The sequence below is a fragment of the Chlorocebus sabaeus genome, chromosome 7 (genome assembly GCF_047675955.1).
Source record: "Chlorocebus sabaeus isolate Y175 chromosome 7, mChlSab1.0.hap1, whole genome shotgun sequence".
In the NCBI taxonomy this organism is placed as follows: Eukaryota; Metazoa; Chordata; class Mammalia; order Primates; family Cercopithecidae; genus Chlorocebus; species Chlorocebus sabaeus.
In genome coordinates, this window is record NC_132910.1 from 97,368,990 (window position 1) to 97,945,705 (window position 576,716).

At 37.7% G+C, this 576,716-nt stretch overlaps 2 protein-coding genes, 1 long non-coding RNA gene and 2 pseudogenes across 6 annotated transcripts; 4 read left to right on the plus strand and 1 right to left on the minus strand.

The window, feature by feature from the left end:
* The first annotated feature begins 31,392 nt into the window (after nt 1–31,392).
* POU4F2 (POU class 4 homeobox 2) lies at nt 31,393–35,155 on the plus strand. Of its 2 annotated transcripts, XM_037987992.2 has the most exons (3): nt 31,643–31,726; nt 31,877–31,914; nt 32,360–33,522. In XM_037987992.2, the coding sequence occupies exons 1-3, from the start codon at nt 31,643–31,645 to the stop codon at nt 33,309–33,311; spliced, it is 1,074 nt and encodes a 357-aa protein (XP_037843920.2). In that variant the 3' UTR covers nt 33,312–33,522. The 2 variants fall into 2 exon arrangements, with proteins under 2 accessions (XP_007998123.1, XP_037843920.2); XM_007999932.3 differs by having other exon boundaries at nt 31,393–31,918; nt 32,370–35,155.
* Nucleotides 35,156–93,607: 58,452 nt separating this feature from the next.
* TTC29 (tetratricopeptide repeat domain 29) lies at nt 93,608–348,196 on the minus strand. Of its 3 annotated transcripts, XM_037992744.2 has the most exons (14): nt 348,041–348,196; nt 347,359–347,405; nt 344,963–345,062; nt 342,251–342,348; nt 340,041–340,124; nt 311,037–311,260; nt 305,564–305,749; nt 276,696–276,908; nt 269,697–269,782; nt 233,024–233,115; nt 219,910–220,033; nt 204,995–205,223; nt 94,476–94,542; nt 93,608–94,179 (listed from the first exon to the last, which is right to left on the minus strand). In XM_037992744.2, the coding sequence occupies exons 4-14, from the start codon at nt 342,340–342,342 to the stop codon at nt 94,155–94,157; spliced, it is 1,422 nt and encodes a 473-aa protein (XP_037848672.2). In that variant the 5' UTR covers nt 342,343–342,348; nt 344,963–345,062; nt 347,359–347,405; nt 348,041–348,196; the 3' UTR covers nt 93,608–94,154. The 3 variants fall into 3 exon arrangements, with proteins under 3 accessions (XP_037848672.2, XP_037848673.2, XP_037848665.2); XM_037992745.2 differs by lacking the exon at nt 344,963–345,062 and having other exon boundaries at nt 94,476–94,539; XM_037992737.2 differs by lacking the exon at nt 344,963–345,062.
* LOC140712106 (uncharacterized) lies at nt 336,459–377,883 on the plus strand. The gene is made up of 6 exons (XR_012093556.1): nt 336,459–336,796; nt 345,224–345,369; nt 353,363–353,480; nt 359,709–359,807; nt 364,880–364,986; nt 377,548–377,883. It is a non-coding gene; the product is annotated as an uncharacterized lncRNA (long non-coding RNA).
* A 56,600-nt stretch (nt 377,884–434,483) lies between these two features.
* On the plus strand, nt 434,484–435,419 carry LOC103236345 (uncharacterized; annotated as a pseudogene).
* Nucleotides 435,420–555,796: 120,377 nt separating this feature from the next.
* On the plus strand, nt 555,797–556,201 carry LOC103236346 (large ribosomal subunit protein eL22 pseudogene; annotated as a pseudogene).
* Nucleotides 556,202–576,716: the final 20,515 nt, after the last annotated feature.

Below are 576,716 nucleotides of genomic sequence, written 5' to 3' on the forward strand. Positions count from 1 at the left end.
TTTTATCATATTGGTCATGAAGAATTCAATTCAATGCTCTTCATTATGTTTATTGAGCACTTATTATGTCTAAATCATTAGAGAAAGGTTTAGAAAAATTCTAGTTTGAGGACTGTTCAAACTTACAGGGAATTGGGTTCTGGACTCTGAAAGACTGAAAGCTCAGTCAACACTCAGGGTTTGGAAGAGTTTAAGGGGGAATAAACTCTGATGTCTTAAGAAGTATTATTGATGCTGCATTTATGACTTCAGTCGACTTTTTGTGCTCTCCAGGATTTGACCTGGATTAAAATTCCAATTCTGTCATTTAGAAACTGTATAACCTTCATCAAGTTACTTAGCCCCTTTCAGCTTCAGGTTTCTCATCTGTAAAACGAGAACAGTTTACCTACTTCTTAGTATTTACTGGGAGCCTAAAAATCATATCTGTAAAGCACTCACTATATATTAGGCACTTTATAAATGCTGACTATAATTATTGTTTTATACAGAAATGCAAATGAGATTTCAAACCAAATTTGAGAACATTGCCTATTTATAAATTGAGGACTATTCATAACCAATACCTCACTACAACTTTTTATCATTGTTAAAAAACATTAATAGACAAAAAACTGTTTAATGTGGGGCAGACAGTAAACAGCTCTTAAATCTTTCAGCCTTTTAATACAAAGGGTAGTCTTTAATGACTAGTAACTTAGAGGTGATAAATTTATACTGTATATAATTATGTAACAGTGTAATATATTCACAGAGAAATTGAATATTTGTTTCCCTGCTCTAAGACAGCAAAAAAGAAAAGAGCCTTTATTCTTATAATTATTGCAATTCTGTAATGTACTTTGTTGTTTCAAGTTTGGAAAGATAAGGGTATCTAACATTACTTTGAAATATAACACAAACAAGAAAACACGGTAAGGTGATTTTAGATTGCTGGCTCTCACAGGGACGATTTTCTTCCTACACTGAATCACAGCTGGCTTCTTACCTTTCTCGTGTGTTAGGGTGGCCATGCACTTAGTCTGCAACATTAAGAAAAGCAAAAAGTCTATCTTACAGGATTTTGTGAGGATTAAAGGAGAAATCCATTTTAAGAACTACTGCAGTGCCTGACCCATAGAGACCCTCACCAAATATTAGCTATTATTTATTGTAACATAGATTAAAAGCAGCTACATTGTATAAGCTAGCATTTTGATTCCATCATATGCTGGGAAGCGATTGCACCTAATTGTCTTACTGCATCCAACCCATCCATCTAAGCCACCATCATTGCTTGTCTGGACTAGTGCCAGTACCTCCTGACTGGCTTCCTTATCCACTTTTGTTCTTCCTATCCATTCTTTACACAGAAGCTAAAGTTATCCTGTTGAAAATAAATCAACATAATTTTGGGAGGAGGCAATTGGAATAAAATTATTCTGAGGTGCTTCTACTTTTTGGAAGACAGGTTAATATATTCATCAACTTTTTCAAGTTATTAAATATTCATTGTAAAATTTCAAGGATTACCTCTAAAAGAATAAAAACAAATAATAAAATGAGAAAACAAAGAAACAGAAAAAAATTAAGTCCAATTTTTTAAAAGTCAAAAAATAAACCCAAAGAAAGCCAGTGTCTCTATACTAATATCAGAAAAAGGACTTCATTGTAAAAATCATTATTAAGAATAAGGAATATCATAATATAATGATAAAAGTTTGCTTCTGAATAAATGAAAGGAAGATGTAACAATTTTTCTGTCTCATGCCTCTAATAATAAATTTGCCCCGACATATATACAGAAAAATGTATGGAACTACAGGAGAAATGGATGAATATACAATTAAAATGGGAGATTTCAATACCTCTCTCCTGATGACTGATGGGCGAAATGATGAAAAGTTAGTAAACATAAATAAGATTTGAGGTCAACTATATTTAATAAACACACCCTGAAGTCTGAATTCCAAAATTAGTTTACCCTCTCCAACACAAGATTCCTTCATCATTGGCTGCTCATGAAGTTAAAAGTTACCAGGAGAGGCAAGTGCAATGCCAACATTGGATGACTACAGCAGCTACACACTTCAGGACTTAGAAAGACTATTCTGGGTCTAGAAATACCATTTGACCCAGTGATCCCATTACTGGGTATATGCCCAGAGAATTATAAATCATGCCACTATAAAGACACATGCACACGTATGTTTATTGCTGCACTATTCGCAATAGGAAAGACTTGGAACCAACCCAAATGTCCATCAATGACAGATGGGATTAAGAAAATGTGGCACATATACACCACAGAATACTATGCAACCACAAAAAAGGATGAGTTCATAACTTTTGCAGGGACATGGATGAAGCTGGAAATCATCATTCTAAGAAAACTGTCATAAGGACTGAAAACCAAACACTGCATGTTCTCACTCATAGGTGGGAATTGAACAATGAGAACACATGGATACAGGGTGGAGAACATCACATACCAGGGTGTGTTGTGGGGTGGGGAGCTGGGGGAGGGATAGCATTGGAAGAAATTCCTAGTGTAAATGACGAGTTGATGGGTGCAGCAAACCAACATGGCACATGTATACCTATGTATCAAACCTGCACGTTGTGCACATATACCCTAAAACTTAAAGTATAATTAAGAAAAAAAGAAAGAAACACTATTCTGGGTCTGCAGTCAGTGCACCCCATTGACTTAGAAATGCCAGGAGACTTTTCCCATTGTAATCATCTGGGAATTATCTTAGGTGATTTATTGACTTTTCCACTACCTTTTGAAGATGCTTCTGGCATTGTGTGTGTTTCAGTACCTCTTGATTGATAGGTCTTCTCTTTTTCCAGGTATTGCCAGAAATGATGATTAGCAGCCCTTAAAAACAATTTTCATATAGGCCACTTTTTTTTGCATTATGCTGATGTATTTCATGGTAATGTTTCGTTGGAAAGTTACATTTTTAGGATAGTTCTGGTGTTTGGAATGTTTAATGTGTGGGTTTTGTAATTTTAAAGAAAACATGTAAAGAAATTATTTTGAAAAGTTGGTGGTTTATTTTCCCCTTTGGAAGAACATGTAATAAAACATCTTACATTCTAAAGACATTTGTTACTTTAGAATGTATACTCCTTTATTTTCAATTGCCAGAACCCTTTATGTGGAGGGAATGATCAACTGGTGTTAGATATTCTAGACTTTTTGTTACATACACGTGAACTATATGTCCACATTATTAAAAGTTATTAAATGTTAAAAAGGAAGAATAGAGCAGGGGAAGAGAAGAAGGAACAGTTGACCTGAGTGAGTGAAGAACTTTTTATTTGTTTGTGAATGTCCGTTATCTAAAACCCAGCCAATTGTAAATCCCAATTATTCAAAAATTAATTTCGAATGCCTTTTATACTATTTTTAGATGATCAAGTCAAATTCTAACAAAAATTATACATATTAATAACTCTGTTAAAAATTTTGTACAATGTCCACCACTCAGCCTATTCTATCAATTATAGAAACATAGATTTAGAAGAGATTGCATGAGCTAATAAAAATCCCCCAGTTTACTGGGTCTAAGAGAGATTGGTGCATAGTTAGTCCAGAAAAGATTCAAACATGTCTAGCCCTCCCCACCAGGTTGCACAATCATAACTGGCAACAATGTAATGTAGACACTAGTCTTCAGCACAAGAAAAAAGAGGCATGTGGAATTACTCTGCTTCATTACAAATAGCCAGAAGTTGGATACCTTCTAAAAGCATCCTTAAGAATAAGAACGGGAAAACAGTATGGCGATTCCTCAAGGATCTAGAACTAGATGTACCATATGACCCAGCCATCCCATTACTAGGTATATACCCAAAGGATTATAAATTATGCTGCTATAAAGACACATGCACACGTATGTTTATTGCAGCACTATTCACAATAGCAAAGACTTGGAATCAACCCAAATGTCCATCAGTGACAGATTGGATTAAGAAAATGTGGCACATATACACCATGGAATACTATGCAGCCATAAAAAAGGATGACTTTGTGTCCTTTGTAGGGACATGGATGCAGCTGGAAACCATCATTCTCAGCAAACTATCACAAGAACAGAAAACCAAACACCGCATGTTCTCACTCATAGGCGGGAACTGAACAATGAGATCACTTGGACTCGGGAAGGGGAACATCACACACCGGGGCCTATCATGGGGAGGGGGGAGGGGGGAGGGATTGCATTGGGAGTTATACCTGATGTAAATGACGAGTTGATGGGTGCAGCACACTAACATGGCACAAGTATACATATGTAGCAAACCTGCACGTTGTGCACATGTACCCTACAACTTGAAGTTTAATAATAATAAATAAATTAAAAAAAAAAAAAAAAGAAAAAGAATAAGAACGAAAAGAATTTTTGGCCAGAAAAAAAATCAGTTAACTACTATATCCCGTAAGAGAATATTCCAATTAATCCCGCCTGATTACAGATTCAAAAGGACTGTATGCATTCATATAATCCAAACCACTGGTCTCAAGAAAGATTGTTCCAAAGTTTTCTCAGAGACTGTAATAACTTGAATTTGTAACCATTACAAAATAGCCATTCTCAACTCTGGCTACATATTGGATCACATAGGAAGCTTTTTAAAATGCTAGTGACCTGGGTGTTTGCTTATACAGATTTTTTTAATTTATGTTTCATGTTCCTTACTGTGTGAATGTTCTATTTCACAATAAAAGTCTTTGTAATAAAAAATGAAACATACTGCAGTATATGCAGATCAATTTCTAATTATTTTTCTCACTTAACTTGTCCAAAACTTAACTTTTTATTTTCTCCTTTAAATTTCTTTTTCTCTCAATGTTCTCCCTCTCAATAAATGGGATATTTATACACCCTATTGCTTAGGTCAAAATCTTAGAGTCGTCTTTGAGATCTCTCTCCTATTAAAAAATCCTATAGCTTCTAGTTTCTAAATAGGTCTTGAAAGTGACCATTTCTCATCCTCTTCACTGAAAATATCCTAATCTGAGCTGTCATCATCTCTTGTCTTGATTAGCAGCTATAGACTTTCAACTAGTCTTCCTACTTCCAGCTCGATCTTCTGTAGGCTTTTCTCAACCCAACCAGACTGATCTTGTAGAAAGAGAACTTAATCACATTCGCTTCCCTGTTCTCAGTCCTCCAGTGGCTCCCTGTCACATTGGGAACAAATCTATTCACTACCATGGATTTCAAGGTTCTATACGTTCTATCACTTGGCAGACTCTCTGAGGTCATGCTCAATATCTCTTCCACCTTCCAGCCCCTTCCTTGTATTCTAACCAGACTAATTCCTGGCTCTTCTGCAAGAATCACACTGTCTCCTATCCCAGGCCTTTGTGTGACTCTTCCGCCCTCCAGAAATGCCCTTCCTCCACAAATCTGTAGGGCTGGCTTCCTCACTTTCTGAAGGGTTCACGTGTAACCTTCTCTGATAGTCCTTCCAGAATCACTTATCTTAAATAGTACATTCTGATATTGTTTATCTCTTAACCTTTTTTACTTTTCTTCACTGCTTTTTAAAAACTGATTTTATGCATCTATTTGGCTGCTTGTTAACTATCTGACTATCTTACTAGAATGTAAGTTCTGGAATTTACCTTTTTCGCTATTGATTCCATAGCACCTAAAGTGATATCTGGAACAGAGTAGGTATTTGACAAATTCTTGTCAGGTGAATGACTTAAAGTTTTTCATCTTACAAGGCATGTATTGTTGAATGACTGGTATGAAGAATATATAACACTTTAAACCTCCGGTTTTCAATTTTCCTCTAGCATGAGTGAACTAAAAATGTTTTAAAACATAAATCTGTTATCAATATTTCTAAATATACCTACACTTCAAAAACCTCTATATTATACAAAAACCTCTATATTATGCATCTAAAGTTGAACTTTTTTTTCTTTCTTTTATTTTTCTTTCTTTCTTTTTCCTTTATTTATTTATTTATTTTTTTTCTGAGATGGAGTTTCGCTCTTGTCACCCAGGCTGGAGTGCAATGGTGTCTTCTCAGCACTGCCTCCTGGGTTCAGGCAATTCTCCTGCCTCAGCTTCCCAAGTAGCTGGGATTACAGGTGTGCGCCACCATGCCCAGCAAATATTTGCATTTTTAGTTGAGATGCAGTTTCACCATGTTGGCCAGGCTGGTCTCGAACTCCTCATCTCAGGTGATCCACCTGCCTCGGCCTCCCAAAGTGCTTGGATTACAGGCGTGAGCCACTGCACCTGGCCTGAACTTTCTAATTATGTATTCTACCTCTGAAATAAAAGATTCCAAACAATATTAACTTTTTCTTGGTAAAAGACATGGATCTTTTTACTAATTATTATACCTACAAATATGTCCACCAAATTTTCTTCAGTATGGAAAATACTCCTCACCAGCCGACTGTTAGAGTGAATGAGAAGAGACTGAAATTTTGAATAATGGGAAAAGTCTTCCACACAGTTCCAGGTTTAAGTTTATTTTTCTTCCTACTGATACCCATAGGAGACTATAAAATATGTCTTAAAGGTTAAGGAAGTATATCACAGGAGGAAAATGTCAGATAGAAAGAGTGTCACCCAGCAGAATCTTCCTCTTGCATTCTATACATTTGAGCAATGGAAGTCAGCAATGAGATCTGAAACAGACAAAACAATAATTAAGCTCGAAACAGAAAGCCTATAATCTAAGGAAAGAACTTAGAGGAGTTGCTGACAAAAGGACTCAAGTTCTCTGCAATTCTGAATAAATACTAATATTTGAAAGTAGCCAGACAAGTGTGGGTCGGAATGTAGCAAAGAATAAATGGTGGGCCAGATACACAACTAGGACAGGGCATCAAGGAGATCCTGACTAGCACCAGTTCAAAAATCACCATACTGTAAAGATGAGGCCTTGGAGGTAGACTACAAATAAACACTGCTCATCATTGCTTATTTCTTGTTTAGATTACCTGAAAACAAACTGCTTCTCCATAGGACTACATTCGCTTTGCTCATCTGTTGTCTCCATGAAGATATGAGTAAACCCAATTCCTTTAGGAGGTGAACTGCGAGGTCTGTTCTGACATCTGAATTCTTAACAGAAAGAAAGTCGTTCCCTAAGAAAATCCTCTGATCTGTTCTTCTCTGGAACTGATGCATACAGTAAATTGTGGACCTGAGGTATTTAGACTATCTCTTCCATGAATAGAAATAGATTGAGAGTGTGTGTTGAATTTTTCTGAATAATTACCCAAGTGTCCCACTTTCTTCTGTATGTATTTAGGCAGAATTTCATGAAATTTAGGTTTATAATACATTTCTGAAGGCCAAAAAGTCACTCCATCAAATATCAGTGTTTTGATCCTCAGAAAAATGTTTAGAAAAATACGCTCTATTTTTCTTTTACTAAGTATTACCTTATGTCAATGGAGATGAAAAAGAACTACTTGATTAAAATTAATTCCATAAATAAAAAGTCTGGGGAAAAAAAGATTCCATAATCCCGATGGTAATTTTGGTATAAAAGCACTATTACCTAAAACTGAGTATGTTCATATTTAGTTTTTGAATATGCAATTAGCTGTCATTTTAGAAAAAAGGAACCAGAAACAAGGTGTCTTCAAATCTTCAAAATGTTAGGGTATACTGTCCACAGATGACACCTATAATTTTTCTTACTCCTCTGACAGCAGGAATCTGCAATTTAACCAAAGCATTGAGAATTATGTGTTCACAAGAGGCAAGCTAGGACAAGAGCCCCTTGGCTAGCTTGCCCTCCTTTCCACAGTTAAATTTGATAAAACACCCTGCAGATATGGAGAATGAAAGAGAAAAAGGAGAAACACCATGTGGTATAAGCTAATAATTATTTATATTCCTAATCAAAGGCTCAGCATTTTACATGCATGGTTCACTACTCTGGCCCACCCAAGCCCTGAAGCTATTTTTCTTTCTTCAAATTAGGAATTTGCTGATCAAATCAAATGCTGATTCCATATCCGAAATGATATGTTTTCTCTTTTTGCAAGTGATTAGGTCCTGCTAAGAAACTAATTGCTGCCATTTCAAATTGCACAAGTACAAAAACAGCTTTCCTTAAGAAAGAATTCCAACTATATTTCTCATATTTTTCACCATTTAAAAGTGATATTTTTCTTCAGCTCTGTTGTTTGGACCATAAAAATGGCAAAGAGTAATTCAATGAAGTAATAAGGCAAAATCATGAGTAAAATTTTGCATAATTTTATCTTGTTAGCTGTTGTGGCTTCTGCTAAGATTCTAAAAAATCAGCTTGAATTAAACATATATTTCTTTTTGCAAATGCATTATTTCCCATCCAATCTTATATTCATGTAGATACTTACATGCCTGTTGAAGTACTGAAGATAATTGTCTTTAGTTTTAAATCGTGCTGTTCATATGGTTAAAGTTCAGATGACAAAGAGCTAAAAACAGAACTACCATTCAACCCAGCAATCCCATTACTAGGTATATGCCCAAAGGAATATAAATTATTCTACCATAAAGACACTTGCACATGTATGTTCACTGTAGCACTATTTACAATAACAAAGACGTGGAATCAACCTAAATGCCCACCCATGGTAGACTGGATAAAGAAAATGTGATACATATACACCATGGAATACTATACAGCCATAAAAAAGAATTAGATTATGTCCTTTGTAGGAACATGGATGGAGCTGGACACCATTATCTTTAGCAAACTAATGCAGGAACAGAAAACCAAATACTACATGCTCTCATTTATAAGTGGGAGCTAAATGATGAGAATTCATGGACACAAAGAAGGTACAGGGTGGGATAAGGGAGAGGATCAGAAAAAATAACTATTGAGTGCTTATATTCGTACCTGGGTGATGAAGTAATCTGTACAACAAACTCCCATGACATCAGTTTACCTATATAACAAACCTGCACATGTACCCCTGAACCTAAGTAACAGTTAAAAAAAAAGTTCTGTTGACAGTAAGTCAACTCTCCCTTTGTTTCACCAAGTAAACCTAAGTAGCTTTGTCTTTATTTGTCATGTGCACCCTAACAAGTAGTAGAATAAACAGCAATTTGTATTATATGATTTCAGGATCATTTATTCTCCACCATTGTCTTCCTCGCTGATGATGGACACTCTACAACAAGAGATTCACTTTGAGGAACTCTATTAAAATGTAGATTTCCCCAAGGAATAGGTATTATTCAGGATTCTCCAGAGAAATAGAATATATATACCTATATGTATATATTATATATACTCAGAAATATATAAGTATATATTTATATATAAATTTTATACTTCTAAATATTTATATTTATATAAATATATACTTATATATAAATTTATACTTATCTATAAACATTTATGTTTATATATTTATATATAAATTTCATTCTTCTAAATATTTATATTTATATAAATATATACTTATATTTAAATCTATACTTATCTAGAAACATTTATGTTTATATATAAATATAGACATATTTTATACTATATGAATTGACTTGTGATTAGAGAGGCTGAGAAGTCCCACAATCTGCGGTCTGCAAACTGGAGAACCAAGAAAGCCAATATCGTAATTCAGCCCAAGTGCCAAAGACAGTGAACCAAGAGCTCCATTATCTATGGGCAAGAGAATATGAATGTACCAGCTCTAACAGAGAGAAAAAATTCACCCTTCCTTTGCCTATTAATTCTATTTGGGCCCTCAACGGACTGAATGATGCCCACTTACACTGATGAGGATGGTCTTCTTTACTCACCCTATCCATTCAAATTCTAATCACTTCCAGAAACACTTGCACAGACACACCCAGAAAAAAATGTGTTATCAACTATTAAGCATCTCTTAGCCCAGTCAAATTGATACATAAAATTAACTAGCACAAAAGGTGACTCTGTCCCTGCTTGATACATCAGTAAGTCCATTACACCTTAAGGTAGACGAATATGTCAGAGTCTTTCTTGGAAGCTGGTTTGCAGGACATTGGAGCAGGAGGGCCCCGGAAGAAAGAAAGAGTGAAGCACTCAGGAAGAATAAAGAGAGAAGGCAGAGAATCTAGGTGATTCTTTTAAGGAGGTATTCAGGATGTCTTCCTACTGAAATGTCTATATAGGGAAATCATCAGTCAACAAAAGGTGCTGCCTCTGAAACCTTTTGGAAGACACTTGTTAGTGGATAATATAGTTTGGATATTTGTCCCTTCCAAATCTCATGTTAAAATGTGATCCCCAATGTTGGAGGCAGGGCCTAGTGGGAGGTGTTTGGGTCATGGGGGTTGATCAGTCATGAATGGCTCAGTGCCATCTCCTTGGTGATGAGGTTGCTCTCTCTGGTTGTTTAAAAGAGGCTGGCACCTCCTCCTCTCTCTCTCTTGTCATGGGATGCCAACTTCCCTTTGCCTTCTGCCAGAATGAAAGCTTCTTGAGGCCTCACCAGAAACAAGTGTTAGCTAGCATCATGCTTCTTGTAAAGCCTGAAGAACTATAAGCCAAATAAACCTCTTATCCTTATAAATTACTCAGCTTCAGGTATTCATTTACAGCAATGCAAGATGGACTAATACAGTGGAGAATAATTGAAATCTGCCAATTGCTGCAACCCAATGTTTCATCTCAGAAAGAACATCTCCAGTGATTTCCTCTTTCTTTTTGGGTTGCCAGAAAAACTGGGCCAAATGATATGGCCAGTTATTTGGCAAAAGACTGCAGTTGCCAGACAAATGAAGAATGAAAACAAAATTAAAATAAATTTACCACCAGAGATTTTATAACATTTTTACCTGTAAAGAGAAGGAAGTTGTACACTTGCACTAAAACATCTAGCTCCAACTAGAATCAAACCCTTTTTTTCTGTGTTCACTGTGGTAAAACTTCATTTACTTAATTGGTTCACAACGTCTAAGGGATCTTCCTAGAGATTTTACTGGTGTACAAAATGAAGTGAGATTTAAGGGGAAAACTATTTCTTTATATTATTATTCTGATGCTTTAGTACTTTTTCCAGAATTATTTATATTCAAAATAATATTTTAAAATATGGCACTAGTGCCCATTTAAAAACCAAATTAACTTTTAGGCAGAAATAAATAAGAACATGAAAGTATTGTTTAATATATTTTAAATTGATTGGTAAAATTAGCCCTGTGAGGCCTCTATCCTAGACTTTGTATGGTGAAACTTTTACTAGGATGTATTTTTAATGCCTAAATTATAAACCTAAGAAAATATGTTTGAGTGTCCAAATGATGGTACATAAAATGCTTAATTTCAACACTCAAACATCAAATAAAATTTTGCTATATTATGCTATCACTATTGAGTAATTAAAAATTTTTTCATCTGCTTTATTTGGAAAAGAAAGGGTAACACTAATATTTATACCTACAGTTATTTGTGAGCTATGCCTCCCAACTGTATCCATTTTTCCTCTATAAAAATCTTTGAAATATATAGAATATTAAAAAGCTTTTAAAAACAATCACTTATACAGTGATCTTTGATAAATATCTAAATAATATACATTAATAAGGACATTAACACTACGCTTTGAACAAGAAACAACAACTTAATTATATACTTGGATTTTTTAAAAACACACAAAAATGTTACTAGTAGAAATGTAGACTGCACCTTTACAAACTTGCAAATTGTTTTAAGGTTGATCTGGACTAATTGCCACAAGACACTTATAGACTTGACGTGTTGCAATCGATCAATGCCTACCTGTAAGATTGCAGAATTGGTATTGGCAGTTTCTGGATTGTCTTAAAAACGAACTCAGATCAGCATCATACTGAGACAACAGATTTCTTAGAAATGGCCTTTCATGAGGACTGGAAAAATTTAGACTTAATAAAGAAAAACTAATTTCAAGCTACAGTTAGATATGGCATAAATCAATAGCCCTGATTATTGCAAAATCAACGAATAGAGACAATGATTCTTGCTGGAAGCTGGACTTTGTTGAGGATATTTGAAGTTTCCAACTGGTCCTGATCTCTAGCCTTCAGATGCAAGATTCGCTAACTGTACGTATTGCTACTGTTTTCAAGTGGACTACATGTTAGCCAAAAACGTTACTAATCAACTCAGTAAGAAGCTGAGCTCTGGAGCCAGGCTGCCTGGTTCTGCCCCTTACTGTAAGACTTGATCAAGTTACTTACTTAACTTCTCTATGCCTCAGGTTCTTCTTCAGTGAGATGGAGATTATATCAGTACCTATTCCACATTATTGGTATAAGGCTTTATAGATATGAATTTATAGATATAATGAATTTATAGATATAATGTTTTTATAAGTATGCCCAGTCTATAGTGGGTCCTAAATAAATATTACCATTGTAATTACCACTGTCATTATTGCTTAGAGCATAGATTGGCAAACTGTTGCCCTCAAGTGAAATCTAGCTTACCTGATTTGTATGGTATACAAGCTAAGAATTGTGTTTGTATGTTAAAAAGATTTTAGAGTAGGCAGCACAGATACATGTAGCGCAAAGCTTAAAACACCGTCTGACCAATTACATAGTTTTCCAACCCCTTTCCTAGAGGATGCCTGTTTAATTGGAATGTTTAGTCCATTCATATTTAGTGTAATTATGGTATTTTTGGGTTTAAATCAACTGTACAAATATTACGATGGTGCAAAAGTAATTGCAACTTTTGCCATGAAAAGTAATGATGTTTTCGTTTTATGGTGGGTTTATCAGGATGTAACTACACTGTAAGTCAAAGAGCATCAGTAGCTGTCATTTATTTTATTCTGTATATATTTATATTTACCACATATTAATCCTTTATAATAGTCTTTTCTTCATAAATCTCAATGCCTGTCTCTTAGATCACTTTTCTTCTTTCTGAAGAACTCACTTAGAGTTTATTTAGGTATAGGTCTGTTGGTGAAAAAAATCTTGCAGTGTTTGTCTAAAAAGTGTTTATTCCACCTTCATTTCAAAGCACATTTTCTCGGCTGTTGGGTTATAAATGGGGAGCTATTGTCTTTCAGAACTTTAAAGAGCTCATTCCATATTTTTCTTGAAAGTCTGCTGTGAATCTTCCTGTTGCCTCTTTGAAGTTCACATATGCTTTTCTGCTAATGATAGTAAGACTTTCTCTTTCTCTTGGCTATTAGCAGGTTTTCTATGGTGCACTTGTCTTTTTTTCTTTGTATTTATCCTGCTGGAAATTTCTAGAGCTTTTTAAAGCCATGGTTCTTCTTGCATATATTGTCCTTTTCTCTCTCCATGATTCATTCCAGATCCATATTTTAGGCCAATGCTCCTCTGTTCTATGTGTCTCATTTGATGTTAAACACTTCTATTGAATTTTTAATTTCAGTTATTTTATTCATTTCTAGAATGTCCACTTTTTAATGAATTACAACTGTCATCTAGTTTCTTAAGCATATTAGTCACAGTTATTTAAAGAGTTCATATCTGATCATTTAAAATTTGGATTATATGTGGGGTTCATTCTATCATCTGTTTTTGTTTTTGTTTTTGTTTTTGTTTTGGTCGTTTAGTTCCATTTTCTAGCATGACAAAATTTTTTTGTATATGCCATACATTGTTCAAAAAACTCTCTATCTTCAAGATGGTCTGTGTTAAGAAATTTAAAATTTTTAAGAAATAAATATTTTTATTAAAAAACCAAAGCTTTCCATCACTCAGACATGGGCCATTTAGGCAGCACTGCTCTTAAACCAGAGCAAATGGCACTCTGCACCAGGTCCTACAATTCAGGAATCCTGCACTTTGCAGTACCTTCCTTGAAATTTTCTAAATTCTTATCCAATGCATTGGGTTGGCCAGGACCAGCAGTACAATTCAGATAGGGCTTGCTGAGTTCTAGTGTTACATGGGTTCTAGTTATCAGAAGCATTTCCGTACATTTTCCAATTCCTCTTGTCGTAATATGACTGGGCCAGCAGGTATATCTGGGCAGTGCATCCCATGTCTACACTAAGACCTAATTCTCTTTTCAGTTTATTTTCAGATCCTCTTCTTTACATGTGGATTCAACCAGATACACCAAAGAGCTCCAGGATTTGAACCTAAAACATCACTCTAGGTTACCGTGGCTAGACTCTTATTTCAGGAGGACAGCCTGATAATCAGGTCATTGCTGCTGGCCAGGGTCATATTTCTTTCACAGAATAATGTAAGATTGGGCCACCAGAATGCTGCTGACACTCTGATGTTGGGTTACTCTCATTCACATTGGACACGGAAAGACTTCAGGGCTATGAACTATAAGTGGTCCCCTGCCAACCTTTGGGCCTGAGCTGGGTGTTTGGGCCTATGTATTGACTGTTTCCCTTCTATCTTTTGACCACAATATCACCTCTGGTCTGTAGCATCTAACCTCAGGGGATGGGCCACAGTTATCTTTTACAGTTTTCTCTCCATATCTGGCACCAAAGATGTTTACTCCACCCCCTCTGCAGACTCTGAATCACATGTCGGGTATCCTGGATGGCTATGCCTTTTTCCTCTGGGAGTTTTTAACATCACAGCTCCACAATGCCATTGGGCTTTTCTGATAAATGTCTTCTCTTGCCTCTGTTCCCAGATAGATGTGGTGATGTCATATTCTCTTGAATCACTTTTATGCCATGTTGAATGAGGGATAGATATACTTGAGTGAATGGGACCATTCTTTCTTCTGCTTATATGGGTCTCACCTCTCTTTCCTGCTGTTGATGGTATGTGGAAGGCGGGGGTACAATCAACATTGGAAAAGATCACAATCTAGGAAGGCGTTGATCATGGCCTAAAAAAGTTCAAGAGAAAACATGGTCAGAAAAGATTTGTTTTATCTTTATTCTATAAAATTCTGAAAAGTAAATTTAATATTACCAGAAAACAGATTATAATTCACATTTTCCTTTGCACTATGGGTAAAACTTGCATTTGAGGTCATGATCCACAAAATGCAATAACCACATTGGAAAGCATCAATGGGAGCCAGTATTCATGGGCGGCAGGGTGGGTGCCACAGCATCATGAGTAGTGATGTAACCAGCATGAAATAAATGGTACTAGAGCAACACAAGGGCAAGAAACCCTACATTGTATTAACACGAACCAGTTCAAAAGCTACTTTTTCTTTATGGTAGAAGATACACAATCAGCCAGGAATAGCATATTTAACAATAAAGAACATCAAGAGATGGTTCCTGGATATGGACAGGAGGAGATGGTGCCTGCATACTATGAAGAAAGAATATTCACATGCACCACTTGGACAATATGCAAGTAGGTACATATCTCTTCTCTATCCATCATTCTAAATCTTCATCAATAAATCACTCTACTTCATATTGGCCCATGAATCTTATAATACATCTCAGTATTGTTTATATAGACAAATTGTTTATATAGACAAAGCCCTGCCCAAAATATTTGCTAATGGCCCCAATATCACAAGGTGATTCTGGAGCCAGGGTTCTGACTGAGATCCTAGCAGGGTTCGCTATCCTTAACGCTCAGAATTCTTTCAGAGGTTTTGCACTTAGCCGTTTGGCCTGCCACCCCACCTGAATCAAAAATTTAGCAGGACTTTGACTCTTAAATTTTACAAGAGAGCAGGATATTTCGTTCTGCCTTTCTGATTCAGCTGCTGTGCCTCCTCAGCTGCGTCAGCCTGCAGAAAATATGTCATGTGGAAAGCAAGCCATAACTTTGGTGCTCTTGTATGTTTCAATCTGTCACACCAGCAGAGGCAGCCATGGCAGTTCTTTTTGTCTGTCTATCCTAGTAGAGCCACTCTGCCTCTGCCCCTTCCCTGAATCTTCAGGTGCCCCCGGGAAAAAGGAAGTCTTTGATCTTAGTTCAACTGGAAGGGCTCCTTTTTATCTAAAATTTTACTTCTTTCCTTCCAAAATTCTGTTTCCACAGTTCTCCAATGTCTTCAAAGATTCTATTTTTGTAGTTTTTTTACTTTTAGTTGCTGCAATAGGAGCGATGGACTACTCAACAGGATATTTTGTAGAATTATAAGATATTCCATTTGGAAATATCATTCATATTCTCTCACAAACTGCTCCTGTGGGCCCACCCAGCAGGCTTCCCACCTTCTTAAGTCACCAAATAAAAAACAGTTCTTGGTCTTCATGTTTATGTCCTCATACACCTCCAGAAACTTCTTCCAAAATTCCCTTACCATGTCTTTCACTTGGGGGCTGAGAATTCTGGAAATTAGCAAGCATCCAGCCAAGGAGTGAGATAACAACTCTTTCTTCTTGTGGGCTCCCTAGGCATCCATAGGTAATTCTTTAGAAGCAGGCCTCCCTGACCCCATAAACAGCAAACTGTCTTCACGATGTCATGATTACATATTTATTCTCCCTCAGGATAGTCTAGCATATTGCTTAGTATACAGTTGGCACTCAGTAAACAGTTAAACAATTGAGATGAACAAAGAAAGCCAGTTCACCTGCATGCCAATTGCATGGTAATTAAATGAAACTTCATGTATGGCTGAATCTGATTTTAGACTTATCTGGACTTAAACATACCTGGTTTAATATTGAATCATTTATTCCCCAGAATCTATATAAAGTAGATTGGAGGGGAAATTGTATAGAACAAAGAATTTGGAAAATTAGGTTGATAATCTAAGAAAACCATTTGTGTTAATTCATCAAATTCAGTTACAAAAAAATTTTGTGATAGAAAGTCTCACTCTGTCGCCCAGACTGGAGTGCAGTGGTGTGATCTTGGCTCATTGCAACCTCCAGCTCCTGGGTTTAAGTGATTCTTCTGCCTCGGCCTCCTAAGTAGCTGGGATTACAGGTGCCTGACACCATGCCTGGCTAATTTTTGTATTTTTAGTAGAGACGGAGTTTCACCATGTTGGCCAGCCTGGTCTCAAACTCCTGACCTCACACGATCCACCTGACTGGGCCTCCCTAAGTGTTGGTATTACAGGCATAAGCCACCACGCCCAGCCTAGCCCTGCATTTTCCTTTCACTATAGATTCTCTGTGACCATTTGGTCTAAGGAGCGTCAGGAAGGAAAGGAATTTTCTGGTTGTTCAGGTCCCTCTGTGATGTTTCAATTAAAGAAATATTTGAACTCAAATTGGTAACTGATTAGTAATTTTTAAAGTAACTAATATTAAGAGATGTTAAAGAGAATAATATGGATAAAATTACTCCTGCCTTAGATTAAAACCAACCAACCAACCTTATGTGTAAGATTCACTGTTGATATATTCATTAGGTGATGGATGAGTTTAAGTCTCCATAATGACACCAATTCACACTTGAAGCTTTGTCATGAGATGTGATATGATATGCATGTGATTGAATTCAAGTCTCTAATCAAAGAACCAGAAATGGCCCTGTGGACACCAATGGGCATAAAGTCTTGAGTGTTTCATTTTAAAAAGTAAAGAGTTCCTGTCTATGCCTTCTCCTTGTCATTGGTACGTATGAGATGAAGCCATCAGTCTTTCTTTATCATGCCACTGTGGGGTTTTCTTTTATTTTTTCTGACTTTGCCATGGGTTTGCAACTAATGGGGTGGTCAAATATTGAAATTACTCTACTGTCTTGGGCATAAATGCAATCCTCATGGTGTTTTACTTTTTCAATTAACAATAACAACAACAACCAGTTTGTAAAATTCTCCAAGTGTATATTATCCAAGGAATTCAAGGTATAGAGTACAGTGGATCTTGCCTAGATATGAGACTAGATTTGCTTTTTAAACTCTTTCTTAATAACGTCTTTTTCCCTTAAACTAACCAAATTTCTATTCTTTTCTGTAATAAAGTATTGAAAAGTGTGATAATAAAGAGTCTGATAATATACCCCTTCTTGTCCTGTCTCTTAGCGACCTGGAAAGTATGTTGGCCCCACGCTAAGCAAAGAGGGGCAATGTGGATTACAGTTGAAATGACTTAGCCCATATACAGAGGGTCATTTTGTTGGATTCCCAGTGTGTAATGCTCAAGACTGGCTCCTTTATATAAGACTGTGAGCTTTTCCACATTTCAGAGATACACTATAAAACTTAGATGAAAAAATACCTCTCATTGTCAATTAAATAGCATTTCCAATCTATAAATACTCACTGCAGCTAGTGATATTGAATGAGTTCAACTGACGGTTCAGCTCACGGATCATTTAGTTATAGCACTTTAAATAAGAGAGGCAATGAATCTTATATGAAAAGTATGCAACCTGTGAAAGTTATATCTGTAACTATATTTAATCTAGACATGCATATAATTCTGGTAATAGGAAGAATGAAAGTTCATTGTAGACAATTTGGAAAATTAAAATCTCTTACAATGCAACATGTAAAATGATAAATGTAGTTTTCACTGTTTTCCATGCATTTATATACTTATTTTGAACAAAGAAATCATTGATCATTGTTTTGTATTACGTGAGCTTTACTTTAAAGCGCTTTCCTGTGTCATCAAATTTTCTCTGAAAACGTGATTGTAGTGACTGAATGCCATTTAAGAGTATGGTTGTTCTATAGTTTATTAAGCTATTTATCTATTTTTGGACATTTAGACTGTCTCTAATTTTCACTATTATAAACAACACAGCATTTCTCCTTCGTTTGTATTTTTAATTGTTTTCTTAAAAGAGATTCCTAGAAGTAGAATTCAATGGAGAAAGTGAACTCTCGTAAGGCCCTTAATATTTTTTAATGAATTTACTTTCAAGTTGCATTTCTACCAGCCAATGGTACTTACTTGCTGTGGTTTGAATGATGGTAGCCCCTTTAAAATTCACACATTGAAAGTTAATTGCCAACGTAATAGTATTAAGAGGAGGATCCTTTAAGAGGTGATTAAGTCATAAGGGCTCTGCCCTCATGGATGGAAATAGAGCCCTTATAGAAAGGCTGGAGAGAGTGGGTTCTCTTATTCTATTCTTCCACTATGTGAGGATGTAACCTTTCTCCCCTTTAAAGGATGCAACAACAAGGCGCCATCTTGGAAGCAGAGACTGGGCCCCTACCAGCCTCCATTTTGATCTTGAACTCCCAGCCTCCAGAACTGCGAGAAATGAATTTTTGTTCTTTAAAAATTTCCCAGTCTTAGGTATTTTATTATAGCAGCACAAACAGACTAAGATATTATCCTAATAAACCGAGTATGTTTCTGGATATAAGTCTCCTTGAAAGATATGCAAATGTTTTTTCTGTATATGTATATTAATGACATTCTATTATAGACCTCATTCAGTTTTTCATTCAACATTTTAAGGCCTTTTCATATTGCCATAAGATTCATTGCCTCTATCTGCTGTGTCCACACCTCTGCCATTATAAACAACACTGATAGAAACATGTCACCTTTGGGATCTATAGAAAAAATTATTTGGAGTATAATCCAGCAGTGGAATTGGTAGGCCTCGGGATATTTACATTATCATTTTTACTAAGAACTGCCAGTTTGCATTTCAAAATGGTTATAACAATAATTATGTATATCAGTCCTATGTTATGGTTTGTAGCTCACATCCTTAATAATTTTTGGTATTGTCTAACTTTCCAGTTTTATAAAGATGATAGCTATGAAATGGTACTTCACTGGTTACTTAGTGAGATTTGGCATCTCTTCATCATAGTTAGCATTCCAACTATGCTTTGCTAATCTGTAAATTGCCTACTTATATCCTTTGTCCACTTTTCTATCAGATTTTGTTTTATGTTGTTCCTTTTTATGTTATTTTCAAGGTTGCCTTGTATAATCCAGGATTTTTACTGTGCTTTTTAGTCAATGCAAATATTTTCTCTTAGTTTGTCATCTACCTGTTAAGCTGGGCCACATACCAAAAAAGATTCGAAAGACAAGAAGCATTAGTGAGATTTCAATGCACAATATTCAAATCATTTTCTGTCATAACAATCATTCATTAAGTTAGTCAACAAATACATATCAGGCACCTACTTTATACAGAATGCAACGATAAGCATGTTGAGGCCACAAAGAGGAGTAAAACACAGACTCTGTCTTCAGGGATTTCACAGTCTCATTTAGGAGATCAGATAAGGGAAAAACGTATACAAATGTAAAGTATTAGCTTCCATAAGTGAAACTGGTATGGGTCTGTAGGGACTGAGTTTGAAGGTACAGCAGATGTCCAGATGGAAAAATCTAATAAACTATTGGAATGTGAAACTGACTGGAATGTGAAACTATCAAAAGAGGTCAGAGTAATAGGGTTTGGAGAGGCATTTTGGTGAGAGTAGAAGCCATTAAACTGATGGAATTAGTAAGGGAGAAGTGAAAACAGAGCTGATAGATCCTTAGGCAAGCACTGCCTTTTGGCAAATGGGAGAGTAACCAAGGAAAATGAGGAAAAAAAATCAAATGTCTCAGAGAGTAGATATGTAGAGTACTCTTGACTTGAGAAAAGGAACCATACCAAATACACTCAGGTTTTGGTATTGAATATGTTTTTCTGTCAGAATTTTTTTTGAGGCAATAAGTTAGAAATGATGTTAAACTGGTAGATGAAGCCTGGCCACAAAAATGTCAGACTCTCTGAGCAAGATATAGCATCAACCAACACCATTTAACCCCCTTCTTCCCTGGATGGATCTTTGACTTAAGTAACAAATATTACATAAGCCCACATTTTAACATATAATATTGGGGAGATGGGCTATTGGGTGGCTGGCCTTGCTTGACGGACTGGAAAGGGTGGGAGAAGAACACCAAGAAAGAACAAATCCTGGTTTAAAGAATGGCTCTGCTAAGGCTGGCGCATCCTGCCTTTACAGATTATATGTTTAAATCCATGGCAATCCATTTCAAGAATGGGAGGATTACCAGTGCTCACATTCTGCAGATTGTTTTGACATTGTTCTATTATTAGCTAACATTTATTAAGTGCTTATTACATCCAAGGAAATATGCTAAGCCTTTTACATGCAATATGCCATTTAATCTACTCAATAACCTGGGGGAAGAATTTGCTATTATTATCCACATTTTTCAGATGGGCAAAATGAGCATCAAAGTCAATAACTAGCAGAGTCAGCACAGATTTCCAAGTGTGAAGCCCATGCTTTTGGAAAAAGTACCACAGAATTTGTAAACTAAAAGGTCATTGGAATGGTAAGAGGGAACACCATCAGCAGAGAGTCAAGGATTGAAATAACCTTGCCAGAAGTTAAGAAACAACTGGGTGATAAGCAAATGAAAGTAGTAAATGTAACTGCCATTTCCAAATCTGATGGTGAAGAGAGAGAGACATCAAAGGGATAAAAAAATTAAGAAAGTGTTTCTTAATTTAAATTTTATGGCTAATACATCTCAAATGTATTTGTAGAGTAAGAAGAGAAAGACTGGGGAGGAGAAATGGAAGATTCAAGAAAAAGTAAATTGATAGACCGCAGTTCCAAAGGAAGTGAGAGGGTAAAAACTCATGACGTATGAAAGAATTAACCTGAAGTAGGAGTTTAAGTTAACACTTAGGGGAGAAACAAAGAAGGAGATGTTGGGGGTGAAAACACAGAAAAAATGATTAGGTGATGGTAGAGCAGTTAAGTGGTAGAACATGTAATAGTAAATCATTTTCCTGGTAAACTGTGAGGTGAGGTTGTGCTCAAAGTCATCATGGCAGAAATGGAGAATATTTGCAGCATATTCTGTAAAGCATGAGATGGAGAGCCAATTAAAGGAGAGTAAAAGGGAAACTGAGAGGTAGAGAAAAATAACGTTAAGGCTGGAGTATCAGTCAGGGTTTAACTGCATAAAACAGAAATGACTTTAGCTGTTTTAAGAAGAGAGAGATTTAATACAGGTGGATGCTTACACATCTTGGGAAAGGCTGAAGTAGCAGATTCTAGGCTGAACTTCTGGGAATGATTCCCAGAACCATGGTGCAGAACTAGCTTGCCAGGAAAGCTGTGAACTCTACCATAATCAGGGAAAAGGAAGGAACTGGTAAAACTAAAGACTTAGGAAATACACCATCTTAGAGGTACACAACTGTTGGCTTTAAAGAAGTACCGCCCCTCTTAGACTCACCACTTGAGAATAAATTACCCACACTTCTGTCTCTTGGTTACATCAGTACCTGAGCTGTAAGGGTGTGAGAAATGTAGCTTTTAGCTTCATGGACCCTGCATGGCAGGAAGGCACACTGGAAAGAGGCTGGAGGGGATGTTGAGTGGCAAGCTACCATATCTGTGACAGATGAATAACACAAACATACGGTAAATTACAATTTAAAGAGAAACTATTCTCCTTACTCTTTCCACTGAAATCAGCAGTATATAGGCAAAAGTAAAGAAAATGACTGGTTTGATATGTAAAAGGTAAGGGAGCAAAGAAATCAGGATGTCTCTCCTGGTCACTATAGAAATGACTAACCATATGGTCCGGACTAGGTAAGTGGTCAAAAGAGGCCAGGAGAAATCAATGAAGTATGAGGTTAGGAATACGCCAAATGAGCATAATGTTGATAATGCCTACTTTGGCCTTGAGAGCCAAAGGAAAGATGCAATGGGCACACAACACCACGAACTGTAGTATTTCTGTTTTGAGGAAAGTTATTAATACTTTTGAGTACAGTGTGCTTATTTTGATGCTAGGACAAATTGATGTCTCATGCATATCAGAAAAAAGTAGTCAAGGCACAAAGCTGTGGTATCTACCAGGCACTTGTTAGTTGAACTATAATTTGGTGATCCGTATATGCATATAAAGGAGAGAAAGAAAAGGGAAACAACACATATTTGGGTACAAATGTATAATTTTATGTTTGATTCACATACTTCTATATATGCATGAGATTTATAGGCAAATCGTAGGCTGTGTATAAAATTTCAAGAAAGGATAAATGCTTAAAGGTGAATTTGTTGTCGTTGTAAGGTCCTTCTGCTGTAGTTAAAAAAAAAAAAAAATTGAGAGTGGATGCCTACAAGGATTTTAACACATTTATGCACTCAATTCATGTTTATATAACTAAGAAGTATTTATAATCTTTGCAGTCAACCTATTAGCATTTCTCCTTAGGTTTTTCTGTTTCCTACAAAAGCATGCTGTTTTGTTTCTAATTCATCTGGGGATGGGAGAGGAAGGAAAGAGGCCTCAGATCCTACAGAATGTATATAATTTGACATGGGCTGTAGGTCTCCACTTCCTGATGGCTTCCCAGCAGATGCTCAGCCATGACTCCATTGAATTCTACTTGTATGTCTGCAAATCTCTCCTTTTGTAAGATTTTCCTTTATCTCTGAAAAGAGGCAGTGAAGTTTGCTTTCCACCAGGCTGCTTTGATTTCCTCCCAGTGCCTTGAACAAACGTCAACAGAGCGCTCTAGGGGCAGTCTCATGTGTCTCTCAAACAAAATAAAGGAGAATATGCAGTGAACATCGGAATAGAGTCACTGTACCTTCTTTCCACACCTTTTTAAATGTCTAGTGCATGATCAAGAGTTTATTGCATACTTATATGTAGAATACTGCTCTAAAGTCTTTGTACATTGAAAAATATACACTGGAAATAAAATAAACCCTACTTAGGTAACAGAAAAATGCATTCACATTTTTTAAAACATAGGGGCACAACTCTTGTGTTAAGGTATACAAGAAAAGGATTGACCATGAATCCTTAAATACTGATTAATCTTTTTTTTTTTTTTTGAGTGATCCACAAACAGGGAAAGGGAACAAACTGCTCCCTTTAGAGGGTCATTGTTTTGTGAAATCCTGTGGGATAGGATTGTCCAACCAAAATCTGTTACAGAGACATGTATCTCTTAGGCTCCTATAAATATTTGTCAGTAAGAATGGTTAATAGACATGCCATCTGGTGCCCCTGATGCTCAGAACTTGATAAGGTCTGCATTGTTGTTGCTCAAGAGATTTTGGTTGTATAAACTCCGACACTCAGTATATGTGCTGATGGAAGATGAAGGTCCAAGCTAACTTTGAGAGAATAAAAATATGCAGGTGGGAGAAACAAGGAAACTCGTCTCCTTTGACAAATGTACGGTTCTTGGTTAACTTCTCATTAGCAGTCTGCTCACATCTCATTCCCATTAAGAGTATTCCGTTTTCTTTGTCTAAAGTGTTGAGTGGTTATGAATAGTAAGGATAGACTATCTGTAATTATTTTTTAATTATTAATGGTTTTGTTAGATCCTTTCACTTTTACATTACATTTCTGTTAATGTAAGTCAAATCAAAATGTACTTCAGTTTCCAAGCTGTTCCCCAATGTATTTTTCATTCTTTCATAACATTACTTCAGATTTCTATGAGGTGTCTGTGAAAGAGCTTGCCTTTCAGGAGTTACCCTCACCATGCTGATAGATTCAGGTACTGTTCAGTTTTACAAATTCACTGGCCATAGCATTGATTGCCAGCAAATTTTAAATTCCCCATGGTAGACAGTGCCAGAGACTTGATAGTTGCAAACGTCATTTGATCTTAGCCAGCATCTTTAAACCCAATACAGGAGCATCTACTTTATTTAGTGCCTCTAGATGAGAAGTCTTTTAGTGCTTTATAGATACGAAGATTCTCTGTCAGTTAGGAGCTAAAGGAGAGGAGAAAATGAGTGAGTTTGGAAGGAACAGATGTCAGAGGAAGAAACAAGTATCCAGGGTTTGTGGTCCAGCTAAGTACCTTGAAGAGTAGTTCAGTCAGAACAAATACTTAGTACTTAGTCATTAGGAATATAATGACACTCAAGGAAAAAAGGAAAAAAAAAAAAGAACTTCCCTGGAGAATAGAAAAAAATCACCTTTTAATCAATTTTTCCATCACCAGCAAAATGATACTTTTTGAGGCACACTATTCCCTCAGAGAAATAGTTCTGGTTTGGATTTACTAAGAGGCCTGGTTTCAGATGGAGAATGAAACAACTTACACAAATTCAAATAATAGCCCTAGTGAGCAAAAAGACAAAGAAGAGAGAATGGGTGAAATTTAAAACAAATTTGAAGTATACATATCCCCGGGAATTCTGGTACCCTTAGAGTTGGTAGTGTTTGAAAAAAAACAAACAAACAAACAAACAAGCAAAAAGGTTACTAAATCAGCTCTGAGGAGTGGCAGGAGGTGGGAGCCCCTCGCAGGACAGAATTCCTGGCATGAGGTGGAGGGCAGTGAACCTCAGGGAACCGACTTCGAGGAGCCAGATCTTAGCCAAAAGTGGATAGTTAACATACACTGCACCGAACACAAAAGCTACTAAAAATGACTGGATAAATTATGCAGAGGGATTTCTGGATTTCTTTCAAGTAATTAAGTTTCGATTTCATGCATTTATTTTAGTTCCAGGAAGCGCAAGGCGCCATGGATTGCAAAAGTCTTCATTGATTGTTCCAATGCTTTAAGTTTGATTTCGTGACTGGACTTAACTTTGAAAAGAGGTAAACACGCGGACCAAGGAAGCTCACTGAGACGAAAAATAACAGTTCGTTGGGACAAGCAGACACGGGGTGCCTGCTTCTGCACAGAACGCAGAGGTCTGCCCCCTCCCCCAAATGGTGCGCTGGAAGAAGAGGGGAGAAAGAGAAACGTGTGCGTGTCTGAATGGGTGTGCGTTAGTGTCAGCACGTGTGTGTCTGCGTGCCTGCGTGGGTGAGCGCGCGCGCGCGCACGTATGTGTGTGTGTGTGTCTGCATAAATGTGTGAATTTGAGCCCCTGTGCTCTGGAAGAGTGCAGAGTTAGGTGCCGAGGAGTTGAATCCTTCCCCGGGGCAGATTTTAGTTTCCTGGAGCCTACTGTGTTTGCTTCAAAGGTTAGTCAATGCCAGTGGGTCCAATCAGCTGTCCCTGCATGTGAGTTCCTGACCACAATCAGCCTTAGCAAACCCACCAGACGGAATTGAGAGGGCGTCTAGGAACCTCTAAGGCATCCGGCCGGCCTGGGCTGGCTGCGTCCTGCGTCCTCCTCCTCCCAGTCTACTTTCCTTGAAACTGAGCTCTGCTTTCTTTCCTCCACCGGGAAAAGGGGAACCGTTGCTTTCTCTTCTACCTTGTCTCCCTTCATTCTCCTGTCTTCTGCCGGGCTGCTTTCCTCTGTTCAGCATTACCTAGAGAGAGCCACACGTGGCTTGCTCTGCCACTACAGGCCCCTAGTCTAGGCCAAGTCTCTCCCAACCTCCAGAGTATGCTCTCTGGAGTGCCGATAGCCTTTGCTTTTGTCCCCTCTTCCTCCCTGAATCCTACTTGGCTTTGATGGGAGGGAAAGAGGTTGTGAGTCTTTATTTCGTTCTAGAAGGGCCTGGAAACTACTGGATGCAGAGATTTCTGGTGACACTCGCTGACTATTTGCATTGGAAGGTTAGGAGAGAGAGCCGGAAAGACACTGAAAGGAGGCGGTTACCCTTCGGCATAGGGGGTGCCTGGCATCTTTGGGCGAGGGAGCGACTCCTTTAACGTACGAGAGGGGGACTTGGGGCTCACGAGGAGCCAGTGACAGGGTAGTAGTGAACACACTCAGAAGAGAAAAGATGTTTGAACAAAACGCAGCCATCACTTCTCAAACATAAATCCCTATCTCAATACTGAAGCCCCAAAGCGCCCTCCTTCACCTGAACTTTGCACTGTAGCCACATCCCTGGGGGCTTCCAGAAGTTTGTTTCAGGGATAATTCCCTCTTGTGTCTTCTTTTTCCTGCCTGTAACAGTAGAAGCCAGGGAAGAGTTTAATCTATGCGCCCCCCCACCCCCACCCCAAACTCTTCTGCCTCATGCCAGGAGTCCAGAGAGAGCTCAGGGTGTTCATCTTCTATTCAGAATCTGAAGCAGATTGGCTGATTTTGAAATCCGTACAAAAACAGATGGGGGAATCCCTCCTTTCCGAAACTCTTTCTTCCACAAACCACTTTCTCCCTGAGATCGAAATGGTGAGCGAATAGGGCCAGATCTGTCTTTTCAGAAATCTTCCTTGTAGTCCAATTCAATTCTGTTTGAAATACAAAGAAATCACACTGCCCTTAATAGATTAAAATTTAATAAAAGACATTAGGTCCGGTAAAATATGAATGCACTACTTAAAATTTTAATAGTAAATTAGGACCCAGATACAAAGAGGAGACAGTGATTTCTCCCCTTGGGATCGCTTCAGGCGCAGGCTGATTTTCGAGTGGGGGGCGCCTACTGCAGGGACCCTTTGTCCAGAAGCCTGAGGGGAATCTCCAGCTACTCCTCCTCACCCAGGGGTGCGGGGTGGTGAGGGGGGCTGTTCACATCTGTCTGCATCTGCCAGAGGACTGGACAGAAGCTATTGTCAAACAAAGAGGCTTGGCGAGAAGAAAGGAGCGCCTCCTGTAGGCACACAGTTGATCCATTTTCCATCTTGCTGCTTAAAAAATCAAATGTTTATTTTCCTTTTACTAGGTAGGTCTGTAGGTGTGCAGATGCACAAGTGTGAATAGGGGCTTGGGCATAGGTATGTTGAGGTCGTAGGAAGCAGGTTTCAAATTTTGGGTCATTTGCCTCCACCCCTTGGGTTTATTGCCAACTTTCCAATTGTTTAGATAGCTCGTGCTAACGGCGGGGCTGGAGTCTTTTTTCCTTGGAGAGAGGCTTCCACACTCTCTGGAGCACTTTGCAGCAATGCCTCTGGGCAAAACCGAAATGGGTTTTATTGATATCACCGCAACGACGTTGGTATTCTGGACACTCCTGAAAGGAGAGACTGCAAGATTGCAAGTCTTGGTTGATGAAGGAACAATTGCTTTTTCCCTCTAATGCAACACAATCACTGTTCATTTTTCACTTTGATTGGGAAATGGAGAAGTCTAACTCTATGACTTGACTTTTAAAAAATGTATGTGTTTTCTAGGAGGAAGGAAATCCAGGTAAATAAACTCTTGAATTGCTCTACGACCACATATTAATTTACTTCAGCTTGATAATTTGAAAACACAGCCTTCCTTTTTTTCTTGTCCAGAATTAGGGATATCACTGAGAAATATCAGAAAGATAAAAAAGTTATGTTAAACATTTTTTAAAATGATATATGAATTTCAGTTACCAGGAAAATATTCTCATGGGAGTTTTCTTGCTTAAAATAGTTTTGGTCAATAAATTCCATATCAAACAAAGTTTGTCCAGTCATGTCAACAGTGTCCCTCTCTATTGCATGAATTTATTATGGTACCTTATTTACCATATGAAGTGGTGACAAGTGTTTAGCATTTTGGAGATCAGTTGTCAGTTACTATTAAAATCAAGATTAATTCATATTAACGATATGCATTTCTCAATACTCCCAGGTGACAACATACATTAAAACAACTATTGCAAGTAATTAAGCTCAATGAAGGGGGAGGGGACAGAGAGAGGTTCAAAATACCCCAAATATTTGATTTTCAATTCAAGTTCAGCAGACTGTTGCCACAATAATGCTTGGGAAACTCCTCAGGGTTGCTTTTTACTTTACATCTAATTAGGTACCTAATGAAAGAGAAGAATTTTTTCCCCATGTGGTTTTTCTCCTTGATTTTCTTATGCCTTTTTTTAAACACATAAACACACTATTTAGGAGTGGCCATACCCAAAAGTTTCTCATGTGATTCACTTGCTGTAATAATCTGGGGAAATTGGAAAGAAGAGGACGTTTGTCTTCCGGTTATTTTCCATCTTCACTCTCACTTTGGCCCTTTGGCCTTTATCGAGTATCTATAGAAAACACACCCAAAATATTTTTATGGATTTTTTATTAGGCTTTAAAGATGCTCAACAGTTAATACTAATTAGACCATCCAAAGCCTTTTGAAGATTAAGCAAATTGGACAACCCTTGTTAATTAGAACATAATTTGAAGTTTGAAATTATATCACTGATGAAGTAGTCTAATTAGTATGACGATATGTTAATGGACCAGTGAGACATAGTGCCGGTAGAGTTTGGCATGAACCTCTTCACGGCTTGCAGGAAATCCTCCCTCCTATATCGACATTAATAAAAGATTTCTATAGACTTCAGCCTTTCCACGATGACATACAATTTATAGTACACACAATGCATTAGCTCATAGCACTGCTCAATTTTTTCACTATTATGAAAACTAATAAATTCGTCAAGCTGAATTAAGCATACAAATCAGATGAGGCATAGCAGATTACACAGTGAAGCGCGGTGTCTCCCGAGCCTAAATGAAATTTCAATCTAATAATTCCTTCCTGGCCCAGTCATAATTTGTTTAGAGATGTTGTTCTACTTCTTTCAAAGCGCTATTCGCACTATAATTAAATGATACTCAAGCTTTTAACTTTGATTTATTTCATTTCTTGAAGCTTGAGACAGTGAGAGCTGTACAATGTCATTTTTTTTGTTTCCTTGAAAATTACTCTGGCTGTTGTTGAGGCAGAAATTAAACACCTAAGCACTTACTTGAACTGTCCGGCACAAGCCACATTCATTCACTTCAACACTCCCCTCTCCCTGCCCCATGTCCACGTTTATCTGAGCTCACACCCGGGAACACTGCTGCTAGGAATCCCCTTCGGCTACTATTTATTATTTCCCCCCACACAGGGGAAGAGAAAGGCAAGCCCGGGAGGATCCAGGGAAAGCGGAAGGGAATTAAGGACCATGGACAGAGCCTGTCGCGCGCTTGTTGCTGCCGCCTTCCCCAGCACTCTGGCGACTCCTGAGGACAGTGGTCCCATCTTGAACCCGCTATTCTGCCTGGTTGAGGTCAGGGGTGGAGCGGCGGTCCCCTACTCTCCACCACCGCTTCCGGGAGCTGACCACCCGAGGGTTCCCCTTTTCCACTCTCCTTCCCACTCTGTTTTTGTCCCAGCGCTCGCCAGCGCCTCTCAGGCCTGCCGCCTGCTCTCGCACCTGCTCGCCTTCCCCAGGCGCCCAGTGCCTGCACCTGCTCCCGGTCAACCCCTGTCCGGATTGGGCCACCCGCGGGTTCCTGCGTCGGGGTCGCGGGGCCTTCTCACTCTCGCCTGCACCCTGCTCCTTCCGCTCTCTAGGGAGGTGACAGAAGCCCCCAACACCGCGGGAAGTAGAGAGAAAATGGGATCCAGAAGGAGAGGGAGGAAGCAGTGTGTGTGTGTGTGTGTGTGTGTGTGTGTGTGTGTGTGTGTGTGTGTGTGTCAGAGAGAGAGAGAGGTTATCTCCTTTTGCAACTGGAACTAAGAGTGTGTGTCCATCTCTAGGAAAAGTGGTCTGCAATGGGACTGGGACAGAAGTAGGAGTGAAGTGTCAGCTAAAAATAGGCTCCGCACGGAGAGGCTGTGGAAATGAAGATAAGTGGGGCTTGTGCCAGCCAGAGGGTGTTTGTGTGTGTGAGTGTGTGTGTGTGTGTTGTGGGGTGTATTCAGCAGCACATGCGCTGTGTAATTTCTGACCTTCCCTCTCCCTCTGTCAGTTGCCCCTTCTTCCTTTGATTGTGGCTAATGAAGAATAATAAATCCAGGGGCAGGGTTTGCCAGTGGATCCAAGACTCAACTCACACTGTACTGGATACAGGGAGGAGGAGGAGAAAAGGGGGGCAAGAGGAGCGCGTGTGTGTGCCTGTGTGTATGTGTGTGTCTGTGTGTTGTGTGGGGGGAGACACCGGGAGGGGGAGGAGTCGCATGCGCACAGACGACCCGTGCCTGCTCCGCGACTGTCCAATCCGCTGAGAGCTGCGAGAAATCGAGTGAGAGAAAGCCCTGCAGCCCCTCCGACCCCATGTCTCTTTGGCACCAGGCACCCGCCGGACCGTGGGGTGCTCGTAACAGAGCGCCGACCTCCGCTCGTATTGGGGTGGGAGCTCAGAGCGGCGCGCAGGACCAGGGTTGGCCGCAGAGTCTGTGTTCTCAGCGGTGGCCAGGAACCTGGGATCAGGGTCACCTGAGCTGACGGGGTGGGGGCGGGCCGAGTGGGATTGGAAGCCTGGAACTTAGTGGTAAGCAGGAGGCGTGGGAGGAGGCAGCCAGGTAAGAGGCACTCCCAGTAGTCCAGGGAAAACCCTACCCAACGCTGGCTTGGGCCGCAACTTTATTTGGGAGTTTCTTTTTCCGGTGAGACAGAGACCCGGCAGAAGAAGCGGGAGGGGCTGGAGGCTGGTCCTTAGGTAGGCACTGCTTGGCGACTGGAGCGCGGACCTGGCCACTTGGGTGGGGTTGAGTAGGGGCGCGATTGTGAGTAGCAGCCGCTGGACGCTGCAAAGGGGCGGCGGCAACAGAGCGCCGGCGGGGGCAGAAAAGGGGCGGCGGAGGGCGCGGTGGGGGAGCGCGAGGCGAGTGCGGGGAGAGCAGAAAGGACTCAAGCCTGAGGGGAGTAGAGAGGGAGAAGGGGCAGTACGAGAAAACTAGCAGGAGCCGGCGTTTCCTGGCAAGGGAGGGTGGAGGCGCGCGGGAGAGAGGGAGGGCGGGGGCGCGGGGGTAGGCGCGGGGAGAGAGGAGTATAACTCGCCGGCCGCGAGGAGCGGGGGCAGTTTCGGGCACCGGGGTCTGCAGCCGGCGGCAATCGGAGTCAGGCATCGGTTCAGACTGACAGCAGAGGCGGCGAAGGAGTGCGTAGCGGAGACCAGGGGTGCGGATCCCGGAGGCGGCGGCGGGTGAGCGCAACTTCGCAAGGCCCTTCCCAGCTCCAACCCCGGCCCAGCAGTTCTCGGAGGGTCCCGGCAGTCGGGGCCAGGGAGTGCCTCTACGGACGAGCGCCCCGGCGGGCGAGAAGATGATGATGATGTCCCTGAACAGCAAGCAGGCGTTTAGCATGCCGCACGGCAGCCTGCACGTGGAGCCCAAGTACTCGGCACTGCACAGCACCTCGCCGGGCTCCACGGCTCCCACTGCGCCCTCGGCCAGCTCGCCTAGCAGCTCGAGCAACGCTGGTGGCGGTGGAGGCGGCGGCGGCGGCGGCGGAGGCCGGAGCAGCAGCTCCAGCAGCAGTGGCAGCAGCGGTAGCGGCGGCGGGGGCTCGGAGGCTATGCGAAGAGCCTGTCTTCCAACCCCACCGGTGCGTATTTCTGCATAATCACCGCTTAAAGGCACATTTTGACAGCCCCCTTTATCTGCTTGATGTTTTTTTCATGTCTGCACAGCAAATCACCCCACACCTCCAACCAATTTTCCCCCCTCTCTCCCTTAAGTATTCAGTGGGTCTTGCCTTTCATATTAATTTTTATGACCTGGGATGTTGCCTGTGCGCGTGTTGTGTTGTGTTGTGTTTCGCTGTGTCTACAGGCTCACTTTCCTCCTCCTCCTGCACTCTCGGCTTCTTTCGGTGGCTTCTCTCTTTTTCTCTTCACCTCCTGGTTTCAGGATTATTATTATTATTATTAATTATTTTAACGATCTGGGAATGTTGTAGGCGCGGCGGCGGTGTCAAGCCCTGGGCCTGGGCTTCCGGAGAGAGCGCGTACAATTCCCTGCTGAGCGTAATGTGTGCCTTCTACTTGCAATTGCAGAGCAATATATTCGGTGGGCTGGATGAGAGTCTGCTGGCCCGCGCCGAGGCTCTGGCAGCCGTGGACATCGTCTCCCAGAGCAAGAGCCACCACCACCATCCGCCCCACCACAGCCCCTTCAAACCGGACGCCACCTACCACACTATGAACACCATCCCGTGCACGTCGGCCGCTTCTTCTTCGTCGGTGCCCATCTCGCACCCTTCCGCGCTGGCAGGCACGCACCACCACCACCACCATCACCACCACCACCACCACCAACCGCACCAGGCGCTGGAGGGCGAGCTGTTGGAGCACCTGAGTCCCGGGCTGGCCCTGGGCGCTATGGCGGGCCCGGACGGCGCTGTGGTGTCCACGCCGGCTCACGCGCCGCACATGGCCACCATGAACCCCATGCACCAAGCAGCGCTCAGCATGGCCCACGCGCACGGGCTGCCGTCGCACATGGGCTGCATGAGCGACGTGGACGCCGACCCGCGGGACCTGGAGGCATTCGCTGAGCGCTTCAAGCAGCGACGCATCAAGCTGGGGGTGACCCAGGCAGATGTGGGCTCCGCGCTGGCCAACCTCAAGATCCCCGGCGTGGGCTCGCTTAGCCAGAGCACCATCTGCAGGTTCGAGTCCCTCACACTGTCGCACAATAACATGATCGCGCTCAAACCCATCCTGCAGGCATGGCTCGAGGAGGCCGAGAAGTCCCACCGCGAGAAGCTCACCAAGCCTGAGCTCTTCAATGGCGCGGAGAAGAAGCGCAAGCGCACGTCCATCGCTGCGCCAGAGAAGCGCTCACTCGAAGCCTACTTTGCCATTCAGCCTCGGCCCTCCTCTGAAAAGATCGCCGCCATCGCGGAGAAGCTGGACCTGAAGAAAAACGTGGTGCGCGTCTGGTTCTGCAATCAGAGGCAGAAACAGAAAAGAATGAAATATTCCGCCGGCATTTAGAAGACTCTTGGCCTCTCCAGAGACGCCCCTCTCTTCGTCCCCCCTTTTCTCACCTTCTCTCTCCTGCCTCTTTTCACTTTTGGCGACCAGAAACAATTCCAGTAAATGTGAATCTCGACAAATCGAGGACTGAAGAGGAAGCGAACAAGCGAACAACTGAGCCCAAGCCGGTGAGAATGTGAGACAGTTTCTCAAAGGAAAGAATAACAAAAGATGGCATTTGTCTGTTGTAGCAAAGTTGTCCCTTTGAACCCCACCTCGGATCCTTCAGAGGAAATGTGGAGATGGCTGTTTGCAGGAAGGCAGACGAGACAGCCTTTAAAAAGTCCACAAGAATGATCAAGTAAGATTTGTTTTTATTCTTACAGACATCACCCCTGTTCAAGTTTAAAAGTACACTTTGCAACTATTTTTCAGAAATAGAAATTGATTCAGGACTAAAACTTTAAACTAGAGTTGATGCTTAATGTGATAGAGACATCTCTAAAGTATTTTGAATTTTAAAAAAAGATGGCAGATTTTCTGCATTTACACTGTATATTATATATATATTTTTATTGTGGTTCTTACCCCCTTTTTCCTTCTCTGAAGTGTTAATGCTTAAGAAAAGAGTTGCGCCTGCTGTGTCCACTGATCTTGAAAGCTATTATTGGTTATTGCAGAACAACCCTCTCTGTAAATTATTAATTTATCTCTCTAGCAACTTAATTTTGTGCACATTCTAATGAATTAAACTTCTTTCGTCTAAAAAAAGTGGGGGAAATGTATAGCTAGTAACATTCAAAAAATTTTGTTTGATGAGTTTACCGAATTTTTACAGCTTTCCTCCTATACTGTGTTCCTTTTGACCCATTTGTATATTCTCACTTGAATGAAGATTGTTTTTTTCTTTGTTTTTACTGGTAGTGTTCTGATTTGTGAGTAGACACTCAGTAATGGATGTCTTAATCGTGTAGACCTGATTCACTGTCTGAAGTATTGTTTACTTCGTTACATATTTAATGGGGATTCCCACATTGTCCCCATGACACATGAGCGCTCTCACTTACCCTTACACACACACACACACACTCACACACACCTCTAACAGAAGGGAAGAAGCAGTTGGAAGCATGACTGATGCACCATTTTCTAGCTTTAGGTGCATTTGCCACTTGGTGTTTGCCCTTCGCATTTTAAGATTTCACCAAGTTATTTCAGTCTTCCAGTTTTCAATTGCTTTGTTGGCTACATGTTAACATTTATAGGAATCCTTCAGTTTTTCCTTTTGGAGGTTTGTTTGTAGAAAAACTAATTTGAACTATAAGAAAGACAGTGCACTGCTTGTAAATTCACATTGTTTGGAAAAATTCTTTTGGAACAAAAAATTAGGTACGTGATAACTGGTACCTTATCTACTGTAAATATTTCATTAAAAATGATGCACACATAGATATATTCTTACAAATTTTGCTGTATTGCTGTTCCATTTGAGGTTCTCCAAAGTCTTGAGTTCTGTATATGGCCTGGTTTCTTGTTTTTATTAATAGATGGTTTATTTACTATGGTAATGTATTAATTTATTTTTGGTGTTGTTTGATTGTCTTTCATTGAAGAGATCATTTTAATGTTTTATTGGGAACGTATGCTGCTTTTTCATTAAAATATGTTATTAAAATTAAATGGCTTTTAAAATGTGATGTTGTTTTAATCATTTATGTGGGAAGTGTTTTGGTGGGAGACTTTTTAAAAGGAGGAAGCACATTTTGATGATTTATTAGGGAGTGGTTGTTATGAAAGTATAGCTTGGACTTAGTAGGGGCTGTTTCTCTGGTAAAGTATTAAAGAACAAGGTTTACAACAGCTTTTTAATAGTGAGAGCTCATCTCACAGGATACTTCACTTTCCTGCCCAGAAGAAATTACGATATTTGGCTCCAAATATCTCCCTTGGAGTTCTTCCTTCAGACTTGCAATAATTCTGCAAAAAGAATCTTTATAAGCAGAGATATTGGATGGAAACAATTTCATGCATTCCCTCCCATCTCTCAGGAGTAAGAAAGGAACTCAGCTTACTTTTTAGCAGCTCTAGGCGACTGGGTGTGGCAAGAGCCAAGGCCTGGTCGGAGGAGTACAGCACCCTGGTTGAGGCCCAGAAACGAACCCACTATAGCCTTCAGTTTGGTCACCACCACGGGAAAGCAACAAACCCAGACAGGGCAGGAAGCACCTGAGTTGCTGGCTTAGGAAGTAAAGTCTCTCTCTCTCTCTCTTCCCTCATTTCCCATGACCTTTAAGGAAACTCACATAGCAGAGTAGGGCTGAGGAAGAAATGCTATGTAGTTAGAAGTAGCAAATTTTTGCCCTCTTCTGTGATTCACCCTGACACCAGAGTTGGTGGAAAGTCTGTCTGACTCTGGTTGGCACTGACACAAGAAAATTCATCATGCTTGATGCAGTCATTTCTTCTTCTGATCCTAGCTTAAACACATCTCTCCACTATTTTAATAATATTCAGACTCCCTACAACAGTTGGACAACATACTGAATATCAGGTTTTCAAAGATATTTTTTCCCTCAGTAAGTGTCTGGTTTAGATATTTGTGTTATTAATATCTCATACTATTAATTAATATAAGAATATCATGCTAATCTATAGCTCAAATGAGAGGAAGAACTAGATCATTCTCCAGGAGTAATTCTATTAACCTGAGCTGTGACTCCTCTGATGTGGAACTATCTTGAAATGTTTCTTATTTTGGAGACAAGATTAGGAAATACCCTATGAGTCAATGAAAGTTGTTACAGTGACTCAAGTTGGGATTAAATATTGTTGGAAATATCATAATTTCTGGATGTAACAAAAAGCGTTGTGAAAGTTAGATGGAGAATGGGTGGAAGAACCCCTTTTTATCACTGAAATAAGAAAGACACCTGAAGAAACAAAATCTGAGTGTCCATTAGAAATAATGAGATATTGCATAGGTGCCTAAGAAAACATTAAAACTTGTAGGAATTTAAAAGAAAAAATTGTGAGTTCAAGTATAGTAATATTGATGGTTTAATTCTATTTCTGTCTTGAAGGCTGAAAGTTTCTTCTTCTGTTTCCCTTTGTATTCTTAGATTCGGTTTTCCTGAAAGTCTTTTCAAACAGTCAGCATATGCTGAGTTAAACTCAGCTCGGTACAATGCTGAGTACTAATTTCAGTACCATGGATAGTAACTATAGCACTCAGCCCTACTCCAACTCACCTTTGACCAAAAAGTTTTTAGCTAGCTAGACAACCTTCTGCTTTCTTTCTTTCTCCAGAGTGGAGAAAATGAATAAAATACTTGAATGTGCAACAGATTCAGCTTGCTTATCTAGGATAAAAATGATATTCAATAAATAACACTGTTCCCTTCTCATATGTGGATTTTTAGTGAAAGCGAGTTAGCTGGCAGGAAATAAGACAGATGTGCTAGTGTCTTATTTCTACAAATATAGCATCTATAAATGAAGATGAAAACACTGTAAAAGTAGTAGAAATTGAGAAACATATTGGACAGAAATAAAAAGGAGTTTTAAAAGTGCTTTTGAAGTATATGACAGCTTGCATATGTGCATACATGCCTAAGATTTTTGTGAGAAAAGTGACATAACAACAACTATCCACATATACTTCCATAGTTGAGAGTAAAGGCCTATGTTTTCTCCTAATTCACCAGGTGTTCTTTGTCTCTCGTGTTCCTGGACTTTCAAAAGTACATCGCATTTTGTTAATCTTCTCTGTGCTAGGGTAAGAGAAAACTTTCTTGTCTGCAAAATGGAAATATTTTCATTCTTAGAGCATGCTTAAATATGTGTTGTATGGGAAAAGCTGAAAAGAAATATATTCTGAAAGTTTTTACTAATGAGAGTTGCAGAGATACAGAGACAATACCAAACCAAAGAGATTTGGAGAGAAGAGGTTGGTCTTAAAGAAAAAATTAAAGCTAAGAGTAGGCTGAACCATGTATAAATTGTTGAGAAATATCCATTTGGTGTTGACTTTCAAAATACTCAAATGGATAAGTAGCACAATGTGTCTGAAAATTCTTGTGATATCAATCAAATCCGCTGGCATTTTTGACTTATTTCCTAATTTTCCCCAAGGTCCACAATTGCTATTTTGTTGGAAAGAGATATATTATGAATTGACTTAGTAGCACATATAGACATCTTGAATATTATGTTTCAGTATTATGTAGTTTATTTTTTAGACTTCCCTAAAAGCAAATGATCCAATCTTTTTGTTCAATGTGGTCATCTAAATCCAAACTGAAATGGAACAGAAATGATCGTGTAAGCCCTGGTTGATATCTAAGCACCCTTCATAACATTATAACACCATCCAGAAAGAAGTAAGTTTCTTTCAGATATCTGACATTACATCAGTTGATCGACTTTTTATCAGATTATGTTTCATTGACACATAGCTTGGGGAAAAATAATGTGAGTATGAAAAAGCAAATGAAGTAGTTAGGATTTACATACAATGTAATACTCTTCTGTTTTCCATAAAGTTGATTTTTAAAAATAAGTGATAGTACATAACACCTTTCAATATCAAGGAGAGATCCTGTTACTTCTCTTTGTGAAGAGAACTGAAACTTTTTCAAGATAATTGAAATTTGAGGGATAAAAATGTTTTATCTCAAATTTCAAATAAATCAATTTATTTTGACCTATCTATTCGAGAAGCTCTTGAGAGATAGTGAAAAATGCATAGAAAAATTCTCTTGATTTTAAAAATAATATTATTCAGAGAATGAAGCTCAAATTTTTCGAGGTAGGCAATGAGAGTAAGTTTAGAAATTTGTTTTTGGAATTGTTTTGCAAAAACCCTTTACATCTCTAGGTAAATGATTCATATTAGAACTCAAAACTTCACTTTACTTTTCAGTTGGTCTTGGAGGGGGTTGCTGCAACAGAAGGGAAAAAAAGTTGGATTGGTATCCTGTAGGACAAAAAGGAAGATAAAGGTTTTCAGATAGTTATGATGTTCCTGAAGTCCACATTTGTCAGGAGACAGATTGATGGCAATGAGAAAAAAAAAAATCACTAAATTTCCCCTGCCTTGCCCCTTTAAAGGAGTCATTTCCAGTACTGAAAGTCTATTATGAGTGAATTAATAAATTACACAGCAAATTATTAAATCCAGATAATTACAAGGAATAAGTAAGTAATCATTAGTTATCTCAGCTAATTACTGTGGGTCAGAGCCAGCCGGAATGTGAAATCCTCCGCGGGAATTGAAATTAACTTTGCACAGTGAGTCTCTCTGCTTGACATCCCCAGTCTGTAGGCACATGGCAGCTCCCCTGTGAGCCAGTCTTTCTATTTAACTTGGAGAGAATAGAAATAAAATTAAGTGGTGATGTGATAATAGGAAGCTGCTCAGAAAGCAAACTGTGGGTTTTATTCTGTACTTTCAACGCCTGGAGATGAAAAGCTTTATTTACACCGTTTCAAAAAAATTTAAAGCACCCTTGTTGAGATGGGCTCCCCGAACACACATGCACACATATCTACAGTCGACTGGTGTGACAGTCAGATTAGCAGCACATGAAGAAGGCTGAAGAAGAACAAACGTTTTGAGCCCTCTCTGTCTCTCTCCCTCCCTCCCTCCCTCCCTTCCTCCTTCTCTTCCTCCCTTTTCTCTCTTCCTCTCTCTCTCTCTCTCTCTCTCTCTCTCTCTCTCTCTCTGATGTGGGGAAGGGGGAAGGCAGCAGTCAGAAATAAAAAAAAAATATTGCTCTTTGCTTTCATTCCATGCAGTGGAAAGGCTGTGGAAAAGTGCAGCCTGGCCTAATAATCTGGTTGTTTTGTTTTTGTTTGGGTAACAATATGCTTTCATCTTGCCACAGGAAGAGCCAGCTTAGTGCAAACGTTGTCTCTCGTTGATCTTTTGCCAGATGCTTAGAGAACTGGTGTCACTTGTTTTCTTCTCATATAGCATCACTTTCTGAAGCCAGCCTCCCCTATCCTCTCTCCCTCCACTCCCACCAACCCCTGAGGCCTTCTCAAAGGGCAGAGAAGAGGGCAAAGCCTGGTGCCCATTGGAAAGTGGAAAATACATCAGTGATAATGTAATTGTGTGTATCACAGGGCTGGGAAAGCCTGGACATACCAAGAAGAAAAAAATCTGCTGTTAATGTATTAAAATTAGGGGGGGTAGAATCTAAGAGCTTTTTTTTTTTTTTTTTTTTTTTTATCAATTGCAATTAGATGGACAGTCTTTCCGCTCATTCCCTGCTTTAGTCTGGGATGATAATAAAAATTTAATGAAGCCTGGGACGAGCAGAGAGCTCTGTCTAGGGACCGTGGAATAGAATATTTTAACTGTACATTTATACCAACTGTCTGGCTTCAAAGACGTGACTGCTTTTAATCTCGAATTAGAAAACCACAGACTTGAAATTAAATATTAGATACCCCCGGATCCCCTTCCTTTCTGAAATATTGTCACGACTGTTTTCCTCCATTGCCCCGTAACACACATATCTTAGGTCTCCAATTACATTTCCGTGAATAATAGATGGCTTTGATAGGGTGCAGTATTCTGGTGCTTTTGTGTTTTTGTGTGTGTGTGTGTGTTTTTTTGTTTTTTTAAAATAGAGTTAATGCAATATTAATTGGCTGTAGATGTTATAAGAATGCACAGCCCCATTTTCAGGAACAAATCGATGAGATAGGGATGCGAGAGAGGGAAGACGCAGGCTTTTCCCAGTGTAGGTCACTTCTTTGCGGAGAGTCCTTCTCAGAGCTTTGGGTAAGTGAAGAGACGCCTTAAGTTCCGCGGTCCCAGTTGCTCAGGCTCTGCAGCCTGGAGGCGGGAAAGGGAACAGTGAGACTGAGAAGCAGGACGCGGGGACAGGCGATCGCCCAGAAGCTTTCCTCGCTTTGGGAGGCTAATGCTACGCGCCCGCCTGCGGGGCTCAGGCGGCACCAAGGAATCAAGATCCTCGCCCCCACCCTCGGACTCACCACCTAATGCTTTGCACAAGCTGGCCTTGGGTTCCCTGCCAGTCCCGTCTCCCCTTTCTTCCCCTCCAGTTCCTGGTGTGCACTGGTGACAGGCGGTTTGGGAGAGGGTGAGGGGTAGAGTCCGAAGGGCTGGGAGTGCGTGGGATCAGAGCAGAACCTCCCTCCCTCGCTGGAGGAGCTCGCCCGGGCCCCAAGGGGCCCCCAGAGCTGGGGGAGCAGGCGCCTCGCCAGGCGCTCAGCCAGGAACCCGCAAGAAAGAGAGGCCCGGGCGCCTCGCCCCCTTGCATTTTACTAATCACGTCTATTTAAATTCTAGCGCGGTCCGCCGCGCTCTCACTGGGAAAGCTCTGGAGAACTGGACCCATCAATTATTCTGAAAAAATCCCTGACTACGTGAGGCTTCCAGCCAGCCAGAGGGAGGTGGCGGGAGGAGGTGGAGAACCCAGCCCCTACCCCTCTCCCCTCCTCCCTGTCCCTCCCAGCGCGGCCTCTTGATATACAATCAACTTCAGGGTTCTGGGGCCCCAGGGAGCCTTGCGCGCATTCTCAGGGTTTGAGCTTTTGTGGATGAGGAAGGAAGGTGGTGGTAGAAGGTTGAGACCTGGCCTGTGCAGCGCATCCGCTTCCAGAGCTGTTATCCCTTGTGCACCACCCCTTTCTCACTTTTTGCCAGGCCCCTAAAGCTGGCCTAATGGTTGGGGGCTGCTGGGCACGGAGCAGTTTCTACTCGGCCTTCCTCTGCTTCAAGGATAGGGCCTTCGGGGAGAGTCTAGCTCAGAAACTTTTTAGGAACCTCAGCTTAAAGTCCTGTAGCACGAACCCCATCCCCCATTCAGGCTCCAGGATGCCCCGAGGCCGAGCTGCAATCCAGGCGCGCAGCTGGAAGAACGCGTTCGCCCTAAAGTAGGGAGGCGAGTGAGCCTGGCTAGTAATTACTGCTCCCCCCACCGCCGCCCAGCTTCACCCGCCCCCACCCCGCGCTGGGTCTGCAGCCATTACTCCAGCTGTCACTCGGCGGAAAGCAAGCTCCCTCCCCCCAGCCCCAGAATTGGCTGTAGCTAACAGAAGCCAGTGCCCCCCTCGCCCTCCCATAGGGTCTGGATGGTGGCTCTTAAAAACTTGTCCTAATTTTTCATCAATACTGTGCTTCCTCTTTCCTCGCTCCCCTAACTTTTGCATTTTCTGGACCCTGGGCGCATACTCAGAGTCTTATTTGTGTATATGGGTGAGGGTTTTTGCTTTTTATCTCTGGTGGTGGGGGGCTTTCTGAATAATTGGAGGCAGCAAGAAAATGAGAATTGATATTTTTGAGAGAAGCCAACTGGCTTCTGAAATTGTTGTAAGATGCCAAGTCATCCTGTTAAACTAACGGGGTTTGATTTTTTTAAAAAAGTTACTGATGTGTTTGTAAGTGACTAAAAGGCTTAAACTAACACCCTCTGTACGATTCGTTCAGGGCAGTGTTTGTGTTCTTGGAAGGCCTGAATGACTCGGGTTGGCAAGGGACACCTGGAGATGCAGGGTTAATACACATAGGGCTGGACAGTCCTACTCTCCCTGTGGGCTACCTTGGCTTTGTTAAATGGCTGTCTGCATTTCTGTGCCTTTTGGTTAAACTGAGTGAAGACTCACTAACTTCCAGAGGCAGAGTAGGTCATGGTTTGGGGAATTATTGGCCGAGTGTGTGATATGATAGAGGTGGAGAATCTTTTTGCAAAAACAGTCACATGACGCTCCAAATTCTACAGCAGTCCCAAGCCCAAAAAATATAATAAGGCTTCTGACCCTTGCGAAGAAGGGGCACCTTTTGTGCTCACTAGTTATAAACCTAGGAGCCTCTATTTCTTGCACTGGGGTGAGGGTGGAGTGTCTCTCCTTAGGTGGCAGCGGGCTCCTTGGTGTACCCAAGCAAGGCCTGGATTGTAAAGGTTCTTTAAGAACTGACCCGAACCAAAGCATTTTACAACAGAGTGAAGGCACCTTTTGCAGCATAGCGGAGGGCCAGTGTATACCCCCTATCAGCCATGCTCCATGGACATGCAGATTCCAAGATTCTCAACTTCAACTCTGGCATTTTCCTCAAAACTTCTCACCTGCATCACACACACACACACACACACACACACACACACACACCCCACAAAGCAACAACAAATGGGCACACTCCAAGCCATTCTCCTGCTATACCCCCTGCCAGCATGCTTGGTGAAACTTTTCAAACTCACTCAGAATGCCACTTTCTTAGTCTTACCAAGACACTTGCTTCTCCTGGGAAGGTGCTTGAGACTCCCCTTTCTGTGTATCTTTTTTCAAAGCACCTGATGGGGCTTTTACCTTTTGTTTGCTACAGGTGTCTTGCCTGTGGGCCCTCCCTTTACGCAGAGCCCAACACGGTGTCTTTTTGGCAGGAGCACTTCTGGCTCCAAAGGTGGAAGCCATCTGCGTTTCCGGGGGAACACAGGGGGCCTGGCCTGCAGCTGGGCTCAGCAGGGATGGGCAGGGATGAGGATCCAGAATTAAAGTGAGGATCTCTTTGGAAGCAGTGTTCAGTGCTTCAGTCTTTACCCTCTCCAGGGTTTTGTGGTGGCTTTCAGAGAGGGTAGCCTGGCTAACTGGTTTTAAGTCCCATTTTGGTACCAACTCCAAGGTACCAAGTAATGATGCCCAAGCGCTAACTTTCCATTTCAGTTTCTGGAGGTGACATTTTGTCACCTTGAGCCAGAATAAAGGCAGCTCCTTTCTCCTTCACCTCCAGAGTGTTAGGATTTTGTTGGGGAAGAGAACTCGGCCCCTGGCTTTTGAGCTAGAATGTCTGATTCCATCTGGGAAAAGAGCAGTTTGAGGACCCTGGGGTCCACACCCTTAAATTAAATCTAACTTCCCCTAAATAGTCCTACTGGGTTAGGTAAGAATTGGTTGGCAACTTACACTTTCTTTCATCAACTTTTCACTTTACAGCCCTGAAAGCTTTTAATTACAGTATTGTCAAAGGGGCCCATTCTTCCATTTCCTAAATCATTTCATTGATTTTTTTTTCTCGCACTGCTTTCCTTTTCAGGGAGACTTATTTCTTTTTCCCTGGGATTCACTCTGAATTTGAAAGGTGAATAAGAAAAAGAGGGAATATGTGAGGGGGAGATGGGTGGCTAATAGGAGAGAGTTATCTATCTTTCCCCAGGGAGAGGAAAATAATGCAAAGATGACCACATATGTTATCTCTCTATCGTAGATCCTGCAGTTAGACATGAAAAGAGAAAGAGGAGCTATAATAAAATAGAAGGGCATCAGTGCGGGGAGCTAGACCAGTTTCACTTTGCCAAGTATTCTCAATTTGTTCTGAGGAGAGGAGCAGACATATCTGGATAACTGGTAATTAGACTCAGTAATATGCATTCATTCACTGTAAAGAAATCACAAAAGATGTTATAGTAGATCAAGTTTTCTGAGCTGAATGTGGCACACACAGCTTCTAATTCTGAAAAGCTCAGTCACATTTCCTCTCAAAACCAGGCAAGACTAGAATTCTCTGGTTCTGTCATTAATTTTGTTATTAAGGTAACTCCTTGTTTGTTTTTCAAATAGTAGTTTTACCAACCAGTTGTGGCATCAGTGCAGAACACAAGGTACCCAGTGGAGAGCAGAAATGAGCAAGAGGTTGCTGTCAGACAAAGGGAAAGCTGAGGCAGCTGTTTCTGTTTCCTCCCATTGCTGTAGAATCCTAAACTAGAAGGTAGCAGAAATGTCCGGATGTTTCCTACGTGGCCTTTTTGCACTAGCAATGTGTACAATTGGGGAGGAAGTTTGGAGGGGAGAACAGACACATTTAATTTAGGTTAAGAACAATTGTATTTATTGTACCCCAATTTGAAACTACTTCATGACTCAGTAACGATGCTCCTCAGCATCGTTTAACTCCACCATTTAACTCGCGGCCATTAGGTATCAGTTACTGAAAGATAAAATGATTTAATCAGCTAGGCGAAATCTCTTTACTGTTCAATCCTTCCTCCTTCCATTTTCCCCTCCCCCTTCTCTCTTTTCTCTCCTCTCATCTCTCAAATAGCTTGGATGAGGAAATCTTAGAAGCTGGTGTCACTGTTAGAAGCAACTCACTTATTGGGGCAGAATTTCTGTATCAACTTTAATGCTGCCCATGAGTTGCTTATAAAAATGATCCCCCCAAATCTGTATTTACCTTGCATGTGAAGGCAGAGGAAACTATCCTGAGATGCAATAATGCTTGGCTTTCCTGAAACAGCAAGACTGAGTTTTTATTTGTTTGTAACTAATAATAAACAAGCCATTGACAAGCTAGAGTTGGGTGTCTATTTAGGTTTTGCAAACTCACTCATACAAACTCTTTCCCCTTGTTCAGGAAATGATGCTATCCCTGAAACTGCAGCCAGATGCGGCTCCAAGCAATTCCAGTGTTACATATGATATTTCCCCCAGCTGACTGATGGCAAGTAGATGTGATAAAGCAGAAACTGGACACAGGTAAGACCATCTTAGGCTAACTCTTCTCCCCAGCTTCCCATTAGGTACAATGAAAGGAATAGGTTGGAAGGAAACAAATTTTAGGAATCAGTCCCCAAGCCCTTTTGTACACTCTGATGACTTGAGACCTAAATCTTTTAATGAGGGAGTGTTGGATGGCACAAATAAATAATATTTATTTATTAATAAATAAATAAATAAATTGAAAAACTAAAAAGCTACAATATCTCCTCCATTTTGAATTGGGTAGGTATTACTGTTCCTCCAACCTTTCTGTTTGAACTCCTTCAAGTTCTCTTTCACCATTCTTCCTCCCACCTCACCACTACTACACTCATCACTGTTCTCCTCCTCCTCTTCTTTCTTCTCCCACTCCCTTCCCTGCTAGCACACTCTTTCAGGATGCGAATTGTATGCAAAGCTAGGAATGAGATCTCAAGCGATTTCACAGTGAGAGGATTCAAAAAAGTGATACACAAGGCTTAGATCCCTGAAAATTGTCTGGGATATGTGGTTAGGGAGCCTGTGAAGCAGATTTGGGTCCTAGTGAAGGATGGAGCTGTGAGTGTTCTGGGTATGTTGGTGGGTGTGAGGCGCAGGTCAGAGGGGGATGAGTCTGAATGCTTTTCTTTTCTTTTTTTTTTTTTTAACTTCTTTAACCATGTGGGGGAGGTGCCAAGGACATTTTTACTCTTTTGCTTGAAGAAGGCTACATCAACTCTAGAAGTTACCATATTTACTACCTAAACACACTGACTTTTAGATGAAAATGCCATCAGTTGTCTCTGCCCAGTTCTATTGCAGATCTATTAATCATATCCACAAGGATTGCCAAAATGGCAGGGCTCTCTTCGCTTTTCAGTTTATACAGAACAGAATCATTTACATAAAGTCCTTAAGGCAAATAACTGTTGGGGCTCTAATTTATATCTGATCGAAAATTAGCCGTCATTATGCGCTCCATTAGCAGCGTCTTTAATGTGCTTCTAAGCACCATTTGTCAAGCGGCTTGTTAATATCCTTCAAGTCTTTAAAGTTGAGAGCTCATTAAAGAGTACGCTCTGTTATTGATGTAATTTAGATGAGTTTGGAAGAGCAAGTACACCATGCCTTGAATGGGCAACCTCCAGAAGCCAGGGCAAGGGGGCATTTGGTCACCAAGTTCACTATCAGTGATCTCCCAGAAGCCTTCATATTTCTTTGAGTGCAGGTCTCTGAGTCCTGTGAGTGTGTTTTTGAAGGCCCTCTCCCTGAGCTGGGTGTAAGTCATTCATTTCTTAGGGAAGATCTGTATTTGTCTACAATCTGCCCTTCTTTAACTTCTCAATTCATATTTACTTTGGCTTACTGAACCTTATGAGGAGAGTTTGGGTGGGAAATGGGCCCTAATCGAATGTTCTTTATGAAAGGACTCACCAGTTTCCTTTTTTTCCCCTCTTTTCACCTCCATCTTCTATTTACACTCAGTTGTTTGCTTCCTGAGGTTTCCCCCTTCATTCCACAGGGTAGAGGAAGTAAATATCCATTGAGAAAACCATAGGCTTAAAGACAGAGATACTGTCTTTAAACCTATTTTCACTGAGGTACAGTAAACCCGCTTAATTATGTACATATTATTACATTATCTATCAACCACCCCATCAGAAGAGCATAAAGGCCAATAAATTACCTCAGTTATTTATCTAAAAATCCATATATTTTGTCATTTTCTTTCTGGAGGAGATTATGTTAGTGTAACACAATAAAGAAAACCATTAGCACAGCCAGAAAATTGCAACTGAGTGCAACAATAATTCCACTAGCAGGAATAAATAACAGTTAGAAAGCTGCATTTCTGTCCGGGATTTTCTGGTAGGTTGAAATCAGCTTCCTCTTGAATCCAGTCTTGAGTGTATACAGGAATCCTGCTATCAGGGGGGTTTATTCCGATTTTGCATGCACCCCCATCTCTAAATCTTACCTTAAAAGAAAAACATTCAAGCCACCATGATTTTTGAACCCCACTTCTATTCCTACTCTAAATTCATTTCCCCTCCTGAGACCTTCTGGGGATTGAGAGATTAATGCAAGATAATGAAAGACATTAGGCATTTTATTCCCTCCTCTAAATTTCCAAGATTCTTTCAGTCTTACAAGCTCGGATGTGAGGGGGGTTCTCCTTTATCACACAGACGTAAAAATGAAACCAAGAGTTTAGGAACTGGACTTGTGCGGGACTGGTCCAAATGCCTCAAAGTCTTCTCTGTCCTCACCGCCTTATCAGAGATAAGAATAATCTCATTTTCATTATTTGTTGAACGGCTTATTCTTGCGTTCCACGCCTTAAAAGAGTTCATTACATACACACGGAGAGAGAGAAGGGAGAAAGAAAGATATAATAAGATCAATTTAAGGACATATTGAGGTCATATAACAGCACAAATATTCTCAAGTGCTCTGTATAATGTGCAGTGGGGATTTTGGGCAGTTTTATTGTGTGGTAGGATCCTCATCTCCGTTGTTTTTTACAGGATTCCTCCAGGCTAAAGTAATAAAGCGAGTAATTAGAATGCTAAAGACAGATGTAAATAACAGGAATGAGACAGCGGTGACAGATGAGCGGCTGGGTCAGGAAGGAGCCCAGTTGGTGGAAATGACACCGCTTCCCCGCTCCGGGTCCCCTCCCCCACCCCATTCGGGTTTTCTCTCTCGGCCTCTCCTCCCTACTCGCCTTGGCCTTAGGCGGCCGACCGGGGACACACCGGTCAAAATTGCGTTTGGGCGGCGCGGCGATGCTGCGGTCTTGGGCAGCTGCGCAGGGGCGTCCCGAGCCCTAGGAGCCGCAGACTCGTCCAAGGATCCGCCGCTTGGCGGGTGCCTGGGCCCTCCGGGGACCCCTCCCGGGCCGCCCGGACTCGCAGGTCTCCCGCGCCACCCCCACCCCATTCCCCGCCTGCGCCCCCTGCTGCGCTTCGCCAGCGTCCGGCTGCAGCCTGCCAGCGACCGCGCGCGGAGTGAACGGGCGCGGCAGCCCCTTCGCTTTCCCATCGACCTCGCTGCCTTCTGGCTTTTCTCAAAGCCTTTTTTTTTTTTTTTCTCCAGAGCCAGGGCGCAGATACCCCGGCGATGCCTTCGCCGCCCATTTGACCGAGGTAACCCAGGCCTGCCCTTGGTGCCTCCGCAGGCCGCTCCACCGCGGCCCAAAGCCGGGGAAGCGTCCCAAGCACGCGAGGTCTGCTACGGAGACCCGGAGGACCCGAATACTCAGCGGAATGCTACCCCGGCCGGGTTCTCTGGATTCCCCTCCGAGGCCACCCTGCGGAAGCCGGCCGTCCCCACAAGCTACCTCATGTAACTGAGACCTAAGAAAAAACTCTCCATACCTTTTGACAAAAAGATGTACCAGAAGCAATTTGCCTTTTCAAACCAACTTACCAATCATTAGTCACATAGGAAGGCAAATCCAGTTGGTAATTCCTAAGTGGATGAGTTTCATTTCCCTCTCAACAATTTAAATGGGTTACACGGAAGTTAAAAAATGGTCAATGCTACTTAACCATTATCTGTGACATTACAGCAAAAGAATAATCAGATCTGATTAAAATCTCATAATGAGCAGGTCTTTTCGTTACTAAACCCCATAGATAATTTGCAGAATTCGGTCGCCAGAGAGATGCTCTTACTCCTGCTTAGAGGAACCTCAGTCCTAAAATTGGGCCCTGTTCAGGTTCGTTTTAAGATGAATGTCAATTCTAGCTATATTGCTGCCCTTTGGAGTGACTGTGGTTTAGACTGAAGTGACCGTACATCGCCTTTCGCTTTAGAGCATTAAGTGCCCTGAGTACTCTTCAAATGAACACGTGTGCACACACACCTGAAACAAACAGAAAACTCGAGAGTGAACCAAACTAGCCTAGGAAGCATCTCTACTCTCCACTGATAATGTTGGGCCTGGGTTTGGGGTTTGTGTGTGTGGGCGTGAAGCTGCTTATGGAACAGTGACAAGCACACAGTGTCACTGAAGGATTCTTCTGCTACTTCCTAGATTATTAAAATTAGTTCTGCCCACCAGTGGAGGAAGAAAACCTCTTTTCCAGATGTTTTAAGGAGGATTGCAAATGGGTAGGGCCAAATAAGAGAATATGTCTTGAGACACCAAGATATAGGCCAATCAATTTTGGTTTTAACTAAACCAAATCGAGAAATGGATTTTCATCATTTGCATCAATAACTGCAATAGATACAGGTCTTAACCTGTTTCTCACCTAATTCTGACTATTATCTTATTTTGAGTTAACATTTTTTAGGTTTTAAATAACTGTTTCTTCCTCAAAGAGAAAAGAGAACAAACTGGGGAATATCTGTGGCACATTTATGAAGCTGGTGAGGATGGAACTATTGCTCTCAGGCTCTGAGACCAAGTCTGTGGGCTACATTTTTGGAATCTATTGTTAAATCTATACCTTCCAGATAGAGGTGATTAAAGAATGAGCACTCTTTCCTAGATGAAAAGTTTATCAACATTGGTAGGTATTGATTAAAGATCACCACAATATTCATGCAAAATTGGAAGCCTACCCTGCATTATATATATACGTGTGTGTGTGTGTGTGTCTTTATGAAACTGGAGATCTACTCCATTGTAAAAGAACTGGGCTTAAAAACTGAATTGGGCCTAATACTAAGGCTTCTAGAGGTACATAACAGATAAATCCCCTCTGTTTGTGAGTTATTACATTTGATTTTGAAGAAAAAAAAACATTGACACATTTACAAACTCAGTGTGCAGCCTCAGGACCTGAAATGTAGGTCTGATGAGGAATTCCGATGTAGTCATATGTCTGATAGCAATCTTCACTTACATTTCTATGAGAAAGCTTAATATGTTTTGTCTGAGAATCAGAGGCTGGTGCTGTTGTTGGTCCAGGGGAGGGAAGGGTGGGAGCAATGTCTCAGAAAAGATTATGATGGAAATATGTGGGGTGGCCCAGTGCTGGGTGTGGATTCCTTTTAGCTAAGCCATGGGGCTGGAAATGAGGAGAGGTAGGAGAAGGGTGGGGAGGAGTGAAAAGTCCCATTGAATTGGACTTCCTCTGTAGGAAGTGAGAATCATCCACTTTCCCTTTACCTCTGTGAAGGACCTTTTCTGCGTGTAAAACTCTTTTCTGTTATAGAAATCTCAGACTTTAGGTTGCCGCTCATTAGTGGGTAATGAATTTAGTGGGTTATGACTAGCATCAAGAACATTTAAGAACAAGTTTTTAAAAACAGAGTAGAATACAAACAGTCACTAGGGACCACATGCTCTGAGAATGAGTTTTGTTTGATAAAACTTTAGTTGTATTTATATTTGTATATTTATATTGGGCCATGGCAGAAAATATATTTTTTTACTGTGTGTTTTACTCAAAACCGTTTGAGAACCATTGTGGCTGGGCCTAGCTCACTTCCTTTCTGAGTCCCACCAGCCCTTAGTGGTTTATCAGTCCTTGCACATTGTCACTTATTGGTGCTACTTACTGAATGCTCTTCTAGTGCTTTCCTGTGTTATTAACTTCTCATGTCTATTTCTTTCTAATTGAATCTGAACTGTTTCAAAGCTGTGTACTTTAGGCTTCTTTGTATATTTTATGGTCTCTGAGGTGGTTCTGTACACTGTAGCAGTTGATAAATGTAGGTGGCTAATTATGTGCTTGACAAAAGCAAGTCTGATCTAGGGATGCTTTTCTTTTCTTTTCTTTTTTTTCCCCCAACTTTTATTTTAAATACAGAAGGTACACATGCAGATTTGTTACATGGGAGTATTACGTGATGCCAAGGTTTAGAGTAAGGATCCTATCATCCAGGTAATGAGCATACTACCCAATAGGTAGTTTTTGAACCCCCATTGCCCACCCTTTGGTAATTCCCAGTGCCTATTGGCCCCATTTTCATTTTCATGTGTGCCCAATATTTAGTTCCCACTTATAAATGAGAACATGCAGTATTGGATTTTCTGTTCCTGTGCTAATTTGCTTAGGATTATGGCCTCCAATTTTTCTTAATGTGTTCTCTGCCTCCACTAGAGGCTCACTCCCGTCCCCTTGTTACTGGCTCTCATAGTGCTTTGTAGTGCCTTTGTGATACTTAGTGGAGTTTGACTACAAATATTTATGTGCTAGGTGATTTGTTTCCTCCATCAGAGCATAGACTTCATTAGTGTAGACCAGGTCTGTTGAGCTCATTTGTACCTAGCACAATCCTTGGCACATGGTCGAAGCTCAATAAACATTTGTTGGCCAGCTGATTGACTAGTTGATGGGCAGAATGACATAACGAATGACCAGTCATTGTTCCGGCAGAGGCAGCAGACTTTTTACCGTTTGCTGGCAGGAAGGTATTTTGCTAATGAACTTAGGATGAGAAGGAAAGACTAATAACTAATAATTTCAGGAAATTAAAACTGCATGTGTGATATTGTCTTGTCCTTTTACTGCAATTATACTAGCAGTATATTATTTCGGTTCACTTGTGCCTAGCTATAGGAAAGGGCTCCTGTACAAGAAACAGGTAAGTGGATGACATTTTTGCAATTTTTGAAAAACTTACGGAGAAAAGGGATTCTACTGTATAAGATTTAGTTTGTAACTTACACTAGAAATCCTTTTTAGAACTTGGAAGTTGTTTCCTTCTTGACAGAATGAGAATCCTTTTTCCATTAGATAAATGAGAGCTGCAACTCTGTGAATTTCCTCTTCTTGGCTGACATATACTGTAGACCTGAGATTTGGGTTAAAATCCAGTAGGTCTTTTCAACATACATTTTGTTTTGGAATATTTATCTTTAGTTCTTTAGTCTTCTACAACTTGCTTTTTTATTGTTTGTTTTTAATTTTCTTTTGATTAGGGGCTTTCTGGTTTTATTACACCTATGTCAGCATACTATAAAGGAAATGACATGTGTTGGCTTTGGATAGACTTGGGTTCAAATTCTGAACAAATCAGCATTTTAATACTTCTTAGCTATGTGATTTTGGAAAAGAAACCTGTCTGTATCTTATTATTGTTGTCTGCAAAATGATATCAATACTACATTCCACATTGTTTTAATTATCGTCTGAAACATCACAGTATATAGGACATTTTAGATACTCAGTAAATGTTAGTTCTCTTTCTATCCATTTATGATATGAAACTTTCAATCTGTTTTGGAAGGAGGTGGGTAGAACCCATGACAACAAAAGAGTTTGGTATGTTAATCTTATATTTTTTGTTTTTTTGAGAACCTGGGAAAACAATCTTTTTTCTCTAAATTACTTCATCTTCAAAATTCAGAAAATAATAATCACCATATATTACTTCAGACAATTATGTGTTAATAATATTGATGTATACACTATTTGATATAGTTCATGTATTACCTTAAGGATAATTTCAAAAAGGCACATGTTTATTTCTTTAAAAAGAGATAACCTGATATGCTGAGAACATCATTTCTGTTTTGATTATCAGGTTTTTGCATCAATAACTAAAAAATGTAGAATTTTATTGATACTTTAGTTTTAAGCTTATCATATATTTATTGAGGAAATTTAAAAATCACATTCTATGCCATCCTAAGCAGTTACAATGTTTATAGAGAAGTATGAAATAGATTACTGCTTCAGCTTTAGATACATAATTCTAAGGACATAGGTAGTGCTTTTAGTAGTATAATACTAAGATTTCAATACCAGCCAAATAGAACTGGTTAGGGGGGTACACAGGCTTCCGGCAGAACCAGCTATCAGAAATAAGCCAAAGATCTGGGATCTAGGAGGTCAATAATCTGGGAATGAGAAACCAGTTCTTGATGTTACTTCCAGGCAGGCAGGAGTTCAAAATACAAAAAATGAAAGTCATTCAAAATATACCATAAACAGGAACATAGACCTGAAAGGAACAGAGTATTTTTCTCTAGTTTCCTTTATACTTGTTGAACTCTCTATACAATCTGAAACTGAGTTTGAAGGTGTGTTCTGGAAGTAATTGAAAGGTAGGGAATTCTGCTACTGTATTCATGGTTCAAGTGACACGTGAGACCTTGTATGACATGTGAGACCATTATATAATGCTTTTTTTCTCCCACCATGATTCCTGGAATTATTATGTTAATTAGTAACTTGAATATTTTAATCATTAAGTTAACAAAGCTTTAATAAATTTCAGATATTTTGAAAGATGCTGGAAATAAAAGATGTGTCCTGCCTTTGAAAAGTTTATAGTCCTTTGGCGAGAAGGACACCGGAAAAAACTGATGAGCAAATGATGAGTGCTTGTGGGGTTAGGTGCGGAGTGTTATGGCAGTAGAGAAAGTGCTGCGTCAATTTGTATTTCATCAAACGATGATAAACCCGCTATTACCTTTAACCCTGCAACACAAACCCTGACTTGACAGAGGCAGAATGAAGAATTTATTTTCTTCAAAGCCAGTTTTGGCTTACATAAAACTGTAGTTATTTGTTAAAGTCATGAGGTAACTGTAGAGATGGTTCAAGAAAAGAGTGTTTTACCTTTGAAGCTTGCATATTTTTTCTCTTTCAGTTAGCCATTTCAAGTAGAATACTTTTTGATACACTTGCTCAAGAATTTCAGCTTTATGCACATTCATTGTAAGCATTCTTAGCCAAATGAAAAAACGCCTCTATTCATCATTCCTTTAATGAGAATAGATAATTTCTTTTGGCTTCTAGAAAGCAGAATATTAGAAGTAGAAGAGAAAAAAAAATTCCTTTCCTTATTTTACAAAGATGGTATGGTTTTATTTTTAGAATCAATACTTTTTTGAGGAATTGAGTAGGTCACAAACTGGGAAAAAGTTTCTCCTTTACTTTTTTGTAGAACTATATGATTGTATTTTCTGTGCTACCACGTCAAGATGTTTCACTTTTGTTATTTGCAAAATGTGTCAGTTGAATATTTTGGGAAAATGTTGTATTCAGAAGAGAGACAGCTACTGCATGCTTTAACAATTGTGGATGTGAACAGTGAACATTTTACATGATAACCTCAGAGAGCTGGTAAAGTTAGGAAAATGATAGCATGTCAATAAGCTCCAGTTATCTATTTGAAAGTCTATCTGTTTCTGATTTGCTTTTAGTGTATAAGAATGTGGCTACTGAAGTTGCCCTACATTTCCCAGCACCTAGGGATCTGTCTTTGGCAGTCAGCTGCCCTGCAGGACTTGGCTAGGAGCCAGGCCACAAGAAAAGGCAGTATGGAAGTGGAGTGAGGAGAATTAGTTAAGCTTTTAATTAATTCACCCTTTCCTGTTATAGGGTTGTATAGAGAATCACTCTTCAGTTGTATTTCAAATACTCAAACTCAGCCACATATTGGCAGTAAACAATAAGCATGAAATAGTATGCTAATCTTTAAGGATGACAGCATAGACATATATAGCAAAGCTTCACAGAGATACTCAGCAGACCCAGGGGCCCGGAAGAATTTGTATAGAGATAGAGGGCTCTGAGGCACATCAAGGCACTGGGAAGTCTACTTAAACTGGTATAGCCACCTTTCTGGGTCTGGAAGGCACAGATGATGTTTATTGAAGTAGTAAGACATTGGAACACATTCAGCTGACACATGTGCACATAACTAACCTGGATACATTTAGACATGCTCAGTTTACACTTGTAAACTATTACCTTTGTGAGTTCCTTAGTCTGGGTGTGTACTCTGTACCACTCCTCACTTAAATTTCCTGATTCTTATAGATCACAATTTTGGGTAGTCATACACCAAAGTGGCCACTGTTACTGAAGTCAATTTTTAAAAAGTAAGAATGCATATTGTTATCATATAACAAGAAGTCCTGAATGAGCACGAATCAAGTTGGTTAATCCAATATGGAAGCAACATTTTATCCACTGAAGAAAAGGAAGCAAGTAGCCTATTGCCTAGTGCAATATGAAGCACGATCTACAGAGTAGTATGGGTCATCTGAGTCTCAGAACCTTCAATAAGGCAGACCAGTGTAGGCAGTAAAGGCGGAAGAGTCAGGGATGTGGTTGGCAGCTAAGTCAGCTGCTGGTGATTTCTGTATTCTGTGGAGAGGCTGAGGAGCATGTGTGTGTAATAAAGATAATTTGATCTTTATTTATTGTCTAGGGGATTTTGTAGATATTAAGCATGATATAAAAAGTGATAAAAGCTGACTTCTCAGGTTATATTTTTTGAATACAAATGATAGGATTTTAACAGCTTTGGTGTTTTTTTAAAAAGTCTGTCTCCATATTGTCCAAAGTAAACAACCTTCTTCTTTCCTTCCTTCTCTTCTTTCTCCTTTTCTTTCCCTTCTGTACATCCTACTGCTATACATCATACTGCTCTACATCCTATTCTGGATGTCCCCCTTAAATCTCTTTTCCTTCTTAACGTAGATTTTATCTGAAATCCATTTTACATTACAGTGGATATTTAAATTTTACTTATATAGCAAAATTTTAATAGTTAAAATGTTTCTGTGAAAATATAAATTGAAAGTGATTCTTTTTGTTTTTCATGGTAACATTTTGATTTTTTATATTACTTAGTATATGTAGTAAGCACATGGGTAAACTGAAAAGTTTCAAATTCATCCTGTGAGAAGAACCCTAGAAAAAGAGAGTTAGTGAGCAATAACAAAAGATGTTGGATTTATTGTGTCCTGTATTCTGCAGGACAGTAGCTAAGACTTTGTAAAAAGGCTTCCATAGAATAATCAAATGTTATAGTCAAAAGAAGCTTGAAAGATGAATTTAGTTCAATCTTCTCATGTTATAGGAAAAAAAGGTGATGTGACTTATCTTTGATCACACAACAAATTAGCAACATAGTTAGTACCGGATGGACGTCTGGTAGAATGAGTCTTTATTAAGTGTCTTTTCTGCAAACAATGACCTCACAAGAAATTAGGATAACATAAAAGCAAAATAGATTGTTACACATATTAAACACTATATCCATACCTCTGTCTGACTTAGTTTCAAAGCAGTTTTTCATTTTGCTGACTGTGAGGCTGAGCTCTAAGGGACCGTGGCAAGGAAATAGTCTATTCTGTCTGGGTAGCATAATGAGGACGGGGCAGCCGTTGAGTGTGTCTCTGTCCCTGAAGCTGTCACTTCCCTATTGCCCCATCTTGCCTTATTGACCTCTTGGCTAGAAGATAATTCTTAATGACCTTCCTCATCCTCCAGAGTAGAAACCTGGAGAGTGACATGAATCATAATGCAGGGGGGTTGTGTTGAGGTTGGGAACGAAGAGGGACAAGTGTGGATGGGGAGTGGAGTGGGTGAGGTACATCAGGGCTTGGGGTCAAGCGATTAGAAGGTCCAAAGGGTGGGGAGATGGTTTCTAGACCTTGTCTTAGTCATACAAAGGTCTAGTTGCTTCTGTTCCATTCTCCATAGTTTAAATGTATCCTGACAGAAGTAACTGTGCATGGTGCCTCATGATGTTTGTCCCTGAATACCATATGTTTTAGATTCGGGAAGCAAATGCTCTCTTTTCTTATAATTGACTGGCTTGTACCCCATTCTGTATGCTTTTTGTTTGTTTGATCACTTCTCTAGTATTGGCAAAGGCCATTGGATCTATACAATTTACAATAATATTATGAATAAATAAACTGATTTTGGGAAACACCTGGTAAACTTGGGAAGATACGAAATTCTAAGAACACTCATCTGATACTTAAGTGCTTGAGTGTTATAGTTTTTAAATCTTGAAGTTATTTTTTTTCATTAAAATTATACATTTGTTATAGAAAACACAGAAATGATAGAAGAATATTTGTAAAATATAAGGGACTCAAAGTCTGTTAACATTTTGGAGTTGTTTATTTGTTTCTTGTCTCTTTTTTTCTTTTTTTTTTTCTTGAGACAGAGAGATGGGGTCTTGCTCTGTCACCCAGGTGGAGTACAGTGGCACAATCCTGGCTCACTGCAACCTCTGCCTTCTGGGTTCAAGTGATTCTGTTGCCTCAGCCTCTGGAGTAGCTGGGATTGCAGGTGTGTGTCATGACACCTGGCTAATTTTTGTATTCTTATTTTTTTTTAAGAGATGGAGTTGTGCCATGTTGGCCAAGCTGGTCTCGAACTCTTGACCTGATATGATCTGGCCACCTCGGCCTCCCAAAGTGCTGGAATTACGGGAGTGAGCCACCTTGCCTGATCTCTTCTTATATCTTTTCTATCTACTTATTTTTCCAGGTTTGTATATATACATACATTTGTAGTTTGCTTCCCCCCAACCCTTAGGTCAGGATTCCTGGTAATAGACTCCAGGTAGCAGGCAGTTTTCTTTATTATGGCAACATCATATTCTATTGTGAGGTTATACTATAATTTACCTATTTTTGTTGTTGTTTTGTTTTATTTTGGTGGAGGGGCATCTTTCTGTGTTTCCCAGGCTGGCCTTGAACTCTTGGACTGAAATGATCCTCATGCCTCAGCCTTCCTAGTAGCTGGGACAACAGGTGCCTGCCCCGTTGTTTTTCTCTTATTGGACCCTTGGGTTAATGACAAGTTTTGGTATTAGAAATGTTGTTATAGTATACTTCTTGATAAATATGACTTCTGAGTTTGGATTCTTTTCTTGGCATAGATCGTGGTAATGGATTTATAGGGTCTTGTTTTACGTTGTCAAATTACTTTCCTAAAATGTAACGGTTTACACTCTGCATAGGACATCTGAAGTTCTGTATGTCAAGCCTCCCTTTTACTTCCTCTTCTGGTAAGAGTACCTGTCCTGTTTTGATTTATCTCATCCCAGTGATGGGATTTTGGGGCCTCAGGGTGCTGCCAGGCAGTAACATGCCTTCCTAGATCTTAGCAATTGATATAATGGGTACATGTGATCCAAACTAGGCCAACCAGACTTCTTCCTTTGAGATTTTATGTTCTGAAGCTTGAGATGTTCTGTTCTCTGGGGTTCCTAAGCTCTGATAATGTCACTTGGTGGTGTCTGCTGCTGCGATGCCTGACTTAGGGGGGAAACTCTGCAACTGGAGAGAAGGAGGGAAATGTAAAGAGAAGTTGAGACGAGACACTGTGGGTTGGGATTGGGGGACAAAAGAAGAGGAAAAGGAGGTGAGAGAATAAGGGGAACAAGAAGAGGGGAGAAGGGAATGGGGGAAAGAAGTAGAACAAAAGAGAGAGGAGAGAGTTGAGTTTTTCTATCCAGTTATTCCTGAGGTCAATGGCATCCATATTCTTTCAGTTCCTTGTGCCGATAAATTCTTTCATGTGATTATGTTAATTTAAACATAATTTCTATGGCTTGTCTCTGAAAGAGTCCTACTTTGCATTCCCACTTTTTTCTATAGTTTCAGTTGAAATCAAAAATCTACAGTATAAATTCCCCACTTGACCTTGTACCCATACCAAGTATTAATCATAATCAGCATCAGTATTAATCACAATGGATAGCCATGCTGGAACTCAAAATGTTAAGTTGGTTATAGGTCGCTTGAACCAAGATTAGTGACAACTTTAACCAGAAATAAATATATTTTAAATTGATATACGAGGTGTGGAATGAGTATTAAAGGTTTACTGGACATTTATTCTTCACCTTAAATTTAATATGATAGGTTTGTAACTCTTTTTCTGTCTTTTCAATATTCTCTAAACCATTTATTTCTAGGTAGAAAGACTCCAGAAAAAGTTCAATTTTTGCTATTATTGGATTCTTGGTTTGCTCACAAAAAAGAAAATCTTATATTTATATCCTTCTAGAGCATCCTAGAAATATGCTAGCTTTTTGTAATGTTTGGATTTTATCTGGGACCGTATTGGAGGATATGTTGCATTTACTCCAGGTTTCTTGATATGCACCAAAGTGGTTTTGTTGCTATGTGCCATTGATTTGAGCAATACTATTAATAAAAGTCCTTCACCATAGAGTAAATGTGAGATGGTCCCTGGGAAAAAAGCAGAGGGAAGGGGTGTCTGGGTTAAAATGGTAGGATTCTCAAAGCTGTTAAAGTACTAATTTGCATTATCAATCATCCAAATGGGACTGCAAAAGGCAGCATTTTCAAAACAGGGTTTTAAACACCTTTTTCACTTAACATTTCACCAGGTATGTGTTCAGTCCTGGAAATAGAGCAGTGAAAAAGATAAAACGTTGCTTTGCTCTCACAGAATTTGTAGAGCTTACAGTCAGTCATTTGCCATGCTGGAACATCAGTACAAATGAGCGCCCATATCATATTAAATATAATCATAAATATCACATAGCAACATAAATATTTAAAAGCTATACATTAAACTAACTGATTGTTAAAATGTGTTGCATGCTCTTCCCTTGAGTGATATATCTGCAAAGTGATCTGGAAGGCCAAGCTTTCATTTAGAATTAGGATTATTTGGAGTTTTGTGCCCTGATGACACAGCGCACTTGCTTCTGGCTCCCTGTTTGTAAGCTCCTCTCTCACTTATCTTCCCACCCCAAGAAAGTTTTGCATGGATATTGGGGATATCGCAACCCCTACATCCAGGGTCTACCTCCTGGGCGCCCTTCCCCTTACATCCTTTGGGTGTAGAAACTGTGGAGGGCTGAGATACATTCCAAGTGAGTATACCTCTTTGGCCCCTCTAAGCTTCTGCTGAAGTGTGAGCCCTGAGGAAGCCCGGGCACCAAGGGTTGTGGGGAGGATTCAGGGTGGGGGACCCAGCTATTGGGTTCTAAGGATAGTATTGTTTATTACCTATGATTAGCTTGTGTTCTGTGGAACACACTTTGGAAACATGGTTTACTGTTTGTGAAAACCAGGACAACCTTGAGAAGACTAGATGTAGAATTTTTGTTTAAATATAGTTAGTATTGCCTTTTGTGACAAGATGCCAATTAGAATATTGTAAGAGTTACCATAAAAGGCTGGAATTGTATTAGATGAACAAGCCACTTTCCCAGAAGTCAGATTTGAACTGTGATGGTTAATATTGAGTGTCAACTTGATTGGATTGAAGGATGCAAAGTATTGTTCCGGGGTGTGTCTGTGAGTGTGTTGCCAAAGGAGATTAACATTTGAGTCAGTGGGCTGGGAAAGGCAGACCCACCCTTAATCTGGGTGGGCACCATTCAATCAGTTGCCAGTGTGGCTAGAATAAAGCAGGAATGGACAGAGCAGACCTGCTGAGTCTTCTGGCCTCCATCTTTCTCCCATGCTGGATGCTTCTTGCCCTTGAACATCAGACTCCAAGTTCTTCAACGTTTGGACTCTTGGACCTACACCAGTGGTTTGCCAGGGGCTTTCTGGCCTCAGGCCACATACTGAAGGCTGCACTTCAGCTTCCCTACTGCCTCCCTACTTGTGAGGTTTTGGGACTTAGAGTGGTTCTCCTTGTTCCTCAGCGTGCAGACAGCCAATTGTGGGACTTCACATTGTGATTGTGTGAATCAATACTCCTTAATAAAACCCCCTTCATATATACATCTATCCTATTAGTCCTGTCCCTCTAGAGAACCCTTACTAATACATGAACTATAACATATTTTGTCTTAAACCTGGAAGTAATTGGCACAGGTTTCTTAGTACCAAAGACCTAACCAGAGCACTGGCATTTGGCTCTGTTAGTGCAGTCTAGTCCTCGCTCAGTGTTTGAAAAATAGGCAGCACTTATTAGTCAGTTGAAGTAATGGCAATTAGCAGACAAAAGACAGAAAATGCAAACAGAAGGTAGAAGAACTATAAAAGCATAGTCAGTGGTGGTCAGGCGATACATAGGAATAAACAACCTTACATCCCTAATTCTTGCTCCATACGAGTGTATAGAAGCTCCACAAGTCTCCATAGATTTAAACGGTGAAATTATTTTTGCAATACTCTTTATTTTTTAAATGGAAATGTGATGCAATCGATATTTTTACATGCTTAAAATGAAAAAAAAGGAAATTGCTTTGAGATAATAGCTTCTGTTGTAATATTCACTTATATGAAATACCGAACAGGGGTATTGATATATTTGTTTAAGAGTTGCTGAAAACTTCAAGATTAATGGCATTCACTAACAAAAGAGTGATCATTTTATACTTAAAATCCTGTGCAGCATGACTTGTCTTCTTTTTTAAAGGAGGCTGTGCTGCGCTTTTTCAGAATCATTTTACTACCACCATGTAGAGTCCCAGGAAGACTTTGGGAGACAAGAGCCTATATCTTTCTTGATGGATGTACTAGGAATAACTAAAATCACTCCCTGATCAGAATTCCTTTGAACACTTGATGGGAGAATCCTTCCAGCCCACTGACTCATGGGCCTTTTGAGGCTGGAGCAGTGTTTGCTGAATCATTGCTGAACTGGCTGGATCATTCATTGCTTATTGGACCGGATTAAATTCTCTTTTGTTTTCTTCAGAATATGTTGCAGACATTTTCTGAAAGTGTTTTGTCATCTTATTGTGACAAGATATTTATTTGCCAGTATATTTAGTGGATGAGGAGGGAGAATAATGAGTGTGTTGGTATTATGTACGCACCATGAATTTCAGGTGCTGACGGACGTCGTCTATGACAATATTGTGCCACAGGTTTCTTCATTCTTTGCAGTCGAGGTTCAGAAACATGAATGAAACTTGATTGCACAATATCTCCTCATAGAAATTATAAGGAGAATGGCATGCCCTGACAGTGCTTATTTACACAGAACACCCTAGTTCACTGTTTCCCCTCTGGCTTTTCTTAAGCAATTTATTCACAACAGTTTTAAATTTAAAAATCAATATTTCTAATAAAATCGTTTTACATTTTTCATCTTTATGTATGGACATGTATTGGAAGGGAATCCAGATGAGTTTAAGAGTAAAGATGACACCATTAATAAAAACCAGTCTAGGAAAGTCTATGAAAACTAGCTATGGTTGTTTCTATTTAGACACTAAAGTACATGTGAATGGAATATAGTGTAACTTTTCATTCATTAACTAGGCATTAAGTAGTAAAATTGGCTTCAGGCAAAAAAAGTAAATCAATTGTGGTCAAATTAAAAAATGCATTTGGTAGTTTAAAAATATTTTAAAGAGTTTACTCTTTTAAAATAAGTACTGAGTGCTTGTCATTGATGGTATGCTTCAGTAGAACACATGTAGAGAAATTTTACTTTGGGGTTCAAGGATTTGTAAACTTTCTTGAACTTGCTCAAAATGCTTATATGAAACATTACCTAAATTATTCTCCATTAATTTGGGGAAGTGGGATGATGTGTTTTAAACTCGTGTTAAGTCCTTTTTAAAAGGCATTAATCCCACCCAGAAGGGAAGAGTCCTCACAACTCAATCACCTCCAAAATCTTTACCTCTTAATACTACCACACTGGTGATTAAGTTTCAACATGAATTTTGGAGGAGACATAAACATTCAAACCTTAGCATATACTGTATATGTTATTCTGCACCTTGTCTTTTTAAAGAATATCCTAGTGATGTTTCCAAACATGCCTATGGAAAACACCCTCATCCCTCTCTCCTCTACCTCATTCTCTTCTTTTTGTACTTCCTCCTCCTTTTTCTCCTCCTCTTCCTTCTTCTTCCTCTTCCTCTTCTTTCTCTTCCTCCTCCTCGTCTTCTTTTTACTTCCTTCTCCTTCACCTTTCTTCTTCTCTTTCTCCCCTCCCCACCCTCTCCTCCTCCTTCACCTCCTCCTCCTCCTTCACCTCCTCCTCCTCCTTCTCCTCCTCCTCCTCCTTCTTCTCCTCCTCCTCCTCCCCTTCTTCTTTCCTCCTCCTCCTCCTCCTTTTTATTCTTCTTTTTCTTCTTCTCTTTATACTGCTGCATAATATTCCACTGTATAATGTAATCCAATATATTTAACAAATTATCCATCAATGGATAGCTGTATTGTTTCCAATTTTTGCCTTCTACTAAAATGTTGTAATGAGAAACTACATGTGTATGTAATTTTATATTACTGCAGGTATAGTTATAGCATATGTATTTGTATAAGATTAAAAACAAAAGAATGCAAATTCATAGCCTTTGCTTCAGTAGTTTTTGAAACAGACAGCAAAATATTGTTTTATTTTGGAAGGGATTAGGAAGTCATAACAAAAACAACAGTATAATTAAGATTATCTAGCCTAAATATTTTCAAAATGTGCCCTACAGAAACCTGGGGAACTCCACGATAATTTCAGGCAATTTAAGAGGTCAAATTATTTCATAATGGTACTAAAACATCATTTTCTTTTATCACAGTTGACATCTGCATAAATGATGCAAAAATAATAGTGGGTAAAACTTTGTGCAGACTGGTACAAATCAACCAGTGGGAGCAAACTGTACTGGTAACTATTGACTTTTTCACTGCCATGCAATCATATTTTTTAAAAAGTAAGTTTCAATTAAGAATATCTAATGAAACAGAAAAAATATCTTAACTACATTGAACATCAACACCAAGTCTACTTTAGAAAATATGTTGTGTGATCAACATACCAGAATCTCTGGGACACATTTAAAGCAGTGTGTAGAGGGAAATTTATAGCACTAAATGCCCACAAGAGAAAGCAGGAAAGATCTAAAATCAACACCCTAATATCACAATTAAAAGAACTAGGGAAGCAAGAGCAAACAAATTCAAAAGCTAGCAGAAGGCAAGAAATAACTAAGATCAGAGCAGAACTGAAGGAGATATGGACACAAAAATCCCTTCAAAAAATCAATGAGTCTAGGAATTGGTTTTTTGAAAAGATCAGCAAAATAGACCGCTAGCAAGACTAATAAAGAAGAAAAGAGAGAAGAATCAAATAGACACAATAAAAAGTGAAAAAGGGGATATCACCACTGATCCCACAGAAATACAAACTACCATCAGAGAATACTATTAACACCTCTATGCAAATAAACTAGAAAATCTAGAAGAAATGGATAAATTCCTGAACACAGACACCCTCCCAAGACTAAACCAGTAAGAAGTTGAATCTCTGAATAGACCAATAACAGGTTCTGAAATTGAGGCAATAATTAATAGGCTACCAACCAAAAAAATTCAGGGTCAGGTGGATTCACAGCTGAATTCTACCAGAGGTACAAAGAAGAGCTAGTACCATTCCTTCTGAAACTATTTAAATGAATAGAAAAAGAATCCTCCCTAACTCATTTTATGAGGCTAGCATCATCCTGATACCAAAACCTAGTAGAGACACAACAAAACAAGATAATTTTAGGCTAATATCTCTGATGAACATTGATGCAAAAATCCTGAATTAAATACTGGCAAACCAAATCCAGCAACACATCAAAAAGCTAATCCACCATGATCAAATCAGCTTCATCCCTGGGATGCAAAGCTAGTTCAACATACCTGAATCAATAAATGTAATCCATCACATAAACAGAACCAATGATAAAAACCACATGATTATCTCAATAGATGCAGAAAAGGCCTTTGACAAAATTCAACAGGCTTTCATGTTAAAAACTCTCAATAAAGTAGGTATTTGATGGAACGTATCTCAAAATAAGAAGAGCTATTTATGACAAACTCATAGCCAATATCATACTGAATGGGCAAAAACTGGAAGCATTCCCTTTGAAAACTGGCACAAGACAAGGATGCCCTCTCTCACCACTCCTATTCAACATAGTGTTGGAAGTTCTGGCTACGACAATCAGGCAAGAGAAAGAAATAAAGGGTAATCAAATAGGAAAAGAGGAAGTCAAATTGTCTCTGTCTGCAAATGACATGATTGTATATTTAGAAAACCCCATTGTCTCAGCCCAATATCTCCTTAAGCTGATAAGCAACTTCAGCAAAGTCTCAGGATACAAAATCAATGTGCAAAAATCACAAGCATTCCTATACACCAATAAGAGACAAACAGAGAGCCAAATAATGAGTGAACTCCCATTCACAATTACTATGAAGAGAATAAAATATCTAAGAATCCAACTTACAAGGGATGTGAAGGACCTCTTCAAGGAGAACTACAAACTACTGCTCAACGAAATAAAAGAGGACACAAACAAATGGAAGAACATTTTATGCTCATGGATAGGAAGAATCAGCATCATGAAAATGGCCATACTGCTCAAGGTAATTTATAGATTCAATGCTATCCCCATCAAGCTACCACTGACTTTCTTCACAGAATTGGAAAAAACTACTTTAAAGTTCATATGGAACCATAAAAGAGCCCGCATAGCCAAGACAATCCTAAGCAAAAAGAACAAAACTGGAGGCATCATGCTACCTGACTTCAAACTATACTACAAGGCTACAGTAACCAAAACAGCATGGTACTGGTACCAAAAGAGATATATAGACCAATGTAACAGAACAGAGGCCTCAGAAATGACACCACACATCTACAATCATCTGATTTTTGAGAAACCTGATAAAAACAAGCAATGGGGAAAGGATTCCTTATTTAATAAATGGTGCTGGGAAAACTGGCTAGCCATATATATAGAAAGCTGAAACTGGATCCCTTTCTTACACCATATACAAAAATTAACTCAAGATGGATTAAAAACTTAGATGTAAGACCTAACATCATAAAAACCCTAGAAGAAAACCTAGACAATACCATTCAGGACATAGGCATGGGCAAAGACTTCATGTCTAAAACACCAAAAGCAATGGCAACAACAGCCAAAATAGACAAATGGAATCTAATTTAATTAAAGAGCTTCTGCACAGCAAAAGGAACTATCATCACAGTGAACAGGCAACCTACAGAATGGGAGAAAAATCTTTGCAATCTACCCATCTGACAAAGGGCTAATATCCAGAATCTGCAAAGAACTTAAACAAATTTATAAGAAAAAAACAAACAACCCCATCAAAAAGTGGGCAAAGGATATGAATAGACACTCCCCAAAAGAAGACACTTATGCAGCCGACAAACATGAAAAAATGCTCACCATCACTGGTCATCAGAGAAATGAAAATCAAAACCACAATGAGATACCATCTCATGCCAGTTAGAATGGCGATCATTAAAAAGTCAGGAAACAGGTGCTGGAGACGATGTGGAGAAATAGAAACACTTTTACACTATTTGTGGGAGCGTAAATTAGTTCAACCATTGTGGAAGACAGTGTGGCGATTCCTCAAGGATCTAGAACTAGAAATACCATTTGACCCAGAAATCCAGTCACTCAGTATATACCGAAAGGATTATAAATCATGCTACTATAAAGACACATGCACAAGTATGTTTATTGCAGCACTATTCACAATAGCAAAGACTTGGAACCAACCCCAATGTCCATCAATGACAGACTGGATTACAAAAATGTGGCACATATACACCATGGAATAATATGCAACCATAAAAAGAATGAGTTCATGTCCTTTCCAGGGACATGGATGAAGCTGGAAACCATCATTCTCAGCAAACTATCACAAGGACAGAAAACCAAACACCACATGTTCTCACTCATAGGTGGGAGCTGAACAACAAGAACACATGGACACAGGGCAGGGAACATCACACACCGGGGCCTGTCATGGCATGGGGGGAGGGGGGAGGGATAGCATTAGGAGAAATACCTAATGTAAATGATGAGTTGATGGGTGCAGCAAACCAACATGGCACATATATACCCATGTAACATACCTGCATGTTGTGCACATGTACCCTAGAACTTAAAGTATAATAATAATTTAAAAAAAGAGAATATGTTGTGTGACAAAATGGGAAGTATTCATAAAGTGCTTCTGCATATCAAATTACAATGGTTGAGTTGAGGAAAATCACTCGAGAGAATGAACTGTGGGCTGAACTAACCACTTTGCCCTTATAGGACACTATTTTTACTTGAAATATGGCTAGCATCTGGCAGACATTTTCTTCAGAATTAACAAAGTGAGACTGATCCCTTCAAGAAAATCAATTGGCAGCACATGTTGCCAGTGATAAAAATTTAAGTTTTTAGGTAACTATTAGAAGTTTGGTAAACTTGTGTCTGCTATCAAGAGCTTAATAGCTTCCTAATATGCAAATATTTTTTGATGAAGTTCATAGTAATAGTAATACCTGCGATTTAAAAAAAGTATTGCATACAGAAATATGTCAACATTTGGGAGACTGACTTAACTTTGTGAACCAATATTTTAATGCACACTTAAAAAATCATGCATGGGTTTATAAGTAAGATAAAGCAATGATTTTAATGCAACAAAACAGAAAAAGTTCATCAGTGTGTTCACATTCAACCAACTTTTAAGAAATTATCGTTTGTCAATTTTTAGTGTAGTATCACAGAAGAATATTATCAATTATCTGAAAAGTCTGTTAAGTTTTCCTCTTTTCCAACTGCATAACTATGTGAGGCTGGATTTTCTTCAAAACAAGATGTTGCAACAGATTGAATACATAAGCAGATATCAGAATTCAGCTGTCTTCTGTTAAGCTAGACATTAGAGACTTGCAAAGATGTAAAATAATTCTCACTAAATTTTTTATTTAGGAAATATAGTTATTTTTCATAAAAATATGCCATTTATGTTAACATGTAATGGGCTTATTATGTTATTGTAAAACAAGTAAATATTTAAAATTTTCTGTTTCAATATCTAATACGATAGGTATCAGTATATACAACTTACACAAACAAAAGCTCTTTAGGTTCATAATATGGTTTGACTCTGTGTTCCCACCCAAATCTTACCTCAAATTGTAATCCCCACGTGTGGAGGGAGAAACCTGATGGGAGGCGATTGTGTCATGGGGGCAGTTTCCCCCATGCTGTTCTCGTGATAGTCAGGGAGTTCTCACGAAATTTGATTGTTCAAAAGTGGCAGTTTCCCCTGAATTTTTCTCTTTCCTGCTGCCTTGTGAAGAAGGTACTTGCTTCGCCTTCACCTTCCACCGTGATTGTAAGTTTCCTGAGGCCTCCCCAGCCATGTGGAACTGTGAATCAATTAAACCTCTTTCCTTTATAAATTACCCAGTCTCAGGCAGCTCTTCATAGAAGTGTGAAAATGGACTAATACAGGTTATCAGTAATTCTTTAGAGTCTCAAGAACCATGAAATTAAGAAGTTGAGAACCATTATTCTTGCTATTCTGCGAGGGTTGGGGCAATTTGAGAATAGGTAAGGTCTGAAGGTTCAAGGCAAAGTATTCATTTAAAAAATATGAATGATGTATTCTCTGAGTCAGTAAAAGTATCACAAGTAGAAATTTCTTTGCTTTAGAAGAGTGTACACACTGAGCAAAAATATTATGAACAATTTTTATCTTTTCCTATTTCTATTTTTACCATTTTAATTTCTGCCAGATATTCATATAATTTATTCATTTATAGAAATACCTTTTATGCCTCAGATAACCTTGTTTTTATTCTTTTATTCAGAATTCACCATGAAGCTCACTTTGTCCGAGTCCATTCTGAAGGACTGCTATTACAAAGGGGGATAAACAGGGAATGGGATTTTGTTATGATTGATGGTTGCCTAAGGGGCTTCTATGAAGTGTTGTAAGTGGCAGTGGGTTATAAGATGAGAATAAATCATCATTATCAACAAGAACAAGAGCATTCATGGCATGATTCATTGAGGGCCCTTATGTTTCATCTCTGTTTTTTGTAGGCATGCAAATTAAAAGTTTGAAGATGAAGAATTTGTGTATGTATTTATGTGAATATGGCATAAAGTTCTGTCTAGGAAATAGATACTTGGCCCATACTTCTTTTTAGGGTTATACCATAGTTGGTGTTAGCTTCAGTATTTGGCCAAAATTTTTGTCTTTGTCTCAAGCCACAGCTTTTGGAAAGCTGAATAGTTCAACGCCTACTTCAAATGTCAGCTCTAAATGTTTGCAGGATCACTGATGTAAGTGTATAGGATACTAGTGCACTGAATCAGCATTACACTGCCAATAGCATAAACAAGACATATAATTCAGATTTATTGTTACTAGCTGAATAGTCACTTGTGAATATAGATATGTATCTATATGTAGTTTTGAATAAAAAATATCTCTGTATGCCTTAAATGTTGATAGTCTATAGGTTTGTTGAAGCATAAATGTAAATGTTATTGCAAGAGTCAAATGCAGCAAAAATTAATGATGATTGTGAAAACTGTTAACTTTATATCCAAAAATAACCAGGCCATTTCAAATAGTAAGTGTATAAAGAAATACATTTAAAATAAAGGTTAATGTTGAGAGAGAATATATTAGCTAGATAACCTTAACAATAATATTATATCGTATTAGAGCCAGTAAATATTTATAAAATTGAAATAATACACGAAAGAGTAATAGAAATCTTATCATTAAGATTACAATCTTTGGAAATGTTTGTTGTGTTAACATTAAATTATCAAAGAAAATAACCTTTAAAATTCTACTAGTATTTTGTAGTTATTTAGTTCTATTTAGGCCATGAGTCTTGAGGAAAAAGTTCTCTATGGGAACATTTCACATCTTGAAGGATGAATAAAAAACAAAATTAAGTTTGCCTTGTTAAAATTTCACAAGGCAGGAAAACAACCCAAATCATGTACAACAACATCTGTGATAAATCTTCTTTGATCTAGACACAACAAAGAATATAAAGAATAAAAGAGAAAAGTGTTAAAGAAAAATGAGGAATTCCTAAAATATCATGTTTCTCTACCAGCCTCAGTTGAAAGAGTGTGTCTATTTAGTATCACAGATAAGCCGTAGCATGAACGCAGGAGCAGTCTAGCAGCTGACAGTACTGAGAAATGGTTCTTTGTCTATTATGTCAAATTTTCAAAATTTTACTGCTGGTTTTAATGATAAAATTATAATGAAATTACTTTTTGGGTAACATTCCCAAGTTTCTTACATCTGAGAAGTCCAATCTCTGATGGTGAATATAGGCACAGGTCTTGGTTTCAGCTGAATATTGATTTTAACATTAGTTCCTTCTGCATTATCTCATAATTTGTCCTTGATACACCTCTTCTTCTTTACAGCATTCCTCCTCCAATGTTTAATAAATAAAAAAGGAAGAGCTCACAGTCCTACAAATGAGATTGCACATACTTTCCTTCATGTTTTTCTTTGTTGTTGTTTCATTATTTTTTCTTCTATGAAATGCTTTTTTTGTGGTAGGGGGGATATTTATATATTTTTCTTAGAGTTCTTCTGTCTATGCTTGTTTTATAATTCATTTTGTGTCTTGTTTTCTTTACACTCCTCTTTTGGTATCTTTTGATGAACAGAAGTTCTTTATTTTAATTTGTCAAATTTATTGATATCTTTTGCTTAGTAATTTTGTTTGAAAAGTTTTCAAGCCTGATATCATAAAAATATTCTTCTGTAATTATCTGTAAAAGTTTTCAAATTTTGTTCTTCACATATAAGTTTTTGATTCATTTGAAATTAATTTTTATGCATGTGTTAAGGCAAGGATCTAATTTTGTTTCCAGTTGAATAATCAGTTTTCCTGGTACAATTTATTCAGTAGTCTGTTTCAGTAATTTTCATTGCCATATCTGGCATCTCTGTGTGGTTCTGTTTTAGGCCTCTGTTCTATTCCATTGGTCAATTTATCTTTCCCTTTACCAATACTACATTTAAAAATTATAATAGGTTAATAATAAATCCTAATTTTAGTGCCAAAGTGTTTGCCCACATTGCCCTCTACCTCCTCCTTCCTCAGCAGTGTCTTGACCTTTCATAAGCTTTGCTTTTCCTCATACATTTAAAATTGGGTTGCCAAATTATTTGAAAATTCTGCCAAGATTTTTGTTTATTGAGGTAATCTTCACAAGCAGCTGAACACAGATTTTAAATCTACAACTCAATGAGTTTTGAAAATTGTGTCACCTTACCTAACCAATATCCAATCAACATATAGAATATTTCTATCACCCAGAAAGTTCCCTTGTGCCCCTTTTTGAGTCAAGCTCCGAAACAACCACAGTTCTGCCATCTATTCTGGTAGATTAGTTTTGTGTTCCTGAATTTTAAATAAATGATTTCAGTTCTCTTTTGTGCCTGTTATTTTTCTAAACATAATGTTTTTGAAATTCATTCATGTTCCTGAGCATACAAAATTTATTGATTTGATTCATCGATATATTCATTCGCATTTTGTAGTTCATTTTTTTGTTGCTGAATATTATTTCATTGTGTGGATTTATCACAAATTGTTAGTCTATTTTCTTGCTGATGATTATTTGGGCTGTTTCTTTTTTTGGCTATTACGGATAAAGCTGCTATAAATTGTCACATACAAGCCTTTTTAATTTTTATTTCTTTTGATAAGTACCTATGAGTGGAGTTGGAGGGTCATAGGGTAGGCATATGTTTAAATATATAATGAACTGCTAAACAGTTTTCCAAAGTGGTTGTAGCATTTTTAATTCCCACAACAAATGCATAGTTGCTCCACATCCCTGCCCAATGTTTGGAGGTGTTCATCTTTTTAAATTTTAGCCAGTGAGAAAAGTAACATCTCATTGTGTTTTTAATTTGCATTATGCTGATGACTAGCAATGTTAAGCACCTTGCCATGTGCTTATTGTCCATTCATAAATGTTTTGTGAGATGTCTGTGCAAGTCTTGCCTATTTATGAAATAGGAATGTGTGCCTTGTTATTAGTGAGTTGTATGACCTCTTTCTATATTCTGGATATAAGACCTTTGTTATATATTTGCATTGTGAACAATTTACCTTGGTCTGTGGTTTTCATTTTTATTATTTTTATTTATTTTTATTTATTTATTTTTTTGAAACAGAGTCTCGCTCTGTTACCCAGGCTGGAATGCAGTAGTGCGATCTCAGCTCACTGCAACGTCTGCCTCCTGGGTTCAAGTGATTCTCCTACCTCAGCCTCTGGAGTAGCTGGGGACTACAGGCACATGCCACCAGCTAATTTTTTTTTTTTTTTTTTAAAGTAGAAACAGTGTTGTACTATATTGACCAAGCTGGTCTTGAACCCTTGACCTCAGGTGAGCTGCCCACCTTGGCCTCCCAAAGTTCTGGGATTACAGGGATGAGCCACCATGCCTGGCCAGTTTTTAAATTTATAGAACAGTCAGTGTTCATTAACAGTTGAGGGCTGCTAGTTTTGATTGTCTGTGTTTTTGTTTATCTGCAAATGTCTTCAATCCACTCATGTGGGGTATATTCACTCATCAGTGAGTGAATATTTCAAACTTTTTTTTGAAAGTTTTTTTTTCCTTTAGTAGTTTACAAATGTTATTTGTCTCCTGGCTTCCATTATGTCTGATGAGAAGTCTGCCATTACTTGTATTGTCTTTTTCTCTGACCACTTTCAGATTTGTTCTTTAACTTTGGTTGTCAGCAGTTGACTTTGACATACACGCATGCTCTCTCCTGTACACTTATTTTGTTTGAGGTCCATGGAGATTGTTGGATCATTAATTTGATGCTTTCTACCACATTTGGCAAACTTTATTTATTTTTGTAATATACATATATTTTGCCTTGTCTCTCCTCTCCATCTGAGACTTTAGTTACTATACACACACACACACGTATATATATCTATGTGTATAATGTGTGTGTGTGTGTTATACCATTTTATATTGTCCTACAGGTCACTGAGTCTCTATGAGTTTTTTTTTTTTTTTGAGATGGAGTTTCCCTCTTGTTGCCCAGGCTAGAGTGCAATGGTGCCATCTCAGCTCACTGCAACCTCTGCCTCCTGAGTTCAAGCGATTCTCCTGCCTCTTACTCCTGAGTAGCTGGGATTACAGGTGGCTGCCACCATGCCTGGCTAAGTTTTGTATTTTTAGTAGAGACAGAGTTTCACCATGTTGGCCAGGCTGGTCTCAAACTCCTGACATCAGGTCATCCACCCGCCTCCCAAAATGTTGGGATTATGGGCATGAGCCACCGCACCTGGACATCTCTGTTAATTTTTTAAATCATTTTTTTCTCTGTTCTGGTGGACAATTTATTTGATTTGCCTTCAAATCCACTGTCACCCTCTTCTGTAGTCTTCACAATGCTGTTAAAAGAATTTGTGCCTTATATATTTTCCGTTCTAGGACTTCAACTCTTTAAAAAATAGTTTCTATTTCTCTGCTGAGTTTCCTCATGTGTTTACTAATTATGACCATATTTTTTCTTTAAGCTCATGGATAAACTTATAATATCCACTTTAAAGTTTGTGTCTGCCAATACCAACATCTGGATCATTTCAGAACTGTGTCTATTGCTTGCTTTTGATTTTTGGTTTTGAGTCATATATTTTCTTAATTTTTTACATCTAGTAATTTACTATTGTATGCTGGACATTGTCATGGTACATTTTTAGGATACTGGATTTTTTTTTCTTTTAAAGGCTATTGAGAATTGTACTTTAGGACACAATAAATTACAGCAAATACTTTTGTTCCTGACAGGTATGCTGTGATTTTTTTCCCCTTTATCCAATTGCTTGGGAAATTTACAAAATTTCTCATATGTGTGTTTACACACATCTATTTGCATGAAGTTGAAACATATTATGCTACTTAAAGACATTTTACTGATCATTCTTTTCTATTATAATTTTTATATAATTAATCTATTATTAATTTCTTTGTTAGTATAGTCCATTTCCTTAATTACATTGTATGCCTCAGGGACAGACTTTTATGTTATATTTCTTTGTATAATTATGGCATTTGACACACAGCTGGCATTCAATAAAAGTAATAACTTCCAGTGAATATAAAAAATGCTTTACTTTTCCTTTGGACTTTACTCCAGTATTTCTTTCATAGCTTACTCTGCTTTTGAGTATTATACACTGAGTTTGTTAATTCATGCACTCATACGTCCATTTATCAATCAATTCAACAAATCTTTATTGAGGACCTACTATTTGCCAGTTCCTGTGGTGATACTACGGCTACAACAGTGAATAAGATGAACAGTGTCCACATCCTCATAGAAGTCATAACTAAACAGGGGAGGCAAATAATAAACAAATGATCATAGAAAATAAAACTAGCTAGTAGTTTATAATGAAACAATAAAGCAGAGGAAAAGGATGAAGAACAAAGAAGGTAGTTATTGTGGTGGTGATGAGGCATGTGTGTTTTTAAAAATAGGGTTGTGAGGAAAGCCTCTCTAAGTAGATGACCTCAAACTGCAGCAATTAAATAAGTGTATATAAACAGAATAAGGGGCTAATTATTATGTGTGATTCCAGGAGCATTACAAAGGCTGCTGTCCCCCACAAATCTTCTGAAATCCAACTGTTTATACTTTGCAACTTTATCTTAAGGCTTTGTTGCCTTAAAATGCAAATCCTTAAAATGTAGTTATGACTTAAGTGTTTAAGTGTCAAATACTTTTGTGTGAATGAGCTTCAGATTTTTTTTCTGAACAAGTGAAAATAATAGAGCAAAAACATAAGGAGTTAGCATGGTGTAGTAGTTAAGAGCATGTATTGCCAGGATTTCAAGTTCTGGCTCTGCCATTGACTAGCTGTATGAGCTTGAAGTAGTTGCTTAATATCCTTGTGCCTCAATTTCCTGAACTGTAAAATGGTGATAATAATAGTGCCTACCCTCAAATGATTGACATGACAATAATACCTTGTATTTTCAAAATCTGTAGGGCCCCTGTCTATGAGATTATCCATCCTACTTCATTGTCAGGTTTGGCCAAGTCACTTTTTTGGCCTGTAAAGTGTTAGTCTAACTGCTGTATATAACTTATGTGCAGAAATTTCAAGAGCTCACTGCAGCCACTGCATGTTTCTGCCATTCTCTCTTCTCTCTTTACCATGAGAATGGTGATGTCTGAGATAGGGTTTTCCTCAACATGGATCCTGGACTGAAGAGGACAGGAAGCAGAACCACAGTCAAAGCCAACATACAATGTAGTGAGGAATAAATCTTTCTTGTTGTGAGCCCCTGAAATTCAGGATCATTTCTTACTGCTGCCAGACTTATTGTAATCTTACTGATATAAATTATTATTTCTAACATGCTTACAACAGTACCTGGCACACAGTGCACATTAAATAAATGAACACATATCATCCTGAGGGAGGCTAGTTGTTGAAAAGAAAATGTAACAGAATTGCAAGACTGAGGCACCTAAACCAGACTTTCTGACTACTTTCTGATTCTTTAATAATTTTGTGCTATAGAAGTAAGATACAATGATGTACCGTTGTTCCTGATATCTGAACCAGATATTAGAAATAAGATGCTGGAGTTGAATGATTTGCTTATGGGATGCACTGTCATTTTTTCCAAAGTATTTCTTATGCAGTCTTTACTCACCAGCTCCTATTTACACTTCTTAAGACTAAGCATTATAGGGTCTATTGAAAAATATGTACACAATGCTTATTACAGTGTTCTCACAGAACAATCACTTCTTGATACTTGTTCACTAGGTAGCCATAAGAAAAATTAAATTGTTAATCTTGATGGTTTGAAAAAAAAGAGAGTTTCTATTTATACTATGTGTTATGAGAGTAACCATGGTTTTCCTAATCCCATTCTGTTTGCTTGGTTAGCTAAATTATTATACTAAATACTAAAGCTTATATGTCCACTTTGATGTTTTAAAATTGGAAATATGGTTATTTCTAAGCTATTTTCCCATGAGTTGCCTCTGATGAGTTAGCTGGGTAAAAGAAAGACGAAGAATGCTCTTTTAAAAAAATGTTTGTGTCTACTAAACTAACGACAAGTTTAAGAACACAGTTATGCACTGCATAATGATATTTTGATCAATGAGGTTGCATATATGATGGTAGTCCCATAAATTTATCATACTGTATTTTTACTGTATCCTTTTTATGTTTATATTTGGTTAGATACACAAATACTATCTTGTTACAATTACCTGCAGCACTCAGTACAATAACATGCGGTACAAGTTTGTTGCCTAGGAAGGTAAAGCCTAGATGTGTAACAGGCTATACCATCTAGGCTTGTGTAACTATACTCTATAATGTTTGTATGATGATGAAATCCCTAATGATACATTTCTCAGAATGTTTCTCCTTTACTAAGCAACTGTATATAAAAAGTTAATCATAGCAGTACTCTTTATAAAAGAGTAGATTACTTGAAGATTAAATACATTGTGATTAAAGAATAACGTTAACCTTGTACACTGTTGGTGGGAATGTAAATTAGGATAGCTATTACGGAAAACAGTATGGAGGTTCCTCAAAAATTTTAAAAAGAACTACCATATGATCCAGCAATCTTACTACTGGATACATATCCAAAAGATATGAAACCAGTACGTGGAAGAAATATCTGCATGCTCATGTTCATTGCAGCATTATACATAATAACCAAGATGTGGAATCAAGCTTAGCATCCATCAACTGGTGAGTAGACAAAGGGAATGTGAGATATACACACAATGGAGTACTATTCAGCATCAAAAAAGGAAACTCTGCCATTTCAACAACATGGATTAACCTGGAGGATGTTATGTTAACTGAAATAAGCCAGGCAGAGAAAGGCAAATACTGCATGTTTTCACATATGTGGAATTGAAAAAAGCAGAATGTAAAGAAATGTAGAGTGGTGGTTACCAGAGTCTAGAAGCTAGCGGCTTGGGAAAATGTTGATCAAAAACTCAAAATTTTACTTAGATAAGAGGCATAATTTCAAGAGATCTATTGTATGCTATGATGAGTGTATCTACTAACAATATGTTATATGCTTGAAAATTGCTAGGAGGGTAGATTTTAAGTGTTTTAACCACAAAAAATAAATAATGTGAAGTAATGCATATGTTAAATAGCTTGATTTAGACATTCCACAAGGTATACATATATCAAAACATCGTGTTATACACTGTAAATATATACAGTTTTTATTTGTCAATTAAAAAATCATGTTAAAATTTGTCTGAATAATTTCCCCCTTGAATCACAAAATAACATTAAAAATGTCTAAGCTCTTAGAAAACACTCTGCAGATAGTCTGGAAATGGAACAGCTGGAGGAAGTTTACTGTAAACTTGTAATCATTTATTTTGTATATTATCCCTTATTAAATGTTTATAATTATCTTTTAATTAAATGTCATTTAATTATATTCAAAGATACTTTGTCATCAAGATTAATAAGGAAGAAATTTAACCAAATTTAACCAAAACCAAATGAAATATCAATAAACAAATGAGAAAAAGCAGTGTCTTTGTTCTATTTTCTTATATTTTCTCTTTTTGTAAACAGGGTCTCTATGTTGCTCAGGCTGGAGTGTGGTGGCTATTCAGTGGCAGGACCATAGCACATGGTAGCCAGGAGCTCCTAGCCTCAAGGGATCCTTCCACCTCAGCTATCCAAGTAGCTGTGACTACAGTCTCATGCCACTGTGGCGAGCAATATTTCTTTTTGGCTGGAGACTGGAAGGCATCAATATTTTTTCTTTTACTTCCCAGTAATTACTCATTATTATATAGTAAGCTTGGAAAATGTAATTTATACCTGTGTGCCCACCATTTACCTTTATTAACCCTTTCTATTAGTCTATTGAATTCAGTTAGGTGTTTTAAAATAAATTAGTACAGATATAATTGCTGCCTCATGTATATCCCTCCATAACCCCATTTTTTTCTCCTTCCCTCTATAGAGATAACCATTATTCTGAATTTGTTGTTAATTATTCTCAGGCTATTACATATGTGTAAAATATATCACATTGTTTTACACGTTTTGAAATTTTGTTAAAGTCAAATAGTGTACACATCTTTCTGAGTTTTTTTGTACACAATTATATTTTTGGAGATTTGTTCATGCTGATACATGTACCTTTAGTTCCTTCATGAACTGCTGCATATGATTCCCATTGCATGAATGCTTCCATGTATCCATTCTCACATTAATAGATATTTTCCTAGTTTTTACTTACCATAAACTAGGATGTAATATATATTCTTAGTCTGTCTCCTTATGCATTTGTGAAACAGTTTCTTTGAAGTATATTCTCAGAAATGGAATTGCTGGTCCATAGAATGTAAGAATCTTTACCTCTACTAGATATTGCCAAATTGCTCTCTAAAGTGTTCTATTTCTCCACATTCTCACCAACACTTGGGGGTTATTAGAATTTTAATTTTTTTGCCAAATTGGATGAGTATAAAATGTAACTTTTTTAACTATGTATTTTCCTGATTAGTAACTGTAAGGGTGTTTATATTAATATTTTCTTGTTTTATTTTAATTTATTATAAAATATTTTATTTTAGTATTTAATATTAATGTATTTCATATTTTATTAGCTATTTAGTGTTCTTTGTCTATGAATTGTCTGTTCTTATACTTTGCCCATTTTTCTGTTTTGTTGTCTTTTTCTTACTGATTTGAATGTTTTGTTCAATTCTAGATACTAATATTTTTTTAGTTCTATGTATTACAAATCGTTGTATATTTACTCTATTAATGCTATGAGTTAGGAGCAGATGGGCATGTGTACCCAAACAAACTTTTGCCTTCTTGGAAAAGCCTGTTTTTTATCACTTACATAGCACTTCCGATGGGTCAACTTTCTTTCTTTAAGCACTTAATGAATATTAACTCATTTAAATCTTGGTAACAACCCCTGAGGTAGACGTGAAACAGTTTTGCTGTGTGTTGATTACCAACTTGTTTGAGTCCAGTGAGGGAGATTACCCACATATACAACAAGCTACATGAAGCAAGTTTATTACTTACACATAGGCAACAAGGGACAACAGAAACGTAAGATTTAGAGTGAGTTGGTCCTCCAAGGCTCAGGAAATCTTCCAGGGTCACATGGAGTCTCACTGTGTGTGCCTTACTTGTACCACAGCTGAAGGACTCCCAAAAGCAGCCCACCCGAGGTTATATGCCACAGGGGCAAGTTAACATGCTGGGCTAAAGCATTGAAGGACATCCTGTTTCTAGGAAAGACAGGAACAGAGCCCAGGCTGTTCCAGTCAGTCCCTCCCCATCTCAGGAACATTTTACAGTTATTCTTGGGAACTACAGTTAAGAATAGGGGAAAGAAGAATTGGGTCTATTCAAGGCCACCCAGAGAACTGTCCTGGCACTGTAATTAACCATATTCTTTTTATTGTTACTTTAACAAATATCAGCTTTGTGGAGGTAAATTCATACACCATGAAATTTACTCTTTAAAAAAGCGTGCAATTTTGCCAGGTGCGTTGGCATGTGCCTGTAGTCCCAGCTACTTTGCAGGATGTAGTCCCAGCTACTTGCAAGGCTGAGGCAGGAGGATTGCTTGAGGCCAGGAGTTTGAGTCCAGCCTGGGCAACATAGCAAGATCCTGTATCTAAATAAAAAGCATACAATTGAGGGGTTTTTAGTATATTCACAAGACTGTGCAATCAGCGTCACTATCTGATTTCAGAACATTTTCCTCACCCACAAAAGGAACACTACACCAATTAGCAGTCACTCTCTATTTCCCTTTAAATCCTCCGTGTCCCAGGTGGCCATTAATCTACTTTCTGTTTTTATGAATTGCCTATTCTGGATAGTTTTTGTAAATGGACTCATACAATACATGGTCTTTTGTGTCTGGCTTCTTTTACTTAGCATATTGTTTTCAAAGTTCATCCATGGTGTATGTATCATGTATACAATATGTATATATATTTTCAATGCTGAATAGTATTTCATTGCATTGATATGCCACATTTTATTTACCCATTCATCAGTTGTTGGACATATGGGTTGTTTCACGTTTTGGCCATTATGAATAATGCTGCCATGAACATTTATGTACACATTTTTGTTTGAACATGTATTTTTAATTATTTTGGGTAGATACTTAGGATTGTAATTGCTGGGCCATAAGTTAACTCTATGTTTAACTTTTTGAGGAACTGCCAAATTTTCCAAAGCAGTTGTACCATTTTACAGTACTACTAGCAATGTATGATGTTTTAATTTCTCTCTACATCTTCTACAACACTTGTTATTATTCACCGTTTTTTCTTAATGCCATCTAAATGGGTGTAATGTGCTATTTCATGACAGTTTTGACTTGCATTTCCCCTATGCCTAATGATATTGAACATCTGTATGTGTGCTTACTAGCTACTTATAGATCTCCTTTGGAGAAACACATATCAACTTACTTTTTCATTGTAAAATTGGGTTGTCTTCTTAATTGTTGAACTGTAAGAGTTCTTTATATGTTAATTTTCTTTATTTTAAGCATAAGAAAACTTACGTGCAGGGAAGTTAAGTAACTTGCTTAAAGTCATATAGGTAGTATATAAATGTTTTGCATAAAACATGGCAATGATTTAGAATTAAGGGCACTATGAATTCACTGTAATGATCTGCTACTTAGAAATTCGTCAGGACTTTTGGCTTGAAGTCCTAGTGGCTACCATCTCCCATGACAAAACATTTGGATGTGCAGTATTGGGCTTACAGTGAGTGTTGTGTGTTGTTGGGTTTATAGAGATTCTTCTTGACACGATTTTGCTAGTTCTGTCATGACTAAGTGATTTTATGGTAAGAAATTAGACATCTAAGATGAATATTTCTCTCTGGGAATGAACTTTTTCCTTGTTACTACTTAAAAAGTAATTTCAGGTTCTAAATTTTAGTTTCAAATATATGCATTTGTAAATATGCACTTTTTCATGAATCATGAATCTATAAGCATGATTTCTTCCTTTTGGTACTGCTATGCTTTATGTTAACATAAATTAACAAAATTTATTTCCTTTTCCTATACTCAAACTTACTCTACTTACATTTTGAATTGTCTATCTCTATTTTGGCTCTTATTCTTTGACTACTATCCATATTCTGTTAACTTACAAATTATTATCTCTAGCCTGATTTCTTTTCTGAATCCTGAACTTTTATGTCTAATTGTCTCTTTAACCTCTCCTGTAGGAAGTTTAATAGACATCTTAAACTTGTGCCTAAAATAGAGCTCTTGATTTCACCTGCAAAGTTTGATCTTCTTGTAGATTTTCTCATCTTAGTAAACAGTACTACTAATCATACTAATCACTAAGTTGCTCAAGATGAATCTTTAGGATCTATCCTGCTGATCTTCCCCTTTGTTTTACCATGATCCTATCAGCAAGCTTATGGATTGTTGCTTAAAATATCTTTTAAACCATTTGCTTTTGTCCATCTTCACTGATTCTCTCATTCTTAGTGACTCATCTACGCTTGCTTGGACTTCCACAGTAGCCTTCTAACTGGCCTTCAAGGTTTCACTTTTGCCTTCCTATAATCTCCCCCCTACACAACAACCAAAGTTAACTTTCAAAAATAGGTAAGTTCACATCTCTTCTAGGTTCAAAATTTTGAATGTCTTCTCATTGGAATTTAGGATAAAATCTGAATTCTTTACTCTGTTCTAATGACACTTATATGGTATGTATCTTAGTTCATTTCTGTTGTTGTAACATAATATCACAGACTGGGTAATTTATAAAGACAATAAGTTTATTTAGCTTACAGTTCTGGAGGGTGAAAAGTCCAAGGGCATGGCAGCAGCTTCTGGCAAGGACTTTTGTACTGTGTCATATCATGGCAGAAATGTTGAAGGGCGAGTAAGCACATGCAAAAGAGGCTACGAGAGTGAAGAGAGCTCACTCTTATGATAACAGCATTAACCCCCTTTTAAAGGCTTCACTTCTTAATATTGTTACAATGGCAAGGTTTCCAACACATGAACTTTCGGGGGACACATTTAAACCATAGCAATGTGGTACCTGTCTGTTTCCTTAATTTCATCTGGTGCCACTCTCTTCCATTCATTTATTGCAGTTACATTATCCTTCTTATATTCCATAGACAACTGAAACTCCTTCTTGCCTTAGATCCTTCACATTACTGTTCTCTCTGCTAGAATATTTATTTTGGCTTTTCATACAGCCATGTTATTCTCATCTTGCAGGTCTCGATTTAAAGTTACTTCCTCAGAGAGACCTTCCCTGGTGACCTTATGTAAAATTGTCCCTTTTCCATTTTTATCTATCACATATCCTTTATTTCTCTTACATTTTTATAACACTCTGTCTTGTTTGTTTACTTATTGTTAAGACATTGTTTGTATCTTGAATGTTGGCTCCAGGGATGTGGGCTTTTTGGTTTTTTTTCACTGTAATTAACAATATTCGCAGTGCTAGGTGCTGAGGTGTTAGGTGCTATCATTATTCTCATTGAATAATGATAGTTCAGGAGGTGTAATTTAAAAGCCAGAATAAACTTATAGCATTTTGACAATGAGGAAAGGTGAATAAATAATTACATTGGGAAATTTGATCTTAAATGAATTATGTCACCTTAAAAAGAAGTGTGTAAAGTGCACAAAATGAAGACTTAATTTTATGTAGCTTTGATGGTTTCCTTCCTTCCTTCATTTTTTAAAAAGCCCAGATTGAGCCTGTATATAGAGTTAAGTGGCAGATTTAGAATCAAAAACTTTTGGAGCTGGAAAGGATGAAAAATGTGATGTAGTTTGTTTTACTGGTTAAGAAACAGAGGTTCAGAAATGAGAAACATTTTCCCCCAAGGCCATAGATGGTCAATGGAGAGAAAAGTCCAGGAATTATTTTGTCTCTATTACATATTATTTTTATTTTGCCAATAATACTTGTTCATTAAAAACACAGAAAATTTTAAAATTAAATTAATATTACTTAAAATTCTATGTTTTAGAAATAATCAATCAATGTTTTGTGATATATTTTTAAGGAATTGCTTCTCTGCATATTCAGTAATATAAATAAGCCAGTAGGAATTCCAGGAATTGCTCCTAGATATATTCACTAATATAAAGAAACCAATTCAAACCTACATGTTTATTTGTCTCTCTCTTGTCACTTTAAATAAACATGTCTTTTTTCTTCATTTAATAGTATTATAATATTCTTCTTTCTGCCATTAAGTATAGCGCCAAATCCAAGGATGATATTACAAATATTTAATGATTACTACTTCAAAGCCACCAAACAATCAGAAAGAACAGACTGTGGCCTGGGTGTTTACTGCTGTGGGAGGCATCAGTCCTTTAATTGCTAGATCAAAAGGTGGGACCGTGGTCTTCCTAGGGGAGGAGCTGGGAGAATATCCAGGTACTGGGTAGAAGGTGGAGACCAAGGCAATAGCTTGTTGACAAATGCTACAGAAATATTTCCATATGTAATAACGAATTTATATTTTTTTGAAAGGCAACCCAAATATCAACTCTATTATCATTTGTAGTTATTGCATGTTATTCCATGGTGCAGTAGAGACTTTTAGCACCCAAATTGTCCCACCCAAATCCCTGGAACTTGTGGATATGAGGAGATATCAATCCTGTGATTGTATTCTGGTATATGGCATGGTTGACTCTAAGACAGAGAGGATATTGCATGGGCCAAATCTAATCACATGAGTCTGGAAAAGCAGAGAACTTTTTATGGCTGGTTGCAGAACAGGAAGTCAGAGAGCTTTTAAACCTGAGCAAGACTCTATTATGTAGCACTGTTGCTTCTAAGATAGAAGGGACTATGTGAAGGAATGTGGTGGCCGCAAGTTGGTGAGGGTGGACCCTGGCTGATAGGCAGCAGTGTAACAGGGACCTCAGTAACTGCGAGGAACTGAATTCTTCCAAGAACCTGAAAGAACTTGGAAGTAGATTTTTCCCCACACTCGTCAAATAAGAACTCGGCTTGGCAGATACCTTCATTTTCGCCCTGGGAGACCTAAGCCGAAAACCTAGTTAAGCCTCCTTGGTCTTTTGACCTACAGAACTGTGAGATAATAAATGGGCACTGCATTAAGCCACTAAGTTTGTAGTAATTTGTTACAGCAACAACAGAAAACAAGTGCACTTGCTAGGAAGGTACTATAGCTGATTTGACCAGTTATTTAATATTGGATATTTAGGTGGAATCTAAGTTTTATCTGTTTGCTTTATTTGTTCTTATGCTAGCACAAGAAAGAAACTTCAATGAACAACTTTTTACCTTCAGCATTTCTCATTTGTCTCATTATTTCCTAAGATAAATTCTTAGAAATGAAATAGCAGAGTTAAAGTGTTTTTAAAGGCTTTTGGTGCATATTGTCAAATTGTTCTCTGATTTTTTTTTTTTTTTTCCAATTTACGTGGTTACCTCTTTTTTTAAACCCACACTTTTTTTTTTTTTTTTTTTTTTGGAGACAAAGTCTCGCTCTGTCGCCAGGCTGGACTGCTGGACCGCAGTGGCTCAATCTCAGCTCTCTGCAAGCTCCGCCTCCTGGGTTCAAGTGATTCTCCTGCCTTAGCCTCCCTAGTAGGTGAGATTACAGGCACCCACCACCATGCCCAGCTAATTTTTGTATTTTTAGTAGAGATGGGGTTTCACTGTGTTGGCCAGGATGGTCTCGATCTCTTGACTTTGTGATCCAACCGCCTCGGCCTCCCAAAGTGCTGGGATTACAGGCGTGAGCTACTGCGCCCGGCTAAACCCACCATTTTAACACCACTTATTCTTTGTAACTTTTGATAACATGATAGGTAAAAGATTAGTGTTACAATGCTGTTTTAATGTGCATTTCTTTGAAGACTGGGGTTGTACAACATGTTTAAACGTTTCAGGATTGTAGGCAATGATAAAATTTTTGTTCTGTAAGGCCATATTTACTCAGGCTGGTGGATTCTAGATTGTTCAAGCAAATAACTAGTGAAAGTTTTTTTTGTTTGTTTTTGTTTTCTTTTTTTAAAGTATTGAGCCAGGCACAGTGGCTTATGTATGTAATCCCAGTACTTTGGGAGGCTGAGGCAGGAGGATCGCTTGAGACTAGGAGTTCAAGACCAGCCTAGGCAACATAACAAAACCCCATCACTACCAAAAAAAAAAAAAAAAAAAAAAAAAAAAAATTAGTTGAGCAGGGTGCTGGTAGTCCCAGTTACTCAGGAGGAGGCTGATGCAGGAGGATCCCTTGAGGGCAGGAGTTCAAGGCTGCAGTGAGCTATGATCATGCCACTGCACTCAGCCTGGAAGACAGAGCAAGATTTTGCCTCAAAAAAAAAAAAAAAAAAAAAAAAAAAAAAAAAGAGATAATTTGTATATACTCAAAATTTCGGGCAGAATTTCTTAAATCAATTGCAATATCATAAAATGTATAGCTATAATTCTACAAAGAAGTGTTATTTGATCTAGGACTTGAGAATTGATATACCAAAGCAAGATATTTGGAAGTTCAAAGCAACTTTTAGTGAAGTACTAATTAAATCTACACTATTTGTGTCTTTTTTTCTTTAATGTTCAGTCAATTCAGATAATTTTTAAAAATCCCACAATCATTACATGGTCACGTTACTGCCTAGGGTATACTTATCTACAAGTATATATATTATTACAGATAAGAAGCAGCATTTGATGCAATTGTGATTTGCATCTATCATCCATGAAACCTTGATTTTTGTTTTCAGATTTGTTTTCAGTTTCACAAATAAAAATGAATCAAATTGAAATTTAAGAAGAAAGCTCCAAAGAAACCTTTTGATTAAATTTATCAGAAGGGATAGCACTGTGGCCATTTAGCATTCGATGGTAAATTCCAGTTTCTGTTGACCTTGCCAACAGGTTTATGTTTGATATATCTAATTTTCTGAAGTGTTTTCAAAGATGTGGGCGTTTTGATTACAAATATTCTCACAAAACTTTCCAGACATCTTTTTAAGGAAACTTAAAACTAATTTAAGAAGACACTATCTAGGGTGTGTGTATGGGAGGCAGAGAAAAGATAAATATCAATAGTAATAATGGTAATATAATACATTTCTTTAAAATATCTGGGTAAAGTCACATTGGAAAGAAGACATTAAAGCTTTTTGCCTTAATAGAAGCTATGTTCATTACTTTTTTAAAGACTTCCTATATTTCACCTATAAATATGGATCTTGAAAGTTAACCAAATATGTCTTCTATATTTTGACATACACCATCAATCCTATGTAGAAATACATATCACTATCCTAGGAGAGGAAAGGAAGGCCCCCTAGAAGGGAAGAACTGGGGGACAGAAGAAAAATACAAGGGCCTTAACAATTAGATAAAAATATATTGTCCAGGATTTTTTTAGTGTTATATAAAGTGTGGGAGCACAAACATACTTTCTTTTAAGAGGTGGGGTATCACTCTGTCACCCAGGTTGGAGTGTAGTGGTGTGATCACAGCTCACTGCAGCCTCAAGCTCCTGGGATCAAGCAATCTTTCTTTTATTATTATTATTATTATTATTATTATACTTTAAGTTCTAGGGTACGTGTGCATAACATGCAGGTTTGTTACATATGTATACTTGTGCCATGTTGGTATGATGCACCCATCAACTCGTCAGCACCCATCAACTTGTCATTTACATCAGGTATAGCTCCCAATGCAATCCCTCCCCACTCTTCCCTCCCTGTGATAGGCCCCGGTGTGTGATGTTCCCCTTCCCGAGTCTAAGTGATCTCATTGTTTAGTTCCCACATATGAGTGAGAACATGCGATGTTTGGTTTTCTGTTCTTGCGATAGTTTGCTGAGAATGATGGTTTCCAGCTGCATCCATGTCCCTACAAAGGACACAAACTCATCCTTTTTTATGGCTGCATAGTAGCCCATGGTGTATAAGTGCCACATTTTCTTTTCTTTTCTTTTTTTTTTTTGAGACACAGTCTTGCTCTGTTGCCCGGGCTCGAATGCAGTGGCCGGATCTCAGCTCACTGCAAGCTCTGCCTTCCAGGGTTCACGCCATTCTCCTGCCTCAGCTTCCCGAGTAGCTGGGACTACAGGCGCCCGCCACCTTGCCCAGCTAATTTTCTGTATTTTTTAGTAGAGACGGGGTTTCACCATGTTTGCCAGGATGGTCTCGATCTCCTGACCTCGTGATCCGCCCGTCTCGGCCTCCCAAAGTGCTGGGATTACAGGCTTGAGACACCGGGCCCGGCCATGCCACATTTTCTTAATCCAGTCTGTCACTGATGGACATTTGGGTTGATTCCAAGTCTTTGCTATTGTGAATAGTGCCGCAATAAACATACGTGTGCATGTGTCTTTATAGCAGCATGATTTATAATCCTTTGGGTATATACCCAGTAATGGGATGGCTGGGTCATATGGTACTTCTAGTTCTAGAACCTTGAGGAATCACCATACAGTTTTCCATAATGGTTGAACTAGTTTACAATCCCACCAACAGTGTAAAAGTGTTCCTATTTCTCCACATCCTCTCCAGCACCTGTTGTTTCCTGACTTTTTAACGATCACCATTCTAACTGGTGTGAGATGGTATCTCATTGTGGTTTTAATTTGCATTTCTCTGATGGCCAGTGATGATGAGCATTTTTTCATGTGTCTGTTGGCTGCATGAATGTCTTCTTTTGAGAAATGTCTGTTCATATCCTTTGCCCACTTTTTGATGGGGTTGTTTGTTTTTTTCTTGTAAATTTGTTTGAGTTCTTTGTAGGTTCTGGATATTAGCCCTTTGTCTGATGAGTAGATTGCAAAAATTTTCTCCCATTCTGTAGGTTGCCTGTTCACTCTGATGGTAGTTTCTTTTGCTGTGCAGAAGCTCTTTAGTTTAATGAGATCCCATTTATCAATTTTGGCTTTTGTTGCCATTGCTTTTGGTGTTTTAGACATGAAGTCGTTGCCCATGCCTATGTCCTGAATGGTATTACCTAGGTTTTCTTCTAGGGTTTTTATGGTATTAGGTCTAACATTTAAGTCTCTAATCCATCTTGAATTAATTTTTGTATAGGGAGTAAGGAAAGGATCCAATTTCAGCTTTCTACTTATGGCTAGCCAATTTTTCCAGCACCATTTATTAAATAGGGAATCCTTTCCCCATTTCTTGTTTTTGTCAGGTTTATCAAAGATCAGATGGCTGTAGATGTGTGGTATTAATTCTGAGGACTCTGTTCTGTTCCATTGGTCTATATCTCTGTTTTGGTATCAGTACCATGCTGTTTTGGTTACTGTAACCTTGTAGTATAGTTTGAAGTCAGGTAGCGTGATGCCTCCAGCTTTGTTCTTTTGACATAGGATTGTCTTGGAAATGTGGGCTCTTTTTTGGTTCCATATGAACTTTAAAGCAGTTTTTTCCAATTCTGTGAAGAAACTCATTGGTAGCTTGATGGGGATGGCATTGAATCTATAAATTACCTTGGGCAGTATGGCCATTTTCACAATATTGATTCTTCCTATCCATGAGCATGGTATGTTCTTCCATTTGTTTGTGTCCTCTTTTATTTCACTGAGCAGTGGTTTGTAGTTCTCCTTGAAGAGGTCTTTACATCCCTTATAAGTTGGATTCCTAGGTATTTTATTCTCTTTGAAGCAATTGTGAATGGAAGTTCATTCATGATTTGGCTCTCTGTTTGTCTGTTACTGGTGTATAAGAATGCTTGTGATTTTTGCACATTAATTTTGTATCCTGAGACTTTGCTGAAGTTGCTTATCAGCTTAAGGAGATTTTGGGCTGAGACAATGGGGTTTTCTAAATATACAGTCATGTCATCTGCAAACAGGGACAATTTGACTTCTTCTTTTCCTAACTGAATACCCTTTATTTCTTCCTCTTGCCTGATTGCCCTAGCCAGAACTTCTAACACTATGTTGAATAGGAGTGGTGAGAGAGGGCATCCCTGTCTTGTGCCAGTTTTCAAAGGGAATTTTTCCAGTTTTTGCCCATTCAGTATGATATTGGCTGTGGGTTTGTCATAAATAGCTCTTATTATTTTGAGATACATTCCATCAATACCCAATTTATTGAGCGTTTTTAGCATGAAGGGCTGTTGAATTTTGTCAAAGGCCTTTTCTGCATCTATTGAGATAATCATGTGGTTTTTGTCTTTGGTTCTGTTTATATGCTGGATTACGTTTATTGATTTGCATATGTTGAACCAGCCTTGCATCCCAGGGATGAAGCCCACTTGATCATGGTGGATAAGCTTTTTGATGTGCTGCTGGATCCGGTTTGCCAGTATTTTATTGAGGATTTTTGCATCGATGTTCATCAGGGATATTGGTCTAAAATTCTCTTTTTTTGTTGTCTCTCTGCCAGGCTTTGGTATCAGGATGATATTGGCCTCATAAAATGAGTTCGGGAGGATTCCCTCCTTTTGTATTGATTGGAATAGTTTCAGAAGGAATGGTACCAGCTCCTCCTTGTACCTCTGGTAGAATTTGGCTGTGAATCCATCTGGTCCTGGACTTTTTTTGGTTGGTAGGCTATTAATTACTGCCTCAATTTCAGAGCCTGCTATTGGTCTATTCAGGGATTCAGCTTCTTCCTGGTTTAGTCTTGGGAGAGTGTAACTGTCCAGGAAACCATCTATTTGTTCTAGATTTTCTAGTTTATTTGAGTAGAGGTGTTTATAGTATTCTCTGATGGTAGTTTGTATTTCTGTGGGGTCGGTGGTGATATCCCCTTTATCATTTTTTATTGCGTCTATTTGATTCTTCTCTCTTTTCTTCTTTATTAGTCTTGCTAGCGGTCTATCAATTTTGTTGATCTTTTCAAAAAACCAACTCCTGGATTCATTGATTTTTTGGAGGGCTTTTTGTGTCTCTATCTCCTTCAGTTCTGCTCTGATCTTAGTTATTTCTTGCCTTCTGCTAGCTTTTGAATGTGTTTGCTCTTGCTTCTCTAGTTCTTTTAATTGTGATGTTAGAGTGTCAATTTTAGATCTTTCCTCCTTTCTCTTGTGGGCATTTAGTGCTCTAAATTTCCCTCTACACACTGCTTTAAATGTGTCCCAGAGATTCTGGTATGTTGTATCTTTGTTCTCATTGGTTTCAAAGAACATCTTTATTTCTGCCTTCATTTTGTTATGTACCCAGTAGTCATTCAGGAGCAGGTTATTCAGTTTCCATGTAGTTGAGCGGTTTTGATTGGGTTTCTTAGTCCTGAGTTCTAGTTTGATTGCACTGTGGTCTGAGACACAGTTTGTTATAATTTCTGTTCTTGTACATTTGCTGAGGAGTGCTTTACTTCCAAGTATGTGGTCAATTTTGGAAAAGTGTGATGTGGTGCTGAGAAGAATGTATATTCTGTTGATTTGGGGTGGAGAGTTCTGTAGATGTCTATTAGGTCTGCTTGCTGCAGAGATGAGTTCAATTCCTGGATATCCTTGTTAACTTTCTGTCTCGTTGATCTGTTTAATGTTGACACTGGGGTGTTGAAGTCTCCCATTATTATTGTATGGGATTCTAAGTCTCTTTGTAAGTCTCTAAGGACTTGCTTTATGAATCTGGGTGCTCCTGTATTGGGTGCATATATATTTAGGATAGTTAGCTCTTCCTGATGAATTGATCCCTTTACCATTATGTAATGGCCTTCTTTGTCTCTTTTGATCTTTGATGGTTTAAAGTCTGTTTTATCAGAGACTCGTATTGCAACCCCTGCTTTTTTCTGTTCTCCATTTGCTTGGTAGATCTTCCTCCATTCCTTTATTTGGAGCCTATGTATGTCTCTGCATGTGAGATGGGTCTTGACTCTTTATCCAGTTTGCCAGTCTGTGTCTTTTAATTGGAGCATTTAGTCCATTTACATTTAAGGTTAAATTGTTATGTGTGAACTTGATCCTGCCATTATGATATTAACTGGTTATTTTGCTCGTTAGTTGATGTAGTTTCTTCCTAGCCTCGATGGTCTTTACATTTTGGCATGTTTTTGCAATGGCTGGTACCAGTTGTTCCTTTCCATGTTTAGTGCTTCCTTCATGACCTCTTGTAGGGCAGGCCTGGTGGTGACAAAATCTCTAAGCATTTGCTTATCTGTAAAGGATTTTATTTCTCCTTCACTTATGAAACTTAGTTTGGCTGGATATGAAATTCTGGGTTCAAAATTCTTTTCTTTAAGAATGTTGAATATTGGCCCCCACTCTCTTCTGGCTTGGAGAGTTTCTGCCGAGAGATCTGCTGTTAGTCTGATGGGCTTCCCTTTGTGGGTAACCCGACCTTTCTCTCTGGTTGCCCTTAAGATTTTTTCCTTCATTTCAACTTTGGTGAATCTGGCAATTATGTATCTTGGAGTTGCTCTTCTCAAGGAGTATCTTTGTGGCGTTCTCTGTATTTCCTGAATTTGAATGTTGGCCTGCCCTACTAGGTTGGAGAAGTTCTCCTGGATGATATCCTGAAGAGTGTTTTCCAACTTGGTTCCATTTTCCCCCTCACTTTCAGGCACCCCAATCAGACGTAGATTTGGTCTTTTTACATAATCCCATGCTTCTTGCAGGTTTTGTTCATTTCTTTTTCTTCTTTTTTCTTTAGATTTCTCTTCTCGCTTCATTTCATTCATTTGATCCTCAATCGCTGATAGTCTTTCTTCCAGTTGATTGAGTTGGTTACTGAAGCTTATGCATTTGTCACATATTTCTTGTCTCATGGTTTTCATCCATTCATTTATGGCCTTCTCTGCATTAATTATTCTGGTTATCAATTCTTCCACTCCTTTTTCAAGATTTTTAGTTTCTTTGCGCTGGGTACGTAATTCCTCCTTTAGCTCTGAGAAGTTTGATGGACTGAAGCCTTCTTCTCTCACCTCGTCAAAGTCATTCTCCGTCCAGCTTTGATGTGTTGCTGGTGATGAGCTGTGTTCCTTTGGAGGGGCGGATGCACTCTTATTTTTTGAATTTCCAGCTTTTCTGCCCTGCTTTTTCCCCATCTTTGTGGTTTTATCTGCCTCTGGTCTTTGATGATGGTGACGTACTGATGGGGTTTTGGTGTGGGTGTCCTTCCTGTTTGTTAGTTTTCCTTCTAAGGGTCAGAACCCTCAGCTGTAGGTCTGTTGGAGATTGCTTGAGGTCCACTACAGACCCTGTTTGTCTGGGTGTCAGCAGCAGAGGCTGCAGAAGATAGAATACTGCTGAACAGTGAGTGTACCTGTGTGATTCTTGCTTTGGAAGCTTCCTCTCAGGGGTGTACTCCACCGTGTGAGGTGTGGGGTGTCAGTCTGCCCCTAATGGAGGATGTCTCCCAGTTAGGCTACTCAGGGGTCAGGGACCCACTTAAGCAGGCAGTCTGTCCGTTCTCAGATCTCAACCTACGTTTTGGGAGATCCACTGCTCTCTTCAAAGCTGTCAGACAGAGTCGTTTGCGTCTGCAGAGGTTTCTGCTGCTTTTTGTTGTTGTTGCTGTTGTTGTTGTTGTTTAGCTGTGCCCTGTCCCCAGAGGTGGAGTCTATAGAGACTGGCAGGCCTCCTTGAGCTGCTGTGAGCTCCACCCAGTTCGATCTTCCCAGGGCTTTGTTTAGGGACTTAAGCCTCAACAATGGTGGGCGCCCCTCCCCCAGCCTCACTGCTGCCTTGCCGGTAGATCGAAGACTGCTGTGCTAGCAATGAGGAAGGCTCCGTGGGCGTGGGACCCTCCCAGCCAGGTGTGGGATATAATCTCCTGGTGCGCCTGTTTGCTTAAAGCGCAGTATTGGGGTGGGAGTTGCCCGATTTTCCAGGTGTTGTGTGTCTCAGTTTCCCTGGCTGGGAAAAGGGATTCCCTTCCCCCTTGCGCTTCCCAGGTGAGGCGATGCCTCCCTCGCCCTGCTTCAGCTCTCGCTGATCGGGCTGCAGCAGCTGGCCAGCACCGATTGTTCGGCACTCCCTAGTGAGATGAACCAGTACCTCAGTTGAAAATGCAGAACTCACCTGTCTTCTGTGTCGCTGGCGCTGGGAGCTGGAGACTGGAGCTGTTCCTATTGGGCCATCTTGCTCCACCTTGCTCAAGCGATCTTTCTGTCTCAACCTCCTGAGTAGCTAAAACTACAGGTATACACAGCTATATGTAGCTAATTTTTATTTTTATTTTTAGTAGAGGTGAGGTCTCCCTATGTTGCCCAGGCTAGCCTTGAATTCCTGGGCTCAAGCTATCCTCCCTCCTTGGTCTCCCAAAGTGTTGGGATTATAGGTGTGAGCCACTGCATCCGGCCCATGTTTGTTGCCTATAACCTGAGATGTACCCCGCCCCACCCCTGCTACCACCTTCAGGAATCTTATTAGGTATAGTATGAAAACGAGAAAAGGAATGATGTCTTAGCAATTTTTTAAAGGAGAAGCTAAAAGCTAAAGTAATTATAGTATATGATAGAATGTTGTATTTTAGGCACTGTCATTTTGATAAAAAATGGAATTAGGGACCATTGTAAATGCTTACATGTTCGCAGTGAGTGGTCCTGGCTGCATTATTTATGGGAGGATGTTTTACAGATAAGAAGTAGCATTTGATGCAATTGTGACTTGCATCTATCATCCATAAAATCTTGATTTTGTTTTCAGATTTGTTTTCAGTTTCACAAATAAAAATGAATCAAATTGAAATTTAAGGAGAAAGCTCCAAAGAAACCTTTTTGATTAAATCTATCAGAAAGGATAGCACTGTGGCCATTTAGCATTTGATTGTAAATTCCAGTTTCTGTTGACCTTGCCGATAGGTTTATGTTTGATATATCTAATTTTCTGAAGTGTTTTCAAAGACGTGGGCGTTTTGATTACAAATATTCTCACAAAACTTTCCAGACATCTTTTTAAGGAACCTTAAAACTAATTTAAGAAGACACTATAGCAAAAAGCAGTTATTACAGAGGAAAAAAAGTATTTGTTATTTGAATTTGAACTTCAAAGCTAGAATTGTTCTTATAAAAGGACAAAATTTTCTCCTGGTTAATCTACTTTTTAGATAGAGTAAGATGAGATGGGGTATTTGTAATGTAAATGGTTATGGTTAAGGAAACGTTATATAACAAAGTAAGAGCCTGGCGTGGTGGCTCACAGCTGTAATCTTCAGGAGATCTCCAGATCTCCTGATATTATACATGTAACGATCTCAGCCGTGTTCTTTCATTTGCAAGACACATTAGCTAAGGCTTGTAAGATTGAAGGACTTAAAAAAGTTTAACTAACTTTTTAAGTTAAACTTAAAAGTTAAACTTTAAGTTAAACTTTAAGTTAAACTTTTTAAGTTAAACTTAAAAAAGTTTAACTAACTTTTTAAGTTGACATGGGTAAGTTTGATTATGTGCTATCATCTAAAAGTATCATAAAATATACTTTTACACAGGTAAAGCAACTGTTTCAAACAGTACTTATCAATATGGTAGTCTTAATTGCTTATATTCTTTTTATCTATGTTGAAAAGTTTCTCTAGAATTTTAGTAAATATTATCCTACATGAATTCAGCAAGAAAGATTTTCTTAAGCTTGTAATTATTTTCTCATTAGAAAATATTTTCTTATTTTGGTTTCATGGTATCACTATTTCTTGTGGAATAGTGGAGAAGAGGAAATTATTTATTTCCTGGATGATTGCTGGTATTTCTAAGAATTGGAATATATTTTATTTTCATGGATTTAGATGTTTTGGACTAAATTTATAGTAATATACTGCAATACAAAATCCAATGAAAAGAGTCACAGTCAGTTTTTTTATAACTTTATATTGTCTGTAACATGTTTCTATTACAAGTATTGAAGTCTAAGGTGACATGATGGATTTCTTCTCGCTTTGATGTTAAGTGAAAAGCTGCTTTAAGTTTCATTTTTTTTGATCACCTGGAAATCTGAAATAAAATAAATTGTAGATTTAACTTTTATATTGGGCTAGAAAGTAAAGAACATTTGTTTTGAAAAATAATTTGTTTTCTGTAATTTTCATATGTGGCTTCAAAATTAAAAATACTTAACCTTATGTGATATTTGACAATAAATCTGTGATTTTTTTAAAAGCAGTGTTTCAGTATTAAGGTTATCAAGTGCTAGATGAAACTCCTCTTTTTGTGTTTGGAGAATGAAATTATACTTAGTATACTGCACAAAGTGGGTACTTAATAGAAACTTTTTACTTGATTTATCATACCTACTGAGTTCTTCCAAATGTTCTGAGTTTTGAGATACAGTTTCCACCGTGGATCCTCGAAACTCTTCTTAAAAAAAATATACAAAGTAAATAGTTTATCATGAACACGGTTTATAGTTATTTTGATCTTGAACCTGGGAATCCCTTTTCAGGGATATCTGTCCTTCACCTATAAACGTGTATGTATCACCAGGGCAGATTGTATTGTACAAAGATGGTCACAGCAATCTCTCCCACTCCACATGTTCCTGTACGGTATGATCTTGTCAATCCCCCATGAAGGAGCAGAATCTAGTTTTCTTCTTGGAATTGAGCTGCCCTTAAGACTCTTTTGTGATCAGCTGAATGTGGAGGAAGTGACGAAAATGAGCTCTGGGGCTAGGTCCATAAAAGCTATGCAGCCTCTACCTGATTATCTTAGGATACTGTTTTTGGAGGAAGTGAATCACCACATAAGTCCTTATACCCTGAGACTGCCATGCTGGAATGGCCGTGTATAGATGTTTTAGCAGACCGTCCCAGCTGAGTCCAGCCTTCCAGCCATCTTGGCCAAGTCTCCAGCCTGCCAGTGAAGCTGTCTTTGACCCTTCAAACCAGCCCATCTGTCAGCTGAATACCACTTAGTGACTTCAATTAATGTCCAGCCGAGCCCTGCTTGAATTCCTAATCCACAGAATTCTTGTGATATAATAAAATGGCTACTGAAAAGGCCACCTTGTTTTGGGTAAGATGACTTTTAAAAATATTACTCAAAAGGAAAATTAATTTAAGGAGCAATATAAAGTACCCAAATAATGAAGTCAAATATGGGAAGTTTATATATCTATCTATCTACATGTATGTGTGTGTATATATATAACTACATATATAAACATACATATATAAAAACTTCCCATATTTGGCTTCACTATTATATTATGATATTATGATAATGAAGTCAAATATTGGAAGTTTGTTTATGTAGATATACATGTATAAATGACTTCATTTATCATATACCATATATATATATAGAGAGAGAGAGAGAGAGAGAGCCATGTTAATTTGTTACTTAACTTTAACTTTCATATCTGCTTCTTTACTTTTGATTTGAATTCACTGGGATTAATCTAATAAGATGCTGTTTATTCCTTTTTATGACAGGCCCCAGTTTTCAGGTCCTTCATTCTATTTTTTATTACCTTTCGTGTTCTGTCCCCATCTCCTACCCACTGCAATTCCTAAAAGAGTTCTACTTTGCCTTTTGGAATATTTGATTCATTATTTCAGCAAAATGTCCTATATCTTTACCCTATTTTCTGAAATTCCTTTTACTTTCTTGCTCTAACAGAAATTTGTCTCTTCTCTCAAGATACTATCAGCCCAGAAACCCATTTTTGTTGTATTTTTCTTGGTCTTCTCACTGCTGGACCTGAAGATGGGTTGCTGTCCTCTTTCCTCCTTATTCTTTCAGAACATTTGCCCTTCCTCTTTCCCTCTCTAACACTCATGTTATTAGATTATACAGTCACCCATTTGTCACTATTGTGATCTACTTACAAGTGGAATCATTCTCAGTTGATGTTATCATTGCCTCATTGTCACCGTACTACTACTTTCTTAACTTAGTATTTCAATGTAGAGGTAGAAGATTATTCCACCCTAAGTATCAATTCCTTGACCTCCTGTTCTTTTACATCTTGTCCTTTACATTACCACAGCCATTAATTCCCCTGGTCATACTTAGACCTTGTCATTATCAGTAACTATGAGCACCTTCTAGCTCATTTTCCTGTATTTAACTGCTTGGCTGCCTCCTTTTGTATTTCCAGGTCACTCCCTCTGGTATCCTGACCCCAACAATTCCACTTCATTGGAACCTCCATTCCTACCACATTTTCACTGTTTCTTCTAATTTTTTTGTCTCTTCTTCCTTCCTCATATAATTTAAATTCCATGGTTATGTACTTCCTTGCATAAAGTCTAAATTTCTCTTCTTTTCACTTTGTTTACTTACTTGTCAAAAGTATAGCCCTAGTTAAATCCAGTTATCTGCCAATTCCTCTCCTGCACTGTATAGTTCAACATGGCTGGAGAAAATACACAACTGGCCTGAGATGCCTCATCTTAAATTCATGGTCACAAACATTAAGTAGACCCCTGCACTTCCAGGCCTTTCTATGAAACATTCCTGGTCCACTCATTCTTCCACTCCCCTAGATGACTAAATCTTCTACTTTTCTCAGACCTCCCACCCTGCACTTTTCTCAGCTGATGATTTATTTTCTGGTTTCATTGAGGAAATAAATGATAGTAGGAAAAATCTTCCACAAGTCCTGTGGGGAGAGTTACTCACCTACTGCTTCTATTCTGTATACTCTGTCTTCCCTTCTGTTAGTATCAATGAACTGTTATCCCTCTACTTCTTCACTAGATTTCAGGCCCTCTTGTCTAGACAAGACATAGTTTCAGTCCTTCCTTCTGCCTCCCACTCATCAGTGCTCTTCCTCTCTATTAGGTCTTCCCTATCAGTAGAGAACTATTTAGTTAAAGCCATGTGACTTAAGTTCTCACCAATGAAATGAGCAAAGAAATATAGAGTCATGTGTCACTTAATGACAGGGATATCTTCAAAGAAATGAGTCATTAGGTGATGTTGTTGTACAGACATCACAGAGTGTACTTACACAAATCTAGATGGCATAGTCTACTACATAGCTAGGCTGTTATATGGTATAGCATATTGCTTCTGGGCTACAAACCTGTTTGGCACGTTACTATAGTGAATATTATAGGCATCTGTAACACTATAATGAGTATTTGTATAGCTAAACATAGTAAAGGTAATGCATTGAAACACAGTGTTATGATGGCTAAAATGTCACTAGTGCATAGGAATCTTCCAGCTCCATTATCTCTTAGGACCACCATTGTGTATGGCATATATTGTTGACAGAAATGTCCTTACGCAATGCATGACTGGATACTTCTTCTGAGTCTGAGTGTTAGACATTGGGTACTCACTCACCATAGGACAGTTGACTCTTGGTTCCATCACTGCAAAAATACTCATTTGGATTATAACCTAGGTTTTGCACTGTGGGTCTGACTTAAGGTGTGATTTGAGATGTTTGATCTGAAGGACTTCAAGGGAGCTGGAAGACTGAGACCAGTACCACTCTAGTAAGGGAGACCAGAAGCAACAACATGTTGAAGTGTGATATTTGCTTATACGATCTACATTTCAGTAGAAATTGGCACTTCCTTGTTGCTAATAGTAAAGACTCTGAAATGGTAGATTGAAGTGGGCAACAAAAAGATCTCATTTATACCACCACTTAGCCTATATGTTACAAAAGCAATAGAATAAACCAGTAAATGCCAAATTGCTATAAATCCACCATCGCATCCCTTTTTTGAAAACAATGGAATATAATATTTATATTATACAGTATTATATGTAAACAAGATTTTAAAAATGTTATCTGTAGAGAAGTATGAGTTGAAACGGAGGAGACATTACCTGGTAGTTTGGTGACTGGAAAGGTAAATGAATTTTTATAATTTTGGCATGCTAAACATTTGTAGTGGCCTTACTCTCAAAAAGGGTAAATAACTCATTCATAAAGGTTGTATCAGAGTTTATAGACTAGACCCCTGGTAGTGGATTCAACCTTTCTACAACAAATCAAAAGTATTGTTGTATGCTCACATGAATATACAGTAGTCATTAACTTAAATTTAAAACTCACTATAAGCAGCAAATACAGAGAGCACGATATGAAGGCTGTATTGTATCAGTGTGGTCTGCAGAGAATTTCTTCATATGGTTTTTGCCTTGTTGAAATATATGTTGCAGTTCAAAGCTAAAGGGATTACTTTTGAATAGTCATCACAGAGGTTGATTACATTCGTATATCATATTTAGCTGGACCCTGCAGGCTATTATTCCATTAGCTATGCTGGTCCTGCCATTGTCAAAAAGTTGATCACCTAATGTTAAAAGACTGTGCTTTCTGTTGACCTTATCCAAATGACTCAAAAGCTTTTGTTTGAAAAATAAAACTCAGATTATGTTTTATGAAACTGATTAAGAATAAATACTGCATATAAACTATGCTCCTATCTTATGGGTGATCTTAAAATTATGCTATTATTAACAATGAGATATTTTGTTTTTGTATTTCAGCAGATTTTACTGATAGTCATAGATTCAATTTTAGTAGAAACAGTACTTCTCTCTCACTGATAGTAAAGAGTCTCAGAAACTGATTTCTGAAAAAGGAACAGAAATCTCCCTTCCCCACCATGTAAATCATATAAAATTACCCTGGAAGTAAGCCAGTATATCAGTGTTAATATAATGGCACATCTACAATGGCCTACTTACAATATGATTTTACAAGGCCACTGTACTGAAGAGAACAAAGTTCTGTTTTGGGGAAATGTGTGTATGAACTGAAAACTTGTCAGTTACACTTGATAACCAGAAAATCCCTTCCAATAAATAAATAAATAAAATATTTAACTGTTTATTCTTTATATGATGGTTGTATAGGTTCACTCGTTTAATTACAATGAGAATATCTGATTCAGGGCTATAAATCTGGTTTTTATAAACCCAGAATCCCATTACCAATAAAAGGCATACTTAGATAAGCTTGACTTTTAAACTATTTTATTATGAATTAGCCACAAACAAGTAATGAGATGAGAGCTCATCTTTGAAAAAGATATCGACAGTTATGACTTTATTATTTAAAATAACATATACATTTTTTCATTAGAATCACATTACAAAAGCTGTCCTTTGGGAACAAAGATGATTTTGACACTATCTCAGTTGAACAGCTCAGTCCTTGAGCTGTGTTCCCAGGAGTGATGATGGATTGGCATAGACTCATGTTTGCTCTTTGGCATGGTCTTCCTTGTAACTGATAGTTTGTAAAATGGCTGGTCAGGGATGCAGGCTGTGATCCTGGAACACAGCCAGATACTAATTTTGGCCTCATTAGCACTGTTCTCTTAATCAATTGAACTTTTCAGCAGGTGGAGGTTTCCTAATATTTCTTGTACTAGCTTGTCTTTAGCTACTCACTTGAAACTCACAATAGATGAGTGGGTATCAGTCAGGAGGAAACAGATGGCACATACAACTGGGATTTTGAAGAGACTTTAATGAAGGGACTATTAAGAGATGATGGCAGGGCTAAGGAGCTAATAAGGGATATTGAGGCACCTAGGGACTTGCAAAAGAGGGTGCCACGCCATTATCATCTCTGGGTCTAAATTCAGGGTAAGGAGAGAGGATGGTGCCACTGGATGTTGGGTGAGGGCAGAGATTTAGAAAAGGGACTGCTTTTTCTAAATCTAGAAGTAGCAGTTGCAGTGTCACAGTTGTCAGAAAGGAGCTGAAGTGAGGGGCAGAGGAATAGTATTCTCACTCTCCACCTTCCTAACCTCTCATCTGCTGGTGACTCCCTTTGGCTAAATCCATATGATGAAGCCAGAAGGCAAGTCAGCCTGTGTGATGCAGTCTGAAGTCAGTCTCCTGGGACACAGAGCAGAGAAGGTGGGAGAATTGATCGTGTGTGTGTGTGTATGTGTGTGTAAGGGATGGGGGAGGGGAAACGAGCAGCATATAATAACCATACAATGCAAATGTTTTCCTTTAGCAAAAATTTAGTCATGTGAAGTGTGGTTTGGGCATCAATATACTTAATGTTGGCATATAATTCGATATTTCTTTATTCCTTTTCCTCCTCCTCCTCCTCATTGTATAATATTGGTTTGTCATTCATGGCTTTCTCGTCTTACAGTTTTGTAAAAAATTTATGAATCAAAGCCTAAGATTATAGAGTTAATCTCACTCTATCAAAAATATGTGATTTTGGGGATAATATTTTTTCTACATTTTGTTGTTAACAAAACAAAAAGTTAATCTGTCCTATCTGTGTTTTGAAGTAGAAATCATGATGTGGTAATTCTATATCTGATGAGCATAATAATCAAGATGGAAACTTTTAAGGCAGGAGCCATCTTTCAAGTTTGGATAGACTCTCTTGAAAGTGTCAAAAACTGACATGTGTTCTTTCATATCACAGGATCTGGTATATAACAATTCCCTTGACAAGGGCTTTTATTAATATTCAAGCAATTAAAATTTATGCAAAAATCAGAAGTATATTCCAATTCAAAATTATATATTCTTTTTTTTTAACCTTACACACCATTACTTTGAATAAATGGAGTGCACTAGGCTTGAACGAAGCACTGAAGATATCATATTGACACAGAATGATAACTGAATTTCTTTTTCTGGGTGTTTAAACTTTTAATGAGAATATCTGATTCAGGTCTATTAATCTGTCCAGACACTAAATATTTTCTTAAGATAAATAGTGTGTTAATGTCTTCATACAGTTCTTTTTATTTCTTTGATTTTTTCCTACATTATAAATCCTGCAAATTTTTTTCTATTCAAGACAGAGTAACAGAAATAGATTAACTTCTTTTCTAAAACACTCCACCCTACCCCAAAAAGCCTGAACAAAATATATGAAACAATGATTCTGAAGACACTGGACATCAGTCAACAAAAGCCAGTGATTTCTGAAAGACAAGAAATATGTTTTGAATACAAAACATGCAAAAAGGCACAATGAGGAGAAAAATCAATCAAAACTGACCCATAACTGACATAATTATTAGAATTAGGAACAAAAACAAAGTTACTCTAACTGTATTTTAGACATTTAAAATGTTAAGTAGAGACAAGGAAAATAAAATAAAACATTAATAAACTTGAAGACGGAGTAGTAGAAGCCGCAAAATGAAGAAAGAGAGTCGAAAAGATGAACATATTATCAGTAAACTATAGAACAGCTTCAAGCAGCCTAATAGCCACGTATTGGCATTCTAAAAAGGATATGGAGAAAGAATTGAAAAATAGTTTAAGAAATTATGGCTGAAATTTTCTAAAATTGATGAAGACTATAAGCCCACATATCCAAGAAGCTCAATAGACCCCAAGCTTAAGAAACTTAAAGTACAAAATTTTTTTTTTTTAAAAAAAACCTATGAAACATACAATGCCATACCCACTGAAAATATCTTTATAAAATGAAGGCAAAAATACTTTTCAGACAGACAAAAGCTGAAGCAATTCATTAGTAGCATATTTGCACTACAAGTCCTCAAGACAGAAGAAAAATGATACCACATGACAATCTGGATCTATGTAAAGAAATGAAGAGCATCAGAGATGGTAAGTACAACACATGACAACGTTGTACAAAGGTGAGAAGGGGAGAAATGGAAGGATGTAATTATAAACTTCTTTTTTGGAGACAGGGTCTCGCTTACTGCAGCCTTGACCTTACAGGCTCAAGCAATCCTCCTGCCTCCTCAGCCCCCCAAGTAGCTGGGACTACAGGCGTATGCCACCATGTCTGGCTAATTAAAAAAAAAAAATTCTTGTAGAGATGAGATCTCGTTTCGTTGCCTACTTTGCTCTCGAACTCCTGGCCTCAGGTAATCCTTCTGTCTTGGTGTACCAAAGTATTGGGATGACAAGCATGAGCTACCATGCCTGGCCTATAAGATTCTTATACTATGTGTTACCGTTGGTGGGAATGTAAATTAGTATAGCCATTATGGAGATTTCTTAAAAATCTATAAAAATAGAACTGTCATGCAATCCAGTAATCCCACTGCTGGGTATTTATACAAAGGAAATAAAATAAATACATTCAAGGGATACCTGCACTTCCATGTGTATTGCAGCACTATCTACGGTAGCTAAGACATGGAATCAACCTAAGTGTCCATTAACAGACAAAAGGACAAAGGAAATGTGGTGTATATACACAGTAGAATACTATTAAGCTACAAAACAGAATGCAGTCCTGTCGTTTGCCGCCACAGGAATAAGCCTGGAGAACATTATGTTCAGTGAAATGGGGCAGGCACAGAAAGATAAATACTGCATGTTCTCACTCACACGTGGAAGCTAAAATAATTCCAGCTCATGGAAGTGGAGAACAGAATAGTGGGTATTAGAGGCTGGGAAGGGTTGGGGCATGGGAGAAGGTGGGAGATGTTGGTTAATGGATACAAAACTACAGCTAGATAGGAGGAAGGAAGTCTGGTGTTCAGAAGCATTGCAGGGTGAATATGGTTAACTATAATTTATTGACTCTTTTCCAAAAGCTAGAAGACAGAATTTTGAATGTTCACAACACAAAGAAATGATAAATGCTTGAGGTGATGGCTATGCTAATTACCCTGATTTGATCATTACACATTGTAAACACGTATCAAAATATCACCCTGTATTCCATAAATATCTACAATTATAATGTGTCAACTAAAAATAAAAGGGAAAAAATTCTTACACTATGTGTTAAATATCTAATGTCACTTGAAGGTAGGTTGTGAAAAGTTAAAGATATACATTGATCATTATTTTTGCTTTTACATTTTAGTTTACACTTTTCATTTAAATATTCTGAAAAAAAAAAAGATTTGAAAAATCAACATCCTTCGAATCTGAAAATAAGAAAACCTGTCTCTAATTTAAACATTAATTTGAAAAATTATCCTTCTCATGTATTTCCCTGATCTGAGGCTTGAAGATAAGCTAATGAATTCAAAGAAATAACCATTTCATTATCACTCCAAAAGTTTAATTTTCTTGACCACATTATGTGCAGTGTAATACATATAATATGAAACTAAATGCTGATAGATAGATAGATTTGATTGTTTTTTCTGGTTACTTCAGAGTAACCGTTTGGAAAATATACAAGCTCTGTATTCATGTTCTTTTCATGTTGTCTGTACTTTAGAACAGAGAATTATGTGAAATAATTTTTGTAACACTTTATTGAGGTATGATTGACATAATAAAAGCTGTATATATTTAATTTATAAAACTTGATGGGTTTGCAGGTAAGTATATGTCTGTGAAACCATTCAAAATCTATGCTGTAAAAACATCCATCATCCAGGGGATGATATTTTTAATGAATAATCCAGAGATGTGAAAATGAATGTTTTTGTAAAAATTGAGTTTTCTAATGTATGTTGAGATTTCCAAAGAAGAGATTCTGTAGATACATAATATCCAGTCCAAATATAGTATTATGAGTAAATATATATCTGGTCAGCAGCAAAGTAGTTCCTAGAAATAACATCTCCGAAAAACCCAAACAATTCCCTCACCAAAATTAAAAATCAAAACTTTGCACTTCCCAAGTAAGATACTCTTCCTCTTAAATTTTCGTAAGAATGAACTGGTCTGTTTAAAACAATGACAATGAGAAATACATTTTGAAATAAGTCACCAGTTTCCAGGTGATCTATATATATGTCTGCTACTCAAAGTGTGGTCTCCAAACCAGCAGCATTAACATTACCTGAAGCTTGTTAGAAATGCAGAAATGTAAGCCACGCTTCAGACCTAGCAACACAGAATCTGCCTTTTAACAGGATCCCAAGGTGATTCATTCGCTCATTAAAGTTTGAGAATTGTTGCTTTATGGAATCTTACTCCTATTTATATTTAACTATTAAGAGTAGGAGTAAAATATTAATAGCATGTTGGTAAAAGGAGTTGTAGCTGCTTGTCTGTTGTTCAGTTGCAACATTTACATAATAAGTAAAAACAATTGTTTTCCTCATGTTGTAATAGAGAATGTGGTCAGCACTTCTATTGTTGTTGTTGTTATTATTATTATTATTGTTATTATTTTGAGACGGAGTCTCACTCTGTCTCCTAGGCTGAAGTACAGTGGTGCAATCTCAGCTCACTGCAATCTCCACCTCCCGGTTCAAGTGATTCTTCTGTCTCAGCCTCCGAGTAGCTGGGATTACAGACACCTGCCATAATGCCCGGCTAATTTTTGTATTTTTAGTAGATGTGGGATTTCAGCACGTTGGCCAGGCTGGTCTCAAACTCCTGACCTCAACATGATCCACCTGCCTCGGCCTCCCAAAGTGCTGGGATTACAAGTGTGAGCCACCATGCCCGGCCAGCACTTTATTATTTAGTTTTAATTTTTAATTGTATGTTGACAAATTATAATTATATGTATTTATGGGGTACAAAGTGATGTTATGATCTATGAATACAATGTGAAATTGTTAAATTAAGCTAGTTAGCATGTCCAACACTTCAAATGCTTATAATTTTTTTATGGTGAGAGCATTTGAGAATTACTGTCTTAGAGATTCTGAAACGTACAATACATTATTACTGACTATATTTACCATGATGTGCAATGTATCTTAAAGAAAAAACCTTATTCCTCCTAATTGAGGCTTTGTACTTTTTGACCATTATCTTCCCATTTCCCTCACTACTCCTATCCTCTGATAACCATCCTTCTGCTCTCTGCTTCTTTGAGTTAGATTATTTTAGATTCCAATATAAGTGAGAACATTTTACATGTGTCTTTCTATGCCTGGCTTATTTCATTTAGTATACTATTCTCCAATTCCATGTATGAGAATGCAAATGACAGGATTTCTCATTTTTTAAGGCTGAATAATATATGTATATGTATTATTCATTCATATATACACATTCTGTGTATATATACACACACTATATATTGTATGTATATACACACACACACATATATACACATATATATGTTTTTACATTTTAGTTTCCACTTTTCATTTAAATATTCTGGTTGGAAAAAAATAAGATTTGAAAAATCAACATCCCTCGAATCTGATTTTTTATATATATATATATATACACACACACCCCACATTATATATATGTGTATATATATACATTATACACACACACACACACACACACATATACACCACATTTTCTTTATCCATTCATTGGTTTATGGACACTTAGGTTGATTCCATGACTTGGCTATTAGGAATAGTGCTGCAATGAACATGGGAGTGCAGACATCTGACATGCTGATTTCAAATATTTGGGTAAATACCCAGAAGTAGGATTACTTTATCATATGGTAATTTTAAGTTTTAGTTTTTTGAGAAAACTCCATATGGATTTCTGTAATGGTTGTACTAATTTATAGTCTCACCAATAGTGTACAAGGGTTCCCTTTTCTCCACCTCCTTGCCAACACTGATCTTTCATCTTTTTGATAACAGCCGTTCTAACAGGTATGGATTGATATGTCATTGTGATTTTAGTTTACTAGTGATTAATGATGGTCAGCAATTTTTCCATATGTCTGTTCACCATTTGTGTCTTTTTTTTTGAGAGATGTCTACTCAGGTCCCCAGCCCATTTTAAAATTAAGCCACTTGTTTTCTTTCTATAGAGTTGTTTGAGTTTTTTATATGTTGGTTATTAATCCCTTATCAGATGTATGGCTTGCAAATATTTCCTCCCAATCCATAGGCTGTCTCTTCACTCTGTTGTTTTCTTTTTTTGTGCAGAAACTTTTACTTTTGATGTAATCCCATTTGTCTGTTTTTGCTTTTGTTGCTACACTTTTGGGGTCAACTCTAAAAACTTATTGCCTAGACCAATGACACATAGTAGTTTTCCCCTTATGTTTTCTTCTAGTAGCATTACAATGTCAGGTCCTATGTTTAAGTCTTCAATTCATTTTGAATTGATTTTGCATATGATGTGTGTTAAGGATCAAATTTCATTCTGCATATGGATATCCCAGTTTTCTCAGCACCCTTTGTTAAAGAGACTGTCCTTTTTCTGTTGTGTATTCTTGGCATCTTTGTTGAAAATCAATTGACCATACATACATGTGTGGGTCCATTTATGGGCTCTCTATTCTGTTCTATTGGTCAAGAACTCTATTTTTATGCCAGTATCATGCTGTTTTAATTATTATCAGTTTGTAGTATATTTTGAAGTCAGGTAGTGTGATGCCTCCAGATTTGTTCTTTTTGCTCATCATTGCCTTGGCTATTGGGGTGTGTCTGTGTGTGTGTCTGTGTGTGTGTGTGTGTGTGTGTGTCTGTGTGGTTCCATATAGATTTTAGAATTGCTTTTCTATTTATGAAAAATGACATTAAGTCTCTCAACCACCCTATGCTCTAAGTATTATTATTCCTTTTGTATAGCTAAGGAAACTAAAGGTTGGAGAGATTAATGTGCTCAATCTCATACAGCTGATAACTGTTTCACTGGAGATTCAAACCGAGGTTAATCTGGATCTTAAATCTATCCTCATAGCTTCTGTGCTCATTCTCACTTCAATTAATTCAAAAGGTAGGTGAGTCTTAAGAAAACCTCTTAGGCAAGTGTATAGTGTTAGGCTTGGAAAGATTGATTTATTTGACTTTGTGGCAAGAACTACCGCAGCAAACCTATTTGGTTCTTAATAGTTGTTTGTCTATTTACTTTCTTGTCTTTTAGAGACCATTTCTAATGCAGCAGTTAAGAAAACAGCCATATACTCCAGGGATCTCCCTGAAAACCACTAGTCTGACATTTAGGCCATGACAACTGAGACTGGGCTAGTGAGAAACCAAATCTAGGGTTTCCATCATGTAAGTTGTTGCCTTTATTTCATTATACTTTGATTCAATCCCTAATGGATTCAGCTTCATAAAGTCAGAAAAAGAAAAAAAAAGCAATTTATTCATGTTTTCATTGGAGCTCACTGCAGACATGAAATTTCTCTAAAAATGCAAATCATTTGGTGCCACGTAAGTGAAACTCGGTAGCTAAAGCGCTTAGAGGAAAATGCTTTCCCAGGGCTAATGTTTTCATGCCCAGTGATTGAATAAATCGATCCATTTATTACAACATCTTCACTTAAGATTTTGTCCCTAGATGAATGTATCTAAGAGTACTAGAAGACTTTTCTTTATCACTGAGAAAATTGATTACACTTGTTAATTTGGCTTTTAATACTAGATATATAAAAATAAATACCATAAACATGTGTAGAAGAAATCAATATAGATTTGTTCAATATCAGATTGATCAAAAAAGGATTTAGTAAGACTCCAAGATGTAAAATACTAATGTACAAACTAAGCCCTTACTTATGTAATACGACTTTAGACAAGCTCAGTATAAACCTAAAAGAAACTATTTCTTAAAACAGAAATGGTGTACTTTTCTTGCATTAAAGAAAAACCCCCAGAAGGCCTACCTATCCAAGGTATTTAATGTGAACATTTGTTTGTAAAAGATTTCTTGTCTTTGGTCTGGCCATTGTTGTTAATTCATGGGGCACCATATCACAGATTTTTTTTTTTAATGTTACATAAAGCAAAAATTACACTTAACAAATGTAAGGTTAAGTCATAAAAAATAGATAAAACAACACTCCTAAAAGCCAAGATATCACATGGAAAGGCTATCAGTCATTCTTTTCAGAGAAAGTGAGGACAACGAGAAATAAAAGTCATGTTCAAAGACTCCTGAAATGCCACTTAGACTGGCTCTGGCCCATTATGTCATGTGTTTTGTAGAACTCAATAGCAAACCAAGTAGACACTCTTTTGACTAAGCATATTTTTGATTCTGCTTGTATAATAATGAATAAGACAGATTTTCATGCTAGTACACTGTCAGAATGATGAAAGTTTAAAACTGCTTCTCTGGTAGTAATATGGTTTATGTTGAATATACACTGTGTCAGTCACAAATGATAATCTCTGTTCATTTGTCATACACTCAACAGATATTCATCGAGAACCCAAGTGCAAAACACACATTTGTGGGATAGGTGATTGGATGCAGTTTGTAACTGTGTTCAAATTAGATAGATTCAGAGGTACATGGCCGAGGAGAGGCATGGGAAGTTTAATCTGCAATCATGGCATAACCCTCTGAATTAGTGCATGACCCTCAGAGAAGAAATGAGGTTTTTATGCACAACTTCTTAAAACAATTAATTTAGTAGGGGGCACAGAGTTTCAAAACAAATACTGACTTTAAAAGAATATATTTAAATACATGTAAATGCTTGCCCCAGTAAAAATAGTCTACTGGATTTCCATGGTAGGACTCAGGTTCTTTAATAGTATAATTGGTGGGTCAAATATGACAAGACACAGAAAAGCAGAGCATCTCTGTGTTAGAGCACGTTTTGTCAATACTCAACATGCACACAATACAAATGTGTATACATTTTGACTGATAAATAAGTAGAAGTCATTTCTGGAGAACTTTTTATGGTTAGAATTTAAGTACATAATCACCATTTCCTTGTAATCTCCAGATTATAAATTTTTCTCTTTTGAAAACTAATGTATTTGTCTCTGTATCTGTATTACCTTGCATGATATCTTGGAGCTGGTATATACATAGTGTTTTCTGAGTGAATAGCCTGCAGCTTATGATTTACTTTAAAAATATGACATAATAAAATGTTGGTTGGCACATAGAAGGTGACCATTAAATGTCTATTGAAAGACAGACAGAGTGAGTGAATACATCTGTTCTTAAAAGTTTATATGAGAGTACAAAAGACATATAGTAAAGACAAAGCTGTGGGCTTGAAATGCCAGATTAAAAAAATTCAACAGCAAGATCTATGGACAACTCTTTAGTAAGTACATAAAAATTAGTTATGTAAGGAAGTCCTACCCAGAGCAATCAGGCAAGAGAAAGAAATAGAAAGCATCCAGATAGGAAAATAAGTCATAAAACGATCTGTTTGTTGATGATATGATTCTATACCTAGAAAACCCTAAAGACTCTGCCAAAAGGCTCCTGGAACTGATAAACAACTTCAGTAAAGTTTCAGGATGCAAAATCAATGTAAAAAAATCAGTAGCATTTCTATATAACAATAACTTTCAAGCTGAGAGTCAAATCAAGAACACAATCCCATTCAAATAGACATACACACAACACACATACACACACAATTACCTAGGAATACATCTAAGGAGCTGAATGATCTCTACAAGGAGAACTGCAAAACACTGCTCAGAGAAATCACAGATGACACAAACCAATGGAAAAACATTCCATGTTCATGGATTAGAAGAACAAATATTGTTGAAATGGCCATAATTTCCAAATCAACCTGCTGATTCGATGTTGTTCCTATCAAGCTACCAACATCATTTTTCACATAATGATAAAAAACAATTCTAAAAATCGTGTGGAATCAAAAAAGAGCCCAAATAGCCAAAGAAATCCTAAGCAAAAAGAACAAAGCCAGAGGTCCCACACTACCCAACTTCAAACTACACCATAAGGCCACAGTAACTAAACAACATGGTACTGGTACAAAAACAGACACATGGACCAATGGAACAGAATGGAGAAACTGAAAATAAAGCTGCACGCCTACAGTTATCTAATTTTCGACAAAGTTAACAAAAATAAGCAATGGAGAAAACACTCCTTATTCAATAAATGGTGCTAGAATAGCTGACTAGCCATATGCAGAAGAAAAAAAATGGACCTCTACCTTTTACCATATACAAAAAGTAACTCAAGATGGATTAAAGATTTATTTTATTTTATTTTTATATTTTTTGAGACAGGGTCTCACTCTGTTGCCCAGACTGGGGTGCAGTGGCACAGTCTGGGCTCACTGCAGCCTCTGCTTCCTGGGTCAAGCAATTCTCCTTCCTCAGCCACCTCAGTAGCTGGGATTACAGGTGTGCACCGCCATACCCTGCTACTTTTTGTATTTTTAATAGAGACAGGGGTTTGCCGTGTTGTCCAGGCTGGTCTCAAACTCTGGAGCTCAAGCGATCCACCTGTCTCAGCCTCCCAAAGTGCTGGGATTATAGGCATGAGCCACTGCACCTCGCCTGAATTAAAGATTTAAATTCAGGGAGATCACCTGAGGTCAGGAGTTTGAGACCAGCCTGGCTAACATGGTGAAACCCCGTCTCTACTAAAAATACAAAAAATTAGCCAGGTGTGGTGGCACGTGCCTGTAATCCCAGCTACTTGGGAGGCTGAGGCAGGAGAATCGCTTGAACTGGGGATGGAGGTTGCAGAGAGCCAAGATCATGCCATTGCACTCCAGCTTGGGCAACAAGAGCAAACACTATCAAAAAAATAGTTAAATGTAAGACCTCAAACTATAAGAATCCTAGAAGAAAACTTAGGAAACACCATTCTGGATATGGGCTTTGGGAAATAATTTATGACCAAGTCCTCAAAACAATTGCAGCAGAAACAAAATTTGACAAGTGGGATGTAATTAAACTAAAGAGCTTCTGTACAGCAAAATAAACTATCAACAGAGTAAATAAATAATCTACAAATGGGAGAAAATATTCACAAACTATGCATCTGACAAATATTTAATACCCAGAATCTATAAGGAACTTAATTCAATGAGCAAAAGACAAAAACCCATTAAAAAGTGGGCAAATGACATGAACAGACACTTCTCAAAAGAAGACATACAAAGAGCCAACACACATATGAGTAAGTGCTCCACATAACTAATCATCAGAGAAATGCAAATCAAACCACAATGAGATACCATCTCACACCAGTCAGAATAGCTATTATTCAGAAGTGAAAAAACAGCAGATGCTGGTGAGGCTGTGGAGAAAAGGGAATGCTTATCCGTTGTTGGTGGGAATGTAAATTAGTTCAGCCACTGTGGAAAGCAGTTTGGAGATTCCTCAGAGAACTGAAAACAGAACTACCAGTCAACCGAGAAATCCCATTACTGGGTTTATATCGAAAGAATATAAATTGCTGTACCAAAGACACATGCTCTCACATGTTTATTGCAACTCTGTTTGGAATACCAGACATGGAGTCAACCTAGGTGCCCATCAATGGTGAACTGAATAAAGAAAAAGTACACATGTACACATGGAATACTATGCAGTCACCAAAAGAATGAAATCATGTCCTTTGAAGCAACATGGATGCAGCTGGAGGCCATTATCCTAAGATAATTAATGCAGGAACAGAAAACCAAATACTGCATGTTCTTACTTATAAGTAGGAGTTAAACATTGGGTACTCATAGACATAAAGATGACAAAAATAGACACTGGGGGCTACTAAGCAGGGAGGCAGAGGAAGGAGGCAAGGATTGAAAATCCAGCTGTTGGGTGCTATGCTCGCAATTTGGGTGATGGGATCTATTTATTGCAAACCTCAGCATCACAGAATATATCCAAGTAACAAACCTGCACTTGTACCCCCCGAATCTAAAATAAAAGTTGAAATTATAAAAAAAGAAATAATTTTTAAGAGCTGATTTTCCTCTTGAATATATTATTTGCTCCTTTTACAAGTATAAGTCTAAACTTCAGCCACAGTTTCTAAAATGCTTTAGAGAAGAAATAAGATTTTTTATGTTCAACTTATTTTATTTTATTTTTTGAGACAGAGTCTCACTCTGTCACCCTGTCTAGAGTGCAGTGGCACGATCTTGGCTCACTGCAACTTCTGCCTCGTGGGTTCAAGCAATACTCCTGCCTCAGCCTCCAGAGTAGCTGGGATTACAGACGCCCACGACCACGCCAGGCTAATTTTTGTATTTTTAGCAGACACAGGGTTTCACCAAGTTGGCCAGGCTGGTTTTGAGCTCCTGACCTTAGGTGATCTGCCTGCCTCGGCCTCCCAAAGTGCTGGGATTACACGCCATTATGCCTGGCCATCAAGTTCTTAAAATAATTTAAAATAATTCGTTAGATCAACTTTTTTTTTTTTTTTTTTTTTTGAGACGGAGTCTCGCTGTCTCCCAGGCTGGATGGAGTGCAGTGCAGCGATCTAGGCTCACTGCAAGCTCCATCTTCCAGGTTCACGCTATTCTCCTGCTTCAGCCTCTCAACTAGCTGGGACTACAGGCGCCCGCCAGCACGCCAGGCTAATTTTTTGTATTTTTAGTAGAGACGGGGTTTCGCTGTGTTAGCCAGGATGGTCTCGATCTCCTGACCTCGTGATCCACCCGCCTCGGCTTCCCAAAGTGCTGGGATTACAGGTGAGAGCCACTGCGCCCGGCCAAAATAATTATTTAAGTTCAAAGAAATACATATTTGTTTTTCCTTTCTTAATGGAGGAAGAGTTCAGCTAAACGACTTAATTTTTATGGATTCTGAGGTTTTTACGCAGTTTAGAGGTATTGAGTCACCTTTCCTCATTGCCGTCAGCGTAACTGGAGTATATATGGGCGTAGAGGGGAGAAGAGAGAAGGAATACTAGCGTTGGAAGATTGTTTATCCTTTCTACTCAAATAATCTGCCTCCTTCAAATTTAACTTCTTTGTTTCGATTGCACCGTGGTAGGGACAAAAAAGTACTGTATCTTAAAACCAAACATATTTTTCCTGGAAAGGCATTATATAAACTATACTTCAGTGAATGAGATGCTACTAAAAGATATGACAATACTTACTCAGATGATAAAAATTACTGGAAAGGCTAGACTGGTAGATCACACCTGTAATCCCAGCACTTTGGGAGGCTGATGCGGGAGGATTGCTTGGGCTCAGGAATTTCAGGCCAGCCTGGGCAACATAGAGACTTTGGCTCCACAAAAAAATTTTAAAAATTAGCCAAATGTGGTGATACATTCCGATAGTCCTAGCAACTTTGAAGGCTGAGGTAGGAAGATTGCTTGAGCCGGGGCAGGTCAAGGCTGCAGTGAGCAGAGATCTCACCACTGCACTGCAGCCTGGGTGACAGAGTGAGACCTTATTTCAAAAAAAAAGTTACTGGAAAAAAAGTTACTTTTATGACTAATTCCACATGACTAAATTAGGTTGAAGAAAACTTTATATTGTCTTATCACCAAAAAGCCTGTTTTATATCTATCTGTCCATTATATCTGTCTGCCTGTCTATCCATCTTTCATCAAGGTGTTTGCCTGAATCATTCTTGCCATCTTCTGATCTAAGAAACTGAGAATAAAAAACCAAATAGGCTGTATAGTTTAAAGTGTTGATTTGCTCCAATACTGTAGAGCATTTCATTCCACATATTGGGAAAGCCAAGTAAATTACATATCTACTTGAATAGAGTCCCTTACACCTATACACCTATTTTGTATTTTTCAGAGTCAAGGTCTCACTCTGTTGCCCAGGTTGGAGTGCAGTGGTGCAGTTATAGTCCACTGCAGCCTGCAACTCCTGGACTCAAGTGATCCTGTCACTTCAGTCTTCCAGATAATTAGGACTAATGATGTGTACCACCAAACTCGGCTACATTTGTAAAAAAATTTTTATTTTATTTTATTTTATTTTTATTGTACTTTAAGTTCTAGGGTACATGTGCACAATGTGCAGGTTTGTTACATATATATACATGTGCCAGGTTGGTGTGCTGCACCCATTAACTCGTCATTTACATTAGCTATATCTCCTAATGCTATCCCTCCCCTCTCCCCCACCCCACAAGAGGCCCTGGGTGTGTGATGTTCCCCTTCCTGTGTCCAACTGTTCTCAATGTTCAATTCCCACCTATGAGTGAGAACATGCGGTGTTTGGTTTTCTGTTCTTGCAATAGTTTGCTGAGAATGATGGTTTCCAGCTTCGTCCATGTCCCTACAAAGGACAAGAACTCATCCTTTTTTATGGCTGCCTAGTATTCCATGGTGTATATGTGCCACATTTTTTTAATTCAGTCTGTCATTGATGGACATTTGGGTTGGTTCCAAGTCTTTGCTATTGTGAATAGTGCTGCGATAAACATACGTGTGCATGTGTCTTTATAGCAGCATGACTTATAATCCTTTGGGTATATACCCAGTAACAGGATGGCTGGGTCAAATGGCATTTCTTGTTCTAGATCCTTGAGGATCGCCACACTGTTTTCCACAATGGTTGAACTAGTTTACAGTCCCACCAACAGTGTAAAAGTGTTCCTATTTCTCCACATCCTCTCCAGCACCTATTGTTTCCTGACTTTTTAATGATTGCCATTCTAACTGGTATGAGATGGTGTCTCATTGTGGTTTTGATTTGCATTTCTCTGATGGCTAGTGATGCTGAGCATTTTTTCATGTGTCTGTTGGCTGCATAAATGTCTTCTTTTGAGAAGTGTCTGTTCATATCCTTTGCCCACTTTTTAGTGGGGTTGTTTGTTTTTTTCTTGTAAATTTGTTCAAGTTCTTTGTAGGTTCTGGTTAGCCCTTTATCAGATGAGTAGATTGCAAAAATTTTCTCCCATTCTGTAGGTTGCCTGTTCACTCTGATGGTTGTTTCTTTTGCTGTGTAGAAGCTCTTTAGCTTAATTAGATCCCATTTGTCAATTTTGGCTTTTGTTGTCATTGCTTTTGGTGTTTTAGACATGAAGTCCTTGCCCATGCCTACCTTCTGAATGGTATTGCCTAGGTTTTCTTCTAGGGTTTTTACGGTCTAACATTTAAGCCTCTAATTCATCTTGAAATAATTTCTGTATAAGGTTTAAGGAAGGATCCAGTTTCAGCTTTCTACTTATGGCTAGCCAGTTTTCCCAGCACCATTGATTAAATAGGGAATCCTTTCCCCATTTCTTGTTTTTGTCAGGTTTGTCAAAGATCAGATGGTTGTAGATGTGTGGTATTATTTCTGAGGCCTCTCTTCTGTTCCATTGGTCTGTTTTGGTACCAGTACCATGCTGTTTTGGTTACTGTAGCCTTGTAGTATAGTTTGAAGTCAGGTAGCATGCTGCCTCCAGCTTTGTTCTTTTTGCTTAGGACTGTCTTGGCAATGTGGGCTCTTTTTTGTTCCATATGAACTTTAAAGTAGTTTTTTCCAATTCTGTGAGACAGGGGTCTCGCTATATTGCCCATGCTGGTCTCAAACTCCTGTCCTCAAGTGATCCTCCTGCCTTGGCCTCCCAAAATGTTTGGGATTACAGGTCTGAGCCATCTGCCAGTCTAAACCATCTATAAAAAAATTTTATCTGAGCACTTTGGGAGCCTGAGGCAGGTGGCCACTTGAGGCCAGGAGTTTCAGACCAGCCTAGACAAATGGTGAAATCCTGTCTTTACCAAAAATTCAAAAAGTAGCCGGGTGTGGTAGTGCACGCCTGTAATTCCTGCTACTCAGAAGGCTGAGGCAGGAGAATTGCTTGAACCCAGGAGGCAGAGGTTGCAGTGAGCCAAAATCTCACCACTACACTCCAGCCTGGGCAATACAGTGAGACTCTGTCACAAAAAGAAAAAAAAAATTTGACTCAGTGTCTACCTTCACATCTCCTACTCAGTTATCTCTTACTCAGACTGGCCTGTTTTCTTTTTCAAATATTGTCATAAAAGTACTCTTTTTTTTTTGATACCTGTTATCTTGCTCAGATTTTTGTGATAATTTTCATGAAGATGGTATATAGACAGCATATTTGGAATGATGTTAAGGGGAATCTACTGCCTTATGCATATTACTGTTTGACTCTATGAAGTCATCTTTTCTAAATTATAAAATATAAACTAACTGTTACTCATATAAGGGTTTGAACTTGGAAGAGTAACTAAATAGAACAGTTCCTTTGCATTGACATTATTACAGAAGAAATTTATTAAATCTTTTGTGAAAGAGTAAAGACAATAATAGGCCCTAAGAATTCTGTAATTATTCTCTGTGGATCACATTCCTTACTTTAAAAATTAAAAAATTTTGCATAGATGATTCATGCACGTGGTACATTTTTAAAAAAGGGTAGACAGTGAAAAATCTGTTTGAAATCCTTGATCCCACTTATTTACTTCCTCTCCTCTAGAGGCAACCACTGTTACTGTTTCTTACTCTTTCAGATACATTCCATACATTTATAAAAGATAAAATGGTATATATTTATACAAAATATATAATATAAATTTATGTTTTATATTTATATGAATGTCACCATACTATGCACACATTTCTGTACATTTTAAGAAGCAGTTTATATTGGATATCATTATCTCTCTCTTTTTACATACTTTATTTTTTAGAGCAGTTTTGGTTTGTAGCAAAATGGGGCAGAAAGTACAGAGTTCCATATACCATGCACAGTCTCCCCCACTTTGACATCGGGCACGAGAGTGGTGCGTTTGTTACAATGGATGAACCTACCTTGACAAATGGTAATCACCCAAAGTCCGTAATTTACATTAGGTTTCACTTTTGGTGTTATACATTCTTTGGGTTTTGAAAAATATATAATGAAATGTACTCACCATTATAGAATCATAAAATAGTTTCACTGCTCTAAAAATCCTCTGTGTTTTGCCAATTCATCTTTCCCTCCCTGCAACCACTGATTTTTAGAAATTATTTCCATAGTTTTGCCTTTTTCTAGAATGTCCTAGAGTTGAAATAATATAATATGTAGCATTTTCAGACTGACTTCTTTCACTTAGTAATATGTATTTAAGATTCCTCCATATCTTTTCATAGGTTGATAACTCATTTCTTCTTGGCGCTGAATAATATTTCATTGTCTGGATGTACCACTGTTTATTAATTCACCTACTAAAGAACATTTGGTTGCTTCCAAGTTTTGGCAATTATTAATAAAGCTGCTATAAAATTAGTGTGCAGGTGTTTATGTAGAAATGTTTTTAACTCAGTTGAATAAATACCAAGGAGCATAATTATTGGATCATATGGCAAGAGTACATTTAGTTTTATAAGAAACTGCCAAACTTGTCTTCTCATTATCTTGGTAATTCTCTTTTAGTACACATGGAGTTGCTTCATTCACTGGTAACTGGAATAATAATTCACATAGGGTCAGGCACAGTGGCTCATGCCTGTAATCCCAGCACTTTGGGAGACTGAGGCGGGTGGATCACCTGAGGTCAGGTGTTCGAGACAAGCCTGGCCAAAATGGCAAAACCCTGTCTCTGCTAAAAACAAACAAATTAGCCGGGTGAGGTGGTGGGTGCCTATAATCCCAGCTACTCAGGAGGCTGAGGCAGGAGAATCACCTGAACCCGGAGGCAAAGGTTGCAGTGAGCCTAGATGGCGCCACTGCACTCCAGCCTGGGTGACAGAGTGAGAGCCCATCTCAAAAAAAGAAAAAAGAAAAGATTCCACATAGGAATGTACCATAATTTAACCAGTCACAAAGTGTCCTGTTGAACATGTAAGTTGTTTGCAATTTTTTTTAATACTGAAAATCAATTCCTGCACATATATAGGGCTTTTAAAATTTGTGTGCCCGTCAGTCTGGACTGTCTCCCCGAAGATAATCATATGGTTCACTCCCTTCCTTTATCCAAGTCTCTCCTGAAATATCACCTCATCTGAAAGGTCTTCCCCATCCATTTTATCTAAAATAAAATTGCCCCATTTATACAGGAACAGGGAATGATAGAATGGGGCAATTTTATTTATTTATTTATTTATTTATTTTATTTTATTTTATTTTATTTTTATTTTTTTATTTTTTAAATTTATTTATTATTATTAAACTTTAAGTTGTAGGGTACATGTGCACAATGTGCAGGTTTGCTACATATGTATACTTGTGCCATGTTGGTGTGCTGCACCCATCAACTCGTCATTTACATCAGGTATAACTCCCAATGCAATCCCTCCCCCCTCCCCCTCCCCATGATAGGCCCTGGTGTGTGATGTTCCCCTTCCCGAGTCCAAGTGATCTCATTGTTCAGTTCCCGCCTATGAGTGAGAACATGCAGTGTTTGGTTTTCTGTTCTTGTGATAGTTTGCTAAGAATGATGGTTTCCAGCTGCATCCATGTCCCTACAAAGGACACAAACTCATCCTTTTTTATGGCTGCATAGTATTCCATGGTGTATATGTGCCACATTTTCTTAATCCAATCTGTCACTGATGGACATTTGGGTTGATTCCAAGTCTTTGCTATTGTGAATAGTGCTGCAATAAACATACGTGTGCATGTGTCTTTATAGCAGCATAATTTATAATCCTTTGGGTATATACCCAGTAATGGGATGGCTGGGTCATATGGTACATCTAGTTCTAGATCCTTGAGGAATCGCCATACTGTTTTCCATAATGGTTGAACTAGTTTACAATCCCACCAACAGTGTAAAAGTGTTCCTATTTCCCCAAATCCTCTCCAGCACCTGTTGTTTCCTGACTTTTGAATGATCGCCATTCTAATTGGTGTGAGATGGTATCTCATTGTGGTTTTGATTTGCATTTCTCTGATGGCCAGTGATGATGAGCATTTTTTCATGTGTCTGTTGGCTGTATGAATGTCTTCTTTTGAGAAATGTCTGTTCATATCCTTTGCCCACTTTTTGATGGGGTTGTTTGTTTTTTTCATGTAAATTTGTTTGAGTTCTTTGTAGGTTCTGGATATTAGCCCTTTGTCAGATGAGTAGATTGCAAAAATTTTCTCCCATTCTGTAGGTTGCCTGTTCACTCTGATGGTAGTTTCTTTTGCTGTGCAGAAGCATCACGCTACCTGACTTCAAACTATACTACAAGGCTACAGTAACCAAAACAGCATGGTACTGGTACCAAAACAGAGATATAGACCAATGGAACAGAACAGAGTCCTCAGAAATAATACCACACATCTACAGCCATCTGATCTTTGACAAACCTGAGAGAAACAAGAAATGGGGAAAGGATTCCCTATTTAATAAATGGTGCTGGGAAAATTGGCTAGCCATAAGTAGAAAGCTGAAACTGGATCCTTTCCTTACTCCTTATACGAAAATTAATTCAAGATGGATTAGAGACTTAAATGTTAGACCTAATACCATAACAATCCTAGAGGAAAACCTAGGTAGTACCATTCAGGACATAGGCATGGGCAAAGACTTCATGTCTAAAACACCAAAAGCAACGGCAGCAAAAGCTAAAATTGACAAATGGGATCTCATTAAACTATTTATTTATTTTAATATCACATTTTACTTTTACTACTACTACTACTTCTCTCTCTCTTTCTCCATATATATATAATATTGGGTACTAAAATGTGTATGTGTATGTGTATATATGTGTGTATATCTGTCTAGAGGATATACACACACACACACACACACACACACACACATATATATATATATATATATGTCTAGATGCCCTCTGGTGAATAATCTCTCTGAAGGAACAGACTTTGTTTTGTTTTCTGCTGTATCCCCAGTGCCTCCCACAGACAATGCCTGGCACATAGGCATGCATTATAAATAATTGTTGAATGAATTAATGTGTTGGTACATCTCTTGTACAAACTTTGAATTATTGGGCCAAAGCTTTGTTCATGCTACATTTTGATATGTCAAACTACTCTCACTGGAGGTTGTATCTATTCTTTTCACTAATAATATGTGGGAGATCTGGTGTCATCTTATACTAACCAACAAATTGCATTATGAAACATTTGCTGATCTGATAGCTGAAAAATTGCTTCCTACATTTTTCATTTACATTTCTCCTAACATGAGTAAACTTCAGCATTTTTCACATTAAAGTTGACTTTTCACTTAACTCTCTTTTCCTTTTTAAAACTGGATTGTTCATCTTTTGTTTATTGATCTATGAAGGAGAAAAACTCTTTGTGACATTTGAAGACTTTTTTCCAAGTTCATGTCTTATCTTTTAAACTTGTTTATCACATATTTTGTCATGCAGATTTTTTCTATGATGGCATGTTGTCATTTTCTTTATTTTTGATTGTAGAGCTTGGATGTTTGCTCTGTGATCTCAGGTTTCTAATGGGTTCAAAAAGTTTGTTTTGTTATAAAGGTAGTGTATTAGTCTGTTTTCATACTGCTATAAAGAACTTCCTGAGACTGGGTAATTTATAAAAAAATAAAAGAGATTTAATTACTGACAGTTCCACAGGGCCGGGGAGGCCTCAGGAAACTTACAATCATGGCAGAAGTAAAAGCAAGCATGTCTTATATGGCAGCAGGTGAGACAGTGCTAGTGTGAAGGAGGAACTGTCAAACACTTATAAAACTATCAGATCTTATGACAACTCACTATCATGAGAACAGCATGGGGGAAACTGCCCCCGTGATCAAATCCTCTCCCACCAGGACCCTCCCTTGACACGTGGGGATTATGGGGATTGCCATTCGAGACGAGATTTGGATGGGGACACAGAGCCAAACCATATTAGGTGAGATTCACACTCTTTCATGGATTCTACAAGCAGAAGCTAGAATAGTATTAATCTTTACATATTAACTTTGTACTCACACATCTTACCAAGTTATCTTATTTTTATAAGGGTTTTCATTGGATTTTCCTTGTTTTTTCAGATCCTGTGTAGTATCTTCTTTCTTTCTCTACAATAATGTTAAATCCTGGGATGCTACACAGCCATAAAAAAGAATGAAATAATGTCATTTGCAGCAATGTGGAGGCAGCTGGAGGGTATTATCCTAAGTGAATTAACTTGGGTGAATTAGACTATGATTTTGGCCATTCTAAGTCTGAGGTATCTATTAACTATTCCAGTGGAGATATCAAGTAGGAATTATGTATACAAGTCAGGAATTCAAGAGAAAGCTTTAGGCTGGATAGATAATTTTGAGAATCATTAGTGAATAGATAATATTTAAGGTCATGAAATTGGATATAATAATTAGAGAATGAATGCAAATAGCAAAAAGAAGAAATTAACGATTGAGCCATGGGTCACTTTAACAGTTAAGATTCAAGCAAATGAAGTGGAACCAGCAGAGGATGTTGGGAAGAAGCAGCTAGTGAGGAAGGAGGAACCAGTATGGTATCCTGTAAGCCATGTGAAGGAAGAATTTATACGAGGAAGGAGTTATCAAATTTGTTCATTGTTGTTGATGGGTCAAATAAGATGAAGAGGACTGAGAAATGACTACTGTGTTTGGCGATGCAAAAGCCATTGATGAATTTGAGAACAGCAATTTCAGTTGAAGGTGGGACTGGAAACCTGATCCGAGTGGATTCAGGGAAGAATGGGAAGGGAGGAATTGGAAACAACCCAATGTAGATGATTCTTTTAAAGAGTGTTGCCAATGGAACAGAACAGAGTCCTCAGAAATAATACCACACATCTACAGCCATCTGATCTTTGACAAACCTGAGAGAAACAAGAAATGGGGAAAGGATTCCCTATTTAATAAATGGTGCTGGGAAAATTGGCTAGCCATAAGTAGAAAGCTGAAACTGGATCCTTTCCTTACTCCTTATACGAAAATTAATTCAAGATGGATTAGAGACTTAAATGTTAGACCTAATACCATAACAATCCTAGAGGAAAACCTAGGTAGTACCATTCAGGACATAGGCATGGGCAAAGACTTCATGTCTAAAACACCAAAAGCAACGGCAGCAAAAGCCAAAATTGACAAATGGGATCTCATTAAACTAAAGAGCTTCTGCACAGCAAAAGAAACAACCATCAGAGTGAACAGGCAACCTACAGAATGGGAGAAAATTTTTGCAATCTACTCATCTGACAAAGGGCTAATATCCAGAACCTACAAAGAACTCAAACAAATTTACAAGAAAAAAACAAACAACCCCATCAAAAAGTGGGCAAAGGCTATGAACAGACATTTCTCAAAAGAAGACATTCATACAGCCAACAGACACATGAAAAAATGCTCATCATCACTGGCCATCAGAGAAATGCAAATCAAAACCACAATGAGATACCATCTCACACCAGTTAGAATGGCGATCATTCAAAAGTCAGGAAACAACAGGTGCTGGAGAGGATGTGGAGAAATAGGAACACTTTTACACTGTTGGTGGGATTGTAAACTAGTTCAACCATTATGGAAAACAGTATGGCGATTCCTCAAGGATCTAGAACTAGATGTACCATATGACCCAGCCATCCCATTACTAGGTATATACCCAAAGGATTATAAATTATGCTGCTATAAAGACACATGCACATGTATGTTTATTGCAGCACTATTCACAATAGCAAAGACTTGGAATCAACCCAAATGTCCATCAGTGACAGATTGGATTAAGAAAATGTGGCACATATACACCATGGAATACTATGCAGCCATAAAAAAGGATGAGTTTGTGTCCTTTGTAGGGACATGGATGCAGCTGGAAACCATCATTCTTAGCAAACTATCACAAGAACAGAAAACCAAACACCGCATGTTCTCACTCATAGGCGGGAACTGAACAATGAGATCACTTGGACTCGGGAAGGGGAACATCACACACCGGGGCCTATCATGGGGAGGGGGGAGGGGGGAGGGATTGCATTGGGAGTTATACCTGATGTAAATGACGAGTTGATGGGTGCAGCACACCAACATGGCACAAGTATACATATGTAGCAAACCTGCACGTTGTGCACATGTACCCTACAACTTGAAGTTTAATAATAATAAATAAATTTAAAAAAAAAAAAGAGTGTTGCTATGAAGTGAAGCAGAGAAATAGAATAGTAATTGGTAGAGATTGTGAGGGTGAAAACTATTCTGTAAAGACAGGAGAAACCATAGTATTTTTCTATGCTGATGCGAATGATCTATAGATCATTTGATGCAGAGCGGAGAATTGTTGGAGGTAATAATTTTGAGTAAATGAGAATGGATGACATATAGTACACTGGGAGAGAAACTGTCCTCTGCTAGGAGCATGACAGTTAATCCTTAGTAAAAGGAGAGAATATATATTGAGCGGAGATGTAGGTAGGTGGGTAGATATCATAGTGATACCTTATGGTCGTTATCTTTTGAGTGCTTCTTGGTGAAATAGGAAGCAGGATCATCAGTTGAGAGGAAATATAGGGAGGAGGTATTGGAGGGCTGAGTCAAGAAAACTAAATATGAAATAGTTGGCTGGGAGAGAGGGAGAAAGAACGAACCAGGGAAATAGAGTGACTTGGATTAGCATTAAGGGCCCACTTGAGGTTAGTGATCACAACTTCAAAATGAGACAAGCTAGCATTGCATGGCTGTATGTCTTTCTTCAGAAACATTCAATTGTAAGAGTGCAAACAGAGCAGAGAGAGAGTTGTATTTAGCTAGTGTTATGGTTTTACTAGGCAAGTATGAGGAAGAAAGAGGGACAAAGAATGGACCACAGAGTTTAAGCTGCTGAAAAAAAAAGAAGTAGTGTTTCTATGTGGCAATTTCTTTCTGGGATTTCTCAGGAAAACGTATATTTTTCAAAATCTGCGTCCCAGAGAAAAAGATAAGTTGACAAATTGGTAAAATTGGTGAAATATTAAAATTCTCCTCTGAGGATAGAGACATAAAGATGGACAGACAGCATAAAGATGCTACTTTTGAAGGAATCCATTTGTGCCAAATGGAAAGCAAGAGCAGGAAATGCTGACACTTGGGAATCAAAGTTAAGGCTGACATTCCTGGAACCATAATGAGAGCATGTCAGAGAAAAATAGTCATGGTCCAGTCAGTTAGTATTGCTTGTAGCTGCTGCCACATTATATGTGTTTGTAGCAATGTCTGCTGCTAATGGCAAGTCATTCTTGCAAATACTTGTTAATCAGCTTACATGAGTATATTTCATATAACTCTTTTGAGTGATGTTTCCAGAAATAACAAGTTTTGGAAACAAAATAAATTCTTATGTTTGTGTTTTGATATGTAATTCTGAGTAGTGCTGTTAAACTGCTAGGAGTTGGTAATGTTATGGTATTTAAAATATCATCCAATAATATTTGCTGGCATTTTCTACTATTTGAATATAGGTAATGGGTCACTGTTCTTTGTAAATTTTACTAAGCTTAGTATTTTTCACATATCTATAGTTTTGGGGTTATAGACTTTAAAAATATGTAATAATATGTAAAGAGTATGAAGACTATTGGAAGTATTTTAAGAATACCTCATGATTTGGGGAATTTTTGATAATTCGTAGGAATTCTTTTTCTTGTTCCCAAAGATTAATCTGCTGGGAATTTATGAACACTAGATAGAAATACGGGCATGAGGAAACTGAAGGAAAATGAAAAGGTGGTAGGATCAACTCATGACACGTGTTGGTAGGAGTCATTTATTATACAAAGTGAACTGAAAGAACCTGTAAGAATGGGATGCTTAAAATTGAGTTTGTGGAGGGCAACAAAGTAGTTTGAAAAGTTTTGGGTTTAACTATGGGAATGAGTAGGTAAGATATGGTGGAAGACAAGACCATTGAAGGAGAAGAGGTCAAGGAAGTGAGAGAAGAAAATATTGGAAGGATCATCATGTAGATATTGAAATGACCAAAAGTTAGCAGGTGTGGAGATGGAGTGACAAAGAAGCAGGAGCTAAAAGCTTCAAGGAATGAATAAGGAAGACAGCGAGGTAGATAACTATAAGCCAAAAGAGGAAGAGGAGTATAGCCTTATTACCTGAGATTTATTGATAGGATTTTAGCCAGTAAGAAGTGGCAATAAAGTCAAGACTACTTGTCAAACTTTAGGCCCAAAGGTCTCAAGGACATGGGAGAGAAAAGACTCATCACTTGAGAGTACAGCAGAGGAAACGGCATCCTTGGGGGACAACCAGGCTTCAATTAGCACAAGGCAGTCAAAGGAATCGTGGGAGAAAGGTGGAAGATTTTGCCTTGCCTGGTCTGAGTTTCTGAAAGGTTCACAGGAAGGATCTCAGTAGTTGGGGAGATTTGGGAGATGAGGTCAGAAAAAAAGGATATGTGGAGAGACTTATGCATATGGGAGTCTTGGGAGACAGAATTTTTTCTTTACTGCTATAAACAGTGACTACAGATATCTTGAAATTACTCCTGATAGTCACAGGCTGAGGGTGTAAAGTTGGGAGTGATGAGCCCAGATTTGGAAGCTTCTTATTTAATATAGACATTACATGCTAAAGAATTTAGCATCATATTTTGATTAATTATTGAACATCTGGATAAAATACATATATGTTTGATATACTTCTGTAAGTATATGATATATATCACAATTTAAAAAATAATGAGCTTGTATGGAATAATGGCAGTGACTAACCTAATATCAAACTTGTTTCCCTTGAAAATACAATATGGTAACACTTTATGGACTTTAAGAAGCATATTTTAAAATCTTATTAGACCTATTACTTAGAAATAATTCTGTATATTTATCCTACTTTATGTTAGTGTGTTGTCTGGCTATAGAAATAGTTGACTTATAATTTAAAATCAACTGGCGTTCATCTTAAGGATGACAAATGCCTACTCAAAATGTCTTTTGGGGTGGCTTTCCCAACACCTTAAATAAGAGCTTGAGGAAATGGAAGTATTATGTTAATGATTTTCAGATAAATATTGAAATAAGCAAGGCTGTTATTAGTGTGTGAATATAACATCTTTTCAGTGTAACCTAGATGTCTACTTTTGCCTGAGAGATTATGGGGGTCTCTTTCAATGCATCAGTGGGGTATTTTTTTAAAAAATCAGATATTAATATTCATGACACTCTCTAACTTAATTTGTAGCCAGAATAGCATCAATGATTTGAAATGTTTCATCATCTTTTTAAAAAGAAAATGATAAAGCAAGCCTTTCTTTCCAATAAATGGAAACATTGGATAACTAAAGAAGAAATGTTAGACAACTGGCCAAAGGAGAGCTACAAATCCTTTAAATCCTAGTCTCTCTCTAAGTAAAATGACTGGTCAGTTTTTTCAAAACATTCCCTATTATTTTATTCCTATAATATGATTGCAAACCAAAAGAGGTAGAAGAGTATAGTCTCATTACCTGAGATTTATAGGTAGAATTTTAGCCAGCAAGAAGTGGCAATAAGGTCACTCTATTACTGACTTTATATATAATTAAAAATTGGGGGAACTCCTGGGTAGCAGAACACGTGGAGGTTCTTGCAGGGTGGTGTGCCCAGGGAGAGTGTGAAAGCTCTGCACCCCTTCCCCCATACATCACCCTATGCATCTCTTCATCTGTAACATTTGCAATGTCTGTATAATAAAACTGGTAAACGTTAAGTGTTTCCCTGAGGTCTGTGAGCCAGTGCAACAAATTAACTAAACCTAAAGAGGGAGTCAGGGGAACCCCAACTTGAAACTGGTCCATCAGAAGTTCCAGGACTTGCAACAGGTGTCTGGGGGTGTGGGAGACAGTCTTGGGGACTGAACCCTCAACCCGGGGGATTTGACACTATCTCCAGGTAGATAGTGTTGGAATTGAATTGGGGGACACCCAGCTGGTGTATGACTGCTGTGGTGTGAAAGTAGAGGAAAAACATGGTTTGAGAGAATTTTTGCTGAAATAATTGGTGGCAGTGATGGGATCTGCTAGACTGGCCCAGTCTCAGGAGAACATTTGGTTTGGGAAGAGAAAGGATAAAAGGGTGGGGGTTGAGGAATCTTTGATTCCTGGGTGGCCACATGGTCACCCATGGTATGAAGCCATAACTGTGTTGAGATCAGTCACTAAAGGTAAAAGTTATCATTGGAATTTAGAGATGGATCTAACTTCCATGGAGTTGCTTCACTGGATGCATAAGGAAATGCAAACTAATAAGAAAAAAGCAAAATATTCAATCCATTGGTTATTGTTATCTGCAATAGCTAAAATGAAAATAAAAGAGAATGCTGGGTTGGACCTTAATGCCAGACCAACCTTAGATTTTAGTCTGAGCTCAGGCCCCTGGACTCAAAGCCACCCCTCTAAAGGCAAAATGATGCAGGGCAACAGAAAATACCTCTGAGACCTGTGGTTGGTTACGAAGAAGTCAACATGGGGGAAGGAAGAAACCAAGGAATTCTTCAAACCAGAGAGTACAGTATGAAGGAATTGTTCTATGTTGTCGATGTGTATCATCAGGTTTTTGAGGAACCTTTACTAAAATGGATTATGAGAGTGACTAACTTAGGGACAGTATCTTTGGTTTTAAATACTGCGGAGTGGATGAACACATTGATGGAGGACCCACGGCTCACTACTGAACAATCATACATGGGTATCATGGTCCAAACACACAGGTTATTCTGGAGGGAATAGCCAGCCTGGTAGCTTGGATAAAAACCTGTGTAAGTCTTTTTACCCTGAGAACGGGGACTGTCCAACTCCACCTATAAATGCCAAGAGGCACCCTCTAGATGAGGCAGCTGTTATACTTTGTATGTAAGCCATGGGCGACTGGCTTTACAATGACAGGTATAGTCACCACTGAATGTGCCTGTTACCCAGGTCATGGTAAATGCTGTGGTAAATGCTGTGGTTAAGGGGGCCCTTTCTACATGGGCCCTCAACGTGATGTTACTCTTGTAAAACTGAAAAAAAGTTCAAGAAGCCTTATCAAATTTGCTGTCTCAGCTTCCCTTCATGGGTCTTATAGATGCTGATAAAAACATCAGATTAATTAACAAGACAATGGGGAGAGGCAAAAAGTCAAAGGATTCATCCCAGCAAGGTAGAAATCTTTAGATGGTTATTAAGAAATAAAATGCAAACTGGTGAAGTTAAAACAAAGGTCTTAATACAATACTATCAAAGATTGGGTGGACCAAAAGGAGTCCCTGCTTGTCATCCAACGTTAAAGGACCTCAAACCAGTTTGCTATGTTTCCCCCAGTTTGGGGAAATTTAAAGGCTGGAGGGCAGAGATTATAATGAGAAATTTGATCTGAAATTGCCTGGAAGAATAGTCAAGCAGATTAATCAAGATAAAGATTGAGGAAAGGGCCAGAGTTCTGTGGCTCAACCTTTGGCTGGGGACCCAAAGCCTTTTGCACAGGAGTAGGTAAAATGGTCTAGGTGGGAGTGGAGAAGAGAAGTTCCTAGAACTAGAACAAAAAAAAAAAAAAAAGGAAGGGCTAATAGGATTACGAAAGTTGGTATACTTGAATACACTTCATGTGAAGTGGTTGCCTGTCTTACCTGACTGTATCACAGAACAAACATTGTATCCGATTGGGAAATGTTATTTTTACTTACTAACATAAAACAGAAGGCATGTAAATCTGCCTTTCAAGCAACAGTAATTGGACATGCTAGACAGAAACCAGTAAGGTTGCCCAAGCCCACACAGTACAGAGTAGAAGCCAGAGTGCTGGCAGGGACAAATTCTCCATCTGATAGCCCTTTATGCCTATGTGCCTCCCAGCAACGACTACTGAGACTCTGAACTAGAGAATTTCCACTCGATGGGCATTTATTACCTGTTATGGGACATTAAGTAAAGCTACCCCTATGACTGAAGGACATAAAATGATCTTGAAACCTGAAATACTCATGATGTCTTCAGTGATGTCAGAGAAATGCTCTCATGGGGATAGCAGTACCCAGAAGTGTTCCACAATAAAATGAAAATGGTTTATGCAGGATCTTGGTACCCAGGGAATGAAAGGAGGAGATGGTCACAAGCAGAGAGCCTCTGGGCTTGCCGGGACTGACTCTGAAACTCTGTGAGGTGCTGCTGGATTCTATTGACACTTGGACAGTGCACTATGAACAGCTCTCAACTGACAACAGAAAGTACTTGGTTTACTTTCTGTTCCAAAGTAAATGGCAGTTCCAAAGTAAATGGACAACATCTTGTTTGAAAGGCTGCCGCTTTGATCAAAGAAGGTAAAAATAGATCAGCTTGGTGGGTTGAATTGGGTGCTGTTTTCCTAACAGTTTGGAAGAATTGAGCAGTGACAGAAGCTCCTATGTTTGGGTTTTTACTGGACAGTGACCAATGGCCTGGCTGTAAGCTCAGGCAAGAGAGCAATGGAAACCTGCCCCTTTAAAGGAATGCCCATATGGAGGATGGCCCTGTGGAGATTGGGGGATGCATTAAAGGGGGATGCATTAAAGTAGAACAAGTCAATACCTACTAGAAGAACTCTTCTCCGGGCTTGGAAAGTGACTTAAATCAACAAGCAGATATTCCTGTGTTTCCCTGAGGTGGTCACTGCAGCCGTGCAGAGATGGGAGGAATCTAAACATGTTCCTTTTGCACCCTCTCAAGTGCATAATGACAGTAAGAACTGTTCTGGTTCCCAGCAAGAGAGACAGAGACTGCTGATGACTATGGGGCAAATTATCTGGTCGGAAGGCCCTGAACGCATCTGGCAAGTGAGGCTGACGCTAGTAGCCCTTGGGGGCTACAAATGGATCTTGACAGGAATAGCCACTGACTTTGGAGTGGGCTTTGCTTACCCAGTGGAAGACACAAATGCTCAGGGTGCCATTAAAAAAACCCCAGAAGACAATGCATGGGTTTGGATGGCCATCGTTTCTTCAGACCAAGGAACAAACAAACTGTTCAGCCCATAATGTCCAACAATGGGCAGAGATATATTTTTTCTTTCTTTTCCAAATCATCTAAATAGTCTTTTTTCCCCCCTCTCTGATGCAGTGGTCCTAAGACCAGGGCTTCCATGACAAGTCCTGGAAGCAGGGATGATTTCTAAGCCAGAAACTGTCCTTATGTTTATAAACTTTATCAGCGTTCCTAAGGGCCGGATGGGGCTGGATTATGTCTTCACCCCATCTGGCAAAAGTGGGGTTAAGAAAAAATACAACTATGTTGCCTGGTGGCAAAAATGGCTCACTAGTTCAGAACCTAGGTCACCCTACCGTCTATGGGTGGAAACGGACTGAGCAGGAGGCGCTATCAGACTAGTATTGCTCCCAGTGATCTGGATCAGCACGGCAGCAGAACCTAATGTTCCTTTTAAAAGTGAAAAAGTGGGGTTAAAAATAAATAACAAATGGAGAAAAGGAGAAATAATAGTTAATGGTGAAGAAATGAAGAAATGGGTTATCAATGGAGAGAAATTCAGTATTACATTAACAACTTTAAGGAACCTCAGAGCCAGAGAGGCCAGTGTCTCTTAGCTCAGTTATCCAAGAGGACAAGGTTGGGGAGCTTCTGGGTAGCTGAACAAGTGGAGGTTCCTGATGGGTGGCACCCAGGGAGGGCATGGATACTCCGCAGCCCTTTCCCGTACCTTACCCTGTGCATCTCTTCACCTGTATCTTTGTAATAGCCTTTATAATAAAATGGTAAATGTAAAAAACAATTGTTTTTGAGCACAATATTGGCAAAATATTTTTGTTTTAAAATTTGTTTAGAAAATATAAACTTTCACTTTTTCAGAATTAAAGGAAACAGCTATGAATTTCCAGTAATATTTAAAGTCTATTACATTGGATAGATATATATAAACTGTTAAAGGATGAAGACTATGACAAAAACTGCAAAAAGGTGGACATGTTTTGGCAGTCAACAAAAATAGTAGCATGAATTGAATGCTGTAGGAGATGATTTCCTGCCTTTACTGAGGAAAGAAAAAATAAAATTTAAAGTGCCCTTTAAGGCCTTATTCAAATACCCCCTTCATCATGACATCATTCCTTATGCTTCCAACTGTACGTGGTCTTTCTGTCTTTTGGAACTCCTGTAACACTTTCTCTTTTCTGTAGTCCATATTATGTTCTATTGTATATTCTGGCTATTTGTAAGCGTGATTTTCTTACAAATTATGATGGCTAGACTACATCTCTCAGCCATCCTTTGCAGGTAGGTGTGACTTGGACTAAATTCCCTCCAAATCATGAGAACAACCTTGTCCTCTTGGGTTTTCATGGAAGCTTCATGACGTCAGCATTCCTTCTCCCAGAGCATAAGGTAGGACCCTCTCTGGGGAGGGTCTTAAGATGTACAATTACAAAGGCTGGGTAAGATTAGAGTCTTGCTGTGGGGCAGGTGAAAGGAGGGCAGGAGAGAGATTCTGTTTCCTGAAGCCTACCCCTGAGACCTAACAGTCCAACATTATGACGAAAGACTGTAACAGGGCTATGGGAGTTACAGTCTTGTTGAACTGGGAACTGTGGATGAGAACAACATATATCATAAGACCACGGGCCACCTCTGGTTTTCAACCACAGACCCCTTCAAGCAAAACAAATATACGCAATCTTTAATAATTAGTCCAGTCCATCATACTATATGAATGTCTGTCAGGCTGAGGCCACTCAGGTTTGCAGGCTTCCTTTTAATCTTGTCAGCTTCCAAAAGCAGGAGTGGTCTTGGCAGATACACAGCTCCCCGTCTTCGGGTACCTGGGATAACTGAGCTAAGAGACACTGGTTATTTGTATGCATGATTTTCTTACAAATTATGATTGTAAATATCCTTGAACTTAAGATTCAAAGTTATATTCCCCATTCTGTCACCCCAATTTACATTCTAGCACAGGGCTTTTCATAGAATAAATGTTTAGTAAATATTTATTGAATGATTTTCAGCAATGTCTAGGAAAAGACAACTGCAGTTTGGATATTCGGAGTGGAGGGTAATTGGTTTTAACATTTCATTAAAAAGATCTGTGTAGGCTGTCTTTTATGTTCATATATTCATACTTTTCCCCACAATCTCCACTTTTGACCAATAAATGCACCTCCCTTCTATACCTTTTTCCCTATTGTACAGATGGTGGTAATAAGTAGTTCTGGTGGGGACTGCTAGCTAACCACCAGATTTGTCTTCTCTCTTTTTGGGTACATTGCTAGACTACATCTGTCAGCCATCCTTTGCAGGTAGGTGTGGCTGAGACTAAATTCCCTCCCAAGAGGTATGAATAGAAGTGTGCCTCTTACAGGCTGAGTCCTAGGAAAAGTCTCCTAAGAGCTTTATCTTTCAACTGGTTGGATGCAAACAGTAATGAGTCAGAGGAGGTGGCGGAGGCACTGGATGGAAGGACCTGGGAGGTCTGTGAATGATTATGAGAAGCAGAGACTCCACAATGCTGACTGGGGACCTCTCTGGCCTGTTAAATAAATAAGAAGCAAACTTCTGTTCCATGGAGTCATTGTATTTTTGTATCTTTTTGTTACTACGATCTAGCCTACCCTAAATGACAGTAGGGAAAGTAATGGTGACTGCAAACTACATTTCACTGGCTCAGGAGAAACATGTCCTTGTGTGTAGCAGCTAGAATCGCTACAATGGCCATGCTTTTATTGTAGCTCAAGAGTAACAAAGAGTATGTTGAAGGAAACCAAGCAATGAATCTACTAGCATGGAAAATAGATGACAGAGAATGGGTTGAAAATAATCTTTATGTTGTGTATGTTTTGCCCACCACTGTCCTAGCACCTAGCTCAGGCAGAAACAGTATTCAGTGAACAACTGGGTACTTGGATAAGTAAATGTGATACACAAAATCTTTACTTTTATTGAGAAGGGTATTCAAAGTACCAGACTTACAGTTCATTAGGGAAAATTTAAATTAGATATAAAATCATCCTAAATCTTTTTAAAATACTTTTAAAATTTTTTTTTATTTTTTAGAGATAGAGTCTCACTCAAGCCACTTCACTGCACCTAGCTGAATGCAGTGCGATGGCTTGATCATAGCTCACAGCAGCCTTGAACTTCTGGGCTGGAGTGATCCTCCTGCGTCAGCCTCCCAAGTAGCTGGAACTACAGGCACATGCACCACCACGGCTGGCTAATTTTAAAAAAATATCTTAGAGACGAGGTTTCATGTGCTGGTTCAAACTCCTGGGCTCAAACAACCCTCCTATGTCAGCCTCCCTAGGCGTTGGAATAACAGGCACGAGCCACCGACCATGGGGGTGCAATCTTATGCCTTAATGATTTCAGAGTTGAAGTCTGAATTGATCTTTCTGTCCTGGAAAAGTCATCCAGTAGTATGAACCTTACTTTGCCTTAGAAATGGAAGAATCTTTGTTTTCACGTTTTGAGAAGAAGGCCATTTTACTGCAAACACATGACACATAAGTAATATTTTAGATCCAGGGTGTGAAACTTTTAGATGACTATATGCAAGTATTTTTATGCTGGAATAAAAACTGAAGAACCTTACTGCAGGAATAGCCACTGACTTTGGAGTAGGCTTTGCTTACCCAGTGAAAGACACAAATGCTTGGAGAGCCATTAAAAAACCCCAGAAGATATTGCATGGGTTTGGATGGCCATTGTTTCTTCAGACCAAGGAACAAACAAACTGTTCAGCCTATAATGTCCAACAATGGGCAGAGATATATTTTTTCTTTCTTTTCCAAATTATCTTAAAAAATCGTAGTTTTTTTTTTTTTTTTTTTTTGCTTTTTTTTTTTTTGCTTACTTTATTTGTCCCTTTTCTCCAATCCATCGAACATTGCCCTAATTCAGGTCATCATCTCTTCCCTAGATTATTGCAATAACTCTTAACTGGGATCTTTGCTTCTGGTCTCTCTTATCTCCAGTTCCTCCTCTACACTGCCACAGAGTTACATTTGCACATTCCCAAGAATCTCTGGCCATATTCTTAACATGTTCTAGCTGCCTGTACAACTGCAATACCTAAAACACACCATGTTCTCTCACGAGCCTTTGCCCTTTCTGGATTATCCTTTCTTTCCAGCTACTGGGTGAATTCCTACACTACTCCCGGCACAACTTAAAAGCATTTCCACAGGAAGCTTCCCCTAAGTTAGGTGCTTCTCCTCAGCTCTTCATGGCACTGCATACCTTGATTTTAGAACTTATCAGATTCTAGTAGGTAGCCAGTTCCTTCAGCCAAGGAACTTTATCATAATGGGAGTTAGCATTGTGGGAACTTAGTGGGTTCACATGCATTATCTCATTTAATTTATTGGGATAATATTATTATCCCCATATTACAGAAGCATACACAGAAGCACACAGTATCTAAATGGCACAGCTGGTAAATGGTGAGGCCATGATTTGAACCTAGGTCATCTGACTCCAGAGTTGGCACTTTGCATCACTATTACATTTGCTGAATGAACCCTGCCTCCATGGAGTCTTCTCTCCTCCCTTCCTCCCTCCCTCCCTCCCTCCCTCCCTCCCTCCCTCCCTCCCTCCCTTCCTTCCTTCCTTCCTTCCTTCCTTCCTTCCTTCCTTCCTTCTTTCCTTCTTCTCTTTCTCTCTTTCTCTCTGTCTTTCTTTCTTTTCCAAACTCAGCCTAGGGTACCTAGGTTGTACTGAAAAGTTAATTTTTTCTATTTTACTAGTGAAAAGCCAATGTGTTTAATATTTGTTTTAGAAAATGCCTAGTCATTACAACTATTTAGTCCTTTCTGGGGCTAGGAAGCCCAGTGAGGGTTATGGGATAGCCGAGTTGCTTAAGGGCATAACTGGACATGAGGCTCTTGGGTGGTCATAGTCTGACTTCCAGCTTATGAGCAGGTGCACACTTTGTGACACTAGACTCTGCTGCAAGCCAACCACGAGCATTTCTCTGTGGCACTTTTGGAGTAGCAAAAGAACTGTACTGCGGGGGTAACAAAGAACTCTGGAGGGACAGGTGAGAATTCTTCTCATTCTCTCTGTGAGGAAAGACTCCTTTCATCTTTTAGAGCTGAGATGGTATAGCTAACAGTTTGTCTAGTAAATATGTCTAATAATTAAAAGTAAAAGAAATACTTCAAAACATTGAAAAAAATTTGTATGCACCTCAGTGTAAACTAATCTTCCTTCATCTCTCCCTCCCCCACTTCCCTTCCCTTCCTTCCTTCCTTCGTTCCTTCCTTCCTTCTTTATTTCAATTCCTTCTTTCCTTTTCTACTCCTCCCCCTCGCCCCGCTCCCCTCCACTCCCCTCCGCTCCCCTCCCCTCCCTTACCCTCCCCTCCCACCCCTTCCCTGCCCTCCCCTCCCCTCTCCTTTCCTTTGTTTTCCTCCTCTTCCTTCCTCCTTTCAACCAAAATAGTTGATCTCAGTATTAGAATGAATTAAAGATTAGATTAGATCAAGCTATGTATATAAAACATTTAAAATACTATAATCCGCTTTTCAGAAGAGATTTCAATGGAAATATAAAACAAACTAAGGCAACAGAAAACACAATGGAAAGAAAAATCCTCAGATAGAACTTTTTAAGCAAAAACATCAGCTAACTTCCTGCCTGACATTACAAAAGAAATCAGTCCTTAGGCTCTGGCCCTTTACTCTCCATCAGCATTAGTCAAAGACCTCTTGTCCTGCCGGGAAAGGCCAGGAAAAGACTTTAAATTTCATGTAGAAAACATTCTTGGGACACGCTTTTTTTAAAAAAGAAAATATGCAAGAAACCTTGAAAAACATTTTATAATTAGGCCTTGGGAGGGTGGGTGAATGCAATACATAATTAATTTCATGAAGACAGATTTCATTTGAATACGTATTTTGAGTGTTCTAACTTGGGAAATTTCTATGTCTTCCCTTACAGATATCTGAAAATAAGTGCCTGGCTATGCTCTACCCAAGGTACAGTCACTCTGTTTTCAAGCTCAAAACAGATATTGATTTTCATTTCAAACTCTAATGCCAAAATTAGCAACGTCAGGTTGAATTAGAGGTGGATGGTTTCGAGAGTTCAAAAGTGAACAAGCAGCACAACCAGACTGCTCTTTTCTTTTTCTTTTATGTTTTAAAGACAACAAAACATGGAATGTAAGACGCTCTTTGGTTTTATGGTACTCCCAGAAACATTTAGTTCAACTTCACTCATATGTCTTTAGCACAGCAGTGTCCTTCAAGTGCCAAATTCCAGGTTGAATGCATTTAGTTTGAATATTATTACAGATTGCTTTGATTTCCATCTGCTGAGAATTTTGCTTCTTATTTAGCTTTAGAAAACACAAAATTTGTATGGCACTTTAAATTGATGGAGCATTTAATCTACATTGTCCCATCAATAGGGTATTGTGCAAATCACTGAATTGCTCCATGAGCAATGTTTGAATCCTTTACATCTGGGGTTGATCTCAGGAAAATATTTACAAATTGGAGCTAGTGGGAACTTCCCTCACAAATTCCTTCTAATTAAGAGAGCAATTGATCAAAGGAATAGATAGAACCTATAATGGGAATATTTGAAGCATTCATTCAATCTAAGGAGCAAATGCCAACAAACCTACATCAACAGACATGATTTATTGGTAAAGAAGGAGGGAAAGGAAAGAGTATTGATATCCTCTGAAATACTCCTATATCTGTACAGATAATATTCCAGTGTATCTGGTTTTTATTTATTTTTACTCCAAATGAAGAAGGCTTTTGTTAGATGTTTCCCATGTGGAAATGTGTGCTTAGGATATGTACGCATAAGAGAGAGAGACGGAGAGAGAGGGAGTTGCCAGGCACGGTGGCTCATGCCTGTAATTCCAGCAGTTTGGGAGGCTGAGGAGGGAGGATCACTTGAGACCAGGAGTTCCAAATCAGCCTGGGCAACACAGTAAGACCCCCATCTCTTAAAGGAGGGAGAGAGAGAAAGACAGAGAGGAGGAGGAGGATGAGGAAAGAAGGAGGAGGGTGGGAGGCAGAGAAGAAAGATAGAGAGTGAATAGGTAAACAGTAGCAGAGATAGAAGCTACAGGTGCCTCAAATATGGACTTCCAGGGTAAAAAGAGATTCACTTAGTAAATGCCTGCAATTTGCCAAGCCGTCTTCTTCCATACATTCTAGTTCTATGAAGGGGATAGCACCATTATTAAATTACTCCATCAGGAGAGTGTGGAGTGACAGAAATCCCTCTGCTGAGCAGGATAGGTGGCAGCCTCTCTGTGGGCCCACAGGTGTTGTATATGCCTCTCTCGCCAACTATCAAAGTATGTTGTCAGCTGCTTCCTTGTCTGTGTATGAGCTCTCTGAGGGCAGAGATTACATTTATATTTTCATTTTATATTTGTAGGCCCTAGAAAATGTCTGGCTTACAGTTTCTATTCAAGTCATGCTTGAGGAATGAATGGCTAGTGTGTTATGTAGCTTCCCTAACAAGGTGTGTGAGTTGTATTAAAGGTGGGGAGAGGGAGTTGTTCCCTCACACTCCAATATCTTAGGAATAAAAATCTGAAAATTTATGGGGACCATGGAGAAGAATCGCTGTCATTCATCATCAATAGCCCACTTAACCAAGAGTCAGAGAACAAATAATTCTGAACATCAATACCCAGATGCCTGGTATGGTTATTAGACTACCACCAATTTCTATCAAGCACATGCCATGTTCACAGTTGGGATATTGGACAAAGAGTCTAAGAAAGACAGTGGCAGATTTGAGAGGATTCCAGAAGTTGGTGGACTGATGAGTCAAGTAGGAGTGGAGCAAGAGCCTAGAGGAAGACGGCACAGGGCCTTTGGCTCAGACAATTGAAACTCTGGCCAAGTGAGAGAAAGTAGAAGAGATTTATTGGCAAGAACCAGAGCCTTCTGGAACTAGAAGGGGAAAATGAAATGCTGGCAGGTAGATAGAGAACCACTAGTCATGGAGCTGAGGCTGGCACATGAGTCTGAGCTTTGAGAGAGATAACTTCAGATTGATTAGCCATGGCAGCGTTCTCTGTTGGTTCTTTGTGGGGTGCAGCAAATAAAGTTTGGCTGAGCAAAAGAGAGAGGAAAAGAGAATGCAGTTTCCTTCCTGTTTTAGGCATTAAATGAAATTGAGCTAAGGTCCGAACAAAGGTTAGACTTGTTTAGCTATATAGCCAAGCTTAATACTCGATAGGTGGAAGGTTGCTTAAACTACAGCTGATAGCAACAATCTTTGTGACTTTAGAAACCTCACGTCTTCTGATACACACTGATGTGCTCTTCTGACCACCCCACATTGACTCTCATGCTGTTTTCAATAATTCATATAATAGCATAGTCAATTGCCATTAGTGTGGAATACACAAAGGCTACACAGTATTTTTAATAGTATTACATAAGGTTTATTATTCAAGTGTTAAGCTAAAAATGGTGATAGGTTAAATTTCTTTTGTTTTCCTTTTGCCTTTAGTACTGGCCTCTAGTGCTAACACTGAAAGAACGGGCACTGTTACCTCACAATGTATTTCTCTTTTTGTCTAAAGAACGCCACAACAGGAAAACCTATTTGCAAAGAGATACTTTGCTTTCTATATTGCAATAGGGAGGCACAGCTAGTTTACTCTGTCTAAACTCCCAGTTCAGTGATTGATGTTGAGAAAGAAGCTCAGTCTCCTAGAGTGAGTGGAGTTTATAGACTAGCCTTCAGCTTGTAGATCCTCTGTACCAGCCCTAGGGGAGGATAGATTTTATAAATAAAATATTTGTGAACAGCAGTAGTCACAGCATTATTACAAACTTAAAAAAAAGATATCAAAGGGCATGGTTATATGAAGTGAGCAACAAGTCAGCACTTGCTTCTCTGAACTGTCTAGGCTACAACACTGTGTAGGACTCGTTAGTATGCTCAATAAAGAATGGAGAGTTGCATTAAGATTTAGAGATGTTAAAAATATCACAAATTCCAATTATACTTCGTACTGACTTTCCAACCAGCTCAACATTGTGATGTTAGGTATTTGTATTTGTGAAGAAATTATGCAGTTTGAGAGTTGGATGGTGAACCCTAAATTCAGGAAATTAAAATAGTCATAATTTTCTGTTTAGTTTGATCCTGTGGCATATATGCAATCATAGAAAAATAATGCTTTACAAGTATTTTCCAGATAATTTTAGTTTAGACAAAAATGCTATTTTCAGGCAATTTTCATTGTGTGCATGAGGAATTTGTCTGTCCCCTCCCCTGCCCCACCAGATGAAAGAGAGTGTGTTTAGAGAAATGTTGTAGGGAACAGTTCCTCAGTTCTTCAGTTTTTCAGGTTGGTCTAGTTTCTGCCACATACAAGCATGAATGAGATATAAATTTAGGGTTCTGGGAGACTGATGTCAGTAAGATGGCTGACTAGAAACCCATAGTGCTCTTCCCTCCCCCGCACAAAAAAAAGAATAACAATTACATTTGATCAAAATAATTAAAAGAGAGTGCTGTAGAACAGCAAAGCAGTAGCAGAAATCCTGTAGAACACAGAAACCTAAGATGGCCACACTGAGAAGGGAAGGAAACATGTCATCTCTGCCACCCCATTCCCCAGATGTAATCAACTTAGAACCAGTAGAAACTTCTCCCTATGGAAGAAAGGTAGGAAAGAGGACCCCAGCATCCCCTATCACCACCGCGGACACCTGCAATTTTTACTACTAGAGACTCATGCAATCCTCAAGGGCTCTGAGCCTAGTCGAGAGAGCTCTTCAGAATCTGCACACTGAGCTACCCCCAGAGAAGGAGCTCATGATGTGTCCTGCTGTGTCCCCTACCTGGGTCATGCTGCTACTGCTCTGTACCATCTTGAAACTGGAGCCACTGCAAGAGTGTGTGTCCTACTCCAGGGGTGAGTAGCCATTACATCCGTCCATCCCTGAGGCTCAGCCACCACTGGATCACAGGAACCTGGTAGTATGCCATCCTCAATCAGAGCTTCTGCTATGTCCTGCCTCTTAGGGCTAAGCTATCACAGAGCTGCTCCGTTCACATCCATTCCAGTCACTGGTGCACCCTCCACTTAGGGTGAAGTTGTCCCACCCCTAGGAACATGGAGACTTTAACTGCTGGAGCAGTCATTCCCCCAGCTCCAGAGCAGATATGGTGTCCCACCCACTGGCAGCTTCAGGTCTTCTGCACACTGGAGCAGTTGTGCTCCCAATCCTACAGCTGATGCAGCACCCTGGGGACCTCAGGCCTCCAAAACACCAGGGCAATTGCATCTCCCAGCACAACATCTGATGTGGTACCCTACCCCTAGGGATCCAGAGGCTCCATTGACTCACATAGGTGTGTTTTCTGGGGCCAGGAAGATGTGTTGCCTTACATCCCAGGAACTCAGAAGCTTGACTTAGAGATGCCAACCCAGTCATCAGACCAAATGGCCCCAGCACCCCAACTACCTGGAACTTGACTAGCTCCTCATAGTCTGAGCTGCCGAGGCACCTTACCTCTCTGGGGAATGGAGTCATTGCTGTGCTGTTCCCTACCCCCTGGAGCCCAAGTCACAGTGGCATCTTGCCATTCCTGGGTCCTTGCTGCTTTTGCATCTGTCTCACAGAGCTCAGACTACTGCCATGTCCCACCATTCCAGGGTCCAGAGTCATCACTGTTTGGTATCACATATGCTGGAGCTCGAGCTGCCAGAGTGCCCTGTTGCTTCCAGACTCCAAATGGCAGCCGTGCCTTGCTCTGTGGGGTCTGTGCCTCCAGAGCATCCCTCCTTCCCTGGAGATACACCAGTGCTGTGAACTGACCCCAGAATCAGAACCACAGCTAACATCCCATCCCAGGGCCTGAGCTTCTAGGGTATGTTTTAGAACAAGACCCTGGCTTAATGTGAGAACTGTATCCACTGCCTTGGAGAGTGAGCCTGCATCTCAAGTTTCAGATGCTACAGTAGTTTCACAAGACCCTGAGCCCAGGAACCTGGCTCCACTGCCACTCCAAACACCTGTACCCTGGAACCCAGCACCACTGTGATTGCCCGTGAACCATGTCAGAACCAATACCAAGAGAAATCCCCTCAGGTAAGACTCTTCACTGTGACAATAACAAGAGGATCCCTAAAGTCCTTGCCCTAACAACCTATTCATCCACCATCACTGCCACAAAATCCTGCAGTTGAGACCAATGAGGCACCTGCAGCCCTCACTAACATTGACCGCAACTGAAGAAGCTACATGGAGACTACATCACGGTGCCCACGTGGAACAAGAGTGTTCACACCCTGCCCAACAGGCATTGTCTCAGGCCGATCTGCAGGTAAAAGTTCCCCTACCAAAGCTACCTTGTGAAATTTAGAAGAGGTGACCAAATGTGCAGATGTCAAGCAGGGACACAAGACACATGAAATAATAAAGGAACATGACATCACCAAAAAACACAATAATTCTCTAGTAACTTACCCCCCAAAAATAGAAATCTATGAATTACCTGAAAGAAAATTCAAAATAATGATCTTAAGCAAACAGTAAGATACAATAGAGAGATGAGCTAATGAAATCAAGAAAATAATTTATGATCCGATTGTGAAATTCAACAAAGAGATATACATTGGCTGGATGTGGTGGCTCATGCCTATAATCCTGGTGCTTTGGCAGGCCAAGGCAGAAGGATTGCTTTTAGCCAGAAATTCAAGACCAGTACTGACAACATAGTGAGACCCCATTTCTACCAAAAAAAAAAAAAAAAAAAAGGCCAGGTGTGGTGGTACATGTTTGTAGTCCTCATGAGGCTGAGGTGGGAAGATTGCCTGAGCCCACGAGTTGAAGGCTACCATGAGCTTTGATCTCACTGTTGCGCTCCAGCCTGTGTGACTGAGTAAGACCCTGTCTCAAAATGAACTAAAAAGACATCATATAAAGAAACAAACAAATTTGGAGCTGAGGAACTGAATCAACAAAATAAAAAATATAATAAAGAGATTCAACAGCAGGCTAGATTAAAGTGAAGAAAGAATCTGTAAAGTTGGAGATAGGTCTTTTGAAATGACTCCATCAGAGGAAAAGAAAAAAAAAAAAGAGTGAAAGAGTGAAGACAGCCTATGGGACTTATGGCATAGTATTAAATTTATTTATTTTATTTATTTTATTTATTTTTTTTGCATAATGGGAGCTCCAGAGAAGCTGGAGAGACAGAGAAAGGGACAAAAAGCATACTTAATCAAATAATGGCTAAAACTCCCCAGGTCCTGGGAGAGATAAGGACATCCAGATTGATGAAATTAAAAAGGTTCTCAAGTAGATTCAACCCAAAGGGGTCATCTTCAAGGCACATTATAATCAAGTTGACAAAAGTCACAGAGAATTTTAAAAGCAGCAAGAGAACAACATCAAGTCATATATAAAGGAATCCTCAGTAGACTATCAGCAGACTTTTCAGCAGAAACCTTGCAGAGCAGGAGAGAATGGGATGATATATTCAAAGTGCTGAAAGAAAAAAACTGCCAGCCAGGAATACTGTACCATTTATGAAGCTTTCCTTCATAATGAAGGAGAAATAAAGTCTTTTGCAGGTAAACAAAAACTGAGGGAATTTATTACCACTATACCTGCTTTGTTTTTTTTTTTTGAAACGGAGTCTTACTCTGTTGCCCTAGGCTGGAGTGCAGTGGCGCGCTCTTGGCTCACTGCAAGCTCTGCCTCCTGGGTTCACACCATTCTCCTGCCTCAGCCTCCCAAGTAGCTGGGACTACAGGCGCCTGACACCAGGCCCGGCTAATTTTTTGTATTTTTAGTAGAGATGGGGTTTCACAGTGTTAGCCAGGATGGGCTCAATCTCCTGACCTTGTGATCTGCCCGCCTCGGCCTCCCAAAGTGCTGGGATTACAGACATGAGCCATTGCGCCCAGCCCTATACCTGCCTTTTAAGAAACATTTAAGAATGTTCAAGCCAAAAGGAAAAGATAATAATTACTATCATTAATACATTTTAAAACAAAATTTACTAGTAGAGATAAATACATAGTCAAATCTACAATACTCTTATACTGTAATAGTGGTATGTTAATCACACATACATCTCTAGTATGAAGGTTAAAAACAAAAATGACCAAAATAACTGAAGCTACAATATGTTGTTAAAAAATGTACAATATAAAATGATGTAAATTGTGACATCAAAAACATAACTTGTTGAGGAAGGAGGGTATAAGTCTAGAGGTTTTGTGTGCAACAGAGGCTAAATTATCAGCTTAAAATAGCAGATTATAAGTTTTTTATATAAGCTTCATGATGATCACAAAACAAAAAACTATAGCAGATATACAAACAATAAAGAGAAAGGAACCTAAGCTTATCAATACAGAAAACTATTAAATCACAAAGGTAGACAACAGGAGAGGAAGAAAGGAACAAAAGACTTATAAAACAATCAGAAAACAAATAACAAAATGGCAGTGATAAGTCTTTGCCTATCAATAATAATTTTGAATGTAAATGGATTAAATTCTCCAAGCAAAAGATACAGAGTGGCTAAATGGATTAAAAACAACACCTAAATATTCACTTCCTACAAAAGCCCTGTTTAAGCTTAAAGACACATACTGGCTGAATGTGATGAAAGAAGACACCCCACATAAATGGTAACCAAAAAAGAGCAGGAGTGACTACACTTATATTGGATAAGATAGACTTCAAGTCAAAAACTGTCACAGGATACAGAGATGTTCACTATTTAGTGATAAAGGTGTCAATTCATCAAGAGGACATAATCATTTTAAATATATATGCACCCAACATTGGAGCACCTTAATACACAAAGCAAATATCGATGAACGCAAAGAAACAAATAGATAGCAGTACCATAATGGTAGCAGATTTCAATACCCCACTTTAAGCAATGGATAAATCAATAAAACATAAAATTAATACAGAAATAATGGTACTAGAATTGCACTTTTGACTAAATGGACTTACAGACATATATAGAACTTTCCATCAAACAGTAGAAAATACACATTTTTCGCTAGTGGACATGAAACTTTCTTCAGGACAGACAATACATTAGGCCACAAAACAAGTCTTAACAAATTTTAGAAGACTGAAATCATATCTAGTATCAATTTAGACCACAGTGGTATGAAAATAAAAATCAATAACACAAGGTATCTTGGAAAATTCACAAATTGTGGAAATGAAACAACATCCTCCTGACCAACAACGGATCAAAGAGAAAATCTAAAGGGTAATTAAAAATATCTTGAGACAAATGACAATGGAAATACAGGATACCAAAATCTGTGTTTTGGTGATACACCAAAATCTGTGTTTTTGGTGATACACCAAAAACCGTTCTAAGAGAGACATTTGTAGCAATAAACACTTACATCAAAAAAGATGAAAGAGCTCACATAAATAGTTTAACATTATACCTCAAGGAACTAGAAAAAGAAGAACTAAACAGAAGGAAGGAAATAATAAAAATCAGAACAGAAATAAATCAAATATACAATGGAAAAATCATAAAATGAATCAATAAAACTAAGAACTGTTTTTTTTTTTTTTGAGAAAATAAACAAAATTGACAGACTCTCAGCTAGTCTAAGGAAAAAGAGAGAAGATGCAAATAAAAAATGAAAGTCCAGAAATTATAACAGATGCCTCAGAAATAAAAATGATCATAAGAGATTACTACAAACAATTATATGTCAATACATTGGATAACCTAGATTAAAAGGATAAATTGCTTGAAAAATAAAACCTACCAAGACTGAGTCGGGAAGAACTAGAAAGGCTGAACACAGATTTGGATATCTTTTAAACAAATAAAAGCCCAGATAGCATAACAGATAAATTCTAGCAAACATTCAAAGAAGAATTATACTAATACTTCTTAAACTCTTCTGACCAATAGTGTTAGAGGGAGTACTTCCAAACATATTTTATGAAGACAGCATTACCTTGATACCAAAGCCAAAGAAGATCTCACAAGAAAAGAAAGCTACAGGCCAATTTTTCTGGTGAATGTTGATGCAAAAATCCTCCATAAAATATCAGCAAACCAATTTTAGCAACACATCAAAAAAGTGTATATCCTGACCAAGTGGGATTTATCCCTGGCATATAAGGCTGGTTTAACATATGCAAATCAATCAATATGATACATCACATTAACAGAATGAAAGATTAAAATCACATGATTATCTCAATTGACACAGAAAAAGCATTTGACAAAGTTTAACATCCTTTCTTGATAAAAACTCTCAATTGTTTATGTATAGAAGGAAAGTACCTCAACATAATAAAGGCCATTTATTAAAATCTCACAACTAACATAAACATGAAGAAGGAAAAGCTAAAAGCTTTTTCACTAAGATCTAGTATAAGACAAGATGCCCATTGTTACCTCTTCTATTTAACATAGTATTGGAAGTAGTAGCAAGAGTAATCAGAAAAGGAAAAGGAAAAGAAATACAAGATACCCAAATCAGAAAGAAAGAAGTAAAATGATCTCTGCAGATGACATGATTCTGTATGTGAAAAAACCACAAAAGAATGATTTGAACCAATAAATAGAATCAGTAAAATTGCAGGATAAAAAAATCAACATACAATATCAGTAGCATTGCTATACACAAATAGCAACCTAATTGAAAAAGAAAGTTTTTAAAATCCCATTAATAATAGCATAAAAAAAACTAGGAATAAATTTAACCAAGGAAATGAAAAGTCTCTATATTGAAAACTATAAAACACTGATAAAAGAAGTTGAAGAAGACACAAATGGAAAGATATCCTGTCCTCATAGATCAGAAGAATTAATATTATTAAAATGTCCATACTATCTAAGCAATATACAGTTTTAATGCAATCCTTATCAAAATTCGAATGATATTCTTCACTGAAACAGGAAAAACAATCCTAAAATTTGTGTGGAAGCACAAAATATTCTGAATAGCCAAAACAACTCTGAGAAAGAAAAACAAAATTGGAAGTATCACACTTTTTCATTTAAAATTATATTACAAAGCTACCATACTCCAAAAAATATGGTACTGTCATAAAAACAGACATATGGTAGTAGAGCAGAATGAATAGCCAAGAAATAAATCCAAACATATACAGTCAACCAATTTTTGACAAAGGTACCAAGAGGACAAAATGGGAAAAATGATAGTCTCTTCAATAAACGATGCTGGGGAAATTGGATTTTCACATACAAAAGAATGAAATTGTATGCTTACGCCATATAACAGTGAACTCAAAATGAATAAATGATTTAAATATAAGAGCGAAATATATGAAATTCCTAGAAAAGAACATAGGAGAAAAACCTGGACATTGACCTTGGCAATGATTTTTAACATACCACACCAAAAGCTACGAATACAAAAGCAAAATAAATAAATTTGATTACATAAAACTAAAAACCTTTATGCACAGCAAAGAAAAAAATCAACAAAATGAAGCACTAGCCTATAGATCAGGAAAAAATATTTGCAAATTATACATTTAATAAGGGGTTAACATTCAAAATTTGTAAAGAAGTAATGCAACTCAATAGGGGAAAAAACAAATAACCCAATTTAAAAATGAGCAAAAGACCTTAATGGACCTTTCTCTAAAGAAGACATAAAGATGCCCAAGAGTTACACAAAAATGTGCTCAACACCATTAATCAGGCAAATTAAAACCACTACGAGATACCACCTCACACTCCTCAGGATGGCTATTATCAAAATGTCCAAAGATAAATGTTGGAGAGGGTGTGGAGAAAAGGGAACTCTTGTATATTATGGGTGGGAGTATAGATTGGTATAGTAATTATGAGAAACATTATAGAGGTTTCTAAGGAAATTAAATATAGAACTACCATATGACCAAGTAATCCCTCTTCTGAGTAGGTATCCAATGTAAATGGAATCATCACCTCATGAAGATATCTGTACTCCTTGAAATCCATGAAGATATCTGTTAATTGCATCATTATTCACAATAGCCAAGACATTGAAACAACCTAAGTGTCCATGCCTGGACAAAGAAATAAAGAAGCTGTGGTACATATATATAATGAAATGTAATTCATCCCTAAAGAAGAACAAGATATTGCAATTTGCCACAACATGGATGAGTCTAGAGGGCACTATATATATATATATATATATACACACACTTTTTTTTTTTTTTTTTAGACAGGGTCTTACTCTGTCACCCAGGCTGGCGGGCAATGACACAATCATGGCTCACTGAAGTCTCTACTTCCCAGGCTCAATCAATGCTCCCACCTCAGCCCCTGAGTAGCTGGGACTACAGGCATGCACCACCATGCCCAGCAAATTTTGTAGAGACAGGGTTTCACTATGTTTCTCAGTCTAGTCCCAAACTGGGTTCAAGCAATTCGCCTGTCCCAACCCTGCAAAGTGCTGGGTTTACAAGTGTGAGTCACCATGCACGGGCTGGAGGACATTAAGCTAAGTGATATTAATGAAACACAAAAAGAAAAATCGTGTATGATCTCACTTATATGTGGAATGTAAAAAAATTTAAATACTCCAGAAATAGAGAACAAGAGAGTGGTTACCAGGGGTGGTAGTTTGTGGGGGAGGCACTGGTGAGGAAATGGGGAGAAGTAAATCAGAGGATAAAAGTAGCAGACATGTAAGATGAACAAATTAGAGATCTAATATATCACATAAGGACTATAGGTAATAAGATTGTCTATGGGATTCATGCTAAATGAGATTTTAGCTGCTCTTGCCACAAAATCAAGAAGAAATAGGTAAGTATGTGACATGATGGATATGTTATTTTGCTTCATGATAGTAACTTTTTTTTTTACTATATATGTATATATATCCCAAAATACTATGTTGTATATCTTAGATGTACCCAATAAAATTTATTTTTAAAAATATTCTTTAAAAAATTAGGGTTCTATATCACAAATCCAAAGGTTGCACAAAGTATGAACCAAAACCAAGTCTACCCTGTTCCAAAAGCTAGTTTATTTCTGGAAGCTGCAACCCCAAAAGACTTTTGATCTTAAGCATGTATCTCAACCTATTATAGGTTACTAAAATTCAATTCTTATGTTTAAACAGAATTAGACCATGTGATTTTGTTTAAGAAATTCTTTAGTCAGGCTGGGTGCAGTGGCTCACGCCTGTAATCCCAGCACTTTGGGAGGCCGAGACAGGCAGATCACAAGGTCAGGAGATCAAGACCATACTGGCTAACACAGTGAAACACCATCTTTACTAAAAATACAAAAAATTAGCTGGGCGTGGTCGTGGGTGCCTGTATTCCCAGCTACTTGGGAGGCTGAGGAGGAAAATGGTATGAAACCGGGAGGCGGAGCTTGCAGTGAGCCGGATTGAGTCGCTGCACTCCAGTCTGGGTGACAGAGACTTTGTCTCAAAAAAAAAAAAAAAAAAAATTTCGTAGTCAGATTCAAATATCTACTTATTTTATTATGCTCATGATGTAGAAATCCTATCAAGTAGACATTATATCCATGAAGTTCAAAATGATACTGTGAATGAAATTAGCAAAAACAGAATACAATTAGGCATCTGGAATCTAACATAATTTTGTATAAGAAATATTTTGTGAAGACTGTTTAAAGTTCCACTGTCTGTTTAGGGTGATGGTAAAAGCATACTTCTCTAATAGCATTAAGACAAGTTGCCTCCATATGGACAAGCTGATTTTCAATACAAACTAACCTGGGGAAGTTTTCCTTGATTATTCCCCCAAATATGTTTTCCAAGCTTTTAGAATTCTCTTCTTCCTCAGGAACATTGATTATTCCTAGGTTTGGTCATGTAACATAATCCCAGACTTCTTAGAGTCTTTGTTCATATTTTTTTAATTCTTTTTTTCTTTGTCTTTGTTGGGTTGGGTTAATTCAAATATCTTGTCTTTGAGCTCTGACTTTCTTTCTTCTACTTGTTTGATTCTATTGCTGAGACTTTCCAGAGCATTTCACATTTCTAAAAGTGTGTCCAAAGTTTCCTAAATTTTTTATTGTTTTTTTCTTTAAGCTATCTATTTCCATGAATACTTCTCCTTTCACTTCTTGTATTATTTTTTGGATTTCCTTGCATTGGGCTTTGCCTTTCTCTGGTCCTCAGTGATTAACCTAATAACTAACCTCCTGAATTCTTTCTCAGGTAAATCAGGGATTTCTTCTTGGTTTGGATGCATTGCTGGTGAACTGGTCCAATTTTTGGGAGGTGTTGAAGAGCCTTGTTTTGTCATATTACCAGGGTTGTTTTTCTGGTTCCTTCTCATTTGGGTAGGCTCTGTCAGAGGGAAGGTTTAGGGCTGTAGGCTGTTGTTCAGATTTTTTTTTTTTGTCCCAGGGGGTGTTCCCTTGATGTAGTACTCTCCCCCCTTTCCTATGGATGTGGTTTCCTATGAGCCCAACTGCAGTGATTGTTGTCTCTCTTCTGGGTCTAGCTATCTAGAGAGTCTACCTGGCTCCAGGCTGGTACTGGGGGTTGTCTGCACAGAGTCCTGTGATATGAATCACCTATGAGTCTCTCAGCTGTCGATACCAGTGCCTGTTGCTAGAGACCTAGACATCCAAATACAAGAAGCACAAAGAGCACCTGGGAAATTAATGGCAAAAGGATCTTTGCCTAGGCACATTGTCATCAGGTTATCCAAAGTTAAGATGAAGGGAAGAATCTTAAGAGCTGTGAGACAGAAGCACCAGGTAATCTATAAAAGAAAACCTATCAGATTAACAGCAGATTTCACAGCAGAAACTCTAAAAGCTAGAAGGGATTGGGGCACCATCTTCAGCCTCCTTAAACTAAACAATTACCAGTTAAGAATTTTGTATCCAGTGAAACTAAGCATCATATATGAAGGGAAGATACAGTCTTTTTCAGACAAACAAATGCTGAGAGAATTCGTCATTATCAAGCCACCACTACAAGAACTGCTAAAAAGAGCTCTAAATCTTGAAACAAATCATGGAAACACATCAAAATGAAACCTCTTTAAAGCATAAATCACACAATACCTCTGAAACAAAAATACAAGTTAAAAAGCAAAACCAAAAACCAAAAAAAAAAAACCCAAAACAACAAAGTACACAGGCAACAAAGAGCACAATGAATGCAACAGTACCTCACATCTCAATACTAACATTGAATGTAAATGGCTTAAATGCTGCACTTAAAAGGTACAGAACCACAGAATGGAGAATAACTCACAAACCAACTATTTGCTGCCTTCAGGAGACTCATCTAGAACATACGGACTCACATAAACTAAAAATAAAGGAGTGGAAAAAGGCATTTCATGCAAATGGACACCAAAAGCGAGCAGGGGTAGCTGTTCTCATATCAGACAAAACATACTTTAAAGCAACTGCAGTTAAAGAGACAAAGAGGGACATTATATAATGATAAAAGGCCTTGTCCAACAGGAATATATCACAATTCTAAACATATATGCACCTAACACTGGAGCTTCCAAAATTATAAAACAATTACTAACAGACCTAAGAAATGAATTAGACAGCAACACAGTAATAGCAGGGGACTTCAGTACTCCACTGACAGCACTAGACAAATCATCAAGACAGAAATTCAACAAACAAGCAATGGGTTTAAACCATACCTTGGAATAAATGGACTTAACAGATATATACAGAACGTTTCATCCAGCAACCACAGAATACACATTCTATTCAACAGTGCATAGAACTTTCTCCAAGATAGACCATAAGACAGGCCATAAAATGATTTAAGAAATTAATTCTTAATAATTTAAGAATTAAAATAATTAATAATTCTTAATAATTTAAGAATTTAAAATAATTTAACCAATTAATTTAAGAAAATTGAAATTATATCAAGCACTCTCTTAGACTACAGTGGAATAAAACTGGAAATCAACTCCAAAAGGAACCTCCAAAGCCATGCAAGTACATGGAAGTTAAATAATCAGCTCCTGAATGAGCATTGAGTCAAAAACAAAATGAAGATGGAAATCAGAAAATTCTTCCAACTTAATGACAATAATGACACAACCTATCAAGACCTCTGGGATACAGGCTGGGCGCGGTGGCTCAAGCCTGTAATCGCAGCACTTTGGGAGGCCGAGATGGGTGAATCACGAGGTCAGGAGATAGAGACCATCCTGGCTAACACGGTGAAACCCCGTCTCTACTAAAAAATACAAAAAACTAGCCGGGCGAGGTGGCGGGCGCCTGTAGTCCCAGCTACTTGGGAGGCTGAGGCAGGAGAATGGCGTAAACCTGGGAGGCAGAGCTTGCAGTGAGCTGAGATCCAGCCACTGCACTCCAGCCTGGGGGACAGAGCGAGACTCCATCTCAAAACAAGCAAACAAACAAACAAACAAAAACAACCTCTGGGATACAGCAAAGGCGGTGCTAAGAGGAAAGTTCATAGCCCTAAACACCTACATCAAAAAGACTGAAAGAGCATGAACTGACACTATAAGGTTGCACCTCAAGAACAAACCAAACCCACAACCAGCAGAAGAAAGGAAATAACCAAGATCAGAGCAGAACTAAATGAAATTGAAACAAACAAAAAATACAAAAGAGAAAGGAAACAAAGAGCTAGTTATTTTAAAAGATAAAATTGATAGACCATTGGCAAGATTAACCACGGAGAGAAAAAATCCAAATAATCTCACTAAGAAATGAAACAGGAGATGTTACAATTGACACCACTGAAATACAAAAGATCATTCAAGGCTACTATGAACACCTTTACACACATAAACTAGAAAACCTAGAAGAGATGGATAAATTCCTGGAAAAATATAACCCTCCTAGCTTAAATCAGGAAGAATTAGATACCTTGAACAAACCAATAACAAGTAGTGAGATTGAAATGGTAAGTAAAAAATTACCAACAAACATTCAAAGAAGAATTGGTATGAATACTTTTGACACTATTTCACAAGATAGAGAAAGAAAGAACCCTCCCTAATTCATTCTATGAAGCTAGCATAACCCTAATACCAAAACCAGGAAAGGACATAACCAAAAAAGAAAATACAGACTAATATCCTTGATGAATATAGATGCTAAAATCCTTAACAAAATACTTGCTAACTGAATCCAACAACATATCAAAAAGATAATCCATCATGATCAAGTGAGTTTCATACCAAGGATGCAGGGATGGTTTAACATACACAAGTCAATAAATGTGATACAACATATAAACAGAATTGAAAACAGAAATCACACAATCATTTCAATAGACACAGGAAAAGCATTCAACAAAATCCAGCATCCCTTTATGATTAAAACTCTCAGCAAAATTGGCATACAAGGGACATACCTTAATGTAATAGAAGTCATCTATGACAAACCCACAGCCATGTAACAGTGAATGGGGAAAAGTTGAAAACATTCCCTTTGAGAACAGGAACAAGAAAAGGATGCCCACTCTCACCACTCCTCTTCAACATAGTACTGGAAGTCCTAACCAGAACAATCAGACAAGAGAAAGAAATAAAGGCATTCAAATCAGTAAAGAGGAAGTCAAACTGTCACTGTTTGCTGACAATATGATTGTTTACCTTGAATACCCTACGGACTCCCCCAGAAAACTCTTTGAACTGATAAAAGAATTCAGCAAAGTTTCTGGATACAAGATTAATGTACACAAATCAGTAGCTCTTCTATACACCAGCAATAACCAAGAAGAGAATCAAATCAAGAACTCAACCCTTTTTACAACAGCTGCAAAAAAGTTAAAATACTTAGCAACATACCTAACCAAGGAGTCAAAAAACCTCTATGAGGAAAACTACAAAACATTGCTGAAAGAAATAATGGATGACACAAACAAATGGAAACACATCCATGCTCATGGATGGGTAGAATCAATATTGTGAAAATGACCATACTGCCAAAAGCAATCTATAAATTCTATGCAATCCCCATGAAAATACTACTATCATTCTTCACAAAATTAGAAAATAAAATTCTAAAATTCATATGGAACCAAAAAAGAGCCCGTATAGCCAAAGCAAGAGTAAGCAAAAAGTACAAATCTGGAGGCATCACACTACCTGATTTCAAACTATACTTTAAGACCATAGTCACCAAAACAGCATGGTACTGGTACAGAAATAGGCATATAGACCAATGGAACAGAATAGAGAACCCAGAAATAAACCCAAATACTTAGAGCCAACTGATCTTTGACAAAGCAAACAAAAACATAAAGTGGGGAAACGACACCCTTTTCAACAAATAGTGCTGGGATAATTGGCTAGCTACATATATGTGTATGTGTATGTGTATGATGAAAAATATATATATATATGTGATGGAATACTACACAGCCATAAAAAGGAATGAATTAACAGCATCTACAGTGACCTGAATGAGATTGGAGACTATTATTCTAAGTGAAGTAACTCAGGAATGGAAAACCAAACATTGTATGTTCTCACTGATATGTGGGAGCTAAGCTATGAAGACGCAAATGCAAAAGAACAATACAATGGACTTTGGGGACTTGGGGAGAAGAGTGGGAGTTGGAGTGAGGGGTAGAAGACTACAAATATGGTGCGGTGTATACTGCTCAGGTGATGGGTGCACCAAAATCTCACAAATCACCACTAAAGAACTTACTCATGTAAGCAAATACCACCTGAACCCTAATAACTTACAGGAAAAATATAAACTAACCATCTTCTACACCATTCAATCACATATATAATCTTAGATGATAGGCAGCTACATAGGTCTTTTTATCTTTTTTTATAGTTTAGGAAGTAACCCTCAATTACACAAATTAGAGTGGGTCAATTAAATAACACAAGGGCATAAAGATTATGAAGAAGATTCTCTTGTGTCACAAATTATGCATGAAAACAGTTCTTTCTCTCCTACTCTTTAGTAATTGGTAATCTTTCTAGAACAAATATATTCAATTAAGCTTGCAATGCACACTTTGTACACTGCATGCATAATCAATATTGAAATAAGAGCTGAGTGTGGGTGAATAATATTTTTTGAGTTAGGGGGTCAAAGCTGCCTTGTATTCCACTGGGTTAGATTTGGAGGTTGCAGGAGATTTTAGTTGAATAGTTTCCTTAAACAGAGTAGTTTTATTTTGTAGGCTTGTCTCTGTTGCTCCCTTTTACTTACTCTTTTTTAGTATGGTGTAGTATACATAATTTAAATAACCAGGGAATGTCTCTGGGCTCAAAACCACCTGCTGGCTTATATTAGCTAATTAATGATGATTTATCTGAGTTACTAATTTGAGTGGAGCTGAATGCCCTTAGGAATTTGAGAAACGTTGTAAGAATTCTGATTAAAATTATGCCTTTGTGATGGACATTCTCCTTAAAAGGCATTTAAAAAAATGTTGCCTGTTAGCAGATTTAAAAAAACACAAAAAACAAAAAACAAAAAAACCCCAAAACCTGCCAAATCAATGACCTTGTGTTGTTTTTCTGGGCTCAAATCATGTCTTATAGCAGCCTGCTTGCCTTTGTTATTCAATTTTATCTCTGCTAGGCTTCCTTTCATTTTGTCTCTTATTAAGGTTTATTTGCCTAGTTTCACAGGGCTTTGACTGCTTGAAAAATAGAACTGATCTTGAATCCACAGAGCTCCATCATTTTCACAAAAACTAATACAGTAGATTCATTTCAGCCAAACTTGTATGTCAGGCTGGCCTGATTCCCAGGGCCTGAATGTGTGAATTTAATGGTGGTACAATGTCTGAGGTAGGAATATAATAGAAAGCTCTCAGCAGTATATCTATTGGATCAGTGTAATTTCTTTCTTTCTTTTTTTTTTTTTTCCTGCGAGTCTCAATGTCTCTTAAGGCAATGTAGTCTGTGTCTGTAAAAGCTGGCTATCTCTTACTGAGATCCCACAGCTGTTACAGTCAACAAAGAATCATCTCCTTGGATAAAGTATGTAGTAGGCAACTGTTAAATACACAATTAGGGTTCACTGAAACAGTAATTCTATTAACTGTAGCATGTTCTATTTCGATTTCAAGAAAAGCTGCCATAATTAACACAGGATCACTGCTTTGAGACATCTGGATTTAGAAATTGTTTATCTAGCCTAGTCATCTGTCCTTTTTCTCCTCCTTCTAAAAACATAATTCAAGTAATGATAAAATGCATTTTGATTTCTCAGTGACCTCAGAATCATAGTTTGCCTGGCTTGTCTACTACTAAGGAATGTAACAGAAGTATAATTTGCCACTTTTTTGGATTCCTGGTATATTTTCCAGAACGTGGAAAATATTTTTTTATTTATTTCAAAAAAGTAAACAAAATGTATAAGCAACATATGCCCTTAATCTACAATGTGACAACCCAAACAAAGCTTTGTTATTTCAACTTTGAGCTGCAGTTGTTTAGCTAACATTATTTCTGCATTTAGGACTTATAGTCAATTCCCTAGGGTGGAAGTTTTCATAGCAGTCAATTCCTTTGCATTTTTAATAGTTCTGCTCACCTGTTTGGTTATTCTAAAGCACTTTAGAATTTTAGATATCCAGAACTTCTCTCATCTCTCTTTAATTGTGCAGCTTTCAGTTTCTTAGGCCCTACAAGTCTCTTTAGCCACACTGATTTCAACCAGTTCTCTGTTGCTTGTACTATGCTTCGGATGTTTCCTTTTTTTTCTTCCCTGAAATATGACTGCATTAAGTAAATACGAAGTTAAGGAAGAGATGAGCCTTTTCATTAACTTTACGTTGAAGAGTTATATATTCTTGGAGTTATGAATGAAGAATTTTCCTCATTGCTACAGACTTTCCCATTCTCTCCTATTTCTGACTTTTTTAAGTACAAGGAGTTTTGTTGATTATCATCCAGTTCCACGTCAGCCCACTGCATGGTGGTTATAGATCTCAGGCCTCCCAGCTCTCACCAGAATGTAGTGCAGGGCAGGGTAGAACATAACATTCATCTATATTCAAATGACTGGAAGTTTAAGTATTGTGAGGGTTTTTTAAGGGTGATGAGCAACTGAAATAGGTTAGTGCTCTTAAGGCAACACAATGATCAGGTGTACTTATCTAATAATGTTCAGACAGATTTAGTTAAATGTCACTTTTTTTTTTTTTTAAAAAAAGGTATTCTTTCAGTGAATAACAGAGGCAGGGGAGACAGTATAGTAGAATGACAGAAGTAAAAGTGGTATCAGTTTCTTTATCTTGGTTACCATCTAAAGTGAATTCTGAAAGTGGAAGTCATATACCGTGACTTCCAAACTCGCTACACTTATAGACTTCACCAGAAACACTCTTCTTTTCAATCTGTATCTTATTCCTTTTTCAGGGATGGTGCATTAATATTTATAGGCTGACTCCACGCAAGTTCTAAACTTTGGTCTAGAGAAAAATATCACACAAAATAACAGGTTTGATGACTAAGGCAGAGTGGGGGACAATGACTGTACCTACCTGAACTCAATTCTCACATTCAAATCCTCCTGCTATGGCGATGCAACCCAGTAATGTTTCAAGTGCACAACGTGGAGGATAGACTCCAAAAGCATCTCTTAATCAAACCACTTTTTGAAAGTTTAACTTATGGATTTGAAATTCTTGGTGATTTCTAACACTCAGAATGAGTTTTGCATTCAGCATTCAATCACCTTGTGATCCGTTCCATTTCAAGAGTGGTATAGGGAAGAAAATAGATTCCAATTCATAGCTACTGTATTGTGCAAGATTCTTATTAAAAACAGCATATTCCTGTAGCCCAGAGGGCTGACAGCTTCTTCCAAAGCAAAACCGCTGCTCTAAGCTAACCTCAAGGGGCTACTCAAGAGAGATGCAGCCTTAACCCCTCTCATTGTGGGGGTGGGGAGGAGAGAAGAGGAGGGCAGATAGTATCATATCCTATCACAACTCCAAACCTTTATCATCTCAATAAGTAATGTTTCTTAAGGCATTACTGACATTCAGTTCCCTGGTTAATTGGTTTATAAGTACTTCAATAAAAATAATTATTTTAAAAATTAAAAAAAAACACCTTAAAATAGAATCAGTTTAGGAGCATACTCATACACAGGCTCAGTTATGTAAGAATTTTTCCTTTTTTAAAAAAACCATGCTCGAACATAGGTATCATTTGCTTCTATTTCATCACTTGTGCTTGACGTTTTACCTGCAGATGATCAAACTATAATAAAGGGATCACTGCCAGACTTGGGCTTTAACAATGTTGAGTAAAGCAATCTTGGAGACGTGGTGCTGAGGAACAGAAATATACTGAATAAATTCAGTTCAAACAGGATGATCACGTCTTGAGGTACCACTAACGTTAGTGTTTTTTCTTATTGTCTACTGATAGTGACAGCAACTGCAAAGAGAGTTTGTCTCTTTCTTTTTCTTTTCCATGATGATCATCAGTTTGCTGATTTCATGATCTCACGTTTCATATAGTCTTGTTAACTTTAAGTTTAGCCATAAGCATGATTGATGTATTTTTCTATGCATTACCAAAAAAGTCTTCATTAATGTTATGTCAGATCTCAATGTATTAACTTATCATTTTATAGATTTTAAAAATGCAATTAAAAGTTTGGAAGAATTTTAGGGCTTCTTTTAAAATTGTTGGTCTTGTATAACTTAAAGGCATGTACATGTAGATATGTTAAAAATGTAATTCTCTGCTATTTAAAAAATTGAGAACATTAAATCCTCAATATAAAAAAGAGAGGTGTGTTATTAAGACAAAGTCATGTGAAAGAGATAACAATTTTCATGGAAAGTAATTCTTTATAAAGTGAAATTATTTAAATGCTTGGTCATTTCTTTAAAATAAACCAAAATTCACAAGGTAACATTTAGGCAAAATGCATTTGACTTTCCAGGTTTTATTTTCTTGAACTCCTGACCTCATATAATCTACCTGCCTCGGCCTCCCAAAGTGCTGGGATTACAGGCATGAGCCAATGCGCTCAGCCCCAGGATTTAATTTCTAATGGGCTAAGTTTGGAACTAAAACCCTAATTTTTATCTTACCTACAAAAATGAGAGTATCTTCTGTAATTTCTTCCTGAAAGCATCTCTGCATAGTAAGTATGTGATCCTTCAGTGATAACAAGGTATTCCTTGTTTCTACTTAAGCACTAACACTCCCACTTGATTTGGGTTGTAATGTGGCCCCAAACAGAGTGAATGGATTAGACAAGCAGCCTTCATAAGACAGACAGACCTGGGCATTTGCCCAGTTTTACCATTTTAAATGATGATGATACTCTATGACTGAATGATTTTTTAAAAAGAGCTTGGTCTGGGAGTGCAAATTCAAAAGATATAAATCAACTGTCAATAACATTGACTGAAATGTTTTTAAAGCTTCAACTCTCTAGAGGGGACTGTTGTTCGAAATATCTGGCCTCTATCATAAACACATATGCAGGTCAGGTAGCTGGATTCTCAAGGAGAGCAAAACACTAAAGGTAAGTTACGGGTTTCAGAAATGAAGTAAATCTGGGAAGCAGAGAGGTCTTGAGTCAAAGTATTACTTACTCGAATTCACAGTGTCTTAGTTCAGCTGTGCTCAGCTAAAGAAAGCCGTCAGACTAAGCCAATATATTCTAGTGTATGAATGGCCATGACTATTGTATAGGTGTTTGCATTTAAAACTGTTAACTTAAAGAAATACCTAATTATGGAACCCCAAGCTACATGTATGTTAGCAAATGATTTTGACATATGAGAGAAGATGCTTTTGATCAGGAGATCATTATGTGTAAACATGGTCTTTGGGTTGGCAAGTACCACAGAACAAATTCTTCTTTTCATTTGTTATGATTTTCATAGCTGTTTCTTTTTCTCTACTTCTACACCAATTGGTACTCTCAAATATAACTTTTATAGTTCTTTCTGACATTCTTATAGCATTGATGGGTGAAAGCAGCTTTATTGTCTTGCGGGGATAGGTAGGGTTACATATTTCTAAATAAATATTTTAATAATGTATTTCTTGCATATGAACAATCTGTCTGATAAAAAATTAAACCAAAAAATGAATTAGTATTTTTTAGAAGTGGGTTTGTGATAAAGCTATTAGTCTAATTATTGCTAAATTACATTGCAGTGATTTTCAAAACTGGGTTAAATGACATTATGTATAGATGTACTTCAGTGTTAGGTTTTATAAGATCTTTGGCCAAGTATGAAGCTACAAGGTTTAATAAATTGTTAAATAATTTTTTATCAATCAATTTATAACCTAAAAAGTAAATGCAACCCCTAGGTATGTTAGAAGGGATTGTAACAGGGATTGTGAATTGGGAAGAAGAAGTCAGGTAGTGGGTAATTGATATTATTAGAGCTAGACATTTAGAAGTTGTTCAGTCCTTAAATTAATTGTTTAAGATTTAAAAAAAGATAATTGACAAACTCCAACTGGAATTCTTTTAGAATAATTCATGAAATCATCCTGTAGACAAAACATTTATTCATCATTTAGCTATTGCTTTAGCAACTTGGTATTACAGATTCCACTGGAGCTTCCCTAGGTTTCCTTCATAACACATGCCACTTCTAGCATTTGACATGAGAAAAGAATGTTCTCTTATGATCTTAGTGCAACGATTTCATCCTATTTATGATACTTTGAATCATTCCCCTTGTAGTTAATCATATCTGATAGCAAGAATCAGAGAGCCCTGGTTTTAGTCCTAGTTCTACCATCTTGTGGCTGGTTCACTGGGGTCAAATTACTTAACCTCTCCAAGCTTTCATTTTCTCAACTGTAAAATGCTGCCATTTTTTAATGCTGTTTTTGACAACTGCTCTGGGTCTCTCACTGTTCTGTTCTAATTGCCAATGCCTTAGATCTTTCTCTACCTTTCTTCTCCCCCAAATGAAAACTTATTGTTTTGTCCCATTGCTTCAGGGCCTTGTTAATGTGTTAGCTAACTAATAATTCCCCTCCCAGATAACAAAATGCCTTAATTTAGTGGAAGCACACATTTCTTCTAAATGATAATAACTTATATTTGTATAAAGATCTATAGGTTGCTGTTTGACACATATGTAATCTCAGTTAATTTACATAACACACCTGAAGTAGGATATTATTGTTTATATTTAGTGGATAAGGAAACTAACACTAACAAGAGCGCAAGTAATTTTCTCAAGGATACATGAACAATTCAGGAGTCAAGTTCTAGGTCAGCTAAATCTATGTCCAGTATTTGTTCTACTTCACAGTTGTAATCAATAAAATGCTGAAGTCATATTGAAAAATAGGGGAATTTCAGACCTGAATAATGTATGCTATTGCAAAGATAAAAATGGAGCGGTCCCTCCTGTCACTCATAACTTTGTGGGTTGAAACCATCTATTTAACATACTTGGGCTTCAGTTTCCTCACCTTTAAAATTCAAGGGTTGGATAAGGTGACCTTCTAGGTCCATTTTTATTTTAATATTCCATGATTCTATGAACATATATGTTATAGCCGCAATTCCTATACCAATTTTCATTTTCTTTCAAGTTTATATCAAGAGTTGAGCAGGGAATTTAGTTGTCAGGAAGTAAAATAGCATTTCAAAATGTGTTATGGTAAGTAATTTTTTTAGAGGAGAGAAGAGAAAGTAAAGAAAATTGAGTATTAAGTTTGAAGATTCAAAAAGGGGAGTGTAGCCATCATTTTCTCTTGACCAAGTAACAACTTCTGTGAGGTTGTCCTGTGTACTGACAAGTGCTTAGTTTTAGGAGGGATGTCCATGGAGCAGCAGATGAGGAAGGGGACCCCGCTTAGCTATCCCCATCAGCTAAATTAACTCCAACATCAGTAGGTAACAGATGTGGAAGTAAGATCATCAACATACTCGTGGATTAAGTTTTGAAAAGTCAAATGCAAAACAGTATTAAGCTGTGTAGTCAAAACCAAAGTTGCTCAAGTTAAATATAATTCTCTCTTTATTAGTATAAACTGTCTGAGAAAATCTGGCCCAAATTTACAAGATAGTCTAAAAGCAAAATTAAAGAAAAAGATGACAATTTTGAAGAGATTTTTTCCCCCTCCATTAACACAACTAGGCTGGCTGAGCTGTGAAACTGTGATGGAAATATTAGAGCTGTTGTGCCTGAAAAAAAAAATGCAGTGATCATTTCATTCTTCCTGTCTTTTAATGCTCCAGGGTTTTGGAGACGAATAGGAGCAATAAGTTCACTTTGCAGAATTAATGCAGTAATTCTTTATCATAAGAGCAGAGCATTACCTCAATCTGATTTTGCTACAAAATGGTTCAAAGTCTATTTTTAATGATGGCCCTAATTTGTTAACACCTTTTAAATTATTAATCCCCTTTATATTCAAGTAGTTATTGCATGTCATAACAATGTATCTATGCAGGGAAATTTAATAGTATTTTCTAGATGTCAAGAAAAGGCTTGTTCTGCAAAATGCTATTAAAACTGATAATGAGCTAAATATTTGCCATAGCAAACACTGAAATTACTATATCAATCAGCATTGGCCTCTTTTATTCAATAAACAGAAATTAACCTATTAACTATGCCTAACTTTCAGCGACAAAATGGTTGCTTTCAAGCATTTCTCCCCACTTCAAATCTTTCATTCCTTAAAAACTACACATTGCCCTATAATCTCAGAATTTTGAATAAAATTCTTAGTATCAGTGTTTGTGGTTGAAATTCTGAAGGTACATAAGATATCAAAATGTCAATCTTTTGCTTTAGTGATTGCAAATATTTTTGACTTTCCTTTTAGACAGACACTGACTTATAAGCAATAAAAATATTGTATCTGATAAAAATCTAATATTCAAGCTTAATATTTTCCTGATTTCTAGAATTTAAAAAAAATGGTTTATCTCTTACTTTATCAATTATGGGATTTGACTATAGCTACAAAAAATATGCTAGTGAAAGTTAGTATAAGGATCTATCATTGGTTAATTCTAGCTTTCAGAAACTAAAATAGAGATTAAGCATATATGTTTTATGCCTACCCAGAAGAAAGATGTAGATGCAAAAGCACTTTATACACCATTAAAAACAAAAGAAAGGCAGTCCCCATCTCTGCTGTAAATTAAGCAATACTGAACAGGTGTGTTGTCTATCTTCACTTGGTGGCATATTCTCCAGCCAATAATCATTTTAGTTATACTTTGGGCCAAGAAGCAGTGTTGCACAACAGTGACCCCGAATTGGGTTTAGTTCTGATGCTTTTCTGTTATTTCTTATGCAGGTTTAAGGAACTTGAACAGCTTCATTTGCTTTCACTATTTCTAAATTTCTAAAAAAAATGGTACTGCGCAATAGATGATAAGTGTAGTCAAGCACAATAAAAATAATGCTATGCAACGTTGCTTTAAACTTCTCAAAGCTTTTTGTGTCTGTTAGTTACAACTCCCCTTAAGTAGGCAGGCTAAACATCATCTTTATTAAATAGATTAAAAGGCAGACCTAGAGAAGCTAGATGATTTGCTCAAGCAAGTGGGGGCACTGGGAAAAGAATCTGGACTTTATAGTTTTCAGGCTTATAATTCTAGTGGTTCTCAACCCTGGTTGTTCCTTAGGCTCACTTGGGGAACTTGAGAAAAAAAATTGTTTGAATGACACTCAATTAATGCCCATTGAAATCCAAATCCCTGGTGTGAGGTCTCTGCATCAGTAGCTTTAAAAAAACTAACAGTGGAGTCTGAAGTGCAGCCAGAGTAGAGAACTCTGGGCATTTCGTAAAATGCAGAGGATGATCTAGTCGATCTGAGTGGGTCTGAGCTTCTGCATTTCTCAAAAAAAAAAAAAAAAAAAAAAAAAAAAAGCCTTCTGGGTAACATCCACACTGCCAGGAACCACACTTAGTAGTAGGGGCATTTATCCTCCTTCACATCAGTTTTCTACTGCCACCTTGATGGGAAATCATTTTCACTTTTTTAAAAAAGAAACTCTTTTCTATTTGAGACACTAGAGGCAAATATTCCTTGAATTGGTCTGTAATTTCTTTGACTTAAATAAATTACAAATTACTTAACAAAAATACACTCAACTGAATTCTGATCTTCAGGAAGTTCAAAATTAAGCATAATTGCATAAGAGATAATATTCTCTGAATTCAGATAACTCAGAGTCAGTGACCAAGTAGGGTAAAGATAGTGCGGTTCAAAGTATGCATTCTGCAATCAAACAAACCTGGGTTCAGATTCCAGCTATGTTACTTAGCAATGTGTGCCCTAATGTATCTAAGCTTCAGTTTTTCTAATGTGTATAATGTAAGCAATAATATCTGTTTTGTTTAGTGTCTCTCTCTCTCTTTCTCGATATGTCCCAAGCCAACTTGATGCCGGGCAGTATTCAGAGGAAAGCAGGGTAGCCTAGGTCCCTGCTGCCAGGAATCTTACCAGTAACTAACTTAAAATATCTTTGTAAGAATAAACGAGAAACTGCATGAAAATTGCTTAGCACAAGGCCTAACATGCAAGGGCTCAATAAATGTTAGTCATTATTTTCTATTAGTTCTAAAGTTTTAGCTGTTATTATGTCCAATTAGCACATACTGTTTTGATATGTTAATACTCAATAAGAACAGAAGCCATTGATTAAATATACATATCATAATTTTTGATACAGAATAAGACCTCACAGGCACATTATGTGAATATGCCCAGAAGCAGAGAGCTAAGCCCTCATTATTAAGAAGCATGTAGACTTTAGTTGTCAGTTTTATGGTCAGGTTTTAGTCAAAGACTATATGTTGCTCAGATGTTTCTTTGTTTTTACTTTTATTTTAGGTTCAGGGATACAGGTGCAGGTTTGTTATATAGGCAAATTGTGTGTCATGGGGCTTTAGTGTACAGATTATTTTGTCACACAGGTAATAAGCATAGTATCCGATAGGTAGTTTTTCAATCCTGTCCCTCCTACCACCCTCTGCCCTCCAGCAGGCCCACTGTCTGTTGTTCCCTTCTTTGTGTTCCTGTGTACTCAATATTTAGCTCCCACTTGTTGGCAAGAACACGCAGTATTTGGTTTTCTGTTTCTGTCTTAGTACGCTTAGGATAATGGTCTCCAGCTCTATCCATATTGCTGCAAAGGACATGATCTCGTTCCTTTTCATGGTTGTGTAGTATTTCGTGGTGTATACGTACCACATTTTCTTTACCCAGTCTATCATTTGATAGGCATTTAGATTGATTCTATGTCTTTGCTGTTGTGAATAGTGCTACGATGAACATACGTATGCATGTGTCTTTACGTAGAACAATTTATAATCCTTTGGGTATACATTGAGTAATAGAATTGTGGGTTGAATGGTAGTTCTGTTTTAAATTCTTTGAGAAATCGCCACACTGCCTTCCACAATGGCTGAACTAATTTGCATTCCCACCAGCAGTGTATAAGCATTCCCTTTTCTCCACAACCTTACCAGCATCGTTATTTTTTGACTTTTATTAATAACCATTCTGACTGGTGTGAGATGGTATCTCATTGTGACTTTAATTTACATTTCTCTAATGATTAGTGATGGTGAGCATCTTCTTATATGCTTGTTGGCTGTGTGTATGTCTTTTGAAAAGTGTCTGTTCATATCCTTTGCTCAATTTTTAATGGAGTTGTTTGTTTTCTGCTTGTTATTTGTTTAAGTTCCTTATAGATTCTGGATATTAGACCTTTGTTGGACGTGTAGTTTGCAAATATATTCTCCCATTCTGTAGGTTATCTGTTTACTACGTCGATAGTTTCTTTTGCTGTGCAGAAGCTCTTTAGTTTAATTAGGTTCCATTTGTCAATCTTTGTTTTTGCTGCAATTGCTTTTGGCATCTCTGTCATAAAATCTTTGCCAGATCTTTTGTCCAGAATGGTATTTTCTAGGTTATCTTGCAGAGTTTTTGCAGTTTTAGATTTTACCTTGAGTTGATTTTTTGTATATGATATAAGAAAGGGGTCCAGTTTCAATCTTCTCCACATGGCTACCCAGTTATCCCAGAACCATTTAGTGAATAGGGAATTCTGTCCACATTGCTAGTTTTTTGTCAAAGATCAGACGATTGCAGGAGTGCGGCCTTATTTCTGGGCTCTGTATTTTGTTCCATTAGTCTATGTGCCTGTTTTTGTACCAGTACCATGTGAGTTTGGTTACTATAGCCTTGTAGTATAGTTTGAAGTCAGGTAATGTGATGTCTCCAGCTTTGTTCTTTTTGCTTAGGATTGTCTTGGCTATTTAGACTCTTTTTTGTTCCCTATTAATTTTTAAATGGTTGTGGTTTTTTTTTTGGTTCTGTGAAGAGTGTTGTTAGCAGTTTGATAGGAATAGCATTGAATCTATAAATTGCTTTCGGTAATATGGCCATTGTAACAATATTGATTCTTTCTATCTATCAGCATGGAATGTCTTTCCATTTGTGTTATCTCTGATATCTTTGAGCAGTGTTTTGTAATTTTCATAGTAGTGATCTTTTACCTCTCTGGTTAGCCGTATTTCTGTGTATTTTATTCTTTTTGTGGCTATTATGAATGAGACTGCTTTATTGATTTGACTCTCAACTTGGACTTTGTGGGTGTATAGAAATGCTACTGATTTTTGTTCATTGATTTTGTATCTTGAAACTTTGCTGAAGTTGTTTATCACATCAAAGAGCTTTTGGGCAGAGACTATGGGTTTTCTAGGTATAGTATCATTTAGTCTGCAAACAGAGAGTTTCACTTTCTCTCTTCCTATTTGGATGAATTTTATTTCTTTCTCTTGCCCGATTGCTGTGGCTAAGGCTTCCAGTACTATGTTAAATAGGAGTAGTGAGAGTGGGCATCTTTGTCTTATTCTTGTTCTCAAAACCAATGCTTCCAGCTTGTGACCATTCAGTATGATGTTGGCTGAGTGTTTGTCATGGGTGCTTCTTATTATTTTCAGGTATGTTCCCTCAATACCCAGTTTGCTGAGGGTTTTTAACATGAAGAGATACTGAGTTTTATTGAAAGGTTTCTCTGCATCTGTTGAAATGATCATCAGATTTTTGTTTTTAGTTTTGTTTATGTGATGAATCACATATATTCATCTGCATTTGTTGAAGCAATCTTGCATCCCAGCGCTTACAGACTACTTGATCATAGGCGCTAATCTACTTGATCTTAGATTAGTTTGTTGATGTGCTGCTGCGTTTGGTTTGCTGGTATTTTGTTGAGGATTTTTGCATTTATGTTCTTCAAGGATATTGGCCTGAAGTTCTCTATTTTTTGTGTGTGTATCTGCCAGGTTATGGTATCAGGATGATGCTGGTCTCATAGAATGAGTTAGGGAGGAGTTCCTTCTTCTGTTTTTGTTTTTTAATACTTTCAGTAGGAATGGCACCAGCTCTTCTTTATACATCTGGTAGAATTCAGCTGTGAATCCATCTGGTCCTGGGTTTTTTCTTATTCATAGGCTGTTTATCACTGCTTCGATTTTGGAACCTGTGATTTGTTTGTTTATTGATTCAATTTCTTCCTGGTTCAATAACGGGAAGCTGTATGTTTCCTGGAATTTATCTATTTCTTCTAGGTTTTTTAGTTTGTGTGCGTAGAGTTGTTCATGTCTGTAATGGTTACTTGTACTTCTGTGGTGTTGGAGGTCATGTCTCCTTTGTCATTTTTGATTGTGTTCATTTGGATATTCTTTCTTTATTAGTTTAGCTAGCAGTCTATCTATCTTATTTATTCTTTCAAGAAACCAACTCCTGGATTCATTGATCTTTTGCATGGTTTTTCATGTCTTATTTCCCCTCAAATCAGCCCTCATTTTAGTTATGTCTTGTTTTTTGCTAGCTTTGGGGTTGGTTTGTTCTTGTTTCTATAGTTCCCTTAGGTGTGATGTTAGTTTGTTAATGTGAGATCTTTCCAATTTTTTGATGTGGGCATTCAGTCTATACACTTCCCTCTTAATGTTGCTTTAGCTGCATCCCAGAGATTCTGTTACATCTTTGTTCTTGTTATTTTCAAATAATGTCTTGATTTCTACCTTAATTTCATTGTTTACCCAGAAGTCAATCAGGAGCAGGTTGTTTAATTTCTGTGTAATTATATGGTTTGGGGCAATTTTCTTTAGATTGATTTCTATTTTTATTGTGCTGTGATCTGAGAGTATACTTGGCGTGATTTCTGTTTTTTTGAATTTGTGGAGGATTGTTTTATGGCCTATTGTGTGGTAGATTTTAAAATATGTGCCATGTGCAGAGGAGAAGAATGTATGTTCAGTTGTTTTGGGGTGGACAGTTCTGTAGACGTCTGTTAGGTCCATTTAGTCAAGTGTCGAGTTCAGGTCCTGAATATCTATGTTAGTGTTCTGCCTCAATGACCTATCTAATGCTGCTAGTGGGATGTTAATGTCTCCCAGTATTATTGTGTGGTTGTCTAGTTCTCTTCGTAGGTCTCTAAGAACTTGCTTTATAAATCTAGGTGCTCTTGTGTTTGGTGCATATGTACTTAGGATAGTTAGGTCTTCTTGTTGAATTGAACCCTTTACCATTATATAATGCCCTTGTCTTTTTTTGATCATTGTTGGTTTGAAGTCTGTCTGAAATTAGAATAGCAGTCCCCACTTTTTGGTTTTCCATTTGCTCAGTAGATTTTCTCCATCCCTTTCCTTACTTTGAGCCTATAGGTGTCATTGCATGTGAGACGGATCTCTTAAAGACAACCTACCATTGTTTCTTGCTTCTTTATCCAACTTGTCACTCTGTTCCTTTTACTTGGGAAATTTTTCCTGTTTTTATTCAAGATTAATATTGATATGTGTGAATTTGATCCTGTAATGATGTCATTGGCTGGTTATTATGCAGACTTGATTGTGTGGTTGCTTTATAGGGCCAATAGTCTATGTGATAAAGTGTGGTGGCTGGTAACAATCTTTTCTTTCCATATTTAGCATTCCCTCAAAGACCCCTTGTAAGGCAGGTCTAGTGGTAATGAATTCCCTTGGCATTTGCTTGTCTGAAAAGGATCTTATTTCTCCTTTGTTTATGAAGCTTAGTTTGGCTGGATATGAAATTCTTGGTTGGAATTTCTTTTTTTTTTTTTTTTTTTTTTTAAGAATGCTGAATATAGGTCCCTAGCCTCTTCTAACTTGTAGCATTTCTGCTGAAAGGTCTGCTATTAGCCCAATAAGGTTCTCTTTGTAGATGATCTACCCCTTCTCTCTATCTGCCTTTTATATATTTTTTTTCATTTTGACCTTGGAAAATCTGATGTCTATGTGTCTTAGGGATGGTTGTCTTGTATAATATCTTGCAGGGGTTCTCTGCATTTCCTGAATTTGAATGTTGGCCTCTCTGGTGAGGTTGGGAAATTTTCATGGATGAAATCCTAAAATATGTTTTACAAGTTGCTTGCTTTCTCTCCCTCTCTTTTGGGATGCCAATAAATCATAGATTTGCTCTCTTTACATAATCCCATATTTCTCAAATGGTGTCTTTACATAATCCCATATTACCCTTTTTTTTTCTTTTTTTTTTAATTATTATTATACTTTAAGTTCTAGGGTACATGTGCATAACGTGCAGGTTTGTTACATATGTATACTTGTGCCATGTTGCTGTGCTGCACCCATCAACTCGTCAGCACCCATCAACTCGTCATTTACATCAGGTATAACTCCCAATGCAGTCCCTCCCCCCTCCCCCCTCCCCATGATAGGCCCCAGTGTGTGATGTTCCCCTTCCCGAGTCCAAGTGATCTCATTGTTCAGTTCCCACCTATGAGTGAGAACATGCGGTGTTTGGTTTTCTGTTCTTGTGATAGTTTGCTAAGAATGATGGTTTCCAGCTGCATCCATGTCCCTACAAAGGACACAAACTCATCCTTTTTTATGGCTGCATAGTATTCCATGGTGTATATGTGCCACATTTTCTTAATCCAGTCTGTCACTGATGGACATTTGGGTTGATTCCAAGTCTTTGCTATATTACCCTTTGAGAAATTCATTTTTCATTCTTCTTTATTGTTTTTTCTTTTTGTCTGAGTTATTTTGAAGAACCAGTCTTTGAGCTCTGAGATTCTTTCCTCAGCTTGATCAATTCTGCTTTTTAATATTTGCAATTGTATTCTGAAATTTTTGAAGTGAATTCTTCAGCTCTATCAGTTTGTTTCTTGAAATGGCCATTTCATCTTTTATTTTCTGTATTGTTTCATTGTATTCCTTAGATTCCTTGGATTGGGTTTCAACTTTCTCCTAGATGTTGATGATCTTTACTCCTATCCACATTCTGAATTCAATTTCTATCATTTCAACCTCTTCAGCCTGGTTAGGAAACATTGTTGGGGAACTAGTGGTAAGAAGACACTCTGGCTTTTTGAGTTGCCAGAGTTCTTGCTCTGGTTCTTTCTCATCTGTGTGGGCTGATGTTCCTTCAATCTTTGAAGTTGCTGTCCTTTAGATCTTTGAAGCTGTTTTGTTTTGTTTTTATCTTCTTTGATGCCTTTGGGGATTTGATTTTGGTTTCAGTTGGGATCAACTGACAGGTTTGGTTCTGGAGGATTTTAGGGGGCCAAGGTTTAGCTCGGCTCTCCTGGTCTGCATGCTCCAACTATAGAGGGCTGGTACTGGGCCCCCAACTTTGTTCTCTGGCCCCTAGAGGTTAGGAATCTGCTGTGCTGGAGGGCCCAAGGTGCTCCTGGTCCACTGGCCACAGCACTCTGATGGGCGGTTATTAGCAAAAGCATTTCACTGGGGCAATGGGATCTGTGCCTGCTCAAGTGTGCTAGCGCAGCAGGGTGCATACACATTGGCTGGAGTGGAGTACTGATGGAAGCAGGGTTGCACTGTTCTGTGTGCTCGTTCTGGCAGTGGGGCATAGGCAGGGGCGAGTTGCCAGTGTTTGTGCTCATACTTGTGCTAGCAGCAGTGGGGGTGGGGTGCTGGATGGTGTGGGGCTGCTGGCCTCCATGTTTGTGCCGGTGACGGAATTGGAACAGGGAGGCAGGGCCAATGGTATCAGTGCATGCGTTCACACTGGTGGTGGTGGTGGTGGTACATGGAGGGTTGGGGTTACCAGTGTCTTTGTCATGTTCACACCAGCAATGGAAGTTTGGCTGAATGCTCTTGCACACAGGGGTGGGGACAGGTAGTTGTGTTCACATCACAGCAGTAGTGCAGTCGGGTATCCTATCTCCTGCAATCATGGCTCTCTGAGGCAGAAGATATTAGGTTCGGGCACAAGCAATGGGAAAAACCGCAATTGCTTTTGTGCCAACCTAATACTTTTGTGATCACAGAATGTCTGCCTTCCTCTTTACAGAAGAGAAAACCAAAGCACAAAGAGTTGTATTCCCTTTGCCAACTCATCTGCCAGGTGCCAGAGCCAGGACTGGACCCCAACTCATTTTTTATATATTACATTGATTTTTTTTTTTTTTTAAACTAGGAGAGAGGCGTTTTTATCATTTTTATTTGTGTGTTCTGGATATTTATTCATTAGACAAAAATGTCTTTATTCTAATAACTAAGACGACATTTTGGAAGCATAGAAGAAATTCCCACATAATCTTGCTATTTCCTTCATATTACTTTTTCTCTATGCTGTTTACAATTAATTTATCTATACTTTGCCAGTCCTTTCTTCTCCAGCTGCAGTGTTCTAAGCCTCTAAATTTTCTTTTGTCTTGCTAGATTCTTAGCACTATAACTCAAGTATATGGTACCTTTGAAATTTCATGCCGACTCTGGCATGAGTAAAATTATATCAAGATTTGTAACAGAATGCTTGTGGAGTTTCTCTACTTTTAGAGTCCTTGAGTTATCAAATTGGTAGAAAAGCCAATAGGATTCACTCACTAACTGGATGTGGTGTGTGAGAAAGGAGAAATGAAGATGACTCCAAGGGTTTTGCCTTGAGAAACTAAAAAAATGGATTTACCATTGAACTGAGAGAAGATTGCTCAATGAGCAAGCCTAGGGGTAACAGAATGGTTGGATTGGGGTGAAAAAATTGGTGTGAAAATCAGGAGTTCACACTGGATTTCAGATGGCTACTGAATATCTCAATGGAGATGTTAAGTGTTGGCTACAATGAACTGGAGTTCATGGAACATCTTGGTGGAGAAGTTAAGTTTGGGAGTCATTAGTGTTTTATCTTTGTGCTCTATTTTATTTATGTTCTTTATTTCCTCTTTTACATTCTCCAAGTATATTCTGTTATCATAACTTCTTAATTTAATACTTAGTCTGTTAATTCATGTACTTTATTTTCCTTAATATGACTATTTAAGGTTATAAATGCCCCTTTAAGAGTTGCTTTAGCTCTATTTCATTAATTTTGAAATTTTAATATTTTCATAGCTATTTAGTACTAAGAATTATCTAACTTCACTTTTGATTTTTTTTTGAAGAGCCTATTTATTTGCTTCTTTTGAAAAAAATTTTTAAACAAATTTTTGTTGAAGTTAACTTAATCACACTGTGCATAGAGAACATGGTCTGTATGATATCAATCCTATAGATTCTGTCAAGGACTGTTTCATGGGTGTCAGTTTTTAAAAATGTTTTGTATGTGATTAATCCCAGCACTTTGGGAGGCCGAGGCGGGCGGATCACAAGGTCAGGAGATCGAGACCATGGTGAAACCCCGTCTCTACTAAAAACAGAAAAAATTAGCCGGGCGCAGTGGCGGGCGCCTGTAGTCCCAGCTACTCGGGAGGCTGAGGCAGGAGAATGGCGTGATCCCGGGAGGCAGAGCTTGCAGTGAGCCGAGATTGCGCCCCTGCACTCCAGCCTGGGCGACAGAGCGAGACTCCGTCTCAAAAAAAAAAAAAAAAGAAAGAAAATAATATGTATTTTCTTATTGTTAGAAATAGTTTTACTTGTATTAAGTACATCATATTTTCAAATTTGATTGTTCAAGTCATTTTTATTTTTGCAGATATTTGGGTTTGCTTAAACCATCAACTACCAAGAAGTATGTGAAAATCTCTTATGATGATAGATTTGAAATTTCTCCATGTTTATTCTGTCAATTTTTGCTTTAATACATTGAAAGCCTTTGGAACTAGGCACATTTCTACTTAGAACCTTATATTTTTCCAGTGAATTGAACCTTTTATTATTATATAGTAACTTCCTTTATGTCTCGGGTATACTTTTGCTTTAAAGGTCTATTTTATCTGGTAAATAAAAGTTTCTTGGCTTTTGTCGGTACTTGCTTGTATATATTTTCTCATTTCTTAGTTTATCAGCCTTTCTGGTTTTTAGATACGTTTCTGGTAGATGCCATGTCACTAAATGTGTTGAGTTTGTTCCGATAATCTTTATCTTTAATAGTTCACATGATAGTTTAATAAAATAATTTAGTCAACTTATATTCATTGCTATTATGAATTCATTTTTATTGCATTATTTAATGCTTTTTGTTCTGATTTTCTTGTGTTTCATTTTCCCCCCTTTGCTCTTTTTGGTTTGTTTGGTCTCTTCTCACTTTATTCCTTTCTTTCCTTCTACGATTCTATTTCTTTTAGCTATTACTCTAGATGTATGTATAATAAAGTTTAAAAAGTTGAAAGCAAATTAGTATGTTTAACCTCTTCCTGTACAAGGCCACTTTAGCTCCAGTCATTCCAACCTGAATTATGTGTCCTTATTGCCCAGATATTTCCCATTTTTTAATCCTTCAAATTAGGATTTATAATTTATCTTTTTATAGAATCAATAATTATTTAGATTCACTTATATGTCTATCTTTTTTTTTAAACCATTCTTTCTTGCATTTCAGACCTTTCTTCTGGGATCACTTTACTTTACCCTTTAGCACACACTTTAGAATTTGTTTTGGTGAGGTTCGGTGAGTAGAATGATTTGTTTATCTGAAAATATCTTTACTCTGCCATTGTTCTTGAGTGATAGTTTTTCTAGGTTTATAATTCTAGGTTGATTGTGGTTTCTCTCATTATATTACAAATATTATTCCCCTGTATCTTGACTCCCATTTTTACTGTTTGATTATTGAACTGTCAACTTGTCATTCCCTAAAAAATATTTTATTTTATTCTTCTTCGTCACTTTTTTTTTTTTTTTTTTTTGAGATGGAGTCTCGTTCTGTTACCCAGGTTGGACTGCAGTGGGGTGATCTCTGCTCACTGAAACCTCTGCCTCCCAGATGCAAGTGATTCTCCTGCCTCAGCCTCCTGAGTGGCTGGGATTACAGGCACCTGCCACCTTGCCAGGCTGATTTTTGTATTTTTAGTAGAGATGGATTTTTACCATGTTGGCCAGGCTGGTCTCAAACTCCTGACCTCAAGTGATCCACCTACCTCAGCCTCCCAAAGTGTTGGGATTATAGGTGTAAGCCACCATGGTCGGCCTCTTCTTCATCATTTTTAAAATCTTTGCTTTATCTTTGGTGTTCCACAGTTTTACGCTGAAGTTTCCAAGTTGCAAACTCTTATTTACTTTGTTTGGAATATGTTGTATTTCTTACATCTGAGCATTCATTTCTTCTAAGACACTATTCCTTTGGGTGTTGCCTTTCTTCCATTTTGTCACTATGTAACTCCAATTATTGTATGTTGGATAATTTTACTTTATCTTCTGTGATTCTTAACTGGTTGGCAATATTGTCTTTCTCTCTGTCCATTAACATGATCTAGTCTGATATTTTCTTTAGGTTTGTTTTTTAGTTTATTAGTTCTCCATTTAGCTGAATCACATCTGATGCTTAGCCCATCCCTTGAAGTTATTTTTTCATTAATTTCATTGTTTATCATATTAATTTTTCCCTTGTATATATCTTTAATTTTCCTTTTCCCTTTTTTGATTTTATGTACTAACTTGGTAAACCCATTATATTCATACTTGGTGCCCAAAGAGTAGCTTAGCTGGGCTTGAGAGAAACCATACCATGCTGACTAGTTTTTAGATTCACAAACAGTTACCTCAAGTGGTTCATTAGGTTTGCACTGGAATAATTATACATTGATTTAGTTCATATACTCCGTCATTCTCCTAGAAAATGCTTTCATGTCTTCTCCTTTCTCTTTAAAGTTCTCAATCTGTCCTCTAGATAATGATGTTGTTTCTCATTTCACTAACAAAACTGGAGCAATTAGAAGATAACTTCAATAATCTTCTAACATAGTTACTCGCCTAACTCGCCTTGTGCCTGGACTTTTGTTTGAATGGAGATGTGCCTGTGCTGCCATCTAAGGCCAACCCTGTGATTTTTGTAGTAGATTCCATTTCTTCTTAACTAAATAAGAACATTGCTCTAGCAGTTCTCCCTTATCCTTCACTGTAATTTTTTCCCTCTCTATTGGATCATTCCCATCTCATCCTATCTATTAATACTGGGACGTTATATCCTATCACTTGTCTCCTTGCTCACTCCTTTTAAGCCAAAATGACTTCCTTGCTATTTTAGGCTTCCGGGTATTTCCTTACCTTTTGCCAGCATAGCCATGTATTTTAAAAATCTTTAAAAATTATATGTGTTTCATATTTCAATGGAAATAAAGTATTTCCTGGTGGAAAAGTTTTTCAGGATATGTAGTTTTCTATGCTCTTTCTTATTTTCTCCTGCTAGCTCCTCCTCTAGAACCCAACTTTTACTTGTAGAAGGTCCTAGTTCTCAAACCTTGACCATTTTTCTCTCTTGTATTCCTTTAAAGTTATTTCATGAAATACCACTGCTTCAATACTATATGTAAGCCATAACTTTCAAATATATATCCACAGCTCAGTTTTTCCTTCTGAGTTCCAAACTTACATACTCAATCCAGGCTTGAAATGCTTCATGAAGGATCTGATAAACATCTTAAACATCTAAAGCATAACATGTCCAAAATAGGTCCCTTAGTTTTTCCCATTCAATGTGTTTCTTTCCAAACAAAATCATCTCTGCTCACATTCCAAATTTAGGAATCATCATTTCTTTCTTTCTTTTTCTCATCCCTGAATGTAAGCTATCAACAAGTCTTGTTGGTTCTATAAAAAAAGTATCTCAAGTCTACCTGCTTCTCTTAATCACCACATGTATACCACCACTCTGATGCTAGCCAAATTTTCAGAGGACAGAACTTCAGTATGTCCTTTATTCTTTCTTTTTATTCAATTTTTTAGTAGAAATTAAGTTGAAAATATCTCATTTCCACTCTGCATTCTGTGTTCCACATGCTTGCATTCTTATAGATATTCTGTTGTGGAGAAGCAACTATGCATACATACACATCGAACAGCAGCTTCTATCCCGACATTTGGGTGCATACGCACCCTATGTTTGCATATGTGCATATGTGAGTGCACATTTCTACATCAAGAAATAGACTGCATATTTGCTTTCTAGAAATTATGAGCAACAAAGAGAAACTTTGTGAAAAGCAGTTTTGAAATCTTGTTGTGAAAATCAAATACCACGCATTCTCACTTACAAGTGGGAGTGAAACAACAGGTATGCATGGACATACAGAGGAGAATAGACCCTGGACTCCAAAAGGAAGAAGGGAGTGAGGGGAGAGAGGGTTCAAAAATTACTTATTGGGTTCATTGTTCACTATTCAGATGATGGGTATACTACACTAAAAGCGCAGACTTTACTGCTACCCAATATATCCATGTAACACAACTGCACTTATACTCCTAAATATGCAAAAAAAAAAAGAAAAAAGAAAAAAGAAAAAAATAGAAATGCTGTTGTAAGACTTACAAGCTAGACAACAACAGCTTTGAACAATGAGAAGAGGAACTTAAATTTGAAGTATACTTGCTCCCAATGTAGCCTGCTTATAATTCCCTTAAAAATAATTTATAAATATAAGAATAAATGTCATATTCCAGAATTATCATGTGAGGACTTTAAAAAATATTTTACAAGAGTTATTTATTGACATCCTCAATTAATACATCCTGGTTACAACTACACATGTATATACACTGAAGAGCAACTTCCACTCCCATTTCCTTTATAATTTGAATTCCTTCCAATTAATTTTCAAATTTTTCCAAATGATGTACAATGTTCCCAATGTCTAGGTGTAGCATGAGTGCATAAAAAATAGGAGCAGTATATTTTTAAAGTAATTTTCTATAGCTTACAAAAAGTATTCAACTAATATTATAAATTGAATTCAACTGAGATATGTGGCACATTCTTAAATCAGATCCGTTGGTAAAAATACTTGGAATCTCTTGGTAATTTGAACATCTATCTCATTGATTAACTAAATATTTTGAGTTAAGTAAAAGAGTTAAAGAGTAGATGATATAATTCTCTATTTTAATTTTTGTCATGATAGGCTACTATGGTCTGAGGTTTTAGAGCAGGTTAGAATTATATCAGATTAGACTCTGTCTGACTGAGTCTGGGCATCACAGCACTTATCCCACAGTCTTTGGCTCTCAACTCCTGGTGAAACTGCCAAGGGCTCATTTTACTTCCTTTACATTGGTTCTGAATCTCCACTTAATGGAAGACTAACCTGGAAGCTAGTCAAAATAAGGTTGAATTTATAGGTTTTCATATAGCTTGGACCCACCTGTTATTTCCACAGCTTTTAGAACCTCTTATTATCTAGTTAGCTGAATCTAAAAGGTGAATCTTAAATTCAACACTACATTGAAATAAACTTTTTGTTTTGGCCAACTTGTTATATTTCACCTCCACCCGATCTTAATAATGACATTTACATCTACTTGAGATTCTAGATCTGCAGAGATTCTCAAGAATTGGAATATTTTATAATTTGAAAGTTTTTTTATATTTTTATCTTTCTTTGAAATGTCAAGGATAGTAAACACAATTCTAACTAAAAGCTTTAGCTTTAAGAGAAAGTAAAGAACATTTAAGTGCACATCAATTTTCAGTATGAGAGATAAAGGGAAATGATGTTTTAAGCAAAAAGTTCCTTCCTTCCTTCTAAAATCTTTGAATTTGAAATAAATGTGATATTATGCTTTGTTGTAGAACTTTAAAAATATGTTAGTTGAATTTAAACCATTGTGAAAGAGCTTATAAAATTCCCCAAATTCATGTATTCATCTAAATCTACTAAAATCTATTTGCTTCCCCCATATTGAGCTAAGTGGAGGACTTCTTTTCAAAGTACTTTTTGGGTAACATGTATGGGTAGAGACCACAGTGCTCTGGTCATCTCGGAATTGTAAAGGATTAAGCATCTTAATGGGTATAGGATTGTCAAATGAATCATTTTTTGAATGAGTCTTTCTAACTTGGGGTGTGTGTGTGTGTGTGTCTGGGTGTCTGTGTGTGTGTGTGTGTGTACAGATGTCAAAAGAACTTCCACTCTCTCCATTGTAAATGTGCTTATTTTTTAAAATGCCTAAATTATATCAAAATCACAAAAATACAAAGAGGCATGTTCCAGGGCACTATCTTTTGAGGACATCAATTTCCAAGTCTCTTCCAGGGATTACATGTCCTGTTTGGGCAAATGAGATAAGACATTCAGGATTCCGGTATGTACATAGTGAAGAATATCTGTAGGAATTTCTTCTCTATGATTAAGTGCTCTTCCTTGGGCTAGTTTCAGCTTCTCATAACTTTAGATTTGCCTTCTCTCCAGTTCATCTCTTAAATTGCTGAAGAAATATATATTAAAGTACACACACACACACATAAAATATAAAGGTACCACGTTTTTTTCCACACTTAATTTTTTCAACAGTCCTGTAAACTTGGAATGATTTTCAAATATAACAAATTAGAAAATGGAGAATCAGACAGTAAATGATGCCTGGATCGTTACTACAATCCACATCTCTGTGTCTCACCATAGATAGCTTCTCTTGTTTCCTTCCCAGCGAATTGGAAATTGTGGATCTTCCTGAGTCTCATAAACATAAAAATATCCTGACAGTCTTAAACTTGAAGATTAAAATGGTTAGATAAATTTTAGTTTGTTGGTTAGATGAGCAAGCGTAATATAAAGTACACAAGAAAGACAATTGTTTTCTACTACATCACTCCATTTTCCATTACGAATCATTGTAATAATGGAAAAGAAAATGGCACCAGACATGCTTTGTTATAAAAATACATCCTCCCCTTTTTGAAATAAGTATATATTCAGAAATACATATGTCAGTATAGTGTCTGGAACACAATAAAATCTATAATGATACATGAATACAATAATCGATAGATTGAATAATCTAGTAGTATAGGGCTTGACATATTTCTCAATCAAAAGATACATACTTGATATAAATATTTAAATTGCATCATATTGAAATGAGTTAACTGTCATATTAACCCAAGAGACTCAAGCTCTGAATGGAAGATTTCTTTCTTTTAAGACTCCTGAAACTGAGATTTTGAAATCACAATGAAAATATAGCCCAACCCCAATATCTCCAAACAAATAACAGGCAAAATCACATATAATTTTATAGTGTAAGATTAACACCTTGAAATGTACATGACAAATCAGTAGACTGTAAGGTTTGCTCAGTACAGTTTAAAGAAATGTATTATGAAAGATTTACTCAATAAAAGCAAGCATTATATAAAACCAACTCACTATATGTTGAGGTCAGTAGAACTTCATTACAAGTAACGCTCACTAACATGCTATTCCAATACTGCCTTATCTCAAATTATTAATATTTACCTCTAGTATAGGACTACCAGAAAATGAAATTTTATCACAGTAGTGCTTTGAAGTGTTTTTAATTTGGTATCTTGAGAAAATGAATTCCACCTAGCTGTGCACATGGAGTGCCTCTCTACAAAAGTATTTTTATGCATGCATGGAATATGAAAGAAATTGGTGATAGAGTAAACTAGATGGGGATTCTGATAGCCAAGAGAAAACCTTGACTTTTAATTTTTAATGAATAAAAATCTAAAATGACAATCATTAGCAAATCTCAAGGCCAATTTCTATCAAATAAGAAATTGAAGCAAATAAATGAAAAAAAAAAAAAAGAATACCAGCTATAAAACATGCTATTTAGCCAATGAAAACATGGCATTGTTTGAGTCGAGAGGTGAAACAACCTATTACAAATTCTATCTTTATTTTTATTTTGAGAAATTGATTTCTGGCATTCTGATTTAATATACACAGAAGACACTTAAACTTCTACTCATTGTAGTACATTTTTTCACTCCTTTTCTCAGTAATTTTATCTTGTCTTCTACTAGTCCCTCCTCTGATAACTTTGTGCAGAAAGTGACCACTTTAAAAATAAGTTATTTAGTGTATTATTTTATATATATTAAATATCTCTTGGCCATTTATATAAAATATTATTTGAAATTAATGGATTATCGAAATGCATTAATTATCAAGAGAAGAATAAAAGGAAATTGAATAGCAAGATAAAATGACTGTTAATTACATTCCTGTAAAGTCACTTAAGAAGTGAAATGTTTACCTTGTAGCAAGTTTTCTGACATTACTCTGGGAGAAACAGAAATAAGTTAGGGAATACTACATTCAATGCAATACTTAGCTCATTGTTTTTGTTTAGTAAGAAGTACATGATAATGACTGATGAAGAAAACGTTTTTCACATATCAACGTAATCTATTCCATGATGTAAAATGCTGTCTATTATAGTGTTTTGTTGCTTTAAAAACTACCCTGTAATACAGGGAAATATATACAGGAGTAGAAAATGATCAGTCCAAACAATTTATTCTGTAATTATTACTTTACTATTGACTGTTATTTAGAATAGAATATAAAAGCCCAAAGGCAAGGAATATTGTTTTTTTTAAGTTGACCAAAGTTTTAATCATCAAATAAGCATCAGAAAATAAACATGTAACTAGAGAAGACCTTGTAAATACAGAAACCCATGTGGTCCAGTCTCAAGAGTTCTGTCATAGGAGAGGAAGCAATTCAGCAACAAAAGCAGTTGAAGTAAAACTCAAATTCTTCACTTGCATTTTTCAGATATAAAAATTCAACATACCACATCATATTCTCCAAATTTTCTTTTTTACTTATTTATGTATTTACTTATTTAAATTCACAAATAATAATTGTATATATTTATGGTGTACAACATGATGTTTTGATATACGTATACATTGTGGAATGGCTAAGTCAAGCGGTTAACATATTTGTTATTTCACATCTTATTTTCTTTATTATCAAATTCCTTTTCACTCTCCACAACCCCCAACAGTACTCACAAACCTCCTCTCTCATCTGTCTCTTGTTTAGCTTCCTAGTCTGTGTCCCCATACACCCTCTGCTTCATTTTTTTTTTTTTTTTTTTTTGAGACGGAGTCTTGCTCTGTCGCCCAGGCTGGAGTGCAGTGGCCGGATCTCAGCTCACTGCAAGCTCCGCCTCCCGGGTTTACGCCATTCTCCTGCCTCAGCCTCCCGAGTAGTTGGGACTACAGGCGCCCGCCATCTCGCCCGGCTAGTTTTTTTGTATTTTTTAGTAGAGACGGGGTTTCACCGTGTTAGCCAGGATGGTCTCGATCTCCTGACCTCGTGATCCGCCCGTCTCGGCCTCCCAAAGTGCTGGGATTACAGGCTTGAGCCACCGCGCCCGGCCTTCATTTTTTTTATACATGAAAACTTACCGTCTATGTAAATCAACTTAGCCTCTCTCTCAGCCAGTGAAAATACTTTTACTTTGGGAGTTAGGAGGAGGAAAATGGAGCAGGCGTGGGGATGAAGGAAGCCTGTAAACACTCACATGTGAACACATTTTGATTCATCATAGGGAAATGTTTTATTATAAAATATAAATCTAGAATAATCTGCAATGCCTTAATATAAGTTCAGCAACATCTGTTCCTGACAGAGGCAGCCATGTAAATGTGCATTCATAGAAGAAGTAATGTTTCAACAGTTCTTCATATTTTTGGTATTTCTCAACTGAGAAAGGACCTAAGTCTCAGGTGAAGGTAGACTACTGACTACAATTTCTAAAGTGGGAAGAGGTAGTCTCTTATTTTTTATATTATAGGAGCATCTCAGAAATTTGTCTTCTATATTTGTGTTAAACAGTACCATTTTTAAAGGATAGACTGACTAATTTAACAAAAGTTATGTTAATTATTCTTTGAAGATAGAGAGACAGCTATGGGATCCACAGATTAATGAAGATTTAAGAGACAAATTAACCAGGATTCTACTCTCAAATGGTATGTCTAACTGGAAACCTAAGACTCATTTCTATCTCTAACCTTTCTAAAGACTTGTGAAATGGATTCTTGTGTATTAACTCAGTAGCTTGAACTAGTTTTCTTAACTGAGAAAGGAGCTAAGTCTCAGGTATAGTATAGTATATACATATATATATACTACAGTTACTATATTTATAAACTATATACTATATAGTAAATATATTTACTATACCCTAAACTATATAATAGGATACTATATTTACTGTAAAAGAGGACATAAATATAGTATATAATATAGTATCCCTTTTTTAACATCTTTTGAGAAGGCAAGTGGTAAACTTTTTAGATAATTTAAACTTGCTCCAATAAGTGACAAAAATAAAATTAAAAATAGTAAAATTGTTGGAGACAACACAGTAAAATGGAAAGAGTGTCACATGTGGTTTATGAAGACATGTCTTCAAGTTCTGACCCTGTCACCTACTCCTTGTGGCCTTTGGTAAGCGCTATGGTCTGAATGTTTGTGTCCCCTTAAAATTCCTATGTTGAAATCCTAAGCCCACAAGGTGATGGTATTAGGAGGTAGGGCCTTTGGGAGGTGATTAGATCATGTGGGCAGAGCCCTCATAAATGGGATTAGTACCTTTATAAAAAAGACCCGAGAGAGCTCATTTGCACCTCTGACCACGTGAGGACACAGCAAGCAGTTGCCTTTGAGCCAAAAAGCAGGCCTCAGCATATATTGAATCTGCCTCAATCTTGGACTTACCAGCCTCCAGAATAGTGAGAAATAAATTTCTGCTGTTTATAAGTTACCCAATTAATAGTATTTTGTTATAACAGCCTGGATGGACTAAGACAGTAGTACACTCCACCTTATGTGAAATTAAGTTTCTTCATCTGAAAAAATGGAGGATGAACCAGAAATCTGAGGGTCTTTTTCATCATTAAGGTCTACCAAATAATATTTCTTTAAAATTTCCCTGCATTCTTAAATAGATTAAATTGAACATAATTTAATCTTTTGTAGGTAGCTGGAGATCATCAATAGAAAAATTAATTCTGTGCTATAGTAAGAGGCTATTGAGTTTGTAAGATCGTTTGGTTCCAAAGCAAAATGGCCCCAGACTGCTGCATTTCTGCATGTTTGTTTGGTTTTGTGTAAGAGTGTGTGTGTCTGTGCGTACACACTTGAACCTTTTAAAAATATATTTTCAGCTATTGTTTATTGATGTCATCAGTGTCTGTTTATAACTTGCTGCCTTTTTTTTTTTTTTTTTTTTTTTTTGAGATAGAGTTTTGTTCTTGTTGTCCAGGCTGAAGTGCAAAGGCATGATCCCAGATCACCGTAACCTCTGCCTCCCAGGTTCAAGCGATTCTCCTGCCTCAGCTTCTAATTTTTAATATACTTTTGAGGGATAAATATATTCTTCTATCAAGTAGGTTGAAATTGCCTCAAGTGGCAGCAACAAAAATATTTGGCTCGTTGAAGTCATCAAGGTTTGAGTGATGAATAAGTGAAATGTTTCTACACTAGTCAATGGAGAATCAAAATAAATCTCTTGTGCTGTAATTGTTAATACATTTTCTTTTGCTCTGTCCTCTGAGGAGATGGAGGACAGCTGTTAAAGCTCCTCTCCTTAACGACACCTATTTGAAGACAGTTACTGGCTCCTTAGAGAACCTTCTTTTCCCCCAGTCTAAGAAATCTCAACCTTTACTCATGTGACTCATTTTCACATATAATGAAAACGATTAAACTTTTTCATTATAATTCTGCAAATCCCTTTCCATTCTTTTACATGTTTATTGAGCTGTCTGGTTTCAAAACCAAAATTGTAGTCTAATAATAAAAGATGACATTTCTGTTAACATTTCTGTTATTATTTCTTAAAATGATGTTAACAGTTTTGATATTATCTGCATTTTACTTATGGTTAAACTGAAATAAAAGGGTTTGAACATTTAACTAATGGTCACTAAATTAGTGATAAGAAAACTATATTCTTTGTATTAGAATTGGGTTATTAAAGAATATATATTTATGTATATCTACAGTATACACACACACACACACACACACCCCTACAACTGAAATAGTAAACTTGGTTGGTTTAGGATACCAGAAGAATTCCTGTGAATTACCTACGAGGCTTGATATTAGTAGTGTAAATGCTTGCTGAGAAATAAAACTTACGAGTGGAACTGTTTTCTGAAATAAAGTCATAATTTTAAAACAAGAAGGCTCTCCCTCTTCCTCTTTCTTTTCATCCAGTGCACCATCTTTAGAGGTCCCCTTACCTTGCAGATGTCTGTAAGGTATAATGCACAAGTGACTGTTTGTTCTCTAAAAGACTGGCACTGCCAGGCAACACTTTGGGTAATAATTATGCCTGTGTTTGAAATATGTGCTTTAAAATAACACAGTTGAATCAACTTGTAAAATTTAATCCACTCCACTCACACTTATTAAAAGATAATTTGGATGTCACGTCACTTGTTTTCTGTACACGGATGAAATCACAGCACCATGCTCTTCCCTTTTTGACCAGCATGATTTCCAGATATTCTCCCCTACTGCAGGTTCTACTCTGAAACCTCAAGGCAGTCTCATAGAGCAACCTTCCATACAGTGAATTTAAACTTTAGGTTCCGAAATCATAATTGGCTCCACAACTCTTTCCTAGTTATTTTCACATAGTTTGGGGGAATGTTTTGTTTTCCTTTCTATTCCCTACTCAGAAAGCTAATACTGTGATAAAAGTCCCAGAAATAATGCCTAAGAATGCAAGAAGTGACCACATATCATTTAGAAAATCTGTATAAATTTTAGAAGCTAATATTTAGCCCCAGAAAAAAAAATGGAACCTTTATAAAAGTCACTGAACTAAGGCTGGGCATGGTGGCGCATGCCTGTAATCCCAGTGCTTTGGGAGGTCAAGGCAGGAGGGTTGCTTGAGGTTAGGTGTTTGAGACCAGACTAGGTAACATAGTGAAACCCTCACCTCTACCGAAAAAAAAAAAAAAGAAAAACATTAGCTGGATGTGGTGACACATACCTGTAGTCTCATCTACTTGGGAGGCTGGGGCAGGAGCAATTTAAAAGTAAATTTAAAGTCACAGCACTGAAACAAATCAAAATAACATTTCAGATATATATTATATTCATGTAAATATTATTTGAGATAAAATCTGTTTTTGAGGGCCAAGGAACTCACCTAGTAAGGAGGAAAAATTGTTCAAAATAATATGAAGGAGATGGTACATGAATAGCATCATATTGCATGAGGATACATTTCCAGTAGTTTATTTGGGTTGTTAAGAGAAATTATTATAGGTGGGACAAATGAAAGAATTCTACCTAAACATCCTGCTCAATGGGTAATGCAACATAATTTGATATATACCTATTATATTCTCCATGTATCTTCTTAAAAATTGTGTGTGTGTGTGTGTGTTTGTGTCTGTGTGTGTGTGGAAATGGTAGCAGTTGTAGCGAAAGCAAAATATTTGAGTTGTTCCCTCCAAAGCGGGAAAATTGATTTACACAGTTGTTTGCTATTAAGACTCAAATAAGTCTAGCATGCTTAGGTTTTCTCCTATGTTTGCCAGTTTTTGACAGCTGCCAGTTAACAGATGTGATCACTTTATTTAAGCATCGCTAGCCTAGTATCTTCAGAAAATCTTGTGTGAAAGCTGCAGCTTCACTCTCCCAAGTCAATTCCTGCATTCTTAAACTTGTAGCGTATTCATTTGTGGGCACTGAGGCAGCCAGTGGGAGGGTATTGATTGGAGTATAATGTCATGTGTAGCAGGAGAGAAAGATGAAAAGTGTTTTCTGCTTAATGGGTTGGTATTAAGTAGGTGGGAATGGCTTCTAATTAGCCAACAATTGCTGCGTTTCCCAGTTTCCCTCCTTCCCCTCCTCCTGTCGGTCACCAGCTGCCAATCTGCCCCCAATTTTTTTTCATTTGGAGTTCATTGCTCACTGCAGTGAAAGCCTTTGTTTAAGAAAGAGGGCTCCCAGGGTCTCAGCTGCCTGGGTACAGCATGCTGCCTACGATGAGTAGCAACTGTCAGTTTATTTTATCTCAACCTTTTCATCATGCTGCTGAAACTGATCGACTGAAACCACCTGAGAGACCTGAGGATTCAGTACCTACAAGTCATTAGCTAGGACTGCACAGCCTTTCACCACATAGCAAGTCAACTGAACACTTCCTGGAATGCAGTCCACTTTAACCCCATGCTTTCCCATGAACACATAAGAATTCTGTCCCTTTTTTGTTTCTGAAGCTGAATTGATGAGAGATGATTTCTTTGACACACAGTCATATGTGAGAATATTTTGCTTTGGCTAAGGGATGGGGAGAATGCCCCTGTGGCAGGCTTTGCTATAGGGATATCACTAATGTGGGGCACAGTATTCCACCCATAGTAAAAGTGAAGCTGACGTTGGAAAACCTTTTACAAAATGACTTTATGACATCAGGTCTTAAGCCCCATTTTTCACATACATCAAATGTGCCAGATTGCAGCCTGGTCTTACATGTGTGTGATTCATAATATAGCTACTGTCTAGGGTTTCCTGTGTTTCATTTGAAAACTAAGTAAAGAAAAACTTCCCACACCCTTCAATAATAGTTTGAAAATGCTTTTTAGAAAGATCATTTAACCTGTAGTATCTAGAATGCATCTAAATAGAATGACATGCTGAGAAAATTCCACCTGTGCCACAGTGGAGCATAATATTTAGTGAAAATCAATGACATACAAAGGTTTGGAAAAATGATGCTGTCATGTACCACTTAGAATTGTAAAGTTGTGAATACGTGCCATTTAGTCACATTTCAACCATCGAAGGTAGGTTTCTTAGGGAAGTAAAACTTCAGAAACTTTTAGAAGGGGAAAGGAAAGGAAAGCAAAGAAAAGTAGATTATTTTTGATAAATTTTGTGATATTTTGATAAATTATGTGAAGTGACAAGTATTGATACAGAGTTGAGATTAGAGAGGAAAAGAGTTCAAGGACCTTTTGAGTTCAAGGACTGATTTTTAAATAGATATTTAAAGGAGGTGATGGGGATAGATGCACTGAATAAAAGCACTGACTTGAAGTGCTTTCCATATTCCATCTGTGAATTTATAATAATGTTCTGCAGTACTATTACTGCTAAGAAATGTTATCCTTTAAAAATATACTTTGTTGAAGTATGATTGACATGTAATGAGCCATACATATTTAATGTATACAACCGGATGAGTTTAGGGATAAGGAAATGTTATCTTACGACTCACTAACTGGGTTTACATATATTAGTGAACTATCACATATTCATGAAGAAAAGCTAACCTTGCATTATCACCTTAAAATACTGAAAAATTCAAGAAATTTAAGAACAGCTCCTGCATGTAAGAATCTCCTGGTGAGCTTGTTAAAAGCAGATTCTTAAGCCCCTTCATTAGAGATTCTGATTCAATAATTCCAAGATAGGACCCTAGAAAGATACATTTTTAACAACTCAACACCACCTACCCCTCATAATTTTGATGCAAGTGGTCCTTGAGTTGCACCTTGAGAAACTGCCTAAGGCTTATTATGAAGTTTAATTTTCCACAGGGTATCTTCAAATACTTGTTCATATTAGAAATGCAACAGAATATCTTGTCACCACTGAGCATTTTTAACTTCAATGTCATTTTTTTCTCTTAAAAATCTTCTACTTAAAATTTCTTTGGAATCATTAAAATAGGAAATAGACTAGGCTAGGCTACAACAGAAAAATATCAGAGTACTTCACACGTAGTAAGTACTGTTTTGTCAAACTGTTTATTCAATTACGTATTCCATGTCACAAGGTAAAATGTATATTTTACTCTAGATTTTGATTTAAAACAAAGCCCCCTGCTTTACAAGCTGTTCTTCACATAGCAGCCAAGGTGATCTTTTTGGAAAGTTAGAGTTCTCTTCTCAGACCTCAGTGATAACTCAGCAACAACTGGAATAAAATCTAAAGTAATCACCATGGCTTACAAGGCCTAAATTAACTGGCTGCCCTCAAACTTCAATTCTTACTTCTCTCCCCCTCACTCAATTTGTTCCAGCCATATGGGTCTCTATCCAGGTAAAACAAGCCTTGCTTTATCTAGATAACTTCTCCCCACCCTCCTACATATACATGATTCCTCATTTCAATTAGGCTTCTCTTCAAACTCCTCAAAACCTTCTATTTAAAACAGCCCTCACCAAACCCAATCACTTTCTATTCTCATACCTGCTTTATTTTTTTTTTTTTCGTAGCACTTACCGCTATTTCTAGAGATTGTCCACCAGCATCTAAATCTCCATTCCTATGCTTAATTTCCTACTTTATAAATGTAGGTGCAAAATCAAGACTTGTTCTCACTGTAGGTGTTGAAAAGCCAGATACTCACCTCCAGCTTCAGGAAGTGTGTATCTTTCCTGACCATGTGGGTCATGTGTACTGTGCACACTAAACTTTGCATCAGAAGTTGCGAACTTGCTAAGCAAGACTGTGCAGAATCCCACTTAGCAAGGAATGGCACCAGGCAGGGTTCTGTATTGTAAAGCTTCCTTAATAGTTCTCATGACAAGAAATTCACCCACCAACATGTATGTACTGGTAAACAAATTTTCTGAACATTTTTTGTTGTTATGTAGCTTTAGTACATGCAAACCTGAAAAATTTGCAGCCCATAGTTTTATTCCTAGAACAGGGCAGCTACTCCTTTTGTACCCCTGTTATCAAGTTCATATAAATATTTATGTGGCCCAAAGTCCATGTAAGGATGGCGATGACTATCATAAGTAGAGTAGTTGAATTATATTCTCAATTGAGTGGAGAATTCTCAATTTGTGAATATACATTGTTCCATTTATAAGTATTTTAAATTTCCTTTAATTTTGCTACAAACATGCACTGTTTCATTGTGCTTTTCTTTATTGCACTTCGCAGATGTTGCATTTTTTACACATTGAAGGTGTATGGAAACCTTGCTTTGAGCAAGTCTATCAGTACAATTTTTCCAATAGCATGTACTCACTTAGTTCCTCTGTGTCACATTTTGGTAATTCAGTATTTCAAACTTGTTGTTATTATTTCTGTTATGGTGACCTGTGATGAGTGATCTCTGATGTTATCATTGTAATTGTTTTGGGATGCCATGCGTTGCACCCATATAAGACCGTGAATTTAACTGATAAATGTTGTGTGTGTTCTGACTGCTCCACTGACCAGCCATTCCCCTGTCTCTCCCTCTCCTTGGGCCTCCCTATTCCCTGAGACACAATAATATTGAAAAAAGGCCAACTAATAACCCTACACTGGCCTCTAAGTGTTCACGTAAAAGGAAGCATTGCATATCTATCACTTTAAATCAAAAGGTAGAAATGATTACTATGCTTAGTGAGGAAGGCATGTTGAAAGCTGAGATAGGCCAAACGCTTGGCCTCTTGTGCCAAATGGTTAGCTAAGTGGTGAATGCAAGAGGAAAGAAAGTTCTTGAAAGAAATTAAAAGCGCTACTCCAGTGAACACATGAAAAGAAAGCAAAACAGCTGTATTGCTGATATGGAGAAACTTTTAGTGGTGTGGATAAAATATTACATGAGCCACAACATTCTCTTAAGCTAAAACCAATATCCAGAACAAGCCCCAAACTCTCTTCAATTCTACGAAGGCTGAGAGGTAAGGAATCTTCAGAATAAAAGTTTGAAACTAGCGGAGATTGATTTATGAGGTTTAAGAAAAGAAGTCTCCATAACATAAAAGTGAAAGGTGAAACAACAAATGCTAATGGAGAAGCTGCAGCAAGTTATCCAGAAGATCTAGCTAAGATAATTAATGAATGTGGCTACACTAAACAACATTTTTTCAATATAGATAAAAACAGCATTTCATTGGAAGAAGATGCTATCTAGAGCTTTCGTAGCTAGAGAGGAGAAGTCAATGCCTGGATTTAAAGGACAGGCTAACTCTTATTAGTAGCCACTGCAGCTGGTGACTGATGTTGAAGCTCATGTTCATTTACCATTCCAAAAATCAGGGTCCTTAAGAATTATGCAAAATCTACCACACCAGTGCTCTATAGATGCAACAACAAAGACTGGATAACATCAAGTCTATTGTAGCATGGTTTACCTAATATGTTAAGCCCACCATTGAGACCTACTGCTTAGAAAAAAGATTCTTCTCAAAGTATTACAGCTCATTGATAATGCATCTAGTCACCCAAGAGTGCTCTGATAGAAATGTATACAGAGATTAATGTTGTTTTCACGCTTGCTAATACAATATCCATCTGTAACCCATGGATCAATAGGAAGTTTTGACTTTGAAGTCTTATTATTTAAGAAATACTTTGTACAGCTTTAATATTATTTAATATTTAAGAAATATTTTGTAAGCTTTAGCTTCCATAGGTAGTTGATTCTTCTGATGAATCTGGTAAAAGTAAATGGAAAACCTTCTATAAAGGATTCATCATTCTAGATGTCATTAAGAACATTTATGATCTATGGGAGGTGGTCAAAATATATCAATAGTTATGAGAATTTGGAAGAAGTTGATTGCAACTCTCATGGATGACTTTGAGAGGTTTGAGATATCAGTGGAGAAAGTCACTGCAGTTGTGGTGGAAATAGCAAGATAACTAGAATTAGAAGTGGAGCCTGAATATCTGAGTGAATTGGTGCAATCTCATAATCAAACTTGAATAAATGAGGAGTTGCTTCTTATGGATGAGCAAATAAAGTAGTTTATTGAGATGGAATCTACTACTGGTGAAGATACTGTGAACATTGTTGAAACAAATGACATAAATTTAATTGATAAAACAGTGGTAGAGTTTGAGAGGTTTGACTCCAATTTTAAGAGAAGCTTTACATTGGGTAAAATGCTATCAAATAGCGTTGTGTGCTACAGAGAAATCTTTTGTGAAAGGAAGAGTCAATCAATGTGACAAATTGCATTATTGTCTTATTTTAAGAAATTACCAGAGCCACCCAACTCTTCAGCAACCACCACCCTGATCAATCAACAGCCATTAACATCAAGGGAAGACTCTCCAACAGCAAAATGATTATGAGTTGCCATAGGCTCAGATGATAATTAGCATTTTGTTTTTAGTAATAAAGTATTCTTAATAAAGTTATATACATTGTTTTCTTAGACACATGCTATTGCACACCTAACAGAATAAGTGCAATGTAAGCATAACTTTTATATGTACTGGGAAACCAAAGAATGCATGTGACTCACTTTATTGCAATGATCTAGAACTGAACCCACAATATCTCCAAGGTATGGCTGTATTTGGCTTGATATTTTTCCCTTTTCCTTCAAACTGATGTGCAAAAGGGAGTCTAGAAGAGACCCTGAATAAAAGCAATAGGTTGGTTTTCTTTTACTTTTATAAATCATATTTGTACTGAGAACTCTATCCAGTAGAAAGCTGAAGTTTTTTAAAAAAGAAAAATTCCTATGTTAGATATAGTAAGTGGCAGCATTATGCATAATTACCTATGCAATTACCCTTGCACATGCTTGAAAATTTTTAGCCAGGAATGCTTAATAACATTTGCATGGTTAAATGAGACAGCAGAAACAACTGGAAGGGCCTCAGGGCATGGTCATCTATTTAAGCATCCACTTGGATTTTCAACATAATTAGTCATATAATTGTGTGCCCAAACTTAGTAGATTCATGTAAGTAATGATAAATTATTAAAAAGCTGTGCTTGTAATGTTTTGCTTCTTATTTCCTGCCAATCAAATTACTAAAAAAAATACGATATTCACATTTCATCATACAAATCTTCAAAAGTGATTACAATTTAAAGCCTTGGATAAAGGTGAGCGGAAGAGTGAAGTCATTCACATGAGATGTAGTTAATGTAGCTATGTGGACATCTATATTTTTAGGGAATATTCCTGTGAGCAAATTATAATATCAGCCTGCTCATCCATGCCTACTAGGATTTTAATGAAAAAAATATTGTTTCTTTTGCTCACATTGTATTCAACACAATTAGTTTTTTCATATTATGATAGAAGGAAATTAATAGCTAAAGGATGAATGTGATAGCTTCCTCTTGCATAGTTTATTTCCCCTTTTCCTTAATCCTGTTAGCTGGTGGTGGTAAAAACTTGGGCCAAATAAATCTGTACAGTACAGTATAAATATTAACCTTAAAGTTTTAAGATGGTTATTTTGACCCAGTTTTCCCGAGTTTTCTCACCATTTCTTTTCCTATTGATCTTGAAACTTCATTTCATTTCATTCTTCCCCACTGATACTTTAGTATTAGAATTAAAAATATGTGGAAACTGGAAAACTCTTTCCCTCCTTAGGAGCTTACTATCTCATAAGCAAGGCTAGAAGTCCTTTGATGGGTTGCACTAAACTTCTTTTGATAATAATGCAAAATGTACTGGATTAGCTGCTGATATCATGAAATGCACAGAATTTTTTTTTTTAATTAATTTTAAGTTCCAGGGTACATGTGCAGGACGTGCAGGTTTGTTACATAGGTTAATGGAAACGCACGGTCTTAATTCAGAGAAATCAGACTTATCTCACTAAAGTTTGAAATTAACTAGGTTTTGTTCTCCTTTTAGGTATCTGATTTCATATTAGAGGTTAATAAATACAATCCCTCAAAGGAATAGCACTTAAGTGAACTAACTTTAGTTTTTCCTATTGGTTTGACAAAGTCCAACTTTGTTTACCTTAAGAGCATGGTAAAAGAACGCCTATTTGCTCAGGCTTTTTGACTGAAGTTCAGAATGAAATGAAAGGAAGAGAAAACCTGAGTGTAATGTAGTGTGAAAAGATTTGGGGATGGTGAATATTGGTTAGTCCTTTTAATATTTATTTCATTGCTACAACAGTTCAGAGGACTAAGAAAGTAAATGTGTGCAGGTACATTCATAGCGATTCAAAAATTCATTCCAGGAAGGTGCAAACACTGGTCAGGATGGACTGGCATTAAAATGAAGACATATGCTACTACTTATTGTCATTAGAGCCTTGCCCAATTTTTCCCATACTGGGCCCACTGACCCATCCCCAGGAGGCAAACATCATCCACGAGAATTGAAATATGTATCCGGGGATAAGGCATTGGAAATAATTTCTAAAGGGATATTTGTCATGAAAAGCATTTATTTTTGTATTAATTATGCCAAATAATCTATATCATAGAATAGTTATCCTTATCTGGGAGTTAAAAAGGCAAGGAAGACAGAGTAAAAAGACATTAAGAAAAGTAAATTATGGGACCATGAATATATTTTTTTCTAAAAAACCTTGAATCAGAAAAAGTTTAGAAAGAATTAGAAGCCAACAAAACATGTGCCTTCAATGTGTTCCTGTTTTAAATACAGTCAGATTGCTTCTTTTTTCAGAAGAAGTCTTATGGACCAAGAACCACTAAAATTGTCCTAAGAAAGCCTTACCCAAAAAGGATTAAATACACATAGGGGAGACTCATTTTGCTTCCAAATTCTAGCAATGGTAGAAAGAATCTAACAAAACTGGTATAACATTTGGATCTGTGGCCACAGGCCAAAGGACATAGCTAGAGGCAGAGGTAAGACTCCTGCTGAGAATGAGACAAATATAAATGGGGTGACAGCTGAGTCCTCAAACTCTTCCCTTCTACTGATTCACTCTCGTTTTGCTATGGTTTAACCAACCAACAAACTTTCCATAAGCTCCTCAAACTAGCAATTAAAGACAAAGTTGAAATAAAGCAGATTAGAGAAACCCAGCTACATTTTTTCTTACAAGGGATGAGTTCAGTGTATATTGGAAAGTTAAAACTGGTAACACCACCAGCTACCAAGAACTGTGAGCAGAATCTAAAAGAAGTGTAGTTTTTGTTTGAGCAATCAAGAATTCTCTTTTATTGAACCAAAGCAGCAGATAGAGAAGGAGACTCTCAGAGGGGGAAAAAAAGAAAAAGAAAAAGAAAAAAAGATCTTTCAACCCGAGGGATCTAGTGCTACATTATTATTTCCCAATGAAGTGAGCAACAGTTTCTGAAGAAACACTTTATTCTTAAGGAAGCAACTTGTCACTTGTAGAAAATAAATGAAGATAGGTGAATTGTATTTGAATGAGGACATTTGTAATTCAAACTCAAATTTTTCTGTCTTCTTTATTAAAATTTGGTTACAATTAAGTATTGACTTACATTTTTCAGCATGTTTCACCTTTGGAATTATTTCATTTTTTTATTAGTTGCAGAAGTCACTGAATTATCTTAAGCCCCTTCTTGATATTTATTAGAAATATACTTATATAATCTATTATAATTTAAATAAGATTAGCAGAAAAGATGCATATCCTTCTTTACACTTTTTTGACACTTGCATGTAGTACATACATATAGAACATATTTTAATGTCTTATATCTATTTGTCTTATCAAACTTGTTTTCTGTGACTAGAAATGGAAGTGCAAATGAGGATTTTAAGGGCCTCTCCCTCAAAAAGAATCACGTGCAGAACAACAACTTAAAAACATGCAATTTGTAAATCATCATACAATTCAGGGCTGTCCCAGTTCTCCCACTGGAGTTCTCACTGCTGACGTCTTGGGAGCCATGATGAAGAATCCTGAAGCTTTTGGAGTTAGGGTAGGCTAAATTAGGCTGTGGTAACAAAATCTGAAGATGTCAATGGTTTGTCACCAAAAAAAGGATTATTCTGTGTTCACACAAAGTCTGCTGCTGATATAAGTGACTTTCTGGGTAAATGTTCTCCAATTGGAGATTTAGTTATTCAGGCTGCTTCGATCTGGTGGTTCTATTATTTTTAATAAGGCTTTCTCCATGATCGCTGTAGCAGGAAAAGAATCCGTTGCAGTCTCATTTGGGCACTCCTATGCTTAAGCCAGAAGTGACTTTTGACTACAGTCCATTGGCCAGTACTAGTCAGTCCCAGAGCCCTGTCCAGTTGCAAGGGACTGGGAAGTGCAATCTTTCATGTGAGAGAAAAGAATCAGATACTTGTAAGCACTTGTCATTTCTACCTCTTTGAGCAACGGTTACTGAACTCTCTGAAATTACAGTTGACCCTTGAACAATGAAGGGGCTAGGGGTGCTGACCCCACTGCGGTGGAAAATCTGCATATAATTTTGACTCCCCCAAAATGTAACTGCTAATAGCCTACTGTTAACCAGAAGCCTTACTGATAACATGAACAGTATATTAACATATAATTTATATGTTGTATGTATTATACGTTGTATTCTTACAATAAAGTAAGCTACAGAAAAGAAAATGTCATTAAGAAAATTGTGAGGAGGATGAAGAGAAAGGATTGGTCTTGCTATCTCAGGGATGGCAGAGGTGGAAGAAAATCTGCACCTGAGTGGACCTACGTAGCTCAAACCTGTGTCATTCAAGTCAGTTATATATGCCATAGTTGTGTGTTTTCTGGAGAGAGAGCCCTTAGCTTTCATCAGATTCATCAGACAGTGATCTGTCATTTAAAAATTCCTTTGTTAAAATACAGCATACACATTTTTCTTAATACAAGTTCTAATGACCTCTCTTTTTTCCCCCCAAAAAGGGGATATAGATTCATGTTAAATAAAGGAAAGCTTTTGAATTTCAGGATAGCTTACAGAAGTTGAATTTAAAGGCAGATTCCCAACTTTTACAAGACGGATCCATGTATTGGCCTCATTATCCATAATTATCTTGCCCCACACTGCCTGAATGATTTCAATTACATACTATATTACAACTGTCCTAAGTTCTGGCCATAGGTAATCTTCCAACATTTAAAAACACCCTAATTGCTCTGAATAGGTTAAAGCACTTTCAGGCATAATTTGGTGAGGAATCAGTTCAATTTGATTTCTTCCTAACTACATTCATAACTTTGATACTCTGAAGGAATGGGTGTTCTCATTAGAAAAGGAATTAAGTTGAGAGGAGGGATAAGTACATTTAGAACATGAGGTGTTTTTAAAATTCAGAGAGCATATCAGATTTTGAGATCTTGCCTAATGCTTTAAAAAAACCATATTTACTAAAATTCTGTTGTAAACAACTATTGTTCAACAAACAGTTGCACAGTTTAGGTTTTCCTTGAGCACTATTACGTGCCAGGCATGGTGCTAGCAGCTGGGACCACAGTAGTGACCACAGTTGTTTCTCTGTGATAGATAATGCGGTGGCACTACTTGACATTTCGTTCTTGCAGTATTGTTAGATATAAGTTTTTTTTTTTTAAAACAGTTAACAATGGCTTAAGAAATAGAAAAATTAGGGGATGGGAGGAGATGTTGGCCAAAGGCCAAAGGATACAAAACGTCAGTCAGATAGGAGGAATACATTCAATAGATCTATTGGACAACATAGTGCCTATAGTTAATAACAATGCATTGGTTTTTCTTTTTGTTTATTTATTTTTTATTTTTTGGATGGAGATTTGCTCTTGTGACCCAGGCTGGAGTGCAATGGCGCAATCTCAGCTCACTGTAAACTGTGCCTCCCGGGATCAAGCAATTCTCTTGCCTTAGCCTCCTGAGTAGCTAGGATTACAGGCATCCGCCACCATGCCCACCTAATTTTTGTATTTTTAGCAGAGATGGGGTTTCACCATGTTGGCCAGGTTGGTCTTGAACTCCTGACCTCAGATGATTCACCCGCCTCAGCCTCCCAAAGTTCTGGGATTACAGGCATGAGCCACCGCGCACAGCCAATGTATTGTTTTTTGAAAATTGCTATGATAGTAGAGTTTGTGTTCTTCCTCTAAAAAAAAAAAAAAAAAAAAAAAAAAAAAAGAAGTATGTCAGATACTGCATATACTAATTAGCTTGAGACATTTCACAATGAATACATGTTTCAAAACATCATGTTGTACATTATAAATATATGTAATTTGTTTTTGTCAATTATAAATAATGAAGTACAAAATGAAATGGGGACATTTATCTCATATTAATAGAAAGGAGCAGTGGTAATTCCAGGGTTGGTTACTTTGGCATGCGGGGAACTCGTAACGCATCTGATTCCTTCTGCACTTTCTCGTTGCCATCCTTAGCACTTTGATAGCTTGGTTTCAAATTAGCTATGCAGCTCCAGGCATCACATATTCATGCATCAACATTTAAAATCAGGAAAAGGAGAATTCCTTATCTTGTGCTCCCTTTTAGGAATGAAGAACATCTCCTTAGGAATTCATCAGAAGATTTTCTTCTCTTACATGGTTAATTAGGATTGTGTCACATTCTTTCTGAAGCTGTCACTTGGAAAGTATAATGAGATCACAGTGACTGAATTATATAGTAAATATTCAACCACTGGGGATCAAGACACTTCTTACCTCCCCTTAAGGACATGGGACCTTGAGGAAGGAAAACCGGTCAGGATTCTATTGGCAAGTAAGAAGTCGAGCAATGGCCACTAGGCAAGCGGCCAACAGATGCATTCTGTCAGTGGATCCTCAAGGCAACCTTGTGAGGAAGGAACTGTCATCTTCCTTTTATAGATGAGGGAACAAAGGTAAAGTTACCCAGGTCCATCAGCTATGGAGGGCAGGAGTTGGGATTCAAATGAAGAGATTGATCGACTGACTTTAAAACCCAAATTCTTCCCTGCCCCACATTTGGAGACTAAAATCAAAGAAGAAAACCCATCACTGAAATATGCCTCCTCTAAATCTATAGGCTTATCTTTTTTGGGTTTTTCTTAATTCTCTATTTCAGTGTGTTGCTCCAGAAATTCTTAAAGAAGTGTTATTCTAGGGTATAACTAAGGAATTTTGAAGTAATTTTGTTTGATATTATGTAAAGATTCATTTCATAGACCTTTATTTTTTTCCCACCTCCACCCCCACTGTCATATGTTGATATATTTGCAATATCATGGCAAAAACAATGTAAAGGATTTATATGGAATTTATTGAAAATCATATCAGGAAGAATGATGTTTTAAAAACCCACAATAATTCTTTTGGTATTTAGGATTATCTTAAATTCAATTAGAGTAAAATAAAACTTAAAAGCATAAGAATTTTCTCAGAAACCTAGGAATCATAGATTTAAAGAACAAAAAAGGAATTCAGAGATCATACGGTTTAATCACCTCTGTTGCACCCCAATTTTCAAATGAGGAACTTAAACAAGGTGAGAATTTTAGTCCATAGGGACACTGTGAATAAAAGACTTAGTATATTAAATAATTATCCATTTAATGTCTCCTAAACCATACATCATCATAATAATGTCAACATCAGTACCAATAACATGATTACTGAAAAAAGTTTTAGATTGTTTGGGTGGGAGGCATTTTTTAGGATATAATCCATTAGAGATGTATGATCAAATTTCTGTTTTAAAGCCACCTGGAATTCTTCCTTTCTGTGTGATTATATCACCAACTGGATACATATTTAGGGTCATTGACTTTATTTGTTTATTTATTTTTAGATTTTTAGAAGTTGCTTTTGCTTTTTCAAAAATTTCTTTTGTTGGGGGTCCTTGTAGAAATAGTAGATTCCAGGTCTGGATGCAAAGTTGTATACCATGAGCCTGAAACAATTTCTCGTAGCAAATAGAAAGCCATTAAAACCCACAAAGCCGACATGAGAAGCCCCCTTTGTGCAGGAGGCTGTGATGATTTGGGGCTCCAAAATACCCAGGATCAAAATACATCACCCACCCTGAGCCAGGTAAAGGTTTTGCAATCTAAGAAAACAAAAACAAAAACAAGGTCAAAATTAAAAACAAATCCCTTTTAGAGGAACCCGACAACCAGGCAATGAGATATGGATGCTAAAACAGTGGGTTCCCAAATAAGAAACTGATGAGCACTGACAACATTCAGTTCAAATATTGAGCTATGGTGGTCCCCAGGCTGGCAGTTGTCTGCCTGGTGGAAACTGAAGGTGCCTCTACAAAATCAGATTTCTCCATTTAATTTACATTTATTTTCACATTTGTTATAAACCCTACAATGCATTATTTGTTTGCATTAAATAATCAATTATTTTTAAAGCAAATTTAAAAAGAAAAACTTTTATTTTTACTGATATATTTCTAATTTTCATGTTCTTTATTTCTTTGCACAGATGCAGATTTCAAACTGGATCCCTTTTCCTTCAGTGTGTAGGACTTTAACATTTTGTGTACTGATGTTTAGTGATTAATTCTCTCAGCTTTTGTATGGCTGGCAAAAGTTTTATTTTGCCTATGGTTTTGAAAGATATTTTCACTGAGTATACAATTCTAGGTTTGATGCTTATTTTTTTTTTTTTATTTCAGTACTTTAAATACCTTCTTCTGAACTGTATTTTTTGCAACGATCTTTCTGTTTTTTTCTTTGTCCTGTCTCTGTATATAGTGTCCTTCCTCTCCCACCACACCATGGCTGCTTTAAGATGTTTCTTTCTATCACTGATTTCAAGCACTGTGACTATGGTATGCTTCGGTTTAGTTTCTTCATGTTTATTTTGTTTAGGTTTTATTGAGCTTCTTAAATTCCAGTTTGTGGTTTTTTAAAATCAAATTTGTAAGACAACTGGCAATTGATTACTTTGTTTTATATATATATTATTTATAATAGAGATAATATATATTATATATTAATTTATATCAATTATATTATATATGTATATATTATATATTTTATTATAATATATAATAATATATTATTATATTATAAATATATTATATATAAAATATATATTATTATATATAATATTATATTATAATATATTTTATTATAATATAATATAAATAATATATAATATAATATATAAATAATATAAAAATTATATATATTTAAATATATTATATAATATATGTAACTATATATTATATATAATATAATATATATATTTGTTGTCTCTTCTTTTTCCTCTGCTTTGGGGCCTCCAACTTAATCATATATTAGGCTTCTTGAAGTTGACACACCATTCTCTGACATTCTCTGTTCAATTTTTTTTCAGTATTTTTTCTCTGTATTTCATTGTGAATAGTTTCTATTGCTATGTCTTCAAGTTCACTAACCTTTTCCTTTGCATTGTGTCATCTGCTGCTAATCCCATCCAATTTATTTTTCATCTTGGACATTTTATTCCATGATTCTTCAAGTTCCTACTACCTCCTTGAACATACAGACTATAGGATGTAGGAGTGGCACCAGATATAGGAGGGAAGAGATAGCCACAAACTAAAGTGTATGAAGAGGGACAGTCATGAGGAGAAAAGCAGGAATATTCAGATATCAGGAGCCCCAGGAACAGTGGGGGATAGGGCAGGGTTGAAGAAATGCTAAGGGGAATTAAGACACAGGGTTGAATACAGGAGGATGAATTAAAAGTCTTCAAATAAAATAGTTCACTAAGATTAGCAACTTCAAGAGTACCAACCAGGGAAAAATAAATTCTATTATAAATTCTAGCAGAGGGATCAAATACACTCGGTCTTCCTACAGTTGTGTAATATATAATAAAAATAATGATAATAATAAGTTTCCTTTTGTGAAAACTCACAGAAGCCAATGTTTGTTGGGAGAAAAACAACAAATAAAATGCTCATGAACATCTAGATATACTCTCAAAGACTACAAAATACCGGCCAGGTGCAGTGGCTCACACTGTAATCACAGCACTTTGGGAGGCCGAGGCGGGCGGATCACGAGGTCAGGACATTGAGACCATCCTGGCTAACAGAAACCCTGTCTCTACTAAAAATACAAAAAATTAGCTGGGCGTGGTGGCGCCCACATGTAGTCCCAGCTACTGCGGAGGCTGAGGCAAGAGAATGGTGTGAACCCGGGAGGCAGAGTTTGTAGTAAGTGTAGATCACACCACTGCACTCCACAGCCTGGGCCACAGAGCGAGACTCTGTCAAAAAAACCCAATAATAATAATAAAAATAAAATTTAAAAAAGACGACAAAATACCATATTTAGTGAGAAAGATGCTCTTACTGAGAAATCATGTTCCAGAGGAATCTTATGGACATATATTTTGAACTTCAGGTAACAGGCTAAGGAGACGAAATGAAATCTTTTGCTGAAAGTCACAAAGCTAATTAGTGCTCAATATGTTAGTGCTCAGATCACTGGACTCTTGACTAGTAGCCTCTCTGAATGACACCAAGCTGTCAGTAGGTGAGCTTTGATTCAGTCATATTTTTCACCAGACTCTTCTTTTTCTTTGTGTTGGTTTTGAAAACATTATTAGAGACAGAGAGTTGCTCTGTGATTTTAAGATAGATGAAACCTATTTGCTTGCTGACTTTGTGGCTAATTCCATGACTTCCTCCTCATTATTAAAGTTATTAACCAACAGACATAGCTGATTGTAATAAAAGCTGAGGAGTCACTCGTGAATGTGATTTTTTTCACTTTTTTTTTTTTTAAAGGGTTGAGTTCATGAATGAAAAATACAAGCAAGGAACAGGTTATAAAAACATGACTCAACATTAAGCCCAGGGCCTCACATTAAGCCAACATAAACCAAGGGCCGTGAGACAAAGTCATGGTTTTGATCATCCTCTTTTAAGAATACTAAATGATTCATAAAACTACGATGGCATCATTGCCATTCAAGGAAACCTTTACATGCCATTTTGTAGAAAATAGTTTCTTTAAGTACTGACTGTCAGCAGTTTAATCTACTATATTTCTATCGTCAGGATTTGCATCTTATTTCTCTGATGTCGTTTACATTTGGCTACAATAAGAAAGTACATTAAAACCATCTTACTGATATAATTATTATCAGTGAAGTGGTGTTTAATCAAATGTTGGTGTTTAAAATTTACAAGAAGAAAACAAACAACCCCATCAAAAAGTGGGCAAAGGATATGAACAGACACTTCTCAAAATAAGACATTCATACAGCCAACAGACACATGAAAAAATGCTCATCATCACTAGCCATCAGAGAAATGAAAATCAAAACCACAATGAGATGCCATCTCACACCAGTTAGAATGGCGATCATTAAAAAAATCAGGAAACAACAGGTGCTGGAGAGGATGTGGAGAAATAGGAACATTTTTACACTGTTGGTGGGACTGTAAACTAGTTCAACCATTGTGGGAAACAGTGTGGCGACTCCTCAAGGATCTAGAACTAGAAATACCATTTGACCCAGCCATCCCATTACTGGGCATATACCCAAAGGAATATAAATCATGCTGTTATAAAGACACATGCACATGTATGTTTATTGTGGCACTATTCACAATAGCAAAGACTTGGAATCAACCCAAATGTCCATCAGTGACAGACTGGATTAAGAAAATGTGGCACATATACACCATGGAATACTATGCAGCCAGAAAAAAGGGATGAGTTCATATCCTTTGTAGGGGCATGGATGCAGCTGGAAACCATCATTCTCAGCAAACTATTGCAAGAACAGAAAACCAAACACTGCATGTTCTCACTCATAGGTGGGAATTGAACAATGAGATCACTTGGACACAGGAAGGGGAACATCACACACCAGGGCCTACTGTGGGGAGGGGGGAGTGGGGAGGATAGCATTAGGGGATATACCTAATGTAAATGACGAGTTAATGGGTGCAGCACACCAACATGGCACATGTATACATATGTAACAAACCTGCAGGTTGTGCACATGTACCCTAGAACTTAAAAGTATAATAATAATAAAAAAATCATTAAAAAGCATATACACAGAGAGCACTTCATGATAATACAAACAAAAACAACACATGAGGTATTGATGGTGTAATTATGTAGCACACAGCATAATTATGGGTCCTTAATAAACACTGGATGATGGTTACAATTATTGTCAACTTAATAAATATTGTCTGAAATAAGAAAAAAAACAATGTTGGTGTTTAAATGGCTATAATTACATTTCTAGGCTAACACTGCTATTAAGTTGAATATGGAAAGCTTTTGCTTCTGTGTTGCTGTTCCATATGTGGGTCTGAGATCTCCAAAAGGCCAGATGAATGAGCCTTTCATTAAAAAAAAAATTCTTTTTGACTGTAATGATAATAGCTCTAGTAAGGAAAGTAAACTATATTCTGGAGAAATCAGCAGAAATTCATAGGCTCTTAAGTCTTCTGGAGCCAACTAATTTCAGTTGGTTTAGGATAAACAATTTTATTGAACTGTAATAAATTTGAATTTCTTCTAAATCCTTAAGTTTGGAAGGATAATCTATTCTTATTTTAATATTGGAAAGAAAGAATAAGCAATCAGGTCTAACCCTATCTAAGAGTGTTAGAATAGAATGAAGGTGTCTATATTTGCTGTGTTCCCTCTGAAAGGTATAAAGATGAGAGATGATTGCTGGTGACTCACTGTTCTATTTCATCTAGAGACCTGAGTGCTCTCATTGCTCTATTCCCTTAGGGGGTCATGTTCCTCTGCTTAAAAGAATATTGCCTGCTCTCTGAGCTAATGATTTGTTTGGAGGATGGAAGTCTCAGAGGTGAAGATAACTGCACAGCTTTTAAAATGTATCTTTCTGATCTTTGATCTGTTTTTTTCTGAATACACAGGGCCCTTCAATGGCAAGATTAAAGATACCTTTTCTTAGAAGAAAGGCAAAAGTTGAAAACTTAAAAGCTGCTCAGATTTCCAAATAATATTTTTGCATTTTTTCATTTTGTTGACATCATGTTGGGTGAGTGTCATCCTTCATTCATGTGATAATTGGATAGTAATCAAAATGCAGTGTTGGATCACAGGTTTTCCAAGAAGATGGGGAAACTATGCATTTTGTTTAAAAGTAGTTAATGCAAACTAGTTTATGATTAGGGCATGCATAACTCATTTTGAATTCTATTTAATTCAACAAATATTTACTTGGTACCTAGTAGATGCCAAACATCGTGTCTTCTTTTGTAGGGAATATCAAGAACAAGCACCTGTTTTCAAGAGACTTATACCCTTAATCGGGCAGTTAAGGGAATTACAGAAATGGCCGTGGTAGGATGCAGAATATGCCAAATGAAAAGTGCGTGGAGAGAAATGAATGACATTCAATGTGGGACAGAGAAGAGACCACATTTAAATGAGAGGGCATCATGGAAGTGTTCAGCATCTGAGAATGACCTAGCAAAATGGGCAGGATTTTCCTGGATGGGGCTAGAACTAAAAGTAGGTGATAATAAAGCATGTGGTGTGCAGAGGGCAGAGGGAGTGGCATAAGGCAGGGGAGGGAAGTGGTCAGAAAAGGTTGAGAAGCTTGTATTTAATGAGCAGGCAGTGGGGAGCCAAGGAAGATTTTTAAGCAGAGCACAGATAGTGTTAAGAGTTGTGGTTCAAGAAATATTTCTGAAGCATTTTAAAGCAGAATTTCCTGTCTTTTGAACTAAAAAATATGTCTATGTAAACAAACATGTTTGATAATATCCTACAGGCTTTATTTCCTGTGGATAGAATGGCTACCTCTGAAAATGTTAAACCATGCCAGTAGTATAAGAATTAATTTCTCACTTATACTTGGATCCAAAAGGTTTTTATTTTTCAGTTTTATAATGTTGTGGCTCATCCATGCATGTATTTCTAATGTAGGTAAAATAAATCAGCAAATATTTTATAGCATTCTGAACAACTTAATCTGCCCCCTCTACCAGGCGAATAGCTGTTTTTTAATGTCTGAATAATATTTTGATATGCTTTTGTTTTGCTCCTAAGTCCTGTTGGGGGGGGAAAAAAGTGACCTTACAAAAGCATGGAAATAAAACATAAAATGTATAGAAAAATACATAGTCTTACAGAATAAAGAAAAACAAAAGAGCCATGTGTGGTGGCTCACGCCTGTAATCCCAGCACTTTCGGAGGTCGAGGCAGGTGGACCACCCAGTCAGGAGATCGACACCATCCTGGCTAATACTGTGAAACCCCGTCTCTACTAAAAATACAAAAAAAATTAGCCAGGCATCATGGTGGGCGCCTGTGGTCCCAGGTGCTCGGGAGGCTGAGGCAGGAGAATGGCATGAACCCGGGAGGCGGAGCTTGCAGTGAGCCGAGATTGCGCCACTGCACTCCAGCCTGGGTGACAGAGCAGGACTCCATCTCAAAAAAAAAAAAAAAAAGATTTTTTTTAAAGCGAAAATCAGGATGGCCTCGAATGGACATAGGTCTGATCAGAAGATACTTTTTCCAGAAGTATTTTTTTTTTTCATAATTACCATTGTGATGGTCGGAGTTTATCCAAAATAAATCTGAAAATGCGAGTAGTTTTACTTATCTTCTACTAAACCTTCATCAGAATAAGTAATCTAACATGGGTCATGTTTCCTCTGGGTTATTTTCTGCCATTCTGGGCAGAAAATATGAGAACCTGAAGGATACATAACTCAAAACAACAGATCTCTCAAATACATGATGACAAGACAGCATGCTGAAGTAAGCACAATATGACCTGAAAGCAGTCAGTTAATAATGGACTGTAAATATTTTGGAAGTGTTTGAACACACTGAAACTCAAGAAGCTGCCAATTTTTTGAAGACTTCATCTTGTTTTCTCTTACTATGGATGTATTTGGAAGATCTTTCCTTATTTTATAAGTAGAGGATGGTGGGTTGTTAAGTAATATTCTACTGACCTAAAAAAGTCAACAAAACTTATGTGTGCTTAATTTGCTATTATTTACAATTTATTCTGTGGAGGAAATAAATACCAAAATAGATTGTTGTTTCATCTAAATGACCACAGGGGAAAACAAAGAGTTCAAATCAAATAGAAGATACTTCTTCACATTACAAAAGGTTTGCCTTATGATTCCATTTGAGTTATGCCAAAATATTTTACTTTAAAAAGTTTGATTTGCACACAAATAAAAGAAACTCTAAAGTCTGGCAGTATTTTTTTTTATTTTATTTTGTTTTGTTTTTTAAAATATCCCATTCTAAAGTTCTTAACTGGGGACTTGAGCCACACCTAGTTGGCACATAATACTGACCCCTGCATCCCTTCTAGTTGTTGGTTTTTAATTGACTATTTTGAATAGAATTCTTCATAAGAAAAAGTATGTAGGAAAAAAGTAGAATTGAGAAAGATTACTACCAGGTGTTTTCTAAATTAATATTCAAACTCAAACTGATAAAAGTACTCATCAGTAAAGTAAGCAGATAAAGCAAATTAGCATTGATCAACAGTCACTCTTTTCAGTAAGGTATAACACGGAGCATGCTAAAAAAGCATAAGCCTATTTCACATTCCTATGCCTCATCAGTACGTATTGTTGACTAAGATAACTGATGAAAAAAAAAAAACACAGCATGAGAATGGTGATTTATCAGGTACACCACATTATTACCACTATTTTATGTTTCTCTTAAACATCAAAGGTATAATTTAGCACACAAGCCTATCCAACCTTCATGTAGTAATAGATCCATAAAATTAAAATTAAAATTACCAATCAAATTAAAATCACCAGCACTTGAGTAAACCTTTCCAATGAAAGTGAATTAATCACTGAGAATGATATGAAAACTAAAGTGTTCTAAAAACCAATGCCTTACCAGTAACTGGATCAGGTTCAATGTCACCTCTGCTCTCCTTCCATGACAGCAGATAGTTGAGGCTGGTGAGATCTGCAGACTCTATATAGTTGTTCACTGTAAGCATCATCTGATGAGCTTTTGCTATTCCATAGTGAACTTTTGTCTCATCCATCAGAGGCATGCTCATTAGCTCTACTGTTGTGTCAAAAGCTTGCTGAAAGCGTTGAGAAGCTTTGTTGTAGTGTCCCTAAAAAGGTAAGAGAAAGAATTTTCTTTCTTTCTTTTAATTTCACCATTTCACATATTTTCCGACCTTACCCTGGCATGTCCCACACTGACCTTTCGACAGTTACAGCAGTTCATCTTCAAGAAGAAACAGATGGCAAGCAGGCTATTAGGATAAGGTTCTCTTAAAGAGCTGTGATTACTCACCATTCAATATCTCGAAATTAACTTAGTAGGAAAGTTCTATCTATTAGACTAAGTTATATAAGACTTAAGTTCTGCAATGTCTGGCAAGATGGCCAAATAGGAATGGCTCTGGTCTGTAGCATCCAGTGAGCTCAGCACAGAAGGTGGGTGATTTCTGCATTTTCAACTGAAGTAACCGGCTCATCTCTTTGGGAAGGGTTAGACAGTGGGTGAAGCCCACAGACGGCAAGCCGAAGCAGGGTGGGGCACTGCTTCACCTGGGAAGTGCAAGGGTTGGGGAATTTCCTCGCCTAGCCAAGGGAAGCCACAAGGGACTGTGCTGTGAGGAATGGTGCTCTCTGGCCCAGATATTATGCTTTTCCCATGGTCTTCACAACCCACAGACCAGGAGATTCCCTCCGGTGCCTATGCCACCAGGGCCCTGGGTTTCAAGCGCAAAACAGGTTGGCCATTTGGGTAGACACCGAGCAGGAGTTCTTTTTTCACACCCCAGTGCTGCCTGCAATGCAAGCAAGACAGAACCACTCACTACCCTGGAAAGGAGGCTGAAGCCAGGGAGCCAAGTGGTCTAGCTCAGCGAATCCCACCCACATGGAGCCAACCAAGCTAAGATCCACTAGCGTGAAATTCTCGCTGCCAGCCCAGCAGTCTGAAGTCAACCTGGGTTGCTCGAGCTTGGTGGGGGCGGGGGATCCACCATTACCAAGGCTTGAGTAGGCGGTTTTCCCCTCACAATGTAAACAAAGCCTCTGGGAAGTTCCAACTGGGTGGAGCACACTGCAGCTCCCCGAAGCCCCTGCAGCCAGACTGCCTCTCTAGATTCCTCCTCTCTGGGCAGGGCAACTCTGAAAGAAAGGCAGCAGCCCCAGTCATGGGCTTATAGATAAAACTCCCATGTCCCTGGGACACAGCACCTGGGAGAAGGGACGGCTGTGGGCACAGCTTCAGCAGACTTAAATATTTCTGGCTGCTGGCCCTGAAGAGAGCAGCAGATCTGCCAGCAGAGTGCTCCAGCTCTGCTAAGAGACAGACTGCCTCCTCAAGTGGGTCCCTGACCCCCGTGCCTCCTGACTGAGAGACATCTCCCAGCAGGGGTTGACAGACATCTCATACAAGAGAGCTCCAGCTGGCATCTGGAGGATGACCCTCCGTGATGAAGCTTCCAAAGGAAGGAACAGGCAAAAATCTTTGCTGTTCTGCAACCTCCGCTGGTGATACCCAGGCAAACAGGGTCTGGAGTGCACCTCCAGCAAACTCCAGCAGACCTGCAGGAGAGGGGCCTGTTAGAAGGAAAACTAACAAATGTAAAGGAATAGCATCAACATCAACAAAAAAGATGTCCACACAGAAATGCCATCCGAAGGTCACCAACATCAAAGACCAAAGGTAGATAAACCCACGAAGATAAGAAAAAACCAGCACAAAAAGGCTGAAAATTCCAAAAACCAGAATGCCTTTTCTTCTCCAAAGGATCATAACTCCTCACCAGCAAGGGAACAAAACTTGATGGAAAATGAGTTTGACGAATTGACAGAAGTAGGTTTCAGAAAACGGGTAATAAAAAAACTCCTCTGAGCTAAAGGACCATGTTCTAATCCAATGCAAGGAAGCTAAGAACCTTGACAAAACGTTAGATGAATTGCTATCTAAAATAGCCAGTTTAGAGAAGAATATAAATGACCTGATGGAACTGAAAAACACAGCACGAGAATTTCGTGAAGCATACAAAAGTATCAATAGCTGAATTGACCAAGTGGAAGAAAGGATATCAGAGATTGAAGATCAACTTAATGAAATAAAGTGTGAAGATAAGATTAGAGAAAAAAGAAGAAATAGAATGAAAGAAGCCTCCAAGAAATATGGGACTATGTGAAAAGACCAAATCTACATTTGATTGGTGTGCCTGAAAGTGACAGAGAATGGACCCAAGTTAGAAAACATGCTTTAGGATACTATATAGGAGCACTTCCCAACCTAGCAAGACAGGCCAACATTCAAATTCAGGAAATACAGAGAACACCACAAAACTCCTTGAGAAGAGCAACTCTGAGACACATAATCGTCAGATTCACCAAGGATGAAATGAAGGAAACAGTATTAAGAGCAGCCAGAGAGAAAGGTCGGGTTATCCACAAAGGGAAGCCCATCAGACTAACAGTGGATTTCTTTGCAGAAACCTACAAGCCAGAAGAGAGTGGGGGCCAATATTCAACACTCTTAAAAGAATTTTCGACTCAGAATTTCATATTCAGTCAAATTAAGCTTCATAATTGAAGGAGAAATAAAATCCTTCACAGACAAGCAAATACTGAGAGATTTTGTCACCACCAGGGCTACCTTACCAGAGCTCCTGAAGGAAGCACTAAATATGGAAAGAAAAAATCAGTACCAACTACTGCAAAAACACCAAATTGTAAAGACCATCAACACTATGAAGAAACTGCATCAACTAACGGGCAAAACAACCAGCTAGCATCGTTATGACAGAATCGAATTCACACATAACAATATTAATCTTAAATGTAAATGGGCTAAATACCCCAATTAATAGAAACAGACTGGCAAATTTGATAAAGGCTGAAGATTCATCGGTGTGCTCTATTCAGGAAGCCCATTTCATGTGCAAAGGCACACATAGGCTTAAAATAAAGGGAAGAAGGAATATTTACCAGGTAAATGATAAGCAAAATAAAAGCAGAGGTTGCAATCCTTGTCTCTGATAAAACAGACTTTAAACCAACAAAGATGAAAAAAAAGACAAAGAAGGGCATTACGTAATGGTAAAGGGATCAATGAAGCAAAAAGAGCTAACTAGCCTAAATATATATGCACCCAATACAGGAGCACCCAGATGAGTAAGACAAGTTCTTAGAGACCTACAAAGAGACTTAGAATCCCATATAATAATAATGAGAGACTTTAACACCCCACTGTCAATATTAGACAGATCAAGACAGAAAATTAACAAGGATATTCCAGACTTGAATTCAGCTCTGGACCAAGTGGACTTAATAGGCATCTACAGGACTCTCCACCCCAAATCAACAGAATGTACATTCTTCTCAGTACCACATCACACTTATTCTAAAATTGACTACATAATTGGAAGTAAAACACTCCCTAGCAAATACAAAAGAATAGATATCATAACAAACAGTCTCTCAGACCACAGTGCAATAAAATTAGAACTCAGGATTAAGAAACTCACTCAAAAACACAAATGGAAACTGAACAACATGCTCCTAAGTGACTACTGGGTAAATAACAAAATTAAGGCAGAAATAAATAAGATCTTTGAAAACAATGATAACAAAGACACAACGTACCAGAATCTCTGGGACACAGCTAACGCAGTGTTTAGAGGGAAATTTACAGCACTAAATGCCCACATTGATAAAGCAGAAAAGATTTAAATCGACACCCTAACATCAAAATTAAAAGAACTAGAGAATCAAGAGCAAACAAATTCAAAAGCTAGCAGAAGGCAAGAAATAACTAAGATCAGAGCAGAACTGAAGAAGATAGAGACACAAAAAATCCTTCAAAAAATCAATGAATCCAGGAGCTGTTTCTTTAAAAAAATGATTAACAAAATAGATAGAATGCTAGCCAGACTAATTGAGAAGAGAGAATAATCAAACAGATGCAATAAAAAATGATAAAGGGGATATCACTACTGATCCCACAGAAATACAAACTACCATCAGAGAATACTATAAATACCTCTATGCAAATAACTAGAAAATATAGAAGAAATGGATAAATTCCTGGACACATATACTCTTCTGAGACTATACCAGGAAGAAGTCAAATCCCTGAATAGACCAATAACAAGTTCTGAAATTGAGGCAGTAATTAATAGCCTACTAACCAAAAAAATCCCAGGACCAGACAGATTCACAGCTGAAATCTATCAGAGGTACAAAGAGGAGCTGGTACCATTACTTCTGAAACTATTCCAAACAATAGAAAAAGAGGGACTCCTCCCTAACTCATCTTAGAGGCCAACATCACCCTGATAACAAAACCTGGCAGAGACACACACAAAAAGGAAAATTTCAGGCCATCATCCCTGATGCACATTGATGCGAAAATCCTCAATAAAATACTGGCAAACCAAATCCAGCAGCACATTAAAAATCTTATTCACCACGATCAAGTTGGCTTCATCCCTGGGATGCAAAGCTGGTTCAACATACGCGAATCACAAAACATAATTTCTCTCACATAAACAGAACCAACGACAAAAACCACATGATTATCTCAACAGATGCAGAAAAGGTCTTTGATAAAATTAAACACCCCTTCATGCTAAAAACTCTTGATAAACTAGGTATTGATGGAACGTATCTCAAAATCATAAGAGCTATTTATGACAAACCCACAGCCAATATCATCCTGAATGGGCACAAGCTGGAAGCATTCCCTTTGAAAACCGGTACAAGGCAAGGATGTTCCTCTCTCACCACACCTACTCAACATAGTATTGGAAGTTCTGGCCAGGGTGATCAGGCAAGAGGAATAAATAAAGGGTATTCGAATAGGAAGAGAGGAAGTCAAATTGTCTCTGTTTGCAAATGACATGATTGTATATTTAGAAAACTCCATCGTCTCAGCCCAAAATCTCCTTAAGCTGATAAGCAACTTCAGCAAAGTCTCAGAATACAAAATCAATGTACAAAAATCACAAGCATTCCTATACACCAATAACAGACAGAGAGCCAAATCATGAGTGAACTTCCATTCACAATTGCTACAAAGAGAATAAAATACCTAGAAACACAACTTACAGGGATGTGAAGGACCTCTTCAAGGAGAACTACAAACCACTGCTCAAGGAAATAAGAGAGAACACAAACAAATGGAAGAACATTTCATGCTCGTGGATAGGAAGAATCAATATTGTGAAAATAGTCATACTGCCCAAAGTAATTTATAGATTCAATGCTATCCCCATCAAGCTACCACTGACTTTCTTCACAGATTTAGAAAAAATTACTTTAAATTTCATATGGAACCAAAAAAGAGCTTGTATAGCCACGACAATCCTAAGCAAAAAGAACAAAGCTGGAGGCATCATGCTACCTGACTTCAAACTACAAGGCTACAGTAACCAAAACAGCATGGTACTGTACCAAAACAGATATATAGATCAATGGAACAGAACAGAGGCTTCAGAAATAATGACACACATCTACAACCATCTGATCTTTGACAAACCTGACAAAAATAAGCAATGGGGAAAGGATTCCCTAATTAATAAATGGTGTTGGGAAAACTGGCTAGCCATATGCAAAAAACTGAAACTGGGCCCCTTCCTTACACCTTATATAAAAATTAACTCAAGATGGATTAAGGACTTAAACGTAAGACCTAAAACCATAAAAACCCTAGAAGAAAACCTAGGCAATACCATTCAGGACATAGGCATGAGCAAAGACTTCATGACTATAACACCAACAACAATGACAACAAAAGCCAAAATTGACAAATGGGATCTAATTAAACTAAGGAGTTTCTGCACAGCAAAATGAACTATCATCAGAGTGAACAGGCAACCTACAGAATGGGAGAAAAATTTTGCCATCTAGCCAACTGACAAAGGGCTAAAACCTAGAATCTACAAAGAACTTCAACAAATTTACAAGAAAAAAACAACTCACTTAAAAACTGGGCAAAGGATATGAACAGACACTTCTCAGAAGAAGACATTTATGCGTCCAGCAAACATATGAAAAAGAAGCTCATCATCACTGACCATTAGAGAAATGCAAATCAAAACCACAATGAGATACCATCTCACGCCAGTTAGAATAGCAATCATTAAAAAGTCAGGAAACAACAGATGCAGGAGAGAATGTGGAGAAATAGAAACGTTTGAGATACCATCTCACACCATTTAGAATGGCAATCATTAAAAAGTGAGGAAACAACAGATGCTGGAGAGGATATGGAGAAATAGAAACGTTTTTACCCGGTTGGTGGGAGTGTAAATTAGTCCAACCATTGTGGAAGATAGGGTGGCGATTTCTCAAGGATCTAGAACCAGAAATACTATTTGACCCAGCAATCCCATTACTGGGTATATTCCCCAAGGATTATAAATCATTCTACCATAAAGACACATAGACACATATGTTTATTGCAGCACTGTTCACAATAGCAAAGACTATTCACAATAGCAAAGACTTGGAACCAACCTAAATATCCATCAATGATACACTGGATAAAGAAAATGTGGGACATATACACCATAGAATACTATGCAGCTATAAAAAAGGATGAGTTCATGTCCTTTTTAGGGATATGGATGCAGCTGGACACTATCATTCTCAGCAAACTAACATTTCCCAGCAAACTAACACAGGAACAGAAAACCAAACACTGCATGTTCTCACTCATAAGTGGGAGTTGAACAATGAGAAGACATGGACATAGAGAAGGGAACATCACACATTAGGGCCTATTGGGGAGTGGGGGACTAGGGGAGGGATAGCATTAGGAGAAATACCTAATGTAGATGACAGTTTGATGGGTGCAGCCAACCACCATGGCACATGTATACCTATGTAACAAACCTGTATGCTCTGCACATGTATCCCAGAACTTAAAGTATATATAAAAAAAGACTTTGTTCTCATAGATAAAAAGTGATCAAATATTTGCAGTTTCATATGGTTCAACCTAATACACTGTAGTAAAAAGAAGTTTGGGAATGAGTGAACCAATTCACATTGATTTGGATAGAATTTTACTATTCGTAGAGTTGGATTTAGCTAATGAAATATTTTTTACTTTTTTTTTTTTTTTTTTTTTGAGGTGGAGTCTTGCTGTGTCACCCAGGTTGGAGTGCAGTGGCATGATTTCAGCTTACACAACCTCTGCCTCCTAGGTTCAAGCGATGCTCCTGCCTCAGCATCCCGAGTAGCTGGGATTACAGGCGTATGCCACTATGCCCAGTAAATTTTTTATATTTTTGGTAGAGACAGGGTTTTACCATGTTGGCCAGGCTGGTCTTGAACTCCTGACCTCAAATGATCTGCCCGCCTTGACTTCCCAAAGTGCTGAGATTACTATGTTTTGTTTTCAGTCACAGCAAAAGGTCATTTCGGCCAAGTCATTTGGTTAATAGCTGGTGAAAATAAATGTACCTATCCTCTAATTCGTTTACTGCTCTTACTTTCCCATGTTCATATGCCATTCTTCTTAACTGAGAATGTTGAAGTAACCAGAATTTCTGAAAAATATGACCTTGATGTCACTAGCACCGATCAAATGATCATTTAAATATCTCTTCAAGAAGTCCTTCGCAACAGCTCAAGCTGCAAAAATTCAGGGTGTTGTTGTTGTTTCTCAGTGTTACCTCCATTAAAAGCTATTCTCCACAAATAAATACTGTTTACCTAGCTCTTATGAAGCATGGGGGCCAATGCTAAATACTTCGTATGTATTGTGTCATTAACTTTCACACGTCACCCTATGAGGAAAATATTATTCTTATTTTACAAATAATCACATTGAGCCTCAGAGAAAAGAGCATCTTCTGCCACCCCCAAATCTTCTAAAAATCCTCATGAAAATCTCTTTCTAAGAGGAGGATATTATCTAGGATTGATCTACATTTGTGAAGGCTCTAGGGGACAAAATTTCCTTTCTTCACTGACTTGTAACCCTTTAGGCTCCACCATCTCCTCCCTTCTGCTCATCTCTCTCCTCCTCACCCCACCAAACACACAAAAAGCAAAAACATGCATGTGCACTCTTTTGAACAGAAACCCTTATATGGGAGAATGTTTTGCTGTATAAGTCAGTTTCTAGTATTTTATGAAGGAAATGAACATAAAAACAACACAGGAACAGCTTTATACCATTACAGCAGTAGAGGTAAAACACATCTTCAACTCTGCATACCTCCGTATAATCATGAAGCTCCAAGATCGGTAAACTGACTGAATAAAGAAATTTCTGGCAAGATGAGGAGGGGGAGAAATAGGACTTATGTGATCATTTTGTTAGATACAGGAAGAGCACATATAACACTATGTTATATGCCCACAGGGACAGTTTAGGAGAACTGTTTATTCAAATGATTCATTCCAACCAACTTTGTTAATTTAACCAGAGTCTCTCCATATTACATCAAAAATAACTTTTGTTTGTTGAGGTGAACAATTCTTTCTCTTTCTTCAAGGTATAAAACATAAAATTTATATGAGAAAAAAGTTACCTAGGAAAAAATAAAATGGTATCAAAGATATTTGTAAGCCAATGAAGTAAACTATAATTGAGAAACAATACAAATATTGAAGATGATACAAATAAAAATCACTAAAATTATAGATTTTCCTGGTAGATATCAAAGACATAGGACAAAATATATGAAAATATACAGTTAGGCCAAACATAACCATTTTTTTAAGAAACAAAAGTATAAATATCTAATTGATATTCTAATTATATTTCTGAGATTTCAATTATTTATTGTTTTAGGTGAGAGTCTTAATTAGGAAAATTAGAGACCACAAATAAGTGGACATATATATGAATTTCCTAAGTTATTTTTATATGTTATTAAGTAAAAATTAACTCATTCATTCATTCATTCATTCATTCATTTGACAACCACTCTGAGCCAGGCCAAATGTCAGGCCATGTAGAAGCAGCAGTAAATGGAATTTCTACTCAAGTTTTTGAGGTGAGTGAAGTGAAAGTAGTGACATGCCTAAAATTTTGATTAGGTCTTATTTAAACTTAAAATTTTTACTCTTAAAATAGGAGCTTTATAATTAGCTAATTATGATTCCCTCAAATTGTACTTACTATTCCATCTTTAGATACACACAATTGACATAAATAGATATGAACCTACCAGTTTTTCTAGTTTAAAGCACTACTAAAGAAATACAAAATTAATTCTTTAAAGATGCAAGCATCTGTATACATACCATTTTAGAATGAGATTTCGCTAATGTATATCGTATTTGTGGATGTTTAATTCTCAGAGTTTACTGTCTAAATCTCTTCTCCAAAGGTTAAATACAACTTTCTACAGTTTATTTCTGTTATCAGATAATCCCTATTCTATTATAAAATTCAGAAGATTCTAGTAATTAGAGTTGGCAATCTTAAATATGAGATTGACAATATGCACTTCCTAAATGAATCTTACAGGAAAAGAACAACTTCATTTAATTTTATTAATATCCCTGATAAGCATTTAGTGAACAACTCCAGGACAGGATCTTGATGACATCATAGACCTTGGAACAACGCTCAAATTATTACATTATAACATAGAATTTTCATGCATTATTTTGATTTTTAGTGTCTAAAATGTCACTCTGTTCAATGAGCAAGCTCAAAATGAATGAGCATTTTCTCAGTACTAAGGATAAATCATTTCCTACCCATTTTACCTATAATTTTAGTATTGGAACCACCATTCTTTTAAGTATGTAATTATTCTATGGTTTTATTAAGGAATGAGAACTCTTAAAAACCTAGTTATTTCCTCTAAAACATTCTCATTTGACCACTTTACACTAATTATATATTTTTAATTAACAGTCCATCAAAAGACCCAGAGGGGAGGATGAGTGGTCCATTTTCTATGATTACATAGTAAAAGGTAACTAACTAGGATGCAGGATATTTTTAAGATGCACTAATTCTAATTATAATTACTATAATAATTACAGAAAAGGTAACTCCAATATTTTTCCAACCATTATAATTTTGGTCTTATAATATTTTTACTTCTTGAAAACTGTTAAGAATACAATTATAATACTTTGCATGAGTAATATGAAGCCCGAAAATATTGAGTTTACTTTTAAAGATTCAGGACAAGTTTTCAAAATGTTAAAATATTATACAAAAATGAAATAGAGGCAGGGCATGGTGGTTCATGCCTGTAATCCTGCACTTTGGGAGGCCAAGGAGGGAGGATCACTCAAGAGCAAGAGTTCGAGACCAACCTGGCCAACATGGTGAAACCTCGTCTCTACGAAAAATACAAAAATTAGGCGGGTGGGGTGGCATGTGCCTGTAATCCCAGTTACTCCGGACGCTGAGGCAGGAGAATTGCTTGAACCCAGGAGGCAGAGGTTGCAGTGAGCTGAGACTGCACCACTGCAGTCCAGTTTGGGCAACAAGAGTGAAACTCTGTCTCAAAACAACGATGACAAAATGAAATAGAAATCTGAACTTTCACAAGTGAGAGAATACCAGTCTTAAGTGGTGTGAAACTGGTTACAAATTTATTTATTGGTTCAAGGAACTGACATGTTTTTGATCACCAATTCTGTGCCAGGTTTTTTTCTAGACACTAGAATAATAAACAAGGCAGATACAGTTCCTGCTCTCATTAAACTTGTATTTTGGCCAAATTAAACAACAACAATAAGAACATAACATGGGCTGGGCGCGGTGGCTCAAGCCTGTAATCCCAGCAGTTTGGGAGGCCGAGACGGGCGGATCACGAGGTCAGGAGATCAAGACCATCCTGGCTAACCCGGTGAAACCCCGTCTCTACTAAAAAATACAAAAAACTAGCTGGGCGAGTGTGGCGGGCGCCTGTAGTCCCAGCTACTCGGGAGGCGGAGCTTTCAGTGAGCTGAGATCCGGCCACTGCACTCCAGCCTGGGCGACAGAGCAAGACTTCCTCTCAAAAAAAAAGAACATAACATGAACAAGAAAACTATGAGATGATAAATGCTACATGGATAATTCAAATATTCAAATACAGTAATTTTAAAGAGTGACCCAGGTGGGGCAGCTTATGCCTGTAATCCATTGCACTTTGGGAGGCTGAAGCAGGAAAATCCTTTGAGTCCAGGAGTTCAAGACCACCCTGGGCCACATGACAAAACCTGGGCCACATGACAATTCTCTATTAAAAAAAAGAATTGGGAGGGGGCGGGGTTAGGGAGAAGGCACGGTGGCTCATGCCTGTAATCCCAGCACTTTGGGAGACCGAGGTGGGCGGATCATGAGGTCAAGAGATCCAGACCATCATGGCCAACATGGTGAAACCCTGTCTCTACTAAAAACACAAAAATTAGCTGGGCATGGTGGCGCGCGCCTGTAGTCCCAGCTAATCAGGAGGCTGAGGCAGGAGAATTGCTTGAACCCGGGAGGCAGAGGTTGCAGTGAGTCGAAATTGTGCCACTGCACTCCAGTCTGGCAACAGAGCCAGACTCCATTTCAAAAAAAAAAAAAAAAAAAAAGGGAGGGGGCGACCTGATGGCCACTCTTTAGTTGCTAAGGGAAGGCCCCTCTGAAGATGTGGCATTGAACAGAGATCTGAGTGACAAGAAGCCAGCAATGTGAAGTTCAGAGCATTTCATGTAGAGCATTCAGCCAAGGCAAATGTTCTAAGGCAGGAACTAGCTTGACATGCTTAAAGAACTCCAAGACTGTCAATTTACTACAGTGGGGTGGATAAAAAGGAGTAGGAAGCAATGAGGTCAGAGATAGGGGTGGGGCTATCTCATATTTTAGGACAGGGTAAGGATTTATATTTATGTTCTCAGAAGAACGAGAAGTAATGGAAGTGTGAATGAGAAGTAATGGAAGTATTTTAAGCAGGGAAATTGCATTTGATTTACATTTTAAAATAATTACTTGACCTCTTTCTGCTTATGCAGGGGTGGGAGGGAACAGAGTGCATGCAGGAAGGTGAGTTTAGGGCTTACTGCAGTGTCTAGGTGAGACAATATAGTGTCATAAACTGATGTGACAGTTGCAGAGATAGAGGGAAAAGGGTGGATTTGAGATATATATTTGGTAACACAAAGGTCAGAGTTTGCTTTTGGCTTGAATATGGAGCTGGGGGAGATAAGAATGGAAAGATTTCCAGATTTTTGGCTGAAGTGACTGGGTGGATGGATAATGTTACTATTTAAAAGATGGAGAAGACTAGAGAGGTGGAGGTTCCATTTGAAATATGTTAGAAATCCGGGTGGAGGTGCTAAGGAAGCAATTGCCTTTACAAAGTTTGGAGTCCCAGGAGAGATCAGGATTGGAGTTACAAACCTGGAAGTCATTGGCATATGGATAGTATTTAAAAGCCATGGGCCTGGATGGGGCAGATAAGAGGAGCTCGCAGACTAAAAACAGAAGATTGCTTGGAAAATGCCTAAATAATATTCCAGTGCGGTTGAGATTTAAGTTGTTAGAAGAAAAATTTATAGAAAAAACCAGTAAGTTCAGTTTTTAGTACATTATAGTTGAAGATATCTAAGTGAAAATGTCAAATAGGTGGTGGGGTATGCGTTTGAAATTGAGGGGAGAGGCCTGAGCTTTTAAAAGGACTGTTTTTCAAAACAGAAGGGCAAAAAGCCCAACTTTTTACCCCACCTCCAAACAATACCCAAACCCAGCCCTTCTGAATAACGTGAACATGGCTAACCTATATTTTCCTAATAACAGAAAGCGTAAGGAAAATATACTTTTCTGAGGAGCAATATTTTTATACTTGCGTTTTCTTAATGTTTTTGCCAAGAGTTTATAACTCACCAGTGTGTATTTTATTCTCTGATTTTTGATTCTTGGATAAGAGTTTAATTTCTGAAGTCAAGGTACAAGAAATAATATCCAAAAGCTGTGTCAACTGCCAGAAGTTAAATTTTATCAGTTTATCCCTATTCTAATAGAAAATTTGGAGGATTCTGGGTATTTGCACTATCTTCAAATATATATGCCTTCAAATATACAACTTGATCCATACACCATATCATACTGCATATATTCATAGACTATATCTTTTCTCCTATGCTATAGGAGAAGCTCCCTCATTAGACTGTGAGCCTCACAAGGGTTTAGGTCTTGCCTGTTTTCACCACTGTATCCTAAAAAGTAAATAAAAGCAAATACAAAATTAAGGAGAGAGGAGTCAATAAAGGCAAAGAAATGGGCAGGGAGCCAGAGGGTAGCAGAGGAAGCACACGACATGCAAAACATGAGCACAGCTAGAGCAACAGACAAGGGAGGACTTGAAACAAGAGGGGAAACAAAGTGGTGGCCATGGGAGAGAGGGAGAGGACGACCTGGGGGTCAGAGAGCAAGCAGGAGGGTCAAGAAGGAAGAACGCAAGAGAGAAGGGAACAAGGTGGGTAAGGGAGTCGTGGAGAAGAAGGGCCAGGAGAAAAAGGGGCTTTTTAGATTTCAAGGAATAGGAGAGAAGGGAGGCAAATGAGCCCAGGGGAAAAAGAGAGGGGATGTAAGAGAAAAAGGAAATGAGATACCTTGTTTGAAAGCACTTGTTCCACTTCAGGAACTAAAGAAATATTAGTTTCACTCATTCAAATTAATTTCAAACTTGATTTCCTTAAAAAAAAAAAAACCTAAATCCTTCTGAAATAAAGTTAATTTTATGGCAAACAACAGAATACTGTAGTGGTTGGGAAAATGGGTTTGAATACCATTGCCACCCAGCATCATCTGACGGTCTGGCAAAGGGGAATTGTTTGATACCACTAAGGGTGTAGAGAACAACAGAAATTTGTAAAGATGATACTTCTCCTGCTGCAAAGCACTATCCTAAGTGCTTTCCACATGTTAATTTAATATTCACAATAACTTTACGAGGTGAGAATATTGAGGCACCTAGAAATTTAAGTAACTAGCCCAAGGTCACAGATCTTACAAGTGCAATAGCTGGGTTTTTAACTCAAGCAGTGTGGTTTTGGAATTAGTGACTTTATTCACTACATACACAGACTCTCAAAGAGATTAACAGAGAGTGTATAAACATAATTTGAGAACATAATTACCCTAAAAAATGATGGATCTTATTCATGATCAAAACAGCAATTATAACCAGAGAAACAAGGCTCTTTCACACCATTGCTAAAGGAGAATCTGTAATAAAAACATAAAACCAGGAGAAAATACAACAAAAGTCCATTATGAGCAGTACATTATACTAATAACAGCTTCTTGAATTGGATAATTTTACTTTGGACTTTTTTGTTCTTCTTTCTGTTTTCTCCTTCATGTAATCAATCTGTTGCTAAAATTTCACTCTAAATTTTCTGCAGAATTATTTTTAGGATTGTCGTTTCTTCTCCCAAGGAAACTAGCAGGGGCGCCACAGCTGGATTAATAAAGAATTTGGAGTGAGAGAGATGAATGTCAGTGGAAGCAGATAATAGCCAACAGTTATAATCAATTTCCTTTGAATTAAATATTTTAATTGCTCCTCAAATCCAATGTCAGTTAGAATCCTCACTAGATGTGAAACTATGAATCAGGGTTAGCAGCTCATAAGAACTGTCCCCATATGGCCCTAAGGTATTGGAAGAGGAGGAGGAGGAGAAGGAGGAAGCATTTCTCCTCCTAGTCCTTGCCATGGGCATTAACTACATCCTGCAGTCCAGAGCCATTCTGCATAATATATGGTGGGAAGACAAGGATAACATGAGAAGAGACTTTTAAAACAGCAAATTTCTCCTTAAACACTGCAAATTTCTCTATAAACAAGAAACACATAGACTCACTTTTTCATTGTAGATGTCCCCAAGCATTGTACTTGCTCTCACAAAATCTAGGCTTTGAAAATTTTTTCTTGCAATTTTCACAAATTTTTTCAAGTATTTAATTGCTTCTGTCGTATCTCCTTGGCTAGAATGAATGAAATAGGACATCAATGGAGTATCATCTCACTTAATGTCACAATAAAGAAAAAGTATCTTGTGTCTTTCCTGTAGAAAATGCAAGATGGTTATCAGGATAATGAGATTTAATGTGTAAATACCAAATTAAAAATACATGGCTTGTTTTTGTTGGAGCATACATTGAGTTAAAACTGAGACGTTTAAATCCTCATGCATTGCTAATAGAAATGTAAAATGGTACATCTTCTTAACAACTTGGCAGTTCCTCGAAAACTTTAACATAGAGTTACCATATGACCCAGAAATTTGACTCCAAAATATATACCCAAGTGAAGCAAAAATATGTCAACACAAAAAGTCATATACATGAAAGTTCATAGCAGCATTAATCATAATAGCCAAGGCATGAAAACAATTGAAATGTGTATCAACTGATGAATGGGTAAACAAAATATGGTATATACCTACAATGAAATATTATTCAGTCTTAAAAATGAATGAGGTAGGCCAGGTGCAGTGGCTCATACCTGTAATCCCAGCACTTTGGAGGCCCAGACAGGTGGATCATGAGGTCAGGAGATGGAGACCATCCTGGCTAACATGGTGAACCCCCCGCCTCTACTAAAAATATAAGAAATTAGCTGGGCGTGGTGGCCGGTAACTGAAGTCCCAGCTACTCGGGAGGCTGAGGCAGGAGAATGGCATGAACACAGGAGGTGGAGCTTGCAGTGAGCTGAGATCGCGCCACTGCACTCCAGCCTGGGCAACAGAGTGAGACTCAAAATCAAAATAAATAAATAAATAAATAAATAAATAAATAAATAAATAAATAAAAGAATGAGGTAGCGATGCATGTTGCAACATGGATGAAACTTGAAAATATGCTAACTGAAAGAAACCAGACAACAGAAGATCACACACCATATGAGCCCATTCACATAATATGTCTGGAATGGCAAATCCATGAGATGGAAAGTAGGCTAGTGGTCGCTAGAGGCTGAGGAAAGTGTAGGATTGAGAAATGACAAATAATGGGTACAAGGTTTCCTTTTAGGGTGATTGAAATTAGATAGTGGCCATGGTTGCTCAATCCTGTGAGTATACTAAAAACCACTGAATTGTATTAAACTTTTAAAGTGAGGACTCTTTTAAATTATAGATTTTTAAAGTCTACAATTGTTAAAGTCATCATTGTATAGCATATGAATTATGTTTCACTAAAGCTTTTTTTTTTTTTTTTAAAAACCTTTTAAAAGTTTATAAAAGGTGAATACTAGGTTGTTCTTGAAAGCTTTCATTGGTAGTGAAAGCTCAGGTGTCATTAAAGTCACATATACAAGTGTTACATATCCTCACAAAATGTTCAGGAAGACATAATTTCTAGCAGATAATTTGTCATATAGTAAGCATGAATACATTTTTGAATGAAGTAATATTGAAAATTTGAGAAGGGAGACACATATGCTGCACATATGAAGCTAAGCATCCAGGTAAACTGTGAGAACCTTAAGGCATATAGATGTTTGGAGTCTAAGACTGTAAACTCCTGACCCTTGGATATTCCAGTAACATCAAGAAACTTTAGGAGTCTAGCAAATGTCCCAAAATTTGCTAGTTGCTGGGGAATAGGGTTCCTGTGCTTGAAGTGTTTCACTGTCAATTTGGAGAAATAAGTGTATAAATTCATACATGGGATCAACTGTGACAGGTACTGACTTGTATATAGTGCTTTGAAACCTGGAGTACATTCATTTGCCTATCCTCATGAAAACATGTCTAGTGTTTTTGTTGTTGTTGTTGTTGTTGTTTTCTAGGTTTTCTAAATGTGACTCTAAATTCTTTTGGCTATTTCTAAAGACTGAGCCCACTTCTCAACTGGGGCTGTTTAGAAGAGTATGTTGCAAATTCAGAAAGTATTTTCTTAAAAAAAAAAAAGGCGGGGGGGATACATGTGTAGAACGTGCAGGTTTGTTACATAGGTCTACATGGGCCATGGTGGTTTGCTGCACCTATTGACCCATCCTCTAATTTCCCTCCCCTCACTCCCCACCCTTCCACAGGCCCTGGTGTCTGTTGCTCTCCTTTCTGCGTCCATGTGTTCTTAGTGTTCAACTCCCACTTATGAGTGAGAACATGCGGTGTTTGGTTTTCTGTTCCTGTGCTAGTTTGCTGAGGATGGTGGCTTCCAGCTTCATCCATGTCCCCACAAAGCACGTGATCTCATTCCTTTTTATGACTGCATAGTATTCCATGGTGTATAGGTACCACATTTTCTTTATCCAGTCTATCATTGATGGGCATTTGGGTTAGTTCCATGTCTTTACTATTGTAAATAGTGCTGCAGTAAACACACGTATGCATGTGTCTTTATAGGTTTACTGAATCATTTTCTGTAGGATCCTTAGGTATATATCCAATAATGGGATTACTGTGTCAAATGATATTGCTGCTTCTAGATCTTTGAGGAATCGCCATACTGTCTTCCACATTGGTTGAACTAATTTACACTTCCACCAACAGTGTAAAAGAGTTCCTATTTCTCCACAGTCTCACCAGAATCTATTGTTTCCTGACTTTTTAATAATTGCCATTCTGACTAGCATGAGATGGTATCTCCTTGTGGTTTTGATTTGCATTTCTATGATGATCAGTGATGTTGAGCTTTTTTTCATGTTTGTTGGCTGCATAAATGTCTTCTTTTGAGAAGTTTCTGTTCATATCCTTTGCCCACTTTTTGATGGGGTTGTTTTTTCCTTGTGAATATATTTAAGTTCCTTGAAAATTCTGGATATTAGACCTTTGTCAGATGGGTGGATTGCAAAAGTGTTCTCCCGTTCTGTAGGTTGCCTGTTCACTCTGATGATAGTTTCTTTTGCTGTGCAGAAGCTCTTTAGTTTAATTAGGTCCCATTTGTCAATTTTTGTTTTTGTTGCAATTGCTTTTGGTGTTTTTGTCATGAAATCATTGCCCATGCCTATGTCCTGAATGGTATTGCCTAGGTTTACTTCTAGGGTTTTTATGGTTTGGGGTTTTACATTTAAGTCTTTAATTCAACTTCAGTTAGTTTTTGTATAAGGTGTAAGGAAGGGGTCCAGTTTCAGTTTTCTTCATATGGTTAGCCAGTTTTCCCAGCACCATTTACTTAATAGGAGATCTTTTTTCCATTGATTGTTTTTGTCAGGCTTGTTGAAGATCAGATGGTTGTAGATGTGTGGTGTTATTTCTGAGGTCTTTGTTCTGATCCACTGGTCTATATGTCTGTTTTGGTACCAGTACCATGCTGTTTTGGTTACTGTAGCCTTGTAGTATAGTTTGAAGTGAGGTAGCATGATGTGTCCAGCTTTGTTCTTTTTGCTTAAGATTGTCTTGGCTATACGGGGTCTTCTTTGATTCCACATGAAATTTAAAATAGTTTTTTCTAATTCTGTGAAGAATGTCAATGGTAGTTTGATGGGAATAGCATTGAATCTATAAATTACTTTGAGCAGTATGGCCATTTTCAAGATATTCATTCTTTCTATCCATGGAGATGGAATGTTTCTCCATTTGTTTGTTTTCTCTCTTATTTCCTTGAGTAGTGGTTTGTAGTGCTCCTTGAAGAGGTCCTTCACATCTCTTGTTAGCTGCATTCCTAGGTATTTTATTCTCTTTGTAGCAATTGTGAAAGGGAGTTCAGTCATGATTTGGCTCTCTGCTTGCCTACTATTGGTGTAAAGGAATACTTGTGATTTTTGCACATTGATTTTGTATCCTGAGACTTTGCTGAAGTTGCTTCTCAGCTTAAGGAGGTTTTGGGCTGAGATGATGGGATTTTCTAAATATACAATCATGTCATCTGCAACCAGAGACAACTTGACTTCCTCTCTTCCTGTTTGAATACGCTTTATTTCTTTCTCTTGCCTGATTGCCCTGGCCAGAACGTCCAATACTATGTTGAATAGAAGTGGTGAAAGAAGGTATCCTTGTCTTGTGCTAGTTTTCAAAGGGAATGCTTTCAGCTTTTGTGCATTCAGTATGATATTGGCTGTGGGTTTGTCATAAATAGCTCTTGTGATTTTGAGAGATGTTCCATCAATACCTAGTTTATTGAGAGTTTTTAACATGAAGGGATGTTGAATTTTATCGAAGGCCTTTTCTGCATCTATTGAGGTAATCCTGTGGGCTTTGTCATTGGTTCTGGTTTATGTGATGGATTACGTTTATTGATTTGCTTATGTTGAACCAGCCTTGCATACCAGGGATAAAACTGACTTGATCGTGGTGGATAAGTTTTTAATGTGCTGCTGGAATCAGTTTGCCAGTATTTTATTGAGGATTTTCACATTGATGTTCATCAGGGATATTGGCCTGAAATTTTCTTTTTTTGTTGTGTCTCTTCCTGATTTTGGTAACAGGATGATGCTGGCTTCATAAAATGAGTTAGAGGAAATTCCCTCTTTTTCAATTCTTTGGAATAGTTCCAGAGGAATAGTACCAGTTTCTCTTTGTATATCTGGAAGAATTCAGCTGTGAATTTGTCTGGTCTTGGGATCTTTTGGTTGTTAGGCTATTAATTACTGCCACAATTTCAGAGCTTGTTATTGGTCTATTCAGGGATCTGACTTCTTCCTGGTTTAATCTTGGTAAGGTGTATGCATCCAGTAATTTATCCAATTCTTCTAGATTGTCTAGTTTATTTGTGTAGAGGTGTTTACCATATTCTGTCGTGGTAGTTTGTATTTCTGTGGGGTCAGTGGTGATATCCCCTTTGTCATTTTTTATTGTGTCAACTTGATTCTTCTTTCTCTTCTTCTTTATTAGTCTTGCTAGCAGTTTATCAATTTTGTTAATTTTTTCATAAAACCAGCTCCTGGATTCATTGATTTTTTTGGAGGATTTTTTGTGTTTCTATCTCCCTCAATTCCTCTATGATGTTAGTTATTTCTTGTCTTCTGCTAGCTTTTGGATTAGTTTGCTCTCACCTCTCAAACTCTTTTAATTGTGAGGTTAGGGTGTCTATTTTAGATTTTTTCCACTTTCTCCTGTGGGCATTTAGTGTTATAAATTTCCCGCTTAACACTGTTTTAGCTGTGTCTTAGAGTTTCTGTTATGTTGTCTCTTTGTTCTCATTGGTTTCAAAGAACTTCTTAATTTCCATCTTAATTCATTATTTATCCAGTAGTCATTCAGGATCAAGTTGCTCAATTTCCACATAATTTTGCAGTTTTCAGTGAGTTTCTTAATCCTGAATTCTAACTTGATGGCACTGTGATCTGAGAGACTGTTTGTTATGACTTCAGTTCTTTTGTATTTGCTGAGGAATGTTTTACTTCCAATTATGTGGTCAATTTTAGAATAAGTGCCATGTGGCACTGAGAAGAGTGTATATTCTGTTGATTTGGGGTAGAGAGTTCTGTAGCTGTCTACTAGGTCCACTTGACCCAGAACTGAGTTCAAGTCCTGAGTATTCTTATCAATTTTCTGTCTCGTTAATCTGCCTAATACTGACAGTGGGTTGTTAAAGTCTCCCACTATTATTGTGTGGGAGACTAAGTCTCTTTGTTGGTCTCTAAGAACTTGCTTTATGAATCTGGGTGCTCTTGCATTGGGTGCATATTTAGAATAATTAGTCCGTCTTGTTGAATTGTTCCCTTTACCATTATGTAATGCCCTTCTTTGTCTTTTTGAATCATTCTCTGGCTGCCTTTAACAGTTTTTCCTGATTTTGACCTTGGAGAATCTGATGATCATGCTTCTTGGGGTTGATCTTCTCATGGAGTATATTAATGGTGTTCTCTGTATTTCCTGAATTTGCATGTTGATTTGTCTTGCTAGGTTGGGAAAATTCTCCTGGATAATATCCTGAAGTGTATTTTCCAGCTTGTTTTAATTCTCTTCATCTCCTCTGGTACTCCAATCAATTGTAGGTTTGGTCTTTTTATGAAATCCCATATTTCTTGGATGCTTTGTTCATTCCTTTTCATTCTTTTTTCTCTATTCTTGTTTGCATGTCTTATTTCAGTAAGATGGCCTTCAAACTCTGATATCCTTTCTTCTGCTTGGCTGATTCGGCTGTTGATACTTGTGTACGCTTCATGAAGTTCTCGTGCTGTGTTTTTCAGTTCCATCAGGTCGTTTATGTTCCTCTCTAAACTGGTTATTCTAGTTAGGAATTCCTCTAACCTTTTATGAAGGCTCTTAGCTTGTTTGCATTGGGTTAGAACATGCTCCTTTAACTCATTGTAGGTTTTTATTACCCATCTTCTGTAGCCTACTTCTGCCACTTCATCCATTTGATCCTTTGTCCGTGTCTGTGCTCACATCCCTTGGCTGGTGGGAGGGGGGTCCTCTTCCCCGTGTGGCTCTCAGGTGGGCCACCACACCACACTGCTCTTCCCTCTCTCCGTGGGTCACACCTGCCTTCTAGCCAATTTTGATGACAGAACCTGGATACCTTGGTTGCTGGTGAAGGATTCACTCACTTATTATGGTTTATTTTGATGGGAGCCCCAGCGTCTAGTAGGCCATCTTGGCCCCGCACCCACCAGTAGCATTTCTATATGCCCCAGAATGTATTTTCAACTGAGTTTATTTTTAAAAAGTGTTGGTAGGATTAGGGTTATCTCCTTGCATAACCTCTCAAGGTCTGAAAAACATTTGTTTTCACAGGTAAACACTGATATGTTTGTAAAAATAAATTAGATTACTTTAAAGTCAAAATGAGTTATGGTGGAATTTAGAAAGATGTAGGTTTGAATCTCAGCTCGGCCTCTTAGATTAATAACTTTGATTATACTAAAGTTATGAAACTAAAGAAAACTTTTGTTTCTTCATTTTAAAAATGGCCACAAGTTGCTGTGGGATGAAAAATTGTGTAAATGTATAGCTTGGCATGTAGTAGGGATTCAATAAATGGCACTTGTGTTATTATTATCTCTCAGTGAAATAAACAACTATCACATCGATAGCTCTCTACTTGACATTGTCTACCACAAGCCAAGAGGCAAATTCAATTTAGCTAAGCAATCCTTCCTGAAAACATTCATCATATGATGAATTAAACACTCTGATTTGAATGTATGCTCTGCAAATCAGTCACATAAAGTCCTGGTGTCTATTTCCTAAGGGGAAAAATCAAAGAGCTCACATTTTTTGTTTACTTGAGTATCAAGTACTATCAAATACTTTTTTTTCTCTTATTGATAAAAGAGTGTTCTACACATCAGAAATAGGATGAAATTTTATGTTACTGCAGCTGTGAACACAACTTTTTAAAAGTCTGTCCTCACTTTTTCATACCAAAATTATGACTGATCTTCCACATATAGGCATAGGTCAATTCTCCAGAAAAAATATGAATTATTGGAGGAAATTTTCAAATGCAGGCATAGAGTAAAATATAATGAGAGGTTCACTGATTATTTTAATTTAAATATTTGTTTTGTGAAACTAAAAGTTATCAAGAGAGCTTGAGTATAAAATATTAATAAAGAAAATACATTATTTAGAATTTTGAGTGAACTTGTGGTTCTAGGACTAAAAATGTTCTATCAAATTGTTAATTTTTCACACTCTTTCCTAGACTATAATATTCAAGAAAAATTGATGGGGGAAAATGATGATTTCTCTGAATATCTCTTTAAAACCTTAGGGAAAATTATTATTATTAATTATTTAGCTAAGATGGACTCGCTGAAGCTTATTTATGTTCATGTTTCTAAAAACTAATATATTTTTGAAGAAAGTACATTTTGAATTAGATTTGGCCTGCTGAGGATTGTTAAATCAAGATACGTACAAACAAAGAAACAAGCAAAAAAACTAAGTTTAGAGTATGAGAAACACAAAATAGTGTTTAAAAACTATTGCTGGGTAATTCAAGTCATTTTTCTTCCAGAGGAACAACAGATCTCCAAAACATACAAAATTATCTAGAATTTGCTCTAAAGAATAATGCTAGAGAAAAAAGTCTTATTATTGTAAGTCATTTGCTTTACTCAATGAATGTAGAGATCTACAGTCAGCAAAGCTGTTAATGCAACATCTGAAATATTAACATTATATGCTGGTTAAAGGTTTTCCAAATTTAAAAGTTAGCAACAGATTCAGAAGCCATTCTTTTTATGGAAGGGGAAAACATGGAATATTTTCTTACAGAAAAGCTACAGCTTATTTGTATAAGTTGAAGGACAAGGTTAAAATGTTAGATAAATATTAATTCCAGTTTTCTATATGCAGTGCACAGGTGCAACTTGAACAGCATATTATATGGTATAATCATTAAATTCATTCAACCAGACCTTAGAGAGTTAAAAACATATATTCGGAGGAACAGGACTCCTCGGTCCAAAGAATGAGAATGAAACAGTGCAGAATATTTGTGTATCAAGGTGATTCCAGTTTCCAACTGGGAAAACAGGACCGTTAACACCCACGTCCCTTGACAACTGTCCAATTATGTATATCACACTTGGCCTACTGTTTGCAGTAGAAGTAATCAATAAAGGATGTGGTTGAGTGAACATAGATTTTGGTTGAACCAATGCATGAAAACTTAATCATTTACTCAGAGAGAAGAAATCAAATAGAGCAGAGATGAAACAGCCACTAAGGGGTTTGTTGATTGTGCCACCAAGTTTGTGGGCCACAGATGAAAGTAATAAGGCAAATGGGATCAGTGACAGGAGAAAATGCAAAAAGCTATTCTTAATTCCATGAATTAATAGATATGTTTTGATGTATTTTTTTGGTCATTTTTAGGAAATTTCACATCAAAACCTGGATGTTCCATTTTAAAGAATATATGAAAATTACTAGGGCGTGTCATTTCTCTCAAGCAAGAAAAAATTAATTTTCAGCTATAACAGAAAGGTAATTTTCACCCTTGAAACTTTGTGCTGATTGATTTAAAGATCTCCATTGTGGAAAGTTTTCTAGGAAATAATTTAACTCGAGTTTGCAAGAAAATTTACAATTGGTATGGAATAAACCCAGAGATGGGTTAGTTGTGACCAATATGTATTAAACATATTTTTGTGAATTTTTTCTCTGTATTTTTTAAATAATCTGAGTATTTTGGAAAGTTGTGACGTTTCTGTAAATGAACTACTTCAGTAAATGAGGCAAAAAAAGAAATGCCAAAAGGAAAATATAGGGATTTTCCCTCTCTGTATTTACTCAAACCGTCTGTCTGTATAATAATAATGTTTACTTGTAATTTCTCAATTCACTTTCTCTTTGTTTTATGGACCATAATTCTAGCTTTTAGTGTAGTTTCACAAGGCAATTGTTAGTGTTTTAGAACATCAACTCTTTTCTTCACTATTATTCCAAGCAGGGGAAGAACGACATTACAAATGCTTATTTTCTGCTATGTTGCTTAAAGTCTTATGCAATTAATATTATTCAGATCAATGGCAAAAATAACAAAACTTGTTCACTTAACACCTTCCCCAATAACTGTAACACCAAGTCTGTACCTATTAATAATATCACCAGACAGGCAACTCTGTATTACCAAATCCTCAGTCTTCAGGGATTGTGGTGTGTTTTTCAATTGAGGGCTCAGTATAAATTCTTATAACCATTTTAGAAGCTTCCAGCCTTAGATCTTATTCACCGTTCATGCATGCTCAGTTGATGGCCTTAGACACACACTTATCCTAGACATGGCTATCCTCTTCCATTTCCTTTAAAGATATAAAATATGTTTATAGAGATAGGGCTACCATTAGTGAAACTTGTGCAATTGCGTAGGTTAGGAAAAAGAGATTTAGAGGTGATGCTAAGCTTCATATGCAATTTGATTTATTTCTCAGCTGCCACCACCATAATTTCCTCTATTTGGGCTGTAGTCTGTTTCTTGCATGTTGCTACTAACCTGAGAAGGACAATTTAGGGCTATGAAAGGGCTGGTACATGTGTGTGTTTGTGTTGATGTGTGTGGGTATGTGCATGTGTATTTGTGTGCACATGCATGTTTACTGAAGGATATCAAGTCTTTCAAGCAAAATGTTCTAAAAATGAACACAGAATTTACATCAAAGCATTTATTCAATGAGTGGACTTGATTTAATAATGCTTTACGCTATTCAAGAAGGTGTTGTCTATCTTATAGAATTTTAGGTTTGGAAACATCTGCCTGTTAGTAGATTACCCTTTTGAATTATTTTGCACAGATGTTGAAATAATATGTGGAGGCTTGCACTCCCTGAGTGCTCCTCTGTAACCAACAACGATGCTGCAAAATCACAGATTTGGATTGGAAAGCTGGTTGTGGCCTTGGGACACTTTTTCACTACGACCTCAGAATAAGCATTCCCTGCACTGTCTCGTGCATTGTATAACATTACAAAATCAAGAATCCATGTCTACCATGAAATCACTGATGGCTTTATTGTACTTTAGTAGATGGGAATTCCTTTTTTAATTAATTTTTTTTTTTTTTAAATAGAGATAGGTTCTCACTATGTGGCCCAGGCTGGTCTCGAACTCCTGCACTCAAGTGATCCTCCCACTTTGGCCTCCCAAAGTGCTGGGATTACAAATGTGAGCCATTGTGCCTGGCCAGGAATTCTTATAAAAAGAACTCGTTTACTTAGCATAAAAGTAAAATGGGGATAAATCTTCTTGCTCCTTTAAATGTTTGCCCTCAGGCACATTGGCAGGCTGCTGAGAGTGTTGGAACAGAATGGTCCCCAGTCCTATCCAAAACACATTCAGCTTCATGATACATCAAATATAGCTTTGTCCCGTCCCACTCCCAAGCTCCAAATAATACTTAAATAGGCAAATTAAAACATCAGATTGCCTGTTAGTGCCAAAATTCACCAGATAATTGTTCAGCTCTTCACTTAGCTTTGACTGTATCAACCAGGAATTCAAATCCTGGGATGGAGGCTAAAATATTCCAGATAAGAAGCAAGGCTAAGAGGTGAGAATTATTTGAAGACAGCCTTATGTCTCTGGAAGTTTTAAAAATAATTATAAAGACCATCAGTAACCAAAGGGACATTTCAATATTTGTCCGGTGATATAGTAAGTGCTTAGTAGATGTTTATAAATAAATTTTTCCCTTGAAGTTTTATCTCTTAATTAATTAATTTTTGAGATGAGGTCTTGCTATGTTGCCCAGGTTGGACTCAAACTCCTGGGCTCCACGGATCTTCCCGTCTCAGCCTCCCAAGTAATTGGGATTACAGGACCCCACCACCACACTCAGCTTCTCTCTCTAGCTATGCTGGAACACAATGGAAATGTCATTTTGTAAAAATTATTTTATAAACATGTTAGGGGACACATTTATATGCTCCTACAAAGCAAAGCAAGGAATGCAGTCCTTTCTGCTGATTTTTGGGCAGTGATAACAGCAGAGTCAAGTAAGTTCATAATCAAATGTACAATCAGCAGAGCTGGTTTGTTCCAAATAGACATAAATTGAATTCTTATCAGTCTCTTCTTTGTATTCAACCATCTGCATCTTCTGGGTTGTTGTTTGGAAGTAAAAGTTTTAAAAAATAGCTGAGTTGGTCTTCCATGGACTAGTTACCAATCTTTATTTAGAAGGATCACAACATTCACAGGCTGCTTGCCTTACCCATGACTGGCTCTGTCTTTCTTGGGTAAACACCCATACTCTCTTTTTCCTTTTTTTTTTTTTTCTTTCTTTTTTTCTTTTTCTTTTCCTTTTCTTTTCTTTCTTTTTTTTTTTTTTTTGAGGCAGAGTTTCACTCTTGATGCCCTGGCTGGAGTGCAATCTCAGCTCACTGCAACCGCCACCTCCCAGGCTCAAATGATTCTCCTGCCTCAGCCTCCCAAGTAGCTGGGATTACAGGAGCCTGCCTCCACGACCAACTAATTTTTTTTTTTTCCAGTATTGTTAGTAGAGAGGGGGTTTCACCATGTTGGCCAGGCTGATCTCAAACTCCTTACCTCAGATGATCTGCTCGCCTCGGTCTCCCAAAGTGCTGGGATTGCAGGCGTGAGCCACCATGCCTGGCCTCTCCTTCTAAATATGTCTGCGTTCCTAAACCATTTATCCAGTGATTACTGCATTTTATTTATTTTGTAGGATATCTTTAATTTCATTGGTACTGATATTTTAAACTATGATTATTATATTAGTAATGGTACTTATATAACGATTCCAATTTTACTTCACTAGGTACTTTTTAATGTTTCAAATGTCTTTCAAATAACAGTTTTACTTTTAAAACACCTCCTTATATATGTTTACAACTGAAATATAAATGGGAAGAAATTAGAACTTAACACAATCTATATCTGTTACTATAGTTACTGCTACCAACATTACTATTGTTAAAAAGCTGTATCTTGGATATAAGATAACATAATAAAAACCAAGGCCTTAACCGATAACTTCTCTTATTGTTATTATTTCTTAAGTCATAAGGCTACTCTATAACAATCAAATGGAGTAAACAATGATTGCAAGACAATGACTGAAGGATGAATAATATACCTTCCATGGAAAAATAGGTATCAGAAGATGTTCATATATCTAAAATTTTCTGTTTTAAATGAAATATTGGGAATATTGGTTTTAACTCCAATTGTTTATCCAGATGTGCTCAAAGGAGAGATGTCTTAATGGAAAAGCGTGACTGAAGCATAAATGGAAACTTTCCTCAAAGAAGAGATCTGGAAAGGTTACGGTGAGCCACAGCCACTGAAGCATACTACATATTTCTGTGCTCTCTGCTTTCTTAACTTGTGAGATGTGACCCGATTTTTTTCTCTTTTATTCAAGGTCATCACTAAACTTACAGAAAACCAAAAAGAAAATACAACGAAGGAGACACAGACAAAGAAGAGTTTAGATGCATATTTTAAAATACCAAAATGGTTTAAAATAACTTACGATGAAAGGGTCACTTAAGAAGGGCACTGCTTAAAATTTAAGCAGGCAGTAATGGAAAGCGACAGACCTCAAACAATTTAAGCCTTTCAGAGTTGAGTGAATTCACAGTGACAGCAAGACGAGGATGTGCTAACTTACCTCTGCAGGACCTTGGCTATGGCTTCATAGGCTCTCCCCAGGCTGAGATCATCATCCAGTTCTGTGGAGATTTTACAGTAACTGTCAAGGACCTATCAGGAAGAGAAATACATATTGAACATATAGCACAGCCAGATACACTGATGTTTCATTTCTTAAGAGAAAAACTTAAAATTAATACTTGTTTTTAATGTCTATAAAAAATTGTATTGATTAAAAATTCATGTTGGTTTGGTTTATTTTTATCTGTAGTATAACTTGTTTTGTGGCAATCTCTTTAAGCCATGACAGTGAGGCCTTACTTTTGGATAAAATAATTCTTTTCTTGCACAATTCCCCAAATCTTCCAATTTACATAACTTAGGCGTGAATAAATAATTGAATGGTGTTTACATTATTTTAAAATATGGGACTATTATCTAAGGTAATATAAGGTAGATTATAATATTCTACTATGATAGCTTAAATATCACTTTTCTTTCTATAAATAGCTATTTGAAAAACATGAATTTAGGTACCAGGCAATTTCTAAATCTATCATTTTATTAGATGCATAGCTCACAGTTTGTGCATGTATACAGTTTACACTAAAAATATTTCTTACAAATGTATTTCATTACCAACAATCTCTTCAATAATCAAAAGATTACAGCTGCCACAGCCAAACATGTGATCTTAATTTAATTTAACACTGACATCATCTGTATGGTATAATTTTCCCTTTTCCTTTTTTCCCTCTTTCAATGGCCGGAAGGAGAAAAATACGTAAAATAGAATCCCCGTTCTTCCTTTTTCCTTCATTATTACATGACCCAACCTATTACACACATGAGGACACAGGAAATCTCCAAAGACCTCTATGGAAATCCTTTTTGCACATTTTCTAAGAAAGAATTAGCGAAAGTCATTTGACGGCATTTGGAAGACAGAGTCAGTGTGAGGGACGACATAAAAACACCTTGTCTGTTACTGCCTGAATCAGGCAGCCTAGAAGGTTTAAGTCTGAGCGGCAGGGTTGATATTTTGTTTGCTTTCTTAGTGTCAATATTTGGGAAATAATTTCAATGAGGCTATTGTGACACTTCATAAAATTTGAGTTTCATGTGGTTTGCAAGTGACTGCTTGACATAATGCTGTTGTTAAAATTTATGACTATATATTGACCCAGGGTTTTAATTCCTGCTAAAACCACAAAGTTCAAAATTTGGGGATTTTTTTTTTTTGACTTTAAAAATGTATCTATTTTTAATAAATAATAACATATCTATCACCTCACCAAATTACCATTTGTTAATGTGGTAAGAATGTTAACAATGTATTCTTTTAGCAATTTTGAAATATACATTATTATGACCTTTGATTTTCATTTTCAAGTCTCCTAATAACCCTGTGTAAACCTGAGAATATTCTTTTCACCCTGTCTTATACAACAAGTAGCACTTAGATCTAATCTGATATGAATTGACATAGACCTTTCTGAGTTAAAGGGCAGTGCCTCTGAATTTTGTGAATTTATAAGAGATCTTTTGGAATCCAAATATCAAAATATTTAGGAAGAGACTTTCTGGTGTCTTTTTAAGGTACATATAATTTATATGACATTCTAGAAGTTTAAAGTAAAGATCGAATATAATTATATTTTCTGCCAAAATGGTTCATTTGTTTTTTTCAGCAAATACCGTTATTGTGTCTCAGGCACTATGTTAGACCACAGGATCTTAAGTAGATGAGAATATGCCTGTAACCCTCAAGGAATTTACAGTTCAGTGCTCCAGACTTTGGACCGATACAACTATGTGAATTAACAATGACTGAAGACAGGTTTTTCTAGGGCTAAAGTTGTGTTTATACTGCACCACTCTCTCATGGCCCTGATTTCCATGGGCTCTGAAGCACGTGGCAACAATCAGAGGTGCCCAATTTTGTCTGTGAGGTGTGACTCTTCAACCCATGGATAGAAGGGTAGGTTCCCAAGAAAATACAGGTAGATACTTCAGTGTTGATGGCTCCTATCCCACACCACTGTGCAATAATTCCTGGGAGCAGAGGGGCAAAAAACAGCTTTGGCCTTGTACTTGATTCCACAGTAGCTTCCCCATGGAGACAGATGTGGCCTGCTGAAATGAACACTAACCTTAGAATAAGAATACTTGGATTCATGTGCTAGCCTTCCATACCCAACACATTTGGGCCAGGAAATCTCTTTAAGTTTAATTTCCTCATAGTAAAAAAGAAAGTCTACCTCTGAGAGTGGTTGTGGCACTGTGAGATAATATAAAGTGCTATGTAGATATTAGGACAAGAATTCTTTGGGAACCTGTTAATTAGCCACCAGTGAACAGCTCCGGGTAGGAGTGTCCCTCCTCAAAGTAAAGACAACTGATCTTTTTTGTGGGTTGAGAGAGTGGAGAGAGTGTGGGTATTTCCTTAAACAATTTACAGAAAAACAGGAAACATATAGGCAGTAGGACAAGTATAGTTCATTATTGACCAAGTAGGGAAAATGTCAATCACATGAAATTCACATGAGAGTCTTGCAAAGGAACTGCTCTAAATCAAAGACACACCCTCTGCTCCTCAGGAACATGCGCTGCAGTGGGAGAGAGGAGTGCATACAGGTGGAGTCATAAAAAGATTACTAGACAAAACACAGTGGATTGGCAAATTGTGTAGTTCAAACTAAAAAGCAATAAAATGAGTGGAAAAATAATATAATACTACAAATTCTGTAGAAGATACAGATGTTTTAATTTACAAGAAAAATTCAACCCTATTAAAAAGTGGGCAAAGAAGGTGAACAGACACTTGAAAAGATGACATGCATGTGGCCAAAAAGCATACATATAAAAGGTCAGTATCAGTGATCATTAGAGAAATGCAAATCAGAACCACAATGAGATACCAACTATCATCAGTCAGGATAGCTATTATCAAAGTCAAAAAACAACATACGCTGGTGAAGGTTGTGGAGAAAAGAGAATGCTTATACACTGTTGGTGGGAATGTAAATTAGTTCAACCACAGTGGAAAACAGTGTGGCCATTCCTCAAAGGGCTAAAAACAGAACTACCATTCAACTCAGCAATCCCATTACTGGGTATATACCCAGAGGAATATAAATCATTCTACCATAAAGACACATGCGTGCAAATGTTCATTGCAGCACCATTCACAATAGCCAAGACATGGAATCAACCTAAATGCACATCAATGCACACTGGATAAAGAAAATGTGGTACATATGCACCACAGAATACTATGCAGCCATAAGAAGGAATGAGATCATGTCCCTTGCAGCAACATGGATGCAGCTTGAGGCCATTATCCTTAGTAAACTAACACAGAAACAGGAAACCAAATACTGCATATTCTCACTTATAAGTGGGAGCTAAATGATGAGAACTCATGGACACAAAGAGGGGAACAACAGACACTGGGGACCTGCTTGAGAATGGATGGTGGGAGGAGGAGGAAGACCAGAAAAGATAACTGTTGGGTACAAGGCTTAGTACCTGGGTGATGAAATAATCTGTACAATAAACCCCTGTGACACAAGTCTACCTATATAACAATCCTGCACAGGTACCGCTGAACTTAAAAGTTTTTTAAAAAGATACAGATGTTTTATACGGCTTTATAGCAGGCAACTTTATCTGCTTAAAGCAGGTAAGGTATAAGCTACAAATAAATAAATACTGATCAACTTGAATCACTAGACAAAGAGTGGAACGATTTTTACAAAGAATACTTCAAGTATTATAAGAAAATACAGTGTGGCAATCTGAGGGGTGCACTGCACTTGATTGACTATCCCTGTGGCAGACAGTATGTTGGAAACAGAGCCAGGATGGGGATGGTTAAAATCTAGCATTGCAAATCAGAGATAGGTAAAAATAAAGGATCCCCAGGTACAAATATTTTGATGAATTGAAAATATATACAATATAAAAATATAAATGAATTTATCTATCTTTAAAGTTCAAGGGAACTAACTTAACCTTTGTCAAAAGACAGAGGAGAACATTAATGTAGCGTGCTACTGTGTAAGTTTTAATGGACACCAAACAACATGATACCAAAGTTACCAAAGTTGGCAAAGCCAGTTTATACACCTCATAAGAATTGAGTGCTACATGGCTACTCTATCCAATTGCTCCAATAATTTCAGTGAGTAATGAAAATGAAGCTTTGAAAACAATTTCTATAACTTCAAAGAAAACAGACTATCTTCTTACCAAAATGAAATAGATGTACTTGGTAAAAACATTTTCAAATAAAATCCAAAGTTCTTAAAATAAAATAATTGCTATTGGTCACCTAAAAACAAAACTAGTAGAATACTCACCAGAAAAAAATGAGAGTGTACAAAAGAACAATGCTGGGGATATGCTACAGATTCTTTGAAGAAGTGTTGTTGTAAAATGAAATTTAAGGATTATTAATTTATTTTTACTGCAATAGTCTAAGGGAATATCGAATTTAAGTCAAACATTGTCAACTGTCAAAAAAAAGTAGAATATCTATCTGTCTTAGAGAAAGTAGAAAAATATCCTTGCCTCTCAGAAGATAGGAATTTAAAATTTATAAGAATAAATTTTGTGCCTAAGCTTTGGCACCTTTATGGAGACACATAGAAGACATTATTACGTCTAATAATTTCGAGCACCCAGTTGTCTTTTTTCCTTTCTATGCTTAGGACTACCAGTTAGGAGAGTACCTTGGACTGACAAAAATGAACTACAGCTGATTCTTGAACGACACAGTTTTGAACTGCATGAGTCTATGTAATGTGAATTTTTTTCAAGCAAATGTAGATTAAAAAATACAGGATTTGAAGGATTGGGAACCTGCCTGTGGGAACAACCGTATTTGGTATTCGTCCTCCTTTCTGACTTCCTCTGTTTTCCTATTTCTCACCCCACTGCAATTCCTCTCTTATATAGCTTTATTTTAGAAACCATTAAAACATAAAATTCCACCAATCTTGGCCCATATGTTTGCTTTAACAACTGAAACTTTAAACCACTATGAGAACTATCACTTCAGGCCTACCTTTTCCAAATTAGATGAAACTGTCTCCCACCCCTCTGCCCAGCCACCCTTTATAGAAAAACACTGTTCCAGTTAATTTGTTTTTAAAAAGTTTAAAGACCTAGGGCGCGCCCAAGATGGCCGAATAGGAACAGCTCCAGCCTCCAGCTCTCAGTGTGAGAGACATAGAATACCGGTGATTTCTGCATTTTCAACTGAGGTACCGAGTTCATCTCACTGGGTCGTGTGGTGTCGGACAGCTGACGCTGGTCTGTGGATGCAGCCCGACCAGCGAGAGCTGAAGTAGGGCGAGGCATCGCCTCACCTGGGAAGCGCAAGGGGGAAGGGAATTCCTTTTCCTAGCCAAAGGAAATTGAGACACACAACACCTGGAAAATTGGGTAACTCCCACCCTAATACTGCACTTTACCAAGGGTCTTAGCAAATGGTAAACCAGGAGATTATAGCCCACACCTGGCCCAGAGGGTCCCACGCCCATGGAGCTTCCCTCATTGCTAACACAGTAGTCTGAGATCTAACTGCAAGGTAGGCGGCAGTGAGGTTGCCCGCCATTGCTGAGGCTTAAGTAGGTAAACAAAGCCGCCTGGAAGCTTGAATTGGGTGGAGCCGACCACAGCTCAAGGAGACCGGCCTGCCTCTGTAGACTCCTCCTCTGGGGACAGGGCATAGCTAAACAGAAAGCAGCAGAAACCTCAGCAGAGGTAAATGCCCCTGACTGACAGCTTTGAAGAGAGCAGTGGGTCTCCTAGCACAGAGGTTGAGATCTGAGAAGGAACAGACTGCCTGCTCAAGTGGGTCCCTGACCCCTGAGTAGCCTAACTGGGAGACATCCCCCACTAGGTGCAGACCGACACCTCACACCTCACATGGTGGGGTATACCCCTGAGAGTAAGCTTCCAGGGCGAGAATCAGACAGCAATGCTCACTGTTCAGCAATATTCTATCTTCTGCAGCCTTCACTGCTGATACCCAGGCAAACAGGGTCTGGAGTGGACCTCAAGCAAACTCCAACAGACCTACAGCTGAGGGTCCTGATTGTTAGAAGGAAAACTAACAAACAGAAAGGACACCCACACCAAAACCCCATCAGTACGTCACCATCATCAAAGACCAAAGGCAGATAAAACCACAAAGATGGGGAAAAAGTGCAGAAAAACTGGAAATTCAAAAAATCAGAGTGCACCTCCCCCTCCAAAGGAACGCAGCTCATGACCAGCAATGGAACAAAGCTGGACGGAGAATGACTTTGACGAGTCGAGAGAAGGTTTCAGTCAATTGAACTTCTCAGAGCTAAAGGAGGAACTATGTAACCAGTGCAAAGAAACTAAAAACCTTGAAAAAAGATTTGATGAATGGCTAACTAGAATAACCAATGTAGAGAAGTCCTTAAAAGCACTGATAGAGATGAAAACCGTAACACGTGAACTATGTGACAAATGCACAAGCTTCAGTAACTGACTCGATCAACTGGAAGAGAGTATAAGTGATTGAAGATCAAATGAATGAAATGAAGCGAGAAGTGTAGAGAAAAAAGAGTAAAAAGAAATGAACAAAGTCTCCAAGAAATATGGGATTATGTGAAAAGACCAAATCTACGTCTGACTGGAGTGCCTGAAAGTGACGGGGAAAATGGAACCAAGATGGAAAACACTCTGCAGGATATCATCCAGGAGAACTTCTCCAACCTAGTAGGGCAGGCCAACATTCAAATTCAGGAAATACAGAGAATGCCACAAAGATACTCCTCAAGAAGAACAACTCCAAGACACATAATTGTCAGATTCGCCAAAGCCGAAATGAAGGAAAAAATGTTAAGGGCAGCCAGAAAGAAAGGTCGGGTTACACAAAAAGGGAAGCCCATCAGACTAACAGCAGATCTCCCGGCAGAAACTCTACAAGCCAGAAGAGAGTGGGGGCCAATATTCAACATTCTTACAGAAAAGAATTTTCAACCCAGAATTTTATATCCAGCCAAACTAAGTTTCATAAGTGAAGGAGAAATAAAATCCTTTACAGACAAGCAAATGCTGAGAGATTTTGTCACCACCAGGCCTGCCTTACAAGAGACCCTGAAGGAAGCACTAAACATGGAAAGGAACAACCGGTACCAGCCACTGCAAAAACATGTCAAAATGTAAAGTCCATCGATGCTAGGAAGAAACTGCATCAACTAATGAGCAAAATAACCAGCTAATATCATAATGACAGGATCAAGTTCACACATAAAAATATTAACCTTAAATGTAAATGAACTAAATGGTCCAATTAAAAGACACAGACTGGCAAATTGGATAAAGAGTCAAGATCCATCAGTCTGCTGTATTCAGCAGACCCATCTCACATGCAGAGACACACATAGGCTCAAAATAAAGGGATGGAGGAAGATCTACCAAGCAAATGGAGAACAAAAAAAGCAGGGGTTGCAATACGAGTCTCTGATAAAACAGACTTTAAACCATCAAAGATCAAAAGAGACAAAGAAGGTCATTACATAATGGTAAAGGAATCAATTCATCAGGAAGAGCTAACTATCCTAAATATATATGCACCCAATACAGGAGTACCCAGATTCATAAAGCAAGTCCTTAGAGACTTACAAAGAGACTTAGACTCCCATACAATAATAATGGGAGACTTTAACACCCCACTGTCAACATTAGACAGATCAACGAGACAGAAAGTTAACAAGGATATCCAGGAATTAAACTCAACTCTGCACCAAGTGAACCTAATAGACATCTACAGAACTCCCCACCCCAAATCAACAGAATATACATTCTTCTCAGCACCACATCACACTTATTCCAAAATTGACCACATAGTTGGAAGTAAAGCACTCCTCAGCAAATGTACAAGAACAGAAATTATAACAAACTGTCTCTCAGACCACAGTGCAATCAAACTAGAACTCAGGACTAAGAAACTCAATCGAAACTGCTCAACTACATGGAAACTGAACAACCTGCTCCTGAGTGACTACTGGGTACATAACGAAATGAAGGCAGAAAAAAAGATGTTCTTTGAAACCAATGAGAACAAAGATACAACATACTGGAATCTCTGGGACACATTTAAAGTAGTGTGTAGAGGGAAATTTATCGCACTAAATGCCCACAAGAGAAAGCAGGAAAGATCTAAAATTGACACCCTAACATCACAATTAAAAGAACTAGAGAAGTAACAGCAAATTCAAAAGCTAGCAGAAGGCAACAAATAAGTAAGTTCAGAGCAGAACTGAAGGAGATAGAGACACAAAAATCCCTCCAAAACATCAATGAATCCAGGTGCTGGTTTTTTGAAAAGATCAACAAAATTGATAGACTGATAGCAAGACTAATAAAGAAGAAAAGAGAAGAATCAAATAGACACAATAAAAAATGATAACGGGGATATCACCACCGATCCCACAGAAATACAAACTACCATCAGAGAATACTATAAACACTTCTACGCAAATAAACTAGAAAACCTAGAAGAAATGGATAATTTCCTGGACACTTACACTCTCCCAAGACTAAACCAGGAAGAAGTTGAATCCCTGAATAGACCAATAGCAGGCTCTGAAATTGAGGTGATAATTAATAGCCTACCAATCAAAAAAAGTCCAGGAGCAGATGGATTCACAGCCAAATTCTGCCAGAGGTACAAGGAGGAGTTGGTACCATTCCTTCTGAAATTATTCCAATCAATAGAAAAAGAGGGAATCCTCCCTAACTCATTTTATGAGGTCAACATCATCTTGATACCAAGCCTGGCAGAGATACAACAAAAAAAAAGAGAATTTTAGACCAATATCCCTGATGAACATTGATGCAAAAATCCTCAATAAAATACTGGCAAACCGAATCCAGCAGCACATCAAAAAGCTTATCCACCATGATCAAGTGGGCTTCATCCCTGGGATGCAAGGCTGGTTCAACATATGCAAATCAATAAACGTAATCCAGCATATAAACAGAACCAAAACCAAAAACCACATGATTATCTCAATAGATGCAGAAAAGGCCTTTGACAAAATTCATCAGACTTTCATGCTAAAAACTCTCAATAAATTCTGTATTGATGGAGTGTATCTCAAAATAATAAGAGCTATTTATGACAAACCCACAGCCAATATCATACTGAATGGGCAAAAACTGGAAAAATTCCCTTTGAAAACTGGCACAAGACAGGGATGCCCTCTCTCACCACTCCTATTCCACGTAGTGTTGGAAGTTCTGGCTAGGGCAATCAGGCAAGAGAAAGAAATAAAGGCTATTCAGTTAGGAAAAGAGGAAGTCAAATTGTCCCTGTTTGCAGATGACATGATTGTATATTTAGAAAACCCCATTGTCTCAGCCCAAAATCCCTTAAGCTGGTAAGCAACTTCAGCAAAGTCTCAGGATACAAAATCAATGTGCAAAAATCACAAGCATTCTTATACACCAGTAACTGACAAACAGAGAGCCAAACCATGAATGAATTCCCATTCACAATAGCTTCAAAGAAAATAAAATACCTAGGAATCCAACTTACAAGGGATGTAAAGGACCTCTTCAAGGAGAACTACAAACCACTGCTCAGTGAAATCAAAGAGGACACAAACAAATGGAAGAACATACCATGCTCATGGATAGGAAGAATCAATATTGTGAAAATGGCCATACTGCCCAAGTGCCATCCCAAGGCAATTTGTAGCTAATAATAAATTGACCCAAGGCAATTTATAGCTTCCATGTCATTCCCATTAAGCTACCAATGACTTTCTTCACAGAATTTGTGAAAACTACTTTAAAGTTCATGTGGAACCAAAAAAGAGTCTGCATTGCCAAGACAATCCTAAGCCAAAAGAACAAAGCTGGAGGCATCATGCTACCTGACTTCAATCTATACTACAAGGCTACAGTAACCAAAACAGCATGGTACTGGTACCAAAACAGAGATATAGTCCAATAAAACAGAACAGAGGCCTCAGAAATAATACCACACATCTACAACCATCTGATCTTTGACAAACCTGAGAAAAACAAGAAATGGGGAAAGGATTCCCTATTTAATAAATGGTGCTGGGAAAACTGGCTAGCCATAAGTAGAAAGCTGAAACTGGATCCTTCCTTACACCTTATACAAAAATTAATTCAAGATGGATTAGAGACTTAAATGTTAGACCTAAAACCATAAAAACCTTAGAAGAAAACCTAGGCAATACCATTCAGGACATAGGCATGGGCAAGGACTTCATGTCTAAAATGACAAAAGCAATGGCAACAAAAGCCAAATTTGACAAATGGATCTAATTAAACTAAAGAGCTTCTGCACAGCAAAATAAATGACCATCAGAGTGAACAGGCAACCTACAGAATGGGAGAAAATTTTTGCAATCTACTCATCTGATAAAGGGCTAACCAGAACATACAAAGAACTCAAACAAATTTACAAGAAAAAAACAAACAACCCCATCAAAGGATATGAACAGACATGAACAGATATGAACAGATATGAACAAAGGGCAAAGGATATGAACAGACACTTCTCAAAAGAAGACATTTATGCAGCCAACAGACACATGAAAAAATGCTCATCATCACTAGCCATCAGAGAAATGCAAATCAAAATCACAATGAGATACCATCTCACACCAGTTACAATGGCAATCATTAAAAAGTCAGGAAACAACAGGTGTTGGAGAGGATGTGGAGAAATAGGAACACTTTTACACTGTTGGTGGGACTGTAAACTAGTTAAACCATTGTGGAAGACAGTGTGGTGATTCCTCAAGGATCTAGAACTAGAAATATCATTTGACCCAGCTATCCCATTACTGGGTATATACCCAAAGGATTATAAATCATGCTGCTATAAACACACATGCACACATATGTTTATTGCAGCACTATACACAATAGCAAAGACTTGGAATCAACCCAAATGTCCATCAGTGACAGACTGGATTAAGAAAATGTGGCACATATACATCATGTAATACTAGGCAGCCATAAAAAAGGATGAGTTTGTGTCCTTTGTAGGGACATGGATGCAGCTGGAAACCATCATTCTCAGCAAACTATCGCAAGAACAGAAAACCAAATACTGCATGTTCTCACTTATAGGTGGGAATTGAACAATGAGATCACTTGGACACAGGAAGGGGAACATCACACACTGGGTCCTATTGTGGGGAGGGGGGAGAGGTAGCATTAGGAGATATACCTAATGTAAATGATGAGTTAATGGGTGCAGCACACCAACATGGTACATGTATACATATGTAACAAACCTGCACGTTTACACATGTACCCTAGAACTTAAAATATATATAAAAAAAAAGTTTAAAGACCATTGTAGAGTCACATAGAGTTGTAGGAAATAATACAGAGTGATCCACATACCCTTCGCTTTGTTTTTCCCAGTGATGACTTTTTTCATAATTATAACACAATATCACAATCAGGGAATTGACACTGATATGTACCCACTGACCTTATAAGTACTGTGTGCTAACCAAATAAGTGCTAGTGTTTGACAGTGCAGTAGAGAAATTATAGATAATAATGATATATTTCAAAATAGCTAGGAAATTGTAGTTAATAATCATTTATTATATACTTAAAAATAGCTAAAAAATTTGTAATGTTCCCAACAGAAAGAAAAGATAAATGTTTGAGGTGATCTATATCTCAATTACCTTGATTTGAGCATTATACATTTTATACAGGTATCAAAATATCACAGGTAACCCCCAAATATGTATAGCTATTATATATCAATAAAAAAAATTAAATTTCACCGGCCTTATTCAGATTTCACTAGTTTTACATGAACTCGTGTGTGTGTATAAGTTTTATGCTATTTTGTCACATGAATATATTCATGTAGCCACCACTGCAATCAAGATACAGAAAAATTCCATCGTACAATGATGCCTCCTGATATGCTTTCCTAGAAATTCATTTTTGTTTGCTCCTTAAAAAAGAAAAAAGAAAATGATAAAGGAAAATCTCTTTTTTTTTCTCTTTTCCTTGGGCAAAAGTTCTTCCTTGGGAAAAATTCTGCAATAATTTGGCATCTCTTCTGTACCCCTTTGGTCATCTCCTTTAACTTGAGCACTTGTATTTCCCTGGCAATTTCCTCAGCTAACTGAGAGAAAAAAAGGAGTTGACTAAATTTATTCATACTTATACTTAGGTGTGAATGACTCAAACATCATTAATTCTAGCAGAGGAAGTTGCAGTTTTAAAAAGAAAATGTTTGTTAGCCCCACATCATTTCTTCTAAACTACATTTTATGCAGTTTAATAAAGTGCAGTAAGATAATTCAGACAGTGTGTGGCAGGAAAATTTGGGGGCAAAGGTTATAAAATAAAAAGCCAGCTGCCTTGGCTTGAAATCTAACCTTTGATATGATCTCTTAATCTTTTAAGTGGGTACTGGTTTTTAACGTTTTTTGTTTTTGTTTTTGTTTTTGTCTGCCGTACCTTTGTGTTGTCTAGAAGTTCCACAGCTTTTTCTCAATGTCCCTTATCACAGAAGTGTGGAAGAGATGAAAAAAGGAAGAGGGAAATGCGCAGCAGCAGATATGATCCCTGTAAAGGGAACTGCAGCTATTTCCATTCCACCTTGTTATCACTTTCTTCATAATGCCAAACCTTCAGAACCAATATATTATGCAAAGAACTCTTCCAGTATATTCCACTAGATGTGGCTGCTAGATTTAAAATTATATTTCTGCTCTTAAAGACCTTACTATATAAGGAAATAAGGCTTACAGACATTGAAATTATATAGTGCTGTAAGTCTGTATAAAGGGCTAAAAATTTAGTCGAAAAACATTAATCCATTACACAAATACTGAGTGTCTTTTATGGGCAAAGCCTTGTTCTAGGTGCTATGGATACAGCAGCCAATAATACAAAATCCCTGGCCCATTGCAGCCTACATTGTATTTGGGCAACGGGAAAACTATTTGTAAATAAATAAATAAATAAATAAATTTCAGATAGTTGTAAGAACTACGAAGGAATACAACCAGGAGAAGCTTCATATGAGAACTCTATAATAACTCTATCTTCATATAAGAACCCTATCTGCATTTTAAAGGAATAACAGAATTGGGGACGCTGGAGCAAAAGTCTGGAAATGAGAATAAATGGTACAATGAGAAAGAAGAGAAAGCTTTGCTAGGATACATAGCTGCAGCAATGTCCAATAGAAAGTGTGTTTTAAAATGCATTCACAGAATGTTTGTCTAGTAATGTGGACTAAGTTATTGAAGTTTCAACTGATATATTCAGGTACAAATTTTCAAATGGCAATTTATCTTTTTTATTTCAAAGAAAGAATTTGTTGTAGAGAAGGTAAGGCAGGTCATTCATTTTCATTCCTTTATTCTACATACACATAACAATAGTCTTTTGCAGGACTTTAAAAACATTCATAGTTTTTGTCTTTCTACTTTCTGAGCACTTCAACATGTTTGGTTAAATTTGCCGCATTCAAGATGGTGCAAGTGGCTGCCTCGTTTTCCGTTATTCCAAATTTTCAAGATTTTATTCAGCATTGTTCCTGTGCCTAGGGAAAGGAGAGGAAGTACTTTTCTTTCTCCCTCTGGCACAGCACTATGCATGTACAGCTCAAACTGCTATGACCAGATCACACAGGTCAGTGACATGAAATTTAAATGGGCCTCTGCTCTCTGGCTGGTGACCTCAACTACCACTGTTTCTGTGTGAAAGAAAGAAACAAGCAAAAAAACACCATAGAAGCCATCATATGAAACAAGTTCTAGAATGTAGCCTATTTGAGATGGGAGCTTTGCAATTTTGCAAAAATTTCAATGAACACAAATCTTTTTTTTTACTTCTTAATTTTTTTCCTCTGTACCTATTCCTTTCTCTGCTTGCCATCCTTCCCATTGTTCTTTCTTCCTGAGTTAACTCAGTGTTTGAAGCAGTAAGGATTCCTACTCTGAAGACATAGACCAGGTCTTGGAGGAGCCTTGTGAGGCAATGAAATCTTCCTCTGGGTGTTCAAATTTTCTCCAAACATCATAGGCTTTTGAGTCTGGCAGGTGTTCTACTGAGCTGACTGACAGGTGCCAGATGACTTAATCTCTCTGGGCCTGTTTCCTCAGGTGCAAAATGGAAATGAATAAAGTCTATCTTGAAGGAGTGTTACAAAGTTCCAATAAGATGAACTATGTAAAAGTACTGCCTAAGGATTTGAACAAAACAATTGCTTAATTTGCCTTAGTGCTTATCTAACCTAGTTGTTCTCAAATGGAGGTTATTTTGCCCTTGCCAGATGGCATTCAGCAATGTCTGCAGATGTTTTAGGTTGCTATAATTATTGGGGGGTGGGGGTGCTACTAGCATCTAATGAGTCAAGGCCAAGGATGCTGCTAAACATCCTACAATGCACACCATAGCCTTCCCCATAACAAATAATTATGCAGCTCAGAATGTGAATAGTGTCACCGTTGAGAAACCCTCAGCTGGCCTTCGCTTGAACAATTTTCATGATAGGAAATTATTTCCTAGTGAGGCTAGCCATTCAATCACTGGAGAGTTACCTGAGAAAAACATTGGTTCAGCGCAGGCAAAATCTGTAACTCTCACCTCCTGACCAAGGTTGTGCTTTGTGAGACAGTAAAATAAGCCCATTCTTCTTGTGACAGTCCTCCCAATACTGAAAGGTGGCTGTTTTCCCTCCCCAAACCCCACAGACTTATAGAAAGTCATGCAGGACACTCTGAAATAAATGAGAATGAAACCCCTACAGGTTAGCCATATTTCGACGTTTTGTTTCCAGTTTTATCTACAAGTCCAAGAGAACTAGAAGAGTTTAAATAAACCCAACTAGATCAAAAATTGTCTATAAAACCATAAAGAACACCAAACAGATTTCTCTGTTAACAAGAAGTTATGAGTCCTTTGCCCAGGGTACATTTTTTACCCGTTTCTTCCTTCCCCACCATAAAAAGTCAGCATAGCTAATGTTGTGTCATACATCCCCTGCACAAAATCCAAACTGTCATTTTCTAACAGAAGTTTAGCACTGTTCTCCATACAATGTATTCCTTTGAGGAAAAAAGGCAAAGATACAGATTTATACTTATGTAATGAGAAATACAGAAATAAAAAATCAAGTTTGCCATCTTGAGCTTGAAATCATTGTCAAATCTTATTGGAAATACATTTATTCTGATTTCTGGCAATCTAACCCCCTTTAGCCATTTCACAGTTGGTGAGCAGAGAGGATGTTTCTGCCTCATTTACAGTGTCTGAACATGATTCAGACAATCAACTGCAACATTAGTCAAAGGAATCAGTGGCTAATGATTTCTGACAAGCACTGCAGTAACAGGCTGAGGACCAGACTGGGCAGCCACAGCATTCAGGGCTGTTTTAGAGGAGCCAGCAAATAGGCACGGGTGGAAGATAATACACATGAAGGCAAACAACAGTGGCCCCACATCACTTAAAGGCTCTTACATACTTTATGAAAAGACATAGTATCTGACATGCAATAAAAACACCAATTCTTTTCTACAAATATGTTATCTTGAATGGACACTGAGGACAATCAGGGATGTAGCTTTGTAAACTATCACACACAAAAGTGGTTATATCTTTTGCATTCTGCTGAAACTACACTCTTAAATCGGGAATAGTCTGGCCTTATAATTATTAATATTGATCATTTGAGTATGTACTCTTTCTCCCTGAAATCCATTATTCATCATCCAGAGTATCTCCCATACATTGACAGCTTACATTGCCCAGCACCTGAAGTGGAGGCTGTATGGTCAAGGGCAGGAAAGGCTGAGTATTGCAAGACATGAGCACTAGTTTCTCTTCTGCCATGAGCTCATTGTGTGACTATGGGCAAGTCACTTATTTACCTTGTGCTCCAGTTTACAAGTCTACTAGATGATGGAGATGAATCAAATGGTCTCAAATTCTCCCTTCCAAAAGTATGATTTGGATTTTGGAACTCTACATTGATATATTTAATAGTCAAACATATGTCCTAATTGTTTTCACTAATTTATCTTTGGCTTCATAATTCCTGATCAATTTGCTTTGTCTCTTTAAACTTTCTTTTTAAGAAGCAAAGGGATGAATCATTGCATTTGATTGAAATTTTATTTTCATACTCTCTCCTCATTTGATAAGTCCTGCAGAGTTTCAGGGAACTGCTTTTTTAAAATGTCCCTACATTGGAATAAATGACAGAAAGGAAAGCTCAATTAACAATACTGTTTGGTTAATGTTAAACAGCAATTAAATGTAATGATCAGTGCTGTACAAAAATAGCAAATTTTTGTTTTACAGTCAGAAGTTTTTAAGAATTTGATGAAAATCAAGATTAGCCTTAAATGTAATAGCCTGATTAAGAATACCCAATTATCTTTCACATGCTGAGTTTACATTGCATTTTCAATAGCTGTAAAACATAAATACATCAGAAAATTTCCAAGAATCTTTTTTCGCCTAAAACTCTCTCTTTAAACATCCAACATCCAGATGACTCTGAAACCTCAAAATAATGAGACAAAATTTCATATGCAGTTAGAAATAAAAGTTTTCCTCAATAGTAAATTGGAACATATGGCTCAAAACTGCCATTTCCTAAATTGGTCATTATAGTTTTGTATTACCTTAACAAGATACATATTGATGAATAATTTTTATTCTAACTCTCAATTGTTACTGTACTATAAATCAAAAAGTATAGAATATTTATCCTGTACAGCCCAATCACAGTGTGAGTTACATTTACAGTTCCTTGAAAGAAAATTTCCCAGCCCTTAACCTTCTTTTTTTGTTTGTTTGTTTATTTTTATTTTTTTATTTTAGAAATGGGGTTTTGCCATGTTGCCTAGGCTGGTCTTGAACTCCTGGGCTCTTGCGATCCACCTGCCTTGGCCTCTCAAAGTGCTGGGATTACAGGCATGAGCTACTGTGCCCAGCCCCCAGCCCTTAACCTTTTGCTAAGGAAATCCATTGGAGATCTCGGGTTACATTTTGCTAGGAAGCCTTGAACAATGAGTAGCCAATTCATTGGCAGTCTGGCAATCTCTGAGGCAGCCTGATACAAAAATTCTGTGCAATGTAAGATTAAAGCGATTAGTTTAGTGTCATCAAGTCCTCTTAGGGAGTTCAGAGCAGCTGAGTTGTTAGTAATGGCAGAGGTGGGAGGGCGCTCAGACATAAAGGAACAGCAAGAGATGAACTGACTCATGTCAGCAGAGTGAATCGATGGACTGCTGCTGCTCTGGAGGGGGAAATAAGAAAACTCAGCCCCTTGTCTTCCAGGGGTCTTCCAGTTCCCAAAAATCTTTTGGTCTGTGTGCTTCTCCTGGGAATTCGTAGGATTAGGATTTCTCTCCTTGCCACAGCAATCTTCACAATCAACTCTCATACTTGAGGTAATCTGAATGAATCTTTCTTGAACCTCAAGAATAAAACAGAGAATCACTGAAAGATAAAACAGCTGCCTTAGAGCTAAGGCTGTAAATAGATAAAGGCCTTTTCCTTCCATGTGTATCAGTGAGACATAATACAGGTTGATTCTTTCAGCCTGTGTCTACTGGCAAGAGAAATAGGCCAGTAGACACAGGTTACACCCAATGATTAGTGACATCCTTGTCAGAAAAGATATGAGAGAAAGTAAGTTGCTTGTGTATTTTTTTTACTAATAAATTCTCACATTTCACCTGGTTATGTTTCTATGAGGATTCAAAGTGAGTGGGACAAATAATTTCATTATACCTATGATAACATTACCAATAATATCAGTTCTCAGTTATTTATGGAAACTAAAGATGGTGGTGGCAAACTGAATCAAATAAAGTGTCAGTCAAATCTAATTTGACCAAACAGGTGTTGTCACTTGCTTTGCCAATGCAGAAATGTCAATATTTACAACTAGACTTACAATGTGGAGGACTATAGGAATCTCACCCGAGCAGTATAGACCTTTCACTAAGGAATGGGCCCAGCTCTGTCTGCCTCCAGGCCCTTGTTAATTGCAGGCCCCACTGCCTGCTTTGTTCTTTCTCATTTTACTCCTACTCTTCCAGTACTTGTACACTCTCTCTCTCTCTCTCTCTCTTTCTCTCTCTCTCTCTCTCTCTCTCTCATACCACTTCTTTGTGCTATTCCAACACTTACCACATTGTGAAACATATCCACTTATTATCTGTCTCCCTCTAGTTAGACTGTAAGCACCCCGAGGACAGGATCCATATCTGTTTTGCTCTCCATTGTGCCCCTAGCTCCTAGTCTTATGTTAACATTGAATATTGTTGAATGACTATTGTAGAGCCCTTGGGAGGTACTAGTAGTACCTGTAGAAACATTAACATGGCTATAACAAACTGTTGTATGTATTGACTTTTGCACTCTACTTCATTCAATAAAAGGGAAAAAAACATGACACTTTATACCTATGGTAAATGAAAAGTGTATGAAAAATTTCAGTTAACAGTCAGTCCTGGAGAGATAAAGTATCAGCAAACAATCTTCATAGAAGAAGACTTAAATGAAATTTCAGGCTGACACAAGAACCCCCTATCTAAAGGTGTGTTTGGTTTGTTTGATCATATTCTCAAACAAATAAAAGTTTCCCCCATTACGAGTCCAAGGAGTCATTATGCTAAATGTGGACAGGTGGATTCTAGTATTTGGAATGATTCTTCTTATCTGTGGAGGAAATATAAAACATTTTTTCTTCCATTTACTCTAGAATAATAAGAGACAAATACAGTTTCTATCCTGATAAGTACCAAAATGAGGTAGACAGGTAAGCTGTGAAAAGTCACTAGCATGGTGACAAGTCTCTCAACTTCTCCCCACTGGCCATTTAACCTTCTTCCTTTTGGCCACCTTGAACAAAATGGTTTCCGGCTCTGCCGAAAAGGATCAGGGAGTGTTTTACATTGGTGGGTGACTACCTAGAAGTTTTTAATAAACACAAATCCTACAAAAATTTCTATATTTCCACATGAACTGATTACCATGAGGAAATCTCTCTCCCCGCTGGCAGCAAAGCCATCATCTATTCATCATACCTCTTGCTGGATTTCTTTCTCATTTAAGGCAGGATTCAATAAAATTTCATTGTAGTTTCCCTTTCTCAGAAATCCACGAAAGCCTTGAAAAACATGTTGAGCATATTCTGTCTGCACAATTTGATATCCTTTCCACCTCAGGCCATTATTCTGGTAAACTCGGTAAACCCTAATTTAGATCCACGATATAATGCTTCCATATCAGGCTGTGTGAACACATTCCTTTAAAATAAAACATGGTAGAAAAGTCTTCCACTGAATGCTTTCACACAGAAGAAGCTTCGTCTATTACCCTTTCACAGTGATAGAAGAGACAAGAAAACAATTTATGAGTCATTTCCATTCTGACAGAAGCGACAATGACTGGAAATGCGATGCCTGCCAAGAGCTTTTATCAAGTAGGTTATAACAACTAGTAATAAGTGTAAATAATAAATGTCTGGGATCTTAGGGGAAGCAGTGGCAATAGGAAATGATTTTTGGTACTTCTGATGGGGTTCTGCTACTCTTGGAATCCCTGGCTTCCCAGTAGAGTTTTGGCCTGACAATAAACAACAGTTTAGTACTTTATCTAATCCCAGCCAGGAGGTGAGTTCAACAGCAAGCTTTTGCAGATGTTCACATTCAATAATCTATCCATAATTGATGAAACAGGGAGGTCAGATGTAATGGCTGCTACTATTCCAGCAACAAATAAATGGTTATTGACAAAACAAGCCAGTGTGGTGCAGAGTGCTGAGCAGTGACAGGTAGGAGCCGGCACTGAGGCAGAGGCACGGAGGACTGTGCAGCTCTTCATCTTGAGAATTCCTCAGCGAGCCATGTGTGGAAGGGCCACACTGACACAGAAGCAGATGGAGGTGACTTGTCAGGGAGAAGGGAGGCTGCTGAAGTACAAAAAAAGATGAAGACATGCCGAGGTGGAGAAAATGCTGAGTGAGCCACGGACAAGGCTGGGGACCAGGGTAAGTACAAATGCATCAGAAGTTCAGAAGTGCCTTTGAATGCTTGCACTGTGATCCAGATGTCTGAGTTGCATTTATCACGCAGCTGTCTTCACTCACAGATGTGCTGTCAAACTGTGCAGCCTGGATAATTCCAACACCAAAGTGGATGCATGGGATGCATTGGTGCCCAAATCCTCCCACTGAGGGACTTTCACAGGTATTGCACTTAACAGCGTGGACTGTGGATACCTTTTCCTCCCCCTATGCATTTTTTAAAAAGTCTATGAAAATCACTTGTACAACTTTAACAATATTTTCAGATAACCGAAACATACAAAATTGTAAAGCTACAAAGTTTCTCAACACTGGAACTAACCTGAAATAGATGCTGCTTAGAATCAAATGTACTGGAAAGAAATGTGAGCGGAAGGCAAAGTTTTCTTTAATAACAGAAAACAAACATTGTACTTTCTTCACCTCAACCTATGCAAGGAGTATAATAAAGCATTAATCAAGTATACTTTTATTGACTGAATAAAATTCAAGATCTACATCCACAAATAAGCAGCTGAAATCATACTTCCATTCCAATGCTAAGAAATAATGTTTTTTACACAGTTTACTGTGTAATATTATAAGATGAAGAATGGTAGGATAAAATGGTAGTTATTGCTATAGGTAGTCATAAAGAGGGTTGGGACAGAGAAGTTTTAAATATTAATATTCATAAAATCACTTAAATCAATTTAACACTTTTTAGTGGTTTATTTAGATGTGTGATTTATTTTATTCTTTGCAACCAATGCCTTTGATCAGCTCTGAAATAACGTACGAGCTGAAAATAAAATGGCAAAACAAACTGCTGCTAGTATTCTTATAGTAAGCTTTAGGTTTTATAGCAGGAACTAGAAAATTACTGTTACATTTGGTGCTTTTGAATTACTTATCAATACTTAGACATTGAGAATTACAGAGCCCAGGAGGAACAGTAGATAACATTGCCAGTTGCCCTGCTTCTTTAGCCCTGCCATCCTCCCAGCTGGTTCTGCCCATTTGGGAGGAACTTAGACGTATCCCTGTCCCCAGGACTGCTCCTGTTCCTGGTCTGGCAGGGTGGAAAGTTGGCATCACATCAGTTTGCCATGGATCATATCACGTTTTTAACCTTTGTTAAAGTGCCTGGGCTTTTGTCCTGTCCCTTGAGACCAAGCATGCATCCCAGGGTGCATCCCAGCCTGGGCAGCTACATTCCAGTCTTGTTCTTCTTGCCTGAATGTCTGTCTTGGTGCCTAGCCTGGTCCCTACTCACTGCGAGTATGGAGACCTACCCTGCTGCCCTCAGTATGCCTGAGTCAGCAGTCCCACCCTTGAGCCCCAGTCCCTGTGGCTTGGTGCTTGCCACTTGCCAATGGCAGTCACTACCATTTATAGAGCAAAACTACATGTGCAGAGTGTCTTATATTCATAGTATATTCAATCTTCACAGAACCTTGAAATATATATTAATATTCCCATTGTACATCTGAGAGAAATACAATACAGAGAAACTGAGTGCCTTACTCTGGAGTACACAGTGAATTGGTGAAGGAGAAAGGATTTGAACTGGGTTTATTAGACTTCCAAACCCATGTTCTTCAGCACTGTGATATGCTTGCAGCTGGATCACACTGAGCATGATTGTGCTGACCTTGACCTTCACCTACAGCTCACTGCCTTCTGCCCCAGTTGCCAGAGGCTATCCTCCACTCACATACGGGGACATTCATCACAGCCCAGTGTCTGATGTTCTAGATGTCAACCTCATCATTGCCTGGTCACAGCGTTGCATATCAGCAACTGCTATTTTTTCATCATGCAGCTTAATAATTAGAGGTAATAACAGCCAATACTAACTTAGTATTTTTAGGTCATTCCTTGGCCTGAAATGAACCCCTTTTCACTTAGGAAAAAAAAGCCATGCTTGAAAGTGACCTCCAAGGGTAGCTATGATCCCACTCCTTATCTCTCTTCTTCTCCCCTTTTGCTTTTCTCCAGCCTCACTGGCTCCAAGCCCCCAGGAACACTGCCACCTTAAGGCTTTTGCCCTGGCCATCACCACTGCCTGGGTGTGCTTTCCTCAAGTATCTGCATGGCCTACTCTCTCACAGGCTTTCAATCTTTCCTCAAAAGTCAGCCTCTCAATGCAGCCTTCTCTGATCACCTATCTATAATTCCCTCCACCCTACCTCTTGCTGTGGAACTTCTGACTCATTATTTTGTTGTACTTTTTTCCATAGTGTTCTCATTGTCTAGCATACTGTTTAATTCACTTGTCAATTATGTTTCATCTTCATTGTTAGTTTTCCCCAATGGGGTGGAAGGTCCACAAGAACAAAGATGTCTGTCTGCGTTGTTTTTGCTGTACCCAAAGCGCCTAGAACAAGTGTTGGCAATATGTGCTCCAAAACGGTGTTCTTAAGACTACATGTGTGAGCTAATTTAATCTTCTTAACACCCCACGAGATGGCATTATTATTATTATTATTCTTGTCTCTTTAAAGGTGAGGAGACAAAAGCACATAGAAATGAAGCCACAGGGCCAAGGTCATACAACTGGTAAATGGTCAAGAAAGGACTTACACTTGACCATCTGACTTCAGATACAGCATACTTATCCAGCCCTCTCTTCCACCCCATTGACAAGTAGCTGCCTGACAATGCCACCATGCAGGCTAGGCTCCAGCTTCTGGATCTTTTTGGTACAACCTGTCCTACTGTGGATCGGCCAAGATTACAACAATAGTGTCTTGCAACAAGGTCCATAAGGGAACTGAACAAAGTTTAATGACTTGTCCAAGGCCAAGAGCTTGGTGACAAAAACCACAACCAGAATCCAGGATATCTGATTCCCAATTTGGTGATCTTTCTGGTATTTTCAAAACCCATTTTGAAGATCCTAATGATTACCTGGTTAATACTTTCCCATTCCCATGTAACATATTACAAAAAACAATTAAGAAGTAATTTTGGCTTTGCAACCATGTGACAAATATTAATGTTTATTCATACAATATTTTCAATGGAAAACGCTTTTTAATATCTATGATATTATAGACATATAAAATGGAGATATAAACAATCATTCTGCTGTAAGCTAATATAAGCTCATAGGGAAAATGAATAAGTTTAATTAAATTTAGGAAAAACGTATAGTGAAATCATTTGCATTACAACAATAAGGACCAATAAACATACCTCTTTTTACTATTCCATTGTAATTTTCATCAATATGCTATATTAACAAATATCATCTTCATTTTACAAAGCAAGGGGTGGTAAGAGATTTGTCTGTGATCTGTTAAGCCAGCTGTGGCAGCATGAATAGCACAATCCTTGCACTAACCCAGCAAATCATACTTTTACTATTCTGTCATTTTCACGAACATTTATTGAGGAAGTAGCATATGCCAGCCATAAGTCTAAGTGTTTTCTGTATGTTAACTCATTTAATCCTCACAACCACATTATAACTTAGATGCTAGAGTAATCTTCCTGCTGCAGGTGAAGAAACTGAAGCACAAGATGGGCTAAATAATTCACCCAAGGCTTCAGGATTAGAAGTGGCAGGAACAGGATTTGGAGTCATGCACTGTGATTCCAAGGGGCCAACCTCCTAATCACTAGATCATAGTCATATGCTGACAATGGTTGAGATGGCCACAGAGAAAATTAAGATTGATGAAAAGGTCCCTGTCCCCCTCCTCTTCTTTCATTTTATCCAAAATTATAAGCATCTCCCCTACCAGATCCTTCAACTGAAAATCTAGCCATCAGCACTTTCCACATGCTCTTTCCCTTGCATTTACTGAGTTGCTAGTAGACAGCAAATTTGCGTCTGCAGCAAGAAGACAGTGAGGATTGTAGGTATAATATGTTGCTTACACTGCTTTTAGAAAACAATAATATTACTTTTTCTTTTTACAAGTGCCTTCACTGTAGAGCTGAACATATTTCACTGTCAGAAAAACATCCAGAGAAAACAAAGCAAATTCAGCTAAGAAGTTATGTCATAACAAAGGAAGAATCCGTGGTATCCCATTATCTATAAAAATGGAGGGGAAGAAGGAAATGGAAATAAGAAATGGAAAGTAAGAATTCCTGACATCTTTTTCTCTGGAGAAGCTACAAAGCAGTGGGTCATTTCTAGCCTGATGCCACCTACATATTTTCTTTTCCTTTTTTTTTTCCTTTTTGAGACAGTCTTGCTCTGATGCCCAGGCTGGAGTACAGTGGCATGATCTCAGCTCACTGCAACCTCTGCCTCTCGGGTTCAAGCAATTCTCCTGCCTCAACCCCTCGAGTAGCTGGGATTATAGGTGTGAGCTACTGTGCCCAGCCCACCACTTGCATCTTCTGCTTGTGTCCTGTTGTGCTTTTCCCCCAACTGTGCTGATTCCCAACTGGTCCAGCAGTAGAGGGTGATTTCTTTTTTAGGCTTCAAGTGTTATTCAATAATAATTTCCACTGGACAAGAATAATAAAATGTTATTAATGCCAATAAGTAGTTCACTAAGTGTAACAGATGAGAATGTTATTAAACATTTATGTAAGAAACTTGTGACAAGGCTCAACAAATGAGTTTAAAATCACCTTACTGACAACTCTACCAATTGCAACATCATCAGTAGTTAGAGGTGTGGGCTCCTGTTTGGCTCTGCATCTGCTAGCTTTGTGACCACGGCTGACTAGTTAATGGATGTCTCAGCCTTCTTTTCAAGCAGCTTCTCCCCCAGTAGCCCTACTCAGAACAGTTTCACTCCTGCAATGTTCCTACTCCAGCCTGGCTGGCTGCATTTTGCTGCCCTCCCAGGCCTTTACTCTTGCTGCTCCCACTCCAATGAGGGAACAACAGTTTCCCTGTTGCTTCTCTAGTTCTTGCTCCCTATTATAAGAACGGCACTGGTATATGTCTCTTTTCCCTGTGGATAATGGAGTCTTGCACTATAGGAACAATCTACCTGAGCAAAAAGAAATTCCCCAGACTCATTATTCAACACTGTGCAACAAACTGAAGTCTAAAACATCATCAACATAATTATTACCATTTTTGATCACAGGGACTTTGGACAAAATTACTCAGGATTCCAAAATCTATACAGCTGCATTTTCTCCCTATTTTATTGTTTTTGCTTTATAATTTATATGATTATTTTTACTTTATGAATTCATTTTACAATTCTTTTATTACTTGTTAAGCATTTAATAGTTTTCTTTAATGTTGTGGGTTGAGATGAGCTGTTGAAATGACTAACCTGCTACAATCAATCCTACACTAAAGATTTTTACCATGAACAACCTATATAAAACCTATTAAAAACATTAATTAAAATCTTTAAATTTTAATGGAATGGAAAGATATAATAGTTTACTTTTTAAGCAGTTTTTCTTTTATTTTTTATTACAAAATCAATATGTGTTAATTGTAGAAAATGTTGAGAATACAGATCCCAGTGTCTCCCCAAAATAGAAAAATTAAAGTCATTCATTATTCCAGCTTCTACAGATAACCACCAAAAACAGTTTGGTAGTTCTAGCATTTTCATATATTATTTATGCACTACATGTATATGTATTTATATATAAGTAGGGTCATAATGTACACTGTTTTATAACCTGAATTTTTGACACTTCAGTAATACTTTTATTGTCATAAAACGTTTATTCATTTTGTAAGTTTTATTGGCTGCATTGTATTTCAGCACAGGATACCCAACAATGATTTATTCAATGTGATATTACTTTACATTTACTTTTTTCCCAAATTTTTCACCATTCCAAATAGCATTTATAGCATTGTATACAGAGGTTATAGCCAAATCTCTGTATATACTAATGATTTTATGAACAATATTACAGCTCAATATTTGTACACATTACTAATTATTTCCCTTAGGTAAATTCCAAAATGAGCAACTCTTGAGTCAAAAGATGTGCAAAATTTAAACCTTAAAACAAAGCTACCATTTACTGAATGCTTACTGAGTGCCAGGCACATTACTTCTTTATCTTATTTAATTGCCACAGCAACTTTATCATTCCTATTTTTCAGATACAGAAAAGGAAGCCTACAAACTAAGTGACTTGCATTCTGTCAGTGACTTGCATTCTGTCAGTGACTTGCACTGACAGAGTGGCCAAGGGCTGCGCAGGCCAGCACCTGGGATCTTCTGTTTGATGGGTGGGCTCATGGTAAACTGGAATTCCAGAGAATTTTAGTATTCCTGGAAGCAACTCTTAACCAATGAATGGTGGGAACTGGTAGATAAATACACCAGCTCCCTCATCTCTCCCCTGGGATAACTGATTTGTCTCTACACTGTTTCCTAGAGCATCCGAGCAAGACTGATCCATTTGCCCACAGTAGTAACTGGCTTGGCAATACACCTTTTGTTGGCTTCCTTCTTTTGCCTGACTCCCTGACTGATAGAATCCCTCCCAAATAAGCCACATGCACTCAATTCCATGTCTCAAAGTCAGCTTCTGGGAAAACCTGAACCAAGTCATCAAGGTAGTGAGTTCAACAGTGCAAAAGCGTTCACCTATTGCTGCCTGTGCTTTTGTAAAAACTCAAAGAATGCCTTGTAAGTTTTTATGAAATGTCCAAAAATGTGTATTTGAGCAAGAACTATGTGACACATTCAGGTTGCAATCAAAAATATTTTGTGACCGTGTTATTTTACGTTATTTATTTATTTGGGAAACTCTGGCACATAGAATCGAGTTAGCCACATTCCCTAGAGCAGGGCACACTTTTATCATTGGTCTGTGTGTGCCCCCTCAATTGTTCTTAATAAATTTTTCTCCTTCATCCTCCCTCCTCACTCTTACTCCCTTTCCTCTCCATAAGCCCTCTCTAATGTGTCCCTAAAGAGTTTTTCTGGGACAGATATTCCCAGGAGCGGGCTGGTGTGCCACCAGGAAATCACATACAGAATTTCACTCACCCCATCGCTCTCGGAATGATGGCCACACCAGCTTATCCTCCTAACTGCAGTTCTTGTAATCTCACGTCCTTGCCAACCTTTCACACTATTTGGATTTCTAACTTTCTAATGTTTTGCCTCAAAGTCATGCTTTTGTGCAAAAGAAAATTAAACTCCTCCCTTGAAATGCTCACAAAAGAAAGCTGTAACACACATCTACACAATCAACCCTTGATTGTTCAGGTGCCAAATGCCATTTTGTGGTTTCTTTATCTTCTTTCTCTTTCTCTATTCTCAGCTATCATCTTCATCATTAAAAACAATAAATAAGGGGCCAGGCAAGGTGGATCATGCCTGTAATCCCAGCAGCACTTTGGGAGGTCGAGGCGGGTGAATCATTTGAGGTCAGGAGTTCAAGACCAGCCTGGCCAATATGGTAAAACCCTGTCTCTATTAAAAATACAAAAATTAGCCAGGCACAGTGACTCATGCCTATAATACAAGCAGCACTTTGGGAGGCTGAGGCAAGTGAATCACTTGAGGTCAGGAGTTCAAAACCAGCCTGGCCAACATGGCAAAACCCCATCTCTACTAAAAATATAAAACTCAGCTGGGCATGGTGGTGTACGCCTATAATCCCAGCTATTCTGGAGGCTGAGGCAGGAGAATAGCTTGAACCCGAGAGGTGGAGGTTGCAGTGAGCAGAGATTTCGCCACTGCACTCCAGCCTGGGCAACAGAGTGAGACTCCATCTCAAACAAATAAACAAACAAGTAAATAAGGGTCAACAGAGGACAGTCATGGGAAAAAATGGAGATTTAATCTTAAATTCATTTTATTAGTTATTAATGAAACTTATGGGCTGATTACGGGAGAAAGTTGAAATTACCGGGTAAAATAGTTTTTTACAAGTATGTGGATTGACTATTAGGAGTATGGTATTAATGCTATTTTTAAATCCTAGTATATGTTATTTTTGTTGTGCACCAATTATACTGCATAATTTCTAAATGCAATATTACTGTTAATTGTAGATCCATAATTACACTAAAGACATCTTTGAGAATGTTTTGGATAAGTTCTAATATATTTAATTACATTTTTTCTTTCTGAAGTTACCCCTTTCATCTCTTAGAGGAATTATATATAATTTGGCTAAATTTGTAGTGAGGAAGTATGATCCACATACTTATTCCTGTTTAACACATCTAATCCTACAATAATCTCTGCGTTTTTCCAGGTGTAATGCCTCTTCTTCTTTCGCAGCCTCTAGATCAGCGAGTGCTAACAGCTGTGCCATTGCCTCTAGGTCTGTCATACAATTAGTCTGGTGATGAACTATGCAGGTTGCTTTATTGCTCTAGCGAATATTTTCATATGCTAGGCCTTGAACTTTAAGGAGTATACATACATTATGTTCCATATGTCACTATTCAGTATAGTTGATTAGAATACTCAATTTTCAGATTTTTGAACCTCATCCTCTTAGGATGCACTAAATAAAAAATTTTATCCTTTCCTTCATTCTTCTCTCACAAAGAGTATCAGAAATTTTTGCACTGTTTCTTAAAATGTGAATACCTAGATACAAAAACTTCAGCTTTGTAAAGATCTACTGTAGCAGTACTTTTTAAAAAACGAATAAATAAAATGATCATGAAGTTTTGGCCCAAGTGGTATTCTAGATCTCAAGGGAAACTAAAACCAGCTTTCACATTAAAAAAAAATCAATTTTATTACTAGAAAATTTGTATTTATATTAAATTAGGACACAGACTTTCTTTCCTGACATAAAACATTTCTTTATTTGTAGGAAAGTTTATAAATTGTAAGTTGTTACTGTACAGATTTGTTTCAAAAAATAAATATTTTAACTTTTATGAGCTTTCTGATTTTCTACAATGCTTCTGTCATTTAAATGATAAATACTGTAATTTATATGACAAATACTATAATCATGGTAAAGAAAAGAAAAAGATACATATTTTCCTAAGCTGTAACATTGTAAACAAATTAGACATTTTAGAAAATTAAATTAAAAATGATTTAAAGAGAAACTCCCCATTGATGAGGAAATGAAAAAACATTCAATTTACTGAGATTCTATTCTGTCATCTTCACTACAGAAACTATGTTACATTAGTACCATAAAGTTATCTTTTTCAATGTTTCAGAAAGGACACAACTTTAAATATTAAGATAATAACAATCACAAAATTATCAGTAAAACATTTTAAGTTTTCGTAATTCCCCAAGTATTAAAACATACTTCTATAAACTACCTAAAATGCTGTTTTCCAAGTAAGGCTATTTCCAAGTAACTATTCAAAACAAGATCAGATATGGAATACATGTTTACACTATGCCTTAAGTTATTGTATAATAATTCTGAATAAGACATTTTCTATACAATTTGTAAATAAATATGTATTTTAAAATTAGAAAATACTATTTCCTTTTAATGTTGGTTTAAAAAAATCCTTTCTTTTGCTTATCAGACACTGAATATTTTGAATATCACTTGGCAAAAAGTGTGAAATGAAAATAAGGTACGCACGGTTTGTCTACCGGTGGAAGTGTGAGCGTGTGTGTGGAGGGTAATGCTAAATAGAAAGCGATCTGAGCCACAACTACTGGGGGAAGTGGGGTCTGTAACAGCTGCCCCTTTTAGATTCCCCAAGAAGGAGACTGCCTGTGGGCCACAGGACAAAAGGATAAAGCAGATGAAAACTCTGATGTAAAGCAGGAAAATGATTGCTGAGACTGCTGAGCCTACACCTGAATCATCTCTAGCCGAGTGGCGAGCCCTCTTTAGCACGCCTCAGAAGCTGGTGATGAACTACACACGACCAGGAGGCAAACTGGCTGCAAGCAGGCTTGTCTGCATGTTATGTATAATGATAACCAGCCATCCTCTGGGAGAAGGGGCCATGATTTCCTTTCTGGCGGCATCTGAGCTCTCCTCAGTTACCCAGACCATTAAACCAAGGATGTAAGGGTAAATTTTAGGTAAGGATTTCTAACTAGTGAGTAAAGACAACTTCTGTTTAATGGGCAATGAGTAGCTCTGATGTTTAAAGAAAGAAATAACTCAATTTTTAAAAAATAAATGTCCTATTTTTAAACTCAAAGAAAAGCTATTAATAAATTAATAATAAAACATTTTTCACAAAATGTTGGTTTATCTTCTTTCCATTATATAAAAATTGTGCCAATACAAAGATAAATTTAGGTACTATGTAATTTACATATGATAAATAGTAAATTACAATTAAGAATAAAGTAAGAATGAAGTAGAGACTTTGAATGCTACTCAATAAATACTACCTACCACAGTATCATTGCTATACTATCCAGTAGTAGTTACATCAATCGGTACTGATAATGGTACCTTACATTTGAGAACTGTTTATAATTTAAAATGTAAACATACATTTTTAAATATTGGTCTTCACAAAGACACAGTGAAGCTGCCATTAGGATTGTTATTGTACAAATGAAACTGAGCCTCCAAGAAGTTAAGTGACTAACCTAAGGTCACACAGCTAGTGCATGGCAGACAGGACTAAAATCCACATCTTCCAGCTCCAAGGCTCACGTGCTTTTTGTGTACCACAGTTACCTCTGATGTGAACACTGTACATCCAAACTGACTGCCATTTCACATATTTGGCCACTTATAATTAGAATGCCATTGCTATGTATGACTTGACCTATATTCCATTAAAATGCTCTTTATCATGTAATCTATGTACATCAACTTCTCCTTCAAATACTTTTAACTGTGTAGACTTTACCAACACATTTAACATTTGCTCCTATGCTAATTAGGGATTTGAGAATACCGTAGGTCTAGAGCAGAAGCCAGACATTGTGATTTTGTAGCTGTATGATCATCTAGCACTTTGAAAAAAAATTCTTTTATGTATATTAACAGTAACATAACAGTTTTAGTTATCTGCATGTTAGGCCCCATGCTACAAATTTTAGACACATATTCTTACTTAATTCTCACAAGGCTGTGCTGAGTTACAGAGTAGGATTATCCCTATCTTACAGAAGAGGAAACTAATGTTCAGAAAGGTTGAATCAGTCACTTGTTCAATGTCACATGGTGAGGTGGTAGCGGATCTGGGATTCCATCCTTGATTAGTTTGATTTTAGAGCCCATCATTTAATGATGCTGTTGTCCTCTCATTCCAAAGAGTTGATAAATGTACTCTCTAAAAAGCATTTTGAGAGTACCTTATCTGAGAAATGCTAGTATTTACTGCCTTTACTTCATGCAAATGTCTAATGATCAAATATTTGGTAGCAGATGTGAGCATCTATATGCATTCCAGGAAACCCTCATATCATGATGTCATATTAAACTGGCCCCAACTGTCATCTACATGCAGCCAAGAGATGATCAGGAAGAGTGAGATTGCAGATATGAAGAAACCATTGCTCTTGTAGACAGACTGATTTAGACTACAGATAGAATAAATGTGGTGTCCATCAGAAAGATTCATCCTATTATTATATCCTGCAGACATTCAGAACTCTAGAGCTGAAGTATTGGAAATAACACAGAAAGGACCCAAAGGAACACTGAGTCTCAGCCTCTCTCTTGATTCCTCCTTTGCCTTGGCTTCTTTGTCCTCATTTCCTTCCCCTTTTGTTTATTATTTTTTATTTACATTTTTTTCTTCTTACATACACTTTTCAAGAATTTCTTACATACAGTGTAAGAAAACTTAAAAAATGATTAATGCAAGTGTATTTGCTTGCCTTGCCTTTCCCAGACTATGAATTCTGGCATAGCCCATTTGGCACTCCTTTTTCTCTCAAACTAGCATTACCCCTACTGGGTTCTATTATGCACATAACAGTTATAGTTTTTCAGAGGAATGGGTTGTGCAAAGTAGAGATAAGACTGCTGAAAGAGTCAAGATTTATTGACCTGAAAGAGAAAAGAAGGCAGGAATTAGAAAGACTAATTTTCTTGCAAAACAAACAAACAAAAATGATGAAAAGCATATTACCAGTGATTAGTAAAGAAAAGCGTGTGGATTTCAAAATACGCATGGAATTTTCTACCAGGAAACTAAGCTCTGTCAGTTACTCTCACCTACACTTTAATCAATAGCTCTTAAACAGAACATAATCAAAATAAAAATTCATTAATTTGCTAATTATCTGCAGTTAGAAACTTAGCTGAATGTCAGTCCATGTGATTGAGTATGAATGTTTGTGCACCATTTAAGGTTGTTATCCATTATCAGTTGTTTTGTGTATGTAGTAGCAGCTATGCTAGATGACTATAAGCCGTTACAGGTTGGACTAGTATAAAAATTATACATGAATGTCAAAATGATAATATTAGGCTGTGTTTATAAAGGGAAGCCCCTTTATAAACTAAATATAAACAAGTTGTATATTTGCCAAATGGTATGAGGTATGTCATGTACGAGGTATATAATTATATTGTTAATGCATCTTACTCTAATATCTATGATCCAGGTAAATTGTGTTTACATCAGCCTTTTTTTTTTCAGTATACAGCTAGGTTGTGGGGATTATTGATAAAACTACATACTTTTAAAATAATAATTTTCTACTGTCTTGAAAAGCAAGGATTCTGTTTGTTGTAGTAAATCAATTTCTTGAATGCTTGGTAATTTTTTGCATCTTCACTTCAGGAAGTGACACACACACACACACACACACACACATATATATATATATATATATATAGAGAGAGAGAGAGAGAGAGAGAGAGAGAGAGAGAGAGATTTGTTACTTATTGTAAGGTACTGGCTGCCATGATTATAGAGACTGAGAAATCCCACTATCTGCTGTCTGTAAACTGCATACCCAGGAGAGCTGGTGCTGTAGTTTGAAGACCTGCAATCTGGTGAGCCAGTGATGTAGATTCAGACGGGGTCTGAAGACCTGAGAACCATCAGTGCTGACAGTGGAAGATCAATGTCTCTGCTCAAACAGTCTGGTCAAGTAAATTTGCCCTTCCTCTGCCTTTTTGTTCTATTGAAGCCCACAATGGATTAAATGATGCCCATCCACATAGGGGAAGGCCATCTGCTTTACTCAACCCACCAATTCAAATGCTAATCTTCTCTAGAAACACCCTTGGAGACATACCCAGAAATGTTTAGCCAGCTATCTGGGCATCCCATGACCCAGCCAAGCTGATGCATAAAATTAATTTTCACATATAATATTTCCACTCTAGACTTCCTTTTAAGCTCCAGACCCTCATATTTAACTGTCTACTTGAACTCTCCTTGAATATCTTTAAAACTCCTCCAATTCTACGTATCCAAAACTGAACTCTCCATTTCCCCACAAGCCTTTCACATTCCCTACTCCTGTAAACAACACCAGCATCCATCCAGTTCCACAGCCAGGAACTCAGGGCCCATCTTTGCACCTCTGTTCCCCTCACCTCCTATACTTAGCCTCTTACCAAGTCCTTTATAACTTTTGAATCTGTCTAGTTCCCTCCATCTTCACTACTACTGCTCAAGTCCAGAGACTTAGATTAGTGAAAAAATAATAAAACCCAATAATTATCGAAGGTTTATTATAAACCAGGGAGACAGTCTTTTAAAACTTTACATAAATTATCTCTTATTATCACCCTGTGTATTAGTTCCCTAGGGCTGACATAAAAATTACCACAAACTAAATGACTTAAAATAATAGAAATGTATTCTTTGCTAGCTTTGAAGGCTAGAAGTCTGAAATCAAGGCATCAGCAGGGCTGTGATCTTTTTGAAGCCTCTGGGAGAGGATCCTTCCTTGCCTCTTCTATCTCCTGGCAGTTCCAGGGATTTCTTGACTTGTGACTGTATCACTGCACTATCTGCCCTTGTCTTCATATGGTCTTTTCCTCTGCGCATGTGGCTTCCTGTCTTCTGTTTCAAATCTTCTGCCTTTTTCTTATAAGGATGTTTGTCTTCATATTTAGAGTCTACCTGGATAATCCAGGATGATCACTTCATCTCAAGATCTTTAACTTAGTTACTTCTGCATTCACAGGTGCCAGGGATTAGGAAGTGGATTTTTTTTTTTTTTTTTTTGAGGGGAGTAGCATTGAACTCACTACCCTTTATGAAATAAGTATAGTTATTACTCCCACTGGATAGATGGGGTAATTGAAACTTAAAGAGTGTAAAGGACTTGCCCAGTGTCACACATTTAATAGGTTGTAGGGACTAAAGCTTCCCATATACTTTCAGAGAAACGATTTCCATACTTTTCTGAAAGGAGTAACAGTTTCAAGTAAAGTAATTCATCCCTTGGATGTCAAATATTCCTTCTTCAATCTATTCATTACTAGACTATCCTATACCACTAGGAATAGGATACACCAGCATTTCCACCTCTAGGAATCCATTCATGGATAAATTTGTCACATCTGATGAAACTGTTCACTGCCACATCCTTTACAATAAAAGTTATGAGAAACAACCTTAATGCCCAGCAGTAGAAGATGTTTGAATCCATTATGGCACAGTCACACAACGGGATATCATGTAGACCCCTTAAGATAAGGTTTGTCCAAATTAACACAGGAATAGAAAATCAAATACCACATGTTCTCACTTATAAGTGGGAGCTAAACCTTGGATACTTATGGACATAAAGACGAGAACAATAGACAACTAGAGGAGGAGGGCAGTGGCTAAAAAACTATCAGGTACTATGCTCACTACCTGGGTGACAGGATCAATCATACCACAAACCTCAGCATCACAAAACATACTCAGATAACAAATCTGCACATGTACCCCCAAATCTAAAAGTTGAAATTATAAATAAATAAATACAACGAAACTTGTCTATAGTTAATAATGGTGTATTATATACTTGAAGTTTACTGACACTAGATCTTACATGTCCTCACACACATACAAAAGAGGTTAATATGGGAGGTGGTGGACAGGCCAACTAGTTTGATTGGGGAAATAATTTCCCAATATATAGATTTATCAAAACGTCACATCACACATCTTGAATATATGCAATGTTTATCTGCCAATCATACCTCAATAAAGCTGGAAAAATTAAAATAATAAAACTAGACATGCCTTTATGCGTCAGTATGAAAGAAATTAACTCAAGGTGCATAACAGTGCATATAAAATGCAACAATTTTCTAAATAACAAAAAAGAAACATATATATGCACTTTATAGATATTTGAATATATAGAATATTTTTGGAAAGATAAGCCAGAAATGTGTAACTGTGTTTGTCTCTGAGAAAAGAACTGTGAGACTGAATACAGGGAGAGAAAGAAAATGTAGTTTTCATTGTGAATTTTATTGTATTGTTTGAATTTATTTTGTGCTTGCATTACCTGAGAGAGAAGGAATATCTATCAGCTAGTTTTCACCTAATTTTCCATCTTGATCTCCAACTGAATCTCATCTTCCACCTAAGTCCTTGCTTCCCAACACACTGAGTACGTCCCTGTTGAGTGTATACACATGTGTGCACACGTGTATATCTAGTGTTCTATCATTGTGGACTCTGATGTTTTCTACATGTGTACATCCTGTCTTTCAAAAACTTTTTTTTGGTGCAGCTTCCCTGGTCTTCAGTGTTGGAACCAACCACTCCTCCCTCTGCACTTAAAAAGCCCCTGTTCATCCTACTTCGAATTGTGGTGATGCTCGCAAGTTGTTTGCCCTCATTAACTTAACTCCTAAAGGGAAGTGTGCATCTCATTGGTCTCTGTGCTCCCCAAGGTATCAGAAACAAATCTTTGCTGCATGCTAATCATTAACTAAAAAATATTAAGCATAAGAGTCATCTAGGAAAACCTATGTTTTCTTGATATCCGATTGTAAGGGGACTAGAGGAAAATATGTAGCCCAAATATAGTAATTCTACTTTGCAAAAGATATCTAAAGGAACAAAGAAGATCCTAAAAACTTAAAATCCAATATTGTGTATCAAACTGGATTATTACAAGAGATGTAGGTGAAATACTTTAAATACATAATAGAGGTAAGAGAAGAAGAAAAAATGACTTCAGTTATAATTCAGGAAAGATCACCCTTGACATTTTTACTTGTTTGTTTGTTTTTAGCCAAAAAAAAAAAAAAAAGACCTGGTTGCAAAATAGCTGAACAGTGATTTGATTATAGAGCAAGCTACTTCTCAGACTGGGACTAACACCCACCTCCACCTCTGTTGCCTCCTCACTACCTGCACTGAAGAGCTACATCAAGGCAGCTCACTCTATTGCTTAATAACCACATTTTTGTGCGTGCAAAATTTCCCAAATCATATTATAAAATGACTGTAATTTCTTTTTTGTTATTTACTTTTTACCATCACTTAAACCTATTTCCCCTTGTCCTTGTTGATATGGGCATATAGAGGGCCATATTACTCCATTTATTTAACTTTCACATATCCCAAAGAACTTCATAGTAATTGATTATATACCACTGTACCTTCAATAAACAATAAAACCAATTTTTAAAATGCTTCTAGCATATTGCTATTCTGCTTTAATATCAGTAAAAAGGCACACCTATGTCAGGCCTAAGTCATTTCTGTTGGCCTTGTAATAATATATAATAAAATAAAATAAATATACTAAAATAATTAAAAATGGTAGTGATTAAAAGTTTAGCTTACTGTTAATGCAGTTTCATATTCCTCAGCAGCTAAGTGTGCTAAGCCCAAGTAGTAAGAGGCTTCCCCTTCCATCTTTTTGTCACTTCCTGAAGTGAAGATGTAAAAAAATTACCAAGCATTCAAGAAATTGATTTACTACAACAAACAGAATCCTCGCTTTTCAAGACAGTAAAAAATTATTATTTTTTAAAGTATGCAGTTTTATCAATAATCCCCACAACCTAGCTGTATACTGAAAAAAAAAGGCTGATGTAAACACAATTTACCTGGATCATAGTTATTAGAGTAAGATGCATTAACAATATAATTATATACCTCGTACATGACATACCTCATACCATTTGGCAAATATACAACTTGTTTATATTCAGTTTATAAAGGGGCTTCCCTTTATAAACACAGCCTAATATTATCATTTTGACATTCATGTATAATTTTTATACTAGTCCAACATGTAAAGGCATACAGTCATCTAGCATAGCTGCTACTACATACATAAAACAACTGATAATGGATAACAACCTTAAATGGTGCACAAACATTCATACTCAATCACATGGACTGACATTCAGCTAAGTTTCTAACTGCAGATAATTAGCAAATTAATGAATTTTTATTTTGATTATGTTCTGTTTAAGAGCTATTGATTAAAGCGTAGGTGAGAGTAACTGACAGAGCTTAGTTTCCTGGTAGAAAATTCCATGCGTATTTTGAAATCCACACACTTTTCTTTACTAATCACTGGTAATATGCTTTTCATCATCTTTTTTTTTTTTTTTTTTTTTTTTAGCAAGAAAGTTAGTCTTTCTAATTCCTGTGGTATCTTACTAATTTTATTTCAGGAATTAACCACTTCTTTCCAAAAGCAAAATGTGTGAAGATATAACGTGGTTCAACATGACATATCTCATACCATTTGGCAAACATATAACTTGCTTATATTTAGTATATTAAATATAACATTGGCTTCTAATGTGACTAACTCCTAGCTAATGCAAATGCTGAGTGATCTAACCTTTGTTTTTGGTCTTTGGAAAGTAAGTGATATGGTTTTGATGTTTGTCCTCTCCAAATCTCACATGGAAATGTGATCCCCACTGTTGGAGGTGGTGCCTGTGGAAGGTGTCTGTGATGGGGGCAGATCCCTCATGAATGTCTTGGTGCCATCCTCATGGTAACGAGTGAGCTCTTGCTCTATTAGTCTACATGAGAGCTGATTGCTTTAAAGAGCCTACCATCTCTCTTGCTCCTTCTCTCGCCATATGACATGCCTGCTCCCCTTTGCCTTCCGCCATGATTGGAAGCTTCCTGAAGCCCTCACCAGAAGGAGATGCTGGCACCATGCTTGTACAGTCTGTGGAGTTTTCAGTTAAAAAAAAAAACAAAACTCTTTTCTTTATAAATTACCCACCCTCAGATATTCCTTTATAGAAATGCAAAATAGATGAATACAGGAAGTATCCTTAGATTTCTGAGCTCCACATTCCAACCATGAAGGATGTCAGCAGGAACAATATTTCACGCTGCATTCACTCTCACCACTCACCAAATAACCACTGCTGATGCAGCGGCTCTTTGAAGACTTCAAGGAAATAGGATGGCAAATGCCAGTGACAGTATTTTTTCTTCTTTAGCTATTTCCCTGATTACAGAGAATTACCCCTTCAAGATCTCATTTTAGCAGAGTTGATGATGCCAGTGATCCAGTAAGGGGAATTTTAACTCTTAAAATTCAGCTGGGCCCTAACTTTTTCTCTGGTATAGGATTACGGGTTCTGGGACTAGTGAAGACAGAATAGAAGAAAGAGGCTATGACAGGAAGCTACTTATTAGAGAGTTAAAAGTTGGCTGTATGTGTTATGTATTTTCTGTGTCAAGTGGTGTAACTGTGTTAAAGCACTAGCAACTGGCTGGGCTGATATAGCACCATCATCTGCATCTAATTTTATGTGAGTGGAAGCTCAGCAAAGAGGAGAAAGGAAGGAAAACATCATCTATTGCTACTGATACAGTTTGGAAACACCAAATATTAGTTTTTAAATAATATTTAAACATGAGAACTTTTCTTATTCACTAATAGAGACAAAGTTAAGATAAAGTGAAAGCAACAACATAACAGAGAAAAATGTCAGTAAGAATAGGATTAACAACAACCAAAAAGAAAAGGTTAGGTCTAAAATCTTGGCACTACTAAAATTGAGTGACACATCAAAACTGATGCTTTAGAGGACAGAGACATAAAGAGAGAGAAAATAAATAATAAAGAATAATTACATAAGGTGTATGCTAACAAGTGTTCTAGGGAGAAAATAGAGCAGGGTAAGGGGAATTGGGAGAGCCAAGTGGGGGTCCAGAGGACAAAGCAGGTTTCAATATTAAATATGGTTATCAGAGTAGACTCCATTGAAAAGGTGGTATTCACAATAATGTGAAATTAAAAATACATAATAGAATTAAATTTGGGAAACTTGCATCTATGTGGAAATTAAAGATGCTCCTAAATGAACAGTAGGTCAAAGAAGATCACAAGGTAAACCAAAAAATATTCTGAAATAGATGAAAATGAAAACACAACAAACCAAAATTTATGGGATAAAACTAAGATGTGCATAGAGGGAAATTTATAGCTATAAATGTCTATATTTAAAAATAAGAAAGTCCTTTCCATCTTATAAAACTAGCAAAAGAGGATACAACTACATTCAAATCAAACAGAGGGAAGGAAGTAGGAAAGACTTGAGTGGAAATGAAAAAAATAAAGGATAAAAAATCCATAGTGAAAATCAACACAACAAAAAATGATTCTTTGAAAAAGTCAACAAAATTAACAAATGTTTAGTTAGATTAAAAAAAAAAAAAAAGAAAAGAAAAAGAAGAAACCCTTAAATTATTAAAATCAAGAATGAAAAAAGGTAAATAACTACAGACCTTACAGAAATAAAAAGGATTATAAGAGAATTTTGTGGACAATTACATACTAACAAGTTAGATAAACTAGATGAAACAGACAAATTCCTGGAAAGATACAAACTACTGAAATTGACTTAAGAAGAAATCAAAACTCTGAATAAATTCATAACAAGTAAAGTAACTGAATTAGTAATTTAAAAACTTCTCTGAAGAAAAGGCTAGTCAGGCGCAGATGACTTCACTGGTGAATTTTTAAAAAATATTTTAAGAATTGACATCAATCTTTTACAAACTTTTTAAGCTTTTACAAACTTTTTAAGCAATTAAGAGAAAACACCTCCCAAATCATTCTATGAGGCCAGTATTATTTTGACATCAAACCAGACAAAGACATTACAAGAAAAGAAAGCTATAAACTCATGTCTCCTATGAACATAGACACAAAAATCCTTAACAAAATTACTAGCAAAGCAAAATCAGTAACATATAAGGATTATACACCACGATCAAGTGGAATTTAGCCCAGCGATGCAAAGTTGGTTCAACATATGCCAACCAATCAGTATAATATACCATATTAATAGTATAAAAGACAAAATCATATGACCTTCTCAATAGAGGTAGGAAAAAAGCATTTTGCAAAATCCAACCCCCTTTCATGTTAAAAACCCTCAATAAACTTGGAATAGAAGGGAATTTTCTCAACAAAGTAAACAGCATCTACAAAAAGCCCTCAGTAAATATACTTCTGTTTAAAACTGTTGCACTAGAGGTTCTAGTCAGATAAATTAGGCAAGAAAAAGATAAGGCACACAGATAGAAAGGAAGCAGCAAAACTTTATTTGCAGATACCATAGTCTTATATACAGAGAATCCTAAAGAATCCATAACAAATTATCAAAGCTAATAAATGAGTTTAACAAGGTTGAAAGCTATAAGATCAATATAGAAAAGTCAGTTTTATTTCTACGTACAGGTTATCAACAATCCGAAAATGAAATTAAGAAACAATTCCATTTGCAATAGCATCAAAAGAATAAAATATTAAAAATAAATTTAACAAAAGAAGGCAGTACATGTACACTGACAACTATAAAACATCATTGGAAGAAATTAAAGAATATTTAAATAAATGGACAGATAGCCCATATTCATGGATTGAAAAACTTAGTGTTAAGACGGCAATACTCCCCAAATTGATTGACAGATTCAATGCAATTCCTATCAAAATTCCAGCTCCCCTTTCTGCAGAAATTGACAAGCTGATCCTAAAATTCACATGGAAATGCAAGTGATGAAAACAACCCAAGCAAACCTGAAAAACAGCAATGTTACAACACACATTTCCGAATTTCAAAACTCACTACAAAACTAGAGTAATAAAATCTATGTATTGTTGTAGTTGTAAGTTAGACAAGAGAGATCAAGGCAATAGAATTGAGAATCCAGAAACAATCTTCACATTTATGGTCAAATGATTTTATATGGGGTGTCATTACAATGTATTGAGAAAAGAATAATGTTTTCAACAAGTATTACTAGTACAATTGGATATCCACTTTCAAAATATGAAGTTGTACCCTCCTCACACCACATTTGTGCACGCACGTGCACACACACACACACTTGAAAATAGATCATAAGCTTAAATATAGTTAAAACTATAAAACTCTTAAAGCGTAGGAGTAAATCATTGTGACCTTGTATTGGTCAAAGCCTTCTTAGTGATGATATCAGAACAGCAAAAGAACAGCAAAAGAAAAACTAGATGAACTGAACTTTATCAAAATTAAAAACTTGTACTTCAATGAATACCATCAGAAAGTGAAAATAAAACCCACAGAACAGGAGAAAATATTTTCAAATCATATATTTAATGAAAGACTTGTACATAAAATATACATGGAATTCTTAAAACTCAATCATAAAAAAAAAATTTAAACCGGGCAAAGAATCTGAATAAAAATGTCTGCAGAGAAGATATCCAAATGGCCAAGAAGCACATGACAAAAAACGCTCAATGTTACTGGCCAACAGGGAAATGCAAATCAAATCCACAGTGAGATACCACATTACACCTACTAGGATAAGTATAATGAAGAAGATAGAAGTAACAAGTGCTGGTGAGGAAGTGGCTAAACTGAAACCCTTATGTATTACTACTGGAAATGTCAAATGGTGAAGCCACTTTGGAAAACTGGTAGCTCCTCAATAAGTTGAACACAGTTGTCATATAACCCAGTGATGCCACTCCTAAGCATACAATCAAGATCTTTGAAAAGTTGTACACAAATGTTCATTCTAGCATTATTCATAATAGGCAAAAGGTGGAAACAACTCATATGTCCATCAACTGATAAGTGAATAAAGAAAATGTGGTATAACCATGCAATGGAATGTGATTTGGCCCTGTATGATGGATGAACCTTGAAAACATTATGTTAAGTAAAAGGTGTTGGCTGATGCTACATTTGTGCATTACACCAATGTACCCTAACAAAGGAGTTGGCCGACAGTTGGTGTCAGTACCCCTTAAATACTATGTAAACCAATGTGAGAGGCATGCTTTATTTGGGTAATCATCAGCTTGCTCCTTCAGGCTCCCTGATCAACGTAGGAGACAAGAGTAACGGGATACTTTGTCCCAGAATATTTACCCTCTTTAAGAGCTCTGAAAAGTATTGTGCAATCCTTTAACCTATGTACTTTCTTCGAAGAAAAATGTGGGGACAAATATTTATTGGTTTTAAAAGACATTAAAAACTATAACAGCTTAAGAAGTAAGTCTTCTCTTGTTCTCCTGATCTGATCTTTGGTAAGCGAGAGATGCTTTTTGAAGGAAGACTGCTTGACAGGCTCTGACTGTTGGCAGAGACCCAAGGAACTTTTCTTTCTTTGTGAACTACCTTAAAACTTAGCAAAGTAAACCTAAAGTAAGGTATCTTTTCCTAATCAATGCATTCCTTTTCATTGAAATTCCATGTAACTTTCCATGTGACTAAAGTTTGCTGCTGAAATTGATCTAAGAGCTAACTATGTGTTTACCCTTTTGGGGGAAGATACTAGACCACTTATACAAAAGTAGTTCATTTAATGAGATACATCTTTCAGGGGGTGATTTCCTGTGAGTATGTTGACTAATATTATTGAAAGAAGTTACAGAGAGACTAAGCTGTTTATTTTTACTCTTTAGTAAATTAAAATCACACCCAGGAAATCAGTCCTGCTCACTCTAAATAAGCCATCTATTATTTAATAAACCAATCAATTAAATATATCCATGAGCTAATACACTTCAGTTCAGGAGCATAACTTTTATCTTTTTCTCCTTCATGAAAAGGCTATTTTATTAATAAATTACTACATGGTAACAAAATATCCTTGCATTTCAGAAATTAAAAGCTTGTAAGAATGTGCTCCAAATTTTTTCTTTGTATTTTACATGTACAGAAATGATACAGACTATAAAAGACATGAGCAGCTCTCATAGAAGCATTTTCACTGCTTTAAGTGTACATATACATCACCTGGATATCTTGCTAACCTGGGGATCCTGCTGCAGTAGGTCTAGGGTGGGACCTGAGACCCTGGCTGTTATAAGATGCTGAAGCTGCTGGTCTAAAGGCCACATTTGATCTAAAATATATTACAGTCCTATTTTCCTGTTACTGATAACTAAATATATATCATATTTTCCTTGTTACCTGACAATGGGAAATGTGCAAACAATGAAAGGTCTCTAAGACTCCAAGGAATATACAACCACATACACACATGAACATTGCACATACCCACACTTAACTTTTGCAGATGATCTTACCTTCTCACTTTAGGTTCTTTGTTTTACAGCACTACTCCCAGTGGATTGTAATTTTGGAGATAAAGCTTTCAAGAAACTAATGGATTTCTTGTTGTCAGCACTAAGGCACCTCCGTTTTACAGTGAAATTTGATAGTAAATTGATGGCATTTGTCTTTGCATTTCATAGGAAATAATCACCCTAACACTTGACGATTTTTACTTCACTCTTGGGAGAACCAGTGTCTACCCATTAAAGAAAACAATGTGAGAGTGTTCTTTTCTACCCACCTTCTTTGGCTATTTCAGAAGCTTTTATTAGAATTTTGATGGCCTGTTTGTATTCTTTATTTTGCAGCATTTTGTCTGAGAGTAATCTGTAAGTCCTCAGGAGACTCTCACAGGCCAACAAGTTGAGAGAGCGGCCTGTCTCGTCCTTCCATATCCGCCCCTGCGTCAATTGATGGAATGCTTCATAATGCTCAGCAGCTTCCAGAAGATGACCTGAAGAATAAAAGCCATTCATAAGTATAAACCAGAGGTCAGAATGCATTTTCAGAAATTTTGCATGAATTTTAGCTTTACTATTAAATGGAGAAACACCATGGATTATGGTGAAAGATTTCTAAGGCTGAAGATGAATTAAACTGGGAAAGGAGCTATCTCTAATTGGACCTCAGTTTCAGCATGAATTTTAGATAGACACCTGCAAGAGGGAGGGATGTACTCTGGCTAGTAGAAATTTACTGGGCTTGCATATGTTTAGAGAGGGTGTAAAAGGCCAGCAATGATTATTAATCACCATCATATTGGCTAATATTTCTTTAACATTATATATGCCATGCATCCTGCTATGTGCTTTATATGTATTTCTCATTTAGTCTTCAAAACAATCCAATGGAGTAGGACTGTTCTGATTTCCTATTACAGAATAGAAAGCCAAAACTTAGTAAGGTTAAGAATTTTGCTCAAGATGGCAAGTCTAGTGCTATAATATCCAGGAAATCTGACTCTAGAGCTGATACTATCAACCAATATCCTCTACTGCTTTCCCAACAGATTGCAATTTCATCATTCTTTTTTTCTTTTCTTTTCACTCTGTCACTCAGGCTGGAGTGTAATGGTGCAATCACAGCTTACTGCAGCCTTGAATTCCTGAGCTCAAGCGATCCTCCCACCTCAGCCTCCCAACCTCATCATTCTTAAAAAAGAATGCATCCATTATAAACTTCAGATTCAAACATTATGGCTCCTTAAACTGCTTCTCAAAGTTTGACTGGACTTTCCAATGAGGTTTTTGTATATTCTATTTAGCTTTGAATAATTACAATGTAACTAACTGCCGTTTTGGATTTTACCCTACAATAAAATCCAAAGTATATCTTCTCCAAGCTAAAACTCTAAATTAGCTGTAAGTAATTTTTTTCCTTAAAATATGAGCAAGCATATTTCTAGAAGAGGAGTCTGCAGCTCCATACAGTGGATTTAGTATTTTACTTGTTCATTTCCTCATGGGAATGCTCACAATATCCTGAAATGTAAATACTCTTTTCTGGTATTGGAGTTACATAATTGGAATTGATACGAAGAACACTTACATCTAGGCCCTCCAACCATAGTGGTTAAGAGTGAGTGTGGGCTCCAAGCAGATGGCCTGTTCCTATCCCAGCTTTCCCAGCTTTTGTTTAACCTCAGGCTAATTACTGCCCTCTGTGTGCCTTACTTTATTCTTCTGCAAAATAGGATTACTGTGTAACTTTTCAAGGTACTATTGTGAGAAATGAATTCATGCATGTACAATTATATGTTACAGGGCACCTGCTCAGGAAACACAGCTAATGTGATCAGTTGGTACAGTAATAATATCTTCAGAAACTCCAGCAGGCAAACTGAAATATAGCCACTAATTTATTATGTTTATTAAGTATAACTTACTCTTCCCACAAAAAACAAAAATTAGTTGAGTCCCTATAACAATATTATCATGACATATTAAATTAACCTATGCAGGTTATATTAGACTCAATATCTTTCCTCAAATGAATTTCATTGAATAGTGTTGGTTGGAGCTGTTTCCATGACTATTGCATATAATTTCTTCCTATTTGTTGCATTGAATTTGTTACCAGAATTAGTATTAAAGAATGCACATAGAAATAAGAATAGTATTCTCAAAGAAAAACAACCAGTGGTGGTGGGTAATCAGTAAACACTCTGTAAAAATTCAGTGGACAGTCCAGGCACAGTGGCTCACACCTATAATCCTAGCACTTTGAGAGGCTGAGGCGGGTAGATCACGATGTCAGGAGTTTGAGACAGCCTGGCCAACATGGTGAAACCCCGTCTCTGCTAAAAATACAAAAAATCAGCTGGCTGTGGTGGTGCACACTTGTAGTCCCAGCTACTCAGGAGGTTGAGGCAGGAGAATCACTTGAACCCAGGAGGTGGAGATTGCAGTGAGCTGAGATCGTGCCACTGCACTCCAGCCTGGCAACAAAGCAAGATTCCATCTCAAAAAAAAAAAAGAGCAAAATTCAGTAGACATGGACAGTCTAAGTCCTTGCTGAGCCATGCAGGGGGGCATGTTAGCGAAGATACATACAGAAAGGGCAATGTGTACTGCAGACTTGTTTATAAATTTATATTATGAAACTTTCATATGATAGGAGACTGCAAGCCATAGGGATGATTTTATACAAGTCTATCTTGTTACATGAACAAGTGTTTATAATAAGTAAATATATTAGGAAACATAAACAAATTTAGAAAGCATTATCAGTGCTATATCTGGGAGGTAGGATTATGGGTAACAGATGGTTTCTTTTCTGATTTTCTGTTTTCTTTTTCTTGATTTTTTTTTCTGTTTGCTTATTAGCATTTCCTAAAGTTTCCATCATCAAAGCATGTTTATTTTGTCATCAGGATATACAATGAAAGTCATTTAAGAAATAATGCTCAGTCCCTTTTTCACATTGATACAAATACTCAAGGTAGAAGTTCATGGCTCTCATCTATCTTTACTTCTAGCTGACACTTTTTTCTTACCTTCCAGAAAAACAGGCATAATTTTTCATCTCTCTCATGTAGCACCTCTTACCAGAAACACCTTGCTACAAATACCCACGACCCTCATTTTTAAAAACTAGAATGGAGCATTGACATATTTGTGTGTTATATTTCCTTTGTTAACTGTATTTCTGCCTATGAAGTATACCACTGCAGCCCTGGAAAGATGTATACAAGAGTTGCGTTTCTTTTTTCATCTAGTGTCCATCTATTCATAAAGTACAGACACGTATTTCTTTTTGCCCATGTAAGTAGGGAAAGGAGGATATAGAATGCTGTGAGAAAAACAGATAGTTCCAGAATAGATAGGGATCATAAAGGATATGAAGCTCTGGGTAACTCAATTAGAATTAGATGCAAATGAGGTATAATGATGTCAATAGCAAATGAGAAGTGATATCCATCTCCAAAATTTGATCTATATGGGGGTAGAAAGGGGAGGTGAGGGGAGGGTCGAGTAGGAAAAGAAGAAGTGGAAGAAATCAGGACAAAATGGGAGGTGGGAAGAGTGGAGTGAAGGCTGGGGCTGTGTCTTCGTATTCCATATCAGCCAGATGTCCTCTGTGTTACGTTACTGGGTCTTGGGTTGCTGTTAGGTATCCTGGATAAGGCTGCCAAAGCAGGAGTGAAATAAGGATGGTCCTCAGGACACTGGTTTCATCTGGTGCCTTCAGAAGGCAACCTTGGGATGGTTAGAAATAACAGTAGTCTTTTCAGTTGGATTTGCTTTTTGCTAGAGCTGCAGGGCTAGTATCAATGTACTAGTTAGCTCATGGTTATTGGCCAAAGTTCAGCTCTCAGAAGGGTCTGTTTGGAGTCTTCCCTGAGGTAGGAGCTTGAGATGCTTGGGTAAAAGAGAACAGTGACCTACTCTTTCCTGAAGGTCTATTAGGTGCTAGTCAAAATGCAGGGCTTTTCTCCCCCCTACACATTAACTTACTGAACATTCCAAAAACTGGTGAAGTATATATGATTGTTGCTTTTTCACTAAAGAGGAAACTGAGACTCACAAAGTTTATATGACTCAAGTATATGCCCCAGACTTATCATAAGTGATGATTAGGATTTAAACCCAAGGTCACCAAAAGTCCACACAACTGGTTCCACCACATCAGATACTAGTCAACAAATAAAGAGCCAGGAAACTTAGGTGGAGTGAGATAAATTCTCTGGACATGAATCTCTTGTGTTAAAAATGATGACCAAATTTGCATGATTCCTAGTCTCTTCCAGTTCTATAATTCTCCAACTTCGCTCAGGCCACCATAGGTCACCTTTAAGAAAAGCACAGATGTGAGCCCCTGATGTGCTTCTGATCGGTCTTTCTGAAGAAGCAGTTGTATAACCAGCTATTTCTGAATTCCTTGCTCTCTTCTAAGCCATGCAGTGACATCTGTGGAGGGCTCTGGAATTCCGTGGGTACCCTAGACTCAGGCACCTGTGGCCTCATCTCACTATTCATGGTTTCACTTCCCCCTGCTTCACCATTTTCCCACAGATGAGGTCAGTGGGGTCCTGATTAGTACTATTTTAAATGGAGGTCCCTACTACACAGAAGCAGTTTTCCAGTCCTTCTTATATGTAGGGAATCATTTCTAAAAGCTTTCAGTGGCAGTAAATAAGTCAGCAAGAAAATAAGCCAGCAAAGATTTGATCCAAATGACCACAAGCACACAAATGACTTATCTGCAATTTCTAAAGGCTGGCCAGAATTTAAAGCATATATTATTATATAGTAGAATATTTGATTTAAAAATATTAAAAGATATGCCCATGCTATGAAGAGAGCATAATAATTTAAATATGCAAGCATTTCCCTTTAAGCATGATTAACAGTGATATGATTTCCATCCAATGTCTATTTCCAACTGTGAATTGGATTTTTAAAATCATCTTGTTTTCTGAATAATCGTTCTGATATTAATTAAGACTAGACATTTATTAAGATATAATGCATACTGCTTTTAACTGAAAATTTTAAATTCAATTTACCTGAGAGAAATATTATAAAAGACCTCAATATGGTGATCACTTTTACTAAGCTAAATATAAATACCAATGTAGATAATGAATCAGATTTTCTCACACGACTCATAGCATTCCTTTATAACTTCTACAAAGTGTTCATATTTAGTCTACCTTTTGGCACCAAATAAACTTTAATACAACAGGATCTAGAAATCTCAGTTGGTTCTGATGTCAATCTTTTAGAAGGACAAGAACAAGTGTTTAAGTGTCCAAGGTCTGTCCTTCTCTGGAATTATCAAGTGTTGACATTATTTTAAATCAAGGAATAGGGACAGCAAAAAGAGGGATAATTTTACCAATGTATCACAAATATAAAAGTTCACAGAAAGCAGGACAAAAAAGAAGGCCTGGGGACTATTCACAGGTATGAAAGTCTTGGTAGGGGAAAGTGAGTTTTCTCATGGTGCACCAGGAATCACCCGCAGATCTTCATCATCACTGTGAGTAACCAGATCACAGTGGTAACCACAGTAAGGAAGACACTAACTGCTGAATTAAAGGCCTGCATGCATGGCTCTATAGCAAGCACAAGTCCAGACAAATCCACCAACATTTCATGTGAACCAGGGAAGAAAATAGAGCCAAAATGTTTTGTTGGAGAGGCTGGGGATGGCCCTCCACAAATACCCTAAGTAGTCAATTTATTTCAATAATATGAAGTAGGATCAGAAAACACATCTTAGGAGAACACTGTGAACAACTGCATTAAACAAGAGTATCCAGGTATGAATAGAAGTAGCCTAAACCTAGTTTTGTTTTGTTCATCAATTATATGACATCTACATAAACAATGAGGAGTTTGGCATGCATTCATAATTTTTCAACTAAAGGAACAAGCACTCAAAATAAAACTACTACAAGGGAGTTTTACTTTATCTAAAGCCCACTCAGACAAGAAATCCATCCATTTATTTAAAAATACAAACAAAACCCAAACAATGTTGTAAACTGCAAAATGCTTGGTAGGATGTTAAGACAAACACAATGTAGAGAAAATAAGATTTTATATAGTTGGGTATTATCCAAATTGTTGCTTACCCTCTTCCCTGCACAACATCTCTGAAAGTTTATAGATATTTGTTGTATCACAGCAGATGTCTAGAACAAATATTAAGCAAAGGAGAATGTATATGATCTCTCCCATTTTAGTTTTTTTTTAAAGTAGGAAGATTGACTAGATATTAACACAAATGGGTTTAAATGTGAAGCTGCCATAAAAGCAGGAACATAAATGTAATTCTCCCAGCCGCTATTTTGATGCACATTTTTGATTCCATGAATATTTTATGAAATGGCCCAAACTAAAGCCATATAACATTCCTGCATTACTGATGCTTGCGCCCGTAAGCTACGAACATTAGAGGCATGATTGAGTGCATTAAAATGAACTCATTCAGCAGTGCATTGATTACTTGAAGGGGGAGGGAAACAAAAAAAGAAAAAAAAGGAAAAAAAGAAGTTGCTCCACTTAAGAAAACAGCATACAAATCTAAAGTTTGCAACACAATAAGGGCAAAAACAAGTTTAAATAAAATAATATGCCATAAATACAGCATGACTCTGTCCAGATCTGACATTAATTAGACAAGGTGTTAATTATGTCCAAAGATGGCTGCTGGTATTGTTCAGGTAATTTAAAATGTCACAATCTCTAAGACGCATAGACTGGTCTGTTTTAGCTCCATGCATCAGCAATTCTGAAAATAGGTAATTATTTCCTTTTCTATTGACTTGTACATTTGCCAGTAAAAACAATGCTGCAGAAACAATTGCATGAAAATAATTTGACAGATCCATAAGACCTGTTTCTTCAGCAGCACTGGTATAAGTCTTAAGCATATTTAGTTCGAAATTGTGCACATTTGCTGAAGACTTTAGGGAAATATTCCACTTTAGTTTAAAACAACAACCTAAAGGAACAATAAAGCTTTACGTGTATTATATTACATTTTAATCTGGAGCTACTGGACATCTTTGGTGCAAATTACCATTCTGTACAACAGAGAGATAAAATCTGCTAGAAGCAATATTGAACAGTAGCAAAAAGAGAAAAATGTTATTGCCCCTTTGTAAAAACAAAAGACACTGCTTTCCATTTTGTCTTAACTGCATGAACAATTTATACTATCTTAAGGTTTTTACATTCAATTATGATAATTATAACAGCACTACAAATGCTGAAATAGTTAAGGGCTTGCCACACTTCCAGCGGAAACTATCACTTTCAAGGGTTTATCTCCTGTCACAAGAGATTTGTTGTGCACTATAACCCACTGCACACCATTGCAAAATGGAATGCTGGAAAACAAAGATTTTGTTCGGTAACTCAATAGCATCCCTAATAAACTGAGAAGAAAATGTGCCCATAACTTTTGACTAGCTACTTTTAGATATTTAGAAGAAATGTAAGATGCTAGTTTAAAAACGGAATCCTCTCTTTATCATTTGGAGTGCTGATTTCAAGTGGACATTATAGGAATGCTACCACACACCAGTTAAAGAGTATCGATCATATTGACCAGACAATGAAAACAATCCCATGTAGACAGGTTTGGGAGAACCTCATTCAGGGTTTTATTACTGATGTTGGAAATAAAAGTTCACTTTTTTTAAATCCAGAAATTTGCCTGGATCTCCAAAATATTCTGGAGGAAGTGTTATGAATTGTTGCTGTTTATGATTTCAGACAGCTGAATTGTGGCCAGTAAGCAAGTCTGGCTGCTCTTGGTCAACAAACCTCCAACAGTTGGTTTCAATTTAAGTTTTGTGATTTCTAAAGATTAAGTATTAGGCAGCTTACTCTTAAAAGAGCATAACTGGAGGTATCAAAATTACTCAAAAAATTTATTTTAAAAAAGTAACACATGTGTATAATGTATAAAAAGTAAAAAATTAATATCAGCCGTTATGAACCTTGTATAGTTGGTAGAGTTGACTATTTTCCTTATATAATAAATTGTTTTACTTTAATGTTCCCACCTTATCTTAAAATACTAAGTAAAAAGTGTCGATAGGTATAAACATCTGAGGAGAAATAAAGTTAATATTGACATTAGATCAACCATTGAATTATATTTGCACAAGCCTTAATCAATAATGTAATTTTTACTTGAATTAGATATTGCTCATGACTTTATACAAACCACATTCAATTTGATTTCTACACGTTTATGTGAGCAAAGAGAAAGGTATGGAAACATCTATGCCAAAGTATCAGTATTGATTATTGAAGATGGTGATGAGGAGAGTGAGGAGAGTTAACTTTTCCCCTTTACTTCTATGTTTTGATGTATGACTAATGTGTTATTTTGGATATTATGACAAAACACAAAAAACTGAAAATAAGATATTTAGATGAGTATGGAGGGAGAGAAATAATGTTAGTTGAACTTTTACTATGTGCCAGGCATTACAGTAGCTGCTGCTGCTCTTTCTCTGTGTGTGTGTGTATGTGTATGTGTGTCTGTCTGTGTATAACCTTACTTCACTCACCTTCAGGTGTTAGTATCTTTTTGAGATGAGGAAACTGAGCCTCAGGAATTGTCTTGCCTAAATTCACATACTCAGTAGGTGGCGAACCAATGTCCAAAGCCCACTGTGGCTTTACTTCTTCAGGGTCATTCCCCTTTTTAGAAAATGGGTCAAATATTTAACATCAAAGCCAGAGACCAAGTTTTGGCCATCTGCCCCAGTGATATCATTGGACCATTCACACACTGCTTCTGAGCTTCCTTTCCTTAACAATTCTGAAGCATGGACAACTATGCCAAGCTCCAGATGTGGTTGCAACGGATGTGAAACAACTGTCAGCACCTTGCTCAGTGCCTGGTGCTTCACAGACATCCAGTAACTTTTCACGTGGAGTTATCTAGTTTTTTTTTTTTTTTTAAATTTTCAAGTTTGCAATTTGTTGTGCATCTGGATGGGTCTTTTATAGGGAATACCTTAAAAGTTAAATGTTATGGAATAATATCACTTTTTCAGATTAAATGCCAGCTGAGGCACTAATTGGAAACAGCACACTTCATCCAACTCTAACACAATACATAATCCTTACACTCCTGGTCAGTTGTACCTCTGAAGAGAGATTTTAGGGGCAGTGCCTCTCCTTAGACAGAGGAAATACTGCCTCCTGAACAGTTTATTCAGTGTAGCAAGAACGGTGGGCTCGGTGCCACTGTTCAAGACCTCCTTGCAAAGCTTTGAAAAAAGAAAAACCTGCTGCAGAGCGGGCACCTTTGAATGAGGCTTCCTCTCAGTGCTACTCGTTAAGCAGTAAATAATTAAAACACCCTGAAAAAGACAGGTAAAATACAAGCAGCAATGTCAGTATCACAGACATGAAAGAGAAGGGGAAGAAAATGAATTGAAAAAAAAAAGAAGCAATGAAATAATTCATTTGAAGCTCTAATAAAGTTTCATTTGCAGTCTTGTTTAAAGATATATCAGACTTTAGGGATGTAACCTAATTACATTTTTATTCTAAATTCCATTCAAAGATCTTGGACTTTGATTCTTTAACATAGATCAAACACGGCATAATTTTCTTGTGGCTATCAATACTTAAAAAGGATCTCTTCATTAAATACTATAAGGTCTTATGAACATGTACACATAGTAGATGAAGAATAAACTGACATGCCCCAAAAAGTGACAATTAATTTATGTAGAAATAGGAATGCTAATCCACTTCTTTAAGAAAGTTTTTAACTATCAAATTCACTTTCATTCAAGTATAAAGTGACTCAGTTTCTACACTGGTCTAGTCGGATGCACCTTCGAAATGTTTACTAGGGCTGGCTTTCTAAATCCATTCTTGGAATTTACTTTGAAAAATGAAGTGTGCACATAGTGGCAGTGGGAAGTAGCCTCAAAATCACACAGACATTAAAAAGGAGGTGCTTTCAAGAGACCTGCAGTTTGAGTGTTAGTGAAGGGTATATGACAATCATCAATGCTTTACACTTAGGAACTAGTTTGATTGGCTTTATTCCATGTTGTTACTAGGAAGTCTGAATGCAATCATGTGTGTGCTCTTTCAGGGAATCTTTTTGGAAAAACTTCCTCCAGAGGGACTTTTAAGATGCAAATTTGGGAGCAGTTTACAAATGGGGGAAATGAACAAGTAGGATTTCTTTTTTGACTATGAAGAGGAAAAATGCTCCCAATGAACTTGCTTAGTTGTACAAAAGATGTAATGAGACGGGAAAGTACACTAGGATTTAAAAACCCAGATAGAGAAACCTACAGAGAGCTTTGGTCATGACTCAGCAGCAGCCATTGGGAGTTCCTGCTGGAGTTTTTGTTTGTTTGTGTTTTAATTTAATAAGATGTCCTTTATTAGTTTATGCCATTTTCTCTTGCAACACCCTGGACATAAAGGAGGCATTATTGTTAAAAATTTTTAAATATGATAGTAATTTTAAATAGAAAATAAGAGTTATTTAAAACCAAAAATAACCATATTATGCTTGTCAAAATCTATTCATAGCAAACAAAGATGTTATCATCTCACCATTTTTGGTATATGAATACAATACCAGATTAAGAAAGGCAGAAGAAAATTTTCACATTCACTCTATTTAGGGTGACCAGCTCAAGTTTACCCAGGGCTTTCCTGGATCTGGAATCCCCTTGGTCCCAGGCAAAATAGGGTGATAGTACCCTACAACTGACCCAAAATAACAAAAGATTTTGAAAATGTAATGCAATAAAGCAAAAAAAAAAAAAAAAAAAAAAAAAGAAAAGAAAAGATAAGATATTTAGCAAAAATACAATACAAGTTTAGTTATTTTTAGGGCAAAACATATTGGCATGAATTAAACAACACAGGAAAAATCTTAAGTATCGCTGACACTGCCATTAATCACTGAAAATGTACTTATTTTGGTCAAGTTTCATTCTATTCTATAATATATCCATGTATAATTTTTACACAGTGTAAAGGACTGAATACAATTTTTCTACATACCTAGATTATTTTATTAGAATGACATTCCATATTATTTATTTTCATAATCACATTTTAAAAGGCTGTGCAATATTTTTTGGGGGGATATACACTTTAATCATCTATCTGTCTAGTATTTAGATTACTTCTCTAATGTTTTTAACTATCTTAATATTTTTAGAACTGGAATTGATAGATAAGGGAGTGTGGCAAATTTTACGATTGTTAGGTTGGTACAAAAGTAATTGCAGTTCTTCCATTAAAAGTACTTTTGCACTAACCTAAAACCATTTACCATATTACTTTCCAAAACCATTTAAATGATTCACATCATCATGAGCAGCAACACACATGTGTTACTTTAAGAAATCATGATTACTTTTTTTGTCCCTATTATAAGAAGTGTTAAATGGTTCTTTACAATTATTCAATTTGATTTTTAGGAAGTTGATTATTTTTCTATGTATTCATTACTTACCATATTTCATCTTTGGTGAATTTTCTGTATTTTTGCCATTATATTATAGTTGCCGACATTTTTCTTACCAATTGATGGATACATAAAAAAATAGTTACTTAAGCTGTATTATATATAATGCATATAAAGTTAATTTTTCTCTTTTTCCCTACCTCCTGCCCTATATCTGAATACTGATGCTGTCTCCTCTGCTGTAATGTCTGATAATCATCCTTTCTTTCAATTTATTCAGCCACATACCAACCCACTCTCTTCCCCAGTCTGACTGACTCCTGTATCTTCCTTCTGCTTTTCATTTTCTCTGTTGTAGGTTACGTCACCCACATTTGTTGAACAGCCCAATTCATATGACAAAAAAAACCTGTTATAAATCTGGCCAATCCTGTCTCTTCCCACTGACTCAGTTTGCTGATCTTTTTCTCTTCAACTTTGCTCTCCACATCTATTAACCTTCATGGATTTAGTTTTCTTTAAAAACCATCCTTTATAATGTGTAATCTCAATAGGCTAAAATGACATCAAGGATTAAGTAATGAGGGAGTTATGTGCTGGACCCACTGATAGAATGGGATACTCACTGAACATGACATGGGAAGCATGGGCTAGGGTAGGGCTGAGGAGAGAAGGCCTGATAAAGGAAAATAGCCAGAACTGTTGGCAAATGGAAGAGGACATTAAAAAGGAGATATCTTTTTTTATTTATAATTTTGCCTGGGCGAGTCCTATTTCAGAAGCCTTTTCTTATCATACTTTTAATAAAATAAATCAAGAACAAAAACCCAGAAGGTCGACTTTATAAGTTCTCTGCTGAGCAAATCCTTGCATAAGGAGATGGTGTTGAGTAGTGGAAAAAACACTGAATCTAAGATCTAAAGACACAGGTTTCCATCCTGGCTCTGACATGTTTTAGTTGTCATTTAATTTTATTCAGCCTTAAAAAAGAAGAGAATTTTGCAATATGTGACTTGGATGAACCTTAGGATATAATACTAAATGAAATAAGCCAGTCACAGAAGGACAAATACTTCATGATTCCACTTATTTGACGTATCGAAAATAGTCAAACTCATAGAAGCAAAGAATAGAATGGTAGTTGCCAGGGGCAGGAGGGAGGAGGAGATGGGAAGTTGTTAATCAATGAGTATAAAACTTCAGCTATGCAAGATGAATCAGTTCTACAGATCCTCTGTACAATTTTGTGCCTATAGATAATAATATTTATTGGGAACTTAAAAACCTTTTGAGGATAGATCTCATTAAGTATTCTTACCACAATAAAATAAAAAAAGAAACAAAATAACCTCTTAATATCCTAGTTTCTGCTTCCTTAGAATGAGGATGAAATGCATGCATAAAAAAAATACTCAGTCTCCATCAATATACCTTCTTATGTGTTATTGCCATCATGTAGCTTGTAGATACATCTGACTTGTAAGTTTGTCTAAATGTTACTGTTAAATCAGTTTGAAAAACATGTAGAGATTGTTTGTGTTTATTTGTGTAGAGTATGATAGGGAGAGGGGAAAGCTCCTGGATATTAGGAGCTCTGGATTCAAGTCTAGCACCAGCTGCTAACTTTATGGCCATGGCAAAATTGTTCAATTACAGTGCTTCAGCTTAACACTTATCTATCAAATTAGGGTTTGGACTAGATTACTCTGAAGATCCAATATGACTCTAAAATTCATTCATCTAAAAGAATTGAACATAAATTCTCAACCCAGTTTTAAACAATTGAGGACTATTTTACAATTTGCTAAATCCATCTCGACGTGTTATTCCATAGACACCAGGTTTTCCTGACCCTTAGTGCCACCCTTACAGCATCTCTTCTTGGACATCAGTTTTTAGGGATCATAAGCACTTATGAAAAATTAATCACCAGAGAACAATTCCTTCTTCTATTTCCCACCCAAGTTACTACTCTTCAAAGTGTTACCTCATTTGTATGCAGTAGCCCAGCATCAAAGTGGAACAATAGGGATAAGCAGAAAAGCCTTCACGCTCCCTGAGACAAAGAGAATATGCACTGAGGAGGCACTGCACACACAACAGTGATCTTACCACTTGGAAAGGCAACGGGGAAGTTATTAATGGAGCCAAGCTTCCCCACTCTGTATGTGTTTAATGTTCTGAGGACAAAGATAAGAAAATCTTGAACACAAGTGGAACACAAGTCCCAAAGAAGAATAGTTTAAAGTTTTGCTAGATTGCTTAGTGACAGATTTGCATCCTCTATGTAGAACTACAGAGAGAACTTGGAGGACATAAACAATGGAGCAGAGAGATTACCAAGATAAAACGTCAGGAGTTAAAGGGAAGAATGAGATGTGATGAAGAGAGACCCCAAGGGAAGGCGAAGAGCAGACCAGGTGGGAAGTGTTGAGCGGGTTCACTAACATGGAGCTTCTCACCCCAGCTGCCCTGGGCTCCCTATGCTGGTCTCCCTGAGGACATTCACCAGTTTTACATGGGGATTCACTGAAATTGCTGCTTGTAGACCTAACACTGAGTTACAACAGTATAGTTAACTCTTCCTAGCCCTGGAAGTGAAAAGAGAAAGCAGTATTTATAAAGGCCCATGTGCCAAGGAGAGCACTAGACACTTCACTTACCACATTTAGTTTCAAAACAAGTATCTGAAGGACTAGAATTTTTTTTCTAATAATTAAAGAGAGGTGCAAAGAGGTTAATACTAGGCTCCTTCTCTGCTTTTCATGAAGTGACATTTTTCTCCCCCTAATTAGTAAATAATTTGACACACAGAGTTTTCATGACTAATCATTCTTTTTTGTATGACTGATCTTTCAATAATCATTTAAGCAGCCATAGAAATCAGAACTGGAGGTGAACTAAGAGCAGATAGCGTCTGCTCCAACTCCCTCATTTTAGAGCCGAGGGAAGCAAGACTTATAATGATTAAATAACTCACCTAGATTTACATAGTTAATTAGCTAATGGCAGTGTCAAAAGAGAATCTAGGGTTACTACCCAGTCTAATACATTTTTCCACTGCTAGACTTGAGTGATGCTCAAATGTCATTTTAAGTAACAAGGCCAAGATACACATTCAACATCTATCAACTCTCCTTAATTTAACCCCCATGTAGAATTTGCAGCTTCTAATTTATTTTTATTCAATACTTGCGTCCTTCATTTTTAATATCCCTTACTGCCTAAAGACTGTTCAATCTGTGCTTAATTAACATCCCCCACCCAAACATATTGTCTACCTCATTAATAGTGTTGTGATTAGATCTACAATAATTATTTAATCTTCATGATTATCTTTTACCAGCTGTAAAAACCTAACCCTTTCAATAATTTGTAATTTAATGAGATTTCTAAAATTAGCTAGTTTAAAAAAACACTTAAAATATTTTTAAAAATTATAACTAAACAATACATGCACAAAGTAACCAATCCTAACAGTGTGAAAAGGAATAGTAAGTCCCTCCATAATTTCGCAGCATCAATGCCCTTCTCCAGAGACTGTCCTGGTTAAGATTTTGTGTATTTGATGGGTTTTAAATCCTCTCAACAGCACTTACATCTCTATTAATTTTTAATAAAATGAAAGAGAAAATAAAATACCACACTAAAAACTGATATATCTTTTTGCATTTCTTTTAGTTATTAAGGCTGTTTTTCTAATAAACTGGCAAATGTTATTCCATGACAAATAAGAAATTACAATGAAATTTTGATCAATTTTGATGTGACATCTTTATGTTAAATATATTTTTACCTTTTTTGGAGAACTGAATATTGTGATAATCAACCTCATTTCAAATGCAAAAGAATAAAGTGATATTTACAATGCAATATAGAATGAGGTAAAAAGTAAAAACTCTAGAAAAAATTGTTTATATGAAATATTAGTTTTTGGAAATTATCTTTTATTATTTTAGATAGTATTCAATTGATGACCACGCATATAATTGCTTTTTATGTGTAGAATTTAAAATGAAGCAGCATTAAATTTCTTGTATATATTGAGTCATGCCACTCCACCATTGGTATATTTCTTTTTTTTTTTTCTGAAATAACATCTTTGGTTACTTAAGGAAAAACATTGTCACCATATTGAATATTATATTAGTTTCCTGGAGCTGTCATAAAAAAGCAGCACAAACTGGGTGGCATAAACGACAGAAATTTATGGTCTCACAGTTCTGGAGGCTGAAAGTTCAAACTCAAGGCATCAGGAGGGTTTATTCCTTCTAAGATCACATTCATAAGTACTGGGGGTTAAGAGCTCGACACCTTTTAAGGGTTTACAATTCAACTCATAATAAATATGGCTGAAAAAGTTCTCTAAACTGAGAAAACAAAAGTACCACCAGTGGATAGGGTAGTTGTCCCATCTTACTTGTGGAGCTATGAGAGCTTCCAGCCCCCATATGAGAAGCAGGGCGAGCATGGGGAGCATGTGGGACTCATGACAGGAGGCTGAGGGTTGGAGGTAGAAAGGCCCACCCCACTCAGCAAAGAAATAACTAGAATCACAGACACGGTTACAAGTGAGGTGCACCTGGGAGCCCATGCCAATGGTGAACCTGAGATCAAAGCAGAGAGGAGACAGGGCCAAAGACAAGCCATGTGTAGGGACAGTTATCAGAGGCTGCACAGCAGGACAGTTTCATTTGAAAAAATGAGATCTGGCGTCTATGATTGGGCCTAATGCCCAGATGACTGGACATTCCCCTCACACATACAGGGATAGGGCCTGGGCTTTGTGGGGTAGAATCCATCACTGGGAAAGCTGTCACAAGACAATGGGTTTGCTCCAGAAACCAGAATGTTCTCTGGTTTATGCACACTTCAGCCGGTTTTTTTTTTTTTTTTTATGCCAATGGGAGCAGAGTTCAGTTCACATGGTTGAGTTTGGTGGTCTCCTTTAACTAGCGAGGGAGCTATTGGAAGAGAGATCAAATCAAGGATGAAGTCTGATGTCTGGGAGATGGTGGATTCACGAATATGGAGTACATAGAGAGATACAGAGGGGAAAGTACAAGAGAAGGAAACCAGACTGACGACGGCAATGATGATGAAGGGGCTCAGAAGTTTATTGGTCAAACTTCCAGATAGATGAGTAGAACAGAGCCAGAAACTCTACCCTAACTAGTAGTTCACAGTGACTATGCTGATGCCCAGAGGTTTGTCCTGATTAGTTCTGAAATGTGTTGTAAGGAATTTCTTATAGCAATACACCATCAAAGTTTTTTTAATGATTTACTTTTTAAAATGTATAACGTTGATTTATCATTATCCACTTTAAAAACTTAATTACTCTGGTTTGTTTGATTTCCAATGTGCTTTCTAGGTGGGGGAGAAAGGCTATAGAGCTATAGATAGCACATAACCTTCAGCCTATTTTACTTTGACCATAGCCAATAATTAGTGAGGGTGTTTACTTCTTCTGCTTTGGGGGACAGTGTTTGTCTAAATCTCAGAATTCTCGGAGTATTATCTAAGTCAATGCAGACAAACGTATTTGTTGCTGTGGCAGAAAAGGTTGAAACCATCACCATCATGTACAACATCAAGGCTGTGATGCTGGGCAGCTGGGAGATAAAACACAGGATATTAGAAGCCCATAGACATTGGGTGGTGACAGCGTTACAGGGATTTTTGATGTTGGTATTACTCCTTGGCCTGGGTAGACACTGATGTGGTTTGAGGTCACCAAATATTTCTGCAGAACCATGCTGAGGCACAGCCAGAGCACTAGTGTCTGTGTGCTCATGGCAGGGACATACACATCTTTCTGAAGTGGTTCTTTGGCAATGGAGCCTGTTTGGGGAATGCTCACAGAGATTTAGAAGATGTTTCTAGTTGTATGGAATTATCGCCTGGGATACGGCTCAAGTGGAACTGGGTGAGAGAGACGCTTTCAGGGTAGCTTATTTTGGGGATAGCAATTCAGGCACCCCTGATGTCTAAGTGGATACTGTAAGGAATCTGTTAAATATCTTTATGTGACTGAGTTTCTGAGATGTCTGTGATATGGTTTGGATCTGTGTCCCCTCCCAAATCTCATGTCGAATTTTAATCCTCAATATTGGAGGAGGGGTCTGGTGGGAAGTGATTGGATGATGGAGGCAGATATCCCCCTTGCTGTTCTCGTGATAGTGAGTGGGTTCTCATGAAATCTGATTGTTGAAATTGTGTAGCAGTTCCCCCTTAATTCTCTCTCTCCTGCTCCACCATGTGAAGATGTGCCTGCTTCCCCTTCACTTTCTGCCATGACTGTGAGTTTCCTGAGGTCTCTACAGCCGTGCTACCTATATAGTCTGTGGAACTGTGAGTCAATTGAACCTCTTGTCTTTATAAATTACCCAGTCTCAGGTAGTTCCTTATAGCAATGTGAGAACAGACTAATATAGTCTGTATGCTGTGTTCAATGCTGACAACCATAACTATTGTGCCTACTCCTTTGATATCTCTGTTCTTTTTTTTCCCCCAACTTTTAAGTTCAGTGGTACCATGTGCAGGATGTGCAGGTTTGTTACATAGGTAAAAGCATTCCATGGTGGTTTACTGTACAGATCATCCCCTAGCCCAGGTATTAAGCTCAGCATCCATTAACTATTCTTCTTGATGCTATCCCCCACACTGTGTGTTGTTCCCCTGATGTGTCCATGTATTCTCATCAGTCAGCTCTCACTTACAAGTGAGAACATGTGGTATTTGGTTTTCTGTTCCTGCATTAGTTTGCTGAGGATAATGGCTTCCAACTCCATCTATGCCCCTGCAAGGGACATGATCTTGTTCCTTTTTATGGCTGCATAGTATTCCATGTACACCTCTGTTTTATTGGCTGGTTATTCTTCACACTGAGTTACTGAGTTAGCCTGGCAGGAGCTTTCAAGAAACTTGAGTGAAGGAAATTAGGAGTGCAGGACTGAATCAGGGAGCTCATGTTTTGAGTAGTAGATCCCGGTCCCAAGACCCATGACCAGGTATTGAGTCTTTGGTCCAGATGGAAACACTAGGAAACTGTGTCAGTTAAGCGGTCTACTATTTCCTTCTGGGTTTAGTCTTCAGTAATAACAATCATGGTATCCTGAAACAGTTTACAACTTTGCACAGTAAGTAAAACACTATTGTGCACCTGCAATGGAGGCATTCTACATCAGCTAGCTTTAAAAAGCTGTATATTTTTATTTTTTGGATCAAAAATATGTTGCATGTCTAGTATAAAGAAATAATGCAGAAATATATAAAGGAAAAAGTAAAATACATCCACTTTTTCTATATTAAAGAAATAGAAATGGAGTTTTTGGAAGATTGTTATAACAGTAAATTGAAGGATATGTGTGTCTTCAAAAATGTAAAAACAGAAGTTTTTACTGAAGCACAAATACATAAGATATCACATTCCAAAGGGACACTTTAGACCATTGTGTGAAATTTTCAGACATTGCCAAACACCATTAACAGAACTCCTGAAATCCCTCATTCACAATAAGGGCATATAAGTGTTGGAGACTGTATTAGTCAAAGTCAGATTTACTAGAGTGGTAGTAAATAGAGACTGAAACCTCAGGGGTCACATAAAGTAACTTTCTTGTTCACATAAAGTCCACTGAGGGTTGGGTGGCTCTGTAGGGTAGCTCCCCTCCAAATGGTCATTCAGGGATCCAGGTTGTTTCCATCTTGTGGTTTCACCACCTCAACACAAGTTTTCCATGGTTGCCATGGCAAAATAGATATAGCATGGACAACTCACATCTGCTCCTCCATGCTTCAAACTGGAAGTGACTGAATATAGCTTATTGGCCAGAATTAGCATTTTTATAATGACAGACACATAGCACTCAATAAATTGTAGCTCTTATCATTATGGTTATTGGAAAACAACACTTTGAATAACTGGAAAAGAGTTCATCATGTGTAGTTACCATGATTAATTAACTATTAACCTGCTGTAGGACATTTCTATTGTGTCTTTTGCATTGTTGTTGTTGTTGTTATTATTATTATTATTATTTAGAATCAGGGTCTTCCTCTGTCATCCAGGCTGGAGTGCAGTGGGACGATCATGGCTCATTGTAGCTTCAACATCCTGGGCTCAAGTGATCCTTCTACTTCAGTCCCCTCTTGTATCTGGGACTACAGGCACGTGCCACCATATCTGACTAATTTATTTTTGTAGAGACAGAGTCTCACTATGTTGTCTAAGCTGGTCTTGAACTCCTGGCCTCAAGCAATCCTCCCACCTAAGCCTCCCAAAGTGCTGAGATTACAGGCATGAGCCAATGTGCCCAGCCATGTGTCCTTTTTTCACACTTACAAATAATACATATGCAAAGACAAAATACGTCTTTATAGAAATCCTTGTCTTCATATCTGATTACTTTTTAGAAGTGGAATAGCAAGGATAAAGAATGTGGACATTTTTAAGACTCTTGATACATATGCCAAATTGTATGTTAGAAATGTCAGACTAATTTATCCTATCACCAGCAATGTAAGAAGCATACTTATCAAAACTTCACAAGTATTAAATGCTATGTTAAACAAATAAATAGACAACTTTGATTCCTCCACATTTGAATTTGATGCATATAGTCACTCACATTGTTATAATTATCAGAAAACAAATTTGACTCTTCCACTGAAATGCAAGCCCCCTAATCAAGGGGCCATAAATATCTTTTTCAGCTAGTATTCCCAGTACTTAGCCCAGTCCCTCGCATACAGTAGGAACACAGTAAACATGTGTTTAAAAATTACAGTTGAAAAGTGGCATATCTAAAGTGCTTAGATTAGTGCTTTTAAAATTATCAATGGTGGCTTTTTTCTCATGCTTTCCACCTGGCTGAATTTCTTGAAATTGTCTCTAAATTCATTTACCTATTTTTCTACTGGCATGTTAGTTGTTTTTCTCACCAATTTGTAAATGTTCTTCATATAATAATAATATTAATCCATTATCATATTTGTTTCAAATATTTCCCAACTTTTGTTAACTTTAATTATATGAGGTCTTTAATAAATATTTTTACAGTTATGTGTCAAATCTCTAAATTTTTGTTTCTCATAGAGGAAATTCCCTTCCTCTAGCCTCATGTTTCCTTGAGGGGACTTCCTCTCTCCTTCATTCTTCACTTCTCATCAAGGGAAGAGGCAGGCCATATCTGACTGTTGAAATTCTCTACTTTCATCTTCTCTGGACTCAGTTCTCAAGGCGGGTGATCCTTGAACTCCATGAGGAAGCTCACAGGAGCAGGCATTGAGCCTGTAAGAGAGCCTGAACTTGACCAGTCTGCCAGTAGCTAGGTGGTTAAGATTAATTCTGGGGGAGAATAGAGACTCTGATTAGAACAGATTAAAGCTCTATTCTCTAATCAGCCTTAACAATTATGATCTGTCTGACTCCTTTGTTTCTTATGAATTTGTTTTATACTTGGAGCAGAAAGGATATAATTATCCCTCAATAAACCATATCGTTTTCCCTTGTGCTTTACTCAATTGTTTTTGTTTTGAAGGTCTTTCTCATCTAAAATTGCATAAATATTTGCCCTTATTTTCTACTTGTTTTTTATAGCTTATTTATAATAGTTTCTCATAAAATTTATTTTTAAAATAAGAAGTAATCAACATTACTGTAAAATGGTAAATATTAAAAATGAAGAGAAAAATTAAAATCATACTTAATTTTATACTATGTAGCTTCTACTTCCAAAATTACTAATGTGCGGTTTTTTTTCAAACTTAACTTTATGTTTAATTGATGTGTTTACTGTCAATTTTTTACATTAGGATTTCTCTATTCTTGAACTTTTAATTTTGACTTATCTCTTGTTGGGTTCCAGAATATGATATACAGAAACTGCATTCATAGTGCAGTTTCTGAACCTTGCATATCTTAGAATGCTTTCCTGTTGTTTCACCCAGGAACAAGAACTTAGCTCTATAGCCCTCAATTCTCAACTGTACAGCATTTAAACTCTCTTTTCTCTCCCCTCAAACTTCATAGACTCTACTTCTTTTTATCTTCTGGCATTTATTGTTGCAAAGGAGAAAGCTGAATACTTGTCTAATTTTTAATCCAATGCAGGTGATCTGTGTTTTCTCCTTGGATACAGGTAGGAGTCTCTCTTTATTTGAATATTCAAATAATTCCCAAGGATTTATCTAGCTATGAATATCTCTTTATTAATTGTGACTGGAGCATGAAAAGCTATTTTAATGTGCATATTCAGAATTTTGGGGGGGTGTGAGGAACAAGAAAGCATTCTTAAAATATATTTGATTATTGCCTCATTTCCAATTACTGTGTATTCTTCCTTGGGAACTTCCATATTTGTCATCTTCTCTCATTGTTTTCATTTCTTAGTCCTTCCCCTGCAATTTGAGATCGTTATTCAAGTTTGTCCTCAACATCACAGACTCAATTTTTCATTATGTCAATTTCACTCTTTTTCTACTCTGTACCTTAATTCTCCCAAGACATTGTATTGAATGCCTTCCTGATTTTACCTGGTGCTCATTCTCATATCATCTGGCTCTATCCTTATGGCTTTCTGGTTTCTACTTATGTCTTTATGAAGATACAAAGCAGTTTTCTAAAACTACCACTTTAGCAAGTTTGTTCTTTTTCCCAAGCTAAGCCTCTGGATTAATGCTTAGTTTTTCTTTCATCTCCTACATCCCTCAGGAGGATGCTCTTTAGTTCTGGTATTCAAAGGCAAGCAGAGTGGACAGTCTCCCCTTGGGTCTACTCACTGACCATGCGATGTTGGTGAAATCTTCTTCTGCTAACTAAAGGTGGGTGGTAGTTGGTAAAAATTCTTGTGTTTACCAGGCATTCTTCTAGGGCTGACGTTTGTTCTTCTCTTACTTTAACCCACTAGTTCTCTTCTACTTTGGTCAGCTCTTGAAAACATCTAGTCTTAGGGGTGAAGCTTCTTTTGAAGTTTACAGACTTACTCATGGTCCCATCTTTGTCCTCATTATTAAAGGACAGGACTTTTGTGGTCATAATATAACCAAAATCTCTTTAGGTTAACAGCACTCCTTATGCATAATTTGAAGACCTGAGAGGTAGGGGTTAACACATCCAGAACTGATCCCCTGCAGGCCAGCTTCGCAGAAAAGAAGAGGGATGCTAGCAAAGCTCCATAGAAACTAGTTAGGCTCACTGCTCAAGGCAATCAGTTGTGACCTAGTGCAAAGGCTTGGACCCCAGTCTCTCTCTCCTGACAGGGGAGAGGTTGGTGTTCCCCAAACTATGATTGCCTATGTGGCAAATCTTACTATTTGTATGCCATGCCCTATGACTACAACCACAAGGCCTCTCCCCTTGGTCCCTCTCTCCCTCCCTGCCGCTCCCTGCTGATAATGCAGGGGAGGGGCTGATGTTACATCAAATCATGAATACTGAACTGTACCAAGGCTTTGCCATGTCATATTGCTGTTGCATCTGGCTTCTAATCATACAGCATCTGATGACAGGATAATGGGAGACCAGCACCCTGCTATTGCTCCTGCCTCTGCAAGTTCTCACAAAGCAATGCTGCTCCCAGTTGGTCTGCTGTGAGTGCTGCTTACCAAGTTACCTTGCTAGCATGGCAATTGTTCCAGTAAATGGAATATCTGTCTAGGCACACATCGTGGCCTTCCAGAAGCAAGTTAGGAAAGCAGAGATAGATTAAAAACTCAAAGAGAGATTCTAGTAGCAGTCTTGTTGTCAACCTTTGGGAGTTGGTGACTATTAGTAGGAAAGACCCGTGGAAAACTGAGGAGTGGGAGACCTACAGGGTTAAGACTCAGTGATAGAATTTATTGTTTTTTTAGTGAGAGTAAAAGAAGTTGCCAAGGATGGGATGGATACTGTACTGAGAAGAAAGCTGAACCACTGCTTCATAACACTCATGGAAAGATAAAACAAAAGCACATAGTGCCATGATCACTGAAGAATGGGTAGAGGAGATATTAGGGAAAGGTACCGACGATCAGCAAACAGGGATAAGTGGGCTCCCAATTCTAACTCCTCTCTATGAGATCAGAATGGGAAAGGGGACCGTCCCTTACAGTGGTGGCCTCCTCCAGAAGTCTGTTGTTGGGTCTGTCTTCCACTGCTGGGTGTTTCATGGGAGAGCTGGTAGTTATTCCAATGTGTCTTCACAATACTGTGCCTTCTGGTGCCTTCTGTGCTCCCGGCAATTTATAGAGATATACTATCTAGTGTCTGTCCCAAAACTGTCAACAATAAATCTTAGGATCTGAACTGAGCAAGCTAGTCAGGACGACTGTTCCTTTCTTCAGAAGTCCCCCAGTCATTGAAAGAACTTGGAATTAATGCTGTAGATTATGGTTAGCCTTGACTCCAACTCTGTTCTAAAGTCATACAGAAGGGTCTTCCAAACCGGAAAATGTGCACTTTCTACGTTGTTCTTACAATGGTCTCCCCTGCCTTGTCTGCAGTGAATATATTCAGTAACTTGGGGTTGTCACCAATCATCTATCATCCAGGAGGACATCTAATTGTCCTCCGGGTTTCCCACAGCAAAGTCAATATCTAGACTCAAAGCTAATGGGTTGAAATGGAATGGGCTGCTGATGAAGTGGGAGATGATACTTACAAGCCACCCACTGGAATTGGGAGAAGGGAAAGGACTAAAATGTGGACTGAAATGAAGGGTTAACTTGTCCAAGACTGATCTCTCCAGTCTAGCCCCCCACAAAGGCTGGCCTCCTGCACAGTCCATGTAAACCATCTAGTCTCAGTGCTTAAGTCCATTAATTTGGTCAAAAGCAAGGCTTGAACTTAGCTCATCATGGGGAAGAGGAGAGAGGAAAGTGCTGGTGCTGCCTCAACTATGAATGCTGCTGTGGTAAATCCTACTGCTAGTTTGCATGCCCCGCAAAACTCACCAATAAAGCTGCAACTGCAAGGCTTGGACCCCAGTCCCTCATCATGCCAGAGAAGGGGCTGGTGTTGTATCCAACCACCAATGCTGACCTGGCAGGATGGGACTGAAATGAAGGCTGTGCCAGTCATCTTGCTATTGTTCCCTGGCCTCAGATCATACCAAAGGAGGAGCTGGTGTTTCCCTAGTCATGTCTGCCCCCAACAGACCTCTGTGTGCAGCTTTAGAATGACTAGGAGCATCTCCTATTGATCCAGTGTCTGAGAGCTTTCTCCAGTGCCCCACAGGCACAGTGAGAATGCTGCTTGCCCATTTGTCCTGTTTGCATAATAAAATCCTTACAAATAAAGTCACAATTCTAAAAGAAGATACAGCTGATTTGTTTCAAGTGTTTTTCAGTTGATGACTACTCCAAGCCAGCCACCCCAAGTAAAGATCTGAAGATATTTGACCTGAAGAATGAGACTGCCAGCCCTTGAGCCAAAGGGAACCAGGCCGCGCTACACCCCAGAGACCCATTTTTAGCAGCAGTGGGGACTTGAACCTATCTACTGTTCATGACTCTGGCCAGGGGGCTCTGTGTGGGGCTCTGGTCACATTTACACCAGTGGGATGAACATGACCCCTGACTGCAGCCATGTGCCCAGTCTCTGTGGCTCTGGCTTCTGCTCATGTTCCTCATTTGCTCCATGGTTCTCTGAGTGTGCTGGAGCCCTGCCCAGGACTATAGCCAGCTTGGTTGGGCCCTGATAACCTGCCCGTTGCCATCTGCCGGCTAATGTCCCACTTTAGCATGAATGAGGGCACTCCTGGAATCAGGATGCTGCCACCTGCCCCTGCGCACAGCTGCCACCTAGCTGTTGCTGCATGGCCTCCATTCGCTTGTCTGGACCAATCAGATCAGATATGTGGAAGCTGGGCCACCATCACCTCAGAGGGAACCCTTCAGCCAGGTAAGTCCCCACTCCACTCTAGACACATATTCTTGAAACTCCTAGTTTACTTTTTTAGGTTGAAAATTCTACCCCCTATTACAGAAGCTTCACAGATAATTTTCACCCTCACTAGGTACATCAAACACTCAAAGTCAATCTCCAGAGTTTTCATCAACATTGACTTAGTTGTTTTATCTGTCAGGCAATAAAGGTATGGTTCTAGGGTTTATGAACTATTTAAGGGCATAGAAAAATATTTTAGGTCTGACAGAAAGTAGTTCCAAAACAAAATAACACACTCTCAAATGATCTCAAAAGCAAAAGCCTTTACAATTATTCATAACCCAAACTTTTTACTTATGAAATATGAGTGCATTTCATCATCCAGTAGGGTGGGACATCTAAACTCGAGCAAGTCAAGGACCTGAGAGTGTAATCTCATGGCAGACCCTCCCTACCTGCTCACATTTTCCAACCTCATCGTTTCCCTCAGTCGCTGTATGGCTGCCACCAAATGGTAGGTGCGACCATGGCGGCGTGGGTACTAACCACAGGGCCCATAGGCAGAGTATCTGTTGAATGAACGGGTGCATTGATGAATGAATAAACAAATTAAGCAATGTATAAATCCTACAATAGAAATATTTTAAGATATTTTTAAAAATCAGAATGAGAGGGGAATGGGGAGTTGTTGCTTAATGAGTAAAGCGTTCCAGTTTTGCAAGGTGAGAAAGTTCTGGAGATTGGTTGTGCAACCAAGCGAATATACTTAACACTGCTAAATATACTTAGAAATTATGAGGATGTCTAAGTTTTATGTTACATTTTTCACCACCATAAAAAATTTAAAAATCAAACCAAATTTTTAAAAATTAGAAATAAAATTTACAGAAAAATTCAAAATACATTTATGACAGCTATCTGAATCTCACTGCAGCAACTCTTCAGTTTTCATCAACATAGCCCTGACTTCTTCAGTCCTATTTTCATATAATATGTATTATTTATTCTGTGACTTCTTTTGGGGGAGGTCAGTAAGTGACAGTTCCATTTGACAGTCCAGACAGAATTTGATGGCGTAATTACAAAAACAAAATAAAAACAATTTTACTTTTAATTTTATATAAGGAAGAACTTAACCCTTTTGTACAATTTGAAAAACAAAACTTGACTTTCAGCAACAGGCTAGAAATTTTTAACAAATTTGAAATAACTTTTCAATTTATAGTAAGCCATATCTCCTCAGTGTGTACATTTATAATCACCTAGAGTCTCCACACTCAGAAATAACTACTGTTAATGTGTTAGTGTATGATATATGCACAATACAAATATATTTTACATTGTGCTTTATATCTTATTTTTCTATTTAATGTATCAGGAGCATTTTCTGAAATTAACACATATTCATGGTTTCCTGTGTTAATCTGGAATAAAATCGAAAGTCCTCACCTTGGCCTACAAGCCCCAGTGTGATCTATCCTAAGCCTCCCTGTGTAACTTCAGCTTCTTCCACTTCCCACCTTCCACTCGCTGTGTTCCATTCACACAGGCCTTCTTGCTGGTCCTTAGGCATGATCAGCATGCACTTGCCTCAGGGCCTTTGCACTTATTGCATCCCCCCTCTGGAACCCCTTGCTTCAGATTTTCACAAGGGCTACTCCCTCATTTCACTGCTATCTCACCTTATAATAGGTAAGCACCTTATACAAAGTGATAACCATTGTGTATCCCCTTGCTCTACTTTATTACGTATTGTAGGACTTAACACGACTTAATATAATATTACATAACTATTGATTGTTAAGACCTGGTTTTCCTAGAAGAATGTAAGCTCTACAAGGGCAGAGACTTTGTCTTGTTCATTCTTCTATCCCCTGACACCAGGTTGTAAATCATCATTTGTTGAATGAACCAATGACTTTTGCTTTAACCTATTTCATGACTGCACAGAACTCTGTTGCATGGATGTTGCTAAATACATTTAGCTAATTCTCTTTTCTGGGATACTATAGATTGCACTGCAGTGGAATACTTAAATATGTTCTCTTAAATATAGTAGTTTTCCATTGTTTTATCCGAGTTAATTACATTGAGTGCAGCAGCTTCCTAGCCATTCGCCTTCCTCTTTTCCCTCCTCCCACAGTTTGTATTACAGACAGACTGATATCCCACTCCTTTCCTTGCCCTCCATGTACAGAAGCTTAAGTCCAAGCTCTGACTGCTGGTGTGTCCCTATTCTACCTTCCCACTGTGGTTTCCCAGGGTGGGAGGATGGGGGAGGATCACGAAAAATAACTAATGGGTACTAGGCTTAATACCTGGGTGATGAAATAATCTATACCACAAACCCCATGACACAAGTTTACCTATGTTACAAACCTGCATATGTACCCCTGAACTTAAAATAAAAGTTAAAAAAATCATTTAACTATTCCAAAAAACAGCCCACACTTCCCACTGGATGCAGGTTGTCCCTCTTATCAGTTGCTCTAATTATGCTTTAGTGTATATTGTTCCCTTTTCACAGAATATATTCCTATTCATTTACAAGCCTAAATTCCACCCATCTTCCAAGTCCCTTGCCAGTCCCTCCTGATTGCATCGTGCCTTCCTTGAATCTAGTCTGCATGACATCTCACCTCCCTAAGTTGTTCTAATACTCCCTATGTCTAGCATGCGTGATGGCTTCTGACCATGTTCAGGCACCTCATGAGCTTTAGCTACAATCACATGAACTGCAACTTCCTGAAGCACTTTCAAAGTCCTGTGCAGTCCTAGTCACAAAATAATAAACATTTTTAAAATTGAGCAGTTTCACCAAAGTCAAAACTTTTATGCAAAACGAGATAGTGTTTTGAGGGAAGAAATGGCATTATCCAAGATCAAATCTTTTCATCTTTCCTTATATTTTCTTTGCATATTATCTACACACTATTCTGCCATAAAGAATTTTCCATTCTTAAATTCCTATTTGCAATCCTTGATCGACCACTATATAAAATCTATTTCTGACAATTTTGTTGTTGTTTTAGATTTTGGCTTGTCTTAACATTATTAAGTATGAAGTTATTTTTAAATAACTATTTCATTCAGGAATTATTTTAAAAATCATGATGAGGCCGGGTGCGGTGGCTCAAGCCTGTAATCCCAGCACTTTGGAAGGCCGAGACGGGCGGATCACGAGGTCAGGAGATCAAGACCATCCTGGCTAACATGGTGAAACCCCATCTCTACTGAAAAAAAAATACAAAAAGCTAGCCAGGGGTGGTGGCAGGCGCCTGTAGTCCCAGCTACTCCGGAGGCTGAGGCAGGAGAATGGCGTGGAGCTGGGAGGTGGAGCTTGCAGTGAGCTGAGATCTGGCCACTGCACTCCAGCCTGGGTGACAGAGCGAGACTCCGTCTCAAAAAAAAAAAAGTCATGATGAGGTGGTATGTGAGTTACATAGATATTTCTTGGTTTTCATATAAGGGGCACGGGGCAGTACGAAAATCATAAACTATACCTTTCATTCTTTCATCCTGTGTGTGGAGGGGTCAGGGAGAATGCTTTCTCTTAGTGAGGATGTTACCGGGTAGGAACTGTAGGTTGAGCACTCAGGCAGAAGCATGAGCAAGGGATTCTGCAAAAAATATTCTGTAAGGAATATTCTGTAAGCTAGGTCCACAAGTCACATGGTTTTGTTTTTTGATCTCAATAATATACATGATTATGCTGAAATCTCAGGTCTTTTTCTCCACCACCACATGTTTTTCGGTTGCGTGATCTCAGGATCCACCAAAACACACCCAAGGCATCCTGGCAAATGCCCACTCACCATCTTCCTCGTAGAGAAGACCCATATGCATGTGTGCCTCGGCTTCTTTCTTTCCACCGTCAATTTTGATCAGCTGAGCAATCTTAAAACATCGTTCATAGAAGTGGTTCCTTACCCACTTGTCTTCAGAGTTATTGAAGTAACAGGCCAGAGCATACAAGTTGTTATATACATCTTCAAAGGATTCTTCAAAGAGAGAAAAGCACCATGAATGGCATTAGAAAGATGTCTCATGGCATACCCTTTAGAATGGCAAACCAGTATCATGACATTTATTTCCTACTTTTCCTTAAAGATGTGATTAACAATTTTAAAAATTGGGTCTAAAAGCAAAAATTAATTTATTTTAACTATTAATTTAATTACATTAATTAACGGATGTGCAGATGAGTAAAGCAACAAAAGGCTTTCTGAAAACTTACAACATGTAGGAAATTCACACTATTTAGTTGAAACAGGAGGCTTTTAAAATATAGGACAGGACAATACCTACTAGCAACGTGCTCAGTGCTTTTGGAAGAAAGGAGTATATGGTATCATTGAGCACTTTTCCCACTGGAGGTTTGAAAGTACTTAGAGATTCTAGAAATGGCAGTGTTTCTCAGCCATGGCAAAAGATAATGTAAATGAAGAAAGCAGAATGGATATGAAAATACCAAGGTATTTCATATCATAAAAAATGTCACGGGCCTGATAGATACAACAAATGATGATCAGAATGACCCTATAAGCTCCATATGCTTTCAAGCAATGTTTCTAGCAATATTAATTTCTAGCAATGTTAAGAAAGAGTAGACTCCTATACTTCTGTTTTCTATGGGTATTTTTTTGCTGGGTATGCATAAATACTAGTCGTTTTTATTCAGAAAGTTGTTGATTAAACTCTTGTAGGTTTTTTTTTTAAAGGGTATCTAACCTATATGTACACAAAAAGTGTGTCCATCAATTGTGAATCAGTCTTATAAACCCCACCTTGAACAAATATGTCTGTGTGTTAATAAATCATGACTCAGTCCTGTAAACTCTATTCTAATGGTGAATATGAACAAATTAATAATATTTATGTCTTTTGTATTTATGCTGAAAACATAGTTGTATTATAAAATGCAGTGGTCTCTGGGTTACCCTTCCAATAATTTTTTAATAACAACCATTATCTATTAGAATTCACTGATATTAATTGTTCACTACTACCAGAGGAATCAACCCACATATTCCTGAAGAGATGACAATTATGAAACATATTGCCCAGTAGGACACCTATAAGATTAGAACCAAAACTCAGAAAAAATTAAACAGGTTGATTACAACAAAGGGTCATTTTGCAGAACTGTAAATAAGTCACCCCAATGTTTCAAAAGAAATTTCTAAAACCGATTCTATTCCTTTACATATACTTCTTCAAAATCCTTTAAAATGGAAACTAAGATTTATATGAAAATAAATTTAGTAACTAGAAAACAAAATAAAAAGGTCTCCCTATCCTGGAAGTTGCTGGGGATTCTGGAGAGCCATTCTGCTTTTCGAGGACACTCACACTAGGTGACAGCTCAGGTGAAAAGTAGATAACCTAAGTTATTTATTTGATGCAAATACTCCCACCTCAGAACTATTCCATTATGAACTTCCTACATAATGTGAATACAACAGTAAAGTCTGTTTTGTAATATTTCATATTCTTGGTTATATTTACTGATTAGAGAGTTATTGCTTTTAGAAGCCAGCAAGTAAAACATTTGGTATTTTCCACTTTAATAAAAAGTATATATATAATTAAAAATATATGTAGTCCTGAAACAATTTTTTTATATTTTAGTAATTAAACCTTAATGTAAAAATATTTGCAACATTTCATAAGGTTTTTATTTTATTTTATTTTTTTAGGAATGAGTTAGATAAGCTACCAATATTACATATTTAAAGACTACTTGTCAGCTAAGCTATTTTTCTATGAAAAAAAGGGATGGTTTTCCAGAATCTTAAATATAAAAGAATATATTCAAGTTTCAAATCTTTGGGCACTCCAAATACATGTCCTGTGCCCCTCACAAAGGCTACAAGTAGCCTTCTCTCCTTGCTTGTAGACAACTTCCTTGAATTGTCAGCAGGTATACTCAGAAGATGAAAATCAATTTTATTGTGGGTTTCTTATGCTCTTTAAAAAGACAATTCTACAATAAAATAAATTTGGGAAACATTTTTGCTAATTTCCTTTTTCAGTAAACCACACAATAAACATCAGCATGCTAAATGCTCTGATTAGTCCTGCAATACATCAACCTGCTTAACCTCAGTGTTAGTTCACCTGGTATTTCTCAAGCTTATTTTGCCAGAAAATTGTTTTGTTTTGCTTTACATCAAATCTGTAAATATCTGTGGAATTTTGCTTTAGTAGAACATAATTTGTGTATCTTAAACAAACATTATTAGAAAAAAATTGCTGCTCAACCCTTAATAAATTTAAAAGTCAAGTGTAAATAATGTTTGAATTATCTATTGATTCTCTTACCCATTACCATTATTGTCATCTCTTCCCTAACCCCATGGGACATAAGGCTCAAATCAGATGTCACAGATGGCACAGCAATGATTCATGACAATGGATAATATTTTAAAAATGTATCAAGGACAAAGAGACACTTTAACAAATGGAAAATAACCCCAAAAGAAATGATTGACTTACTTTAAACACACCTTTGCTATAAAACAGCAAGTGATGTTTTGTAAAGTAATTTAAATAACTCTAGGTTACTGCTTTGTAAGTCTCAAGAGACAGAACTGACCTGAGGTGACTATTGTTAGTGCCATAGCTTTCATTAAATGAACTTCACTGTGACCCTAGAGTGATGGTCCTTCCAATGAGAAGCAACGAGAATGCTCAGTTATACGCTATCTCAGGAAAATTGTCTCCAACCCCACAACCATATGGAATGGAACTTTAAGATACTATTAACATTTCTATATTCTAGGCATACATACACATTTTAAGATTTAGGATTCATTCAAGTTAATAAGAGTGAATGTGCATATCTCATTTTCTGGTACATTCCTAATTCAAACCACAATTTTCCTCCAGTAAAGTTCATGTGTTGAATGTGGAAAAAAAATTATAACATTTTTTGAAAGAAGGCCACACAAATGTTTACATGTCCTTCAGCTGAAGGTTTTCCAGTAATACTTTTGTAATAATTTTAATTTTCTATATTTCAACCAGACAAAAGTCACTGAATTTTGCGGGAGATAATCCTACAGAAGAGACATTGGCTATTATAACGTTGGACTTTGGGCCAGGTGCAGTGGCTCACGCCTGTAATCCCAGCACTTTGGGAGACTAAGATAGGTGGATCACTTGAGGTCAGGAGTTCGAGACCAGCCTGGCCAACATGGTGAAACCCCGTCTCTACTAAAAATACAAAAATTAACTTGGCATGGTGGTTTGTGCCTGTAGTCTCAGCTACTCGGGAGGCTGAAGCAGGAAAATCGCTTGAACCTGGAAGGTGGAGGTTGCAGTGAGCTGAGATGGCGCCACTGCGCTCCAGCCTGATTGACAGAGCAAGAGTCTGTCTCAAAACAAAACAAAAAGTTGGACTTTGTTAACTTTTGGATTGGAGAAACATTTTTACTTATACATATAGTAACTTTTCTTTAAGAAATATTATAAATTAAAATCTTTTCTACCCTGAAATAGACTATGTGGCATTTTAGGTTCTTTATAAATTTGAAAAAGCTTTCTGACAAGCTGGCTCACATCGATGACACCTTATGACAAGTGACATATTTAGCTTATATTTACACTATCTCCAATGAAAGCCTCGATTTAAACAGTGAATATGATAAAATTCAACTGAATAAAAAAGCTAATGAGCAAATATTATCTTAATTAGTTCTACTTTCAGTTTTAATATCACTTCAGAATTTTGGGCTAATACTAGAATGAAGGTTGTTTTATTTTGTTTGTTTTGTCTTGAGATGGAGTCTCACTCTTGTCACCCAGGCTGGAGTGCAGTGGCGTGATCTCAGCTCACTGTGACCTTTGTATCTCAGGTTCAAGCAATTCTCCTGCCTCAACCTTCTGAGTAGCTGGGATTACAGGCGTCTGCCACCATGCCCGGCTAAATTTTTTGTATTTTTAGTAGAGATGGGGTTTCACCATGTTGGCCAGGCTGGTCTCGAACTCCTGACCTCAGGTGATTCACCCGCCTCGGCCTCCCAAAGTGCTGGAATTACAGGTGTGAGCCACCAAGCCCAGCCAAAATGGAGGTTTTTCACAGTAGCACTTTTTATTTACAAAAGTTAATTTCTTGAGAAATTATTATAAATCATATTTTAAAGTTCACCAAAATACTTTTTTTCACATCCATCCTGCAATGAAACCCTTCTCATAATATAAATAACCACCTCCTAGCCCGCTCCTGCCACACACACACCCTAGTTCATTTGTTTTGTTCACATTTTTGTGTGTCTCATATTCATAAGTCAGGTCAAAACCTGATGGGAAATATGTATTGGCTCCAACATATAGAGACTCTTCTAATGTTGTTTACATGACCCCATAAATTTTCTCCATGGTACCATTGGGTAACAAAAAGTTGCTAATAATCTATTTTCTCATAGAAAAGCCTGAAATGACTTGTAGACATTGTCAGGTTGAGGCCTGAGTTTTTCTTGTTGAATCCTGTGGTATTTTCCCCAAAAAACGTGGAGAAAAGAATAATTTAGAATACCAAATTTACATGCCAAATTCTAGGATTTCCTTTTTATCTTTGATTATGGATGACTAGTTAAAATGACCAGTTCCTAATATGTAACTAAGAAATATTTATGACAACAATATCAGTAAAATTAGTGTAGAGATGAAAATATTTACTACTTGGAATATACATTAACTTTCTGGAAAATTTTGAAATTCAAAAAATTTATTAGAAATGATATCATGGAAAATATCAAATTAACAATTTTATCTGCAATTGTGAATTACAGGTTTTTTTAATGTCTTTTTACTCTTTACAAAGATAAATTTTCCAATTCAAATCAGTAGGACTTCTTGACCCAAACTTCAAAGTCCACTATCTAAACTTAGGAAAATCAGTGTGATTTTCAAGTTATAGTACTCTTAGAAAATATCTCCTCTGTGAAAGTGAATGTTCAGATTACATATACAGAAAAGCTGTAGAAAGGTTTAAATCTAATGATAGGAACTATGTTACTTCATGGGGAAGTTCTGGAAATGCTATTAGGTGCTATGTGTTGTCTTCCCTGGCTCGGAAGGACATCACCAGGATGCTCCCGTGTCTGGGCAGCCTCATGATCCAATATTCCCTATTCTTAATTCCATAAAGACGCTTAATTGACTGGGTTGAAGTGTGTTAAGTTGTCTTAATGTTTCAAATTCATACATGAAACAATCTGGAATCTTCCCCCAGGAGCTCACTGTTCTGACTCCTTCTGTGCTCTGCCCAGTCCCACCACTTACTTTTTCTCTCAGCGTCCTCAGCCCTGGTCAGGTAATGGTAGAAGTAATCCAGTTTATCAGGCTGCTCCTCCAGGGGCTTCTGCAGCCAGAAGAGGGACCTGACTCTCGCAGCCTCCCTCAGGGCATCCCACTGCTCCATCAGAGCGAAGAGCTCGGTGAAGGACTTATGATAACCATCTCGCAGCATGTCCACACAGATGTTCTTCTTGTAGGAGTTCCTATAACTGGGAATATGAATCAGAACACTCACAGATTTATGTTAATCCTTTCAGTCTGCATGGTGTTTTAATTCTCTAATAATTAAAGGTTGAATCATGTTGCCTTTTTTCCCACAGTGAAAGCACTGAAAACTATCAAAAGATCTTTGCCTCAAACACTTATAATTGAACAACTTCTGTTTAATGAAAGATGCCAGGGGCTATCTAAATACAGTAATTTTAATGAAATTACATTATAAACATATCAGTTCCAGAGCTGAGCTCCATTTGATAAGGACAAATAAGCTAGTTGACTGATGAATATTCAAAAATACTTGATACATCAGCCTCCCACCAAAAAAAAAAAAAAAAACCCAACAAGTCAAGCAAGAATAAAAATTGCCGGCCGGGCGCGGTGGCTCAAGCCTGTAATCCCAGCACTTTGGGAGGCCGAGACGGGCGGATCACAAGGTCAGAAGATGGAGACCATCCTGGCTAAACCCGTGAAACCCCGTCTCTACTAAAAAATACAAAAAAAAAAACTAGCCGGGCGAGGTGGCGGGCGCCTATAGTCCCAGCTACTCGGGAGGCTGAGGCAGGAGAATGGCGTAAACCCGGGAGGCGGAGCTTGCAGTGAGCTGAGATCCGGCCACTGCACTTCAGCCTGGGTGACAGAGCGAGACTCCGTCTCAGAAAAAAAAAAAAAAAAAGAATAAAAATTGCCATTTAATATCAAAACAATATTCTCTCTATATTAGTAGTTTCACTGTATGTTACAGAAGTTCATTATTCTTTCATTCATGCAGAAAATATTTATTGAATTCTATTACTAACTATATATTTTCAAATTATTTTCAGTTAGAATTAAGTTAATGATTAATGATTCTATTCTAACTTCAATAATCAAATGCAAGAAGATAAAGTGACAAACAAATATTCCCTTTAGTCATGCAACAAATAGGTTCTGAGTTTCCTACTAAGTACCAGGCCCTGTTCTAAACCAAATACATTCCATGCCCTTGTGACGCTTGCATTCTAAGGCCAGAACATGACTAACAAATAAGTAAGCAAATGAGAATAATTTCAAATGATGAAAATTTCTAGAAAGGAAATAAACAGAATTGTGAGGTAATCGCTGTGTAGTGGCTATTATTCCATTAAAAGAACAATTAGATGCCAAAAGATGTAGCTTTATACTAATTATGTTATATTCTTTTTTAAAAAAAAGGACAAAAGACCTGATGTGATACTACTGGCAACAAAAATTCACCGTGGAGTGGAAACAGCCCAGACCACCAAGATTGAGCCCAGTTTTGCCTCACCTCCCTAGGTCTCCAGTCTTCTCATCTCTAAGCTGTGTATACTAGTATATGCTACGTACACCATGGAATTCCTCTAGGAACCAAATGAAATTAGGTATGTGAGAATACTCTGGGAAATGTGAAATCTCACTGCTGCTTCTCAATTCCTCATTATGCATTAGATTCACCTACAGAGTTCAAAAAACAAACAAATAACAAAACAAAACAAAACAAAATGACTAGACTTGCATCTGCCAAGAATTTCTTATCCAGTGAATCAGCTTAGGTAGAGAACAAACAAATAAGAAGTGGCAAGCAGGAGAGTGGTGAGACAGGAAGTTTAGAAAAAAGGCAGGTCCCAGATCATGAAGAGACCTTACGGTAAAAACAACAGTGAGAAGTCTGGACTGCAAGCTAGCAGGGAGGTAGAGCTATTGGAGATCAGAGTCAGGGAACCGACATGACAAGACTGCATTTTACAAAAGTCATCTAGAAGAAATGTCCCAGCTGAACTGCAACCTTCCCCTATCTGGCAGTCAGGTTGTTACAGAACTAGTCCATAAAGAGAATAAAGAGACCACATGGATCCTAGGTCAAAAGATCAAAAGCCAACATTTAGCATGAGAATAAGATATATTTGAAATGGGGAAGAGAAAAGGAATAGTGGTTGTTACTTATTCCTGTCCTCCAATTGCGATAGAGGAGAGTATGGAGAAAGGCAGCGAGATGCTTGGAGGGCCATGTTCTCTTTCTCTTCCTCACTCCAGTCAAATGGAGGAGCTCAGAGAATCAAAAAGTCAATATCCTATGAAATGCAGTGGGAGCCAAGAGTAGAAAACACTCATATCCTTCTTCCCATCTAGGGTTCTTGAAGGCAGGGAGGACTACCAACATCCCTCTTCCCACCTCCCCATACACAAGGGCATGCAAAGGCAGCAAAAGTCACTGCATAGCATTTCTAGGCAGAGGACGACAAGGATCATCCCTGTAATTGCCCACAGCCCTGAATGGTATAGGAGAAGGGACTTAATATTCCAGTGGGCTCCATGTGTGGCCCAGAAGTTACTGGGAGGAGAGGGCTGATATGTCTGTCACAATGTCATCTGGCCATAGCAAGGAGATGTATGCTAACAACTGTTCATGGGCTGCCCACTGGGGACTGATGTAAGACACAGCTAAAACTGAAATGAGAAGTACTGGGGCACTCCTGAAGGGTTCAGGTCAGCATATTTCCAGAGCTGATAGAACAAAGACAGATCAAGTACATCAGAGATTGACACGTGTAAAGGACCTCATAAGCTAGAAATGCATTCAGGTAGTAAGTAAAAGAAACTTGTCTCACAGTGCTGTGAAAAATGGAGGTTTCTAATTTTCTTGCCTAAAGGCAGGCAGCTGAGGGCCTTGGTTCAGTGGCCTGGCAAGTTCAAGGCCATGTCTCTGGGGTTATCTTGACTTTCCCTCCTTCTGGTCCCTTACTGGTTGCTACAGGGCTGCTACAGCTTCAGACATGATGTCCACTTTCAAGACATGAAGAAAAGGGAAAGTGGGGTGGCACTGGCAGCCCTTATGGGAAAAACAAAACATTCCTGCAACCACTAGCAGATTTCCACTTGTTTATTGGCCAGAACCCTGTCACGGCCCCACCCCTCAACTTGGTGCCACGAGTCTGGAAAAACAAATACCCTGCCTGCTCTTAGGCATGTTGCTGCCCACAAACTAGTAAACTAGAGTTATGTCTGCAAAGACAGAGGAAGGAATGGATACTGGACAGACAAATGCAGTGACAATTACAAAGTCCTAGAAGTCAGGGGTGTCCAGTTTTTTCGCTTCTATGGGTCACATTGGAAGAAGAATTGCCTTGGGCCACATATAAAATACACTAAAACTAACAATAGCTGATGAGCTTAAAAAAATCATTTAAAAATCTCATAACCTTTTAAAGAAAGTTTATGAATTTGTGTTAGGCCACATTCAAAGCCATCCTGGGCCGTCTGTGGCCCACGGGCACTGGGTTGGACAAGATTGTTCCAGGTCAAGATCTGAAAATAAATGCTGTTACCCCAGGGAGTTACCAGATAAATTGTAGGAGGCCCAGATAAGTTTTAACATCAGATAAACAATGAATGATTTTTTTTTTATTAGCAGTATGTCCCAAATATTGCATAGAACATACTTATTCTAAAAAGAGTTTCTTGTTTTTGAAACTCAGACTGAACTGTATGCTCTGTATTTCTATTTGCTAAATCTAGTAACTCTCCTGCCCTGAAGCCCCCAGTAGTGCAATGCTGTTTCTGTGTAGGAAAATAGGGTGAGGGGAAGAAGTTTTAGAATCTTGAACAACTTGAGAAACTGCCGAATTGGACTGACTTTACCTGAGAGTGACAAGATTGGATTTTTACACTAGGGAGGATCAAGGCTCAGGGCCAGGAATTAAAATTAAGTTATAAAAAAATAAAGACTTTCAATTTAGCATTCTCAAGTCTGTGAGTCAGAAATTCACACCTGATCCAAGAGAAGCAAGGGGAGAAGGGTAAAACCAGGAGCAGGAAGAACGGATGGGAGATCGGTGGTCATGGAAAGGAGAGGTGCTGGGGGTGGAACCAGGATAAAGCTGGAGGGATGGAAAGAAGTAGGTGAATTCAAAACATTTTAAGGAGACAAAAATATGGATTACTTGGTGATTCAAAGATATATCAAGGGTGAAGGAAAGGGAGGAGCAAGGGTAACAACCAGGTTTGGGGATTGGGTAATGGGTAATTAGTAATTTGCTACAGAGGGGAAAGGATGAACAGGTTTGGGGAAAGAAAATGAGTTAAGGTTCAGATAACTGGAGTTTCAGGAGCCTGAGGGGACCTCCACGTGTTACCCCAGAAGGCAGTTTGAGGGGTGACATAGGAGGCCTGAGAGGACAAGGGGCTGGAATCTTGCCTCACACAAGCAATGCCACCTTTGTACGTGTATGCATTGGTGGCCGGCCAGTCTTCCTAGGAGTGAAGAAAACATTTGGGGGCAAAAATGAAGAAAATTATAAATAGATAAAAATTTAAACATTGACCATAAATGATACAAATAAATGCTAGATAGGGCAGTTAGAAGGCCATCTCAGTTCTAATCCCAACAGGGTCAGAAATCCAGAAAAATCACTCTCTGGGCCTCATTCCTCCACCCCTGGAAGATGAAGGTGCTTTTGCTGGATTTGGTCCACCCAGCATCTAGCTCCACGTCCACAGGAGGCACACTCTAAAAGTATTTCAGAAATAACCTTCCCCACATTGTGTGTAGTCTTGGTGGCATGGAAATTCAGGGACTCCCTAGCCAAAGAGTGGGTTATTGACCCAAATTAGGCCAACTGGTCTCTCTCCCAAAATTCTGAAACCTGAGGCAAGCAACACAAAGGTGTAGGAGGTTGCTGGTGCTCAATCAATTCTGGCAGAATTTTGACAAGATTTTCTCATAGTTCCTGCTAACTATGTCCATTCGAGAGGGCCGGGTCTGGTCTTTTTCTTCTGATCTGGGTTCTTCTCTAAATTCTACTACATCCTTTCAATAAAATCATTTTCACTTGATTTAGTCAGAATCCATTTCTGCTGTCTGTGACCAAAGAACACTAAGTGATTCAGAAGGGACTGGACGATCATTATTTCCACACCATCTTTCAGCCTCAAACATCTATGATATATAACTAATATCGATTTTTAAAATTTCCAGTACATTTTTAAAAAAGATCATTCTTTACAGGTGATGTTACAAATAGAAATGTATTTAAATATGCATATAGAACTATGCTGGTATCGTCTCTACTTTTTACACACATGCACACATACCTATGCATACCAATATGCTACTGTTTAAGCCTCATTGTTAACATTTGAGAGCAAGAAAGGACAATTATAGTGGTTTAATAAATTGGTTCCTATCTAAACCTTCATAGTTAATGCAAATTATTTCTTTTAACCAGAAAAATCTTCATTTGTTAAAATAAATTGGCTATCTAAAAAAAAGGAATGTCAATCTCTACCATTATATTTGAATTTCTCAGGTTTTAAATTTCATAACAGAAAACCATAGCCAAAGTTCACTTGCTGTATGAAAGAATTGTTTTAAACACAAATAGAAATATAAACAAAACTCAGATGTATTTGTTTAATCGTTATTTCATTTGGCCATAAACTTTTTAGCCTTTGGTTTCATTTACACATTAAAAAACTTTTATGAATATTAGTCTAAATTAAAAGCTGCTGTTTTTAAGCATCAGAAAAAGAAAAATCTTTTTTTTATTTTTATTTTTATTTTTTTTTAAAATTTATTTATTATTATTAAACTTCAAGTTGTAGGGTACATGTGCACAACTTGCAGGTTTGCTACATATGTATACTTGTGCCATGTTGGTGTGCTGCACCCATCAACTCGTCATTTACATCAGGTATAACTCCCAATGCAATCCCTCCCCCCTCCCCCCTCCCCATGATAGGCCCCGGTGTGTGATGTTCCCCTTCCCGAGTCCAAGTGATCTCATTGTTCAGTTCCCGCCTATGAGTGAGAACAGAAAAATCTTCTTGAACTGATGCCATGATACTGGATGAAAATAGAGAACTCTGGTAAAATTTATGGAGAGATTTCATATTATAAAATATGAGGAGAGTTCATCTGACAGGGAAAAAATGTGCCATTCACAGAAGCAAAATCGTGGACATGCTGAATGTATCCTAAGGAAGATCTTTGACACTGCAGATACCTGGGGCTGCAATGGGATAAGGGATGCAGCTTGAGAACGCATTTGAGAATGAAATTAAGTAGTCAAGCATTTCATATAGGTTTTATTGCCATTTAAGGGTATTATTCATTCAATGGAGATGCTGTTAACTGTTCTGAATTCACATCAACATCTCCCTTAAAAAATGCAGAGATAAAAAAAATCTAGAAACTGACAGAAAGCAGAGCTGAACAATATGGCATAACTCCACAGCAGGTGAATGTGTAGAGATGCTGGGAAATGGATAATTTACTGCAAAACAGCCATGGAGATATTACAGTGTTTTAAAATTCTGCCTTAAACTATTTTGAATAGCTACTATTTATAGAGCACCCACAATGTGTCAGGCACTGTGTAGACATCATTTCTAACTGGCACAATAACTGTATAAAGTACTACTTCAATTTTTACAAATTAAAAAACCTGTCTTCAGTGCCAAAGCCATACAAGTTATTAATAGTAAATGGCAGAGTTAGAATTCACATCCAGCTCCCTCTGGTTGCAAATTGTGAATTCTTCCCATTTCCCTCCATTGCTTCCTATTATATCATGTATTGTTGCTTTTTCCTCTCCTCCTCCTCCTCCACACAACCTTCTGTTTATTTGCATTGATTAGGAATTTGATATTATTTGACAATTATGATACAACCTTTCAATTGGAAAGCCATTCTCTTTTTCCATGGCAATCCATGTTTAGGTTGGGTATTAGACAGAGATCAGTATCATTTTGTGACTCCCCCAGAGAATCCTTCCCTTTAACAGGAGACAGCAGACAGCCAGCAGCATCCAGGAAGAGCAAATTAAATAGATATGGTTCCCACTCGAGGGTGTAAAGTCTAACAGGAAAAACACTGACAAAGACAAACATTTGAAAGGATAAAAAGCATATACTTCTACAAATATAAAAAAGATGAATAGATGCAATGAATAGAAATTACAATTTATTTTACTCTCTCTGTACCTAAACTAATACATCTAATAACTAATATGAAACCCCCTAAGTAGGTCTTTATATTAGTTATTAGGTGAATTTTTAAAATCAAAGACATTATCTTCTATTCATTTATATGACTGATATATTTAACATATTTTTGCATAGGATAAACTGAATTATGGAATCAACATGAAGCTTTACATTCAGTGAAATATTTCAAAAGCAGTTCAATAAAAAAATACTTTAAAACAAGATCATAAAATTTTCATTTAATCTGACAAAGATAAAGTCAAAAGATATGTAATATCTAATCAAAAGTCAGGATAATACTTTTATTTCATTAAGTTAATATTTAAAAGTCACAAGTGGGTTATCTATGTGTCAGTTATAACAGTTTTACATTCATATGGTAGGGATAAATGTTATTGGAATCACCTACGGGATAATTACATTGACTTAAATTAATAGTTCAATAGCTTCAGTTAATATAATTTCCTTGGAATAAAGTGAATCACTATTCTTACCTATCTTTTTCAGTGTAGGTAGATATTATGTATACTGTAATTAGAATGAAAAAAGTCATTTCTTGACATACACACATACTAACTGATAAAAATTGTATGAGTTGTTTATGTTTTATAGTTTTTGGTAAAAATGCTATTTTTTCCCAAAAGCTAACATAATAATAGAGCATTTTCCTAGCCATATAAATGTATAAAGAGAGAGAAGTTAAAAAGACAAAAAATTTGACACTGTTTAAAATGACTTTTTACTATAAAGCCATATAGAATTACAATGAAAACTGAAAGCATTTTTCTTAATTTTACACACTTAGATTGTTCACAATTATTAGTCATAGTATTGATTAGTAATGATTAAGAATTGGACTACCAACAGACATATATGTATTTTTTGTAAGAAACATTAGGGAGTTAAGATTTTTAGAATTCTTAATTTATTTTCCACGTACTTCAAAACATAGCAAGAAAGAAGTTTCAATATAAAAAAGTCTTTAAAGGCTTTCCAATGAGTTGACTGGTCTCTGGGGGCATCTACTGGAAATTTAGCAAACTGCAGTTACATCATGTAAATTTGATAACTTTCATTATCCATCCTAATACAGATATTATTTTAATTGATATGCAAATAAGTTGACACTTAAAGAAGATAAATGTAAAGTTATGCATGGTATTCTATCTCATCCATCTGGAACAGCAAAACATGTAGCTGTCTATGAGATGAGTTAACAAAGATTCAACTGTTAAAAATGTAAATAGGGGAGGTGGCATATCATAGATTAACAGTTTTCATAGCATCCAATTCTTATTTTTGGAAAAATTAGAAAAATATTTTATACTTAAACATTCACATATTTAATGAGAAACTTTTATTAATCCAAATAAAATACATATATAAAGCACTTTTAAATTATGATGAATTCTCTAAAACAAATCCTTTTGCATCCCATACATCCACCAATCATAAATAATATGACTACTACCTATTTTCTATATGATTTAATTTAATTATTATATGTTAACATCTCAAAGAGTAGAATGTATTATATTTGGATCAAAATAATCTTTCGTTATAGTCATTACAACTAGAATTCATCATTAACATAAATATTGTTATTAATGTCTTCTAAACATTTCAGAACCTGCTTTAAGAGTATTGAACATATAATGAACACAATACAATCACTTCAATGTATGTATAGTTTAATATATTTTAATTAAAAAGCTCTTTTTATAATATTATCTCAGTTATGACTAATTATATAATAATTTTAATATCATAGCCACTATAATCTTGATTTTTTAATAGAATTTCTAAATCATATTCACTTTGAGATTAAAAATATAATTGAACGTATATTGTGATATGCTTATATTGTACCATTATATATTTTATATACTACTGTAAAATTTATATAATTTATATATAATTATATACAATTTTTATAATACATAATTAGATATATAATATATAATATATGTAATATATAATATATATTTTATATATCTTATTATGTATTATAGATATTATATATTATATACATGTTATATATAAAATTGTATATTATATAAATTTTATATTACTTATATAAAATTATAATATAATTTATATAAAATTATAATATAATCTATATAAAATTATATTATATATTATATATAAATATATTAATATAATATAATATATTATATAAAATAATATATTTCATTATTATTAATTATATTAATTTATTAAATTATATAAAATATAAAATAAGATAGAATATAAAAAATATTAAAAATAAAATTGTATATAATTTATATAAAATGATATATAAAAACTATATAAAATTCTCCTTGTAAAGATTCAGATAACATTTTAGCTTCATTCCAAAGAAATCATCTAATGTAATATATTAATTTATAGCTTTTCTAGAAATTTCTTAGAATTGCATACAAATAAATATGATTTCATCTTTTACATGAACTGAAAAAATTAAGCAATATAAAAATATTACCAAAAAGTCAGAATATAAATATTAATATAGCATTCTGTTTCAGTTTTGATTTAGGCTCAATTTAGGTAGATAGTCCAATTTAGCAATTTTAAATATATAAATAAAATCTGTCCCCCAGAATTTTTTATGGAATAGAATTTTTATGTGATTATCAAAACAGTTACGCGTTTACTAATTTGAACTTTACAGGAAACTGTTACATATGCAAGTTTTGCTTTGTAGTTTTCGATTTTTTATCAATTATTAAGAATAAAGAAAAGCATAGTCAGACTTTCAACATTTTTAAAGTATATATACAAATTGAAAAATGCTATTTTGAAAAAACTAACCTAAGTTCCAACTTTATTTAAAAAAAAAAACAATAGGAATAAAGTTTATCCTCTGGTATTTTATAAATAGTACTATCACTAATATAACCCTTTCAATGAATAATAAAAATATCTAAACATTTGATCAGTAAAGATTCTCTCAATAGTCCAATAAGAATTCAATTCAACATGGGTGATTATATTTTGGAAGTTATGCAATATTTGTGTAGAATGGGACAGAAGTTATTTCACAGATTCTATTTTGATAGAACTGATGTTTTGCATTAAAGGCAGTCACTTTATGTGAGATCAACAAATGTTTATAAACCAAACAGTGTTTTCTTTGGTGATTGACAAATATCAGAGGAAATCATGCTTATTTAGCAAATAGTACAGGACTACAATATTTACAATAACTTTAGATAATTTCCTTAATAACATAAAGGCCTTTTTTTTAATGTGCCCACCTGCTCAAAGTGATTTATTCAAGTGATTTCCACTTAATCAAATATTTGAAGTACAGTAATTGTTATCAACTAGGAATGGATAAACTATTTATCAGTCAATAGAAAGTATTACCAAAATAGTTACCTATGGTAACTGTCGCACAGCACTTTAGCATCATTCATTTTCTTTATCGAAAAGCCTCAAACATACACATTTTTAAAACTTAAAAAATTACTGTTTGTTTTAGAAACATTTGTTGATCTCACAAAAAGTAACTGCCTTTAATGAAAACTTCTTTAGTAGTCTGGTAAAAAAGGATAGGAAGAAAAGCTCCTTATATGAGGTTAATTACACATGTGATTTTGATAAAAGTCTTATTACTTGCAAACTCCTTTGAGAAATTCAAACTTTATACAAAATAATTTGTGTAGAAAAATGTTAAGCCAAAGATTCCACATGGAAAGATATGAAATGAGTGTCATTGTGAAAGCATAATTTTTCAGGGACAGTATTTTCAAGCCAGGATTACAACACTTGACTCCAAACACCTTTGGCTAACTGCAGAAATCATGTGGATTCTTGTTCTTTTCTTTCAGATTACACTGTACTTCTCTACTATAGAAAAACCAGTTAAACTTAAGCTGAAAAATAAACCCTGGAAATAATCTTAGTTTTTAAATTGAGTTATAACGATACAAAATAAATTCAAGTGAGTAATACAATTCTGGTATATTCTGTATCCTAAAATAAGAAAAAAATATGCGGAAAAGAGGAGGGAAACAAAAAATGAGCTTCATATCACAGGTCTACAAAGAGTGGACTAAATATACATGTAAATTTAATCATGCTTATTCATCAAATGATCATTTTTGTCTAAATTAATATTTATATTAACAAAATACAGAATATGATATTCACTCTGTTGTGTTCTTCTTTTTAAAACCACCCATTTTCACACTGACACTCTGTTTTTTGAAACATAATTCTATGATACCCTCCGCAATTTTTGAAATTTTGTTTGGAAAACTTTTTCTGAAATAACATCATTTAAAATTTTCCTTTAGCTTTCTATACAGCATTATAAATAAAAGAACTATCAACTTTCCATATACATTCAGGGAAATATCAAACTTTTAATAAAAATGAAAAGCTAGAGAATATAAAGGGCAAACTTAGTAAAAACAAGTTGCATTATAAAGAAAACTTCAGCTCACTGCATTTTTTTTTTTACTAAAGTATGTCATACATTTTATCTTTGCAAGAGTTTGACGAGTTTTGCAAGTAAAATTCTGTTTCCTCTACACTTGCTAATAGTCATGAGAATCTGTAGTTTGCACCTTCCCATTAAAAATGTATTGTATTTTTTGAAATTATTCACCCCGCCTTTTATCCAGATCATGTCTTTGAAAGGAGGAAGTAGATAATAAATGGAATAATTCATGATTCCCCATTAAATATGAAACTTTCTTTTGCAGAGTTTAGAAAATGAAGTTCTACATAATGTACAAAAGTTGATTAGAACTTTTTTAACCTTTTCAAGAAAAAACCTTTCATATTAACTACATGAGGAGCTTTCTCTGAGAAAGGTAAAACAATCAATTCTTTACACCTATAGTTTTGTCATATATATTCTAATGTTGCTCCCTCTAAACATATATTTCCTTAAAATACTTTAAACATATTAAAAATAATGGCAAGAAAAATAGTATACATTGAGCTATAAACATGACCAGTTTTAAAGAGAAATATAACAGGTTTAACATACAAAGGGAAAAATCACATAAATTAAAAATGAAAACAAAACATTATTCATGCTCTTTTCAGTAATGTAATGGATGATAGTGTAAGGGTAAATAAACAAAAACTACATGTATATTTCTCTTACTATGGCATGTCTTCTAGTGAAGTAATGATATTTTGTCATGAGAAAAAATATACACTTATAAAACTTCTCTTTTACAAATCAATCATTGGTATTCCGTCAACTACACTCTCTTGCATCCCTTTTTTGATAAAATTTTTTAAAAGAAACCAAATGATTCTTAGACTGATTCTGTTCTATATTTTTATATATAAATATCCTATATTTCTTAGGTGATAAATCTGTGTAATTTATCTTAAGAGAAATGTCAAGTTCTGACTACTTAAGAGCAGCGGTTGATCTCATTTCTTCTTTGGGTTTTTAAGTTTCTATGATAGAAACAGTTCCTCATTTGACTCAACATATTTTGATTTTCCCCTTATCTAAAAATAAAATTAGAATGTATTTCCCTATCAAACTTGAATGCTTAAAAGATGACTACCAAACTGTAAGTTATGTAAACAAATCTTTCATAGTATGTGCTTTTAATTACTGTTGCAAAGTAAGTGTGCACTGTGCACGTGAACAGTGAAACCAGGAGTTTTCACAGACTATATGTATACAAGAAACTTCCAGAACATAATAAAAACTAAATCAATAAAAACAAAAAGTCAATGGATCATTTTGATTCTTTCATCAGGAAACATCTGTATATAAAGATCTTGTTTTCTTGAATATGATATTAATTTTATTGCAGCTATCTAAACATTTAGAAAATTACTAGTTATAACTAAGAATATAGAATTAGTAAATAAAAAAGTATATCAATAAGAACATTGCAATAACAAAAGAAAGTATTTGCAAGAAGATGAAATAAAAGAGCCTTGGATTTAAACTTTTTTTAAAAAGTATAAAATAGATTAGTAGGTAGAGAACAAGAATATTTTTCTTTTGTATTCCCATAAAATAATGCAAATTCCAACAAAAAGAAAACTTGTATAATATTATTAGTATTAAACAAAATACAATTCAGGCAGAAAACATTAAAGGAGTATAATAATATCAAATTTATAAATAGATTAATTTACTGAAAAATATAGCAGGTAGGAAACAATGCACCTAATAATATAGCTTAAAATACATAAAATTAACAGAAGAAAGAGAAGACATTGATTTTAATATTTTTTCCAGAAACTTACAGATAAAGTAGAGGGAAAAGTATTTGAACAGTAATTGCCTAGCTTGATTGAAATAACAGCCTCACGCTAATATTTATATTGTGAGAGATTTTTATATAGAGAACTATCTACCAAATTAAATAGAGAATATATACTTATTTTTCAAAAAAATAAATATTTATAAAATCTGGCCAAGTACTGGTCACACCAGGAATTTTGTAAATTGATACACTTACTACACATCCATGGATATACATCCATGACACACTTACTAAGCATGAGTGAAGATTTACTTCCCAATCCTGGATCCCCTACAAAAAAAAGAAAAGCAAACACCAAAAACTATTCACCTGCAAATTTAGAAATACACTCCAAGTTTATTATTTGCTTAAATGTGAAACCAGTATGGAAATTTTCATATATTTAGAATGGAAAGAAAAAAGAAGTTATCATCATATTTAAAAAGGAAGCTATAGATTTAAGTGCATTTTCTGAAAAACAGGAGCAACTGATACTAGTGAAGAAGCTAGCTTTCAACTCAGGATGATAGAAAAAATCCTAACAAAATAAATATTATGAAATAATACTAAATAAAAAACTGAGAAGAAAATATTAACAGTAAATTAATAAAATGATAAAGGAGAGACCAAAAAGTTGACCCATAAAACAAACGAACTGGTTACGTGAAAAGACAGAGATATCTGTGCAAGCATAACCAAGAAAAACAAAAACGGATAGTCACTAAAAATAGCAGCATGAACGGAAAAGGCTTCTAATTATAATTATAGTAACTGCTAACTTTTACTGTATGCTTAATGATGTGACAGGTGCTGTTTTCAATACTTTACATGTAATTAGCCTATTTAACTTGACAACATTTTTTATGAGATAGGTGCTATCATTTTAATCTCCATTTTACAGATGAGAAAACTACGCCACAAAGAGTTTAATTAACAAGGTGACGATCACACACCTGTGAGTGATGGAGCTCGTTCATCAACAGAGGCAGTCCAACCCTAGGCCCCGTATTATTAGCCATCATTATCTTTACACTACCTTCAAGATATAGAGAATATTTCAAGAAATATAGAAGAGACTTTAACATTATTAGAAAATATCATGTTAAACTTCATTGCAGTAAATATAAAATTTTGCATAAACAGGCACTTATTTTTCAAAAATAACAATTAGCTGGAGAAGATTTAGAAGACTAATTATAAGACCTACCTAACCCCTTTCCCCTGACCCCTACTCTCACCAAAGGAGAAAAACTATTCAGTTTCACATGGGAGTTCTACCAAATTTTCAGTAATAAGAAATTCCCATTTCATCCAAAATGCCCTAGAGCATTGAAAAGGATAAAAAATTCTTCGGTCGATTTTACAAAATACAAGTAACCATTGTAATTTCTTTTGCTGGGGGAGGGCCCAGAAAGACTGCAGAGAAAGAGATGTGTCTAGGTCCTTGCATTATCTGAAAAAAATTTTAATTTGCCCTCACTTTTAATTGAATAAGATAAAAATTCTTTAGTCAATTTTACAAAACCTTAAAGTGTAGCAAGAGAAAATAAAAACCACTGCTCAATATCATTATGATTTAGATGCAAAATTCACATATACACATACACGTGCGTGCACACACACACACACAGAAGTCAATAAATTGAAACCATCGTGAGTTTATCTCAGAATTGGAAGAATAGTTCAAAATAGAAACCCTAGTAACTTTATAATAATCTAGTAGGTGCAAGAAAATTATTTCACAATGTTCAAAGCTCACACATGATTAAGAAAAATGGCTAAAAAAAAGCTTCTTTATCTTGGTAACGTGTATCTATTAAAAAACCTATGGCAAAAGGCTTTTTCTGTTTAGGATACATTAGAATCGTCTTCACTGAAGCCAGGAATGTGAAGCGATGTCAATGCTATTATTTAACACAATTGAAATGAAAGGTTCTTGTTAATGTGGGACTCAGTATTTTAATAATGTCAGTTCTCCTAAAATAACATATGAATTTAGCACAATCCCAATAAAATCTTAATGATATTTCCCCAACTCTTGACAAGATTATTCTAAAATTCATATAAAACAGTGAATATACAAGAAAAACTTTCTCATTTGGAACAAAAGGGACTTTCTGCCAGATATAAGAATGCATTTCAACTATATTGATAAAAACATTAGTGGCACTAATATAAGAAAAGGCAAATAAATTAATATGACAGAATATATATGTATATGTATGTGTAAAGGTGTATGCCTCATATACACACATGAAAATCTGGCATTTAATAAAAGGAGCGTTTCAATTCAGGGGAAAGTTTTTAGGACAACTGATTTGCAAGTATTACTGGTTTTATTTTTTTAGATTAATATTTTATATCCAACAAATAACACATACATAGCATGTGCTATATTACTTTTCTGCATTTAAGAATATACTTAATACACTTAAATCGCAATTTCCTGATCATCTCCTTAACCCTAATATATGTGATAGGTTTATATTAACATTATCATGAAGATCTTTCAGCTGCTTAATCATATTATTTGCTACAGAATTAGTTAAGAAGTGTTTCTTCGTCTTCTATTTTCTTGAAGAGTTTGTGTTGAGTTTGTCATTATTTCTTCCCCTAATGTTAGGGCAAATTCATTAGTGGAGCCACATGGGCCTGGAATTTTCTTTGTAGGAAATTTTTTAAACTATAAATTTAATGTCTTTAATAAATATAAATCTCTTCTGTTATTTGTTTCTATGTAAGTGAACTTTGGCAGTGTATTTTGGGAAATTTAGCCATTTCATCTAAGTCGTTGAGTTTATCAGCATGAAGTTTATCTCCTAATAACATTTTAATATTTGTGTAATCTGTAATGATGTGTCCCTTTTCATTTCCCAAATTGGTAAACTGTGTCTTCTATTTTTCTCTGATCAGTTTGACTAATGGTTGATCAATTTGTTTTTCAAAAAACCATCATTAGTTTCATTGCTTTTGTTTGTTTGTTTGTTTTCTGCTCTCATTTTACTATTCCTTTTTCTCTACTAACTTTAATTGGCTTTCTTTTTCTGGTTTTTGAAAACGAAAGCTTAGAAAATTAATTTTGGATATTTACATTTTTTCTAATACAAGCATTTTAATGCTATAAATTTCCTTTTAAGCACTGCTTTAGCTGTATCCCACAAACTTTGATATGCTGTGTTTTCTTTTTCATTCAGTTAAAATATTTTCTAATTTGACTTGTGATTTCTTCTTCGATTAATGGGTTATTTAGAAGTATGTTGTCTTGCTTTCCAATTTGGGAAGATTTTCCAAAACTCTTTCTGCTATCCTTTTTAACTTAATTTCATTCTTGTAAGAGAACATAGTTGAAAGGATTTAAATTATTTAAACATGTTAAAATTTGTTTTATGGCCCAGACTATAATCTACTATGATAAATCCTCCATGCACAGTTGAACATAATGTGTTCTACTGTTGTTTGGTGGAATACTCCATAAGTGTCAATTACTTAAGGTGATTAAAGGCGTTGTTGAAGGTTTCTATATTCCTACTGGTTTTTCTACCAATTATTGAGAGAGTGATGTTGGAATCTCCAACTAAAATTATAGACTTTTCTACTTCTCTTCTTTCTATCAGTTTTGGTTCAACGTTTTTTGAAGTTCTGTTATCAGAAGCACAAACATTTAGGCTTATGTCCTCTTGATGGGCCAACTCCTTTTATCATTATAAAATATCATTTTTTTCTATAGTGATATTTCAACTGCTTTCTGAAAACATTTCTGAAATTCTGAGATCTCTAATTTGTTTTCTCTCCTTTCTTATTATGGTAAGAATTTATTATCCTTTGTACTTCTGTGTGGCCATTTCAAACATAGAAAAGAAATGAGATTAGTCACTTATCTTGACCTTGACATTAATGTGGAAAAACCTTAAGCCAAATTAACTTTTGAGAAAACAATTCCCTTAATCAGCAATGCATTTCTTTGGCTACTTTGGTTGTAGGATAAAAAATTGTTTCAGACAAGCTTGAATAAAATGATTTCATGGAAATCTGAATCATGATTGCAGAACAACTGAGTTCCGGTAGAACTGAGACCCAAGGCAGGTTCTGGATCCAAGGCAGTCCTGGAAATACCAGAAAAGTCTGAAAATTGATTTCAAATGTATGTCATCCATTTTCTTTCCAGCTTATTCATTCCTTCCTCTCTTTGAACCATCTTTTTTCCTACTGCTTTGCTTCTGCTTCTTTATAACAATAGGTTGCCTTGGTCAAATTACTTAACCTCTCCATGCCTTGGTCTCTGGGAGTAATAACAAGGGTTATTGTTCATAGGGTTGTTGTAAAGACCACTTAACACAGAGAATAACACACAGCAATCATTTATTTAACCTGTTACTATCTTGTTTGAAAGAAAACTTAATGGAAAGATGTAATATTTATGACAAGCTGTCTAAGTAACTATTTGGTTGCATTAGGTGTGCAAATTTTTCTTACATAAGATTATATGATAACTTTCTTTTGGAGCTTAGTATCAGGAAAAAGCTTGTCTCTTAAAGAACTGATGTATGCCTTTTCATCAGGTATTGTGACTTCTGTAGTCCTTCACATCTTCCTTTTTGCCCAGTCTACCCAGAAGTTGAAAGAGAAACTTAATGTTCCCTCATAGTAACTATAGTAATTCCACTGGGGAGTGTATTTACATACTTTATTTATTTGCTTTCTATTTTCTAGTTATAATCTGACAGCTGTATAATACAAAGGTTTTTTTTTGTTTTTTGTTTTTTTTTTTTGGTGTTTTTGTTTTTTGTTTTTTTGTTTTTGAGACAGAGTCTTGCTCTGTCACCCAGGCTGGAGTGCAATGGCGCAATCTCAGCTCACTGCAACCTCTGCCTTACAGGTTCAAGTGATTCTCCTGCCTCAGCCTCCTGAGTAGCTGGGATTACAGGTGTGTGCCACCATGCCTGACTAATTTTTATATTTTTAGTAGAGACAGGGTTTCACCATGTTGACCAGGCTGGTCTCGAACTCCTGACCTCAGGTGATCCGCCCGCCTCGACCTCCAAAGTGCTGGGATTACAGACGTGAGCCACCATGTCCAGCCTACAAAGTTTGAACTTTAAGTTTCTTTAATCTATTCTGGAAAGAAAGTCAACAAGCAAAGAAGTGTTATTTTATGTAAGTCCAAGGCCTAAAAGTCGAAAACACAATCCCTGCTTTCAAAGACTCCAGTCTAGAGCAGAGTTCATTCCTTATGACAACTCACATTAAGAAAAAATACAAAAATTAGCTGGGTGTGCTGGCGCACACCTGTAATTCCAGCTACTCAGGAGGCTGAGGCAGGAGAATTGCTTAAACCTGGGAGATGGAGATTGCAGTGAGCCGAGATTGCGCCACTGCACTCCAGCCCGGGCGACAGAGCAAGACTCCATCTCAAAAAAAAACAAAAACAAAAAACAAAACCAGATACTTACATTGCAATTCAGCACATGTATAAATGTGTGTGTAATATATTAAACCAATGTTTAAAAGTACAAATATGCAAAATGTTCCAATCGGTTTATAATTATTAACTCAATTAATTATAACTATTTTAGGAAACAGGCCCTATTATCATTATCTTTATTTTTTTCAGATTAGGTAACTGAAGTACAGAAAGGTTAAGTAACTTCGCCAAAGTCAACTAGATACTTTGTCAATGAGAGTAAATCTGGGACTAAAGTCCAGAGAGCACGGTTTAAAAATTCATGCTCTATTCCATTACACATGGCAGCCTCCCAATATTTAGGTTTCTTCTATGCAATGCGTTTTTTTCTATCCTATTTGTCTACACTCTCTTTCCATTTCTTAAATCCTGGCCATGATCCCCAATCTGATGAGTCACAATCACTACCCACTAATGAGTCACAATCTATATACTAACCATACTATAGTACATACATACATAGTACATACATACATAGTATAGAACATACTACAGTATGTTAAATATTAATAAAAGGGAAATAAAACACTTGTACATGACTGTCAATGGCCATCAAGATAGTTCAAACAGGAGCTCCGCACTCTACCAAGTGGATCAAAGGAGGCCTCACAAAGCAGGAAACAGTTAAGTCGAGGCTGGAAGATAAATAAAAGCTTGCCCAGTACACAAAGTATGAGAAAAAGCAGAGGGTTTTCCAGGCAGAATACATGTGCAAGGCTATGAAGGGGTAAAAGATCATGGGTTCTCATTCCTGTGAGGTGAGCTAAGCACTGTATGAGCAGAGTACCAAGGATGCACATATGAGCAGAGCAGCAATGGCCACAGCTCTCTTGAAGCTTGTAGTCTAGTATAGGAAACAATTATACTAGCAATGGCAATATAGTACTATAAGTGTACTGTAGATTACAAGATTATAGCAAGTTTATCTAATACAGTCGAGCCATTTAAGAATGAGTAAGAGTCATGAGACAATTAGGAGAAAAATCATTCTAGGCCAAGAGAATGGAAATACACTAAGAATGAGAGATGAGAGAAAACAGAATAATGAAGACCTGAGTATTTTCAGAGGCAGAATGGTATAATGCTCCAAGAATGAGTGTTAGACCCAGACTGCATAGATTCAAAGTCAGCTCTTCTACTTGTTATCTGTGTGTCCTCGGGAAAGTTACTTAATATCTCTGTGCATCAATTCTTAGCTGTAAATTGAACTAATAAATTCTTTTTGTGAATTAAATGAATGAACACATATGAGGCACTTAAAATAATTCCTGAAACATAGAAAGTGCTCTACAAATATTAGTCATTACTATTATTTTTGCAAGAAGATGAATTTCAAAGCAGGAACGGAAGGAATTAAACTGGAAACAGTATGCATGGGCTGGGATGAGGCTGGCCTTAATTAAAAAGTATTTCTTGAGTGTCCACTATGTGGATACTGTTAGAGGTGCTGGAGATTCAGCAGTGAACAAGACATCTCTCTAGTTGCTTGGGTCAGTTCAGAAGGAGTCATTTTTTATCTATTGCTTTATTTAGTCCCCATGTTTACTGTATGGGTAAGCTCTGATCTCACTATCACTTAAATATATTCTAAATTAAACCATTTCTCATCATTTCCACTACATCTGCCCTAGTCAAGCCACCATCATCTTTTGCTCGGGGTGCTCCCCAGTCAAATATCCACAGAGCCCAGCAGCCTTGAATGATCCCTTTAAACTAAAGTGACAGCATATCATTTCCCTGCATATTAAAATGAGCCAAAGGTTTCCTAGTATACTTAGAAGAAAATTTAGGCTTTTTGGAAATTATTCTGACCAAATAACTTCTGAGCCCTTAGGAACAATGTGAAGGGAATTTTAAAAAATCCAAGAAGCAAAAAAGAGATTTGGAAAGATTCTTATTGATCATCTAAGAGTTTGGAAGATACTATAGTAATTAATTAATAAGTAAATTAATAAAAATTTTTATTAATTTAAGGACAGAGGCAATCAACATTGGTAAATTTCCTAATAATACAAATCTTTCAATGTATAAACCTAGACTAAAACAAAAACTAATAAAGCAAAACATACAATTAAAACTTTTCTAAAATATATGACTTATTTCCCTGCCATATGAAATAGAGTAAGGTCAACAAAATAATGCTTTGTTAGGAATTCTGTTATTTAATTTCAACACAATGTAAATACACTGAAAAGGGTGGCTGCAGGGCCCAGTCATGCCTTGCCCTTGTCCCCAGACAGTCTGTCCTTTTCATAGTGGCCAATTATTTTATCATCCCCATGTCAGCTAGTATTTCAGTATTTTAGCTTCTTCCTTACAAATTTAATTTACCTAAAGTAGGAAAAACAGGATGCTTCCATGAAAAGCAATATAGGCAAGCTAGTTAAATAAGAAAACCTAATTTTATATACATGTCTAAGTCAACAGACTTGGCCTAAGGATGCCTCCACAGCCCTTCTGACAGTAAAATATGTAGGCTATTTTTCTGGAGCTTTTCTTTGTTGCGTCAAGGTTTGCATGCATATACTGATGTTGGTTAATGTAAATCTGACACCTGAATTAGTGATGTGTCCCTGATATTCTTTTTATGAAGGAACTGTCAAGTTTTGCCTGCACTGTGTAGATTGCAGGGAAGAAGAGGAAGAAGCTTCTCTATCTGGGTTTTCTGGCTATACAGTATCTCTGATGTACAATATAGCAAATTGCAAGAGAAGAAGGTATGCCTGTATTTAATTCGACTTAACATGCTTGCACTTCGGCTTGAAGACAAGCACTTAAAGTATATTGAAAGATTTTTATATAGTGATATGTAGAAAATTGGGATTAATAGTTAAAGCACAGAGCTTGAAGATGTTAATACACACACATATATACACATAATATGCACACATACTATATATATTTATAGACACACACACTACATATATTTGTGTGTGTGTGTGCATATATATATACGCACACACACATATATATCTTGATAAGTTGCCTTCCTAGATCAAAGAAAGGGTGATCATATTTTAAATGGTCTCAGAGAGTCACTGAAATACAAATATGAAGTTTTAAAAGCTTCCAAATAATAAAAACTATCAAGAAAAAGTATCTCCTACAAACTTATATTCTCATTTTCATTTCTTATAACTAGACATTTAAATGCTTTTATTTTAAAAGAGAATGAAAAAAATAAAAACAAAAGAGAATGATAATGCTGTTCCCTTCTAATCTGGAGGTGGGCATCACCTGATTATGCTTCCCAGAAAAGTGCCTAGTCTGGTAATATCTGTGGAAACCCTGGTGAAGCAAAAGAATTCTTGTGAATCCATAACTTGCTTTTGCTTTAAACAGTGAGATGGTGACACTGGTTATTACCACATCTCCAATTTCCAACATAGAAAACAGAACAGGATACGGATATAGGCCAGGGAGATGATTTTTCCATAGTTGCAGTAACCTCAGTAATTTTAAGGATTGTTTTTTGGCCATAATGGAGACTTGAAAAGGGTCTAAATAGTTTTTAATCTTCCCTGTTTTCTTAATACAGAAAGAACACACTATCAAAGACAAAACACAACATAATAAAACCATCCTGCCCCATACATTGAGAGTGATGTGGCTGGATCATTGTTTATCCCACCGACTGACAGTTCTGGCTGATTCATCCTCTGTGGTACCTGTGTGCTTGTCTCCTTTTATCTTTTTTTATTTATCACTTTGTCCTATCACACTGAAAAAGGAATTTCCCAAATGGTTTTTAAATAGAGAAGTACATTTTGCTCTTATAGGTTTATGGGCTATTGTAGGAAAAACCACATCCTCTAGCTATATTCTGTGTATTTCTAAAACTGTGAGTTTATCTGTACATTTCTGAAAAGTTTTTATTGCAACTTGAAAGTTTCTTTAGAAACTGGCTGGGCACGATGGCTCCCAGCTGTCATGCCAGCACTTTGGGAGGCTGAGGTGAGAGGACTGCGTGAAGCCAGGAGTTCAAGTTCAATCTGGGCAACATAGTGAGTCCCTGTCTCTATAAAAATAAAAAGTCCTCTCATTGATTAGTATTATAAGTTTGAAATATATCTTATTTAAAACTCTGCCTTTAGGACATGATGAAAATGATACTTAGTACAACAAAAAGGTATTTAAAGAGAAATGATAAATTAATATCACTACACACATCAACACATAAAGTTAATGCAAAATATTTAGGCTATTTATACTACTAATAAATGCTTAAAAGCCAAAGAAAAATGAGCAATGATAATTAATAATAGTCTCAATTGAGTGTCATCTACATGTGTTTCACATAGAGAAACTCATTTAAGTCCTATAAGAATTTCTTGTTATTATGCTCTCCAAATAGTTGTGGAAAGCAAAGATGAGAGAAAGCAGGTAGCCTCCTTAAGACAATACAGGTATTACATAACAAAGCCAAGTTTTCAACTGCAGAAGGAATCAGCTCCTCTAATAGCCAGAGCTGCAAGTCATGACTCCCATGGTTTCCTCTTACAGACATTTTTTAAAAACGTCTATTAGAGCTGGTAAGCTTAAACACCATATGTGAAAATAGTATTTTAAAGCAAACTCCTAAGGGACACAAAGATATAAATGCGTAAAAAATTGGCATTTCTATGTTCTGTTGACATTTGAAATCTTTTCTTTTATCTCTATATTTGGTTTTGGTGAAAATTTGAGACCATTTTTTGCACCTAGTGAACATTGTTGTTTTATTCAGTCTTGTTTTGTTTTTCAAAAATCTCCTTCCAACTACATTTTTAAAAATCCCCAATTTTAAACTTTATTGATATCAGTCTTTTCCCCCGTCTTCTTTCCATTTTTTCTTCTTCTTCCCTTCCTTCTCTTTCTTTTCTTTTAAATCATGGCAAAACGGTCTTTTCATTCCTGGTTTCACATGCTAGAGATCTGATCTAGAAGACAATGCCAGAATTTTTTCAAAAAGGAGTGACAATTTCTTCTCTCTTTCCATCTGCATTCTCTGTAATCACTTATTTTTAAAAAATATTCATGAGAAAGAAATTTTCTCTTCATTTTGGAACACCAAAATCTTCTTTCCTAGCAAGAAACGGGTTCTTCCTTCTCTTGCCCACCTATCTCTGTCTCATCTGGAGATTAGTCATGTAAACATTTGCTTGGCAACTGGTTTCTTCAGGAAGTTAATTTGCAAACCTCCATAGAGAATTTAATTTATTACTTTACCAAACAGCAAACTGTTTTAAGAGAAACCAAAATGATTTCATAAAAAATTTCAAAAGTAAACAAAAATGAATTAAGCAGAGGAAGAGCACATTTGAAAGGATCTAACTTCCAATAAAGAATTATGAAATATTATATCTTAAATACATGGGCTTCATCTTGCTCCATATGTTTAGAATGCCAAGGCATTGTGCAAATCCAGAAGCTAGATTTGCATATAAAAAGTATATTTGTAGTTCATAAAAGCGCCTTTGGATGAAAATTTTGAAATTCAAGATAAAAACCTAGTCTGCAAAAAAAAAATGTAGACTGGCAAAACACTAATTTACTTTGAGTAAGTACAATACAATTCAAAATGAGGCAGGAGAAAAAGGCTTTAAAAGATATGAAAGTAAATTGTTCTTTGTTTCTTTACAGCTCAAACTCACTGAGTATAGTAACAAACAGTCCTAACTGCCACTGAGCTTGCTGACAAAGTGATGTTCAATAAACACCCACTGATGATACTAAAAATAAGATATTTGGAAAGAAAGTAGTATCTTAGAGATGCACACAATTTTGAACCAAATATATTCTTCCATATAATAGAACTTGATATCTGAAGCAGAAAATAATATTGAGCAGATTAACATACTCTGTCCCCAGATGATTTTGTTTCCTCATATACATAGCTAAATCTGTAAATTGCCCTCTAGAAATGTTTATTTGAATCTATAAATGACTCTTTTATTACTTAGCTACTCAAAGTAATTATGATATGATAATAAGTGATATTTTAAGTTCTTTTTGGAAACAATAATGCATTCTGATAATATTATACAGAATTAAAAACCCGACGCACAGAAACTCTTCTGACATGACTGTCTGTACTTGTTAAAGATCAGTTAGATAGTAGCAGTGAACCATTTGAAGTTCACTGCTAAGTCAAATTTGACTTTGTAGTTTAAAGTCAAATCATCATTATCAAATACGGAATGTGAATACAATGGATTTGATCGTTTTAAATGAACCTATAAGGCACAACAATAATCTAGTCACTTAGAAAGTAATGAAGCGTACTGAAATTTCTTCTGTGAAGGTAGATGATACAAAACCCAGAAGCCCTTTGCCTTTGAACAATTCTATCCATTCCAAAGTAAAATACACTCCCATCACTTGGGTTTGGCCATTCCAGTGACAACTATATGTTAGCTTACCCTGCTTCCTTACTCATTTACATTTTATTATGAGGTCAAGGAACGGCTCACTGTGGAGGTCACATCAAGTTGTCACCTGCATAAGAAGTGTCAGCAATAAGGCCACTTCGGGAGTAGAGACTGGTGGGGAGAAAGAGAGAGAAGGTCAGAGAGTTCAGTAAAGTCCAGACCATGCACAGCTTCAGGCCAGGTGAAGAATGGGAAGCTATTGGCAGATTTTAAGCAGGGGGATGTCATGATTTAATGTTTTCAAAAGACCACTCTAGCAGGAGGAGTGTGGTGGAGTGAGAGTGGGTGTGGGTAGAGCAGTTATATGACCATTTAAGCGATCTTAGCAGACATGATGGCAGCTCTGCAATGAAGACTGGGAGATGAACACGGGATATATTTTGGAGTTGTATCTGATCGGGCATACTGATGGATTAGAGGGTAGTAGTAGTAAGCAAGGTAAAACTCAAGGCTGCCTTGATGGTATTTGCTGAATTGAGGAAAGGCTGTGGGAAGAATATTGGGGATAGGAGAGGAGTAGGGGTGAAGCAAGAGTCCAGTTTTGGGTTTTATAACCTTCGAATGTCTGTGATATATCCAAGTAGACACATCAAGGAGGCAATTGGATCTAAAAACTTTCAACTTGGTAGAGAGGTCAGTGCTAGATTTATAAATTAAGTAGCCATCGGGTTATTGCTAATGTTTAAAGCTGTAAGACTGGGTCCAGGTTGAGAGTGTGACTGAAGTGCACCTAGGACCCAGCCTTTGGACACCTCACCACTGAGATTTTGGAAAGAGGAAACCAGCCTGCAAAGAAGACTGAAGTGTTCCAGTGTGGAGGAAAACCATAGAAAAATGGCATCCTGAAAGTCACAAGCACACAATGTTCAAGAAGATGAGAGCGTTCAACTCGGTCAAATGCTGTGAAGACATCAACGAAGCTGGGAACAGAAACATAACTATTAGGTGTGATAAAACTAAAGGTCATGGGTGACCTTAAAGAGGCATTTCAGTAAGTATGGGGGCTGGAAACCTATTTAGAGTCAACTGAGGCAAAAATGAAACGTGAAAATATTAAGACAGCACTTTTGTTTGCTGTCTTGGGTAGAGAAAAATGGGGTAGAACCTGGAAGGGGATAATGTCAAGAAAAATGTTTGAGTAGAAATGAATACCAGTGAGACTGATCCAATGAAAATGGAGAAATTGATGGTGTAGGAGAAAAACAAATTTAACTGCAGGAGGAAGTCTTGGGAGCAGGTAAGAGGGGATAAGAGGAAGCACAGCAGAGGGACCATACTTAGATGACAGTAGGAACTCTCCACCCATCACATTGGGGGGGAAGTCAGAGCGTGTGAGTTTATACATAAGTAGGTTGGTATATTTTGAGGTACATGATGAGGGGTTATTTTGAAACTAGACACAGAGCGTATGTGTACTATGGGATATCAAAGCCAGTGTACATCATTTGTATTAATGAGTATACACAAATATATTGATCACCATCTTAAAGACATGAATAAGGCAATAGAGAGAGAGGGATTTGAGGATACATCTTAGACATTGTTTTTGCCTGATTTGATTCTTCCATTTCTACCCATTACATTTTCATATACTGAAGATCTATGACTTTCTAGTTAGATAATTTTATAATGCTACCAGACAGGCAGCCAAACTCAAAATCTATCTTCCTTGAGAAGTTCTATCCTATTGTCTTAGTCTTCTCTGATTGTTTCTTGACCTCTAGGCTGTACCTCACAGTACAGTTGGCACTCAATCATTTCATATTTGTCTCCTGCTCATAGGTCTTATTGTCTCAAGTAGATGTTAAGGTTCCAGGATGCGGCCAAGTATTTTACAATAAAATATCATTGTCTCTCCCACTGCGAAAAACCTAGTATTAGATATAAAGTGAGTACTTAATAAATGTTTGTTGATCAATTTATCTTTTAAGGGTTGAATGGCTATAAAGAGTTTTATGCAGTAATTCCTTGGTTAACAGACTCCACGTAATTCTTCACGGCACCTGCTGGGCATTGCTGGGAGATGCTGAAATCATTCATCAATTTTCTCCTTTTTATGCTATTCAGTTAGTCTGTCTAGAGCAAGGTCTAGAATGTATATCAATCAAAAGCACAATAATGACCTGTGTACAAGCTATCTCCATACTAATGATTTGCATCCACTATCTTACAGAAAGAACTTTGGTCTAAGAAAGCACTGAAGTGAAGGAAACTTTAAGGAGAATACTGTAGTAAGAACTGAGAATTACCCAGTGTTAGTGTTGCAAATAGTTTAATGATGAGTTTGAAATCAATTTGGCAGTACCTTTAGTGGAAAAATAATATTAAGAGAATACTCATCACTATAGCCTATTTTGCATTGTCTTAGATAAAATTTTTCTTCAGCCTGCACTGAAAGCTTAAATGTCAGTAGACTTTTAGTATATGGACTTCTAGTTTGTTGAAATTATGTGTAGCATGTTTAGTTTTTAATTTAATTCCAATTCTTAAGGCAATTAAAACTATTTGGATATAATATTTAAATCAGAATCCAAATATGGCATACATATATTTTTCTTTTAAGAAGTAGTTGTACTGTCATACAATATTGACCTTTAATTTTATGTAACAGGCTATCACGGAAAGTTAAAGAATTAATCATCTGAATAGCATTTAACCAAAAATCCCACATACCATATACATAGTAGTCTATAGAGTTCTGCAGAAGTGAGTGATTACAGCTACTGTAAAATTTTGTCATTCTATAAAGTAGTTGTTGACAGAATAAATTGACAAAGATAATATCTGATAAAATGGAAAACACCAAGAGACGTAGAACTTCAGAATATATGAAACCCACACCAAAATATCATTAGCAACACTCTTTCAGTAGAATCCCATAGCATGAGACAATATTAATAGAGAGAATCTTTTAAGAACATTTGTTGCATAAAATATTTTAATTGAAACAATTAATGAATTCCATCAGATAAGTGTAGATTTACAAGATTTCCATTTTTCAATACTTACATGAAAATATCTGATAACAGAGCCACTAAGTATAGGTAAGAAATATTAAACCTGTTTAGCTATTATTCTAGGTTTCTATTCATTTCTCACTAACTTACATTGATTTTTTGTTCTGCTTTTATTCATCCTATAAATTAGACTCCAACTGGCGATTAAAATGTCAAAGTTTGCATTGTTCATCTAAAAAAAATAAATCTAGACAATTTAGAATTATTTTAAAATTAACCAATAAACTATGATCCATTTGTTCTCTTTGTGAGCGCTTGGGTGGAAAAGCAGACTATTAGTACATTGGTAAGGTGTTTCTTTTTCTTTAATCACCAGGAGAAAAGATATATAAATCTTTTTCTTAAAGCTTTTTTCTTTCCCACGGAGACAACACATCTTAAAACGAAGGTTAACAAGCAATTAATAGCACAGACTTAACTAAATATTGCAAATGTGATAGTATAATATCTTGGTAAATATGGGAATTTTGAGAGCCATAAAATTAAAGACTTTGATATATGTGAGATCAATAGACATGACTTATCACTATTTAATATGAGCTTTAATTTTTAAATGCCATGTTCCAATGAAAAAGTATATTACACAGGAAAATTGAAATTTCAATAAAGAATCAAGACAAAAGAAACAAACTTTATATTAAAGTACCTCTAAAGGTTGTACTTACGCAGCAACCTCCTCTTTTGACAATCCTTTGAAATTCACCTCTAGATAATGATCTATGTCATCTTTTTCTTTGATCAATTGAGACCTAAATGAAATAGAAAGAAATAATAAAGTACCACCTTACAAGTTGAAAAGCTACCAAACATGTAAAATGCCACTAGGAGAACAGAAATGTTCAGGGTATAATACAATATATAATAAACGCAATAGCTATAGAGTTAGGTCGTTGGTTGATCATTTCAAAATTTTATCTTTCCTGAATGGAAAATGATAAGGAAGAATATTAAACCCAGTATGTAAACAAATAAAACACCAACACCTTGAAATAATTCACTTTCTACTTAAGAGTCTTCTCCTCAAAGCTTACAAGATCTTCTGCTTTGCTCATATTTTTTTGTGGTGTAACTTTCCAACTGCTGAAGTTATATACTGTTTGGCACAGAATCCAGAGCCTAGAACACCTGTTTGATTCAAACGTATAACATGAATTTGTCCCAAACATTACTCAATTTTGTCCTGAAATGGTCTTTGAACAGTTTTTTAAATCACACATAAAACTCAAATTACTAAAGTTTCAAGGTGCAAAATGATTTTAAGAAGCCCTTATTGAAAATATATTATACTTGTAGTGCATTCATTCTTCACACCCATTTGCACCTTTAAAAATAAGCATGCTATCAACTTCTCATAACTATGATGATATGGAACTAAACAAATATCAGTGTTTTATTCAGAAGCTATTAAAGAATGTTGATACAAACTTTGCCTTTAGGGGGTATGATAAAATCTTTTTCTTCAATGAAATGAATACAAGAAAAAGTTTTCTTTAAAACTCATCCTATCCTATGGATATGAGATTTGGCTATGCTTTTGCTCACCTTGAAAACAAAAGATAAATTAAATCCTTTAAAAAGACAGAAAGAATAAGCTTTTTCCGACTTCATAAATATTTTACATTATTCAAAAGTAAAACAAAAAATATGTATATATATTATAGTATACACACATGAATTATACATTCATTGAAAGATTTATCTGCTATAGGAAAAGAAAATTTTGATTTAGTATTTTAAAAGAATTTTTATGTTAGTTTAGCTGAATGTATTTATTTTGGTCTGGGGATTTGGTTTTTCCTAGAAGAAATACTAAAAATGAGGCATGAGAACAAAGAAGACTTCTAATACTTTGATCATTATACCTTGCAGGAATGGAAAAGTAGTCATATAAAGAAAATAAACCTATGTATGCAAACTATTTATATTGGTAAATAATATGTGTATTACAAAAAGTCAATAGAATTATAAATGGCAATTTCAAAATAGCACAATCAGTTAATATTCATAATTATGACAAAATGTATCAGTTTCTCTGTCCTACATTTCCTCAGTGACACTTTGAGTAGCTCAGCAGTCACTCATCGGCGCAGCAGTTTGATGATGCATTTTCAGGCCCCAGCATCATTTCAGGAGCTGATTCACGCCCTCCAATCTACCCTACAAGTAAGGCTCTACCCTCCTTCTTCCTAAACATAAGTCAGCCCTTGGAACCTTATAGATTAAAAGCATTGCACCTTTCAGTCTGGGCATGGTGGCTCATCCCTACAATCCCAGCATTTTGGGAGGCCAAGGTGGGTCATTCATTTGAGACCAGGAGTTCAAGACCAGCCTGGCCAACATGGCAAAACCTGTCTCTACTAAAAATACAAAAATTTAGCTGGGCATAGTGGTTCATGCCTGTGGTCCCAGCTACTCAGGAGGTTGAGGCACAATAATCGCTTGAACCCAGGAGGCAGAGGTTGCAGTGAGCTGAGATCACACCACTGCACTCCAGCCTAGGTGACAGAGTAAGACTCTGCCTTAAAAAGAAAAAAGCTTTACACCTTTCATTCCCAAAGCTTCTGCTTTCTGTTCTCCATACACATTTAAAACAGGAAACTTATCTCCAAAACTCTATGGGAACCATGATATAATTGCAATAGGAAATAAAACGATGAAATAACCACTAGATTAATAAATAAATAAATAAATATATTTGCAGTATTTGAATGTGGTTCATAAATCCTTTTGAAACAGCAGATTTCAATATTCTCAACATAACAAGGTATTTTTCTCTACCTTTGAAACGATTTTATTTTCTGAAATACATTATTGACATTTCTTACTACAGAAAATTCATTCTGTAGGAAAATAAGTAAAAACCAGGGACATGTACCTTGGAATTTTTCTGGAGGAGCAAGGCAGCTTCTGTCTGGCTAAGGCTGTAAGCTTCGGGCGTGTCATGGGCAGTGGGGGCAGGGTGGTCATTTTGGACTACAAAAAGAAATAAGTAGAAATTGTATTTTAAAGAATAAATCTTTCAAAGGATCCTTTAAGACATTATTAGAGATTCACAGTCTGTCATCTTAGTTGAGAATGTCTACATGTAGTGCTATAGCTGTGTTATTCAGGAATGATGTTCAGTGAGTGGATTCTGTAGGTTGCTTCTCTCATTATTTTCCTCCATTGTCTGCTTTTTGGCCAATTTATTATTTGTCTGTATCTGCACCACAAAGTAGATAAGAATAAAATATGATAAAAGCATTGATGGTTCAGTTGGCATTTTTGGTAAGAGTTTTGTAAGGGACATGATTGCAATTAAAGAATAAAGATTTTTAGGATAGCTACGGATTTCCAATGTTTATGTGTTGCTTTCCTGTTATTATCAATAATTGAAAATTGCTCATACTTGCTGTTTTCTAAAAGCCTTATTGCTCGCAAATAAAGGCTTTTCCTTAGATGTGATAGATGATAAGAACAATTCTCAACAAGGAGACAGCTGCCCTGAGAAAGCACACAGCCATAACAATATAATGAATCACTTCAAAATGTACTGCTTTTAAAAAGTTGTTTAAAACAACTTTATCTCACACTTTACATGGGTCAGGAATAAGGACAGGGTATGATAGGCATGGATTTTTTCTCCTCCAGGATGACAGGAGCCTCTGCAGAGAAAACTCAGAAGCTGTAGTAACCCAATGATAAGGGACAGGAATCACCTTGAAGTGTCTTCACTCACTTTTCTAGCGGTTGATGTTAACTCTTAGCTGGGACTCAACTGGGGCTATCTGCTAGAACTCATACATGTGGTCTCCTCATGTGGCATAGGCTTCTTCACATCATAGCAACCTAAGACTTCTTATGTAGCAGTTCCAGGTTCCAAAGGCAAGTATTTTAGAGAAAAGCCAGGCAGAAGCTTTATCCCGTTTTAGGGTCTACCCTTGGAAGTCACATAGCATCCACTTCTGCTGTAATAACAAGTTCACCCAGATTCAAGGCAAATGAACACAGAACCACCTATTGATAGGGGAGTGTCAAAGTTTCATTGTAAGAAAAAAATATGGCATGGGAGATACTGTTGCAGCCCTTTTTGGAAAATGCACTGTGCCACAGTGGTGAGCAATTAGGAAGGCAAGTCTATAAAATCAAGTTATCTAAATCTTACTCCAAAGGGACATAGGGACATGATGTCTGTGAACTTAGAATAGAAAAACTGTTACATGGTGCAAGGGCTCTCAGATGCAAAAGAACCCATGCTTCTGTTAAATAGAGAGGCATCCAAAAGGCCAGGGGCTCCTGATCTCACCCCCTCTATGTCCACCAGATTTGACCTGTACTCTTAGCTTCACCAAGCAACTGAAAGGCTTGTTTTAGGTTTTAAATGGCTTATCTTCAGCATTACTACCTGTGTGACCCAGGGAAAATCACAATAAAATCTGGGCCTTGAATATATTCAGCAGATATTTAGTGAGCTCCTTTTTGGTGCCAGGCACTGTTCCAGGTGCCAAAGATACAGCAGTGAAGAAAAAGACAAAAGTCTCTGATCTCACAGACTTTGCAGTATGGGGGTAAATATGGAGAAAGACAATACACAAATAAGCAAAATACATAGAACCTCAGATGTTGATAAGATTCTCTACTGGAAAACAAAGCAGGGAACTAGAAACTATCCAAATGCTCACCAATGGCAAAGGGATGAATAAAAACAGAAGGAGACAAGCTCAAAGACATTACAGAGAATTTTGTTGGGTGTCCCAACAGTGCAATGTCTTGAGGGTTACTGTAAAAACCGGCTTTTATTCTCATCGAGGTAAGAATCCACTGGAGGATACAGGGCATAGAATTGACACGATCTGACTTTTATCCTGAAAGGATCACTCTGACTTTTTCTTTCAGGTTAGACTGTAGTAGGGGAAAGGGTAGACAGCAGAGAGGCCAGCTCAAAATCTCCTGTGAAATACAGGGGAGAGAGGGTGGTGGCTTAGGTAGGAGTAGAGAAGGAGAGATGTAGTCAAACCTGAAATAGAACCACCTGTGGATGGCTGAGACCCAATATTCCTCTAGTGCTACAAAGCCATGGTGGAGGTGGGGGTGGAGAAGCACTAAGACGAAAGAAAATCTTCTGAAATTCAGTGTAAACAGACAGCTTCGTGTTACTGAAAAAGATTATTACCCTGGCCTAAAAATCATTTTTTACATAATTAAAGAGAATTTTAATGGAGATCAGTGGTTTATTTTAAATATAATAGAATCCCAGTACTACCAGCTTATCAAGGCATGATACAATCTATGAAACAAAATGCCCACTTATTTTTATGCAGTTGTAGCTTTAAAGTGCACAATCTAAACAGCAAATGTTAGTCCTCTCCTACAGACTGAACATTAGAAACATACTATATTACCCTCATAACTTCATAACATGATGACAATTTTTTTAATTTTAAAAATCTATTTTTCTGATTAGATGTTACATTAAATAGTTGAGTTACTGGAATAACAAGAACTTACTAAATGGCGACATCATACAGAGCATATGGTAAGAAGTTATGACTCATGTGAGGTTTGAAGGGACACCAGAGCTCCCCAAACGGGCCTCCCAAGAGCTTACTTCAGAGGAGCTATGAAGACTGTTCCACAGAGTTCAGAGTCTTCCAATGTTACAGTGAACATCTGAATGATCTAAGTTCTTAACCCAGACCAGTGTAGCCCTAGTAAATTTCAAAAGGGAGAGAGGAAAACAACTAAGTTTGCCTTATTTGGGGCATTCCATCATCTATAAATTTTAGACTCTTTTCTAAAAGCCCCCCTTGACTTGCCAAAGCATTATGCAGTGGGCACTGGGGCCAGGGTAATCTCCTCATAATTGCAGGCATCTTTGAAGAGTTCACTAAGGAGGTTCGAAATGAGGAACAGTGCTTGCAATTTCCTTGAATACTAAGAATATCCAGCTATTTGTAGACAGATAAAAGAGAGCAGCCCCCAGAGGTGCTGATCCAGTCAACATAGCTCATCCAGGTGAGTATAACTCCTCACCAAAGTTGGCATACCAGCATGTTATATAAAATTTATCCTTTTTGATGTTTACTTGAGATCGAATAGAAACCAAATGCAAATGATATACATGGAGAGGGGTATGTCTTCTTTGTCATACAGATCAACTGCGCTCTTTTTTTTTTTTTTCAAACTCTGAGTCAACGTTTCCTACCATTAAAGTTTCAGCTGCCAGTTCCTTCATTTTGCTCTCCTCTGATCTGAGAACATTAGCAGCAGGAGCACCTTTACTCTTAAATTTAGTTTAATGTAAGTACTGCAAGCCCTGCTGGCAAGCCTCAAGGCACAAACTCTGAATGGGGGGTGCTCAGAGCTGAATGATAAAGTGGAAAAAAGTTATCAGAGCTGAATGATAAAGTGGAAAAAAAAAAGCATGTTGGAAAAAATATCGCTCAATCAAACTATGTTGGAAAGTTTAAGCTTAGAGTGAGGGTGGAAGTTGAACAGGCTTTCTCCTTGTTTCTGAACCCCACATCCTGCCTTGTCAATGCCTATCGGGAAAGAGAATTTTGTTTCTCAGAATCAATACATGGCCACATAAGGTATTTTGTTTTACAAAACAGATAATGTGTGATCTGAATTTTATGACACAGTTAATATTTTGAATGCACCAAATATTTAAAGGGGTCCTGTAACAAATTACTTTCTTATCTAAGTAATTGCCATCTTTTATGCCTTATAAGTTCAAGCAGGGTTTGCGGTACTTACATTAAATTAAATACCTGTAAAGAAAGCCTTTTGGTCTTTGTTAATATGAGTTGCATCATTTTCCTGGTGTTGGTCAGACAGCATTCTCAGTTTCCATGTGAGCTCCAGCCTAGACTCAACAATGAAGAATGGGACTAGGGCTATGAGGTGACTGACCCAGGCCTGTAGCATAAATGGAGCACATCGCCATCAGTTATGGCACCTCCTTAGAGTTCTCCTAGATCTACATCTCAGGGGAAAACACACAAGATAGGTGTGACTGCAGGAAAGGAAATTGCTCAGGTTCAGGTGAGTAAGAAAAAAGAAGAATGAAAGATACCGCTTTGGCTGGCACCAGAATGAGCTTAGCCCCAGGAGCTCAGGCTGAATCGGCCTCTTAGGAGGACCCAGAGGCACCTCCCCAGTGCCAGCAAGTGGGCAGTGCTGCAGTGTGGCACCATCAGGTGCTGAGACAAAGATCAAAAGGCCGCCTGAAGCCATTCCACTGTTGGTATTCAGAAGAGATTTGGTGCACCCTTTGATCTGCTGGTTGGCTCTTGTATCACAGTTACAATCTCTAAGTTTGGCCCCCACATGCAAAGACAAATGAGAATGGAGAAATACAGGATGAAAGGTTTGAGTGTGCTAGGTCAGGCTGAATGTGTCCCATGGTGTGAGTTTAAATTTTTGGCCCCCAAGTAAAATTCTTCAAAGAGTAACCCTCCTTCCCTCTATCCCCAGAGATGCCTTTATCAGGAAACACAAAGGAGGGAGGCCTACTACTGTGTACACGGAGGCTACTTGGAGAATGACTATGTCTGAGGCTGACCAGTGTCTCCAGGGTTCAGTCACTTTGGAGTAAAAACTGAGATGAGAGAAATAAAGCCAGTAAAGCACAGTAAGCGAGTTTATTGTACATCATCACGAGTTCAAAACAAGTATGATTTTACTAAAAATCGTTCATAAGAATTCAAACTTTTCCTATTATCACAAGCTCTTTTACTACGAAAGTTTAACGAAAACTACAGAAGAAATATCACTATGCTCCCTAAGTAAAAAATAAATAAATTTATGAAGAGTCACTAATAATGTTTATTCCTGGTATCATAATTTTTTGACACTTCTGGCACTCTCTCGTGGGTAATTAGATAGGTTGTTATGTAAAATAAATAGAAAACACATTTCCTACCAACTGACATCGATGGCTAAATCACAAAATCAAGCAGGAAAAGAGTCTGAAGGCAATCCATATTTCACTTGACTTACATTTGCAGATTACTGCTGATGGTCTCTCCAGGCTTATAGACTTCAGCCTGAAAATCAGGAAGCAAAGAATAATAGCAAAGAAGAAAAGAAGTTTAAAATCAGTCAGTAGTGTAACTCCTCTCCCCGCCCCAAGTCATGGAATAAGATTCACTCTTACAACAAATACTAAGTTCCTACCATCTAAGTTTAGATGAACTTTTAAAGAAAACCCCCAAGTATAGATCCTATAGGAGAAACTAATCACTAAATCAGCGAAATGCCAAAACATCTGAAATATGTATATGTATTGATGTATTTCAATACAAATGTGACATTAGGGATTACCATTTGCTCTCTCAAATTTACAAGATAGAGTTATCTTTGCCAAAAACCGAGAGCATCTCAGTTCCTTTTCTGTTCCCACCTAGTTCTCAACAGGACTAAAGGACTTATCCTATGCATAGTTGTTCACTTCCCTCAGAGGGTCAGGTGAACTGGGGAACAAGAGGAACTGGCGCCTTTCCCTACTTCTCTTTCAATTAGTTTCTTGAGGTACGTGGCAAGGGCCTGGACTCAGGAAGCTTGAGAAAGACTGATGGAGGAAGGGCTGTAGGGGGTCAGGGAAGGGGCTGCCTGAAGAACAGCCCGCCTCTCCAAGGAACTGAGGAGGTCCTGTCCCAGCTTCGCCCCTGCAGTCACGAACCTCGGTGCACTCGCCCAGGGAAACAACTCCAGTTTTCCGTTCCACTGAAGTGAGTCCCCCACCGGCGGCAGGTGCTGGGCGTCGGCGCCGCCCCCTCCTCTGTTAGTGATTCCGAGGCCTGGCTGCGCCGGCGCGGAGAGAGGGGACGCCGAAAGCATCTCCAGGGAAACAGAGAGGCGAGGCGGGACGACCGGGGGTGGGGTTAGGCTAAACCGGGCCTTGGGATTGGAGCAGCTCCCAGACTCTTCGGGCTTGGGGGCGGAGTCTGGCGAGGGGCGGAGCTTACTGATGACCGGGCGGGGCCCCCAGACAGCGGATGCTTTTCAAGCAGGGTTGCTTTCAGAAGTTAGCTCACTTTTAGGCATTTTCACATAACCCAAGGGGCTCGAATTTGCCACTTTGATTTCTTTCGTGGCCTTTCATTCTCAATGTTTTTCTTCATTGCCCTTTTGTCCACAGGATTGATAGGAAAACGCTGAGCCAGGCATCCATGACCCCGTGACCTGAAGCCAATTTATCCATCTAGCTAAGTCATTCATTCTCCTCTTCCTCAGCCTCTCTTGCAGTCAGAACCCACCACAAATGCCTTTTCCTGTCCTGGCCCCACAGACAATTCAATTTTGAATTGTGGTTCGCTAAATACTCAAGGTCTCTTTAAGAGAATCTCCCTGCATCTGTCCTTATTCGTTTTGCATTTTTACCTAAAACTCAGGGTTTTATATTTACACTAAATAAATATCATCCTGTTAATCTTGGCCCATCATGCCATCTCTCCTCTCAGAATGAGTGCAAGGAAGTGAGCCTTCTTGCTCATTCCCTCATATATATGGGGCAAGAAAGTGAGGCTTGCCACTTGTTACTTCTAAAATACAGAAGTGCTGGAAAGTTAGGCTTTTGTTCTTTGTCTCCTGTCACGCATTGTAGGAGAATGAGTCAACAATATTGCTCACACGAATCATTCTACTAACCATAAATCGATTCTATTTGGAGTACAAGCATATCAACCATAACCACACTTTCATTCTAACATCTGATTTGCTGTCACAAGTTACTAAATTATTTCCAAGTAAGTTTACATTATACATTCAATGATGACTGTGACCATCTGTAACTGGGCTCCACCCATCCCCCACACCAGTAAGACTCTCATTCTATTCTCATGAGTTTATTTTCCAATTTCAGCATCACCTTAACACACTCCACTGTGACCTGTGTGAATTCTTTTCCAGTCCCCTTGCTGCTTTTTCTGACTTAGAGGTTTGTGAATTCCATTCACCTTCCTTTCTCACAGGAGGCTGTCTTAGTTGGCTTTCTAGGAAGTTCCTTCCTGCTTCTTTGGACTTATTTCTCCTACTTGCTGTTTTTTCACTATAAGTTATTTGACTAATTCTCTTTCTCCTTCTGTTTAGCATAGAATTCCTTCAGTTAGAGAACTTTGTTCGCAAGTGACAGGAAACTCAAACGGGCTTAAGCATAAAAGGAAACTGACGGCAAACAAAGGATGCCAGATTCAGGTGCAACTTTATCTAGAGACTCAGGCCTTTCTGAAAGCTTTGAGGATTCCAGAATACCCGTACCTTTCACAGAATTAATTTCTCCTCCTCTCGCCTCCTTTCTCTTAGACCTACCTTTATTTTATCAGTATAACTTTGCATGGTGTTTGGCTTATGGGAACCAAACTTGCCTGAAAGATTTTGAGTACCTTGAAAGCACAGACTTTGTCTTATTGTTTTCTGAATTCCCTGGAATAGTACAAGGATTAGTATACAGTATGTGCTCAAAACTATTTTTTGAATTAACTGAATGAATGACAGAATAGAGTGGTTTTTCAAACAGATTCTTCCTTATGTAATTCTTCTCATTGCTTCCTCAATCTTCCCCACCTAGAATTCTAGGGAGAAGGTCAGGTGATGCAATTGATAATTTGAATACTATTACTGACATGACAACCTGTAAAGTTTCCTCTTCCAATCTTTCTCTGGAGAAATGATTTTAGGTTAGGTCAGCTCCCTAAAGAAGCAAGTGATAATTTTCTAGTGCAAGCCAAACCATCTGAACTACTCCCCATAATTGTTCTCAAAGTGGTTTTGATATCTCGATCATCAATTTCTACAGTAAAATTATTCTGAATTCTTCTTGTTTTACTAAACACATCCCCAAGTAACATCTTAGGAAAGAACATATGAGATAAAATTTTGAAGTTCTTTTATGTCTGACAATATCCTTATTTTGCCTACGATCTTTTGGTAGGGTTGCACATTCTAAATTAACAATCATTTCCCTCTGAATTTAGGAGGTATTATTTCACTGTTTTCTAGTATCCAGTGTTCGAGATGAGAAGTCTAGGGGCAATTTTATTTTCCTTCCTTTGTATGTGATGTAATAGTAAGATCCATATGTGGTGACAACCACAAATCTGTGCGTCCTAAAACAACAACGTTTATTTATTGATTACAGTATGTCACCATCACAAGTCAGCCTTGGGCTCTGCTCCATGCTATGTCACAGGAGAATCAATATGAGAGAACCTTTGCCAGCCTGGAGGATGGCTGGTCTATAGCAGAGAGATCATGAGAGTAGACTGCACATTAGCTTTAAAGGCTTCCTCCAAAAGGATACCCATCACTTTCGCATTTCGTTGGCCACAACTGAAATAGCCATGCTCAACTTTAAGAAAGCAGATATCTGCGATTTCACCTGTGTCTAAAAGACTAGATATCAATTAATGGTCATAATGATGGTCGTAGACCTGGTTTTTCCCCTCAACACAGGCATTTTTAGGTTACTTTCTTTATCTTTTTTGTTCTCGAATTTTATGGTAGAACTCTTCAGCTGAGTACTCACATCCTTCTTTAGATTTAGATAATTGTCTTCAATTTTTTAAATTATAATTCCCTTGTCTCAAATTTTTTCTATTATTTCTTTAAGATTCTGTTTAGTGAATGCAGATCCCTAGATTTGTCGTTTTTATCCTTGATCTTTTTAAAAAGATTTTTATTCTTTTTGCCTTTATATTCTAAAGTCTGTAAGTTTTTGACATTATTGCTTTTTAGTCTTCAATTAATTTTTTTGTACATAGGAGGAGTCACATTCTTAGTCTTTGAGCGTTCTTGCTTTCTGATTGCTCCTTCTTTATAGACTCTTCTTTTATGAATGAAATAGTTTGCAATTATCTTTGAATATATTAATTTGTTTTTTAAAGTTGTCTTTTTATTTTTAATGTCTGTGGGCACATAGTGGGTGTATATATTTATGGAATACATGAATTATTTTGATATAGACATAAAATGTGTAATAATCACATCAGAGTAACTGGAGTACCCATCACCTCAAGCATTTATGCTTTGTGTTACAGACAATCCAACTGATACTCTTATTTTTAAATGTTGAATTAAATTATGATTGATTGCAGTCACTCTGTTGTGCTATCAAATACTAGATCTCATTTATTCTTTCTAACTATATTTTTGTACCTCTTAACCATCCCCACTTCCACCCCCACCCCCTCACTACTTTTCCCAGCCTCTGGTAACCATTCTTCTACTCTCTATCTCCATAAGTTCAATTGTTTGAATTTTGAGTGCCCACCAATAAGTGAGAACATGTGAAGTTTATCTTTCGGTGCCTGGCTTATTTCACTTAACCTAATGACCTCCAGTTCCATCCATGTTGTTGCAAATGACAGGATCTCATTTTTTTTTATGGTGGAACAGTACCTCAAAGTTGTCTTTTTTTGTTAAATTATCTTTTCTTCCAGGAAAAGTGTTTCTTTTGTTAATGTTGAAATTTATGTGTTATATACCATATTGTATTTGGTTACTCTATTAATTAGCATTAGGTTCAGCTATGAGTAACAAACAAACAAGCAAACTACAGAATAGGAATGACACTCCATGGTGTCAGATTCCTAGTTCCTTCTGTTTTTAGCTTCACTACACATGGATTCCATTCCCAAGATTGCCTCACTGGTGATCCAGCTATTACATCTTATCCAAAGAAAGCCTGCACAGGGTGAGGGGGTCAAATGGGGAACCTAGTGGTTAAATTTTTAACAAAGGAAATTGCGCTATCTAGGCATATTCAGAGAAGACTTAGTAGCCTAAAGTGCAAAGCCCCTATTAAGCATTTTCCACTGAGGCATCTTTGCTCAGAAAATTCCCCGTTCTTGACTGATATAACTGTTCTTTCCTTGCTTGAAGATACTGCTACTTCTTTGCCTAAGGTGGTTCTCTTGAAGAAAAAATACAATACATTTTTATTTACCCAACCTATCCAGATCTGTAATTAGAAGTGAATTCCATCATGTCCTAGGGGACACTATTTTAAATATCCAAATCTGAGGAGGCTCTTGTAAACCCACACATGCGCACAAACACACACACACACACACACACACAGAGAGAGAGAGAGAGACAGAGAGAGACACAGAGAGAGATGAATTTGCTGGTTTATATCAGTAAAACTCTAAGAACATTGTTTTCTTTCAGAATAGATTTTTGAGGATTCTTCAAAAAAAGGTTGGAATACAATATTAGAAAAAATAAATTTGTCAAATGAGTGCATTTTCCAGAGATTCTAAATTCCATGTGTTATTTTGGGTGACTAAGTGTATTTGACACTTTTCTGCTTTGGGTAATGCAAACCTTCCCAACTCTAAAGTAAGCTGTGTTGCCAAAAAAAAGAGAAAAGTTTAATTTTAAGTCTTTCAGAGACAGGAATGCTAGCATACATCATTATGTCTTACCTCCTAACTATGTTCCCTTAAGACCATGTTGAAATTTTCCATTCCTCAAGGATTTGAGATCTACAAAGCCAGAGACTTTATAAGTTCATTATCATCATGTTTCCCTTGTTTAATAGCGCTACTGGGAGATGTTAAACTGAAACGGGCACCATGACTTCAAGGGAGAGACAATGTTTCCAGGAAAGAAAGGCTAGATTATCAAATCTCATGGGATATTTACCATAAACATACAGCCATGCCATAGTGTTAATTAGTATGACCTGATCTGCAGAGATCTACAATTATGATTAATTGGTTATGACATTGTTAGAAATCAAATAATGGGTAATCTACTTAGAATTTGATTTGTATGAGAAAAGGGGAAAATAAAGTCTCCTAAATCTGGTAAACAGAGGCCTGACCTGAGTTACCACAGTGGAGTGTAGAGAGTACTGGTCCCTCACCATGTTCTAAGACTAGACTCATAGAACATTGAATGAAAGAGCTCTGAACCATGGGGTCCAGAAATAACATCACAAGTGCACACTGTGAATCTTTCTCCTATTTTTTCTCAAAGGTAACTGTATTTATTTACTTAGGTAACTGCACCAGGGAAAAGAGTATATCCACAACTTTTGGAATGCCTGACATTAGACACTAACTCTGAGCTAATACTAACTTCTAGGGATCCAGAACAAACTTACTAATAGATTCCAGGTAAATTAATTTTTTTAATTCTAAAATAAACCTAGTAGACTCTGAGCCCATCCTATAATTATTCCTCTGAGTCTATAGATATATGCAAAAATGGCATAATTTTTTAGTGGCCATCTAACCTATGGCATAAAGGTTATTATAGTTTAAAGAAAAGGTCAAAGAGGCTCTGGGTCAGATAATTGAAAGGACTCACTAGACTCTGGTGATATTTACTCAGAAAGATTCCTATGGTCAAAGGCTACAGAGAATCAGGAATAAGAAAGCACAAGGCAACTTCAGGTTGGTCCTGAACACCCAGGTGCAACTTCTTTGATCCTCCCACTGTCGCTCAGAATGCACTTCATCTTCACAGCAAAAGTATAACAAGGGATCTTTCATACTCCACTGGTTACATAGCCAAAACATGTCTACATATCAGGTAATACAGGTGAAGATTACTAATCTGTATTTTTTAAAGAGCAATGTAGACAAGCTCATACAGGGTGCATTCAAGGGAGCTTCAGGATTTAAATAGCATGTTATATATCACTAGCTAGTGCATTTCATTTCTATCTTGGCTGAAAGAGAGTACTGTGGCTCCAGCCATCTTTGGAGATAAACATAAAGCTACCACAGGCCAACAGCAAGCTAACCCCACACTTTCCTACCAAAATAGTAAATCAAAAGTAACAATTTCCAGGGGAATTTCAGACTTGAATATTTTAGGGGTGATCATTCCTAGCATAGTCATGTTTTATCTCTGAGTTAGCTGGACAAAATACATGTATCTTGAAAAAGAATATGTTGATCTGATGGTAACTTTAAATGTGCTACTGTTCCTGATACAGCCTTTTGTCCTGGAGCAACCTGATACACGGCATATACTCTTTCTCCCCTACATTTTGATAAATAGAAAAAATAGAAGTAATTTGCTTTTATGTAGCAGGGATAGCAGTATACTTTTGCTTTCCAACTTTGTAACCCATCAACCCTGCCTCTTTGCTGCAATTTAACCCACAGGGACCTTAATTATCTTACCATATTATGCAATAACATGTGGCATCATTGTACTGATAGGTTTCTAAAAGACTTGGAAAGCAAGAAATAGCAGGCACCCTACATGTCTTGGTACTATCAATACATGCCAAAATAAATGATATAAATCTTATGAAAACACAGGAGTCTTTCATCTCAATGAAGGTTTTTTGGGTTTTGTTTTATTTTGTTTTGTTTTGTGGGGGGGAGTGTTAGATGGAGGAATACTCCAAAGTGAAGTATAATTTGCTGAAATTTGCACAACCAGGCAAAATGCTTATTTGCCTATTGTTTGGATTTTGGAATCTGATATGAATTAGCTTCTCATAACTTCTGCATTTGCACCTTGCTGTGAGAATTACTGCAGGTCTTATTTTCTAGCCCCAGGATCTGCCTTGATAGCTACCCTTCTCAAGTCTGGCTTTCCAGCTTTGAATGATTTTGTGAGCCCCTGATATTATTCCAATGAATTAATTTTTCTAAAGGTAGCCAGAGTTGATTTTTATTACTTACAACCAAAGAACACTAATTTACACAATAATTTAGAAAGCATTAGATGGCACAAATGAGATAAAATTTAATTAACAAACAGAAACTAGTAGGTGTTAATTACAGATAATATCAGTTACACAGAACTTTTCAGAATGTTACACTTTTTCTAAAGAAGTGGTTGAAACTCTCAGATTCATTTGATAAATTGCATTAAAGAGCCTGCCTAACAATTACATTAATTTTTCTATTGTTACATAGAGATTTTATAAAATTGGTTTAAGAAATTAAAGCCTAAATATTTTATTTATACAGTATCAAATGATGGTGTATTGTTGACCTGGCTGAAAATATTATAAAATATTTTATGAGTTTCAAATATTTTCCATTTGTATAATAAGTCAGGTGGAGAAGTCAATATTTATCGATCTTACATAAACAATGGACTACACTACATTTTCTAAGGTAAAACAAAACAAAAAAAACCATTTGCTTATTGATGCTTGCAAGTAATAACTTTTTACTGAATTTAGAGTTGAAAGCCTTTTTATAGATTTTTACCTACATATGTAACTCTCTTGTAATTGTAGTAAGTGTTTTGTCTTTAGAAGAATCTACAAAAATAACTTTAAAGATCTAATCAGGGAGAATCAGCAAATAGTCTTTTTAACTATGCATTCCCAAAGTGTCCCTTTGGTTGGACTTTGTAAAATGAAATGGGACTGGCAAAGGAGAAGTAGCACACTGAGGCCATATAGTCCTTAGGCGGCGATTTTGGAAAGGAGCACATTTGAAAGTCAAAGGTCTGAGAAATTATTTCCTTAAAACTATCAACGTCTGGCCAGGTGCAGTAGCACACGCCTGTAATCCCAGCACTTTGAGAAGCTGAGGCAGGTGGATCACGAGGTCAAGAGATCAAGACCATACTGGCCAACATGGTGAAACCCCATCTCTACTAAAAATACGAAAAATTAGCTGGGCGTGGTGGAGTGCACCTGTAGTCCTGGCTACTCAGGAGGCTGAGGCAGGAGGATCACTTGAAACGAGGAAATGGAGGTTGCAGTTAGCCGAGATGTTGCCTGGTGACACAAAAACAAACAAATAAGAAACAAAACAAAAACTATCAACACCCAAAAAGCCCTGGAAAGCCAGCCATCAGAAGCTAGCTTGAAAATCTAGGTTACCTCATATGGCATCTTATCTGCATTCCCTCGTTTTATTTATTTATTTTTTCTCAATGTATTTTCCTAGGTATTTTTTCTCAATGTATACAAATCATATTGTTTTTAAATCCAAAGTACACAAAGAATCAGCTTCACTTTAAAATTTATCTTATAAACATCAGTGGGTGTTAAACATCAATTTTTTTTTAGCATCTTCATACTTTGGGTCATGTTTTGGTCCAATTCTGTTGTCTCAGATTGCTAAATCTGCTGATTTTTAAAAATACTACTTGAACATGAATCTTCAAATATACTTTATTGTTAATTTTACTCATCTTCATCATTTTGTGCCTCTGTGTAATTGATAAAATTACATTGGCAATGTTTTCTATAGGTGGAGACAAATATCTACAAAATAATATACTTCAATAGTTGTCCAAATATCTTTAAATCTTAATTATGTGTGTACATTATATCCAGCTACTTATATGTAACAAATGGCATTCTTAAATATTAAGAGACATGTTAATATTTGTGCAATGTAATTACGAAATTGTTTCTCATTTTCCAAGGACAAAAAAGTAATTGTGTATATGCAAAGGAAATTCAAAATTTATGAAAAATATATAGAATATAATTATATTTCTTAGAGTTTGTTATAGACAAGATGACAAATGTCACATTTGGTAAAATTCTACTATAACTTTCATTATAGTCTCAGGGAAACAATTTTTAAAATAAGGGTACAAATAAAAGCTGAATTAGATATAACAGAGAAAAAATATGGAGTAGGAACCCTAAGTACTGAATTTGAATGTCTAAATCCATCCACCCATCCATTATTTCAACCAGCCAGGTACTCTGCTAGGGTGAGAATATGAAAATAAGCCGTGTCCTCATTGAACTCACAGCCTAGAAGTTAAGACAGACATGCAAAAGAGACAAATATTTATTTGCCTCTAATTCCTGCGATCTCTTTGCACCAGGAACAGAGAGAACTGGACTGATATCTTTGTTTTCTTAATGACCTAAGTCTTAGACCACCTACCACAGCCTGTCTCCCACCCCACTCCCCAATGTGTTCCAAATTCTCTCTGCTCCTAATTTCTTATTTAAGGCCTTAAACTCACTACCCAGATCTGACTGTTGCTCTTTGGGCACAGATCTCAGACCTTCCTGGCATTCACAACCCATTAGTTACCTGCCTCCGGCCAGTTTGCATAACTACTTAGTCCAGTGGAATCTGGCACAGCACAGACCATCATGGCTGATGCTCCTCCCTGAATCAGCCTGGTCCCATAGCCAGAGTTCCATGTGATAAGCTCTGTACAGAAGACATCTCAGTTGGTGCCCCAAGGAGGGACCATCTAGCTTCCCAGGACTGGTTGGAAGTTGAGAGGTCATGGAAGACTTCACAGAGGGAATAATGCTTGTAATGTGATTTTGAGCCTTGAAAAATAAATAGAGGTATGCCAGGTACTGAAGATTGGAATAGAATGACTTGCTTGATACATGTGAATTCTAGAATGCAAGGGCAGAGAGCTGCGAAAGATAATGCCAGCCATGAAACAATGTAGCAATATGAAATTTTGAGCTCCAACCAAGACAATAAAAAACTGAACACGTCATAACGTATTCATTAGTTTAGTTTGAGATTATAATCGATATTGATTTTATAGAATTAGCTACAGTCAGGACACGGGAGAACTACGAATGCCCCTCCAGCAGATTAAAATAAAACTCATTATTTAGAGAAAATAAAATAAAAAAGTCATGAGTCCTATATGGATAAAATTAGTTATAAGAGTATTCTACAAAGAGCCTTGGTCTACCTGACTCCAAAGCTTTTCTCTTAAATCACACTGCCTTTAATTAACTCCTTTCCTTTTATCCCATGCTCACCAAGCAACCACATAGATATAATTTTTTTTTCTCCATGTAGAGATTTCTAAGTGGATGAAAAGTATGTTCTAATTAATGGCATAAATATTTAGGCTTTACTCAAAATTATGCTCTCACTGTAAGTTAATGTACTGACATTTGGTTTTTGTATCAGCATATGTGAATTTGGTTTCTTTGGGTTAAAGCCTTTACTACAGTTGATCCCCACTCTGTGTACTGCAGAACTTCTGGACCTGCAAAAAGGGGAAACAGGTTGGCAAGAGTGGCCTATCCAGAAAAAGACCATCTTCTGAGGGCCAATTTAGTAACCATTGGCTTCTCTTGATGGTAGCTCTAACTTTACTCTCTTAATTACTGTAGTAATTAGAGGGTCATGTGGTTTATCAAAAATTTTTAAGTATTATAGGAACTGTCAGAGAAAATAGAATATTGATGAAACTGCTAGTAACACTCTTAGTCAGTGTGTGCTGCTACGACAGCCACAGACTGGGTAACTTGTAAATAACAGGAAATTTATTTGTCACAGTTCTGAAGGCTGGGAAGTCCAAGATAAAGATGCCAGCAGGTTTGGTGTCTGCTGAGGGCACAGTCTCTGGTTCCAAAATGCTGTCTTATTGTTGCATTCACCTGAGGGAATGAACACTGTGTCCTCACATGTTGAAAGAATGGAAGAAAGCACTCCCTCAAGCCCTGTTGTAAGGACCATCATCCCACTATTGGAATGATGACTTGTTCTCTCATGACTTAATCACGTCTTAAAGACCCCACCTCTTAATACTATCTCATAGGTGATTAAGTTTCAATATTTGAATTTTAGGGGACATATTCAGGTCATAGCAATAACCTAACCAGGAAGGCAGAATTTTGGATATGACAAACCAAAGTGTTAAAAGATCATTATAGTGGTTCTTTTGACAATTTTAACAATAATATCTTCATATTTTATTTCTGAACTAATTAGATAGGCGAAGATCTAGTCTCTATTGTAGTGACCGTGAGAATGAACTTCACAGACCACTAACTATAGGGAGTGTAATTAGCCAAGAGCCCCAGATACTGTGTTTAGAAATTTGTGGCTTCCATGCCTCCTCTGGGTCGTTTCCAGCCAGTGACTGTGTGCAGCAGGAGTACAGATGCAAACCAATTCCTGAGAGACACTGGACTCCTCTGAAGGCTAAGTTTTGCTTAAGAATTCTCCTAAGGCTTTCCCAAACCTTTAAGCAGTGTAGGGTACTTCCACTTAACCATTTCCTCTTCTTCATTTGGGGTCAAAATTGCATCACAGTCTGATGGCTCTCAGCTTTCTCATCTCTTTCCCTAATTTCTTTCAAATGGGCATTTTTCTCAAATAAAATCTTTGCAGGTATAGTCCATTTTTGCATCTACTTCTTGAAAGACCATGACCAACACATCTAGAAACTTCCCTAAATTCTCTTCAACATTTATGTCATATTATACAAGGTCAGAATTCCAAATGGTAGAGCCTAGTCCCCCTGGGGTCAGAACATTGAAAGATATATCCTCTTGTTCACCAAAAAATTACCCAGAATAGGCAGAAGAGGCTTTAAAAGACCAGGTGGATATAATTTCCTGCCCAGTGGAGGTCAATTTATTTCAGTGCTTACTCAATGATTTATGAACTACATGATTGTATTGGCAGAAATGGAGATGACACATGAATAAGCACAGTAACAAGAATTTGCCCTCACCAGGATGACGTGGCCTTTGCCACTGCTGAGAACCCACTTTGCATGAAATGGTGACCAACCCCTGATTCCTGATAGGATGCCACATCCTGGGAGGACCAACAGACTAACTAGTAGTAAATTGGTTATATTATATCCCTTCTGTGATAGAGAAGGCAGTGTTTTGCCCTAACAAGAATAGACGTGTATTCTGCATATGAATTTACCTTCCCTATTGGATATGCTACTGAGAGCCACATCATCAATGGACTTACAAATGTCTTATTTATGGCCACAACACAAATGACTTTTAGGGGAAGGACTAAGGGGGTTTGTTGATGTTCATGAATTTTTTGCTTTTACACATCACCTGTCATCCAGAAACACGTGATATCGCAGAAGGAAACAAATGAAGACTCGGAGCTCCAGCTGCCACGCACTAGCTTCTAAGTTTAGGGTGTAGTCCTATAGAATATAATATAATATTATATAGAATATAATATGTACTCTGAACCAGAAATCAGAGTATTGTGCTGTTTCCCATAGCCAGGATACTTGAATTCCAGAACCAAAATGTAGAACAGGGAGTGTCACTGTTTGATATTATACCTAATATTTGGTGTGAAGAAATTCTCAGCAACACAACTCTGGAATGTGCTGAGTTCTTAGTACCAAAGGGAGAAATGATTTTACAAAGGGACACAAGTTTGATTCCATTGAGTTGGATGCTGAGTCTGCCACCTGATATCTTGAGCTCCTCCAAGAGGTTTTGGTATTAGATAAGATGATTAATCTGAACCATCAAGAGAAAAGGGAAATTATTGATGAAACCCCAGGGGGGTCCTGGAGTGCCTTCTAGAACTTCCAAATCTAATGCTTACAATTATTAGAAGACCACAACAATCTCATATGATTTGGAACACCAAGGGCTTGTATCCATTTGGAATGAATGTTGAAGTTATTCCATCAGATAAATAACCTTGACCAGCTCAAAGAAGGAAGGAAGGAAGGAAGGAAGGAAGGAAGGAAGGAAGGAAGGAAGGAAGGAAGGAAGGAAGGGAGCGAGGGAGGGAGGGAGGGAGGGAGGGAAAGAAAGAAAGAAAGAAAGAAAGAAAGAAAGAAAGAAAGAAAGAAAGAAAGAAAGAAAGAAAGAAAGAAAAGAAAAGAAAAGAAAAGAAAAGAAAAGAAAAGAAAAGAAAAGAAAAGAAAAGAAAAGAAAAGAAAAGAAAAGAGAAAGAAAGAAAGAAAGAAAGAAAGAAAGAAAGAAAGAAAGAAAGAAAGAAAGAAAGAAAGAAAGAAAGAAAGAAAGAAAGAAAGAAAGAAAAGAAAAAAGAAAACATATAGTGGAGAAGGAAGATTGCTGCATACTTAAGATGCATGACAAGTTGTAGAAAAAAACTTGCACCACCTATCCAGAATATTGAACTGAGATCATACCAGAACTTCAGAAAGAATGGACATTACTGAGCAATCATGCATGTGGATACAACTTCAGTAACAAATGAGATTTTTTAGTTGACCCCTTTTGAGAATGGAATGGTCATGGTTTTGGTTTGGAAAAGAATATTTAAATAGGAGAATTATGGTGTATGTCGACGTTGGGCAGCCAGAGGGGTAGATCATAGTGGGAATTTGGCATTCTTTTTGGTTATGCAGCATCTGTACCTTCTACCTATATTTGGGAAATCTTGTACCCCATGAAGAGTCCACTTTCATTTACAGAAGCTCAATATGCCAAAAGGTACTTTCCCAGACTTTGTTGCATTGAGGTCATGGATACATTGCCAGTTTCAGTCAATTAGGTGCGTTTGCCCCAGCGTCTGAACCAGAAAGGAGTCATGCAAAGACATAATGATTATACAGAACTGGCAAGGCTCAGAGCAGTGGTAGTCCCCAGACCCAGTTTTCAGAGGTAGCACTGTATAGAGCTAAAGGCCAGGAGTAATGGAGTTGGAAGTCCAAGGTGAAGTATGAGTTCCCAGCACACCAGAGTGTTCACAGGACCAGCTATGAGGCAGCTATGAGGCATGACATCTTTGTAGGCTTCAAGTTTGTTCTCCAGCTGTGAATATTCTGTGAAAGACCCAATATGATTCTAATGAAATTATATCTGCTTATAGTAGCCAGAGTTGGTTTCTGCTCTTTGCAAATAAGAACCTGATTAATACTCTGCCTCTTCTGAATGGGTGATTTGACAGACTTTTGGGGGAGAAGTGCTCTTACTACCTGCATTGAATGCATGTCTCTGGAAGGCATCCGAAGCCAGCACCAATCTGCCAGCTGCCTGTACAGTTTGAGTACTTTGTTTTAGGTCTGAGCAGGAGTAGCCCTGTCTCTGCTTTGGGAAGCTACCTGCCATGCAGCATGTACCCAGTTCTGTTGTATTGTTTTGGTTTTATGATAAAATGATAAATGACAGAGCTAGGATTTATTCAGGTGTTCTGACTCCAAAGTCCTTGCTACTGATCACCACGTGCTACCGACTTTGAGCAGTGAGGTCCCACAGTTGGGAATGAGTCCTCTGAAGGTGAGTGGTCTCTTCGCGACTCTTCCAGATCATATCATTAATAACCCATATCATCTGACTGGCTACCACCTACTGACAATTGCAATCAATTTGATTAGCAAGCTGTATGCATTATTGACACTTCTAATATCATCTGCTTAACTGCCCTGCACCTTTCACATCGTTAATGTGCAGATCTAATATTTACACTTGCCCTTCATCAGTGTATCTTTCACTCACTTACTTCCTCCCTCCAGAAAGAACAGCATGGTCTCAGCATGCTGTTCAGCCTCCCCTTCCTGCCTTCCAAAACTCCTGATGTGCTTCTCCCATTGCTCAAGTTGGCTCTTTGCCAGTCCCAACAAGTGGAATAACAGTATTTTATAGTTCATCTAGAAACTGCTTTTGAAATGGTGGGAAGTTCTGTGAAAAGAATAGACCTTTAGATGTGCAGAAGCACATCTGACCAGGCTGTTTTAACCGAGTAAGAGCTTACCACAATAAAATGGACTTACTTTATCCACTTAATTTTGCACAGTATTCATAGTAGGTGGCATAGTTTTGTTTAAGCAGAATCTTGCTCAGTTGATAATTACTAGTGGTTTCCTATCAGAAGACAAAACAATGAGTGTCTCACTTGAAATACATAATAAGCCTCGGAAATTCTCCAAATCACCTCTCCTTTTTTTTAAACATGCAGAATGAGAGATGAGACAGAGAGAGCAGTATCATTGAAGATTAAACTGCCATTGTCAGTGTTCTTAATACATACATCTCATCACACAAATCGCTAAACACATAGATTCCAGAAGACCACATCTGTGTACTGCTTCAGCAACACAATGCAGGGAGAATAAAATACTTTCAAGAAAGTTCACACCCAAAATGTTTATTTCAGTGTTTCCGTTTTTCCGTTCATTACTTTCTGTTTCAGAGAGAATAAGTTGAAAATTGTGATAGAAAATTGCAGATGTTTTCCAATAGCTTATTCTCCTAAAATATTGATAGAATTTGTAATGAAACTATTTTCCCTATTAGTGCCACCAAAACTAGCTAAGCATATGATTATTTAATAAGTAAAAAGCCACACATATAGTCGGTTCACAGAAGCTACAGGTACCAAAAAGGGTACAGAAGGGCTTGAGAAGGGGAAAGGAAGAAGTTTTTAAATGAAACTGAGAGCTGAAACTGAGAGCTGTAAAAATCAAGTATTATAGGCAAGACCAAGCATCTATAAAAACAGCCCATCGTATGAAACAGCTTGTAAAAGCGTTGCCCCTGAGACTGAGGACTTGTAGCTATAAAGACCTAGACGTATTTTTAGAAAATTGTGCCTATAATAGATTCCACTGCTATATAAGTTGCCTAGAAGAGATAATGTCATGATTGCTAAAAACAGCAGAAGGCAGAGTGTGAGAAAGACCAAGTGCCCTCCAGCAGTGTCCAGAGACGCTAGGGCTGACTCCAAAGGCCAATTCTAGTCATGTAGCCAGAGACATCACTAGAGTAGTGCAATCCTATAGGTGGCCAAAGCACAGAAGACATGTCTTTTAAGGGTATCTGACTCCTTTCTAATTCTGTGCTTGCCAGTAGACTTTCTGACTGACAGTTTGCTTTAAACGTTGAAAAAGGAAGTTCTGTCTTGAATTAAGGGATTAGGATTTGTTGCCTTGTCGAATACAGATTTGAACATAAACTGGCAATCTAGTATGTAAACATTAGTCTTTAGAATGTTGACCATTGTAAATCAGTTTCTACTTCCTAATTGCTTCTTGGTGAACTAGTAAATATTTGTCATTGCATCAGCAAAGCTGTAAGCTAGACACTGAGCTAGTGTTTCTACCCAATACTGGGATAAAGAACTGAGTTATGAAATTCCCATCCGAAAATCCCATAAAACTCTACAGAATAGCCTACTTCAGTATTTGTTGTAATGAGTATTACTGTCATTTAATTTGTTTATTTTTCCAGCTTGAAAAGACATGTGTTATTTAAACAAAGTTGAAATTTTGTGACTTGAATCTGCAAAATTTACAAAATGGCAAGCTACTATAAATATGTGAAGACTCTGATCCTCATATAAATATGTATTATAAATTTAGGAATATAATTATCATTGAAGAATAAAAATTTTATAAGTCCTATGCTTTTTCTTTGTAAACCTTTTACAATAAGAAGGTATAAATAATTACGAATTCTAATTCAGACTTTAATCTTCCAAGTACTGATTTTTACACATTGCTAGTCACATTAGCAAACTGATTTTCAGAACAAGGTTTCGATCAATTTTATTTTTTGATTTTCAGATAGGAATCTCATAATTCAGTTCTTTATCCCAAATAAAATTGTGAGGCATAAGCAATTTATTCCAATATTCCTTTAAATTTATCCAACAATCTTAGTTATGCTATTATATGCCACTTCTACCTGTTTAAACATAGTACTAAAAAAAACACTCCATTTAATGGGCCTTTTGAACATTAAACTCTATTGAGAGGAATGGGAGATTGACAGTAAATAAGTAAAAAAGATGGTTTCAAGGCTATGAATCAAATAAAACAAGGTAACACAATTAGAGTGATGTATGTGTGTACCCATGCATGTGCACACTCATATGTGTGTTTGGGGATGTCTCTTTAGATTGGATAGTTAGAGAAGGCCACCATGTGAAATGATATTTGAAATGGAACCTGAATGAATGATGGAATGGAGAAGTCAGGTACAGATCTGTTGGGAGAGCATCACAGGTAGGTGGGATAGGACAGGCAAACTTCTGGAGGTGGGAGTAGAATTGGTGCATTGGCTGTGGTACCTTTCCATGATTCCCTCATTCCAGTGTTCACATCTTTAGAAGATCTAATCCCATTGATTGTAGTTGATGTCTGTGACTTACTCTAGCCAACCTATATAACATAACAAAAATGATGGATGTCACTCCTGTAATTATTTTATGTGATGATCCATCTTGCTATCAGACTTACTCTAGTCTCTCTCTCCCTCTGCTGTTGGCTTTGAAAAAGCAAGCTTCCATGACTCTTACAGCCACAAGAAACTGAGTGCTTCCAAAAGCACACCAGTGGGAAGCAACACTTCCCTAGTTGAACCTTCACATGAGAACCCAGTCCTGGCCAACCCCTTGTTTGCAGCCCTATGAGACACTATGCAGAGCACCAGCTAAGCTATATATTATACAGAAATGATGAGATAATAGATAAGTGGTTGTAAGTTGTTAAGTTTCTACTCATTTGCTACAGAACACAGAAAACAAACAAATGGTCCAGGAGGCAAGAATACACATTTGTTTGTAGGTAGAATGATCCAGTGGGAGAGAAGGTGAAGTAGAGGGGTAACTACATAGAACCTTAGGCCATACTAAGGAAACTGGATTTTATTTGAAGTGTGTTAGAAAGTCACTGGAGATATGTAAGAAGAGAGTGATAGCATCTTTTTGACGTGTTTAAAAGATCCCTAGCTACTTGTGAAGGGTGGACTATAAGGAGACAATGTGGACTGAGAGACTTCTCAGCAGGCAGCTGCATTCATTTGTCTAGGTAAGACAGTTGGTAGCGGAGAGACTGGCTTGGATTAAGGTAGTAGGAATGGAGTGTGGTCACAAAGAAGAAGAGTCAGGAAAAAGTTTGAATACAGAGTTCACCAAATGCTAGCTATGTGGATTCAGCAACTGGAACTACAGTGATGCCTTTACTGAAATGGAGAACTCAAGAAAGGTAAAGCTAAGTGACTCAGGTGAAACAAACAGAGAGAGGAAAAAATCAGGGTGCTATGTTGACATGTTCAATTTCAGATGTCAATTAGATATTCGGGGGGAAATGTCAAGGAAGCCATTGAATAAACAGATCTGGAACTCAGTATGAGTTATATATATTTGGAAGTAGTTCGAATACTGGTTGTAGTTAAAAACAGGAATAGGATGAAAATCATTGAAGGAGGAAGTGTTAATGTGCTATATAATTAAAACAATGAAATCAACATAGAAACTTTCTTCTGACAATGAAAATAGAGAATTTTGCTTTGCCAACATTTAAATCAGTAGGCTATTATCACTATGTTCAACAGCATATGTAAAATATAAAATAAACATTTAATAGCGGGGGTGATGGAGATGTAGTAAAACCAAGTTCCACTGCAGCCCTCTTTTTGGCCAGCTCCCACATGGGACATACATTCCCACAGCCCCCTCACCACTGCCTCTTCATTCTACTTGACCCATTGATCTAGCCCCAAGAAACCTACTCTATTGGCTGACCTTCACCCTTTACTGGTTTTAAGTAATCTTTTACCTTCCAGGGTTTCAAACATTAGTAATACCTGTTTAAATAACAATTTCAATTTAGTAGTTAGAAATTATTACTTCCAAAATAAAATTAGTTGATGGAATACACTTAAACTTTATCCTCTGTTTCAGTCTAATCAGGCTGCTATAACAAAATACCACAAAATGGTGGCTTATAAATAACAAAAAATTATTTCTCATAGTTCTGGAGGCTGAAAAGCCCAGGGTCAAGGTGCTGGCAGATTTGTTATCTGCTGAAGGTCCACTTTTCTGTTTCACAGATGACACCTTCTTGCCATGTCCTCATGTGGCAGAAAGGACAAAGGTCTCTCTGAGGCCTCTTTTATAAGGGCACTAATCCCACTCATGAGGGTGTTGCCCTTGTGACCTAATCACCTCCCAAAGTTCACACTTTTTAATCCCATCATTTTTGGAGTCACTATTTCAACATGTGAATTTTGAAGGAACAGAAACATTGAGAACACAGCACTGTCTCTTACACTTTAGTCATAGTAATGCCAACACATGACAATCAGTTTAGTATTATGGATTATAGTTGAAGAGGCAAATAAGTTGATAATAACAAATTAAGGTTCTACAAAGGCAGGATTGATTTAGTTAAAGGATACAAACTGATAACCCTCACTGAGTTTTTAACTGCAGGATTTCTCACTTCTCAACAGTAACTCTTATCTTTCTTTCATGAGCATGAAAAACCTAGAGCTTACAAGTGCCTCAGGCAAGTGAGTTTGAAGGTCTTCTTTGGATTGAATGAAAGATAATAATCAAAATCTAGGTCAAGATATTATTTATTCTATAGAGAATTGTTTAAGCTAATGCATTAAATTTAAGTCAGAACACATTTTAATATATGATTCATATGATGCCGATCAAATATTCTTAATGACTGCACACATTATAATCTTATTCTGACTATTTTACTTTGAGAAATGTCCTAACATCAAGTAGTATAGCCATTAAATTATCATTACAAAGATATCAAATTTCCTTCACTGTATCTAACTATTTCTCAAGACACATATATGAGTTATGTGTTTGAAAGCTTTAGAAACTTACCTTTTCAGAAAGAAAATGAAAACAAAGCGTTTATGGTAGGTACACTGAAACAGAATGCAAAAAAAAAGGTGAAGAAAAAGGATCTAGTTTGAGACATAACAAGGAAAGTTTCCCCTCAGAGAACCAGAATTAAGTCACTGATAGTTATTATTAGCAATAGCACAGGTTAACATTTTTAATAATTATTTAAAAATATAAGAAGTAAAAAAATGATAACAAAATGTTATAAAATGGTGAACAATTGATAGGGAATAAAGACAAGTATCCACCATGAATACTTTTCCTAGGAGAGAATAAACTATATTGCATATGATTTACATTTCAACAAAATCACTCTAGTTTGTATTATATAACAAGTAAATATTTGATATTTAAGAGTATATAAATATACTACATTAAGGGTTTACTTTAAAAGTTTCTTTGTCTTATCACTTCATTCATACAGTTGGTTATAAGCACTGGTTATATACAAAGAAACACGCATCCTACCACCTGTGAATTTAGGATAAAGTCAAAGTGAGTTCCAGCTCTCTGCTGAAAATAATGAAAACAGAACAAAATTGCATTCTCTTCTTACAGACTCCACATAGCAACAGGACAATTTGGAAAAATATTATAAGGTATTAGGTAGAAATAGCGTATTTGAGTGATGTTACAATAAGTTAGAGTTGTATCAGAACAAATGTTTGAGTTATGTTAGAATAAGAGGTAGCACTGCATACCCTAAAGTCTAGAGAGGGGTTGGATATGATAGCCAGGTCCCTGAACAGTGGGGATTAGGAGTTATTCACAATGAAATTACACTTCCAGTAATGAGGACAGAAGAAAAGGCCACTTCTGATTATCACTTAAAAATTAAGGAGAGTGAGGCATGAGAAGAGCAACTGACTGCAGTTCTGTAAGGAAAGGTGGATCATGTGAGGGAGCATGGGATTATTGAGAGCAAGTCAGATTTCTGGCTCCATTTTATGACCAAAAACTGTATTTACCTTCCAACCACCTTCCTTATAAAATGTTGACTAATGGCCACAAGGAGGCTAGACAGGTGTAAGAAATCTTGTTTGCAAACGAATTTCCATAATTGTCAGTGGCTCAATAGTACCAGGAAAATTTTCTAGGCAAATGGAGAACATCTAGTCCAAATTATAATAGAGGAAATCAAGGTACAAAAAGATGATGATATTGTTTGGTTGTATCCCCACTCAAACCTGACCTTGAATTGTACTCCCATAATTCCCACGTGTTGTTGGAGGGACCCAGTTGGAAATAATTTGAATCATGGGGCAGTTTCCCCATATTGTTCTCATGGTCGTGAATAAGTCTCATGAGACCTGATGGTTTGATGAAGGGTTTCCGCTTTCGCATATTCCTCATTTTCTCTTGCCACCGCCATATAAGAAGTGCCTTTCACCTCCCGCCATGATTCTGAGGCCTCCCCAGCTATGTTCAACTGTAAGTCCAATTAAAACTCTTTTTCTTCCCAGTCTTGGGTATGTCTTTATCAGCAGCATAAAAACAGACTAATACAGTAAATTGGTACCAGTAGAGTGGGGTGTTGCTGAGAAGATACCCAAAAATGTGGAAGCAACTTTGGAACTGGGTAACAGGCAGAGGTTGGAGCAGTTTGGAGGGTGGTTCAGAGATAGGAAAATATGGGAAAGTTTGTAACTTCCTAGAGACTAGTTGAGTGGCTTTGCCCAAAATGCTGATAGTTATGTGGACAATAAGGTCCAGGCCAAGGTAGTCTCAGATGGAGATGAGAAACTTGTTGGGAACTAGAGCAAAGGTGACTCTTTTTATGTTTTAGCAAAGACACTGGCAGCATTTTGCCCTTGCCCTAGAGATCTGTGGAACTTTGAACTTGAGAGAGATAATTTAGAGTATCTGGCAGAAGAAACTTCTAAGCAGCAAAGCATTCAAGAAGTGACTTGGGTTAAATGCATTCAGTTTTACAAGGGAAACAGCATAAAAGTTTGAGAAATTTGTAGCCTGACAAAGCAATAGAAAATAAAATCTCATTTTCTGAGGAGAAATTCAAGCCAACTACAGAAATTTGCATAAGCAATGAGGAACCAAATGTTAATCCCCAAGACAATGGGGAAAATGTCTCCAGGGTATGTCAGTGGTCTTCATAGCAGCCCCTTCCATCACAGGCCCAGGGGCCTAGAAGGAAAAAGTGGTTTTGTGAGCTGGACCTGGGTTCCCCAAGCTGTGTGCAGCCTAGCAGCTAGGTTCCTGGCATCCCAGTCACTCCAGCCATGGCTAAGAGGGGCCAATGCAGAACTTGGGCCATGGCTTCAGATGATGCAAGCCCCAAGCCTTAGCAGCTTCCACATAAAGTTGAACCTGCAGGGGCACAGAAGTCAAGAATCGAGGTTTGGGAACCTCTGCCTAGATTTCAGAAGATGTATGGAAACACCTGGATGCCCAGGCAGAAGTTTGCTGCAGGGGTGCAGCTCTCATGGAAAACCTCTGCTAGGGCACTGCAGAAGGGAAATGGGGGGTTGGAGCCCCAACACAGAGTCCCTACTGGGGCACCACCTAGTGGAGCTGTAGGAAGAGGGCCACCATCCTCCAGACTCCAGAATGGTAGATCCACCTACAGCTTGAATTGTGCTCCTGGAAAAGCTGCAGGCGCTCAACACCAGCCTGTGAAAGCAGCTGGAAGAGAGATTGTACCCTGCAAATTCACAGGGGTGGAGCTGCCCAAGACCATGGGAACACATTTTTGCATCACCATGACCTGGATGTGAGACCGGGAATCAAAACAGATCATTTTGGAGCTTTGAAATTTGACTTCCCCATTGGATTTTGGACTTGCATGGGCCCTATAACCCCTTTGTTTTGGCCAGTTTTTCCTATTTGGAACAGCTGTATTTACCCAATACCTGTACCTTCATTGTATCTAGGAAGTCACTAGCTTGCTTTTGATTTTACAGGCTCATAGGCAGAAGCGACTTGCCTTGTCCCAGATGAGACTTTGAACTGTGGACTTTATGCTTAAATGAGTTAAGACTTTGGGGAACTGTTGGGAATGCCTGATTGGTTTTGAAATGTGAAGACATGAGATTTGGAGGAGCCAAGGGTGGAATAATATGGTTTGGCTTTGTGTTTCCACCCAAATCTCACCTTAAATTGTACTCCCATAATTCCCATGTGTTGTGAGAGGGACCCAATGGGAGAGACCCAGTGGGAGATAATTTGAATCATGGAGGCAGTTTTCTCCATACAGTTTTCATGGTAGTGTATAAGTCTCATGAGACCTGATGGTTTTAGCAGGGATTTCTGCTTTTGCATCTTCATTTTCTCTTGCCACTGCCATATAAGAAGTGCCTTTCACCTCCCACCATGATTCTGCGGTCTCCCCAGTCATGTGGAACTGTAAGTCCAATTAGGCCTCTTTTTCTTTCCAGTCTCGAGTATGTCTTTATCATCAGCATGAAAACAGACTAATACAGATAAAATAATTGTCCAGAAATAACAAGAAGCAGAAGAATGCAGGCCAGCTTAGTCTTGCAAAGGCAGGGCTCTCTCCAAAACACTACAAAAAGGATAATATCTTATCTCCTTTTCAGAGACAAGATAGATCATTGAAATTCACAAATAAGCCCCAAACTGCTTTTTCAGCCAATATGTCCAACTTTCCTCCAAGCTAAATCATAGTAAATCAGAGAGAAAAAATATGACATAATTGATTTGAGTTTTATCTTCTTTTATTTCCTCTTTTATTTCTTGTAAAGTTGCTAATGAGCAGTAAAATGGCCAAAAATCAGAAAAGAAGAGAAAGCAAATGATGTAGGAAACCCACAAAATGACTAATCAGCCCCAATGTAATTGAGTATTAACACTAACATATTTATCTGGTGCAGATCAAAAGCTTTCATCATGTTCTAAAATCTCAAAGAACTCAAGTAAATCAGGAACTAATAGAAAAATTTCTCTGGAATATAATGGCTCACCATTCTCCCAGACTGTGCTGAAGCTTTATTATCTGAAACTTAGGTACTATTCTCCTTATCACAAAAGACATAGTTGGAACTGAAAATAAAAATGGTCTTACCCATGAGTTGTTCCCTTACATTATTCCATTTGTCTATTTTCTGCACTGAACAACTACAGACAACAGAGTATATTTAAGCAGAAGAGAGGAAGGGTGACACATCTTCCTTCCTATTTGCGCACACATGCATGCACATGCACATGCACACACACTCGTGAAGAGTAATCAGTTCCTTCTGCAGTGTTGTCATTCAGTTCACACCAATATATACAAATGCCAAAGGGCAAAGAGGCTTCAAGAGTATTTTCCTTCGTCTGTTAACTCATCCCCACTGCCTTTTCCAGGCTCACAGCCTCATCCCTGGGATGTTAGAGAGCCCCCTGTGGCCACTGCTGAGCCCTTCTCTGGACTCTCTTTTTCCTAGCTCTGCTGTCCCAACCCTACATGGTCCTAACCCATTGGTCTTTAAAACCACTTTTCTCCTGCCCGTCCAAGTGACTGCCTGCTATTGTGACCCAGCCTCTACCCTGAGTTATCAGTCATTTTATACTCCACTTGTTTCCCCTGCCAGCAAAGACAAGGAGGGATTTTCTAATTGTCGAGGAATGTGTAGAGGGGCTGAGGAGGAGAAAGAGACTCCTTCAAAATGTCTGGCCTTACTGAAGAATATCTGAAAAAAATCAGCCCCATTCTTCCTACAAAGAAGAATCTTCTGATGTTGTCTACAAGAGTATCAGTCTCCTTTTTCTCTGTTTTAGGTACAGATTCTAGGACAGGTGGGCAGAATATAAGAGGAGAAAATAGGTTATTCCCCAAACAATCTATTTCTGTGTGTTGTTGAGAGTTGAAGTTCTCTTTGTTTAAAAATTTCTGTAAGCCAATCTATTAGGATAGTGTTATATAACTCAGTATCAGCTCCATTAGTGGAAAGAGAGAACATGACTAGATTTAATTTTACTAAGCAGATATGGTCATATTAAGTGCCTTATTTAGGACCCTGGGGTACATCAACATAGGGTCAAAGATCCACTGTGTGTTTCTGACTTTGCACAAAGGCTCCTAAGTGGAAGGGATGTGATGGGGGCTGAGATCTAGCTTGTTTTTACTTGTCTGTCTTGTGCGCTAGCAAGGGCTACAATTTCTAGAGAAAAGAGTGACTTATTTTGTCACACAAAGGCATCTTTTGCTGGCCAAGCCAGTGGGATGCCACCATGCAGAGGGAGAGCTTTTTTTCAAATTGATCTGCCCAGAGCAAAGGCTCTTAGTAGGATGGCCAGGGCTCTAACTCAGCATCACTTCTCTGCTCATTTTATGAACATCGAAATAATTTTAACATCTTTAAATGAAGAAATGGCATCAACAGTGACGTTTAAACTTTCTTTGATAGTAGAATCATCTCTTTAAGTGAATTCTGATAAGCTTCATGTCTAAATCAGAGCTACTCTGGTTAAATTCTGCATGGGGTCTGGCTTTTCCCTCTTCCCCCAAACTATGATTTGTTATGAACTGTAGTTTACGAATTTCTTTGTTCCAAGTTATTTTTTAATAAAGCATCAGATGGTTCAAACTAAAGCGAAATAAATTTACAGCAGAGAGTTAGTCAAAGTTTCCTCTCACATGCCCAAAGTATTTACCAGTTTCCAAATGTACAAAGTACCTTGGTAATTATTTGTCATTTGTGATTCTCCTCTTCTTATGTTTCTAAAATTTTGCAGTCTGAGACTCTTCTTATGTTTCTAAAATTTTGCAGAGTCTGAGACTGTAAAAATAGTCACTTTGCTGGCATGAAACGGTGGCACCAAGCTGAGGATCAAAAAATCATTATCTATTTTATGACAAGTTATGAAACAAATGACATCCTGGGTTCTTTATAATTTTAATACGGGCTCCTTCGTTTTTCTTGCAGTTTTATGTTTCACGGGGTGACAAAGTACACTTCGTGTGTGTGTTTTAGGTGCCACAAGTCCATATCCATGTTGCACAAAACATACCTTAAGATGACATTCTTAAGATACAGATTATTCTAAATTTCTTTCAATCCAGTCAAATTCCTTCTAGTTCTGTGTAGAAAAGTACGGAACTTTAAAAGGAGACTTTAACCTATAAAATATTTACTATATTTACCTTCTTATACTATTCATCTGTTTTAAGCCTTCCATTTTAAAATTAATATTCTCATTTTTTTCCTCTCAGGTTGTGATGATTAATTTTATGTGTCAACTTGGCTAGGCCATGGCATCCAGATATTTGATCCAATACCAGTCTAGATATTACTGTGAAGGCGTTTTTTAGATAAGATTAACATTTAAATCAATAGGTCTTTTTAAACAAGATAATACAGGTTTTTATTTTATTTGTTTATTTTTGGTTCTATGCTTGCAAAGTTTTTATTTTGTTTTAATCGACAAGTAATTGTATATATTTATATATAATTGTATATATTTGTATATATTTATGTATATTGTATATGTACAATATGACGTTTTAAATGTAAGCTCTTATTTATTTTTTATTTTTGGGAATTTGATTTTTTTCCTTTTAGTTTTAGATGACATGCAATAATTGTACATATTTATGGGATAAAGAGTGATATTTTGATAGGTGTATACAATATGTCATGGTTCAAATTAGGGAGATTTGTATATCTGTCACCTCAAACCGTTATCATTTGCATTGTGAACATTCAAAATCCTCTTTTAGCTTTTTGAAAACATGTAATAAATTTCAGTTAACCATATTCACCTCCCAGTGCTGTAGAACCCCAGAACCCACTCCTCCTATCTAGCTGTAATTTTGTACCTGTTGGCCAACCTCTTCCCATCCTCCCAGCCCACTATCCTTCGAGCGTCTAACACTCACAATTCTACTCTCTACTTCCATGAACTCAGATTGCTTTTTAGCTCCGGCATATGAGTGAGAATAAGCGGCATTCATCTTACCATGCTTGACATTTCACCAAACATATTGTCCTCCAGGCTTATCTGTATTGCCACAAATGACAGGATTTCATTGTTTCTTGAGGCTGAATAGTATTCCATTGTCTATACCACATTTTCTTTATCCATTATTCTGTCGATGGAGACTTAGGTTGATTCCATGTCTTAGCTATTGTGAATAATGCTGCAATAAATATGGGGGTGAACGTATCCTTGTGATATACTGTAAATCAGTAGGCTGAGTAAAGCAGGTTACCTCATCCTGTCAGTCGAAGGCATATACGATATACAGTATAGGAAAAAAGACAAACTGGTTTCTCCTACTATCTGCTCAACACCATACTTCTAGTTACCCAAATGCATGGGCTTTTATATCCCCAACAAGTAATTATCCAGCAGACATCAACCAGGTGTCCTATAATTCAAGTCAATTCTGATACTATTGACCTGGAGTTAGAGACAGATCCCATAGGTTAAGGGCTCAGTCCCAAAAAACTTCCCCCAGCTTCAGATACCAATCATAAATCCAGTCCTCTGGAGCTTCTGATCAACTGGCTATAAGTTGGGGTTTGCAGGGCCCCACCTCAGGTTTGATCGTTTGCTTCAATGGCTCACAGAACTCCAGAAAAACACTTTACTTATGTTTACCAGTTTATTCGAAAGCATGCAGAGTCAGATGGAAGAGATGCACAGGGCAAGGAATGTGGGAAGGGGTGCAAAGCCTCCAAGCCCTCTCTGGGTGCACCACCCTCTAGGAACCTCCAGGTGTTCAGCAACCTGGAAGAAAGCTCTTCAAACCCCATAGATTGGGGAGTTTTATGAAGGCTTCATTATGGAGGCATGATAGATTATTAACTCAATCTCCAGCCCTTCTCCCCTTCCTGGAGGATAAGGGTGAGGGTTAGGGCTAAAAGTTCCAAGCTTATAATCATGGTTTAGTCTTTCTGGTGACCAAAACCCATTCAAGAGTCCATCAAGAGTCACCTAATTAGAACAAAAGATACTCCTGTGTCCCAGGAAATTCCAAGGGATTAGGAACTCTGTGTCAGGAACCAGGGTCAAAGACCAAATATTAGAACTATTAGAACAAAATATTCTCTTAGCAACCCTATTGCTTAGGAAATGACAATGGTTTTAGGAACTTTGTGTCAGGAACCAAGGATGAAGACCAAAATCTATATTTCCTATTAATCACAGTATCTCTCTCTCTCTCTCTCTCACACACACACACACACACACACACACACACACACATACTCACTCATTCTGTGCGTTCTGTTTCCCTGGAGGATGCTGACTAATACACTTTCTCATTCTGGCCTGGCACACACTCTTTCTTACCCTTGCTTTCACAGAGAAGACCACTAAAATTCCAGTGGAGGCCATGTCAATATTTCTTATAAGCTGTATGAACATAAGCATCTCTTATTAATTGCTGTTGATTAGCCAAAAGGCAAATACTTAATTAAACATTGAGAGATAATAAAATTGCACATGAATTATCTATCTAAGAGCACATAGGTCCGCACATTTCATTAAGATGGTTTAACTAATAATCATGTCTCTTATACCCAGTCCTTGTTTGAGCAGATAGATTGTTTTAAAAAAAAGTAAAAAGGTTCCCTAGAGGGAGGGTGTTGTTTTTGCTAAAGTCATATATTTGTTGATTTGTATTTAGTTTGCTATTCATCCATGTTCCTTTAGAAGCACGGTTGATCTCACCACAGATAAACATTTTGTTTGCTATTCTTGAATATGTATACCAAGGGGAGATATTGACCAGTTTGAATGACAATGAAGCCTCTTCAAAGAAAAGATTTAGCTAGTGGGTGAGCAAAATTCAGTTCTCCACTGTTTGTCATATGTCCTGATATTTCATAAGGCTTTTCTTGGTGCTGTTGTCTGTGGATTTACAAGGAGCAAAAGGGTGTCTTGCATTGGCTAAGTCGGTTTTGAGTGTTTACTTAAGACACAGACTTTAATTTGGTTATGGGCTGGGTGTGGTGGCTCACACCTGTAATCCCAGCACTTTGGGAGGCCAAGGCCAATGGATCACCTGAGGTCAGGAGTTTGAGACTAGCCTGGCCAACATGGTGAAACCCTGTCTCTACTAAAAATATAAAATTAGCCAGGTGGGGTAGTGCACACCTGTAATCCTAGCTACTCAAGAGGCTGAGGCAGGAGAATCACTTGAACCTGGGAGGTGGAGGTTGCAGTGAGCTGAGAGTGTGCATTGCACTCCAGCCTAGGAGACAAGAACGAGAATCTGTCTCAAACAAAAAAATGGTTATGAAACCAAAGGGCTATTTTGATCAGATCTGACTGCCCTGCTTGCTTTTGGTCACTTGTTTTTTGTCATGTTTTTTCCTTTTTCCATGAAATGGAAGGCCATGGTAGCTAAAGGCCACCCCACTGAATGCTGAAGGCTTAACTTTCCCTGGCTACTTTATAGATACCATTTATAGGTCATGATAGTAATGGTTGCTTCTGTTGTTTTTCAGGAACTTAAGCCAGCTCCCGTACAGTCAAACTGGTTGAGACCACTGACCCTTCAACTTGGCCTGTGCAAGTGCCCAGGAGGTGGCCTTTTGTTATCCAAGGGCTGAAACCTTGTCCTCAGATCATCCTAATGCCACCATTTTCTGTACGTATGTCCTAAGAACTGCCATAAACTCCAACTATGATTGTCCAAAATGAACCTGTTACCTCATTGTTCTCCATTGCTAGTCATCTTTTTTCATGCCTTACATCACCCCACTTCCCTAAACCATAAAGATCCCTAAGCCTTATCCTGGGGAAGGCATATTTGAGAGCTATTTTCCCATGCTCCCCCATTCCCCCACCACATGTCAGCCTCGCGAGTATATCTTTTCTCTTTTGCAAAACCTATGTCACAACGATTGATTTACTGCACACAGGCAGAACTGACCCGGACCTGGCCTGTAACAGTTACTTCAAGAAGCAGGAAAAAACCTAAATGTTTCCACTGTTTCCCACCCAGGACTGAACCGAAGTAGCTGTGCAATCTCCACTAGAAGCCTTCTGAGCGTGCTACTGAAGAGGATGAGGCAGGCAGGAGGCTTCCAGAGTCAGGAGGCTTCCAGAGGCAACAGCCACAACTAAGCTATCAACCACAGGGCCAAACCCTGTAAAAAAGAAAAATAAGAACACTTCCAGTTAAAGAACTGCTGCAATTATGCTGTTCCTTTTTTTTTTTTTTTTTTTTTTTTTCCATTAACATGTCCTTCCTTTTATGACGGTAAGAGTTAATATTAAGGTGTGCGTGTATGTTTGTTAAACGATCTCATTTTGCAATTAAAAGTTGCAGTTATATTAATACATTGGTTCTACTATTTCTTTTAAAAATATGTTTGAAATTTTCTGTCTTATGAAATCCCATTGGCTGAGAAATATCAGCCCACATACAGGTTTCTTACTTATGTTTGATGCTGCCGCTTCCAAATTCTAGTAATTCTTCCTCTCATGTTGCAAGAGTGTGTTTCTATACAATGGGGAATACATGATTGTTATCTTTACGGTGCAGGTGGTTGATCTCTGAGACCAGGTGGCAGATGGCACAACAGGAGTGCTTGACACAAAACTGTTAAAGAACATGTTCTCCTTTAATGAAATGGAGCTAGAATGACTCAGGAAAGTGTACACACAAATTTCTCTAGCACTGAGTTTGTTTCTTATCTTAAATGAGATCAGTAGGAAAACCAAGGCTATGCTCTATAGATGAACTTTAAGGATTGTTTACACAGCGTGGGCCAGTGTCTGGGGCTGCAGATTGAGGAGAATTACACCATTAACTGCCCTGAAAAAGACCCTAATAAGGCTCTGAGTTGCATATTCACTCTAGCAGGGAGTTACTTTGCATTGTTTCTCTAATTCTGCATGCTACTCCAGCTGCATCGATAATGAAGACAAACATGGCATAGACATATTTAAAACCATTTTGAACATACTATCCAAAGGATTACCTATAAGAATAATGTTCAGAAAAAAGATCACCTAAACTTGTTCTAGTACAAAGCTACTAATTTTATAGGTTAGTTGTTTTTATTGGCCACCTCAGGTTTACTTTACAAATTTACATTGTGTCATTGAAATGCTGAATGTAATAATTCTTTTTATTGTCACAGTCACAGCATCCTTGAGATTCATTCCTATATTTGTTTATTCACTTGTTTCTTTTTGTTTATTTTATGGGTCAGGCATTGTGCCATGTACTGGAGACACCTGATTAAACAAGTGTAATGCAGTAAGTAATCAAGTGTGGGAAGTTCTAGACACGGGCAAGCTGGAAGAGCTAAGGGCTAGTATGCATGGCCAGATTGATGTTTCACAAAATAAAACCAATCCTAATCATCACCCTCTTTTTGCTCTTCTTTGTATCTGCCTTAGGCATGCCTACCATTTAATGCTAACAAAGATGATATATCCCATTCCTTTCTTTCCTGCTCAAGAACATGGTAAGTTTGAAATACTGAGAAATACTGACTGATTTAAATCAGGGGCTTAGTAGAGAAGTGGTGATTTATTAGCACTGCTGAACACCATTTATTGATTTAAGACTTTTAGAGAAACTGCTGCTAAGTTATCTGTTTCTCGTTTGAATGGAAACTCAAAACAACCACAGTAGTAGCAAACACATAAGCATGAAAATAGAGGCTTAGCTGGAATATTGGAGTGAAGACTGAAGAGGGCTGGATGCAAAAGCTTGGGTAACACCAAAGCAAGCTGATTTACACAATTCCAAAATTGCTACTAGCAGAGAAGACCAGAGTGAGCCCAAATGAAACCTGCAACCAGCTGAGAGCCCCTCAAGTTAAATGCAGAGACTTTTATTCTTGTGTGCAGTTATTTAGACTGAAAATGGAAACGTGCAACTGTGAGGCAGATCTTATTCATGCATAATTGAAACACCCAAGGGTAAAATACTGAGGCACAATGGATGACATTTGATAAAAAGAGAGCAAGGAAAAAGAAGAAGTTATAAACAAGATACAAGACCCTGGGGACCACAGAGAAGAATACCTGACATAGGCCAAATAATCTCAAATAAAAATATCCAAATTACCAGACAATGCAAATATAAAGACAAATGCATGGAAGAGACATGAGGATTGGGTAGGGAAAATGCCTAGAACATGAAACATTCAAGGGATGAGTCACTGGTGAATGAAACTCTTATTCTAACAAAATGCAACCAACAAAGTATTCATATAGTATTTTCAAACAAGTAGGAACTAAAAACAAGCACAAGATTCACTGTCTTTAAAAAAGTTATATTCTAAATTACTATATATGTCTATTCATACATGTAACTATGTAGCATATGTATACATAAATATTTAAAATTTCTTTAACTTACTGGGGGAGGAGTGGTATGTGTGCATATGTGAATATGGATGTAGTTGACTTCCAAATTGTGCATGATAAATTCCATTTTGTTGGGGAAATTTGCAGAAAAGATTTGCAAGAAGTATTTTAAGAATGAAAATGATGAGCTGAGAAACAATGGGCAATTAATGCAGTTGTCTTGGCTATTTTTCTTGACAAAGTCACAGGTGGTTTAATGAGCATTTATAATGCATTAGGCACAATCCTAGATACTCTGGACTACCCCATTTAATCTTCTGAGAAGATTCCCCTGAGAAGAAATTATTACTCTCATTTTAGGATGGCGATTCTGAGGCTCAGAGAAGTTAAGTCCCATAATCTTGTCTGAATCCAACCCACACTCTTCCCATCGCACACTTGCTCCATTCCCTTTGAGAGATGAAAGGGAATAAAATAGTTGAATAAAATATCTGAATAAAATAGTTCTCAGTGCACCATTTCCAGTGTTAGGCTAAAAATTCTTTATTCACTCAGATAATGTGCACTTTCACTAAGCAAACTCAATGTTGCAAAAATAAATCCAAATCAAAACCAATCCTATTCATCACCCTCTTTTTGTTCTTCTTTGTATCGGCCTTAGGCATGCCTACCATTTAATGCTAACAAAGATGATAATTCCCATTCCTTTCTTTCCTGCTCAAGAACATGGTAAGTTTGAAATCCTGAGAAATTCTGACTGATTTAAATCAGGGGGTTAATAGAGAAGTGGTGATTTATTAGCACTGCTGAAACACCATTTATTGATTTAAGACTTTTAGAGAAACTGCTGCTAAGTTATTTGTTTCTTGTTTGAATGGAAACTCAAAACAACCACAGTAGTAGCAAATACAAGTACTTTTTTTTTTGTTAAAAAACAATGAGGCCTTTACATTGCCTACTAATTCTGTAGGTTAGTAAGATGTGGTTCTGTGTTTAGGTCCCTATCTTCCTCACTTCCTTTTATCCCTTGTAATGAGAAGGAAACCTAAGGAAAGGCATCTTGTACCAATGGGAATATAGGCAAGTTGTAGGAAAATGATTCATGCCAGATAACCTATACATTTTCCATAGATATTTCATTAACTAAGAAAGTAGACATGAGGCATCTAATCCTTAATGTCAGCAGAGGGTTAGTATATACTGTATATAGACCAGGCACTGGGACTTCAAAGAACTGTAAGTCACAGTTTCTACCCTCTGGAGACTTAAAATAAATCTACTGATGTGCAAACATGTACATATGTGTACTTGTAAACATGTGGAAGACAAGTGATAAATGCCTCATGGATGACATGTGCAGTACGTGCTACAAGAAATTAGATAAAAGTCATCGAAGCCTGGGGTTCATTCAGCTTCCAGCATATGTACCTGCAAGGTTTATATCCATATATCAAATATTGCCACATCTGTGGTTTTCTGAAGACTTCAAAATGACTTAGCTTTCAAGAATCTTGGTCTGGAATCCTGGTGGGCCCATTCAGATACTATGGAAATCTAGTGCAGCTCAGTAATGATGTGGAAACAGAGGCATAGAGGTGCTAGATAACTTACTGCAGGTCATATGGACAGCCAATTTATGCAAAAATATCTTTGGGAGTAAATATGTTCTATTCTCTATGTACATCTATTATATATACTTTAATTGTATATACTTCTACTATATTAAAAATACCTCCATTAGCTGGAATTTGGGACTGGTTATAAACCAAATGGAACATATTGAACTGAAGGAATTAAGCAACCATGGTTATAACATGACTGATAGTTTTTATGGTTTAGAACACATCCTTTAACCTCACTGGTGGCCAGCTCTCCCATCTGTAAGAGAAAAGACATTGACTTAATGATGTCTATGGTCATTTCTAGCAATGGGATACCACGATTTAATGATTCTAAATCAGTACTCAGTATTATCCTCCTACCAACTTCACAATCTCTTTCTTTTTGAGTATTTTCTTTTGCCACTTTTTTGTAGTGTCCATGCCCCCATGTATTTACATTGCGACTGAGTGGGCAAAAAAATCAATGAAATGACTCATTGCCTTTCTACTTCACCTAAGGTCCTTATGAAAACTGGTAGCAGTACTGAGGCTGGAATTGAGATAGTTAAGCATTCTCCTGCTATTAATACTTTCTTTTCCCTGGCAAACATATTCCATTCAATTTTGTATGATTTCTATCCTAAAGTCACCTGGAAATCTTATAATTGTCCACCCCTTTCCCATCCCAAGTAACCTGTTCAAATCAACTCTGGCTTCCTGAGAATAAGTCTCCACATCACAGTCTGAATTTGTAGAAGTAGTTCTAAGGGCAGCAATTCCGAGTCAGGTGGAAAGGAGGCTATGATAGTGCCTTTGTCTTCAGAAACACTTATCTTTTCTTTCCTAAGATGAAACTAAGAATTTGCTTTTTACAGAAAATACACATACCCTATAATAGAATAAAAACCAATGCAAGTTTTAGGGTTCATCCACCTCTTCTACCCCCAAGGACCGCATCCTCAACCAAAAGAAGAGGGAGGCATTTTTATCCCATTCTCCTAGATAGAACTTCAGGGGGAAAGAGTAGGAGTGCTTCCAGCAACTTGGAGAACTCTAGGAACTGGTTAGTCTTATCTAATAGAGAAAGAATAGCTACCTTTCCAGCTTTAGCAGATGATGGCCATACTCCCATAGAGTTCTCCTGAGCCAGAACTACGAGTCACTTCCTTTAATGAGGTTGACTTCATTGCTCACATGGTGAGCAGCCAGGTCTTCAGAGGCTGGGCTCACCACAGGTAAGTGCTCTTCCCAATCCCAGCCTGGACTCCTACCAATACAGTGGAGGAAGAGGCAAACAAATATGGGGTGCTTATTTTTGTTATAAAGAACCATGAGCTTATTCTCTTTTCATCTGGTGTGGAGAATGATTTAACTCTCTTAAATTGTGGGTCACTTCTGCTTGAGAGATAGATGTTTCAAGGCAAATGGTATCTATTGGGAATTGGTACACAATGTATCAGTACTTCTCAATCCTGGGTAGATATTTATTTATATATGCATCTGTGTACTGTTTCACCTCTGAGTTGCTTTTATTTTTTATATGGGCATCCAAGCCCCACCTCAGAACGACTAAATCAGAATCTCAATTGTTGGGCCCAGGCATCTGTCAGCATTTTGGTTGTTGGGTGAAAATAGAGAGAGAATGTCTTTAATGGATGGCTTCTGTATTCTTTTGGAATTATTACATTTAATATGATTAAGATAAAATGATTAATTGTGCATATGTTCATCCTTTTGTTACTAGATCATTTTTGTCCCCTTCTGATTTTCTAAAATTCCCCCCCAAAAGTTATTGTTTAACTAACCATTAGATTGAAAAGATTGTCCACTGATGATAATTGGTGGATATTGACTGTTTAGCTAATTCTAGTTCTAACAGAAATTCTATAACTTAAAATAATTATCAGTGAATATCTACACCCAATAAGAAGATAAAAATGTCATAAAGCAATAGATGCTTTTCCTCATCTTGTGGAGAAATCCACAGTAGTGAAAGCCTTTGACCTTGCTGCCCTATTCCACCCAAAGCCCACATGAAAATTTCTAAGAGTAACTGGGGAAAGAAGAGAAGAAACAGATTCATAAGAACACTCTAAGAGCCCACTAATGAACCCCTGGATCTGTAAGAAAAATATTGTAAACTATAATTCAGCAACATGTTAAAATGTTACACTGAAAAATGATACCGTGGTATCAAAGGCAGGGGGAAAATGGTGATTTTTTAATACTCTATCAATAAAATGAACAGTGACTTGGAATTAAGGGTCTATTGCTTCATATGACCCGCTTCCGGTGATTTGCATTTGATTTCTATGTAAAGCATGCTTGAAGGAAGAAGCTAAGAGAATATTTTTATGAGACTCCATGAAACACAGTTATCCAGGGTTACTTTAGTGTCAATGTGAGCATCAGAAAGGGAAACATTCTCTTCACTACTGGATAACAAATAAGATGGCTTTAAATCACAGAAGACCCAGAAGGTTCCTAATACTCTCAGGGAGTATCAATACATAGCACTTTTGGTTTGGGTGCCAACCTTGTTATGAAAGGCACCATGGATAGTGGCCATAGTGAGGAGATTTGGAGATGACATGTACATGAAAGTGGCTCCAGTCAGACAGGAGGACCATGGTGGATACACTGTAGACTATAACTGGCTAATTTGTACCTAGGCACGTATAAAATATTTCTCAAGATGTTAGAAATCAGGGAGTGAGATTTTGCAAAAGCATAAGGTAATGGATGAACAAGCAGAGTCAGAGAAACTGGTGAGATTAGCTCCACTGCTGTTAATACGATCCCTTATCTAATGTAATGGTAATGTCTGGGGAACTCCAGTTACATATAATTACTGGTTCATTTGGGTTAACAAGATGTTACTATTGGGAGAATTAAAAGGATATTATCAGTTATTTCAACTACAATACATGTAGTCTAATCAGATTGTTTTTCTGAAGTCATGCTGTGGTCGCCTTCTCTGTAGGAATATGAGTTTTGAAGGACAGAAGAAAAGTAGAAGGAGGATTTTTGTTTTTCTTTTTTTTTTTAATCATAGGGCACTTCTCTACTATATAGCAATAGATTATAAAGATTTGTACAGCCTTCATGCAGTGAAATGATGTGGTGCATCTGGGAGAGGAGAAAGTATATTAATAGACAAACTTTAAAAATGCCAAAAGGGAGCTGGGAGGGTCCACACAAACTTTGAAATTTAGAGGAGGAAGAATCTCATACTCAATCTTCCTCATCTCAGCTAAGCACAATGTTCCTTATGGTCTTTCTCAAATTCCCAGTTCTTGTCATCCATCCCCATTATCCCACTGAGCCTGGAGTGTTGAGAATATGGCTGGTGGAGGGGTGGAGGGAAACTCAAGTCCTGGACTATGAGTCTCTGCCCATCATTCCTCATCTATGGATTAGTGACACCTGGTGTAACCAGCCTGTCCTAGCCTTGTATGTCTTCCATAGTATTTCACTATAATTTAATCTATAATATATATATACTTTATAAGAGAAAGAAAATGCCAACTTCATATAAGCATGTGTTTTCAAATATGCTCCTTTCTTTTTTTTTTTTTTTTTGAGATGGAGTCTCGCTCTGTCGCCCGGGCTGGAGTATGGTGACCAGATCTCAGCTCACTGCAAGCTCCGCCTCCTGGGTTTACGCCATTCTCCTGCCTCAGCCTCCTGAGTAGCTGGGACTACAGGCGCCCGCCACCTCGCCCGGCTAGTTTTTGTATTTTTTAGTAGAGACGGGGTTTCACTGTGTTAGCCAGGATGGTCTCGATCTCCTGACCTCGTGATCCACCCGTCTCGGCCTCCCAAAGTACTGGGATTACAGACTTGAGCCATCCTTTCCATTATTAACTAATATTTGCTGTGTACATGCAAGATACATGCAAAGCACTATATCACTGGCTTTAAAAGGCAATTTGGTTCCTACCATGTTAATCCAAATGTTCCAATTAGTTTAGTGCTTCCATAATTATGTATAATTCGGTTTGCATTTATGCATGAAATGTTTATTTCCATAATTGTAACAAGCACTTAAATTAATTATACCATAACCTCTTGATTCTATGGGCCAACTGTTGAGTCTTTTGTTAATATTTTAGAGTCAGCCCTTTTTATTTTTTGAATTTTCCCCTTGCCTTTGATGTGTTGTTTCTTATCCTTGTTTGGAATTCTCTATGGAATATTCTCAGAATAATGTTGCAGTTTTCTTTTATGATTGAAACTTTGCATTTTAACAGTTGTCTGGAGATAGTTTCTTCCTTGTGAAATATCAGTTTTAATAACAGAAAAAGAAAAATGCCATAAATCTGCACTAACCACATAAAGCTGAAGTCTCTGAGAGACTGATTAACATGGAGACTCTACACAGGTTTTTCAATAATTAGAGGATATGCTTGCATGGAGCCACAACTGCTCAGGCCTTGAAGCCATTTCCCAGGGCAGCCAGCGATTATTACAGCCTGGAGTACATTCCTTATATTCTATGCCTCTAGCTATTGAAGCTGTTTTCAAATAAAGGTCTCTTAATTTCACAAAAAGTTAACATCACCGTGGATGGACAACACTTTTCTGCTAATACCTTCGCTACTTAGTTGGGAGATGGCCCTCGGAGAGCAGGCAATTAGAAATTTCTAATTTGTTGTTCACTCACCCATAAAAGGTTAAGAACATTCTGGTCTCTGATTACATGAACCAAGCAAAGGCCAGACCCAGCCTCCCACAGTGCCTTAGCTAACTGCCTGCCCTATCAGCAAATGCTGCTGAACATTCTCTTCAGAGCACAGGAGTGTGTGGGCAGTTTCACTGTGGGCTTGAGTATTTATTTATTTTTGTCTCTGTAAATTACAGATAGAAAATAAAGTATGGAAAAAATTGTCATTTTTCTTTTTGGTACAGAATGTGGTATATCATTACCACGAATTAAAGGCTAAATGTTAGCTATGATACTTTTAGAGGAGAAAACCCATGTGATAGTTCATCACCAATAGCCATGGAGTTCTACTTTCTGATGCATCATTGCTTGTATGGCGTGGATGTAATAATGCAGCATTACTAACAATGTAGATGTCCATGTAGCTTACCATATTATTATTTTATATAAAAAAGTACTGATTTCTTGACTAGATGATACAGCTTACAAAAACATAAAGCTTCTGCCTAGTAGACTTGCTATCTAATTTTAATTTTATTTTATTATTTTATTTTGAGACAGAGTCTCACTCTGTCACCCAGGTTGGAGTACAGTGGTGTGATCTTGGCTCACTGCAACCTCCGCCTCCAGGGTTCAAGTGATTCTCCTACCTCAGCCTCCCAAGTAGCTGGGATTACAGGCGCATGCCACCGCGCCCAGCTAATTTTTTGTATTTTTAGTAGAGATGGGGTTTCACCATGTTAGCCAGGATGGTCTCGATCTCCTGACCTCATGATCCACCCGTCTCAGCCTCCCAAAGTGCTGGGATTACAGGCATGAGCCACCATGCTCAGCCTGGACTTGCTGTCTAAATAAGCAACGGATAATGTAAATGCCAAGAGAAAATTTCATCAGTCACAGGCAGTTGACTGGACATTTGATTATCCTTCGCCTATGCTTTCTGTTATGCCAAGTTAACCATTTAATTTGGCCAAATAGACAGATGTAGTCCAGAACAAAAGTCTCTTTCAACTGGAGTGGGCCAGGGGATGGGTCTTCATGAAGAAAGGGAAAGGCAAAGAAAGGAGACAACGATCAAAGAAGAGGAGAGCTGAGAATGTTAAGCAAACTCCAGCGTTGCCAACTCTCTGGCACACAGATGAACAACTCTAATGGGAAAGAATCGTGACTTAGTCCAAAGTTGGACAAGTTGAATAATTTGGTAAAATATGATCGGCTCAGCTTGCCCAATCACTTGAATGTGTGAGGGATTCAGCAGCATCATTTTTGCCTCTTTGGGGAATTAAAATAATCTGTTGCAAACTGTGTTTAGCACATTCAAAATCGAATGTAATTTTGCCATGTTCCTTTTTGAAAAATAGCTGTGATAATATACGCTTCAGTTTGTATGTTATATACAACTTGTGACTTCTGAGCTTGGTTACAAACTTCAATCCACATTTCTGTAAACACAGAATATACAAAACTCCATGTGTGTGACACTGATGATTACATAGCTTCTATATAAATATTGGGGCTTTCATATGAACACCATGTGGCCTTTTGGAGATTTCTTAACCTCTCTGTGCTTCAGTTTCTATATTTGTAAGATACAGATAATAGTCTTTGTTCTATTTTATTCTCATAATTTCCAAGAGATTAAATGAAATAACTTGTGTGATGTGTGTGCTTTGAAAACATAAAGGATTCTACAAATGTATGTCATTATTATATCGCTGTCAGAAACACTTTGCCTACACAACAAACAAAAGTCATTAAGTCAAGACAATTAAAAAGTTATAGAAGAAAAGGGGAGAGAAAATAACATATTATAGATAATTGACAATTTACTGAGTTGTTCTGTAGTTTTCACTCACTTTTTCTCAAATTGCTTTAGTTGATATACTAATCTTAAAGCAGAAGAAACCAAATTTTGAGGTGTTTTTGAAGTCAAAGTCTCCAAACTATGATTCTTGCTTACAAGTTGACCAACACAATGAAAACTGTTGCAAAAATGTAATCTTTAGTGAAAACAAGGGTCTGGGAGCCATCTTGAATAAACATAGTATCCTGAATAAACATAAAACTTGAAATGTTGTTCAAGGTGGATTACTTAATTACCATTTACCACTTGTTTAAAAAAAATATTTGGGAATATGGCTGCTCTAGTTCATTTCTCAGTGACAATACACCAAGCTTTTAAAAATACAATGCCTTTTTGCTTTCTCCTTTCAATACATTGAAAACCAAAGTGCTATTTTAAAAAAGGTAAACACTGACAGACTGGATTAAGAAAATGTGGCACATATACACCATGGAATACTATGCAGCCATAAAAAAGGATGAGTTTGTGTCCTTTGTAGGGACATGGATGCAGCTGGAAACCATCATTCTCAGCAAACTATCACAAGAACAGAAAACCAAACACCACATAGGTTCTCACTCATAGGTGGGAACTGAACAATGAGATCACTTGGACTCAGGAAGGGGACCATCACACACTGGGGCCTATCACGGGGAGGGGGGAGTGGGGAGGGATTGCATTGGGAGTTATACCTGATGTAAATGACGAGTTGATGGGTGCTGACGAGTTGATGGGTGCAGCACACCAACATGGCACAAGTATACATATGTAACAAACCTGCACGTTATGCACATGTACCCTACAACTTAAAGTATAAAAAAAAAAAAAAGGAGAAAGCAGCAGCAAAAAAAAAAAAAAAAAGGTAAACATTAAACCATTGCAAACTTGTATTTGTTGCTAGTAAATGAAGAAATTAGCAAATGTATTAATAGTTACCAAGTAGAAGAATCCTATGAGATAATTCTTACCATTTTCTTCACTCAAAAGTCATTCAGTGCTGATAATTATTAGAGATCAGGTCTCACAAATATTTCCTATGTGATAATATTTTCATAGGCATTCAGGAGAAACAGTTTCATGAGGGAGAAAGATAGAGTAGCGATGATTGGAATAAGACAAGAATAGGTTGTAGATGCAAGACACAATTCATATTAATTTTCTACAGTCACTCAGGGGCACTAGTAATTGGAAGGGGACACGGCAAAGCACTCCTTCACTATTCTCTCAGTTCTTGGCTTTGTATCTGAAGTGACCTCATAAAATAGTAGGCACATAATATTGAACCCCATTGGCTGAACAAGTAATTGATCATGTCATTCCCCTCCTTTCAATCCCTCAAAGTCTTTATGTCATACCTAGAAAACTATCTTAAGTTCTTAATCCTGCTCCTAAAAGAAGCAGACACTAATACAGAATTAACAGTCAAAATTCTATTAGGAGAAATACTCTGTTTGAGAAAATAAGTCGAAGCTAGGTTAGACTGGGAGCACCATCAGACCGCAGTGCAAATCTGACCAGAGAGGAGAGAGAGAAGGAAGTTTGGGTGCTGTACAGTCTAAGCAAGGCCATGGGGAGTCCTCAAAATCAAATTTGCTGTCAGACGATGCCAGTGTCTTCCAAGAATTGCCCTGCCTTAGTAGAACCACTGCGCTCATCATTGACCGGAAGCAGCATGTTGAGAGCGTAGGTTCATCAGAGAGAAATGTGGCAATGGATTTAAAAGGCAGCAGCTGGGGCCTTTGGTCAAGTATACTCCCACACAGTTGCAGATCTACAAGGTATGTTTCTCATGGCTGCCACAGGCCACTCTTAGGCCACACATATTTACTTTTATGCACATTTGTAGAGTAGCTCCTCTGTGGTTTCTGTGGTCTTTTCTTCCTGTGGGAAATTTCAGGATAGGGAGGTGACTGGGATAAGCTCCTGTTCCCATTGCTCCTGTTGGTGTTGGGGCCATAACTGGGACTTACCCTGTCTCTCCTCCACTATTCATTCCAACTCCCTTTACACTCAACTATTTACACTAGGCAAGTCTTTGTAGCATTTCTAAAGTATCTAGACCCCTGAAAATCACATTTGTCTAAGCCCGAGGTTGCTACAAATGTCCATTCACAGATACAGCAAATAAAGGGAGAACCAGGTGGTGACCAAATAGATCACCTGTGTTTCATATGTACTCCTCCATGCCCTTATTGTGTAAAAACAGCATTGCCTCCTCTTGCTGATGATGGAAAATTACGCTTGCCAGTAACGTGACTCCTCTCCTTACCAGGGGTCTGGGAATAATGAGTTCAATGTGCTCTGGAGGCAGCCATAACTTATAGTTCAATACTATGCTCCCTAGCAGAGCATGTTCCTACTGGGGACCAGGACTTCCAGCCCTGAAGAGTCTAGAGTTGTAGGGACAGGAAGCATGAAACTACCAGTACGTCACTGGGAGTTATGACAAGTGGAGCTATTCTTGCTTCTACCCCTTGATGCTTTAACCCATGTCTTTTTCCTATAGAGAATACAGCATATTGGATCTCTAGTTAATTAAATGCACTGCATCCTAGAGAATGACATCTACCTTTCAGTGTTTCCTTTGAGCTGGTGCTTCAGTTGGCACCTTTAGAAGGCTCTTCCAGACATGCATGAGACCAGTTGCCTCTGGTTGGTAGAGTATGTGATACAACCATTGAATCCCATGATCTCAGATCCACTTCTGTGCTCATTTCACTATGAAGTTGGTCTTATGGTTAGAGGCTATGCTTTGTGAGATTTCTTGCCTGTGGATCATTCATTCCATAAACCACCAAATAACAGTGTGGGACACACACAGTGCTGCCCTGCGACAGAAAAGGCAAACCCACATTTAGTTTAGGTATCCATCCTTGTGAACCTCTGGATCTTCCAAGAGTATTTCATGGGAACGTATCATGCTGGAAATTTATCACTTGTCTCTGTTGCTGGAAGTTTGGGTATTCAGAGGCAGCCATAGCTATATCAGCTTTGGTAAGTGGGAGTCCATGCTTTGGGGCCATGTCACCTCCATTATATCCTATAATGCCATCACTTGCCTGGGGCAGTTGAAAATGAAGGCTGGCTAAATCAATTCACCAACTCATATTATCTATATCTTTTTTTAGTATCTCTTTGGGGGTAGATGCTTTTTGGTGGGCGTTAATATGTGGTACAAAAACATTTTTGCTTTGTGTTCACTCTCATATGTATCCAAATGCTTCTATTCAGAACTACTTTTCTCAGATCATCCAGTCTTTTCCCCCTTGAAGTCCCTGAGCAATTTGTTAGGCCAATGGCTACTGCTCAGAAATATTTATATGTTCTTCCACACAAAGTGCATGAGCAAGTGCACTGCTCAGAGCTCGGCCAATTTTTCTGTCTCCACATGTTTCAGGGATATCTCTGACTGTAGTTGTTAAACAAATGCCATTCATTTTTAGCTTGTACCCACATAATGAGATGACTGAGGTTGCAGCTGGGCCTCTTTACATGTTTTGCTAGATAGTAAGCTGTACTTGTGCGACGAGAGACTGTGAGAGACTTGTTTGGGCAGGGAACAATGATAGCGTGAGGTGTGCTGTGAACTGAACAGGGATTCTAGAGGTCACACAGGACTGGGAGAGGTTAGAATTCCAGCAAATGATGCAGAGAAATCTTCCCCAAAACTCAGGCATTCCTGAAGAATCCAGAAAGGCCACATTTTGACATTGAGCTTCTCTAGCCCTAGAGCCAGGGATACTCTAACTGCCCTAACAAAATATGAAACCAAGATTTGATAGGATCAGGCTGGTCCACCAATAATTTAACTGCTTGTCAGGAAAAAAAAGAAAAAGAAAAAGAAAAAGAAAAATAACCACAGCACTCTTTAAAGGATGATAAGAAAATACAGATTTTTAGCAATGTGGCATTCACAATGTTTGGCATACAACAAAACATAATTAGATAGGCAAAGAATTAGAAAACTGTGGCATAAAACTAGGACAGAGAAAAAACAAATCCAGAGTTGACAAACATGTTGAAATTAGCAGATAAGACCTTTAAAGCAGCTATTGCAAATATGTACAAGAATTTTAAAATGGACATAATGAGTGGGCAGGTATAGTATGACAATGGAAAAATAGAACTATCAAAATATGAATGGAAATGCTAGAATTGAAGAATACAATATAAGAAAAGACAAATTTAATGCATAGTTTTAACAGCAGGACACTGCAGTGCAGAAGAAAGATCACTGAACTTAAAAACCAATTAAAAGAAATTATCAAATTAAAAACAGAGAGGAAGAAAAAAATTGAAAACAAACTACAGGAGCACAGGTGACATGTGGGGACAGCAAGAGGTTTAATATGTGTGTATTTGGAATCCAAAAGGAGAAGAGAGAGAGAGTGAAGATGGAGCAGAAAAAATATTCAAAGAAATTGGCCAGGTGCAGTGGCTCATGCCTGTAATCCCAGCACTTTGGGAGGCTGAGCGGGGCAGATCACGAAGTCAGAGGTTTGAGACCAGCTTGGCCAACATAGTGAAACCCCATCTCTACTAAAAATACAAAAAAATTAGCCAGGCATGGTGGCGGGCACCTGTAATCCCAGCTACTCGGGAGGCTGAGGCAGGAGGATCCCTTGAACCCGGGAGGTGGAGGTTGCAGTGAACCAAGATTGTAACACTGCACTCTAGCCTGGGCGACAGTGTGAGACTCCATCTCAAAAAAAAAAAAAAAAAAAAAAGAAAGAAAACGAAATAATGCCAGCCAGAATATCAAGAGATGTTACTATTGAAGCACTGAAAGAAAAGACCTGTCAAATTAGAATTCTAACTGCAGAGAAAATACTCTTTTAAAGTGAAAGCAAAATAAGGACATTTTCAAATAAGCAAATGCTGAGAACTTCCATCAACATCAGACTTGAATTACAATAAATGATAAAGTTTTCTGAGTGGAAAAAATGTGATACCCGATGGGAGCATGGATCTACAGGAAGGAGTGAAAAGCACCAGAAATGAGGAATATGTGCGTAAACAGAAAATTTTTCTGCTTGTATCGTAATTTCTTTAAAACACAATTGACTGTGTCTTTATGATAGAATGACATGTAACAAACTTGCACATATACCCTCTGAACCTAAAATAAAAGTTGGATAAAACATTTGTCTTTCTGATTGTATTTATTTGAATCTATGTTTTTTCTTTATTAGTCTACCTAGCAATCTATCTATTTATTCTTTCAAATAACCAAGTCCTGGGCTTGCAGATCTTTTGTATGGTTTTTCATATTTCAATTTCCTTCAAGTCACCTCTCATTTTGCTTTTTTCTTATCTTCTGCTGGCTTTGGGGTTCATTTGCTCTTTTTTCTCTAATTCCTCTAGGTGTGATGATGGGTTGCTAATCTGAGATCTTTTTGACTTTTTGATGTGGGCATTTAGCACTATAAACTTCCCTCTTAATACTGCTTTAGCTGTGTCTCAGAGATTCTGATATGTTGTATCCTTCCCCTTAATAGTTTCAAAGAATTTCTTGATTTCTGCCTTAATTTCATTGTTTGCCCAAAAGTCATTCAGGAGCAGGTTGTTTAATCTCCATGTAATTCTACGGTTTTTGAGCAATTTTCTTAGTATTGATTTCTATTTTTTTGTGTGTGCTGTAATCTGAAAGTGTGGTTGGTGTAATTTACAGTATTTTTACTTTGCTGAGGATTGTTTTATGGCTGTTTGTGTCAATTTTAGAGTGTGTGCTATGTAAAGATGAGAAGAATGTATATTCTGATATTTTCAGGTGGAGGGTTTTATAGATATCTATTAGGTCCTTTTGTTGAAGTGTTGAGTCCAGGTCCCCAATATCTTTGGTAGTTTTCTGCCTTGATAATCTGCCTAATCCTACCAGTAGAGTGTTGAAGTCTCCCACTATTATTTTGTGGTCATCTAGGTATCTTTGTAGGTCTTTAGTAACTTGCTTTATGACTGATGCTCCTGTACTAAGTGCAAATATATTTAGGATAGTTAGGTTTGCTTGCTGAATTATGTAATGCCATTGTCTGTTTTGATCATTGCCAGTTTAAAGTCTGTTTAATCTGAAATTAGGATAGCACTCCCTGCCATTTTCTGTTTTCCATTTTTTTGGTCAATTTTCTTCACCCTTTACTTCTAACCTAGGGGTGTCGCTGCATGTAAGATGGGTCTCTTGAAGACTGCATGTCATTGAGTTTTGCCTCTTTATCCAATTTGCCATTCTGTGCCTTTTAATTGGGACATTTAACCCATTAACATTCAAGGTTAATATCGATATGTGCCAATTTGATACTGTCAACATGTCAGCTGGTTATGATGCTGACTTGGTTTATGTGGTTGCCTTATCGTGTCAATGATCTATGTACTTCAGTGTGTTTTTGTAGTGGCCAGTACTTTCCATATTTAGTACACTCTTTTAGGCCTCTTGTAAGGTCATAATGAATTCCCTTAGCATTTGCTTGTCTGAAAAGGATATTATTTCTCTTTTGCTTATGAAAATTAGTTTCACCAGATATGAAATTCTTGGCTGTGAATTCTTTTCTTCAAAAATGTGACTATAGTCTTCCAGTCTCTTCTGGCTTACAGGATTTCTGCCAAAAGTTCCACCCTTAGCCTGATGGGGTTCCCTTTGTAGGTAACCTGCCCCTTCCCTCTAGCTGCCTTTAGCATTTTTTCTTTCATTTCAATCTTGGAGAATCTGATGACTATGTATCTTGAGGATGGTCATCTTGTATAGTATCTTGCACAAATTCTCTACATTTCCTGAATTTAAATGTTGGCCTCTCTAGTGAAGTTAGGGAAATTTTCATGGATGATATCTTGAAGTATGTTTTCCAAGTTGCTTGCTTTCTCTCCTCTCTTTCCAAGACATCAGTGAGACATATTTGTTCTCCTTACATAATCCCATATTTCATGGTAGGTTTATTTATTCTTATTTAATCTTTTTATTTATTTTTGTCTGAGTTATTTCAAAGAACTTGTCTTCAAGTTCTAAGACTTTTTCTTCTACTTGGTTGATTCTACTGTTAATTCTTGTGATTGTATTCTGAAATTCTTGAAGTGAGTTTTTCAGTTCTATCAGGTCAGTTTGGTTCTTTCTTAAAAATGGTCATTTCATCTTTTATCTCCTGTATCATTTTATTGTATTCCTTAGAATCCTTTGAGTTTTGAATTTCTCCTGAATCTCAATGATCTTCATTCCTATCCATATTCTGAATTCTATTTCTATCATTTCAGCAATTTCAGCCTAATTAATATCCAATGCTGAGGAACTCTGGCTTTTTGAGTTTCCAGAGTTCTTGTGCTGGTTCTTTCTCACCTTTGTGGGCTGATGCTCCTTCAATCTTTGACGTTGCTGTCCTTTGAATGCAGGATGTTTGTTTGTTTGTTTTGTTTTGTTTTGTTTTTTGCTTTTATCCTCTTTGAGGCTCTCAGGGTTTGATTGCGGTATAAGGTGGGTTCAGTCAACTAGCTTCATTTCTGAAAGATTTTAGGAAGCCAAGTCTTAGCTCAGCACTCCTGGCCTCTGTGCTCTAACTCTGGAGAAATGGTACCAGCCCACAGTTTTGTTCTTTGTTTGCTAGAGTCTCAGAATCTACTGCACTGGAGGGGCTGCGGTGTTCCCAGACTGCTGGCCACAGCACTTGATGGATGATGCCAGCCAAAGTGCTTCATTGAGGAGGTGGCAGCAGGATTCATGCTCATTCATGCATGCCAGCAGCAGTGGTAGTGTGGTGGGGTGCACGCATGTTTGCTGTTGTGGGGTACTAGTGGGAGTTGGGTTGTGGCATTCCTGTGCTTGCTCACATCGGTGGCCACAGCAACAAGGGTGGGACACTGGGAAGTGTGGAGCTGCCAGCCTCTGTGTGTATGTTTTCAGCAGTGATGGTGGCAGTGTGGGGTGGGGGTGGGGTTGCTGGTCTCTAGGCACGTGTTTGTGCCTAGAGTGGTGGTGATGTCTACATATGAAGAGCCTAGGATTGATAGAATCTTAGCAGGCATTCGTGTCAGCAATGACAGTACAGCCAGGGGCTGTGGGGTGTGCTCACACCAGCAACACTGGCATGGCAGGGTGCACACACACACACACATTGGCAGTGGTGGGGAGGCGATGTCCATCCCCATGTGGGTGCACTGACAAAGTGATAAGGGGTGGCTGTAGGCAAGTGCATACCAGCAAAGCAGCCCTGGGGAGGCTTCAGAGGGTAAGGGAGGGTGTGTGTGCTGATGCAAATTGACAGGACTGCTCTGCTGTAGCTGATAGTCAGGCCCAGTCTGCTGGTGGGGGAGCTATAATGAAGGCTCCCAGGAAGCATCCCTGTTGGGCATCTGAGGTTGTACTTCAAGCAGGTGCAGCCAAACTGGGGCCCTAGGACAGGCCAGCAGACAGATGGTTGCTCAGATTGGGCTGGCCCCATCTCATGGGCGAGATCACCCTGCTCTGTCTCAGGCTGACGTCACCCTAAGGCTTAAGTCTCCTAGAGGCACAAAGCAAGTCTTGGGGGATGGGCATCCCTGGCCATGCTCCACTGCACATGTTCCCACACCAAACCCTCTGGATTCCACACTGAATGGAGTCCTGCCCCTACCACCTCTCTAAGCAGCTCTCCCTGCCAGCTCAAGTGCCCATGGGGGTCCTGAGGTCTCTTGCTGACAGAATTCCAGAGGTCCTCAGTGAGAGCGGGATGCTGATTGCCTGCTCAGCTCACCCCTTCTCCAGGAATCACTGGGGGCCAAGAACAAGTCCCAGTGCGCAGTAGCGCCATGTCGGGTTTCCAGCTTCCTTTCTCTTCAGCCCAGCACCTGCGTCCTCCCTCCATCAACTCTCAATACCCTCCCTCTGAAGATTGGTTCAGAGTGCACCACTCTTCCAGATGTCCCAGCCTCTCAGTGGCAGAAATTCTTCCTGGCTGTGTCTAGTCAGACATCTTGAAAATGGAAATTCACTTTACATTAGTTAGAAGTGAAGAGAATAGGTAGCTTTGTAACATGTACACACTGAAAATAAGAAAGCTGAAGAGATTATACTAATATCAGACAAAGAAGGTGATAAGGGAAGGGATATTACCAGAGATATGGGTGAATATAATCATGTGACACTTAACAGCAGGGATCTTTTCTGAAAGATGCTTGGTTAGGATTTCATCATTGTGTGAGCATCATAGAGTATACTTCCACCAGCCTAGACAGTATAACCTACTACACATTTAGGCCATATGGTTAGCCACCACACTATGTGAATACTACGTAATAATTGTTATACTGTATTTGTAAATGTGTTATTTTTATTATTGTATTGTTATTTTTTACTCTTCTTTCTGAATATTTTCTATCCATCATTGTTTGAATTGTGGATGTGGAACCCTTGCATACTGAGGGCTGACTCTGTAATTTTACCTCAGTTAAATGAGTGATTCATCTGGTAAAATAGCAAAGCTATTTTTCACAAGCTTGAACAAGCAAGAATTTAGATTTGATGGATCTTTGTATAAATTGGGCTTTATATTTTGGCTATTTTTCCTAGTATTAACAGCGAGTTTCTCATGTAATTTATTTAGTCTGTCATTAAACTCTATTTGGCCCACTAAAGGCAATCTATAAAAATGCACTGGTTCTTTCTTGTGATTTCATGATTATCAATGCATGATTTCATACGCTTGTGCCTCTCTCTTCACACAGTTCTCTCTACTCCAACTCAGTTGGGCTCTGATAGCTAATTTACACTGATGAAACACGTGACGATATTTCCTAGGCTTCAAAGTATCTTTTGTTTTAACTGTTTTCACTTCAAACTAATTGTTATCCATCCATTATATGAATATGACATATTTTAAGTTACGCCTTTTTTTTTTCCCCCCCTGAGATGGAGTCTCCTTCTGTCACCAGGCAGGAGTACAGTGGCACAATCTTGGCTCACTGCAACCTCCGCCTTCTGGGTTCAAGCAATTCTCCTGCCTCAGCCTCCTGAGTAGCTGGGACTACAGGTGCGCATCACTACTCCCAGCTAATTTATGTATTTTTAGTAGAGACGGGGTTTCACCATGTTGGCCAGGATGGTCTTGATCTCTTGACCTAGTGATCTGCCCTCCTCAGCCTCCCAAAGTGCTGGGATTACAGGCGTGAGCCACTGCACCCGGCCTAAAGTTAAATATTTATTTGCTTACATGATACAGTTTCTTAGAACACTTATATACAATATCAGTTTTAATTGAAAGATCTTAGAAAATATATATACCTTTTAATACCAGTTTTTCCTAATGCCTAGAGATAAATATGTATTTGCCTTATCAAAGGAAGTAATCTGAAACAATAACAGTGCTATTATTCTTTATGCAAGTTTTAAAAGTGCTTTGGTCATTTATTTTGAAATGCTTTAATAGAATGTGTATAAGGCAACAGGACAGTCATCTAATCAGTGAAATTTCATGCTTATATAAATTAAGAATTTACACTAATAGATACATTTTCAATGAATATGGCATTGTATAATTCAAACTTGCTTCATAGCCCAGGGACACAACCCCAGAAATTACAATACAATAGGGGACAGGACAAATAGGAAGTTTTGTTCAGAAGAGCAACATAGAGTTTACAGACACTTGGAACTAGTCTCTATCTTAGACACAGTAGAGAAGTTGAAAGTAACTTCTAGTGTTTGTTTCAAAATATTGAGTACAACACATCTGAGTTAAGATAAGCTATATTTAAGTTCTCCAAATGCTTGAGCATATGCTCTTCTCATCTAGGAAATCATTTGAACAATGTTAAAATGAGCTCATGAATTTAACTTTTTAGTTCCTTTTCTCTGTTTCAAAGTATCTCGATGAAATGAGTTCTAAGTGGGAGAAAACAATTTCTGATGCCAATTGTATTTCATCTTATATCGCATGCTCTTCAGCATAATATAATGGCATAGATGTCTAACAAGTATTCCAGTGCCTGACTTTTCAATTTGGCTGCACGCTGAACTCCCCTGGGTAGTTTAGAATAATCCAGATGTCTCAGTTCCACCTTCAGAGATTCTGATTTAATTGGTAAGAGGTGCAACATGGTCATCAGGGTCTTTAAAAACTCCCTGGGTGATTTTAATGTGCAGCAAAATTTGAGAACCATTGCTTCAAAAGGTAAGAGGTAAGAGTTTACAGGAAGGGGAATTCCTTCTGTGTTGGAATTCTGGAATTATCAGAATAGTCTTAATGTAAAATGTGACAAACTGTGTTGTTAAGGAGAGGGTTCAGCGGCAGAGAACAGAAGCTATTCTACCAAGTTTAAGTAGAAATGAATGTATTTGGAATATTAAATGGCTTATTTATCATTGGGAAGGCTGAGGAAATCAATGGTAAGATAAGCTTTTAGAAACAACTTTGGGAGCCATGTTTCTGAATTGAGCCATTAAGGGAGCTGCTACGGAATTGTGAAGTTACTGCTACAGTTACCAACTCCCAAAACATACCACCATTCCCAGGGCCAGGGAGATGGCCATGGCTAGGAAACCACCACAGAACACCTAGGCACTTTCACAATGAGATTGAAAAATGCAGAAAAGTTTTCTCTCATCTACTCCCCCTGTCCTATGACACAGGGTGGTTTTTTGAGAATTACCACATGAAAGTGAAAAGAAACTAAAGTTCACATGCTTTGTAAGAGTCCACATGGGAGACAGAAGAGGAAAACCTGAACTAAAGCAGTAGCCAAGAGGACAGAGAGGAAGATACAGAATCTTGAGATCATTAAAAAGTAAAATTGATAGGACATGGTATCCAGTTGGCTTTACAGAGAGAAAGGTATCAGAAATTATTTTGAAACATACAGGCAGCCAACAAACACATAAAAAAAGTTCCACATCACTAATCTTCACAGAAATACAAATCAAAACAACAATGAGATACCATCTCACACCAGTCAGAATTGCAATTATTAAAAAGTAAAAACAAAAAACAAAACATGAACCAAAAAACAGATGCTGGCAAGGCTGCAGAGAAACAAGAACGTTTATATGATATAGGTAGGAATGTAAATTAGTTTAGCCACTGTGGAAAGCAGTTTGGAGATTTCTCAAAGAACTTGAACCAGAACTATTTGATCCAGCAGTCCCATTACTGGGAATATATCCAAAAGAAAATAAATCATTCTACCAAAAAGACACATATACTTTCATGTTCATCACAGCACTATTCACAATAGCAGACATGGAATCAACCCAAATGTCCATCGATACTAGGTTGGATAAAGAAAATATGGTACATATACACCATGGAATACTACACAGCCATAAAAAAGAACAAAATTGTGTCTTTGGCAGTAACATGATGTAGCTGTAGGCCATTATCCTAAGTAACTTAATGCAGGAATAGAAAACCAAATACTGCATGTTCTCACATATAAGTGGAAGCTAAATATTGGGTACTCATGGACACAGAGATGAGAAAAATAGACACTGGGGACTACTAGAGCGGGGAGATGGGGTGAGGAGTGAGGCTTGAAAAACTATTGAGTACTATGTTCACTACCTGGGTGATGAGGTCAGTTGTACCCCAAACCTCAGCAACAGGCAATACACCTGATATGATTTGGCTGTGTCTCCACCCAAAACTCATCTTGAATTGTATGTAGCTCCCATATTTCCCTTGTGTTGTGGGAGGGACCCAGTGGGAGATAATTGAATCATGGGGGTGGTTTCCCCTATACTGTTCTCGTGGTTGTGAGTAAGTCTCACAAGATCTGATGGTTTTATAAGGGGAAATCCCTTTCCCTTGGCTCTCATTCTTCTCGTGTCTGCCACCATGTGAGATGTGCCTTTTACCTTCCACTATGATTGTGAGGCCTCCCCAGTCATGTAGACCTGTGAGTCCATTAAACCTCTTTCTTCTGTAAATTGCCCAGTCTCGGGTGTGTCTTTATCAGCAGCGTGAAAACAGACTAATACCCACGTAATAAACCTGTATATGTACTCCCTGAATCTAAAATAAAAGTTAAAATTACAAAAAATATTTTAAAAATTTAAAAATGATTTTGAAGATAATTGGATAAATGCTTGTGCTATTTACTGCCATCTATTGCCATGTATAGATGGGAAATACAAATTGAGGAACAGGATAAGACAAGGGTGGGTGGAGAAGAAAGAACAAGTGAAGTGCACATGTGTTCACCCTGGACTGGCTGAGTCATATACAAGTGATGATGTTGAATAAGCAGTTAATATTATGGTTCTGGGGCTCAAGACATTCAGGGTTAGAGAAACAGATTAATAAGTCAGTGAATCATTGGGTGTAGATGTTTTGTCCATGAGATGATTTAAGGTATGTGCCAAAAAAGTGTGGTCAGAACAAAGGACAATTGTATTGTAATAAGATGGTAGATGGACCCACATGGCTCAGCAGATGTTGGGAGTATAAATCAGAATACCTGACTTCTATTCTCAATTCCATCATTTTCATGAACAAGTCATTTAAACTCACTGAACTCCACCCAGTTTCTTTCTATAAGGAGTAGATAGTATTTGTGCTGTTTATCTTAAGTATTTTGGTAGGGCTTGAACACAATGACTTATGAGAAAGCAATTGAAAACTTGCTTAAAAATGTAAGATCGGATTCTAAAGAAAGCTGATAGAATGAACTTGATTTTGCATTTTAAACTTTATTTCAAGCTGGTGAGGTTAGACGGTCAAGGAAACTGGGGAAGAGAACAAAGATGGGAGAACCGCATTCGCCCATCATTTTGGTCCTTGAGAAGAGACAGACAGGAAGGAAAGGAGCCCCTAATCTTATTGCCTGAGAGCTCAACTACACACCTTTCATCCTCCTGGCAGGTGGATCGCACATCTTCCATAGAGCATAGTCTCATTTACACGCAGATTTGCACATATGGATGCTGCTGCTACTCCCCTGCAAAAATATTTCCAAAGCCACTAATAAAAAGGTAGCTTGCTATGTGCTATGAGAGATGACAAGCGCACCTTGGGATGAATGATGGGTAACGAATTGTCATTTCTCTTCTCAACATCAGGCCGTCATCCGCTCATGCGGCTTGGCACCTGTGGCTTGTTACAGCCCATTCAGAGTTTCCCCTGCAGAGGAGTTGTAGGCTGTTGCCTTCCTTCCATCTGTCTCTACATGCTTTCAGAGCACTCCAATACATTATTTGAGAAGCTTTAACATTTGTTTTCTTTTTCTAACATTTTCTCTCATTTTATTTTTAAGTGTGATTTTATTATCCTTTAATTCAGGGTTTAAAAAGGAATGGGAATAGTAATCCCTTCGGATGTGATTATTTTGGTTAAAGTGGGACTTAGTTTTGGAATAAATGATTTGATATTGATTCATATTAGACATGGTACTTGTTCTTCAAAAATGATTCAAAGTTACTAACACCACGACAAGGCCTCTTGCATGTCTCAAGGTTGTAGAACAGCTTGGTTTTTGATGCGATATTAATAATAACAAAAAATTATTTTTTCCTTAAAATGTGCCAGGCAGTGATTCAAACACTTTACATGAGTTACCCCCTTAATTCTCATTATACTGCTATGATTATCCCCATTTTACATTTGAGAAAACTGAGGCACGGGAAGTTAAATAATTTACTTATTCGATACATATAAATATTAACACTTTACAAAAATTCAAACATTTCTGCAAACTGTCAACTTACTCTCTCTAAATCACAATATTGATTTTGTTATTCTCTAGCCAAGAAATCTTTAATAAATATCCTATGTCTATCAAATTAAGTGCAAATATCCTATCCTAATGTACAAGATCTCTCAAATTGTGATTCTAACTTCTTTCTCCAGTTCTGTTTTACAGGAATTCCCTAACAATGGTCCTCAATCAGGGATGATTTTGCCACCTGGGGGATATATGGTGACGTCTAGAGACATTTCGGGCTGTCATGACTTGGGGGTTTAATGGCATGAAGTAGGAAGAAGTTAGGGATGCTGCTAAACACCCTAAAATGCACATGACAGTCCTCCCTCACAACAAATAATTATCCAGTTCAAATCACCAAGAATACTGAGGTTGAGAAACCCTGCCCTAACCTATTCAATAAAACTGGACAACTTGTGGTTCTTCAAATAGCCTCTGTATGTTTCATCTTTGTAGCTTCCTCTTTTTCTTTTCTTTCTTTCTTTCTTTTTTCAGAGACAAGGTCTCACTGTATTGCTTAGGCTGGAGCCCAGTGGCACAGTCACAGCTCATTGCAACCTCAAACTCATGGGCACAGGCAATCCTCCTGCCTCAGCCTCCTGAGTAGTTGGGACTACAGGCATGCACCACCACCATACTTGGCTGGTCTTTTTGTTTGTTTGTAGAGATGAGGTCTCTCTCTGTTGCCCAGGCTGCTCTTAAACTCCTGGCCTAGCAGTCCTCCCACCTCGGCCTCCCCAAATCCTAGGTATATAGAAGGGAGCCACCATGCCTGACCAGCTTTCTTTCATTTTATTCCTTCACTAAACATTCACAGAGTACCTACTACATGCCAGCCCCTATTATGTATAAAACATGATCCTTCATCTCCCACTGACCTGGCTTGCTATCATTGTTCCCCTCCTGTATCAAGACCTGCCTGGTAGTTTGTGACATAAACCTACACACGGCCGGGCGCGGTGGCTCAAGCCTTTAATCCCAGCACTTTGGGAGGCCGAGACGGGCGGATCACGAGGTCAGGAGATCGAGACCATCCTGGCTAACACGGTGAAACCCCGTCTCTACTAAAAAAATACAAAAAACTAGCCGGGCGTGGTGGTGGCGCCTGTAGTCCCAGTTACTCGGGAGGCTGAGGCAGGAGAATGGCGTAAACTCGGGAGGCGGAGCTTGCAGTGAGCTGAGATCCGGCCACTGCACTCCAGCCTGGGCGACAGAGCCAGACTCCATCTCAAAAAAAAAAATAAATAAATAAACCTACACACAAAGCTGTGTATCACTTATATATACATACTTTTATTAAAATCAGTAGTAAAATTAAAGCAAAATCCTGCTTGTACTTCAAGGCCCCTCTCAAATGCCATTTCTTTCGTAAGCTATATCTTTGCTCTTTCATAGTAGCTTTTTAAAATAAAATATTATGATATGAGAGTCTTGATATTAAATGGAAATTGATAAAACTTGTTCCTATATGATGGATTTAATATGAATATTTAAGTACCATTCTTCCACTGCAGAAGTGCTAAAAAATCTTCTCAAGCTTGCATGTCTCAATGTTGTAGAAGCAGTTTAATTTTTATTCCCAGTAAGTTTTCTTTTAAATCAAAGTTTTGGAAGTGAAAGTAGTAAGTCATTGAAGTTCTAGTCAGCACTTCGTAGCATTTGAAGAGGAGGGTGTAAAAGGCTGTGTGAAAAGGCTAGCATCCATTGCTTTGCACCATGTTTCATTTTGGCAATAATTTTTTTAAAAATCAATTTAATAAGAATTTATTGAGTGCCACTATGAGCCAGACACTGTGTTAGATACTGGAATTTAGAAGAAAACACTTCATGTTTTTTCCTCCAATGAGGTCAAGTAAATATTTTTAATACTTCAAAATGTTTTATCATAGAAATAGAGAAATCCTTTACACAGATAAACATTCTGATGATCAGGTAAATGTAGAGGTGATAATAAGTATAAGTAATGAGGCATTGCTTCATCCTAGTTCTATAGAAGAACCTTAAGGAGAGGAAACTAGGAATGCATGAATTATTAAGGATCTTAGCAATGACAGTGAATAGGAGTAAATAGACAAGAGTAAATGGAAATGACTTGCACAGTTAAGTGTTCTATATTTAAAGGGATGATTCCATATTTGAACAATATAGTGTGTCACTCTGAAAATATTTCTTAATGTGCCTAAACCTCTCTATTTTAGCATGTTACCAGGATTAGAGTTGTGAATGCATATGACACATATCCAGGAAGTTTTGGCCCCCTACTCTGGTTCAGGCACCAGATTTATGGTAAGTAACTTCTGCCATCTTGGTCAGACTCAAGTCATTGAAATTTGTCTTTTGGATGCACAATCTCACAGTTTCAATGTAAAAAAAAACTACAAAAAATTGCCATTCTTTATAGGCAGATTATGTAAATGATACATGAGTCAAATTGTGTTCATCAAGTACTACAAGACAGGTGTTGGTGCCCTTTAAACTGTGTCTGTCTTGGGGTAATTTTCTCCTTACATAGCCATCCCTGTGGTTGTTTGCCTATCATAAACAGCCAGGGTAAGGCTGCTTTAATGGGGCTGGAGGCTTTAGTGTAGCAACAGTTGAGAACCACTATGCTATAGATGTTGATTTCATAGATAGCCTATGCCATCCCAGTCATGCCCAAGTCCTTCTCTAATGCCCTTTCACTGCCTTGGACCTAAAGCCATGAGTATTCATGGTAAATGATTTCGGTTCCAGTAGGTCACTGCAGATTATATACATTTCATCAAGTTAAGTAGTGAGGAATCCTTGCAGTCTAAAAGGAGTGCTACCTGAGCTCACTGTGGAAAATCATCAGGGCCTGGTGAATCATTCAATCCTTTGGGACTATGGAATCCAAGGCTTTCCTTCTCCCTTAACATCAGGAATCCCATGACATCCCATGCTATGTGGAAATTTGCAGACTACTTCAGACCCACAGAAAGAGGGAAATCTCCCTTGGCTGGTCTTTAAGAGGGCCTTGACATAGATGTACTTAAAGCACATGAACAAAAGCGAGATACCTAAGGTGAATTTGGTAGAGCAAATCCAAAAGAGAGACAACTCTACATTTACTACTGATGATGGAACCTCTGAATAGCCTTGTTACGTGTCCTTGAATACATTGTGCTGCATATTACAGTCCTCACTGTTGCGACCTCCACTTCACTGGGCCACATGGGTTGTATACGATGGTGAACTAGGGTGTGTGGTTAACACATGCACTTACTGAGCTGGTCTTTTCAATGTCCAAAACTGTCTTATAACATTGCCTATTTTGCCATTGGCTGGCTCATCAGCTTCAGAAGTAAGCATTTCAAGAAAATGTTTAAACAGTTTATTATTTGTGTGAAATCTAACAAGGACTGCCGGTGACTGCCTGGTGTTGTTAACCAAAAAAGCCCAATATTCTCAGACAATGCCACCTGTAGTGTCATCTTGTATTTGTCCATTCTCACACTGCTATAATGATACTACTTGAGACTGGGTAATTTACAAACAAAAGAGGTTTTCAGTTCTGCATGTCTGGGGAGGCCTCAGGAAACGTACAATCATTGCAGAAGGTAAAAGGGAAAGCAAGACACATCTTACATGATGACAGGAGAGAGAGGGCGCAGGGAAAACTGCTAGTTTTAAAACCATCAGCTCTCATGATAACTTCTTCACTGTCACAAGAACAGCATGGGGTAAACCACCCCCATCACCCCAGCACCTCCCATTAGGTCCCTCCCATATCATCCCACGTGGGGATTACAATTGGAAATGAGATTTGGGTGGGGACACAGAGCCAAACCATGTTACATCTTTTTTGATTTCATAGATTCCCTGAAAAACAATCATAAAGTGGCTCCTAAACTTTAAGGCCTTAGGCATTTGTCAAAAAAACTTCATGTATGGGAAGAGGACAGTTTCTGCTGAATTTTTAAACACAGTTCATGGGACTTCCTATAGTCAGAATGAGTTTCATGCTGAGATATTTTTTTTTCTTGAATAAGTTTAGAGCTGGCATGGTAGATAATGAGAACACTTTAGCATGCACAACAACGCGGGAGTTAATATCTCTGACTGACATTATTTCCTACCGCGCTGAATATGGTAGAAATGAAAAATAATGTGTGCTACTTCTACGTAAGGTTTATCAGGGAAGGAAAGTATTATAGGGGAAAAAATCAGATTCCCACTGTAAATTTTGTAAATTAATTTTATAATATATATTATTCTAATTTGGAATATTTGGGAAGGACTTAAGATGTTGTCTGTGATTCGGTGCATGAAGTCCAGTGAAGCCATTTTCTGATCATTGTATACTACCTGCTTATTAAATCTCAGCTAAAGGTCACCTGACACTCTGTAGTCAATTCTCTTTGAGCATGAAGGCTTGAAAGAAGAACTTGTCACAAAACACAAGGTCCCTTTCTGTACTGCCTGGTCTCAGTGAGATGCTGTAAATAAAACATAGGTGAACTAAAACACAGGTAGACAGGTCTTTGGAGATGATCTGGAAGAAATACAGATAAACAAAGAATTGCTTCTGGGGAGCCTGGCAGGACACATCACCCCACCTTGTCCTAAGTATAACCCATAAGGAAGTTACTTGTAGTTACACAGTAGGTGCACGGAAGCAATCTCATAGAAGAGATCGTGTTTTGGGGACTTACCACATTGCTCTTCCTGCAACCCCTGAGATAAAATGTTTATACAAAACAAAACAAAAACATGTATAAACAACTTATAGCATACATGGTGTGCAGTCAAGGCAAATGTTAACCAGGACTTTATTTTGCTTCAGGTAGTAGAAAAAACATATGATTTCAAGGTTCCTGGTCCTTGGAAACTCTAGGTTCTGATTAATGTGTGCTCATATCCATGATAAAAAGTCTCATTTAAGTCTAGAATTCTCTAACTCCTCATAGTTCCCAATGTTCTTTTCTAAGCATTCTCTAGTCTGAAAATGTTAAATCTTACAAGAAAAAAATAGTCTCTCCAGTTTCCCTCAAGTTCTTTTTTGAAAATGATCCATTAATTGGTACTTTCTTATTCATGAGAGTGCTGCAATCTTAAAGCCATGTGATCCTGTGCACCTCCTTGTCTGTTACAATGGGTATACTTGCTTCTCAGAGTCGTTGTGAGAATTAAATAAGTTAATGTATGCAAAGCCCTTAGATAATATCTGGAACAGAGCGAGTAATCAATAAGTGTTAGGACAAACCAGGACAAGATAAAGACTATTCAACAATTGTATCGAAGGTCCCCAATACATCTAGATTCCCAGTGAAACCCATTAGAATTTGTCTTGCTGTTTTCTAAATAGAAAGGCAGGAATGGTAAAGTATGTTTCTCTACAATCTCTTGCTTAATTTCCTTTAGATCTATCTTGATAGCCACCACAGTTTATTGGTCAAAGCTTCTTTTCATGGCAGGCCACTTTGTACTAAACAAAAGTGAGGGGTACAAACTTTTTTTTTTTCATCTATGAGTTGTTGGCTTTTTGTGTTCATTATTTGTCAATGAGCAAGGTGAAATAAAGGTCACAATACCTAGAGTCATCTCATGACCTGAGAAAACTACATTGACCTTGACCTTTTACCCCAGTAAAAACCAACTGTGGAGTGAACATAAGTGTGGCAAGTCCCCTCCAGGAAGTGGCCCTCCCTGGGTCTTCATGACACCAGAATTGATCATATCAACATAGACAAACCTCCTCCCATCCTCAGGTTCCCTCTAAGACAGGGAGTGAGAGATTTCTCTCATATTATTTTCCACTGATTGTTTCAGAAGCGATTGGGAGGCCAGGCACAGTGGCTCACGCCTGTAATCCCAACACTTTGGGAAGCGCACGAGAGTGAATCAGTAGTTCGAGATCGGCCTGGCAAACATAGCCAAACCCTGTCTCTGCTAAAAACACAAAAACATTAGTTGGGTGTGGTGGCACACACCTGTGATCCCAGCTACTCCGGAGGCTGAGGCAGGAGAATCACTTGAGCCCGGGAGGTGGAGGTTACAGCAAGCCGAGATTGTGCCACTGCACTCCAGCCTAGGCGACAGAGCAAGACTCCATCTCAAAAACAAAAACAAAAACAAAAACAGTGGTTTGGTGAACACTTACCTAGAATTGCAAATTGGGAGTTGATGTAGAGCTGTGAGTTCCTTGGGGCTCAGGTTCACTGAGTAGGCTTGTTCTGAATTTGAATAACGTGGAAATGTCACTCCTGTAAATTCAGGTGGCTTGCTCACTGGCTGGACCTGCCCCTATGTGAGAGAGGAGTCAGCAATACCTATTAAGGATCTCATTTTCATGGAAGATTTTTGTTTGCTTGCTTAGTGGAGTTCTGTAATTCATTTCCAAAAGCTCCCAAATAGTTTAAATTTTTATAAGTTTTGCATGCACCGATAACATCCCTTGAATTGCTAAGTAAGGCAGGCAGGGAGGGCTGAAGGGAAGTTTTCTTGTGAAGACAGTGTCTGTGACTGGATTAACATTTTCCCGCTCAAATTGAATGTACTCTTAGCTCTCAGAAGGTCCCAATTAGGCCTGACACAATGCCATCATAGTGCCCATGCTCTCTGTAATAACCACATTAAGCTCAGTGGGTGCTGAGTGAGTTTTAAAGTAGGTTTTTCAACGGGTATGGGTGGACAGGTTCCCATCTCACCACCTCATTCCTTCCCCCAGCCCACTGCATTACATTTCCTATTACAACACCCTACTTAGGAATAGGCTAACTCCAGACACAGCTGTTGCTTATTTGTCAACCACTGAATAAGCCTGATCACAGAAGACCATCCTGATGGGATGAGAAGAATCACAGTGAACATCATAGACTTTGTGAAACAAGTCAGAAGTTATGAGAAAAAGACTACCGGAAATTTCGCATTTTAAGTGCATCCAAGTATAATTCAAATAGTTCATATCTGATGAGAGTTCCAAATATAAGGCTGTAAAGAAAATATCTTTTATTTTTTATTATATGTTTATTTATTTTGAAACGGAGTTTCACACTTTCAGGCAGGGTGGAGTGAGGTGGCACGATCTCGGCTCACTGCAACCTCCGCCTCCTGGGTTCAAGCGATTCTCCTGCCTCAGCCTCCTGAGTAGCTGGGATTACAGGCACCCACCAATACGAGCAGCTAGTTTTAGTATTTTTAGTAGAAACAGGGTTTCATTATGTTGGCCAGGCTGGTCTCAAACTCCTGACCTCAGGTGATCCACCTGCCTGGGCCTTCCAAAGTGCTGGGATTACAGGCATGAGCCACTGCACCCGGCCAAAAACAAAATAATACTATTCATGAAGACATCGTGTTGCCACCTGGTAGTAGAAATATTCTTGCTCCACTGATATCCCCCTTCTGGAAATTTGTTATTTTGGCATTTGGGATGTGCACAGAAATGCATATAAACCCACAGAACAATCCAGTTTCTAAGATTCTCCACCATGGATCCTTCACACACCAAGATATCATTTCTTTTAGTTTTACAATCCTCTACTGAACTCTTATTATATGGCAGCCTGTTCTGGTTCCTGGGGATACAGCTCTCTCTCATTCTCTCTCTCTCTATACTTAATTACTTTATTTATTTATGTATTTATTTTACTAAATTAAGGGAATACATCACTGAATAAGCTCTCATGATGCTTCCCTTTTAATGTAGGAGAGACAATTTAAAAAGTAAACAAGAAAAGAGCAGGTGGTGATAAATGCAGAATAATGACAATAATCAGTGTGATGTCTTAGAGAGCCTCTAGGGGCCATTTTTGGCAGGGTGGTCAGAGAAGTCTTCTCCAAAGAGGGGATGTCAGCCGAGGCTTTCATGATAAGAAGGGGAATGCTTTGTGAGCACCTGGGCTTACCAGATAAAAAGGGCAGCTAGTGCAAAAGCCCTGCAGTAGGAACAAGCTTTGGCAAATACAAGGAATTGGAAGAAGGTAAATGTACCAGAAGTACAGTCATTAAGGTGGACAGTAAGGAATGGAATGTGAGACAGTCAGATGAGTGCTAAGGAGGCAGGGCCTTTATAGGCCAGGCGAAGAGGTCAGATTGTACTTTAAGTGTTATAGGAAGCCATTGGAGGGTTTTAGGTGAGGGAGTGACATGACTCACATTTTGAAATAATTACTTTGGCCTCTCTTTGGAGAACAGAATGTAAGGGGTAGGTGTGGAAGCAGGAAGGCCAAGTAGGAGGCAAGTACAGTAGTTTACATGAGACACGATAAAATGTGGACTGTGTTTGTAGCAGTGGAGATAGAAAAATGTAAAAGAAAAAAGAATCAACACATTTTTGAGGCAATATTAATATTCTACCTTATAATCTACTGACTCTTTGCTCTGTCAAATCTCACACATACGGCATGCATTCACTTATGCTGTCAATTAACAATAGCTGATTGTACACTTACTATGTGCCAGATGTAGAGCCAGGTCATGGTATCACACCAAAGGATAAAAGTCAGCTCAGTCTCCAACAAATAATTTTGCTTAGTCATCAACACGAGACCACCTCATCTTAAGTAACCAGTTCTGAATAAGATATTATTTTATATCAAAGTTTCACCAAGAAGACATTTAAAAAATGGAAGAATAAAACTGAAAGCCAGAAGAATTCTGTTACTTTTTCTGCTTATAATATTCAATAATTCCACATAATTCTATTAGCTGTTTTCATGTCATTAATATCCTCTCATCCATCTTCACGGTCAATTGGAAGATCAACTAGAAGAGCTTCTTCAAATGCCTGCTAGAAGAATTGTTTCTATTTTCGGTTTTCTTGACCTGCTATGCTGGGGAGATTGAATGAGATATTCAAGTACCTTCCTTTTTAGACTGGAATCTTTCATATATGGTACTATCACACACAGTAGTGCCTCATTTTTTTAGGTGACTCTTTTCAGCACCTAACCTTGGTTCTTGTAAGTAAGTTGAGAAGCTAATCCTTCAGTCCTAAACTGAATTTGTAAATTGTCAATGAGAAGTACAGTGTTCCTCAAACAAAAACAGACAATACCAGGCTTAGGATTTTTTATAAAAAACTCCAAGTCAGGTATAACCAACAACCTTTCCAGATATGTAGAAAAACTATCTAAAATGTCTTTATAAACTCTTTGAAGAATTAGCAATGACCATTTCCTTTCCATTTTATAAGCTAAACATTTTCACTTTCTATAACTTTCTTTCTTTTAATGTGTTTTACAAGAGCCCTTTCTATTATTTTCCGCTTTCATCATCTGTAATATGATGCTTTCTTGACTCACAATGATCCAACTTCCTGTGGTTAATATGGACAAAATTCTGGAAATTGTGCATGTTATTGACTTGCAGCACTCTGTGAAGAGAGCAAAGCAACTGTACCACCCGGCCAAGGTGCAACTCCCCTGTCCTCTGCCCTGACACTTTAGGGCAGCCCTAGCCAGGACAGGCCCCAGCCCAAGAGCCCTCGGTAGTTACCCGAGGCTTTTCCGGGAATCCATTGGATAAATGTGTACCATTGGTTTTTCTCTGGCCTCTCTATATAATTGATAAACATAGTAGAGTTATTTCCAATTCACCGTTTACAGAAAAATAATTGGAATATTTTAGGCTGTGTGATCTAAAGGCATATTACTGACAATTGATTAAATGCTATATATGTGTCTTGTTCTATTACAAAATTAGACAGTAGGTTCTTAGTTAGAAAAGTAGTCCCCTGTGACTTTGAGTCTCAAAGGTATTATTCAACTGGTGGAGCAACTGAAAATCATAACATAAAATATGATGAAATATTCAGATATCAAATTTAAATTAATTTACTACTGATTGAGATCCTATTTTATTATTTTGTACATAATGAGGATAGAGAAGGCTTAAGAAAAAATGGGGGTTAAGTTTTAGTGGAGAGAATTTCAGTAATTAATTTAATTTTCTTCCTAAAAATTTGGAAAAGACTATTGTCATTAAGTTTTAATGGGGAAGTCGTGACGCTCCATGGTCTGGAATGGGAACAGAGATTGTAATTCATGATCCTGTTACAACATTGTTTATATGCAGAAATCAATTTAATTCACATCGTTTACATTCAGGTGCTGTTAAGTTGCCATAATGCTGAGAATTGCCTGTAGTAAAATGTCTGTAGCATGGGAGAGCCACATTTAAGGAAAGAAATCAGTTTTACTACATACATCATGCTCTCTCCTAATGAATTTCAAACACATTGAGGAATTGGACTAGATGTCCTCAGTAGTCCCCTTTTGCCCTGAAATTTTGTGATTTCGTATTAAATGTCTTTGGTCACCAGATAACCTTGTATATTGAAAACTGTTGCACATTTTGATAAGCCCAGGGTGCAAGGGCTATTTCTATAAGCAGCCTGAGAGAATTGGTGTTGAATTCTTTGGAAAAGTAAGTCTCTAGGAAATCTCTTAACGTCTAGAAATAAAAGCAGATTAGCGAGTTGTGAGCAGCAGAAATTTACACACCAGAATGATAAGAAAACATTGCAGAAAAGGTCTTTTTAATCTTCTGATAATTGCAAAACAAGCAGGTCACTAGTTGAGATAGAAACATCTTTTTCAAAGCTTCCTTTTCCAGCCAGGAAAATGTAGAAACATGTCAGGGATAAAATATATTTGCAGAATATTTACTATGGAAATTTGTAGACTTTAAAATTGAGATTTTAAAATGCAACTGTAATAACAGGCACTTTATAATCATTCAAATGAATTATGAACATGTTTCTAAGCAGAGGCCCTGCCAGGCCTGATTTTTATGGGTACTAGGACCCTCAATTATTGTAGCAGAAAAAACTTGAGCACTAGTGTCTGAAAGACTTGCTTTTGGATTTGGGCATTTTGCTACTTAACTAGCTAGGCAAGTTACTAGCTTAGGCATGTTAACGTAAGTTTTCTATAACTTTACTGACTATAATAATATAATAGCTACCACATAGTTGAGGATGAAAGAAATAATATGTGAGAAAATACTTAACACTATGCTCAAGTTTCCCTTCTCCTTCCTCTCATCTGCCATCACTGCTTCTCACCAATGGCCACACTCAGGGGAAAACACAGGCACTAGTGCCCTTCAAAAGAATTTGTACTCTTACCATCCTGTTATATTTTTTGTTGACTCCTCTAATGTACAGCAAGTGAGTACCATATCAAATAAAAGAAAATTAAGTTAGTAAAATCCTGAATTAATGTTATGCTTCATGTGCTTTTCCCCCATTTGTCAAGCTCTTTCAAGATGCGGTCATACTGGAACACTCGCTTATCTCCCTTCCAAGGAATTCAGCACTCTTTTACATTTATTTAAAGGGTCAGGTGTGGTGGCTCACATCTGTAATCCCTGCACTTTGGGAGGCTGAGGTGGGTGGATCACTTGAGCTCAGTAGTTTAAGACCAGCCTGGCAAACATGGCAAAAGCCCATCTCTACTAAAAACTACAAAAATTAGCTGGGTGTGGTGGCGCATGCCTCTAATCTCAGCTACTTGGAAGGCTGAGGTGGAAGAATCACTTGAGCCCGGGAGGCTGAGGCTGCAGTGAACCGAGACTGTGTCACTGCACTCCAGCATGGGCAACACGGCAAACCCCTGTCTCAAAAAAAAAAAGAATAAAATAAAAAATAACACTTGCATAACAGTCCTAAGAGATGCGCTGATGGGCAAAAGGGCTAGTTGTATGAAGCAATGCTGGAGGAGCTGCAGCGTTGGCTTCCTGTACCCACAGCCTGTCTCTATCACATTCGTGCCCACACTTTGTATGGCACCCTTTCCCTCCTTCACGGCTCTGCCTTTCAAACAAAACTTTATAATAGCACTGCCTTTTTCCTGAGGTACATGGCAGAATAAAAGCTTTGTCTCTATTACAGTATCTTTAGATATCCCGAAGCTGGCCATGTTGAGGTGAGGGAGAAAGAGCAGAACTGAGGGGAGCAGGATCAGCATGTGCCTCTTGCTGCAGCTGCCAGCTTCTCTCCATACGGCTTTTTCCTGCTGTGAAATGGTGCCTTGGCATGTGGCTGTGTTCATCCCCATCTGTGCTCTTCAGAGGCTCATCATTCTCAACCATCCTCTCTGGCTGACAAGTCCTGCCATCTATAATTTTCAACGATCCTTTAAAAGAAGACTGGACAACATAGCAAGACCCTGCCTCTACCAGCTGCCTGTAGTCCTAGCTACTCAGGAGGCTGAAATGGGAAGATCTCTTAAGCCCAGGAGTTCGAGGCTGCAGGGAGCCATGATCACACTGCTGCACTCCTGCCTTAAGAGCACAGCAAGACCCTGTCTCTAAAAAAATAAAGCAAAAGGGATCCTGTGCTAGAGAGTTTGAAATTTGGTTATTAGGAAAATAAAAACTTCTGATTTCAAGTGCATACTTGATTTTCTTCAAAATGTAATTTTGATTTGATAAACTTACTATGTAATGCTTCACTTATATTGCTTTGTTTTCACACAGAAAATAGGATAGATTGTATGTAACATAATATATATTCACACAGAGAGAGTGAAAGAGAGTGCACATACCTTACCTTTGTCCCCTCACGCACACATAAAAGTGAGTATTTGTAATCTGAGCTAGCACGGGATTTAATGAGTATGAGCAGACCACTACCTGACGCATGCCATTTTCTTTGTAATGTCAATCATTTTTGCCTTTATTTAAAAAGTTAGGTTAATGTTTGAGATTAATGAGCACTTGAAATGTTTCACTTAAAACCAATAGACTGTGGAAGTAGATGAATTAAATAATACTATGTAACCTATTCAGGTTTCTGAATGATTTATGATTGATACATAAATACTATCAGAACATTTGCATTTAAATCTAGAAGTGTTATTCCTATGATTAATGCATTGAAACAAATGTTTTGGTGGCCATAGTTCATTTTAATATTTTAATTACATATATAAAATATGAATAAGGAAAGGAAATTATTTTAAGTGTACTCAGGAAAAACAATCATCAAAAAAGATGGCATATACAATATTATTTTGAAGTTCCTCAAAGGCAGATGTTATTATTATTATCATATTGACATTATCATTATTATTATAATGACACAGCAATGATCATTTCAATGATGTTATATCAGATTATCGCCTGAAATATAGTTAAGTCAGTTATTCTCACATTTATTGGTAAAACATCTCTGAGGTCATGTACATCAGGCAGTTCATTCCAATATGAATTATTATAACATTCTCATTTTTTCTCATGTGGAATCTTAAAACTCCTTGTAATCGCTTCAAAGTCCGAAGTCTATAGGCCTGAGTTAATTTGCATGCTAGGTGCAATTTATTTCTAACAGAAACTATCCTATAATAATCAGACATCTTATGACATCTGATAAAAAATTTACGTTTTCAAACGAAGTGGGGTTGGTGGTTTATAAGCCCTAAAATAAAAGTGAATCCCTTAAATCTTGAATTTTCAATCTAAATTTGAATGGGTTCAGACTCTTGCTAGAAGCAATTACTGAAAACTCATTTCCTTGTTCACCTCCTCACTCCCACCCCCAACCTCCTTTGCAATATAGAGTTAAAATTTAACCCTCTGGGCATATGTGAGAATTAACTAGTTAGCTCTGTCAAAGCCCACCTGGTTACTACCGACGAAGGAGGCGGCTGGCTGGCAGTTCCTGCCTCACGGTTCCCAACACCACATAGTTTTCAATCTCTTTCACCAATAGAATCGCCTTTGATCGTCACAATAACCCCTCAGTGAAGGCAGCGGGGATTATCATCTCCACACAGAAATGAATGAAGGAAGGGTCAAGTTACAGTTTATCAATGGCACAAAGCACTAAATCAAGAATAAAGACACTCCCTGTGATTACATCGGCATATATATTTGTATACATTTCAGACTGTCGCTTAGTTAGTAATTAAGAGACTGTTTAAATTATCCCACCTCCACACTTAGATCCGTTGCTTGTTTGCACTTCCTAAGACTGTGGAGATGGAGATTTCATCAAAAGACCTTAGGATGACTGCCTTGTCAGAGCACAAACATTTTGAAATCCCAATGAAAATACAGTTTAATGCATCCAGTTAAATTGCCTGAGAGGAAATAGTGAATACAGCTTTCTTAAAGCCTTTTCCCTCAGGCCATTAACTAAGAAACTGGTCACTAACTGCTGGTAACAACCCATTTTGGAGGGATTATTGCTATTATTGGCATCTGTGGTTTATGGCAACATTTTGTTAAAGACATTAGAAACCATAGTGCAGCTGGACTTGATATTTCAGAGAAATCAGTCCTTTCCCTTGTGGTTAATGGACATTTTTTTCTTCCAATCTAAGTGTACGGAGGCTGAGCTGCGCTGCTGAGTTTATTATCTGCTACATTGCTTGTTGCTCTAAGAAATATGCTTTACACTGGAGTCAGCATTCAAATCAATGGAGCAAAAATATAACATTTATTGTTAGTAAAATTGAATCATGCTGAAAAAGGCTGAATGAATGCTTGACTTAAACTGGATGTTAGAAATCATTTCACTTGCCACGAGCACTTTTCAGCTGACACACAGCCACATGCTATTTTCTTCCAGTGATTAATTGTTAGCAGGAGCAGGCATATATACATTGCCAAACAGAGAGTAATAACCAAAGTTATATTATTGATTTCCCATAACTCTATGTGAACTTATATACCTAGAGAGGGGCCTGCTCTCTGTGGCTTATAGCTGCATGCTGATAATTCACTCTGGTAATTCCATTCACTGAAAACAGAATTAGAAAGGAGGTGGCCTCGGTGAAAGGCAGGCAAACATCACACAAGGAAAGAAAAGTTCTGGAGAGTTTCAAAAAATATTTCTTTTGTTCACTTCTAATGGCAGAAACAAGTCAGAACCATGACAGGTAAAAACTGTAGGGTATACAATTGAGATTGAATGCAGATTACAACTATCTTATTTGCATGGAGACTGTTTTTTTTGTTGTTGTTTTTTTGTTTTTTTTGTTTTTTTTTGCTTTATTGGGGTCCATTTTTCCTCCTATATTTTAATCCAAAAACAAAAGATCAGAACATATCGTTAGCTCTGCTTCTTAGTGAACCTGACTTTTCTCAAGAAATTTACATCTTTCTCTCATTTTCTGTTAAGGTTTCTTACCCTGTTTTCTCACCTAAGGAATTATAATGAGGTAGAGTGAATGAGCTCTATTGGGAGAGCAGTGGACCCAGAGACTAAAGGTAAAAGGATGATTGATGGTATGAAATTACCATAAAAGTACAATCAGGATCAGATTTTAAAATGAATTTTTAAGCAGTCTAAGAGATACTCTTTGATTTGCAGTCTGGTGGAATGGATAATGTCTCATTCAGTGGATAAAGTTTCTCACTGTGTTACTTGAGCTTTTTCTGATCTTTCTGACTGGGAGTAAAATGGAACCAAAGCCTAAAGTGGTTTTTAATGCAGAAAATATCAAACACAATATTCTTAATGTCAAAACCTGGGCATAATAGGTGAGAAAAGAAAAATAAATAGTAGAATATTACTGTTAGTATTATTGTTTCAGTCTCTCATCTCACAGGCAAATGAGGTTAAAGCATACATTTCTGAAAGGGTAAACTTGTGTACATATTGAAAAAATAATAAGGTTTAGGTTAGTGTCAGGTTTTAATTTTTCTTAGGTGTATAAAATGCTCCAACTAAAATATTCAAGCAAAATGCATTTGGGGGCTATATGTTTTCCCACTTTTTTTTAAGTTTATAGATATTTTCATTTTGAAAAATATTTAGATTTATAGAAAAGTGGCAAGGATATTAAAGAGAGTTCCTGTACACCCTTCATCCAGCTTCCCCTGTTGTTGACATCTTACATTACTATCAGGGTTGCCAGATTTAGCTGATAAAATACAGGACACTGGTTTAATTTGAATTTAAGATCAACAGTCTTTTAGTGTACTGATGTCCCATGGCAATCCTAATGTAACCCTACTATGTTACCTCTGCCACAACTGAGAATAAATATTGGTGAACTGAACTCTACACTTTTATTTGAATTTCACTAGTTTTCTTATGTATCTCTTTTCTATTCCAGGATCTCATTCAGGATAGCACATTACATGTAGTCATCATGTCTCGGTAGGCTCCCCCGGTCTGCAACAGTTTTTCCGACTTCCCATTTGCTTTTAAACACAGTAGAAAACGAGCTAAAACATTACTTGATAATCTAATAGTGTTAATACTTGATTATGTATTCAAAATCCACTTTTTAAAAATTAACACATTTTTTAAATGTTTAATATAAATTATTTTAATAGTCTATATCTAATGCTGTATATATAAGATTACAAAAACAGTAATAAATCCTAATTACAAATCAGGATTTTTCATTTTAACATTAGGAAAAATATAACTTGTAGCAACTTGTAAACATGTATAAGCTCATCATTAGACTGGAAGTATTGTTTTCAGTTGAACATTGCACTTGTCATGGTCTACGAATAATAAAGATAATTACTGGAAACTTTCAAGTATGTGCTTTTATTTTACTAAGCTTGAATTTTCATTTCATTAGTTTTTCCACAGAATATACATACTTCTAAGAACAGACCCTTGAAAGACGTTAATGAATTTTTGTTGTAAACTTTGTTCATAGCCATAAGTACCAACGTTTTGTATTGTTTTTGCTTTTGTTTTCTTCAGAATTTTTCTAAGAAAGACAAAAAGAAAAAGGGGGGATGTGGTAATAATCAATCTAGCAGAAAATATTTGAAGCTTGCAGCTTTATAATTTAAGTTGATCTTCATTAAGCTAAAATTCCCTGCTTTACAACATTATGGAAATCTTTAACATTTCAGACAGTTGCTTTTTGTGACAGTTTCTATTTCTTCCCCTCTGCTGACAGTTCCTGTAATGACTTTAATCATAGAGTCTGGAAACGGAATCGGCTATTGAATAGCAACAAACTCAATGGTCAATGTCTATGTCACTTTTCTGGGAGCAGGACTTTCTGAGCATCAAGGAGCTAATACTCAGAGCCTCCTGGAAAAGTGCTAAGTGCATTAACTCTCTGTCAATCACATCTGTAACACGCAGGCCAAATTATTACTATTTGGCTCAAGACATTCCATTGAAACTTATTGGTGTGGTATTCTTATCTGTGTACTGTATATAACTAATGATGATTGTTTATGGAAAGGTGCCTGTCCAATTATTTTTGAAGAAACACAAGAATGCAGAATGACTGGAAGCATCAGGTTTTTGCCAGAGAATGCCTCAGGTAAGAGGAGAATGGCTAGAGGCTATAAGGAATCACAAGAGACAAGTCAGAGTCGTAAATTGGGAAACTGACATATCTCATCTAATATACTTGCTAACTAGGCCTTTAAAAACCTTGACATTTAACTAAGTTTGTGAGAAAGTTATGGGTTTTGTCCTTTTCTATGGGCTCTAACTCATTAATCCAGTGAATTAAGGTGTTTATCATTGTTACCAACATTAGGAGATAACGGAGGGAAATGTTTAGAGAGGCGGTGAGCTTCTCACAGCGCAGCTGAGCAGCTGTTTACGCAGGCTGTGCCTGTTTCAAAGCCAAGTCAGTCAAAAATGATACTTCAAGTTATTTACCCTTTTGGTACTTCAGGGCTTGAAATGGCATGAAAGCAGCCTTTCATTCATGCAGAGGCATTTAAATAAAGCTTTCCAAAGGCTGATGTGTTTGGAAGAGGGTGGGTTCTTTGCTGAAATAAACAAGTTTCTGGGGAATTTTAAGAAAATAGGAAAGAAATGAAAAGTTTCCAGTGAATGTCATCTACTTTAACGTCTGATTTTAATCAAGTTCATATTATTTAAGGGCATAGCAATGGCCCATGAGATCATCTTTGGCTTTTTATGTTAATGTTCCTAAAGTAGATTTAACTTTGCCAAAAGATATTTTTTTTAACTCCAGAAACATTAAGAAACAAGACCAAAGATAAATCCTGTGTAATCAGAAAGCAACATAGTTTCTTGAAAAGGCAGAAAAAAAGGTGCTGTTCACAAAGCATATAGGAAAATAATTGAGCTTTTAATTCAGGATTTTATGAAACCTATGTTAAAAGGAACTTCATTAAACCTAAGTGCTTCAAAAATAGGTGATGGAATTTGCCTTTTTTAAACAATATTCTTTAAAATCAAACCAAAAATCTCTTTTTTAAAATTGCAAAGCTCACATTGTTAATTTACTTATATAAAGTAGAAAACAAAGATATCCGGAGACATTTGAGAAAATGTTAAGATAAAACTACCTAACAATTAATATGTGGAAATTATTACTCAGAAACTCTAAGAAACTATTTAACCTTTTTTCAGAGTTATTAAAACCCACATGTGTCTATTTCCTTTTTTACCATTTATCTACGAGCTGTGGAGAGTCATTTCTTTTTAAATTTTTTTAAAAGATAAAAAGGCTTTGCTACTTGCTTTTAGAATTATCATTGACAATTTCTAACATTGTAAAGTTTACTGGCAATATGAAAAATAATTTAAAACATGTATTTTAAGGAATATTATTGACTTATTTATACCAGCTCCTTCTTTTTTGGTTAATTCCTATAAACAATTTATGAAGCCAATATTTATTTAGCATCTTACAGACAACTAGCATAACATAACATTCTTTAGAGATAACCAAAATAGATTTAAGGCATGGTCCTTCAGGATAACTTCAGGAGTTCTAATTTTATGCAGAAGACAAATTCAGCACTTACTGAAATAAAAAGCATGGGAGAACAGTGTAAGATTCTCTGTCGTAATAAATGAGGACTTTCTGTAATAAATAATAAAATGCTATGTTATGTGTATTAAGAAAAAAAATACGTTTTTACAGCAGTGCAGAGAAGGAAGATCTCCAGATGGAGGGCTCATGGAAGTTCTTTGTGGAGGTCCTGAGGTTGTGGTGTGAGAGCTGTCTTGTCCATGGGCATAGATCAGTGGTAGTGAGAGTTGACAATGTGCTAGCAACGGTCGCTTGCTCTGGGCGCCTCCTCAGCCTGGGCATCCACTCTGGTCATGCTTGAGGAGCCTACTGCTGCACTGTGGGAGCCCCGCTCTGGGCTGGCCGAGGCCAGAGCCCGCTCCCTCTGCTTGCGGGGAGGTGTGGAGGGAGAGGCATGGTAGGGAACTGGGTCTGCGTGCGGTGCTCCTGGGCCAGCACGAGTTTCAGGTGGGCGCAGGCTTGGCCAGCCCTGCACTGGGAGCCCCGGCCAGCGCCACTGGCCGCACAGTGAAGGGCTTAGCACCCAGGCCAGCAGCAGTGGAGGGTGCGCCAGATTCCCCAGCACTGCCGCCCGCCTGCACCATGCTCGAATTCTCGCCAGGCCTCAGCCTCCTCCCTGCGGGGCAGGGCTGGGGACCTGCAGCCCGCCATGCCCGAGCCCGAGCCCCCGCCCCCTTCGCCGTGGGCTCTCGCCCAAGCCTCTCCTATGGGTGCCGCCTCCTGCTCCACTGCTCCAGGTCCCATCGACTGCCCAAGGGCTGAGGGTGCTGGCAAGCAGGCGCAGAACTGGTGGGCAGCTCTGCCTGCGGCCCTAGCAGGGGATCCACTAGGCGAAGCCAGCTTGGTTCCTGAGTCCACTGGGGACTTGGAGAACTTTTATGTCTAGCTGGAGGATTGTACATGCACTAATCAGTACTCTGTGTCTAGCTTGGGGTTTGTGGATGCACCAATCAGCACTCTGTATCTAGCTAACCTAGTGGGGACTTGGAGAACTTTTATGTCTAGCTAAAGGATTGTAAACACACCAATCAGCACTTTGCCTCTAGCTCAAGGTTTGTAAACGCACCAATCAGTGCTCTGTGTCTAGCCAATCTAGTGGGGACTTGGAGAACTTTTGTGTCCAGCTAAAGGATTGTATATGCACCAATCAGCACTCTGTGTCTAGCTCAGGGTTCGTGGATGCACCAATCAGCACTCTGTATCTAGCTAATCTGGTGGGGACTTACAGAACTTTTATGTCTACCTGGAGGATTGTAAATGCACCAATCAGCACTTTGTGTCTAGTTCAAGGTTTGTAAATTGCACCAATCAGCACTCTGTGTCTTGCTAAAGGATTGTAAATGCACCAATCAGTGCTCTGTGTCTAGCTCAAGGTTTGTAAATGCACCAATCAGCACCCTGTCAAAACGGACCAATCAGTTCTCTGTAAAATGACCAATCAGCTCTCTGTAAAATGGACCAATCAGCAGGATGTGGGTGGGGTCAGATAAGGGAATAAAAGCAGGCTGTCTGAGCAAGCAGCGCAACTGCTGGGTTCCCCTTCCACACTAAGCAACCTGTTTTTTCACTCTTCATAATATATATTACTACTCCTCACTGTTTGGGTCCACTGCTACCTTAATGAGCTGTAACACTGACTGAGAAGGTCTGTTGCTTCACTCCTGAGGCCCCAAGACCATGAACTCACCGGGAGGGATGAACAACTTCAGGCATGCCACCTTAAGAGCTGTGACATCACAGCGAAGGTCTACAGCTTCACTCCTGAAGCCAGTGAGACCATGAACCCACCAGAAGGAAGAAATTCTGAACACGTCTGAACATCTGAAGGAACAAACTCCGGACACACCGTCTTTAAGAACTGTAACACTGGTTGCGAGGGTCTGCTGTTTCATTCTTGAAGTCAGTGAGACCAAAAACTCACCAATTCTGTGCACAGTGGTATGAGTAGCCTCTTCCAAAACCAGAAAGCCAACTAGACAGAGCAGTAGTTAGCGAAGCAGCTAAGGGTTTACTAGAGATAATAAAATATCTTTGATGAAGAGGGCAGCACTGGATGAAAGCAAGTGGAGTACACAAGGTGTCCTTTATGTATAAATGTCTACTGCCTTGAGCAAGTTACTTAACCTTTCTAAACCTGGGTTTTCTTACATGTGACATCGACCTTACCTGTGACACAGGCCTAATAATAGTTCCAATCTCATTGACTCTGTGCATAGTGAGTGGCAAAAGGCAGTTAAATCTGTTCAATGGGGTAACACAAAACATGATGGAGGTTGTGAGCAGAGGCTGACAGGTGTTAGGGAGGGTGTGGCAGCTGGTCTTAGCCTCATGTCTGTAAGGGACTGATCTGGGAATGCCAAGGCTCAATTTGGACAGCTGTATTTAGGCCTCATATGTGCAGTGAGTCAACAGGGAATCACCTAGAAATTGAGAAATGTCCCCATATGTTTGTTTATGGTGTTTTTATGTATTGGGGGCCTTAGGGTAAGACCCTGTGGATAGAGATGAGATTGCTCCCCATCCAGAGGTGGAAAAAGAGAGCCCAAGGGTAAGATTTTAGCTACTATGGGATAAGTGTCTCTCTGTTTAGGACTGGAAAAAAAAGAAATTTGGACTCAAAATACAAGAGATATTTTCAGGGATATCCAATTGCCAGCATTTTAAATTGACCCCTGCAATATGTTGGAAGGAGGGAGCTAAAAGCTCTATGCACTGGAGGCTGTGGCTTTAGAAGGGGCTTGAGCCCGAGGACTCCCACAGTAACCATAGCTAATAACCAGTGTCAAGTCCTCTGTGCATTAATCCATTCTGTTCCCCAAAGCCATCATAAATATCTCACACATTACAACTCAATCTTCCCTATCACTGTAGGAAAATATGGAAAGCATCTGAGCCTACACTTGAGACAAAGCTGTGCTAGGAGAATAGCAGCTGATGCCTGAATGAAAAGAGTCTCTGGACAGGAAGAGGAGACCTTCAGAAAAGCCAGGCAGCAGCACAAACCTAAACCAACATGCCATAGATAGCCATGTTTAGGGACAGGAAGAATTTCCCAGGGGTTCCAAGAAATTCATGAAAGGGAAACTGGACCTCTGACAGTAATAAGGAAAGGAGACCTAGATTTTTGTGGTTTGGATATTCATGGGAGGTGTGATCTTACAACTGCTGATGTATGGGGTATCTGGGTCACACAGGATTGATGTAAGGTTGAAATGAGATAATGGATAAAAAGTTTTTAGCAAAACATCTGTTTTGTTTTTGAGACGAGGTCTCATTATGTTGTCCAGGCTGGAGTGCAGTGGCGCAATCTTGGCTCACTGCAACCTTTGCCTCCTGGTTGAAGTGATTCGCGTGTCAAGCCTCCTGAGTAGCTGGATTACAGGCACCTGCCACCACACCTGGCTAATTTTTGTATTCATAGTAGAGACAGGGTTTTGCCATGTTGTCTGGGCTGGTCTCAAACTCCTGGACTCAAGTGATCCTCCCGCCTTGGCTTCCCAAAGTGCTGAGATTATAGGCATGAACCACCGTGTCCAGCCAACATATGACTTGTTAATAGGATCTCAGGTAAATGTCTATTGTAGTTGATGTTATTGTTATTGAATATGGGATGGTATGTTAGGGGATTATGAAAGTGTGATGGGCCAGAAGGTCATATGAGATATATTCACTAAGCAAATCCTGTAGGTACCTAGGCTTCTGCATATACCACAGAGCACCATTGTGTGCACAGACAGATCAAAACCAGACTAGAAGGACTAGAAGGTCAACTTTCTATTTATCACTTTCCCAGATATGGACAAGGTTGTAAACATGTGGAAGTATAATTTTTTAGTGGCAGATTACAAATGCATTCAACAGAGCTGTTTCAGAAAGTCATGAGTCTGTGGGAGCAGGTACTAGCCTTCAACGGTGAATGCATTGAAGCAGTGGTAGCTCTGGGAGAGAGGGTCCATTTTTCTTTCATTAGACTCCACCATAACTCAGTATCTTTGTTTTTCTCCATGGCTTCTTAGCCTCAAAGATGAAGATAGCCATTTGACAAGAGCACAGGCCCTAGTGTAACATATATTGAGAGCAGTCCTCTATGTTTAAAGACATCTCCCTATACAATTGTCCCGGATGTGTTGGAAGGCAAGCTGACACTTGACAGGTGACATAGGCAGTACTAATGGTAGAAATCTGATGTAAAGCAGAAAACGGAGTTGTTTTAAGGAGCTGAGTGAATAGCCAGAAGAGGCCAAGATATAGGGACACCAAGGGCAGAAGATCAGACTCCACATCAGTTTCTCAACATGCTGCTCACACTCAATGGTTTACCAACAAGCAGCAGCAGGTGGCAGTGTCCCCAAACATCAGGGAGGCCTCAGGTCAGGTGCGAAAGTGGACCAGCTGGGCCAGAAAGTTTGAAGCATTCTGATAATACTAATACCTAATATTAAGAAATATTTATCTACCATGCTCTACTTTAATGAACTAACTCACTTTATGTCACAATAACTGTATTTAATAGATCATGTCATGATCTCAGGCATGCCTTAGCTTCAGGATGTTTGCACTTGAAGTTTAATCTAATCGAAACACCATTTTCCAGGTATATGCATGGCTTACTCCTCATGGCATTCTGACCTCTGGTCAAATATCATCTTCTCAGTGAACACTGTTCTCATCATGAAAATACTCTACCCCACTGCTTATTCCCTTGCCATCCTTTATTTTTCTGCACAGCTCTTACCTTCATGAAGACATTTATGTATTTGTGCACTGCTTATAGCCCCTCTAGAACTTAACATTGCACAGTGGAAGGGAATGTTATCTGGTTTGTTGATGGCTATATCGTAGCCCCCAAAATACTACCCTTCCCAAATAATTAGCACAAATAAACAGTTGTTGCGTGATGAAGCATCAGTTTATAAAGAAAAAACTGAGTTACAATGAGTTTAAGCAAATTACCCAAAGTCTCAAGTCATGCATGCAAAATCAGGCTTGGAATCCAGGCAGTGTGGCCCCAGGACCCCAGTTCTTGCCTGCTATCCATACTGCCTTGTGAGTACTTCCTTACATCATCATCTCAGTCATGAGAGAGAAACGGATCACCTGTGAGCGGGGGAGAAGCACTTGAAGCACTGCTCTCTATAAAGGACTGGAAAAGGCCCACATCTGGCTTCCTTGGTCCTCTCTTCCTGCATGAGCCTCCATACATGCTGCTGCTGCTGCTGCTGCTACTGGGAGGCCGTAGGCTTCTGGCTGGAGGGCAGACCCTGTCTATCTCTCTTTCTCTTGCTGAGCATGATAGCAGGTAGGTGGGCTAAGCCCCTCTGAAAACCTAGATACCAGCGATACTCCTACTGAGAAGAAAGGATGGCAGGACCTCTGTTTGCTACTGCATTTCTAGGCACCAACCTGGGGTTCTGGGATGCTCTGGTTAAAATGCTTAGTCCCTGGTCCTATTGGTCATACTCAGGTCAACCCCTATGGATGGCACTCCTGAGCTTCAGGACACGGCCAGCCTTTTGAACTCTCCTGAAGCCTAGGCTTCTCCTTTATTTCTAGTGAACTAACTCGAAAAGCACAAGTCTATAGGCCTGTGATTTCAAGCTCTGGGTGTGTGCTTGTCTGAGGTATGGAGAAGCTTCCCAAAGAGACACATCGGTCAGTTATATTGGCCATTAAGGAATCTTCAGCACACTCAGTCACTGTAGCCTGAGAGGTAGGAAAGAGACTGAGAGACCAGTGTTCAAACAGCTCTTGCATTTAGGTGGGTATCCCATAGGCTTAGAACTAAGGCCTGGGTAAGGCACAAATGTGAGACAGAAAAACTCCACAGATTATGATTTGTGTGATAAAGAAAGGGGCCAAAGCTCATACTTACGTTTAAAACCAGGAAGACGGTAGCAGCTGGGTAAAGAACATAACTGAGGGTCAAGCAGTGGAAGAGAGGACATGTATTCTTGACCAGAGCAAGGGCATTCAGGACATAGGTGAGAAGTAGAGCCCAGAGAGACTTACTGAGCTGTGGGGTGTCACCACCATCCCTGTTCAAGCACACACTGTTAGCCGGGCCTTGGTGGGAGAGTCATTGAAGAGGCAGAGTCAGCTAAAGGAACACTGAAGTTATGGAGAGGGGCTCTAATAAACTTAAGGAAAAAAGAAAAAGTAAAGTGAGCATTTCTGGTCTTACTTTCATTTATTTATTTATTTGAGAGAGGGTCTGGCTCTGTTGCCCAGGCTGGAGTGCATACTCCACCTCCCGAGCTCAAACCATCCTCCCAGCTCGGCCTCCTGAGTAGCTGGGACTACAGGCGTGCACCACCACACCCAGGTAATTTTTGCATTTTTTTTTGTAGAGATTTTTTCTACCATATTGCTCAGGCTGGCCTCAAACTCCTGGGATCAAGAGATACTCACACTTCCGCCTCCCACAGTGCTGAGATTACAGGTGTGAGCTGCTGTGACCAGCCTATTTCTGTTTTTATATCTCCAGAACTCAAAAGACTTTTTACAGATTCTACTATACATGGATCACTACATTTCTTCATTTATTCAACAACTACATATTCAGAGCCTATTGTGCCAGATGTTAAAGCAATTTATGGCTGGGGTGAACCCAACAAGCCACAGTGCTCCTTTTGTTTCTTATGTAACTCTTGCAAAAACATTTTTTCCCTTGTCAGATACATCCATATTATCCATGTTATGAAGATATATTCTTCACATATTTACAATTTTTTTGAATTTACATATATACTTTTATTTTTTATTTTTAACTTTTATTTTCGATTCAGAGGTCCACGTGCGAGTTTGTTACATAGGTAAACTCATGTCATGGAAGTTTGTCATACAGATTATTTCATCACCCAGGTACTAAGCCTAGCTCCCAATAGCTATTTTTTTCTGCTCCTCATCCTCCTCCCACCCTTGACCCTCAAGTAGGCCACAGTGTCTATTATTCCCTTCTTTGAGTCCATGTGTTCTCATCATTTGGCTGCCATTTATAAGCAGGAACATGTAGTATTTGGTTTTCTGTTCCTGCATTAGTTTGCTAAGGATAATGGACTCTAGCTCCATCCATGTTCCAGCAAAGAATATGATCTCATTCTTTTTTAATGGCTGTATAGTATTCTATGGTACATACATACCACATTTTCTTTATCCAATCTTCCATTTTTGGGCATTTAGGTTGATTCCATGTCTTTGCTATTGTGAATAGTGCTGCAGTGAACATAGCTGTGCATGTGTCTCTATGTGAACAATTTCCATTCCTTTGGTTATATACCCAGTAATGGGATTGCTTTGTAGAATGGTAGCTTTGATTTTAGCCCTTTGAAGAATCACCACATTGCTTTCCACAATGGTTCCACTAATTTATACTCTTTTTATATATATATATATATATAATAACCATTCTGACTGATGTGAGATGGTATGTTATTGTGCTTTTGATTTGCATTTCTCTATCAGTGATATTGAGTTCTTTTTCATGTGCTTGTTTGGCCATATGTATGTCTTCTTTTGAAAAGGGTTTATGTCCTTTGCCCACTTTTTAATGGGGTTGTTTGTTTGTTGCTTGTAAATTTGTTTAAGTTCCTTGTAGACTCTGGATATTAGACCTTTGTCAGATGGGTAGAGTGCAAAAATTTTCTCCCATTCTGTAGATTGTCTGTTTACTCTGTTGATAGTTTCTTTTGCTGTGCAGAAGCTCTTTAGTTTAATTAGATCCAGTTTGTCAATTTTGGCTTTTGTTGCGATTGCTTTTGGCATCTTCATCATGAAATCTTTGCCAGTTCTTATGTCCAGGATAGTATTGCCTAAGTTGTCTTCCAGGGTTTTAATAGTTTTGGGTTTTACATTCAAGTATTTAATCCACCTTGAGTTGACTTTGTATATGGTGTAAGGAAAGGGTCCAGTTTCAATCCTCCGCACATAGCTAGCCAGTTATCCCAGCACCATTTATTGACTAAAGAATCCTTTCCCCATTGCTTATTTTTGTCAGTTTCATTGAAGATCAAATGGTTGTAAGTGTGCAGCCTTGTTTCTGGGCTCTCTACTCTGTTCCATTGGTCTATGTGCCTATTTTTGTACAGTGCAAAACAGTACCATGCTGTTTTCGTTACTGTAGCACTGTAGTATAGTTTGAAGTCAGGTAATGTGATGCTGCCTGCTTAGTTCTTTTTGCTTAGGATTGCCTTGGCTATCTGGGCTCTTTCTTGGTTCCACATGAATTTTAACATAGTTTTTTCAATTCTGTGAAGAATGTCATTGGTAGTTTGATAGGAAGAGAATGAAATCTGTAAAAAGCTTTGGGCAGTATGGCCATTTAAATAATATTGATTCTATCCATAAGCATGCAATATTTTTCCATTTGTTTGAGTCATCTCTGATTCCTTCAGTCATGTTTTGTGATTCTCATTACACAGATCTTTCACCTCCTTGGTTAGCTGTATTCCTAGGTATTTTATTCTTTTTGTGGTGATTGTGAATAGGATTACATTCTTGATTTGGCTGTCAGCTTGGCTGCTGTTCATGTATAGGAATGCTAGTGATTTTTGCCTATTAATTTTGTATCCTGAGACCTTGTTGAAGTTGTTTATCAGCTTAAGGAGCTTTGGGACTGAGACTATGGGATTTTATAGACATAGAGTCATGTAATAATGCTTTTGAGTTGCTAGAAACACAGCAGAAAAAACTTTGAAAAAAATTAGTCAGTGTGAAACTGACTTTTTTATACTAAAGAGGCAATAATTTTTGTTCAAAGTTGCCTACAAGTCCATCTATCCATTCTATCCAGAGTTATGAATATATGTATTTCCAAAAAGACCACTCTCCCAATTTTACTCAAAGTATTCTTCAGGTTTACAGTCTGGCCTCCTTGAAGCCTTCTTTCTTAACCTTCTTTTTTTGTTGTTTGCCATTTTGAATCCCTAATTATCACTGCTCTGAGGGACCCATGATTCAGAACACTGTAGCAAACATAGATACGCCATTCATTATATGTCAGCATGACTTCACACTTAAAGGACAGTATCTTTCAAATAAAAGACAGTGCTGATTGCTCATATTGGAGTTGCCCATGAATACACTTACACATATTCATTGAGAACCTGCTTAGGTGTATGGGCGACACCAAACTTTAAGTTTCCGTGGTGAAAGTCACTCCAGGTTGTTTGTCTCAGGAAATTTACATTAGAAAGTTTAGGAATTTGAATCAAGTCTAGTGAAAATCTCAAGGCCAATAAAACAATTGGGATCTCCAGTTTTGTGTCTTTTAGGAAGGCTCAAAAATGGCCAATGAGTATCTGGTAGACCAAGAAGAACAGAGCAAGGTGGATTCCACTAATGTGTATCACCAGCAATCATTTTTAAGGTATTCAACAGAAGGTCCCACATACTTAGGCATTCCACTGAAATGTGTTAATATTGATAATGATAAATATGTGGAGATTATTTTCCCTTGCACTTCCTCCTAGGACACTTCTCAAACATACCATATCATATTAAAAGTAGTCTGAAAGAGTATTTTAAAACAAGTTTCATTAAGGATACTACATGTGTTCAAACTTTACACTTTATTATGTAACACAAAGCTTACATTGCACTCTCCCTGCTTCCTGCCCCTATAAAGTTATTCCATTAATTTATTTTCCCTTGATTGACTATCCCTATGCAGTAGAGATAAATCCTTTTAAAGCTACAACACTGTCTAACACACCAATATTATGGACCCTTATTATTCTCATTCACCATTGAAAAAGGGATGTCTAAACAGGCTAGCTAGATTTCCAAAAATGTCAGAAGACAATACTGGCAAAACCCAGCATAAAATCCATTCTTCTTCATTTTCAAACCATGAGCATTTACCACAATGCCAATATACATCTTAATGCTGGCACTAAACTTTTGTTTTACGTTAACCGTGGTCAGAAGTCATGGTTCCTAAAATCTTTTTGATTGACCAAGAAAATTACTCTGGAATCATGAGGCTTATGTTTTTCTAATATACCAACCAACCAACCAACCAACCAAAAATAACATGTGTCTCAGAGCTATCCTTTGAATGAACTTAGCCGTATCTCAGAATATTAATAATGAAGCGTAAATGTTTGATAAGCAAAGAACATGATTATAGGAAGGAGAAAAAAACTGAAGAACACGTTAGTGACAAATAACTTTTCTTTTTCATTTTACAATAATGGGAAATACCATCTAGATTCCTGCTGAACAGAGTGAGTCTGGAAAAGGGAGCATTAAGAGGTTGTATAATTTTTCTAATGAAATCAGACGTCATTGCTTCAGGCCATGTTCTCTTCTTTTAGATCTGTACAAGGAGCCACCTATACATTGCCAGGTGAAATGTCTTTCAATAACAAGGCTTCAGGCTGGTCCAGCTCTTTCACTTTCAGCTCTGAGTTCTATGACCAACAGGGGCTGTGTGATGCATTCCAACTTTAGGGCTTCCCCTGTGGTTATGGGTTATGTAAAGTCCTGCTAATCCCTAGAGCTCAGCTTCTCTCCAACTGCTCCATTGCTCTTTCCTAGTGAGTCTGAGTTCCTCAGGGAGCCTCTGCCTTTGCATGTCTGCTGAAAATGATCATTTCTTGAAAGAGTCCATTTCACTTGGAGAGAGATCTGAATCTCTTATATTCCTTCTTAGTCCTCTGAGTTACTAAATCTTGTCCCAGAAACATGCAGCGACAGGCAATTTTTCTTCTCATATTTTTTTTGCTGTTGCTGAGCTTCAAGCCCTGTTGTTTAATTTTGACACACACGTATATAAATATATAAAATATATACAACACATACATATAAAATAGACATATGATGTTCTTCAGGACTGTGCTCAATCTTTACAATTATTATATAATTTAATCTTATTTTATGCTTTCAGAAAACTCATTAACTAGGTTTTTAATCCCCATTTTACAGATGAGTAATCTGAGACCCAAAATAAATGATGTAATTTATTTAACATCAGAGAGCTTGGATGTAGCACACTGATCTAAGATTTCAGATTCCAAAGATTCTGTTGTTACTCTAAATGATACTACTTCCATTGGCTAGATCTGTAGACAGCATGTCTTGACCTTTATTTTTCTTCATGATATTTATCACTGACATTATATAACTCTGTCACTTAGGGTCATGTGACCTTAAGCAAGGCACTTCACTTGTTTGTGCCTCATCTGTAAAATCAGAATTATAATGATACCTATCTTAAAAGAGGGTTGTATCAAGGGAGTTGATGCATGTAAAACAATGAGAAGAATCTTTAGCCAATTGTAAGCATGATTTAAGTGTCAATCATTAGTAGTAGTAGTAGTTGTAGTACATTTATTTGTTTGGGGTTTATTATCTGTCTCCTGCATAAGAAAGTAAACTTCTTAACAACAAAGACTTTGTTTTGTTTACTACTATATTCTCATTGCAAGAAGAGGGCTTAGCACATAGTAAGGGCTTAAAAATTATTTATTCAATGAATGAATGAATGCATAAATGACTTCAGGTCCTCATCATCCTTTTTCCATGACTTTTGGGATTTGGCTGCTGAAGTTCATGAGTGGGTGAACATAGTGTTTGATGTCACAGCTGCACACACTTGGTCCAGCACTCCCATATGCCTAGATACAAAGTGGGCGTCACTTGTATTCTTTGTTGTGCCTCATGCTGATGGCCTTTGCCCCTGATATCTTCTTCCCACAGGCCTCATGGATGGCTAAGCCATTCTCCATTTCCTTCAAGTTGTTCATTTCTCTTCATCTCATGAAAGTGAACCGGTCCTCAATTTCACTGCCATAAGGTCTTTTCTTAGTAGGTGATGCCTAATTACTCTTTCCAATTAACATGCTATTTAAATTTGTCTAATGTTTCTTCCAGTTCTAAAATTTGATGACCACTGATCTGATGTGACTGTGTGATTGTTTCACAATTTGATGTGTGTGTGATGATATTAGTATATACAATACATGCTGTTTACCTCTGTCTAGTAACAAATGTCTACGTTTGTTACTAGAGTAAGCTTTAGGGGTAGAACTTGGTCTCAAAGCTCACGTCTTGGAAAAAAAAGATCCGGTGCTGATAGAACCTTGATAAATCCCTTGTAATAGCACATGTTTTTGTTTCCCAGAAGTAGGGCAAGAGCTCTCTGGCTCATCCAATCAGCTTCTTCTCCTGACTTTAGTAGAGACACGGGCTTCATTACTGAGTTGGGGATTGAACTTCCCTCTGTCCTATGAAAAGTAGAAGATTTTCCTAAGAGAAACCTTCAGTGGGAGCAGAACAGAAAAAAAAGCAAAGAACTAACTGAAGGAGAGGGCAAGAAATCAGCGTAGTGTGTGGCAGCAGAAGGGAAGTGACAGGTCAAAGAAAATAGGAGAGAAAAAGAGAGAACTACCCAAGTAAACAGGAAAAGGGGAGGAAATACAAGGCAAAAGCAGAGAGCAGGGGAATTGGCATGACAAGAAAGTGGTGAAACACAGAGGATTCCACCAGACAATAGAAAGCCCAACAGAGAAGAGTGGGCAAGGATAAAGAGACAGGAAACAAATGGATTAAGACATGAAGTAGCCATTGTCAGTTACCCGGATAAGGAAAGATTGTTGGTCTAAATAAAACGCAGATTGTTCATTTACAATTCTGACAGTTTAAATTATTTATGGTACACCTTGGTGCCTCACTTAATCATATTAAATTACAGTTGTAATCTTATTAATTACTTGCAACCAGCTATCTCAATGTACCCTGTATAGAGGACAGCTTATCAAGGGGTAGAAGTACTATAGCTTCACTTTTAATCCAGAATCATCCAGTACACGAATTAGCCTTACATTGTTAGGATCTTCCTGATGGTGACTGGCTGAACTAAGCATTATTCTTGACAATATAAGTACTGCTGTGCCCATTTACAGAAATGGAAGCAATTCTTTCCCAGAAAGTAAGATATGATTTAAATGCTTTGGCCTAATTAGCTGTGAAAAAGGACAAGGCCCAGGTAGGGCTTCAGGAAAAGGCAATTAACATATGTGCATATGTCTCTCTCCATTCACATCACCCAGCCTAGTCCAAGTCATCAACATCTCTTCACTTGCATTGTTACAGTAGTCTCTTAGCCCCTTTTCCCACCTCCACCTTTGATCTCTCTCGTTTTCATGACGTCCAAAATGAACTTTTAAAAATAACACCACACTATCTCTATTTAGACTTTTCAACAGTTTCCCATTGCACAAGGGATACATTACCGCAAGGAATTACACCATCTTGCCCTTGCAAATGTCATCTTTATGTTCAACTGTGCTGATCTTCATTTTTCTCCTCACATGTGCAAATGCTTTCCCATCCCAGGGACTTCATGTTTGTTCTGCCCCAAAACTAAAACACTCTTCCCTATTCTTCATCTGGCTAACCAATATTCATACTTTCTGTCTCAGCATAAACAGTTTTCCTTAGACAAGATTTCCTGACTCCCAGCCTAGGCCATGCCACTATGTGGTTTGTGCTCTCCATAAATTTTACTTCTTCTATATTCATCAATTCACATAATTATACTTTAATACTTACTTGTGTAATTGTTTGTGTGCTATGACCCCCAGTTGGCTGTAAGTCCTATAAAGACAGAGGCCACATCCATCTTGCACATCCCTCTGTTCCCAGCACCTGCCATGGGTCCTATCAGCTGACAAGCACTCAATATATTGTATGAATAAGTAAGATTCTAATTTCCAACATCCTAGACTTGTTTACAGTCCCAAGGAGCCTGCTTAGGTAGAACACACGTAATGCTTCCTATGCATGTATTTGCAGAGGGAAGAGAGAGAAGCCCTTTTGCTTCTCCCACGTGTTACCATTCTGACCAGGCTCAGTGCCGAAGCACTGATGAGAGGGATGGAGACAGTGAGCCTGTGAGTGTCGTGTGCAGAACAGCATTTGCCTTTGTCCCCCATGAAAGTAATGTGATGCTCAGTGTCCACAGTCTTTTAATCTGCCTGCTGAAGGGTGAGAATTTGTGGTCCTTTTCTGTTAAGATGGAATTTTGCTGAAGGTCAGAATGTGGTTAGGATCAAAGAGTGGCATTACTAGCGCTGTGTATAAAAGAAAGAATACAATTAGGATCTTTGTTTCTCTACCAACTTGACTCACTTTCTCCACAGCAGGGCTCATATTATCCTTTCCTAATGGAATTTAGAATGCAATGGCAGTCCTCTTCAGACAAGTCATCTGTCCCTTTTGCTTTATTCTGAAACAATGGAGTCCAAAATCTGTACTTCTTACTTAGTACAGTGACTAGCTTCTAACATTCCAGGATGGCTATCTCAAGGACTTTTGACTAAATGCTGTTTGGAGTGGTCTCTGGCAGGACCAGATTCAGCATAATGTAGCTTCCTGTTGTCTTCCTATATTCCTGTATGCTATTGTAAATATATTGACATAAGCTGACCTATTACACATGCTCGTTCTTTTCTATGGTGATAGGGACTAGGAAAGACAATGCACTGTTCACTCTAATGTAAGGGATCACATATAAGTCTTATGATTTGATGATTCTCTCCTGGGAGCCAAACCTGCTTGTAGCTTTTAGGATTCATGGCCACTGGTGGCATTAAACACTTAGGGCCTGTCATCACAAAAGGACACCTTGTACACAATTATCTTTCCAAAGGCTAGATCAGCCCATGTCAATGTCATGTTTAATATTTAAACACATTTTACTGTCATTTGTATCTGTTTACTCAGTCACCATCTGCAAAACCACTGTGAATAAAAAGGGAACTTGTGGGGCAAGAAAAATATATTGAGAATCATTGAGTTGGACAGACCTAGTGAGAAGGTTGTGTCTATTCAAACACCTGTCTTCCACCCTCTCACCATCTGTGCAATCACTTCACCCTTCAGCCTTACTAGTCCCCCTTACAATTACCCTGTCAAGAGGCGAGTGCAGCTCAGGTGGATTTAATGTGGGTTTAATATGGCCTGTTGAGTTTAATGTTTAACGTTGATTTCCTTTAAGTAACCATTTCTGTTCTTGCTATAAATGTATGTCTATATATCTATGCTTAATTTGGATGATGAGTGCAATTTGGATTTAAGGCAAGAACCAGTTTATATGTTTTATGAAGAGATTATAGATCAAATAAGCAGACAATAGGCCTTCCAAAGCTATAAGTGAAAACAGAAAAATGATGCATAATTCACAGATTACAGTGAAGTTAAAAGAGAGGGTTAATATTCTAATGTGTTGTTAATAATTCTTTCACTCAAATTCTGATTCTGAATCTAATAGTCATCTATATACTGCTATAAAGGAAAGGGAAGGAGTTAACATGAAATCCAGACCTGTTATCTGTTATTGGGCGTGATGCTAGAGAGTTTATATTCACTTTCTCATCTAATAAAACAACTCTTCAAAGTGGGTATTTTAAAGACAAAGAACATGAGGTCAGAGGGTTTAAATGCCTTGGGATACCAGCCAAAGTCTGATTCAAAAGTATGCATTTTCCTCCCTAAAGGGTCATATTTACCTGGTGATAGTACATCCATCAGTTGGAATGATTCAACCCTCTGAGGGTCTCACCTCACCATGTGTAATAAAGTATGTTATATCACCTAAAGGACAAAAATGATTAGAAAAAAATGAAAATTGTAAGAAATTGTCCATCCAATTACCTAGACAGCATTCAAGCTCAAAGCATTTGGATAACCATAATTGTTCTATTTCTATTTATCCAAGGCATATTCCTTCATTGCCAACTATGTGTCAGGTGTTGGGATAGACATTTTGGATAGAATGATAAGCAAGATGGAAATGCTGTCTTCTCTCACAGAGCCAAGTATCTACAGAGGACAGTGCAATGCAGATTGGCCTCTGTGGATTCTGAAGCAGTATAGGGCTCAACGTTGCCTGCCTTAGAATGTGAGAAAATAAGTACAAATAGATGCTGCTTCTTTGAGGTAATGTATAAATCTAAAGAGGATAGCAGGATCAGTAGTGTTTTATATTTCGTCAGGCTTTAAATATTTATGTTTCAGATATACTTTGACCATGATATTTCATAAATATGAGGCAAGTTGTTAAAGGAGAAGTTTGTGGTTGATTTCCTGAATTTGCCAACATGTTGATACCACCAACTACTTTTATATTTTGCAGGTATGTTGAGGAAGGGCAAAGTTGGCCTTCAATGCCACTACATAGCACCTCAGTGCTGAACTAAGGTGTTCCTATCTAAATAGCAAGGTACTTAGTATCATTCAGCAGGATACACAGGTCGTAAGTCCTTCCCAAAGGAAAAATTACTCTTTTCTGGTTCCTGAGCTAAGAGTAGAGAGTGGTGCTCACTGACTCCTCATCCTTTGACTTAGAAAGGACAATCAACAAATTCATAAGAGATACTTAAGCGTGTCACATCAATTTCTTTGATTTTTAGATGAAATGTGCTTTGTGTTGCTCTCAAATTAAACACTCATTATGCATAATTAGCCCCTTACGTAGAACAGCTGCTGGCTTTTACAATGCTTTCAACCAGAGCTGAGTGTGCCCATTGTTGGTGTTTACTGTGAGTGAACTTAATCAAATTTGTGATATATGCATCATTTGGTGTAATTATCAAATATAGAAGAAAAACCTAGAGAAAAGCATGGTATGTTCATCTTCACTTAGAAAAGTTAACTCTGAAGTAATTATGAGCTATTATGCTAGAAATTATTTTAATTTTTTAAAAAATGAATTATTTGAATTTAATACTAAATACGATTCTGTGATTGTTTATGAAAAAGAGGTACCAGTATGTTTCCCATGAGTGACGAGGACTGAAGAGGCAATCAAATCACCAGGATAGGCCTCACAGAGAATCCAGGGAAATTCTCCATTAAGGGAAAGCTTGGCCTTAACTCTGACTTTCAAACTTTGCTAACATATTTAATCTCTACTTTTCCCATTTATAAACTTGGAAGATAATCATCAAGAAGCATGCACATGTAGCATTCTAAACACTTTAAGATGGAAACTGTTACCAAAGATATGAAAAATGTAATTCTCAGCATATAGTCCTAAACTGAAATACCAAAATGGTTTGTCTATGCCACAAAATTGGAGATCTTGTAGTGGATTTTGTTGTGACGCTTTATGCATTTTGAGAAGTTAGGAAAACTTGGAGGAAATGTAATGTAATCATTAAGCAGTATTCTGCCCCCTTTTACTTTTGAAGTGTATGTATCTCTCATTCACTCTGTTGGAGACACATTGGAATTGGCAATCATTGTTTCACAAATAAGATAGCTGAGGAAAGGGAAACTTGCGGGTTAGATAAGGAGATATTGCTACAGTTCTTTAGTTTCTACCTTTTTATTCTTAATCTGCCCAGATAGATAGAGATGTAGAAATTTAATATATCATATTTCAGACTACAAAGGTCTAAAATGAAAGCTGTGTCATGAGCACAGTGATCCCTTTTCAAATTATGAAAGTAAAATTTGGCTAAGGGAATATATTCAAACTTCAACTGCCAATGTATAATATTTCTGTTAAATCAGCTTTCATGGACTATTCTAAATACCATTTATGGCATTGAAGCAATGTGTTTTGGAGTGATGGACTTTGAAGGCTGTTCTGGAAGTCAGAGATTCTAATTATTCTTTTTGGGATAAAAAGAATAATTTGGTCACCATTTATTTTGGGAGAAAATTATTACCAATTATTTTCTTTCTAAATAGCCTTTAATTGAATTCAATTAGTTCTCAATATAACCACTTGACTGCATTCAACCTGTTTTGCCAAGTTAATTTGATTGAGTAGATTCACTTTATATTCAAGATCCTTTAACAAATTATCTTTCATAAAGCAGAACCCTATAAAATTGAATAAGAAAATAATCATAAAGGATCATTTTGCATATTGTCTACTTCTGGAAGAGACAATGCCATTTATCACAAAAGGAAGCAAAATCATTTTTGAAGTATGATTAGCTAAGGTTATTCTGTAACCAGAGGTCTAAGTTGTCTTATAAGCATCATTTTCACAGATAACTTCCTTGTGACTTATTCCATTTGCAGACATGTAGAAGCCGTCAGTATAAAAATATATAAAGAAAATTTCCCATCAACTATTTCTTACTCCAATCTAAAGGACATAGAAAATTTTAGCTTACAACAATTCTGTAAATGTACATTAATGATAGAAAATTTTAGCTTACAATAATTCTATAAATGTACTTTAATGATGGGAAACACAGTCCCCACTGAAGTGCAGAGGCTTTAAAAATAAATCCCTTTAAGTAAATCTTTTCAAAAACAAACAAAAATCATATTAACAAAATGTATTTAAAAGACCTCAAATATTATCTTTCCATACTTTTGAATTACATGTTGAGATGAAAGAAGGAGAGAAAACGAAGGAAGAAAAAAAGAAATGAAAAAAGGAAAGAAAAAAGGAATTATCTGTGTTTCTACAACAAAATAATGGAAAGAGTTTGCATTGGCTACTTAGGACAAAGACTGACGCAGAGTGACACTTCATGCCAACAAAAGGATATTGAATATTCTGCCTTTTCTTAGAGATGCTTTGGTATTTAACATATTGATATCTTCTGACAATTTTCCTAAAGGATATTAAAATTATCATAGGATAGGTGCAGATATTTCACTACTTAGGACCATTTATCTTTTTTAAAAAAAACTAAAATACATATTGTCCTTTAGATACATTTTTGTCCTCTAAAGAGAAAATTAAAGCAAAATCAACATTGAGATGAAATAATAGCAGAATGCAGAGACTTGGAAAATGCCGAATTTTCATAGTTTTGTGTTGATAGCAATGTATGTGCTACAGAGGGATCTGTTAAAAAGACTAAGAAGCATATATTCTGATTCATAGAATTCCCATTGAAGACATTCAGAAAAAAAGAGAAATCTGTCCAAAATTATGCAAATGAAGCATATATAATCTGTGTCTAGATGACAGTGTGTTTTCAACTCTCTTCCATTTTGTTATGACAGACTTCAAGATTTTATCACACAAAACTGCAAAAGGAAAATCACTTAAGTATACAAACATATGCACATGTTAAGGGAGGAAGGATTTAAAGCATTTACATTAATAAATCAAATTTGGGAGGAGTTTTCATAAGTAAGTTATAGATGGGCCAATCAAGTAAGTATAACCACCAGTAAAAGTTAAAAGAGGAAGCATACTATTTGGGTCATCTTCATAATTTCTAATTAAAATTCATATGGAGAGTTATTTTTAAAAATCAGCTGGGCCACTGTCTGATTTTCAACTAAGAATTGAAAACCACTGGTTCATTCTCAATAATATTGAGAAAAATATTATTGAACACCTGCTGTATGCCAGCCACCATTCTATCTGTATGCCAGATGCCATTGTAGGTGCTAGAGGGGAAACCAATAACCAACTTTAGTTTTGTTTTCTCAAATTGATGTCTCATGAAGACAAATGAAAGAAACAGAAGATGGCAACAGAGGAAGCTCTCAAGAGAGAAAGGGAGAAGGGGGAATTTCAGACACACTATCTACCGATGATCATCAAAGTCTTTATATTTGAACAGTTTATTTTTACCTGAGGTCAAAGCAGTAGTTGACTTATACCAAAGCAGACAAATAAGTCAGGCAGGACTAAAACTGGTTTGTCTCCTTTGCTTCTCAATAGTGAGCAGTCTGCAGAGAGGCAGGACTGAGCTCTACTTCCAGCTCCACCACTGAGCTCCAAGTTTCTCAACCTTTCTGGGCCTCAGGAACCTCATCTGTACAACAAGAGACTAAAACCCTTCCAGTTCTCCCTGTTATTCATCCGAATCCTGGCCAGGCACCACAAATATGTGTTAGTGTGTGACAGTAAAATGTTTGGCGTAGCCTGCAAATGGCTCATCAAAAATCCTTTTCCATTCCTAAATAACTGACAACTTGTTCTACTATAGGTGAGTTAGAAGCACCATCTTTAAATATAAAACAGAAAATCCTGACTTTTCCTGTTAATATGAATTAAGGAGAACCCAAAAGCAAATATTTGCTAGGGTGTACTTTATACTAACTCCTAAGTTACTTACCTAAAACAAAAAAGCAAACAAATCCAAGCTTGTTTTAGATTATATACTGAGCTCTAAATATGAGCAGATAGATATATTTTTTAAAAACAAAGTCTTCTGATATACATTTATTTTTCCTAAGTGGATGTTGAATCTTACGCCCACATCAAAAAAAGAAAATTATTCCTTTATCCCAAGTGTAGTCTGGGGTAGATTTTCCATGATCAAAATCTTCAAATATTTTCTTGACCCAGACTTTTCTCCATTATCTGTCATTCTTGTTCCGATTCAGACAGACGTATGAGATCAGACTCATTCTGAGTCAAGCCAAGTTTTTTAAGTTGCCAGAAGTGTTCTTTGTGGAAACAGGATTGTACTGCAGGGAGGACTGGATGACACTCTCAAAATGAATAGTAAATATACAGTTTTCCTTCCATTCCCCCTCTGTTGTGAGATATATGATTGCAGGCACTGGAATCTGAGGAAGAAAACTGAGTTGCATTTTCCTTGAATTTAAGCATGTTTATATTCCCTTCTTTAAAAAAAATAAAAAATCCCTTGGGTTTCTACTTCTAAAGCTTTCACCTGGTCTTCCTACTTGTTTCCGTCTGAGGTAATATCCCTGGAGTCTGAAACCACGGATCATATTTTCAAGTGCTAAAATGCCAGTACGAATCTAGATTTTAGTATCATGGGAAGGAATAAATATAGAACCAGAAGAACTTGTCTGGAACTAAGACCTTATTTAGGGATAATAAAAACCACCTAAAGTACGTTATTAGCATTTGGGTTTCAAAGTAGAATGTTTTTTAAGTGCTTGCTTTCAAGTGCCACCCTACTAATAGTTGTAGCACTTTGTCAGGGCTTGGCTTGATTCTTAAACATTAATTGTTCATGTGTCCAGAAATATATAATGGAATGTCATAAACACAGAAATGTTAAGATCACGCAGTTCACAGAAGTATATTTCCTTACCTCTCATGACCTTTATACCCTTAGGATTTCAGAATAGGGATCATTAGTGCCTAAACCTAATATAAACCTTCCAGAACTTCCTCTGTCTTCACAGTGAATTAAAGAGTTATTTTCAACATCATTTTTTTCTCTCTTCTAGTAGTTTTAAAATGCGGGTCACTGCTCCACACAAATAATTTGCTCCTTGCAAATTATTTCTCTAATGAAGAACTACTGTTGCCCTTGCTGTTACTCTTTTCCTTGACTTCCACCTTCCCTTTTTCCTTGCGTGTCTCAAGTTTCTTACAAATGCCACTCCTTTTCTTTCCAACCATTTTTTGTTGGCGGTCAGTTCTGGCTGGCATGGGCTGTTTCCAAACAGGGCTTTCCCTTCGCTTTTCTCCATGGGCTCCTCAGCCTGAGCCTCCAGCAGCTGCCTCGCTCCTTGTCCTCCTCCATATTCTTCCCACCACTCCAGAAAGACATCCATCGTCAAGTTAACCACCGGCCTGGAACTTTTCAAGGAACTTTTCAAAGCTCCTGGGCCGCCCCTCTCCCTCTCCTCCAAAAGCCGTGATCGGCGCCAGCGCACATCTTTTCGAGTTGGGGCGGGCAGCAGAAGCCTTTGGTTTTGCCTGCTGGAAGATTACTGCTTCCTTGTGGTGGAGATACTGTGCTCTTCAGAGAGCCGGTAGTACTGGCTGTCACTCTCTGCCGGGTTCAGAGGGGTTTTTTTTTTTGTTTTTTTTTTTTTATTGTCCCTGTCAGTTAGCAGCCCAAGGTTACTGCCAGCTCTCTGTCAGGGCTTTGATTTTTGTCAGCTATGGCCAGGTCCTTTTAGTTATCTGCTATCTTTTCAGCTTTGTTCAGGCTCAGCTCTACTTGTCTACTAATTAGCTCTTTGGAGATTTCCCTTTTAAAACTCACTATCACAGAGGACAGGAACCGTTCAAAAGTTTTGTGCTTCATAGAAATTCCATATTCATCCATATCCCATACAGCCATATTTTTAAAATTAAAAGTGGCAGGTCAGGCCAATTTAAGGTATAGAAGTAACATTGTCTATAAAGAGAGACCTTCAGGTTCTTGATCAGGTATGGAGATGAGTGACAGGGAAGGAAAAGGTTTACATCAAAAAACACTGAGGGGTACAAATTAAAAAGAAACGATCACTCTGTATAACATATTCACATTTTCTTTATCTTCTGGTGTGCAAATATTGTGCTAGCTGAATATAAAAGTAGCACAACTTTAGGGTACAAAAAAAAAACCACACTGTAATAACATCAAGAGTGGTCTTACATCAAGGAGGGCCCTGAGGATGTCTTTGTTGTCAACTTCAGAAGAAAAGAGAGGAACAGAAGAGGAAACTGGCAGAAGGAATAGATGCCAAAGAGAACTCAAAGGATTAGGTCCGGGTGAGGTGATCGGTATTCGAAAACAGTCTGCCTTCTGGCTCTGATCTAAGGGAATAGGCTGGCAGCCAAGCCAGAGGGCATAGCAGCACAAACACACCTTCAGCACACTGCTAGAGGGTTGCCTCAGTGCCTTAGAAATTGTGCTAGCAATTAGAAATAAAGCTATGTAAGAGCAATAGGCAAAATACTCTATCTATGGATAAAACTCTGCTTTTTACATAAGTCCCATCCTGGTTGCCCCCTCCACATAAACATACCTTTTTCTTGTTTTTTTGTGTAAGCCCCCCTTCTTTTTATGCTAAGTGCATTTTTCTTCTGCTAACTTAGTGCGGTTGTAACTTGCGCTTACATTGCATTTACACACTGTTAATGCCTGCAAGATGAAAGTAAAAACCTTTGAATATATTAATGTTATAACACAGATGTCTTACTTTTTACTCTTTTTTTTAAAGCAAGTTGATGTGGCTAATAATGATGCAGATTGTGCTGGATGGATGTGCAGATGAAACAGGGGAATACAGATTAAATAAAAATTTCTTCAAAGCTTACGTTTGCTTCATAATTTAACTTCTGGGCTTGTCTCAGTGGTAGTAGGTGCGACCAGCCATCATAACATTGTTCTAAAACATCTTGGCATCACAGAGAAGAAATCACCCAAATAGTATTGCTATACTTCTTCGAAACCCAAGAAAAATAATCATGGGGAAAATAAAGACTTCCAGTGGCTCTGTACAGAGAAGCTTGACCCAACTGCTAATAATGAGTAAGCAGTGAGAAATCAGGGACAAAGGTTTTGTGCTGAAGAAGCTAACTGCTTGTGTACTGCCTTTGCTCTTTGTGGCTACATTCAAAGCATCGGCAGCCTCTTCTCCCAAATACTGAATGTGGTGTGTGCCAGAGGTGGTCATATTCTCACTCTACCATCCGTGGAATGACTCTATCTATCATCAAGCTCTTTTCAACAATAAACAGAGGGGCATTGATGACATAAGGCTTTGGAGCAGGCACAGTCAATTTCTCTTTCATGTATCTGTTCATTCAAGAAGCATTTTTCACATGATATTCCATGCTAGGGATTTTGCCAGGTCCCTAAAATAGGAGGGTGGGTAAGACCCAACCCCTTTCCTCAAGGAATTCATCCTCTAATGGAGAGGACATCTGTAAGCAGAAAACCTATAATGTCATCTCTTTTGAAGGCATGAAAAAGTGCTGAGGATCTCCAAGGAGGGAATACCACTGTTTTCTAGGCCACATGTGTTGAGACTCTATCTGAGGTCTGCATCTTTCATGTGTGGAGAGAAGCTTACCCAGTGGACAAAGATGATGGAGAGACTTGAAGTCATAGATAATCAGCAGCATTGGGGATGGTGAGAATGTCAGTGTGGCCAGAGCTTAGGCTGTGCATTTGAGGAGAGGAGAGGGAATAGAGTGAGAGGCCATAAACTAGGGAATTGGGCTTGGAGCAGACTACATGGACTCATATTCTAAGCTAAGACATTTAGAATTCACCCTACAGACAACAGGGAGCCAACTGGAACCTTCCACAAAGAGGAAGGGTGACAATCAGATGTCCTTTCTACAATAACTCTGATGGTTGTATGGAAAGGATATTGACCCCTCTAGAACAGACTGGTACAAAGAGACCACTTAAGACACGTGTAGTTCTCCAGACTGAGATGATGGTAGTGTCAGCTGAAGAAAAGAGGCTGGATTTAAGAGACACTGTTGGGGGACTTAGATTAGCAGAATAGAGCTTCAGCTAAAAATTTCTGCCAATAACCACCTCATTAGCCTACCTCTTCAATACTCTCTATCCTGAGGTGTGCAGTTCCAAATGTAACCTGCTGAGAATCCCACGCATCTTTCTGAGGAAAAGGAACTCAGTTCATAAGTGTTTAATAAGACACATAGAAAAAGATCATTCCTCTTCCCTCTTACACTGTGAGCTTTGTGAAGACAAACAGCAACCATGCCCCTATCCAACTGTTTCTCCCAGCCCTAAAAGAGTATTGAAGATAACACACTCTTCTTAATGTTTGAATGAATGAATGAATAAATCTGAATGAGTGACAAAACTGGAATGCAAAAACTTTCCACAGATTGGGATAAAGTGTTGCATTTGTTTAAAATAGTGCCTACAGTGTAAAGACCACTTTCTTTTATTTTGAGGCGGGGGAACAGACCAGTTAATTATAAATAACAACAAAGCTTCCCACTTGTGCTATTTGGAAACAAGGGTCCATCCCTCCACAGAAATAAGACTAAGTATGTGTTACGAAGATAGTGGTCTGTAATCTTGGCTTCCCAAGTGATACACACAGCATGAATACATGGATACATGGCAGATTTGCTTCAAGGAGTGGCTGTCCAGGCCATGCGCTTTTGGAGGTGGCAAGCTCTTGATGCTGCAAGAGAAGAGAGTCATTGGCTGATGTTACTTAAGAAAAAGTAGGGAAATGGGGCTGACAGAGACAGTTGAGCAGGCTGTGCCCTGCACAAGAGTGCTGCTGAGGAACAAGTAGTGACTGAAACCTAGGTGCTGTTTCCAACTCGAGGGGCATGTTTCTTTAATCACACGTAAGTCCTGGGTGGGAGAATGGTGCCCTGGATTTAACAAAACTAGAATGAAAGGAAAAGAATACTTCTGAGACTAGTTTCCTGGACAATACCCCAAACCTACTCATCCCGTTGTCTTCATAGTGTCCATTTTTACTATCTGATCCTTATGTCTGTGGCATTCGGGCTTCACATCAGTCTTACTGTTTGGCCCTTCTCTCCTGCACTCAACTTGGCTGGTATAGCCTTAAAGGGGTCTAAGAGGGAACAAGCACGCAGTGCCTTTAAACATGACTGACACAGCCATCTGCCGGGGCTGACAGCGTCTGGGCGAGATTACTCTCCATGCTCATCTGGCCAACTGGTCGACTGCAGTACCTAATAATCACATTATCAGAGCAGGAACATCGCCCACTGGATGAAACTTCAGACATTACTTATGGATGAAATGAGGTCAGAAGAGGTCAGAGAAAACAAGAGATGAGCTGGCCATGACAGCTGTCCAAGCTGCCCTTGAGATGCAACATCACAGCATCGGGGCCAGGGCTGTATCTTCCCACAGAGCAGGGGTTCTGTCCACAAGAACCACTGTGGCCTCACTGTGTTTCAACCTGGGGGCAAGTCTCCCAGAGAAAGCAGCTGTCCTTGAGGAGGCGAAGGAAAAAACAAGCTAACACTGCTTTGGAAATAATGAAAGCATTAAGCTCATATTTGTGCTCTTCTTGTGAGCTTTACTGCCAGGCTGGGAGTTCTATGAAAGCAGCTATCAGCATTGTGGTCAGCCCTTAAGCATCTCTCTGGATGAAAGCATGTATGCAGCATGAACTGATGGTTTGATGAGGGCAAAATACCCAATATACAGCCTTGTATAGAGAGCTGCGGGGAGAATATTTTAAGAGCAGCTCTCATGGAAGAAAAATAATTTTAAGTATATTTCTTTGGTTGTATCATTAAATAAAAAGATGGAATCCTGTGAGTGATAGTGCATTATTGTCTGCCTAATTTTCTAGAGCAGAAATGTGAAGTTAGGGGTTCACTTGGAGAATTATAACAAGATTTACTCCATTTTAACAAGCATGAAACCACAAATAAAACTTTAAAACAAACTTCCTTCAGCTTCTTATAAATTGTCCTTTACCTAGGGTCAGAAACATTAACGAAGGGAATAGATTTAGATACTTCTTCTTTAGATAGTTCTCATTAGTAAAATTCCTATTTTTCTGCACAAGAAAATAGTATAATGTATTAAGAACGGGTCATCCCATTACATGCTGCACAACCTGCTTTTAATTTCACCTTAAATGTTGTCCCAAATAAAGCCATCACTTAGAATAAAATATAAATATAATGCACACATTTTGTGAAAAATAATAATTACTATTAACCTCAAGGAGCAAAAGGTTAAAAAGAGCGGAGTTCCTATTTTCAAATGTAGTAAATCAATCCAATCTGGAGTCAACGTAGTAAAGACATGTCTAGAGCTTTTTACTCCAAACATGATGAGATCAAGAAATTTTCCTTTTTGGAGAGAAAAAAAAAATGCATTTCTAAAATGCAAGCACTTTGAACATCTTGCTCAATTCCAAATGCAGTCTCCTTCTGTTGTGCTTTATTTTAATGCTTTTCTTTTCACAGATGAAAGTTTGACTTAAAAAAAAAGTATAGGAATATGCAGATAGTATGAGAGTGATGGCTAGGAGGGATAGCAATAACTTATGTGGTCTGGGAATTCTCTAACATGTCACCATCCTCCGCCTTCTATAAGTGTAGCAAAATAATTGGCCAACATAATTAAATATGAATCCGCATAACTTCAGACTCTGAACACCTGATCAGTCCTTTGATAGGCTAAAAGGAGTGCTTCACCAGCCATGTATTCTGAAAGCAAAGTGGAAAAAGCTGTACTTTCTTTGATTTGTGAAAAAAATTGCTTTTTCTGTAAATACGGAGCACAAACTTGACATTTCCTGAGAAAGTCATCTGAAACCTTAGCATGTATTTATCACAAGTGCAGTGGGGTCATATAATAAATTACCATCCTTCCATCCCAGTTTTCCCCACCAGTATTCATATGTTTTTGAAAGGAAGTTTTCTGCTTATTTCAGAGAGTACAGTGCCATAGAACTAAAATAAAACAAATAAGTAAAAAACCATAATGTAATAGTGATTGGTAGTTGGAAAATGTATCAATGATATTTACTGAAAACCCATGGTGGGCAGAGCCCTTTGCCAGCTACCATGAAAAGGTAAAAATAAAATGGAAAATAGGATTTCTTCCTTCAAAGTGCCTAGAGTTAAATAGAAGAAATACATATAAACAAATGTATATGAATGTACAAAGAGCACATACATTTCAAAAAGTCAGAGCATGCAAAACCAATTATAATCAAACACAGGAGTTTATGCAGAGGCACCCGACTGACAGGGTGACTTCATTTGAAATGGTCCCAAAACTTCAAGTGCCAGGCACACAAGCACAGCTGAATGACAATATTGTCCACAACAGAAACTTGTTCATTTTCTGTCAAAGCATTTATTTGTTGTGAGATAGGACAGGAGTTAACATAGTTTGATCATATGATAAAAGGTTTCATCAAATTAATCCCACAATTGATTAACTCACCCTTCTGTTGATTGTTTTACAAAGGCTATGGATTTGATTTCAACTTAAAAAAAAAGAAGATAGTTTATAGACTTTTAACTCTTAATATTTTAAAAATGAACATGAAAGATTTTTTTAAGTTTAATTGGGAAGAAATGTGACACATCACTGTGCTAACTTATGGTTTTTAGAATAAAAAGGCAAGAAATGAGACAGTATTTTAGCAGGTTTTTTTCTCCATCTCTAAGAATCATTAACAAAGACTATACTTTTACTATCATTTTCATACTTAGTATTTTAGTATGATAGAGAAAGGAGAAAGTGTCTTGTTCTAAGGAATAATATCTCATAGAAAATTCTATTTGCAAACAGAATTCATGAATATTCAAAAAAGTACAGAAATACTAGATGCATAACACAGTGATGATACCATCATAAAGAACTTTGATTACAGGCAGGAACGTGGGTATAGTGAGAAGTTACTGATCATTAAATTTGATTTAAGAAAGTAAGGAGATGAGCCCATTTTTAACAGGATTCACCCTACCTAAAAAACTATATTTACAACCCTACAAGTGAATGTTCAGACTAGTTAATCACAATTTTTACATGTATGGGTTATCACTTATTTTGAGAAGCAGTGTGGTGTGATTTAAGTGATAAGAGCACAATTTGAAATCCATCTCTGCCATAAATGACCTAGATCTCTAGTCTTCTTTAACATTTTCATATGCAATCTATGATTATAAGAAATAATACGCATCTAGAAGTATCAGAAATACAAAGAATAAAAGGATCTGTGGAGCTGAGGTAAAATTGGCATACACAAATTTCTCTATTTAAATTCTATTAATTTAATTTCAGGAAACCCTATTAATTATGACCTTTCCATGATTACTTAATAATAATAATTGTTATTTAAAATTATAAACCTGGAAACCTCGAAGTACCTTCTGAATCATTAGTATTGGAGGCTGTCTACATGTATTTTATTTGTTTACTCTATTAATTCACATTGAACTGCTATTCAAAAACATAAAGTGGGGACTTCAGATGGCATAGTATAAAACAAATCAAAACAAAAAGAACCACATGCACACAATAAAAACCTTTAAAATAAAGATAAGTTACATAGTGCAATAGAGATAATGATTCAGTTGTAAAAAAATTATTTTCTGGAAGCATAGGAATTATAAAAAAACACAACAAATGCTGTTGGAATGGGGTGGAGCAGAAAGATCCCCAGCCATGGAGTCAGAGACCCAGTTTAAGGTCAGGCAAAGGCCTTTTGTGAGTCAAATTTTCACCGTCTGTTCAAGGCGGAAGCTCTCTACAGCTCCAAGTGCTAACTTTATAATTACTTGGGTCAGACAAAAATCTTTCCCTGGCACATATCCACACGTCTTTCAGGTAGAGCAGAGACTGAAGATCCTAAAACCAAGATGAACATACATGACAAATTCACGGGGGCATTGCTCAGTGAGGGGTCTTCAGGAAGTTGAAAAGAGTTTCTGAGATTGGAGTACTAAGAGTCGATTCTGGCATTATGTTCTCTTCCTCATTTTATCCGCTCAAAATAATAAGCAGATGTAATGTAAAATAATGTTTACATTGTAAAAATAATGCATAAAAATGCATTGTTTTAACTTTGAACATGTTAATATGTTAATTTCTACAAGTCAAAATTTATTTGCCCACACGTTTACAAATCCTAACACCTGCCGAATTTTTCATGTTCGACTAGACATTTGTTATGTAATCTGTTTTTTATATATAAATCTATTATATAACATTTCTGTTATATAACTTGTTCTAAAACATGTCACTTTCTTTTTAGAAGCTACTTTAATTATCTTCCAAAGATGTTACAAGAGGGCGGGGTAAGGGAAAAAGGGAACTTCAGCTATTTTTATAAAACTAGTGAACAGAGCAGTGGATTCCCTCCCGTTTGACAGATGTTTGTGGCAGAGACAATACGAATTACTCCAAGCCAAGTAAACAACGAAGATCTGTGGTACAGCGGCTTGAAATGCTGGAGAAAGTTGGGTTTAAGCTGAGAATGTTGCACCTTTAATTTCGTATGGTTGAATAGGAACCAGTGAAAACTATAATTAGAAATTATTCCAGATTAAAAAAAAGCAACTTCTGTGTTATAAAAGCAACGTGGGTTCTACCTGGTCCCTTTTGGGCTAAGTAAGTTGTTTGATCAGCTTCTCTCAGTCTCTGTGGATGTCCTTATATGAGTCTAATTGAAGGACTCCTGTTCTCTTTTTATTTTTGCTCTATGAAAAATGTATCGGAGATGTCTTATAATGAACTTTGATATGGTGAAATGATAATAATGTCCTAATTATATATAAAAATGTAATTACACTTGCTTCTATTATAGAAAAACTCCCTTTATAATGAAGTGTTATGTAGGAAAAAGATTTTCATTATAGACGGACTCCTTTACTTGTTAATTTGAGCTCTGATTCATCACTTTAATATTAAAAAGTTCTTTGTAAGTTACTTTTGATGTATCTCATTTATGGTTCATTTCACTTCCTGGGAACCACAAGGAACCCAAATCCAAACTTCTTTGAAAGACACTTAAAAATACATCTTTCAAAAGGAGTTCTTCTTTCTATGCGGTGAAACAGCAATAGCACTGAACTTCTCATTTACTTGAGCTGTGAAAACTTTTGTTTTGAAATTTGAAAAGCATGTGTGTGTATATATATATATATAGGCATGGCTTCTCAAATGTTTAAAAATATCTGTGCATTCAGTAGTAATAGGCAAACATTTAAAAATAGCCTTTAGCTAATAATCAATTATACAGGTGACCTCATGACGTTAAAACAATATGATGTGTTTTCTATTCTTTTTGAGATTGCTCAGATCATCATTTCACCAAATCAAGTGCAAAACTAAGTACAACAAATCTATCTTATTTGCTGTGTTTTACAAATCTGGTCAAAGTCTTAGTAGGAAAAATCATTATATCCATTGGTTAAAATTAGTTCAGAAGTTTTCAGTCTACCACCATCACAGGGAATAAATATTTCATCATTAACAACAGAAAAAAATGACTTAAACTATAAATGATCAGAATTGACACAATAATTTAATTGAAATAAAGAAGGCATTCAAAAGTGTTGCAAGTGAATTCCAAAGAAGCAGTCTACAATTATTTCTTTTGCCTTCTTTTAGAGGGTCAACTTTCAGATTTTAAGTAAAGTTAATTTATTTAAAATATTGTTTTTAAAAGTAATGGGTCTTTTTTTTTTTTTTTTTGAAACAGTCTTACTCTGTCATCCAGGCTGGGGTGCAGTGGTGCCATTTCAGCTCACTTCAACCTCCGCCTCCTGGTTCAAGTAATTCTCCTGCCTCAGCCTCCCGAGTAACTGGGATTACAGGCGCATGCCACCATGCCCAGCTAATTTTTGCATTTTTAGTAGAAACAGGGTTTCACCACGTTGGCCAGGCTGGTCTCGAACTCTTGACCTCAGGTAATCCACCTGCCTCGGCCTCCCAAAGTGCCGGGATTACAGTCATGAGCCACCGCGTCCGGTGTAATGGATCTTTAGAAGTGAGACTCCGATTATTTTAGGTCTGATTTTGATAGCCATCAGAATCATTAGTATCTTTTTTTTCTATAATTTGTAAATACGATTTGTAAATTTTTGTCATTTATACATTTATAATTTGTAAATTTTCTCTGATTTATAAATATCTTTAAAATTTTAGAGAATTCTAATTTCTTTTTTAACCTCTTCCTGAATATCATGACTCTAGGAACTTTGCTATAACTTCAGTAAGGTTGTCATACTTGATTCCTTCCTCCCCACTGCCCCAACCTAACATCTAGTCTTTCCCACAATCGTCTTGATTCTACCTCCCAAATATCTCTCGAATCCACTAGCACTCACCAGTGTAGACCACCATCACTTCTCAGTGGGATTCCTGCAATGGCCTCCTAGCCTCTTTGCTTCTTCCTCTCCAGTCTCTTGTCCATATTATTAGTTAATGATGTGGCAAATCATAAACCAAACCACGCCACTTTGCTATGTAAATATTTCCATGGTTTCTTGTGCCTTCAAATTAAAATCCAAGCTCTTTCCATGGTGCAAAAGGCCAAGATGATCTGATTCCTACATACCCCGGCAAGTTCACCTTCTATCACAACTCATCTCAGACACATTTTCAGTCCTTCAAACACACCACACTCTGCTCCCTCTGCTTGGAAAGCTCTTTCCCCAAATGTTACCTGGCCAGATCCTTTCAGGTCATAGTTTCAATGTCACCTGAAATGCCTGGTAGCTTACTTGAGCAGGGTGCAACCTTGGTTGTTTTTTCTCATAGCACTCTATTTCCCCTTTCATTCTATCTCCATAATTGTCACTCAGGTATTTATCTGTTGCATTTCTTTCCCCTTTATAAGATGTGGCTTTGAAGAACAAGAGTCAAGCTAAGAGAAGGCAGTATGTCCCAAGCCAGATCTCCTCCCCCATCTTCCGCAGCTGAGAATCTATCCTTCCTTGTTCTCTCACATTTACCAGGCATTTCCACACCAGCAGGGCTCTGCCTGGAAAGGTTTCCTTACATTCTGCAAACTTTCCAATTCTCTCTTGTTTTTTAAGACCCAGCGCAAATGCTGCCTTCTCTCAAAAGCCTTCTCTGATTCCATAGTTAAAATTAATCTATCCTTGAGTGTCAGTACTATTTTATTAATCCCATCTTGGTTTGCAGTAAGGTTAGTTGTATCCAGGTATGTCTCCTTCGCAGCCACACTTCTGATTGTTTGGGGTATTTCTCCTAGTACAATTGTTTTTTTCAATTTTTAAATAATATCTAATTGATGACCTCCTTTTCCCCTCCTTTCAATAAACACATTTTATAACTTACTGGGCACATGATATTTCTACTTATTAAAAAAAATTGGCAAATAAGTCAATGATTTTCTAAACCCAAATGTTCATAGAAATTTCTATGCCATTGCTGTTTATTAGACCAAAATAGAAAGCTAGGTAATTCTAAAATAATTCCAATGTTTAGTTGGCACCTAGTGACAACTTGAGGAAAGCAATTATGTTTTCCCCATTACACTTTTACCTTTATTTAGGTGAAAATGTGGACCCAGAGTTTGTCAACAACCACAGCTAATGTGAATAATACTGTAGGAATATAAACATGATGATATTTCAGATGGGATATCATGGATTAATGAGTCTCAAAAGGGAATATGGCACTTAACAGTAACTGAAGGAAGACATAGCCAAGAAAATCCATGGATATTCAAAAATTTTTTAATAGAACTAATTTTTTCTTTGGGAGGCCAAGGCAGGCAGATCACGAGGTCAGGAGATTGAGACAATCCTGGCTAACATGGTGAAACCTCATCTCTACTAAAAAATTACAAAAAATTAGCTGGCCATGGTGGTGGGTGCCTGTAGTCCCAGCTACTTGGGAGGCTGAGACAGGAGAATGGTGTGAACCCAGGAGGCAGAGGTTGCAGTGAGCAGAGAGCATGTCATTGCACTCCAGCCTGGGCAACAGAGTAAGACTCCATCTCAAAAAAAAAAAAAAAGAAATAATTTTTTTGAATGATTTTGGAAATAGATAAATATGATTAGATGACCTACTTTAATTCCAAAAGGAGAGTAGAAGAGTAATGATATTTTAAACTGGAAAGAGAGTGGGAATTTAGCATTGATGAAGTCCCTCTTGGCTTTTTGAATATTTTGAAGTTTTCATTCCTTTACTTGTATCATCTTTCAAGTTGTCTCATTTTGAATGTTAAAAAGGATGAATGAATGTGTATGTGAATCACCTCTGAAAATATTTTTCAAAGAGTACTAGTACTGAAATATCCTTCTCAAAACACCACTTTTGAAAAAAAAAATCTTAGCAATATTTCCTCTCCTAGTAAACCATATATCACTTTATACTCTCTTTCAAAAACTAGTATTTGAATCTAAAAGGTAGAATCTTAAAAAAATACCAGTTGTGGTGTTTATGAAAGAATCCAAATTGAACTGGCTGGAATAAGATAGAGGTTTACTTTTTTCTCATGTGAAAAAAGTTGGAGGATAGGTACTCATAGGCTAATTTGGGGGCACACTAGTCAACAGGGACTCTGCTTTTTCTACTTTTGTGCTCCACCTTTCTTAGTTATGGCTTCTCTTCTCAAGGTTGACATGTAGCCCGTTATGGCTGCTGGAACTCCAGCCTGACAACCACATTCCAGGGAAGAAAAAGAGGAAGGAGGGAAAAGACAAAAGGTCATGTCTTCTGGCTGAGTCAGTCCCTGTAATGAGATTTCCTAGAAATCCTACGCAATGTCTTAATGTCTTCCACTTATATATCATAACCATCCTCAAAAATAAGGCAGGAAATACAGTCTTTTTATCTCGGCACTTTACTGTTTAGAATAAAATCAGGACTTTGTTAGTAAGGAATAAGGGAAGAATGGATGCTAGGAAAGCCACATTCTATAATGCTGAAATGTCCTATACACTTAAGACAAACATTTCCAACCTTATCTCAAGCCCTCTCCTGCTCACTCCCTATGCTTCTACCATACTGGCTTCCTGGTAGAGCTTCCCGTACAGAATCTCTGCAGTTGATGTTTCTCCTGCATGGAATGCTTGCCATCTAACTTCTTCCATGGCTGGCTCCTTCTCACTTTTTATGTCTCAGCTAAAATTTCACCTCCTTAGCAAGACTGTCTTCCCAACTCAAATCTGTAGTAGCCCCTTCCCTTTCACACCATTATTCTCTCCCTTGCACCCTGTTTTTATCCTTTAAAGCACCTAACACAATCAGTAATTGTTGCTCTTATATATTTGTTATTTTACATATATTTGTCTATTTCATATACAATATATATAAAATATAAAAGCATATTTGTTTATTCGCTTATTTTCATATCCCCAAAAAGTATCTAAACCCTGTGAGAGCAGAGGGCTTGTGGGCCTTGATCACTGTTGTATTCCCAGGACCCAGCCTCACATCTGACATGTGGAATTCAACAAGTCCATGTTAAGCAAATGAGAACGAACACCAAGAAAACTGTTTTTCAACTAGTAAATAAAAATATCACTTTGTCCACATTGCCATTTTGTGTGACCAATTAAATCTCAAATTCTCTATTGCAGTTTGGGTCTTTATGAGTCACAAGAATCAGCTTCATAGGTGGCTGACGGGGTGGTCCACTTGGCTGAAATCATTCCGCCGGACCCAAGTGTTTATCTCTTCTTTTGTGAAATGATAGGGAAGTTGCATTGATCTGAAAACTTGGCTACGGGAGGCTCCAAAGGAAAAGCTCCACTGAGCACATGCACTTCTTCAAATGTTTCTGGTAGAAAACTAACTGGACCACACATGCATCGTTTTGTTGTTTTTTTAATTTACTGTATCAGAAGCTTGTGGAGAATGGTGATTCTAAAGCTTTTTTCTAATATAATATTTTACTTGGCATTCTCATGACATAAACGGCAGGGTGGAAGTAAAAAAAAGGTGGAAGAAAGAATGAAGGAAGATAGAGTAACAGGGAGGAAGAAGGAGGAAAAAAAGAAGAGACAGATAAAATAAGAACATGGACCCTTTGTTGCAAAGGAGAACTTTTCATTGTGGCAGTTTGAGTCCTAGACTTTGGAGAATTGCTGGAAGACATTTTAGCATCCAATTCTTCAAGTAACTCATTAGGGTGATGAAAAGCCCATGATGAAGGGGCAGTACCATGTTTGAAGAGCCAGGGATTCCTGATATGCTGAATTATTAAGTAGTCAATATTCAAGTGGGCCGCTGCCTGCTCGCCTGTCTTCAGCAGGTGGTGGCCCTCTGCCTTTCTCTGCAAAGCAGCTGCTTGCTCCCAGCCTCCCTAGAGCTTACAACAGCCATTTGTTTCGATTTAAGACAGACACTGTCATTATTTTGTGCAGAACTTCACAGAAATATTTCCTACTAAATGCTTGAACCATCTGAGTAGCACCAGGCAGGCTGCTGGCTTCATTAATAATGCATCCATGCTTATCAATAGGTTTAGACAACTGATATTTAGAAGCTTCTTTAGAAGGAGTGGGGTGGATGTTCCTTTCACACCAGTAGGCTTCATTTTGTCAGTTCCTTGATGTTGACATTACATCCAACTGTGTTCTGAAAACCAGAAGTGCTAAAACTGTGTTGGGGCTGTTCTTTTGCTTTGGAGTGCTTCTTGATGGAGCTAAGTCATGTTGATTTACCTTCTGCCCTTTCTGCCCTTATCTAAGCTTACTCTAAAGGGAAAAAATTTTCCATCTACTTCACTTTAAACCTTATTGCAGCTTTTTGTTTTTCCAGGGTGTCTCACATAAAATTAATCTGGGCAGACTCAAATGTGTTGGCACAGTGCTCTGGTCTTGATATGTTTCAGCAGAGCATGATAGGAATGAACTCTAAGGCTTGTGTATGGAAAGTTACCCAACTATTTTTAGATCACTTACAGTCATGAAGCAATGCATCTTCTAAGTCTTTGGGTTTGAATAAACACCCATTAGAAGAGCTATGGCAAAGCTCAGTCTACTGGTTTGTTTGCAACCTATTTGCACCTTGCCAAAAAGCAATGCCAAAAGCAATGAAGGAACTCTGGAATCCTGCAGGGCATCAGTGACAGAAAGAAAAACGATGAAAGTACAACCAAAACATTGTTTTTTTCAGTGCTAAAGTTTGTATCAATGTAACAATTTCTTTTAATGATAAGATTTTTCTCAAGATTTCCTTTTTAAAGTTCACTTATCATTGCTGCTTATTAACATGTGTAGCAATCCAAATGAGATTGATACAGCTGTTGTCAAAAGTCTCTTGTTAAAATTTTTACAGATTTAGGAGGTATTTTTAATGGAAATGATTGCACAAAAGTAAATTTATGGTTTTTCCTAGAGCCATATACATACAAGGACGAAATACATAAAATGACCTATATTCAATGCATATATCTACACATACAGAATGCAAATGCAGAATTCAAATTGCATGTACCAATCCATTAAACATTCTTTGTTATGTTGTATTTTCCCATACAAGAAATGAAACATGTAGTAGAGAGGATAATGGCCACCTAATGATGGGCATGTGCTAATCTTCAGAACCTGGGATATATTATGTTACCTAACAATGGCAAGTTGAGGTTGCAGATGGAACTAAGGCTGCTGATTAGATGACCTTGAGACGAGCAGTTATCCTGGATTAATGAGGTGGGCCCAATACAATCACAGCGGTCAGTAAATGGGGAACAAGGAGGCAGAGGAAACAGAACTAGAGAGGTGATGTGGAAAAATCTCCACTGGCCATTCTGGGCTTTGAAGATGGAAGGGGGCCACAAGCCAAGGAATGCCAGCAACCTCTAGAAGCTAGAAAGCAAGAAAATGGACTCTCCCCTAGAACTCTCCAAACACCTTGATTTTAGCCAAGTGAGTCCCATTTCAGACTTCCGGCTTCTAGATCTGTAAGATAATAACTTTGTGTTTTTTAAAACTACAAAATTTGCGGCCATTTGTTTTAGCAGCAACAGAAACTAATATAAAGCAGTTTCCAGAAAAAGTATGAACATTAAAGTACTGAAATAAAAAAGGTTAAAGTGAATAATAACAACAAGAACGGCCATTCTTCTACACTAAGAAATGGCAGTATAACATTTCTTGAGAGCAATTTACTTCTATTTATCAAAACAACAAAACATTTCCCATTTTATTGATGAAGACGTTACACTATTTGGGATTTTCTTATAATGAAATAGGTGCAATATCACACAAGCACACACTTTTTAAAAAAAATAGTAAATAATTAGAAACAACCAAAATATGCAACAGTATGGAACTGATTAAAATAAATTATGGTATATGTTTATATAATAAAGTTAATAAGAATAATGCTCTAGGATAATATACAATGACACAGAAAGATCTCACAATGTATTGTATGAGGGTTTGCAAAATAGTATGGTTTCATTAATATAGCATATATACATGTATACATATATGCATTTTTAAAAATAAAAGATTGAAAAGAATATCAATAATGATCATTTCTGGGGGTGATTTGTTTTTCAACACTTTCCAAAATTAAAGTGTATTATTTTTATTTCCAAAAAAAAAAAAAAGGCCTACAACAAATTTTATTTTTAAAATTGCTTTGGAGAAATGTCTTTGCCTAGTTAAAGATAGGGGAGACTGAAATCATCCAGCCATAGGTACGCATATCCTTTGCAGGAAAGAAAATGACTACTAAGTCATGATGGTGTATCTGTTCAGGGAAGTGAATTCAAATGGGTCACATACCATCAACAACTGACAGCCCGCATTTAACCCTGAAGAGGAAAGATGCTCGAGGACTGTTTGTTCATGAGGTGTTTCAAAGCCAGTGTGGGCTGAAGAATGAATGTCTGTTTTGGCACTGTCAGGTGGTCTCTTTTCAGGTTTTGTGGAGTATCGATGTGAACTAGTCACAGAAGGCTCATTAGAAGACGAGAGTTCTTTGAGATTTTCTGGCTTAATTGAAAACTTTCTCTTGCTTTAGAAGCCACTGCGGCCTTTGTTAATTGATTTGTGATCTCACAGTAGTCAATATCTCTCTGGCTCACAGATGGGCAAGGGAATAAGGTTTTTGTTTATTTTAAACCATCTACTATATTAACTATATTTGGAAGAACTTTGGAAATATATACATAACTATATATACTTATATAGTTATATAAATCTAAATTATATAGTTATGTATAACTATATATTGCTATATAGTTACATATAGTTACATATATATCCATATATAGTTACATATATAGTTATATATAACTATAGATATATTGTTACATATATAGTTATATATGTAACTATTAGGAACATAGGAACTCACTAGTTAGGAACACATATTTGGATAACATTCATAATAGGTTACATTCCAAAAAAGAATCAATGAAAGTAACATATATAGTTATATATAACTATATATAGTTACACATAGTTATACATGCTATATATAAAACTAAGCATATATAGTTATATATAAAACTATAACTACATATAGTTATAAATATATGTATGTAAATATATAATGAAATAAATATACGTATCTAGTTATTTTCAACACTTTTGGTTGATCGAAAGCAAAATATTTGGGATTTAAACTTCCAAAGGTATTTAAATAAATTTACATTTTATGGAGCACAACTATTCTCATAAAAGTGATATTTCAATGTTGCTACAGTGAAACACATTAGGTTTGTTTCTTATAGTTTTCAACAAGTCTTTTTTAAAAGAAGAAAATTGTAATAGTCTCTTACTCCTTTTTTCAATGAGAATAGAATTTAATGCAATTTAAAAATGGAAATTTTAATTCTGTTTATATGATATTTCATAAACTGGGAGAAATTTATTCTGCCAATTTTATCTCCTTTTTCCTGACAGGAATAAAAGTCCTCCTTTGACAGAGAAATATCCCCAGAATACATGCTCTTTGTTAATATTTGTGTAGCAGAACTAATATATATTATAAGATAATCCAAGAGTTTCCCTGTCTGGTTAGGGAAGTTTCATGATGGATGATGGCCTTGGGTGAGGAAGTTAAGAACCCAAGGGGATGGCCTGGAGGAGGGAGTAGTAAACCAATACGTAATTGAATTGTTTCATCTACAAAATTAGTGGGGATTGGAGACAGGAGCAACATACAAAAAAGGAGACCAAAAGAAAAAACAACAACAACAACAAAGAGAGACTAGGCTAAGCAGCATGTTGGGAAGCTGGATTTGACCAAAAAATAGTTGGAGATAGATTGACAGGGGTTCGGTTCTCAGTCTCAGTCTACTAGGAACAAGACTTCTGAAGAACCAATTGAAAGACATTTGCCTTCTTTAATGTAAGCCCTCTCTTGACTCTAACCCATTAGCAAAGATCTGTTCTACACCAAGGCTTGTGTTGGTATTGTGGTCAGTAAGGGATTCAGGGTGGAATTTACTATGGGACATAATGGCACAACTGGGATAGTTAGGTGATCTGGGAACTTGGGACCAGAGGAAACTTAGATCATCTCAAACTTCCTCCCCTACTCCAGACCCATATCACAAAGACACTCAGAAGTTCCAAAGGAGGGCAGGTCTCCCACTGGAGGTGAGATGGGAGTTTAAGCCATTTTTTTTATTACTATTACAAAAGCCTGGATGACCTGTGCTAGCACCTGGCTTGCATATGGTTTTATAGGGTCTTAGAGTTCTCGGATACATATCTGCAACTCTTACATAGATCTGGAGATGTCTTAAATCTATCAGTCAAGAAACATCGGCAACTCTTATATAGATTTGGAGATTTCTTAAATCCATCAATCAAGAAACAATCTAGAACATCAGAGTCTTTTACTAATCAGGCACTTGCAATCTCATTGGAGGTGATAAGCCGCATAAACTTGAAATCATAAACCACAACTCGTCATGTTTGTGTAAATAAATACATCAGAATTGTTAAACTAATGCAGCAGAGCCAAAATTGAGCTATGCAATAAAAATGGGCAAATAAAAAAGTCAATAGTGTAGCACAGCAAACTCCATTCCTATTGTCACTGCTCATTATCTCTAATTAGATTATGGTAAAATCCTCTTGGCTCCCTGCCCTCGGTGCTCCCGTCACTAAGATCTATTCTTTTCTTTACTACTAAATTAATCATAATGAGGCAGAGTTCTGTCTGGCACAATGCTTGGCACAGAATAGGGTCTCAAGAAACACTTGTTAAATGAACAAATCAATTGGTGATTCTTATCTATCCTACACAAAAATGTCAGTGTCTCATTATTTCCTATTTATCTTTCTAACATTAAATCTCATTGTATCTCATTATTGCTTGTTATGCTTACGTGCTCCAGCCCTGCTCCCATTCTTATCTCTTACTCTATTCTATTCCTTAATATGGCATATCCTTTTCCCCATTCCAGCAAGTTTACCTTATCCATATTTCAAAGCCTTTCTCAAATACCAACAACCCTTTCTCTCTGAACATCCACGCAAGAAATAATAACTTCTCCTCCCATTCTTCATACAAATTTATCTTTACCTTCCTACAATGCTTACTGTTTACTTGATATTCAAGCAATTTGTGCTCATATCTCCCAATTGTATAGTAAAGGTCAGGGTGCTTTGATGCAGACAACAGAATCCACACCAGCTAGTCTAAGCAGAATGGGATTTATCACAGGCTACTAAATAGTTTATAGAATTTCTGGAAAAGTCAGAAAAATCAAGCTTAGACCAATTACATCCTGAAACAATATAGCCAAAGGAATTATTTTGCTACATTAAGGGAACTGTTTGCATAGAAATTTCATTACCATTGCCTCCTCTCAGTTCATGATACTTACAGCACCAAGGACAAAATGTAGACTGTAACATTTCAGATGCCTTGGGAAAACCAGGCACTTCCACCACAACTTTCAATCTCCCCACCCATAAGCCCAATCCCACGTTTCTCACGTTCATTTTCGAAGTCTTATGTGTGGGTGCATTTGTTTGGTGAAATCTAGTGCCTATGTGGAATCTTAGTTACAAGAGAATTTGAGAAATGTCATTTTTAGATGTCCATTCAAACACAAAAGGCATGATGGAAATGGATTGGAGAGAATGTGGATTGATCCGGTCTACAATATCTACTATATTTAGTAGGCCTACTGGGAGTATGACTTATGTTTATTCATCTTCATATCTCCCACTTGCACATAGGGAGTACCCAATAGGGAGTGCACATAGGAAGTGTCCAATTTATTCAGTGGACAATGAATAAATGCATACATGAATGTATATCAAGTGCACAGTACAAAATAAGGCAAAGGAGAGTTGAGAAAGGAGAAATGGAGTCAGTGAAAACATTAATGTTTTCTTAATGAAATCTTTGATTTAAATTGCCAAACTACTACTCTTGAAGATGTTACTTGGTTTACCAAAAACTATGCAGAAGAAGCAAATGGCAGAGAAGGAGAGTCCTATTTCCTGATGAAAATTTGCTTGGATGGTCTTGTGCTGCAAGGACAATAGCAATCTGTTTGGCCCCAATAAAAAAAAAAAATTGTTAGTTGATAAATTTTATAGAACAAAAATGTAACCTTTAACAACAGATGAGACGTATGTCTCATAGATTCATAATTTTTCTTGTATCTTCTATTCCAAGTCTACCTAAGGTAACTTTATCAAGTGCCAATTTAAGCTCGCTCACTAGTTAGGAACACATATTTTGATAACATTCATAAACGGTTAAAAAAGAATCAATGAAAGTAAAATATAATATATTGTATATTATTATTTATATGTAAAGTACTGATAATTAAAAAGTGAATTTAGAAACTGACTATACTGATAAAATTACAAAGGACATCACTGAACAAGGCAAAGAATCTCATATACTTGTGATATTGGCCATAGAATATTGTCATCCCACAATATTTTGTATTTTGTATACAAAATAGCTAAGAGGGGTTGCCTTGGGAAGGAAGGGTATAAAGACAGAAGATGGAGAGTTTCTCTGGAGCAGACCAAAGTGGGAAGTAGTAAAACAAAGGAATTCAGAGCTCACCTGCCTCCTCTGTGCACAATCAAGGGAAAAAAAGAATCTCCCCACTACCATTAAGGTCTTCAATTAAATGTACTTCTCCACTCAAAGTAATGTTCAGCAACTTCATACTTTCCCTTTCAGTGTGTCATTTTCAGTGGTCATTGCGTACAGTTAAGGAAAAAGAATCCAATAACATGAAACTATTTTAATAATTTTTAAAGGAAGTTTAAATGATACACACTTGATCAGGGTCGATAAAAATGGCACTAGTGTCGAAGGGCAACAGGTTGCTAATAAATACAATAGTTTAGGAAAGTGCTGTTTCTGTCATGGAAAAACTATATTCTGGGAAAAATAATACTACAGTAATTCATTTTTGAAAGCTATTGAGACTTCTTGGATGAAGAATGTAGTTATTAAAGGCAAAGTACACAATATGTTGTAATGAAATGTTTGTGCTTCACACTTCATTAAATGTTTTGTGGGCCTCTGGGGAAATTCTCTCTCTCACACACAGAAACAATGTTTATACACGGTGGTATCAGTAGAGGGAGTGCAAAGAGCAGTGTTCATGGGAAGAACTTGCTACAACTTCAATATGTTCAATTAAAAACACCAAAACGAGGCAAGTGAGGAAATGTGTGGTAACTGACGAAAAGGCACACAAAATTCTGCCGTGACTTCAGCCACTCTTACATTAAATCAAAATAACATTTTAAAATTTCATTTGAAAATAAAAAACTGTGGGTTTTTCTTGAAGTCTAAGGTGATGGAGAAAACTGGACGGTTTGAATTAGTGGGATTAACTGACAAAACATTGAATTCCAAATTCTGCAGTTAAATAGACCCAATTACACATGTAGGACTCAGAGAATTCAAAAGGTTAGCAGTTTGGAATCTGCTGACTGTGTTAACTTACAGTATTTTGAAAGCGAAAGTGTAAAATAGTGGTAAAAACATGAGTAACTTTATAGTGTCATTGGCAAAAGATCTTTTAAAAAGAAACAAAAGTCAAGTTATGTAAAGAAAAGAAACCTATGAAAGGTCTTCAACTTGTTTTGTTCCTTACATCTGGGGCTTCTTCCCTTTAACAGCACTTCCTGAAGGGGGACGTGTCTATTTGTCTGATCTAAACGTAAGTAGTAGCCATGCAACAGTTTTAAGGAAAAAAGAACAATGAAACGTACAAGGGAATCACATTCAATAAACAAAATCAAGCAAGAAATGTTAAAGACAATGGGCATACATACTTTAGACCACCAACCAAGATCCTTTTTAAAATACTAATAGAGATTTTCAAGGAAGCATTCCTTTGCCTCAAGAACATTTTTTTTTTTTCTCCCTTAAGAAGTGTGTTAACCTTAATGGCTTTCCCTAGAGCTAGAATTTCAATTAACTACTTTATTACCATGACTCTAGTCACATAAAAAAGTGGTGACTCTTTAAGATTCTTGTACTAAGCCATATTCTTCATGGGCACATCTAAGTTTACCTTAATTTTTTTTCCTATTTCCAGGTTCCTGTATATAGTAAGATGCTAGTTATAAGAAAAGTACAACTTGAACTTAGATGAATGTAGCACTTGGGCTTCCTTCTTGTTAATAAAAATACATATTATACAAATTGATTCATTTATTACATAGACCCAAATGTTATTAAAAATAAAAGCTATACAGTCGGCCTAAGAGAGGATGATGCCAAGCTGTAATAAAACTCTTTATAATTCATCTTTAAAATCATTTTTCCCCTTTTTTCATTTTATTCTTAAAATTATCAAGCCACAATGACATCTTTATAATCATTTTTATCTGCTCTATTTGATAATTTGACACAGTTTACTATATTAGCTATTATGACAGGTTTTTGAAGCACTAAAAAAGGTAAGTCCTTCAAAGAGTTCACATCCTTAGGGTTTGAATTACCGATTGTACAATATCAAATAATGTAATTCTGATCAAGATCTCCAAAACAGTTAACTACTACAGTAATACTTATATATGCTCTTTCACAGTTCTCTTGAAATACACATAAACATCATTTCTAGGGATATTCAAAATAAAATACAAATGGCAGAAAATAACTGATTAAAACTTCCAAGGTCTACAAAAGAGCTAAGAAAGTCATAAAGTTCAGTTTATTCTCTTGGCTGCAACCTGTATTTCAGTTCTTTAGGTAATTTCTGCATTTGTATGTTTATTTAAAAGACATATAAGGTCTGATTTCAGATTACCTAGATAAAGGCCAAACTTATCTAAGAGGATTCTTTAAAAAATCATCCTATTGTAAAAATGTCTCTCGATTTATGAGCAGTTCAGGGTGCATTCTGGTGGCATCACTTTAGTCAAGTGCTCATCCAGTGCAAGTCCATGATGGAGAAAAGTTGCCAGCCACTGAGCACAGGCGGTGGACATCTGTTGCTTTATTCTGCTCAGTATCCATTCATCCTTGCAATGCTATGGTTTGCGTGTGTCCCCTCCAGAATTCACATGTTGAAACTTAATGGCCAATGTAATGGTATTAAGTAGTGGGGCCTGTAAGAGGTGATTAGTTCATGAGGCCTCTCTCATTCACAGGATAAAGTGCTCTTATGAAAGGCTCGATGGAGGCAATTTGTCCCTTTTTGCCCTTCCTCTTTCCACTATGTGAGGACACAGTGTTTCTTCCCATCCTCCTCCCTCCTTAGGATGCAGCACTCAAGGTGCGATTTTGGAAGTAGAGACTGAACTCTCACCAGAAAATGATCTTGCTGGCACCTTGATCTTGGACTTCCCAGCCTCCAGAATTGTGAGAAAATAAATTTATGTTCCTTATAAACTACCCAGTCTGTGGTATTCTTTTATAGCAGCACAAAAGAGTCTAAGATTCTTCCTCTAATAGTAGCACGCCACACTTTCCAAAAACTGTCAGAGTCAAAGATTTGCATGTCTCCACCACCTCCCCCATGCTGGTCATAGTGACTGGTTTTGTGGCAGACAAATGACTTTATCAATAATAAAGTAATTCACATGAGAAGTATTTTACTGAGAAGGTTGGGAAAATGAGGATCTCTTTTTCCTGGGATAGCCAAGTAGGTAGAAGATAAGCCTGGAGCTGCAGGTGGCCATTTATTTCCCACTAGAGAAAGTCAGTTATAGAATGGAGCCTATATAAAAAATCAGAACCAAGAGACTTTAAAGAATTAAGTCTGATGACTTATTACATTTTTGAACACCTGAATTCGGTCATATTAGGTCTGGAGAACCAATACATTTCCATGTTCCATAAGACACTTTGAGTCCATTTTTGATTATTAATAAACAAAAGATTCCCAACTAATATAGCATCTTTCCTTATTCAAGAGGGTAGATAGTGGAGACAAATAGTCTGTGTCCTTAAGAGAAGGTCAGAGAAACAAAGACAGATATGTGATGTGAAGTGATTCAGAATTCAGAATTGTCTTTTGCAGAAGTTTTTGTTATATTTTTTATAAAACAGAATAGTGTTGAGTTCTTGTTAATCGATTTACCCAATATCTTTCCTCAGTAACTGAAACACATATCGTAACACATTGCATCTACCCCGACTGCCTGCCAAAATGTATTCCTTCCCAAATGTCCCCATCCAGCTCAAATTTCCTTTTCCTTTGGCAGCAGCTCATACTTTCTTTTAGTGTTGCTGGGAATTTTCTGAGCCTGCTTTTAAGCCTTGGTGTCCTGCTGAATTCTTCACTCTTTTCATCTGTTTCCTTTTAAAGCTGCTTTCAGGTTCATTGCTTCCTGACCTATTCAGCCTTGCTGTTCTTCTAGGCCAGTCTAATTCCCCAACTGGGGCTTCAAGACTCTATTACTGCTGTGCTGTCAACAACCTATTTTTTCCTCTTTCACCAACTTTTGGTTACTCCCTGATCACATTCAGGGTGCAAAAATGCTAGGAGTGAACAGTTAACCAATCCCCAACCTGCACCAGCACATATGACAGAACCTATTTGGCATCCTTTTACAGGATGCACTAGCTAATGCAGATAAGCTCTGTGGCATCAATTCAGCCTCCAGAAGAAACCCAAATAGCAGCACAGGATGAAGGTCAAGGATTAACTGATGCTAACAGAAATGTTCCCAGTGACCGTCCAGATAAAATATTGTATCCCAGCTGATGAGGCTGGCACATGATGACAACACGACAAGGTATGCTTCCCTGGGAAGAAAACCCCCCCTTTCATTTGTAATATAGCTTCATAGTTCACATCATGTCTGCTAGTTGCATTGACTGTGGTAAGAACTACATACCACAGGTAGAGTTTTTAATGGCAATATGAACCACAAAGATGATGCTTATTCCATATCTAAGCCAATAAGCTCAATGCACTCTTTCATGTCTCTTCATCTTTTCCCATATTAGATTAGGCTGTTCCTTTCAGCAGGAGTTTTAATGTATTGTAGGCCTGTTTGGCAGCAAGCTTTGCAAGCATTTAATAAAAGGAATGTGAAGGAAATGTTATCAACGAGCAAGGTTTGCCTTAATGATTCCTTAACCCGTTTATTATTATCTCCTGCTTCTCAGAGGTGATGGTTCAGCAGTTCTACACACTCAGCTGAAGAAAACCCTGAGACTTTTTGGAGCCAGAGATCCTTCATCCCTGCGGGGTAATAAGCGGGCTAGCCTTCCATAATGGGCAGGCTGTGGTTTATTGTTTCCTATAAGGAACCTACTGGAAGGAATTTTATGGCCATGGGTTTTGTGTGAGCATTAAGCCATTTGTGGCATGTGTGAGAAAGCACTTGTCCCCAAAGCTACTTCAATTTCCCTTCCTACTTGCTGCCTAGGGCTTGGCAGCCTCCAGAGAAAGCATTCTAAAAGTTATCTCTAGACAATACTCATTCACAGAACAGGCAATCCAGGCACTCTTGGGGGCAAGCCTGAACTCTCCTATTCACTAAATCACTGTTGCAAAGGAACCTAACCTGAATGAAAGGGTTTAGGAAGCACACTTCCCACTCCCTGAACATGGACTGGCCTTGCTTTGAGGATATCTGGAGAGCCGATGCCTGTTACCTTCCTCATTTTCACTTGGCCCAATCCTCCCCTTTGATAAACACACATTCCCACAGACAGACACATTCTTGTTGGCTTCTCCCAGAAAGATCTACAAGCAAAGGTGAAGGAGAACTATATGGAGCAAATGAAAATAGAACCAGTGGGATAAGCTGCCACTTTATAGAAGTAAATATGACAAACTTAGACCCACAGGAAATCGTTTTATGGCAAAGATTTTTGTCCTTTCAAAGAAAGGACAAGGCATTTTATTTTTCAAAATGAAACCTCAGGTCAGTGAACGTGTGGCCAGATGCCCGGTGGAAATAATATTGTCTGTAGGGAACTTCATGGTGCTCTCCGGTGAAGAGAAAAACTAAGCTTCAGTAAATAAAAAAACTTTAAATTCCATGTTGGTGAAATTATTCTTACATTCTAGTTTTCATCGAGGACTAATATATATACAACACTTGAAGTTTTTCCATTAAATTGTTTTTGAATTATGAGTGACAAAATAAAAAGTTTGAACAAATTGAAGAAAAATAAATGAAAAGACAGAGCTTATGTCCCTTAGCTAGAAAGTATGTTATTTACATCTCTGACAGTGCTTTCCCCACTCTCTCCCCAGCCCCATGTAGCTATGGGCAATGAATGTCATTATTTACAAGTTCGGTGAGAAACTTTTTACCTTGGCCTTTGCTTTAATAAATATATCCCCCTACTAAGGGCACAATTGTGTATTAAGTGCTCAAAATGTGATTATGACACAGAATTAGGAAAATTTTCTTTAGAAAAAAGCAAGCTTTATGTATTGAAGAACGTTGACAATTTAAATTTTGGAAATGTCCAGTCTGAAATGTCTGCAAGACAAAAAAGGGGAGATATTTATCAAGCAGTTGGAAATTTGCTCAGTAGACAGGTGAAATTAGAGACAGTGGAGTGGTAGCCTCTGTGTCATAAGATGGAATAAAAAAATAGGTTTCCAATGAAATGTGTTTAAATGACCACTAAGAAACTATTATTTTAATCTCTTATTTAAAATCTCTTCTAAAGTGGTAACTAAACTTTCCCTTGAATCATTTCATGATGAATATGTTCAATTCTCCCCACAACCAGCCAAGTAAGTGAACAGCCCAGGAAGTATATTAACTCTTTAAGGCACTCCAGGACCACGAGGATGACATAGGGCTAAAGAACACAGCAGTCCCTGGGAAAGAGTAGGGAAAAGTGGAGAGCTAAGGTATAGATTCTTGGTACTGAAGAATTTTCTAAAGAGTTGGTAAGTATCTGAGATTTTTCACGCAAAGAGTAAAATATTTTTGAAAAAACAAAAAGAAAGACAGCAAAGTGGGAACTGGTTGCTAATCTATTTAGATTTTATTGCATTATTTTCTTTTCTTTATATTTATTTTGTACTATACTTTAAGTTCAGGGTACATGTGCACAATGTGCAGGTTTGTTACATGGGTATACATGTGCCATGTTGGTGTGCTGCACCCATTAACTCGTCATTTATGTTAGGTATTTCCCCTAATGCTATGCCTCCCCCCTCTCCCCATGCCACGACAGGCCCTGGTGTGTGATGTTCCCCTTCCAGTGACCAAGTGTTCTCATTGTTCAATTCCCACCTATCAGTGAGAACATGCAGTGTTTGGTTTTCTGTCCTTGTGATAGTTTTCTGAGAGTGATGGTTTCCAGCTGCATCCATGTCCCTACAAAGGACACGAACTCATCCTTTTTTATGGCTGCATAGTATTCCATGGTGTATATGTGCCACGTTTTCTTAATCCAGTCTGTCATTGATGGACATTTGGGTTGGTTCCAAGTCTTTATGTTGTGAACAGTGTTGCAATAAACATGCGTGTGCATGTGTCTTTACAGCAGCATGATTTATAATCCTTTGGGTATATACCCAGTAATGGGATGGCTGGGTCAAATGGTATTTCTAGTTCTAGATCCTTGAGGAATCGCCACACTGTGTTCCACAATGGTTGAACTAATCTACAGTCCCACCAACAGTGTAAAAGTGTTCCTATTTCTCCACATCCTCTCCAGCACTTGTTGTTTCCTGACTTTTTAATGATCGCCATTCTAACTGGTGTGAGATGGTATCTCATTGTGGTTTTGATTTGCATTTATCTGATGGCCAGTGGTGATGAGCATTTTTTCATGTGTCTGTTGGCTGCATAAATGTCTTCTTTTGATAAGTCTCTGTTCATATCCTTTGCCTACTTTTTGATGGGGTTGTTTTTTTCTTGTAAATTTGTTTGAGTTCTTTGTAGGTTCCGGATATTAGCCCTTTGTCAGATGAGTAGATTGCAAAAATTTTCTCCCATTCTGTAGGTTGCCTGTTCACTCTGATGGTCGTTTCTTTTGCTGTGTGGAAGCTCTTTAGTTTAATTAGATCCCATTTGTCAATTTTGACTTTTGTTGTCATTGCTTTTGGTGTTTTAGACATGGAGTCCTTGCCCATGCCTATGTCCTGAATGGTATTGCCTAGGTTTTCTCCTAGGGTTTTTATGGTTTTAAGTCTAATATTTAAGTCTCTAATCCATCTTGAATTAATTTTTGTATAAGGTGTAAGGAAAGGATTCAGTTTCAGCTTTGTACATATGGCTAGTCAGTTTTCCCAGAACCATTTATTAAATAGGGAATCCTTTCCCCATTTCTTGTTTTTGTCAGGTTTCTCAAAGATCAGATGGTTGTAGATGTGTGGTATTATTTTCTGAGGCCTCTGTTCTGTTCCATTGGTCTAGATCTCTGTTTTGGTACCAGTACCATGCTGTTTTGGTTACTGTAGCCTTGTAGTATAGTTTGAAGTCAGGTAGCATGATGCCTGCAGCTTTGTTCTTTTGGCTTAGGATTGTCTTGGCAATGCGGGCTCTTTTTTGGTCCCACCTGAACTTTAAAGTATTTTTCACAAATTCTGTGAAGAAAGTCATTGGTAGGTTAATGGGAATGACATGGAAGCTATAAATTGCCTTGGGCAGTATGGCCATTTTCACGATATTGATTCTTCCTATCCATGAGCATGGAATGTTCTTCTATTTGTTTGTGTACTCTTTTATTTCATTAAGCAGTGGTTTGTAGTTCTCCTTGAAGAGGTCCCTCGTATCCCTTGTAAGTTGGATTCCTAGGTATTTTATTCCATTTGAAGCAATTGTGAATGGGAGTTCATGATTTGGCTCTCTGTTTGTCTGTTATTGGTGTATAAGAATGCTTGTGACTTTTACACATTCATTTTGTATCCTGAGACTTTGCTGAAGTTGCTTATCAGCTTAAGGACATTTTGGGCTGAGACGATACAATGGGGTTTTCTAAATATACAATCATGTCATCTATAAACAAGGACAATTTGACTTCCTGTTTTCCTAATTCAATGCCCTTTATTTCTTTCTCCTGCCTGATTGCCCTGGCCAGAACTTCCAACACTATGTTGAATAGGAGTAGTGAGAGAGGGCATCCCTGTCTTGTGCCAGTTTTCAAAGGGAATGCTTCCAGTTTTTGCCCATTCAGTATGATATTGGCTGTGGGTTTGTCATAAATAGCTCTTATTATTTTGAGATATGTTCCATCAGTACAAAATTTATTGAGAGTTTTTAGCATAAAGGGCTGTTGAATTTTGTCAATAGCCTTTTCTGCATCTATTGAGATAATCATGTGGTTTTTGTCTTTGGTTCTGTTTATATGCTGGATTACGTTTATTGATTTGTGTATGTTGAACCATCCTTGTATCCCAGGGATGAAGCCCACTTGATCATCGTGGATAAGCTTTTTGATGTGCTGCTGGATTTGGTTTGCCATTATTTTATTGAGGATTTTAGCATTGATATTCATTAGGGATATTGGTCTAAAATTCTCTTTTATCGTTGTGTCTCTGCCAGGCTTTGGTATCAGGATGATATTGGTCTCCTAAAATGCATTAGGGAGGATTCTCTCTTTTTCTATTGATTGGAATAGTTTCAGAAGGAATGATATCAGCTCCTCCTTGTACCTCTGGTAGAATTTGGCTGTGAATCCATCTGGTCCTGGCCTTTTTTTGGTTGGTAGGCTATTAATTATTGCTTCAATTTCAGAGCCTGTTATTGGTCTATTCAGGGATTCAACTTCTTCCTGGTTTAGTCTTGGGAGAGTTTATGTGTCCAGGAATTTATCCATTTCTTCTAGATTTTCTAGTTTATTTGTGCAGAGGTGTTTATAATATTCTCTGATAGTAGCTTGTATTTCTGTGGGATCAGTGGTGATATCCCCATTATCATTTTTATTGTGTCTATTTGATTCTTCTCTCTTTTCTTCTTTGCTAGTCTTGCTAGTGGTCTATCAATTTTGTTGATCTTTTCAGAAAACCAGCTCCTGGACTCATTTATTTTTTGAAGGGTTTTTTGTGTCTCTATCTCCTTCAGTTCTTCTCTGATCTTAGTTATTTCTTGCCTTCTGCTAGCTTTTGAATGTGTTTGCTCTTGCTTCTCTAGTTCTTTTAATTGTGATGTTAGGGTGTCAATTTTAGATCTTTCCTGCTTTCTCTTGTGGGCATTTAGTGCGATAAATTTCCCTCTACACACTGCATTAAATGTGTCCCAGAGATTCTGGTATGTTGTATCTTTGTTCTCATTGGTTTCAAAGAACATCTTTATTTCTGCCTTCATTTCATTATGTGCCTAATAGTCATTCAGGAGCAGGTTGTTCAATTTCCATGTAGTTAAGCAGTTTTGAGTGAGTTTCTTAATCCTGAGTTCTAGTTTGATTGCACTGTGGTCTGAGAGACAGTTTGTTATAATTTCTGTTCTTTTACATTTGCTGAGGAGTGCTTTACTTCCAACTATGTGGTCAATTTTGGAACAAGTGTGATGTGGTGCTGAGAAGAATGTATATTCTGTTGATTTGGGGTGGAGAGTTCTGTAGATGTCTATTAGTTTCACTTGGTGCAGAGCTGAGTTCAATTCCTGGATATCCTTGTTAATTTTCTGTCTCGTTGATTTGTCTAATGTTGACAGTGGGGTGTTAAAGTCTTCCATTATTATTGTGTGGGAGTCTAAATCTCTTTGTAAGTCTCTAAGGACTTTCTTTATGAATCTGGGTGCTCCTGTAGTAGTTGGATATATATTTATGATAGTTAGCTCTTCTTCTCAAATTGATCCCTTTACCATTATGTAAAGGCCTTTGTCTCTTTTTTTTTATCTTTGTTGGTTTAAAGTCTGTTTTATCAGAGACTAGGATTGCAACCCCTGCCTTTTTTGTTTTTCGTTTGCTTGGTAGATCTTCCTCTATCCCTTTATTTTGAGCCTATGTGTGTCTCTGCATGTGAGATGGGTCTCCTGAATACAGCACACCAATGGGTCTTGACTATTTATCCAATTTGCCAGTCTGTGTCTTTTAATTGGAGCATTTAGCCCATTTACATTTAAAGTTAATATTGTTATGGGTGAGTTTGATCCTGTCATTGTGATATTAGCTGGTTATTTTGCTCGCTAGTTGATGCAGTTTCTTCCTAGCATTGATAGTCTTTACATTTTGGCATGTTTTTGCAGTGGCTAGTACCAGTTGTTCCTTTCCATGTTTAGTGCTTTCTTCAGGATCTCTTGCAGGGCTTGCCTGGTGGCGACAAAATCTCTCAGTATTTGCTTGTCTGTAAAGGATTTTATTTCTCCTTCACTTATGAAACTCAGTTTGGTTGGATATGAAATTCTGGGTTGAAAATTCTTTTCTTTAAGAATGTTGAATATTGACCCCCATTCTCTTCTGGCTTGTAGAGTTTCTGCTGAGAGATCCACTGTTAGTCTGACAGGGTTCCCTTTGTGGGTAACCCAACTTTTCTCTCTGGCTGCCCTTAACATTTTTTCCTTCATTTCAACTTTGGTGAATCTGACAATTATATGTCTTGGAGTTGCTCTTTTCGAGGAGTATCTTTGTGGCATTCTCTGTATTTCCTGAATTTGAATGTTGGCCTGCCTTGCTAGGTTGGGGAAGTTCTCCTGGATAATATCCTGCAGAATTTTTCCAATTTGTTTCCATTCTCTCCATCACTTTCAGGTACACCAATCAGACGTAGATTTGGTCTTTTCACATAGTCCCATATTTCTTGGAAGCTTTGTTCATTTCTTTTTACTCTTTTTTCTCTAAACTTCTATTCTCGCTTCATTTCAGTCATTTGATCTTCAATCATTGATACCCTTTCTTCCAGTTGATCGAATCAGTTACTGAAGCTTGTGCATTTGTCATGTAGTTCTCGTGCCATGGTTTTCAGCTCTATCAGGTCATTTAAGGACTTCTCTACACTGGTTATTCTAGTTAGCCATTCGTCTAATCTTTTTTCAAGGTTTTTAGCTTCTTTGCAATGGGTTTGAGCTTCCTCCTTTACCTCAGAGAAGTTTGATCGTCTGAACCCTTCTTCTCTCAACTTGTAAAAGTCATTCTCCATCCAGCTTTGTTCCATTGTTGGCAAGGAGCTGCGTTCCTTTGGAGTGGGAGAGGCACTCTGATTTTTAGAATTTTCAGTTTTTCTGCTCTGTTTTTTCCCCATCTTTGTAGTTTTATCTACCTTTGGTCTTTGATGATGGTGACATACAGATGGGGTTTTGGTGTGGATGTACCTCCTGGTTGTTAGTTTTCCTTCTAACAGTCAGGATCCTCAGCTGCAAGTCTGTTGGAGTTTGCAGGAGGTCCACTCCAGACCCTGTTTGCCTGGGTATCAGCAGCAGAGGCTGCAGAAGAGTGAATATTGCTGTACAGCAAATGTTGCTGCCTGATTGTTCCTCTGTGACGCCATGTGAGGTGTCAGTCTGCCCCTACTGGGTGGTGCCTCCCGGTTAGGCTACTCGGAGGTCAGGAACCCACTTGAGGAGGCAGTCTGTCCATTCTCAGATCTCAAACACTGTGCTGGGAGAACCACTGCTCTCTTCAAAGCTGTCAGACAGGGATATTTAAATCTGCAGAGGTTTCTCCTACCTTTTGTTTGGCTATGTCCTGTCCCCAGAGGTGATATCTACAGAGGCAGGCAGGCCTCCTTGAGTTGCAGTGGGCTTCACCCAGTTCAAGCTTCCTGGGCGCTTTGTTTACCTACTCAAGCCTCAGCAATGGTGGGCGCCCCTCTCCCAGCCTCGCTGCCACCTTGGAGTTAGATCTCAGACTGCTGTGCTAGCAATGAGGGAGGCCCCATGGGCATGAGACCCTTCCAGCTAGGAGTGGGATATAATCTCCTGGTGTGCTGTTTGCTAAGACACTTGGAAAAGTGCTGTATTAGGGTGGGAGTGACCCGATTTTTCAGGTACTGTGTGCCACAGTTTCCCTTGGCTAGGAAAGAGAATTCCTTTTCCCTTTGTGCTTCCCAGGTGAGGTGATGCCTCGCCCTGCTTTGGTTCTCACTTGGTGGGCTGCACCCACTGTCCAGCACCCACTGTCCAACACACCCCAGTGAGATGAACCCAGTACCTCAGCTAGAAATGCAGAAATCACCCATCTTCTGTGTCACTCATACTGGGAGCTGTAGCCTGGAGCTGTTCCTATTCGGCTATCTTGGAGCACATCCTGCATTGTTTTCTTGATTAACTTGAAAATATTTTCCTCTCTGAAATTTAGTCAGAAGTAATTTTTCGAAGTTGGGAATTGTGCTCTAGTACAAAGAAATTCAACTGCACTTTGCTACTTTTCTGCAATGTTAATCGTAATCCTATATCAATTTTTTGGTGTCTGATTCATTCATTTATTATTTATTTAGTTTTTGTACACAATTACTGATACCACTTTTCTTAAGCAGTGTTCCTATACAAAATGCCCATTAGGGGATAAATCATTTTTCTTAAAGGAAAATGACAGAAGCTGATATCAGGCAAAAGCCTGCAGTAATCTTTGAATGAGTGTGGTGTTGGTATATACCTTAGCAGTAATTTATTATTTATTTAAACAAATGTCTTAGTTTCTCTCTTTATATAAATGAAATAACACCAAACAGGAGAAATATTTGTATTTTCTTTAAAGTTTTAGATAAGTGATGCATTGCTACAAGTCAGCATTTTTTGTTTGTTTTTTCTTTTTTTGAGACAGAATCTTGTGCTGTCACCTAGGCTAGAGGGCAGTGGCACGATCTCACCTCACTGCAACCTCTGCCTCCTGGGTTCAAGCTATTCTCCTGCCTCAGCCTCCCAAGTAGCTGGGATTACAGGTGCCTGGCACCACGACCAGCTAACTTTTTGTATTTTTAATAGAGACAAGGTTTCACCGTGTTGGCCAGGCTGATCTCGAACTCCTGACCTCGTGATTCGCCCACCTCAGCCTCCCAAAGTGCTGGGATTACAGGCATGAGCCACCGCGCCTGGCCCAGCATTATTAATGTTATTAGATAACATTAGATGTCAAGGCCCCAACAAATTATTTCACATCAAGCCAGTCTTTAAGACACAAGAAAGGAGTTGGTTGTGCCAGTAAAAAATTGATCAATTATAATGCATGTGGCACATTTAATTAATCAATAAGAGGTTAGTCTGTACTACCATTTCCCTTTTATCTTTTTTTTTTTTTTTTTTTGAGACAGAGTCTCACTCCATCACCCAGGCTAGAGTGCAGTGGCACAATCTCAGCTCACTGCAACCTCCGCCTCCCAGGTTCAAGCGATTCTCCTGCCTCAGCCTCCTGAGTAGCTGGGACTACAGGTGCACGCCACCATGTCTGGCTAATTTTTGTATTTTTATTAGAAACAGGGTTTCACCATATTGGCCAGGCTGGTCTTGAACTCCTGACCTAAGGCGATTGCCCACGTCAGCCTCCCCAAGTGCTGGGATTACAGGTGTGAGCCACTGCCCCTGGCCTGTTTTTATTTTTAATAGGCTCTTTCTTTTTCTTTCTTTTTATTACATCAAAGCTCACCTAGTGAGGGCCTTTTACTTTTTCATCAGAGCATATACCAAGTCAAAATCCCCAATAGCGTTTGGCTCCTTAAGGGAATCAATCATCTAACTAAAAGAGGCAGCAAATCCTAGACATTTGGCATGTCAATTATGGTATTTTGGCAACGTGATGTCTTGGCATCCTTTTTTCATTACACTGTTGGTGATGACCTAGCAGAAGGAAGTTATATAGGAAAGGCACAAAAGCCTGAAGTGCAAACGGATTTTGTCACAAGTTCTTGAGATGGAAAGAGTTGCTTTGCAAGATGCCTTGCATGGAAGGAAAATAGTTCTGCTGTATGTCTATTTGGGTAACGAGGAACATGGTCTGTTATGGTTTCATACTCCTGGGGACCAAAGCAAAATTCCTTCCTGGAATTTACTTTGAAATATGCACTTGGTTTCAGCTGAAATTTGTAAGACATAGAGACCAAGGTTCACACAAGTAAAGAAAAAGGGAATACAGTTTGCAGTGGGTCTAATTTTGGACTCTTACATTTTTAAAGTAACATTTGTTAAGTCATAGGATTTTTAGAAACAAAAAATAGCATTTGAAGGTAAAAAATCTGACTTGAGCTATTTTAAAATAATAAGGCAGTAGGCATATATACTAGTGTTCATTCATTTTTTAGTGAGAAAATTATTATTGTCTCATGAATAGTAGCTTTTTTGTCTAGCCCTAAATAATGTAACTTTAGTGAGAAAATCTGGGCTCAGAGACACATTACAAACAGTTACAAATAAAGCAGTTATATTATTCTAGTCATTACTAGCAGACATTTCCATTATAAATATGGATATTAAGAGGTTCATCAGTCATAAGTGTACATGCTCTAATCTGATTCTTGACAGAACAGAGAAACTACCTCTGCAATATGTGGATGAAGATACTTTCTTTTCTTTCAGTTTTCCTAGAGACCAAAAAAAGTTTATTTTTTGAAAGCCTCTTTCTTGAGGACCAAGACCCTTTTAGAATATTTTCTCATCTTTTTAGGATGCCACCACTGTGTACCATCTATACCTGTTTTTAATTGAACAAGTACTATGTGAATATATTGCCCTTGAAGGAAACTCAAACAATACAGATTAATTCTCAGCAGGCCTTTTCAACGAAGCGCCAGTGAAAAAAAGTCTCTCATGACTTACTTAAGCAAAGATTTCTGTTTTTGAAAATTCTGTGTGTTTGAAGGGCAGACTAAACAATTACTTGTTCAAAATACACAGACTGTGCAGAAGAGATTATACGCAGACTTTTGATTAGCTCCGTTTTCTGCCCCATTTGTCATTCTTTTCCTCCACTATACCTGATGACTAAAAGTTCTTAACCTATCCAAGATTATCTAGAACAACAGCTCTCTAAATGTTGTCCCCAAACTAACAACATCCACATCAGCATTCCTAGTAAGTTCTCAGGTCCTACTCCAGCTTATTGAATCAGAACTTATAGGGACAGATCCCAGAAATCTATCTTTTAACAAGCACAACACGCAATTCTGATGCACCCTAGGATTTGAGAAACCATAGATTTGGAGCAAATTGGTTGTCTTTTGTGATATATCTGCTCTTGATGTGCTCTAAGCTCTAGTTTCTCTACCCTGTGACATCAATCATCATGCTTCCATCTGCTCTCAATATTTTAAATATGTGTTAAAATCTATGATCCCTTAGCAACCTCATTTCTATTCTCTTTGTTAGCCTTTTAATTTATTGTCTACCATTTCACTGGTGGATCAGGGAGGGACAACTGATAGACCACTATCTTTATACATTTCTATATACAATTCTATTAAAATGTATATAGACATGTTCTACAGAAATTTCTAGTCATATACATGTTTGTATTTAGTGTTCACTTATCTTTCTTAAAATTAAAATCACTAATAGTCCGTGTGTGTGTGTGTGTGTGTGTGTAACAGAGTATGTTTAAAAGGAGCAAATAAACAAAATTTTGTCGTACTGGTAAATTCTATTTTTCTCATTACCTTTTTTTATCTTTAGAAATCACTTCTTTGAAGGGGTTGTTTACTTTTCCTTTTCTAGTTTCTTTAGTTGAAAATCTAATTTTTTTTTTACTGTCTAACAAATGCATTTAAGATATAAATTTGCCACTGAGAACTACTTTGGCTAGCTCTCATAGTTTTTGGTATGTACATCAATTGTCATTTATTTCTAATGAAATTTGAAACTAAATAGAAATTTAATTTGATTTCCTTATTAGGTAAAGTTATTTGGAAAAGTTTTCTGTTTACTTTCTTTATTTTTAACTTTTTATTATTTTTTGATTGATGGAGGACTTTTAAACTATTTTTTCTTTTTTGTTTGAAAGTTATATGTTTTATTTACAATTTTCTACTTGCAACTTTGAGGTTTTAGCATATTTAAAACATTTTTCTATAAGTAATTAGAAGCATGGTGCATTTAGACTTCTCTATTCTCACATCATCTTCTACCCAACTCACCTTACTCACTCCAACACCCATTTTGAGATTTTTTTTGGTTCTGTATACTTTTATAACAATTAGACAACTATACGTTTTGCTAATTTCTTTGCCTGTCACTGTTTATTGTATCATATATACCATTCTTTTTAATTTTTAATTTTGCTGAAATGTATTCTGCTCTTTCAAGGAGTCCTTGCATAACTATTACTGATGATTTGGCTGTGTTTAGAATTTAGAGCTCAAAGTTACTTCCTACTGAACTTTGATGTGCCTAGATTGTGTTTTTTTGTTCATTCTATTGGGCTCTGAATAGGACCATCGATATAAATATTCATATTTGAGTATTTGTTAATTTTTACAATTATACATTTATTTCTTATGTTGCTAACTCAAAAAGAAACTTTTTGTTTTGTAAATGCCCTCATGAGAAGATATTTTTGTCCTGAGAAAAATATTAATAATACTTATATGTTACACTTGTGTTTGTTCTGTTAATTTGATCTCCTCAGCTATTGAATACTTTGACTTGCTTGTTGAAATTAATTTATTTTTATTCAAGATTTTATGTTGGTCATCTATGAATGTTATTTCTATTTAAAGCAGCCTAATAAATTATCACTTTAAATTAGGAGGAATAGGAGGCACAGACAAGCTACCAGATGCTCTGTGACAGCAGATGGTTTTTGTGAAGGCATACCCAGTTCCTCCTAAATGCCACAAGACATGGGGGATACAGCCTTCCTCTCAAGCTTATGCACTGCCACTCTATGTCCTGTCTGGAGGGAGATGATTTCTCTCCATACTATCTTACTTACCACACTCTGAGCCAATTGTGGCATGCTTTTCTGACTTTAATCATGGGGAAAACTGAAGGCAATTCATTCTAACATACCACGGCAAAATAGTGAAGGAGGCAAGAACCAATCTTAAATCTCCAGACTCCTAGATCTATTGCTGTTTCCAGATCATGCCAAGCAGACCTCTTACCTTGGTCTGATTTTATTAACTGCCTATTATAACAAACAGGGAAAAGATTTTTAAAAAGTCAAAGCATATTATTAAGGCGAAAAAAAAATAAATGAATATTTAAAAAAAAATTTTAAGACTACACACTGAGTACAGTGTACACAGCTCAGGTAATAGTGAATCAAAATCTCAGAAATCACTACTACAGAACTTTTCCATGCAACCAAACACCACCTGTTCCCCCAAAACTAATGAAATAAAAATAAAAATCAAGAAGAATTTAATGTTAACAATAAATACAGGAACAAATGGATATTTTTCTTATAAACAATGAGATTGGGCAAAAGAATCACAGTAGAAGACAACATTTTTCAGGGCGAATGCTAATTATAAAATCCAGCTTCATCAGTTGCCACCAAGGTCAGCCTGGGTCTTCTCTCTTCTGCTGCTAGTGCTACTGCTGTCACCATCACTATTTACTTTGAGCAAATTGGGCCTCTGCAAGGACAGGGCTAAGCTGTGAAAATTCAATCGAGTCCTCACGAAGCAGAAGCACTGGTGTGGAAGGTGGCCCAACACAAGCAATCAATAACGCCAGTGTCTGAACAGAGAATTCTACATGCCTGCACACACATGCTAGAAAGAATGTAGTTTGATCAACAATTCATTCCACTGGAAATTTTAAGAATAACATATACTAATGGAATTTCAGGCCCAGGCTAAGTAATAAACTAATTCTGCAATGCTGAGCTGTTTTAGGGTGATGGGAACATGGATAATTTTATTTCAAATGTGTTTTATGATTTTCAGACAGTATATCATACTGTTGTATCAGCTGGCTTCTCCTCATAACAAACTATCCTAAAGGTTATTGGCATAAACAAAAATAAATTATTCAGTTCACAGGTCTGTGATCAGCAATTTGGGCCAGCTTTGAGTGATCTGACCTGGACTGTCTCCTGTGTCCGCAATCAGATGTCAGGTCAGCAGAGGCAAAATGGTGCTGAGCTGGGGCACCTCAGTCCTCACCGTGCCCCCACCAACCCCATGAAGGAATGAATTTACATTGCTGCTACCATAATTTTAAAATTTTAGGTTTCCTTCTTATTTTATTTTATTTTTATTTTTATTTTTGAGACTGTCATTCTCTCACTCAGGTTGGAGTGTAGTGGCACGAATTCAGCTCACTGCAGCCTCGACTTCCTGGGCTCAAGCAATCCTCTTGCCTCAGCCTCCCAAAGTGCTGGGATTGCAGGTGTGAGCCACTGTGCCAGGACTGGATCCCTTCTTTTTTGAAGACTAACAATGAATCTTCTCTTTGCCTTATAAGTAAACCTGTAATTACTCAGATTAGAATATTCTCTAGAGAAAGTGATGTCATGGTTTATTCAAGAAGTCTCAAGTCATTGAGCTGTTAAGTGTGGACATTTTTTTTTCCAATAATTTCTATCAGCTGTGCTGCCAACTCCCTTCACTAACAGTCTCTAAATCCAATCTCTTTTTTTTTCTCTCTCATTTTCAGTTATTCACATTTGGTCCAGATCAACCTCCCATTAGAGTCAAGGCTTTTCCCTTCTCCTCAGACCCCAGAAGGGGTCTAGACCTTGACTCCAGAGCCTGAAGTTGGGGGTAGAAGGCTTCTCTCCCACCTCCCTGCTCCTTCTTCCTCGCAGTCTTCTTCTGGCATCAGTGCTGGGAGGAAGAAAGGAGAAGATCTACCTCCTGACATGCCTACGCATGGCAAATGTCCTTTTCTTGGTTGGCCTGAACTGCTTTTGCCTCACATGAGTGCCCACATGTGAAAAAAGTGTATTACTGGTAAGAGGTGCCACAGGAGCAGAATCAGAGATAAGCACATTTTCCAACCTCAGTAGTTCAACAAAGATCCTCACTGATTCTCTGTGCTCAGCACCATGAATCAAGCTGTGAGCTATACAGTAGAAGTATAGAGGAAGCAGTCCCAAGACCCTGCTGGCATTGGACTCAGCTCCAAGGTATTTCCTTTAGAAATTCGAATACATCTTCAAAAGTTGATATCACCTAGCTACCATATCACATCCCAGTCTGTAGTGGACCCCAGCAAGCTTGCAGCCACCTCTCTCTATCTCAATTATATTTTGCACCCTCTCCCAGCCCATTTTTGGGAACCATAAAATACTTAAGAGGACTGATTCATGCTGCCTTCATTTGGCCTCAGTGCTCCCATCACCTTCCTTTAGTGTTCTTGCCCCTAAAACACCAGAGCAAATCTGCAAACTCTATTGCTCAGAAGACAGCAAGGAGAAAAACAAGTCTCCATTTCTTATTGATACCCGCAGTCTTTGGTTTCCTACTCCCTTAAGCTTTAGAAAAGAAATCAGTAAGTGCCTAGGACAAGGCCCCTAAAAGTAACCTCCTGGCCTCTTTCCAGTCTTCTTTATACAAACAGAGGATGGGTGGATAGAGGAAGGAAAGAGATTGAAAAAAGTGCTTATCTCTGATCCTACTCAAGCAGCACCTCTCACCAAGCCCTTGGAGATGGAGACCAGCACCTTCGCCTGAGGTTCTCTCTGAATTGAGAGTGGCCTTTACTCTCAACTTCGAGTTCTAGAAGCCAATACTGAGAAGTCAAAAAATATTGCACAAGATATTGTACACAATCCTGCTATAAAGAAAAGCCTTTAGTACAGGTAAAGATTAAAAAACAGTCTCAGTTGCAACTTCACTATTGCTGTGAATTAAAATCATTTACTTCACCTTATGTGGACTATTTTCCTTTATCCTTTTTGTAGATTACTCTTCTCTTTTTTTGTAAATCAAAACAATTTATTGTACTTTAAGAGTATCTTTACAGTCATCGATTAGTTTAAATATCACAGTTCATTCTCTTTCCTTCAGCACCAAGAAAATTGATGTGATGGCCTATCTTAAGTTGGCTTCCTCTATTGGTCTTTTATTTGACAAGACACCTTTGGCAAAGTAATGACAAAGGCTCATCAATATGCTACTTTTCATCTACCTGACACTGAAATCAATGGACTGCAGAAGAAGCCTCTCGATCAGCATTGTCAGAAATGATCACCATGCTGGACAGAGCATGCTACCTGATTTCTGTGAGCACTTATTCATTCCTGAAAGCTTTCTCTCAGCTGTTACAACAGTGACCCTGCTTAGAGGTCAGAGATGAAGATGCTCTACAGTCAGAGGATGCACAATAAATGTGGAGAGGGGAGACTTTCTCAGAGTGTGAGATGATATAATGGTCTGTCTATCTGGCCCCTGGGAGAAATCACATTTTCCATCTCTGGGGCATGTGACCTGCAGGATCTGCATTTGTGGGCTTGGAAGCCCTAATTTGTCATAAGTGACAGTTGGGATTAGTGGTTATATTCAACATTATGGAAAGAACTTACCCAAGCAAAAGTAAATGAGTTGGCATAATCAGTTTTATGAAGAAAATTTAAAGTATTCATCAAAAACGTTATAATAAAACAAACATGATTATATAATCTTTTTATATATTCATGATTAACCAATACTAATAATTGAGTAGAAGAAAAAACTTGCCAAATACCTTTTAACATATTTAGATAATTTTCTCCCATCAGTGATAACAAGAATTATCACATCAAAAACTGAATTCCACTAGCAATCATAAACCTCATGGAATTAAGTTTCCCTGACTTGGAAGATTCTAGGCTTGTGCTCATTCTAAGAGAGAGAATAATGTCCTGGGAGCCTACAGCCATCACTCAGAACTCTAACCCAAAGTAGAAGAAAGATTGAAGACCACGGGTTTCAGACAATAATACCCAAATTATTCTGCGTGATGAGTATCTAAATGACCAAGGCACTTGATTGTTCTCTGCTTGAAGGAATACAAAAGCCATTATACCCTAGAAGGCAAGAAGTTCTTTATTAAAAAAAAAAAAGGGAAAGAAAGAAAAAAATTTGGCCTGCTTAAAATGCACTTCATTTTATTCCTCATGTTGACCAGTAATTATATACTCTTCCCCCGCAAAAGAAAAATCCCTACTCATTCTAAAACAGCAGTATTGACCCTTTTGAGATATTTCAAAAGGATATTTTCAAAAAGACATTTCAAAATCCTAGAAGCAAAGAAAATATAGTTGAAATCCAGGAAAGCTGAGAAGGTACATGGTAAGTAATTAATGTGGAGACAACTGTCAAGAATTCCTCTGAGGAGGTGGGTAGTATGTTCTTCAATGACACTTTATTAATGGGGTGGCCAAGAAAAACCCCAAACCAAAATTGATTGAAAAGAGGATGTGTGAGTAGCTAATGCAAACCCTGTAGGAACACTGATCACAATACCATAGGCCAAGGTATAGTCTTTCAGGTAAATATCCTATAAGGCCCCCAAAACATAGTCAAAGCATGCGGGGGTCTGTCCTGCAGATCCCAACTCACACAATGGATGAATAATGTACCCAGACACTGATATTCAGTGAAAGAGCAGCTAGGGGTCCAAGCCACTCACAGATACCAAGGAAGGTGCTGTAAAGAGTCAGCAGCCATAGCCCGACTAGCTGGCCCTGCGGGCATTTATTTAGCACAGTTTTAATGACAAAGTCTTTCAGTCAACACAACTGTGGGTAATTAATCTGGCTGCTCCCACCCCGGGAGAGCCATCCTGCCTGTGAGTGATCAAAGGTTAGTTTTAGGACCATTAGTTTACTCATGTTGTTTACATGACTAAACAAACTCTTTGGATAAACTCTTCTACATTCCTATGTATCTATGCCCTAAGCTATTAAGTGGACTCTGCTGCCTTCAGCCAAACAATTTGTGCAAACCTCTAGGCTTTCCAAGAGGGTTTGTGTTTATTTCCTATAACTTCATCTTGAAGTTTTTTCCCCCAGCCTGACTGAACTGCTACAAAAGCATGGCTGCAAATCCCAGAGAAAGAAGAAAGACTTGCATAAAGGAGGCTTTCTGGAGAATTGGCTGTAAGAGGGTCAGTGTGGAAATATGGAATGTGCTTAGGAGGCCACTGAAGCAGTCCAGGTAAGAGACAACTGACTTATAGTTGTTGTATATACAGTTGGGGAGTGAGAAGTAGTCAGATTCAGGATATACTGATAGCCTCACACGTCCATATTCTCAGACAGGGAAAAAGAGAATATCCCTCCAGTATCCCTTTTAAACATCAATCATATCACCTACCTGCTCAAAACTCTCCAAACACTTCCCACATTATGAGAAAATTCAAGATTCTAATCATGGCTAGATGGTCTTTCTGATCCAATGTACCACCTCTGAGATCTCATTTCTTGCCAATTTCCTTGCTCACTCCTTTCCAGCCATGTTTACTTCCTTGCTGTTTCCCAAAAACATCAAACATGTCCCTACCCTAGGGGCTTTGAACTTGTCTGAAAGCCCTTCTCCAGAAGTTCCCACAGTGTACTCCTCTCCTTCATTTATATCTTACCTTGTAGGCCAAAGAAGACTTCTCTGATAACTATTTATAAAGGAACAGCTCCAGCCAGGCTTGATAGCTCACACCTTGAATTCCAGCACTTTGGGAGGCCAAGGCAGGAGGATCACTTGAACCCAGAAGTTCAAGACCAGTCTGGGCAACATGGAGAAACTCCGTCTCTACAAAAAAATACAAAAGTCAGCCAGGCATGGTGGTATGCTCCTGTAGTCCCAGCCACTTGGGAGGCTAAGGTGGGAGGATCACTTGGGCCCAGGAGTTCAAGGCTGCAGTGAGCTGCGATCACACCACTACACTCCAGCCTGGGTGATAGACTGAGACTCTGCCTCCAAAAAAAGAAAAAAAAAAAAAAAAAAAAAAAAAGGAAGACCTCCTTCAACACTATTTTACCTTGCACAGCAATATTGTTCTTCACGGCACTTTTCACTACTTGAAATATATGTATCATCCCCTCCCCTTTTTTGGACCTCTGTTTTCTTTAGAGTGTAACTTGGTGAAGGCAGATAATTTGTTTCTTATCTAATAACAGAGCAAGAGATCTATTTGGAAGCTTATAGCCAGCTTATTCCACTGGGTCCACTTAGTCCCACTGTATTTTCAGTACCTACAACCTTATTATATAATATTCACTCAATGAACAATTGTAAAATAAATGAATAAAAGTAATGCCTAGAGCTGCTACAGCCATCCTGTGACCACAAAGAAATTTCTGGACATGTGGTGGAAGGTGGAGCACAAAGACTGAAAGAACCCAGATCCACGGGGAAGCCCCTAAGCTGTGGAATCCATCGTTTCAGTAAAGCCCTAGCTTTTAGTTGTCATGTGAGACAATAAGTTTATCTACTTTAATTTGGAGTTTCTGCTTACTCTACAACTAGGACTGCCCTAACTCCTGCATAAATTTAACCTTCTAGAAAAATGTGACATTTCAATTTCTAGAATATGTCATCCAAGAACATTTTCCTTTCCCATTTCTCATACAATCTGCATAAATTCAGCCAAATGGTTTGTAGGACTTTTAGAATTAATTTGATAATGCTTATCACATTTCTTATCCACCATGAGCCTCTATTATATAGGGATTTGAATTTCCCCCATTCAAAGAATGATGCAAAAACAATTTTCTTGTGCTGCTGGGCAAAACTGAATTATAAAACTTAAAATGACAAAAAAAAGAAAAAACAAAGCCCCCCAAATCCAAAATGTGGCCTCCCAGAATATTTGTCTTTGAACATCTTTCTGATAAAAGTGTTTGAAGCCTCTTAGAAAAACACTCAAGTAGAAAATGCTTTTGGAAGTTGACTCTATAAGGGAAAGGAATGTGTTATAGTTAACTGCTGGAGCCTAAATCACAGACACATTGCGTCTTTCAGAAATGTCTCCCATATTCTCAAACATTTTGGGCTACTTTCCAAGAATTGAATCTTTCAATTCCAAACATTTCCCAATGAATCCACTCTTAACTAAGTGCAACTATACTATTACCACTAGAAATTAATTCTTCATTTATTTATTGAGTACTTATTGCATCAGACTTTAATGCACTGAAGGAGATATTGATAAATAAGAAGATATGGATCCTAGTCTCAAGGTGTTTTGCCCAGAGAGGAAGGCCTCTCAAAAGCCTTCATAATATAGTATGCAACATAATTCATGCTAAGATTTTTCCCAATTCATTGGCCTGTTACAAACTTCTTCTCCCATGGTCTGAGACATGTACAGTGAGCTATAGCCTAGAGTTGGTCAACAGAGAGCTCCAGTCACACAGTAATCTATGTGACTGTTTCTATAAGAGGTGCCCCTTAGAGTTGGGCAGTGTCAAGTCAGCTGACCCAGAATAAGCATTGGTCCATCCCAACTGTACCTGACCTTGCCATTTGAAATAGATTTGGAGACTTAGGCTGACTTACTCTATTGAGTCTCATACACCTATCATTCTTGATCAGTGGCCAAAGTGGAAACCTCTCTAGCCATCTTTCCTCTCTGTGTCTTTTCCAATCGGGTGTTTTGCTTCTCTTACCCCATATTATGGGTTAAAATGTGTCCTTCCAGAAAAGATATGTTGAAGTCCTAACCCTCAAATTGTGGCCTCATTTGGAAATAGGATTGTTGCTAATGCAATTGGTTAAGATGAGGTCATACTGGAGTAGGGTGGGCCCCTAATTCAATATGACTAGCATGCTCCTAAAAAGAACTCCAGGTAGAGAGAGAGACACAAGGAGGCCATGTGAAGGTGAAGTCAGAGATCAGAAAGGTGCATCCACAAGCCAAGTAACACCAAAGATGGCCAGAAAAACACCAGAAGCTAGGACAGAGACCTAGAACAGAGTCTACTTCACAGTTGTCAGAAGGAACCAATCCGGCAGACATTTTCCTCTCAGATTTCTAGCTTTCAGAACTGTGAGACAATACATTTCTGTTGTTTAAGCCTCCCAGTTGGTAGTATTTTTATTTTGTTATGGAAGTCACAGCACACTAATACATCCCATCTGTTGCTCCCATTCTGCTTGTTAAAAAATCTCCTGTGACCTCTGGAACTCCCATTCCATGCTAAAGAAACTTCCCAACATCTTTATTTTCTTCACCAAACAGCCTCTCTGCTTCTAGCACTGTCTTGAAGACAATGCTTTACCTGTGGCTCTCTCAAGGGCAATTCATCACTTCACTGAGACAGCCAGGTGGGAGGGGCTCTGTGGCAAAACTCCAGCCAGCCTGTGCACTGGGGTGGAGTCTTGGGAAGTTTGAGCCTTTTGCAGCAGGGGGAAATGCCTGGCCCCTCCTCTTCCTATGTGGAACCTGGGATTCAAACTGCGAGGTGAAAAGCACAGGAGTAAGACACTCTGGCTTTGCAGAAGGTCCCTGTTCCCTCCTTTTTTCTTTTCACCCAGTTAAAACCCTGCTTTACTCACCCTTCAAACTGTCTGCAAGCCTAAATTTGCATGGCATGGGAAGGACAAGAACTCCGTCTTTAGCTGAACTGAAGAAAAGACCTGCAACAGTGCTAAGTTGGCATTCTTTAGCTCCCTATTGCTATTTCCAGGGAATTACTCCCCAGGATGTTGCAAAACTCCCTCTCACTCTGCCTGTCAAGCTATTGGATAGCTTCTACCCTCCCTCATCACTGTTGTCTTCCAACATATTAATGGTGAATGTTTTAGATGTCTTCCACCATACTTATAGACACACCTGACACCTGCTTCGCACTCTTCATTTTCACCTCAAGTCCTGCCCTCATCTCTGTCAGCTTTTACGTTCACATGAGTAAGCTGCCCAACTCCCCAGCCCAATGACTCATTGTTCTCTTCACAGTGCCAATAACTGCTTTCTACTTCATTCACTGGTATTCAGGTATCTTACTTACCTGTCTCACCTGGATCTGCTCTACATCAGAATACTTACATTCTACTCCCTAGACACAGTCTCCAATCCTACATTTTTCTCATGGTTTTTTCCTGCCAAACTGGTCTCTTTTTGGTTTTTGGTTTTTTTGTTTTTGTTTTTGTGTCATACACATCTCTAAGCTCTCAGTGCCTCCACATTTTCTCAGGGAATGAAACCTTTCTTGGTTTTACTTTTCTATCTAGACAAGCCTCTTTACTGATCACCAAGCAACATCTCTTCCATAAAGGCAGTCTACCATCATCATAGATGATTCTGGGGACATATCATCAAAGATGTGCCTTTGTGTGATGAGCTGAGAAAGAGCTGGTATAATGCTAATGACTAGGTAATGGGGCCTCTCAAATCCTTTTCAAAATAATTCAAAATGTAATCATTATTTATATGTGTAACAATAAGAAATACAGGTTTTGTCTCAGCCTCCATTTCCTGGTAGACAGTTCCTAAAACCAAGTGATAGATGTCTTTTTGTGTGCTAATGGGATCCCTGGTGGCAGGAGCTCCTGAATACCCTTCAGATGGGGGCTGGGTGCCAGGAGAATCAACCAAGTGATTACACAGTTGGAACTTTCAGCCCCATGCTACCTCCCACCCCACCCCTCAATCTCTAGGGAGCAGAGAAGGGCTGAAGGTTGAGGTGATCACCAATGGCCAATGATTTACTACATCGTGCCTATGTAAGGAAGCCTCTATAAAAACCAAAAGGGCAGGGTTCAGAGAGCTTCCAGGTGAGTTAACAGCAACACATCCACGTGCTGGGAGCGTGCTGCACCCTAAATTCCACAGGGACAGAAGCTCCAGTGCTCAAGAGCTTCCCAGACCTTGCCCTGTGTATCTCTTCATCTGGCTGTTCATTTGTATCCTTTAATGTAGTCTTTGTAATAAAATGGTAACCTAGTAAGTAAGCCATTTTCCTGGATTCCATGACCCATTCTAGCACATTATCAAACTTGAGAAAGGTCATGGGAACCACCAATTTGTAGCCAAGTTGGACAGAAGTTGTGGGTAACGTAGGTACTCACTCACTACTTGTGATTGGCGTCTGGAGCGGAGGCACCCTGTGGGACTAAGGGAGGAGACCACCCCTCATATTGTCTTATGCCCAATTTCTGCCTCCAAGGAAAGAAGAAGTAAAAACTAAAAGGCAGAAAATGAAATCCACAAGCGGACAGCCCAGTGCCACACCCTGGGCCTGGTAGTTAAAGATCGACCCCTGACCTAATCGGTTACATTATCTATAGATTTACACACATTGTATAGAAAAGCACTGTGAAAATCCTTGTCCTCTTCTGTTCCTTTCTAATTACCAGTGCATGCAGCCCCAGTCACATACCCCCTGCTCGCTCAATTGATCACGACCTTCTCACATAGACCTCCTTAGAATTGTGAGCCCTTAAAAGGGACAGGAATTGCTCACACGGGGAGCTCGGTTGTTGGAGACTGAGTCTTGCTGAAGCTCCCAGCTGAATAAAGCCCTCTCTTCTTTAACTTGGTGTCTGAGGGGTTTTGTCTGCGGCTTGTCCTGCTACAGGATCAAGTCTTTGATTTGATGCTACCTCCAGGTACATAGTTTCAGAATTGAGATAAATTGTAGGACACCAGTTGGTATCCACAGATAACTGGAGAATTTCTTGGTGTGAGAGAAGTATCCACACATTAGGTAACAGACGTGTTCTGTGTTGAGTGTGAGAACAGAGAAAAGCAGTTTGTTACTTCTATATGGATTATTTAACCTAAAATTTGGCTTGTAGTTCTTCAATCTTTCCCCATCAGTTATATAACTGAGTTCTAGCTCCTTAGACTGGCTTCACACGACATTAATAATATGATCTTCCCTAACCCCTTCCCAAATTATTTCCCACCACTTCCTACCACTCACATTGTGCAATCTGAAGTCTTTCTGATTTGGAAATGCTTCTGCCCACAGTCTTATCCTCTCTTGCTTAGGTAATCCCATAAGGAGTTCTCTCTCCCCTCAATCTTCCGGTGAACTCCTGAGCATTCTTCAAAACTCACTGAAGACCCCACATCACTTCCATATCATTCACAGATTCCTTGCATAGAATTTATAAGTCCTGTCTTTCAAACACTTCTCCATCTTATCCACACTTCTACAATTGCTCTATTTTTATTTTTCCACATGTATCTTCACTATAGAGCAGGGTTTCTCAGCCTCAGCACTATTGACATTTGAAGCTGGTTAATTTTCGGTTGTGGCAGGGGCAGGCTGTCCCAGGTACTGTAGGACGCTTGGCAGCATCCCCGACCTCTGCCCACTAGATTCGAGTAGCATCCCTCCAAATTGTGACACTCAAAAATGTCTCCAGACATTGCCAAATGTTCCCTGGAGGACAAAAGTGCCTCCAGTTATAGTGCAAGCCACTCCAGGGTTGCACCTTACCCTTTTCATCTTGTTAAACTCAGAAACTAGCAGAGTGCCTGCCTCATAACATACACTCAGCCAACGTTTAATGAATTGATCTGAAGCTCAGAAAGTGTGACACTGTTCCAGTAAAATGCCACAGAGAACCCAGGCAGTGTCAACAGCATTCTTCCAGGTACTTCTGATGAAGACATTTTCTAGTTAAAAAATAATGTTTCACTCCTAAGACGGACAACAGCATTCTGGGTTTTCTTTCTGAAAGCAAAGGGCATATCTGCAAAGCTTCCTGAGCACCATGGCCCGAGGCTATTTTTGACTGTGTAGCTCTTGCAGACTTGGGGCCTCCCTCCCGACCAGTCGACTTTCTCACGCTCTTGCAGCTTTTCTGCCTGCCCCCACTTCCCCAGTAGTTTCATTCAGCAGTTCACTTCCACACACAGCACTAGGCAGAGACCCTCAGTGGACACTCACGGCTGCTCAGAACCAGGCCCTCAGCAAACAGGAATGGCTCCTGTGGCAAAGGGCCAAGTTCACTGTCTGCCCACCTCCTGTGCCAAGGCATTTGGCTCCTATCTAATGCTTTTATCTGCATTTGTCTTTTCAACCAAATGAATTTAAATTATGTCCTTACTTTTTACTACTGGGGCTGCCTGAATTCTCTACCTTAATTTGACTTCCTAGTAAAGCCCATTTTCTTCTCAAAGACGGAGTGATAAATACTGTGAGATGGGAAATGGACCACTTCTAGAAAAGCCATGTGAGCCCAGCTTAGCGTATGTGGGAAGGGTTCAGACTTCCCAGCACCATGGGATACGACTCAAGGAGGATATTTCATATTTGAGACAAAGAGTAACTTAACGGCTTTTCTCTCACCTACCAAGTGCCAGGCCTTTTGGCCACTCTCCTGTTTGCATGGAAAATTATAAAAAGGCAAAGAGATTCTGGAGAACTTGACGTAGTAAAACCAGGTGGAAACTTTTCTCCTTAAAACAATTGTAGAAATTAGAAGAGAAGTCCCTCACCAGCAGCTGACATGCCACTGTGACAAAGCAGTGCTCTTCTCACCGATTGTGTTTGCTTTTTGCTGTCTCTCCCTCGGGCTTTGGGAAGCATTGATTTGGGGCTCTTATGTTTAAAACTTTATGGCAGACATTGTAGGTGGACTAGCCCAATTTCCATTCTCAGCTGCCTTCTTCTGCCTCTAACTTAGAAGCTGGTAAAACTGAACGCTCATTTTCCCAGCTTCCTTTGAAGCATGTGGCATGTCATCTATCTCTGTCCAATAGTACCTAAGATTTTTTTTTCTGGGGGATTCTGGGAAAGTATTTGCTTTCCTGATATGAAAGACAGATGTTTCTTGTGCTGGCCCCTGTGCCCTTCTTCCTGATTTGAATGTGGACATTGCCTGGAACTGGTGCCTAGAGCTGCAGCCCTTTCTAGGGACTGTGAAGCATCTCTTCTGACCATAGGCAGCTGCACCATTCTGCTACATGAGAAAAAGAACCCCCTTTCTCTAAACCTGGTAAACAACTGTTCTGTTGTTTGCTGCCAAAAGGCTTTATAATGAAAATAGCTGTATTTACACTGCAGTCAAGTCACCATGAAAATAAGTGCAGCTGTTTTACCCATTCCCTCTTCCCTATGCACTCTCATCAGAAATTCACCAGGATACAATGTGATTCGTTCAAAATCTACCTAAGATTAAGCATTAATCTAAGCTAACAATGATGCTATATATTTAAGTGAAATGAAGACAGAACTTTTGTTTTATTCATCATTATAGTCTCCAATGTCTACCAGGTACCTTCTATTAGGTACTTCAAAGCAGTATTTGAACTTTTAAAAAATCAACTTTATGAATCCTCTAGCATTAATGAGCCTATTCTTCTAAAATAAAATCATTCATTTTTGTCTGATTAACATGTTTAAATTGTTACTTTCTTTTAATTTTAGAGATACCAAAAGTGAGTCATTTTATTAAATATTGCCCTACTTACAATTAGGATTTTCAAAGAATATTTCCAGGATTTATATTCCTTTTTGGCTTTATTTCCAGCCTCCTCATCCCTCTACTCAGTGGGATCAAGGGAGGATAGAGGTACAGTACTGAGTAGTAAATAGAAAGAAAAAAACACTCCTTTAAGGACTACTGTAGGGCAGGTGGCAGAAATCAACTCACTCATGACAGTAACTCTCTGACAGCACAAAGAGGCTGAGAGAGCCACTCAACTGTCAGAGAAAATCATTTAAAGAGCAGGGGCTCTGATTTCAGACCTGGACAGATAAAGCTTTATAGCCTAATAAAATAGACTATCTAAGAGAAAGACCCAGATCATTGTGGTTAATATCAACCACACAGCAAAGTATGAACAGCATAGCAACACAGTGCCTGATAACAACTAGAGCCAATATGAGCAGGAAAATCTTTTCTCAAAACAATGGCCATCAGCCTGGTCAACTTTACAAGACACATTCAATTCCCTTTGGTTTTCACAAACCACAGCATTTCTCTATTTATAAACAATGTTTTTCATGGAGTCAATGTCCTATTTCTTTAATATACCTCTGATACTGTGGTCTATTCCAATTTGAATTGTTGGATGGCTTAATTAGAGAACTAGAAAATAACAGGAGAAAAACCAACACCTAAATTTCCTCTGTGTGTCCGAGGTGTGTCATGCATTTCTCATTTAGGGCCCAGCACAATCCCATGATGTGAGTAGCATTGGCTCCATTTTACAGATGTGATTGTTGAACCTGTAAGTTCATGTGCTTTCACCACACCATGAACTGTGTGCTTGAAGTGCTATTGTGTCTGGGTAGAACAAGCAGAGATGTGGTCATAAATGGGTGTGTAAGGAGTCAGTGTTCATTTGCTAAGCAGAGTGATGTATTCAAATGGCTGAGAACTTTGCAACCCTGCACTCGTCATTTGAAAAAATGCAAAAAAAATAATTCTTATTAAATGTCTACTTCTCATGGCAAAACTAGTAAGTGGCCAATGCCGAAAAAAAAAATTTAACCCAAGTCAACAAACAAATGTAGTTAGGACAAAAGCCATCAGCCTCAAGATTTTGAGCAAATTGAAAGATGCAAATGAAGAGGCTTTGGTGAATATTTACTTTCGTCTGTAGTGAGTTCTAAAGGATGGTACTGATCAAATATAAGGGTGACCATTTAGAACAGAAGACATCCAGAAGAGGCCTTTAAGCCCTACCTCCAAACAAGAAAATCTTCGGGAGCCTAAAATAAACCCACCACTTGAGAAAAATCTGTAGGAAATACAATTATTTGTGTAAGGGAGTAGAGTGAGGAAATTATAATTTTTTCATTTACTGAGATCTCTGAAGTGGGAAATAAGCAATACCTAGAAGCCTTCAATAGTACTGAGAGCAAATGAATCATGATAGAATCAGTAGATGGCTGCCGGGGCTTAGAGAAGCTAGGATTGACTGTGTTCTGTTAAGTCACCAAGTGAATGGCTAAGGAAATCAAGGACTCACAATTTTAAAATATGAAGCAATCTTGAAAATTACCTAATTCAATCCCTAATCTCCTAAGCTTGAAAACTACAGTCGAGAAATGGTTTTAGAACACCAGATTCTTGACAACCAGGCCAGCATTCTTCTACCACTTCATGATATTCTATCATACATCCATTATAATCAGTTATCAAATACACATAACATAATATGCAATATACTTACTCTTCAAAAGTGGTTGTAGATCAGAACAAAAATTATCTCAAGCTTTCCCCATGGCCAGATTGGAGCTGCCTTCAACATGCAAAATGTGTATTACAAATACCAAAATGAGGTTATTTTTCTAGAGCAAATTTTAGCAGCATCAAAAAGTATACTAAAAATAACCCACTAGGCAGAATCTTCATCTTTAAATAAAATATTGGTCTCTCTACAATAAAAATATAATGTACAATTTATTTATTCTTGCTTTAGAAAAACTAAAATAAACCCGGAGAATTTTGGAGCACATTTGTAAACCGAATATAGCACAGTTATTCTCCTAATTCTCAATTTCTCACTGGAAGTGGAGGACCCCCTTGAAACTTGAGTGAGATGAGTTAAGGACAGATAAAAGGAAGTATTACTTTACACAGAAAATAATAAACGTATGGAGCTCATTATCACAAAACAGGTACAGGCAAGGAATATAAATGGATTCATAAAGGTTTTGACCAAATTTATGAATGTCAGAGCCATAAATGGCTACTGAGAGTACACCTAACCTTTAAGGTTAATGTCAGGGAGGAAAACTATGTCCTTCCCTGGCAAATCCCTTGAGGCCTCTGTTGTCAACACAATATTAGGTTGGATGGAACATGGGCTTTTCCAGCAGAGCAGTTCCAAAGTTCCTTTCAACTAATAGGAAACAGGACCAGATAAACATCCATCTCTTCAATAGAAGCGTAAATGAAATGAATCCACTTTAAATGGGAAGCTGAATGAAATGATGCTGTTGAAATTTGTTATTTATATAATCAATGTTGTGTGTGTGTGTGTGCATGTATATGTGTGTGTGTGCGTGTGTGTGTGTGTGTATATATATCCAAAGTGTGTGTGTGTGTGTGTATGTCTGTATACTTTGTTATTTATATAAATAAGAAAAAAGATTTGTTTTTGGAATTGGAAGAAAGCCAATATTTGCAATGTTTGAATCCAAGCCCTGGTGCAAATTACTTCCCATTCAGTAACTTGCATTCTCACATGTAAAATGGGGAGAATAATCCCCGTGGCAAGTCATTTTGTGAGAGTCATGCTAGAAAGCACTTTGTAAACTGAAAAACAAACCAACAAATATATATATATATATATAGTTGCTGTAGCATATAGCCAGCTTTAAGCAAATCTCAGTCATTTTAGCAGAAGGCTAAATGATACACATGAGATTGGAAGGCTCCTCACTTCATTTTTCCTGGGAGAATTAATACAAATATTCAAAAAGTACTTAAGACCCAAGTTAAATGCCCTCTCACAACGGCAGGGTTTCTTTCTCCTCTAAATTTCCAGAACATTTTAGTCATGTCTCAGTGAGACTATTTGTATTATGACTTGTCTGCTAATTCATCTCCTTCATTTAACTATGAGATCCTCTAAATCAGAGGCCTTGTTTTATTCATCTACATCCCTAATACTTATTATAGTTCCTCATATGTAGTTGGCAATTAATAGAAGTGAATAAATCACTTAATGTGTTATGAATCCTGTTGTCTCCACCTCACACTTCATAGTCAGGGAATAAATAAATGATCCAACTATAAAGTGCAATAAACCAATCATGGCTAAGGTACAAGGTCAAGACCAAGACTATGCTTGGTCTCATTTCTGGGCTCCAGTCTCTAACTCCCTTACTGTGGAAAGAATAGTGTCTTGGTTCTGTTTGCATGAAAAATAAAAAGGAAAACCTGAATTACAGAGTAGTGAAATCTTCACCAAGTGAACATGTTTAAAATCCTAAAAATCTCTTTACTTTCCTAAAACCACAGTTTTACTCTTTAAAATAAGATGAACACTATATAATTCTGACCATATCCTCACATTTTAGGTAAGTACACCATTGCAGAGCATCTGATGGCCACTGTGATGATCCACAAATAGAAAACAGCCTTGTTATCTACAGTATTCAATGCAGGGGTCAAAATGAATGTTAAAATACAGCCTGCATGTTTAGTCCATGACATGAACAAACAATTATAGGTATTTAGACCTAGTGCCTGGATTGGAAATGCTCAACTTTATCCTTAATGGCCGATTTCCAAGCATACTTCTGGTGCAATGAGCTTGACTCAATGGACTAAATACTTTTCTTCTTTTCCCATAAGTTAGGGTGGTTCTCCTTTATCAGATTTGTTTTAATGCCTAGAAAATGTTCTCCTCTTGTTTATGAAGTTAGAAGGGTAAACAGGAAAGAGACTGCTGGCATGAATATGCATGTATGCAGATGCACATATGTGTGTATGCTCACATGTAAGCCTTTTTTCACTTAACAGCAGTTGAAAGAATGAGAGCAAAATGGGTCAATAAGCCACTGGACACCAGCATTTTCTTCAGCGTCCCCAGGGGCCAGTCCCACTGTACCGCTGCCTTTGTGAGGGCACTCTCTGGCCAGTTTTGCTCAGCACACTCATTTAGCAGTTGGCATTCTGGTTATGAAGCTGACATTCTGCTCCGCTGAGTTCCGAAATGCTATCCACTTAGATTTTCTTGTCAAAGGACCTGTAATGAATGTTTATTTCAGATCTACACTTCTTAGCTTATCTGTAGCCAGACTGACTTTGCTGCCTTCAGATTTCAGCTGCTTTATTCCCCAAGGCCAAATTTACATTGGCAATTAATAATATCCTGGCGTATTCTGACCAAGTACGCATATATATATCTTCCACCTCTCTGCATCATAAATGCATCTTACATTTACCTTATTGTCATTATTTCCTGCTGTCAATCTCATATTGGAATATGCGACATTGTTCTACTTTGTCATGGTGAAAAGTTTATCCTGCAAATGTTCAGTTTCTTAGGTCTTCCGTGAATGGCTGTGCTTATCTCATGTGTGCTTCTAGGCATCTCCAGGGCTCTGCATTTAACTTCATACTTCTAAAAGCATCTGTACAGAGGTAATATTAATGTTATTGCAACAGACAGGCAGAGCCTCATTTCTCTCTGCTTTGACTGAAAATGCCTGTTCATAGTGAAAATGTGCAGACATTGGCATTTTTGTGTGAGGCTGGAATATGTGTGGGTCCAGCCATTGACAGCAGGAAGAAATAAGACACAACTGCCAGATGGCTTGGTTTAAAAAAAAAATACCAGTCAAGATTTGCTAGTGATCCACAACCATTAAAATTATGTTCCCAAAGGATTCTCTATTCCGAGGCTAGAAAAAAATTCCTGAATTCACTCTCAGTTCTGAGATGGGGTTGCGTGAAAGAGTGGGTGATTTAAAGATCACTTATCTCCCAGAATAGGTACTTAACCTAGACATATTGGGTGTTTAAAATTCTCGATACAAGGATATAACTGCTATCATCTTTAAATTTTTTGAAGATCTGATTTAGAATTCATAGTAGGAAGGCAGAAGGTAGTAGAATGAAGATTGAATTTGGAGGTAAGTTCTAGTCTCTACCATTAAGTGGTTATCTTTAGTGTACCCCTAAGCCTCAGTTTATTTTCTGTATGATGGAGATAAAATCTGCACTCTCTAGGTCATAGTCATAGTACTGTTTAAAGATCTTAAGATAAAAATGCACGGAAATGAACTCTGTAAACCATCCAATGCTACGGATCCAAGTTGCTGTTATAAACTAACACAGAAGTTCCTGAGTGGGGGGAAAAACTAGTAGGAAACCTATTAATGGCCCTAGTAGCTTTTGCAACCTGGGTTTCCTCAGATGATCCAAGTTGTAACTTTCTTGTTGTTGGTTTGATCATTAGCTTAATTCACCTTACATTGTTTTCTCATTTTATCCCCAAACAACTCAAACCTAAGATGAGTTATAACAACAAATAATAATGTTTAGAAAAAAGGTCTGGTCCAAAACAATGGTAACTCTTATAAATTTTTGATATGCATACTGGAAACAAGAATTTCAGTAGAAAATGATTAGCTTGTTGTCTTTGCATTCATTTAAGTTAAAGTGATGGTTACACTGAGACATTACTGATTCTTCACTTAACACATCCACTCAGTGTTTCCACTAGGATTTAAGTGATCCTAGACCCTTCCCCGCTAATGAGAATGCCACTTTCCCACCCAGTGTGCTGCTTCTGTTCTATCTGTGGACTCCATGCTCTTTGCAGTCACTGCCCTCTTCTCTCTAGTTGGCTGCTGGATACTGTGGACTCACTCAGTTACCCCAATGTAGTACGAACTGGGTGAACACTTGCTATATGAGTGAGTGACGCCACATGCCTCTTCTCCTTTACAGCCCATACATGAAGGCACTGCTGGTGGAGGCAGCAGAGTGAGTCAAATCTCACAAATGACCATCACTAAATTCAACATCCCCAAATTCCTGTGTCCAGTAAGTGTGATGACTTTTTCCTAAGATACCATCAAAGGATAAATAAAATGGAATGTCATCTGTCCTAAACAATGCTTTCCCAGGGTGAGGCTTCTCTAACAGCTTCTGCATTACGGATTATCGAAAGGCAGCATTGTGAAACATTCTGAAAGCAGAGAGGGAGGGAGAGAGCAAATACTGCACAGAGGTCTCAGGATTACTAAGCACCGAAATATTTTTATTTTTATTTATTTATTTATTTATTTTTTGAGACAAAGTCTTGCTCTGTCGCCCAAGTTGGAGGGCAGTGGAGCGATCTTAGTTCACTGAAACCTCTGCCTCCCGGGTTCAAGCAATTCTCCTGCCTCAGTCTCCCAAGTAGCTGGACTACAGGCAACCGCCACCATGCCCAGCTAATTTTTGTGTTTTTAGTAGAGACGGGGTTTCACCATGTTGGCCAGGCTGGTCTCCAACTCCTGACATGGTGATCCGCCCACCTCAGCCACCCAAAGTGCTGGGATTACAGGCCAGGCGTGGGCCACCGTGGCCGGCCATTTTTATTTCTCAACTATTATTCCACATCAAAGAGAAGTTCACATTTTAACAGAAGATAGGCGTAACCTGTGGATGAAACTACAAGTCTATAGTCTTTAATTGTGTTCATTACCATATTAGGTAATAATGACTATGGACATATAATTATTGATTACAGCTTTTAAAATAACCATGCTATTGAGTAGCCTTGAACAGAAAACTATGAGGTTATAATAGAAAATAAATTCGACTCTGAGAATATAAAAATTTCAATTAAAAAAACATACAATAAGAGACACTGGTCCAGAATTATGTGTTTTTGGTTGATCTTTCACCATTCATGTTATGCAGCCTTCTGTGTTGCAAAACCTGGGAATAATTAAGAAAAATGTGCAGTATCAAAACCACAATAATGGCACTAGATATTACATCACTGAAGTGAAACCATGTAGTTTTCATTTCACGTACTATGATTTGTTAGTCCAGTCATGTGACACGGGACAAGTCATTTTATTTATATTCAGCCTTTTAGTTTATACATTGAACCTCCTGGGGTCCTGTGGGATTGAAAAATGTTGATGACAGAGAGTGTAAGTCTTTATAAACTCTGAGTTTCCAGTTCTGTTTTTAAAACATTGCTTGGATTAAATCAGCAAACTGGTTTGTTATTTCTGTTATTTTGTGCCTTTGGAAGGCTAAGCTCTTCATCTCTGCTTTTATTGTACTAAAACTGACATTCCTGACCCAATCCCCCACCAGGACAATCAGGCATTCTCTTCAGGTGTGTGTTCCTCTATCACTAAACTTAGTCACTTTACTAAAGTCACTTCAGACGGGCTTTAGTTTTGAGGACAGGCTGTAACACTAACAAGAAAAAAGAGAAATGTAAAGATGTGGACACGGAGTGATGGGTTGCCTTCCTGATTGTGTTTTCAGAGGCTGAAAGCCCAGAGAACCTGGGCAATTGCTAACCTGCAGTATCTGGAGCAACCAGCAATCTAATGCGAAATTCCTTTCATCTTCCCTCCACACTCCTGTGAAAACCAGGAGGATTTCTGAAAGGCACAGAGATTCTCAATCGTTGCAACGAGGCAGCTTTCTTGTAGTGTGAGTTCATGAGAGCAAGGGCAATTTCATGTTAAACATACACACAAGATGACAGAGAAGTGGATGAAGTGATAGCCCGAAATACATATGCAAACCCTCCCTTGGAAGCTTGCTTTTCACTCTCTTGTACGAAGTTAATGGAAACCAAGGAACTACCATTCCAGAATTGTTGCCCGCTTTAATCCTTAATAACCAAATAAAAATGGGCAGCCTGTATTCGGGAGCAGCTCTAGCAAGCAGACCTCTAGGAAACAAGGCTCCCTACAGACTTTCCCTTGATCTTAAAGCTTAACTTGAAACATTTATATGCACGGAGCACCTGGCCAGGAGATGTGAGGAGGCCTTTTTTTTTTTTCTTTTTTTTCAGCTTGGCTCCATTTCTTTCTTTAATAATAAATTCTCAGTTTTCTTTTTCCCCTTCTTGGAAACGAATTCCAATCTAAATAATGTTTTTTGTTCTTTCTTAATAGTTTAAGAAAAGCAAGACAAACTTGAAAACCCCCCATTAACATCCATCAGGCTCCCTGCCTGCCGATCGGTATCATCTTCACTTTAGGAAAGATGAAGCAGAAAGTCAGTGTAGGTTAATTCCAATCAGGTTGAGAACTTCTTTTGTTTGAATTCAAAGGGCCCAGGTTAACCTATTATGCAATTTAGCACCAAATGGCTGCACAAATCTTCTTTCACATACCTTGCTGGGTGAAGAAGTGATGAGCATGGAAAGTTGTTCTGACTGCACCAGTTTAAATACGCAGGTGTCTGAATTACGGTCAGAAGTTTAACAGAGGAGGAAAGCTCAAATCTGTCCTAAAATAGTAACGCCGTCTGGATCACATCCTCAACAAGGTTATCATGCATTTAATGGTTAAAAAAAATATACACAGAGTCTGATATAAAGGCTTTCCCTCAAATCGGGTCAAAACCAGGATAGACGCTTTACAGTTATTTTGAAATAAATGTATGTAAAGAAGAGAGTACCAACTCATGAGTATCACCAGCCTCTCTCCTCCTTTCTTTCTTCCATCTTTCATTCCTTCTTTCCTCCCCATTTTTATTTCACAAAAGATTTTAAAGACATACCTGAAGACACACTATACACAGGATATAATAGTTGAAATTGGAGCAAAAAGAAAATAGACAAGAAAACTTATGCTGAAGGAAATATTCCAAAATATATATAAATGCAAACCATTCACTCCTGTATGGTTGCTGGGAAGTGGAAGGTGGAACTTTGGCTAGATGGATGCCCTGACGCTAGTCCAGTCCCCAGCACCAATGCTCAAGGGACGTCCAATTCATCTCCTCAACTCCCACCTCGCCCTCCTCTAATCTCAGTCTCCATACCTGAGTGATGCCTCTAGAAAGCAAATCGGATGAGGTCTTATCATTGCCTCAACATGTTATTGACTGCCCCCTATACATAGGATAAAGTCAGAATTCCTCAGAGTAGCTTATACTACTAGCGTCACCTGGCATCTCACTGCTGTCCACCTCTCTGGCAATCTCAGAGCCCCACCAGCTACTCTGCCCTCTGACCACACCAGACCTCGTTCAACAATTCAAATATGTCCTTTCCTGCACAGCTTTTTCAGTGAGCTCCTCTGCCTCTCCACCAGCTGAACTTGCACTTCAACTTCCTCCAGTTCTGGTCGTTCCTCCAGACTGGAGTAGGTGCTCCCGAAGCATGTTCCCACCTGTCCTTCCTCATCACGGCACCTGTCACACTTCATTATTTACTTACCAGCTGGCTTGTGCTGTTTGAGAATGCACTCGTCGGAGAGCAGGAGCCGGGTCTAGGTTGCTCCTTATTTCCAGCATCTATCAGAGTGCCTGTCGTATCACTATTGCTTACCTATACGTTATTGTTGGCCACAGGCATAAATCATAATAACAACTGACATCAAATAAACATTCACCATGGGCCAAAAAAAGATGCAACATGTTTTACCTTCTTTATCTTTGCAGAAAAAACATTTGTTCTTCATAATAAAGCCATTATCTTTCTTCACAGTAAAGCTATGAGGTATGTTATTATTATCTTCATTTTACAGATGAGGAAACTGAGCCTGCAAGCAAGTGACAAATGATGCTTCCAACAGCCTAAGCAATAAACAGACAATGTTCAGTTACAAAATTTATAGTGGAAAAAATTCACAATTGTTGGGGAGGAACATAACTTTTCCCAGATTGTAAAACTTAAAATATTAGTTCCCATAGGTTATGTGAAAGCATTCGCCAATGGCCTGATTGCGTGGATGGCAGCCTGGGGATCCCTACAGAGAACAAAGTAACAGGCTTTATAACGCCCCTTGCTAGTGTCTCTCAATACAAGCAATGGCACAACACGAAAGCACAATTCACCAGGCTCCCACCAACATCAGGCAAAACACAGCTCTCCCGTGGCCTGGCTTAAACCAAGGGGTTATTTAACTTACCAAAATCAAACCTAGCAAATATTCATGTTGTGACTTTGAGATCATTTTCCCCCTGAGAAGAGGGAGGAAAAGGAGAGTCCATAGGAAGGAAAGGCAAGGACTGGCGACTTACTCTAAAGAGAAGGCCAGACAGGTCTGCAGGGGCGCTGCCTCCACCAGCATAGTCTTCCTGACTGATCTCTGAAAAGACATGCTGACCTGGCCCTGATGCCTCCTCCGCCACCTGGACGCTTTGGTCTCAGTGGCTCCAGGAGCCTTTCTGCTCTCATGGCCGCCGAATCTATGTCTAGGTTACAAATACCTGCTCTTGTGGGGAGAGGGACGGTATTTTATTTTGTTGTATTTAAAAGTGACAACCCTGCTCCCAGACCAAAGCTTTGGGTTTGTCTGAGGTTTGATCACCAAAATGGAGAGTTAATCAAGCAAGACAATTCTGACTACTTCCTCCTCACCATCTCGGTGCCACTGAGATATAAAGCCTTTGGCAGCAGAAAACCCGTGCACACATACATATGCCTGCACATGCATCCACCCACAGGTCTTCTTTTGTGTTGGGTGCAACGGCCCACTTTGGAACTCTGTGCCATTTGCATATGTGTTTCTGAGCTTGATGAAAAATTTTTCTCTGAAACAACTGAGCTTTTACCAATTATTGTCAATCACAGTCTGTATTTCACTATCTTGGAAGCATTCTCCCTACAGCCCTACTGTGGTTATTTTACTCCACTCCATCTACTGCAATATGAATAGAAATCTTAGACCATGTGAATAGACAGGCCGAAAGACAGCAAATTTTCTCTTTAGTTGCAATAGTATGATATCTAAAAAAATTAGTTCTATATGTTAGTATTTTTCTATTAAAGCCATGTACCTATGCATCTGTTTTTAAAATATACACTTGTCTTTCAGACAGTTGCAATATTTCTCAACCTTTAAACAGCCTTCAGGAAAATGACTCTAACATAGATAATGTAAATTTGAACAATATAGACTCCCTTTTTTCCTGGAAGACACAAAGAATAAAATATTATCCATAAAAGTCTGAAAGTTTTAGTTTAAAAGAATAAATGCTAGAATTTTTAGAATATTTACCACCCACTTATTTGCTTCTAGGACATTTTATAAATCGATGAGTCCAATTCTATGAAGTAGATGAGAAAAAACTGTCCACTTACATTCTTCCTACTAGTCAGCCATGAAATTTAAAATTCTACGATAATAGATGTATGCTATATTTCTATATATGGTTTTTGATATTACATCCTGAGTTTCTTTTGATTCAATATTTACTAGTTATTTAATATCCTCTTCCTTTCAGTTAATTACTCCATGAAAAAAATGGAAATGGTTAAAAGTTCAAAATGATAGAAAAGAGAAGATTGAACTCCTTGAGAAATAAGTCCAAACTTTAGATGCAAAATGACAAACATAAAACAAAAAGAAGTCAGTATATCTGTTCTGGCAAAGAAAGGAAAAGTTCTCCATTTTTTAATAAGAAAAAAAAGTAATAATCTTAAATTTAGAAAGGGAAATTGAGGTTACATTCCTAAACAACAGAATCATCTGGGTGGTGAGAGGCAGAATTTGTGCAGTCTATCAGGAAGTAAAGATTAGAGCAGACAATATCACCTTAGAGAGTAGAGAACACAAACATTGTAAATGTAATCCAACCTGGAAGAAGCATGGCATGCAGTTCATGATTTCTGAAGGACAGTTCCTTCCAGCCCTAAGAATCGGCAATTTGCCTACCATTTAGTAAATAGCCTTTACTTAGTGGAGGGTAGCCTAATGCTTTAAAAAAATAAAACATCTATCACAGCCCCTGCTCATTAGGACTATACAGACCTCACGAATCTTTGGTGCTGTATTAATGCCAAGTACTCTCTCACTTAAGTGGTACAGCCTGTATTCCATTAGAGACGGGTAAGAAGAGGCACCAGTTCTTTTTTAGCAATCAGGTTTTTTTAAAAAAATTGCCCATCCTCATCTTAAACTTTTCGATAGCTTGTCAAAATAAGGGACAGTAGAAGCACACAACATAACAAAATATAAACACCAAACCTAGTGCTTGCAAGAAAACTCCCCAGCGTTCCCTACCCTGTTCAATCACACTGCTCATTAAATAAGTCATTTTAATACTCACTGTCAGCCCAGTCTTCTAGGTGCCAGGATTTTCTTTTGAAGAGAGAAGGTGCTCTGTGGGCCAGCCTTGTGGAAAGGTAAACATGTGGAAACCAGGACAGGGTTTTCTAGTATTTAAAATCTGGCATCTTCTAAATTTAGGGGCACTCCCCTCCTCTCTTTTTGGGCTTAAAGTATTTTTAAATTTTATTTTATTTTAATTTTTTAGTTTGCACAGACACAATGTGCTGTGAAACACACCTCAAGTGTTTTTTAAAAATTAAAACAGCGTTGATTTGTAGTGTCAATGATTCCTGCTAATCAAAATCACTGACAATTTTTCAGGAGGGAAGAAGTACGGTTTAGCCCTCTCACTAGAAAGCATTGCTTCATTTTTCTGTTTTGATCTAAATCTGAATGTTTTCCTGCAGATAATTCTCTTGCATTTTTAAAGGGGAGAAACAGGCAATAAAATTCTAAGAAAATAAATGTTTATTTGGACACACAAATTTCCATCCCTGACCCCAGGTGCATGAGCAGAGCTTCAGGTCCCTCTGCTGGTCCAGCTCAATGGGAGCTGTCAAGGGCAGGTTCAGAGACTTCTACCTCTAAATGAAAACTTGTAAATAGAATGTTGTATTTACTTTTTTCCTACAGCCAAGGACCATCACTGGGATGCAGGGAGTGGTAAGTGTGGACTCCAATTATGACAGGAAAAACAAGCAGCTGCCCAGACAGAATTCCTCTAAGTTGCGCATCTGACTCAGAAGCCAATGTACATTTCAGCACATGCTCCATTTTCTAACCATGCTTTTTTGAAATCGTCTTTTAAAAATTAGAAATAGTTTTTGTGATCCAGAAAATTTATAAGAATCTCCTTGTCTTTAAAGTCAAGGATTTCTTTAAAAAAACTAGAGAAACAAGAAGAAAGAAGGCAAGAGAATGTGACAAAGCAGTAATTTTCCCAGACTCTTACCTTCTAGCAAAACAAATCTGTGTAAGTATAGTTTGGTGAGCAGTAGACTTGATTCTTTTCAACTGGAGAGTCACGCTATGGTATTCTGGTACTCTTTTTCTATGAGAATAAAATTGGATTTTAACGTTTTTAAACAATATTTGTCGCTTAACTGTAAACCCATTCAAGAAAGCACCATTCTCTTTAATTATCCTTATGAGGGCCTTTATACAAATTCATGAATTAACACCAGAAAAGGATAGTGCTATTTTCTAACACTAGTCTTCATTATATTTTCATACCATTCTTAAATACAAAAATATAATATTAGAGAAAGAAAAAAACTAATGAGGTCACTTAATTCAAATAAGTCAAAGCAAATAATATTTGAACAGTGATTAATTGGTCTAAAGCTATCACTTTAAACCAAAGAGTTAATAATGACCCAGAACAAATAATGACAGAAATATATATATGTATTTATTTAGATATATATATCTATATATGTGTGTATATATGTAAATATAGTGTATATATGTATATATACACATATATAGTGTATATAGAGAGAGAAGGTGCTCTGTGAGCCAGCCTTGCAGAAGGGTAAACATGTGGAAACCAGGACAGGGTTTTCTAGTATTTAAGATCTGGCATCTTCTAAATTTAGGGGCCTTCCCCCTCCCTCTTTTGGGGCTTAAATATTTTTAAATTTTATTTTATTTTAATTTTTTAGTTTGCACAGACACAATATATACACTATATATGTACATATATACACTATGTGTATATATATACACAATATATACACTATGTGTATATATATACATATATACATAGAGAGAGAGAGAAAGAGAGAGAAAGAGAAAGAGACAGACACAAAGAGGGAGAAAAAGAGAAGAGGGAAAATGAGAAATGACAGAGAAAAATACTACTTCACCTAGCTGATGGGACCCTCAAAATTATTCAAAATGATAATGACTTTTTATGTTATACATCCTAGTATTTAATAGAATAGCAATAGAGAAACATCCTTCTGGAATGTCTGAAATTATTCCTGCAGAAATCCACTCCTCCCCAGTGCGAGGATCCCCATTCTGAGAAACATACAGGAATGGCAACCCATGTGCGAGCCATCTTTCTCATCACATCAATCCCAACCCACACGCGGGTCTGATCACCTTTGTTTTAGATGCACAGGGTGAATGAATATTCATTACAATTGCTACAGCCCTACTATTTTCACAATGAATTCAACTTTCTAGTAATTGAGATATTTGAGTAATTTTAGTGAAGACCATTTTGCTAAAAAACAAACAAAAACAAACAAAAAACAACAACAACAAAAACTGTGAGGCAATTTTAAATTACATTGACTTCAAATTCATATTATTTGAAGGATTCTGTTGCTAGAGGAATTAAGGACACGAAGGTCACTTCCAAACTTGTTGATAATCAGAAGCAGATGGACGTGCTATTAAAAATTCAGATACCCTTGCCCACATCAGAGCTACCAAATCAGAATCTCTGAGGACGGGTTCCTGGAATCTTATTTATTTATTTATTTATTTATTTATTTATTTATTTAGCTTCCAGATTTGGAAACCACTGCTCCAGGATGTTGCAAAATCAAGAGAGATGTTAAATGATTTGAATGAAAACATATTCCCACATCTGGGCAGTTCCCTGCAGCCTCAAAGACTAGAAGAGCCGGCCGGGCGCGGTGGCTCAAGCCTATAATCCCAGCACTTTGGGAGGCCGAGACGGGCGGATCACGAGGTCAGGAGATCGAGACCATCCTGGCTAACATGGTGAAACGCCGTCTCTACTAAAAATACAAAAAACTAGCCGGGCGAGGTGGCAGGCGCCTGTGGTCCCAGCTACTCGGGAGGTTGAGGCAGGAGAATGGCGTGAACCTGGGAGGCAGAGCTTGCAGTGAGCTGAGATCCGGCCACTGCACTCCAGCCTGGGCGACAGAGCGAGACTCCGTCTCAAAAAAAAAAAAAAAAAAAAAAAAAGACTAGAAGAGCCGAGGCCACACCATCTCCAAAATCACCAGGTATACATGTCTGTTCTCCAAAAATGCACAGAAATAGAATACTGTGTAGTACACTTTTTAGGTAAATGAATTGAAAAATCATAATTTAAAATGCTCTACCTTGTTCCCATTGTACAGAGTGATGTATTTAAATTACTAGCTTTTGCGTCTTTACTTTTTAAAATTGGTTGTTGGAAAATAAAATCTATCTCGTTTATTGGGAGTCAAAGCTGCAACATAAAAGAACAATGTTGCCATCTAGTGGTCAATTGAAGACATTCATGAATCAGACCATTGCATGAAGTTTCGAGTTGAAGGAAAAGATAGCTCAGGAAATAATGTAAAGATATTTCATAAACGTAAGACCTGAAACTACAAATATTCTAGAAGGTAACATTGGAAAAACCCCTCTAGACATTGACTTAAGCAAGGATTTCATAACCAAGAACCCAAAAGCAAACGTAATAAAAACAAAGATAAATAGCTCTAAAGAGCTTTTGCACAGCAAAAGGAACAGGCAGCAGAGTAAACAGACAACCCACAGAGTGGGAGAAAATCTTCACAATGTATACATCTGACAAAGGAGTAACAACTAGAATCCATAATGAACTCAAATCGGTAAGAAAAGAAAATCCCATCAAAAAGTGGGCTAAGGACATGGATAGACAATTCTCAAAAGAAGATATTCAAATGGCCAACAAACATACAGGAAAATGCCAGCATCACTAATGATCAGGAAATGTGAATCAAAAGCACAATATGATACCACCTTACTCCTGCAAGAATGGCCATAATCAAAGAACCAAGAAACAGTAGACGTTGGTGTGGATGCGGCCATCAGGGAACACTTCTACACTGCTGGTGGGAATGTAAACTAGTACAGCCACTATGGAAAACAGTGTGGAGATTCCTCAAAGAACTACAAGTAGAACTACCATTTGATCCAACAATCCCACTACTGGGTATCCACCCAGAGGAAAAGAAGTCATTATTTAAAAAGGTACTTGCACACGCATGTTTATAGCAGTACCATTCACAATTGGAAAATCATGGAACCAACTCGAATGTTGATATGCATCAATCAACAAGTGCATAAAGAAACTGTTATATATATATATTATATATATATAATGGAATAGTAAGCAGTCATAAAAATGAATGAATTCACAGCATTTGCAGTGACCTGGATGAGATTGGAGACTATTATTCTAAGTGAAGTAACTCAGGTATGGAAAACCAAACATCTACGTTCTCACTGACATGTGGGAGCCAAGCTATGAAGACACAAAGGCATAAGAATGACACAATGGACTTTGGGGACTTGGGGGGAAGAGTGGGAAGGTTGAGGGATAAAAGACTACAAACATGGTGCAGTGTATACTGCTCAGGAGATGGGTGCACCAAAATCACCACTAAAGAACTTACTTATGGAACAAAATACCACCTGTACCCCAATTAACTTATGGAAAAATAAAAAATTAAATAAATAAATAATAAAATAATTACTTATACAATTTCCTTGTTGATGCTAGGAAATTTCACCAGTTTAACTCCATTTACCATCATCTCATCTTTTGTATTATTGTCATGCATTTTGAACTTCATATTTTTATTCTCAAAATAAATTGTTTTTGCACAGTCATTAAAAAAATTAGTTAAAAAATTCTATTATTGAGGGGATTTCTCCCAACTACAAATGCTACTACCACCAGACCCCCTTAACCTTCATGCTAGCCTCTAGCTCTAAAATCAAAGTATTGGTCAGCTGACAACAAGGTTGTGTTTCATTTGACTCTAACAATAGTATGACAAATCCTCTCAAGTTTCTGTATTTGTGAAGGTTCTAAGGTAGATGTTAATACTGGGAGTTGCTCAAATCATCAGTGATACTACACTTTGAAGCTGTGGCTGGGCTACTAGTTTCTTCCAATTACTCAAGCTGCCAAGGAAGCTGTAAGCCTCCTTGAAAGGAAGATTTCAGACCCTTCCCCACCTCTGACATCTTAGGGGGTGACACTGCTTCTCCAAGTATTCCCTCTAGAAGCCATCCTAGACTGAGCCCGCCTATGTTCCAAGAGTCAGCTGTGTGAAGGAGCTGGCCTCCCAAATCATCTAAATGAGGGAGATTTTCATGTCTGCACATGTATGCACACTTGACCATAGATATTAGTGCGCATATGATCAGCAGGTAAGGAAAGGAATAAATCAAAGAGGTATATTACTAAGTAATTTTAGTTATTTTAATTTTAAATAATTGGTTTCATCTAAGTGATCTCAATTAGGTCATGGAATGTCTTAAGTTGAATGTTACTCTAGCTTAAATTTTTTGTTTCTGAGAGTTACAAGACTGGTCTGAGGACAGCCATCTTTAATAGATGGTGTGTCTTTGAAAGGTGGAGTGTATAACGTTATGTTTCAGAAAACAGCAAAATACCTCTCTTACACATTGAAACAGGGTCCCCTAGTATAGCAGAGGTCCCTACGGAGCTTCTTAGAGGGAAATCCCATTCACTACTAATAGTAATCTATTCCTTGTACTTTTCACTTAATGGGACCTATTTCTGTGTTTGCCTGAAAAAAGGGCATTCTTACGCAAGATTTGTTTCTTGATTGATTTAGGCAATCTGTACTTCCTATCTAATCCTTCGGAAATGAAAAGGCGCATGATCGGTGTGAGAGAATGGGTTCATAGAAAACCTCCACTAGCCCTCTTGAAGAACTTACAGGTAGCCTGAGGCCAAAGAGATACTGTAGGGCTCTCCTGTTCCAATCTGTGCACACACAGGAAGATCTGCTGGGAGAGAATATTTAAGGATAACCTGGAGAAAGGGTGACAGAGAATACAAGGCTTATAGCAGCCTTCCAGCTTATATTGCAAACTCCTTGCTGGTAAGGCCTTAGATATTGAGTTTATTGTGTGATTACATGGCCAAGGGAATGGGGTGGGGGATGGTTTCTATGTACCAGAAACTCTTTAGAAAAATTAGCTCATTTAATCCTTGGAACAACCCTTTTAGGTAGGTAGGGTCATTATCCCCATTGTATAAATGAGGATATAAGCTGCATTTCTTTCTTTTATTAGTTTATTGTGCTTCCTTTTTGTCACTCTCTAATTTATGACATTGGAGCAGAAGGAAAAACATAGGCTTCTTTGAACTTCCGGTAGTTTGGTCATCAAATGTATAAATATATACACTTATATGTTTATTCTACAAATACTTTTTGAGTACCTACTATGTGCAGGGCATTTGCTTGATACTGTTGAAAACGGGAAGATAAACGCCAAGCTGCAGCAATCAAGATGCTCACAGCCAGTACAGGAGATTAAAAATAAAGACTTAAACTTCATTGTGAGAGTGCAATAACATAATTGATTATTTCAAAAAGAGAGGAATGGAGCCAGTGAATCCTGTAAATCTCTTTGAACCAGAACTCATCCACGGCTTGACCCCCAATAGATAAACAGCTTTTTTTTTTTTTTTTTTAGATGGAGTCTTGCTCTTGTCACACAGGCTGGAGTGCAATGGCGTGATCTCAGCTCATTGCAACTTCCGCCTGGGTTCAAGTGATTCTTCTGCTTCAGTCTCCTGAGTAGCTGGGATTACAGGCACCCAGCACTATGCCCAGCTAATTTTTGTATCTTTAGTAGAGACGGGGTTTCACCATGTTGGCCAGGCTGGTCTCAAACTCCTGACCTCAGGTGATCCACCCACCTCAGCCTCCCAAAGTGCTGGGATTACAGGTGTGAGCCATTGTGCCTGGCCACAGATTAACAGCATTTTTGGAACATATCATTCACTGACTCCCAAAATATCATTCCCTGACTAGATCTTAGCTTACAATTCACCAAGCAACCACAGGAGAATGGCAGAACCGGCCCAGAGGATGCAACCCGGAGAATGGAATTGTGGGGAAGAAGCACCCAAGAAGAGCAGCTGCAACCAGCTCATTAGCACTGCCGTGGAGCCACGGCTTTGACGCCAGTCCAGTAACAGGAGTGGCTTCTACCATACTCACAAAATGGTCAAAGATTCCACTGACTATATTCTGATCTACAGTATCTTATAAGAATGGTCTAGAATGCTGCCTAGTTTTTCACACATTCATGGAAAAATGACTGCACATTTCCCCTCTCTAGATCTGATATGAAAGACTGTTAGAGAGGCATGGCAGCTAGCTCCTGTAATCCCAGCACTTTTGGAGGCTGAGGTGGGAGGCCTCCTTGAGTCCAAGAGTTTGAGGCTGCAGTGGGCTATGATGGCACCACTGCACTCCAACCTGGGCAACAGAGCAGAGCAAGATCCTGTCTCTGAAAAATAAAAAATTTTTTTAAAGTTTTTTAAAAGACTGCCTAGCTAGCCAAGCCCCTCTCTCTACCTTAAATGGTGCCTCTACCTACTCCCTGTCTTAGACCTTTTCATCACTGAGGGTTTTCTGTCACTCTGTAACTGCTATTTACTTCTGTGTCAGTTAGGGTCCCATAAAGATTACTCAGGTTAAGTTATTTGAAAGGGCTCAGGAAACTTCACAAAGCACACTTACCTAAGACTTGAAATAAAGGCAAAAGCTCAGGTATACCAAGAGAAAGAGATTGCACTCAAGCACTGGGAATCAGAGACATCTCCAGGCACTAGGTTTCTTCTGATTTGCATAAGGAGGTGCTTGCTTTCCAGATTAAATAACCAAGACTTGTGACATGAACCTGGAAAACATCTAGGCAGAAGTCCCTCCAAACCCCACACCCCTTTGTTAGCCAAGTCAGGCAACGGGTCATACCAGGTGAAAGCTATCAACAAACATTCTGGCCCTGGGTTTTGCCAGGGGATTTCTGGACTGTAAACAGTGCATTACAAATCACTGATTAGTTGGTTAGTTAGCCCACTGACCTTCAATTGGGCAAGAGTCAAAACAAAGCATCCAGGCATTCATGGAGGTCAGCATGGAGCTGCCCAGTCAAGCTGTAAAAGTAACTGTATGACACAGGTGTGAGCAAAAGAAACTAATTCTGATTAACGTATGCAGCAAGGAATTTAGTTAGACTTGGAAACAGGCACATAGCAAGGCAGGCCCTGGACAAAGTAGCAGGAATGACAAGGTGCTGCCAGGACCTGATGGAGTTCCAATCCGTTTTTCAGTTCTTTTGTCTATTTATTCATAGTTCAAATTCACGGTAAAAAGAACATTTCAATAACGAGACTTGGGTTGTGTATCTGTCCCCAGTCTAAGTAAGTATAGGGCTCCTGATAACAGTTAAACTAGACTGGGTGAGAAGTAATTTCTGAAAAGAAAATTGTTGTTAGAAAGGCAAAATTGGCCGGGCTCAGTGACTCACGGCTGTAATCCCAGCACTTTGGGAGGCCGAGGCGGGCAGATCACTTGAGGTCAGGAATTCAAGACCAGCCTGGCCAACATGGCGAAACCCTGTCTCTACTAAAAATAAAAAAATTAGCCAGGTGTGGTGGTGGGCACCTGTAATCCCAGCTACTCAGGAGGCTGAGGCAGGAGAATCTCTTGAACCCGGGAGGCAGGGATTGTGGTGAGCTGAGATCGCACCATTGCACTCCAGCCTGGATGACAGAGCGGCACTCTATCTCAAAAAAAAAAAAAAAAAAAAAAAAGAAAAGAAAAAAAAAAGAAAGAAAGAGAAGAGAAGAGAAGAGAAAAGAGAAAAGAGAAAAAAGAAAGGAAAAGAAAGGAAAAATTGCATTTAGGGTTGCCAAAACCCAGCCAATGTTCACTACAGCTTGTGACCAACTGTAAGTGAGAAGTCTTAGGCAATTTGTGTAAAATATGTCTAAAGCAATAGCCTCAAGTCATTTCTTCTGAACATACTGTTCTTTTCTACATTCCTCTTCCTATATTACAGTCACCCCGCCCACCATATACCACCAGCTGCAGACAGCTATTGTTTTTTAGAAAACTGTATGTACTAGCTGATGTAAAAATGGAAACAAATAAAAAACAACTAGTGGTTTTTAAATAGATTTTACTATAAAACTTATATATGCCATTATAAAAATGTGAAAGTGAAGAAATTTATAATGAAAACCATAAAAATAATTTGTAATTGTAGTACAAAGAGGTAGATTCCTGTAAATATGTTGTTATATTTCCTTCAGGTTTTATATTGCTATTGTAGTTTTGCCTATGTATTTCTATAGTAATGTAAACATAATCTATTCCTATAATGTTATAATACACAATTTGGACCCTGTAGTCTATTCAGATTTGGTGCGGGGGCCACTGGCTTTTTTTGAAAAACTTTGTTTTATAATGAACATTTTTACTCAAGTTTATGATTTTTCCCTATATATATGCACATGTATTTTTAAGAAATTTGTAGTTTGGGTGGCCTTTAAAGAGCCATGTGGATTAACTTTGCCTAAAAGTCTGTGAAGAAACAAAACAACTGCACAACCTCAAGTAACCCTGGAAAACGGTGCCCACAAGGGGAAGCAACTGGAAATCAGCCCAAGAGCTTGCCAGGAAGAAGCAAAGAGGGTGCGAGCCAGCAGAAATCAAACGATTTAGCAAGGGGGGTGGAAGTCACTTAGAGCCAAAGAACTGCCCAGCTAGTCCCTTCTGAGAAAGAAAACACTGTTAATAGCAGAAGTCTAGGTTCTGGCATCAATTTAACTTGCATCGTAGTCTGTTCCCACTTTCTGTCCTCAGTCTGCCACCCCACCAAGAACTTCTATATTTTCTGGTGTCTCCATGCCCTTCCCAGTCCCACTAAGAACCTATTTATAACAGCAGGAGCTCGCCTTGGTCCACTGTGACATGCAGGCTGCTTTGCTGGGAAAGTTCTGCCTGACTCACTGGCGCTGCGTGAAGAGTGGGGAGGCAGTTGGTGAGGCGAGTTTCTGGCGTGACTGTCCTTAGAATGTGAACTGAGTTTCCTCAGGGTTCACTGCTCCCATCTGTGACTCAACTAGAAATGTAGAACATGCATGAAGACTGTGTGAACCACAGGCATTTGATTTGGTGGGTGGGGGGCGTAGGGCTACACTGAATTCGTAACTATGGAAATAGATTTTTCTCCGTAAATTTTCTGTCTCTCTTAATCTACAGTGCTACCTGACCCTTTAACGTTGGCCATGAACAAATCACAGAAATATTTTCCTTAAAACATGAGTGAGAGGAAATTCTAAAACTGGCTAGGAGCGATGTTTTAAAATTGCCATGTATTAATACTATTAAATAACCAAATATTATTTGATCATACCAAATCAGGGCGAAAGGTAAAGTTTTTTATGAGATTCAAGTGCAACTTACCTAAAAGTAATATTTTAAAATTGACACCCTGTTTTCCTACAAAAGCTCCATGGTCTATTAATTTGCCAGTGAAAATTACTGAGCTACTTTTTTTGTTAATGAGATAAATGCCAAACACAAATGTGAGTTAAGCTTGACACTGTGAATGAAGCCACTATGATATGTAATGTCAAAGCCGCCTCTCATCAAAAAGCACTACGAGCATGTCATGTCTAGATCCTGGGGGTAAACCCTTGGTTAATAATAGCGTAGAAGAATCACAAATTTATTCACACTATAATGACATGTAAAGAAAATACAGATTTCCACTTCCTCCTATAATTGAGTCTGTCTTTCTCATAAGTGTCTACCTGGTGGATAACGAGAGGAAAAAAAAAACATAGTCTGACTCAATAATTTAAAATATCCCTTTGGTAAATGCTCCATCTCTGAGGTCATGAATGAGGTCAAGATCAGTCTCTTAAATGTCACTCCAGATCATCTCTGGCTTTATCAGCAAGGAGTGTGGTGTATATGATCAGATGGTGACAGAAAAGACAATAGGCATCCTCTGGACCCTCATTGGCCCCTCAGGCACAATGACTTGTTCAGGCTGGATTTAAACACTAAATTGTGATGAGCCCATCTCTGGGCTTCCTGCTGGCATCTGTTACTGAAAGGCTGCTGCATTTCTTGGCTTCATGTGTGGGATTCTGTGAAGTCCACTCATGTTCCAGGCTTGGGTTTGCCATGAGCAAGTGCTGCAGCCTGTCAATCTGCCCCTCCTCTTCCCTCTGCCCTTTGCCTAGGCTGTGCACTTAGCTGTGAGGGCATCCCTTACCCTTCTCCTACTACAGATCCCTGGCCCATTCACTGGCTCTCCTTGGAGACCTGTGGGCTTGTTTGAGTTCCATTCACATCCCAGAGGTGTGAAGTAGACCTGGGAAAGCTAAACCTGGCCCTTCTTCTGCTCAATCCTGTTCTGCTACTCAGTGCTCGGCAGTGGCCATCCTGCCCCCTCCACCATCCTGTGTTGAGGTGGTCACTCTATATAGAAGTTCTTTATAGGGTTCCAAACTGGGCAAATTATTCTTCTTCTACTCAACACCTCTCCTCCCTTGGCTTCTGACCAGAAAGAGAAAAAATGGGGACATGTATGTCTCACCCAGCCTCTCCCATTTTTCTCTCTTTCTAACAATCTCCTGGTATGGGGAGAGTTGGGTGAGGATTCCCATAGGTAAACTCCACAAACTGCCAGTCTTGACTCTTGAAATTTTAAAGAATCTTGGTTATTAGAAATACCTCAGCTGGCAGAGACACAACAAATAAAGAAAACTTAAGGCCAATATCCTTGATGAACATCAGTGCAAAAATCCTCAACAAAATACTGGCAAACTGAATCTAGAAGCACATAGAAAAACTAATCCACCATGATCAAGTAGGCTTTATCCCTGGGATGCAAGGATGGTTCAATATATGCAAATCAATAAATGTGATTCATCACATAAACAGGACTAAAGACAAAAACCATGATTATCTTGATAGATGCAGAAAAGGCTTTTGATAAATTCAACACACCTTTATGATAAAAACTCTCAATAAACTAGGAATTCAAGGAACATACCTCAAAAAATAAGAGCCATCTATGACAAACCCACAGCCGACATCATATTGAATGAGCAAGCTGGAAGCATTCCCCTTGAATACCAGCACAAGACAAGAATGCTTTCTCTCACCACTCCTATTTAACATAGTATTGGAAGTCCTGGCCAGAGCAATAAGGCAAGAGAAAGAAATAAAGTACATCCAAATAGGAAGAGAGGAAGTCAAACTATCATTGTTTACAGATGACATGATTCTATATCTAGAAAACCCCATAGTCTTGGCCCAAAAGCTCCTTTAGCTGACGAACAACTTCAGCAGTCTCAGGATACAAAATCAAAATACAAAAATCACTAACATCCCTACACACCGACAACAGTTAAGCTGAAAGGCAATTCCGGAATGCGATCCCATTCACAACTGCCACAAACATAATAAAATACCTAGGAATACAGCTAACCAGGTGAAAGAGCTCTACAATGAGAATTACAAACCACTGCTCAAAGAAATCAGAGATGACACAAACAAATGGAAAAACATTTCATGCTCATGGATAGGAAGAATCAGTATCATTAAAATGGTCATGCTACCTGAAACAATTTATAGATGCAATGCTATTCCTATCAAACTACCAATACCATTCTTCACAGAACTAGAAAAAGTTTGTGTAAGCAAAAAAATCTGATTATAACTTTTTAAACTTAGAACCTTAACTCTAACGGTGTTTCTGTATGGTTTAAATATAAATGATATATTTAGTTTGTATAAACCAATATAAAATTCCCAGTAATGCATCTACCACATATGTGAGGGAATATCACTATGCCTTATTTGGTATATTACCAAGGGTTTTTCCCTGTTTGAAAAAGTCACCAAGGTTCTACTTCTTGTTGAGTCACATAGCTGGATAGTTCTGCATGGCTAGCTGCCATACTCAGGATGACTGTGGAGTCACAAATACTCTGTCTTCTGGTGTCATTTGTACCCTAGCATTATGTTGAAATGCTTATTAGTTCACTATTTGCCAATTATTATGAAGTCCTATATTATTTGCCAATTTCTTCTATTCTCCTTTATGTTATAATTAGAACACTCTAATGTGCTCTAATTTAAATAATGTAGTATCTTGTGTTAGCTCTAAAAATTTCTTTCTAAGACAGTAAAAGGAAAAGAAAATATAAAACTATTTGTTGGGGGAGAAGAGATTGGGGAAGCATTGGTCAACAAACACAAAATTTCCGGTTACACAGGAGGAATAAGTTCAAGAGACCTCTTGAACATCATGGTATCTATAGTTAATAACAATATATTGTATACTTGAAAATTGCAAGGAGATTTTAAGCACTTGGCACAAAAAATACACATGTGATGTCATGCATATGTTAAAGAGCCTGATTTAGCCATTCCACAATATACACATTTATCAAAACATCATGCTAGATACCATAGGTATACAGAATTTTTAATTGTCAATTTAAAATACATAAATAAATATTTGTTATATAGAGTTAGAATCAGATAAGGTTAAGAGCCACTGTTCTGTGCAGTTCCTATTTTTCCGCTTTCCATATTGAGTGCTTCCTGTGTGCCAGATGCTAAGTATTTCCCAGACTTGCTCTCCTTCACTTTTCCCAACCTTCTATAGATGATATAAAAGTATACAATTTTATATTGGTTTATATAAACTAAAGCTTAAAGAATCTAAGTAAACAAGTAAGTGGAAAAATCCAAGTTTCAAGTTCAAGTCCACCTGGCTGCAAGGCCTGGCATCTTAACCATTCCATGTATTTAACTAACATAGTAAAAGGTCATCTTTTGTAAATATTACTAGCATATTTCTATGTATATAGTTTAACAACCTACTTATTGAAAATATTTATCTAGCAATTAAAAGGAGCAGCAACTAAGCACTAGAGCCTTTTGTTTTTTGTTTTGTGTGGTTTTTAATAAACTCTGTTACCTAATTGCCTTACTCAGCATATCTCTGTGCTATCATAACTTCTTTAATGTTTTATGTGGAAAAATACTAATCCTTAAAATGTAAGTTATTATCTAACAATTTTTAAATGCAGTATTTCTCTAGAGTCCTTCATCCAGAAAATCCTAAGTACTTCAGCAACACTAATCCTGTATGGAAAACAGTCCCACCCTCTCTAATTATGAAAAATGACAATGAGTACATTTCCATCCAAGCTGTTACTTCAGAGAGAAGTCAGATCACAGAACACCTAAAAAGTGCGATAGACTCATCCAGTTTCAGAGAACGGTTTTGCTCAGCAGCCATTGTGCATCTAGGTCAACAGAGAATGTCAGCTGATAAAAATAAAGACAATGATGAGTGCCTGTAATATGACCACCACTTTACGTGTATTATTAGGTTGGTGCAAAAGTTATTGAGATTTTTGCCATTGAAAGTAATGGCAAGTCAGGCACAGTAACTCACACCTGTAATCCCAGCACTTTGGAAGGCTGAGGCAGGTCCATCACCTGAGGTCAGGAGTTCGAGACCAGCCTGGCCAACACAGTGAAACCCTGTGTTTACTGAAAGTACAAAAATTAGCTGGGCATGGTGGTGGGCACCTGTAATCCCAGCTCCTCTGGAGGCTGAGGCAGGAAAATCACCTGAACCCAAGAGGTGCAGGTTGCAGTGAGTGAGATGGCGCCATTGCACTCCAGTCTGGGCAACAAGAGTGCAACTCCATCAAAAGAGAAAGAGAGAGAGAAAGAGAGAGACAGAGAGACAGAAGGAAGGAAGGAAGGAAGGAAGGAAGGAAGGAAGGAAGGAAGGAAGGAAGGAAGGAAGGAAGGAAGGAAGGGAGGGAGGGAGGGAAGAAGAAAGAGGAAAAAACACAATTACTTTTGCACCAAGCTAGTATTTATTTATTAACCCATGAGTTAGGTATTATCACCTTTATTATACAGAAGAACAACTGAGGGCTCCAAGAGGTTAAAGTGACTTAAGAGACTCCAACACAGAGTGTGCAAGCTGGGATTGGAGCCCAGCATGTTCCATTATGCTAATCTACTCAACTTCATGTGTGTGGGGATTTGAGGCAGTTACAGGGAGTCATATTATGACTGAGGGGAGTTTTGGTGTAGGCTATGGATTAAACCTTCAGTTAAGTCTTGCTTACACCTAGGAAGTCTAATATCCAGTGAATATTCCCAACTGTCTCTAACACAAGGATTTCACTGGATTTGGGCAGTTAACATGCCACTTCAAGGATGGGAATGTTTCTTGGGAAATCCAACAGTGACAGGAAAGCTTGAGTACACTCTTTAATAGCATGCAAATGATGGGGGTGGAAATTCCCAGAACCGTTTTTGCCACTTTCCTGCACTCTCTCCATTTTTGGTATTGCTATTCGATAGCTCTCATGTCCTAGGAAAGTCATATTACTGCTGAGAAACTCTTTCTTTAAAGCCATATATAACTTCTATATTCTCATCATCTTCTTTCATTTGTTTTGGGACAGAACTTTAGAAAGTTAAATTGAAAATTTAAAAACTAAATATAAAAGCAGCAGCCACTGGGTGTCACTGATTTACCACTTGAATGTACCTCGTCCCACATATCTATAGCAGGAAAATACCTGGCCTTTTTATTGGACTATTTCAAAGTACTTTATGTTCTTGAGTGCTATAGATAAGCAGAATTTAAAATGTTTAAAACATGAATTTTGTGGCACTGAGAAGCTCAATGACCATTACTGTATGCTCTGTTACAGCTATTTATAACTGTAAGTAATAATATTCCCATTTTAGAGAGAGATACACTAAAGCAGAGCAAGCTAACAAATCGAGGATGGCAGAGAACACACTCTTGAACTTTATTATTTAAATCAGGACTTTCTGGCCAGGTGCAATTGTTCACAACTGTAATCCTGGCACTCTGGGGGGCCAAGGCAGGTGCATCACCTGATTTCAGGAGTTTGAGACCAGCCTGGCCAACATGGTGAAACCCAATCTCTACCAAAAATACAAAAATTATCCAGGTGTGGTGGTGTGCATCTATAATCCCAGCTACTTGGAAGGCTGAAGCAGGAGAATCACTTGAACCTGGGAGGCAGAGGTTACACTGAGCTGAGATTGCCCCACTGCACTCCAACCTGGCCAACAAGAGCAAAACTCCATCTCAAAAATAAAAGAAATAAAAAGTAAATCAGGACTTTCATGTTTTATTTTTATTTAAAGATAATTCTTTAAAGCCAGGAATACAGAACCTATTATTTCATTCTTGCTCATATCGCCCCACCCCCAATTCTACATCTAAGATGAAGAAAAAGAAATCATTTCAGAACATTTCCAAAGAATTTCAGGATTCAGCTCCATTCCAAGGTGGACAAATAGGAACAGCTTTGGTCTGCAGCTCCCAGCGTGATCAACGAAGAAGCCGGGTGATTTCTGCATTTCCAACTGAGATACCTGGTTCATCTCACTGGGACTGGTTGGACAGTGGGTGCAGCCCATGGAGGGTGAGCTGAAGCAGGGCAGGGTGTCGCCTCACCCAGGAAGTGCAAGGGGTCGGGGCATTTCCCTTTCCTAGCCAAAGGAAGCTGTGATAGACTGTACTTGGAAAAATGGGACACTTCCACCCAAATACTGTGCTTTCCCCAAGGTCTTAGCAACTGGCAGACAAGGAGATTCTCTCCCATGCCTGGCTCAGCAGGTCCCACACCCATGGAGCCTTCCTCACTGCTAGCGCAGCAGTCTGAGATCGAACTGCAAGGCGGCAGCCTGACTGGGGGAGGGGCGTCTGCCATTACTGAGGCTTGAGTAGGTAAACAAAGCAGACCGGAAGCTCGAACTGGGCGGAGCCCACCACAGTTCAGCAAGGCTGACTGCCTCTATAGACTCCACCTCTGTTGGCAGGGCGTAGCTGAACAAAAGGCAGCAGACAACTTCTGAAGACTTAAACCTCCCTGTCTGACAGCTCTGAAAAGAGCAGTGGTTCTCCCAGCACGGCGTTTGAGTTCTGAGAATGACAGACTGCTTCCTCAAGTGGGTCCCTGATCCCTGTGTAGCCTAACTGGGAGACACCTCCCAGTAGGGGCCGACAGACACCTCATATAGGCGAATGCCCCTCTGGGATGAAGCTTCCAGAGGAAGGATCAGACAGCAATATTTACTGTTCTGCAATATTTGCTCTTCTTCAGCCTCAGTTGGTGATACTCAGGCAAACAGGGTCTGGAGCAGACCTCCAGCAAATTCCAACAGATGTGTTGCTGAGGGACCTGACTGTTAGAAGAAAAACTAACAAACACAAAGGAATAGCATTAACATCAGCAAAAAGGACATCTACACCAAAACCCCATCTGTAGGTCACCAACATCAAAAACTAAAGGTAGATAAAACCACAAAGATGGGAGCAAATCAGAAAAGAAAAGCTGAAAATTCTAAAAACCAGAGCACCTCTTCTCCTCCAAAGGATTGCAGCTCCTCGCCAGCAATGGAACAAAGCTAGATGGAGAATGATTTTGATGAGTTGACAGAGTAGGCTTCAGAAGGTCGGTAATAGCAAACTTCTCCAAGCTAAAGGAGCATGTTCTAACCCATCACAAGGAAACTAAAAACCTTGGAAAAAAGGTTAGATGAATGACTAACAAGAATAAACAGTGTAGAGAAGAACATAAATGACCTGATGGAGCTGGAAACCATGGCACGAGAACTTCCTGACACATGTACAAGCTTCAACAGCTGATTCAATCAAGTGGAAGAAAGGGTATCAGTGATTGAAGATCAAATTAATGAAATAAAGTGAGAAGAAAACTTTAGACAAAAGAGAGTCAAAAGAAACAAACAAAGTCTCCAAGAAATATGGGACTATGTGAAAAGACCAAATCTATGTTTGATTGGTGTACCTGAAAGTGATGGGGAGAATGGAACCAAGTTGGAAAACACTCTTTAGCATATTATCCAGGAGAACTTCCCCAACCTAACAAGGAGGGCCAACATTCAAATTCAGGAAATACAGAAAACATCACAAAGATACTCCTCAAGAAGACCAACCCCAAGACACATAATTGTCAGATTCAACAAGGTTGAAACGAAGGAAAAAATGTTAATGGCAGCCAGAGAGAAAGGTCGGGTTACCAACAAAGGGAAGCCCATCAGACTAATAGTGGATCTCTTGGCAGAAACCCTACAAGCCAGAAGAGAGTGGGGGGCCAATATTCAACATTCTTAAAGAAAAGAATTTTTAACCCAGAATTTCATATCTAGTCAAACTAAGCTTCATAAGTGAAGGATAAATAAAATCCTTTACAGACAAGCAAATGCTTAGAGATTTTGTCACCACTAGGCCTGCCTTACAAGAGCTCCTGAAGGAAGCACTAAACATGGAAAGGAACAACTGGTACCAGCCACTGCAAAAACATACCAAATTGTAAAGACCATCAATACTATGAAGAAACTGCATCAATTAATGGGCAAAATAACCAGCTAACATTATAATGGCAGGATTAAATTCACACATAACAATATTAACCTTTAATGTAAGTTGGCTAAATGCCCCAATTAAAAGAAACAAACTGGCATATTGGATAAAAAGTCCAGACCCATTAGTGTGCTGTATTCAGGAGACCCATCTCACATGCAGAGACACACATAGGCTCAAAATAAAGGGATGAAGGAAGATCTACCAAGCAAATGGAAAGCAAAAAAAAGCAGGGGTTGCAATCCTAGTCTCTGATAAAACAGACTTTAAACCAACAAAGATCAAAAGAGACAAAGAAAGCCATTACATAATGGTAAAGGGATTAATTCAACAAGAAGAGCTAACTATCCTAAATATATATGCACCCAATACAGGAGCACCCAGATTCATAAAGCAAGTCCTTGGAGACCTACAAAGAGACTCACACTCCCACATAATAATAATGGGAGGCTTTAACACCCCACTATCAATATTATACAGATCAACGAGACAGAAGGTTAACGAGGATAGCCAGGACTTGAATTCAGCTATGCACCAAACAGACCTAATAGACATCTACAGAACTCTCCACCCCAAATCAACAGAATATACATTCTTCTCATCACCACATCGCACATATTCTAAAATTGACCACATAATTGGAAGTAAAGCACTCCTCAGCAAATGTAAAAGAACAGAAATCACAACAAACTGTTTCTCAGACCACAGTGCAATCAAATTAGAACTCAGGATTAAGAAACTCACTCAAAGCCACGCAACTACATGGAAACTGAACAACTTGCTCCTGAATAACTACCAGGTAAGTAACGAAATGAAGGTAGAAATAAAGATGTTCTGGCTGGGCATGGGGCTCATGTCTGTAATCCCAACACTTTGGGAGACCGAGGCGGGTGGATCACAAGGTCAGGAGATCGAGACCATCCTGGCTAACATGGTGAAACCCCATCTCTACTAAATATACAAAAAATTAGCCAGGTGTGATGGTGGGTGCCTGTAGTTCCAGTTACTTGAGAGGCTGAGGCAGGAGAATGGTGTGAACCGAGGAGGCAGATCTTGCAGTGAGCGGAGATTGTGCCAGTGGACTCCAGACTGGCTGACAGAGCAAGACTCCATCAAAAAAGAAAAGAAATAAAGATATTCTTTGAAACCAGTGAGAACAAAGACACAATGTACCAGAATCTCTGGGACACATTTAAAGCAGTTTGTAGAGGGAAATTCATAGCACTAAATGCCCACAAGAGAAAGAAGGAAAGATCTAAAATTGACACCCTAACATCGAAATTAGAAGAACTAGAAAAGCAAGAGCAAACCCATTCAAAAGTTAGCAGAAGGCAAAAAATAACTAAGATCAGAGCAGAACTGAAGGAGATAGAGATTCGAAAAATCTATGAGTCCAGGAGCTGGTTTTTTGAAAAGATCAACAAAATTGATAGACTGCTAGCAAGACTAATAAAGAAGAATAAAGAGAAAAATCAAATAGATACAATAAAAAATGATAAAGGGGATATCACCACCCATCCCACAGAAATACAAACTACCATCAGAAAATACTATAAACATCTCTATGCAAATAAACAAGAAAACCTAGAAGAAATGGATAAATTCCTGTACACATAAACCCTCCCAAGACCAAACCAGGAAGAAGTTGAATCTCTGAATACACCAACAGGCTCTGAAATTGAGGTAATAATTTTTTTTTTATTATACTTTAAGTTCTAGGGTACATGTGCACAATGTGCAGGTTTGTTACATATGTATACATGCACCATGTTGGTTTGCGCATGCATTAATTCGTCATTTACATTAGGTATTTCTCCTAATGCTTTCCATCCCCCAGCCCCCCACCCCAAAACAGGCCCCAGTGTGTGATGTTCCCCACCCTGTGTCCAAGTGTTCTCATTGTTCAATTCCCACCTATGAGTGAGAATATGTGGTGTTTGGTTTTCTGTCCTTGTGATAGCTTGCTCAGAATGATGGTTTCCAGCTTCATCCATGCCCCTGAAAAGCAGATGAACTCATCCTTTTTTATGGCTGCATAGTGTTCTGTGGTGTATATGTGCCACATTTTCTTAATACAGTCTATCACTGACGGACATTTGGGTTGGTTCCAAGTCTTTGCTATTGTGAATAGTGAATTGAGGCAATAATTAATAGCCTACCAACCGAAAGTCCATAACCAGATGGATTCACAGCTGAATTCTACCAGTGGTACAAGGAGGAGCTGGTACCATTCCTTCTGAAACTATTCCAATCAATAGTAAAAGAGGGATTCCTCCCTACTCATTTTATGAGACCAGCATCATCCTGATACCAAAGCCTGGCAGAAACACAACACAAAAAGAAAAGTTTAGACCAATATCCCTGATGAACATCAATGCTAAAATCCTCAATAAAATACTGGCAAACCGAATCGAGCAGCACATCAAAAAGCTTATCCACCACAATCAAGTCAGCTTCTTCCCTGGGATACAAGCCTGGTTCAGCATACGCAAATCAATAAATGTAATCCATCACATAAACAGAGCCAATGACAAAAACCATATGATTATCTCAATAGATGCAGAAAAGGCGTTAAACAAAAATCAACAGCCCTTCATGCTAGAAACTCTCAATAATCTAGGTATTGATGGAACATACCTCAAAATAATAAGAGCTATTTATGACAAACCCACAGCCAATATCATATTGAATGGGCAAACTGGAAGCATTCCCTTTGAAAACTGGCACAAGACAAGGATGCTTTCTCTCATCCCTCCTATTCAACATAGTGTTGGAAATTCTGGATAGGGCAATCATGCAAGAGAAAGAAATAAAGGATATTCAATTAGGAAAAGAGGAAGTCAAATTGTCCCTGTTTGCAGATGACATGATTGTATATTTAGAAAACCCCATCGTCTCAGCCCAAAATCTTAAGCTGATAAGCAACTTCAGCAAAGTCTCAGGATACAAAATCAATGTGCAAAAATCACAAACATTCCCATACACCAATAATAGACAGAGAGCCAAATCATGAGTGAACTCCTATTCACAACTGCTTCAAATAGAATAAAATACCTAGGAATACAACTTACAAGGGATATGAAGGACCTCTTTAAGGAGAACTACAAACCACTGCTCAGTGAAATAAAAGAGGACACAAACAAATGGAAGAACATTCCATGCTCATGGATAGGAAGAATCAATATCGTGAAAATGACCATACTGCCCAAGGTAGTTTATAGATTCAATGCCATCCCCGTCAAGCTATCCATGACTTTCTTCATAGAACTGGAAAAAACTACTTCAAAGCTTATTTGAAACCAAAAAAGAGCCCGCATTGCCAAGACAATCCTAAGCAAAAAGAACAAAGCTGCAGGCATCATGCTACCTGACTTCAAACTATACTACAAGGCTACAGTAACCAAAACAGCATGGTACTGTTACCAGAACAGAGATGTAGACCAATGGAACAGAACAGAGGCCTCAGAAATAATGCCACACATCTACAACCATCTGATCTTTGACTCTGACAAAAACAAGAAATGGGGAAAGGATTCCCTATTTAATCAATGGTGCCGGGAAAACTGTCTAGCCATATGTACAGAGCTGAAATTGGATCCGTTCCTTACACCTTATACAAAAATCAATTCACAATGGATTAAAGACTTAAGTGTTAGACCTAAAACCATAAAAACCCTAGAAGAAAACCTAGGCAATACCATTCAGGACATAGGCATGGGCAAAGACTTCATGACTAAAACACCAAACGCAATGGCAACAAAACTCAAAATAGACAAATGGGATCTTATTAGAGCTTCTGCACTGCCAAAGAAACTACCATCAGAGTGAACAGGCAACCTAGAGAATGGGAGAAAATTTTTGCAATCTTCCCAGCTGACAAAGTGCTAATCAGAATCTACAAAGAACTCAAACAAATTTACAAGAAAAAAACAAACAACCCCATCAAAAAGTAGGCAAAGGATATGAACAGATAACTTCTCAAAAGAAGACATTTATGCAGCCAACAGACACAAGAAAAAATGCTCATTGTCACTGGTCATCAGAGAAATGCAAATCAAAACCACAATGCGATACCATCTCATGCCAGTTAGAATGGCAATCATTAAAAAGTCAGGAAACAACAGATGCTGGAGAGGATATGGAGAAATAGGAATGCTTTTATACTGTTGGTGGGAGTGTAAATTAGTTCACCATTGTGGAAGACAGTGTGGCAATTCCTCAAGGATCTAGAACTAGAAACACCATTTGACCCAGTCATCCCATTACTGGGTGTATACCAAAAGGATTATAAATCATGCTACTATAAAGACACATGCACACACATGTTTACTGCAGCGCTATTCACAATAGTAAAGACTTGGAACCAACCCAAATGCCCATTGATGATAGACTGGATAAAGAAAATGTGGCACATATACACCATGGAATACTGTACAGCCACGAAAAAGGATGAGTTCATGTCCTTTGTAGGGACATGGATGAAGCTGGAAACAATCATTCTGAGCAAACTGTCACAAGGACAGAAAACCAAACACCGCATATTCTCACTCATAGGTGGGTACTGTACAATGAGAACACTTGGACACAGGGTGGACATCACACACCAGGGCCTGTCATGGGGTGGGGGGCTGGGGGAGGGATAGCATTAGGAGAAATATCGAATGTAAATAATGAGTTGATGGGTACAGCAAACCAACATGGCACATGTATACCTATGTAACAAACCTGCACGTTGTGCACATGTACCCTGGAACTTAAAGTATAATAATAATAAAAAAAAAAGAATTTCAGGATTTAGATTATGTTCCAAGTACCTAAAACATGCTATTAGGTGCCATCATTTAACATATGTCTATTCTGATATTTACAGCAGTATCTTATCTAATCCTAACCACAAAACAATAAGTAGGTTATCATTATCCTCAGATGAAAACAATATCTGGGACTCAGAGAGAGTAAGCAACTTATAATAAGATCCCAAAGGAAGCAAGATGAAGACTTCAGATATAAGCCCACATCTTTAGCTCCCAAGGCCATGATCCTTCTGCTACACCAGGCTATATCTTTATAAAAACTTTATCTCTATTTTTGGCCACATCCCTTTCAAAACCACTTAATGTTGTACCAAACCTTTGGTTAACCAAGTAGTAGGTGATAAAAATATTAAATGCAGACAACTGTCATTTTAGATCATTTTAAGATGACTTTGTCACCGAAGATTATTTCCCAGGTAATTCCATTTGCCAACGGAATTAGTTACAGTCTCTTATACCCCAAAGATTACACATTTTCCCCAGACTCCTCAGGGTGAAATCTGGTCTGGGATTTAGTGTCTCTAGATCTTCTGCTATCTAAGCAGAACAGCTCTTATCTCTTTCCACAGTGGATGTGTTCCTGCTCTCTCATTTTTGGCTTGAAAATAGCCATCTATCTGGAGAAATGTACTCCTTATTTAGGCTAAAGCATGATGAAAGGCCTTGGGGTTATTTGTTTATCTTCCAAATAGGTACAGGGAGAGCCCAGCAAGGCTATAAAATCTTAAGCTTCCTGATTCTCCCTTGCCAAAAGGATTAGGCTCAGAGCTGGAGGACTTTCTCAGGAGAAGATAAGATAGTGTGTCTGTATTACCATTCGCTCCTGCCAAGTTCCTGCTCTGCAATAAGCCAGCTTTCTTGTTAATGGCCATCTCACTCCTTCTCTCCTGGAATTGCACCTTGATTGTGGATTTTTCCTTCTTTAACCTACAGTCAAAACATTATGAGTTGTTTTTCACTCTCTCACTCTAGATCCTTGGGTTTCTTCTTAGATCTGGCTATGGTGGTAATTTTTCCATGGACCCTGTATAGTCTGGCAAACAATCTCATTATTTTATATTTTAAAAAGGAGTTGGGTTCTAAAAGACAATGTTCTTTTAATCTTTCCATTCTTCATTTTAAGGAAAATGCAGTATTTTTCTCATCATGCTCAGCAAATCTCTGATATTTGGAGGATGATAGGTATCTTCTTCTCCTGCTCCTTTCAAACATCTTTTTATAATAACATCAAAACGCACCTGAAAAACTGATACAAAACTCAAGCTTCCTCTCTTGATGACGATTTCAAAACAGAGATGAAATAAATGCACAAGAGATGCAATCTAACTGAAACTCAATTTTATTTATTAAAAACAATATTACAAATTTTATCTTAAAACTAGAGTATTTATAGAAAAAAAGCCTACAAGTAATATATGGTTTTTAATACCAGCCTCTCTACTGCCCACATGATCTCGGTTGTTGGTTACAGTACTGGGGTATGGCTGTTTAGGAGGTGTGGGAATGGATTTTAGACATATTGTGATATGTTACACACAAGGTTATCTGCAAAAATGCAGAGAAACCATTCAGTCTCTTTTTGCCCCCAACTTTTAATAGAAGCATTTCCCATCTTTTTCTGCTTTCAAGTCACCTGGCCCTGCCGCCTGCTGGCCCTACCACCACCATCACACAGTCCTTACCTTCTCAGTGGACCTTTGCAGGGGCACCATCCTGACCCCAAGAAATGGATGGGCTATATTGTTTGTCACTTCCAAATCCAGCACACAGGTACTAAGTGACCACTATGTGCTAGTCCCTGATTTCACAGAGCTGATGCTACTATGTCATTTCCCTCCCTCTTTAGTTATTGCTGCTAACAGCACAGTTAGTTGAGAAACTGGCCAAAGCCCATAACCAAGAATGAACAGGGGAAGGCTTCCAACCAAAACTGAAACTCCTAAGCCAATATGATACTGCTCCTGAGGTTTATCACAATTACATTAGGAGAGTTTTTCCTCTCCCATTCCTGCTCTTTCACTTCATCTAATACATTTCCCAAGAGAATAAGCAATAGAAAATAAAATAGAATAAGGTACCTTAAGTTAGTGGATATTCTAAATGATAAGGCATTAATACAGATGAAATGGGTATCTTGCACTCTTAAAATTAATAAATGCTACATAAAATGTGACATGTAGCTGAATATAAGTATATGATGATATAAATACATCAGCATCTGTATTTATATGTACATGATTTTTTTCTTCTTTTGCAAATGAACTTTAGCCATTGGTCATTACAAAGATCAGTGTAATTGTCTTATCCAGGGAAACCCGCTTTAGGAAAATGTGTCCATTTGGAGTACACATTTCCAACAAGTAGGCAGAAGGCTTTGCCCAGCTCATGCCAGTTGGGATTGTGAAAGTAGGGGGGATAACTAAATATTCCTTTTAAAAAGGGTTACCACCAGAATTGTCTCACTCTTACAATCCACATTAACACTTTTAAAGGTGAAATGTTTCCAAAGCCGGAAATATACTAAGGCATTGTCTACTGAGGAATAATGGAAAATTCTGCCTACATAAAGAGAATTAATGAAAATCAGAATTTGCATTTTAGAGAACATATTAGGAAAACATGGCAGAGGTGAAAAGTATTCTCTGTCATCTTATTACAGTTTTATTGCCATCATCTCACTTTCTGGTACTTTGCAAAGGAACAGTTCCCCCTGACAAGTACGCTTTGCTCTCAGAGACCTACTGATGCCCTAATGATGCTGCAAATGTGATGGTGAAATCCAGACATTCCGCTTATGGGATGTTCATATTAAAACATGACCGTTCAGTTTTCCAGCACAGACACCTCCCTGTCTCATCCAGGTGTCAGTCATGACGGCCAGAACAAGCGTGGTAGGTGAAGACCACCACTATGGAATTCATGCCACCCAGGGCTCTGCTGCCAGGTGACTTCACCCCCGCTCAAGAGATTACAGCAGTTTAGAAGTTCATCCCTGTTTCACCCGACCTTCCCCACTCCTACCCAGCATCACTTCTGCTTAGAGAGCAGAGAAATCACAGAAGTTGGTCCTTGTTGAATGCTGTTGGTCCTGACTGCAGTGGCCACTGGTCCCTAAAATACCATAATCTGGTAAGAACAGAGCCATGCACAGGAAGCAAGCCAGGCTTGCTTCCATTCCTCCTGACACGAGTTGCCCACCTAGTCAGAAAACTCTCAACCACTGCTGACTGAACGAGGCCTTTTTCTCTCTCCCACTCCAAAGATCAGAGCAATAGCCTCCATAAAGCAGGTAGTGTAAAGAAATTGATTATGACTTAACTAACTAGAAGAATAATATAGAGGTATTGCAACTAGCAATCTCATAAGCCCTAACACAATAGTAATATTTACTTTATGCTGCCAGTCAATTCAACTGGCTGCTAAAATGTACTTGGGTAACTAACCCAAGAAATGTATAAAGTAAATATTTGGGGTTTTTTTGATGTTGCTGTTGTTGTTTTTTAAGATGGAGATTCGGCCGGGCGCAGTGGCTCAAGCCTGTAATCCCAGCACTTTGGGAGGCCGAGAGGGGAGGATCACGAGGTCAGGAGATCGAGACCATCTCGGCTAACATGGTGAAACCCCGTCTCTACTAAAAAATACAAAAAAACTAGCCAGGCGAGGTGGCGGGTGCCTGTAGTCCCAGCTACTCGGGAGGCTGAGGCAGGAGAATGGCGTGAACCCGGGAGGCGGAGCTTGCAGTGAGCTGAGATCCGGCCACTGCACTCCAGCCTGGGTGACAGAGCAAGACTCCGTCTCAAAAAAAAAAAAAAAAAAAAAAAAGATGGAGATTCAAGATTCACTCTGTTGCCCAGGCTGGAGTGCAATGGCGCGATCTCAGCTCACTGCAACCTCCGCCTCCCGGGTTCAAGCGATTCTCCTGCCTCAACCTCCTGAGTAGTTGTGATTACAGGTGCCCACCACCACATTCGGCGAATTTTTTTATTTTTAGTAGAGACAGGGTTTATGCCATGTTGGTCAGGCTGGTCTCAAACTTCTGACCTCAGGTGATCCACCAGCCTTGGCCTCCCAAAGTGCTGGGATTACAAGCGTGAGCCACCGCACCTGGCCTAAAGTAAATGATTTTTATAGACTGTTCTCCAACAAACAAACAAACAGTAACCAAATGTCTCAAAATGTTAAATTTTCTGTTTAAACATACTATTCCAAACATTATATGCTGTGATATAAGATTGTAATAAAAAGGAAGACCCAGCGTCTGAAGTGACACATCTCAAGGAGCAGGGAGCTTGCAGGTGACATGTTCTTTAAAGACACAGGAAGTGTCACAATGGCTACTATAAAAAAGATGAGAGGTGAATGTTAGTGAGGATATGGGAAAAAGGGAACCCTAGCACACTACTGGTGGGAATGTAAATCAATACAGCCATTATTCAAAACAGCATACAGGTTCCTTAAAATAAAAAAATAGAACTACCATATGATCCAGCAATCCCGCTTCTGGGTACATATCCAGAGTTCAAAGAGACATCCACACTCCCATGTTTATTGCAGCATTATTCACAATAGCCAAGTTATAGGATCAACTTAAGTGTCCAGCAGTGGATGAATGGATAAAGAAACTGTTGTGTATATACACAAAGGAATATTATTCAGCTGTAAAATAGAAGGAAATCCTGTCATTTGTGACAACATGGATGAATCTGGAGACATTACGACAAGTGAAATAAGCCAGCACAGAAAGACAAATACCATGTTCTCACTTACATTTGGAATTTAAAACAGTCAAACAGAGTAGAGATGCTGGTTACTAGAGACTGAGGAGTCAGGGGAATGAGGAGATGGTGACCAAAGGGCCTGTTCAGTTAGACAGGAGGAAGAACTGATAAGGATTCAAAGTGAACAGAAAAGACACAAGCAGTGTGTCTCCTGACTTTGCTTTGGGTTTTTACTCTCCTTTACTCTAGCACCCTAGCATAGGTATCTTTTGTGCCTTACCCTGAAGTGGAACAAATAAGGAAAAAATGGAGAGAAGGTAGAGTGGGAAGGATACATTATTTTTCTTTCTCTATGACAGGTTTTTTCTTATTCTACTTCAGAAAAGAACCACTTGGAAACAGGCACGAGACTAGAGAAATTGCTAACTGAGGAATTTGAATATTCAGAGGACACCCACCCTATGAGCTTGAATTATGGGATCCTGGAAGGACGCTTGATGTCAAATTGGCCTGAAGCAAGTGAAGAAGAAGCCTGAGGATGTCTGGCCCCTCAAGAATCCAGGATAACTTTTTAAGGAACTCTCATTAAGTTCTAGGAATAAAGTCAAGCTTAATCAAGCTGTGAAAAACGGAAGGAAGTTGTTCGTTAGATCTGATTTTCTTTTAAAAACATACTCCCTTGAGCTCCTCTTTGAAGCGAGGACCTTATAATATTGTTTGAGTTCAACTAAACTGTGCTGGAGTACAGACCTTATTACTTTAGAATCTATGTGTGTATGTGTGTGGTAATATCATTTTCCTTTTTAGAAAACCAGAGCTTATTTCCAAACTCTTACATTTTAGGAATCAAAACGTTTGCAGGTTAAATCTATAACCATAAACATCTGGAATGATGTTAAAGTTCAAATCTAGTCAACTGCCTGAATTGTTTAATCCAATTGCTGTACTTTGATAAATGTAACTCCGATACCTACTCAGTTTTCCAGATTTGTTCACTTCCTCATGGTAAGATTCAATTCAACATGTCGTAAACCTGAAAGAATTCTTGTTGCCAAGATCAAAGTATTCTAGTCATTTCACAGGAAAACTGATGTATAAGCAAATCGACCATCTAGGAATTAAAGTAATATAAAGCACTAGACCAAGTAAAAAACTACTGATGGGCCAGGCATGGTGTCTCATGCCTGTAATCTCAGCACTTTGGAAGGCTAGAAGGCAGGATTGTTTGAGGCCAGGAGTTTGAGACCAGCCTGGGTAAAATAGCAAGACCTTGTTTCTAAAAAAAAAACAAAAAACCAAAAAAAAACCCAACTATTGATAATAATTATGATAAAAACAAAAGAATAAATCAGAACAGAAGGAAAACAAGGAGAACCTGATGCAAACCAATACCCTTTCCTGGTTGGGTGCAAAAAATAACAATATTTTGTATATAAATAGCCACACTCAACAAGTAATTTTATGTCTCTTTTTAGAAGAAGATGAATTATCTTTGTAAAAATGTTCCGCAGATGTGCAGTTACTCCCAGATGCATGTGATGTGGCCCAATATTAACTGTGCTTTAGAAATTACAATCTCATAAAGAGAGTGACTTTGCTACCACTGAGACTGGTTTCTTAAAATAGCCAGATCAACTACTGTTGTCCAGATGTATTTTCATCTTTGTCTATCTCTACTGTGAATTATTTAAAATAGTGTATTCTGTAGTTTGAATATAGCGCACATTTCAAATTAAGTTCACAAAATTTTGTGCTCAGTGTACAATTTCCATTTAATAGAAATAGTTCTATAAATCCATTGTATCACTGAAAGGCAATATGAAGCTAAACACAAGAATATTTCTAAAACCCCCATTTTATCTCAGGAAAAATTAATCTTTGAACAAAAATATCATGCAAATATTTATTCGCAAAGAATTATGAGCATGATCTAGAAAACCACGTTTATAAACAAACTCGTTGGGCTGTTTTAAAAGGCTCTCCACCAACATGGTTCTTTCATGTTGTTTTAATTACTTTTGTAGAAATGTATTGTGTATGCAAGACCTACATGCTTTTTGGCTGGATAGGAAAGCTCCATTTTTTAAAAGTAAAGATGTGTTACAGTATTGCTACTATAGTAATTTATTGAGATCAAATTCTTCCAATAGCTCAGCTACCTCCTACAGGGACAAATTTTCTGAAAAACAAATGGAGCAAATGGAGAAAGAAGGAAGTTCAGATCATAGGATTGGAAACCTAGACATTCACCTCTGCCCTCTCTGAATTACTGGAAATGTTTCAGGTCAAACAATAATTTATGGGCCCTCCTAGTGGCCTTTGATTTCATGATACTGGTTTTTAGGTCTCTAAATCCATTCCGAGGCAATTCTAAGCAAAATTTAGAAGCCCTGTGTGTTTAACATCACCCGTATCAGTTTCCTTGGCTCCACTCTAATTGCCACTTATTCAATAAGCTGGTAAAAATTATAACAGCTGCCACCAAACCAACATATGCACCCATGCCCAACCAATTGATAAATAAGTACATGTTTGTACCTAAGTAGATATGTTAGACTTACTCTACTGTATTTTGACAGTGTAGCCTTATGATGTTTTATGGATTGATGTCTCCATTAAAGAAAGTTAATATTTCTGTGACAATTATCTAGGGAAAGGAAGTTCCTCAGACAGAAAATCCAACCTTGGATGACAGACTTTCAATTCATTCATTCGCCCATTCATTCATTCATTGAATGTTTATTGAATGCTTACTACTTATCTGGCAGTGTTCTCAGCCCAAATCATTGCCCAAAACTAGAAACCGTATATCCAACTGCCCATTCAGTGTTTCCACAAAAGTACCTAGTGGACATCTTTAAGTCTACGTGTGCATACCTAACCTTACATTGCAACTTCCCACCGTGCGCCACCCACTTCTCCCCATGTCAGCTGATGGCAATTCTATGCTTCCAGTTGCACAAACCAAAAGACTTGATGCCTTTCTTCCTTTCACAGTACACATCCTATGTCTCAGGAAATCTTGTTGGCTCTTCCTTCAAAATATATCCAGAGACTGACTTCTTTCCACCATTTTAACCACTGTCACCATGCTCTCATCCACCATCGTCTCTACACTGGCACCGCAGCTTTCACCTTGCCTCCCTATAGTCCGTTCTCAGCACCACCCCACAGATATTTCTGATAAAATTTAAGTTCAAATCATGCCACTCATCTGCTCAACACCCTCCATTGGCTCTGCATTTCACTCAAGAAAAGCCAAACTTCTTATTCTGGCCTTTAAGGTTCCTATGACCCCTCATCCCTCCTACCTCTCTGAGATCATCCTTTCTCTTGATGGCAGCCTCTGCACCCTCCCTCTAATTAGTACTCTCCTCTAATTATCTAATAGTGACTAACTTAAGGTCGAGGTGCTGGTTCTTCTCTCTGCCTCCTGCTCTCCCTCTATATATTCATATGGTTCATTTGTGCACCTCTTTCAAACCTTGTCCTAGATTTCACCTTCTCTATGAGGCTTCCCTTACCACCCTATTTTGCATTGCAAAACTACCCCACTCCACCACCCCCTCCCACAAACATACAAACTCCCCACTGGAAATTCCAGTCCCCCTTTACCTATCTATCATGTTCTGTAGCATTTATTTCACTCTAACCAAACTTTTTTAAATGTTTTGTTATTGTCTGTTACTTGAAAATGTTTTGTTTTTGTCTCTTTGGCTTCCTGATGTATCCAAGCATCTGGCATAGGGTGGATGCTCAGTGAAAAAATTCTTCAATGAAAGAATGTGAGTAAAACAGATGTGATCTCTGCCATTAAGAAAGTTACAGTCCATAGGAGTGATAACTCCTATCTCTCGAGGCTTTCCCTTGTGGTCGGCATTTCTATGGGCCTAGAGGGGCCTAAATATGCTACAGGACATCCCCAGACCAGAGAGGAAGGGTGGCCTCTGCCACACACCTGGCCTGGAGCTGCTGGACTACAACTTGAAGACAGTAGTTATTCCTTAAAATCAAAATTACTTAATTTCATGCTCTTATTTCTCTTTACCTTCAGGTATCCGTAAGTGGTTAACAAAATCTTATTTGAATGTTGCTGCTTGCATTTTATTGTGCTCTGAAGAATTTTCAGAAGCAATGTATCATCATTTACAGTCAGTCCAATAAGGGAGGCAGCACTGCCAGAGATCAGCTTAAATGTGGAGTCACAGGGCAAGAGGACTCTACTGAGGACAAGGTCAGGGGGCATCACCCCTCCTCTCTCCTCTCTCAACACTGGCTTCTGCACCCTTCCTCTAACTGGAAGAGTTGCCCTATCTGCACAGCTCCACAAGGCCACTCTTGGAAATGGATGGAATTTTCTCAGGATGCCGGTGGGTTTCCTTAACAGCCTTCATGCTGCACACTGCAAGCAGCGCCATGCACCTCAATCTGCTCTGCCCCATGTGACCTCACCTCCTACAGTGGCTCATATTCAACCTACTCCCAATCTTGTGAAAATTTCTACTTTCTCAGAGAAGGTGGGCTCAAAGAGTCATTAGGAGGTATAATCAATACTTTTTAATCCAATGGATTTCTAATATATTGCTACTTGGTAATGTGACTATTTTGGGTAACCTGGGAGAAACCTGTTGGGTCAGGAGGGCCTTCCAGGCCTCCTAGGCCATGCGTTAGTGACATCTCAGGACTCACCACCATAATAAAGCTCCTTCTCGATGTGGTGCCCTGCTCAAGGAGCTCACATTTGGTGCTTGGGAATATTAATGTTCTGGAAAACTCAGGAAGAAAGGAAAACTAGATCATCCAATTATTTCCTGATGATAAGAAATTGGGGTAAAAGGATAACTAACTGTTTAAAGTCATAAAAGTGTCATTTAACAAAATAGTCACATTCTACAAAAATAGTGATTCTCTTCTATGCCTAAGCAATGTAGTCATCTGAATAAATTCTTTCACTTACCTTTGTAGACTCCCCAGAGCCTATTACAGTGTCTGGTTAAATAGATGCTCAATAAATGTCAACCAAACACCAACCCTATATCTGCTCAGCCAACAAAGTCAGAATACAGAGCTCACATTGTCTCCTCATACACCTAAGGTGTGTTGTACAGTTAGGCCTTTAGTCCCCTAAACAACCAAGCAAACAGGCAAGCCATTTTCTCCCAATTAATTGACAGAGGTCAATAACATTATACAACAGGTATGGTTGAGACATTTATTTTCCAGAAGCTAAATCTAATAACACTTGCAATTTCTCTTCGATTTTTAAATTTGAACTTCATTGGAAAACAATTCAGCTATGATTTACTATAGAACTATACTTGGTAAAGTCCTGGACTACAAACCTATAAATTTTCAACCGCATTGAAATCCTGCCAACTTATTTTACATTTCTCTCAGGTCTTCTCAACTTATCTCTTCTAATGCTGTCTTAAAAGGAAGAGTCACTGATATGACATCAGTTCAAAGTTCTATCAAGCTTAGGCACACAGTACATAAGCTTTCTGATTTGTTATTTTTACAGATTATTTCAGAAATGTAACAAGTCTCAATTGGAACTATATGTGTAAAATTAACAATGCATTTTTAACAAGACAGCATAAAAATGTAAAATATTTTATTAATGATTTTTATATTGAGTACATGGTGAAATGATAATGTTTTAGACATAGTGGGTTAAATAAAGTATATTATTGAATTAAAAAAAATATTTCAATAGAGTAAATTCAGGGTTTTCTTTTTAAAATCATTTTTGTGCCATGGATCTCTATAAGAGTTTGGTCAAATCAATAGATAAATGAATATAATACAATATATAGAATTTAAAAGAAAATCAAATATTATTAGTTTTGACATGCCAATACAGAGGTTTCTATTGCCTGAAATATAAATCTGTGAATAGGGGTCTTAACTATTCAGATTATAACTGTTGTAGAGTACCATCTCTAATATGCCTAGATTGACTTAAAATTTAATAGAGGATTAATGATTTGGCAATTGAAGTTACAGGCTATAAAATAGATATGGTAATATTTACACTTTGTTAAATAAAAAATTGTTTATGACACTTGTTCGCTAAAGACGGTAAGGAAGATGTTATTCAAGAGAGATTACTGCAATGAAGGTTTTGCACTGGGGAAAAGAGATGGGGCTCAACTCCAAATACAACAAAGACAAGTAGGGATTTATAGCAAGGAACAGAGTCAAGGTCAGTGGAGGGAACATTACCAAGATTAAATATCAGGGCTGGGGAATTCTTGAGAGCTGGACTCACAGGATTCTTGCTGAAGAAGGGCCAAGGTAACAAGTTATAAAGAGTGAGAGGATAAGGAATTTGATCAGACATGGAGGGTGATCAGATTCCAAAGGCAGGGGATTTTTCACTAACCTGACTGTATTAGTCCATTTTTACACTGCTATGAAGAAATGCCTGAGAGTGGGCAATTTATAAGGTAAAAGAGGTTTAATGGACTCTTTTCACATGGCTGGGAAGGCCTCACAATGATGACAGAAGGTGAATGAGGAGTGAAGTCATGTCTTACATGGCGCGGGCGGGAGTGTGTGTGCAGGGGAACTGCTCCTTATAAAACCACCAGATCTTGCAAGACGTATTCAATATCATGAGAACAGCATGGGAAAACCTGCCCCCATAATTCACTACCTCCCACTGAATCCCTCCCATGACACATGGGAATTATGGGAGCTGCAATTCAAGATGAGATTTAGGGGGGACAGAGCCAAACCATATCACTGCCCTAGCAGGATTCTTGCTAAAACTGAATGAAGTGGGCCAATGACAGAGCCCAAGGACGATACCTAGATAGAAAGAGGAATCTGACTCAAATTTGGTCAAGGAGAGAATTTTTGTCAGTCTAAATAAATAAACTTAGCAATCTCAGTGTTAGTCTCTCTTGGAGGACCATCCTTATACTGTGCCTGGTTTGCCACATGGTGAGTCTCCTCTATCAATATGACGCAAACTCAAACTTTTCCAAATTCCTCCCAAATCAAGTTAAGTTTAATTCACTGAGAAGTTCGTGAGAATGTTCAGGTAAAGTTGCAACAGGGTGCTCTCGTTTCTATATAAATGGCTTTCTTCTATCACCTGAAATTTTATATATTTTTCCCCTTCTCTATAAATATCTGGAATATATCAGTGAATAAATAAATGATCTTTCTTCTTGCCTTTCTCCTCTCAGCCAGATAAAACCAGTGAAAAGATTCTCTTGGTCCTTGTTCTCTTGGAGGATGAAGGTGCAGCTCTCTTGACTTGACATAGTTTGGGTCTAGGAATTGCTCTAGAAATGACTTGTGGCCTTCTTATCAGAGACACTTTCTAGAATTACTGAGGTCTTAAGGTACTGCCTGAGGTGGAGATGACAGCAGAAAAGGTAAATGAAATTGAGAGTTAGTTAATAATAATAAAATTTATTTATAACTTATCTATAATAATTATCATCATTATTATAAATATATTGAGTTCACTTGTTGAGTAATATTAAATGTAATATTTGTGGGACATGTCCTAATTTTGAATTTTATTGAAAGACAGTATGTACATTTCATGTATTTGTACATGCATATGCAAAGTTTTTTCAACAAATATTCGTAAGTGCCTACTCAATGTCAGACACTATGTAAACTGTTATTCACCTATTAAGTTTATCTTATTGCCCTGGGAACTCTGGAAACACACCAAATTTAAAACATTAAAACTATGTTGATGTGCTCCACCCAAATAAGCTTCTGACATATTCCAGCTCTAATTCTATTCAGCACAAAATTTCTAGCAGTAACAGTGGCTATTATCATTTAGCTTTTAAATATATTGTAATTACATATTTAAAACTCAATCACCAAAATCTCACCATTAGAAAATTGTAAAAGGTATGAAAATGTCAGCCCCCAAAACACAATAATTTAGCAATTTAAAAGTGAAAGCATAAATTTGCTGGAGAAAGTAACATTTTACCTTGGCTCTTGTTTGCCTTCTGAAGAAAGGAGTATGGGTGGTTAATTTTTAGGCAAAGCCGTTTCCATTTTGTTTTACCAATTAAAAATATGCTAATTAACCCTGGAGTTCAAAGACTTTTACCAAAAGGGATATGATGGGGTCATTCCCATGCTTGCAGTTTATTTGGTTGGTAGCATGGCTTATAATTGTGAGAAACAGAAAATACTCAAATGAATGCACACCTCCCTAGGACATTTCACAGTGTCTTTCAGCATAGCAATAAAATTAAACAACTCCCTACACATGTATGTTATGAATAGGGCCTTTTGCTAAGTAAAGATGATTTGTTTCTAATACTAAAGCCAGTATCTCACTTTCTGGAAAGATAACTGAACCCAACAGCTATTGGTTGGTTAGAATTTACTTTACGTTATTTTCAAAATGTCAAAAAAGAAATTACTTTTTTCTTCTTGCCTGTTATTTTTCCAGTTCGTTTTTAAAACAAAGTGTTCATCTGGGGCCATAACAGCTAAAATAGAAATGTCTTTGGCATAAACTCAGCTCTCTAGCCTGCAGGCAAAATATAAAATTGTTGTTAAATTGAAGTGGACCAGAAAGCAGATGATAAAACTCGTCCATGGAACTTCTGTTAATAACAAACATTTGTCCCGTGACACGTACTCTAAGTAACAACACATGACAGGGGATGGATGTGTCACTGTCCTAAACAGCAGGTTTTCGTGCCTATAAGGCAACAGGTCAAGTTCACCTACCCCTTCTGTTGTGGCTTCCTATGAATCTGTTGGGGTTTTCATTAAATGTCCTTTTTTAAACTTGGAAAGACTTGGGAAGACAATTCTCAGGTGTATGGGTCTAGGTTGATCTGCCTTTAGAGTTTTAGAGGCAGCTTGGGTTGTTGTGTCTGGTTCTATTTTCAACTGCAGTAGCATTTGCTGTTTCCTAAAAGTCATGCCATTTAAGCATTTTGCCTCCATTTCTTTTTCACTCAGTAGTCAGAAAGAGAGAAGAGGCAATTCTGAAAAAGGCAGATAGATGGTAGCAGAAGGGACCATGTTGATACCAGATAAAACCAGTGAAAAACCAGTAGAGGCAGTAAGGCCTTCCTGTTTTCTGGCATTGTTTCATCGTATTTACTGAATCTAAGACATCATGGATGGTGAAATGCACCATTATTTTATGCACTGACCAAAACTCTCCTTGACCAAACTTCAGTCAGGTTCCTCTGAGCCCTCTTCCTAACTAAGGTCTTAGCCTGGCTTCCATCCTTGCTGGACCTACAAAGCCCAGTTGCAGCAAGAGTCCTATTAAGTTGGTTTATCAAAACTTCCCGTACGTACTCTTGATGTCTCTTCTTAATCAGTTTTCATCCACTGAACCCCCCAGCCCCTGCTACCCTGTTCCTTAGCTGTACCTCCCCTCTTGTCCTTGCTGTATTCAGAATTGAGCTCAGTCCTATACTGAGGTTTCTTTTCCCATATTGCAATCGCTCCTAAATAAAACGTGTTGCAACTGCTTTAAATACTGTCTGGCTCAGGTTCTCTTTACAGAAAAGAGGATACAGTTCCAATCAATCCCAGATGCAAAACCTTAATGATAGTCCTCTGTGAAGCCTGGGTGGGCCACACAGCCTTTGTCCAGAAATTTCTTTTTATATACTACAAACTATTTGGCATTTTCTCTTGCCTTACGTTGCACTGCTTGGCCTGTAATAAGAATTCTTTGTACTTATCTCAGTAACAAAATGTAACAAAGCCTCCTAGACCTGTAAGATTTCCCCTTCTTAGGTCTCCTAAAGCACTTGGATCCTCTTTCCAAGAAAAGAAGGAAATGCAGTCATTACTCCTACAAGGAACTTTTGCTTCACTAATATCAAAGTCATGGCAAGTTGCTGTTTCCCTGTCTTTCTGCATATTAAAGTCACTTTTTATGTCAATACTGAGTAACGGCATAATCTTATTGAAGATGTTTTAAATAGTAACTTAAAACCAATGCCTTTGTTGGTGTTGCACCTTTCCAACACTAGACATAAAATCAATTGATATAACAACATAAACAGTTATGACCAAGTTTGCAGGCAGTACCCACTTAACTCCCCATGGCTGCTGCCCAGTGACAGCAAATCTAAGATGCCTCCCAATTTTAGAGATGCTAAATTATGAGAGAAATGTTTATGACAGAATTCGTGCCACATAGTGTTACCCATCCACACATTGTACAGGAGTGGTAAACTCAAATGCTCACAGGGACCATTATATCAGGTATGTCAGCCCAACTCTATGTAAGAAACATGTACCCTCTACACCAAATATTTATTTCACTTTTAACAGAAGCCTGGCTTCAAAGGAATATTGAATACTATAAAAAAGCACCAAGCCCCTGTGGTGGCTTCACAATAGGGAACTAGAGAAAACTGAGGAGCGCATGTCTCATCTAAAGGAAGCAGATACTACACCGCTCAGATCAAACATTAGCATGTCAGTCATCCTTAAGACTTTGGAGGCAGTATTGCCCAGTCTTCTGATTTCTGAAGATAAATAGGAAATCTGAATTTGTAGGTGAAATCCCTTAAAAATTCACTCAAAAATTTTAAAATGCCAGGCACGCCTCACAAAGCAAATCTACGTAACACATTTGGTTCCTCGTTCACCAATTTGTGGCCTATGTAAGATACACCTAACATGCATGGGTCACCCATGTTCTAAACATCACCATTTGTCCCATGGGTACGTTTAATCCAAAAACTATCAGCATGACTTGAAAGGTAATCATATCATGGTAACAGCTTTGCCCATGAAGCATGAGGGCATAATAGGTGCCAGTAGAAATACCCCATCAGAAGAGTCATTTGTAGTTCATTTTAGATATGTTTTTTCTGTCTACATGTAATAAAACCAATTCACTAGAAGGATTTCAAGCTTGGAACTGAGACCCAGCAGTTTTTCAGAAAGTAAAAATTGATTGTTTTTAAGGCACAAAGTATTTGCTTAAGAATGAGAATTCCTGCTCTCATTCCCATTCTGATGCTGCTTGGTGCTCCTTGAAAGGCAGCCTCACCACAGCGGACGTGTTGCTATGAACCTCCCAGCTCTCTTGGGGCTGTGTGAGGGGAAGCCCAGACCCAGGACCCAGAAGACCTGGAAGTAGAGGATGCAGCTGAATACTGGCAAATACTCTTTGTGTTGTCCTCTGCTTCCCAGGCCTCAGAAACATGACTTTTCTTTCCCCTAGGAGAAGGGAGATGGGAGAATGAAGAAATAGAGACTTACTATGGCTCAACTCACTTCATTCATCTCTGATTTAAAAGATTGAAGTCAGCCAAGATGCTGAATCCTGAACATACCTGCCCTCATAATGGACTTATGACATCCTCTAAGGGTACTTGATTTTCTAGGACTCAATTTTACTATCTGTAAAATGAGCAGATAAGATTAAAAAGGTGGTTTTTCATCTGTGCTCTGCGAAACTTTAGGGACTCAGATAATTTGCTTAAGGAGAGGAACTTGGTTTTATGTCACTTGCATTTGGTCTTAACAGTGAAGCTTCCATTTAATAGGAAAAATACACCTTAAAAATGCAGTGTTTGAACCACTGGCTAGATGATCTAAGTGATCTGTAATGAGGCCTCTGACACTTTGTAATTACAAAATTTCTTCAACTGGCATGTACTTTTCAATACCGTTCTCACAAAGTAAAATGCAGAGACATTTTTCGATTAAAGAATAACTCCAGTTTTACCCAAAATATGAGTCAACATGAAAATTCTGGCAAGGCTGAGTATGAAAAGGTATAAATGGCTTTGATTTCTTTTCTTCCAAATGAAGCTTTCTTTTTTCAGATTTTTTAAGAGATGACAGGCAAAGAGTATGAGTCTGGGAAAGTAGCTTGCACTAGAAAAAAGGAGACCTTATGTCTATTCACTGTCAAACACGTACTCCCTGATTTTGCACATACAAGTGAAGAAGAGAACTGGGAAATTCTCAGCATTTAAAGGTTCTGGACCATTTTCTTCTGGAAATGCAGGAAATTGCAATTAAAATAAACTCCACTATGCAAACCAGGCATAAATCTGACTACTCCTTAAACATACCCAGGGATTTCCCACCCTTTCTGCTTTGCCTGAAATGTCCCGCAGCCCCCTCATCCTCACCTCTCTAAATCCAGATCACATCCAGGTCAAATGGAATGGTGAGTCCATTTCCAATCTCTTCTTTCTTCAGCCCCTTTCTTCTCAACTCCTGTAGCACCTGTCATCTTTTTTATTTCTATTTTTGGTTTAAACAAAAGGAATTCTTTTCTCACTGTTATAGAGGTTAGAAATCCAAGAGCAAGGTATCTGTAGGTTTGGTATCCCCTGAGACCTCTCTTCTTGCATGCAGATGGTGCCTTCTTGCTGTGTCCCCAAGTGACCTTCCCTCTGTGTACATGTCCCTGGTGTTCCAATTGTCTTTTATACTTACCTTCTACAAATGGCTAGTTTTGTCAAGTCCATATGGACATACATATGGATAACTTTTACCCTCATACTCCTGAAGTTAGGGCCCACTTCTGCTTTGTGTGTGTGTGTGTATCCTTCATGGTTTCTTGCACATATGTAAATAGGTAATCAATAAATCAGTTGAAGGATTAAATGAATAATGTTTGCATCTGTGGGCAAAAGCACTAGTATTACCATATGAGGGATGACAATATGGGCTCAATAATATGGCACTTTGAGAAAAAATGAAAACAACCCAGTTGTTCATATGGTGGTATGAGACTAGATAGTATCATGGCAACAGTGCTTACCATGTAACAGAGAGTGAAGCAAGTCAAATGTCGGTATAATGCTACAAGTTTAATCATATGTTTAAAGAAAACTCATATTTAAAAATCTAGAAAATATTTCAAAAGAATGTTTAGGATGATTGGTTTCAGAGTAGTGTTTCCATTTTTTTGAAGAGTTAATAATGAGGCTTATATTATTTTTAAAATGAAAAATATAACAAAAATCAACATGTTTTAAGTGTTTTTGCTAAAAGTGGTATAAAATCAGTGGAATTTTGTTATAACAGAATTAGAGCCCCATATGATTGACATTTTTAGAAGAAATCATTTTATAGCAAATGTTCTTTTTTCAGTAGTTCATAGACTAAAAGCTGCTAAGCCCCTTCTGGAGGTTTCATCATGGGACTTCCTCTTCATAAATTCCATTTCATAAAGAACAGTGTTGTACCAACACGTCTGTGTCTTGCTACCAAAGAAAATTTCATAAGCAAACTGAACCAATTTGTCTCCTAGTGTACGTTTATCCTCATTAAGAGCACAGAGAGCTTAAAAACATATGGTAATTATCTCAGATGTCTCTAAAACACTTTCATGCTTTAAGCCATGGCCCGGATTAGGTCCTGAAAGATCCAACCAAGCAAAAGCAACAAAGTCTACTAGTAACCCAAGGAAAAGCCTCAAAACATTTTGTCCTCTGGCAAGTACTGACCTGGATCTGATGGTTGACAAGCCACTAGACAGCATTTCCAGGGATGGGGGCATGTCTGCTCCTGACCCAGCTTTAAAGGAGTGTGTGTGTGTGTGGTGTGTGTGTGTGTTTATTTTAAGAGAGTATACTTCCCCAAAGACAAAAAAAGGAGATAGGATATTTTACTACTTTTTAAAAGAAGAACCCGGTTACTTCACAAGACTTGCCCAAAGGAATGTGTCTAAAATAACACATTCCACCTCATATTTCTATATCTTGAAATACACACGAATTATCCCAAACTCATCTTCTTACCTCAATTCTGTTACTGCTCCTAAGTCACCAAGAAAATGCCCCATGGAGCAAAATAAAATTCTAATGTAATCTCTTTCCAGCTCTTTGCTGTGTGACATAGTCCCATGGAATTATGTACCTTCTCAAATCTGTTGTAGACTTCCTGGAAACTTTTTCATTTTCTTGATTACAAAAACAGCCTTTCCACACCCTTTCCCTTTCTCCTACATTTTTCCTACATCGGATGCAGATGTAGGGGTCAGAGTTACAGAAGCCATATTGCAATTAGGAAGGAACAGCTGAAAGGAATGCAGAAATCTTGGATCTAACATTGTAAAATTGCTGAATTTAACTGAATTACCCAGTTCCTCCATTTGTTTTTCTGTTTGTCTGATTCGTTCCCCACTGTTCTTGAGCCCCCATGTGAAAACACATCAATTTGCAGACATGCCTATGATGCATATTGCATTACACCAGTGTTTACCAGTGTATGTGTCCTCGGAATATGTGTTTGATGATATAATCTACCAAAATAGTGGGATGAAGACATGGTGTAGAGATAATTTTGTGATCAATATATTTGGGGGAAAAAAAGGATACTCTGATCCCCTTCTAGAGCTTCACAATGCACATAAAACTGTTACAGACTTTGAAAAGGAGAAATACTATTGCAGAAAAATCTAAGCAACATTCAGAAGCTTCCCAATTTTATTGACCAAGGAACTAATATTAAAATTAATCCCTTTTTCATCTACAGTGTGTCCCTCAGAATTAGGGTTCTGAGGACCATGTGTGGGAACCACTGTACTACATCCATCCATAATTATTTTAATAATTATCATTTTATGCTTTCTTATTTACAAATGATCCATATGTTCTGACAAATTTTAGATAAACTCCTAGGAATTCAAACCAACAGAAATGTTGACACATACCAGACAAAGGCAGGTATAATGAAATATGTGATTACTTCTGGCTAGTTACAAATTCCCCATTTTCTTTGGCTAGCAGATGCTGTCATTGACACTGTCAGCAATTATAACCTACATCTGCATTTCTGGATGAGACAACTCTTCTTAGGCAAAGTGCTTAAGACTTGTATTCCTTGATGAATCTTTGCTGCTGTTCTCTGTGAGGACAATTTCTGAGGTTCTGGGAAACCCGCGATTCTCTTGAATCTATGATATATTTGGTTTGTCATGTATTCTTAAGGTCCTTCTTCACCTTTTTTGCTGAACTTGCTTTCCCTTTGGGTAGAGTTTGTTCTCTTGGCAGAGAACAAACTTCCCTCCAGTTTGTTCTCTGACAGACCTCCAAGGAACTGTAGGTTGTAATCAACCACCCCCAGCATCCTTTTCCAAATTACTTACTCTGTGCCATGAGCCCAACTGTAGCTATCGGGGTGTGTTTGTTTTTTCCCTTTGCTCTCTTCACATTGTCTCAATTTTTGAGCCAGAATAATTTAAGCACTAGGGTCTTGTTGGGTTTTGCAACCATGAACAGCCTTACAAAGTCTAGGCGTTTTGCCAGAAATCTAAACTTTGTTGAACTATGTTAAAAGGTTAAGCGTTTCACAGAGTTCGGCCTCCCCCACCCCCACCACACTCCCTGCCTCTGCCTTGTTGGTAAATGTCTGCGTTATCAAGAAATGGAATAACTAATAATGTGCTGGATAGGACATTTTCAGTCATCACACTGTGACCATAGTCGTGTTAAAACCCCCAAACAAATGTTATTCACACTTCTCTCCTTAATCAAAACGCTGAGGACAGAGAGTCATTGTTGTCATTTCAAGATGAAATGCTACACACTTTCCATAAAATATAAGTTTTAAAATAAAGTTCTTATCAATTATTTGTAAAAATTTCTATGTTAACCAAACAGCTTCACTAAAATGAATGTTGATGAGTAAAAATAAATCAAAACCTCTCCAGACTGGAGGGAAGTACTGGTTCCTTGGTCCCTAGTTTTGAAAGCTCCCTGTGATTATTTCCTGGAACACCAAAAGCTGGTTTACTCTTAGGATGCTTCTGAGGTTTTCAAGTGCACAGTCAACGAGCCTAATGAAGAGAAAGGAAATTTAAAAATTATCCTGGGTCCTCTTGTTTACTTAGCCCACATCACAGCTAAGAGTAACTGCTGTTAACTTCTCTGACAAAAGAGTTCCCACATTTGCCTAGTTCTCTCCATCCCCACTGTGGCCATCCTGATCCCAGTCACTACCCTCTCTTGCTTGGACTCCCATAATAATATCCTAACTGGCCTCCATTCATCCACTCTGCCTCTATTTTCCCAGAGCAGCCAGGCCATGAGGTCACCAGTGCCTTAAGATAAAAACACAAGCATCTTACCTTGTTTTATTCAGTCTCATCTTAAAGCACCGAAGTCTCACCACTTGGGGGCCTTCTTTCTTTGCTGCAAACACAGGAAGCTTATGTCTGACTGAACCACTGTGGGGCATGCCCTTCTGTCATCTTTGGCTGGCTGGCTCCCCTCTGTCCTCAGTTCTCAGCTAGTGTTGTCTCCCTAGGAGAGCCTTTCCCAGTCTCACCTCTGTTATTCTCTACATAATCCACTTTTTAAATATTCCACCTGATACTTTCTCTATCTAATATTTTTTTCTATTAATCACCTGTCTTCTAACTGCCTCCACTGGTCATGAGCAAGAATCATACCTAGTTTACTGACATATCTCCAGCACCTATAATAGTGCTTGGGGCACCAGAAGAACAAGATAAATATGTATTGAATGAATACATGAGCAAGACCAGAATAAAAAATTGGGTGCTTACTGCAGCTCCTGTGGCTTAGCTGTTGAAAGGCATAACACAAACAGTTATTAGGTACTTTTGGGTAAGGGTCTGTCAGGGACTGGACATCTTGATAGATGTTTTAGGGGTGTGCCATGCACATTTGCCAACTGAACCAGAGAAAATACCATATTTACAGGCACATAAGAAGCTATGTTTGTCTTCTTTTGTGGGGATATTTGTGTCTTTGTCATTTTCAGTATAATCTTTCCAAGACAATCTCCTAAGAAGAAATTTCCCTAAACAAAGAGTATGTATTTTTGCTTAATGTGCTAAGGTAAATGACTGGGGGATTTTTGCTAGATTGTCACAACTTTATAAGGAGTTTATGAATACTTGATTAAGTAAAGTAACATAGTGCCCTTACTTCTCATCAAATAGCCAACTTACATGACTCATATGCATAGGTTGAAAATTACATCTGCAATCAAAGATCAGAGGCAAAATTGGTCACTGGAAACTACTTAATACATCCTTGGCTTCTAAGCTGGGCTTCATCTAAAGCCAGGATTAACAACGGAAAGCATGACCAGAATGGAATGTGAGGTTTGAACACTGGGGAGAAGATGTCCCCAGGGCTGTGAACTGCCTTTGGTCAGCAGCCCTGGGAGCCAGGCTTGTTTCAGTCTAATGCAATTTTGCTCTCATGATCAATGGGATGGGAGGAAAACTGGGTGAGGGAACACACTGAAATATGTTTTATAAGATAAGAGAAAAGAGAAAGATCATGTAAGGTCACTTCTGAGAGAATGAAGATAATGACAAATGTATTGATAGAATAAAGAGTGAGGAAATAGGCTGCCTCCAGTTTCATATGTAATAGAGCTTATAGAAGGCACAACTTTCTTGAGATTCATGCCTCCACAGAGGCAGCCAAAGTAGAACCTGATCTGATAAAATTAGTGTCCTGCCATTGATCATACTATATGTAAAGATACTAGATGATAATAAGGATAAGCAACTTCCTACTCCTAAACTCTCACAAGAGGAAGCACAGGATAAGGAAAAGGACTGCAATCCTTTTGGAAGAATAACATGAAAAGAAAAATTATAGACCTGGATCAAAGAGGGCACCTCTATCTTCACTTATTTATTTAATATGTATTTATTGGGCAATACTTTGTGCCAGGCATTGCATCTGGTACCAGGTACATAAAGATAACTAAGTCATAGATCTTGAAAATAGATTCAGGAAAACACAGACTATAGCAAGCCCTACACAAGTTGAGGTTGGTTGTAGCAGAAGTGTCAGACCAAAGAGGGACTGTTAGGTGAGAAGGGAGAAATATGAGCCTGGGAAGGCCGCAAGTCACTTCTGAAAATATTGATTAAATACAGGCATACCTTGTTTTATTGCACTTTGCCTTATTGTACTTCACACTACTGCAATTTTTACAAATTGAAAGTTTGTGGCAACCCTGCATCTGCCAACTCTCTGAGACCCACATTTCTAATGTCATGTGCTCACTCTGTGTCTTTGTCACATCTTAGTATTTCAAACATTTTCATTATCATTATATCTGGTATAGTGATCTGTGATCGCTAGTCTTTGGTGTTACTATTGTAATTATCTGGGAGCATCAGGAGCCATGCCCATGTAAGACAGTGAACTTAATCTATAAATGTTGTGTTTCTATTGCTTCACTGACTGGCAATTCCCCCATCGCTCTCCCACTCCTTAGGCCTCCCTGAGACACAATAACTGAAATTAGGCCATTTAGTAACCACGCAACAACCTCTAAGTGTTCAAGTAAAAGGAAGAGTTGCACATCTCTTGCTTTAAACAAAAAGCTAGAAATGACTAAGCTTAGTGAAGAAGGCGTGTCAATAGCCAAGACAGGCTGAAAGCTAAGCTTCTTGAGCCAGATGGTTAGCTGAGCTGTGAATACAAAGGAAAACTTCTTGAAGGAAATTAAAAGTGCTACTCCAGTAAACACATGAATGAGAAAAAAAAAATGAGAAAAAAACAAAACAGGCTTATTGCTGATATGGAGAAAGTTTGAGTTGTCTGGATAAAAGATCAAACCAGTCACAATATTTTCTTAGGGCGAAGCTAAATCCAGAGCAGGAACCTAAGTCTAGTTAATACTAAGAAGGCTGAGAGAGGTGAGGAAGCTGCAGAAGAAAAATTTGAAGCTAGCAGGGGTTGGTTCATGAAGTTAAGAAAAGAACCCATCTCTATAATGTAAACGTGCAAGGTGAAACAGCAAGTGCTGATGTAGAAGCTGCAGCAACTTATCCAGAAGATCTAACTAAAATAATAGATAAAGGTGACTAGACTGAACAACAGATTTTCAATGCAGATAAAACAGCTTTATATTGGAATAAGACATCATTTAGGACTTTTACAGCTAGAGAAGAGAAGTCAAAGTCTCAAAAGACAGGCTGACTCTCTTGTTACAGGCGAATGCAACTGGTGACTTTAAGTTGAAGCCAATGCTCATTTACCATTCCGAATGTCCTAGGCTTCTGTCTTGGTTCATTTCTGTTTCTATAAAGAAATATACAAATCTGGGTAATTTGTAAAGAAATCAGGTTTAGTTGGCTCATGGTTCTGCAGGCTGTACAAGAAGCATAGCACCAACATCTGCTTCTGGTAAAGAACTCAGACTGCTTCCACTCATGGTGGAAAGTGAACAGGAGCAGGCAGAGATCATATGGGGAGAAATAGGGAGAAAGAGAGAAGGGGGGAGAGAGAGAGAGAGAGAGAGAGAGAGAGAGAGAGAGAGAGAGAGAGAGAGAGAGAGAGAGAGAGCGCGCAGGGAGGGAGGTGCCAGACTCTTTTTAACAACCAGCTCTTATGGAATGAATAGAGCAAGAAGACACTCATTAGTGTGAGGACAGCATCAAGCCATTCTGAGGGATCTGGCCCCCACAATCCAAACACCTCCCACCAGGTCCTAACTCCAACACTGGGGATCAAATTTCAACATGAGGTTTGGAGGGTCACATATACAAACTATATAGTAAGGCTTTAAGAATTATGCTGGCTGGGTGCAGTGGCTCACACCTGTAATCCCAGTACTATGGCAGGCCAAGGTAGGCAGATCACTTGAGGCCAGGAGTTCGAGACCAGCCTGGCTAACATGGTGAAACTCCGCCTCTACTAAAAATATAAAAATTAGCCAGATGTGGTGGCATACGCTTGTAATACCAGCTATTCTGGAGGCTGAGGCAGGAGAATTGCTTGAATCCCAGAGACTGAGGTTACAGTAAGCAAAGATTGCACCACTGCACTCCAGCCTGGGCAACAGAGCAAAACTCCATTTCAAAAAATAATAATAATAATTGACAATAATAGACAAATAATAGACAGACAGACAATAATAATAATAGACCAAACAGCGAAATCATGAGTGAACTCCCATTCACAATTGCTACAAAGAGAATAAAATACCTAGGAATACAACTGCAAGGGATGTGGAGGACCTCTTTAAGGAGAACTACAAACCACTGCTCAAGGAAATAAGAGAGGACACAAACAAATGGAAAACATTCCATGCTCATGGATCTCATGGATAGGAAGAATCAATATTGTGAAAATGGCCATATTGTCCAAAGTAATTTATAGATTCAATGCTATTTCCATCAAGCTACCACTGACTTTCTTCACAGAATTAGAAAAAACTACTTTAAATTTCATATGGAACCAAAAAAGAGCCTGTATAACCAAGACAATCCTAAGCAAAAAGAACAAAGCTGCAGGCATCATGCTACCTGACTTCAAACTATACTACAAGGCTACAGTAACCAAAACAGCATGGTACTGGTACCAAAACAGATATATAGACCAATGGAACAGAACAGAGGCCTCAGAAATAATTCCACACATCTACAACCATCTGATCTTTGACAAACCTGACTATTGGGGGAACCCGCTCCCAATATTTCAACATAGGTTATTTCTATTTTCCATAAGTGTCAGCCAGCTGATAAATAAAGAGAGACAGTATGAAGAGAGGAATTTTACAGCTGGGCCACTGGGGGTGATATCACATATTGGTAGGACTGTGATGCCCCCTGAATCTCAGACCAGCAAGTTTTTATTAAGGGTTTCAAAAGGGGAGGGGGTGTAAGAACAGAGAGTAGGTATAAAGATCACATGCTTCAAAGGGCAAAAAGCAGAACTACTAATAAGGGTCTAACAAAGATCACATGCTTCTGAAGGAACAGGACAAAGGGAAAAACCAGAACTACTGATAAGGGTCTATGTTCAGCAGTGCACATATTGTTTTGATAAACATCTTAACAGAAATCAGGGTTTGAGAGCAGAGAACCGGTCTGACCACAAATTTACCAGGGTGGAGATTTCCCCCACCCTAGTAAGCCTGAGGGTACTGCAGGAGGCCAGGGCATATCTCAGTCCTTATCTCAACCGCATAAGACAGACACTCCCAGAGTGGCCGCTTATAGACCTCCCCCAAGGAATGCATTCCTTTCCCAGCGTATTAATATTAATATTCCTTGCTAGGAAAAGAATTTAGTGATATCGCTTCTACTTGCACATCTGTTTATATGCTCTCTGTAGGAAGAAAAATATGGCTGTTTTTGCCCAACCCTGCAGGCAGTCAGACCTTATGGTTGTCTTCCCTTGTTCCCTAAAAATCGCTGTTATTCTGTTCTTTTTCAAGGTGCACTGATTTCATATTGTTCAAACACACGTTTTACAATTTGTACAGTTAACACAATTATCACAGTGGTCCTAAGGTGATGTACATCCTCAGCTTATGAAGATAACAAGATTAAGAGACTAAAGACATGCATAAGAAATTATAAAAGTATTATTTGGGAACTGATAAATGTCTATATTAAAATTAAATCTTCATAATTTATGTTCCTCTGCCACGGCTCCAGCCAATCCCTCTGTTCGGAGTCCCTGACTTCCTGCAACACCTGACAAAAACAAGAAATGGTGACAGGATTCCCTATTTAACAAATGCTATTGGGAAAACTGGCTAGCCATATGTAGAAAACTGAAACTGGACCCATTCCTTACACCTTATACAAAAATCAACTCAAGATGGATTAAAGACTTAACTGTAAAATCTAAAATAATAAAAACCCTAGAAGAAAACCTAGGCAATACCATTCAGGACATAGGCATGCGTAAAGACTTCATAACTAAAACACCAAAAGCAATGGCAACAAAAGTCAAAATTGACAAGTGGGATCTAATTAGGATATTAACCATGATAGCTCACAGTGATAGCTCACAGGATAGCTCACCTAATCCTCAAATGCCATCTAAGTTTTGCATATTTCCCCAATGATACACTTTAGAGCAAAAAGATCCAATCCAGCCCTTTCTAACTCCACTGCGGCCATGGCTCCAGTGAAAAAACTTGTGGCGAAGGGGGGCAAAAAAAAGAAGCAGGTTCTGAAGTTCACTCTTGATTGCACCCACCCTGTAGAAGATGGAATCATGGATGCTGCCAATTTTGAGCAGTTTTTGCAAGAAAGGATCAAAGTGAACGGAAAAGCTGGGAACCTTGGTGGAGGGGTGGTGACCATCGAAAGAAGCAAGAGCAAGATCACCGTGACATCTGAGGTGCCTTTCTCCAAAAGGTATTTGAAATACCTCACCAAAAAATATTTGAAGAAGAATAATCTACGTGACTGGTTGCGTGTAGTTGCTAACAGCAAAGAGAGTTACGAATTACATTACTTCCAGATTCAAAGAAGAGGAGGAAGATGAGGATTAAATTTCATTTATCCGGAATATTTTGTATGAGTTCTTGAACAAAACTTGGGAACCAAAAAAAAAAAAAAAAAAGGATCCAATCCAGAATCATGCATTTGGTTGTCATGTCCCTTAGTTGTCTAGTCCCTTCAGCCTAGAACAGATTTGCAGTCTTTCCTTGATTTTCCTGACTTTGACACTGGAAACATTGCAGACAAGTTACTTTGTAGCATGTCCCTCCATTTGGCTTTGTTCAGTATTTCTTTTTGATTAAATTCAGACTATGCCTTTTTGGCAAGAATATTTCAGAGGTGACAACATGTTCTCACTGAATTCTACCAGATTACAAGTCATTTTTATTAGTTCCATTACTGATGATGTTTACTTTGATTTCTTGAGTGAAGTGGTATCTGCCAAGCTTCTCCATCGCAAAATTCTTCCTTTATTCTTAGAAATTAACAATTATTTAGTGCAGAAATATTTTGAAACTATGTAAATATCCTGCTTCTCTCCAAATTTTCTATTTATTCATAAATTTATTTATACCTAAATGAATTTCCCATTTCATTTAGTGGGTTATAACCTATTACTATCATTATTTTTACGTTCAAATTGTCCCAACTTTGGCTACAAGAAGCCAATTTAAGCTCATTTCTATTTCCTTTTGACTTGTTCCCAACATCCTTGTAGCACATCCTTACTTTCTGGCACACGATGTCCTGTTTCATATTTTCCCTGCCCCATCCTTGAAATTAGCTATTTTCTCAAGGAGCCCTGGTTCTTTTGCATGGAAAATGGTATTTAAAAGCCAAGATGTGAGTGTTAGGGGTGTTCATTGCTATTGGAATGAGCAATGGGGTCACTGCTTCCACCCCTCTCAGTAGGGAAAGCTAGAAAATATGTGTATGTAATACATACACAGATAACTTCCATATCCATACATTTATATTTTTAATTATCTTTCTTTCTGTGCATCTACCTATTTATCCATCTTCCTATTATCTATCAGAGACCAGGAGTTCACATGGACATTACATATCCAATCTAACAACTGGGCTTATTCTAGTTTCCTCCCTTTCTGTATTTTTAACTCCCTTCTCTAAAAGTGAGAAATCTGTCTCAATTATTTGTATCTATTTATTAATTTTTGAGATGGAGTCTCGCTTTGTCACCCAGGATAGAGTGCAGTGGCACAATCTGCAACCTCCGCCTCCCAGGTTCAAGCAATTCTCTTGCCTCAGCCTCCTGAGTAGTTGGGATTACAGGAACCCACTACCATGCCCAGCTAATTTGTTTTGTATTTTCAGTAGACATGCGGTTTCACCATGTTGGCCAGGCTGGTCCCGAAGTCCTGACCTTGTGAGCCACCTGCCTTGGCCTCCCAAAGTGCTGGGATTACAGGTGTGAGCCACCGTGCTCAGCCCTTCAATTACTTTTTATGTATTTATGTAATTGATCCATCCCACTGTATGTAATCTGACATCAGTCCTCCCCTGCGAGGCTGCCTCCTCTTCTCTGCACAGTTATGATTCCACATTCTGAGCTGCCCTTCCTTCCATGTAGACAGTTCCTCTCCCTGCTTGGACTCTGACAGCTCCCATCACATCTCTGTGAGGCACTGCACCTGACCCTGCTTGTGTCACCTCCCACCAGGCCACCCCCAGTAAGGACACTCTCCTCTCCCTGCTTGAGCTCTGACATCCCATCCCAGGCCACCCTCCTTAGAGTTTCTCTTCCTGTCCTTCTCCAGCTTTACCTCCACATGGACTCACTCCTCACCCTGCTCAGGGTTGATACTCTATGCCAGCTTACCTCTGTCCCCCTGTTTGGACATCCTCCAAACTCTGATCAGGCTCAAACTCACCAGTCCAGCCCTGCAGGGATGCCTTTTCCAGCCTGTATGGATTCTGACATTGGACACCCTGCTGTGGACCATCTTCAATCTGCTTAGGCTCTGTGCCACTGCAGTCCCTCTCTGACACACATATACCTGAGATGCTTGCCTTGCTCTGTCCCACTTCATGATTTAGGACTGAATTTTTCAGGAAGGAAAGAGAAGAGCTCTGAAAGACTTTTAATAGAAAATAAAGGGTTTCGGGATGTCTACAGACTTATAATTTGTCATTTTCTAATCTTAATGTTTATAACTAATATTTTAGTATGAATTATTAATTTATCTTAGATGAATAAAATTCACTGAGTTCATTGGTATCTCATAAGATGTAAAACTAACCCTTCTGATATTCTGGAGAAATGTTTATTTTATCTGATATCTGTCTCCTATGAGCAGAAGGAGTGAATCATTCATATTTTTTGTCATTTTGAAGAAGACCAAGGTCTGGAAAAGTTTAAAAAATTGCAGGTCTATAGCAAATGATTAATAATTAATAGTAAGCCATGTGACATTCTAGCATGTCACGTAGTAATCACCATAGTTTTAAGGAAAGCTTACTGCCTGATGAATGTCTTTTTTTTTTTTTTTTTTTCACTTCTCTAAAGTCTTTTAATGCACTTTATTGGGTTTTGGTGTAAATTAAGAATAAGAAAGACGTTTTTATCAGTTTTTATGAGGTTAAAAAAATTGATTTATAAAATGTTAACTTTAAGTAAGAATTCATTCCTTTCATTTGCTTCACTGTGTCAAGTTTGTTTGGAAATGTGACCTGTGTGTGCCTGTGTGTCATCACTTTGCATGCAAGTTTTCTCCGGCCTCATTTTAATACATATTGTGTTAAACCACTTACTAATGTTTTTCCATGTGTGGTTTTACATTTTATCCTGTATTTATTCTTATCATCTAAAAATTTTCAAAAAATAAAAACATTCAATATTTAGTCACACAGATACACTACCGATTTCTTTATTTTACCTTTTCTTTACGGTGTCATGAATGTATTTAAGTAATCAGTTGCAAAGTGAAGCTGTCGATTTGATTGTTTATTTTCATAGAGCTCAAAAAACAATGGCTCAGGCTTTACTAAATTTATTTTTTCCATTGAAGGTATTTTTTCTTCTTTGGTAAAATCTATGTGTTATCATTTCTTAAAACTAGCAAATCTCTAGCCCTATTTCTGCATGGAGCTTCATTTAAAGTAAGCTATTTTGAAATCCAATAGTGACCAAAGTAGAATGTCATTTTCCTCTTAGAGTAGGGACAAGGTATTTTCTCTTCCCAAATACGAATAGAAAGAAATTCATTATTTTTCTCTGATACTAACCTTATACATTTTACAGGCTTTATTGTTTTTCAAGGATGTGGCAATTGCAGTAATTCTAGTAGCATATTTTCCTTCAATTTATTTTTTGGAAATCTGTTATTTAAAAAAAAAATGAGCCCATATCAAACTCAAAAATTTTGTAAAACAATTGCAGTACAGGTTTCAATAATAGCTACAATACCCTAGATATTTTATAATTTACTAGTTTGGTTACTAATGATTTCACCTTCTACTAGTCTAATTGATTCTGTTAAAGATAATGGCTATGTGTATCCATCAGCTTTCAATCTTGTTAGAAATGTTTTGATCCTTTTTCCTATCTTATCTTTTTTGTCTTACCTACAAACAACATACTTTTCATCTATTAATAGATATATAGGATTCAGGAGTAAAATTCTTTTCTGCTTGCATTATAAAATGAAAACAAATGTGCACTTCTCCCTGAGTGTGATTTATGATTTAATAATGCCACAGTTTCTGGTCTTGTCAGTATTCTTACCTCTGCAAGCATATTTTGAGGCCGCCCAATCTCATACACACCTCGTGTCATGTGGGCATCAGGAATAAATGGCAAATCTTGTAAGTGGTGTGCCTCTACGCACCACATCGAGTGCAAGGAGAAATGCAAAATATACCTTTTTGCCAGTTTTTCATTCCACTGAAGCATTTCCTTTGGCTAACTCATGACAATTTGCATTTTCACTTAGAATACTTTAATACTTTTACCAATATAATCACTGACTATACATTCATTTTTAATTAACTGACCAGAAATTCTGTCTTTCATTCACAATGTAAAATGTATAGACACATTCACACCCTCAACTACAATACAATTATGTATACAATTTTTATAATAACAGGCATATGTAGCCTGTGATAGTCTATGAAAAATATCATTTAAAACAAATGTTATCCTATTTTTAAGTATGGGAAATGTTTCATATTTGATATAAAGCAGATGAAATATACTGTTATCATCAAAATCATATCTATTACACATTCTTTCAGTTTTTCTGAAACTTAATTCACTAAACTCAAATGAATAAATTCCTCATAGGGAAAAAATATCTCTCAGCTAAAACTGAATTCTTGATTCGGTCTAGACTTGTAGTTTGGTGTCACGGATTAGATATCCCTCTGGTTTTAAGGAATGTTCAATGTTACTATAAGCTGCTTAAGGTTTTTAAAGGAGGCACACTCTCAAGGAGTTGGAACTAATTTTTAACATTTGCATAATGCACATGTCCAGTTGGTTGAACTGCTGACTTAAATCTATCTTTGAAAGATAGAATAAGGCTTTGCACAAATGCAGAAAGGTCGAGTTATGCTAATGAGAACCATTTAGTCAGCTGCCTGACACTTATTGGACGTGATAATCAAATTGCAGTATAGGCAGTAAACTCCCATGTATGCTATGGCTTTTAAACCCATAAGGTATGTAAGAAACCACTGTACCTTCCAGCTGCATTCAGCTTGGCGATATGTTAAACCAAAGATATGTGTGTGTGTGTGTGTGTGTGTGTGTAAGCCCAGAGGAGAACGGAGGGGAAGAAATAGCTTATGTTGCTCAGCAGGGTCCCTGCTTATGGATTAGGAGCAGGGACAAAGAAACACTGCATAGAAGACAGTAGCCAACCTATGAAGATTTTGTCATAGGGTTGAGATGAAAGGAGCAAAGCAGGAAGAGGAAAAGAGTTGAGATTAAAAGATAGGAGGAGATAAAATCTTAACAGTGAACAGTGCTGATATATGAGAAGAGAAAAAGGTATTTGCCAGTTGTCAAAAAGCCTCGTAAACGGGGATAAGGTAGAAGAGTGGAAGGGGCTGGGGAGGATCTTTTTTATTTATACTAACAATAACCCAGTACCATGTCATTAAATTTGGAAATTGACTTTACTGGACTTTCATATTAATTTATAGTCTATATTGAATTTGAAAAACCATAGCAAAATGGTAAACTAATTTAAATTCTGGTTAAGTCTTCATATTCATTTTATAATTGACAGGAATCCTATAGGCATGGACCCACAGCTAGAGAATCCTCAAACTTGAAGCCTTATCAGCTGTTCTTGGGACCCTCTTAATAAATCATGCCTAGAATGAATGAACCTTCTCCTCAGGTCCCACTTTGGAATTTCACCAATATATAGTCATTAGTTAAGAATCTCTCTTGTGCAATTATATTCCAATATTGTTTTCATGTTTTAGTACAGCTAGTAATTAGAAATAATTATTGATACCTAAATGATAAATGCTGCTGTATGGTATCTCCTAGCGTGGCCAAATAGTAGCACAAAGGATTAATTGGACATTATAATAACAGTGGATTTGTGAGAGAGAAGAGAAGGTTATCCTTTAAAACTAAAAGAAATATTTTTGGAGGTTGGCAAGGAATACTCAATGAGGAGATAAACTTTTACAGTGTGCTATTAGACCAAAAGATTTTCTTATTTATTTAGCAAATATTTGCTGTTTCTAGATTGGTTTTGCCAGCCTTTCACAAAGAATGTTTCAAAGAATAATGGTCCCAACAATGAGCTAGTTTAAAATAAAAAGTTTCATGTTTAAATGATTGTGAGAATGTGGGATATCAAATCCCCCTTTTGGAGATTCCCAATATATGCAACCAAAATAAAGGTTACGTAATGTTTACACAGCCATGAAAACCTCTTTAAAATAGTTTCATTTATTTGACCCTAAAAACTTCCTGTATTTAACCTTAATAATTTCCTGTAACACTATTGTATCACAACAATTTTAAAAGCTGATGTATTTTTCCATTCATCTGTTAATCCATTTTTTCCTGATACCATATTATTTTAATTACCAGGAATTCAAGTCAATTTTAAATATCTCATAGAGTAAAATCTTCTAAGCCATTATTTTTCTTCTTAAAACATTTTAGCTCTTCCTTGCATATTAATTTTTCTAAATTAATGTCAGGATATTTTCCAAGTTAAGAAAGAAATATTGAGGTTTTTAAACTAGAATTCATTAATACTTTAAATTAAAAGGAAAAATAGATATATTTATTTGAATAAATCTATTCTTCAAGAACAGATTATATCTTCATTTGTCCCACTCATCATTTATGGAAGAGAAAATCACTCAGTACACTTTTAAAGTTTTCTTAATATAGGATTCTTGCTTCTTGTTGTTAATATTGTTAGTGAGGTCTTCAGTTTCAGATAACAGAGTGTTTTTAGGTATTTAGAGATAAATCTATTAACGTTTTTCCCACATTTATTCTATACTAGCCAATTATCTGAACTATTGGAAATTTTGGTGGGATGATTTTTTGTTTGTTTTCCTAGATTAACATATTATCTGAAAATAATAATCTTGTGTTTTATTATATATTATTATTGGTGGGTTTCTTGTTTCTGCTTTGTATCTTACTGTATTGGTTTGAAATGGAAATATGATAATGACAGACATTCTTATTCCCCATGGTTTTTCACCATTAAAGATGATATTGGCAATTGATTTGAGGTGGGCACGAGTTATCTTGTTAAAGAATTATTCTTCAAGTCCTAGCTCACAGCTAGAGTTATACACAAATAGAGGCTTAATTTTTATCATGGGCTTTCAAAATCTTTCTCAATGGTTTATCATTATTAACCTTTTGAAATAATTACATTAATTAATATTCTAAGAGATAAATAACCCTTACATTCCTTGCTAACCCTAGTTAGTGATGGTGGATTGCTCTTAGATATACCAAGGAATATGGCTTACTATTGTTTAAAAATTAATATACATTCATAACAATAATTGTTCTGAGGTTTTCTTTGGCTGGAGAGGGTGGGAGAGAAGGAAAGAATCTTTTACAGGTATTTTTGGCAGGAATATTGTCCATCATTATATATGCTTCAAAATGATTTATTAATTTAACATATAGTATAAGAAATATGAGCTCCTTTAAAGATTCCTACAAATTAACCACAAAAATATACAACCTAGAAATCTATAAGAAATTTTTATAAGTTAAAAGTTTAGTTCCATGAGTATTGATCTGTTAAGATTTCTTTAAAAATTTTGTTTAAAATTGTGTGGGTGTGTCAATGTTGGTAAAAGTTAGCTCAGTGTTAAAACAGATTAATTTTTTTTTTTGCATTTATAAGAAAAAGAGAATGCAAAATATGTATCATTGGAAAGAAGGATTTGGAGTCAAGTACACTTGGAGAACATTGAACTGAATAAATTTTAATAGGCTTGTTTACTGCAGAATTTCTCAGAACTCTCTATGTAAGAGAATCCTTTGACTTTCTCAGTAGGAGAGACATATGGTAAGCAGGTGGTAAATCCCAAAATTATTTACTATGGAACAACTTTGCCCTGAGCATCCTGCAGATGGAATATACTTTCAGGAATGTCAATTTCTATTATACTCATCATATAGAAACAAATACGTAGATAGATATATGGACAATTACAGAGAAATTTTTGAAATATTGCTATAATTTTCCTATGAGTTTCATCAATATTTTTAAATAATCATAATTTGTCTGCATTTAAGGTTTTCTGCAATAAGTGCTTTCTTGATTGAATTTCCTTGTTCTTCATGGTTGTGAGTTGTGTAATGGTCACCTCAGGTCAGTCAACAGATCTCGAGAGTTCAGCATAGCAGAGTATTCTTCCTTTGACCTTTTACCCTGGTCAATATTTTCCCTTAGGCATTACTTGAATATTTTCCTTTTAGAAAGGGGTTAGAAGTGCTGCTAATTGCCATTTAGGAAAGAGATTCTAAATGAAGACTAACTAAAATAAACCATTACATATCAGAGTTGGGGATTATTAAAAAGCCATGACCTAAGTGAGGAAAAACATAGACACCTTTCTTATATAACATTGCAATGGTCATGGCATTGCAGAACCATCCTTAGCTAAAGATCTGTAGATGCTTTATCAATAATACACCAAAGACAGAGGTTGAATGCTATCATTTTGGATGACTGGGATTTAACTCACTGGTAGACACACACAGAGAGACTCATACATACAGTCACACAAATATGTACACACACCCCTAAACTTTACTTTGGCAAAGCAAGTGAAAGACACACAAAAGGGAAAATAATAAAGGTAAACTTTACGTCTTTCCTAGTGTTGCCTAGACCCAGCCTACACAAATCTAGTTTTTTCTTTTTAATCACACTCCCCTAACCCTGTGGTTCAGTAGCATCCATCTTAATATTGAGCCATGGAACAAGGCTTTTTCAATCTGCTCACATGCCAGGGTGTGTCAACAGCCAGGAAAGGTTATTTATTCCATGTACAAGAGTGGCTTCGCGGCAGCACGGGCCCTTTAGATCTCATCAGGTCTCATCAGCTGGGCCTTTCAGAGCCCAGAATGAGGAGCCTCCTACTATTCAGAGGGAGGATAACAACCAAAATGTAAATAGCCTCATGTAGTTTTGTTAATTATCGAGAAAAATAGGCCCAAACTTTGTAGCCTTCTCAGTGCACTCATATAGCCAACATTTCTGGAAAAAAAAATATAGATATAGATATAGATATAGATTAAAGCACTTATAGATATAGATATAGATTAAAGCACTAAGACTAAAACATACAATTTCACTCACTAGCCCAAGAGTTTTTGCTGTGACCCATGTATACAAAGCAGGAACTACTTTTGGCGTCTGATAAAGGATTCATCCATGCCACGGAAACAAGTCTTGGATGTGATCTTTGTGTCTCACATGCTGAAGCCATCTTAGAGCTCACCATTCAGGCAGGGGGTTAAAAAAAAAAAAAAAAAAAAAAAAGGCTGTGGCAGCACATCAGGTTCTGAAAGGGGAAAGGCCCATCATACAAGGAGATTGGCTCTTCTGCTTCCGCAGACATGGTTCTCAGTATCCTTGATCCTAATTGCCAAACTCTCAGGAATAGACTTGGTCTGGAGAAATACAGTCCTTATATTCTCATTGTCAAACAGCAAACAACAAAAACCCAAACCACAATTCTCATTTTCATGGTTGCAGCCAAGCAAATTTCCCGGAACCTCTCCCTACCATGAAACTCAATTATCTAAGTGATCCTAAGTTGTACAAGTACACTTGTGGGAGTAGCAATTCCAGCCTGCCCAAGTGGTTTGCAAGGGCAAGACGGATGGGAAGAAGTTTCCAGCCCCTCACATCACAGAAAGGGTCAGGAGTTGTGAGTGGCCACAGGCATCCTTGACCACTGGGGTACAACTGTTCGTCTTTGAAACTGGCTCTGCTACAGGAACATTTTTAAGTGTGATACATTTTAAGGGACACAGTGGTTTACATTTTAACAGGAAAAGTGCAAAATGAGTAGTTTGTATGGAAACAGACCTACCCAGCTAAAGTCATTTGCAGGCCTCTGCCAATAGATTCTGGAATCCTATTTCTGAGGCCATTCCCTGGGATGGAAGGCAGCGCAGCCACCTGACTGCCGTGCCAAGGTCTGTCCTCATCCATCAGTGTTTCCTGCCACTTTCTGCAATTCCTGCACTCTTGTACATTTACTCCATTCTCTCTTTTCTGGGCATTCAAAATACAAGTCTTTCTCCACTTCACCTGATTTCCTCTCTGGGTTTTCAGAGGCCACTACCAGCTGTTGGAACATCCATCTCCATCAAGGTCTGAGCAACCGAAAGGGGAGAGGCTCACCTAAACTGCCTAACTGAGGAGAAGAAATCAGGAGAAGGTTGAAGCAGCAGCCAAGCGGGAGGAAAAAAACCCATCTTAGCACTGCTGACAAATCTGGAAACACAGTGATCCACCAGGTTCATCGCTGGATCATTGGGCAATCCCCTCTGCCCTGGCACCTTTCACCGCTCTCCTTCAATCAATGAACATGACCAAGTGTCTATTACATGCATCATGTCCCATGCTAACTGGGCGGTGGGAAGAGGACAAGATGTAAAAGACCCAGTTCTATAAACTGTCAGCTTTTTGAGAGCTCTATATTCCCAGTATCTAGAACAGTAGATGGCACACCTTAGCCTCAAGTCAGTATTTGCTGCTTCAATTGAATAATCCTAGTTACTGCCTGGGTGGAATGGCTTGATGCCCTGCTTGAGACCAGGAGTTACAGATTTTAGTTAGAAACAAGGCTCTTCTCTGCTGTATTGCCAATCATGGGCGAGTTTGTATCCTCAGAGGGCAGTAGCTGTATTCCTAGCATCATCTTTGCCTCATCCACCACCCTGGCACTGCACAAACTGAGCCCCCTGAAGCCTGGCGTTCCCTCCCTCCCTGAAGCGGCGTCCCCTTCCTTCTCGGAGGGTCCCCTGAGCTCACCCCTCTGCCCCAGAGCTGTGCCTGGCGTCTGGCTGTCAGGAGGCACCGCCGCCCCTCCTGGCAGCTCCCAGCCGTCCTGAGGCAGGCGCGGAGCGGGGTCAGCAGGGAGTCAGGGCTCCCTGGGCCTGTCACTCAGCAAGACTGAGCCAGGGCTCCCTGACAGCCCTCCGGACCCTAGGGGATAACCGTGTCCGTGTCTGTCTGTGCATCAGATCAGAGAGAAAGAGGCGCGCTCCCCCGCCTAATTCCCCCTTTCCTGGAATGTCCACGAGTTCCTGCTAATGCTATTGTTTGCTTTTGCTTATGCACACGTAAGTCTCTGGTACACACACACTGTTTTGTTTTGTTTTTTCTTTTCCTTTCCTTTCTAAAGCTAACGGTTTGTGGTGGTGTGAAGATATGGCTTCGGGTGTGGATTCAACTGGGAAAAAGAAATGCAAGCAGAATTTAGAAAATAATAAAACCACTTAATACATTTCCAGATACGCCATTAATGCTAGCAAGAAAAAATATGGATAGCAATTATTTTTAAGTTCAGTGAATTGAAAAGATTGGAACTAGAATAGGATTTAAGTAAAGAAGAAATTACTTCTCTAAACCAATTTCTGGTTGCTGAAAATTCCCAGGATAAATTAAAGTATGAAAGAAATGATGACTTCATATTATCAAAATATACATAGATTTCTGATTTGTTTTAAATACATTTTATACTAGTAAAATTCATTGATGGTACAGAATGTTTTCCAGTTATTATCACTGACTTTAATTAAGCAGTTTCATATGTCTGGATTGTGTGTTTTGAGGTATGGCTCATGGACAGAATATCGGTCCATATGTAGATTTTACCATTTTAAATTTGCATTGTTTATAAGATAGGCTTTGTAGTCAGGTAAACTGGGTTCACCTCCTCATGTAGCCACTTACTGTATCACGTTGGACAAACTTTCTGTAGATTTTCTCACCTGCAAAATTTGGGATAATAGTATTTATTTCATGAGATTGTTGGAACATTACATTAGGTACTACATATAAAGACTAAAAACTGTCTCACACAGAGTTATCACACAATAAATATTAGTTATTTATTTCTGCTAACTAATTCTGCTCAAATGATAAGAAAACTATGGGCCATTTAAAATTAATTATAATGTCAACATATTTTAAAAATAAAATACTATTGTCCTATTTATATATTTTGGCATTTCTGAACTTTTTTGCAACATATATACAAACTCAAAAATAATTCATAGCTATAATATGTAATTAGAATATATTGAAATGATAGAGCTCATTAGTAAACTTTTAAACTTTAATCAATCTAAGATTTGGTTTGGAAGAGATCGAGAAATACATTCAAATCTCAACCTTATTTTACAGAAAAGTATTAATCTTGTTTATTTGAAATCAAGGTCAATAGTATAAATTCTGGGGATGGTTGATGAACCAATTTGCAAAGGACATGTCACTAATAGTCCCCTTCCTGACTAGAGACAATAACATAGACACCAGTCCCTACTTATGGTGGGACCAAAGGAGAATGTGTCATCTATCTAGAAATAATAGAACTTATTTTCAATGCCATCTGTCTCACAGTCTATAATTTCATGTGAACCACACAGCTATGATTAACTAAATCCTTCCACTTTTCAACTAGCTTTTGTGCACAAACTCATGTAAACACACAATACCAAATTAACTTTTAGTTGTGTGCTACTAATTCAATCACTTTGAAAACAGGTTTTTACAAAGGCAAAAAAATACAAATTTAATATAAATATTTATTCTAAAAATTAAGCAAAGGGACACCCTTCTCACATCATTAAACAACCATTAAAAACAAAAATATTGCATATGTTTCTCATAAACTCCCTGTAGCCTCTTAGACCTAATTTTATTTCCTTCATCCATATTATTCCCTTTTAATTACATGATCAATAAATACTGATATCTGATGAGATCTGAAAATTATTTTTGAGACTTTTAGGTTTACTTTTTAAGAAAACCTAAATCCTGGGAGGTAAAAATTTTGAAAATATTTGATTAGGAGATAAGGTATATCTCCATTTAAAGATGTTCTGAAGACCAAAAAAATAAAAATAGAATTTTAATCCCTCTGATGATCCCTTTTGCTCATGTTTAGAATCCATTTTTTCCCTCTGAAATTTCTAGATAAAATTCATCAGGTGGTGGTTGTAGTGGTGGTTATGGTGATGATGGTATTGGTTAGTAGTTTTAAGAAAATATTTTTTGGAGACTGTGATGTTTGGTACACTTATTTAAAGCCCTTCATTCTGAGGAACTGAATTATAAGATAATTCCTCGGTAAGGAAGAGAGAAGAGTGTCTTAACTGACATAGGAATGATCATCACAACCAATACAAAGGAACTTTAACAATCAATCAGCCCTATACCAGTTTAGCCACTGCTGGAGGATACATTTTTCTGTGCTCCCATTTCAGACTTGGTTAAGTCTGACCTGCAGCTACAGCTCAGAGCCACCAGAGGTCAGATTTTTACATCCCACCTGAAGAGATGCTAAACTTGAGTATGAGACAGACAATGGTGTTTCTTTTCCCAGCATTTTTTCCTCTTCAATGTACCTTTATCACCACCAAATACAATATAAGAATATTATATATAAATATAAGAGACACATAGTTTACTTTCCTATATGGAAATGGCATCATGAGGAAAAAGTAAGGAAAAGGAGGAAATAAGAAGACAATTATTTTAAGATGAAAGCTGGTATTAAGGAGAAAGGGGGAAAACCGAACAGCCTTCAAATCATTTTAAAAAGACAAAGAGAAAGCAAAAACAAAACAAAACAAAACAAAAAAACAAACAAAAAACCCTATATGAGCATTCTGATTATCAAAATTGTATCATATTGATGTCTGTTTTTATTCATAAAAATAAAGCTGATCTTCCCCAAAATGATAGTACAAATAATATTGTGGTAGTAATATGGTGGTAGTGGTGGCAGCTGTGGCCACCAATATGTATTGAATGCATTGTTCTAATCACTTTACATACTATTATAACCTCATCATAGGGATGAGAAAATCAAGTGCAGAGGATTTTCTAATAGCTATCAGGAGCCTGGAAAATGTTTCTATCTTTTGCAACTATAATCTCACATTTGAGTGTTTGGCCAAAGATAAAAACTCAAATTGTTGGAGGAGCTGTTGGCATGAAGATATCATATTAATCCTAGGTTTATTCATAACAGAAAAATTTGGAAACAACCTATCTAATAATTGTAGAATAATCAAATAAAAATACCAAATAATATGTCGTTGTTACGATTAAAACTGTGAAGATTAGAAAAAACAAGAAAAATGTTTGGTGAAAACAAATTGAGAAAATTGTATACATACCATAAATAAAACTGTATAAAATATGTGAATATATGCATAAGAATAAGGAAAGAAATCTGCTAGAAAAACAACGTATTTGTTAGGGTGTAGGATCATAGGCAAAAATGTTTAAAGTAATAATCCTGGAACATGGATTTTTAAACTGCCAAAGGAACAATGGGAAAAGCGTACTCTCCTAGGACTTGAGAGCATAAGCCAACTCAACTGATTTCACATCGCGCTTACCAGACGTGAGTCCACCAGCCACACTTGGGCCTTCCTACTTACCATGTCCAGCTTGACTTACTGCATGCCTCAAAGCACACAGACAGAATTCTCTCTAAATTATTTTCCCTACCCTACTCCCTCTCCATAACAACAACCTCTTTCTCATCATGATAACCTGGGAATAAACATCCAGATTCCTGGGCTATACCTCAGAACAAATGAATGGGTGCAGTACCTGAAAAATTGTATTTTCTAAAAAGCTCTTCAGCTTTAAAAAATCAAAGTGATATCTTTTTTAGAGAGCAAAATCAATGAGGTAGAAAAGTGTACCCAACCTTTAAGGTTTTACCTTTCAGTTCACACCTAAATAAGTTCTTCCTCAGCCATGAGTGCTCCTTTTAAGGAGTTGTCTACCAATGGAAAATAAGAAGCCTACTTAACCTTCACAACCTCTAACTACTGTTGGTCAAAACCTATAGCTGCCGTTCTTCCCATGTCCCTGCTAGATGTCCACAGTGAAAACATGCAAGTTGAAGAGAGTTTCAAATGCCTCTTTTTTAACCACATTATGGCAGGCAATAAATGCAAAAATGTAGTCACAGCTCTGCAATCAGAAAGAGGCAAAAAATGCAGCAATAGACATTCCTATGTGGTCAAGCGGGAGGTAGACTTTGTTCAGAGCAGACTTGAGGAAGCAGACAACTCTAGCAAAACAGTGATAAAGACTGAAAAAAGTAATGTTACCCACTTACTCAAAAGGGCTCTGACCTATGAGAACAACAGTCCAATAGACAGCATGGGGCAACAACAGTCTAGCACACAGTAAAGATGATGAGTGCTCATTCATTTACTCAATGAATATTTATTGAGTATCTACTATGTGCCAGGCACTGTTGTAGATACTCGGAATACATCAGTGGACAAAACAAACACAATGCTTGTCCTTTTGGAGTTTACATTCCAGCAGGAACTTGGACCCATGCATGAAGAGGAATTCAAACCAGATCAGGATCACATATACTCTCTTGGTCACACTCCAGACTAATTCTACAGGGAGAAGGAATTGAAAATCATAGCAAGACTGTACAGTACCTGCACATATTCCTTGTCACTTGTTTTATTGTATGTGTACATACATATAATTACCAATGCACACTGTTATCAATCATTCATTTATTTATCCATTTCATAAACAAGTATTGAGTGCCTACTCTTTACCCAGCCTTGGCTAAGTCATGAGCTTTTGCTATGTTCATAAAATGCTTAGTTTAAGCATCCCTTCAGGGATTGTGACATATTGATACCTCAATGGGGTAGAACCTTCTTGACTATTAAAATCAATATACTGGTTCTCAGAAAGAATAAACTTGGAAAATATAATCCTAAAGAACACTTCTTTTTGGAAGTCTGTTTTTTATCAAAGTTATATATGTACACATATATAAAGAGCTTCAAATATATATACATATATATGTATATGTATTTGTATATTTGTATATATACACAAATATATATTTATATATAGTCAAATATATATGTGTATATATACAAATATACATGTGGATATATATTCAAATATATATGTGTGTGTGTGTGTGTGTGTGTGTATATATATGAAGCTCTTTTCTTTCCGAGGAGATACACAAGCCACTCACAGTGCCTTGGGCATTAATACATACTTGGGCTCACATATTTGCTGAATACATAGATGATGCTCTGTGATTCCCAGGTCAAAGAATAATCCCACATGAAGGCTGTGTCACTGCCATTTCTCCTCGCCTCATTGGTTAAACACTACACTCAGACTTGCAGTCTTTGACTGAAGAAGATGATAGTTTCATTCCAAAGTAATGTAATATTGGCACATGGGGTCAACATCCTTTTGATTCCCAGATTGTCAGTTCTGCTAAGAAAAGCTCTTACTACATATGGAAATTGAGAACAACATAAAAATGAAGGACCCATTTTAAAGAGAAAGAAAACAAGCCCAAAGATGTGTTAAAAGACAAACAGAGTCCACTTCTCAGAGGAGTCAAATGGTGTTTAGAATCCACTGCATTATCCCTGGTGAATACTGCAAGTCCTCAACTAATATCGTTTCGTTTGTTGTTATTTTGTTACAACACTGATGAGGAAAAGCATCAATTCCGAGTCAAGGGCACTGTCTGTGTGGAATTTGCACATTCTTCCATGTCTGCATGAGTTTTCTCCAACTACTCTGGTTTCCTCCATATTGAAGATGTGCATGTGGGGTGAAGTGGTGCGTCTTCATGGTCCCCGCCTGAGTGAGTGTGGGTGTGGTGAGTGCACCCTGTGGTGGGATGGCATCCTGTCCAGGGTGGGATTCCTGCCTCGTGCCCTGAGCTGCAGGGATGGAATCAGGCCACCTGCAACCCTGAGCTGGAATAACTGGGTAAATTATTACCTTATTTGTTTTTATTAATCTTTCTTATATGTATATATATATCACATTTATTTCAATGTTTAATATTAGAAGTGTTTTCATCTTTATTTAGAAGTTTAGTCAATTTTTGTGACTAGAAATATGTCATAGGAACTTAACTCATTTATATCAATTAGCCTATGGTAAAATTGGTTTTGTTATATATCATTTCACTTAAAGTCTCAGTTTCCAAGAACCTATGGTTGACATTAAGTGAGAACTTACTGTATACAGATGATTCTTGTTATTTGTGCTGGCCATGTTCTATAAAGTCACCATAATCACTGAATTAGTAAATGTCAAACGATCACTCCTAGGGGAAATAGAGTGTTAGCTTCCTATGAGCCTCCAATCACAGTATTTTCCTCAACCAAAACACCATTTGTATCATATAAGTTATACAACAAGCCAGGCTCATCAGCTTTGGAAACCTGCTCTTTTACACAACATTGGTCCTGTGTGACATTTAGTGGGTTAAAAAAAAATTCTTCTGTACCCTTGAACAACTGACATACCTCCTTTAAGCCACCTTAATTAAATTAAACAGGGGCAGTAAATACAGTTTACTATATTTACTACTCACTTCTTACAGAGTTGGTAAGAAGATGAAATGGGATATTGTGCATAAAACCCCTAAAAACCCAACAGGCATTTGAAAATAGTAGCTGTTGTCATTGTGTTGTATAACAACCAAAAAAAAAAAGTCATCCTAAAGAAGAAAATAAATGTCTTTAAGTACTGTCTTCCAAATTCAATTTTTTTTTTCCAAAAGAGTGAGAAAATGTCCAAAGAAAACTGTATCTAGATGGAGGACAAACACCAAAGATCTAGCTCTACTACTTCTGTGAGAAAATAGAAATAAGTGAGACATTAGCAAGATTTTTCCACCAATGCCATTACTTCTCACCATTCTGAGAATAAATTTTAACATTCTTTCCATTTCAATCCTCCTCAAACACTTCAAATTCAAAAGGGCAACTGCCCTTACCTTACATATGAAGAGAGTGCCACTTCTAGGTAAACAAAAAGTGAAATCAAAGGCATGTGAGTTTTGTTGTTGTTGTTTTGTTTTTTTGTTTGTTTGTTTTTTGTTTTTTTTGAGATAGAGTTTCCCTCTTGTTGCCCAGGGTGGAGTTCAATGGCAAGATCTCGGCTCACCACAACCTCTGCCTTCCGAGGAGCTCAAGCAATTCTGCCTCAGCCTTCCCGAGTCGCTGGGATTACAGGCACCTGCCATCACGCCTGGCTAATTTTGTATTTTTAGTAGAGATGAAGTTTCTCCAGGTTGGTCAGGCTGGTCTCGAACTCCTGACCTCAGGTGATCTACCTGCCTCAGCCTCCCAAGTTGTTGGAATTACATGGCTATACTGTGGAGGGAAAAAAAAAAAAATTCCTTTACAACTCAGCTTCCCTTACACCTTCAGATCTCCTTATCTATAGTGACTCCCGCATGCCTCAGATTTCCATGGAGAGCCAAAAGGTCCCCCAGCCCTCTTCCAACCTAGTTGGAAAACTTGATAAATTGGGATTGCAGTAGCCAGTTGACCTAAGTCTCTTTGGTGTGCAGGTACCTAATATTTAAAAAGAAAAAATCTTCCATCTTAGCCAGGTTGGGTCACCATAATTGTCCCCTTCCATCTCTGGCTCTTGCTTTTATATAAATGTATGGTGTCTCTTTAGGCATACCACATGGGCACATAAAACTTAAAAATTAAACTGGTTAGTGTTTATGAGACTTCATTTTTAAAAATGGAATCTTTAAGTTCCTTTTGACTGTTTCTGAACTTCTTTTTTTTTTTTTTTTTTTTTTTGAGACGAAGTCTCGCTGTGTCTCCCAGGCTGGAGTGCAGTGGCGCGATCTCGGCTCACTGCAAGCTCCGCCTCCCGGGTTCACGCCATTCTCCTGCCTCAGCCTCCGAGTAGCTGGGACTACAGGGGCCCGCCACCACGCCCGGCTAGTTTTTGGTTTTTTTTGTTTGTTTGTTTGTTTTTGTATTTTTAGTAGAGACGGGGTTTCACCATGTTAGCCAGGATGGTCTCAATCTCCTAACCTCGTGATCCACCCACCTCAGCCTCCCAAAGTGCTGGGATTACAGGCTTGAGCCACCGCGCCCGGCCCTCTTTTTCTCTTTCTATGCCTCTTTAAATACATAAAAAAGAAACTAAATGTCGTCACTCAGAACTGCATTCAGAAGGTCATCTGCACTCCCTGTTGAAAGTGTTCATGGAGGCCTGGTGCGGTGGCTCATGCCTGTAATCCCAGCACTTTGGGAGGCTGAGGTGGGTGGATCACGAGGTCAGGAAATCAACACCATCCTGGCCAACATGGTGAAACCCTGTCTCTACTAAAATGCAAAAACTTAGCCAGGTGTGGTGGCATGCACCTGTCGTCCTGACTACTCGGAAGGCTGAGGCAGGGGAATTGGTTGCACCTGGGAGGCAGAGGTTGCAGTGAGCAGAGATCGTACCACTGCACTCCAGCCTGGGCAACAAAGCAAGACTCTGTCCCAAAAAAAAAAAAAAAAAAAAAAAAAAAAAAAGAAAGAAAGAAAGAAAAAAGAAAAAGAAACTGTTCATGGAGCACTGAGAGGAAACTATTGTATTCTGTATTTAAAGTATGCTGCTCTGTTCTATATGCTTAAAATAAATAATTTTTGAAATAAAAGGCTTTGTCTCTTTTTAACTCGTTTTAGTGCTCTTAATGTTAAGGTATATAGTATAAGAAGTATACAAGGTTCCACGAGAAGGGCCTCCTAAGCACCACAGCCAGGAGTTTGGTCCCCAGCCCTGCAGGCTTAGAAACCTGAGAATAACTGTTTTCCTGGTTGTAGACTCACGATAGCCAAGTACATAGAGACTGGTAAATCAGAATGCCCATTTATTCTCTTAGAGAGAAGAAAATACCTTATCAGTCCAATGTAAATGCTTGAATTATCAATTAGTACAATTAGTAAGTGAATTAAAGATTACTCAACAGTAGATACTGACCAACCGCAGAGGCCTGAGTGAACTTCTTTTAGATGTGTCAGAAACAGGCCTGACACATCTAAAAGTCAAGGAAGCTCCCCTTCAGCCCCTGTATAATGACTGTCAACCTTTGACTCAGTAGGTTAACCATCTATGTTCTAAGCTAGTATCACCCTTCTGTGTATCCAGTGTGTCTCAAAACAATACAAAAAGTTGGGTTTCCTGCTTCTAAAATTACAACGATGTTCTTCTGGTCTCTCTATGATTATTCCCAGAACAACACAGAGTTCAGAAACCATAGTTAAAACCAGTAAAAATAATTTTGTATTAGTTGAAGTCCTGTTCATTTATTCATTTTAGAAATGGTCATCAACAAGTAATTAATGAGTACTTGCTATTTGGCACCATACTGGCATTGAGTTAGATGTTGTGGAAATTGTTAAAGAAATGGAAGATAAATGACTACTTAAAAATAAAGATCAAGGAAATTCTCAATCATGTATTAAGAAAATTCCTAGAAGAGAGAGAACACTGTGAGCCATTCATGGCTAGAAAGTTTCCTGGAAGAGGTGGGATTTGAGGAAGACCTGGAATGATGCATCATATTCCAAAAGAAAAAAAAGTAAATAGCATGAGAAAATCTGTGTATAAGAAAATGAACATGCTTGAAATAAACTAGTTGAACACAGTCAAGAAATGATGTGATCCCATTTAGAGATGGAAATTTCTACACTCACAGCAAAAGACTTAACCAAATTTAAGGTTTAAGCAAATTTAAGATTTTGTCCATAGGTGGAGCTTCATTATCTATTACATTTTATGAGCCTGTTTATTAAGAAAAAATATATGTTTCTAACTTCCACATTATTAATGAAAGGGAATTAATACTCCTGAGTACAGAAGGGCATGCAGCACATGTCACCCAGTGAATGGATAACCGTGACTTTGGGTACAGAGGCAAACTATTGGGGCATTTAATTTTGCAGTCTAGGAATCTATTACTGCAATTCTAGATCTAGTTGGTTCCTCTAAAAAATGTGGGCTAGTTTACAAGTT

Excerpts from the sequence above, each read along its gene's own strand:
- TTC29 (XM_037992737.2), bottom strand. The coding sequence starts at position 342,342 with ATGACCACCCTGCCCCCACTGCCCATGACACGCCCGAAGCTTACAGCC. Across the intron at positions 276,909-305,563 it reads TCTTCTCTACGAGGAAGATG|GTCATCTTCTGGAAGCTGCT; the intron begins GTGAGTGGGCAT and ends TTTATTCTTCAG. Across the intron at positions 94,180-94,475 it reads CATTTGGAAGAACTCAGTAG|ATTTCCAGGTGATCAAAAAA; the intron begins GTATGATAAATC and ends ATTTTATTTCAG.
- POU4F2 (XM_007999932.3), top strand. The coding sequence starts at position 31,637 with ATGATGATGATGTCCCTGAACAGCAAGCAGGCGTTTAGCATGCCGCAC. Across the intron at positions 31,919-32,369 it reads CCTGTCTTCCAACCCCACCG|AGCAATATATTCGGTGGGCT; the intron begins GTGCGTATTTCT and ends TTGCAATTGCAG.